The 491,318-nt window shown below is 45.7% G+C and overlaps 28 protein-coding genes across 72 annotated transcripts; 13 read left to right on the top strand and 15 right to left on the bottom strand.

Annotated features, from left to right (window-relative positions):
* Nucleotides 1–32,150: 32,150 nt before the first annotated feature.
* Nucleotides 32,151–40,515, bottom strand: LOC117969342 (thioredoxin-related transmembrane protein 1-like). The gene is made up of 8 exons (XM_034917264.2): nt 39,864–40,515; nt 37,895–38,010; nt 37,589–37,634; nt 36,582–36,710; nt 35,932–35,977; nt 35,292–35,393; nt 34,899–34,965; nt 32,151–34,706 (listed from the first exon to the last, which is right to left on the bottom strand). Exons 1-8 carry the CDS (start codon nt 40,043–40,045, stop codon nt 34,444–34,446), a joined length of 951 nt encoding a protein of 316 aa, XP_034773155.2. The 5' UTR covers nt 40,046–40,515; the 3' UTR covers nt 32,151–34,443.
* A 16,239-nt stretch (nt 40,516–56,754) lies between these two features.
* LOC117421966 (E3 ubiquitin-protein ligase TRIM9) lies at nt 56,755–85,103 on the top strand. 7 transcript variants are annotated; one of them, XM_034927441.2, is made up of 12 exons: nt 56,755–57,742; nt 68,481–68,576; nt 69,546–69,599; nt 71,285–71,407; nt 75,158–75,268; nt 75,532–75,685; nt 75,806–75,951; nt 77,000–77,138; nt 79,805–79,843; nt 80,692–80,995; nt 81,164–81,326; nt 81,918–85,103. In XM_034927441.2, exons 1-12 carry the CDS (start codon nt 56,906–56,908, stop codon nt 81,993–81,995), a joined length of 2,244 nt encoding a protein of 747 aa, XP_034783332.2. In that variant the 5' UTR covers nt 56,755–56,905; the 3' UTR covers nt 81,996–85,103. The 7 variants fall into 7 exon arrangements, with proteins under 7 accessions (XP_034783332.2, XP_034783331.2, XP_034783334.2 ...); XM_034927440.2 differs by having other exon boundaries at nt 75,794–75,951; XM_034927443.2 differs by lacking the exon at nt 69,546–69,599.
* Nucleotides 85,104–85,545: 442 nt separating this feature from the next.
* LOC117973944 (glycogen phosphorylase, liver form-like) lies at nt 85,546–97,267 on the top strand. The gene is made up of 20 exons (XM_034927689.2): nt 85,546–85,876; nt 87,429–87,530; nt 88,076–88,154; nt 88,375–88,478; nt 89,445–89,576; nt 90,003–90,114; nt 90,313–90,395; nt 90,501–90,629; nt 91,018–91,110; nt 91,414–91,560; nt 92,515–92,678; nt 92,775–92,889; nt 93,134–93,235; nt 93,651–93,798; nt 94,268–94,326; nt 94,612–94,753; nt 94,908–95,115; nt 95,923–96,057; nt 96,325–96,391; nt 96,819–97,267. The coding sequence occupies exons 1-20, from the start codon at nt 85,634–85,636 to the stop codon at nt 97,023–97,025; spliced, it is 2,571 nt and encodes an 856-aa protein (XP_034783580.2). The 5' UTR covers nt 85,546–85,633; the 3' UTR covers nt 97,026–97,267.
* On the bottom strand, nt 97,156–106,457 carry LOC117416273 (lysophosphatidylserine lipase ABHD12-like). 2 transcript variants are annotated; one of them, XM_058986579.1, is made up of 14 exons: nt 106,359–106,457; nt 103,916–104,163; nt 102,681–102,808; nt 102,274–102,379; nt 101,602–101,721; nt 101,210–101,240; nt 100,860–100,905; nt 99,999–100,128; nt 99,796–99,833; nt 99,390–99,469; nt 99,068–99,150; nt 98,186–98,264; nt 97,882–98,006; nt 97,156–97,793 (listed from the first exon to the last, which is right to left on the bottom strand). In XM_058986579.1, exons 2-14 carry the CDS (start codon nt 104,032–104,034, stop codon nt 97,763–97,765), a joined length of 1,116 nt encoding a protein of 371 aa, XP_058842562.1. In that variant the 5' UTR covers nt 104,035–104,163; nt 106,359–106,457; the 3' UTR covers nt 97,156–97,762. The 2 variants fall into 2 exon arrangements, with proteins under 2 accessions (XP_058842562.1, XP_058842561.1); XM_058986578.1 differs by lacking the exon at nt 106,359–106,457 and adding an exon at nt 105,571–105,749.
* A 118-nt stretch (nt 106,458–106,575) lies between these two features.
* LOC117969344 (ninein-like) lies at nt 106,576–138,816 on the top strand. 7 transcript variants are annotated; one of them, XM_058986526.1, is made up of 30 exons: nt 106,576–106,815; nt 111,764–111,968; nt 113,765–113,858; nt 114,279–114,445; nt 118,468–118,513; nt 118,937–119,112; nt 119,368–119,520; nt 119,637–119,804; nt 120,397–120,533; nt 120,924–121,064; nt 121,229–121,403; nt 121,621–121,731; nt 121,919–122,008; nt 122,108–122,249; nt 122,763–122,884; nt 123,386–123,951; nt 124,636–126,384; nt 127,267–127,392; nt 127,507–127,576; nt 128,017–128,238; nt 128,754–128,870; nt 129,117–129,230; nt 129,435–129,548; nt 129,716–129,862; nt 130,106–130,285; nt 130,744–130,893; nt 131,374–131,466; nt 131,887–132,027; nt 137,598–137,705; nt 138,051–138,816. In XM_058986526.1, the coding sequence occupies exons 2-30, from the start codon at nt 111,783–111,785 to the stop codon at nt 138,264–138,266; spliced, it is 6,021 nt and encodes a 2,006-aa protein (XP_058842509.1). In that variant the 5' UTR covers nt 106,576–106,815; nt 111,764–111,782; the 3' UTR covers nt 138,267–138,816. The 7 variants fall into 7 exon arrangements, with proteins under 7 accessions (XP_058842509.1, XP_058842508.1, XP_058842506.1 ...); XM_058986525.1 differs by having other exon boundaries at nt 106,576–106,827; XM_058986523.1 differs by lacking the exon at nt 106,576–106,815 and adding an exon at nt 107,466–108,155.
* Nucleotides 138,817–141,859: 3,043 nt separating this feature from the next.
* On the top strand, nt 141,860–155,014 carry LOC117421978 (protein salvador homolog 1-like). Of its 3 annotated transcripts, none has more exons than XM_034036549.3 (6): nt 141,860–141,993; nt 143,393–143,488; nt 145,939–146,415; nt 152,652–152,922; nt 153,200–153,355; nt 154,052–155,014. In XM_034036549.3, exons 1-6 carry the CDS (start codon nt 141,897–141,899, stop codon nt 154,263–154,265), a joined length of 1,311 nt encoding a protein of 436 aa, XP_033892440.3. In that variant the 5' UTR covers nt 141,860–141,896; the 3' UTR covers nt 154,266–155,014. The 3 variants fall into 3 exon arrangements, with proteins under 3 accessions (XP_033892440.3, XP_033892439.3, XP_058842555.1); XM_034036548.3 differs by lacking the exon at nt 141,860–141,993 and adding an exon at nt 143,030–143,116; XM_058986572.1 differs by lacking the exons at nt 141,860–141,993; nt 143,393–143,488 and adding an exon at nt 143,036–143,348.
* Nucleotides 155,015–158,976: 3,962 nt separating this feature from the next.
* LOC117415007 (atlastin-1) lies at nt 158,977–168,817 on the bottom strand. Of its 4 annotated transcripts, none has more exons than XM_034917261.2 (14): nt 168,555–168,817; nt 164,257–164,510; nt 163,927–164,061; nt 163,527–163,631; nt 162,893–162,943; nt 162,702–162,758; nt 162,176–162,268; nt 161,462–161,600; nt 161,223–161,350; nt 161,032–161,088; nt 160,487–160,558; nt 159,927–160,358; nt 159,706–159,720; nt 158,977–159,370 (listed from the first exon to the last, which is right to left on the bottom strand). In XM_034917261.2, exons 1-14 carry the CDS (start codon nt 168,586–168,588, stop codon nt 159,260–159,262), a joined length of 1,683 nt encoding a protein of 560 aa, XP_034773152.2. In that variant the 5' UTR covers nt 168,589–168,817; the 3' UTR covers nt 158,977–159,259. The 4 variants fall into 4 exon arrangements, with proteins under 4 accessions (XP_034773152.2, XP_034773151.2, XP_034773153.2 ...); XM_034917260.2 differs by having other exon boundaries at nt 164,257–164,513; nt 168,555–168,816; XM_034917262.2 differs by lacking the exon at nt 159,706–159,720 and having other exon boundaries at nt 164,257–164,513.
* Nucleotides 168,818–169,532: 715 nt separating this feature from the next.
* On the top strand, nt 169,533–220,700 carry LOC117421961 (mitogen-activated protein kinase kinase kinase kinase 5-like). Of its 3 annotated transcripts, none has more exons than XM_058986551.1 (34): nt 169,533–169,834; nt 170,737–171,021; nt 181,759–181,816; nt 189,363–189,453; nt 191,061–191,125; nt 191,728–191,783; nt 192,073–192,120; nt 192,978–193,020; nt 193,120–193,192; nt 194,665–194,796; nt 195,199–195,261; nt 195,400–195,481; nt 195,942–196,058; nt 197,123–197,201; nt 199,497–199,555; nt 199,868–199,935; nt 201,208–201,246; nt 203,938–203,982; nt 204,097–204,139; nt 204,576–204,792; nt 205,209–205,297; nt 205,390–205,431; nt 205,718–205,802; nt 206,296–206,375; nt 206,829–206,889; nt 209,126–209,240; nt 209,642–209,700; nt 210,126–210,229; nt 210,941–211,118; nt 212,686–212,754; nt 214,501–214,593; nt 214,921–214,991; nt 216,941–216,996; nt 219,599–220,700. In XM_058986551.1, exons 2-34 carry the CDS (start codon nt 170,914–170,916, stop codon nt 219,684–219,686), a joined length of 2,676 nt encoding a protein of 891 aa, XP_058842534.1. In that variant the 5' UTR covers nt 169,533–169,834; nt 170,737–170,913; the 3' UTR covers nt 219,687–220,700. The 3 variants fall into 3 exon arrangements, with proteins under 3 accessions (XP_058842534.1, XP_058842533.1, XP_058842536.1); XM_058986550.1 differs by having other exon boundaries at nt 170,734–171,021; XM_058986553.1 differs by lacking the exon at nt 201,208–201,246 and having other exon boundaries at nt 169,534–169,834; nt 170,734–171,021.
* A 2,078-nt stretch (nt 220,701–222,778) lies between these two features.
* Nucleotides 222,779–241,151, top strand: LOC117421988 (cyclin-dependent kinase-like 1). Of its 2 annotated transcripts, none has more exons than XM_034036560.3 (10): nt 222,779–223,320; nt 227,754–228,095; nt 231,777–231,898; nt 234,509–234,581; nt 234,986–235,076; nt 236,808–237,008; nt 237,899–237,981; nt 238,335–238,391; nt 239,174–239,341; nt 239,913–241,151. In XM_034036560.3, the coding sequence occupies exons 2-10, from the start codon at nt 227,928–227,930 to the stop codon at nt 240,009–240,011; spliced, it is 1,062 nt and encodes a 353-aa protein (XP_033892451.3). In that variant the 5' UTR covers nt 222,779–223,320; nt 227,754–227,927; the 3' UTR covers nt 240,012–241,151. The 2 variants fall into 2 exon arrangements, with proteins under 2 accessions (XP_033892451.3, XP_033892453.3); XM_034036562.3 differs by lacking the exon at nt 222,779–223,320 and adding an exon at nt 226,067–226,865.
* On the bottom strand, nt 241,116–245,211 carry LOC117416502 (ATP synthase subunit s, mitochondrial-like). 4 transcript variants are annotated; one of them, XM_034027624.3, is made up of 5 exons: nt 245,054–245,211; nt 244,180–244,292; nt 243,562–243,770; nt 242,870–243,041; nt 241,116–242,227 (listed from the first exon to the last, which is right to left on the bottom strand). In XM_034027624.3, the coding sequence occupies exons 2-5, from the start codon at nt 244,284–244,286 to the stop codon at nt 242,113–242,115; spliced, it is 603 nt and encodes a 200-aa protein (XP_033883515.2). In that variant the 5' UTR covers nt 244,287–244,292; nt 245,054–245,211; the 3' UTR covers nt 241,116–242,112. The 4 variants fall into 4 exon arrangements, with proteins under 4 accessions (XP_033883515.2, XP_033883523.2, XP_033883529.2 ...); XM_034027632.3 differs by having other exon boundaries at nt 244,180–244,295; nt 245,054–245,202; XM_034027638.3 differs by having other exon boundaries at nt 244,180–244,295; nt 245,031–245,151.
* Nucleotides 245,212–245,237: 26 nt separating this feature from the next.
* Nucleotides 245,238–255,489, top strand: LOC117415534 (L-2-hydroxyglutarate dehydrogenase, mitochondrial-like). Its single transcript, XM_058986571.1, has 10 exons — nt 245,238–245,509; nt 248,440–248,555; nt 249,079–249,230; nt 250,310–250,441; nt 251,826–251,988; nt 252,232–252,266; nt 252,420–252,587; nt 252,773–252,930; nt 253,252–253,383; nt 253,784–255,489. Exons 1-10 carry the CDS (start codon nt 245,403–245,405, stop codon nt 253,977–253,979), a joined length of 1,359 nt encoding a protein of 452 aa, XP_058842554.1. The 5' UTR covers nt 245,238–245,402; the 3' UTR covers nt 253,980–255,489.
* A 1,845-nt stretch (nt 255,490–257,334) lies between these two features.
* Nucleotides 257,335–291,794, top strand: LOC117973927 (son of sevenless homolog 2-like). Its single transcript, XM_058986535.1, has 24 exons — nt 257,335–257,883; nt 258,393–258,553; nt 272,262–272,387; nt 272,737–272,868; nt 273,140–273,304; nt 273,972–274,175; nt 274,878–275,021; nt 275,189–275,299; nt 278,691–278,789; nt 279,776–279,903; nt 280,869–281,530; nt 281,976–282,057; nt 282,370–282,492; nt 283,078–283,190; nt 283,392–283,614; nt 284,039–284,158; nt 284,525–284,687; nt 285,588–285,705; nt 285,946–286,118; nt 286,420–286,536; nt 286,997–287,264; nt 287,609–287,650; nt 288,204–288,310; nt 288,504–291,794. Exons 2-24 carry the CDS (start codon nt 258,470–258,472, stop codon nt 289,011–289,013), a joined length of 4,014 nt encoding a protein of 1,337 aa, XP_058842518.1. The 5' UTR covers nt 257,335–257,883; nt 258,393–258,469; the 3' UTR covers nt 289,014–291,794.
* On the top strand, nt 291,125–297,147 carry LOC117416477 (cyclin-dependent kinase inhibitor 3-like). Of its 2 annotated transcripts, none has more exons than XM_058986589.1 (8): nt 291,125–291,199; nt 293,900–293,986; nt 294,256–294,311; nt 294,559–294,603; nt 294,775–294,997; nt 295,338–295,369; nt 296,011–296,114; nt 296,626–297,147. In XM_058986589.1, the coding sequence occupies exons 2-8, from the start codon at nt 293,919–293,921 to the stop codon at nt 296,713–296,715; spliced, it is 618 nt and encodes a 205-aa protein (XP_058842572.1). In that variant the 5' UTR covers nt 291,125–291,199; nt 293,900–293,918; the 3' UTR covers nt 296,716–297,147. The 2 variants fall into 2 exon arrangements, with proteins under 2 accessions (XP_058842572.1, XP_034783464.1); XM_034927573.2 differs by lacking the exon at nt 291,125–291,199 and adding an exon at nt 292,776–293,121.
* Nucleotides 297,148–297,403: 256 nt separating this feature from the next.
* On the bottom strand, nt 297,404–304,891 carry LOC117416535 (protein cornichon homolog 1). Of its 2 annotated transcripts, XM_034927578.2 has the most exons (6): nt 304,672–304,891; nt 303,247–303,315; nt 302,928–302,975; nt 300,217–300,329; nt 299,763–299,906; nt 297,404–299,240 (listed from the first exon to the last, which is right to left on the bottom strand). In XM_034927578.2, the coding sequence occupies exons 1-6, from the start codon at nt 304,750–304,752 to the stop codon at nt 299,213–299,215; spliced, it is 483 nt and encodes a 160-aa protein (XP_034783469.1). In that variant the 5' UTR covers nt 304,753–304,891; the 3' UTR covers nt 297,404–299,212. The 2 variants fall into 2 exon arrangements, with proteins under 2 accessions (XP_034783469.1, XP_033883566.1); XM_034027675.3 differs by lacking the exon at nt 302,928–302,975 and having other exon boundaries at nt 304,672–304,883.
* Nucleotides 304,892–305,049: 158 nt separating this feature from the next.
* LOC117416545 (glia maturation factor beta) lies at nt 305,050–312,211 on the bottom strand. The gene is made up of 7 exons (XM_058986592.1): nt 312,102–312,211; nt 311,501–311,597; nt 310,241–310,290; nt 309,430–309,479; nt 308,533–308,615; nt 308,129–308,202; nt 305,050–307,592 (listed from the first exon to the last, which is right to left on the bottom strand). The coding sequence occupies exons 1-7, from the start codon at nt 312,102–312,104 to the stop codon at nt 307,521–307,523; spliced, it is 429 nt and encodes a 142-aa protein (XP_058842575.1). The 5' UTR covers nt 312,105–312,211; the 3' UTR covers nt 305,050–307,520.
* A 2,833-nt stretch (nt 312,212–315,044) lies between these two features.
* Nucleotides 315,045–330,277, top strand: lgals3a (lectin, galactoside binding soluble 3a). The gene is made up of 11 exons (XM_058988189.1): nt 315,045–315,167; nt 316,705–316,723; nt 317,118–317,924; nt 318,437–318,525; nt 318,766–318,922; nt 319,714–319,867; nt 326,959–327,014; nt 327,499–327,654; nt 328,165–328,253; nt 328,673–328,841; nt 329,861–330,277. The coding sequence occupies exons 2-11, from the start codon at nt 316,709–316,711 to the stop codon at nt 330,017–330,019; spliced, it is 1,851 nt and encodes a 616-aa protein (XP_058844172.1). The 5' UTR covers nt 315,045–315,167; nt 316,705–316,708; the 3' UTR covers nt 330,020–330,277.
* A 2,037-nt stretch (nt 330,278–332,314) lies between these two features.
* On the top strand, nt 332,315–360,505 carry LOC131696671 (F-box only protein 34-like). 3 transcript variants are annotated; one of them, XM_058986558.1, is made up of 3 exons: nt 332,315–332,609; nt 348,455–348,664; nt 356,508–360,505. In XM_058986558.1, exons 2-3 carry the CDS (start codon nt 348,588–348,590, stop codon nt 358,843–358,845), a joined length of 2,415 nt encoding a protein of 804 aa, XP_058842541.1. In that variant the 5' UTR covers nt 332,315–332,609; nt 348,455–348,587; the 3' UTR covers nt 358,846–360,505. The 3 variants fall into 3 exon arrangements, with proteins under 3 accessions (XP_058842541.1, XP_058842543.1, XP_058842544.1); XM_058986560.1 differs by lacking the exon at nt 332,315–332,609 and adding an exon at nt 345,560–346,569; XM_058986561.1 differs by lacking the exons at nt 332,315–332,609; nt 348,455–348,664 and adding an exon at nt 355,171–355,296.
* Nucleotides 360,506–361,637: 1,132 nt separating this feature from the next.
* Nucleotides 361,638–369,681, bottom strand: LOC117421974 (beclin 1-associated autophagy-related key regulator). The gene is made up of 10 exons (XM_034036539.3): nt 369,068–369,681; nt 367,813–367,875; nt 367,223–367,265; nt 366,956–367,037; nt 366,571–366,808; nt 366,114–366,343; nt 365,635–365,752; nt 364,720–364,810; nt 364,511–364,596; nt 361,638–363,880 (listed from the first exon to the last, which is right to left on the bottom strand). Exons 1-10 carry the CDS (start codon nt 369,337–369,339, stop codon nt 363,574–363,576), a joined length of 1,530 nt encoding a protein of 509 aa, XP_033892430.3. The 5' UTR covers nt 369,340–369,681; the 3' UTR covers nt 361,638–363,573.
* Nucleotides 369,682–370,923: 1,242 nt separating this feature from the next.
* LOC117416446 (TATA box-binding protein-like 2) lies at nt 370,924–376,709 on the bottom strand. Its single transcript, XM_034905276.2, has 7 exons — nt 375,766–376,709; nt 374,370–374,722; nt 374,067–374,154; nt 373,774–373,865; nt 372,099–372,266; nt 371,601–371,695; nt 370,924–371,171 (listed from the first exon to the last, which is right to left on the bottom strand). The coding sequence occupies exons 1-7, from the start codon at nt 375,814–375,816 to the stop codon at nt 371,095–371,097; spliced, it is 924 nt and encodes a 307-aa protein (XP_034761167.1). The 5' UTR covers nt 375,817–376,709; the 3' UTR covers nt 370,924–371,094.
* Nucleotides 376,710–376,851: 142 nt separating this feature from the next.
* LOC117416434 (bifunctional peptidase and (3S)-lysyl hydroxylase JMJD7) lies at nt 376,852–383,599 on the bottom strand. 4 transcript variants are annotated; one of them, XM_058986584.1, is made up of 8 exons: nt 383,462–383,599; nt 382,805–382,958; nt 381,883–382,151; nt 381,118–381,174; nt 380,671–380,766; nt 378,340–378,416; nt 377,548–377,707; nt 376,852–377,159 (listed from the first exon to the last, which is right to left on the bottom strand). In XM_058986584.1, exons 1-8 carry the CDS (start codon nt 383,469–383,471, stop codon nt 377,071–377,073), a joined length of 912 nt encoding a protein of 303 aa, XP_058842567.1. In that variant the 5' UTR covers nt 383,472–383,599; the 3' UTR covers nt 376,852–377,070. The 4 variants fall into 4 exon arrangements, with proteins under 4 accessions (XP_058842567.1, XP_058842566.1, XP_058842569.1 ...); XM_058986583.1 differs by having other exon boundaries at nt 383,408–383,598; XM_058986586.1 differs by lacking the exon at nt 383,462–383,599 and having other exon boundaries at nt 381,883–382,146; nt 382,805–382,920.
* A 615-nt stretch (nt 383,600–384,214) lies between these two features.
* On the bottom strand, nt 384,215–416,460 carry LOC117963896 (mitogen-activated protein kinase-binding protein 1-like). Of its 4 annotated transcripts, XM_058986530.1 has the most exons (30): nt 415,860–416,458; nt 414,194–415,689; nt 408,837–408,928; nt 405,890–405,946; nt 405,607–405,664; nt 404,569–404,739; nt 403,854–403,991; nt 403,294–403,476; nt 402,893–402,910; nt 401,829–401,989; nt 400,221–400,410; nt 399,716–399,853; nt 399,426–399,613; nt 399,076–399,167; nt 398,389–398,514; nt 398,144–398,214; nt 397,396–397,517; nt 396,518–396,593; nt 396,025–396,136; nt 395,580–395,643; nt 395,152–395,274; nt 394,553–394,853; nt 393,734–393,885; nt 393,324–393,469; nt 392,147–392,323; nt 391,379–391,457; nt 390,624–390,928; nt 388,860–390,191; nt 388,133–388,218; nt 384,215–387,741 (listed from the first exon to the last, which is right to left on the bottom strand). In XM_058986530.1, exons 2-30 carry the CDS (start codon nt 414,305–414,307, stop codon nt 387,493–387,495), a joined length of 5,121 nt encoding a protein of 1,706 aa, XP_058842513.1. In that variant the 5' UTR covers nt 414,308–415,689; nt 415,860–416,458; the 3' UTR covers nt 384,215–387,492. The 4 variants fall into 4 exon arrangements, with proteins under 4 accessions (XP_058842513.1, XP_058842515.1, XP_058842516.1 ...); XM_058986532.1 differs by having other exon boundaries at nt 389,022–390,191; nt 414,194–416,456; XM_058986533.1 differs by lacking the exon at nt 392,147–392,323 and having other exon boundaries at nt 414,194–416,460.
* Nucleotides 416,461–417,214: 754 nt separating this feature from the next.
* On the bottom strand, nt 417,215–421,765 carry LOC117421899 (C-C chemokine receptor type 3-like). The gene is made up of 2 exons (XM_058986576.1): nt 421,124–421,765; nt 417,215–420,392 (listed from the first exon to the last, which is right to left on the bottom strand). Exon 2 carries the CDS (start codon nt 420,127–420,129, stop codon nt 418,897–418,899), a length of 1,233 nt encoding a protein of 410 aa, XP_058842559.1. The 5' UTR covers nt 420,130–420,392; nt 421,124–421,765; the 3' UTR covers nt 417,215–418,896.
* Nucleotides 421,766–422,243: 478 nt separating this feature from the next.
* On the bottom strand, nt 422,244–451,698 carry LOC117963934 (MAX gene-associated protein-like). Of its 7 annotated transcripts, none has more exons than XM_058986516.1 (25): nt 450,396–451,698; nt 441,853–443,097; nt 440,724–441,438; nt 440,401–440,488; nt 439,749–439,856; nt 439,196–439,330; nt 438,838–438,951; nt 437,836–438,551; nt 436,733–437,075; nt 435,980–436,179; nt 435,347–435,469; nt 434,832–434,871; nt 433,884–434,371; nt 433,133–433,496; nt 432,406–432,738; nt 429,955–430,269; nt 428,274–429,439; nt 427,801–427,931; nt 427,240–427,285; nt 426,763–426,942; nt 426,499–426,610; nt 426,030–426,251; nt 425,068–425,199; nt 424,515–424,673; nt 422,244–424,248 (listed from the first exon to the last, which is right to left on the bottom strand). In XM_058986516.1, the coding sequence occupies exons 2-25, from the start codon at nt 443,025–443,027 to the stop codon at nt 423,173–423,175; spliced, it is 8,481 nt and encodes a 2,826-aa protein (XP_058842499.1). In that variant the 5' UTR covers nt 443,028–443,097; nt 450,396–451,698; the 3' UTR covers nt 422,244–423,172. The 7 variants fall into 7 exon arrangements, with proteins under 7 accessions (XP_058842499.1, XP_058842501.1, XP_058842498.1 ...); XM_058986518.1 differs by lacking the exon at nt 450,396–451,698 and adding an exon at nt 448,214–448,372; XM_058986515.1 differs by lacking the exon at nt 450,396–451,698 and adding an exon at nt 446,711–447,954.
* Nucleotides 451,699–452,022: 324 nt separating this feature from the next.
* Nucleotides 452,023–467,633, bottom strand: LOC117421852 (tyrosine-protein kinase receptor TYRO3-like). 2 transcript variants are annotated; one of them, XM_058986555.1, is made up of 20 exons: nt 467,160–467,633; nt 465,736–465,919; nt 464,417–464,600; nt 464,025–464,125; nt 462,789–462,959; nt 461,599–461,685; nt 461,079–461,194; nt 459,989–460,169; nt 457,418–457,563; nt 456,724–456,865; nt 456,497–456,626; nt 456,262–456,362; nt 455,861–455,956; nt 455,411–455,491; nt 455,179–455,271; nt 454,860–454,981; nt 454,549–454,658; nt 454,022–454,181; nt 453,525–453,661; nt 452,023–453,312 (listed from the first exon to the last, which is right to left on the bottom strand). In XM_058986555.1, exons 2-20 carry the CDS (start codon nt 465,761–465,763, stop codon nt 452,877–452,879), a joined length of 2,622 nt encoding a protein of 873 aa, XP_058842538.1. In that variant the 5' UTR covers nt 465,764–465,919; nt 467,160–467,633; the 3' UTR covers nt 452,023–452,876. The 2 variants fall into 2 exon arrangements, with proteins under 2 accessions (XP_058842538.1, XP_058842537.1); XM_058986554.1 differs by lacking the exon at nt 465,736–465,919 and having other exon boundaries at nt 452,052–453,312; nt 467,160–467,632.
* Nucleotides 467,634–468,813: 1,180 nt separating this feature from the next.
* LOC117422485 (leucine-rich repeat-containing protein 57-like) lies at nt 468,814–473,758 on the bottom strand. 3 transcript variants are annotated; one of them, XM_034037599.3, is made up of 6 exons: nt 473,678–473,758; nt 471,855–472,053; nt 471,612–471,747; nt 470,873–471,141; nt 470,551–470,736; nt 468,814–470,395 (listed from the first exon to the last, which is right to left on the bottom strand). In XM_034037599.3, exons 2-6 carry the CDS (start codon nt 471,936–471,938, stop codon nt 470,354–470,356), a joined length of 717 nt encoding a protein of 238 aa, XP_033893490.1. In that variant the 5' UTR covers nt 471,939–472,053; nt 473,678–473,758; the 3' UTR covers nt 468,814–470,353. The 3 variants fall into 3 exon arrangements, with proteins under 3 accessions (XP_033893490.1, XP_033893488.1, XP_058844025.1); XM_034037597.3 differs by lacking the exon at nt 473,678–473,758 and adding an exon at nt 473,335–473,563; XM_058988042.1 differs by lacking the exon at nt 473,678–473,758 and adding an exon at nt 472,965–473,201.
* LOC117422486 (GSK3B-interacting protein-like) lies at nt 473,646–477,552 on the top strand. Of its 2 annotated transcripts, none has more exons than XM_034905765.2 (3): nt 473,646–473,804; nt 474,567–474,809; nt 475,729–477,552. In XM_034905765.2, the coding sequence occupies exons 1-3, from the start codon at nt 473,646–473,648 to the stop codon at nt 475,885–475,887; spliced, it is 561 nt and encodes a 186-aa protein (XP_034761656.2). In that variant the 3' UTR covers nt 475,888–477,552. The 2 variants fall into 2 exon arrangements, with proteins under 2 accessions (XP_034761656.2, XP_058844027.1); XM_058988044.1 differs by lacking the exon at nt 473,646–473,804 and adding an exon at nt 473,900–473,922.
* Nucleotides 477,553–477,805: 253 nt separating this feature from the next.
* LOC117417240 (NPC intracellular cholesterol transporter 2-like) lies at nt 477,806–480,825 on the bottom strand. The gene is made up of 5 exons (XM_034029227.3): nt 480,697–480,825; nt 480,358–480,455; nt 479,116–479,223; nt 478,763–478,935; nt 477,806–478,461 (listed from the first exon to the last, which is right to left on the bottom strand). The coding sequence occupies exons 2-5, from the start codon at nt 480,437–480,439 to the stop codon at nt 478,375–478,377; spliced, it is 450 nt and encodes a 149-aa protein (XP_033885118.1). The 5' UTR covers nt 480,440–480,455; nt 480,697–480,825; the 3' UTR covers nt 477,806–478,374.
* Nucleotides 480,826–480,952: 127 nt separating this feature from the next.
* On the top strand, nt 480,953–484,623 carry LOC131697635 (iron-sulfur cluster assembly 2 homolog, mitochondrial-like). Its single transcript, XM_058988045.1, has 4 exons — nt 480,953–481,120; nt 481,769–481,946; nt 482,825–482,940; nt 483,394–484,623. Exons 1-4 carry the CDS (start codon nt 481,068–481,070, stop codon nt 483,566–483,568), a joined length of 522 nt encoding a protein of 173 aa, XP_058844028.1. The 5' UTR covers nt 480,953–481,067; the 3' UTR covers nt 483,569–484,623.
* The last annotated feature ends 6,695 nt before the right edge of the window (nt 484,624–491,318 follow it).

Here is a 491,318-nt window from a genome sequence, read left to right as displayed (position 1 = left end):
CAAACACTTCTGAAACAAGCGAAGCAGATCGAACCGTCACGGTCCAGGCAAGCAAGGCTACTGGTTTTCACGGAGTCACTGTACGCGTCCCAGTGAAAGTGGACCGGGGTGTGGTTTGTTACATTGTTGCCAAAATAAAGGCAGCCTTTGAAAGTCTGTGCAGAGTAGCCACGTGAGGGAAGGACAGCACGTGGCACTTTCTTAAAGTCTTTGGGATTATTAGCTGTGATGATATATTCTTGGACAGATTCTGAAAAGAATGAGATAAATAGATTGATAGACAGATTCTGGGACGGGAATAAGACTCCCATTGCATTCCATGCTTGGTTTCACTATGAGTTTAATAAGAGCTTTGTTACCTATACACTGAGGCTAATCAAGCTTGCAGTAAAACCTGGAGTGGGTTGAACTGCTATGCAACCTGAGTCTTATTTCCACCCCTGAGATTTGATGTGACTGCAAGGTGTTTCAATTGATCTGCATGAATACTTTGCCATTCCTCAGATTTCCTCTTCTAATTCCTCCAGGGAAGTTATGGGGCTGGGAATCTGATCAGGAAGTGCAGAATTCCTGGAACACAGAGAGTGCCAATCACCCCTGACAACCAAGCGCCTACTACCTGCCCTCTGCCAAAATCTATCCGCTGTCTGGCCAATCATGACTGAAACTCACTTGTAAGAGGGGAGATGCAGCTTGCATGTATTACACAATGCACACCAGGGGTGAACACAGCACTAAAATGTGTGCTAGTGGAGTGGATGGCTCCCCACGTGATTGAAAATCAATGCAGCTCGCTCCATCACACAGTGCCTTCTTATGATATTCAGTGTGCAGAGCGAGGCAGAGAAACATTGAAAAGATATATGCGTGTGCACACTGGAGTAATTATTATTATTATTATTATTATTATTATTATTATTATTATTATTATTATTATTATTTATTTCTTAGCAGACGCCCTTATCCAGGGCGACTTACAATCGTAAGCAAATACATTAAGTGTTACAATACAAGTAATACAATAAGAGCAAGAAATACAATAACTTTTGTTCAAGCAAAGTACATGTGTGACAAACCACAATTCAATAATCTCAAACTCTGAGGAAAAACCTTCACATGCACACTGCCCCAAGTCAGAGAGACTCACTGGGGTGGAAAACCGTGCTTCTAATTACTGATACACCCTCCAATGCTGCTCAAAATAATAATAATGAAAAAAAAAAGAAGGCCAGTCAGACAGTGTGCGGTTCACATTTCTGTCAGCAGCAGTTTGTAGTTGTGGGCTCTGTTCACACAGATTTAACCCCTGAGTTATTTAAAGAATGTTTTTCTGAATACAACAACGACGACGAAGACAATGACAACAGCCACAGCAATTCACATTTCTGTATGCCTTTCATCACAAGGACCTATTTCCTGCATTGTAAAACTCAAAAGCTGTGTAAAAGTTAGGACTTTCTATTTTTACAACTTCGGAGCCCTCCTTCAGGGCCCTGTCAGCTGGTCTGCCACTTTACCTCTTAACCACAGTGCAGAACGCTTTGTGTCATTCTTATATTGTCACTTTCCTCTGTAATATGAGGAGACACATTGTATTGGCCCAGACTACAGTTACTGCGCTCGGAAACCAAGGTGAAACGGGAGACAATGCCCTAGCCTTGCGATAGTATCTCTCTGTAACAGCGCTATTGTCACTTTCAACAGGAAACACTGGTGGGGGGAAACCCAGGCACTGGGAGGTATGGAGAGGAGACTTTTCTCCCTATTAGAAGGACAAATTATAGGGTACATAAGGACCTTTTTATTTTATTGTGTTACATGTTCCCATGTGTTGCTACAACTGTTTACGTAAGATGTGTGTATTGTTTTATTTATTTTTTTTTTAACATTTTGACCACTTTTTTAAACTTTTAAATTGCATTCCCTGCCTCAAGATGGCTTCCCATGTACCCGCATGGACCTCTCAGAACTACATTTCCCATCATCCTCCTGCTCACATATGAGATGGATTTACCAGCGAGCAGGAGGATGATGGGACACATGGGAACATGTAACAGAATAAAATAAAAAGGTCCTTATGTACCCTTTAACAACTCATTTCCCTTGATTCTGATCACATGTGAGGCTGTAGTCTGAAAGAAGTCTAACTATTGTATCAGTTTAAAAAGAATATTAATTAAGGAGGATGCTAGCAGTCAGTAATCGAGGGGGTCTACAAAAGCTTCGGTGACACGACATTAAGTATCTGTAATTACTGTGTATTTTACAGAGTAGTTACTTAGTAAATACATGTGTACTTACACAGCATTACAATGTTGTTATGCAGAGAGGAAAGGTAGCAAACCCCTTGAAACACGACCCGTACAATGTGGTGCTATGAAAGTTTAATCCAGCTGCTTTGTGGTGGGTTTAGTTTCTTTGTTCAACGCAATGGAAATGTTAACATCTGAGCTCCTAACCTTCTCGAAACCTGCTTTGAAACCTGAGAAAACAGCGAAGGCGCCCGCCGGACACACAGGTAATAAAACAGAGAGCGAGGGATGCCTGCTGCCTGCGAGGAGCCCGAGTGGTCTGGAGAGGAGGCTGTGTGTGGTTTTCCTCCGAGGTGCTGTGCCTGGGTCCTGTCTCATTAGATAAACAAGGGAAAGCTGGCTGTCACTGGGGGTCATCTGTACACTGTACCCCAGGTCAGACAAGAGCCGCGACACAGTAGATCTTGGATTAACATCTACAAAATCAACACAGCAGCTCTGCACAAAACGACTCCCCACCCCCCTCCCCTCCTCCCTGCCGCACATGCACAGGGCAGCGAAGGTCAAGTGCATACATACAAATTAGCCACGGCACGATTCGACCTCTCACCTTACCACCTCTGACCTCTCATGCCTTTAGGGAAAAGGTTACAAATCTTTCAATCTGGTTCAGATTTTCTTCCTCCAGGTTTCAGACCCTGCTGTACAAACCAGCACTGCACGGTGCTTCCAGCTCCTTGATCGAGGACAAAAGCTGGAGACAAATTGCCTGGCGTTCAGCGGAAAACTGAATTCTTACACACAGAGACAGTTCATTGTTAATTGACTCATTGCCCGAGACCTCCCAAGCAGTGCTGAGGTAGTACTAAGAAAGAAACTCTGCAGTAAAGTTTTAACAAGAATTAAGTTTCAATGTCTTTAGATAATCAGGTTTGTCTATATTTAACAGTATTTTCACTGTCAGGGCTGTAGAGACACTTTTAGTAGAATTCAACACAAACCGCGTTGCCTTCTAACACAAATCGTGTTACCCTTACACACATACTGTGTATTCCCCCCTCACACACTTTACCGCCTTCATTTTATCACACTTCCCCCAGCATACTACTACTATACCGAGTATGAGCATGTACAATTACTGCAGACCACGTGTGTGTATGTGCTTGTGCGTGCGTGTGTACGTGTGTGTGAGTGTGTCAGTGTGTGTGTGTGTGCTTGTGCGTGCCTGTGTGTGTACGTGTGTGTGAGTGTGTCAGTTTGTGTGTGTGTGTGCTTGTGCGTGCGTGTGTACGTGTGTGTGAGTGTGTCAGTGTGTGTGTGTGTGCTTGTGCGTGCCTGTGTGTGTACGTGTGTGTGAGTGTGTCAGTTTGTGTGTGTGTGTGCTTGTGCGTGCGTGTGTACGTGTGTGTGAGTGTGTCAGTTTGTGTGTGTGTGTGTGCTTGTGCGTGCGTGTGTGCAATGGCTCCATTTGCTAGTTCTAAGTCTCTCTAAGAAAAACAAGGGGAGCCATTTAGTTCCTTTCATTCCATTCCATTAAGGAATTTTGCACCATTTGTTTCTTTTTCAAAAGGAGAGAAAAAAAAGCTACTGGATCAGCAGAATCAGAATTAACAACTGCCAGCACGCATTGAAGATGACGGTGTTCTTTTCCATTTTCAGGCTAAAACTGCTGTGCGGCTGAAATATAACTAAGCATGAGCAGCCCTTATAAAGTGACATCGACCTGTTATTAACTTCAGAATCCCCAGGTAATAGGATGAAAGCTCTTATTGCAAGAGCACCCCGGTCCCATGCTAACTAACATGCAGGTACTGTGTGGGTTAGGTCCTGCCATACAGTAATCCATGAAGCAGCATTCTAGTACAGTACCTTTGAGAGTTTCAGTAATGCTAATCTCCCATTGCTTTTTTTATTGGCACTGAGTATTTGGAGTTTGAAAGCTCTCCTTGCTGGAGTTGCCCTGGGATTACCCCGGATGGCTATTTATAGCAGCAATACTTGCAGTCCTAGAGCTGCAGCCAGCGGGCCAGCAGGGTGAGCTGGCTCAGGGCCCCTGTACTCAGAGACAATGGACAGTGAGGATCCCAGTGAAGGGCCTGACGCTGAAACACGACACTCAGAACTCCAGCTACTGGCACGGAAAACCAGCGCTTGAGAAACGAGCAAAGGGCTTTTTCTTTCAGAGGGTATTATTGAAGCAAAAGTAAGCGATGATAATGGGTTTCTGAAGAGCGAACGCAGGTAAGGGAGGGCGTGCGGGGCCGAGCCTCAGCTAAATCAATCCATGCCTTGTGGTCAACAGTAACTGGGCTTGGTATTGTTTAAAATTAGAAATGAAGAAGGAAAAGGAAATGGACGCAGTGAAATAAATGCGTTTTTTAGCCTCCAGAAAAACTAAAACAATGGAGTCAGTGTTTTGTATTTTTTCCTGAAAGAAAAGAAAAGAAAGAATGTCTTTAGTTCTGCCGTCTCGGAGTCTCGGAGTCTTACGCACTCTGGAGACAAATGGCACTTACTTACTGGCCCTTAGACAGGAGCTCCCTGCCGGGCTTGGACAGATGCTCTGCTAACATTATGTATCATATTCAGGTGCTTTTTGGATGGGGGTAATTTTCCACTACACTGATCTCACAGTCCTATTCACTGTGGCAGGTGCCTTAGCCGGAAGCAAAAGCAACACAGACCGGAGACCCTCAGTGCAGTGTCACAATCTGCAGTCAAAAAGATTCAAATGATTTGAAAAAAATGAACAGTTGCTCTAGAATCACTTGTTTACAGCATCACCCTGCCATTGCTTTGAAGATGTTATTTTGTATTGTTTTGACTGTTTTTAAACGCTGTACATCTGATGCTCATGAAGTTGACAATCCTCACAAGCTATTTTAATACCTCGCTGTTTAACGTGTTTTACCAACGCGCTCCTTAAAGAGGCTGTTTCTGTGACAAGGCGAAGGCTGGACGCGACCCTCATCTCATCTCACTGACAGGGGACAGAATCCGTAACGGCGGGGGAACGGAACATGCAGCTGATAAGAATCTTTATAACCAGCCAGCCCGAGGCCATTCGGGGCGCAGCTTTGAAGAGCTAACGACGGAGTAAGAGTGATGTGGGGCTCGCAGGCCTCAGGGGGGCTTGTGACCTCACAGCTGAACCCCCCCTGGATTTGAGGAATGCAAACAGACTGCAAAATCTGAACACACGGATTTCAGAATGCAAACAGACTGCAAAATCTGAACACACTGATTTCAGAATGCAAACAGACTGCAAAATCTGAACACACTGATTTCAGAATGCAAACAGACTGCAAAATCTGAACACACTGATTTCAGAATGCAAACAGACTGCAAAATCTGAACACACTGATTTCAGAATGCAAACAGACTGCAAAATCTGAACACACGGATTTCAGAATAAATCCAGGCAAGTCAAACACTGCAACATATAAACCAGCATAATCCAGAGCTTTTGCTTTCACTTTGCTTGCCTGGAGAATTGGTTATTATTTAAATAATATACCGGCAATTCAAATGAGATGTGTATTAACCAACACATTGCTAACTGAATTAATAAGCCTATTATTAATCTATAATGAATTACATGTCCGTTTACCCCATGTTATAGTCTTAAAACTAATTAAAAAAAATATTGGGTTCAAACTATAATAAAACACTGATTTGTTACAGAATTATGTGCATTAACTAATGCACACCACATAGATTAATTCATATTAAACCCTTAATTAAGATGAATTAGTCATGAACGCCAACACAAACTTGTTTTTAAAGTGTGACCAAAACTGTTATAGCAGAAAGGGAAGAAATATCTGAATTAGTTCTGCATGAATCAGAAATGAGTAATCCAAGATGAACAGCTGATAGTGTGCATTAGCTGGGACGGTTTTCAAGCAGCCAGCATGTCCTCTGCTCCTCGGAATCAAGCACAGTGTTCCATGGAACCATGCCTCCCCCTTTGAACTGTGCAGGCGTTTGCACTCTTTTGAATCTGGTATAGCTCCTCCCATAAAAGGGTGCCTCCCCTGTACAACGTCTTACTGTAAGTACATTTCATTCAGGATCATTCAGGATAGAACAGTTAGGATCATTCATTTTCATGGGCTGTGCATTTATCCATTTATAAATAGTACGGTCCCTTGAAATGAAAGAAAAATAATTCTAAAACCAGCTTGATGTGAATGTAAAGTACCACACTGTTTCATTTGTTCAGCTGTCAGAATGTGCCTGTGGGAGGCCTGGTTCCACGGGGAGGCCTGGTTCCTCGGGGAGGCCTGGTTCCACGGGGAGACCTGGTTCCTCAGGGAGGCCTGGTTCCTCAGGGAGACCTGGTTCCTCGGGGAGGCCTGGTTCCATGGGGAGGCCTGGTCCCTCTGGGAGGCCTGGTTCCACGGGGAGGCCTGGTTCCTCAGGGAGGCCTGGTTCCTCGGGGAGGCCTGTTTCCTCAGGGAGGCCTGGTTCCACGGGGAGGCCTGTTTCCTCAGGGAGGCCTGGTTCCACGGGGAGGCCTGGTTCCTTGGGGAGGCCTGGTTCCACGGGGAGGCCTGGTTCCATGGGGAGGCCTGGTTCCTCGGGGAGGCCTGGTTCCACGGGGAGGCCTGGTTCCTTGGGGAGGCCTGGTCCCTCTGGGAGGCCTGGTTCCTTGGGGAGGCCTGGTTCCACGGGGAGGCCTGGTTCCATGGGGAGGCCTGGTTCCTCGGGGAGGCCTGGTTCCATAGGGAGGCCTGGTTCCTCGGGCAGGCCTGGTTCCATGGGGAGGCCTGGTTCCTCGGGGAGGCCTGGTTCCACGGGGAGGCCTGGTTCCACGGGGAAGCATGGTTATATGACACACCGGTGGGCTCCTGACGTACAGGAGTGAAAATCTTGTTTTTGTGTGTGTGTGTTTTTAACGTCTGGGAAGAAGAGGCTCAGAGGAAAGAAGAGCTGCCACTGTGATGGGCTGAGGTCTGGCGGTGGAGAAGATAACAGCTCCGAGGTCAGCCCAGCTGCTGGAAGGATTGTTTATGTACTACAGTATCAGTTTGTTTTCATGCCACTCTGGAGCACAGCAGGGGAGGGAGGTGCGTGCTGAAGTCACAGCTCTCTGACAGACAAACCCTCACAAACCCCCACAGACTGGCAGTCATTATAGAGCTCCAGGGGCGTGATGGAAGCACTTTGTTTGTATTGGTGAAGGGTGTGGTGTGTATGTGGGGGGGGAGGGAGGTTCTTAGCATTTGTTTCATTACTCAGCCCCCCCTTTCCCAAAGTTTATCTTTCACAAATGTTCATTTCCTGTCCTTAACATTCTCTTTTGCTCTGCCAGGATTTCACTGTGCTTTCTCGGTGCTTTACCACATGTTGTTTTAGTATGCTTCTGCCATGGTATACCGCAGGAAACGTTTTCAATAAGGGTTAGTAAAGGCTCCCCCAGTTTACATGTCAGCTTGCAACCGAAGAAAATGGGCACCAGAAAAAGGCAGACTTGGGGCCCATCCATGGAGCTCATGTGTAGAAGCTCACATTACTGCATTGCCACTGCTTGTGCTTCCCCTGCGGTGTGGAAGAAGAAGGAAGAGTTACCAACCCACACATTTCATGAGCAATTCAATGTACGTGACCTTTTATGATGGGACCTTGGAGATGGGTGAAGGTGGCAAAAACCAGCTGCCTTCCCTGTTCAGTATGCGGGGTGCTGTATATGAGCCTTTCAGCCAGCCCCAGTGGAGGAGCGTGTGTGCAGGGATAGTGTGGAGGGAGGGTGCAGCATGCCAGGACCCAGGCCTGGGCATGTCTATGCAAGCGGAGCCGGGGTGCCCAGCAGCGCCAGAGGGCAGAAGGTGAGGCATCAACCAAGCATGCAGCCAAGCCTGTACATTACAGACAATCACTCACACAACAGAGTGGGGCAAGCCCATGCAAGGACCGAAAATGATTAAGTCAAAAACCAACTGCCTTCTTCCCTGCCATTTCCCTGAAAGGATCCAGTCCATCACCTTCCTTTTCTGAGTCATCCTCAATCAGGTGACACACGTTCAGCATTTAATACAATATAATGTAACAGCAGACACTGTCGCTCGTGCAGGCGGATTTTCAGGATTTTCCTGCTCAGGTGTAGCGGTTCATTTCCTGAATAGTCTCGTGACAGTTGAAGCCTCGTCTCTTCGCAGTGCTGTGATTCGTGTTGACACACGCACGAGTGGCAGCAGTTTCTCTTCTTTCTCTCTTTCTCTTGCGCTCGCTGTAATCCTGATCTGTCTCGCTCCGCCCTGATCCCCTCAGAGCTGGGCTATCAAAGCTGCCAGGTGACACTTTCACAGCTCCTTGTTTTTGTACGTTTGTTAGCGAGACGCCCCTCTCTATAACTCTATAAAAGATCAATGCACAAAGTTATTCTTTAGTATTTATTTTTTCTGGGGGCCAATCTGGGTTTAGTTTCCTAAGAAAATGTAAAGGATATGGGCTGAAAAACAGTCTCCTGGCCCCCAGTCCTTCTTTACACTAACCGCTCAGCCACCCCTATTGGCATTAGAGACAGGATCAGGGAGACATGTAGCAGTCAGTCACAACACTGTGACAGGACTGTTACTCCCCCACCTCCCAGGTCAGACCTCAGCTTCTCTAGGCTACTCCTCAAGAGCCACACATATTGTCCCAGTATCACTCAAACCTGGTCACCAATCAGGCAGAACAAAATCACAGAAAACAACTGAAAAAATAATTTGATTGATCTCCTGGCAGAATCAGAGCCAAGTCGCTAGTCCTCATGGCTGCTCCTCAAGTGATTAGGAGTGAGTGAGACAGTCAGTCAACAAAGTATTTGGTCTGCAAAAATAATCTAGTAGAAAATCTAGTAGAAATTCTCCAACTGGACTGGATAACTTTAATATAAAACAAAGACTGCACATTCACCAGACCAGACGAACTGCGCTGCAATCCTAAATTACTGATTGGTAACTGCAAACATACTGCGTAAGTTCAACTGCTACTCAGAACTGCATAGCGTGAAATACTAGTACAATGAACAATGCCTAATAGTATTAGCAGGCTTTATCTTACTTAAACTTCTTGGATATTACTGAGTGGCCACTCATGCATGTAACCACTATCCATCAGCAGTACTGAACTAGATGGACAAGGGGAAGAGCCCTATAGAATCAGAGAATACTCAAAGAAACCTAATGCAAGACAAATGTGTTCGAGAAGCGTCTTATTGAGTGTCTGTGGACTTGACTTCCGCAGCAGCACAGAGCAGTGGCATGAAGCAGTGCAGAGCTAATCCTCTCTGGCATTGCAGGGCCTGAAGCTGGACTGTGCAGCTGCTGACACATGGAATACATTACAGCCTTACAGCCGTGTTCTTCATAGTGAGTGACGCTGCTGGGAAAACTTAAAAACAAAAAAACAACACCCTTAGAAAAACAAGCAGGCCGGCAGTGTTTTGTTTCACTGCATGTTCTTCTTGTTCTTGTTCTTGTTCTTGTTGTTGTTTGCAATTATACAATTTTCTATAAAGTACTGTGCTTCAAAGGCTCTAGTAATCTTCAGACAGGCTAAGCCTCAATTCGCCAGTCTTCTGCATATAAATAGCACAAATAAAAGCACAATGAATTCTGAAGAGCAATGGAAAGCCAAGACCCTAGCCGGTGTGTCCCTCCTGGGCACCCATACAGAACTGCGCTTGCTCTGTAATGAGGGGGAGAAGCTCCGGACTGCACTCTGTCTGTGTAGCAGGAAGCTCTTCAGGCCCATGACTCCAGGGTGATTGCCTTTCTGTGTCACACAGAAGCATGCCATTCCTCAGCCTCTTTACAAACATTAGACCTTTTCATGTAGCAAGATCACTGTTTGGACTAAACAAGGGCAGATATGAGGGAAAATACAAACTGGAACACAATGCAGAGTTAGCCTTGAAGGCACAAGTCCAGTGAAGAGGGGATGCATCAGGGACAGAACACAGCAGGCAACACTTAATGGCTTTTTGATTCCCTTCGGTATACCATGTTAAAAGCACAGTAGTAAGTGCAGTAACAAACAGTGCATGCTGAAGCACAGGGCATGTAAGACTCCAACCCTAACCCTAATGTCGAATCCTAGCCCTGAGAAACACTCTCCTACTTCATTATTCACTCGGCTGGGCTCTTGCGCACCCTTCCCTCGCCGGCGTGCATTGTGATGATTCACAATCGCCCTTTCGTGTGCTGCGGTCTGGCTCGCGCTCACGTCAAGCAGCTCCGACCCCAGGCAGACCCTCATGTGAGCCCTGCATGTGCAGCAGCTCTATTGAAACCCTCTCCTTGTACCATCCTGCCACTCTCACTGATAATAGCACCCGACACTGGCAGCCAGCAGCCTTTGGCTTTGCTTTAACCTTGTTATATAACTTAGGGGAGGAAAGGAAAAAAAAGCATCCCATTGCCAGGGAAGGATGAGTCTGTTTAAAAACAAGCCAGCCAGCCAGCCAGCTACAGTAGAATAATACTGTCCAATTGCTTTAGTGAAGCTTTCAGCCTGCACTGTCTGGGATGCAGATGCAGATAGTGGGTTTAGGTTATACTGTACTTGGCTACAATGAAATGCATAAGTAGAATTTAAAATGTGTGCTTATATTTTTACAGCCAGTCAGTACGTCATTTTTGCACAGCCTCCGGCGCACGTCACTTATCTCATCAGCTGGCAGAAACTGTTGTACTTATGTTCGTTTGTTGTTTAATTTCTGAAGCCCGCACCGCCTCTGTTTCTCTGCCTACGTGTAGCACAGGTTGTCCTGATAAACCCGACTGTAGAAACACATTCATCTCTTATTCATTGTGAGCGATAATTCTTTTGTTGCCACTTGCTGCAGTTAGCAGGTCTCCACATTAAAGATTCAGAGCCCTGTCGTGTAATCCTCAATTAGTGTCTCAAAGCAAGACAGGAACCCAAATATATCCCCGAATTGCACAGGCTTACTGTAATCTATCTGAGCTTTAGCGGGATCATCTTCACGCACATTGTGCTGATAAACACACAGAACGAAAACTACTGTAACAACCTGGGCTAACCACAGCAGTGCTGATCGTTCAGGCAAAACAGCCTCAATATCAGACATTTGAAGTGAACATTGCTTTTTATTAATATAGTGCTAATGACAGGGGTTTTGCACAACAGACGCTGCCAGTTGTGTCCATTCGTCGGATCTACGGTTGTACTGCACTCACAGTGCCACCAGACTGGAAAGGAGAAGCTAACCTTCAAATAAACTTCCACTGAAAGAGCACTGTGCAGCAGAACCCCTCACTTATGAACCGAAACACCCCCCTTAAAACAGGGATGTGGCTTTCTACTGGTTATTATTCTCCAGATTCAATGTGTAGCTCTTTCATGAATACTGCACACACATACTAAATCAATAGAAATAATACATCTTTCAGAGTTGCACACACTGCAGACTTATGAACAACCTTAATTCACAGTGTGTTTGGAACTTTTTTTCTAAATAAGCATGCTTGAGAGAGCTATCCCCAAAGCCTGAATAAAAGCATTGCAATGTAGACTGAGGTGAAGGTGCTGTAAGTACCTGGGCTCCGGTTTAGTTTGCCTTACTGTAGACCAGGTTTGTGCGTGTAGTATTCAATTAGAACTTCAATTCATTTATTTCTTATTTAACCAGGACAAGAACCCTGCATCTCATCTATAAGTGGGTCCTGGGGGTTGACAGCAGCACAGCAAAGTCAAATCTGCACACTTTTCAGCTAGAGACTCCAGTTTTACTGCAGAATCTCTCATTGAGTGTTTTTGCAGTTCACGACACATCTGCTTCTCCCGAGGACTTGAGCCAGCTCTCCTGTTGTTTCTGCCCCCTCTGCTCAGGAAGGGGGAGGGTGCAGCCAAACCGCTCAGTTGCAAAGGTCAACAGACCCCTCCCTGATGACTCAACCACACGGCCTTGCAGACACCTGCTGTTTACTTTAGCCAGAGCACGGCCAACACTGATGCAGATGTAAAGCATGCAGCTGAACCTGCACTTCACAAACCCACACTGCAATCCAAACTGAACCTGCGCTTCACAATCCCACACTGCAATCCAAACTGAACCTGCGCTTCACAATCCCACACTGCAATCCAAACTGAACCTGCGCTTCACAAACCCACACTGCAATCCAAACTGAACCTGCACTTCACAAACCCACACTGCAATCCAAACTGAACCCGCGCTTCACAAACCCACACTGCAATCCAAACTGAACCTGCGCTTCACAATCCTCAAGCTTCACTATCACATCAGGCCTCCAGACATGACCCGGTAGTGTTGGCAACAGCCATATTCCCCCCCTTGCTAGTCTATCACATGTGTTTCCAATGAGCCCCTCGGAGCTGGCAGGAGAACAAAGACATTTCCAGGGATCCAGGGAGTGAGTCAGTATTTCCTACACCGGCTCACAATTCCTTCAGCTTTTTACAATTCTGTCACCTTGCTTACACCAGCCTTTCACTCTCCCGGACCTGTTCTGATAAACCACAGAAGGAACCGCATTGCGTGGCATCGACGTACTCTCCAGATCTGCTTGATTATACCCCCCTCACCCCCCGGCTGCTCTTGCAGAAAAGAACAGCAAAATACAATCAGGATACAATTATAGCAACGGGACCCCCGCTGTTAGCAGCCCCAGCTGTGGCAAGGCAGAGAAACAAGACGTCTTTCAATGAAGGGGTGACTTACTGGATAATGCAACACTAGTGTGTCAAAATAACAACATGTTACCGCTGTAGCTGCTGTTATACAACCAGTGGCCTTTATGGTGCTGAAATAGCTTCCATATCCCCCTAGTCACCCAATACCCTCCCCAGTGAACCCATGTGATGAGTTGGCATGGTGCCTCGTGCACTATCCAGCCCTGATTACTCTGCCTCAGCTTGGTTTCTCTGTTCCCGGGTGGCGCAGTGTGGAAATGTCCACTTCCAGGACATGGCTGTGTCCTCAGCTCTGTAACACCCTCACAGCTCAAGCTCTGCAGTGTGCTTGTAAAGCACTCCGAGATGCTCCAGTGCATTACACACGAGAAATTAATGAATATCTATCTTTCTATAGCTATATATATATATTATTACACCAATCCATTTCTGTGTCTTTTGCTGTGGTTCTGTTAATATTTGCAATGGTAATGGTCGATCACGATTACTAGGATTTGCAAAAGCACCATCAGAAACTACTCTGAGGTCTATTTTAAATAACTACACAGCAGCATGTCCAAATACAGCCGCCCTGTAAACCTGACATTATACAGAACCTGCAGTACCTGCTGCCCCTCATGTTGATTTATTCACACGCTTGCTAATATCACTCAGTTCAAGTACAGTGGAAATCGGGCTGCAAAGGGACAAGCTCATAGCTTCAGGGTGCCAGTGTTAAGACCCGGTTGCTGTTCATATTAGACCCCAGTGTTGTGAGTCACGGTAAGCGGGAGCTTCATTCAGCAAGCGCAATCCGATTAGCTCTGAAGTCAGGGCGTTTTTAAATGGGATTTGGTGCTGAGCTCCTTAATTCTGTGAAAACAGGCTGATTTGAGCTGGCACCTCCCCTGCGTGGATCCAGCACAGCTCAGCACAGGGGCTGACAGAGCCTTTCCCATCTGCCTTTGAGTCCTTTCACTCATTATAACAAACACTGGTCCAGATCTCCAGAAATATCAATCCTCCTCGAGACCGGACTTGGCGTGCCTTTGAAGGGCTGTTTTCAAAGGCGGTTCAGGAAGGTACAGATTGAAAAGGATCACAGGGCAAATTCTGATTAATTCTGATGTTATTCAACATCACAACACTCCTCCTTTAGAGCAGACTAGGCTGCCAAATCAAACTGGAAACTGAAAAATATGAAAAAAAAAAAAATTAAAATGAATGCACTATAATATTCTAGAACAGTTTGTGTGAACTGTCTGGAGTTTGAAACGTTGCCCTGCCTTATCTTTGACAAAACATATACTGTATGCATTATAAAATACACAGACAGGAAACTGAACATGGCACAAGTATACACATAGTGACTGAAGGGGGTTTACTTTTAAAGAATGCAATTAATTCTCAATTTCAAATAAAACTGGGCTATTTCTATCATGCAGACACAGACGCTCTCAGAATTGACTGACCTTTTTTTTTCAATATGCATGCCACATACAGTACAGTGAGCCGTATTCACATAGTATTCACCTGGGTGTTAAGTTTGCACCATTTTGTTATGTAAGATATACTGTGGGAGCGCTTTGATTAACTTCTGAAGGTTTGTAGGCTTTTCAAGATTAATGGTTTGTTCTCGTTTGATAATAAACTGGGGCAAATGATTTGAAAATAAATCCCATTGGAAACTCTTTAGTGCATTTTGTAGCTTGTTCATAATGCATGGATAAATGTGCTAGAAATGATGTTCTGAGCAATATTAACCCATTATTAATAAATAGTAAGAACAGGCAGTATCAATGACGTTGTATCAATGAAACGAAGGCACTGATAAGAGATGATGCTTTATAGCATGACACAGGTGTCTGCACTGGTAACGTGTGTGGATTGGCAGCGTGGCTCTGACCAGCATTGCACAAGCAGCCTGCATGAGACGGTTCACCTGCTGCAAGTTTCTGTGCTTTGTTTGGAAGACTCAACCGAAACCCCGAGTGCAGACCAGAGAGACGTCAATGATTAACCCCCACCCCCCACCCCCCGGCCAGCATGCCTCAGTCAGGGGCTGTTTGTCTTTCTTCATTGTGGAATGCTTGAGCACATATCTCATCTCACATCAGCCACGCTGAGTTTATATTGTCTTCTCATTACCCTGGATTATATCCCTTTGACATCTCATCTCACATCAGCCACGCTGAGTTTATATTGTCTTCTCATTACCCTGGATTATATCCCTTTGACATCTCATCTCACATCAGCCATGCTGAGTTTATATTGTCTTCCCATTACCCTGGATTATATCCCTTTGACATCTCATCTCACATCAGCCATGCTGAGTTTATATTGTCTTCTCATTACCCTGGATTATATCCCTTTGACATCTCATCTCACATCAGCCATGCTGAGTTTATATTGTCTTCTCATTACCCTGGATTATATCCCTTTGACATCTCATCTCACATCAGCAATTCTGAGTTTATATTGTCTTCTCATTACCCTGGATTATATCCCTTTGACATCTCCTCTCACATCAGCCATGATGAGTTTATATTGTCTTCCCATTACCCTGGATTATATCCCTTTGACATCTCCTCTCACATCAGCCATGCTGAGTTTATATTGTCTTCCCATTACCCTGGATTATATCCCTTTGGCATCTCATCTCACATCAGCCATGCTGAGTTTATATTGTCTTCCCATTACCCTGGATTATATCCCTTTTGTACCTCAGTGCAGATGATCAGCTCCATCACAGTGGACCTGAAAACACATTATGTAAAATCCTTGTGGACGATGTAATGCGAGGTCCACAATCACAAACAGGCACAAACAGGTAGATGCCAGTTAACAGGCTTTAACTGGCATCTACTTGGTATTTACATTTTCTCTTTAACTGTATTGTTATGTTAACTGCAAAAGCTGAGTTAAATGTAACTGTTAATTCTGCAAATATAACCCTTCCGATGATGATAAAGCTCAGTTTTCTGTGTTGAGCTTCATAGCCAGCGTGACATTTCCCTGGTCTGATTCCAGGCACGTCTAACCTGACTTGTCCTCAGAATAGGACCCAACAGTTTGTAGCCAAAAGGATTTATATTTTTTTCTGTGCAGAAATATTGATTTCAAATGTATCAAATTACATAAATACAGCTTGTGTTCAGATTTTTGCAAAGAAAAAAACTATTTTGTAGTTAATGGTCTTTTCCCAGCTCAGACCGAGACTGGCTGCCTCCTCCCATCTCAAATGATTTGTTTGAAGTTATTATTACAGTTTTGTAATGGTGCAGTCAGTCAAGGTGCTGGCTTCAGGTTTCGTTCCTCTAAGTAATGTTTGCTGTTTAATTGATAACACGTGTGTCGGGCCGGAGATTAGCCCTGTCTGTACTGCGTGTCAGCATTGAGGTTCACAGGCTGTTTGTTAATGTTTTAAAATGTAATACAAAGAGTGTGCAGTTCAGTACAGCGTAGAAAACGATGTTAAAACATTTGTATCCAGTGTTAGTATCAATGTGATGTTTAATCCTCTGAATTTAGTTAATGCATCCCAGATTTTTACTGCACTTTTTAAAAATATCCAAAAACACAACATCATGGTGATGAAAACAAATGGGAAAGCAGATGTAAAATCAGACTGTGCGTGTCTGTGTGTTTGTGGCCTCTCTCTCATCGAACCAGCAGCCAAGCCACCCACTGATGGACGACCGCCAAGGACCCCTCGCAGCGCCCTCCGAGCGGTGACTCATCACGGTGCCAGTGTATATTTTTTGTCTGTGATCGAGAATTAGCTGAACTGTTACTGTGTGTATCTGTGTGAGTGTGTGTGAGCTGAGGGCAAGATAGGCTGATGCATCCACAGAGGCAGTAATTGGAGTTGACAAGATTATTTATAACAACTCGCCAAACTAATTGAATTCAGGAACTGAAGAGGCAAAGTGTTTGTGTGTGTGTGTGTGTGTGTGTGTGTGTGCGTGTGTGTGTCTGTGTCTGTGTGCGAGTGTGTGTGTGTGTGTCTGTGTGTGTGTCTGTGTGCGAGTGTGTGTGTGTGTGTGTCTGTGTGCGTGTGTGTGTGCGAGTGTGTGTGTGTGTGTGTGTCTGTGTGCGTGTGTGTGTGCGTGTGTGTGTGTGCAAGTGTGTGTCTGTATGTGAGTGTGTGTGTGTGTATTTCCTTTTCCCGGAGTGAAGCAGCAGATTTTACAGAGGTATATGAATAGGATTAGGGGTTACTGTAAATGTCTACTAAAGTAAGACATAGAAGCAATTCAAAAGCCATTGCATTGGTCATAGAGTCAGTCCCACTTCTTCACAGAACAGCAAGCTCATCAGATTGAGTGTAGCACTGAGACTGAGATCTCGTTCATCATCAAACGTGTTGGGCGCTGGCAGAAATGCAGGAGGGCACACAGACGGCACACAGACATAACTCGAGGCACACCCTCTCTTTGGTGACCCGCTTCTTGCTCTGGAGTCCATTTCCTGCCACCATCCCAAGGCCAATCACAGAGCTTGTTTGCAGAATCTGATAAACATCTCCCGGAAGCTGCCCAGACTTGCATTCCATTCAGTTAAGTCAACATTTCAGCTCATGCCTTCATAGCTAAGTTTACTTTCCAACCCCTCTTCACCGCCATATTCCTATAGAATACAAGGAAAGCATAATTGAAGCATCCATCAAAACTGCTACTGTTATAAAGGTGGAACCTAACTGAGTAGGGGTGTTCATGAAGCCGAATCCTAAACTCTACCTAAACATATCAAATGGGGGTATTCGGTATAATTCAATATTGTTAACTTTCATGATTTGAAAAACTCCAAAAGGTCACCTTCAAGTCTCCTCTTAAATAAGAACAGGGGACACACGCTACTGCCCAGCTATTATTAGATCAATGATTATATAAAGGTGTCTTCTCTTTTAACCTACAGTACATGTTTCTGTCTGTACAACATAGCACTGCTGTTTAAAAAAGAGATCCATTAATAATAGAAATATCACTAGAAGTGCTGATCATCCCGCTGAAGCTGGAGGGGGGGCGAGCACAGAAATCCAAGGATACCAAAGCACTGACGTAAAGCAGATTTTAAAACCGAGTCCAACAGATCCTCTTATTCAGCTTTAATTCCTCTTTTTTGAGAAGTGAGTTTAATTACCTCCAATAACCTGCTGCAAGATTAATTACATTCTTCCAAAACTATAAAACTATAAAACTACTCTCTGAACAGATAGGAGAAGCATGAGCAGGCACTGACACCAACACCTCTCACTGGCAAATGAAGTGAAAAACGGGAAAAACACATTTCATTAGAAAACATTCAGACTTTCTAGATTTACAGCCGCTTCATTATTTTCCCTTTTACTTATTATTATTATTATTATTATTATTATTATTATTATTATTATTATTATTATTATTATAATGGAGAAGGAGAAAGAGAAAGAGAAAGTACGCTGCAAAAATTGGATTCATTACACAAGGCCCCAATTTGACTGTGTTTTATAGCACTGTTTAAAGTGTTTAATAGGATTTAAAGTTGGGTTCTTGTGTAATTTGCAGCACAGGAGAAACCCCCTGGCCTAGCCAAGAGCAGAGCTGAAGAGAAGACAAAGGAGGCTGCTTTGAAGGGGCCGGCACTGCGAGGGTTAACTCAGGTGCTGTTCAAACACACATGTGGCACTGCGGGTCTCTGCTGAATGTGTTCCTTTCATCCGAGCGGCTCGGAAATTAGGAACAGCTCCCAGAATAACCTAAACAGGAGCAGATGTCCCACGAGAGCGCTGGGACGGGGGGGACGGGGGGGACGGGCTCTAGTTAAGGATCTCAGCACAATGGGGAACGTGGGAGGGAGGGGGCTCCGATTCTCTGAAATCACGCAGTAAGCACTGTGCACCCTTGGGAGAGCACACTTATAAAAATAAACACTTTTTAAATCTGGTTGCTTAATGTTATTATTATTAACTGCTATTTCTTAGCAGTTCAGAACATGGTAATGCACTGGGGAGGGCAGGCAGGGCTGTGCACGGGAGTGTTGCTCGCATCCATTTAATTTCTTTTCCTGTCTAGATTGCTCATGTGTATCCGATGCTCCACTTTGGGCTTCAGAAAGTTAACTGTGCACTGTGCGGAAGTGCTTGCAGTCATGTTTTATACTTGTATTTAAGTGAGAGCTAAAACTGCATGTTACAACGTGACGAGAAACTGAAGTTTCAATGCTGTTAAAGTCATCTTAAATTGTAGTCTACCTGATAAAAGGGTGATCAGAGAGTTGCCATGAACTGAACTACTGCAGGTCCCAAAAGTAACCTTGGCAACGGGATGGGCTGTAAAGTTCTCACCAGCTCCCCCGGCCAGGAACAGATCAAACAGGCGTTAACTGTCCCGGGGATAGAAAAAAAAAAAACATCTTACAAAAAACCTTGTTCTGGGACAAACGCTTTCGTCATGAGATCAGACTTCTCCTGGCAAGGGGATGACTGGAAAACATTCCATATCCCAGCTAATGGGAAGAGTAACCATGGAAACGTAGAACAAAAACAGAATCCCCAATCTAAAAACGCCCGACTGCAGACCACTCGGAGCTTTAATACAGAAAACAAAGTGTCAGTTGTTGCAGCTGAGTGTGCGCTGAGATCACACGAGACACAGCAAAAAACATGTGCTTCTCATTTAGAGGAGGGAGTCTTTGTCAGCGGGGGTGGAATGTTTTTGTTTTTGTCAGACAGTGGAAATCGAGATTGTGATGGAAAGCTGTGAGCAGAGCAATGCCCGATCAATTCTGATTCCAGCTAGACTGCTGGACTGAAGCGCAGAACCTGAAGTGATTACAGTAACAGAGCAGAAGCAACCTTCCCCCATAACATTGCCTTTGACATATCCGCTAATTCCAAAGTGACATATAAAATACAAGCAGGGAGCCGCCAAAACACCTGCAACGGGGGAGAAGAAGGGGGAGGGTCAGTCATAATGTTGTCATTGCTAATAATAGGTAAGAAGATGGATTTCAAATGTTAGAGAGTCCCCCTTTAAAACGCAGTGTTGAAGCAAGGAGATGTCTTGGGTAATAGCAGGTTTGGAGGGCACGATAAACCACTAATTAAAGTCTCAGTGTTAGAGTGATGTCATGCTCAGCCAAAGCCATGAGAGTTTAATTACTGGTTTTAACAAAAACAACAAGCTGGGTGTTTTAAGAGTCTTGTTACATTCAGAATAGGATTAAATATGAGAGCGAATCCCAGGCAGGGCCCATACCTTCGGTTCGGTTACTCTTGTAAACAAGCTGTTTAATCCAGGAGGTCTGAAAAAAAATAAATAAATCAGGTTATAATAAAGAAACATTGAGTCGAGCGCTCTTCTGCGCTGTCTCCTCTTTCGAACCCAGGTGCACATGCTGCAGCGTCACTATGACGTGTGGGTGGGTTGCGGGAGGGCTTTAGTTCAATGCATTTACACGTGTGCTTCTGGCTGCTTTACACTTGCAGTCCTCTGGGGACAAACGCACAGCCCCGGCTGCCACAGCAGTGACTCAGTGATTGACTCGGCACATTATTTATAAACAGCCAGGAAAGCGCATATTAAATGGGAGGGGGGGCATGACATTCCACACAACCTGCTTCTACCTCCGCCATGCAGGATTCCTCTTCTGTGGACCGACGTTGTGCAATGCCAAATAGCTCACAGAGGCACTCTTTTGAAATGTACTGTGCTGGTGCTGTAGAAAGCGGATCCCGATTCAGGTTTTGGTTTTAAAATAAATGAAACTCTTTTTTTTAGGTGCAATGTGATCTAAAAAAGCAGCTGAACTGGAACCGCTTCCATATATGTGATCAGTTGTGCAGTATAAAGGCCCCAGGGCAGTTAGTTGTGTTAGTTAGCTGGGTGTAAAATGAGTAAAAAAACAGGCGGCAACTGGAAATGACAGCCTTTATATAAATGCATGATTTATAAGAACCCTTAACGTTATTTTAAAACACAAACTTGTCGTTAAAATGTCATTGTAACGAACTGTTTCCTTGCTAATGGGAGTGAAAAACTGAACTCTTCCAGCAAGTACGTTTCAAGCAACTGAAGAGAAAAACAACCCTAGGATAACTAATGAAATACTTCCAGCGTCTTTTTCATGAAAATCAGATTTTAAAAAAAAAATCCTATTCTGAAATATCAGTGTGCAGTTTTGAGTGGCGTTATTTTACCCAGTCCTGTGTACAGGTCTGCATAGATAGTTTGTGATTGGACCAGGACTTGTGGACTAAATCGGAAGGTTCTCAAAAAACCTTTTCATGGTAATGCTGAAACTTTTGCTTTATTTCAACACAGCACACCCCACAGCGGAGTCTGGAAGCCGACCACAAGAGAAAATTGGGGACAAAGTGAGAATAAACAGGAAATGAAGATGGGAGGGGGTGTAGACAGTGAGCCCGCTCGCAGCACACACTGGCAGTGTCCGTGGCTGGGAGGAGGGAGGGGTACAGTCATTTCATGGAATACCCCTTTCAGCTTCACAGAAAGCACCCTTTCACAGGTCACGTGTGTGTTGAATAAACTCTGTGATCGCTCCAGATCTTATTGGAATTACACAGGAGCAGAACCCTGAGTAAGCATGTGATTCGCTCACCAGGCCCCTGATTCCTCCCCCATAGCACCATACTGAACAGGCTGTAGGAAGACAGCAGAAAAATGAAACAACCGTTCATTCACACTGATTGCACAGAAACAAAACGCTCTCATAAAACACGTGGTCTCGATTAGGGCGGTAATGTGACAATGCATAGTACTTCTGTGATTATACATGGATTAAAAATATCATTGTCATTGTAGCCACCCAGCTCTACGATTCTAATGTATCTATCATGCCTCAGAAGTGTGATGTCTGTAAGTGTGGGTGCACCACACACACGTTTCTGGCTTTTAAATAGACTCAAATCCTCAACCCTGACAGTGAATATGCAGAGTGGAAGTACTGCTACATGGTATGAAAAGTCCCTTTCAGAAGGCTAAGGTTTCCCATCATCTCCCTGTCTTTGTGTCCCATTATCAGCTTCTCAATTTAAATGCATTCCATGAAGCTGTTCTGAAAGCCAGCGAGTACGAGGTGGGCTTTATCTTCACACCGCGCTGAACCACTCCCCACAACTCTGGCTGACTGGCTATACTGGAACTGAACTAACTGACCCTGCCCTGCTCCACCAGCGAGCTGGCATTGCCTCGTCTTACCTGGGCCACCATGAACTAGCAATGCATTCCTGAGCAAGTTCAGGTTCTCCACGCAGCCCAGGGAGGTGAGCGTGTGGCTATGGGGGCAGGGTCTGGTGTAGGGATACAAGTTCAAGCCTACTCTGAGAGTCTGATACACTGTGAATGATGGGTGAACACCAGCAGGATGGTCACTTTGCACCCTGTCCTGTAAGCTGGCAGTAAGGAATGCTCTCTGATGCACAGTGAATGATGGGTGAACACCAGCAGGATGGTCACTTTGCACCCTGTCCTGTAAGCTGGCAGTAAGGAATGCTCTCTGATGCACTGTGAATGATGGGTGAACACCAGCAGGATGGTCACTTTGCACCCTGTCCTGTGAGCTGGCAGTAAGGAATGCTCTCTGATGCACTGTGAATGATGGGTGAACACCAGCAGGATGGTCACTTTGCACCCTGTCCTGTAAGCTGGCAGTAAGGAATGCTCTCTGATGCACTGTGAATGATGGGTGAACACCAGCAGGATGGTCACTTTGCACCCTGTCCTGTGAGCTGGCAGTAAGGAATGCTCTCTGATGCACTGTGAATGATGGGTGAACACCAGCAGGATGGTCACTTTGCACCCTGTCCTGTAAGCTGGCAGTAAGGAATGCTCTCTGATGCACTGTGAATGATGGGTGAACACCAGCAGGATGGTCACTTTGCACCCTGTCCTGTAAGCTGGCAGTAAGGAATGCTCTCTGATGCACTGTGAATGATGGGTGAACACCAGCAGGATGGTCACTTTGCACCCTGTCCTGTAAGCTGGCAGTAAGGAATGCTCTCTGATGCACTGTGAATGATGGGTGAACACCAGCAGGATGGTCACTTTGCACCCTGTCCTGTGAGCTGGCCGTAAGGAATGCTCTCTGATGCACTGTGAATGATGGGTGAACACCAGCAGGATGGTCACTTTGCACCCTGTCCTGTAAGCTGGCAGTAAGGAATGCTCTCTGATGCACTGTGAATGATGGGTGAACACCAGCAGGATGGTCACTTCGTACAGGAAGCAGCGTGACTCATGAATAGGAAGCGTGAGGCAGGCCCACTGGATTCCCTGGACTCGGATCTGAAACGAAACCTACAGAGTTGATATTCCATTTGCAATCCATTGGATACAGTTAGAAATGGGCAGATTTGTCTGTGGATTTGAGATCACTGCATCTCTAATTACTGTGTATTTACAGAGTAGTTACTTAGTACATACATGTGTACTTACACATCATTACAAAGTTATTCTGCATAGTTACAATGTACTTAGTGTGTAAATCTTTTTGCACTGTATATGTAAGTACACAATTGTATCAGAAAAGAGTTAGGAAGGTAGGTGTTAGGGTTAGGGGCAGATAGTGTAATAATAATAATAATAATAATAATAATAATAATAATAATAATAATAGTAATAATGTGTTTGCTAAGTAGCTACTATGTAAATACTCAGTAATTAGAGACACTTCATGGAAAGTGTTACCAGACTTCGTCACAAAACTCAAACCTTCTGGATCATCTGACCCTCTGCTGATCTTCCAGCGGCTTGGCTCCTCCTCAGAGCTGTGTTGGATTAATCCAGATTGCAGAGGTCATTCCCCGAACATGAATCTTCCATGCTGTCTGTGGAATTTCCCGGAGGAATTCTGGAATGCCTGCACCTGTGATTCATTGAGCGAGCAGTACAATATCCCTGCAGAATTCCAGCATTTTTTACAAATGTGCTCACAGGGATTTAAATGTTCCGTGATCCAGCACTTTGCTATTCAGTGGCATGAAAATGATACTCAGTTATAAAATGAGACAGAACTTTAGCCAAGGAGTCTATTATATTCATAACGATTACATGAGAGACACGCCCTTCTTTGCTCTTTTTGCATTGCAGTCACAGTAAGAGCTCAACCCTAACGGCTACAAGCAGGTCGGAGCAGGCAGCCAGTCAGAAGAGCACATGGCTGTGGTTTCCCTGATCCATCCCTTTCTTACTGTGTTCGTTGGTATTCACAGCAGCGTGTGGAAGAGCCCTGGACTGGTTTAACCCTTTCATGTACGATTGAGATGATTCAAAACATAAAGAAAAAATAAACAGTCCTGAAGAAAACATTCCTTAAAACAGGTTTGGGGGTTGGGTCCCGTACTTTTGGTTCCTGTTTGAAACTAAAGATAAATAAATAAATGGGACAGTGGAATTGAAAGCCTCTGGTTTAGGATCAGGCCCTTTTGAAAATGCAGGCTCAGAGCAGCCCTGCTTTGCAATGTAGCTCGCCAGAGCAGACCTGAAAGGATATTATGAAACCAAGATAATTATCATTCACTGTTGGTTGATGAGACACTATTTTTGAATTTTTTTTTTTATTCAAACTAAATTAGTTTACCGCACCCTAGCCCTAGGTAACGGCATCTGTAATCTTTAAATTACACAGTACTTCACTTTTCAATGGTGCTCCACTTTTTCATTTTCCCATGGTTATACTATGTATTTATCATAGATTATCCTGGTTTGTCATGCTTTTAATACGCTTTGCCATAGGAACATGTTTCAGAGGATGCATGTTTCAGCCTCCATTTCCCGAGTCGCCGGGGGGGTGGCAGCGGTGAACCGGGATTAATAATAAGACAATTAGCGATTCCAAATTGAGGAGAAAACTGGGGTAAAAAAATCATTGGCAATGACTAAATTAAAAAATTATATATATATGCTTTGCCATACCTCCCTGTGCTTTACAATGCTTAACCATGCTTTCACTATCCATATTACACTTCGCTGTGCTTTTACTATGGTTAACTTGTGTAAGGCCCATACTGTACATTGTAAGTGACCCTCTGGTGGTATTTGTATCCCACATACAGGGCAGTGCTGTACTCCAGGGTCAGTTTAATATTGACTCACAGCTGTAAATCATTTCAATTGGAGATGCTAATGGGTTCTGGAAATGACTACGAGAGTGGCAAACGCCAGAGCAGGGTCCATTTCAATGTGGTTTGTTTGCATGGCTAGAATCTTCCTGCAGCCTTCCAGCCACTACCCCAGAGGGGCTGGTAGATTATTAACGGGATGTTAATGGATGGAAAGTGGAACAAAGACCAATTCATTTACAGGAAAGCCCTTCTGTGCTCAGTCAGAGATGGACGTTTCTTGTTCTGTACTGTCAGTGTGAAGGCCAACGTGGAAACAGATGACAGTAACCATGCAATACAAGCAGCACAGGGTCTCCCTCACCCACCGTTATATAATCACTCAAATGAAGGGACAGACCCACACAAAGACATGCTGCTTCAACTTCAGCTTGCACAGTATAAATGTTTGAGAAATATCCAGGAAAGAGAGACTTGAACCCTTTTCATTTGTTCAGAATTTTGGTACGTCTGTTATGTTCTGGCTCATATTGAACCTGCGACAACTTGTTTGCAGCTGGTCAAGGTTAGGCTGCTTCAAGAAGAGTCAGTTAATGTTGACAGGATTTCCTGTAAAATGTGATTGCTGTCTTCATTGTGAATGGGTCGAGTCACTGCAGATCTGCGCTGTGTGAATCTGTGTTTCATTGTGAATGGGTCGGGTCACTGCAGATCTGCGCTGTGTGAATCTGTGTTTCATTGTGAATGGGTCGGGTCACTGCAGATCTGCACTGTGTGAATCTGTGTTTCATTGTGAATGGGTCGGGTCACTGCAGATCTGCGCTGTGTGAATCTGTGTTTCATTGTGAATGGGTCGGGTCACTGCAGATCTGCGCTGTGTGAATCTGTGTTTCATTGTGAATGGGTCGGGTCACTGCAGATCTGCGCTGTGTGAATCTGTGTTTCATTGTGAATGGGTCGGGTCGCTGCAGATCTGCGCTGTGTGAATCTGTGTTTCATTGTGAATGGGTCAGGTCACTGCAGATCTGCGCTGTGTGAATCTGTGTTTCATTGTGAATGGGTCGGGTCGCTGCAGATCTGCGCTGTGTGAATCTGTGTTTCATTGTGAATGGGTCGGGTCGCTGCAGATCTGCGCTGTGTGAATCTGTGTTTCATTGTGAATGGGTCGGGTCGCTGCAGATCTGCGCTGTGTGAATCTGTGTTCCCGTTCACAGATTTTGATAGTCAACACCTCATCAGCACTGGCTGGTATTGTTTAACAGGTTCTGTTTTCAACCCCGCAGCACCGCACTCAGCGTGATGTAACCCAACCAGCTGTGAATGGTGTCTACCGTACACGCCCTCCAGGTTTCTTTAACTGCAGTCACACAAGCCAAGCACTGATTAGAAATCAGAAATCAATTCGAAATGCTGGCCTGTCCAAATACATTGCATTGCCACGAATATTCTGTACACAAGCTGGGTCAAATCTGGGTCAGGGCAGGTGAAAGGTCACATTCTCCAGCCCACACAGCAGCCTTCGTTTGGATGAAGAGAAACAGCAATGCAGCATCTTACTGCATAATAATAGAGCAATGTTACTGCTGACAGCCCTGTGATTACAGAGGCAGCGCTCTCCACTCACAGACATTCACGTCACCTGGAACTTTGAAGAGTTCTAGAGTGTTTATACAGGGGGGGGGGGGGTGGGGGGCTGCAGGGTTCACTTAACCCCTTCCCCCCTGGGGGCCTGTTTCCAATGTCGCCAGCAGACCGGGTACTAACCCCTTCAGAAGCAGTGGAGCCAATGCAAACTAATGCTGTTTTAACAACCATGCACTGAACAGTCTGCTCGAGTGGTACAGTTAAGACAATATCTTGCTGTACGTTGCAAAACCCCCAAAGCCCAGCTGCAACCAGGTTCCAGAACGGCATGTGTACATATCTACCATCTGAGGGATAGTGCAAGGGTAATGCATACTCTCTTATTTAGTGGAATGTACAGAGTGACAGCGGTGCTTCTCATGGGAGTCATAGGCTCCGAATGCCCTATGGTAAACGCCTCATTAATTCGTTTCACATTGCCTTCTATGGAGTGCTGTTAAAGTAAAGGTCCTGGCAACAGCAATGGATTCCCCTCCTGCAGCTGTGTGTCTGTTCCCTGTCAGCAGCGAACCGACTCCGGCCTGTGACAGGACTAATCTGGCTCTTAACTCACTCTACGAGCCCCCACGAGACCCTGCTGGCTGCTGCCAAATCCAGACACTCGGCCCCGAAGCAGAGATGAAAGAGGAGAAGCGAGCTGCAGGCCTCGCAGACACGCGCACCCTTTCATTACCTCTGCAGAGTTCATCACCTGCAGTCTGTGCAATGAGCTCCGTTCGAGAGTTAGCAGCCCCCTCCCCACCCCCGAGGACAGCTGCACTGCCCTGATTTACCGCAGAGCAGAGCAGACCCTGTGCGGCTGGGCTGCAGCACGGCACACCCCGGGGACTAACAGGACCCTTTAAGGAAGGGTCCATCCCTCCCCTCATCCCCTTACCCCCTAAGCTAAGGAAACTTTAGCTTAAAGAAAGTTCTGCAGAGTTTCCATGCCTTATTCTCCCCTCGACCCTCTGAGGCCCCCTTTTTTAGGGTTAAAAGTCAAGCTATGCCTTCGTCAGTGGAGCATGCACGCTATCATTACACAGGGCCTCTTTTTGGGGGCAGCTTCCTGTGCGTGACGAAAGCCCCAACCTGGAATGTAATCCCTGTCTGTCCCTCTGTGTGTTCAGGCCAGCCACAGTATACTTACTGAGTGTATAGAGTCAGTCATGAATGACGGGCAGAATCGTCCTAAATATAACAAAGTAAACAGAGCAGGGCTTTGCCAGCAGAGCCGGTCCCCAGAACCAGCCCTCTCAGATCTGTGCAGCCGGGACAAAGCACAGGTATGCGCTGGCGCGGGTCCCAGTGACTCACACAGGTGTTCAGCAGGTACGCTCACAGCCACATCCTCCCTCCCCCAGCGTCTCTGTGTAAGCATTCGTGCACTCAGGAGGAGGGGAAGAAAAAAAAACATTAAAAAAGACATTATTACCTACCTCTGTCACAACCCTACGAGTCCCAGTCAGGAAAGGCTGTGAAATGTAGCGTTAACCCGACACAAAACGCCACCAAGGTCTGGATTCACCGAAATCATACACCACTTTTAAGATTCTTCCACTTTTCTGTCTAATGGCTCCATTCAGTCAAATTCTGCAAATCCGAGGATGAGAGCCAACTGTCAGGCAAAAGAGCTACTGAAATGAGAGCTGTGCTGTTGTTCTAGGGGCAGCGCGCTCTGTACAGTGTAGCTGACCTGTCTGGATCGCTTCACATCCCTTCCACTGCATGTTTTCATGTTACACTCCACAACTGGCAACAACACAGGCGTGCAGATAGCACAGTAAAAAAGTTTCAATCTGTATTAGAGAGAAGCCCGGGACTGAATGGCAGGCAGGGGTGTTCGGGTTAGGATTAAGGTGAGCTCTCTCTCTATCTAATGGGGCATCTCTCACCTTTAAAATCAGCACTAAACTTTAAAAAAAAAAAAACACCATCTCCATACTTAAACGCTCAGATGAATACAAGCAAACTTGAGATTTAACAAAATCATGACTTCATTTTTTTTATTTATTTTTTTTAAAACCCACTAATCTCCCTACCCTGCCCTCCAGATGTGCACGGCAGACTTTTATTAAGACCGGACCGCACCGGGATCACAGCACAACATTCCTGTTACAACAACAGAACTCATGTCGCCGTGGAAACGGCTAGCGAGAGCCAGGCCAGAGAAGTGAGCTGTGGAAACAATGCGGAGTTCAGCCGCGGCAGACCGCAGTGTTCCTGGCAAGGCTCGGCAGCACAGAGTCTGTGGACAGGGAGGGAGGAGGAGGAGGTACAGGGTACGGCTCTGCACTGCTTAAAGCAACACTCAGAAAATGAAGTAACTGTCACACAAAAACAGCAGGAGAACAGTCAAAGCAAAACAACGAATATGAAACACAGCTTGCTATGCGACAGCTTGATGTTAAATTCACAGCATATTCATTTCTAACAGCGAATACCTCAGAGCAAAGGAATGGCTGGTCAAGCCAAACTGAAGCCTATCTTCCCCTCCTTAAAAATACACAGCATGATGGAAGCAGAGTTTCATGCTGCACATTGTGGACCATGGTTTCTATCTGCTTGTTTATTATTATTATTATTAACAGCTCTTCAGATGGATGCTGGTCTAATTAGTGCAAAGGTTGACTGGGCCATTTCTCTCAGGGGGTGAGTCTCCATGCCTCAGCTGGAGGGAGCACCCTTTCTCTTATGGGATGAGGGAGGGAGCAGTTCAATCTCCATGCCTCAGCTGGAGGGAGCACCCTTTCTCTTAGGGGCTGAGGGAGGGAGCTGTTCAGTCTCCATGCCTCAAGCCTGCCCTGGACTGGGGTCTCCTTGTCTATCCAATCCCTGGCCTCTCTTTCTCAGACTGACTCCTTGAAAGGTGACCAGCACTGATAACTGTGCTATGGCTTTGTGATGCATATTACACTACTGTCCACTGAAGGCCAAGTTGATTTCACTTATGAAGACTTTAGATGTGACTCTAACCATGCAGAGAGGTATAAGGCAAGTGCACTTATCCCCCATGTCGGGATTTTAAAAAGAATGCAATTTCCTTCATGGAATACCGTGTCCCGAATCACAGGGGAGATTTCTGCTTCATTATCGCAGGAATGTGGGGGCGAGTCAGGGCTCACCAGACACTGCAGATACCCACATGAAACACAGCATTACAGCACATTACTGAACCTCACAGACTAGAGGGGGGCTGCATGTATTAGTAAGGAGGGTTCACTTCAAGAAACGCCCTCAAATGTCATTAGAGACAGAAGCATGGGGCGGGGAGGGGGTCTGCCATGCTGTGTGTGGAAAAAGCAACACATTGCACAACTGCAGAATAACAGCACCCTTGAGTCTGCCAACGCCTGCTTCCTCAAAACATGAAAAAGAAAGAATAAGGCTTCCATTACAAAGGTGAGGAATAGAAAGGGGTCTCCTATTACAAAGCAGTCTGAGCAACGCAGCGTCTCAACGAGCTTCAAGTGTGTACTTCTTGCACCTTTCCCTAGCCTTGCTTACAATCATTGGAAATGTTTTTCAATAGTAAAAGAATAAGCGTGGAAAGGGCTCGGAGCACCGAGGCTTGTGTCGACACGATTCAGTGAAATATTTGAGGAATTCTCTGGGACCAGCATGTTTAAAACACTGATGCCCTTCCAGCCCACAAACCATAGATACATTTTTAAAATACTTTCTTCTTTAATGTGAAAACTCTACAAGCATGTGTTGTTGAACACAGATGAGCCCGGCTCTTTTGCATTGTGGTTAAGGTGCTCGCTTGCGGTGCGCGGGGTCACCAGTTCGCGCCCCGCCTGTCATTTCCACACTCCCATCACAGCTCAGCCTTGTTTACAGAACAGCCCCCAAGCGTAACTAAACCGCTGCACTTCCAGCATGCTACACCGCGTACTGTGTAACTACTCTCAGCCGATAAGCTGTTATTCTTTCGGATTAATTGGTCCAGAGCAGACATGAATCCAAGGGCAGTCTCTCAGCCTTGACAGAGTGCGAGCTAGAAGACAGTGTGAAGGTCAGGCTGTGCCGCAGGGCAGCACTGTACACAGACACCTGGACCGCACAAGCACAGACAAAGACAGCTTCTTGAAAACTGTGCAGGAATTACAAGAGGGTCGTATGCAGGGTGGCAGCATGCCGGTTTCCCTCATGGAGGGAGCCGACGTGTCTAAACTGTGTCAGCAGAGAGGTGTCTGGTTAGTTGCACGGAGGGCAGGGGTTCAGCAGAGCCTCCCACTGATAACAATCCCTCTGCTTCCAGATCCACGACTGCGGGATGTGCCTGGAGGTCACGCTTCAGAGCGACACAAACTAACAGCTGGATGACTGAGCATGTGATCCGTCTTCTCCCTAAACACACACACTGATAGGGCAGCGTAAGGGACAACACCATGCAAGGCGAAGCTGAAAAACACACAATATGAAGATATTGTCTTGATTTGACATCTCTACAGCTTCCCCATATCTGCACGGTAGCAAACAGCCACAGACAGAAACCACAACGGGGGAGTCCCTGAGGTCCAAGTCCTGGGGGGACTGTGTTAATCCCCCAGTGCAATCTATCAGAGCAGCTGGAATCAGTGAGGGAGTGCTGGATCTGGAGATACTGCAAGAGGTCCCATACCTGCATCTCCTATCGGAGACTCAGAGATTCTTGATCTCTGATTGATCACTCCCTGAGCAAGACTCGGACACATTCCTACGAACACCCAAAGCAGACAACAAAGGCAATTGAGAATTTAAGATGCCCAAACACAGCAGGCATCTCATCGATTCACTCGGTTTGAAGTGTAGCGGCAGACTAGCGCCATCCTCTGTGCCCAGCGAGGCTCGTACTCCAACCACACCACCGTCACCCTTGTCCCAAAATGCAAATTGAATTGTGTTAAATTTTATTGAATTAGTCTTTATCAGCATGCAAACACAAAACATTGAAAAATATCAATCAGTAAGAAGGGCTGTTGGTGTCGTGCAGGACTGTCCGGGACAGTGAGGCATCACAAGGAGGGCAGGACCTCAGAGATGCTCTGGCTTGGATATGGGATGATTTGCAGTCCCCTGCCTGCCCTGATATGACGCTCTCATTTAAGAAGTTGAAATTGCTTAATTACTTCCCACGCAGCTTCCTGCGTTGAGAGGGCCGACAGTGGAATGGCAGAGTGGATTCTCTTTACCAGCTCAAGCAGCACATCTGAACTGCAGCAGACGAACAGCGCCATCTGCTGACTAAACACACTCCCTCAAATAGTTTATTCATAAATTAATAACATCCTATAAAAGAACAACGATTTCTTACCTGGCGCTAGAAATCTTTCCTAAAACTAAAAAAAAAGCTGTAGATTTGAAGCAAGCTGTTATTAAACGATTTTACTTTTTGAGAACCTTATTCTTGAACATAAATTATAGTGGAAGTGCCAACATGTTATATTGAAGTTTCTACTAATCAGGGGAAGGAGCAAAAAATATCTGTACATGGTAAAAGAAATCATGCACAACAAGAATAATATTATTATTAAATATTATTAAGAATAATAAATGACAAAAAAAAGAGACTTCTGATTCTTGGCATTTTTTAATTTTTTATTATTGACTTATTTCGGCTCTGAATCCAAGGTGCAACGTTAGCAGTTTGTAATGCCCTGTGTGGTGTATATTTCAGGTGTCAGTAAACATGTAGAGTATTTGAAATCCACATTGTTCTAGAGGAGACAGCCTTTCCTCAGCTAGCCCCCTCCCTGGGAATCGGCTCACCGTTCTGCTGTTCTCTGCAGCAGTCTGGAACCCAACTTTGCAAAACATTATAAAACAGAAGACAAAAAAGGAAAGCCTCTGAACAGCATTGCAGCTACACTGAACTAGTACAGGATCTCAAAAGCAGCACCATAGGACGCCTTTCCCATGTGAACAAATTTAATATCACTCCAAAGAGACACCAACAGCACTAAAACAAACGGACATTCTCAGAGCAGCAGGACGGTCCTGCAACACTGAAGAGCAACTTGTGACATGAGGGCACGAGAGAACAGCCATGGCTCAAGAGAGCTTCCAGGATCATTTCGAAACTCCCAGGTGTGTCTGGTGCACCGTTATCCTGCCCCCTGCAACACTCCGCTCCGACTGGATGCAGGAATACTTTGAGGAGAACACAAGCGCTTTCAAGTCGGGATTTCAATCCATTAATGATTCATGAGCATTGAACGATTAAATAATCGATCGATTAACCTTATCGACCCGAGTGCGGTATTAGAAAAGGGTGCGTGAACAAAAGGTACTTCTGAAGACCTTGGCTCTGCCAGATCCATGCAAGTGAACACATGTAGGTTAAACATCAGCAGTAAACAGCACTGACAATACTGTGTATTACTTGATGCGATGACTGAAATTGAAACTGATATATCGTCAATCTGACATTTTATTCCCAAATTGCTCTTTAAAGACCCAGACTTTGTATTAACCAAGCTTTCTCCAACAAGTCTTACTTACAAGAGCTGAGTAACAGCACACCGCTGGGTATTCTCCTGAAGCACGCGCCTGGGTGTTCTGTGTTGCTGTTGGATTATTACTGTGCTGTCCTCATGGCCACACGCAACCCAATTTAACAGGAATATTGAAAAACAAGTGTGCCTGAAAGCACTTCTGCAGACAAGTTTATACCATGTTTGTAATAAGTGGAATGGAAACGTATGCATCACATGGCCAGCAGTGTGGAGTAGTGGTTAGGGCTCTGGACTCCTAACCAGAGGGTCGTGGGTTCAATCCCCGGTGAGGGACACTGCTGTTGTACCCTTGAGCAAGGTACTTTACCTAGATTACTCCAGTAAAAACCTGTTTAAATAATTTATGTAATAAATTATGTAAAAATAATGTGATATCTGTATAATGTGAAATAATGTATAATGTGATATCTTGTAACAATTGTAAGTCGCCCTGGATAAGGGTGTCTGCTAAGAAATAAATAATAATAATAAAATGCATCTTAAAATGTAAAACCTGAAGTCCACATCATCTCAGGTTATCAAAAGCTTTCATAAGCAAACGGATGAAGTGCCTGACCCAGAACTGCAGTTTCATGTGTCAAGGTGCTGTATCAAACCCCTCTGGGTAGCACTGCTCATTTTCTATAGCAATGTATTTATTAGATGTAACAATGTAACCATGCTTGAGACGCACAGCACTGTGCCTAGTATACAGTACAGCTGGAGTATAAAGGAGCATGTTGAAAAGATGGAAGGAACAGAAGTTAATAAATGGCTTGGAAATTAAAAGATCAAACAAACCTGCAATTCCTCAGACAAAGGAAAGCAGATCAGTCCTAAATTCACAAAACGATTTAAGAGAAAGGCTTTGCTGCTATCAAGTTCAAATGCTTCCAGTGCCTCCTACGAAATGTTTAAGAGGGTGCGAGACTTTACAGAACCTGACCAGCATGCTTTCTCTTACTCTCTTACAAAGAGCTTTAAACAAACACGGACAGGCAAGAACACGAACCCTGTCTCTCGACAGGTCAGCTTTTAAGCATTACAAAAAATAAAAAACTGAATGAAACTTGAATATTGCAGCTCGGATCAGTTCCCTTTTAGGCTGAATCCTTTTAAAGTATCATTTTCACTGAGCGCTGAGAGCCATCTTATGGCTGAATATTGAAGCAACGTTACTTAGAGAAAGCTGATGTCTTGCTTTGATTATTATTTTTAAAAGGGACAGTCCAATGTTAATTTCCTGCACACCTCCAGTAGGTTAGACAGACAGACAGACATACTGACAGACAACTGAAGAGCACAGGCATCAAGCCACACTGCAGACTCGGATCAGCTCTCCCAGTCACTGTGTACGAGGTGCATGCAGTTCCTCTCCCGTCCTCTAGGGGTCGCTCTGGTCGGCGGTGGCAGGGTTTCTCTTGCGCAGCGTATCCGGGGAGCCCTCCTCCTCTTCCTGTGCATGGAGCCGCTCTCTGACCCTGCTGTGCCTCTCCTCGGGCTCGCTGCCTCCTCTCTTCCTCCACACCTCTTCCCCCTCCCCTTCCTCCTCGTAATCGTACTCGTCTTCCTCGTCAGCCTCCCCGTCCGCCTCCTGCTCTGCCTCCAGCCTCTTCATGATCCGAGCCTGGTCCACAGCCTGCTTCCCTGGAACAAGCAGAGGAAACAAGCAGAGTGTTAGTGCAGAGAGCAGACAACGTACCACACACACACATATCAACTCCATGCAGATATACTGCGCAGGTACAGTACAGACAGCAGACAAGCCTGGGCCACAACAAACCGCAGGAATACAAGCACAGCTACAGATCCAGTTACAGAAGAGGAAGGGGCTCTTACTCTGGTAGTAGTTCTGAGGAGTGAATCTGCGGAAGGGGAACACACAGTCCGCCACAAACACCAGGATCTGGAAGAGAGGACCGAGAGAACACACCCATTACTGAACAAAGAGACACCGAGAATAACGGAGGAGGATCTAATCTATTACATTAACAGAGTAGTTTCTCAACATCTTGCAATAGATCTTAAGTCTTGGATGACACTTCTTATCTGTTAGTGTGCACATACATTGAGACTCACACCCCCTGGTTTAAACACCTCTAAACCACTATCGCGTCTGCCAGTCAACCCCTCCAAGCACACTGTGGCTTCTCCCTGGATTATCCCATTGAAATCCCTCAGTAAACCATTGCATCCTCCCCCCGCCCCCCTTCTCGCTGGAGTGCAACTCACCAGCCCCAGAACGAGGCCAGAGAACAGGGTGGCCAGAGCGAAGATCGCGTAGGAGCCCCACGCCGGCAAGCCCAGATGCTCCGTGAAGTAATTGTGACAATGCTGAGGAGAGAAGAAAACACCAAGACATGAAACAGGAGCACGATCCACTGGAGGGCTGGGAAGAAGACTCCTGCTGCACAGCAGTTTCACCCATTCTAGGTTTTATTACAAGCTTGATTAGTCACAGTGTAGAGGTAACCAGCTCAGGTGTGTCTTATTAAACTCATAGTAAAACCAGGACTGGATCAGACTGCGCTGCAATGGGAGTCTTATTTCCATCCTTGCCCTGCACTATTTGAATCTTCTAATCTTTATAGTGTTTTAGGACTTAAATAAACACAAACAGATTGTGCGTTGCATGCTGCATGTTTACAGGTGTGTGTTCATGTTCAGTTATGGTTTTGAATTTCAAGTCCCGAAGCATTCTCTCTCAGCTTCTTTAACATTTTCATGTAACCTAACATGCGGACCAGAGGGGTGATATTCAGCTTGTGTGTCCAGCTTGATCGACGCAGGAGTTTCAATGTGTAAATTAAGAAAGCAACAGAGATTTCATTGCTAATGGAAAGCTTGAACATGAGTGAAAGTGAAAGGTTACCCTTATAAACATGGAGAGCTTGAACAGGCCCGACATGGTGTTCATTCTGCAAGAGACAAACGCATCACTCATTATAAAATCATCGAGGCTCTCAGGCATCTTCACTACCTGACACTAACAGCAATATCCAGGTTACACATCAAAAGGAAAACCAATGAAGACCAGAGCAGGAAAAAAGACCCCTATTGCACAGCATTTTACCCATTCTAGGTTTTACTACAAGCTTGATTAGCCCGTGTATAACTAACAAGCTCAGGTGTGTCTTATTAGACTCACAGCAAAACCAGGAATGGATCAGACTGCTCTGCAACAGGAGTCTTATTTCCATCCCTGAAGGCAATTTACTATTTTTACTTTACTTTTGTTGGCAACAAAAAAGAAAGTTATAGCTGCACCATCAGAGACATAAAGGAGCCGTGACCCAAGCCTAACTCAACAAATTACACAACAAATGTGCCTTCATTCAATCCAAAAATGAACAGGAAGGGAGGGTTTCAGAAGAAATCGAGAAGCATGCTTGAGGTGAACAGCACACTACTGGTAGGTTTTGAAACCGGAAACGGACATTCATTCATTCATTCATTTTCTCTCTCTCACACACGCGCGCGCACACACACACAGACACGCACATACTGCTACCGCACACTCACAGGAAGGACGAGGGCCCAAACCAGGATGACACAGGCTCGATCTCGCGCCATTTCTTCTCTTCGATGAAGCTCAGGAAGTCGTTCTTAGTCCTGCCTCCCTCGTACTTCCTGAACACACCGTCTTTACAGCTGAGAGAAAAAAAATAATAATTTACAAAATAAAAGCGCCTCGGCCATGCCCTACATCCACAGTGCCAAACCACCATGCGAAGGAGACAGCTGCTTCATTGCACTGAAGAGGATACAGCTGTCATTAGAGGAGACTGAGAACACAAGCACAGGATACACTGGCACCTGCACCAGTATTCACAATCGGTTACTAGTTTGATCAAGTAGCCTCTCCAGTGGTCTCTTTGTGGGACCCGTTTGAGGAAGAGGCTGAATCCTGCTGTTGGATCTCAAGGTTACAGGGTTTTCCTAGAAAAGAGAATAGGGCCAAGGTATTAAATAACGCAGGGATGGAAATAAGACTCCCGCTGCGTAACAGTTTCACTCATTCCAGGTTTTACTACGGACTGGACGAGCTACGTTGTATAGGCAACGCGCTCGGGTGCGTCTTATTAAACTCACAGTAAAACCTGCTATGCAGCGGGAGTCTTATTTCCATCACTGTAACACCCCACAGCTCAGAGTGTGGAGAGAGGGGGTAGTGAAAGTGCATGACAGGATCTGCGGCCGCTTTCATTTCTCTATACAGCCAGATACCCTTCACCACCACCACCACACTTCTCTGATTCACAGAAATAGAAGCCGGTTATTCTGCAGCCCAGCTGAGACTGGCACGGCTACAGTGGTTCTGTTATTTTAAAAGTACTGTTCTGAATCCCCTCAGTGCCAGCAGCATGCGCCTCAAAATCCAACGCGAGCGTTACAGTCACATAAAAGAGCAGAAGAACTCTTGTAAAAGTTTCCCCATAGTGGAAGTATTGCGATGTGTAAATAACATGCTAAAGCACAGCTAAGCATTGTACAGAATAGGTGGCATTTTACAATCTTGGGATACTCACTGGTAGATGGTTGGAAGAGCTGTGATGATAAAGCGACCGCTCAGCCCTGCAAAAACAGGAAAGACAAAGTTAAACGCAGATTCTACCGAGAGGTCTGCACCTAACTCACAGATTGGTTTTTTAGATGCTTTTCTGTTAAGAGCTTTGGGAAGTCCTGAAAAACTTTTCATGTTCTTTATTACAAATCTGGTATTCGTGTTGAAAGTCGTTCTTGAAATGAAACAGACAGCAATGTGTGCAGTCAGTATAGTGCGAAACCTCGGGCATCCGGTGGATTTGCCATCATCCACGCGCCACTGCCCCTACCTGGCTCCTCGGTGACGTCCACTTTGGCGATACTGACCCCAATGTCGTCCCCCCATTCTGCAAAGTCGTTCCACTCTGGCTGAAGCTGCTGGCAGGCTGGGCACCATGGGGCATAGCTGAAACGAGACGAGCCAAACCAGTCTCACAAAAACAGTAAACCCGGCTCCAAGGAGAGGCAGGGATGGAAATAAGACTCCCCTTGCATAGCAGTCTGATCCAGTCCTGGTTTTACTATGCGTTTAATAAGACACACCTGAGCTTGTTACCTATACACTGGGGCTGATGACGCTCGTAGTTAAACCTGGAATGGGCGACACTGCTGTGCAATAGAAGTCTTGTTTCCATCCCTGAGATGGCTGAACATATAAGCTGTAAGAGGCCCGGTTCCTGCTGGGAGGACCAGAATTATGTGTGCAAGCTTGTAGCTCACTGCTGTAATTTGCCCAGGTAGTCAAACTAGTCTGTCAGGTATCCTGCACATTGAACTGCAGGCAGAATCCTAATGAGGGCCTCGTCAACAGGAATCAGGCACGGCATACGCTTGCAAATCCTCGTCAAACGTGTTCAAGGTAAACAATATACAAAATAAACTATAGCATCAGGGCCGTGGGTATACCTGTCATCAGTGCATCTGCACTTATTATCATCGAGGAAGGTATAACTAAGCTGTTTAAGGAATGCAGGGTCTGTCTTAAAGGATTAGATGACGTTGTGTGTGTATGCACAGCATGAGACTCACCTTGACTGTTGTTATAGAAACCAGTAACAGTTCAGAGCAGTTCCATGAACAGCAAACCGAGCTGAATCCTTAAAATCAGCCTGGGCTCTAGAACCCAGGGGACTGCTCTCTGGAAAACAGCCTGGGCTCTAGAACCCAGGGGATTGCTCTCTGGAAAACAGCCTGGGCTCTAGAACCCAGGGGACTGCTCTCTGGAAAACAGCCTGGGCTCTAGAACCCAGGGGATTGCTCTCTGGAAAACAGCCTGGGCTCTAGAACCCATGGGGATTGCTCTCTGGAAAACAGCCTGGGCTCTAGAATCCAGGGGACTGCTCTCTGGAAAACAGCCTGGGCTCTTGAACCCAGGGGATTGCTCTCTGGAAAACAGCCTGGGCTCTAGAACCCAGGGGATTGCTCTCTGGAAAACAGCCTGGGCTCTAGAACCCAGGGGATTGCTCTCTGGAAAACAGCCTGGGCTCTAGAATCCAGGGGATTGCTCTCTGGAAAACTCCCCAAATTTAGGTTACCGGATCCACCCCTTCCCAACCTCTGAACCCAGGAATCTGCTGCATTACATCTTAAGAAACATCCTGGGCCAGATCTGGGGCAACTCTGCTGACCCTGGATTCCTGCACTCCCCTCTAACACAGTGCTGATCTGTGCCTGCCTGTATGTGTACTCTTACTGTGGGCTGCTATCATGATCATATTAAAACCGGTCTGCTGAAAATGTGTGGGTTTTTAATTACACGTGAATAATGTGAAACTTAAAAAAAAAAAAAAATAATAATAATAATAATAATAATAATAATAATAATTACCAGAATCTTATAACTGTATAATGGTTTCTGGACATCCCTTCATCCTCTCACTGCCTTTATAATATGTTCGGCGTACACACTGTATAGTCAGTATTATCTCCGCAGGTCATGTCTACAGTCTGCATGGCGTATAGTCTGACCAGGTAAGCGTGCTCATTCTGTCCCATCATGTATGTAGACAGTAGCGTAGCACACAGCAACAAAATACCATCTAGCATTAACAATAATGACCAACAAATATAATGTATTCAATATACCTGCATATAGTGTTCGTGAATTAAGTATTGCACGGAAACATTATATTAAATACATTAATAAACATCACTGAACTCCACAACAATAACTGTATTCGTTTCTTCACATAAATTCGTATTAACGAGACCAGTGGCACAGACCATAGAGACACAGAGAGAGAGAGAGCGGCTGCTTACAATTCTACCATCCACTCGCCCTCCAGTATATCTTGCCAGGTCCTGTCAGTGATCGTTCGTTGATGGTGCTTCTTCCCCAGCGCCGGCTGCGGTGCTACCGCGCCCAGGAGTAGCAATGACAAGACTGCCAGATTACAAAGCGATACCGCTCCAGGAACTCTGCATGTCTGCAAGGGCGCCATGTTAGCTCTGCTGGTCTGGTCTCGTCGGTCCGTCCTTCCTGCTCCGGCTTCCGCTTTACCCCGGCTCTGAAACCTCCCCTTTGCAGCTGTTTTTTTTTTCTTTGCTATTGCTAATTTTGCGCACTAGTGCCTACCCACGACACCAATAAATAATACACAGTGGCGTACCCCTCTCCTCGTCAGTTACCACATAACTAACACGACGTGGTGTGACACGGAGACTCACTCCGCTGACCGGCGCATGGTGCTGCCCTTTCGTATTTCAGGACAGCTTGTTCCGCAGCGACTTTCTGTTACAGGAGCCTGCTGGTCCTTTACTGCCCGGCTGTGCTGCGGTTAATACCGGTGTCAATTTGAAATAACCCCGTTTAGCGCTACGCGGTTCAGTGAGGCAGGTCCGATACGGACTAGAGGTCAGGACTCAGGAGGTGAACTGGCTGCTCCTCTGTCATGTGACTGGTCACTCGAGGGTGACTAGACGTCCCGGTTTGACCGGAACCGACCCCTTTTCCAATCAGCTGCCCCAGCATTTTTTTCCCCACAACATTAAAAAACGTCCCGGTTTCCATCATATTAAAATATGGCTCCAGAGTCCTATATGGGTTACTAAACAATACTAAATTAACCCTTTCATGCATGCAATATTGAAAATAGCTTTTTTTATTGAACTTTTATTTTTATTTTATTTTTGGTTTTCTTTGCTTTTAAAATGGCATCCTCATACGAGGTCATCGTGCATTTGCGTCTTCCGCATGTCTCCATTGAAAGACTGGAAGAGTTTTTGTATTTATCCTCATACGAGGTCATCGTGCATGAAAAAGTTCAGCTTTAAGCGACATGGTAGAAATGAAGGGCAAAACCAGCAATGCATGGTTATACCAGCATGTAGTTAAACGAGGCCGCGGACTGGAGAACGAAGCTGCGGCGATTGTGCAGCAATCTGAGGTTGTTATAAAATAGCGATAGAAGTGTCCCAGTTCAGGAAATCTGGTCACCCTAGACTGGACTGACCAGCAACAACGTGTCCTGCCCGTCCCGGTATGTGGGACCTGACCTGTACAATGAACATAAATCTAATTCAACATTTAAAAGGCAGGTGTAGCTACAGAAATCGTGATTACAACATGAATAGATGACCATACTCAATTTAACAAGCCGTGCATTATTATAACAGCGCGGTGATCCAGAGGGCAGCCCTTAATGTCTGGCTGCAAAAGGGAACACGATGGCGCAGCCTCTCACCTGTGGAACCAGACCTCTCCCCCAAATCCAGAAGCACCTGGACCAAGCAGGTCTACCCCTCGTTCATTCAATCTCTTTAAATCGACATTTGACACCAGTGGAGCTACGTAGGGTACATGTTACTGACCAGGAGCGTGAACCCTCAATTCTTCACATACCTACTCCCTCCTAACACAGCTCATTCATTGCGTTGAGAATGCCGCTTTAACTCTACAATCATCAACAAATGACCAGGCACGTTGTGCATTAGAGGCACAAGCATGACCTGCTAATCTGCGCGCGAGAAGCCCTCTCGTACAAGACAAGTAACAGAGACTGCCCCTGGCACAGCGCGCACATCTTACAGTGACTCTGTCTGCACAGAGACAGCACAGCAATTAACTTCAGTCAACTTGCCAACCTGGGATTCCAAAGACATCGAATAATGAGCATTAATTACCGGAACCCCGTTCATGACATGTTCATATAATTAATATTAATTAACTCGAGCACGCTGTCTCACAGCTAGACTACTACCCCGGCTCAATACTGTTCAGCCTTCGCTGTGTGCCTCTTCACAGCCTTGCGTGTGCATTTAAACATTTGGACCAATAGGGGGCAGTGACGGTTTGTTAACTGTTCGGGAAAGCGAAGGCTTTTCCTGTTGAAGATCCACAGAGAAACAATACTTGAGTTTCTTGATCGGCGCTCTGACTCTGAGCCCCAGAACAGAACCAAAACGTCACAGCCAGCTAAACAGCAAGCAGTCATTTCGGATCACTTCAAACACAGTTTAGTTCTATTTCTGATGTTGTAATTGTTTGCAGAAGAGGCACTGTATGACTTTTTCAGAACTCAAATCATTGCACATTCCACAGAGCTGTGATTGCTTATCGCTCAGCTTGATCTTTTCCCTTCTGTTTCTCTGCAGTAGCCTGGCTCTGTCTCTGCTTTAGTGAGTGTTGCTGGCCTGACTCTGACACAGTATCTCCACTCAGCAGCAGTCTCATTCTGCCCCAGTGTTTCCCAGCCCCAGGGGAAGTGCCATGGCCCACTCAGGGAGCGCATACAATAATTATACTTTCATTGAACTGGGTGTCACCGCTGCACCCTTCCTCGAGCCAGGGTGAAACGTGAGCGCCACCCGAATCAGAGGCTTTGCCGGGCACAGAACGCCAGTTTAAACCGTTACTTCCGCTATGCAGTGATTGGGAGAGTTGAGAGAAAAGGGAATGATATTTGCTGAAGCACGTCACCGCCTGCTCTCCACTGTATCCAGTGCTGTAGGCTGAAGCTTTTCTGCGCTTTTTCAGGCTCCTCCATCCCACGCGCTTGGAAAGACTCCCTGCTTTCTTTTATTCTGCATTGTCCCAGAATCCTGAATACAATAGATTTCTAAAGAACTACACACCCCCGCCTCCCCCCGCTAATTCAGAATAGATTACCCCTTGATTCTCTATGAGTAATACGCTTGTCTATCTTCCTGCTCCAATTATGGAAACAAAACGATTTCCAGCCCCCCCGCCCCCACCCCCCCTCCCCGAGGAGCTGTGAACGTATTGATTTTTCTTTCTTGACGTTGTTTCTTTTTATTTTGAGGTTCACTGTGTGGGGGGAGGCCCCAGGGCTACCCGTGCTAATTTCTGAGAAAAGACCCGTCTTAATATAGCTCCCAGGAAAAAGGCAGCTGAGCGTGGAGTAATAGCGAAGGGAGGGGGTGAAAACTGTTCTTTTCACTGAGGGAGTGGTACTGGGCACTGCCTGAGCATTGATCTGCTAGCATGGTCTTCCTTTTGCTGAAATCCCAAACTCTGCATCGTCTAATGCCTTTGCTTAACTGTGAGATCTAAAGAAAAGGGTACATCAGCCATCCCTCGATCGTACTCGGTTTGAAAGACTCTTCTAGGCATCGGCTGTTTTCTGTGCTGCCATCAAGGTTCTGGACAGACATTCATCGATTCATTGGTTCACGAATCAGCATTCAGTTGAGTCCCGTTAAGGCAAGCATGCTAACTGTTTTTATCTTTACTAATAACTTCAAAATGCTCAAAGATGTAAAGCTTACAAGAAACTAGGTCAAGTTAACACACTTTCCATCTCAGGCTATTCCCCAGAGTCTCTTTACAGGTTCAGACTAACAAGCCTTGCTGCTCTGGGTTAATTCAATTAGTTTGGGGTTCCTCTGATGAATGTGGATGGCCCTTAACATAATTACAGCCCTGCACTGTGCCTGGCCCGGCTCTCCTGGGTCAAGCGCTGTCATTTGTCACGGATTTAATGAATTTCATGGCAGCACGCTATTTATGGAGCCCACAATTCAACACTGGACAGGTTCTAATGGCCTTGTATTCTCTGTGGTTTTAAGGGCGGTGTTCTGTAGTGCATTCAGGACGCTGTGTAACCCAGGTGTGTGCTTCCACTAAACTCCCTTTAACAGCTCACCTGAATTCCTCTTTAACCCTTGCAGGTCCCTTTTGTCCTAAGCAACTGCACTCCAATAGATTGCTATGTGGATTCAATGGTTTAACATTGTGCTTAACATGCTAGGCTGCTCCTGAGGAGTCCCTAATAGTCCCTTACTCAATCTCCCTGCAGTCCACAGCGTCTCCTGGAGAGAGTCTGGGGAGGGCATTGATTTCTGGCAGAGGAAATGACATCATTCCTAAACATGGAGCATAAGGATGTTACGTCCACAGCTCTTTCATGTCAACATCCAGGACAAAGCTTGCAAAATGAATCCTCACCAGGTTTTCAATGTTAAGTCGTGCTGGTGTGTGTTATAATGTTGCTACATGACATGAAAGAATACCGCTTCAATGCAGAACTCTCATACCTCCATCAGTCAGACAGGCTGCAGTGTGTCGGTGGAAACGGTGCGATTGCCAAGCCACCACTAATCAGGGATGAGAGGAGTCATTGTTTCCTCTAACAGGATTATCTTCACTCCTCTGCAGAAAGCCACTTCTCATAATGAGAATAAACCCCATTGCACATTTCAAATACCAGGATTTGTGTTTCGGATCGAATCTGCAGATCCTCTCTGATCACTTTCTTCTTGTGACAATGAGCTCTCTATCAGAGCCTGACAGCTCTGGGACAGAGATGCCTCGTCATCCAGCAGAGTCCAGCAGAGTCCAGCTCCAGCCTGGTTTCCATGTCTTTTAATACTGGAGGAGAGGGCGAATGGGATTCCCCTCTATTCCGAAACAGAATCGACAGTAAAGCTGCTCAAAACTGCGTTCAACCAGCATGCTGTTTTATAAATGATCCACCCCTTTTGTTAAAGACATCTTTCTGATGGTTCAACAAGCATGAAGTGCAGCAGATTTACATGCAAGCCAACCCTCCTTCAAACATTGTTCACAATAACGAATCACTCAAGTACTCATTAAAGCAGAGGCTGGTACGAATCACCAAAACCAGGCAGTAGATGCTACACCACTTTCAGGGCCGTATTACCTAAAATAATCAATGACACCAGCACTAAATCTGTCCCCTAACCAGAACGACTCCCGCCCATCGCTGTTCTTAAATCTAATCAGAGCCTGACGCCTCTGTCCATTAGCTGTCCCGAAATCTAAACACATCTTTGACCCTCATGAAGACAGTCCTGTCTAACTCACCTCCCAGAATCGCCCCAGTATTGCCAGAAAGATCGAATGTGACTTCACGGGATAATGCATCTCTTCTAATTCAAAAAATACATTATAAATACGCCCAGCCAGGGCATTAGTGATTAAAAAATAGACTGTATTTGATGCAGGGGGGTCCAATCCCATCCCAGAGGGCCATTCTACTCCAGGTTTAACAGGTACAATGAGATAATGAACTACTTCAGGGTCTGGATGGAGGTTTCATTGGTTCAATTGAACAATTTAGAACAGGGCTGGAACAAAGACCAGGAGTGGAAGATACCAATACACTTTCATGCATCATGAAAAATGTGCGGATCCATTGAGCAGCGTCCTGAACTGTGCTGTCCTCCACTGCTGGGTGAGGGTGAGGGTGAGGGTGAGGAGGGGTTAGGGTGAGAGTGAGGGTGAGGGTGAGGGTTTGGGTGAGGGCTAGGGTGAGGAGGGGGCTGTCTTTGTAGTTTTTTTTTTTTTTTTTTTTACTATAGCACTATAATAAGTTCCTGCTGTCTGCTACCCTGCTGCTGCTTCACAGCCACATGAAGCTGACAGACACCGCCTGCTCATTACAGGCTCCTGCACACAGACAAGAGGCGTCTGCTTAAAAAAAAAGACCCCCTCCCTTTAAAACATGACAGACAGCAGATGCTGCTAAAAGATAATGAGCCCATAAAAAGAGGGTTGTAAACGCAGCGCGCCGGGCCTCCTGCACTGAGCGCTGTGTTCAGCTCGGGCTCACGCAGCCATTTCATAGATGCCTCCTTTCCTCTCCCCCGGCGCCATGGCAACGCTTCTCATTACAATCACAGCCACATATCCCTTCCCACCATAAAGCACTACCTGAGGGCAATTTTACATGGTGATAAATCAGACAGGCATCCCGCAGCACAGCCGAGACAGAGACCGGCTCTTTGTTCATCCAGGGATCGCTCATTTCTCCCAAACACGCCAATGTCTGCCCGGTTGAAGGACGGAGGAACTAAATAACACAGTTATGGAGTTTTCTCCATTAAATAAGCTTACAGATAGAAAGACCCTAAAGAGCCTCCCCATGTTAGATTTAGCATATACATAGAACATATTTCTATCATCTTAACAGTGGCTGTCTGTAGACACGTCGAGTTCAGATACACTGAACAGACCCCATGGTCTTTATCAGTGGTGTAACGGTAAAAACAAAGTGCTAAACTAACCTTCTTGGGGTTCCAGGGATGCAGTGGCACGGTCAGCACTAAGGGTGTGCAGAGATGCCCATAGATTGCGTGCAAGTCAGCTGTGGTGGTCGTGCAGAATTGTGGCTTAAAGGTCACTCAGAAGAGGTTCTGCACATCATTAAAAGCACCGAGTCGCTTTATTATAATAAATAGGAATATGCCTCAGCTTTAACCCTGGATATAGCCAGGATTTGCTTATCACAGGACAGGAGGAGGAGGTAAACACTGTATTCCTCAAATGAGAAGCGGGTAAAGTCAGAAATCAAACCACAGACATACTGCAAATTGCTTTGCTGTCGTCGTCGATTTCTTTTACATTATTAGTTGCTCATTCTTTTCCTGTTTTCCGTTGATCTTAGCTGCTGTACTCGGTGGCTCTGTACTGTGAAAGCAACAGCCATCCACAGACCTTCACACCCAAATCTTCAGTGTGACGGTCTGGTTTCATGACTCGTGCTTTGGCAATCTGTCTAATTCTGACCATCACATCATATAACAGACATTTGGGTTTGCCATTTGGTCATTTGGTCATTTAAAGTGTTAACTGAGAGTAGAAGTCCAGCTTCTGTGGGGGGTAGCATGGCCTATAATTCATGTTACCCAAATATAAAAGTTTCCCATTGCACAGTCATTTTGCAGTTTTCACATGCTTTCCTATGGTTATACTGTACAATGAATTTACAATAGATTAACATGGCACCATGCAATGCTTTTAAAATACTTTATCATACCTCTTGGGGCTTGAAGTGCTTGTCTATGCTTTCACTGTGGTTTACTACACTTTACCATGCTTTTCCTATGGCAGACTTTTAGAAGGACTCCTTGCCCAGGGTACTGCCTCGGCCGGGTTGTTTGAAGTTGCTATCCAGTTTGATCTGTCTTTTGCACATTGTTTCGAGGGTCCTTGTTCATGAAAGGGATTGTATTTAAAACCTCTGGGATCAGCCCACTTCTACCACAAGGGATAACATGAAGAGCAGGCTATGCATCTGTCATACTGCCCTTCAAGGGTTATGTTGTTATGCTGGAGTTGTTGTTGCAATCAAAGCGGATGGATCTTTTTATTTTTAACTCAAGTTTGCTCTTTCAATTGAATCCACAATTCGATGACGCCGTGATTTCGTTTTCATTTCTGATCGTGATCAGTCCTGAAGTTTTTGCAGTGCAATTTGAAAATATTCAAAATATTCCGTCTAAACTCAAAAACAGTGTAAGGGACATCTGACGTTGCTGTAGAAATGAGTTACTATGGGCCCAACTCACAAAACTGCACGGCTGTGAACCAAAAACAGTGCCTGGACACCACGGCTGTGAACCAAAAACAGTGCCTGGACACCACGGCAGTGAACCAAAAACAGTGCCTGGACAGCATGGCTGTGAACCAGAAACAGAGCCTGGACACCACGGCAGTGAACCAGAAACAGTGCCTGGACACCACGGCAGGGAACCAAAAACAGTGCCTGGACACCACGGCAGTGAACCAAAAACAGTGCCTGGACACCACGGCTGTGAACCAAAAACAGTGCCTGGACACCACGGCTGTGAACCGTGACAGATTCACGGCATCTGCAGGGTTGATGCGCCCAGGCTGGAGCAGGCCGGAGCTACTGCAGGCTGCTGATCTGTTCTGGAGTGAATGTTGTCCGCTAGGTTCACAGACCCCCATTAGCACTACTCAATGTTAATGTAGGTAAGGCAATACAAGATTAGAGCTAATCAGGGTCTGTGAAACTAGCCGTGAATGGCCATGCTGAGCCAGTAACCTTGCTTTACTCTGTTAACATGGTTCAGCCTTGTGCATGGAGTCTACAGTGAAAGAGGCAGGGAGAGACACAGGCAGTCCTCTCCCATACTGCAGCACACAAACAGCACTGCATTTGAAAGGACTGCGCAGGGGAAGCAAAAGAAAACTAGATCAGTTGGGCAGTAGGTCATTAGAACTCATTGCAGAAGCGAGACACCGCCCGGGGTGTGTGAGCGGACCTGCTGAGACAGCAGAACAGAGAGGGAGCTAAGAGAAGCACAGGGAAGCAGTAACCAGGCAGCAGAGGGAGGTTCATTAAAGGATTCAGCAATGCGTTATATTTAATGGGATGCTCTAAAGAGACCCGATCTGAAACTTAACCCTAAAAATGCATTCTAAAAATCTTGTTACACACAAACAATTTATAAAGCATTAACATCTCCTGCAGCTGGCATTACCTGCAGATACAGTAACACTTCACACAGAGTGTCTCTAATTACTGTGCATTTACATGGCAGTTACTTAGGGAATCCGTATAGTTACAAGGTACTTAATGTGGAAATCTTTTTGCACAATATATGTAAGTACACAATTGTATTAGAAAAGGGTTAGATTCAGTTTAAAGCTAGGGCTAGGGAGGTGAGGGTTAGGGTTTCTAACTACAAATTACCATCAGGCATTGGCGTCATTTTGGCCAATAGAGAGAACTGAAATACAGTATTTAAAATAGAATTCAATTTAAATAAATTCAAAAAAACATTTTTATGCCAAAGGTTACATCCTCAAAAGCATGTTATGCGTGTGAATGGAGATGCTTGAGCCCCTCCTCCACTCAGCCCTGTTTCAGAGGGCTGTGTAACAGTGAATTATACTCTCCAGCCCTGCAGCTCCTGGCTCCCAAGCCCCTCGTTCAGCCACAATCTGAGTTTTTAATGCAGTCTGCGTGGGAGAGTTTATTCTCTATATTTAACATTCTTAACGTTCCTCATTACTGCTGGGGGCGCCACTCCTGCAGGAGTGCAGGTCACGACTGAAGATAGAGAACTGCTGAAGATAGAGAGTGGGGCTTTATTATTACCTGCTCTTATTATAACCCTTCTGTTATTATCACCTGCTCTTATTATAACCCTTCTGTTATTATTACCTGCTCTTATTATAACCCTTCTGTTATTATTACCTGCTCTTATTATAACCCTTCTGTTATTATTACCTGCTCTTATTATAACCCTTCTGTTATTATTACCTGCTCTTATTATAACCCTTCTGTTATTATTACCTGCTCTTATTATAACCCTTCTGTTATTATTACCTGCTCTTATTACAACCCTTCTGTTATTATTACCTGCTCTTATTACAACCCTTCTGTTATTATTACCTGCTCTTATTATAACCCTTATGTTATTATTACCTGCTCTTATTATAACCCTTCTGTTATTATTACCTGCTCTTATTATAACCCTTCTGTTATTATTACCTGCTCTTATTATAACCCTTCTGTTATTATTACCTGCTCTTATTATAACCCTTCTGTTATTATTACCTGCTCTTATTATAACCCTTCTGTTATTATTACCTGCTCTTATTATAACCCCCCTCATCCATCACATCTACACCCCTCCCAACACATCACATCTACACCCCTCCCAACACATCACATCTTCAGCACTGTGACACTGTAACCCTGAGACCCATTCATCACGCCAGCCAGGCGTGCAGCGGGTTTCATCAAGCTATAGATCACACTGGACCGCGCTGTGCAGTATGCTCCGTGCTCACAGCGTATTTCCTTCTTAGCCACTGCAGTTTATAAACCTGCCTTGCTTTCGTCAGCCTTCCCGGTAATTCATTGTGCCTGTCAACCATCTCCATTCATCTCCCACATGAAACAGCAAAACAATGACTGCAGTCAGTGTACGCTAACAGGGACAAATAACACAATGCAATACAGTACGATACAATACACCCCACGCCTCGGTTCACTACCCTGATTACTGCCCTGCACGGATCGTATGCACAACTAACCACTCCTGGGTATCAGTCAAGACAAAAACAGTTGAGTCTCTTCATTAAATGTGCCCTGCTTTTTTGCAGTACTGAGGTAATTGCTTTCTCAGGAGCCCTTCAAAAAAACGACAGAGCATCTCTTTAAACGAAGGAGACCACAGAGATGTATTGATTTTGGAGTCCTTCAGCGGACCGGTAATGAGATACGAAACCTTTCCCCTCCAGGTCACCGCTTCGATTCCAGTCCAGGTTGTCTGGGCGGGGATCACATTTCATTCCCCATGCACTTGCCTTGCATGGGAATCCTGAGTGATCTTCAGTGGAATCAGGGACAGTGGCATCACAATGGCTATGCACCCGTTCTGTACCAGGAGACAATGGTAGCTCAAGGGCAGCTGTCATTGGTAGATTGATACGACCGTGGGGATCATTGTCATATTATGACATCCCATTCGGATCCCAATGAAACCAATACCCAACGCTGGTAATCCACTGCAGCGCTGTCTGGAAAAAGAGCCTTTCTTTCAGTGTCAGCAGTAGCAGGATACCACCGTAAAGGAGATGTCTTGTTTCATTATGGCTGTGAGGAGAGGGTTCGTTCGTTGTGTGGTTGTGTGTGTGTGTATGTATGTGTGTCTGTGTGTGTGTGTGTGTCTGTGTGTGTGTGTGTCAGTGTGTGTGTGTGTGTGTGTCAGTGTGTGTGTGTGTGTGTGTGTGTGTCAGTGTGTGTGTGTGTGTGTGTCTGTGTGTGTGTGTGTGTCTGTGTGTGTGTGTGTGTGTGTGTCTCTGTGTGTGTGTGTGTGTGTGTGTGTGTGTGTGTGTGTGTGTGTGTGTGTGTGTGTGTGTGTGTGTCAGTGTGTGAGTCGGTGTGTGGGGGGGGGGGTCGTGCATATAACATTGAATGTTTGTTAATCTGACTTTCAATTGCAAATAAGCTGAACTATACATTCGGTTGGACTGATCACATGAAATGTGTCACACACACTGTGTAACCCTGGATGTCCTTCCTTATTGGATTTGGGAGATGGGAGGCAGCCTTGATATTTGGGGAGGTTCGGTGTGCAGAGCTGTGTAAGGTATGGGCTTCGTGTGATGACCTTGTATGACATTGTCTTATTAACAAGCAAGGAGGAGCGTTCATTGGAAAGCTGGGAGAGTACAGGCGCTCTGCAGCAGGAATCTGGAATGAGTCCTGCATGCACCAGTGAAGTGCTGTGCTGTCAACAAGCCAGTCAGTGCACACATGGAACCGATATCCCCCACACACATTTCAACAGCATTAACTGCAATAAACAGTTATGCTCTATTGCAGTATTTTTTGAAGAAAAATTACTGCGTCCAAAACTGTGCAGTATTAGGACTTGAATGGCACTTGTCGTTGCACTGTAATAGGATATGTAGTAACCTGGTAATTACACTGTAAAAACTCAGCCACATTGGCAGCTTCTTAAAATGTCATTTTGTAATAAACACGTAGTTGCTTTATAACAATTTACCTAACCCTAATCCTAATGTGCAATCGATGGGTTATAACACTATAGTTAAGATAGTGTTTTTATTTTGGGGGTTCTTTGTAGGGAAACACTGCAGTCATGTGGTGAGCTGCAGTTCACCTGCACAGCAGCTGCAGCCTTGAGATCACCAGCATGTGTCCCATTAGGGGTTAAAGGAATGGAGTATCTTCTTTACAGCCCCTCTCTCTTGAGTCTCTTGACAGTAATGACATCATTCAAGTCTTAGGCTTATAGATTTCCATTACTCTCAGAGTTGCCAGTGTTAGCTTGGACTCGTATGGTCTGTGTTTCTTAGACATGCAGAGTGCTGAGCAGCTGCCCCCAGCATGCCTCGTGCTGCAGGAATATGAAAGCAGATGGTGCCAATTTAAAAACTGTAATTCGGACTGGCGGGTCGCCATGGCTACCACCTGCCCCCGTGGAGATCAGAGTTGACGGTGGAACCCGTGGCTGCCGGGCCCCTCTGTCTAGAAGACACCACGCTTGTGGCCAATCTGCTTCCATCCGCCACTGCTCATTAGCGTCCCCTGCTGGGCGAGGTGGGATAGAGCAGCTGTGCGTGCACGCACACAAACAAGCACACACACACACACACACAGCTGCTACCGTCTGCCTTGTCACTGCATCCACCACCGTTCAAAATAAAAAAGCATAATGCCTGCTTCTAGTTTATAAGATGTTCCAAAAATGTAAGCCCTTATAGTAGACTGCATTCTCTTATAGTATAGAGCCATTGAGTAGACTGCATTCTCTCATGGTATAGAACCATTGAGTAGACTGCATTCTCTCGTAGTATAGAACCATTGAGTAGACTCGAGGCTGTCCTCAGAAGAATTGAGATTTCAAGAGAAACAGCACAGTTGAACCCATTCTGCAGAAACAGCTCAGACGACACATGTGCTTAGTTACAGTTTAATCAATTTGCTTTAAGCAAACGAAATAGTAACTGAACATACAATGCCATGGTATAGTGTTCTATCAAACCGAAAGTGTCCTGTTTTATGCGGGTCATGCATTGATCTTTGTAATGTTTCAAAAAGGTTTCATCATTTAGTATCTGGATGCATTGCAAACCGCTGCAATTGAATAATCTATGTTAAAATCAATTGAAGATGTTGAAATAAATACAAAAGGAAGACCTTCATTGAAAACGTGTTGACAGATGCGTTTACACAGAAGGTGTAAGCGTTTCCACTAAATGTAGACTGTACAGCCTTGGAAATAGCTTGTATAGGGAGTTTACATAGAAACCACAGGACTACAGAGAGCCTGTCTCCCCAGAGAGAAGATGCCCTGCTGCAGATGAGCTGTCAAAGCACTGCCTCTGTTATCTGTGAGCTGAATCCCTGTGCACCGGACACATCTCAGCTTAAAGATACTGCAGCGTGCATCTTTCACGTCTGTCATTGTCCTCACAGTGCAGCTCAGTCCTTGGGATAGACGGCTGGGAACAGCAGGAGAAGAGGCTGGCAGGTACACCTCCTCAGTACAGATACCCTGCCCAGACTGTCCCTCTCCGTGTCCTCAGTACAGATACCCTGCCCAGCCTGTCCCTCTCCGTGTCCTCAGTACAGATACCCTGCCCAGCCTGTCCCTCTCCGTGTCCTCAGTACAGATACCCTGCCCAGCCTGTCCCTCTCCGTGTCCTCAGTACAGATACCCTGCCCAGCCTGTCCCTCTCCGTGTCCTCAGTACAGATACCCTGCCCAGCCTGTCCCTCTCCGTGTCCTCAGTACAGGGAAGGTTCTCCATCTGCTCCTTGTTTTTTTTTGTAACCGAACACTTTTGCTATTCAAAAACAAGGTTACTTATTTCAACTGTTCCCATGGAAACTCAGAGCTGTGAGAAGCCTGCATCCTATTATTAGGACAGACCAGTACAAGTTGTTGTTGGACTGAAACAGAAGGCCCAACTCCCTGTTTCACTGAAAGCATGCCTTCAGCCTGCGTCACTGCCGTTCTGTCTGTACTGATATCTTCATTATTCACTGACGTTCTGCCTGTACTGATATCTTCATTATTCACTGACGTTCTGTCTGTACTGATATCTTCATTATTCACTGACGTTCCGTCTGTATTGAAATCTTCATTATTCACTGACGTTCTGCCTGTACTGATATCTTCATTCTTGATATATTTTGCATTATTTCGTTTAGTTCGTTATTTATTTATGTGTGCACTGTTTTCCAGCACCTCTTCCCCTGTGTGTCTCCTGACCCCTCTCAGTACAGTGGGAGGGGGAGGATTGACCCCAGGATCTACAAGCAGCACAGACACACATCCTGAGAGAAGTGTGGGCTTCCTCTCCTAGCATTGACACCCTTGAACACTTACTGTGTTGTGTGTTTCTTTCAAACAGACCTAGAAATATCATATTAACAAAGCAAACGAAAATGCTTACTACAGAAGATGATACATTGTTAAGAATTCAGGAATGATCTGCAGAGATGCACGAGGCGCCATTTGTGAGCGAGTTCAAGAGTTTTGTTTGGAACTCTTTTGCTGTGGCAGATGAGCTGGTTGCCATGGCAGCCTCCTCTAGCAGTAATAAGAACCTGTGTTGATGTGAGCGTACAGAAGCACAGAGAGGTGTGGGTAACCATGCAGAGCAGAACAGGCCCATTGCTGGCTAACTCTTCTGAGCTGTGGCTTGATCATTGTCTCCCAGTGCAATGCAGACACTCCCAGCTGCTCCAGCGTGGAGGCGAGTGAAGCTGTCAAAGAGAAGTGAAGCCTGTCGGGACTCCTGTCTGGCTCCGAGGAGTTCAATGGAAGAGCGATGGTGCTGCACCAATCAGATGGTTCAGTGCTTGACGGTGCATTGGTCAGACTTCATCTTGACCCTTGCACAGTGACACAGCGTTGTTGTTGTTTTTTGCAGTGATCCAGCCCTGAGAATGGCTGCTGACGGTAGACAATGACTTGCGTTGAATGTGTGGGAATGTGAGATCTCTGAGTCGTCATCAATGGGACTCTGTGATGACATGCATGGCTAATGTGAGAATGGCTGGGTGAGCAATCTCCTGGAAGTAGATTAATTAAGCAGAAACAAGACTCCCGTTTCCATTCACATACACACATGCTGCATAAAACGTGATTCTCCTCAACGCCACTATCTGCCTACTCTCTGTAGACCAGTCTCCACAGGACCAGGCTGTGCCTGTATTTGTCACTCAGAATACCATGACTGGACAAGGTGACACATACAGTACATCAGCCGCTTAAGGACCAATGCAAAGTATACTCAAACTGCATTTTGGTATCTCTATTAAGCTGCTATTAAGTTGCTATAGAAACTCTTCTTGTTCAGGTGAGAGATGTCTTTAATGATTTTAAAAGAATGCTGTTCCTTAAAGAGATAAGGTAGTAATGCAGTAATTCTAAAATAAACTTAATTCAATGACAAACGTTTCTGTAACGTGTCTTCATCAATGACGTCAATGCTCACCTGGTATAAGCAAGACCACGTGGTGTATGGGGTAAGTCATGCAGTCAGGGGAGCGCAGGTTCCCTGTGCCGAGTGGCCGATCTGTCCTGGGGATCCCACGGTCCCATTGGCCCCGATGTGTCCACAGTTTGAGGAGGTAAAATCGCCGGGGGCTGTGTTCAAACCCATAGCACATAGCTCATGAACTGGCACTTACCACAATGATCACTGACTTACTGAAAAAAAAAAATACACAGTTAATGAGACGTAAAAAAACAAAAAAAAACTCAAACTTTTAATAACACCTGCATTCAATCATTTTTTCTTCATTTTGTAATTATAAACTTTCACTAAGAACGTTGTCTTTTGTTTAAAAAAAAATGAATTTTTTGGCATGTTTGTCATGGTGTAGGATTTTTTTTAATGCTGACTCGTTTTTATTTAGGGGCATTCACAAAACCAGCATGCCGTGTTCAAAGCGACGTTATGAAAGGCTGGTAAGAGAGTGAGTAATCGCGCGTGTGGGCTCCATGAGTGGCACAGCGGTGGGAGGGAGCGGGCGCTTCAGAACACCTCTGCTACTCCGACACCATGACAAACACGCCACAGCCGAGACGGCACCGTCACACGGACTGGGATTCACGACTTCACTACTGTTTCATTCACGCATAACCTAGCAGGAAGTATTACATCATTAAAATGACGCTGTTAATTACGCTTGGGCGTGCAATTAACTTCAAAACTAATCAAAGGCATATGTATACTGTAATATAACCCACAGGATGAACCGCTTGGCCCCATTCAATCCTCACCTCTCCTCTGCACAGCTCATGATTATCCAGGTAGCTCCATTAGCCACGCCTGCTTACTCAGGTGTCTGTGCGGAGGCAGTGATTGACAGCGCATGCCAAGCTGAGCCAGCGCTTCGAAATGAATAATCGAGGAGGGGAGGGAACAAACGTGTGGCACCAAACTTCTCTGTCACAGGAAAGCAAACGTCCTACACATCAGAAATACCAGAAGAAGCTAATAGGACTGACGTTTCGATTAGAAGTCTTTATCGGTGATCAGAGAATACCTCTTGTCGAAATTTCCCGCATAAGCGCGGGCCAGTTTTGCATTGTGTCTAATTACTGTGTATTTACATAGCAGTTATTTTGGTAAATACATGTGTATTTACTGCTAATTACAATGTTATTATGAATGAAACTGACTTGAAACAGGGAGATGCAACTGTAAAATATCACAGACTACACACCAGACACCGGCACCCCCCTCCAGAACAAACGAATCAGTGATGCGAAGGACAGGCTAGCCTGTTTACAGATCGCACGGGATCCGGTTTGTTTCTCCAATGCAATCCAAATACACGAGAAAGCAATAAACCAAGCAGCTGCCAAAACTGCACTTGCTAAAAAGCTAATGTGGCTAAATGTATTTATACACCAAATGAGATCATTGTTAATGAATGAAGTATGACCATTGATTCCAATTAATATTCATTCTCGTTTGTTTATATATTTGTATGTTTTGATGCGTTTATCAAAAAGGTTTTTTTTTTTTCTTGTGTACAATAAATAATAAAGACACAGGATATGGAGTGATGAATTCTGTATTGCACGTCTCTAACAAACAGGTGTCAACTGGGCGCATTTCACCACATTCGCCTGCTTAGCGCAGCTGTTCCCAAGCGTCCCAAATACCCTCCAGTCTCCAAAGAGATGCTGGACCACACACCCCCGTCCTAGATTCATGCCCCTTGCGGCTACAGTCACTGTTATCTGCAACTCAACCTAAACGGGGGTCTCTAACCGAGACAGAAAGACAAAGCGTCCAATGACAGCTCGCTTCACCCCCTCCTTATCCAATCGTTCCCAAGCAGGGGCGAGGCAATTCAGGAGCTGCGGGTTAGATTGTCGCCCCTATAACAGCGCGCTCCGGTTTGCAGCTTGAGACAGCCGAGCCGGGTGCTGTGCGCTGCAGCTTGCTATAGACCAGCAGACGCTAAACCACTGCCGGGGTTTACTGAGGTGCAACGTTTGATAAACTTGCTCACCTACAAAGTAGGCTGTTTTTATTTACCTCCAAAAATAACCCAACCACCTATGGAAGAAATGGAAGAAGAATTAAAATGCCCAGTTTGCGGATCGCTGTACCGGGAGCCCATCATATTACCATGTTCTCACAACATCTGCTTGGCGTGCGCCAGGAATATTCTAGTCCTGACCCCTGACGCCGAATCTCCGCAGAGTAGCCGGGCTTCTGGCTCGGGGGTCTCCGATTATGACTACTTGGATCTGGATAAAATGAGCTTGTACAGCGAGGCGGACAGCGGCTACGGCTCGTACGGGGGCTTCGCTAGTGTCCCGACCACCCCTTGCCAGAAGTCCCCGAACGGGGTGCGGGTTTTCCCCCCAACCGTCCCTCCTCCCCCTCCCCAGCATCACCTGCTTCTGCACCCTGGCTCCTTGCCCCCCATCCCTCGTAACTCCTGCATTACCTGCCCGCAGTGCCACCGTAGCCTGATTCTGGACGACCGGGGGCTCCGCGGTTTCCCCAAGAACAGGGTGCTGGAAGGAGTGGTCGATCGGTACCAGCAGAGCAAAGCGGCAGCCTTGAGGTGTCAGCTGTGCGAAAAGAGCCCCAAGGAGGCCACGGTAATGTGCGAGCAGTGCGACGTCTTCTACTGCGACCCGTGCCGCCTGCGGTGCCACCCTCCGCGGGGCCCGCTCGCCAAGCACCACCTGGTACCTCCAGCTCAGGGCCGGGTGACCCGCAGGCTGAGCCCCCGGAAAATCTCCACTTGTACCGAGCACGAACTGGAGAACCACAGCATGTACTGTGTCCAGTGCAAGATCCCAGTGTGTTACCAGTGCCTGGAGGAAGGAAAGCACTCCAGTCACGAAGTGAAGGCGCTGGGAGCGATGTGGAAGCTGCACAAGGTAAGACTGTTAAACACAGCACAAGATTATTATTATTATTATTATTATTATTATTATTATTATTATTATTATTATTATTATTATTATTATTATTATTATTATGTTTGCTGGACTTTTGCTCTGTGCAACTGTTCTTGAAATTCTACTTACAGCGTCCCATAACATTTACAATACGATACTTTCCCATAAAAAAACACTATATTACCGGTAGCGTAAAAGCACTATAATTTCATATAGTATAAACTGTTCATAATGTATCGTTTACAGTAAACCACAGAGCTTTAAAGAGTGCTGCAGTACTCTGCAGATGAGGTAACGTGTACATATTTGCAATGGGAATCACAAAAGCAGATACCATCATCTTGTTCAGATCGAGGGAAGGGGGTGAACGGACTCAAACAGATACGTATAACCATGTCATAGATAGTAACAGTATTGCAGTAACTCTCCCAACCAGACTTTAATGTAATACATTCTGGAGTCTTGCTTGTAACATTTGCAAAGTAGAACACATAGTTATCCGCACCCAGACGAAGGGGTCGTTGTGCGTAATAATTAAACTCAACCCAGTGACGGCAAAGTGAATACCGGCTTTAGCTGTATGTTATAAATATTAAGTACAGTGTATCTTGAGTAGACTCGGACGATTTGAGTGCTAATTAAACCAGAGCTGCATAGCAGAAATAATTGCACTTTTCCTCAGCAGAATATATAATCGATTCTAAAAAAAACAACAATCGATGCAATGTAAAAATGGTTTAGCAGTGAGGCTGGACAGAGAGAGAGAGAGAGAGAGAGAGAGAGAGAGAGAGAGAGAGAGAGAGAGAGAGAGAGAGAGAGCGGCTTTGCTGTCTTCATTCCTCCAGTCGTTCGTTCATCCATTCTCCAGTTAGTCAGAGCAGAAGGCGATTAGCGTCTGTCTTGCATTAATAATGAGTTTCCAATATTCAGAGCCAAGCTGCCCAACACTTGGGTTCAAAGAGCCATACTGATGAGCAGGGTCTTCTCCAGAAACCATTAAAAAAACTAGCAGCATGGTAAGTGAAGTCCTGTGCTGATGAGAGCCTTGGACACAGCAGGGAGACATCTAGATCTGTCATGCCCATATTACATGACAGTGCTACTGTATTACAGGCCAAGAGCAAACTACAGTACCTGCTTGATTCACGTTGCAATGTGGATGTGGAGTAAGGGATACCTCTGAGTACTGCAGGTAAAGGAGAATAGAATTAACACTGAAATATTTCCAGTTTGTGCTGAAACATCGCAGCCCAATGTGAGTGAGTTGCATTTCTACAGAGTAAAGAAACATGCTGGGATCATGAAGAGGCTGCACTGCTCAGCAAGGCCCATCGTAGATCAACTAGACCCCGCCCCCTTACCCGTCCTTCTGTCCATTCTGAAAGGACTGGATTCTAATGCTCCACACATTCCTGCTTGGAAACCCTGATCTCCTGACCTGGAAGACAGCATGAGAGCAGGAGAGCCCTTTACAGTGTGGCTCATTAAAAAACAAGCCAAGTGCTGGTGGAGTAAATCACCTTCTTAAATCTTCTGCCGTCCAAAACTATGGATTACCCAGCGCCTCACCCTGTCAGATTGATGCTCCCTACAGTGCTGTGTTAGAATTGATATAAGCATTCCCGGGGTATTCTCCTCAAAGCAATACCAGCCTTTACCGTAAACCACAGAATACAACAGAATACAATAGAGTGCTACCTGTGGTACGATCTGTCCTGACTGGGGAACTGCAAAAATGCAAAACACAGTTGGCGACTCTTTAAAAAAAAAAAGAAACAAACAAACAAAAAAGGATGTTTTTAACAAAGCCTTTGGAGATGTGTATGGAAATTCATCTCACTCAGGGGACGAGACGGTTATTCCACATGGTCAAGATTCCTGTAAAAAAGGTTATTTTGAATTTACTGGCAGTTGAGTTTAGTTTGGTGTTGACTGTTTTGTGCAGCGCTGTCATCATAGATAATCGTGTATGAATGTGCATAGCTGCTGGAGATCGCTTCAGCTCAAATGATCTAAAAATCTAACAAAATCTCATTGCAAACATAATCTCAAGCATACACGATGAACTGGAGGGTAGTAAATGACAGGCGTTGGTGAGCTTGGCTGGGCTTTTCTTGAGCATTACAATTCTGCTCAGCTCTGCTTTAGTATCATGGTCTGCCTTTGCCACGGTCTAGACCAGCAGAGTAAAGAGTTGTGCAATCTCAGGGTCAGATGCTGAGGAGGCTGCAGTCTGCGTGCAAGTGTGTTTGAGGATCAGAGATACCGAGCTGCTGGGAGGCTGGTGACCTTTCCCTGGTGTAAACAGCGTTGCTATGGCGAGGGAGTCCGGGGGCCGGGGGTCTCTTTGTCTCCCTGAAAGGCAGCAGCAGCGGCACTCCCTGCTTCAGTGATCAACGCAGCTCCCTGGAATCGGAATTAGAAAAGAGAGGAAATAATGTGTGGGGCCGCTCAGCATGAGATCAGCAATGACAAAGCACTGACAGGTTGCAAGCCGATGGTAGCAATCAGATTTCGCCATACCAAAGGCAATGGGACGCTGTGGTTATCCATTAGAGCGCCATGGTTCAGTCTTTATTCACGATCAATTGTGTTTTGGAATTTGATCCAAACCAGTGAATTGTCCAGAGTCCTGGTTCAGTGAATGCGGTATTGGGGAAGAGACAGTGAGTTCTGACACAGTGGTTTAGGAATAGGCAGCACCATCCCATTGGGGCGGAGAATATTCCTGCTGCTTCCACTTCAATTCGGATGTGCTAGAAATAAATCCAGACCGCACTGTGCAGCACCATAAGCAGTCCCCTAGTCATTTGGCAGTGGCATGCAGTGCAGGTAAGTTCCGCTTCACTGAAACATTTGCAGCGGTGGCTAATACAAGTACTGAAGACATTAAGAGGTCAAATAACAGACTGGTCCACATTCTGAATGACACCCCACATTCCTGAATAGTTTATTATTCTGTCCCTGTTCCTGTTAAACCTGCAGTGGAATGGCCCTCCAGGACCGGGATGGGACACCCCTGATCTCAAACCTAAACAGGGTATTTTACAGAGGGGTCAGGTGGACTGTATATACAGGATCATTGAGCATGCAGGATACAGACAGATCCTCAGATCCATCAGAGTCGTCTAACACTGCAGACAGACAGCTTGTTGAGTTGAGTCCTTTTACTATAAGAAGCAGCGATTCAGCTGTATGATTGTGATTTGCCTCTTGGAAGTGTCTCTGCTGTTAAAGTCAACTTAACCCCTGTACAGCTACGCCCACTGCCTGCTCCATTCAGCACTCCTCAGATCCACTGTGTCAGCAGGGCACAGCATAGGATTCATGGAAGCTTCACTGCTGAAGAGAGCTATAGCTGTAGCTCACCGGGGAAAGGCATCAGTCTCTCTGGGCTGGGTTCTGCACCTGGGTCCACAGGTTCTGAGGCACCGGGCAAAGCTGAGTCATAATGCACATGGTCAGGGTTACAGCCGTCAATGGAGTCCCCCTTATAGCAGTTTATTGTAGCTTACTGCAGCAAAGCATCACAGAATTTAGGTAAACCACATTGCAGAGCTTTGTAAAAGCTATCGTTACTGATGGCAAAGCACAGCAAATGCACAGTGGCGTTCATTTCAGAGTGAAGCTGGGAGTATGTGCAACACCAGTAATCTCCTGCTTCAGTGTTCAGCACCGGACGGGCTGTTGAGTCACCGCCCCTGTGCTCCTGCCTCCTCCCTCACCAGTGTCTCAGAAAGCTGGGCACAGGGCTGCTTCAAGGCACTGCGCATTGTTATTCTGCAAGCAGGGAGCTTTCAAGGCATCTGACATTCTTCAGGGCCTGTTTGCTTGGAGACGGACACACTGAATGCAAACCCCCCCCCCCCCCCCCCCCCAGATGCACACTGACTCCCACCATATCCGAGTGCTTTGTTCCCCAGCCCTCAGCTGTAGGCTAATCAGAGGGATCTGCCCGCCAGTCTGCCCTGCCCCTGTTGCTGTTGGTATATTTAAGTTATCTATATGGGGAATTGCAAACAGATTTAGCTTTTGCAAATCTGTTTGCAAATTCAATGGGGGCACTAGCTACAGGCCAGCTAGTGCCCCCTTGAATTTAAATGGCTCTCACTATTTCAACAGCAAATCAGATAAATAAATGAAGAATGCCAGGCTGCAGGATAACCAGCTATATTCCTTCCGCCTGTTTTTACAATATTTCCATGCCAGAACGGTGTAGCTTTGCATAAATCAGGTCAGCTAGCCTGAGTGATTCAGAGACAAACCTTTTCTTTTAATTAGTTACCTCATATACAATGAAGCTGGACTGAACAGACAGGCTGCTAGTGGCATGTGAAAGCTGCCCCAGGCTTCGGTTTATGGCAAGCTGCTGTACAGGAATACTGAGTCACGTCAGCCAGCACTCACTGCATACAGAAGTGACACGCATGCATTTCGGTGATCAGCAGAAGGCTTTTCTAGCTTCCTGGGGCAATATGCCTTGCAGTAGCTCAAGCGTCCTGCTCTTGCATTCTCATTGTCTCAAATAAGAATAGAAAGACGCGTGTCCACGTGTGATCAAAATAAACCACTCAGGCTGGACGCCCCCGGAACTGTGGCCTCGGTCACCATGGGAACCATTCTGCATCAAGACGAGGAATTCGAGGGGTGTGGTTTAGAAGGGGGGTCTGACATCACCTTCCTGTCTAGATTGCACGCTCAAAAACAAAAAGACAAATAAACTGTTGCATTATTTTGTTATTGTACAGGTTCAACACACAGGTTCAATCAAACGTAGAACATTTCCAGTAGATCAATTGCAAAACGTCTTGAAAACCACATCTGTTAGACATCAGTATGTCATTTTGTGGCATAGTAAAGCGTTTTAGTATGTACAGATGTCAGTGAAATAAATCAACGCAGAAGCAACAAATACTCATGATTGACGCACTGCAGGAAGAGAATACGTGGTTCGTAAAATATGCTCTTCTCTAAAATTAGGTACAGGCTAAGAATTCAAGTACGAATAAATGTGGTTGTTGAAATCCAGTAGGAGTTTGGGGGGGTGGCGGGGATGAGCGTTACAGAAGCGAAGGTGCTTTGATGCGGGCGCCCTTTCCCCATAGCCAGGGGCAGCTATTAGGGGCTGTGTCAGATCATCTGAAGCGAAGAGAGAACGGGCAGAGCACAGCCTTCCCATCTGCGGCTCAGCAGTATTGAATTTCTATGAATCCTGGGAATTAAAAAGCCATTTAGCCTGGAGCAAGTAGAGCATTCCTTATTGGAAGAAAGGAAAGAAAGAAAGACAGAAGGGATAAACCTGAATTCCTCGACTATTCCTGTTTTGGGATCCTAATTGCTGTTCATGATAAGGTGACTCCAATGGTAACTTCATTTAGAACGGGGCAGGAGGATTCGAATTACTTTGGGATTGCCAAGGGACTGTGATGAGAAGAAACCCAAACGATTTCTACTGAAACATCAACATTTAGACCACTGCCTGTCATTGTGAACTTGGAGGTCTGCCTCTGTTCCAGTTCAGTGAATAACAGCAGCCGGGCTCCGCGTTACACTCAATCAGGACTCTTAGTCAGTGTCTCTGACGGTCCTAATAGAGGGATCCCACTGCGCAGTACTGCATCATATTGTATTGGAATGTCTTCTTCTCAGTGGCTTGGTCTCTACACATTTTTATGAATAGGTGGGGTCTATTTTAATGATCTAAACGCTAGCAATACATCTGCCTGGGTGATTTTTTAACATCACTGAAGACAATGCGAAGTAGAGGTTCACATTAGAATGGGTTTGTGAGTTTTGGGGTGCTGGGATTAGTATCTGGGTGCTGTTTAGATCCTTTACACCAGAGCCCAGTGTTTGAGAGTTTGAGAGTGCAGTGTCCAGATTGCAGGGTCTGTGCTCCCCCTTGGGTTGTGTGCTGTGAGCTGCCCTCGTACCCTCCTGGCACTCTGACACCCCTGCTGTCTCGTGAATATCAAACTAACAGAATTCATCAAAACAGGCTTTTTAAAAAGTCACTAGTTAAAATGCATTCGGTAGCGTCTCCAGACTGATCCTAACTGGGGCTGACGAAGTCCTAGTTTAAATTTTTCATTTGTCTGCTGCTAATGGAAACAAACAGGGCCGGTTTGAAACCGCTTTCTACCCAGTCCCAGTGGCAGATGGAAACAGGGCAGGGTAAGGTGGCTCAGAGTGGACTGTGTCTTCACCCTCCACAGCAGGGCTCTGCTTGAGGAGAGAGGGTTCTCAGCTCCAGCACCACAGACAGCTCCATGCACACAGTGCTTACACAAGCCCCTCTTACCTTGCTGTTCAGATCAGGGATGATCAGGGTCCCACGTGTGATCCTGCACTTGAGTTTACCAGAAGCATTGACACAAAGCCACATTACTGCATCATTGTATTATTGTTCTTTGTATTTTAAATGTCTGTTGGTTAGCGCAGTGTGGATAACTCACATTGTAACACACAAAGCCATGTTCTCTCTGTGGAAATAAACCCCTTTGAAAGCACTAGCATTTTCTATTGCTGTTGGCTGATGTGCTTTCTGTGTTCGAAATTGCTTTCAGCAATTAAACATGAGCTGCTGTTTTCCGAAAAATGTAGGAATGCTAAAAAAACGAGAAGTCTTTATCCATGTAATTTCTGGAACGTCGTTGTATGCTGTCCTGCACATGTAGAAATCCAGGATATTTGTCTTGAAATAGCAAGGGTCACGCTGCTAATGGGTTAGGATTAAACGATGCTGTGCGGAATCACCTGATTGCATCAGGTCTCAATACACAGGTCTTCACTCTGCACTGAGGATCGTGGAACGCACTTTAAATCAGGTTCAGTTTTGTCGTATGAGTCTTTCTTGCTGCAGGCGTGCTGTGGTTGTTAATATTACATGGCTGTTACGGTTGAGCTGGTTTCTTAGGGAGGGGAGGAGATGGGGAAAGGGGGAGGGCAGCTGCCACCCTCGGTTCCCTGGCAACAGATTTTGACGTGAGGGGGGGAGGAGAGTTACAGAACACACGGTGCAATGGGTTCTGGATTACGCAACACTCCCACTGCGTTATTACTCACGCGATTGTGCCGACAGGGAGGGAGCACGGGCACAGGAACAGGAACAGGGCTGCCCAGATCTCTCTGAACAGGACCAGTCCACTCCTTCCTAACTGTGCACCCGTCACATCTACACCAAGTTCATTTTTTACTCTGATACTCAAACGTTAATTACCAGGCAATCTAAAGGTTACCAGAGATGCCCTGACTGATTTTAGTCTTGTGCCCAGGAAATCACCGCTGATTGAAATATTAATATTTCTGGTTAATTTGGAATGCAATCCTGGAACAGATCATGAGCTCCAGATTGAACCCCGCGGTTCTTTTTCTCCTGCTGTTCCAAACAGACCACCTGCTCCTACACTTAACTGACTTCACATGGTCCTAATTAATTGGGTTCACATGGAGGTAATGAGGATTATCCTACCCTCTGTGTTATTTTATTCTTTATTTGCATGTGAAGAAAATGGCAATTGTTTTCAGAGAGAAATCATGGTGTGATTTGCCTGTTACTATAATCAAAGCCTGATTGCTGAGCTGTTTGTTTAGGCAACCAAATTCAATGAAGGCAATTAATGAATAGCTGCGAGAACGCAACATCAAATCAGCCAGAGCGGCTGTATAATCAAGAGACCTCTGCAAAGTGTTTACAGCCTAATTAAACCAGGCGCAATCCCTGCAAGCAAACAAAACACAACAACCCTCTGCCCCTTGCCAGCGTTTACACACACACACACAGACACACACACACACACACTCACACACACTCACACAGTCACCCTCACACACACATGCACACAGACACACACACAGACACACACACACACACACACGCACACACACAGACACACACACACACACACACTCACACACACTCACACAGTCACCCTCACACACACATGCACACAGACACACACACACACACACACAGACACACAGACACACACACAGACACACACACACACACACGCACGCACACAGACACACACACACACAGACACACACACACACACACACACAGACACACACACACACAGGGAGATATTTCTGCAGAAGAGGTCGACCAGCACGCTCATGCAAACACACCTACATGCAAGACTGTATTCCCAAACCATCAGCGTGCTGTTAAATGCACTGCAGCCCTGTACAAGTACAGAAGAGTTCATGGTGTTTGCTTGATCAGAGCAGCCCACTGACTCTCATTCTTCGCTGTCTCGGTTGACAGTGCTGTGGCTGGAACTGCTGAGCCCTGAGTTTGTTGTTTTTAGAACATTGTTCCCAGGCAGCCCCAGCGGAAATATTTAGTGTCTACTAATATCTGTCCCAACAGGGCAGCGAGTGTCAGGTTTCAGGCCGTCCCGGGGTCAGTTGTTTTAGTTGCCCTGGAGTGGGCGACTGTGGCATATATTTGTCTTCAGTTTTGTCCTGGTGTTGTTTCAATCCGAGGAGTGTTTTCACTGTGATGGCCCGTCGTAGCCAGTGCTGGCAAGCAGGCAGGCACTCACTCACTCACTCACTCACTCACCCACTCCCTCACTCAGTCACTCCCTCACTCAGTTACTCCCTCACTCCCTCACTCCCTCACTCCCGCCCTCACTCCCTCACTCACGCACTCACTCACTCCCTCCCTCACTCCCTCACTCACGCACTCACTCACTCCCTCACTCACTCACTCACTCACCCACTCCCTCCCTCACTCAGTCACTCACGCACTCACTCACTCACTCCCTCACTCAGGCACTCACTCCCTCCCTCACTCACTCACTCACTCACTCACTCACAGTCAGTTCCATGTGGGCATGCTGACCTCCTCACTGCCTGCTGTAGAAACCCCAGAGAGCATTGGAGAACTTCCAGCCTTGCTTGCTTGCTTTATTTCTAAAAGTTTAATTCAGGAAACTTCAGGCATCTATAATCTCAGGTCTTGTGCACAGCAGGTCAGACACTCAACCCAAGCTCTCGTTCTCAGCTGAACCCTCCCTTGACCTCGACTCAGTCCCCTGCACCCTGCAGTGTGTTTGAGGTGCAGCCAGCCAGATCTGTAGGTCATTTCACAGACAATTCACTGAGTAAATCGAAGATTTTCATCATTTAAAGCCAGAAGAACATTTCCTTGTGAGCTTATTTTAAAAATGAAACTCCATCGCAGACACAGAAGATGGAAAGATTCCTGGGACATGATAAGAGCGTGGATATTATTAATAAGGGGAAGGCAGCAGTGATTAAGTTGAGCGGTATAAGCAGGAGACGCTTATCTGATTAGCTTTCATTAGCCTCATTAAATTACCCCCAAAGCCTTTAGGTAAAGAGCTTAAATTCTTACATGTTAGTGAGTGTACAGCCCTAGGGAGGGGGGTGGGGAGTAATTCATTTAACACACTTTAATAAGAAGGTGAAGATAATACTGGTGTTGATGTAGCTGGTGGAATTCTGCGCATTTATACTGCAGAATGTGAGGGAAGGAAAGCAAGGTCTGGTACAAAATAGATTAACACTAAATAAATCTCAGAAATAAACACTATTTACAAGTGAGGGTTTTGCACCCCGCCACAGTCAGAGAGAGAGCAGCATCCTGGGAGAGACTCCTTCAGGGCTGGGAATAGAAAGAACATGCTGAGAAATCCCAGAGCCGCTGCTGTGGTGTAGAAAACTCACAAGGTACTGCACTGTTTTTAGTGGTATTTGCAATTCACTCCAGTGGGTTGTTATGCATGAAATGTCCAGCAGTTGGCGGTGGTGTGTATGTTTATGCTTAGTTCTTGGTGTAACCAAGAAGGAGGGTGGTTTTTACCACCTGGGTTCAATACAAATCCCTTTGCTAGTTAAACGGTCACACCTGCGGTTCTCGGTTCTGGTGGTGGATACAGCTGCACGTAGCGTCAGGGTTTTGGGCGTACTGGGTAACGCCTTTCGGATGCCCAATCCTCTGCAGCCATTGTCTTCCCATATCGCAGCCAACCTTAGTCTAGAAGTTTACTATTCCTCAGAGAGGTGTGACGCCTTGGCCGCTGAGCCCCTGCTCTAAATTTCAGACCGTCTATGAACATCACACTCACAAACTGAAGGAAGATATACTGAAGGAAAATACACAGGTCGAGAGGACAGAGGCTGGCTGCTGGACAAGCGGGAGACAGTAACAGAGCGTGGGTGGAGGGGTGAAGGGGAGGTTAAGGAGGTGGGAGAGTGAGAGGGAGTGTGAAGGTTGTGATTAACGCTATAATAATGCACTGCAGTGGTGGCGGGCTGGGGATAAAGAGGCAGTAACCCAGGCAACAGCCTGCGTTCATTGTGCTGCACGTCACAGCTGGGAATGACGAGGCTGCAATACAATACAATAGAGGCAGCAATTACCTTCCCAGCTTCTCTTGCGTGGTGAATTGCATGCAGAGCTCCCCCAAAGGGATTTCAAAACATGAAAACGAAATGTACAGAGAAACAAAAATCAAACATGGAATGGGGGAGGCTTGCTTACAGGAATCTATCCATCTGTTGAAGAGGTGTCATGTAATAAGGGCCGTTGAGCTGAATCGACGCTAAGAGGGTTAAATGCTATCAGAGCTTCATGTGCCATGCGTCATGCTGTATGTACTGAGTTGGAAATCATCTGGGAGTTCATGGGGAACATCTTTGTATTTCACGATTCTGAACTCACTGCCCTTTCTGTGTCCCGCAGGGTCAGCTGTCCCTGGCTCTGAACATCCTCTCGGACCGGGCCAAGGAAGCCAAGGAGTTCCTGGTGCAGCTGAGGAACATGGTCCAACAGATTCAGGTACCGTTGTGCACAGGCCAGCCCGGGCCAACACCCCTCCATCACCACTGCCCTGGGCCGGCGTGCAATCTGCTGAAGGCGCTGGTCTCCTTGGCTTTCTGCAGAATGTTACATTACGGTTAATTCATGATAGACAGCTTAAAGAGAGAAAGCTGCAAGCACTTTTAAGTACAGGGCATGAATAGCCATGTAATAACATTGTAATAATAGCTTAATTACTATCGGATCCTGCTGTTACAAGTTAACTACTGTCTCATTATAGGGGAGCACCCTTGCAAACAGCCTCTTGTTACCTGATGTCATTACATGGGAACATGTGGTAGTTGTTTGATTGAATTCTACTAGATGTGCACAGATCTCCAACGCCCTGCATGGTGCTATAGAGATGTGCACAGATCTCCAGCGCCCTGCATGGTGCTATAGAGATGTGCACAGATCTCCAGCGTCCTGCATGGTGCTATAGAGATGTGCACAGATCTCCAGCGTCCTGCATGGTGCTATAGAGATGTGCACAGATCTCCAGCGCCCTGCATGGTGCTATAGAGATGTGCACAGATCTCCAGCGTCCTGCAGGGTGCTATAGAGATGTGCACAGATCTCCAGCGCCCTGCATGGTGCTATAGGGATGTGCACAGATCTCCAGCGTCTTGCAGGGTGCTATAGAGATGTGCACAGATCTCCAGCACCCTGCAGGGTGCTATAGAGATGTGCACAGATCTCCAGCGTCCTGCATGGTGCTATAGAGATGTGCACAGATCTCCAGCGCCCTGCATGGTGCTATAGAGATGTGCACAGATCTCCAGCCCCAGCGTCCTGCAGGGTGCTATAGAGATGTGCACAGATCTCCAGCGCCCTGCATAGTACTATAGAGATGTGCACAGATCTCCAGCGCCCTGCATGGTGCTATAGAGATGTGCACAGATCTCCTCACATGATTCTGTACACGCCGTCTTCTTCTCCCTCGTGCAGCCCACAGAAGCCCCGGGGAGGCCGGTAGTGACGTCAGGTTGGGGGACTCTGCAGGTGAGGGACCAGCAGGGAGGAGGTCTGAGCTGGGCAGCGTTCCACGGACAGGACTGGCCCTGGGCACTGCAACACCTTCCACTGCTCAGCCATTCTTAACACGGTCTACCGTCCAAATAAAGAACATTGATGTTATTTTATTTTTTTATGTGTTGAAAAATCAGTAGCAAATAAAAAAAAGGCATTTAGTTTTTTGAATAAATTATGTAGAAACTTGCTTCAGTGAGTCTTCAACATAAATACCACTACTATTATTATTATTATTATTATTATTATTATTATTATTATTATTATTATTATTATTATTATATTGATAGCAGTGAAACAGCCCAGCCCCTCACCCTAACTGCTGCTGTCTGTCTGTCCTATCGGTCTGTCGGTCTGTCGGTCTTGTCTTGAAGGCAATACGGTCTTGGTCCCAGTTGATGAGTTTCCAGTTCCTGAAGCCGTAATAAAATCTGATTCTCCTGGATCATTCTCTCCTTCCTTGTTTCTTTGTAACTGTTCATTCAATCCATATTTAGGTGACACCACAGTTGACTACTTTGTCGAAACCCAAGCATGTTAAGAATGGCTGGTGTGTGCGTGGTGGTGCAATTCTCACACCCGCTGCACTCTTCATCACAAGTTTCTACTGTGACCCCTTCTGGGCACTCGTCAGACCAAGTGCCTCCGCCCGCAATGTATCGCCCTGGGATGTTAGGCATCTAAAACATACGTGTTCAGTAACCGTGTTCGAAGTTGCTAAACATTTGAAACAGCTCAATGAATGGGTACGTGGTGATGATGAAATGATGCTTTCTCTTGTCATAGTCCCCCGACACAAATTGTTTAAAATGCCTTGGGCAAATGATGTTGATATTCTAGGGTACTGAAATTCCTGTGCTTCATGGGGTGTGCGTGGGGGGTCTGGGGGTCTGGGGGTCTGGGGGTGGGGTGGGGGAGAGCGCAGTCTTATTCTAGTCGTGTCTGGTGTGTTACTTGTTCCACAGTAAAACTAAAAAGAGACTTAGCTGTGAAATCAGATAAATGATTTTGAAGTGCTGGTTAGATTCTCAGCGCTTTTTATATTCAGATCGCCATCAGCACATTGTTTTTCAGACAGGAGAAACGCACCCAGTGAAGGGGCTTGTAAGTCGTGTGAAATGGTTTCATATTCGTTTAGAATCCTTTCAGAAACAATCACGCTGATGCTGATTTGAGGACAGAAAGCTCCTGGTCTTGTTGGCCATGTCAACATCTGTCTGCTCTTTTATTGGGTTTCTTTTGCAGTTTTACTGAAGGGCTGTTCTGGGCCTGTGATCCAGTCACAGCTGGTTCTAGCCTGTCTGGTTCCGAGTCAATCTGGTTCTAGCCTGTCTAGTTCCAGGTCAGTCAGGTTCTAGTCTGTCTGGTTCCGGGTCAGTCAGGTTCTAGTCTGTCTAGTTCCAGGTCAGTCAGGTTCTAGCCTGTCTGGTTCCGGGTCAGTCTGGTTCTAGTCTGTCTGGTTCTGGATCAGTCAAGGTTCTAGTTGGTCTAGTTCCAGGTCAGTCAGGTTCTAACCTGTCTGGTTCCGGGTCAGTCAGGTTCTAGTCTGTCTAGTTCCAGGTCAGTCTGGTTCTAGTCTGTCTGGTTCCAGGTCAGTCTGGTTCTAGTCTGTCTGGTTCCGGGTCAGTCTGGTTCTAGTTGGTCTCTTCTCCTTACAGGAGAACAGCGTGGAGTTCGAGGCCTGTCTGGTGGCTCAGTGTGACGCTCTCATCGACGCGCTCAACCGGAGGAAAGCACAGCTACTGTCCCGGGTCAACAAGGAGCACGAGCACAAACTCAAGGTAAGCTGCTGCTGTTGAACAGGGAGCAAAACAAAGAGCTGCTATTGGCATTCAACACAACGGCAAGACACACCTTGCAATGATAATCATACCGCTGTCACTGAAGCTGCTGGCTTGGTTCATGTCACAGCTGAATGAAGAAGGAGATACTGTTTCAAACGAATGCAGTCACCAAAGGCAGGTTGAAAATACAAGAATAATGATCGAAAGACAAATAAATGCGTAATTGAACTATAATCAATGATATGGTGCGATTACAATTACAGTTACGCAGGTGTGCCTTGGTACGAATTGCACAATTGTGATTGTAACTCACCCAGGTCTGCCTTACACAGCTGAAGATAGCAGTGCATACATCTCAGTGCTGGAGCAACAGAGCTCCTGAACATGCAAGCATCCTACAAAGAGAAGGGAAGAGCAAATGGAACTGTGCGTGGCACTTTCCCAGGCGGATAGAAGCCAGAGAGAAGCCTGTCAGCCCCGTCTCCTGGCTGTGGACACAGCTGTTAAAAACATGTCTTTGATGCTAAGAAACGCCTCTATAGCTTAGTAGCAAAAAGAACAGCCTGGTCCTCCGGCACTCTGAGCGTTTTTTTTTTTTCTTATTTTCTGATTCCAAATTAGGGAAATTATACCAACTGAATGTCAAACAAGAGCAGAAAAAAATACATCAACAGCATTTTTGCTTCCAATTCCACGCCTGGCTGGTAACTAGTATTTAAGTTTTAAACAAGTTGGTGAAAAAAAAATTATGAAACGATTTGTAGCTCCCCAGGGGAAATCGCTGTTTGGCTGGAGAAGCAGCGAGAAGACAGGCTAATGGAATCATGCATGCAGCAGCATTCAAAACCATTGCCCTGTTAGTAATATTATTGATGTAAGCTGTGCGAGTGCCAAGAAGAGATCAGAATAGCAATACCAAATACTAAGGGGAAGAGAGATCAAGCAAAGGGATGGGAGCACTTTATTTATATGAAGATGTTTCAGCAACACAGCTCTGAATGGGTTTAACCCTAGGATGGTGCCTCTACAGCTGGATTTTTTAGAGCATTTTACAGTACCGTGGAATTCACATAGATTGTAAAAAACGTATGAACTCGGGATGCAGGGGTGTGCTGATACTCCTGCTCGTGCTCGGAATTGCCTTTAAGAAGTATTTATCGGCAGGTATTCCATAAATCCATTCATTAATATGTTGATTTAGAAACAAAAAAAGCTGTCCTTCCCTCACCTTTACAACTAAGTACCAACCAATGGCATTAACTTCCACACTGTGTGTTTTAAAAGCTGATTGGAAGGGAATTCTCTCATTTTAACTGCCGTACCGCGGCTGTAAACTGACAATGAAAACATTATATTACTGAAATCTGTTTTGAGAAAATACTTCTGTTTACCTCCAAATGATGTTGCTGCTAAAATACTCCAGCGACTGCATCAGATATTCCTGCAGGACTCTCCTTCTCTTCCTCTCTGGTTCCGTGTCCTAGTTTCAATGATTCTTTTTTTCAGCACATTTTGCTTGAATTAAGTGGATTTTGAAAGCAATCGTACAACAGTAATGGAGTTCCTGGTTAAAAATGCAAACAGCTGTAAGGCAGCAGGGGAACTAGGAGAAGATGTGTCTGGGTTACTGTCAGAGAAGGGACAGAAGATTCGTGCTTCTTCACCACGTGACTTTAAAGACAGGTCTTGCTGTGCTGGACTCTGACAGGAGCAGCAGTGAGACAGGAAAGAGTTAACATGCTAACAATGTGTTATCAGTGTATTTCACGCACAGTGTAGGGTTTTCAGTTACCAGCTGAACATTATCACAATACTAGGGGCGTGCTGATACCTGTTACTCACACCCGTAATTACCTTTACACCTGAGTACCAATCAATTGCAGGTAGCGTCCGCATTGAAGGTTTGATAAGCCGATTGGAAGTGATTTTTTCTCTGCTTCTGAACTGACAATTAATTTGTTGCATTTGCTAGTTTTGCAGCCTGTTTTCATTGTCAGTTTGCAGCCTCAGTATCAGTATCAGCACACACCTACATGATGCTCTGGGTTACCTTCAGTCACGCTTTCATTGCGACTCTCTCTCTAGTTAGTAGTTCTCTCTCTCTTTTCTTTCTCAGTCTTCTCTTTGATTGTTGGCTGGTTTAAAGATGAATTAAAAGCACCTGAATAATTGTGAGGGGGTTCATGTTTAATGAAGCAGGCAGGGCCTCCAGTGGAGTGGACACACAGGCAGGCAGGAGCCAGTGCTTTGTAGCCGGCCCCAGTGATAATTGACACCAGCTCTTGATGAATTCCGCTCGTTCTTGTTAACGATTCCCCAGGGCCGTCCTCTTGCAATGAACAGAGGCTTCCTCTGTGCTCAGCCTGGCGCTGCACTGAGACCCTGTAAGACACTCCTCACTGAACACTGCAGGCTTTCCAATCAGTGTGCTTACTGCCCTGGTTTACACAGCAGGGTGCAGGCAGCACCGGGCTTAGTTCTCTTTCCACTCTGATGCCGGTGTGGTGTTTGTCATGCGTTTGATGGCACGTGTTAGCATCTTATCAATTATTTAAATGGGAGAAACTCATTTAGATTTAATGATCCTGTGCTTTGAAATACTTTCCTTGTCACCTTTCATCAACATTTCCTTCTCTCTCTCTCGCTCTCTCTCTCGCTCTCTCTCTCGCTCTCTCTCTCTCTCTCTCACTCGTTGTCCCCCTCTCTCTCACTCTCTCTCTCTCTGTCTCTCCCCCTCTCTCCCTGTCTCCACAGTGCAGTGTGAGTCATCAAACTGAAGCAGACAGCCTTTGCTGCAGTAACATGTTATTGGTGCTGAATCTGAGCAGTGAGTTTTGATCAAGGAGTTTTCACAGACTCTGCTTGGAATAAATTGGCGTTGACGTTTGGGGGACTTGCTTTTGACACAGCAGGGGATGCAAACCCTGTTTTATTAATGCAATGCTAGAATCTGCATGGCGCCTCTCCTTATGAGCTCCAGATACCATTTGTTAGTTATTTAGTTAGTTAGCTAGTTAGTTAGCAAGTTAGTTATCTGATTTTGAGGCTCACTGGGATAGTTGTCAGGGTGTCCCAGGCACAGTCTGGCTCTGTGCCCTGCAGCTCAGAGAGGAGGGTGCAGTGTAGCACCGCTCCCACAAACACAGCCCCTTCCCTGCAGCATCGCTCCCACAAACACAGCCCCCTCTCTGCAGCACCCCTCCCACAAACACAGAACCTAGACTGGGGGAATACCCAGGGCAGGGATTTTAGGGAAGACTTTGCAGCTCACTCATAGTGGAAGGATTCAGGGACACGGCAGCGTCTCTGTGTGTTAGCGACTCGCAGCTCATTATTACAGCTGGAGGGATGCAGATCAACCACCTGCAGCACACTCTGGGTTATAATCTTTCATCCCACAGTCCTCAGCTGTCTTCTACAAGCTGAGGGAAGTTTCTACAATGAAACATTCACCCTGGAAGTTGTTTTACCTTTGATGAAACTAACAGGAAAAATAAGAATGTGGAAATAGTCTTTTTCGCAAATATCCCCGATGGCGGTCCCATAAAGATGAAACTGTTTCGGTGGTAAATAGTTTATTTTTGGTTGGCAAAAATTCCCACCTGCAATAATGGCTGCGTCTCTCTCTCTCTCTCTCTCTCTCTCTCTCTCTCTCTCTCTCTTCTCTCGCTCTCTCTCCTCTCTCTCTCTCTCTTCTCTCTCTCTCTCTCTCTCTTCTCTCTCTCTCTCTCCCCCCCCCCCTCACAGGTGGTCCGTGATCAGATCTCGCACTGCACGGTCAAGCTGCGCCAGACCACCGGCCTGATGGAGTACTGCCTGGAGGTCATCAAGGAGAACGACCCCAGCGGCTTCCTGCAGGTCAGTGAGGGGCACTGCAAAACGTCTCTGCTTCACAGAGATTAAACCGTGCATTGCTGTAGTGCTTACTGCAAGGCAAGGTGGCGTGAAGACACATCCAGCGCTTTGCGATTTCTGTGACCATACAGCACCTCAAAACGTTTTGAAACTTCAATCAATGTTTTATTTGTTGTTCAGTTTGCAAAAATAATAAGCAATAAAAGAAAACTCAGAACTGCTTAAAAGAGGGTCTCCAGCGTCACTCCTCTGTTTCCTGCCCTCAGATCTCGGACACTCTGATCCGGAGGGTCCACATGACAGAGAATCAGTGGGGGAAGGCCACCCTGACCCCCAGAATGACCACCGACTTCGACCTGACTCTGGACAGCGGGCCCCTGCTGCAGACCATCCACCAGCTGGACTTCGTGCAGATGAAAGGTAATAATTACAGCTCCCTCCAGCGTGTGAGAGATTCACAAGTGGCACTAATGCTCTAGGAGTGTGCGAGTATCTGGGAGAGTGTGAGCGTCACTAATGGTCACTCAGTTCCCTCCCCAGTGCCGGCCACCCCTATCCTGCAGCTGGAAGAGTGCTGCACGCACAACAACAGCGCCACGTTGTCATGGAAACAGCCCCCCCTCTCCACCGTGCAGGTGGACGGCTACATCCTGGAACTTGACGACGGTAACGGGGGGCAGTTCAGGGTGAGTGGCTGCGACTCGCGGCTCCTGGTTTATTCAGATGTCTTTCATTGTTAACTATGGCTGAACCTCACTGATGAACATAACCATCCTGACACGTTTGAAATCTGATTGAAAGATGATCTGATTCAGGTTGAAATGTGTTGCACTGCACAGGCCCTCTCCAGCATGCGTGACTCAGTGTTGGTTTGTTTTTCCTGCCCTGGTTCCTCCTCCGTTCCAGCCCCCCCCACCGGAGCAGCATCTCTGTAGATTAATGAGAGCTCAGAGAAGCACAGCGAGGGACGATCATCACCCAGGCTGCAGAACAGCTCATTTATTTACAATCAAAGACAGATGCAAGAAAGGACTAATTAAGTTCTAATTGATGCGCTGCTCTGCCAAATTGCTGTGCTGCATGAAGCAATTTGCTTTTGGCTTGCTTGGAAAGGAAAAGCTTACTGCTGTCTGGGGAATGATTGTACAAGGCCGTGGTCATTCAGTTCAGGGAGTTGAGGGGAGGGAGTATTTATGCAAACTAGAGGCCATTTTGTGCCTTTTTTTTCTGTTGAATTACAGTAAGTGTGTCTTTCTCGCAATTCTTTTTCAAAAGTAATGCCTTGTCATTATATAATAGCCTATAGGCTATAATAGAATTTATGTTTTTTCACAATTTGACAATTAACAAAAATTATTGAAAGTAAATTGTACTGTACTTTTGCTGTGTAAGCCCAGCCCTAGATATATCACATTTGCTCTCGTCATGAATGATGCCACGGCACTTCACAATAAAAACACAAAAAAGGAATAAAACAACGTGGTGATGGGAACCCGTCAAAACATTTTACAATAAAAATCAAATAAGAGAGAACAAGAAAAAACGAAACTGAAAATAACAAACAGCAAGGCTTCAGCACCACGAGTCAGACTTGACAAGACTGCTTTTAGTTTTCAGTTAAACAGGGTGTGAGCTGTGCAAGTCAGCTAGCGGAGGAATGGGGCAGCCGTGTGCTGTACTGGGAAGTGTTGGTGCTGCAGCCCTGTACTGAGAGCCCCTGTGCTGTGCCTGCAGGAGGTGTACGTGGGGAAGGAGACCATGTGCACGGTGGACGGGCTGCACTTCAACAGCACCTACAGCTCACGGGTCAAGGCCTTCAACAAGTCCGGAGTGGGGCAGTACAGCAAGACCCTGGTGATGCAGACCGCAGAGAGTAAGAACCCGCCCGGCTCGGCGCTGTTACTATTATTATTATTATTATTGTTATTATTATTATTATTATTATTATTACTATTATTACTATTATTATTAATTAGGGGCTTCATCTTGAGCTTTCACTCACTAGAGACTGCACCTCTTCTGATGTGTGTTTCTCAGTGTTCGTGGCTCTCTCTAATCCAGTTGAGAGTGCATTTCTCTTTGCTCTGTCTGTCATACAAAGAGCGCAAGAGAAAGTTCGCTCTCACCTTGATTAGAGGGAGCCACCGATCACTGAGAAACACAATGTAAGCCATTCAATCTAAATAAAAACCCAGCTGAAACCCTGACAGTAACGTTAGTAATCTGTATCGAGCATGCTGTGGTTTAAACGTTTCAAACACTTTGACATTGAGTGCGATTCCTGGATCTCCCGGCTACATATCTATTGCTGTTTGCTGCAGCATCTCTTTCAATTAAGACGGTGAAAAGCTGCCATCTGTACTGGAGATACTGGCAGATCAAACACAGTGAAGGGCTCCCTTGGTATTTCACGATTCGATAATTCAGAAATTCAGTTAATCCCACGATAAGGCTCTGCTGACACTAAATTGAAAATGTACTAAACTGTATGCTGTACGGTCTGTTGAGTCAGACTGGGACATAAGGAGGGAGTAAATTGGTGTGCTATACAAAGATAGCAATGTAATACAAATCGTGCTTTCACCATGCTTTACCATGCATTAACCATGCCTGGCTGTATGTGTGCTTGTACCGTGGTAATGCCTCTGCCATGTCTTTATAATGAAGGGACGTGTGCATATAATGTGTGCAAAGGGACTGACATGCCAGTATTGAGTAATTAAGCTTACGGTTAATTAAACCTGGGAAGAGCTGGAGGGGAAGGGTTTCCTGTGGCTGGTTGCAGGGCTGGGATGAGGCATCGCTGTGATTAGTTCTGTGTTCTCTGGAGAGCTCCCTGCGCTGCAATCACAGTGCGAGTGTGAGGAGGCTCGCCCCCAGCCCAGGAACACAAAGGAAACTATACCAAGAATGAATTTGTATTGCAGTGCAGTGAAGAACACAGAGCAATCGCTAGGTAGCGACACAGTCGTTTACAGTCTCAGATCGCAGTGTGGTGATGAACACAGAGCAATCGCTAGGTAGTGACACAGTCGTTTACAGTCTCAGATTGCAGTGCAGTGATGAACACAGAGCAATCGCTAGGTAGTGACACAGTCGTTTACAGTCTCAGATCGCAGTGTGGTGATGAACACAGAGCAATCGCTAGGTAGTGACACAGTCGTTTACAGTCTCAGATTGCAGCGTGGTGATGAACACAGAGCAATCGCTAGGTAGTGACACAGTCGTTTACAGTCTCAGATTGCAGCGTGGTGATGAACACAGAGCAATCGCTAGGTAGTGACACAGTCGTTTACAGTCTCAGATTGCAGTGCAGTGATGAACACAGAGCAATCGCTAGGTAGTGACACAGTCGTTTACAGTCTCAGATTGCAGTGCAGTGATGAACACAGAGCAATCGCTAGGTAGTGACACAGTCGTTTACAGTCTCAGATCGCAGCGTGGTGATGAACACAGAGCAATCGCTAGGTAGTGACACAGTCGTTTACAGTCTCAGATTGCAGCGTGGTGATGAACACAGAGCAATCGCTAGGTAGTGACACAGTCGTTTACAGTCTCAGATTGCAGTGCAGTGATGAACACAGAGCAATCGCTAGGTAGTGACACAGTCATTTACTGTCTCAGATTGCAGCGTGGTGATGAACACAGAGCAATCGCTAGGTAGTGACACAGTCATTTACTGTCTCAGATTGCAGTGTGGTGATGAACACAGAGCAATCGCTAGGTAGTGACACAGTCGTTTACAGTCTCAGATTGCAGTGTGGTGATGAACACAGAGCAATCGCTAGGTAGTGACACAGTCGTTTACAGTCTCAGATCGCAGTGTGGTGATGAACACAGAGCAATCGCTAGGTAGTGACACAGTCGTTTACAGTCTCAGATTGCAGTGTGGTGATGAACACAGAGCAATCGCTAGGTAGTGACACAGTCGTTTACAGTCTCAGATTGCAGTGTGGTGATGAACACAGAGCAATCGCTAGGTAGTGACACAGTCGTTTACAGTCTCAGATCGCAGTGTGGTGATGAACACAGAGCAATCGCTAGGTAGTGACACACTCGTTTACAGTCTCAGATTGCAGTGCAGTGATGAACACAGAGCAATCGCTAGGTAGTGACACAGTCATTTACTGTCTCAGATTGCAGCGTGGTGATGAACACAGAGCAATCGCTAGGTAGTGACACAGTCGTTTACAGTCTCAGATTGCAGTGTGGTGATGAATGGAGAGCAATCGCTAGGTAGTGACACACTCGTTTACAGTCTCAGGCTGCCTGTAAGAGGCGCCCCATTATTTTGTCAACATTCCTGGGAGTTGGGATTTGCTCACGGATCAGGAACATCCGGGCTCGGGTTTGAAATAATGTTTTTGAGTCAGTCTCTGTAGGAAGTATATGTACTGTATACTGTGTTTTGGTGTTTCAGCAGTCAGGGGTCTCTGGTTAGGATCCTCATTGATTCTCTTGCAGGTTTTGCCCTTTCTCCTGTCTTACCACTGTAAGCTTCACTTTGCTTTTCTCTCTTCCCCTCTTCATGCGTTGCAGCTGGATACACTCCATGTGATTTAAACACTCTGGGAGCAGGTATGGGTCCATTACATTCCATTACATCAGTCCAGCTGCAAAGAGCTCAGTGCTCCTTGTGCATTGCAAGCACACAGGCACAGTGTGTGTGTGTGCGTGTGCGTGCGTGCGTGCGTGCGTGCGTGCGTGCGTGCGTGCGTGCGTGCGTGTGTGCGTGCGCGCGCATGTGTGTGTGTGTGTGTGTGTGTTATCTTTGTTATGATGAATCATCTTTTAACGTGGCTTAAAGGGCTTAAAGCTTACAAAACAAAAAATGTTGCTCCACTGATCTCAAATTTTAGTGGTTCTGCAGTCAAATTCAGCTAACCCTGCTATTCCTGTCAAACAGCACAGTGCTGCTGTGTTTTGTACAGACCACTTTCCCCTTGTGTTAGTTCACCCTGGATTATACATGTCTTCATTGCTATGCACCTTCTGTCATCCGTGTGTTTCAATTCTCCTCTTCCAACAATCATGTAGAAAAACAAAAAAATTAGGGTAAAAAATAAACCCAAAACAAACCACTTTGAGTCATTCTGGCCTTCGCTAGGTTTGCATTTTTCAAATGTGAACCCTCTCAATTGAATAATGATACAGTATATTATATACTACCCAAAGCCAGAGGACAAGGGTAACAGGGATCTTTTTTAATTGAATCCATTCCAAAGGCTCACAACAAAACCTGAAGTGGCTAAAACTGCTCTGCACTGGGATTCTTCTATCCATCACGTCAACTCATTTGACTGATTAAAGAAAACAACTGACATTTTTAATTAGTTTGCATTAGTTGAAAGTCTTATACATTGTTTCTTTAATTAGAACCAGCTCTTTGAAAGTGAATTGAAAATGTTTTTCTGTTTGTGTTGCAGTCGCCTGGTTCACCTTCGACCCCAGCTCCGCCCACCCTGACATCATCTTCTCAAACGATAACCTGACGGTGACGTGCAACAGCTACGACGACCGCGTGGTGCTGGGGAACACGGGCTTCTCACGCGGAGTGCACTACTGGGAGCTGAGCGTGGATCGCTACGACAACCACCCCGACCCCGCCTTCGGAGTGGCGCGCGCGGACGTGCTGAAGGACGTGATGCTGGGCAAGGACGACAAGGCCTGGGCCATGTACGTGGACAACAACCGCTCCTGGTTCATGCACAACAACTCCCACACCAACAGGTGAGACCTGAATGTGTACTCGTCGGTGCCGAGCTTCATCGATGAGCGGAGAGGCTCAAACTGCAATGCAATGGGACTCCTATGGCAGGGGGGTGGAGGGGGTGTGTGTGTGTGTGTGTCACTGACTTGCTTGTGATCCCTGTGACCCCGCGCTGTTTCTCTCGGCAGGACGGACGGGGGGATCAGTAAGGGCACCACGGTGGGGGTGCTGCTGGACCTGGCTCACGGGACCCTGACGTTTTCGGTGAACGACGAGCAGCAGGGTCCCATCGCCTTCGACAGCATGGAGGGCCTCTTCCTCCCTGCCATCAGTCTCAACAGAAACGTGCAGGTACTGGGGCTGAGGGGGCGGGGCTCAGAGGCGGCAGGGCTGCGAGGGGGCGGGGCTGTGGGGGGGGGGGGCTGAGTGGGGGCGGGGCTGTGAGGGGGCAGGGCTGTGAAGGGGCAGGGCTCAGAGGCGGCGGGGCTGTGAGGGGACGGGGCTGTGAGGGGGCGGGGCTGCAAGGGGGCAGGGCTCAGAGGCGGCAGAGCTGCGAGGGGACGGGGCTGTGAGGGGGCAGGGCTGTGAAGGGGCAGGGCTCAGAGGCGGCAGGGCTTTGAGGGGACGGGGCTGTGAGGGGGCGGGGCTGCAAGGGGGTGGGGCTCAGAGGCGGCAGAGCTGTGAGGGGACGGGGCTGTGAGGGGGCAGGGCTGTGAAGGGGCAGGGCTCAGAGGCGGCGGGGCTGTGAGGGGACGGGGCTGTGAGGGGGTGGGGCTGTGAGGGGACGTGGCATTCTTTAGCACCTGATTAGTAAACAATAAGTCAAACAACTGCTGTTTCTCTGTTCTTAAAAAGGAACAGATAAACGCTGATTTGCTCTGCTTTAATGGCATAGCCAGGCTGAGACTTTAATTTTGTCCTTAATGTTGTTACTCTTCTCAGGTCACTCTTCACACTGGGCTGCCCATCCCCGAGTTCTACACTGCAAGGAGCCCTGAGCCCCCCAGTTCAGTGTGTTAATGACACTGCCGGCCATGTGGGGGCGCTCTCCTGACCTGCCCCTGCTCTTCTACACCTCTCAGCTCCACCTCACACCTCTGTCCAAGCCAGAGCCCACAGACCCGCGGGAGCCAGAAGCAGAACCACAGAGCAGCTTTCAGCCTCCACAGGCACCAGATGAGCTCCAGTCACTCTGCTGTGACCCACCGCCTCCTCTCCCAGTCCCCTCTCCCAGTCTCCTCTCCCAGTCTCCTCCCCCAGCATCCTTCCCCATCCTCCTCCCCCCAGCCTCCTCTCCCAGTCTCCTCCCCCAGCCTCCTCTCCCAGTCTCCTCTCCCATTCTCCTCTCCCAGTCTCCTCTCCCATTGTCCTCTCCCAGCCTCCTCTCCCAGCCTCCTCTCCCAGCCTCCTCTCCCATTCTCCTCTCCCAGTCTCCTCCCCCAGCATCCTTCCCCATCCTCCTCCCCCCAGCCTCCTCTCCCAGCCTCCTCCCCCAGTCTCCTCTCCCAGTCTCCTCTCCCAGTCTCCTCTCCCAGTCTCCTCTCCCAGCCTCCTCTCCCATTGTCCTCTCCCAGCCTCCTCTCGCAGTCTCTAGCTGGCTGGGTTCTGACATCACCATGCCTGTAATCAGCCTGCGCAAACAGCCAAGGAAACTACATCATTGTAAATAAGAATTGGAATTTGAAAATAAGTACTTTGAGGCTTTTTGGTGACGCAACAAAATGTTATTTTTTACCTTCATCCAAAGCCCCTAGATATTTCCGTTGTAAAACTTCAAACTCTGTATCACATTTACTACTGCTCCCGATTTTCCTGCTTTTTTTAGTTTTCGTTCCGTATCTACTTAATTTTATTTTATATATTTATTTTCTTTACCCGCCCATCGGTCTCTGCAGATTTCCCTTGTAATACCCGCTAGTCTGCCCATAGCCAGGAGGAATGCACTGGACAATGGACACTGGACACTGGACACTATACACTGGACCCCGGCCCAGTGAAGTAGCCACATGGGACAGAGGAGTGGCCTTGTGAGAAACTGACCCGAAGAGTGCAATCATCCCTGGCAAGCGGCAGACTTTTGGGAGGTTTTCAGATTATACATTCTTTGAGGTAATTCTGCTGCCGTCAGCTCTGTGTGCTATAATGGTGTGATCAGACCACCCCTTTGATCCCCTCCCAGATCAGACATCTCAGTTCAGTTTCCAAGTCAGTGCTGATAATGCCTCGTGTCTCACACAGCAGCCTGCAGTGGTGTCAGTGGTAGGCAATACCTCCCTGGTAGTTCCTGTCTCTTGAGGTATTACTGTGCTGGTTCTCGGTGCAGATCTGCAGTGTGAGAGGTTCCAGTGTGCCTGTCCATGCCCAGGCAGGCTGGCTGCACACACTGCTGAGGGTACCTATGTGCCTCCCTGTGCTCATAAAGCTGAGGGAACACGTGTTCTTGAAACCTGGTTGTTTCATGCAGTTGCCTGAAACCTATCCTCCTGAAACCAAGTTCCAAGCGGCTTTGTGTTCCCTTGGCTTAACCCCACGGACCTGCAGTTTCAGTGCAATACAATGGAGAGCAGTGCAGTGTTTTCAACATGCCAACCACTTGTGTTGCAAGTCTTGCAACACTACTGCAAAGTTGCTGCATCCAAAATACTGCTTGCATTACTATAACTGTATGACTGCTCAGTTGTTATCCATTCCCTTGAATTGCAGTTCGAGCTGTTCCAGGTGTTACTATGAGCTCTGTGGAATGGATTACAGTTGGATCTGCCTATGGCTTGTGTAAGCTTTTAAACCCATTGTACCGTTGCTGCTCGATTCACATGGTGCTATCGTGGCCAGTGTAAAACCAGTCTGTAAAACTGTGTAGGGAGAGATATGAGAGGGTCATCTCTCCATTTCAAATGGGAATTTATTATTTACAGTTGCCAAATTCTCCACCTCAGGAATTGTATCCATTCACAGAGGTACAAGGGTGCTTATGTCACAATGCAAGATCAAACCTGCTGGTTATCCAACCAATCACCGCTGTCCGGGCTCCTTGCTGGAGGGGTGAACGCCGCCTCATTGGTCAAGCTGAAAGAACCCTTAAAGGGGCCGAGCTACCGCCAGAGAAAATGCTGCAGTCGGTGGTGTCTTAAAGGGGCGTGCGCAAAATTACTGTTCTTAATTTGTTAATGCCAGATCAGTGACATTTAACCTTTTGAATTCTAACCTACTCTGAACTGATTCATTTTATTGACAATAATTCTTCTATTGACAGTACGTCTACACAAGGCCTGAGGTGTGTGTGTGTGCGTGCGTGCGTGCGTGCGTGCATGCATGCGTGTGTGTGTGTATATATATATATATATATATATATATATATATATATAGGGCAAGCCCACACCCAGACAAGCATGGCTAAATAAGTAATAGTCTGTGTGTTTGACCAGTACTGACGCTTGCTAAAGTGAATCCTGATGACGGTGAGGGGGCTGTACCGATACGCTGGCCACAGGTCCCCCATTCCTGCGACAAGTCTTATGAAAATGCTGTTGCTGGGCAACATGAATGAGTTAAGATGTAAACTCCGAGACGCAGGGCCGTGCCCCAGCCTCTCAGACCATGCTGTATTTTTTTTAGTGACTGTAATTGTGTGTTCTTTCTGGGTGTTTGGACCTGGCTTTGATGTGTGTGGTGCCTTGTGACTCCAGGCCACTTTGCTGTTCCACAGACCTGTTTGTTTTATTGCTTATCATTGTGGCTATTATTATTATTATTATTATTATTATTATTATTATTATTATTATTATTAACGACCTGATGCCTTGCTGTTCCAATAAATATGAAATGATTCTTCTTGTACATATTTGCTGTCTGGGGGTGTGTGTGGGTGTGTGTGTGTGGGGAGGGTACACAACAGAACTACAACGTATTATAAACCATTAACAATTAATTTAGTATTACAAACAATAAATAGTAATTGGTCACAATTGAATGTAACTTTAGTTGAATGAGATATGTATAAAACATCTATAAATAAAGTAATGGTTTGTTACAATAACATTTTAATTGGACTGAGTGGTTGTTCAAACGGTTTCTTCATAAAATACCGTTGGCAGTGAGTAAATGTTAAACCCTGTTTTGTGTAAACTCTGTCGTGCACCTCATTGCAAGAATAAAAAAAACTAGCATCATTTATTTTATTTTTTTTATTTGTGGGACACATATGTCCCTTGTACCTTCGGGTTGAATGATTAAATTTACCCTGCAGGTCAAGATGAACCAGATACAATTATCAATTACTTCAAACATAGCCGACTGCAGCGCATATTCTGTACACCCCCTTGTTTCACCGCAGGCTATGCGGTCAGTGCCTGCTGTAGTGTACTGCGCTGTGCCACTTGCAGTATAGTTATCAAACCAGTAGTATTAAGATTAACGTTTTGGGAAGAATCCTCCAACCGAATTCAGTTTGAAAACAAAGTTTTAAATAAATCTGCGGTCGTTCTTTTGTGTCGCTCGAGATGCTTGCCCCGTTGCCCCGCCTACAATGAGCGGCGCCCGCCTGTAATATAAATAGCGCAGGAGGCTGACACGAGCGCTTGTGTCTTTCCTTCAACTGTGAAGTGAGTGAGACGAAAATAAACACAATACACAAACTTAAAAAAGTCTAACACTACACCATGGCAACGCCTATGTCAGACCAAGAGAAGAGGAAGCAAATTAGTATTAGAGGGATAGTTGGGGTGGAGAATGTCGCCGAGATAAAGAAAGGGTTTAACAGGCACCTGCATTTCACCTTGGCGAAGGATAGAAATGTGTCGACGCAGAGAGACTACTTTTTCGCGCTGGCTCACACCGTTCGGGATCACCTGGTCGGGAGATGGCTCAGGACTCAGCAGTACTACTACGAAACCGACCCAAAGGTGAGCGAAAGAAATCAAAATAAATATATAAATAACATGCAGGTAGACAGACGCACCTTGTTTTTGTTTGTTTTTCCTTCTCTGTGGAGAATTTTGGATTTTTTTTTTTTTTTTTTTTTTATTACGAGTCCTCGACCACCACACTGATTTGATTTCACTAAACTGGGACGGTAAGGTATACCGTATATCGCCTTCGGTCTCGAGTTTGTATTTACATTTTTAGAGCAGTTTGTGTTAACTTTTATGGAGTTACAAAACTTAAAGAACCCATATGTCCATCATAAAACGGACACCTACCTAGATCGGTACAATTATCCACGGAGTGACCGAGGGGATAATCTATATATTTCTCTTCACTGAGTGTGTAAGTTACACACAAGTATTGAGTGGCTGAACTTAAACGAGTGTACTGTCATATGATAAAAGACTAAGTGCATTTTAGTTTGTAATGTGTTGCCGTATGAACTTGAAACCGTTCAGGTTAAGGTTGAACTCGTCGAAGACACATTTTATTTGCTACTTCCCTCTTCGGCGCACTGAAATTTTAAAGTATGTGTTTTGTCACGTAGCCCCTCTGCACAATCAGTCAGAAAGCGGTTTACGCTGCAGAAGACAGATTGAGATCTCTGTTTAAATAAATCAAGAAACTCCTTGTTCATGCCCTCATGCTGCGAAAATAAATGTGCACAGCTACTGCCAAACGTTAATTGGCAGTTTACTTTAATATGCCATTTCATTAATTAACACTCCCCCTGCGAGTGTTTGTCTTTAAATGGTGTTTAATAAGCGCTACATTTTCACTGTTGGCAACTTGCAAGTCAGGCAATTTCAAGTCTCTTGCAAGCAGCTTAGAAACGTCAGTTATTTGTCCAGTTATGGGAACGCAGAAAAAAATACGTGCAGTTTGAGCAGTATTCTGATTTGGTTTCTTGAAAGCGTGAATCTTCAAGATGGCGTTCATGGTTCCACAAGCACTGATTTTTGATCCCTTTTTAACAATAAATAAATAAATAATCAGAAAAACAAATCAATAAATTACCTAGTAGTGGATTAATTAGCAAAGTGTGTTTGTTTACAGTGCATTTCTGCTCTGGCTGAGAAAGTCCCTGCTAGAGTTGCATGACTCAGCCAAGTAGTGTATTTTTTGGCAGCTGCAAAAGGAGGTTTGTGTGGAAACTCTTAAGGCTAAAAACTAATATATTTGATTGGCATCTACCTATACCTAGCAGTCTTTGAAAAAGGCATTGAGAAACAGATTGGCCAAGTATAACTGAGACCAATGTGGAAAAATCCTAGTTTTTGCTGCATGTCTCAATTTGTTTTTCTGCTGCAGCCCTCTGTTTTGACTTTTTTTACTTTTATCACTGCATGAATAGTGTTATGTTGCTTGATTTGAGGTTATGATTCTACATTTGATATTAAAAGGAAGTGACAAGTTAAATGTGTTAACACTGACCCCCCCCCCCCCCCATATATTTCCTCTCATGACATGATGGAGCTAAGCGCTTGCCAGTTGCTGTATGAAAATAATTGTTGCCTTGTCTCTCCCCAGCGCGTGTATTATCTTTCCCTTGAGTTCTACATGGGCCGCACCCTGGAGAACACTATGATCAACCTGGGTCTGCAGAATGCCTGCGATGAGGCCATCTATCAGGTGAGGGGGTGCCATGCTTCATTCACAGGGGGAGGGGGCTGTGAACATTGCTGGTTTACCTGGCGAGCATGTTACACAATTCTTTAGGAGAACCTTTGTAGGAATTGTCTGCATTGTGAAAATGTGGCTGAACATCTGTTCAGAGTGTAATGTAGTGCTGGCCTTTACTTATGTAAAGGCTTGATGTGAAGTCTGTCCAATACCCAATACAGTGTTTCTCCCAGGAATAACCATGCATTGTGTGTCAAATAATCCATGAACTGCAGATTTTTTTTTTATTATTTTTTATATATTTAAAAAAAAAAAAAACTGATCTGAATAGCCAAAAAAAGCTTAAATTGTCTTCTACAGTTGTTGGGCTATGAACGTCACAAACCACAAAGTTCGTGCCCATCCTAATTTGCTCCAAGCATGTTGCCAACTAAAAGTGGGTCTACCAATCTGGGAATTCCAGTCCTTTTAATCCATAAAAACTGGCCTCTCTATTAAATATGTTGGCTTTCCTGTAGTTTGCCTATCATGTTTGTATTTGTCTCGGTGACTAGCTGGGTTTGGATATGGAAGATCTGGAGGAGATGGAGGAAGATGCTGGTCTGGGAAATGGTGGCCTGGGCAGACTCGCAGGTAATCTTTCTCTTGGATGTAGATGCTTTTACAAGAGGTGCGACATTGCTGTCTTCATTGCCTGAAAACCCTTCATGCAGATTGTATTCAGTAACACTGGCAAAGATGCTTGATTTTAAAATCCGCCACAGTGAGCACAATTTAAAAAAATAAAGTACAAGTTGACTTTGAGAGAACGAACATGAAGTTGATGTATTTTAACCTTGCTCTCTTTCATCAGCGTGCTTCCTGGACTCCATGGCTACCCTGGGCCTTGCAGCCTACGGATATGGAATCCGATATGAATATGGAATCTTTAACCAGAGGATCAACGATGGATGGCAGGTATGCTTGTGCCATCTGTAGTGTTACATGGTAACAGCATCTCTGCTATTTCACTGAAGGATTGTTTAGTGTGTGGTTTTAACTTGCATTATTGCATATTGGTCTAGTCAAGCATGATCATGATCCAGGTACTGAGATGCTTCTGATTCCTGCACATCTTCTGAATGCCTTCATACAACTACGACTGATTTAAAATTTCAGGATGCAATGCCACAAAGTGTTAACTAATGCATTTTAGCCTGTACATGTCTTTCTAGCTCAAAGTAACAGTTACTTGACATTTGGCAGGGGTTAAAGTTGGTTGACTGCAGGATGTGGGTCAGTAGGTTGTCGGATTAGGCAATCATTAACAGGAAGCATGGCGTTGCGAACTGCTGATCAGTTTGTAATGATTAGAGGAAAGTGAAATTTGTGCAAACAGCCATCTGCTCAAATAAGAACCAGCTCTGTTTGAAGCTCTACTGCATGTTTTCAATGCAAACTCCAACTTTTGATAAGCACTGATTTACCTGGGTAAACAAGTACAAACCTATAGATTAGGTCTCCACTACGAAGATTCACCACTGCAAGTTTCAACAGTGTGCTCTCCTTTTTAATCAACAAAAATATAACTTTGTATCTTTTGTATTCCATTAACTACGACCCAAGTGCTAAATGATACATGCTCAAAAAGCAAACTTCAAAATTCTGCGATGTGTTTTATACAGGTAACTGTTCCATCTAAATGTCGACATTAACTATAGTGCAATTATAAATACTGTAACATGCCGTGATCCTAATTTTATTTTAGTGCAGTCAAATTTGAAATAAAAGGACAGATATTCATGTTGGGTTAGTTTACTGGTCTGTCTTAAGGAGTTATTGTTGCTATACTAAAGTGTAGCTGTGAGTGAAGGCGTCTTTCCTAGACCTGTGTACAGGTCTGCAGTGTTGAAAGTATAAGACTGCTGGATGTTGTGTGCACAGGTGGAGGAGGCTGATGACTGGCTGAGGCATGGCAATCCCTGGGAGAAGGCTCGTCCAGAGTTTATGCTGCCCGTTCACTTCTATGGCCATGTGGAAAAAACCAGGGAGGGACCCAAGTGGGTGGACACACAGGTACGCTCCAGCCAGGGGGCTCTTCAGTACAACCTGACCCTTTATCCTGGGACCCCCAACCCCCAGTGGGTTTTATATCCAGAGTAACTCTTGCAGCTTGTTTAAGACCAACTGGCCTGAATGTTGGACTGCATTACCTTAAGGTAAGATTAGATACTTCAATGTGTATTGTCTTATTGTGGTACTTTACATGCTTTGTATCGGCAAAAGCACTACACAGCTACTTGTCCACCAATGGTTCTTTTAATGAAGAGAACATATATAACTGGTATTAATACATTCTCAAGTGTGATGCTGGATAACAGTCAAAATTACAGTCCATCACCCCATCTGCTTCATGGACGTGGTGCCCATGCAGATTCTCACCTGCAGCCTTCTCTTGGTTTTTACTGGAGACAAAAATGGTGACTTGCTTTGCATTGGCAGGTGGTCCTTGCGATGCCCTATGACACTCCCATCCCAGGGTACATGAACAACACTGTCAACACCATGAGGCTCTGGTCTGCCCGGGCTCCCAACGACTTCAATCTGCAAGACTGTAAGTGCAGTAGCCTCCAGTCTCAGGCTCGTCGCACAGTGTGTGATGGCACATGCAAAAATTGTGTTTCTTTACAATTATGAATGCCAGTCGCAACTACGTGTTGAGCCATTTTAACTGGATGCACTTCTCTGCAATTTGCATGTGTGCAACTCTTGGCCATGTTTTATGAATGTGACTGTCAATTCTCTTGTCCAGTTAACGTGGGAGACTACATTCAAGCTGTGTTGGACAGGAGTGTGGCTGAGAATATCTCCCGAGTGCTCTACCCTAACGACAATGTAAGTGTGCACAACCTACCTTTTAAAACAAGCTGCCCATTCCGGTGTAATTAAGAGACTTCTGAACCCGCTCTCTTGTTGGGGACGCTGCCTGCATGTTTTCAGTTCTTCGAGGGGAAGGAGCTGCGTCTGAAGCAGGAGTATTTCGTGGTTGCTGCTACACTACAGGACATCATCAGGAGATTCAAGGCCTCCAAGAAGGGCCGCATTACCTTTGAGACCTTTCCTGACAAGGTATTGGTCCTTTTTGTACTGCTGAGCAAGGCTTACTCGCAACTCTAATGTTGAACAGTAATGAGAATGCCAGACTTCACGTTGCAATGTTTGGCATTACAAGATTTTTCATTAGTTTGGTTTAGGGATCTGTTTCATGGTTATATCAAGCTAGATTTGTTAGTTATGCCTTAATTAGAGAAATTGTTGGTATGTTTTACATAATAAAAGAACATGCATCTATCCAGAAAGTAGTTGAAATGCCTATTCATCAAGTCTGTGTGGAGAATTATATAAACTACAAATCCATGCGATCGGACATGTGGAAAACGCAGTCTATGGCTTTTTCCATGCCAACTGAAACACTTCAGTGACCTGTACCTACTTTATAAGAATGTGTTTTTTATAGGTGGCTATTCAGCTGAATGACACCCACCCTGCCATGGCTATTCCTGAGCTGATGAGGATCTTGGTGGACATCGAGAAACTACCCTATGATAAGGTCAGGGGTGCATGGAGATAAGAAATGTCCAAGAATTTCAAACTCTTTAACTTTATACGTAGTAAGTTTGGTAGTGTCTAAATGAATTGGTGAAATATAATTCTCCCTGATTTCACATTTTGATAACTTTGTTGATTTCAAGTTAGGCAGGTAATGTTGAATTGTACGTGTGCTATACTTCACTGCATAGGGAGCCTTCACTAATCTACTGCCCTCCAGTAGTCCCTGAGTTATTTAGATACAAGTTGAATGAAGGAGGGAACACTGTACAGGACAGTCTGTAATGTGTTCATCTGTGCCCAGGCCTGGGAGATCACCCAGAAGACTTTTGCTTACACCAACCACACTGTGCTGCCTGAGGCTCTGGAACGCTGGCCTGTTCAACTGATGGAGAAGCTGCTGCCTAGACACCTGCACATAATCTACGAGATCAACCAGAAGCACTTGGATGCAAGTATCTCCCTTTTAAAGCGTGGTTTGTGTATGCTGTAGGGTTAGGGTTACTAATAAACCCTCCTCCTCTTTTATTGTGCCCCATATTTTGATTATCTCTGGTTATGCAGATATTTCAGGTGCAAAGCGGTAAACTTCTGTAGGCTTGCACAGTCTGATTGTAGCAAGACTATTGCAGTGAGTTTGAACTGCAATAAATGTAGAGAAGTACGTACCAGGAAGCTGTGGCAACTTCCTCCAACGTTTAATTTAAAATCTGTATATTCCAAATTAAAAGAACCAAAAGATCACAATTTAAGAGGTTTGTGCTAATAAGATTTTTAACTAAATAGCCTTGTGTAGATATACCTGCTCCTGCCAGTAAAATGTTAATGTTGGAAAATATGTATTTTCTAACTCGTAATTAGCTTTTGTTTCCTACACACTTCTGCACGAAGTAGAGCATGGCATAATACAACTATTGTGGACAGGCTTCTACTTTTCTATCATTGACCCACTGCCTTTCTAAGACTTGGCAGCACCTTTTTAGCTCTGACTTGTCCTTGTAAAATCAAATGTCATTGTTAAACTAAAGCATTGATTGTGCAGACCAAACATTTCTATGGCTGACTGTTTATTCCAAGTGTCCTGGTGTGTATGAATACTCTGGATGTGTGCAGGCACTGCAGATTACTGTTGCCTAATATCCTTGCCTGGGACACCACACTAACATTATTTATTTTTATTTGTCCACTAGGAGGCACTATGCCCAAAGTTGAAATGACCAAGACTTAATGTACGTTGAAGTGTGAAAAGGCACTTGTGGTGTAGTTATTTTATTTTCATTGTCTATTGCATAGGGACCAGTTATTTCACAAACATTTGAAATTAAGACCATTCAATTCTACAGGATGACCAGTAAACATTTTGGAGCACCTTTTAAAGAAACGTCTGTTTTGTATTTTCTTGCAGAAAATCTCTGCTCTGTTCCCAAAAGACATGGACCGATTGCGCAGGATGTCTATCATCGAGGAGGAGGGTGTGAAGAGGATCAACATGGCACACCTGTGTATTGTTGGCTCGCACGCAGTCAACGGAGTGGCACAGATCCACTCCCAGATAGTCAAGGACCAAGTGTAAGGATATACTAAAGCCCCTGTTTATCCACGTCGCGGGCTTGCTGAATCTTAATGGCTCCTGACAATATTTTATTCCTTTTTGCCCTAATGCAGGTTCCGTGACTTCAGTGAGCTGGAGCCTGAAAAGTTCCAGAACAAGACCAACGGCATCACCCCCAGACGCTGGCTGCTGATGTGCAATGCAGGGCTGGCTGAACTCATCGCTGAGGTAATCCGTATTGCTTAACTGAACAGAGCAAGTATGCAACTGCATTTGCAAGATAGAAATGAACTGTTCACTGCCACATCATGTCAACCTCTATAGATATCTCCATGAAGCATTTTTTTTTTTCACATCCATTTTACTTGTTTGCATTTGATCTGTCATTTCCCATTGCTTAAGTCCCAGGGATTCTTTGTTTTTGTTCTCATTTCTTGCTGTGAGTGAGAGGCTCTTCACTTTTGTTTTCTAGAAAATTGGAGACGGGTATGTAAAGGATCTGAGCCAGCTGAGGAAGATTGCTGCATTTGTCAATGATGAGTCTTTCATTCGAGATGTTTCAAAAGTAAAACAGGTGAGGCACTGGCACATTTGCTTAAAGTTTAAACATACACCAAATGTACCAGTTAAAGTGTCAGCTACAACTGCGAGTGCTGCACGCTGTACTAATCCAGTACAACTGCCATTCAGTTCACTGTTCCCTTCCTGCTAATTAAACTTGTAGCAATGCCTTCCTTGTATAATGCTATAACATTCTATACTAAAATGAATCGCTGACCTAAAGGAATAATATATACGGCTCGCTGTGACTTTAAAAAGAAGTTGGATTTTGGGTTAAATACTACTTAAAGCTCTGTATCTTTTAAAATGGGAGTCGGTTGTACCCGTTTTTAGTTCTTTCCCACGCGTAACCATACAATACTCCAACTTCTAGTGATGAAGCTTTAGCTCTGTTCTAACAGTTACCCCACTGCTCTTCCCTCCAACAGGAGAACAAGATGAAATTTGCACAGTACCTGGAGAAGGAGTACAAGGTGAAGATCAACCCCTCCTCCATGTTCGATGTCCACGTGAAGCGAATCCATGAGTACAAGAGGCAGCTGCTCAACTGTCTGCACGTAATCACGATGTACAACCGTGAGTACAGTGCTGCATGCATCTGAAATCCACTGTCCAAGTTCAGCTCATCGCTGGTCTAGTGCATGTACTCCAGAAGCATTTATCATACTGTAGCTAGCTAGTTTTACAGACCCTGAATAGGACTAATGTTTGGATACCTGCCTGTGGTACCATTTACCCCTTTGACACTACCTGAATAGTGCATGATCAACATTCATTGGAACAATGCGCTTGTCATTCACTTCATTGTTTTAAGCAGTGTGGATATGGGCAATGTAATTTATACAAGAGTGAATTGGGTTTTTAACTAGTTGTTGTTGGTAATCGTAAATTGGTGATAAAAGCACTAGGCAACATTATTTCTTAAGTTTTCCATTACCTTAGACTCATCATTACTAAGTGTCTAAGGTCATGGACTAGCTTAGTTGGTCATATGTTTGCACATCAATGATATGGACCTCTTTGCCCAACTTGTGTCTCCCATTAGGCATAAAGAAGGACCCTGCAAAGCATTTTGTCCCAAGAACTGTCATTATTGGTGGCAAAGTAAGCTGATCTGGTGACCTTGCCTTTTATAAGTATACATTCATCAAATGAGAAAGCCGGGATGAAAAGACCTTATTTGAATAGCAGCTGAGCAGTTCTAGACTTGCATTTTTCTAACTGAACCCACCTGTCTTCTCATGGCTAATATTATATAGGTGAGCAGTACCTCATCCACGAGTTGAAACCGCTTGATTTCCATTTTCAATCTTTGATAAAAGTGGTGGCCATGCAATCTAAATGTCTTGTATGATTTATTAAACTGAAGCCCTTCTCCTCCTCCCATAGGCAGCCCCCGGTTACCACATGGCCAAGATGATCATCAAGCTCATCACGTCTGTGGGAGATGTGGTGAATAACGACCCTGTGGTGGGCAACAGGCTCAAGGTCATTTTTCTGGAAAACTACCGTGTGTCCCTGGCTGAGAAAGGTACAGCCTCACTGACTGCTCCCCAAGACCACACATAGGCTTATATAGAGCTATAAACTTGGGTTGAAGAATAACATCATTTTTCTTAAAGTATTTTTAAGAAGTGTGTGTGTGTCTTTCAGTGGACTGTGGCTAACATGTTCCTGTCCTGTAGTGATCCCGGCGACTGACCTGTCCGAGCAGATCTCCACAGCCGGCACCGAGGCCTCGGGCACGGGCAACATGAAATTCATGCTGAACGGGGCGCTGACCATCGGCACCATGGATGGAGCAAATGTGGAGATGGCAGAGGAGGCGGGAGAGGGGAACCTCTTCATCTTCGGCATGAGGGTGGCGGACGTGGAGGCTCTTGACAAGAAGGGGTGAGGACTGGAGGGGGGTTTACCAAGTTTCATCTATCTTTGGAATGGAAGTTGTGTTGGACTAAGACACTTAGTCAGTTCTTTTAATTTATATTGCAGACTCTAGAGTAATCTCTGTAATTGGACACTGTCTCGGAGGCGGTCTATTTTGCTGTTATGTGCATTGGAAAACTCTGCTCTTCTAGAAGGGTCAGATGTCTTGCACTTCAACCCCATATATGATGATGCTGTGGAATGTTAATTCTCTATTAATTGATAGATGGAGGGTCAGGTTTTGCTCATTGCTGCTGTTTTGTATAGCCTGGATCTCACCTGGAACACTTTGGGGATCACATCAGGAATGGATTCCAGTGCTTAAGATCCCAATAGTTTTACAGTTAACACTGTTCAGCAATTTATGCGAGCTGAGATCATACTGGCTCATTCCATATGTTCCAAGAACCATTCATGATAACAAAACATTTATTTCAATTAACAAGACAGAAGGTCTTAACTGATGCATCCACCTCCAAACGGGTTTTACCTAACATTGACTTTCTTGGCATGGATCACCTGTCCCGGTAACGGTCTTTTCCACTGAACTTCAAAGATCATATCCACTCCTGGCAGCAGATTGTTTGCTCAGAGTGCTCCAGGAGGAAAGAGGAGGGTAAATTGTGAACCTGATTCCAGTGGCCTTGCACTCGGAGGCCAATTAGGATAATGGCAAACGGCTGGAATTTCTTTTAACACAATAGCTTTGTCTTCTTTCTTTCTTTCTCTCTTCTTCTTCTTCTCCTCCCTCCCTCCCTCCCTCCCTCCCCCCAGGTACAATGCCATGGACTACTATGACAAGTTGCCAGAACTGAAACAGGTGATGGATCAGATCAAAAGTGGCTACTTCTCCCCGAAACAGCCTGATCTCTTCAAGGACATCACTGACATGCTTTTCAAACATGATAGGTGTGTACCAGGGAGATGCAGTGCACACGCACCTGTTAACTGCAGTTTACGTTGCTGCCATAAGACCACTTTCCTAAATTAAACTAGCTGAACCCTTTTTGTTTTTATATATACAGCTATAGTTGCAAAGGTTTGTTTATTTGGAATACAAACTAGTCTGTTTTAAATTCCAGCTAAAATGAGCAGGTTTATCCAGGGTCAAAGATTACATTATACACCAACAAAGGACTATCAATCTAGTTAACTGTCCATATGATGTTTACACAGGTTTAAAGTTTTTGCTGACTTTGAAGACTATGTTAAAAGCCAGGAAAAAGCGAGCAATCTTTACCAGGTAAGGATGCTTCCATCTGTAAATTGAATAAGGCATGTTGCTAACCTCCTCCTCCCCTCCACTGCCAAAAGATGCAAACTTCGAGCTACACTATCTACTCTACAGAATGTTCCACTTTCATCTAGCAGGGGATATGTTTAAACTGCGCTCACATTTGGTGTGAAATGGCTGTCTGAATTGCCTGTTTGTTCCCTCTTGGGACAGCAGCTCTGCCAGATGCTCTTGCAAAGGAGGTCCCTGGGGACCAACCCGAGTAATCTGAAGCATGCTAGAGCTGTGTGTGTGTGTGTGTGTGTGTGTGTGTGTGGTGGGGGTTTTTTTTCCCCCACAGATAAGCCTTTTGTGATCACCTATCAACTAGTACAGGAATCCTTAAACCTAAGCCCTTCACTTTTTTTTTTTTGTTTTGTTTTGTTTTTTGTGGCAGGACCCGAAGCAGTGGACCAAGATGGTGATCATAAACATTTCAGCGTCGGGTAAGTTCTCCAGCGACCGGACCATCAAGGAGTATGCCAAGGATATCTGGGGGGTGGAGCCTTCGGATATAAAGATCAAGCCCCCGAACGAGCCCCGTGAGCCTGTGGAAACTCGAGAGGCTGCTATGAAACCCAAGTCCAAGGGAAACCTTTTGTAAACTTAAGAGCACTTGCATTCACAAGCTTCATTTTCTATCTAAACTGTTTAATTTCAGAGATATATATCCCTTGCCCCCCTACCCCATAAATTAAATGCAGTTCTGTGTTAAATAAGTCTTAAAGTTGCAGTAGAGGGTACAAAAAAAAAAGTTTAATTTTTGAAAATGCGGCTTTCAGACTTGTCATCTGATACAAGCAAGATTTCTGTACTGTTCAAACAATAAAAGCACATTTTCCAGAACCTGTTCTTTGCATGCAGGTTTCTATTGTGAGCACACACCCCTTTTATTTTTTGTCAAATGTCGAGGAAAGATTTTCTTGAATTCCAATGATTACAATTGGGTACATCACTCTTCCAAATGTAGTTGTTTTAATGGAATGCTATGAGAGCTGTGGTTATTTGGGTAACCAACCCACTGTAGCTTGTATTCTGCAGTGATGAACAGGAGTTTTGGTAGCATAGTTTACAGCACAAACTTTAGTGAACTTCATATGCTGTCCTGTTGGAATTTCTTTAACGTAAAATGGATGTGTACAATATTTAATCAAGGGGGAAATTGCCTGTTGGGCATGTTTGTGTTGCATGAGTCTCCTTTTATTACTGCCACCTTTTTTATTTAGCTTTTCATTATTTTACAAATCAGGTTTCAAACAACTTTACAACAGTCTACATTCAGTGCAATATTAATGGAATTGTTATTTATTTTTATTTTTTTTTCTAAAAAGCTATGTGTGATCAGAATTCTGCCACAGGCTGTAGAAACTCCCTGAAACAAAAATTCAAAAAAAGTTTAGACTTTAATTATATAAATAATTACAAATAAAAGCTGACTTATAAACAAACACAGATCTCACCACAGCAGAGCTGGCAGCTTGGGGTCCTTGTAAATGTTGTTGTGTCGATATCCAAGAGAGCCATCGAATGAAACCAGCTTGACGTTCTCCTGGGAGTGCTGGGACTTCAGTGCAATCTCGTACAGCTTCAGTGTAAGCAGAAGAGAGGAGAAGCAAAACTCACTTCAGCAATAATACCTGCAGGCTGACTGGTCAAACCGGCTTGTAATTCCATTACATTTGAAGGACATTATTGCTATTGCATGTCACTGCAAACTGCAAATAGTTGTTTTAAGTGTTTCTTGGTATATTTTGGGTGGCGTACCTTTCTGCTCATTTCAAAGGGCACCACGTGGTCATCCTCTGCATGCAGAATCATCAGGGGACTGGACATGGACTTCAAGCTGAACAGCGAAACACAAAGTCACCCTCTGTACCCAACATCAGGCACAGACCAGCGTGCTTCAGAAATACTGAACAGTAGTGAAATGATAATGACATGTCAACTACTCCTTTACAGCAGTGCAAAGTTTGGTACAGCTGAAGAAAGAATGGGTTTTGTTTGGGACTTCTCATGGGACACAGCAGATAAAAGGTGTGCTCAGAGAGATCCTCCAATGTCTAATCCTAAATATCTTTATGATTTCACAGGCACTTGAGGAAAACTGAAGATAGCCCGGGGCTCAACAATTCACTGCATGTTCAACCGTTCAAATATCCTTTTGATCTGTGCAATGGGCAGGGAACTCAGGAATCTCAGCTTGTTGTTTCTGCCAATGCTGGTCATGCACAGCAGTGAACTGAAATTTCTTTCCAGTATGTTTGCGTTATATTTTTAGACCCATATTGTTTTTTCTGCTATTGTGTGTTATAAAGCCAGTAGACCACCTTAAGATGCTACTGGGAAAACGCAACTGATAGAAGGCAATCAGTCAAGTGGTGTGCGTGTCCCAGTGAATACACTGCATTCTGCTGTTCTTAGTATTCCAAATGAAGGGACGCAAACATTAATGCAACAACAAGCATCCTAGTCCCCATCGTATGGGGTCTCCAGGTTTCATTGCTCTGCGGCAAACTCGTTTTTATCCACAGCAGCACTGCAAAGTGGCCATGTGACTTTATATCAACTGCTTATCTTTTTTGCTGCATCACACAGATAGGATTTACACTGTGAATCAAACACACAGAATACCATTCATGCACTTACTTCTCATCGTTAGGGAAGAATATGTTGCTGAGGGCCATGGTGTCCAGAAAGAAGTATTCAAACGCTGGAAAAATCCTATAGATCTTGAAACAAAACCGGGTAATTCAATACAAAGTGTTCCAAGATAGAAGACAGTGAACCAGGGTGGACCAGCTGAGACCAGGTTTACAGTTGCAAAGGGGAACAGGGAGGGAGACTGGAGAGGAATGTTAGGGGATTAGATTCTTACAAAAAAAAAATCCAACTTTAAAATATGAATCATAAAAAAAAAAAAAAAATACTTATTCCCATGTTTGAATCGCTTGTGAAGGGCGTTGCTCACCTGTGCGAAGGGGTGGTGTGCCCCCTCCTCTCGGATGTTGGTGTAGGGGGCTTCAAGGATCACCGCGTCCGGGGGGCTTCCTGAACACACACAGCAAGCGGTTACACAGGGAAGCCATAATTTACATGTCAATATCCAACAAAAAAAATAACATTCCGAAATCTATGCACCTATTAAAATAAAACTTGTATCTAAATGTACAATCTTGTTTTTTTGTAGTAGTAGTACTACCAATATTATTATTATTATTATTATTATTATTAATTAAAATGTGCTATAGTCTGTTTAGTATAGGTTAAGAATAAAGTAATTTCAGTGTCTGTGGAGCTATAACACAGACATACATTTTCATATGGAGTGACCTTTTCTGAAATCCTTCAGAAACTGCTGCTGCTGCTGCTTTTACCTTGGTCTTGTAACCTGCAAGCTGCGTTGGTGGCCACTCTGAAAGAACACACAGAAGTATAAGAACAACAAAGGATCACTGTGTCGCAGCAAACTCACATTGCTTTAACACTTGCAAGCATGACCACACCGTTGCAGGCAGCGGTTTATAGCTGTCCTGCTGTTCTGTTCAATGCAAACTGATGTTTATTACACAGGTCTCACCCTGTGCCCAGAGAGTGACCCCAGAAGCAGACCGGGCTGCCCGAACTGCGCTCCTTCACCCAGCGGTACAGGTACACGCCGTCGGCGGTCATGCCCTCCTCACTGGGGTCCCCCGTCGAGTCTGCAAACCCTGCAGGACAGGAGAGCAGAGCAGCCAGCAGCATTCAAATGAGCTGCAGTGTTACAGCAGGGAGGGAAATAAGACTACCACTGTATAGCAGTTCGATCCACTCCTGGTTTTACAATAAATTTAATAAGACCTACCTGAGTTAGCTTGATACCTATACGCTGTGGCTAATCAAGCTCATAGCAACGCCTGGAATTGGTGAAACTGCTGTGCAATTGGTGTCTTATTTCCATCCCTGGTTGTTTAATTATGGTTATCTGACTATATTAAGTATTATTAAAAATTCATCATCAGGTGCTGTTTAAGATGCAAGCTGATTTTCACCCAAAGCCAGAGCGGTCAGTAAGCCCCTGACCTCTCATGGATATCAGCTTGTATTGCTCATATTTCCTGTTTATACAGGTCTGGATGTCAATGGCTTTTCTGAATTGGGGGGTGGGGGTCCCAACTTGAAAATGTTTGAGAAGCACTGGACTGAACGGCTCTTCAGAGATGAACAGAGGTGGTTTATGCAGCCCAGCAGGACCGTGGCACGTCCCTTGATCCGTATGGCGCTGTGAGCTTGATGTATTGTTCTGACCTGGCACACGTATTTACAGCAGGGAGATTGCTGCTGCAGTGGGTGTTTCATATGCCCACTGCAGCAGCAGGATGCCAGCGAGTGGCCTGTCTGGTCTCATTCTCTGAAGTGGGATGATACTGTACATACACAGATGAGGCAGTGCAGAGCCTACCTCTGTAATCCAGGGCTAACACGTGGAATCCAGCAGCACTCAACACCTGCAAGACACAGGCAGACAGTTAGCGTCACTGTGGAGGGACAAACCATGAAGGCAAGGCATCGCCTTTATAAAAGCTTCCCTGAGTAAAAGCACAGCGAAGTGTAATAAAGCACAGTGAAAGCATAGGTAAGCACTGTAAAGAATAGCGAGGTATGGTAAAGCACATTAATAAGCATGGTAAACTAAGGTAAATGCATCGTATAACTATGAAGAAAAGCCTGGGAAAATGCTAAAATACAGGGGTAAACCTTCAGAAGGGTAATGAAATAAAACCACACAATTACAAAAGAAGTCTTGCCCACCTTTATGAGTTCCACTCTGTGACCGATAGCCCTGTGAAAGAGAATTGCTTTATTATCATTTTACTATTATTATTATTATTATTATTATTACAATGTTACTATGTGCTGATGTTGTGGCTTTTTCAGTCATTTACATATTTATATAAACAACTTAAAAATAACCACTTTATATCAGAAGAATAATGAAAACTCTAATACTGTACATTACCCTTACACAAACCTCAGCAAATATACAACACCATGTGATTTATACATTTGCAGCTGTTATAAAAAATAATTCACATTTTTAAGATCTTTATTTTTTTACTACTTCTGCTGCATACATACAAGTGTCAAAATGCGTTTCCCTAAAGGTTTCCGTTATCTGTGCATCCATGATAACATATTGTCACCTGGTCCCGCCGTTTCCATGGAGATAGATGATGATGGGCGCTTGGTCTCGGAGGGCCGACTCGTACCAGCTAAGCCCCTCCCCCTGGGCTTCCTGCCACCTGCTGTCGGGCACCGTGTGCCTGCGGGGAGATCACGCACACACTTACACACACACACACACAGGGTCTGTTCAACCGCTCTGAATAAGGTCAGATCTGCACTCAGTGGCCACGTTTAGTACTGTAGCCTGAAATGCATTTGACAAAAAGTTTGGTTACTTGTCTAAAGGTTGAGACACCAGCACATGGATGGAAATAAGACTCCCATTGCATAGCTGTTAGAGCCATTCCTGGTTTTACTGTGTGTTTAACAAGACACACCTGAGCTTGTTACCTATACACTGTGGCTAATCAAGCCCATAGTAAAATCTGGAATGGTTAAAACTGCTATGCAATAGGAATCTTATTTCCATCCCTCCCTACACAGCACTAGCAGTTAATAGTGCCTGTATTTAATTTACACCGTCTCACCAGCAGTGGTCTATCTTGTCCTATCAACACAGCACAGCCTGTTACACACGAATCTAATCCCATGCACTGTATGCGTGCCTAACTGTTTCTTTTCAGAGTCCTCATTCAAAGCACGGAGATGAGTTTGAGGCTTGATCACAGCGTTAGGGCGTCAGTGCTCACCAGACCCCGATGCGGACCCCCTCTTCGGGGGAGAGGTAGAAGTTTGCCGTGTGGTTCAGCTGCAGATCCTCAGGGCGCTGGAGGTCCACGAAGAACGGGGCTTTCACTGCAGCCCGACGCAGTCGTCCGCAGCCCAGTTCAGGAACACCACAAGGAAAAACAGCAGGAACAGGAAACATCTCATGAGTACCTGTGCAGCTGAGCTCCTCTCCACCGTCCTGCTCTCCTCACCCCTGCATCCCACTGCTTCGTGGGTTTCTAACTAAGGATATCAAAGCTATTACAAACTGAGGAAGTAGCTTCCCATGTATTTGATTTATTTGTACTGTTTCTTACAGCAAGAAAGAAAAGAAAATCTAATTGGAAGCTGGTTGCTTCCCAGCCCCAGTGATGCGTCCCGTACTCACGTGCACTGAGGTAGACCACGTTGGCCAACAGCGCTGGGAAGAGGCGGATAAGGAAAGGCACGCTGATGTAGACAACAAAGAGCGTCAGGAACAGGCGTTTAATCCGCCTCAGCCAGCCTCTACCTGATCTGGAAAAATCAAGAGACACACAAATAACATTGTGAAGAGATGGGAGCAAACATGCAGCTGAACAGACGACCACTAAACTACAATTACTACCTAAAATACTATTATTATTACTATTATTATTAATGATCATGATTATGATTATTATGATTATGATTATTATTATTATTATTAGAAGAGAAGAATTACAGTACAATTCCCTTTTCATTTGCATATTTCTCATTTGATTTAAATGCAGGTTTGTTTGTTTTTTGTCATAGTGAATGCGGTTTGTGAAGTGCACAGTCACTTTGTACACAGATAAGTGCATTGCAGTGAGAACGCCCTTCACCACAGATACACGCTGACCAGTAAAGAAAGTGCTACAGTGAACCTCCAGTGCGAAGTGAACTTTAGCACAGTGTCTATGATGCAAGAGGTTTCGCCAGTAGGTTTTCAATGACACACACACACACCGGTATCCATGACAATAATATAGTGACCTATACTGGAATAATCTCCGAGCAGCAGTTCATAGGAAAATAATAATAATACGTTCTCTGAAAGAAATTATATATATATATATATATATATATATATATATATATATATATATATATATATATATATATTCCACGTTTTTTTTTAACATATTGTAAATATCAATATGTGTACAATATGTATCAGCAAAGCAATATTCTTTTTTTCCATACGTCGATGCGAATCAGAAAACGTATATTCTGATTTACAATGCAGAATTGGTAACTGTTACTTTTTTATGAGTATAGTCAGCTCAACGAGTATCACCTGTACTGTGTGATACATACAGCTCACAGAATTATCCCGCTGTACGGTACTTCATTTCCTAAGCACTTCTGTTTTCATATTTCAAACATTAATAATTCACAGCGAGTGACAGCGACCTGAAGCGGAAGTAAACTGCCAATCTGTACCTCGGAATGATGTCATAATTAAATATTTAGTACATTTCAGACCTAACGACAACAAACACGCACTAGACGTTATTATTATATCAGATATAATAATAATAATTATGATATCTTCACAAACGCACCGCTTTACACTCTACGGTGTCAATAACTCGTGCAGCGCTATTCCTGCCAACTTACTTCGACTGGCCGGCCTCACATGTTTTAATTTCGGCTGGTTCTCCTCTCTTTGTGAAGCTCTTCTGGTTTGTCTTTTCCTCCGGCTGCTGTGACTCCTGCTTGGCGTTTCTCTTCCTCATGTTTTGACGTTTTGGGATAATGCCCCCCTCACAGTTGCACGGTACAGGACACCACTCGAGAGAGCCTCTGTAGATAGTGACGTCACACCCAAAAATGTGGTGAGAGTTCAAACCGACGCTGCACTCTCTCTGTCTCAGAAAAAGGGAACGAGAGAGACGGCTTGAAATAAGGGAGCGGTTCTGTGATGCATGTGAGAAATGCGCATGATATCAAACCAGCAGGACGTGTGTAAGTTTGCATTTTTAATATTAAATTACAAATGTACAGCGACAAACGCGTTGCTATACTTTAATAAATGTGATGCAATACTTTCAGTTGAACACTCGGGGGCGCATTCGAGCTAGCTTGAACAGCTGGTTGTAAATCCAGCAGCTATCTTCAATACCAGGAGACTGACAAACATAATGCTGCAGTAATGCAATACTTTATCATTACCGATAAAAGACAATCGTATTTAATGCATCATATAGAATCTAATTCAGTCTGTAACACATTCCTTCATTTTGTTTCTGAACAGGGTTGCTCTTCCTAATAAGATGTATTGAAGTGGCTTTGAAAGCCCATGTGTGTCACTCCTTTAATGGCACATCACACAGTGTAATCCCCGGTGTACTGGGCTCTGAATGTGCCTAATCCTTTCCACTGCAATGAGACTGTCTGTGTGTCAGCGCTAATACATCCCGGCGTGGCTTCAGGACCAGTCAGCTCTGTGCGTGTGTGTGAGAGCTCATTATAACTCACAGTGCCAGCGTGGACTCCCAGTGACAAGAGTGTGCTCAGGATCCCTACAAATAAAAACCGCTGCACACCGGTATGCAATCATCATGGATTCAAATTCAATCAGAAGGGTCTCCAGGAGACTAGGAGGGGTTACTGTGGAGAGGGTGCCAGCCAGACACACACAGACAAACAGAAAGACAGACAGACACAGACACACACAGAGAGACAGACAGCCAGCCAGACACACACACACAGAGACAGACAGACAGAGAGACAGACAGCCAGACAGACACAGACACACACAGAGAGACAGACAGCCAGCCAGACACACACACACAGAGACAGACAGACAGAGAGACAGACAGCCAGACAGACACACACAGAGACAGACAGCCAGCCAGACACAGACACACACAAACAGAAAGACAGACAGACACAGACACACACAGAGAGACAGACAGCCAGCCAGACACACACACACAGAGACAGACAGACAGACAGACACACAGACAGAGAGACAGACAGCCAGACACACACACACACACACAGAGACAGCCAGCCAGCCAGACACAGACACACACAGAGAGACAGACAGACAGACACATAGACACACAGACAGAGAGACACACAAACAGACAGCCAGACAGACAGACAGCCAGCCAGGCAGACACAGCCAGATAGACAGACAGGATCAGTGCACAATGGTCCACATTTTGAATGAGGATTGTAACAATGAAATAATGCATTATATGAAAATGAATTGTATTGTTTTAAATTCCAATGAAATATCAACATTGTATCTCACATATATGAACATATATCAACACGTGGTGATTTCAAGGCATCATAAACTGTGTCCTGATGGATGGATGTATCCTGGGTAGACTTGCCAGCTGGCTCTTCTGGAGGAAATATCATATAGAACGTGCATGTGTTTAATCAAATGAAACACCAGTAGAGGTGTGTTATCAGCTTACTGTTGTGTAGTCTCGAACAACTTGCTGATCACAAATATGACATTTAAAACAGTGCATTTCATCAGGAGGCCTCTGTACTTCAGAGAGAGAGAGAGAGAGAAAGAGAGAGAGAGAGAGAGAGGGAGAGGGAGAGGGAGAGAGAGAGAGAGAGAGAGAGAGACTCTCTATTTTAATAATAAGCTACAGTTTTGGATCCCGATTCTCCCAGGATATAGAGCACTTTGCTGTTTTTTTTAATTCTCTGTATACCGGGTGCTAAATCCTAAGCAATCTGATCCCAAACCTTTTTTTCAAACTCTTTTTTAAATGAGAAACTTCGCATTGGCCTCGTCCCTGAGCCCGCAATAGAGGGACCATCACAAACACAATGGACACGGTTCAAACTAAAGTAAAGCCAGGCCTCTAAATGGAGTCCTTTCTTAGTCAAGCCAGACCTCTAAATGGAGTCCTTTCTTAGTAAAGCCAGACCTCTAAATGGAGTCCTTTCTTAGTAAGGCCAGACCTCTAAATGGAGTCCTTTCTTAGTAAAGCCAAGCCTCTGAATGGAGTCCTTTCTTAGTAAAGCCAGACCTCTAAATGCAGTCCTTTCTTTCCGGACAGTTTTTCTTTTTTTTAACTGCACACACCTCTCTCCCTGACTTCACTGTCAAAACCAGGGTCTCCCTGGCTGCACAGATACACGAACGCCGCACGCAAAAACACGACGCAACTAACTCTTCAAATCCAGTTTTGTGTTTTAAAATAAGGCACGTTTTATAAACGGATGTCTTCTCTTTAAGAGCCGGCAGTTACGTCTGAAGGCGTCAGGATTGGGGCTGTAGCCCCTCCTTTCAGAGCTTTTGAAAATCCTGCAGTCATGCTGGCTGGACCAGTAACAACAGACCCGTCTGAGAGAGAGGGGCAGCCGGGGGAGCAGGGCAGGGCATCCGTGACGGGTTTGGGCTTCCAGAAGCGCTTTATCAGTTTCAAAACAGCGCGGCTTCTTTCTGGGAGGAAAGCGAACACGGGGCGGGTCACTTTTTCTTCGGAATAATTTTTTTTTTTTTGACATCGGAGGAAGTGTGGATCTTTCAAGTTGCTTGTGTAAGCGCGGTGGTAAGTCTGTCCAACACACTGTGTTTTTATAACACTGTTTACATTTAAAAACAAATGTAAGGATGTGCTTACTTCTGTTTATCAGTTTCAGAGACTGTGAAGTTAGCTGACTTTACGGCAAGACCACCCGATTGCTCTTGCTGTTGTTATTATTACCGGTGTGGTGTTATCTGCGCGGTCTTTGTATTGGCGTCTGTATTCCCAGAGGATTTCAGAGTGATGCATTTAGGTTTGACGGATCTTGCAGTGCAGTTGATTGGGCACTGTTTTCATCCTCGGCTTGTCTAAGTGCTAGGATGCACGCTGCTATTTTTTCACAAACTCGACGCGTAAAATGTTTTCTAGAAGCAGGCATTTTGACTAGCTACTTTGTAGACAGCTGTGTGCTCCCATGCGATTGTTGTGCCCGTGATCCTGGCACACTAGTGTGATAACTGAGGCATGGATGCAACAGCACGGGTATAACTCGCTTATCAGAGACTATATTTCATTTCAAACAGAAGTCTTGCGCCTGTGTAAAACACACATGCATATATTATTGTTGTTGTTGTTCAGAAAAGCAGCGTGCTTGTGTGTTTGTTTCACTGAACTCTTCAATTGTTTCGTCACAGATACTCTCGAGCCTTTTCAAATGGAAATCCTGCCTGCTGCTCTCGGTGGGGGGAGGGTTAAGTGAAAGAACAGCGAGTGTCCGGGGATACAATGCATCTTCAATAGAATCGGAATTCCAATGAAAACCCGCTGAAACCGACACGCGCTTTAATAGCTGCGTCTGCTCCTTATTTATCATTTTATATCATGTACACGAGATTGTTTAATCTGGTAGCCGAAGGTTTATGTACATTTTAACAGAATTCTCTCAATTTCCAGTTACAATATTATTGCCTTCCTTGACTTTGTCTTCTACATTCCAATCTGTTCACCTGATTAATGATCTGGACTCAAGTTATATCTGTATCAATCTGAATTAAACCCGCCCTATACAGTAACCCCACTCTACACGGTGGATGTACACAGGGACTGTTTGCTTTGGGGCATGTCTCGGTACAGTCCCAGTACACAGCGCTGAACTTGTAAGCAGCGCGTTTGCATTGCTTGTGAGGAGGTTGGCTGCTGTGGGAGCGTCGTTGCTAAGCAGGCTAGTGCGTGGAAGAGCCTGTTGATTCAACAAGGAGGAAGCGCGACATTGCGCTTGGACGGCTTTGCACGCCGAGTTCAATTTGAAACGCGTATTATAATGATGGTTATTATTACCCGCCTGGAAGCAGAATTTACTGGGCTCCGTGGAATGAGTGGACCGTCGTGTCTGTGAATGTGAACGCGCGCATGTAAGTGAAACTCCTGCTGTATTCTCTGCGTTGAAAGGAGCATCTCTTTGTGTTTTCCTTTTCAATTCTGCACGGTCCTCTGTGCTGCTGTGCTGTAGTTCTTACCCGTGGATCATCTTACGATGTCATTGTGAACTCGCTACAGCCCAACCAGAGACGGATTGCTCCCCGGCTGCTCACAGATCTGATTTCACCGGTGTTGACAGAATCAGCTGGGACTTGCTTTAGAATCGCGCATGAAATTGTTGTTGCTGCTGGTCGCTTTATGTAGCATAAAGGACCCAAGTCATTAATATGCGCCCTCCAAATGCGAGGTGACTAAAACATGTTTAACAGTCTAGTAATATGCATGCATGCTATTCTGTACTGACGGTTTTTCTATGACTATGAAGAGGTTTGTTTGCGTGCATATGCATCACACGCATAGCCAAGAGGCAACAGTGAAGCTGATTTCATGCTAGTTTATTGAGGCCAGGAGTGTTAAAGCAGTTCCTTTATTATCTTAGACATGTGACGTTGCAGATGAAATCCCGGGGGGGGGGGGGGGGGGTTCCCCCATATACTCACATACTCACATACTCACATACTCACATACACAGAGACTCACACAGGGAGACTGGAAGTGTTGCTCATTATAAATGTATGTGTAAACAAATGACTGTCGAAATAGTATTGCCTGCTGATTAAGCTCCAGGTAAACTCCAGGAAATCCTTAGTGGTGAAATGGTGATACTGATGGGAATCCTAATGGGAATACTAATTGGGAATGAGCAATCGCATTAACTGCCAGTTATAGAATCACAATCTCAGAAGAACTGCTTTTTAACAATACACAGGTTTATAATGCAAACAGGTTATAAATAAATAAATACATTGGATTGGGCAGTATACTGTGACCATGTATGTAAATAGCAGAGCAGCCCCTTGGAAAGCAGAGCTGACCTTGAAGCCCGTGTGTACAGGAGCTTTTGCAACAGGACAGCGCAGTATCTCCCCATCAGATCGATGTCTCCATGGTCTGCAATGATTAGCTTCTTCCAGTTTGTGCTTCCAGGTATTGCAGTGATTTGTTTTACTTCAGCAGTGACAGCGTTAGCAGACTGAATGTAACTGCGTGTCGCCTTGTGTCAGCGTGCTTAGCCTGATTTAGCAATTTCACTGAGCACATCGAACAAAGCCTTCACTGTGTTTAACCCTCTTATCCCTGGGTCTGTGAAACGGTGTGCAGCCTGATTGGAACTCACATTAGCACTTCATTTACACGTTGAGGATTTTGTTTCAACGAGCTGTGGATTGCGTTTCAGAACTGCCTGTGTTGGTGACATGCTGAATATTCATTCTTAATGACGGTGTGCTGATAACAGCTGTGTGGGGCTGGACTGCGTGTATATTCTTGAATTGGCCTGGCTTTGAGTGCCAGACAGGTAGGCGTATGTATTGTGTCCTGTAATGTGCTGATGAGGTGCGCATGCATCACCACGTCTGCTCACAGCGAGGGAGATCCACTTACTGTAGAAGCCAGTGGAAGATAAAGGAGGGATGATTCTGGGCTGAGCTGACCTTGAAGCAGTGTGACATGTTGTTGCCTTGTCCTAGATCGTGAAGAGCTGCAATCTCTTTCTGAACCCCGTGTTCCTGGTTCCATATTCCTCTACACTGCTGGATTTAAAGATTCCTCTAGGTACAGCGGTTGCTATTTCAGTGCAGGCTGTGTTATTGCCTGGAAGTATGTACACTGTCCTGGCTTTGCAAGTGAAAAGCATTGTGCTGCCTGACTGGCCTCCTCCATTTCCTAGCTGAGCCGTGCTCTGCACTATACCTGTCTGTTACCTGCTGCAGCATCTGGGGAGGAAATGAAGCCCTCTTTGCACATCAATGCTGGAGTGGCACCCGGTATGTCAAAGGGTGCTTACTCATGGTAGTTGTGCAGGGATGTAAGTATGATCGTCTGTCATGTCATGACTAGGGTTGGTGATGCAGCTTCCTTATTTTCTATTAATAGATCACTAAAGCATTATGACCTTCTTATCCTTTCTGTTTGCACGTTGTCTAGAGGCTTTGCAGCACTGCAATATATACACTGCAATATATACCCCTCCTTAGTTAGCACTGCTGGAGCTGTTTGATCACTATGTATATTCCAGAGAGTGTGTCCCCCCCCTGTATTGAAGTATGGATGGAATAAGGAAAGTGGTCTGATTTTGTTGCCTGTTTTAATTTGTCATGTCAAAGACAGACCGTTCCTCTTGCTATTTCTGACTGGTTCCGTCACAGAACTGCTTCTTTCTCAACACATGGAAACCCCATTTTACAAGCCAGTCAGACTGCGTGTATTAATTGCTGAGCAGGAGGTCCTGTCCGGTCGCGCCTCAGCTTGCCAGTCCTTGGTTCAGCACAGAGCTCTTCTGAGGGAAGGGAGGCTAGCCCCACTTTGCCAGTGTTATCTACAGCAGCTGTGTAATCACTGGCAGGCGCTGGATCACACTTGGGGTACAGGAAAGGATTGTGGATTATGTCAGAAACTGACTTTTAACAACTCGTTCCCAGAGACGTGGAAGGATTGGGCGTTGCTGCTATTACAGCAAAAAGGCGTTCCTCTCCCCTCTGGGCAAACCACTGCAGAACAGGAGTACTTTCATTTGGGGATCGGTTTTCACATCTAATAATATAGAATATTTACACATCAGGCTCCAAATAGATTCAGATCAGTTCATGTTTTATTGAAGCTTGCAAAATAAAATCCGCTGGGATCATTGATTCACAGAGTGATCGATTTCGTTGTTGAACCTCTTTTGATTCTCACCCACTTGCACTTGTTTCTGTTGTGTGGCAGGCTGGTTAGCAGGTGAATGCAGTAACAGGTTTGACGGTATCAGAGGAGACCTGTTTTGCTTTGGCGTGCTAGTTTACGGTTCATTTATTTGTAGTAACAGTAATTTGTTTTTGCGTGTGAAGGCTGTTTTCCCTGAAACCCCTGCAGTGTTTTTGCTGTGGTGAAAACACAATCAGACAGCCGGTCAGTCAGTTTTACCTGCCGGGTGCCTGCTTTCTGAGCGATCGCCTCTATTCTGCCCTGTAACTGAGTTAGTACGTGGAAATTAACTTTCCAAACACACAGGTGCAGAGAGGGGGAGAAATGACAGCTGCACACCCCTTATTGGTCAATTCAAAAGCCACCTCACTTTAGTAATTCAGCTTTTAAGATATAAACACATATTGTAACTTGTATGAAACTTATAAGTGTACACTGGTGAAGGGATTCGATGAAACGCAGACTTTCTCCTAAGTTTGAACTTATTTCCATGTCTAGTGTAATTCTCTGGGGGCAGGCTGGGGTGGTGGGCTGCAGGGTGGATAAGGCTGGCGGTTGGCTCAGTAACCTCTCTCTCTCTCTCCCTCCCACTCCCTCCCTCCCTCTCTCGCTCTCTCGCTCCCTCGCTCTCTCCCTCCCTCGCTCTCTCTCGCTCTCTCTCTCTCTCGCTCTCCCCCTCCCTCCCTCTCTCTCTCTTGCTCTCTCCCTCTCTTTCTCTCTCCCCCTCTCTCTCTCTCTCCCCCTCCCCCTCCCCCTCTCCCTCTCCCTCTCTCTTCTCCCCCCCTCTCTCTCTCAGGGTGGTGCTGTGCTATGGGATGGACGGAGCCCAGCTGGATGAGTACGAGGTTCGATTGAAGGAAGTCTTCGACGGTTTCGACGGCAGCGGCTCGGGATCCCTGTGCCAGGAGGAGCTCTCGGACCTGTGCCAGGCTCTGCATCTGGAGGAGGCAGCACCGGCACTGCTGAGGGAACTGGTGCAGGAGGGCAACCCGTCGGACAGGGTGAGGGGGCAGAGACTGTAAACACAGGGGGCAGACACACAGGGAGGGTGAGGGGGCAGAGACTGTAAACACAGGGGGTAGACACACAGGGAGGGCAAGGGGGGCAGAGACTGTACACACAGGGGGCAGACACACAGGGAGGGTGAGGGGGCAGAGACTGTAAACACAGGGGGTAGACACACAGGGAGAGTGAGGAGGACCAGATACGAAACCACAAGTCAGACACAGGCAGGGCAGGGGTGTGTCCCCTCAGACACACACAGACACACACTCTGGTTCCTATGGAGGTCTCTCTGGAGACTGGCCCAAACAAACAGCTCCAGTTCCTGTAGAGGAGGAGGGTCTATAAATCACTGCAGCAGAGAGTAGCAGTGCGACACACTCCAGGCAGCTTGCTTGTGTGCCTTGCACTTTGTCCTGCGTGCAGCGTGTGTGTTGACTGAAGAAAGCCATTGTCTGGCAGCGTGTTCCAAGCCCACAGGCTGCATGCAGCCCATTGTAAGAGGGGGTTGTTACCAGTGCAATCCCTGCAGTCCTTGCTCAATGTTTAGCTAAAGCTTATGAAGGAGGAATGCTTTCAGTGACCTCAAGCTGTAAGAATGTGTGAACAGATTAGCAAGGGTGGAGTTCAGGTAAGAAACTGCGAGGCGTTGCAGTGGAGAGGCGACCCTGAACAAGGGAGCAAGCCTCTGTAACAGGACCCGCCCTGATACTCAGCACAGACTAGGGGAGGAAGCAGGGCACGTGCGGTGTGGTCTTTCACAAGCTGCGGGCCGCTGCTACACAATATCGAATGGCACTGGTCACTGAAACCGACAAGACTGTCGGGCGTCAGACAAAAGCGTTTGCATTGCCAGGCAGATGAGAGCTGTGTAGAATCAGAGAGAAAGCACAGTAAAGAGAAGGAGGAACCTTCCTTCCACACTGCAGCCCAGCAGTTTCTCTTATCCACTGAACAACCCAAATCCACTCCAGTCCCTTCCAGCCCTGAACTGCAGGCAGTAGCTGCTCAAAGCCATGCTGCCCTGTACTGTGGTGCCTCTCTGTGCTTGCAGTAAAGACTCTGTCTGTCATTTAATAATCGCATGGAGAGGAGGTCTGGGGAAACATCTGTGTTCTGGCCTTGGAAAAGAGGTGATTCTGCAGAGTTCATGACAATAGCAAAGTTTTAATATGTGCCAAAGAAGGGGTGGGGGGGCTCACATTTCAACCCAAGGAGTCACGATGTCACGCTTCAACAAAGTAAATATGCATATGTATGATGTCAGACGCTGGCAGCTGTTGCTTTTATAGCACGGCTCTCTGCTTTTCATTAAATTAAAAAAAAAAAGCTGCTTTCAGCAGAGCAGATCAGCCTAGGACACGCCCACTCGACAAGACGGACTTGACTCCTGGGCGGGTGCATTGTGGGATTAAAGGTTAAAGGTCATCTCGAAGTTCTGCTGTTGCCACGGCTCCCTCGCAGGCGCTGTGGTTCAGTGCAGCAGGCTTGCTTTGTGTCTCTCGGAGTCGAAACTCCACAGAGCTGCTGCTGATGTCATTGAAGGAGAGTGTGAAGGGTTGTCTGTGACTGACCAACAGTCTGGCAAACAAGGAAACCCCTTTAGATAGGCTTAACCCTTTCTGTTCTCTACATGAGCTGTAAGAGTTACTCACTGTAACGCTTTAAAGCAACTATATAAAACTCAATAGTCTTACTCAAGGTCAAAATCACTGTTTATTTCTTTACAATTAGCAATATTTCAATAAAAACAAGTTTCTTAATTGTAACCCTATCCCTCCCCCTTCCGTTCCAGGTTCCTTTCGAGCAGTTTAAGGACGCGCTGATCCTCGTGTTGTCAACGACGCTAGGAGGGCATCCGTCGAGTGAAGAGAACAGCCAGGAGCCAGGTGAGAGAGAGAGAGAGAGAGAGACACAGAGCCAGAGCGAGCAGGCACAGACACACCTGCGAATGAAACCGTCCCAGGGTACACAGCAAACCAATCACAAACACCTGCAATACACACACACGTTTATTAGATCCTCGCTAAATGTTATGTCAATGGCCTTCCTGACATGTCTGCAATATCCCGGTACATGCGAGCTCAATGCAAATTACATACAAAAAGGAATGTAAGCAAAAGAAAAAAACATGAAAATGATCATTATGTTCTATTGGTCTAGAAACGCTTTGAAAATATTGTATCAAAGAGACAAACGTTTGGGGGGGTGCCTTCTTCAGCGCCCTGATGCGGCAGCTGTCGACTCGTTTGTCTGTTTGACTCCTGTTGTCCTGCGCTGATTGCTGACGGACGCGCTCTCTGCTGCAGACTCGTCAGAGGCTAACCCCAAGTTCGTGAAGGACGGGAAACGATACGGCCGTCGCTCGCTCCCCGAGTTCGGAGAGTCTATAGAAGGGTTTGCTGAGGTCAGCGAGACCGAGCCCGTCGCCCCAGAAGAGAATCCCCAAAACACCCCCACCTGGGACGGGTGCGAGGTAACACCTTTTTACTTTCTTGTCTTGTTTTAAATCTGTGGCTCTTGCCATTGCAGCTGTGACACATTGCTTAGGTCGACAACCAAAAATACAACGGCCAGGCAAACAGTCGGAGCATGTTGTTAAAACGAGGGAATCCTTTTCAAATGTACGTGGTTTATGTGATGTGTCATGTGATCCGCTGGCCCTGTGCAGTTATACAGCATGGGAAAGCAGAAGGCTCTCTGTGACATCACAAGGGCTGGGATAGTGGGTGCCCATGTGAGCTGCTCACTGCTGCATTGAGCAGCCCTCGAAGACGCTGAAAAAGTCCAAACGTGTGTCCTTGAATTTGAGTTTCTTTTATTTCACCCAGGCCATGGTAAACTGATCTGCACAGCTGCTCTTCTCTGTTAACGTTTTCTACCCCGTGTGCATTTCAGTGCATTTCAGGCCAGCACGGACTTAGTAACTCCGGTTCAGCTTATCTGTCACAGTAATGCTGAGAGAGGTTGATATTATTAGCTAATCAGCTTAGAAACTATGCCTGTTGGGTCTCAGAGCTGAGCACCACTCTCACAGACACACACAGACACACTCACACAGACACACAGACACACTCACACGCTCACTCACACACTCACACGCTCACTCACACACTCTCACACACACACTCACTCACACACTCTCACTCACTCACACACACACACTCACACAGACAGACAGACACACAGACACAGACACACTCACTCACACACAGTCCCATGCAGAGCAACAGCAGCACAGCACAGTCATTTTGACTTTGCCTGTTTATATGCCAAGAGAATTTATAGGCAGTACAAATACAATGAGCTACTTATGAAACGGATTCAGTGCTATAAACAGACACAGAGTGAAGCGGATGTGCAGCAAACAGTGTTTCCTTAGCAACAGGGTCCTGTGTAACGGCCCTGGACTGTCACTGCAGTGTGATTGTAACCCTACAAGTACAATGTCACTGCAGTTTAACTGCAGTTTATCCTGCACGCACTTGTCAGCGTTGGGGCTGTTGCAAGGTTATGATCGTATGGTCTGGTGTGTCACTTTGAGTTAAACTGGTCTGGTTGTCATGGAATGGGCTGGTCAGACTGTAGGCTGAATCTGAAAGAATGTCCCAGGGATGGAAACATCACGATGAGTTTGAATGGGGGAGGCTGTTGCGATGCGTTTTTGCATCCCTGCAAACTTCTTTGAGATGGGTTAGCCTGACCACTTGGGAGAGCTACACAACGACAGTCATGAAAAGTTCTGATTGGGTTCATCAACTGAAGCAAAGCATTTTATCTTGGTGAATCAATCACACAGTTCTGACATGCAGCGTGTAATTTGAGTCTGCTGATTCTGAGTTACTCTGTGACTGCTTGAAGATTCCTTCGGGACGATGATCTTGCCCTGGAGGTGCTGAAGGGATCTGTGAATGAAAGCGTGCTCTCTGGGCTTGACCTTGGAGTCAGTGAGTCGTTGGTGATTTTAGTTGCCATGGTGGCTTCCTGCCATCACGAAACCAGCTGGTGTTTACCTCCCCACAGCAAACACTGCATCATGCTGATAAGCATTTACACAATACATACATTGTAATAGAAAATCAGAAAGTGTGAAACAGAAGTAAATGAGGAGACAGGGATCTTAAACTCCTGTGAAGAGATGTTGTCTGCTGGAGCAGGATCGGATTCCAGTAGCTGTACAGTTAGGAGTGAGGATGAAGATTGCTGTGCCTGTGTGGGGAGGCAGAGTGTTTAGGAACAGGTTGGACTGCAGTAATTCCATACGTACAGCGTGTTTGTTTCAGGTGGATGATAATTTAAACGTGTAAAGTCATATTGCATAGAAGATATAACTGCTGTCGGTACTTGTGTATATATTTAACAGAAAGCAGAAATACGTTCTTTTCATCGTAAGTAAATGACCATTGCCCCATTCTTAAAGTCCTCTGCCTTTGATCACAGCCTTGCCTGGGAGCCAGGCGTGTTTTTTGTTAAACTCGTCCTGCTCCCCACTCTTGCGTCGCAGTGTGTAAGCATGCGGTTCAGATTCCTCCTGTCTGGTGTGTGGGACCCCAGTGTTGACTCGCGTCCTGTCTGACTGCTGCAGAATCAAACCGTTTAAGAAACGTATCTGTCAGCCAGGCGGCTGGCTGGCCTCCTTCCAGAGCTCCGAATCCTAAGGCTTCCTCAGGAGAGACGATGCCTTTTATTAACACTGTGGTCTGACCAGCCTTTGTTTGGGGATTACGCTGCACTGAAGAGGGAGCAGGATTGACCTTTCCTTTGTCTACTCATTCAGTAGTTCAGAACACAGGCCTGCAACTGGCCTGTCCAGGGTTCCGTTAAGACGAGTGCAAAATGTTTTTAAACAGCTTTTACAGTACAAACAAAAAAATGAAAAGTTCACCGCCTCACGGGGTCCACAGAATTCCAAACCAGGAGCGTTGTTTATTTTGTGTTTTATAGAAGCATCATGTAACACCGGTGAGAGAGACACTGTCTGCTTAAAGGCCATCAACAGGTTTCCTGTGCAGAGGCTGCATTCCACTGGCCGCTCCGTTTCAGCACAGAGCAGCTTCCATGCAAGCAGGGTATTGCAGTGACCAGCTCCTTGTGCTCCGAGGCCTCCGTGATGGCTGGGGGGTGGGGGAGGGATTGGGGGGGGGGGGGTTAATGCGCGGCCCAGGTGATGTCCAAGACAAAGATTCAGTGACAGGCAATGGAACGCGTCTTGAAATAATTCTAATTAGCGTTCTGTGGAACAGTGGGATTGGGAGGGGGGGGGGGGGCGGCGTGCAGCAGATGTGGGGAGTGGGCCGGGGGGGCTCCGCAGCGCGAGGGTGTGAGAGGGGGGCTGACAGCTCAACAAAGAGCACAGTCTGGGGGTCGCAGGGCCCTGCGTGCCATCTGCTCAGCTGTGCGGATGAAACGACACGGGGGGAGGGGGATCGCCTCCAGACGGCTGCCTGTATTGAAGCTCTTCCTCGGCTCCCCTCGATTTAGAGTTCCGTCAGTATAATACTGCGCGCCTGTCCTGTATTGTAATGTGTTTGGGGGTTGGGATGGCACACAATGGCATTATGATGCACTGAGCAGGGGCTTCTATTGTTCGCCCCCCCCCCCCCTGAATGCTGCTGCTGCTGGATCTTTGACCTGTGCGTGGGCCCTGTGCCGCAACAATGACCCCGTTGTTCTGATATTCTAATACCCCCCCCCCACCTCCTCGGTCAGCTGATTTGTAAAGACTAAAGCTGAGATGGAAGCTGCTGGGGGTGTGGCCAGCTTGTGACAATCAGAATGGGGGCGGGCATTTTGATTTTCTTAGTTAACCCTTCTGTGAATCCACCAAGCTGGGCACTGAATCAGCTGGTTCAGACAGCAGTGTTTTTAATCTGTAAGACAATACTTTGTGGACAACAAAATGCTATTTAAAAAAAACAAAACAAAAAACAATAGGGTTTAATACCTTGAACTCTGCATCTTTTATTAAAAAGGAACTACAGAAGGGGAATCAATCCCACTACTAACAGAACACGGGGTTAGCACTATTGAAAAAGATCCTCTTTGCTAGCACTGAGGTCCTGGCACACACTCTGTTCAGCTCTGTCTCTCCTGGAATACCCAGGGTGTGTTCCAGAACTCCTGGTAAACAAGATTCTACTGGAGTGCGTGAGAATTCCGGTGGATTCTGGGTTGATCCTCGTATCCATGGAAACAGGGCAGATTAACAGTCGGTTTACATTTCTAATCTGGAATCAGAAATGTAGCAAGCTAGCAAGCTCAGGTGTGTCTGATTAAACTCCTAGTAAAACCAGGACGGGATCAGACTGCTATGGAAGGGGAGTCTTATTTCCATCCCTGCTCAGTGTACTATAGGATGATTTTTGAAAGGGCTTTATTGGAAGGATCTCTCTTGTGCAGCTGCGGACTGTTTGTCAATTTCATTTTCATTTGCTTATTGAACTACACAAAACTTGCATTGATACCATCTATAAATCCATCTGCTGTTTCTCTCCACAGCCCTGGAAGACATCCACGCAATACAGTGAGGAGTATGAGGCTGAAGGTAAGAACGCTCTCCAAGCGCATTGATTTCAAAGCACTGCTCCTCTCTTCCAAGGGATTCGTGGTTCAGACTGTCTGCGCTGGCATTACTTATTCCCTGTGATGGTCTCTGGGTAACTGCAAGAACTCAATTAAAAACCTGCAGGTGCTTTCAGTGCTCGAGCGCCTGTCCAGATTGCAACCGGATGGCTGAGTCTGTCAGTCATTTTAGATCGAAGCCTTAAAACCTCTCGCTTTAAAATAAAGAACAATATTTAAAAACAAACAAACAAAAAACCCTACAGTTGTGTGGTGCATCATGGCCAGTGGGGTGGGAGGTACAGCATCCCCTAGCTGTGTCGTAGTGGAACTTGTGTGTTTCCATACAGTGACTCTCCTCTCTCTCTCTCTCGCTCGCTCTTGCTCTCGCTCTGTCTCTCTCTAGGTCAGCTGCGGCTCTGGAACCCCGATGACCCTGGCACGCCCCGCGGGGGGCAGCCCCCCTCCCCGGACTGGCTGGAGGAGCGGCTGGGGGCTGTCTGTGAAGAGCTGGGGGTGTCTCGTCACGGCTGTGCAAGCTGCAGGCAGCTGATCTCGATGTGCGAGCAGCTGGGACTGGAGGTGAGGAGCGCTCCCTCTGAGAGTCTTACACCGGTCACAGATTGCATGATAATACACAGACAAACATGTTGCATTATTGTGTATATCGTAACTGTTTGTATATATTTATTTACAGATAATTACTTTAAACTTTGCTTATTAATTAATGAACGTAGTCGTCGTCTTCTTAATGCTGTGTATTAGCTCATTACTGCCATCTAGTGGTCAAACACAGTGTCTCATTCTCTAAATGCCGTGCATTCCTCTCGGTTTGAGTTGCAGGGGCTGGACGATGTTTTTACAAATCTGAACCCTGACAGGATGATGAGTGTCCAGGACTTCATTTCTGGGGTTCTGAGGAACGGGACGCCCCCCACCCCCTCCGCCTCCACCCCCTACCGGCAGCTCAAGAGACACCTCTCCACACAGGTACACCCCTCGCCCCCTTCCGTGCCTGATCACCCCCAGGCCGCAGCTCTAACCGCAACCCTAAACCCTTCAAACCCCAGCCTAGCCCTCTGACCCCCCTCGTTGTGTTTTCTCAGCCGTTTGACGAGAGCGGCAGGCGCACGGCCACCCCCTCGGTGATGACCAGCACCATCGCTCTGCGGCTCTTCTCGGGGCTGGACGACGGCTCGGGCTACACCACCGCTGAGCGGCTGCTGGACGCCTGGCAGGAGGAGGGCATCGACAACTGCCATGAGATACTGCAGGTACAGGGCTGGGAGCAGGGGAACTGGGCTCCCACTGAGGAGCAGCTTGATACTGCAGGTACAGGGCTGGGAGCAGGGGAACTGGGCTCCCACTGAGGAGCAGCTTGATACTGCAGGTACAGGGCTGGGAGCAGGGGAACTGGGCTCCCACTGAGGAGCAGCTTGATACTGCAGGTACAGGGCTGGGAGCAGGGGAACTGGGCTCCCACTGAGGAGCAGCTTGATACTGCAGGTACAGGGCTGGGAGCAGGGGAACTGGGCTCCCACTGAGGAGCAGCTTGATCCGCTCCAGGTTTCACTTGGAGCTCCGTTAGCCAGCGTGTAGAATCAATCGCACTGCTCTGTGCATGCTTGGGCATGCCCCTCTCTCTGTGTTTCAGGCTTGTTTAATTGCGTGGCTGTGTGGTTGAGAAGTGATGTCTTGTGTTTTGTGTTGCTGTCCCTGGATTATTCTGTGAATGCGTGGCTGTGTAGTTTGTGTTTGAGCCCCGCTGTCTCTCTCTGTGTTGCTGTGCCTGGATTATTCTGTGAATGCGTGGCTGTGTAGTTGTGTTTTTGTGCTTGAGCCCCGCTGTCTCTCTCTGTGCTGCAGGCCCTGGATTTCAGTCTGGACGGGAAGGTGAATCTGAGTGAGCTGACGATCGCGCTGGAGAATGAGCTCCAAATCACCAAGAATGGGATTCACCAGGCGGTGCTGGCCAGCTTCAAGAGTGAGATCCGCCACCTGCTGTGAGTGCCAGGGCTGACAAGCATGCTACACTCCCTTCCATGCACCCTGCAGTCTCTTACACACACTCTGCACACTGCACTCCCTATTACAGGCATACTGCACTCTGTTACACACACATACACAAATACCAGACAAGCCAACAGTTTGCAGAAACCAGATTGCACCAGTAAAAGCAAAAGCGAAACCAGTGGAAATACAGGGCATGGCCGTGCGTGTGACAGAAGAGCTTTATTTGTGAATGAATACATTGCATTGAGTTTGAAGTGTTGATGTTTTACATATGGTGCTATAGGGGGTGCAGCACACTCTGTACATCCGGTATAAACAGTATCTCGCACTTGTCTCTAATCAATTTGTCCGTCCGTCTTGTCTGTCCATCCATCTGCCAGGGAGCGAGTGGACCGCGAGATGAGGGAAAAGGGGAAGCTGCGCTCCGACCTGGACAAGGCTGACCGGCTCAAGACACAGATGGCCACCGAGATGGACGAACACCACCTCGCCATCGAGCGTCTCAACGACAGCAACCTCAGGTAGCCCGGAGCACCAACTCTATGCTTTCCTCTTGTTCTGTCCCCTACTCAATCATACCGCCCCCTTCTCTATCACGGTCTCCTGTTCGATCTGCCCTTTCCTGTCCCTCTCCTCCTGTGCGCTGTCCTGCCCTGCTGATGTAATGAAACGGTCTCTGCTGCAGGAAGCTGGAGCAGGAGTACCGGGACAGGCTGGCCGCAGTGAAAGCCGAGCTGACGAGAGACCGGGACCAGATCCAGCAGCAAGCCAGCAAGCAGAGGTCTGAGCTGGAGAGGGAGGTGGAGAAGGTGAAGGAGGAGGAGCTGTACCTGCGAGACCGCCTCTCACTTGCACACAAGGTAACACAGTCCTGCCACCACATATACACACAATGAGACCAACCTTTCACACTCCCACACATTACTTCAGTCTTAGAAGGTTTTGCTTGGATTGTGCTCTACCTTAGTGTTCACCTGTGCTCGTGGAAGACCTGGATTGAGAGGTCTCCACGGCTGTGATGGCCATTGCTTATTGCCTCCAAACTGATCTCTAAACTAAACTCTCTCTTTCTCTCAGGAGAACATGCGTCTGGAGGCAGAGCTGCTGGAGATCACAGAGAAGCTGGTGGAAAGCGAGAACCTGGCCAGCAAGCTGCAGAGCAACCTGGATAACATCCTCCAAGAGAAGGTATAGCACAGTGTGACACACGAAGGGAGTCTGTTTAGCTACCATTCTGCTGTACCTGTCTGTCCGTGAATAAGCATATAATCAGCCAGCAGTTCTTTGCGGTCTGTGTCTCTGCACATTGCTGTGTTTGCCCCGGTGTGTTCTCATTCTCACGCGTGGGGGTGTGTGTGTGTTTACTGCTCCTCAGTTTGGTGATCTGGACCCGGGCAGCGCAGAGTTTTTCTTGCAGGAGGAGCGATTCAAACGCATGCGGAGCGAGTGTGAGCAGCAGTGCAGGGTAAGCATTGCATTCCGTCAGCGTCCTGTGACATGAGCATCGATTCAGAGTGAATTGAAATGCAGCGGATCCTCCTGACCCCTCCCTCTCTCACTCCAGGAGCTGCAGGACCGTATTGACGAGCTGCAGGCTGAGCTGGAGGAGTACTCCGCGCTGGGCAGGACATCCCGCCCCTCCCTCGGACTGTCCCTGACCGAGGAGTTTGACAGCAAGAGCGGCGTTGGTGTGGAGTCAGACCCTGGTAAGCACTGGCTCCCCCCGCTCTGTACTGGAGTCACGCTGTCCCTGCCGGCAGCATCCGAGACTCCATTCAGCACCAGATCACTCAGCCTTTCTGTGCAGAAATCAAATCCAGTTCATTTGTGTTTTATATAGCCATTGTATCAATACATACATACATGCATGCGGGCTGGAAATAAGAATGCATAGCAGTTTGATCCATTCCTGGTTTTACGATAACTTTAATAAGACACACCTGAGCTTGTTACCTTTACAAGCTGATAGTAAAACCTGGAATGGGTAAAACTGCTATGCAGTAGTTATTTCCATCACCATACATCATGCGTGAGTTTTAAAATCTTTATCATGTTGATTTACTTATTTATTCTATTTCCCCTAAATTGAATCCAGTTTTTCATGGATGTGAAGTTCTAGAACATGCCTATGTATGTCGATCCACTAGAGAGAAGTGTATCTGTCTTCCACGGAGAGTGTTCTCTGTGTTTTGCTCACAGTCGCTGTCTGCTTTCCCCAGGTCTGGGTTTGGAGGAGGGTCATCCCTTCAACATGAGTCTGGAGGCAGAGATGCTGGTGGAGCAGCTGAAGGATCAGCACCAGCAGGACATGGCGAGCGTGAGAGCCGAGCTGCAGAGCAAGGTGAGCGATCAGGGGTGGCAGCGAGCTCCGGGGGGTACAGAGGCTGCTGGAGCCTAATTGGACATTTGTCAATCGGGGTGACAAATGGGGGTCAAATAAATGAAGCAAAAAAATATACCCTTAGTGGTACCTTTTCAAACCATCATCTTTTTAAGAACTCTTTTCAGAAGCACGCTGGGTTGTAAATGTACATCAGGGATGGAAATAAGACTCCTAGGAGTTTAATAAGACACACCTGAGCTTATTACATATACATTGTGGCTAATCAGGCTGGTAGTAAAACCCGGAATGGGCAAAGCTGCTATGCAATAGGAGTCTTATTTCCAACCCTGTATATCCGTGAGTAACCCTGTCAAACAAAGATCAAAGCAGATCTAGCAATGGAGGATTAAAAAGAAGACACAAATGTATATAGCAGTCTGCCGTTTTTGATCGGAGTTGCCTAGCTGCTGTAGTATTAAAGTGTGATGAAAATGTTTCATGTGGTTTGCTGTGTTGCAGGTCAGTGAGCACGAGCAGCAGGTGGAGGAGCTGAAAGCCGGCCACGCTCAGGAGCAGAGGGCGCTGGAGCAGCGGTGCCGGGAGGAGGTGGGCCGGGTCCAGAACCAAGTGCACGAGCTGCAGAGCCAGCTGGAAACCCTGGAGAAGGAGTGCGAGAGAGCGGAGCGGCTTCACATCGAGGAGAGGGCGGAGCTGGAGCGGGTGCGAGGGGAGGAGAAGAGCCAGGCCCAGGCCAAGGCCTCCGAGCTGCAGGTCAGAGTGGAAGCCCTGGAGAGCGAGTGTGAGCGAGGAGAGGAGGAGAGGCGGGAGCTGGAGAGGCGGCACGCGGAGGAGCAAGCCAGGCTGGAGGAGACCCTGCAGGAACGAGTGCAGGAGGAGCGCGAGAGGAAGCGGGTGGAGCTGGAGGAACGAGAGGAGGAGCTTGCGGAGTTGTTTGAGCAGGAGCGATGCTCTCTGGAGAAGAGGCACCTGGAGGCCCTGGAGGATCTGACTCTGAAACACAGCGAGGAGAGAGAGAGGCTGACTGGCCGGCTGCAGAGCCTTGAGCAGGAGATCCTGGAGGAGAGGTGAGAGGACACAGAGTAATGGGCTCCCTTTCGGTGGTATAGTCCTGGTCTGCAGTAGCTCAGGATGAGATGTCACATAAGATGTATAGGTGGGTGATGACAAGAGGTCAGTATCCCCTCTGAGCTGTGCTGTTGTGAGGAAACTACATTATTTATGTATTTCTCTTTAAAGGAGCACACACAACAAGGATTTAAGCAAAATTTAACAAGTTTCCTTTATTGATCCCAATAATCAAAAGTCACACTGTTTCACAGCTTAATCAATATCATTGTACACAATAATGAGGCCACTAGTTAGTAACAGAAATGAAGCAATCGGACACGGCGCTGGTGTGTGTTCATGGAGGATTTTGATGCTTTTCGAATGCACCTCCATGTACCTGCTGTTTATACAGTCTCTACACCCGTTTGCGTGCAATGCTTAGTTGCTGGCTTATCTCTGTGTGTCAGCAACATTTTGACCAGACAAATCCTGCTTGCACCAGGCCAGGTTAGGCCAGGTCAATCTATCTTACAATAATACAGTGTCAACAGAGAAATGGGTTTAGGATTTGATATAGTAAGGGAGTCTTTTAGTACAGGAAACAAACATCTATTATGTTGCAGCGTCAAATGGATATAAACAGATGATCCTGCCATGAGGGCACTTGGTGCTAACTGTTTATTAATGATTGCCATGTGTAGGAAGAAACTGGAAGGCAACTTCAACCAGAAGATTAGAGAGGCGGAGGCCAGGTTCTCAGGAGACCAGGAGGCAATTTCAGAGAGATTCCGGCAGGACATATCCCAGCTGGAGGAACGATATCAACAGGAGCTCAAGGATCTTTCGGAGCGACATTCCGAGGAGAAGGCTCAGTGGGAATTCGAGAAGGAGGAGCTCCTCCATGAAGGCGAGGGAGAGCGGGAACGTCTGCGGGAGACCCTGGAGCGAGAGAAGGAAGTGGCATCCCAGGAGCTCATCCTAGAAAGAGACCTCCTGGAGAAGAGCCACAAAGAAGAGTTCAATAACTTAATCACTAAAAACCATCAGCTGCAGAAGGACCTGGAGGATATCGGAGCTGTGGCTCGGGGCAAAGAGATGGAGCTCTGTGAGCTGCAGAATGAGCTTCAGGAACGGCTGGAGGCCAAGGCTGAGCTTCTGGCCCAAGCTGAGGACAAAGCCCAAAAGCTGGACCTCCTGCTTCAGCAGGCAGTGGAAGACTTTGAGCAGGAAAGGTCCGAGCTGCAGTCTCAGCTCTGCAGCTTGGAGAAGAAGACCATGGAGGCGTGGTCCCTGGTAGAGGAAGGAACGCAGGAGAAGCAGGAGCTGGCAGCAGAGATCCGCAAGCTGGAGACCAGAATACAGGAGCTGGAGCTGGAAGCCTTGACCTTGTCAGAGGGCTGCGAAGAGGCCAAGAAGCAAAATGTGGAAATGTTTGCCAAGGTCTCGCATCTGACTGAAAGGATAAAGGAGCTGGAAGCTGAAGCAGAGGCGCTTGCTGGCCTGCAAATGGAATCCGAGCAAATCGAAAGGGAGGAAATCAGCTCGACCTTCAGGATTCCTGAAGTGGAAGAACATGTTCCCGGAGAAATCAAGGTCATCGAAGGAGATGGTGAGATGCCTGAGGTTGCTCCTCTTCAGAAGAAGATCAAGCAGTTGGAAAAGGAGAGTAAAATCATTCCTCAGCTGCAGGGAGAACGCGATCATGCCATGAAGGTGCGTGACGACTGCTGCACTGAGATACTGGAGCTGAGTGAGAAACTTCAGGACCAAGGCAACCTCCGAGTTGAGTTGCAAACCAGGTTAGAGGCTGCTGAAGCAGAGAACCTGAAGCTCCAGGAGAGAATAACTGAACTTGAAGAAGCAGTCAATACCAGAAAGACATCTGTTGGGGAGCAAGCTGAGAGAGACAGTGAGGAGCTCCACTTGGACATCTCCAGGGTGATCGAACGCACCAAAGAGATGGAAGACAAAACCCTGCAAGTGATGGAGCTCCAGAGCATGTACGAGGAGTGCTCTCTTGATAAGAGCAGGCTGAGGGAGGAAAAGCTGAAGCTGGAGGAGAGAGTCCAAGTTCTGGAGGAGGAGAGGGAGCAAAGATTAGGGGACCTGGAAGAGGAGTGTGCCAGGTCTAAAACAGAAATGAGCAGACTGGCAGAGGAGAACTCTTTTCTCCGCATTCAGATCGGAGAGCTGAAGAAGCAAGAGGAACTGCTCAGAAACCAGCTCCAGGAGACTGAGAGCAGCAGGAAGAAGGAGGCAGCCGAGGTGAAGGCCAGGAAGGAGGAGAAGCTGCAGGATCTCAACATCCAGCTGGAGGCCAAGATCCAGGCCGTGTCCGAGCTGGAGGACAGCTGCGCGGAGTCTGAGCGCAAGAACGCAGAGCTGAAGAACGCTGTCTCAGACCTGCAGAAGAAATGCCACAAATTCCAGGAAAAAAGCCAAGCCCACAGGTAACGTAGCTTCTCATCAGGAGGAACATGGGAAGTCCTGGTCCCTCGTGCACGTCCCAGCTCAACTAACCACACGTTGCTTCTGTAGCCTGTTTCGTGCAGCTGGTCCATTTTGTCGTGTAGGGTAGTGCTTCTGCTAATGGTCAAGCTCCTATTGTCCTAACTCTTGCTGTCTAGTAGTGGTGTAGACAAAGCTTCTTAACGCTTGCATGTGCATGGTGTAGTAATGCTCTTAGAACAGCATGTATCTTTAAAGGTGTATATACCTCTGGCAGATGGATTGGGAGCATCTGGTATAGATGCTTTTGTCATGTTTTTTTGTGTATTGTGTTTATACTGTAGTCTACCTGCTTTGTAGTTCAAATGTTTTTTACACTGCAGCATTAACAAGTGCTTTCCATATTTATCATTTTTTGAGATTAACTTTTAAAAAGTTCCATGTCTTTTGATGACTGTGTGCACATTTTAATTAAGTGAGTTCCCCACAACCTAAGGATGAATTGCAGCAATGCATTGGAAATGTTACATTCCACAGACTGTTTGGCACTACTACAGCGAAGGACTGGCTGGTTCTAGACTTCTCCCAAAGTTACATCATGCTGTAGGGATGGAAGTAAGACTCCTATTGCACAGCCTTTTCCCTCATTCCAGGTTTAAAAAAGAGCCTCATTAGCCACGGTTTATAGGGAACAAGCTCAGATGTGTCTTAACTCATGGAGTGTATCACAGCGCTATGCAATGGGAGTCTTGTTTCCATCCCTGTGCTGCATAGATGACGAGTCGGTAGAGGCTGGAAAGTTATCGGTTTTGATTGGCTCATATGATCACATGTAAGTGCACTGTGCTGTAACTTAGCTCTGTCCTCTCTGTGTCGCTGTGTAGAAGCGAGGCTAGGAGGCTGGTCGAGGAGAATCTCTCTCTGAAACGGGAGATCTCTACACTGAAGGAGGACGGAGGCTTCTCACAGCTGAAACTGAAGGACCTCGGAGACACTCAGGAGGAAGTGCTGTAAGGAGATTTTGAAACAGTAACACCGTTGCGCTGGGAGAGAGCAGACATTGTATCCTCTCCATTCATAACTCTAAACACTCACTCATAAATTCTCTCTTGTTCGCTTCCCAGGCGCAAGGTGGAGCAGTTTAAGAAGGAGAAGATGGCGGCTCTGAAGGCTGCAGAGAATTTAAAGAAACAGGTATGTTTCCTGAATGTAAACACAGCTGCAGGGGATGCAAGCTTCCTTCCCCATCATCTGATTAAGATTGTTATCCCTTCATTTAGTATTAGCTGAAGTGAATACAGTAGTCCCTCGCTAATACAGACCCTGTTGTGCCATAACTTTGGACATGCCGGACACAACAAATGCCCCCCAGCTATAACGCTGGGTCACTAAATTGTATGATCCAAAGAGACTGGGACATGGAGAAGACCAGATACATGTAAATCCCTAGAATTAAGAACACCTCGTTATTTCAGAAAACCTGTCTGTCTCCAGACATGTCTGGTTTAATGAGGGGCTACTGTAATTTAAAAGGGAAGACGGTTAGCTCCTCAGTTTGTTTGAGCTTAAATGAATAATTTAAACACCAAATGAAAGGAAAGGGAAAGCCTTCTCAATGCCTGTGTGTTGCCCAGGTGCTGGAGCTGCGGTCCCGTGGTCAGCAGCTGGAGAGCGAGAACGCAGAGCTGGCTCAGAAGAGCGGTCGGAACGCCGAGGACCTCGTGGAGCTGAACCGGAGAATGTGTGAGGTGCTGCGGCACCACGAGATCCGCGAGAACGGCCGCCGCCACCACCGGGGGGAGCTAGAGAGGGAGAGAGCTGCGCTGAGCACTGAGCTCAGCCAGGAGAGGAGCAAGGTGAGCAGGACTGGCACAGGGCACTGACACGGGTATGGGGCACGAGGTTGATGGCTGTGTAGATGGCTGTGTTGATGGTTGATGGCTGTGTTGATGGTTGATGGCTGTGTTGATGGTTGATTGCTGTGTGGATAGCTTTGTGGTTTGCTGTGTGGATTAATGCATTGATTTCAAAACAAGAAAAGCTCTCCTCCTCTCACCTTTACCATTGAGTACCACTTCCGCACTGAGTGTTTTATAAGCTGATTGGAAGCGAGTTTACCTGTCATCCGGGTCAGGTTTACTGCCGTACCGAGGCCACACCAACACATTAATGAATGGATTTATTTAATACCTACCAATTTGTATATACTTCTTAAAGGCAATTAGGAGTGTGTATCAGCACACTCCTACTGGGTAAGCTATCAGGGGACTCCTACACACTCTCCTCCAACACAAAGATTATGGAGATGTATTTTATACACTGTTTTACAATGATAGCAATGATAATATTAATTGCTGTATTCTCCGGTCAGATGGCGGCGTGCATGTCCACTCTGGAGTCTGAGCTCTCAAGGGTTGAGGAGAAGAGCCGTGTGCTTGAGCAGGAGAAGGCACTGCTGAGCCAGGAGCTGTCTGCTATGAAAGAGAAGGTGAGTTTAGAGGGCTGGTACTGAGGGCGATGGTGTCTGGCTGTCTGATCCGCATCTAAACTGATCAGGATAGCGGCTGTTGTGCACCATGCCCAGATTAGTCCCAATGCAAAGTGAGGGACTGGCTACAATCCCAGGGCTGAGCGTTGTCTGTTGTATTAAGAGGAGTGGGTGTCTCTTTTAAAGAAGGTTGTGTCTGTCCTGTATGGCTCGTTCCTGACCTGGTTTGTCTGTGTGTTGGTGTAGCTGTCGGGCTCCGGTGACCTGAAGAAGGAACTGCTCGGCGTGGTTTGCAAGAACGAGAAGCTCCAGAAAGAGAAGGAGACGCTGAGCGAGGAGCTGAACCGCTGCGTGGACAAGGTACCGACGCGCTTCCACCACAGAACACTGCTCCTTGTGTTACAGTGAAACATACTGTACACTGACTGTGACTGACCCCCCAATGGCAGTGATCCTCCATTACCTGTGTAACCTTAGGCAAGGTGCTTCACAGTAAGTGCTAATCGGGGTCTGGGGATTGGCACTAAAAACCTTCTCTCTGCCTCTCCTCCGCTCTCCTCCCAGGTTGCGAAGATCGGAGTGCTTGAGAACCAGCTTGCTCAGCTCAGACAGGATCGGCAGGCAGTGGAGCAGCACGCTCAGACACTGAGGAGCCAGCTCAGTGCCTCCCTGGACAAGGTAGAGACCGGGAGAATGCTTGGTTTCTTCTTGGAAAATGAGAACATTGACATTAAGAAGCTCTTTAGAACTTTGTTTCACCTGTTTTTTTATTTACTTTACAAACCGATGCTGCATTGAATTCAATGTAATCTGTATGTGTTTTTTCTGCAATCCCTTGCTCCCAGGTCCACAGTCTGGAAGAAGCAGTACAGAGTGTCAACCTCCAGATGGCTCGACTGAAATCAGACCTGCGGGTCACCCAGCAGGAAAAGGAGGCCCTCAAGCAGGAAGTGATGTCGCTGCACAAGCAGCTGCAGAACGTCAACGACAAGGTGTGGCTCAGTGAATCACTCCTAAACGCTTTGTTTTCAGACTTCCCCTTTTCAATATCAAATATTGTCTTTTGAAACATGAGTGCACAGTGGGCCACAATCACTGCCGATCACCTGTTTGTTTTTTCATCAAACTCACTGAATGCTTTAGAGAATCATCTGTCCCAGTGTTGTGTAAATGCATGCGAAGATGATTTGCGAGAGTCCCAGACCCTGACTGTCTGTCTCTGTCTGTCGGATCAGAACCAGGTTCTGGACCTGGCGGTGCACTCGACGGGCTACCAGAACCAGCAAAAGAAGCTTTACTGGGACGAACTGGCCAGACTGGTGGAGCAGGAGCAGCAGCTGCTGAGGCAGGAGAACGAACGGCTGCAGAAAGAGGTGCAGAACACCAAGGGGGACCTGAACCACTGTCGAGAGAAGGTAAAGAGGGGAGAGGGGAGAGGGGAGAGGGGAGAGGGGAGAGGGGAGAGACTGCTCCAGGAATCCAGGAGTAAGGGAGTGGAGGCAGGAGGGGGACCAACACTAATACCTGAATCACTCAAAAGAGAGAGTAAAGAGGGGGCTCGATCACTGCAGGAGAGGGGGATGAGGGGGATGAAGACTGCTGCAGAAAATGAGAGAGCTATGAGAGGCTAGACCATGAATGGAACACGTGTTTGTGCTAGAATGGTCCTTGCTGTGCACCCCTGTGATAGGCCAGTCTAAAGAGACGAAGGATCTTCCACTGTGGACGACTGCCCATGCAACACATTTATAAGAGTGGGATAGTTTGCCCATAGGGGAACATATAGGCCAGTTTGTCTGTGGGGAAGGCTAGCCCTAGTCGGGGTGTGCACCGTGCTGAAGCCTGAGCACCATGTCTGCTCCGCTCTCCTCAGATCCGGCAGCTGGAGGCGATGATCCTGACTCTGAAGCAGCAGAAGCAGCAGGGCCAGTCCAGCCTGGTGAAGGCGGTGGAGCAGGAGAAGAGCAGCCTGAAGAGGGAGCTGGAGCAGCTGCACAGGGAGCTCCTGGCAGCCAACTGCAGGGTGAGAGCACAGGCACTGCCTTCACACCAGCAACCCTCTAGTGGAACTGAGTGGCACTGACACATTCTAATAGTTGTTTAACTCGTCCTCATGGCTTTATGAAAACAAGATTCAGTCCAACACCAGGAGAGAAAAGGGATCTAGTGCTGCCCCGCCTACATGAATACAATAAATACGGAAATGTAATGTTTTAAAGCACAGTTAAAGCATAGGTAAGCATTGTAAGGCCCACAGAGGCATGGTAAAGCATATTAAAAAGCATGGCAATCTATGGTCAATGTATAGTATAACCATAGGAAAAGCATGCAAAATTACTGTGGTAAACCTTTTAAAGGTTTTGCAAGCTGGTTGGTGGTAGCATGGAAACCCTTGTAAAAGTTTGAGTTTCTAGCAGGTGGTGGTTGTTGGTTTGGAGGGGTCTGAAGCAGGCCTGTGCCCTGACTCTGTCTGTCTGTCTGTCTGTCTGTCTCTCCCCTGCAGGTGAGCGAGCTGAGCGACTGCGAGCGAGATCTGGAGAGCCTGAAGGTGGAGAACGAGGCGCTGCGGAGCCGACAGGCCAGACTGGAGAGCCAGGTACTGGAGATGAGGGGCGCTCGACGCACGCACGCACACACGCACACAGTCTGACAAAAACTCACAGCTGCCCAAACAACAAAGGCAGACTGTATTGTGGCCAAAAGTTGAGGCGTTCTGCATTCTCAGTTCCAGTATGTCTTCCCTGACCACCTTCTCAGTGTTTAGTGCATTATTTATTTTGTATTTTATGAATGAAGTGATTGGATGAGCTCATTTCGTCTCATTCCCATCTCCGTTAAGTTAAATACTGATACGATTGCTCTAATACTGGGTGCCAGTCAGGGTCTGTGCTGATGGGCATCTGCTAAACCAACAGCGAGACACCTGAGTGCAGTGCAGGTCTACCAGTCTACTCCTTCATTACACCCCTCCACCTCTCTGACTACCTGCGTGCTTCTCTCTCCCACTCTCTCTCAGACTCTGTGTGAGCAGCTCGGAGGGCTGGTGCCGAGGGAGCAGCTGGTCCAGGCCCAGCACAGGCTGCTGCAGGGGGAGCGTCGCGGGCAGCACCGTCCCGAGGACCTGGGGGGCCGGGTGCCAGACATCAACATGCAGCAGGTACAGTACAAGTGCTGACGAAGCAATACCACCCCCGACCACCAGGGGCTCACACCACCACTGTGTGCAGCAGAGCACCACTGAGAGATTGATAGACATTCACCCAGAAGAAAGACCTGATATCTAACTCTGTGATTTACACATCACCAGTGAGGTTCTTCAGGAGACCGTGAGGGATCAGCACTCTTTGCTTGCCCTTGCAGAAGGAGGAATGTCTCTATTCTTCTTTACATTGTCACGCTGTCTGGAGTTCACAGTAAAGCAGTGCAATGAATGGATCTAGCGCGCTACTAGATCCACAGTATACTGTACGGTATACTGTACGTTACAATTCAATTGTGCAGTATACTGTACGTTGCACAGTTGGCAGCCTTTGAAATCAGCGATTTCTTAAATGAATGCCACTCGCAATAAAGGGGTTTTTACAGTGCCTGTTTTCACACTCGTATAGTACAGATCATCATTGTGTCATCCTAGTCAGAAATCACTGATATTATATCTGTGTATATTGCAACCCCTAAGCAAGAGTGTCTCTCCTTTCACGCACAGAGTCATGCATACACACGGTTATGTTAGTCATCTGCTCTGGAAGCACACTGGTAAATACATAGCCATGCCTTCTAGAAAATACAGTCAAACCCTTTTTAGTATCCTTTCAAAGGGACTGAGCAAATATTGCTGGCAGTGAGCAAGCAGAGTCAGGTTTTTGTCCTCATTCACTTCCATTGATGATAATAAGCAGATGGAGACGTTACCAGGAGCCAGAATCAAGCGGGCTTGTCTGCAATCAGATTGTAAAGACGGGAGAAAATAAATCTCGGGTTCATGCCTTGCAGATCTGAATCTCGAACCTTTCTTTTCTTAAAACTTTTTTTGAACTAATATATGGATCTAATAACTGAGGTAGCCCAGGCTTCGTGCTAAAAAGGCTCAGTGTGACGCCACCCAACCAGGCTTTGGTATTGCAGCGGACTTGGGTGCAATTTGCTGATTTGTGTGGCTGTTTGGTTTTCAGAAGATGGACACTGCTTGCTTTGAGATACTAATTAAGTGGTGAATTGCACAGTTAACAAGTTCCACAATGTTTCAAGGAACAACTCCAGTTTGCACAAAACAAATGCATTGTCCTGAAAGGTTCTGCAATAGTTTTGATGCACTTGCTGTATTGAGGTATTCTGTGGGTTCCTCAAAAAAAAACATCAAATAAATAGATTTAACTGTATGCAACAACACATGGTCCTGTATCGTTACAAGTATAGCAACTACCTTGGAGTTTCTTCAAAATGCCTAATGAAAGAAAGGGTCTGATGGTGCCTTCAGTCTTTGTGTTGCTGACACCTGTTGGAGATTTTGTGTCACTGCATCTTTCAGTTCACTCTCCACTGCTGCCAGACCGCACTTTTCACCTGGTCCAACAGATTAAAACAACAGACCACTGCAAAACCGGCAAACACCGCAATGTGAAAGTTGTGGCAGTTTTGTACTGTTGTGTTTCATGGGGTGCCATCTGTACAGTAATGTGTGTTTTTGATTGTATGTATTTTTGTTGGCATATAATATGTCTCCTGACGTTTTTGTGTTGGTTGGAATTATCCTGGGTGTCTGTGTGTCTCGTTGTTTAAATACTGAGCTGTCTGTGATTAAGTTCTTCAGCTGGGAGTGGGTTCTGTTTGATCCAGATTCCTCAGCCTGGTGTTTTGTATGTGCTGGGTTTCTATGTGCTTGTGCTGCTGTGTTTCTGTGTGTTGTTTCTGTTTGCTGTGTGCTGTGTGCTGTGTTGCTGTGTTTCCATGTGCTGTGTGCTGTGTTGCTGTGTTTCCATATGCTGTGTGCTGTGTTTCTGTGTGCTGTGTTGCTGTGTTTCCATATGCTGTGTGCTGTGTTTCTGTGTGCTGTGTTTCTGTGTGCTGTGTTGCTGTGTTTCTGTGTGCCATTGTGTGCTGTGGACGAGGGTGTTCAGGGATGAAAATAAGACTCCCCACTGCAGGGCAGCACAGGCCATTCCAGGCTTTACTGCTTTAATGCTTCCTGAGATTGTTCAGAGAACTTTTAGTAGGTCACTCCTCACAGCTTAGCAGTAAGAGCATTTGAAATATCCAAGGAATTCAGTCCTGCTCTCATGGTAAGGATGCCCGCCCCCGCAAAGCCGATTTATTAGGATTCAGACCGAAAAAGTGAAAAGATTAGAAGGAAAAGTTGTTGTGCTAATGAGAGTTAAGAAGATTTTCTTTTTTTTCCTTTATTCTCCTAGTAAAGCCAGGGGCGGCTCATACTGCTAAGCATGGGTGTCTTATTCCCACTCTGTGGTTTGTTGTGCTGTGCTGTGCTGTGCTGTGTGGCTGCTAGCGGATTGCTTCAGGGTCAAGTGTACCTACCTTCTCTCTCCAGGGCGCGTTACCGGAGCAGCGTTCCGCGCATACAGACACCTACAGGAGGATCGGCAGGTTGTGAAGGCAGTTAAACACCGGTCCCCTCTCCCCTCCTGCCCCTCTTTTTTATGAACTGTTCAAACTGGAATAAGCTAACAATACTCAAGACACTCTTCCCAGACTGCACTTCGGGAACCAAAAACTAAAACCATCACAGCGTGCAATGCAGCAGGGAACTCCCAGTCTCCATCTCCAGCCAGTGAGGCTTAGCAGTTAGCGATGAGGACTGGGAACCAGGGGATCAGCGTTCCAGTCGCAACACAAAATATAAGTGCACATAAAAACACATTTTATAAGGCCAAAAAAAATGTAGGGATGCAAAAAAAAAAAAAAAAAGGTTTATGACCAGCACAGTACTGCAACCTCATGTACTGCTGTTAAACTAATTATGAATGCTTTTCTGTTTTAATGTGTATTTAATTAAATTCATTTGAATGTTACACTTGCCAATTAACAAACAATGATCACTTTTGTTGTTTATATATATATATTGTAGCCTACTGGCTTCATTGTTGTTTCCTAGCAATTTGCATCCAAATGCTCTCTTTGATAAAATTCTTACTGACCTGGATACTGTCATTTTAAATGATTTAAAGGGAATACATTCAGTTATCTTGACCCCTGTACTGTAACAAAGGGCCAGCAGATGGCACTGTTTAGTGCAAGCCTCTTCAGTCGCTGGGGCTTTGAGATGGAGACTGCTGCACTGCACACTGTAATAATAATTGGGGACAACAAGGTATCCTTGAATGGAAACGGAAGCAATAATCTTCAATGCACTCCTGTTTGTGTTTTATATAAATGTTATTAATGTCAGGGTGGAAGTGCACCCTGTTTGAAATGTATGTTATTTTTGTTTTAATCGTTGTCGTCCATCAGCAGCACTGTGTATATTGGTAGAGGCTTGTCCAAAGATCTGCTCACCTCACACTGTAGAGTTGTGAACCGACGGTACTGTACAGTTTATTGACAGTCGTATCAAGGGTAATTCAATACAGCCTTGTTTTTTTTTTTTTAAGCTTGCTTATGAAGAAGCTCCTCTTGCAATTTGTATCTACAGCGCTCCCTCGATATTCCACTATTCCATTATTCACTCATTTGATTATTTCACATTGAAACCACAGTGCTTGTTCCAAACCGAGGTAGTCGGCTGTGGCAGTAAAGCAGGTTAATCTGATATAGCGTAGAAACTGCCCGTCTCAAATCCGTGTATCCTCCTCGCAGAAGGATTTCACAAGCACTGAAATTCACTGTGGTTTTATAATACATTATAATTCACTGAATCATTGATGACAGCAATGATTAGAGGGGAGGGCTTGTTTGTTGATATTGGCAGTATTGAGACATAACTAGGTTCAGATGTGGTATCACATGGGTGAAAAAACAAGCACTTTCTGTATTAAAAAAAAAATGTATGTAAATGATCTATTCAATTAAAAAAAAAAAAAATTACACTTTTTAATGGGATTTTGTATGATTATTTTTTTGTAAAAAAAAAAAAAATAAATAAATAAATAAAAAACACCAGTTACAGACCGAAGGTGCTTGGTCGTTAATATAAGGGGTATAGATTAATGAAGAGCAGATTGCTTGTTTTCTTTCTTAGCCAATCACGTGTGCTCGGGTGGTTATTTTATTGATTTCATTTTGCACTATTTAGAGGATTCACCAAGACGCACAAACACTGTCCCTTCATGGGAATGTAAAGAAGGACCCTTGTTTGAAAGGCTCCCCAGTGCGCTCCTCTCTGGAACCAGTGTGACAGTTCAGGGGTTTGTTTCAGCCGTTTCCTGAATACAGTGTAAACTGTAAAACAATACAGCACAATGTCAATTTCTACAGTAAGGCTAGATCTACCTTAGGATCTGGTTGAAATGAAAACCTGGTATGTTAGAGTTCCCAAGGAGTGGATTGGGGTCCCTGAGTGAGTGAGTGAGCGAGTGAGCAGATCCTGACCAGCCTTTCCTACCAGCAGTATTACAGCAGTATTGTGTGTGTGTTAGTTTGTTTTATGTTATTGTTTTGTTAATGATCACTATTTTTGTAGCTTTTTTTGTTTATTTTCATTAATGTTATTTATTGTGTATTTATTTATTTTGTAGATTTGTAAAATCAATTTTTAAATGATTGTATTGTTTTTGTTGTAATTTGTTATATATTGCTGATTTTTATTTTAAAAACATGGATGGATTATTTATTTTGATTTATTTTTTGTTTACCATCAGATAGTGTGTGTGATATTTTTATGGAAAAGAAGGACTTTCTATTGTAAGAAATAAACAATAAACAGTCCATTTTAAACAAATGGAGCTTTACACCTGTCTCTCTTTTTGTTATGTATTGGTTGTCAAATGAAATAAGCTGAAGATCTGATCAGGTCTGAGGGGCCTGCCTTGTACAGAGAGCTAGTTGCAGTGTCAAAAGACCCCAAATTAAAATGTACAGGGATATCCAAGTCCTCCGTTATATACTGCCAGCAAAGGACAGGGACCAAACAGCGGATGTAGCGATGGGTGGCAATATAATGAAGGTCATTAAAACAAATCCCATAAAATACAAAAACTGCACGTTAGCAATTAAAACGTTTAATTTTTCAGGACCACCGCGAGATTAGTGCGAGTTCTGTACGGAATCAATAATGAGCCCAGCATGTCAAGCAGTTCTTTTCTGCATAATAATGTCTTGTTTCTTGCTGGTGATTAAACTGCGACTCGTTTATGTACATTTGCTTGGCTTGATGCTCCTGTCAGCTGGTGGATCGCAAGGGCTGTGGCATAAAGAGGGCAGTTAAAATGGTTTCTATTGGTGCAAGTAGGTTCTGGAGGAGTCGCTGGAATGCAAGGGTGGCATAGTGGAGGAGGAGGGGGGGGTGGTATATGTAATAAATAAATGTCTTTAATGAATGCTGCTTTCTGGCAGTCGAATAGTGCACAAACTTTTTTTTTTTTTCTCCCAATCTGTGTTATTACTTCTCACCAGGTTTCACTGCAACATAACCCTAGTTAATGTAACTTTTTTTTAAATGTTGTGTAATTCTGCATCGAGTTGTGCAGTCACAGTGAGTGTATATGCAGTGCCATCTCCCTGAATTCCCTCTGTGCTGACCGGTGTGTCTGTGTTCGTTCTCTCTGTGCGTTTCAGGAGGGGGATGTGCTGCTCAGGATGGAGGAGCGGATGAGGAATGTCGAGCAGAATCTCCGTAACGTCAAGCTGCTGCTTCAGGAGAAAGTCTCCCAGCTTAAGGATCAGGTAAACTACATCGAAAACCTTCCTCCTATTTCGCTATCCCACCCCTGCACCCCAATACCCACTACCTCTCACCTGCAGGGCACGTTGTGTGTATGAGGAGGTAAGAGTCTTCAGTGAGGATACAATCCCAGACAGAGTGAAGGCTTTTGTACTAGTGAGCGAGATTGTGATCTCCCATGTACACTTGTATGATATCGTTATCTAGTTACAGCTATTAAATGGCAAGTGCTTTAGGCTTCGCACATCCCAAATGTACTGTTTTATTTTAAGATATTAAAGTGAATGGAAGAGAAATCCCACTTGTCCAGTAATATCTTGCTGTGTCTCTCTCTCTCTCTCTCTCAGCTCCACAGGAACACCAAGGCGGACGAGATGATCAAGGACCTGTATGTTGAGAACTCTCAGCTCCTCAAGGCTCTGGAGATGACGGAGAATAGGCAGAAAGTCACAGAGAAGAAGAACTACCTGCTGGAGGAGAAGATTTCCAGCCTGAATAAGATTGTGAGGGACCTGAGTCCCTCACCCCTCACTGCCGTACCCTACCACCTCACTCGGTCCTAGCACGACCTTACCACCAATGTTCTACCCAAAACCTGCATCTATACCACAACCCCGAATCTACACCCCTCCTACTCTAAACTAGTCACAGCACACCCCTACCTAGGAGTGCCTACAGACCTTAATAGTTTTTTTTTGTTATATATTACTGAATAGTAGTTCCTTTTACCGAAAAAAAAAACAAAACACAAAACGGGTTCACTCTAGGATAAACTCTTAGTGGATCTGGCTCGGTAGACAAAAAAATAAAATACTTTTGCTTTTGTCCCAATGTGTATAATGGCTTCCAAGGACCAAAATGATGTTACACTTTTATAGTATATTCTCTGACTGTGGTGCTGCTCATTTCTGTCATTGGGTGGAGCTTTCTAGAGTGGTCCACATCAACCACTTTTAACACGTGGCTTGTTAGTCTGGTATAAGAATAGATTTTCAGATCTGAAGATGCACTTTATGATGTTTGAAGAAATCAGTGTTTTTAACCTTGCCTGAAGACGTTAGGCTGCCTCTTTTTGTGCGAGTCCTGAATTTAAAGTATTTAAAAAGAACAGACTGACCTGCCTTTATTTGTCATACTTTTGTTCCTCCTCCTAGTGTACAGTATATACAATCCATGGTGTATCTGCTTTGATAGCCACTGTAGTATATACAGTACATGTCTTTATAGCATAAGAGATGGTGCATCAGTGTGGAGTTTGTATCCAAAGGAAATAAATCAATGCATTACAATCGAGGGTTCTACTCAAAATAGAAAAGGAATTGCTATCGTTTGGCAAACGCTTGTATATTACCTACGGTGTACAATAGCAAATGCTCAAGTGAAAAATGAAGTAAACAATACATCTGCACAAACTGTATGTAAAACACAAAATATATATATATTTTTTTCCACTGCAACAGATGCTTCTGACCTGAATGACTACATGATGAATGGTTGAAATTTAAGAAGAGGTGTGTGTTGAACTTAAGCAATGTTACAGGTGCTTGTGTGCCCCGCCCCGGAGACAAAGCTGCTTTTATTGGTTCCCATTGAAGGGTTTTTACTGGATTTGTATATTTGACTATAAATATATATGTATGTGTATATATATATATATATAGAGAGAGAGAGATTTTTTCATGAAGGTTATTTTCTATACTACACTCCTACAGATATGATTGAAGTTGCATTGTTGTATATCTTGTTTGTGAGCTTGGAGCTGTGTGGAACTGTAAATGAGACAAAAACTGGTTCAACACTTTCCGATTTGCATAAAAGAGGAAATAAATAAAAGTATTTTGTATACAGACATCATGGGTATTGACTTTGTTTTTTCTCCTGGATGACACGAGTGTTTTGGTTGAATTGACGGGAGTCTGTCTGTGTTAGAACAGAGGATTTCACACGAAAGCCAATAATGGTTTAAAATCTGCATTTTATAACGGCAGCAGTAGCTTCTCCCCCAGGAAGCAGCTTAGGGAGAGGACCAGAGTGTTCTTTGCAGGGAAAACAGACATCCAAACCCACATCTCTCATCCCCACGGTCCTGCTACAACGGCCTGTGCGAGGAGGAATGTTGGATTTGCCTTGTTATCTTGCTGTCAGCTGATGGCTGAGAGGAAGAGGTGTAGCAATACACAGGGAAGGGTCTCCTTTCCCAGCTCAAAACAATGCTGCTGCTGCGTGTCCCCAGAGTCCTCCGTGCGTGTGAAAATACAAATGAGAAAGTTTTGAGACTCCAAGAATACTCAGAAATGTGCCTGTTTTGTAAACCCGTTTTTTTTTTTCTTCCTTTCACCAATATATGGTGCATATTTCACATTCACATCAAGCCCTTCACAGATCTGCCGACTGCCTGATGGTACAGGGCAGCAAGTGACAACACAGGAAAAAAAATTTAAAAAAAACTATTACAAATGAGGTCCAGGAAACAAACTTTCATTCACTACCTGCAGCATTTGACGTTCAGAAAGATACATTACACTGATAGCAGATCAGGTGACTGCAGATCTAACCCAGAATTGAACTGCTGCATGCAAGTCTGGACCACACTGTACTGTATAATGCTAGAACTAGAAGGTGTTCATCTCTGAAGCAATTTGCAGATTTCATAAGGAGAGATGCAAGGAGATGGGGGGGGGGGTGATCTCGTTACCACAAATTACTAACTCATCAATGAAAGCCAGGACATACGTAATGGTAACGTGGCAACTGTATTTACATGGAGATTACTTTTTTTTTTATTTAGAATGGTGTTCACCACAGCTGAATATGTCTATCTAGGATAGGGCCAGTCAGATGGAAACATCTTGTTTTGTGGGATTGGTAGATAACCCTGTAAAAACAATAAATTGAACACAAAATGTGTTTGAATACAGACAACAGTGCAGGAATATAAAGTATGGGTTTGCTTTTTTTTGTATTCCCCCAGCGCTTCTAAACCAGCAGCCTACTCAAAGCTGTGTTATATGTATGGCAAATTATAATATTCAAAATCAGACTAGTCTTGAATGCAAGACCACATAAAAAGTACGTCTCTAAGAAGAAATTAATTGTAATGCAGAAGAACCACAAAGACCAAACAAGTTTTAATTTACCGGGGAAAGAAACATAATCTAACCAGATGCTCAATTTCCATGTGCCTGCTTACTAAACATATGTGAAATACAATATGCACTGGTATTGCCAGCATGCCTCAAAAATCAGAACCATGCGTAACATGTTTGCTGGGCAACATTTTAAAATAATTCAAGGGTTTTGTGCTTTCTCTTCGCTCGGTCACTGTTTATTAGCAACATCTGCATTCAGATCTTTGCAATATGTTGGCAGGCTTTCTTCATTTGAAAATATGGATGCCATTTGCATTTAGAAATGGATCTAGAATATCATTTAAAAATGAATGCCGTTGTTTTGTTTTGTTTTTTTCTTTCTAAAACTCTGAGAATTGTTGCATTGTTTTACATTACTATTCGATCATAGAGAAAATGAGCTGAGAAGGCTACACTGGACACCTTAAAAAGAGGGGGCAGAAGTTGTTTGTATATGTTTTTGGGACATCATAGGTATAAATACTAGACAGACTGGACCCAAGCTAAACACAAGGTTCCACATGCCAATAAAACTGTACCGAAGGAGTGGCCCATCAGCCGCAATGTCAACAGGGATTTGTCAGGCACAGTAACTTTTCAAAACAGATGCATTTCCATACATTTGAATATGAGGTTAGTTATGCAACTTAGCAAACACTGTACACTGAAGAGCTGGGGTGGGACATTGAGAGTAGGTGAAGTCTTTCTCATTGATCACATAGTGAAAAGCTGACGTTCTTTGGGCAAGTTGCTAGGTTGAGTAACTGGTTTTGCTGGTTCAAGAAAAAAGCTGTAATTGTTATGCATGCCTTGTAAAGTCAATGACATTGTGGTGTGCGCTCTGAAGGGTTAGATTCGCAGTGAGCCTGTGCTGGCTTTGAATAAAGAGGCGGTCAACATGTTGGAATGCGGTTCACTAAGGATGTACACCTGTGATATGATGTGGCTTTGTTTTTTCTGAAACGAAGCGACGGTGGTGGTGGTGGTATTATTATTATTATTATTATTATTATTATTATTATTATTATTATTATTATTATTATCGTCTCCCCTACACCTTCAAGTATGCTTTCCAGAAACAAGAGTAAAATTGAACACGCTTCAGTTCCACCCGTGCTGCACGGAAAATCTGGGAAGAAGGAAACTCCACCCCTTTTGCGACGTGAGTTTCATGACTTACATCATTATTATTATTATTATTATTATTATTATTATTATTATTATTATTGTATTGTGCACGACGTGTGCTTGTTAAACCATGTCCTACTACTAGGAAGTTGTGGGTGCGGTACACAATATTCTGTACCGGTGTAGTACTGTTTATAGAACTACGAAAAACTGTTTTCTTTTAATTAATGTGTATAATATGTTCAATCTACGACAGTACAAAATAAATACTAGTATATTTCCAGCCGTATGGCCCTCTGACATGGAGGGAAAGCAGGCTGAAATAAGTGATGTGGTTTTAATGTATACTCCGTATCAACTGGATTAGTGCGCTGTCTGTATGCTGTGCCTGCGCTGTGGGCACTGGCGCAGCGGCGCAGCAGTTGCTGGAATTTGATTTCCTTTCCTGTGAGATCCGATTGAATTGGTGGTATTGCGAGACTGTGTTTGGGACTCCAAGCGGTGTTTGTGTTTTTATAAATCATCACGGTTCTTGAAATGACTGCTGTTCTAGTCAGGATGATTTCTAAAATCGTCAGATGTTACAGTGCCAGTAGCTGCACAAAAACACATTGTTAAAATATCCCCTCATTGCGCTTTCTCTAAACAGTCAACAACACACAAGTAATATCTTTCTTCAGCTCTGATGTTAAACTACTGGAAGCAGTCTTACTGGGGCTTCTTACTGGCATTAGAATGTGTACTGGTAATAGGAACCCGCAAACAGACCGCAGCCAGTAGATTTTGCCTTGTTTTAAAACAGTCGTCTTAACGCTACAGAAACACTTCACCTACGCAGCGACGCTGACAGGTATTCATATTTTTAGTCGTTTTTCTTTTTCTACAGTCAACGGGAATTGCAGACTTACCTTTGCAGGTTGTTGTGATCAGGCTCGTTTCCAATGGCTGAGTTTAGCTTGGGTTTCCTTGGCAACCAAAATTTGGCCCCCAGAGGGGTTAACGTAGCGTCACGACGTCCAGCTGTGCGTGAGCATTCCCAGACTTCTCCGCGCGCCATAGATCCCGAGAGAAAAGAGAGAGAGAGAGAGAGAGAGAGAGAGATGAAAGTTTGTGTGGAGAGCTGAGTATCGAAAAACAAGTCTGGAGCGGAGCTAGCGGTAATCATTACACTACAACAAAACAACTCGTCAAGTCTAACAGTAACTAAAACAGCTCTGCGTGCAGCGGCGGTGCAATCTGTTTAGCACCGTTGACTACCTTGTTTTTTTTTTTGGCAGTGCGATTAGCTGCTACTCCGACTCGGTCTGTGTTGCTAATAGCACAGCATTAAATAAAATGCACACCCCTGCTCCGCTCCGTGAGGTGTGGATTTTCTGAAGCGAATTGAGGGTGAGTTTTTTTTTATTGCATTGATGTCTCCCCCGCACCTTCAGGTATGCTATCCCGAAAGAAGAGTAAAAACGAAGCTTCGAAACCAGCCGAGGTGCACGGAAAGTATGTGAAGAAGGAAACCTCACCACTCTTGAGAAGTAAGTGTTGGAGTGTCGTGCTAATATTGCTGTTACTGAAGTATGCACAAAGCAGGACTTGTGTTATTGTGTACTAGTAGTACTGATATATTATTATTATTATTATTATTATTATTATTATTATTATTATTATTATTAATCACGTTAAAAGAGAACTGTAGAATGTGACCAATCAACTGGTCATTTGGGCGTTTTTTTTTTGTTTTTTTTTTTAGCTAATTCTAAGTGCTGTGCATTTAGAAGGAGCAGATAATATTACAAATCCAAACAGATTACAAATGATCATTCTTAAGCATCGCTTTCCTTCCTCGTTAGTGTGAAGACAGGGCACTGCTCCCCTAACCTGTCATACAAACCATTCAGTCAGGCGGTTCAGCGCACAGTCCCGGTAGAGACAATACGCAGCGGTCACTCGGTGTCGTCGGGTACTGAAACTAGGCCATCCTCGACTTTATTCAAAATACATAAACATCCAAACCGAGAAGAGTGAAGGCGGCGAGCAGCAGCGTGCTCCTTTCGGGTGGCGTGTGCTGCTCTCTCCATCCTGTCTGCATCCTTTCATTAACACGCGGGGAGTGGGGGAGCTTGAACTGCATGCACGCCAGCTTATACTGACCCCCACTCTGAGAACTGAAGAGCCACCCAGCTTCTGCTGTGAACGGCGTGATGCGTCCGCGGTGTTTCAGCAGGGATGTGAGGGAGGGTCCAGGCTGCTGCTTGTTGTAATTGGCCCGTGTTGTGGTTGTGAATTGGTGGCGCCGCTGCTTCTCATCTGTGCTCAGACGTGTCCAGTAGTTCTGATCCAAGCAGACGATGCTGTCATAGCGCCAGTGTTAGGGACTGCTCTGCTTTCACTCAGTCAGGCTCGGGGTCATTCTGCTGTGCACGGAGGGTGACTTTCCTGGTTGTTATTATTATTATTATTATTATTATTAATATTAATAATGAAACCTGTGATTTGTTTTAAGTAGCAGAGAGTGTGTGTATATATATATATATATATATATATGGATTTGGGAATAAAAATAATTCTGGTATGCATGCAATGTTTTTCAAGCATCTAATTTACTTTTTTTTTTAAGTTAGACTCAAACCCTTTAACAGGCTGTATAATAAAAACTCTACGCTGTGTAAATAACACCTAGATCAGTCCATTACAATACCAGGCTCTGAAAATGCACTTTCATTAGTCTGTGCATCAGCTGGATACAAGTGGCTGTTTAATTACTGTGCAGAATTCACAGCCTAGGGTAACGTTCTGCTGAAGCACAAGCTGACTGGAAAATCATTTATCCATTAACCAAGAGGAGTTTGGTTTTAGCTCTGCCTATTTCAGCTGTTCAGTGCACCTATGTATTAGCCATTCCATCTGAACTTCCCTCAGATGAAGTATATTTAAGTTATGAGGTGGCGGGGCTGGTGCAATCCTGTTATTAAATGTTCATCTAACTGTAGCTGCATGAACAACTTCTGATAGTAACCCTACAAATTCCATGCCGTGATGAATGCCATCAGAACTGGGTGTAGGACTAATGCAAGTCTCCGACCCTGGTGTATATTATTGGCAGGGATGTCAATAAGACTCCCATTGCATAGCAGTTTTTGATCCATTCCTGGTTTTATTGTGAGTTTAATAACACACCTAAGCTTGTTACCTCTGCACTGTGGCTAATCAAGCTCTTAGTAAAACAGAGTGGGTGCAACTGCTTTGCAGTAGGAGTCTTATTTCCTTCCTTCCGTCAAAAGTTGAAGTTTATTTATTTAAATGTGCCTTCATTCTGGTAAATGGAAGTCCTATTTGTTGCTTGGATTTGAAGTGGATGTGCAGTTCTTGCAATTCACAGTAAAGGCCAGGTGAATTTAACACCTGATTTGATCAGGTGCTTCACTGGAGGTTCCGTCCGCACTCTGATCTGATCAGCAGAGTGGGATACTGTGTGCTCTGTTTTCAAATGTAATACATGTGAATAAGACAACATTGTTTGTCTTCTCCCCTGGGGGAGCACGATACTGCTCTCCTGTATAACAAAACAATACAGTATTGTTAGCACTGTACCATTTAAATATTTAATTTGCACATAGAAAAGTGAATCATTTATCATTTTATATTCTCCCCCCCCCCCTCTCCTCCCCCCATTTGGTTGTCTGGTGCCACAAATACGTTTTATTTGTTACTTCTATTTTGTGCAGTACAGGCATGAATGCTTAGTCCCCCCCCCCCCCCCCCCCCCCCCCCACACCTTTTAAACAAACGTAGAAATGATTTAGTTCTATTGGTGTATCCCCACAGTGATGAATTTCAAAGCCCTGCTACTGCCCTGTCTTACAATTCAATTTCCAGCACTTTCTCTTGTGCAAATGTCATCTTGCACCATATCATTTCAGCGTGATGTTGTATAACGTGAATAACGATATTGACAGTAATCCGGTTTTGCTCTTTGCTCTTGCAGATTTGATGCCCTCGTTCATTCGGCATGGGCCGACCATTCCAAGACGGGCCGACGTCTGTCTGCCGGACTCTGCACCCGCGGGTTACTCCGCGGCAGCGGTGCCGGCAGTGGTGCCCGGTAGCGAGGCCGTCGTTTCCCGGAACCAGAGTTTCCTGCGGCCGCCAGTGCAGCGGCAGCCCCGTGAGATTGCGCGGCGGGAGAGCAACCGCCTCTCTGCGCCCGCCTACATTTCACGCAGCCTGGCTGACATTCCCCGGGAGTATGGCAGCTCACAGCCCTTCCTGCCCGAGGTGAACCCCATGGCAGAGAACGGAGACGCTAGCAGCAGCGGCGGCCGCTATTACTACCCCCCGGACCCGTACTACGAGGGCCAGCGGCGGCGGAACGTACCCGACCGCGTGCACGAGGACTATCACTACTACGAGCACAGTAACGATCACTTCCAAAGGGGGCCGGCGCAAGGAAGGCATCCTAATGGTAAGCTTCACCACACTGCGTTTTGGTTATTATGCATGTAGTGTATAGATAGATAGATAGATAGATAGATAGATCTATATATACAGTATTGAGTTAAGGTGAGAAAAAGCAGTAGCTATTATGGGTAATTGGGATATGCAAATTTCAATATTACAAGAGCCAATCAAATTGCGTTATTTAGTATAATCTTTTTACTTGAATAAGTTTAACTTCGATTCTGTGCTTGAGTGTTCTTCAGAGTTATGGGTGAGATCTGTAATGTTTACGAGCAACAGAGCACCTTTACCCAAGCGTTTGCACGGGAGGGGGGAGGTGGAAATGAAGATTTGGTCACTTTCCAGAGATTGAATTCTCCCCCCAGTCGTCCAGGAACACATTTCAGTCTTGCTAAAGAGCAAACAGATGTGAAAATTGAGAAAACAATAAAACCAAAGACATTTCTTTCTGCGGAGTTTGTTTCAGCCTGCAGATTATCTGGCAGCAGTTTAATCCACGATCTGGAAAAGTTTAAGAGTTACATGAGATCAGTTTCTTGTGGCAACAAACTCTCAGCGTCACTTAACACAAAACAGGAGTGGAAACAGGGTCAGTATTTTTAATCTCATCCGTGCTTCTGCAGAGTGATTGGCAGCCCCCTTAGACATGGTGAAGGGTTAAGGCAGTTAACATGAAGTCTCAATCTAAAAGTAGGTGCTGTGTACAGCATTCCAGCAGCAAGCAGCCCAAGCTACCAGGATCTAGCAGTTAATCTAAAGTGTTGAATCTGAAATATTTGCACATCCTGAAATGACTTGGGAGTCGAGTTATAATATTAATAGAGCAAATGAGGCAAGAAATGTTATTTTAAGGCATTGGTTAGCATTTGGTTTTAAGAAACCTGACTTGCATTGACGGATGGTCGGTTTGGTTCCTGTGTGTTTTTTAATCTGCCTTGTATACCGCCAATTACAAGTGCACCAGAGGATGCAGAAAGAAGCTAAATTGAAGAGGGGGGAGGCTAAGGATAGCTCAAGATGTCAGCAGGTACAGTTAGTGTAACCTCAGGAAGGGTGAGCCTCTCTGGGGGTGCTGTGTGTCGAATAAGCACTAAGGAGGACCCAGTCACACAGATTATGTAGTTTATAAAGCCCAAACAGAGGCTTACTGTGTAAGGCCACATCTTATATAAACTGCTTCCTCTAATAATAGAAATGCACATTGCAGTACTGGAATGCCTTGCATTATTTGTGGCACAATGTGTGGAAAGACTCACTTTTATTGCAGGATGTCCGAGGTGAATTCAAGGAAAATATACAGTGCAGTACACTGGCTGGAATGGAAATGGCAACTTTTTTAAAATTCTGTTTTCAGACCTCAATCGTGTTATTCTGAAATTGTCCGTCATTCAGTTTTCAGTTTAACTGGTGCAGTTTACTGCATCTGAAGTTCTTGACAATGAAAACTGGCTACAGATTTACAACAATGGAGTACTGTCATCAGCCCAGCTGCATGTCGGTCTGTAGACTTTTTAATTAAAAAAAAAAAAAAAGTTTTTAAATGCATGCTTGCAAAATTCTTGTAATATTTTGCTGACATGTGAGGAGATTGCTACAGATACAGGAATGATCAGTAGAGCCTTGTTGTACAATGCCTCAGTGACCTCTGCATATTTACAGTACTGTCATGTTTACAGTACAGTGCACAGCTGTGACTCATGGAGGGACTTGCCCATGACTTTGTGTATACAGTTCTGTAGGCTGATCTGGTGAGTACTTCAGTAAAGCCATTGCTTTTGCCTCCAGTTTCGTTCAGCAGCCCACAAAGCCCTTTCTTGCTCTGCTCTGTTGGTGGCTCAGGTCCAATGTGCGATTTCCAAAAGGTAGAAAGCAATATCAGAATGTGTAATCATCTCTGTTACAGGAATGACACGCTTTCCTCTTGTACTGGACTTCTCTTAACTGTGCACACCAGTGTTGTGAAGCAAAGCTCCATAACTTTAAACACTCGGATTGTAAGAAACACCGCAGTGCTCAAAAACTGAAACCTCATAATTAACACAAAACGAAAAGTTACTAAAGTTTGTAAGCACTTCCTTTCCTCTCTCTCTCTGTCTCTCTCTCTCTCTGTTCACTGGGGATATGTGGGAATGGGAGGGCTGCTGACCTGTCACGTTTTGGCATTTCATTCTCACAAGCTACATCCTCCAGCTGAGCCGCTGTGTTCCAGAAAGCGTCCAGCTTGTGCTGTAACTGGCCTTGCGTTGACCCTGGATGTCCTTCTATAAGATGTCTAAGAAACCCTGCAGCAAGCAGTCACAAAGCTGCTGTTATAAGTGTTTATGAGTCATTCATTTCAGTGGACAAAGTTTGTGTCGACTGTCTTTCAAAAAGAGCAGCAGTGTAACGTCCTCAGCGCTGTGAGTATGGCCTCCTGTCCTGTCCATGGTTTGTGTACTATATTGGGTAGACAGTGTTAGGAACTGTTGGTTTTAGAGATTGTGCATATCTGTAGTAACCTCGCTCTCTGAGACGGTGCATGTCTCCATTACCATGCAGTCCTGTAGTAACCTCGCTCTCTGAGACGGTGCATATCTGTAGTAACCTCGCTCTCTGAGACGGTGCATATCTGTATTACCATGCAGTCCTGTAGTAACCTTGCTCTCTTATGACCTTTACACCTGCTTTGGCTGTAGTAGTGAAGCTGCTAGCATGGCATGTTCTGTAGTTGCTCAGAACCGGAATTTGTACGCTTGTGGAATTGCAAGGGAGCGCAGCAGTGAGCTAGGGAATTCCACAATAGGTAAGCAGTTAGTTTATTTAGGAAAATGAGGCTCACACATTAGCCAGAACAATAAGCAACACGGCCTGCATCTGTAGACTTGATAGTAAACTTTACCCACTTGGCATGCTGCATGACTTTTTTTTTTATATAGATACAAAGGCATGGTTCTGAAGGATGAGAGAGGGAACAGCTGGAAAAATAAATCTCAAATAACCCTGGCAAGTGTGTCTGTGGGTGACTTGAATTAGCGCCAATATGCATTGAGGCCCTGTAATCTGTTAAAATAAACAGCGTACGAGCAAGATAAAGGTGCGAGTGTGTAGCGTGTGGTCAGCGTGAACAGGAAAGATGTGCTGTACTGTACTGACTGTGCGTCTCACTGCTCCGTGTATGTACAGTACAGCACAGCTACAGTGTGTGGTGCTTCCACTGTCGCAAGCAAAGAGAGTTACCTTTCACTTCAGAAGGGTCCTCTCCATAATGACAGGCTAGTTTGTCTTTGACTTGGTATTAAATGTATGTTCCCTGTGTTCATGGGAATCCACATTTAATACAGTTAGTATAGGGCCCTTTTCACAAAGGCTTAATCCAGGAATCTCGAAGCCCTGGAGTTTGTCATTGTCGGCCAGTCCCATGAAATAATAAACATGCTTCTCGTTCCGAAGTTCACTGCGCTGGTACTTGGAAAAGCCCGGCATGTTTGTCGTAGTTAAAACATTGCTTCCCCTTCTGAGTAAAGTGCATAAACCGAGCTCTGGGATTGTATCTAAACACCCAGCCTCCCTCCAGACAGTTCCTAGTAAGTTAAACACATTTGTTGATGACAGTGGTGTGTCTGTCTGTGTTGATAATATTTTTGAAATAGAATTCAGTCTTTGCAAAATATGTGGAGATATCTAATGTGACCTCTTCAATTTATAGCTGCATCCTATCAGTAGAAATCATGACCCTGTTATGTGTTTTCTAAAGGCCTACTATTGGAACAAAGGCACAAATAAATATTTTTTTTTTATTTTATTTTATTTTATTATTATTATTATTTTTTTATTATTATTTTAATTTATTTATTTTCCCCCAATTTGGAATGTCCCAGTCATGTTTTTTTCTCCTCACCACAGCGAGTCCCAGCACAGCACGGACGTTCTGAGGGCGTTTGAGCCTCCTCCGATCTGACAGTTGTGTGTGTTGTGTTTTTTTTTGTTTTTTTTGGTAATCTTACATTAGCTCAATTGATTTGTTTATTTTTCGTAGTCTGTTCTGCAGTAAATTGGCAGCAACAATGTGTCCCTGCCTATAGTTCCAGAGCAAGGCAAATGTGTTTTGATGCGGAGGAGGGCGTGTTGCAGTGGAGCTCCCTCCCACATTCCAGCCACTCAGCAGCTGGAGCTGTGAGCGTCCATTCACATGCACAATGTGTTGGTGCTGTCATTCCAGTAAGCCTTTCTTCTGGGTCCTTTCATTCTGCTTCACAATACATATTTTCAGGGTTTTCCAGCACGGGGCTCCATGCCAGCACGCTGAAGGTTTAATACAGGGCAGCACTGGGATCCAGTCCTTGGTGCTGACTTAAACCCCACCACCTGTGCGCCTCAATTTTAAATCTGTGTTCAGATCAACATGAGAAATAAGACTGCTGCAGCAGGAGAAAAGAAATGAAGAGGGGCTGTCCTGTCTTGAACAGACCGTTTTTGTATGCATGATTTTTGTGTAAACTTTCTACAGTGTGAAATCTAGTACTGGATAGAGTGGCTTTCATTTTATTTTTTGGGGGACTGATTTGATCTTTTGGCAGGGAATAGTGTTCCTCTCCTGGGAAACAAAAAGATTTTATGCTTCCCACCATTTACTCTGAATTCTGGCCATGAATGCTTGCGTACATTTTCAACAGCAGTTTATCTTGAATGAATGTTTCTCTTTACTTTTTTTTTTTTAAACCAGATGCTGTTTTCTAAAAGGTTTGATGTTCACTTGTTTGAATCAGCTGTCTTTCTGGCCTATGGAAGAACCTCAGTTAGTTTGCATGACGTCTGTGCTGCTACATCTGTATGCTGAGACTATTGCCTCAACCTTCCCATATTGGATTGTTTCTTATGTTAAGAGCTGCCATGAGCATCTAGAAGATTTTATTCCATATATAGACCCCTCTGGTCTATATATGAAATATATGTCCAACCACAGAAGTTATAAATGAGGTCAACTTTTTACAACATGCTGTACGCAACACGAAAAGCTTATGTATGGATCATTCCAATTCAGGTGGTCCAAATAAAGTTGTTTTCTCCATTTTTATGTTGATATATATGTTATGTGATGGAGAAAATCGTTCCAGGGCAGTGTGCGTGTGTGTGTCTGTGTGCGTGTGCGTGTGTGTGTGTCTGTGTGTGAGTCTCAGAGTGTAAAAGGAGAGCTGTGTAAGGTCTCTGACCTTAATTGCGGGAGTGGATCTAGACCGTTATCACAATGTTAGTATGGAAGATTTCAAGATCTGCAGCTAAACTGTGCAGCACGCGTTTTGATAATCCAGAGGTAAACCACCTATCCAAAGAGCCGCAGCTATGCAAATGCATTCTGTATCCTGTAACGGACGGCACGCTCCCGACAGCCACCTGTGTTTCACGTGAAAACGTGTCTGCGAGTACGGCTTCCAGCCTTGGGGTTCACATCGTCACCCCTGGGCGCTGCACCTTGTCTGTAGGGGGCGTGTTTGAGAGTCTTCCCTGCATGACATGGGGAATGCAGCACATCCTCATGAGTTAGAAATTTGGCATAGAGATTTCTGACTCATTTGTTTCAGGTGGGCGTTAAGCAGTGCACTTTCAGTGCTCTGCACGGTGACGCCATCCAGGCACTTGGCTGCTCTTTTTAAAAATGTTCTTCTGAGAAGCTGTGTAGCGAGCTCCCTGCAGCTTGAGAGATCCTTTTCAGTTTCCAGCTCTATTCCAAAGTCTCGTTTCTGTGCTCGTGTGACTTCAGGATCGCAGTGACTGCTGAACAGTGCGTTGCAGAGCGCACGCCAAGAAACTAGGTTGGTTTGCTATAATCTGCCGCTACTTGTCACAAACCCTGCCTCAAACATTTACCATTACAATCAATTAAATATCCATTTTCTCCCAGTACAGTACAGTACAGTATGTTAATGCACACTGGCCTGTCCAGAGGACATACATAAAGGAATCATCGGTTTTCTCACCTGAGGAAAATAATGTGGTCTTGAAAGCTGGTGTGTGTGTGTGTGTGTGTGTGTATATCTATATCTCTCTCTATATATATATATATATATATATATATATATATATATATATATATATATATATATATAATATATATATATATATATATAATTTCTGTAGATATTGGCTGATCCTACTGAAACAGTACTTAATCCCGAAATAGAGGAGAGAAAAAAAAAAAAGCTGTGTATAGCAGAAAACTTATTTGGTTCTCCTGTTATTATTTTTATTTTTTTATTAACTCAGCCATTGGAAGAATCCAGGCAAAGTCTCTGGGGAACCTGACCAGTCCAGGCGGAGATGACCTGCCTCTGCCCCCTGGCTGGACGATGGACTGGACGATCCGCGGCAGGAAGTACTACATCGACCACAACACCAACACCACCCACTGGAGCCACCCGCTGGAGAGGGAGGGCCTGCCGCCGGGCTGGGAGAAGGTGGAGTCTGCAGAGTTCGGGGTCTACTACGTGGACCACATCAACAAGAGGGCACAGTACAGGCACCCCTGTGCACCAAGGTACGGTCTGCACAGGGCGCCGCACAGTCACAGCAGCATCGTTTAACAGACATGCTCCGTCCTCAATTGGTCCACTTGTTTCAGGACAATTGTGTTTGGATGCATTGAAGTTGAAATGCTTGTCACAGGATTCACCAGTTATTCTAAATTTTAAAACTAAGGTTACATACACCTGCCAAACCTATGCACGGGAACTGAAATGCATGGGTATTAAGTTTCCCTGTTGGTGATCCAGTGCATATATGATTTTTTTTATTTTTATTTTTTTTTCCTGCAGTGTCCCTCGCTATGACCAGCCTCCCCCTCTCCCCCCTCCTGTCACTTACCAGCCACGGCAGGCAGACCGCAATCAGCCTGTACTGGTGCCGGCAAACCCCTACCACACCGCGGAGATCCCAGACTGGCTGCAGGTCTATGCCAGAGCGCCGCTCAAGTGAGTACAGCATCACAGTTACAATCGCTGCGTGTGTAATGTTAAAAATACACAGCGGACCTTTACACCGTCACAACCACCTCCCAAAAGCACGAACTGCCTGGAGTAAGAAAACACTCCTGCAGGGTAGACACACATGGGTTCATATCTTATACAGTAAGTATAACTCTTCAAAGTTAGTGCTTGTAAAGCACCCACAGGAAAAAAACATGTTTTGATGTACTTCAACAAACGCGTTTTAAACAGGATCGTGTGCCCATGAAATTGCTTGATAATTGCCCATTTAATTTTGCATTAAGCTCCATGTAATTGCAACCCATAGTGTGCCTGTGTGAGGCTAATGCTTACTGACGCTGTTCTCTTTACTGAAACAGCTGATGTCTCGGTTTATGTGCTGAGCTCCGGTTCTCATGTCCACATGTAGAGAGCCCCTTTAACCCCTGTGTCGCTGTGCTGAACTTCAGTGGGAACAAAGCCAGCTCTTCATCAGTGTCTAGATTGCCAAATGTCACTTGTATGTTTTTTACCCAGAATCAGGATTATGTAGATATTTCAAATACAACTCTATGTGAACAGCTGCATCCTGTTGCATGTGCTGTTTAACCGCTCTGCAACAGGAGTCTTGTTTCCATCCCTTGACGTGTCCCGTGTCCTCCCTGATAACCCTGCTTTTGCGGTGCTGTTTCCGGGTTGCAGGTACGATCACATCCTGAAGTGGGAGCTGTTCCAGCTGGTGGATCTGGACACGTACCAGGGCATGCTGAAGCTGCTGTTCATGAAGGAGCTGGAGCGCATCGTCAAGTCCTACGAGGCCTACAGGCAGGCCCTGCTCAGCGAGCTGGAGACGCGCAAGCAGAGGCAGCAGTGGTACGCCCAGCAGCACAGCAAGAACTTCACAGGAAACATGTGAGAGGAGGAGGAGGAGGAGGAGGACATGGGCTTAATCTCCCACTTCCACAGGTTCTTGGACTCAGGTGTTTCCACCTACACTTACCAGTGCGCTTTTAAATAACTTGCCGTCCGTTTGTTTGGTTTCAGATCTGTAACGAGGTTTGGGGTGAGGAGGGGTCCAGATAGATTGAGTTAGTGCCCCCCCCCCCACCCCACTGCACATTCGAGGTAATGTCGCTCTGAGAACTGAAGTGACCAAACACGGAGGAAGAAAGAGGGCATCTTATAATCATTTATTTATTGGCTGCAGGGTTGTAGACAAATAATAATAATACGAATAATACGCTGCAGCTTTGTCTTCGGGAGGCTGAGTTTTTTTTAAATCTCTGTTAAGTGATGGGCTGTGCGACTGTATTAATAATGAATAAGCTAGAGCAGGACGAGAACGCATTTGTGTCTGCCCTAAAGGAGTGATTCTTACTCTGGACACCTGGACTGTCTGTTTCTATCTATTTTATGCCGCAGTGTTTTGTTTGCTTGCCTGTAGATCACCTGTTTTAATTAAGCAGCCTCCATTGCTTGTTTTCAGTTGAACACTAATGTTTGCCGATTCTTGTTTGTGACGTGGGTCCTTGCGCTGCAGTGGGAATAACTTCATGATGTTGCTTAGCAGCGAGCCATTCCCAGGAGCTTAGTGAACCACTTTCTCAAAGCTCAGGTAGCCCCAAGGCTACATTTGTAAGTAAAAAAAAAAAAAAAAAAAAAAAATGAATCCTGTTTGTTTCCATCGATAGCAGATTTTTTATTTTCTTTTTAGACCATCTTTGACCGGTGTTTAACTTCCAGTTGCAGATTGTATTGGATTTCAGCGTGGAACTTGATGTGCTCTTATTTACAACCGGCTTTCGTTCATGGTGCAGAAGAGTTGATCACTTACGGGAGTTATTTTACAACCAAAGGATTAAGACATGGGAGACGAAACCTCAGCCCTTCCAGTCCAGGTCTTTGTTTCAACCACAGGGATGGAAAAAAAAAAAAAAGACTCCCATTGCATAGCGGTTTCATCGATTCCTGGTATTACTATGAGTTTAATAAGACACACCTGTGCTTCCTGTACAATGTGGCTAATGTACAAGCAGGCTGTGTGGTCCAGTGGTTAAAGAAACAGGCTTGTAACCAGGAGGTCCCCAGTTCAAATCCCACCTCAACCACTGACTCATTGTGTGACCCTGAGCAAGTCACTTAACTACCCTGTGCTCCGTCTTTCGTCTGTGATGCATAGTTCACACACCCTAGCCTTTGTAAGTTGCCTTGGATAAAGGCGTCTGCTAAATAAACAAATAATCAAACTTGTATTAAAACCTGGAATGGGTGACACTGCTGTGCAACAGGAGTCTTCTTGCCATCCCTGAACCATGTTCTCAATTAACTGCAATCTAATGAACTATCTGTCCGTTGCATTGCCTCAAACAGTGCGTCCGTGTCGGTCCCGGGGTCAGTGCTGAAGCAGTCGTCTTGTTCATTTTGCTGGAGATCAGCTGACCCTGTCTGCACTGGTCCTTGGGAAGCTGTTCCACACCGGTGTGGTTACAGTGGACATGCGCTGCAGCCTCCCAAAGCTACTCGGACAGTCTCCAACGTTTCGTCATCCTGCATCGAGTGTCAGCTTTGAATCGGTACATTGAGCTTTCAGATGTCTAAATTAGACTAGCAGCGCCCTGTTCAAACAGTGATGTCCTGCACTACGAGTACTCTCCAGAAAGCTCCAGGGATAACAAGAACCTTCATGAATGAAGTCAGCAGACCAGCTGCCCATACATACTCCCTAAATCCCAGACTCACACTGGGGGCTCCTTATATTTTGTTACCTATAATGACAGATTTATTTTGTACAGATAATATTTTCCTGTAATTATTTACATACTGTTTTTTTTATCCTAGATCACGGGGGTGGGGAGGGGTGAGGGGTTGGAATTGGGCTGTGCTCCCAGGATCTTTTTATTTATTAATTCCCTATAGTGCAATATACATGTGTGTAAACATTAACCCTGCAATATCATCTACCCGTGCCCTTTACTTTATATTAAACAAACAAAAAAAAAGTTTCCCTTGAAAGGTTTGTGTGAAGTATGATTTTCTTTGTTTGGAACGGGACAGGAGGTGGGTATCTAGAATTACAGTGGATTACACAGATAGGAAATGCCAGAGGTAGATTCCCAATAATTTGACTCTTTCAGTGTCTTGAAGACCTTTTTAAGTTTTTTAGTATTTCTACATTCAGCACTATTTACTGTTTTAATAGTTACAGATTATTATTATTATTATTATTTATTTCTTAAGAGACACCCTTATCCAGGGCGACTTACAATTGTTACAAGATATCACATTATTTTTACATACAATCACCCATTTATACAGTTGGGTTTTTACTGGAGCAATCTAGGTAAAGTACCTTGCTCAAGGGTACAGCAGCAGTATCCCCTACCAGGGATTGAACCCACGACCCTCCGGTCAAGAGTCCAGAGCCCTAACCAATACTCCACACTGCTGCTCTACATATTTTGCTGCAGCAGCTGATTCAAGTATATATGCATATAGGAAAATAAATACGAGAGACAGAACACCCACTTGAATCACGGCAACGTGTTTTTGTTTCTCCATTTATTATAAAACAAGATCAACAATAGTCAGTGCTTCATGAGAATGAAGAGATTACACAGCATGGAAGACGAGTCGACGCATACTGAAAAGCATGTTGCTGTCCTTTTCTTTTAAATAGCGACAGATTAATGTTTGATAGTGTTCCGATACAAGAAGCGTCTTTGGTAAGACCCTGTTGGGGCCACCTGACCCGACCTGCCTCGTCTCTCGTGGGCTCTGATCTCTCCGGTTCTGATAAACAGGTGTTTGCTACGTGGTGTCGAGCCAGCCAGTGTAATTGCCTTGTTAATGTTGCTTGGCAGCAGACAGTCACAGAGTTTTTCAGCAGTGCGGAGAAGCGGCGGCAGCAGCAGCAGCGATGGTTCTCCTGGAATGCAGTGCAGGACATTCTACAAACGGAATTATTCAACCAAATCAAGACACTTCTAGCTTTCTACAAATCACAAGCGACTGTTTTACAAGTAGAAGCGATTAAGGCGGACCTGTGCTCGGTTTATGTGTGCTTGTTTACGGACTGACAGCCAGCCAGAGAGAGGTGCCAGTCCGTCTGGGTTTCAGAAGTTGGTATGATTCGAAGCGTAGTGTAAATTAAGGGGAGTATCACTGTAGGAGTTTGTGTAAAGGTCATGTAACACTAAGCAACTTTTTAATCCAATTTATAGCAACAAAAAAAATGTTCATCATGTGAAAAGAGCAAGCAACACAAACTAAGCATTTGGAAAAAGTTACGAAAATTAAAAAGGGTCAAAATGTCACTTGTGAAAAGTGTTGCCTTGTGTTCCATGGCCTTTGATCACCAGTGGTGTGAAAGGGCTGCTCAGATCATTGTGTTCCACTAAACCTTTTCCAAGACAGAAACAGTTCTAGTTCTTATTTAACCTTCCACTGATACTATCAGAGTCTGAGCTGTAATCCAACAGCATCAGCCTGCCAGTCAGTACAAAGGATGCTGCATTGCAATGATCTAGACGTGTTGCTGCTGCTTCTGTGAGCCCAGATCAATTAAGCAATAAAAATCCGGGCCCCCCGCGCTGCCGTGGAATACAGGTTTGCTCTGAATAGCAATAGCAGCTCGCGGGGAGACATCTTATTCCAGGCAATCTTAGGCTCCCCTACAAAATATATATCTTTTTTTAAATTGGTGGAATTACCATGGGATCAAATCTGAAGAAACATTTTTTTTTTAAGGTTCTTGAGCTTGAAGTGTGTTTCCTAAACATGCTCGGTTTCCATCTCGTCTAAACAAAATGGAAAAGGGTCTATAATTTTGCCTACAAGTGATGTCCTGAAATGAAATATTTACTACGGAAGTTGTTCCACTATTAATGGAACTACCACAGGGTGTACTGTTGCCACGTGTGGCTCGGCTCCTGTTTTGCCCCACTATGTTGTGCAATTTTGCGATTTCCGTTTTTTAATGTGCTCTCCATTTTCCATATCTGGTACAAAGCACATGGCTACCAAGCCTGTACGCTTATTATGTTACTGCGAGCGGCTCACAAGCCCTTTCGCTTCTGAATGCGTGATTTAAATACGCTGCATGTATTCCTCAGTGAAACACTGCACTTCTGTGGGTGTGTCTTGCCATATTTCTTACACAAACTCCCTTCCCTCTGCGATCTGCAGTGGTTCTGTGTCGGCACACTCGTTACCTCCTGTGCTCCGCTGCGTCGAGCTGTGCTGATCCAACGGGACACATTCAAACGTGCTCTTCTTTCATCCAGGTATGCCAGATGGGTTGGAGACGTGGGGGTTGAGAGCAAACACAAGTACAAACCATGCAAGAAGAACCACTGCAGCTCACAGGCTCGGAGCAAGAATATCGAATGAAAATGGGAGCTGAGAGACACGAGCATTTAAAAGTTTTCATTTCAAAAACATTTGGCAGATGTTTCTTCAGGTTTGGGGAATTTTGCAGCCCAGCCAGCGCACTGTACTAGGTGACAGTTAATTTAATTTGGATATTAATTAGTGTAACTGGGGAGGTACAGAACTGGATAATTACTCCCCTTTAAAATGGTCATGTGGTATCTAAACTGCTAATTAACAGGAAATGTTAACAATGCAACTGCAGTTTCTTTGAACATTTAATGAGTCAATAAATCAATCAAGAACAGCATGGTGCCTGATAAAGTGGTTTTGATACCTGGCCTCTGCACCTGTGGATTAAGACTAGCGATATACAGTGTATGAATCGCACATTGTTCCCCATTAGCTATATACAGTAAGTGTATGTATCTCGCACAGATCCAATCAAGTAAATTATAGTACAGTGACCAAAAATAACAACTCTATGCTTTTGTGCCTCTCATGCACCCGGGGAGTCCCGCAGGGTTGCGGTGATTTGGACAGTCAGTTCTGCTTTCTGTCGGGGTGTGCGTGCGGCTCGGGCTCAGGCGTGGGGAAGGCGTGGTGGTACAGGTGCCGGTGCCCGGCTGCAGCGTTGTACAGCTTGTATAGAGCCTGCGGAGGAACACACATTGCATCAGCGTGAAGTGATGCATCATAAGAATCATAATGCATGCATACATGTTGAGAAGGTACCCTTCCCTCAGTGAGCTAGCTCCTTTCGTTCCCCTGAAAACCTGAAATGGATTAAATTGCTGTGCAAGGTGGCTAACTGCAACATATTTGAGTTTAAAAATGCATCAGGTTCAATGCCAAAGATCTCCCAGAAGTCAGCTAATGGAGAGGACACTGACGATCTTTACAAAATGAGTGAAATCGCTCTGCTTGCTGCTGATTTGAATGTAAAAGCAGAAGTGTGCCACAACATACACCCCCCTTCCCTTCCTTACCTCGTTAGTGCTTCCCTAAAGAAAGCAGGGAAGAAACGGAGAAGGAAACATCATTGTAAAAAGACTACACTGAGATACGGCAACACAGAATACTTCACACACTGTTAGACATGCTCCCTAACCCAGTTCCACAGTACCCCCTCATCTAGTCTCACAGAGCCCTTAGAAACACTGACACGGAGACCGGTGCCCCTCTACGCAACCCCCCCACCTCCCCTCACCTGGTCCCACAGCGCCCCTGCCACCTGGTCGATGACGGCCCCCAGCTCCCTGTACTCCCCCGAGTAGCGGATGTAAGCCCAGGTGCAGAGCGTGATGAGTGTCAGCCCCAGGATCATGTTGCAGAGGCTGGCGATGACGTCCACGCCCACGAAGCCAGTGACGCCGGCCACCACGTACATGATGAAGATGACCACGAAGAGTGTGGCGGGCGTGCGGGCCGCGTGGAAGATGTTCTTGGAGTCGTTGTGCTTGATGTACTGCAGGAACACCTCGTCAATCTCGCCCTCCAGCTGCTGCAGGTAGCGGCGGCTGAACTCCTCCCCGCCCATCTTTTTCACCCCGCGGAAGAGCCGCAGGGCCTCCTCGCGCAGCTCCCCGTGCCGCGCCTGCAGGGCGGCGGGCGCCAGGAAGGGACGGTCCCCCCCGCACACCTGCAGGGGGCGCAGTAACACAGCGAGTCAGGCAAGGAACATGCAGAACAAAACAGGTCAGCAGTCACCTACCACACTGGCTCCCCCTAGAGGGGGAGTGTTTGAGGTCTGCGTGGCAGCGCGCTCACCTCCTCCATCTTCTTGTTGTACAGGTCCTTTGCTGCCGCTACTGCTGCCAGATTGTTTGCCTCCGCTGTAGCCTGGGACACGCACAGAGGAGACACAGTGAGACCCGGGACCCAGCGGACACTCTAGATTCCACGCTGCTGCCTCTCAGGAGGGACGTCTACAAGGCCTAGCAGGGTTAGAAACACCTGGCCCTCGCTCGTTTCAAAATGTATATCTATATATATTAATAAGTGTGAACACAGGAATGGGAATAAAGCTCCCACTGCATAGCAGTGTGATCCATTCCTGGTTTTTACTATGAGTTTTAATAAGACACACACATGAGCTTGTTACCTATACACTGTGGCTAATCAAGCTCGTAGTAAAACCTGGAATGGGTTACACCGCTGTGCAATAGGAGTCTTACTCTCCTCTCTGAAATAGGGCCCAGTATCACTTTTTACTATAACTGTGCAGATCTGTCAAGAATGACACTTTCCTGCTAAAGTAACTGAAGCATGCTTGTCACGGCTTGGTTCAGCACTGCTGTATAGACCGTACGTACCTGCAGCATTGACTTGGGGTGAGGGAGCTCCTCTCCTTGGTAGATCTTTATGTAGGCCTGAAACAAGCAGAGGAGAAGAAACGGTGACACCGTGACTGCAGAACACAGCTGGGGGGGGGGGGGGCGAGACAGTCTTCAAATAGCTCTCAAAGGCATTCAGACTCTTCTCAAACGAATCCTTGGTCTGGTACCTTGAAATACTCGACGAGGCCGCGGCAGGTGATGTTGTTTCCGTTGATCTCTTTGACGTCGAGGTTCTGAGGACTGAGCAGCCAGGGCACCAGCACCTTCAGGTTTCTGATGAACTCCCCGTCGATCTCTGAGAGAGAGAGAGAGAGGATACACAATGCATCTAGGTGCGTAAAACAATCAATGAGGGACAGACGTCCCTTTGAGCCGGTTGGACCAGCAGCTCCTGGGACAGACGTACCTTTGAGCCGGCCGTCGAAGTTCGGGTTGGTGGCCACCTTGAGCCCCGGGTGCGGCAGGAGGAAGCAGGAGATGTTGGTGAAGCAGGAGTGGATGTGTTTGCGCACGTTCTGCAGCTCCTCGTGCTGGTTCTCAGAGATCTGCAACACAGAGAAGCGGCTCGTGAGCCACAGCGCAGGGGGCAGGCTGGGGGAGACGCTGCCCTGCAAGCATTCACTGCACCGTGAAGGAACAGGAGAGGATCCTTCCCATCAGAGGACCTCTGGAGTGGCGAGGGGGTGGTTTCACCTGAGGCACTGCTGTGATTGGATACGTTTTCTCAGATTTTGGAATCTTTTTAAACTCCTCGGCTTGCCGTTTTAAAGCCCCTAGATGGACCAGAGATAAAGTCAGTGTTGTCTCGGAGTTGGTTATATTAAGTTTGAGGGAACATAAATCGCTGGTATCACAGCAGAACCTCGGTTCAAACCACACCCTCGTCCCTCCCATGGGGGCGTGTCCTACATGTCACATGACACACAAAGGTCCTTCCCTCTGAAGAGAACTAGACTGAACCGCGGCGGTCCACTAGATCTGTCTCGTCTGTGACAGAACTCCACAGTGAGGCGTATGCAGTTAATGAAAACACGGAGACGTGTGGTCTTGTTTGCTGGCATATCATGGACAAGTAAACTGCGACTGTGTTTGCCCATGTAAATATACATGAGCGACTGACCTTGAGCCTCTTCTCCAGGAATCTCATGCCTCCATCCTGCCCGTAGGGGAACTCGTAGGGGAAGCTCCAGTCCCGCACCAGGAAGATCATGGACTGCACAAAGAGAAACACAGGGGCTCAGAGAACTGACTCGAGACTAGAGCTGCACGGACCAGTCATTCGATTAGTTGGATCAAGCTCTGCACAGATGAGGGGCATCAGTCAGCAACTGATTTCTGTGGAGAGCTCAATCAAAACAATTCTCAATCAGTTCGCCCAGCACTAATGTGCAAATATGAGAACTCAAAGCCAGCATCTCTCAATCTGAAACACGCCAGCTTCAACTGAGTGGCCAGAAGGAGACTGTCATATCTGTGTCCAGCAGGTGGCACCAGATAAATAAATAATAATAATAATAATTTACTTCTATTTATTTATTTAAAAAGGAGCAGTACACTGTTTTCATAAAAAGTGTCATTTGAGAAGCACACACTGACACACTGACACACGCAGACCGCTGAGGAACGTCAGTTTTCAGACTCCTTACCTGGAAAGGCTTCAGAAACGTCTCTTCCATGGCCAGCCGGCCGTACTCTGTGAAGAGCTGGGAGAAACAGTGAGCAATGAAACAGGGTTGAGGTGCACCAATTCATTACAGATACATATTGGTAAATGAATACACATATACATGCTGAAGCAACTTATAAGAATGAGTTTGTATTGTATTGTATTTAATACCTGCAAGTGCTGCAGATCGTCCTCTTGCACGTTTTGGGATATGTTGTAAACCTGGATAATGAAAGACAGCAATCACTCTTACTGTTTACAGAGCCTGGTCCTAACCTTGGTGCACAGCGCTCTGCTCTGTTGTGATGATCTCTCACCTTGGTGCACAGCGCTCTGCTCTGTTGTGATGATCTCTCACCTTGGTGCACCTTGTGTGTGTGTGTGTATATGTGTGCTGGAGGGTGCTGGAGGAGTTCTTCTCTGTGCGTGTGTGTGTGTGGGGAGGGGGCTGGACGGGTTCTTTGTGTGTGTGTGTGTGTGGAGGGTGCTGGAGGAGTTCTTCTCTGTGCGTGTGTGTGTGTGGGGAGGGGGCTGGACGGGTTCTTTGTGTGTGTGTGGAGGGTGCTGGATGGGTTCTTCTGTGTGTGTGTGGGCGGAGGGTGCTGGAGGGGTTCTTCTCTGTGCGTGTGTGTGTGTGGGGAGGGGGCTGGACGGGTTCTTTGTGTGTGTGTGTGTGTGGAGGGTGCTGGATGGGTTCTTCTGTGTGTGTGTGGGTGGAGGGTGCTGGAGGGGTTCTTCTCTGTGCACGTGTGTGTGTGTGTGTGTGTGTGTGGGGGGGTGCTGGAGGCTGCGCTGGGCTCTGTACCTGCATGGAACTGATCATGGTGCTGAGAGCGAACACAGTGGCAGAGTCTCGCAGAGTCGACTGGCTGTCGAAGGTGCCCTGTGTGTCCATCAGCAACACCGCCACCTGGAGGAGAGACAGTGGAAGGACACAACTTCACGATGAGCCTCGAGGTTCCACAGATTATTATTATTATGAATTAGTCATTTAGCAGATGCTTTTATCCAAAGACATTTAATTAAAGATGCTGTCCTCAGCATGACTGCATTGTTATCCTCGTAGTAACCCTGTACTGTGGTGATGCTTTTATTACACAGAGCTTTTCCTTCATTAATTATGTCAGATGGGGTCCACTGCCCTGTACCTGCTTGGAACAGTCCCTGCCCCCCAGTACCAGGGTCCGCAGCGCCCCCACTCTCACCTTCCTGCCGTCGGGCTTGTCCACCAGGAAGACCTCGTTCCAGATCTGGATGCCGGTGGTCTCTCGCTCGGACCCCCCTCTCCACGAGAAGCCAGTGAGGGGCTCATCAGGCACGCCCAGCCACTCCTCAGAGCCCTGGACACAGAGCAGAGTCAGGGCCCCCCTGCCAGCACAGCATCCACACACACACACACACAGTCACGCAACATGCGCTCCTGCGGAAGTGGCACACATACTGTACAGCCTGAATGCAGAGCACACAGCAAACACAAGTCAGGCGAAAGCAGTCTCGGGTTCAAGCAGTCTCTGGTCAGACCATGCGGCGCTTACCAGGTTGTACATGTAACGCAGCATGAAGTCCATGAGGAAGGACTTGCCCTTGCGGAACGCTCCGGCCACAGAGATGGCCACCACCTCCCTGTCCCGCACGGCCTCGGACAGCAGGATGCGGCTCAGCGCCGCCTCGTCCAGCTCGAAGGAGTGGTCATCCTTGACCACGAGCACCTGCACCGGCTCCGCCCTCGCCACAGGCTCCTCCTCCTCCGAGCTCCAGTCATAGGCCCCACCCTTCTCCGTGAAGCTGCCTGCTGGAGAGGGACACACAGACACAGACACACACACACACACACAGACACACAGACAGAGACACACACAGACACCCGGTTACTGAGGATACCACATCAATTCAAAGACAAACTGCTTCCGATTGAAGACATTGAGAAAGACTGCTAGTCGGAACGTCTGTCATTCAATTGATTACAGTTCGAACATGAGCACTACTGAGGGTTTCTTAGTTACTGATGAACCCTGTTGAAAAGCCACAGGACAGGGGCCGAAAAATCTAAGAAAATATTCTTTAAGTCTAAATTAGCTGGGAAAAAAAAAAAAAAAGTTACATTTGCATAATATTAGTTAAAACAAAAATCCTGGAGTAAAATGAACCGGTAGTGTCTGATTTATTTACAATTTCATTTATTGATGGTTTTTCTTTGCGTGACATCTGTTTGATAGTCATTTATCAATTATTTTACATGAACGAATAGAAACATGGTCATTTCAAGCAGTCTCTGTTCAGGATTTTGAATATTTGTTCCAGCATTACAATAAACGGATCAAGAATTACTATTATTAGTATCAGTGGTAGTACCACAAAAACAACACTAATAATACTAACACTAATAACACTAATAATACTATGTTTTTAATGTATTTTAGCATGTGTTAGCCCTTGTGATGCCAGCCCTGCAGTTTGGCCTCAGTGTTTGGTTTCCTATCTCAATTGAACAGACTGTGGAAACAGCCTGGGTGACTTGACTTGGCTGGAGACGCTGTGCTTTATGAGTCACTCAGCACTGGATTTGTATATCTAGTGTCTCGCTGGTTTGGTTTATAAACAGGACTCTTTCGCAATTTCATGAGTCAACGCTTCCCAAACAAGGCCAGTTCATGGTTGAGACTGAGAGAGCCACTGACAAGGCAGCACATGAATTCTAAACACACAGGGAGGATGCTGTGAAGTGGAACAGCAGAGAGGAGGACCAGCAAATCAAACATTAAAACACATTTCCAGGAAGAGACTCTCCAGGGAGGACTTTTATCGCCGTGGTTGGGAAAGTAATTTTTCATTTTTATCCAAACGTTCCAGTTTCGTAAGATAGCACGTGAGTGTGCTTCGGGGCTCCGTGTCGAATTATCAGTTAGCCTGAAATCAATAGGCTGCTCAATGGCATGCTACAGCCTGTAATGGTGTCCATTTAGAGTCTACATGCATTCCAGGATGTTTAACCCTAAAGCTGAGGGAACACGAAGCCACCTCCTTCCAGGAGACCTGGTTTGAGGCAACTTCGCTGTATCAAACCCCAAGACTCCCCTGGTGTGCCACGCAGTGGCCCTAAACCTAGTCTCCTGAAACCAAGTTCCAAGCCACAAAGTGTCTTTGTGTTACTGCTTAACAGTGCCTGGTGAATAACCTGGGGCAGTTTCATTCTCCAAGGATACACTACATCAGAAACATTTCCAATCATGGGGAGGGGAGGGGAGAGGAGGGGAGGGGAGAGGTAGAGGGGGGGAGGTAGGGGGGGGAGGAAAGGAGGAGAGGAGAGGAGAGGAAAGGGGGAGGAGAGGAGGAGGAGGGCGGTGGACTAACTCGCCCAGTGGCTGGTTCAGATTCCACTTCACTGCAGCCCACAACACAACCTCTACTGCCTGAGTGCCCTGCAGCAACTGAGCAAACCAGTCAGGTGATCCACGTCTTCAGAAGTCATTATCACTGCGACTTGATGGGGCAAGTTAATGAAGAATGCCAGGGTCAGTGCCCACATACAGTTTTTAAACTGACTGACCGAAAAGGACAATGAGACAATCCTCTAGGATGTGAAACTTAGGTGGTCACGTGACGTGTCACCTGGACAGAAAGCCAGGTCTGTTGTGCTCCTGCCCTGTAACAGCTGATATAATTCTGTGTGTTTTTAAAGTTATGGATGAATTTCAAACTAAGTCATAATAACAAGACTCATGAGTTGAAGGTTTGGGAATCCAGCCTGATAAGGTTAAACACTTTTTTGGGGCTCTACATCTTTAACAAAGACATTCTGTAACCTTTAGGGAAGGAGCCTGGAGACTCCATACAGAGATCTCTTAAAGCCAGTGGTTTTCAAGCAGTGGTACGTAGGATGGCTACGGGATGAGAAAACACTACAAAAATTCAAGAAATGTCTTGCATGTGGAGTACAGAGCCAAAGCACCGAGCCAAACTGCTAGAGAAAGTCAACTTGTGATTCTGAAAGAGTCCCAAGAACAGATGAGAAGGATTCTGTCAGGAGCATTCTGCAAGTCAGGGCTGGCTCAAGCGGGCCCTTCCAGTCCTGGTCTTTGAACCAATTAAACCTCCATCGGGACCCTGATGTAGTTAATGACAGCATTTCACCTGTTAAACCTGGCGTGGGACGGCCCTCCAGGACCCTGACTGGACACCCCTGCTGTAAAATAACTACATTTCCTCCTGCTTAGATCATTGTTTCCACATGCTTATTTAACATTCCAGCAAAAACTGCTTCTGAAAAGACTCCTCAGGGTTGATTCTGTGCACCGAAAGCCGTAGGTGACGCAGTGAAGCCTTGCTTGCCCACAATAAGCCTGTCCTTGCTTGCCCACAATAAGCCCGTCCTTGGCGTGGAACGGTCCGCTTGGCCAGGGGCCACCCTCCCTGTCTCTTTTACCAGGCCAGCAACTGAGCTGTTGAAATGACAGAAATGAACCCAGCTGCATTTATCAGTGTCATGAGCTGAAACCAACTAAAGGAGACAGCGAGACTCCAGAGCCAGCCTGGTGAGCTGGGGAGCAGCAACGAACAGCAATTTCAACACAAAGGGGTGCATTACACCACTCAGCTGGGATTTAAAACCTCAACATCACAGGTTTACAGAAATTACACAGTGGAAACAACCAGCAACTGACTTGTGCTGCTACAGTCCAATTGAACTGGTTTTTAAACGTTCTTCTGAAGCAGCACAAGCAGCTCTCCAACCAGCATGACCAGCTGACAACCAGAACGAGAAGACCTGAGCAGATCCAGGAAGAATGACAGGGGCAGCGCGGCCTGCACGCACACACACATGTACTCACATGCACGCACGCACACACAGACACACGTACTCACATGCACGCACTCACACACAGACACACGTACTCACATGCATGCACACTGACACGCACTCACAGACAGACACTCACACACGGTTTTATACAATACTTTCAATAAACCACAGTTCCTATTCCAGGAAGCTGTCTTAACTATCTCACAGAATATTAAAGCTGTTCGACTGTTCTAGAATTGTGATTGTTTGTATATATTTATATATGGCAACACATCAATACAGCAACAGATTTTAAATGAAAGGCAAACTGCCAAGCACTGAAACGCCTATCCATTATTAAATCAGTATTATATATATATATATATATATATATATATATATATATATATATATATTAAAGGAGCTCAGAATGTGGGTGGATGACGTGTATTTTAATTGCAGATTGCAATCCCACAGTATGACAACAAACTGGTGCAGAGAGAGAGACACAGAGAGGCTCCCTTTAATCCCCTCAGCTGCTGGCTGTATACACTGAAGTGTTACATTTTATAATCACGAAGGCAATGTGTGCATCCTCCAAACCATCTGCCTGTCTATGGAAAGACATTTTAATCTAGAATGTGATCCTGATCATACAGAAACCAGACACTGGCCTAATCAAGCAGGGCTGCCATCACAGCAGCAGGCTAAAGGGCACGTTGGGGAAGACACTGCATTTTAAACCATAGAGATTATAGATAGATAGATAGATAGATCATACATCTGCGCAGGGAGGTGCTGGCGCTGGAATCGACGTGCACAAAGAACACTGTATTCTTGCAGAAACACCGAGCATACCCTCCATTATTAATGTTCAATGAAGACACCAGCTGCACTATTGAGAGACGGAACCACGCAGGCACCAGTATATCACTATATCACTATACCTCCAGTGTTGTTTGTATCACAGATTTCGCTCTCCGTTTCTAAATGTCCCATGCATTACCCCACCACACACTAATATATGTAAACACATAATAAAACGCGACCTACCCCAGCTGTTTCTTTCTTTGCGGTTTCTGGCCATGGTATAGAGTGTCCTGTCCCTCCCTGTGTTGTTTGTGATGAGTATCAGAGCCGCCTGCGTGCATGGAGATGAGGGAGGCTCCCTGCTCGCTGCCTCGCTGCATGAAGATGCTCTCGGATATTGGGAGGATGCTTGCCGGAGCCTCACTCTCAGCACGGAGATGCAATACCGCAATGGGACCGCCAGAGGGAGCACTGAAGAGCGAAACTCTTCGGAAAACCTCGGCAGCAGCCGTTTTGTTTTGTTTACCACGCTCACCGCAGACGGTTACAGTCCTTTTGTTCTTCTTAAAGCTGTATAAAGACTTATTTAACACAAATATTATTTCAATTTCAACAATACGTTGTTTTAAAATTATTTTAAAAACACCAAACTGTAAATCTGAGTTTAAACAGCACGTTAACGCGCTGTTTAAGTGTTGACGTCGTACAAGAATAGCAATTGAACCGGGAGATTTTTTTATTTTTTATCACGTTTTCTTTCTACTGTAATTTTTTTTTTATCAGTTTTGTCACCAAGACTTCTGTTGTGGTTTGCCATGGCGACCCCTTGAAGGATGACAGTAACGCCTTGCTCTACGGGTATTGACCAGTCGGGGGCGCTATTAGCCCACTTCGTCCCTGGTGTCTGCTGTAAGGATTATAATAAAGAATGAGGTGACGTTTGTGGAACTGGAACGGTGGGTGGTATTTAAATCGGAGCATTCTGACATCTAAACAAACAAACAAACAAACAAATGAGCGACCAACCGTCTTTTAAAAGACCGACCGTGATTTGAAACGATATGTATTTTGACATAAAGCCACACTGACTATTTATGTATATTAGGATGTGTGAAAGGAAAAACAATACTCCTTCTTGTAGTTATTTTTTTTGTATTATTATGAATTATTTCGAGTGAAACTGAAGTTATACAGAATATAAGTTTCTTCTTTTCTTTCCAGGGCTGTGTTTTTCTTCCCGTCCCGAGTTGAGGCGTGAACGTGTGGAGTCGCCTTGTCAACAGGAGGACGTGACATTGCAATTGAACGCGGAGGCGGAGGCGGAGTGTACGCGAAGCTGCAGACCCAGCTCTCCAGCGAGCACAAGAGACGCAACGCCGAGCCTGACTCAGCCGAGGTCATTTCTCTCTGTGAAGTTTGGGTTGCTGGAGAAAGTTTTTTTTTTTTTTTTAAAGCACATAAGTTAAACTCGACGTTTAAAGGTCTGTAAAGAGTTTAAATGCTACCGGGAGAGAGCGTGTAAGGTAAGTTAACGTTTGTTGATTCGGTCTTTTGAATGTTACAGACCGTGCAGCTTTGTTTTTTGCACGGCTGGCTAGCTGAGCTGCTGCGTGTGGGTAGCGAGGGGAGATTACACTGCACACGACCGGCGTACCCGTGAATGAAACGCCGCGCTTATATATTATAGAATAGGAGGACACCAGGAGGATTTTTCCCTGGGAAGGCAGCAGGTTCAGCTGCACGAACACACATTGTTAATATAAGCTGCATCCATTTCACTTTCTCTAAACTGAAAGCCAATGAAGAGAGAACTTAAACCGCGCGAACAGAGACATGCTCCAAATCGGTGAAGGTGTTTCAATGTTGGCATCCTACAGGAAGCCAATCTCCCTGCATATGTCATGGGTTGTTTACACAATGGAAAAGGGAAACGTTTTCCAGAAAGTCCTCTCGCTCCCCAGCACCGCATACACACTCGCACAAAACCGTTACTGCAAACTGAAAGTGACAGGGCTAACATCATAAGAAAGCCTTGCAAAGCCTTAGCATTGCTTTACACTGATAAAAACTGCACACGACACTGAGTTATTAACTGGACATGCAACCTAATACCAGGACTGTGAGCGTTATTTTTATTATTGTTATTATTATTATTATTATTATTATTATTATTATTATTATTATTATTATTATGATTGTTATTATTATTATTCTCTAAGCAGGTAGTTTGCAGATGGTTGTACCCATTTGAAAGCATTCTGTGTTGGAGCTGGTCGGTATTAGTTTTGCAGTGTGTGTGTGATGGTCGTTTCCAGTGCGTGTTTCTCGTCAGTGATGTGTGTGTGTGTGTGTGTGTGCAGAGCGTACTCTGCAGCACCAGTGGCTGTGAAATACTCGCTCACTTTTTGTCTTCTCTGTACAGCAGGAAATGGACCAGAAGCCATATTCGGAAATAGAAGCTTTGCAGCTTTAGAAGGAAAGAAGAGAAAAGAAAGGACACCCTGACACTGAGTGGCTGTGTTTTACAGAAGAACCAGGGTTTGATTGAACGGATTTCATTATACACGACTTTTTAATGTGAAGGGCAACCAAACCGGCAACAATGGATGATCTTTCGCGTCCCAGCGCGGAGATTCAGAGAAGAAACCCACAGCAAGATTTCGAGCTGATTCAACGAGTTGGGAGCGGCACCTACGGGGACGTGTACAAGGTGTGTGTGCGTGTGCGTGTGTTTATTTAAACGGGTTTGCGTGCTTCCAATCCGTGCTGCAGATATAGATAGATATATCGAGTCATCGAGATGGACTGGAGTGACTTCATGTGCATCACCGTCAGCACAGTTTCCGGGAAAAGCTTTTTTTTAAATTTCCTTGAAAGAACTACGTCGTGGTATTATTATGCGACTTCTTGAGCGTGCTGTCATTTTAATTGCACGTTTTGCGGATGGGATCACTGTTTTTAATTACAGCACGCTTGTGGTTTGGGAATGTGTGTGCAGTGCACTGCTATCCGTGTTTCCATTTGCATGTAAACTATATGTCAGATCTAGCTTACATTGCTTCAAACACGCTCTAGCAACAGCAATTCCAGAAAAAAACAAAAACAAAGCTCTATTTGCAGGGATGGAAGTAAGACTGCTATTGCAGTGTACGCAGTGATTGTACTGAGTAACGTTTTAAAGTATAATTGCAGTATGATTACTGGCACCAGTACAGTCCAGCATACTGCAGTACACATGTGTAAGGCGATCTCTTAATCATGATATATTATGAGAATGCTGGTGGCCTTTCATAAAATGTGTACTATATTGTTATTAGGACGGTCAAGGGAATGTAAGTGTAATCCAAGTATTGTTAGTGGCGGGTGGATCATTAGGAGAGGAGTAGCAGTGTGCCCCACTCCCTAACATTGAACATGCATGCTTAGATATTCTCAAACTGGCACAATGCAGCTCAGAAAAGGCGCAGAGTCCAGCAGAAAGTAACTGCAGACTACTGTATGCCTTCCTTAGCCTGTGACCCACAAAGAAAAAAGCCTGGAGTCTGAGATCTGCACACAGTGTCAAGAAACGAGCAGGCATGCTGCATTCATCTTTATTCTGAGCACAGTACAGAAGTCTCATTTGATGACAGACATGGGGATGTGCAGGGATGGAAATAAGACTCCTGTTGCAGAGCAGTGTGATCCAGTCCTGGTTTTACTATGATTTTAATAAGACACACCTGAGCTTGTTACCTACACACTGTGGCTAATCAAGCTGGTAGTATAACCTGGAATGGGTGAAACAAGCTCCACCCCAACACAAGCTCCCTGTAAGAAGGAAATCATACTAAGGACTGTGTTCCAGTGAAGGATGTGCAGCATGCTGGTTTAAAGAACTATAGGCAGTGCTGTGGTTAGAGTGGATTCACTCAGCGTTGACATGACTAATACTTGTACTGTCTGAACTTCCCTGTTCAGAGTGTATCGCTGTCCCGGAGCGCACAGAGCTCTTGTGTTCCCCATGTTCTCTCATACTCTCCATCTGAACTGCGTTGAATTATCAGCAGGGTCTCGGGGTGGCTGTGGGATTTCAGTGCTGCAGGAGACTCTATCGATGGCCACTGTGTTCCCCATGTTCTCTCATACTCTCCATGTGAACTGCGTTGAATTATCAGCAGGGTCTCGGGGTGGCTGTGGGATTTCAGTGCTACAGGAGACTCTATCGATGGCCACTGTATTTATTATTGGATTTGTTAATCCAGTCACATGTCTGTTGAAAACCGTAAATATGACTAACAGTAAACATTAAACCACAGAAGCAGAATCGTAATAAAGCAGCCGCATACAGTTGTGATTGGACGGCATGCACGCAACTATAACGTCTCGGTGAAGGGGTGGGTTTAGTTAAAGGGTCGGCATGACACCCTCCTGTCCCGGTCCTGCTGGTTTTGGCTTTCTAGTTTTTATGATGTCATCCAAAGCCTTTGTTTCAGACACTGCTTTGTGCTTGAAGGCGAGTCCTCCTTTTATAGTGCTGTGGACTAATACAGTAATAGCTTTCCTAATACCTACCCATACCTGTTCAAGCTGGGCATGTTATTACTTATATCCTAAAGCAGTTCCAAAGCATGAATCCAGTTCACTTCAATAAAAAAACAAAACAACACCTTTATCCTTTAATCATATAGACTAGCAGAGCGGATTTCTACTCAACTTTATCGTTCTGTCTTAAAATATATATATATTTTTTAAACAGGTAAACATGAGCTCTCTTGCCAGTTAGCAGCATGCTCAGTGCTACTGTAGTGGTGCTTTGTGAAACTGGATCCTGGATCCTGGATGTCTTTTGCCTCTCCAGTACAGGGGTGAAGGGGCATGCTGGTGTTGGAGGTTCAGAAGGGATCTTGCAGAGATGTTGCTTTCAGTGGTCTGGTATTACCGGTTCAATGGGTGACACTTTAATTTATCCGCTCTGAACTGATTCCAGTGAAAGTACTGTGTGACTTTGAATTCTTTTTTATCACTAAAGCCCATCCACGAGATCTTATTCTGCAGTACAATCTTGTGATGAGGGTTTAGTTAACAAAGCAGCGAACGCTTGTCAGTGTGCTTTAGATGTCATTGAACATTCCTTACAGAGTGACCCGACACAGCAAACCCTGTGAACTGTGAACGCACTGTACTGTACACACTTGGCTTTCCAAGATGACCTATTTCTGTAATTTACTGTAACTTCAAGATTCCTGATAGGACTGGTTCACAAGAGATCAAGCAGATGATTTAACTCTTAGCGTCGGCAGTCAGGGTCAGGCTTGGAAACGTGCTCTTGTGCATGAGGCGGCGTTCAGTGAAATAATATAGGCCTAAAAGTTTGAATCTGTCTCAGAAAGACTGAACGAAGAAATGTCTGTGTCCTTTGGTCGTTCTGGGGTTTAAACCCCTTTAGTCAGCAACACACGTGGCAGTGGTATTTAGACATGGGAAATGTGCAGTTACTGTGAATTAACCCTATGGGGGCTGTTCCTAGACAGGACTGTTTGGTATTGTTTGAACAGACAGACGCCAATTAAATTCTTGAAATTACTAAAACCTGGAACGAGAAACAAAGAATGTTAATTCCAGTATCCTTTTGAAAAGCGTGCCTTTGGTATTTGTTTACTAGTTTTATAGCATGAATCATTTTTTTTTTTTTTTTTTTTTTTCCTAGAGCATCTGGTCTGAAAGCCACAAACATGAAACCCTCAGCTCGCTCGTGCTTGTGAACATTGTGATTTTACAAAGACACGTTTGTTCCACATTGGTGTTAGTCTCGTGCAGTTATTTGCATTCATCCATTGAGCAGTGGTGTTGAGGGTCACAGTCTGTCGCTATGTCAGCTGTTGTTAAAACATGCCCAGCAGTGTGAGGTCTCCCTTGGGGCGGGTCTTCCCATGCTGGCTGTCTTGAACGCAGACACTCCAAACCTGCTGTTCATGGGTCTTGTGTTTGGACAGAGTTTGAAGCTGCTTCTTCTGAGGGCAGGGAGGTGAAGACAGACCTGGGTCGGTCACAATTGGAATTGTGCAGTTCGTAATTAATTACAGTTAGTGTCATTGTAGTTGGAGTTAAACCTGGGTACACCTGCATAATTGTGTCATTATAATTCTACCACACAAGCAATCTTTTACAGTTCAGTTACGCATTTGTTTATCATTCGATCATTATTCTTGGTTTTCAACCACTTTTGGTGACCGCATTTGGTTAAAAAAAAAGAAATGCTGTAGTATGTTTCTGTATTTGTACCTGTGATTATTGCTTGGTTATTTAGAGTAAACATGTTCATGTGAATAGCTGTTTGATGCTTTTTAGTATAATTGTAATTACTGCAGCATAGTTGTAATTAACCCCAGGTCTAGGTGAAGATCGCTTCAGATTTATCACCCGATGGCCTCAAATCAGTCATATTAATAAGTGAGTCATACCATTTAAAAAGTCTGTCTGGAGGGCATGAGCAAGTACTTTAACTGGATCCCGGGACAAGGGAGTGAAACAGTTTGTCAGTCAAAGGACAGAGAATAGACAATGACGGTTCATCTCTGTACGTTCTTGACCTGGAATAATGAGTTTAATATCTGTTGAAAGAGAGTGTAGGGTGCAACATTTTGAGATGCTCACTTAAAGGATTTCTGTTCACAAGATGGCATTAGCCTTTGATCGACTGATAGACCCAAAGAAATTCAACTGTCATATAAGCACAAACACACACATAGGAAATACTGCAGGACATTTAGAAATGAATACACTTTCGAAGGTCATTTTTCAGTTTGTTGTTGTAATAGAAGCATGATATTGACAGTAAGCAGTAAGCTGACTGAAATTTAACCAATACAGGTAAACACAACTTCAATAAACACAAAGGCTTTGATTGTCAAAGCGCTTTACTCAACCCCAGTATTTTGTAGACAGGAAAAACACCCCAATACAGTTACCAAACCAGAAATAAGTTCTCAGACATGTGGTGGAAACATGTTTCTTACTAATTGTTGTGCTGGGATGAACACAAATTCATTTTTTGAATTGAAATGCATATTCTTTCATTTTGAATTGGCTGGGAAACAAAAGTATAATTTGTACCATGTTTTAGTAAGAACTTAAACTGGTACCCCATCGACTGACCTTTTGAAATGAAGGAGAGAAATACGCTTCTGTACAATAGAGTGTGTGTTCGTTCACATGTTATTTTAGCATTGGATTCCTTTATGGTATCTAATGAATGAGAACTTGGTCAGTTTTTCCACTGAATGCATTTCAAAGAGTGTTTGTTCAGATATTTGAATAGGCTTATATCCCAGCCCTACCCATTTTCGAATTGCGAGTGAAGCGTTTCTGGAAGCTTGGAGAATGTGGCCCATGGTAACATACGGTAAGCTGGGTTGGAAGTGCCCAGGCTAGCAATGCTGTTTCTAACACAGCTGTGCTCCACAGTGCAGTAGCCCTCCAGACAGTGCTCTCCTCAGCCCTGTTTTGTTGAGGAAAGCTGCATCTCCTAGCATGGAGGCTGCTGACAGAATGAAATGTGTGCTATTCTCCCGCAGCAGCAAGTTCAGGGCCGTGCTCTGCTGAAACCAGACCCTCTCTGTCTGTACATGCTCTTGGTCTTGGTATGTGCACTCTCTCATTTTAGATGACATCTGAAATATTTTAAACATGAGGCCTGCCGCATGTAGAAGTTACATGCATGTCCTGTTTGGACTGCAGTCTGTATCTGTGGGTACTGAGGTGGTTCAGCTTGCAGGCCCTATTTCAGTGTATTTTTTGTTTAATTAAATAGGACCTGCTTTTTTTATTAAAGCAGGCCTTTCATGTATGCCAAGGTTAATTAAAACCACCTGAAGAAAGTGCTGCTGTCTGAAGTTTTCTGTGGTAATCCAGGTAAAAGCACAGCACAAGCGAAGACGTATGGTAAGGTGCAGAGCAGTGTGTGGCAAAGCAACAGCCTACACAACTACAGAGGTACAGTACAGTAATCTGTAAAGCCGTGGAGTGGGTCAGGCACTTGGCTGTTTCCCCATTTATGTAACTTAATTATTATTATTTTTTTTTTATTCAATTTCAAATTGTACTCCCCTGGACATCTGATAGATTCTTTGGCTTCCTTTTTGTTTTTGATCATTTCTATTAAAGTCCTTAATGAAGGTGCGCTGTGTAGTGTTTCACATGCTGTGCACGGGGCTGACACACAGTATGCAGGTTGTGAAGGTGCGCTGTGTAGTGTTTCGCATGCTGTGCACGGGGCTGACACACAGTATGCAGGTTGTGAAGGTGCGCTGTGTAGTGTTTCGCATGCTGTGCACGGGGCTGACACACAGTATGCAGGTTGTGAAGGTGCGCTGTGTAGTGTTTCGCATGCTGTGCACGGGGCTGACACACAGTATGTAGGTTGTGAAGGTGCGCTGTGTAGTGTTTCGCATGCTGTGCACGGGGCTGACACACAGTATGCAGGTTGTGAAGGTGCGCTGTGTAGTGTTTCGCATGCTGTGCACGGGGCTGACACACAGTATGCAGGTTGTGAAGGTGCGCTGTGTAGTGTTTCGCATGCTGTGCACGGGGCTGACACACAGTATGCAGGTTGTGAAGGTGCGCTGTGTAGTGTTTCGCATGCTGTGCACGGGGCTGACACACAGTATGCAGGTTGTGAAGGTGCGCTGTGTAGTGTTTCGCATGCTGTGCACGGGGCTGACACACAGTATGCAGGTTGTGAAGGTGCGCTGTGTAGCGTTTCGCATGCTGTGCACGGGGCTGACACACAGTATGTAGGTTGTGAAGGTGCGCTGTGTAGTATTTCGCATGCTGTGCACGGGGCTGACACACAGTATGCAGGTTGTGAAGGTGCGCTGTGTAGTGTTTCGCATGCTGTGCACGGGGCTGACACACAGTATGCAGGTTGTGAAGGTGCGCTGTGTAGTGTTTCGCATGCTGTGCACGGGGCTGACACACAGTATGCAGGTTGTGAAGGGGCGCTGTGTAGTGTTTCGCATGCTGTGCACGGGGCTGACACACAGTATGCAGGTTGTGAAGGTGCGCTGTGTAGTGTTTCGCATGCTGTGCACGGGGCTGACACACAGTATGCAGGTTGTGAAGGTGCGCTGTGTAGTGTTTCGCATGCTGTGCACGGGGCTGACACACAGTATGCAGGTTGTGAAGGGGCGCTGTGTAGTGTTTCGCATGCTGTGCACGGGGCTGACACACAGTATGCAGGTTGTGAAGGTGCGCTGTGTAGTGTTTCGCATGCTGTGCACGGGGCTGACACACAGTATGCAGGTTGTGAAGGTGCGCTGTGTAGTGTTTCGCATGCTGTGCACGGGGCTGACACACAGTATGCAGGTTGTGAAGGTGCGCTGTGTAGTGTTTCGCATGCTGTGCACGGGGCTGACACACAGTATGTAGGTTGTGAAGGTGCGCTGTGTAGTGTTTTGCATGCTATGCACGGGGCTGACACACAGTATGCAGGTTGTGAAGGGGCGCTGTGTAGTGTTTCGCATGCTGTGCACGGGGCTGACACACAGTATGCAGGTTGTGAAGGTGCGCTGTGTAGTGTTTCGCATGCTGTGCACGGGGCTGACACACAGTATGCAGGTTGTTGAAACTGAATCAGGTTGCAATGCTGCTGGGGAAAGATCCAGGAAGGAAAGTGAATCTTGAACTACAAGGTTCCTTTTTATTTTAACAGATCGTAATTAAAAATGAGCTCTTGGGGAGCAGTTACATTGCGTTCGGTCTAGAGCATTGATTTCTGTTGATTTTCTTGATTTTTCAAAATCAATTAAATAGGAAAACAAAACGGGTGCACCTCAAATGTCAGAATTCTGTTGGTACTGTACAGTAGTATAGGTTGTACAGGACTAATATGTTGATGTTTAAGTCCGCATTTCATTGGAGACCCTTTTCCCCACAGTGATGGAAATGAGACGTCCAGCACAGTTTGAGCCAATCCAGAATTTACTATGAATCTGAAGTTTACATTACAGTGCAACAGTGCTTCTTACCTTGACATGGTGGCTAATTAAGATCGTACTCAAAGTAAAACCTGCAGTGGATCAAACTGCTCTGCAAAGGGATTCTGCACCATAGAGTGGGGAGCTATCTTTGAAAGAGCAACTCTGGTTCCACAGAAGCATATGGGAGCTGTCCCAGCAGCTCAGGAGGTGGATTATATCAGGGTTATCTGCAGGCAGCGGGGCCTTGACCTGGGGCTTGTCTTCTAACTGAGACACCAGAGCTGTGTGGTAGCATTGTGTCTTATTGTCCCTGGCAGCGCATACAGCCTATCTAGAGAATCTCTTATGTTGTCATGAATCTTGTGAAGGACATTGTTTAGCACGTCATATTGAATATCAGAATCTAGCTTTATATACAGCAGAGACAACCTGCCTGTCTGTTTATCTGTCGTATGTGACTGATACAGTTACAGTACTTTTTTACATAGATGACTGCTTATTGTGATTATTTGAGCATAACTGTTTGCACTTGGGCATGATGTGCTTTTATTAAATTTGTCAGCATAGCCCAAACCCTCTTCCTGCTTTTGGTGCATGACTGTACTTGTGGTTCTTTTGGAAAGGGAGCAGGTGAGTGGATTCCTGGGCTCCTGACACATGCTGGCTGGTAAATAAAGCACACGTTTTCGTAGATCTTATCATGCTGCTTGCTAGATCTTATCATGCTGCTTGCAGTGAGACTCCGTCTGCCAGTTTCAAGGTGTTCCAGGTAGTTCTGTGAAGAGCTGCAGATTGATTTCTGCAGTACAGTAGTTTGCAAAGGAACGGTCTCCTGTGTTAAGATAGTGCCACCAATCATTCTTTGAGGAATGATTGGTGGTACAGTGCTGCACACCTTATAGGGGACGGGACTGTCCTCACTGGAACAGAGCTCTGCACTAATGTTTATGAAGCTTATACAGTAGCACTGAACGCACAGAAGAGTCTGGACTCCGTGAACACCAGCTTCCTAAAACCATATTCAGCATCATAAAAATATTGCTGCATCCTGAATCAACATTTAGGCTAGTAATATAAAGGCCTGTTTTATTGCCTCAATATAAAATCTGTTATCAAGTTATCAGTAAACTCTTTATTGCAGTTATAAAACAAAAACATCATGCCATTTTCCACTGTAGTTCAAGGCACTGTAAAGCTGCTAAGAGAACAAGGATAGCCTCGTAAAAACACAGACAGCTACCATAACTGAACACTGCATACAGATCTATGTGTTGTAGCTAGCTAGCATGCAGTGCTAGCAGAAATATGATCATGGATGTGTTTCATAGTCCCAACCATTGTTGACTCGTCTTGGTAGCTCCACCCAGAGCCTTTCACGTGACTTAAATCGGCAGTACAGGCAGTACTGTACATTCATTTACATTGACGATTAACAAAAACAAATAAAAATAGTGTATATATAGTAGTTTTGCCTATTGGAGCAGTTAGCTGAACTGTAAACAATACAGTAGTAGCGTGTAGTATTATAATGTCTATAGGCTAATCCATTAGGTTGCCAGGTTGCCTCATCTCATCTAGACTTTAACTGGCTCCAGTACTTGCCAGACACTTTCAGACAGGACAGGATTTTGAAGTTGCCCGTAAATTGAAAGTAATATGTCCTAATCTGCACTGACAAGGATTTATTTGTACCGATTCTCCTGATCAAATAAGAACAGCGATCAGCTGTTCACAAGTCAGATCAGTAACAGGAATAGTGAACAGCTGATCATTATAATAATTTGATCGAGAGATTATGTATTATCATCTAATACAAGATAAAAATAAACTTTAAAATATTGATTAAAAACCAATCTAAAATAAATACTGAAGAGGGTGTTGCTGTTTTTATTTTTATTCTTTAAGCATTGCTGACAGTTGGCCGAACTCTCTCTATATACGGCTCTGGCTCCACCGGTTCAGTAGACGATGCAGTCGGCACTCTGAGTAGAGCCTTAAGGTTTATGGTTTGCATGCCCGTCTGTGAATGCCAAGGAGCAGTCTGCCACGTGGCATAAGATCTGAAAGAGCTTGGTCCCACTTCGTGCTACACATTGATGTGTTTAATTGGTACCCATTTACTGTTGTATGAAGTCAACACTAGATTCACGTGCTAGCATCCTGGGCTGATGTGAGGCAATTTCCACAGTGTTCCCTCTTCTACACTTTCATGCAGTCTGCAGGAGACTGCATGCTCATGAAGTGAAGGCTCTCATTAAACCTGCTGTTCTTCAAGTATCATGTTGTTTCTCTGTAAAGTAAGTGTGGCATGTTCCCCCATGGATTTTTTATTTTTTTTTATATATATATAACTGCAAAAGTGAGCACCTTGATTGCTGTTTGTAGTGCTTCTGGTAAAAATCAACCTCTTTTCTTCAGCGTTGCACAGATCATTGTTCCCTGTCTCTCATGAGATTACGTACTGCATCACACCTGAACACAGTTGTATTCTTTGAGTGTCTCATTCTACCGCGGGTGGAACCCTTTCTAAACCCTTCCCTTTCTCTGGCTTGGCCTTGCCTCTCGTGCCATGTGCAGACAGTGCAATCAAAGGCTGCATGTTGCAGATGACAAATACCAGGCTGGGGAAAAAAAACAAAAAAACCTGTTTGACCTGCTTGACTGCTTTAGTTTTATATCGGGTTCACTCATCTCCCTGTAATTGGTATGTGTTTGTTCTTCTTGTTTTTTTTGTTTTCTAAGTTTGTCAAGGTGATCTTGGCCACACCCATGGTCTCTGTGACTCATAGTGTAGGTGTGAAGCCACCTGCAGGGCTGTGAGCAGCATCACTGTTGAAGTGCCACGTCTTATTAATGCCAGCAATATTAGCAGTATTGTCATGCTAGGCATGTTTCAAAGACAACACGATCGATGACAAGTTGCTCCCTGGTACCTAATCACTTCACACTGTGCTGTAGTGAAAACTCACTAAGCTGCAGTTAGGTGTACCCTACAGTCCTGGGCACCAGGAGCAGGGGCGGTTCAATTCCTGATTTTCAATTCCAATTTTTTATAAAATCAGTTCATTTTAGAGACAATCACGGTTGTGATTGTTCAACTGCTTTCATTTGAAGCCAATTGAATTGACAAACAGTGACTTCAATACAAGTCATTTGTTGCCACTCTGAGAAGCTCGTTTTGATACTGCTGATTTGTAGTTTTGATTTTAAAAATTGAATTTCTGAAATATTTTCATATCTTGAATGAATGTAAAACAAATAAAAGGTGAAATATTCTCTGCAAAAGAAAGCTAATGGTAGATGTGAAAGTGCTGGTCTCATGGTCGCAGTGTCTGTAGATGGGTTGGTACAGTATGTTATTAAGTAGGTGTGCCATGATCTCATAACCTTGATACCCCTCCCCCTCCTACTGTTTGATTGCGAACTGGATCCTGGAATGTTATCTGTAATGATCATTCTTGTCTCTCTCCTCTCGTTTATCATTACAGGCCAGAAACATCCAGACTGGAGAGCTGGCAGCAGTCAAGATGATCAAACTGGAGCCAGGTGAGCTGCTTCTAAACCCTATACAGATCTGTGCTTTCAGGTCAGGGGCTCTGGGTTATTTTACGTTTGTTCATTTATTAGTATCAGCTTTTATTATGTAATAGGTTTTCCAGAACATTAAATCGACTTGCGTTTTGGAACGCACGCTCAACTGAGAAAGACGAGCAGCAGGTCTGGAGTACAAGGGAGCATGCTTGTGTGAAGGAAGTGATTACTGCTGTTACAGACACTGACCCCTGCCCGTGACATGAGATACCAGCTCTACACCACACCAGCAGACAAGCATGGCTGTCTTGCACAGTGGTTAATGCATAGTTATTAGATGCAGAGGAGTTCATTTCTATTAGTCTAAATTCTGGAAAGTTTCTAAGAAGAAATTGCGAAATGCATGTGGTTGCTCGTTGTCTGTGACGGAGCAGTGATAGTTGTCTACTGTGTGAGCAAACCTAATGTGGTTTTATAAAGTGGAAGTTATACAGTAGTCTGCACGTACAGGAACACCTCCTAAGAGAACACTTAAACTGATTTTAACCATTATGAATTCTCCTGCTGAAGGAACAGGAACTTCACTTAAAAGAACACCTTCTTGGCACCGATAGTGATACGTTCACAACGGATACAGTACTGTTTTATAACCCGATAACTCATCATCAAACTTAAATTAAAATGGTTCATTCAGTCTTTTCAAAAGCGACGTGTCATCACTAGATACGTCATTTTATGACAACAGTGAAGTGCTTTAGAAAGATAAGAAGTTCATTCATTTCCACCATTTAATATAAATTGCATATTATTACACTATGTAACACAATTTTTGTTCCTGGGTAGTAAGTGTTATTTCCTAATTGCTTAGGAAATAACACTTACTACCCAGGAACCAAAAAAAAAAAAAAATTTGTTACACAGTGTTATTCATGACGGATCGTTTGTAGAAGGACGTTTACAGATTTGTTGAGACAAGGTGACGTCATCTCCCGTTTTAAAAGAAAAGTTAAATACAAGAAATATAGTAACATTTTTAAACCAGTTTTTCTTAATGTCTCTGCTTGTGATATACATTAGCAAAAGAGTAAATTCAATTCAATTAGCTGTGCATTGAATACATCACATAAGTTAACACAGTAAGATCTGTGGCTCAGTAAAAGGGAGGTGTTTTTTGGCAGTATTAGTTGATCCCAGTACTGGCCCGCACCTCTTCAACTAGCTGACTCTCAAGGAGAGGGGGGAGAATGTTCTGCTTCTCATCTGTTCTGCCAGTTTTCTTCGTGTCTATGGAGCCAGGCCCATATTTACAAAATAATTTTTTCTGCAAAGCAAATAAATCCTGATGAATGGGTCTAAAAGGAGAGAGGCCAAGGAACGCTGAACGGTTTCTTGAATTTAAGGATTCCGAAGGTCTCCACCAGCGAGGTTCTGGGTGCAAGATAGTGGCTGCAGCATGCAAGGGCTGCTGCTGCCCTTATCTAGGAAACTGAGTGAGGGCGAGCGAGCCTTTCTAAAAGCAGCACCCGAGAGCGAGGAAATGAAAACTTACTGTGAGAACGGAAGTGGCCAGGTTCTGTGGTTTCAGCACTGTGTGATATACGTTGTTTTTAATCTTTCATTTGGTGCTTTGACTGCCCCTGTAAAGATTGAATCTGTCTGCGGAAATAGCACGTTGTTTTTTTATTTTTATTTCATCTCACAAGTGCAGTGCATCATTTGTGGATAAACAAAACTGAGGTGTGTCCAATAAGCATTATATATAAGTAATGTAAGCATTGCACATAGCTACTGTACAAGTACTGTAAGCATTTCAATAACATACCGTGATGAGTTGCACCTGAACAGGTGTGCTTTGTTTTCATACTTTCCAGATAACTAATTTCTCTTCAGTTATTTGTAATTGAATTCCATCCATACAGTAGCTATGAATACTCAACAAATACTAACATATAATGATGCAAATAGATGCATGAGCTGTTTTGTATGAAAATGTAGTTACTCCTTTGGTTTCTGAGTAGACTGCCTAAGCTGAGAGAACCTGAAATACAAGCCATGAGGGCCAAGTTTTTTTTTTTGCATTACCTACACCAGCGTTATAAATTGTGATGGCAACATAAAAAGACCACATTCAATTATTGTAAATTAGGGATAGGTTTTGTATATCCTGGCAATCTCAATAATACCCAGTGACTTGAGAAGAAGAGGCTAAAATGATCCGTCTGCTAATCTGGTATAGCCCAGACAGAAACAGACAGGATGTGTCTGCACCAAGGAGCTGGTCATTAAGCTGGTGGTTAGTTTGACTGCATCTCTGTTCTGGGGCTCTTTGTCTAGCTTACTGCCCCTTTATGGCACTGGTTGAGACTGATTCCAGCATAACTAATCTTTACTCATGTGCATTATTCATCTATAAAGGGAGGTCTTGTAAAAAGAGCCCTCTTTTATAGGTGTTTTGACACTGTGATGCTAAAATGAGCTGATCTTTTGCCAACGTCATGCAAGTATCAAGGACATTTACGGGTGGATGCAGAGCTACAGTGCAAGGTTGATCCTTGTATTGTTTTTCATTGTGGCTGCATGGGCCCTGGCGAGACATTTGAACGCAGATCCCTCCCCCAGCTAGTGTCTGATTGTGCAGAAAATGACATGACATGACAGTGAATGCACAGTGAGTCACCAGCAGAGAAGCACAGTTACACAATCGCAGTGGGACAGGCAGTGAGGGAGTCGGTTTAACGTCATGAGTGGAGCTTCCTCGTGCCAGGTTTCAGAGCTGGGGCTGACCGGCTGATGTGCTGTCTGATTACTGCAAACTAGATTTCACTCTAGCATCCTGGACATTGTGGCATCATGTGATATTGCTGGATCATGTTGGAACTATGGTTAATGTGTACCCAGTAGCTGGTGTCGTTTGTTTTTTGTTTGTTAAACATCAACCTAGGAAATCATCTAGTAACTAAATCAATTGAATTTTAAATCTCCTTTCTATCGACTGGTGAAGCTGCAGTATGTACAGTAATACAACAACACCTTCCGGTTTCCAGTAAAGAGAATCCATAAACATTGAAGCCTGTTGACTTTAAAAGTTTACAGTATCTTTGCGTTGTAAAGTTTACTGTCGCTATGGGAACCAGATTGCCTATTTATAGAATGGCAAATGGTAATTATGGCGGTGACCAGGTAACACTTTTCACTTTTTGTAGTTTGGAGGAAGGAGCGGCTGCTTCTCTATAGAAGGAAATAAGACTCCCATTGTATAGCGGTTTGATCCATTCCTGGTTTTACTATGAGTACAATAAGACACATCTGAGCTTGTTACCTACACACAGTGACTCATCAAGCTCATATTAAAATCTGGAATGGGTGCTATGCAATAGTCCTTCTACTACCTGGCAAAATGAGTCACGAGGAGAGGTTGAGGGAATTGAACTTGGAGTATTTACTGTAGTGTTGAAAGTAAAAGGATTAGGGGAGATAAACGTTTTTAAAATCCTAAAAGGGATCAACAAAGTCAACTCCAGTCAGTCACTATTTTCAGCCTTAACACAGAAACCAGGACCAGAGGTCACTGCTTGGAAGGTGAGTGGAGACGGATTCAGGACAGACCTGCTGCTCCCTGCTTTCCTGCTTCTGCTGTAAAAGCACACTGCCTCACACTCTTTGAAGCAGCTCTGTTGAGATTTGCAGTGGGTGATGGTTGTTAGCTTTCTGGGGCATTGTGTCATCCTGAGTGCACTGCAGTGCATGGAAGGGAGCACTGCCTGGAATTTCCATGCTGTGGATGAAGAAAACGACATGGTTCAGTCTGTTTACAATGATAGAATCTTCCCCTTCTCACACACACACACACACACACACACACACACACACACACACACACACACACACACACACACACACACACACACACTGTAAAACCTGGAATGAATCGAACTGCTATGCAATTTCTGTGACGCCCCCTTCCTTGTGAATACTGTATCAAGAATAAAGACCTACTGTGTTAGAATGACAGGAAGTAAAATGCATGAAAAAGCATTTCATAAACAAGCAAGCATTTCATTTTAATAATACCCAACATGCAAATAGCTTCCATGGTGGTGCTTGTCCACCTGTATAGACATGATCTTACCTGAGGCTAGGAAATGTGATCCCTGTATCGAAGTGGTCTCGGGGGAGTTACTGCAGTAATGGAATGACTGTGAGAATCAGCACTGGGGCTCTTCACCTGCCTGCAAGCCTGCCCTGCAGCACTCAGCTTGTGTGCACTTGCAGTATCGGCTATAGGGAAAGACTGCTTGAAAAGTAGTGGCCATTGCTTTGCATGGAAGCAGAATGTATTTGCATTTGTTGGGATTTCACTTCATACCCCTCATAAGAATTATAAGGTAATGCTGCATGCTTGGTGTTTACAGGGCTTAATTATACAAATACAGGGGAAGCATGTTCTGTCTTCTCTTCCACTGTCTAATGTATAATAATAGAAAACATTTCAATGGATTTGTTTTAATGGGGCCCTTGTTTTCTCTGATAACTTGGAAAGAACTTTACAACACAAGCTGACGTGATCATTTGAACACTTCACTGAATCATGAGTTCATTATAATGTTTTCTGTTAATAGTTAAGCATTTAAAAATGACGGAGCAAAGACAAGTTTCAGGTCTCTTATTTTTTTCTTTCTTTTCTTTTTTGTATAAAGTCAAAGTGGGTGGGAAGTTCTCTTTTTTTAATGCTTGACATTCTGGTAATTTCTGTCTAAGCTCAGCAATGTTGTTGACTTGCCTCCCACATACTGTCCAAGCTATCTGAAGAGCAGTAACAGTTCTCAGTGTAAGCCAGGGCTGCTGTGTCACTATTACAGTATATTTGATGCTGACTGGGACTGATCGCCACTGAATCAGTCACCAGGTCATACAGGCTGTGTTCTTTTTGGTACATGACAGAAATATTCATATCCTTTTTATCATTACAAATGGAAACGTTGTAGAAACTTGTCTCATCTGAGATCCAGTCAACTGACCAGCGTGTCAACTACACCCCCCCGCGAACTCTAGCCCTGTAAAAAGTGAATACGCTGCACAGCTCTGCATTCCACACAGTGCTGCCAACCCCACCCCCCCCCCCCCCCAACACACACACACCCCCGCGTCAGATATACTGTAGCTACCTGGTCTTTGAGAAAGTAGTCAAGCCTAAATGTACAACTCTTTTGTATTTATTTTTCAATTCCTGTACCACTTTTTTTTTTTTTTTTAGACCAGCTATTCAGTCATTTTTGCATTAGATCCTAAAACTTGTAGGCTTACTGTATCGCTGACTTCTTTTCATTATAGTGATAGAAATCAACTGTATTTAGAGCCATTGGGATTTTTATAGTCCACAATATTCTTTAGTTTGTGTATTTCCTATGAAAACCACAACAGCTACCAAACAGCTACCTGCAACGTTACCAGTGGTACTGTAGCTGCTGAAGGCATGGTATGGTTATTGGTTAATGTGGGCCAGCTGGGACACTGCTAATATAACTGTAGAGTATGCTATTGGAAAACCTTCATAGGTTTGCAATACCATTCAGAGAGTGAAGCATATAGCGCTGTGGGCTCTTTAAGAACGCACTGAAATTCCAGCGCTGGGAGTAAGCAGCAGGGAGAAAAAAATCTCTGTGTTTGGATCTTATACTTAAACTAATAGGTTCCAGTGCAGAAGCTTGCTGCTCAATTGGTAGCAGATGCTGAACATTTTTGGCATGCGAAGTGCAGTGTGCAGGTTTATGCTGTTTTGTACCCTGCTCTGTGGTAGATATAAATGTTACTGTTGCTCCAGAATTGAACCTTCCACCCCCAACCCCCTTTCTGCATCTATAACAGCCTCTCTCCTGTGTAGATCCGTTATCCACAGCTGCACAGCACCAGCCTGGCTTCAGGAGAAGGCTTCCTTGTCAGGCAGCTCCAGTCTTACTGTGGCTTCTTTGTACTGCGCTGTATGAACTGCCTGGCACAGTAAGAGGAAAGGGGAGCTGTAGCATGTAGCAGCAGCTCCAGTGAGGCTCCCTGTACTACAGGATACAGTGCTGCCCTCACACGTTTTTGGGCCCAGGACAAGTTTTTAAGTTAGCCCCCTCACCCCGGGTCGAGATTATTTTCATGTCATTGCTGTTATTGCTTGTAAGTAAAAGATTGCGCACAGCAACTGCACGTTCTTGGAATGTGAGGGGTTTAATAACTTTCCGTGTGGTAGGAACGCCAGCATTAACTTTTCCTCTCGGCTGTAAAAAGAAATTCCGGTTGTCCCCTCACTGTGGGCAACACTGACAGTATGCTATTCTGCTGTACAATCAGTTCCTCATTATTTGGATGCTGCTAATCCAGATTTGTTGAATTAGGTGATTAAATACAGGTCTGTAAAATGCAACTTCGGCCCTCTGCGTTTGGCTTCAGCTGGATCAGTCAGGTTTCTGTTGCTGAGCTGTCAATGGGATCCTTTGTGACATTTTGTTTGTCCAAACTTGTTTTGTCGCATTATAATCAGCGGGTTGCTGAAACAGCCCAGGGGGGTGTGGTCGAAAGGCCTCCGTTCCTTTGATGCAGTAGTGTATTGTATATTCTCCACATGCACATTCCTCAGTCTGTTTTTCATGGTGTGTTTGGAGCCGCTCATGGAGAAGGCATGGGGACAGTGGGTTTGGAGGAGCAGGATCTCTGCTGAGAGCTTGTTTATCACGATCAGTGCAGGATGTTGTGGTGACATCATCAACCTGACTTTTGATGAAAAACAGTGGTACAGTAAAAATACTGAACTAAAGAGAAATCCGACCACAAAGAGAGATTTATTTACATATTTGGGAAGTTTCTAGAGAAACGGGCCAAATGTAAATGTAACGAATATTAATATGGTAATACATACTGAAGAGGCTACAATATCATTTACTGCAAATGAGATATTGGCATCGGTTCTGTTTACTGTAGATGCATTCCTGTTTTATTAAACATGCTCACTCCAATCCCCAAGCTCGGTTACTGTTAGTGGGTGTGTATCTGCATTGCAAAGCTGCAATATTTACTCGCGAGGAAACCAGACTCCTGCTGTTTTGTAATCCTGCATTGATTCTTACTTAAAGCACATTCAGCTTTGTTTTTTGTTTTTTGTTTTTTGTTTTTTTGTTCTTTGCGCCAGTTACTAAGTTGCCTAAATTGTTAGCCATTTCTAAATTCAACATTTCATATTTTACATGCAACTTGATTGAGAACAGGGATGTGTGTGTTGGCTTCTGACTCTGTATCAAGGGGCAACACTTTTTGCCTGCTGTTTCTGAAGTAAAGCCAGCTTGAAATACAGAGCGACTACTAATAGATGTCCGGGATTGAAATAATACTCCTGTTGCATTGCGGGTGGATCCATTCCACCAGACACACCTACAAATGAAGCTCCTGCCAAACCCTGGAATAGACCAGACCTTTAGCATTGGGAACCTTATTTCCATCCCTGTGTGAAGTGTAAAATAAACATAATTACAGGTGCTGTATGAGACTGTATATCTAAAGCTATCTCCATTCTCATTTCCAGGAGATGACTTCTCCATCATCCAGCAGGAGATCTTCATGGTGAAGGAATGCAAACACAGCAACATTGTCGCCTACTTTGGCAGCTACCTCTGGTAAGGTTCTAGCCAGAAACTCAAAGTCACCTTGTGCGAAGCTTACTAGACTAGAGCGAGCCTTGAGACTTGAGTGCTGCCCTCTAGTGAGTGCAGAGGGAGATGCATTTGGCACCATTGTGAACAGAAAGGTATCCATTATGTATTGGTAATACCTTGTGTACAGCGACAGGCACTAAAGGGTCACACCTGATGCCAGGTGTTTGCTTTGTTTGCGCTGCATTCCCCTTGCGTCACTGGCTGTGCAGAAATACAGGCTACATCAGGTGGGATGATTGCAGCAGAGTGAAAGAAAAGACATCTGATTGTTACTGATATTGGATGGGTTAATTTGATTTATAGCTCACATACAGGACTGCCAGCACTGGATCACAGCACTTCATGGAGAGAGTAAACTGGGATTTGCACACCTCATCCACTGGGGCTCACTCTGCCTTTCATTTGTACAGACTGGTCAGGTGGCTGTGTGTATGAACTATTTTATCGTAAAGGTATTTTAATGATTTGACAATACAAAATGAAGCAGACCAATATAAAAATATAGCTCTCATTTGACTAGCTATTCTGTACTTCAAGTGGAAGTGTTGTTATTTTTAGGAAGATTTTTGAATTGATGGTGGCACCTTTAGCCCTGTTGTAGTTTTGATTTTAATATTGATTCTTCAATTAAACTGGCTCATAGCCTGTTGACAATGAAAGTACAGATCCGCCAGGTAAAATAACCCCTGAATTCATTGATTTAATATACAAAATATACACATTGTATTGCTACTATTTTATTTTAAATATATACTTGTGGTATCAACAGAATACTGAATGATCGTTGGTGAGGTACGGTTTTTATTCCCTTAGGAGTATGTCCTGAGATAAACCACTCCCCTGTCAGGGCTCCTGATTTACTGGGACGACATCCTGCGATGGATAAAAACCATACACCACGTGACTGAACATGCAGTATCCTCTATAGAATGTGTGTGTGTGTGTAAGAATTGAATTGAACAGGTTCATTACAAGGGTTATATGTTGGTCTGTACGACTCATATTGGCACATCCTGGAGTGGTCAGATCTGGACTGTTTTGTAGCAACCTTAAAAAATAATTGACCAATGCCTGATGGTCCAGTATTGTACTGTTCTGTATCAAGGTTCTGTTGAATACAGCAGATACTTGTAACGCCTGGGCTTGAGGTCATTCACTGATATGTTATTGTAGATGATAATTACCTGAGGCTTTATACTGTAGAACTCAAACAGCAAACACTGAACAGATCCCAAACAGCGCTGCATTCATTTTGACTGGATTTTTTAGGACTTGCCTGGCAAGAAGTGGAAACCCCATGTGTGAATGTCGCCATCATTTCTGGAAACAGTCTTTGCAACCCCCTGTTTACTTTGACGGTTTAGCCCACAGTAAAAGTTTCTGTCATGTCCTGACTCTGAAGCAGTGAGTCATGAGCACCGTTCAGTTCTAGCGAGTGAAACACCTGGGGCATTGTAACTTCAGTCAGGTATCTGTTATTATGGCAGATCGCTAGCGGCTCGGTGGGTGTGTACAGCATGTGACAGTAACAGCTGGTTTCATGTTTCCTCTGTGCTTTCTCCAAACAGCCGGGAGAAGCTGTGGATCTGCATGGAGTACTGTGGAGGAGGATCACTGCAGGATATCTACCAGGGTAATGTAGCCACCCCGCTCCCCTCTCTGCATATTCAAGTAGAGGTAGAGACTTGTAGAAATCCCTCATCAGATACAGTGGTACTCCGTACATCCCGAGCGGGTTCCACACTGCTCCAGCTTTCTTTCCTTGCACGTTGATTAAACTGATCAGGTGGCGTGGTGCGGCTGCTTCCCTCTTTTCATCCGAACCTGAAGTGAGATTTGCTGCTTTCATCCTGCTTTCACTTTCCTGAAAGAAAAACTCCCAGTATTGATCAGGCAAATCTCCTAAAGCTAGAAGCTGTTTGTGAGGTGTGCAGGTGCATCAGGGATGTGTGATTCAAACCGTGTGTCAGTGTGTGTGTGTGCGTGTCAGTGTGTGTGTGTGTGTGTGTGTGTGCGTGTCAGTGTGTGTGTGTGTGTGTGTTTGTCAGTGTGTGTGTGTGTGTGTGTGTGCGTGTCAGTGTGTGTGTGTCAGTGTGTGTGTGTGCGTGTCAGTGTGTGTGTGTGTGTGTGTGTGTGTGAAGTGCTTTGAGGTCCTGTGTGGATGAAAGGCACATTATAAATGTGAGTTCAATGCCATTTATTTCTGTCTTATTTTTGTTTTGTTTGCTTTTCTAGTGACTGGACCTCTTTCTGAACTGCAGATTGCCTATGTCAGCAGAGAAACTCTGCAGGTAATATTCTCTCCAGAATATTTATCAGGTGCCTGGTTTAGATGGGTCACAAGAACTGTGGTTTAGTCAGATGGTCAGACCAATTTCACACCAATTTTAATTAAACTGAAACAGGTTTAATTTAAACAGCGTCAATTTTAAGTTTTTCAAAACTTTTTATTTTCTAATAAAAAATCTACTTAAATGTTTGAATATTTAGCAAAACTTTTTTTATTAACTTGCATATCATTCTGCTTTAAAATAAATAAATACTATTGTCTGGTAAGATTTTTTTTTTTAATGTTTTCAGGGCCTTCAGTATCTACATAGCAAGGGCAAAATGCATCGAGACATTAAGGTAATTCCCAATGCAGCGGATCATGTGATATGCATACAGGTGTTTGTCCGGGACGAAGGAAGTGTGCTGAGCACACGTACAGTGTTGCAGAAATCAAATTAAAAAGAAATGTGCTCATCATTTTAGTTTTAAACTATGTGTAATATTTTTCATGGTTAAATAAAGTGTAATTTCTACCCATCAGGAATGGAAATGACTCCCATTGCTTAGCAGTTTAATCCGTTCCTGGTTTTACTATAACACACCTGAGCTTGATACCTAACCTATACACTGTGGCTAATTAAGCATGTATTTAAAACTGGAATGGTTGAAACTTCTACACAAGAAGAGTCTTATTTCCATCCCTGACCCATTCAAGTTTATTTTATCTATAATAAAGTTTCAGTTTTGTGTTCAAGTTGTGTGTGTGTGTGCGTGCGTGCGTGCGAGTCTCTCATCCATACTTATGAGTTATTAAGGAGCGCAAGTAGAATTAATGTCTCTGAATCGAAAATGTTAAGGCATAGTGAAAAAACCACAGGAAATTACAAATGACACACCTGGGCTTGTTACCTCTGCACTCTGGCTAATCAAGCTATTAATAAAACCTGGAATGGGTGAAACTGCTATGCAATAGGAGTCTTATTTCCATCCTTGTTGCTACTGGATTCTTGCTACCATTTTTACTGTATTGTAGTCTAGCTGCAACTTATGCTGCAAAGCCAATCCACTTTTAATCTTTGTGCCCTGGTATAGCTATTGACCCATGTGTTTTTGTTTCTTTGTGCCCTGGTATAGCTGTTGACCCATGTGTTTTTGTTTCTTTGTGCCCTGGTATAGCTGTTGACCCATGTGTTTTTCTTTCTGTCCTCATACAGGGTGCTAATATACTGCTCTCTGACAATGGGGATGTGAAGTTAGGTGAGGTCCTGAGCTGAAACTGTTCAGCATTTCATTCTCAATGGTCTGTGTTGATGTGAAGTGTCCGTTCTACCGCTAACGAGGTTCTTTCTGTTCCAGCTGATTTCGGAGTTGCAGCCAAAATAACAGCGACCATCGCAAAGAGGAAGTCCTTTATCGGGACTCCGTACTGGTAACAATCTCTCTGTTTTTTGTAGCTGACATTGTTAATTTATAATCCCTGATGTTAATAAAGCAACTACAATGTAGTGTAACCACTCCCTCAGATCCCATATTTTCACATATCCGATGGACTCCTGGAACCAATACAGTCCGATATGGCAGGTACTTCTGTATTTGTGGAAGTCCTGTAATATGTATACTCTCTTACAATAGGTACTGAAGCCTTATCACTGTATAAACTTTACAAGTGTCCTCATATTGAGGTCAAAACCCTCAATAGAATTGCACTGTTCTGTTGCACTGCCGTTGCTGTCTTACTCTCTTAGTATGAACAGAGACTCTCTCTTGGCTGACTCATGTGGTTGCACGGCGCTCCAGCTTTTCTTGTTTTGTGTGGTTAATGTAATCCCTGTATGGTGGGTCTGAGTGGATTAAAGGGGTGTTGGATGCATCGCTGGTTGAGATGGCAGGGGGGGAATAACAGTGAGTCCTTGGCTGTTCAGACCTGCAGGTATAAAGAGAGCCTGATGTCACCTCTGCATGGCGCTAGATCAGTTTCCTACACTGACATGCGTGAAGTCAGTGTTTAAATAACAGGTTATTTATAGACCTCAGCTTGTGTGTGTTGCAGTTCAGTTCTCCAGATAGCAGAACTGCATCCAGACTCGGCCGATAAGAAGGAGAGCTGCTGTCCTCTGTATTCTTTCTCCAGTGTGTATATATGTGTAATGGCCCCCAGTGCAGCCCAACAGTGTTGCATCACATTTCCAGTAAGGTGGGTGGGGGAAGCGGGTGGCTGATTCATTATAAGGAAGAATCTTCTCACAACCATCAGTAATGATGCACCATGCACACAATGAGAGTGTGCTTTTCTGTCTTTTTGTAAACTCCATGGGAGATGAAAAGCCACACTGTATAAACTCATTTCTGTAGTGTGATCGGAGCATGTGGCAGACAGAATGAATGTATTCATGAGCTAGTAAAAGCTGCAGAGCTCTCCCGAAGATCAGGCTGGACTGTGAACTCCATTAACAAAGCTTCTTTATTTAAAGACTGTTTTCTTTACGACTGTTTGCAAATGTTTTCTGATGTGTGACTGTTTAGAAATGTCTTAGAATGGTTTCATCTTATCCAGTTCTGACTCAGTAAAATATGGGATAACATTTTAATAATGCAGTGTGATCTTTGGAGCAGGTAACCTGGCCTCCATTGCCCTGGCCATGCCCCAGCTGTGAGACTAGAGAGAAGCAGATTGATTGGAAACCAGATAACCCCGTTTCAAGTGACATCCTTGAAATACATAATGGGGTGTTGTGTTCATCCATAACTGCCAAACAGGCTTGAGTAAACTAAAGCATCTTCTTAGCAGAGAAGCCTTACAGTATGAGCTGTGTCTTTTATAAGGACTGGCACACCCTTTGTAACATTTTTATGTGTCTTCTAGACTGATTGATTATATACTGAATGTTTTGCTTCCCAAAGGATGGCTCCTGAGGTGGCTGCAGTGGAGAAGAATGGCGGTTACAACCAGCTGTGTGATATCTGGGCCGTGGGCATCACCTCCATCGAGCTGGCAGAGCTGCAGCCGCCCATGTTCGACCTGCACCCCATGAGGTACACTGCTTCAGCAAGGCTGGGCAGCCTGTCTGCATCACACCTACATAACATGCAGTCAACACTCAGCATAGATCATGGCAGGAGACCTTGAGTGCTTCACTTAAACAATGTGCTGTTCTGAACTTTCACCTTTTGATACCTCTTTGTACCATGTCTGGTATGAAACCGCGTTGTGGCAATATCCATGAAGAATTTGCGTGCCAGTAAATGTGTCATATATGTATCTGTGCTTTTTCAAGTTGGCCATCACAGTGATGGATTCATGAAACTAAAGGACTGTGACTCTGTAATAGAGATCATATAGTCCATGCAGAAATGTGTACTGTAGCATAATTAAAATCACTGTCATAGTAAATATCTCATTAACATCTCATTAATATCGTGCTTCTTCCTTTTCAGAGCCTTATTTCTAATGTCAAAAAACAGCTTTCAGCCACCCAAGCTAAAGGACAAAACTAAATGGTAAGCACAACTTTCTTTACTCCAAAATTAGCTGTTGATTTCTCAAAGTAAAATAATCAGTTTCTACTGAACTTGTATCGTGTATGTTATATGTGTATAAATGTCTTCATTATATATTATTTGCATTTTCTGTTGCAGGTCAAACACATTCCATAATTTTGTGAAAGTTTCACTGACAAAAAATCCAAAGAAAAGGCCCACTGCTGAGAAGCTGCTCTCGGTAAAGATCTCCCAGTCCTGGTTTGACATTTATTAATAGCTATTGAAACTAACAATACACACAGACTCCAGCGTGGTGCGGACAGTGACTTCGATTTCCCAAAGTTACAGTGCATTTTGGTCATCTAACCGGAACCATAAACTCAAGACATTTCGCAGATTACATGAATTTGCTTAGTAGCGCTTGAGTTAAAGGAAGTCAAGTGCAGCAGCCAGGTTCATACTGTATCCAGTGAAGAGCCATGTTCTAGAAGAGAGGCATTCCAACCTTGTTCTTAACTGTTTAAACCTTCATCCAGGTTCTAGCAGTTTCTAATGTCATTGTACATGTTAAACCTGGTGCAGAATAGCCCTCCAGCATTGCCCACCTGTGTGTGTTGGAATAGATGCCTACATGGGGACGGGGTCCTGTAATGAGAATGGGCTGACGTGTCTCCCTTCTGATCCTGCCCCCTCTCTAGCACATGTTTGTCGGACAGACTGGGCTCAGTCGCAGGCTGGCTGTGGAGCTGCTGGACAAAATGAACAACCCAGACCACCCTCCCCATTACAGCGAGGTGGATGATGACGACCTGGAGGTAAGGCAAGCGTTTGTGTTTGCGAACGAAACAGTAATCCACGATCACAATGTATTACCCATTCTCGATTTTATTTATGGAACTGAAAACGTATTTGCAGTAATGCACCTCATTTTGATTTTGGCCAATTGGCACGCGTCGCGTTGCAGCTGTGATGCGGTTCTGCTAATGTTTATTCCTTCGTAGGACATTGCTGGGTTGACTGTATAAACACCATTAATATCTCTTGACCTCCCGGCCTCCTTGTTTATTGTTGGAGGCCTGCCTGACTCGGTTACTTGCCGTGCCTGGTGTCGGATCTCCTTGGCAGGGATTAGAAAGTGATGGCACCGGCGACTGAATGGCAGTCTTTGTGCAGCTTGCTCCCACGCTGTCTGTGGCTGCAGTGCTCATGAAAACGAGAAGACCCAATTAAACCTGTACTAGATAGACAGGGATGTATTTAACTAGGGAGCAAATTGGTCACAACAAATGTAAACTTCAAACATCCATGTAGTTTTATTAAACTGGCAGTCTTCTGTTTAGCAGTCTCATTAATCAGTTTGCAATGCCTGTGAATGTCCACATATAGCTGTCAGAAAAGAAGTTGTGTTGCAAGGTTCCCAAGTGGTTCATCAGATGATATTTCAGCATGTCCTTTCTTCTAAAGGAGATGAGCCAGAGGGGTTTAATGGACCCCTTAAGGGTGTCAGTGGTGCACTGGGTCATTGGTCTGTATTCAACTGAGGTTCCCAACAAGAACAACATTAACACGCCATTCTTTAGTTCATTGCTATGAGGACCCACCTCTGCAATTTGATTTTCTATTTCATTATCCAGCTTCCCGTGGTTCCAATTACAGTAGTTGGGTAATCTAGATATCTCTTGTAGCTGATTTTTATTTTACAAGTCAAACCAGCAGTGTCCATCACTGAACTCTACAGCAAGAGTTAACCATCAAGTAGATTATTGAAAGGATTTAAAACATTTTCAGCAGTGTGTTTTTGGCTAGCCTTTTTGCCTGTTTTGTTCAGAGTGGAATACATGTGTCTCAGATTGAGCAGTTTGTTCTGATCTCTCTCTAGCCTCTCTCAGCTGTTCGGCACACCATTCGTTCCACTAACAAGAGCTCCAGAGCAGAAAGGACACGCTCTGAAATTAACTGTAAGTGTCCTGGGGGTTAGCGGGATGTCTTGTGCTTCTTGCATGCGTGCCCTTCTTAGTGGTCACACTATATATATCAACACTGTATGAGTATGTATTCATCGCTATGTCTACACTGCACTGCCACTTATTAAATCCAACACAACTGTCCTGCTTTACTGCATGCTGTCGCTCAGCTGAATGTTTAGCTGTGAGAAGGACAGTGGATATGCTGTATAGCAGACAGTCACTGATTTCAGGGTTATTGCTTCTCTGTAAACACTAGACATTTAACAAATGAAACAGGTTTCACAGTTAAGTTATTGAAATGAACACGTACTGGGATTTGAACAGTCAGGCCCCTGCTAAAGCTACTCTGAACTCTCATTTGCACTTATCACAGCAAGAACGCATCCTTAGATTTACTTTTTAGGTTTACTGTTAGGAGGAGTTCTTCATGCAGCTATTGGGAGACTTTGTGCTCAAACCCCCTGGCTCCTGATCATTTCAATAATAAACTTCATTGAGGGGAGTTCTGAAACTGGGTGCAGGTCTAGCGTGAGTTTCTAACCATGTGTCTGTGTAGAGATCTCCCTAGTCCTGGGTAACAGTCTCTGGTCCAGAAAGGAGTGAGGCATACTGCTGAAAATAGCCACGGTCCTTGGAGGAGGGGTTACTGATCAGGGGACCAGCCGTTCCAGACAGATTACATTTCTGAACACATGATGTCACACAGGATTGTTTTTATAGGAAAACACCCAGAAGTCGCAGCTCACATGATTCAATTTCCCTGCCAGTGTTTCTAGTGATCAGATATTTCCTGCATGACATATTCTGAAGGGTCTAGTATACAAACACGTACAGTGAAGAGAATAACAGTGACGCTCTGAAAACCAGGCACTATACTCCGATACCTGCACATTCATCTGACTCGTACAGTGAAGAGAATAACAGTGACGCTCTGAAAACCAGGCACTATACTCCGATACCTGCACATTCATCTGACTCGTACAGTGAAGAGAATAACAGTGACGATCTGAAAACCAGGCACTATACTCCGATACCTGCACATTCATCTGACTCGTACAGTGAAGAGAATAACAGTGACGCTCTGAAAACCAGGCACTATACTCCGATACCTGCACATTCATCTGACTCGTACAGTGAAGAGAATAACAGTGACGCTCTGAAAACCAGGCACTATACTCCGATACCTGCACATTCATCTGACTCGTACAGTGAAGAGAATAACAGTGACGCTCTGAAAACCAGGCACTATACTCCGATACCTGCACATTCATCTGACTCGTACAGTGAAGAGAATAACAGTGACGCTCTGAAAACCAGGCACTATACTCCGATACCTGCACATTCATCTGACTCGTACAGTGAAGAGAATAACAGTGACGCTCTGAAAACCAGACACTATACTCAGATACCTGCACATTCATCTGTCCATACCACGGAGGTGATTGACTGATTTATACTGTATTTAAATATGCTTCAGTGGGGAAGGTTTTGAGCTCTCTGTATGAATAGTTAACAGTGTGTGTCTAACCCATTATATCAGCTGGCACTGACAAGCCTGGCATGAGAATTTCTCCTTATTTGGCATGTTTTTGAGAACTTGTGATTTGCAGTTAGTCTCCTACCATTGCTGTATCTTGCACTGTTACACACTTAGAGGCTTTAGACTAGAGCATGACCAAAAACATTTACAATCAACTAATATTGGGTCTGCAAGATACTCTTTGATACCTGTCAGTGTTTATCTGGTAAGAGCTGCTGGTTTTCACGTCTCAGTTCAATGGTGTGTCTCATTTTCATGACGCTGTGGCTTGCTGTATTCAGGAGCTCCACGTCTGAAGCAGTCCAGCCTATGTGTTTTTAGGAAAAGTTTTGAAATACTATACTGTACCCCAGGGGTGACCAAAGTTGGCCCCTCCACTCCTGGTCTTTGTTCCAGCCCTGTTCTAAATTGTTTAATTGGACCAATGAAACCTCCATCCAGACCCAGAAGTTGTTCATTATATAATTTGACCTGTTATCCCTGTGACTGGCCACCCCTGCTGTACGTGGAACTCCATTACATCACAGTACACAAATCTGATTGTTCCAACACACTATATTATAATCAAGACCCTTGTTTACAAAACTCCAGTCCGTCCCCAATATTACCGGGAAATGTAGTTCACACTGGAACAGGAGAAGCTCTGCAGTGGCTCCTGTGGTCTGTGCTGACCTCTAGTGCCTGGAGGGTGTTATGCCAGCAATGCACACAGTTCCGAATATCATTTTGTGTCTGTTCTTTAACAGTTGACAAGGTGCAGTTTGAGCCTCCGCTACGGAAAGAAACTGAAGCTCATGCCGAGATGGTAATGTAGACTTATATATAAGTGCTCTAGAGATATAGAAACATTCTCTGTCAATAAATAATACATTCAAAGTTAAAAAAAAATATCAAAAAATCCCTCGACTCCTGTACTGTATAATCCTTCCTCTTTTCATGTGCTGGATTGTATTCAGAATCACCTGGCCTGGATTTATTTGAAACACTGGAAGTCAAACAACACCTGCATGTTCCCTGTTAATGTTCTCCATTTATTGTTAATATTGTAGTTTTGGTTCGACCTTCCCTTTTAAAAACGCAGTTTAAAAACTAAATCCTATCCAACTTATAATTGCAGGACGTGACCAAAGACAACGACTTCTCTTCCCCGTGGAGCCCTTTCTCAGACGGAGGAGTCGGCAGCAAGTAAGAGAATCTCAATAATAAGTGACTGTCTGGTTTAGGTGCTCTGAGCCTGGAGTGAGCAGCACGGCTGATCCTTCTGCAAGGGAACTCGAGGCTCCGAAGGGCAGCCTGTGAGCACCCGCCCCCTGCCGTTTCAATCAGGTACCTCCAGAGACACATTCTGCTTCTAACTGGTGTGTGCGTGGGGTTCAGCACTTTACAAGAACACTGCTAAATACTAAAGCCCCCTTAGAAAATGTCTGGGGTGAAGCAGACATTTGGCGTGTCTTGGTGCTTAATTGGGGTAGCATAGCAGCGGCTGATTACTTTAACCCTTGAGTTTTATTCAGGTATTGTTTTCTTGTAGATTACTGTGCGTTCCAGTACACAATGAGGATTTTACCATTAGTTGGAAAAGGCTCACAATGACCTTGTAAGGATGAGCTGATGTGTGTTACCTCTCTGGGTTACAAATGTGTCCATCATCCATAAATACTGTGAAGCTCCTAGCAAAAGCCTGTGCCCCACTAAAAGCCCAGGTTAGGCAGAGATACCTGGCAGTGGCATTGTACTGAGAATATTAGCGATTCCTCACTATACACTAGCATTGACAGTGAATCTGAACTGCTTCCTCAAATGCAACACAGTCCCTTTGTCTGATGCAAGCTTAGTGGTGTGTTGTACCAGACACTAACAAGTTATATACAGGACAAGCCCTGTTGTCAAATACAAATCTATGCTACATTGAATGAGCCATTGATATCAATGGCAAGCCCAAGATTTTTTGTTAGATTTTAATACTTAGAAGTTTGATCATCAAAAGACTTAGGCTTGCCAGCAGTTAGATATGGATGACATTTTCATGGACCGGTTTGTTAGTTTTAAAAAGAATGCTTTGGAAGGGACCGGCTTGCCCTTTTAGTTTGTCTTGGCTTCTCTTCCCTGGGTATCTGCGATGGAGCTGCTAATCAGGGATGGAAATAAGACTCCCATTGCACAGCGGTTTGATCCATTCCTGGTTTACCTATGTGTATCCTGAGCTTGATACCAATACACTGTGGCTAATCAAGCACATATCAAAACCTGGAATAGGTGAAACAGCTGTGCAATAGGAGTCTTATTTCCATCACTTCTGATGCTAGGAACTTTGCAGCATATTCACTTCTGCCCTACCCAGTGCATTGGTGATAATTGGTTAGTACCTGCCACTGGTCTGTTAATGAGCTCTGAACATAGTGTCCCTGTGCTTTGACAGTGTTTCCTTCTTCTCCCTCTTCTCTCCCCCTGCCCAAGGAGCCTTCTCAAATGCGTAGAGGAGGAGTTGTTTCAACGGTAACTCTCAGCCTAACTGTGCTGTGGTGGTGCTGGTGGTGGGGGTAGCGGGAGCTCCAGTGCTTGTGTTGTGATGTGCTCTGTACAGCCTGGCTGCACATTCCACCCCATGTGTTGTGGCTGTAGTTTGGACAGTGGTCTTTCCTAGCTCTCTCAATCTGGCACTTAAGTGCTTTGTGATCCCTTGCCTGCACTCAATTGCACAATCATTCAAACAGGCCTTGCCTTGTGTTCCAATGTTACGAACGTCACACACAAACAGCGCATGGGAGACTGTGTAGCGCATTGCAGTCTGTAATAAATCTGTGATATTGGTGCGCAGCTGTTTCAAATTCTTGGGGAATAACCATACAGAACGTCATCAACGCTAACAGTAATCATTGCGTCTTTCTCTAGTAACCCTGGAGCATTTCTTTTTTCCTTTTCTGGTGGCAGCCTCCTCTTCAGTCATATCTTGCAATCATCATCTAACAAAACTTGAAATGTGTTTAAGTGAAGTATGCATGTCCTTTCTGTTTTTTAATGCACCCAGTTTAGTAAAAATGATTGTGAATAGTATCCTTTACTAGCACATGGACACCCACTCAGCCTCCACTCCAGAGTGGTGGGCTTTCATCTCCTGCACACTAATCTACTGACACAGTGTTTCCAGGCACTGGTGAAATACAGGATTTAAGATGTAGAAACATACTGCACCTCACACTGAAGTGCTGTGTGTTTTGTTAGGGGACCTGCAGAATTTTAGCTGTATTGTAGTACATGATTTCAAACTGTAGGGGGTGCTGTTGCTATACAATACCACATTCCACTGTGGTGCACTACCTTGGGCACTGTTTAATGAATCGATCCTCCTTTTGTTAAACAATTTAAAATTAAATGTGTAATATCGAGCAGTGGACTATACGCTATGTTGTGGAGTTGCTACTGTATTTAGATAATTGGGGAAAGCATTTAGTTCATGGAACAGAATGAAGCAGCCTCCTCTGATCTGATCTGAACATGTCAGAGTGCAAGTGCAGTGTGTTTGTTTAGAACAGGATCCAGGTCACATGGAGAGACTGGCACCGATCCAGGAAGGGTAGCAAAGGAAATGGGCAGCCCTTAAAACTCCATCCAGTCAAGCTTGTTGTACTTCAAACAGCAGGCTGGGTTTATAGCCTTGTGCAGCAGCAAACTCAATTGATGATCAAGAGCATCAGGCTTTGTGAGATGTACTCTGGAGACAAAACCGTACACACAGTCCCCCGATCCGTCAGCGACTGGCACAGTCTCCCCCAGCCAGGGAGACTTCATTGAAACAAAGAGGCAGCACAAGTACTGCCCAGAAACGAGGGGCATTGAGATTCAAATGGATATTAATCCAAGCCAAGGTATTCCATCAGAGCCATCAGTGTACAAGATTAGCTTGACTAGGTTAACTAGAGCACACTTTGAAAAGTGTTTTGAACTGGGGGAGAAAGACTTGTTTTTCTTTATTTGGGAGGCTATTTTCCTTTTTATTAGCAGAGGAGATTGAGATTGTGTAAGACAGTGTATAGCAAGGTACAATACTGAGCAACTGGGATTTTGTTTTATTAACCCCCCCCCCCCATTCTGTAAGTCTCTTAGCTATGATTTGCTTCCTGGTCTCATTCCATGTGTTCAGTTTGCATGAACAGTTGAGCTTGTTTTCACTGCAAACACTCCTGCAGCTTGTCTGAGTCGATTCAACAATGCTTTTGTAAGTGAAGGCTCTTGAGTGTGTATGTGTTGCCTCATGCACAAGCTCCTGCATGCACACGCTGTGCATCCAGCAACACACACTTCAGAGGAGTGAGAACCAAGAGTTTTTCATTTCCTTACACCTATTCACGCTAGCAACATTATGATCGGGAGCCCCTGTTTTATTTCAGCAGCTTTTAGATCCAGTCAGAACAGGAAGTGATTTGGTGCCTGGATACAACAGTTGTTTTTTTTGTTTCTTTTCCCCCCCAATCCATGGGGTTTGTAAAAACACAAACAAAAAAACCAAAAAAAACCCATGTGTTTATTTTAATGAATAGTGGACGAGTGTAAAGGTTGCTAAACCCTTGGTTATCTTCCCTTTAAACAAGCCTTGCTGTGTAGATGAAGTCCCTGATAAATTGTGGATTTGTAAATCACAATGCCTGCCTGTGTATCCCTGTTGAAATGGGTCGTAGTTTCCAATGTCTTTGTATAAGTGTATTATGAGAAGAATTCTTCGTTGCAGATAAAGCTACCTGTTCACTGCTCTTCTGTTTGGGGGGAGAAAATCTTGTGTAACACACGTCCTGAAGCAAAGGAACTGTCAATAAGATTGGTTTCCCCTTATAAAAGTATTGAAAGTATATAGAATTTCTACAAGAGCAGTGAAAATGTAAACCGTGGCTGTCCTCCACAACAGGGATAGAAAGCTATTAATTGTGCACACAACTATATAAAAGAAAGTCTCTGTACTCCAGTTGCAGGCAGTGAAAACACTATATATGTTAAGTGTGTGTGTAAATGTGTACTGTTGGTTCATGGTGGGTGTACCTGGTCAAGGGGAACAAGGTCATGCCAGTGTTTTGCCCAGGAACAGACAGGCTTGGGGTCCCAGTATTTGTTGTGGGAGCAGCCACCTGACCTGCAGCCTGCAGTGTGTCCCTAGAGCCCTGTGCCAGCTGCTGATCCCTGTTTCTCATCCACTAGGGGCCACGTTGCACATCTGGAAGACGGGTTTGAAGACATGGAACTGTAAGTCCCCCTAAAAAGGGAAGCACACAGTTTGAAGACTTATTTAACAGGAGTGATATTAAGCTGGTTTGACTGTAATGTAATGTATTGTGTTTTATTTTATTTTTGTTGTAGCTCAACCTTGAAACAAGGAATTCCTCCTCCACTACCTCCAAAGGTGAGTAACAGTGTCACACTTTCACACTGAAAGGCATACACACTCCCTCACTCACTAGTATTTTAAAGCTGTTCCCCTACCTCTCCTTAGCTTTGGTACCATTTCACCCCTTCCAGGTCTCTGTGGAGTTGTATAATGTGCTTTAGAAGGTTTGTACTGTATGTCCACTCTTTATAGTACAGTAAAGTGTACAATGATTAACACTTTAGTTATATGGTAATACAATATTACAGATGATAACAGATTTTAATGGAAGTTTAAACGTCACAATAACACATCATTTCTCAAGACCAGGAAGCAAGAAAGAAAATGGTTAACCAAGCTACACGCAAAATCAGATTTAGATGAGTAGAGTACAGGGATGGGTAAGGGATGGGTGAAAGGATTTCAGTATGGTGGGGAGGGTCTGTGAATGAACCGTCTCTCTCTCCTGCAGCCTCGGATGAGCAGCAGCCCGGACGAGGGCGGTCTGGATGAGGAGAAGTCCCTGACAGTGCGACGCTTCCCTCTGTCCGACAACGGGCACTCCTCGGGCCTGCGCAGGCGGAGCTCCCCCACGCCGGGCAGCCTGCCGGAACTCGTCTCCGCCGGGATCCTGTCTGCCAGCGTAAGCAGCCCCGGCCTGCTGTCCCGCGCTGCTGCCGCCGAGCAGGGTGAGAGAGCCAGAGAGACCGGGGAGGGGCTGCCTGGGGCTCAGGGTTACTTTTATTACATTTTAATTGAACCTTTAACCAGGAAAGCCCCGTTGAGATTAAAATCTCTTTATCAAGGGAGACATAAAATATAAGAAAACACACACATTCAAATGAGCAGAACCAATACAAACAAGTTCATCAAATTACAAGAAACAATTGAGGAGCACTGGACAAAATAAGCTATTTGGAACTGAATCATTTGTTACAACACATTACGTTGCTTTGGTAACATATTGTTTTTTAAGTAACAGAAAACTAAATAATAACCAAAATACCATTATACCTTTTTATTCTTTTTTTACGAACGGGAGTTACAAAAAAGCTCTGCAGAGTATGTGATAGCTAGAGTATATTTAGTTTGTTTGGTGTTCCAGCTGACGTGGAGAGCACCCCCAGCCTGAATGGTGATGACTGCATGCAGCCCCCTGTCCTTCCACAGAGGAAGGAGAAGAAGGAGTTCCCGGTGAGTTACAGTGCCTTTACATTTACAAGTGCAGTCATCCATTCAAGGTGCTGGAGCATCATTTCAAATGATCAATCCTTTTCTTTTTGCAGAAACCAGCCATCAACGGCCTTCCACCTACACCAAAAGTTCTTGTAAGTGTTCATCTTTGAACAGCCTTTGTGCTGCCTGTGCTGCTTAATCCTGTCAAGTACACGGGACATATGTGTCTCACAAATAACACCATGCTAACTTTCTTGCTTCTGCAATGAGGTGTACGAAAAACAGAGTTTCCTCCAAATTGTCAGTTTCCTCCTCGTGGTACGTGGTGGTACTTGGTTTATAAAGCAAGAAGTTTGCATTCAAGTGTGTAAGGCTGCTATGAAGTTAGTGAAGTTGCTCTGCTTACCTGACTGCAGTGATTCTGAATCTCTGTTCCAGATGGGCGCATGTTTTTCGAAGGTGTTTGATGGCTGCCCATTGAAGATTAACTGTGCAACGTCATGGATACACCCGGATACTAAAGGTATTGTCCTGTACATTAGAAATGATGTTCTAATCAAGTCCGCTTTGAGTAACTCTGTGTTTGTAGCTGTAATCAAGTGCCTAATGTTTTCCTCTCACTTTCCATTCAGAGATTGTAGTTTTCCAGAGAGCAAGCATCATTATACAACTTTTAAGAACTCAAAAGAAAGATAATGGACTCTTGTCTTTAAATCTGAGGTTTAAAATCCTGTTTGGGGTCCTCCTTCAAAGTGTGCACTGATCAGGTCCGTCTGTCTGTCACACTTGGCCTTGAATTTTCACAAATCTTCTCCAGACCTTTATCATGGACTATCTGATAGCGAACTGCTCATTTTATTTGTATTTTCTTAGTGAAAGATGAATGTAGTTTGTGATTAGTGAGAACGCTGTCTGTGTGTGCACTGGTGTTATGTACGTGTGCCCCGTGTCATTGAACACAGAGGTTTAGTTCAGCATTTCCATTCATTCCTGCCTGACTGTTTGCCCTGTTTCAGACCAGTATCTAATCTTCGGTACGGAAGATGGGATTTACACCCTGAACTTGAACGAGCTGCACGAAGCCACCATGGAGCAGGTGAGGAGAGGATTAGGTGGGGGCCGGAGGCTTTGCTGATTAATAGCTGTATCTTAGAGGACCCAGAGGAACAAGGGGAACAGCCCAACCACTGACAACACTGAGTGGAGCATTGACCCACCGTGGTGCCACCGCAGGTTCGCCGCCCAAACCATTTGAGATGCAGACTCCATATGTGCCGGTGCCTTTGAACTTGTCAGATATGAAGACCTGCAATTCAAGTGACATTCACCTCTTGTTGCTGATAGGATTTGTAGCCACTACAGAGCCCAGATACGCGTGCAATAGAGCAGATGCAATCAAATGTGTAACTTCAGTAGAAAGTTGCTGTGTGATAATTATCTAGGTATGCACTGTATTTGCTCTGCATATCTGCCACCTTTAATCTTCAGTGTCTTTTGAGTTTCAATGCGGCTTTTAAATGGATTGTTTGTTGTTTTGTATTTCTCCCAGCTGTTCCCTAGAAGATGTACCTGGCTGTATATCATCAACAATAATTTAATGTCTTTATCAGGTATGTAGAACGCCACAATGAACGTCTGGAGAGTTATGATGTATTTACAAAGCTAAATGAGCCTTTTAAAGCAGCAGTGTGAGCAGCTGTCAGATCACTGATAGGAGCGAATGGCAGAAATGAGATCTTGAAGAACAGCAGGGCTTGGTTAAATGTTTCTGCTGCTCATTGTTCAGAGAGTGTATGAGGTAACAAAGCTCAACTGGGCTGGAAGTAAAGAAGTGAGGAAAGTCCACTGAACCAAACGAGCTGCAGCCTGCCTTCGAGCCGCTGTGATAAGAGCTCGAGGGGGAGTGGGGATGAGGCTGATCACATAGAACAGGGCTCTTCCAGTCCTGGTCTTTGCTCCAACCCTGTTCTAAATTGTATAATTGAACCAATTAAACCTCCACCCAGATAGTGAAGTAGTTGATTACAGCATTTTACCTGTTAAACCTGGAGTGGAATGGCCCTCCAGGACTGGGATTGGACTCCCCTGACAAAGAACCATTTCTGTTCCACAAGCATCGGAATATCCTTTCTGCGGGCTGGATAGGCGCTAGCAGCATGTGTCATACATTGTATCCAATTGAGGTTTAAATGTTTTTTTCCTCTTGGGGGGCCTTTAGGGAGCCCCCCCCCTCCAATGGTGCCTGGACACCCAGAGCAGTGACTTCATTTACAGTCTGAAGTGTCTCTCTCCAGGGACATGGGTACCGAACACACTGTTATTTGTCTGTATTCTGAGAACACCAAACCCCGATGTGCGTGGGTTCAGCTGAACATCACTACTGTATTTATCATAGATAGCATTACAAGTTTCTTAACACTGGCTTGTACCAGTGTTATCATATCCCTGGAGACGTGGTCAGTCTGCCAGCCCTTGCATTGTTCTGCTGTATTACTGAAGCTTGCCAGTGTCATTGTACTGCTAAAGATTTCCTTTCCTGGAAACTAACCATTGAGATCATCCCTGTGCCACCTTTTCAACACAACCTGACGTTTGGTGTGTGTATTAATCTTCTTTTTTTTTTTTGTTAATCTCTCTCTCTCCCTCTTCACTCACCCACCCAATTTGGCTTCCTGTCCTGGCTCCCTTGTGTTCACCTTTACTAGAAGGTAATTGTGCTTTGTAAATGTGTGTGTGTGTTTCCATGTTCTATACACTGTGTTGCTGTCGTCTTGCTCCCTTTTCCCTCACCTGTGATTCTGGGTGCTGCCAGGTAACAGCAGCCCACACCACTGATTGGACAGTCCGCTGCGCTCATCACAGCAACCTGCAGGTCTGATTCCTTCTGCTCTCCTGTGTCCCCTCAGCATTTCTCAGAAGGTGCTCTGAATCTTATAGGCAGACTGGTTAAAAGTATTAAGTGCCCACAGCTGCCAAATGGACCCCTCAGGGACCAATTACTAGTGTAATGGTTATCTCCTAGGTGGCTCTAAAGCAGCTAAATATATTATTTTTGCTTTGCTGCAGGCTTGCCTTCACAAATATACCCTGAAAGATGGCTTTTGATTGATTTTTAAAAAACCAGGTGCTGATAACAGGTCAAAAAAGAATATTCATTCTTTAAAAAAAAAAAAAAAAAAAAAAAAAAAAAAAGGCGAAAGGTAAAAATGATTATTGTGAAAAGTCCCAAAACATTTTCATAGTCTCCAAGATCCAACAATACTGTTTCAGTTGTGAAATGGGATTCTGGTAGAGTGATGCGAGTGTAAGATATGGTTTGTACTTAAAGTACAGTCCTTTACATAGACTGGCCAAATCCTCATCCCTGTAATGATATGCTCTCTAATGATAAACCTGTTGGTCAACTAACCCCATTGTCATACATCCCTTGTGACTCTATTACTGTCTGCAGAGTTGAGATCAGTTCCTGCTTTTCAGTTCCAATTCCTTTTGAAAATCAATTCCCAATTCACATTCCCTTTTAATCAATTCCAATGCATCATTGATCACAATTGGAATTGGCAGTATGCTGTTAAAATGAACTTCTCACAGTGGCAACAAATTACTTAAATTAAAGTCACTGTTAGTCAATTAAATTGGCTTCAAATGAAAGCAGCTGAACAAAAACAACAATTAGTATGTCTCTAAAATATCAATTCCAATTCCTTCAATGGAATTGGAATTGGAACTGGGAATTGATTTGAAATGGAATTGGAATTGAAAAGCAGGACTAGACCCCGCCCCTGACTGCCTGCTTCACTGGTGTTTGACAGACCGGTATTAATCCCCCTCATGTCACTTTTCCAGGGAAATCCTTCCAGTTGTATTCCCACAACCTCATCGGCCTGTTTGACCAGCTCAAGAAGCCCGGTCTGGCAGCACAGTTTCAGACACACCGATTCCCTGATAAGATACTCCCCAGGTGAGCAGCACTGTGACCTGCACCTCACCTTCATCACTACAGACTTGTTCCTACACTGGCATGATCCTGGCAATGTCACGCCCCAGCCATCCGGCGTCATGCTGCTGTGCTTTGTACTGTGCTTTGTAGTAATGGTCTATACAAAACCTGTTTTGATGGATTCAGTGCTTTTGATAGCAGTCATAACCTTTATTCATGAGCTGAGATGAGGGGAGCATAGTGTCCCTGGTATCCTCAACAAAGAGAGAGCATGCAGAGGGTCTGTGTGTTTGATCTGGAGCCCAGGTCCCCAGGAGTGGAGCTGACGAGCACTCATACACATACTGCTGTCTATGAGAAGACAAGCTTCTATTCACAGAGCCCAAATGGGAATTCAAGTGTAACAATGTGCTTCCTTGCAGGAGGTTTGCCTTAACAACAAAGATCCCTGACACCAAGGGCTGCCACAAGTGCTGCATCGGTAAGTAGAGGAGCAGTCTGCTGTGCTCGGAGCGCATCTTTAAAACCAGGCTGCTTACTGGACACCCACATCCTCACTAAGGCTGCCGTTTGGAATTTCAATACAGTAGTTCGGCCCTGTTAAGGAAAAGCATGCCTGTAACTAAACGTTATTGTCAAATAAAATTCAGATTCCATGCAAACCCAGAACAGTCTCTTGTTTTTAGCAGTGTACGTTAGGGAAGGCTGAAACAGTCAAACCTGATACACATCTGCATGTGTTTATCAGTTTATACAGAAGTCCATGTTAACAGCTGTGTTCTGTTGAGTTTACATGACGAGGAAGGTCATGAGCGATGTTAATGCCCAGTAGATGAAATGTGTGTTGAGTCGTGCCAGGCAGTGCTGAATGGTGTTGTGATAACGTGCGCCATGCTGTCGTCCTAGTGAGGAACCCGTACACAGGGCACAAGTACCTGTGTGGAGCGCTGCAGTCTGGCATCGTCCTGCTCCAGTGGTATGAGCCCATGCAGAAATTCATGCTGATCAAGGTCAGTCTCCCTTTAACTCTCACACAGTGTGCTGAAGTGAAGCATTTCTTGCTCAACTTTAGGATTTGCTTCTCGCATGTATGTGTGCTTGCTTTATGTACAGTATGGAGGCATACATTCTGAGAAGGGCAATATAAAATAAATGACTGGATATGTGTGCCACAGTTGCCTATAGGAATACAGGTCCATTGTATTGCCTTAGCCCAAAGCTGCCTAAAAAGAAGAGCCTGAGAATCGCAAACATAAATTGAATAAAATGGAACCGCTTCCGACTGTAACCTTGAATAGGTGTAGTTTTCTTAAACTAAAAAGCTGACTAAATAAAGAAATTAAAGATTTTTTTTAACTGTACCTTCTAGCAAAGACAATCGGTTGTTCTTGTATTCTTTCTGAACTCCTTAACATCCTTAAATTAATATTGTGAAGCTCTGTGGGTTTTTAATGGACAGCCCTCCCTTTGCCTGAACACTGCTTCAAGTATGTTTCAGCTGTATGGCTGAATGCTTATTGTATACAATAATACTGATACATTTTTATGACAAATATATTTCAACACCGTCTTCAGGTGAATACACAAAGAGATAGATTTCTTGTCAGTGTTTGTCCAAAATAAGTCCCTGTTTCTTTTTTCTAGTACTTGTATGTATTTATTGAGTGGCTTAATGCCCATATTTAAAGTTGCTGGTGTTCCTGTCCGCCCCCTCTCTGCAGCACTTTGACTTCCCCCTACCCAACCCGCTCAAGGTGTTTGAGATGCTGGTGGTGCCGGAGCAGGAGTACCCCATGGTGTGTGTGGCCATCAACAAGGGCTCCGAGCCGGGCCAGGAGGTGCGCTTCGAGACCATCAACCTCAACTCCTCCTCCTCCTGGTTCACAGAGATCGGCTCGGGTACGGACAGCACTGTTCATTATCACATGTTCCCCCAGTCTCGGGGACAGGACAGACCCACGGTGACAGCACTGTTCATTATCACATCCCAGGGACAGGACAGACCCACAGTGACTGCACTGTTCATTATCACATCCCAGGGACAGGACAGACCCACGGTGACAGCACTGTTCATTATCACATCCCAGGGACAGGACAGACCCACGGTGACAGTACTGTTCATTATCACATCCCAGGGACAGGACAGACCCACGGTGACAGCACTGTTCATTATCACATCCCAGGGACAGGACAGACCCACAGTGACTGCACTGTTCATTATCACATCCCAGGGACAGGACAGACCCACGGTGACAGCACTGTTCATTATCACATCCCAGGGACAGGACAGACCCACAGTGACTGCACTGTTCATTATCACATCCCAGGGACAGGACAGACCCACGGTGACAGCACTGTTCATTATCACATCCCAGGGACAGGACAGACCCACAGTGACAGCACTGTTCATTATCACATGTCCCCCCAGTCTCAGGGACAGGACAGACCCACAGTGACTGCACTGTTCATTATCACATCCCAGGGACAGGACAGACCCACAGTGACTGCACTGTTCATTATCACATCCCAGGGACAGGACAGACCCACGGTGACAGCACTGTTCATTATCACATCCCAGGGACAGGACAGACCCACAGTGACTGCACTGTTCATTATCACATCCCAGGGACAGGACAGACCCACGGTGACAGCACTGTTCATTATCACATCCCAGGGACAGGACAGACCCACAGTGACTGCACTGTTCATTATCACATCCCAGGGACAGGACAGACCCACGGTGACAGCACTGTTCATTATCACATCCCAGGGACAGGACAGACCCACAGTGACTGCACTGTTCATTATCACATCCCAGGGACAGGACAGACCCACGGTGACAGCACTGTTCATTATCACATCCCAGGGACAGGACAGACCCACAGTGACAGCACTGTTCATTATCACATGTCCCCCCAGTCTCAGGGACAGGACAGACCCACAGTGACTGCACTGTTCATTATCACATCCCAGGGACAGGACAGACCCACAGTGACTGCACTGTTCATTATCACATCCCAGGGACAGGACAGACCCACGGTGACAGCACTGTTCATTATCACATCCCAGGGACAGGACAGACCCACAGTGACTGCACTGTTCATTATCACATCCCAGGGACAGGACAGACCCACGGTGACAGCACTGTTCATTATCACATCCCAGGGACAGGACAGACCCACAGTGACAGCACTGTTCATTATCACATGTCCCCCCAGTCTCAGGGACAGGACAGACCCACAGTGACTGCACTGTTCATTATCACATGTCCCCCCAGTCTCAGGGACAGGACAGACCCACAGTGACTGCACTGTTCATTATCACATCCCAGGGACAGGACAGACCCACGGTGACAGCACTGTTCATTATCACATCCCAGGGACAGGACAGACCCACAGTGACAGCATTGTTCATTATCACATGTCCCCCCCAGTCTCGGGCCTCATTACATGTTTGTGTCCTTCAGGAGGAAACCAGGTTGATGCCATCCATGTGACCCAGCTGGAGAGGGACACAGTGCTGGTCTGCCTGGACAGTGAGTATGGGACTGTGTGGAAACTGAACTGCCTTCTAATCTCGGTTTGAACAATAAAGTCCTGGTGGAGACAATATATATATATATATATATATATATATATATATATATATATATATATATATATATATATAATGTGTATATCTGTTTATTGAAGCTAGCATGGGATCTAAGCTCTTTCTGAGCCCTGGTACAAACAGACCTGGTTATTTTATCTACCACTGTGATTACATATATTACCAGAAAGTAGCTGCACAAAAAGGTTGATTTTAGATTTACTTTGCTGAAAAGACACCAATGAATTGTTCAATAAAACTAAAACTGTTATTGTCGAACTTTTTTTTTCATGCTCTTATTTATTTATTTTTTAAAATTTTGAATTCAACTTTATTGTGTCAGTGATTTTAATCTCAACAAAGTTTCTTACATTACTGAATATCTTATGAATGAAAGTTACGTTTCTAAGTCTTGTGAATACAAGCAGAAGCCCATCAGAAGCAGTATTTGTTCTGTATGCCTGTCAGATATGCAGGTTATCAACAGTGTCTGATTGCTGAAATTAAAAGTCAGAGAGATAAGGGGAAAGCACTGAACCAACAAGGGAGCGTTCGCCTCGGTGTGCCAAGCTGAGTGACTTTAGTAATATCATAGCGCTGGCTGATAAAACTGCAAACACTAAAACAAGCAAGCAGCTGGAACAGAAGAAGCTCTGCTGCTAATAATCATTCATCACATTGTTAATCATAGGGTCACTATAGTGCTGGAGTGATAAACCACCCTGAGCTATATATAAGGTACATCCTTTAAATTGCTGTGTGTGTTGTCAAAGCAGAGATAACAGTATCACCGAGCAGTGTGTTAGTCTTTAGCAATTACACCTGACACAGAGGGGACTGCTATACTACAAACATGAGCTGCTCTAGTCTTGTAATAATGTGGAAGCGATTTGATTCTTCCCTTTACTATAAAAGCTTTAACTCAGGAGTTATTTAAATAATGTTTTCCCAAAGTCTTGTTTTGTGAATAAATTGCAGTATGAGATGAAACTTGTGATTGGGGGCTGTGGGACTACTTCATGTCAGTGCCATCGGGATATGGAAATTGAATCTGGATATTAATGTTTTGTGCATTAATTAATATTTGAGTTACACGGCTCAGATCATTATATTTGATTCCTGCTATCGCAGTGGCAAGCGCTCTTTCTTACAGATTCCTGGGGAGTTGAACTGGGTTACAGTGGAGCTGCTTGTAGTAACTGAATATGCACAGGCTGTCATTGGGTATTTATCTTTTTATAGAAATGTAATAAACAAGCAAATACTGGGATGCACAGAGTGAGGTGGGGGTTTTCTCGAGTGTATACAATGAAGCAGCTTTCCAGGACAAGATCTCTAGAAACGTTTGCTATAAAGTTCGAAGATGTGTTTGTTTAAACTAGATTTAGAGGCTCCTTCATTAAAGCAAGCAGTGTTCCTGGTCTTGTGCTTATCATTCTTCCAGGGAAACTGAAATTAGAGCACTGGCATGCTTTGAGATGGATGGCAAGTGAAAGAAGCACATTGTCAGGAACCGGTTTGGTTTGTGTAAACTGATAAAGGTGTTGAATCCCTTGATGGGGATTGCTACAAAAAGTCTGGCTGAGTGTGAGTGGCTCAATGGAAACACACACACCTTCAAGTTTAAACCTCATTGCTTCTTTATATCCACTTTTTTATTTATTTCATACCTCCTTTTTCTTTTTTTCAGAGAATTTAAAAATTGTCAATCTCCAGGGAAAACTGAAGTCCAGTAAAAAGCTTGCGTCCGAACTGAGCTTTGATTTCTGCATCGGATCTGTTGGTAAGTGGCGTTTCCCTGCAGGAGTAGCGGTTAAAGCTTTCCATGCTTTATCAATTCTGGAAGTTCACGAACCTCTGTATTGATACAGTATTTGGGCTCATGCCTGCTGGTCTTAGTTTATCGCCCGTTAGATATTTTAGGCAGACTGTTGGCTGGAATTTACTCTCTGGGACAGATGATTTCATTTTGATTTTAATGAAATAACTTGAGCGCTTTATTCGTTTTTCTGTAGGAATCTGACCTGCAAGTCTGGGGTTGAATACTCCCTCACATTCTTAATTAGAAGCAAAGCAGTGGTATTGAAGGGGGTGTTTCTTGTTGTTTCAGTGTGCCTTCAGGACAGCGTACTGGCCTTCTGGAAACACGGAATGCAGGGGAAGAGCTTCAAGTCAAATGAGGTAAGCACAGGGAGGGCAGACTGACTGGAAAATTACTGAACTAAGAACTAAACAAACTCCCTGGCTCGTGTCCACCCGCTGGCCTGGCTCTTAATGGTATCATCACTTTAAGAAAAGCCAAGTGTCATGAAATGCTCAGCTGGAAAACGCTGTGTGTGCAAATGTCAGCTGTCATGCAAAATTCATGTTAGAAAAAAGACAGCTGTGCAGGCAGGGGCTGCGTGTTAATTATTCATTGCTTTTTGATATGATTCTTTTGAAGGATGCCACCAAAGCTGCATGATCCAAATGCGTCTGCTCCATCAAATGTGTGGTGGCTGGCTTTGTGCCGACCTGACTCCTGGTCTGTTTAAATAGGGCATGCATGATGAGAGGAAGTCCAAAGTTCTCTTCACCTTCTTTGTGATTGTTGAGCAAACAGTGGTTGTTGTGCACAAGATTAATACGAGCAATGAATGTGTGTGGGGTAGCTTGTGATCTAGAAGAAGAATGCAAGTAGTTATGATGACGGATGCCACAAAGCTGGGAGTGCCTTGGTTACTGTAAACTGCACTTGACAAAGCTAGTGTTTGATTTACTGCAGATGGATGCTGTTTGGTTTTAGAATTGATTGCACAGAAACATTTCTCAGATGCAGTGTTAGTCGCTGTGTTGTTGGTTGAAATCTCTACCAATTCCCGCTGAAGTGCAGTGCTACAGTGTGGATCCTCTGCACTGCCCTTGCTTTGACTGTCAGTTACACGGTTTATCATTTAGAGCTGAAACAATAACATTTTGCAAAGCAAATGTACAGTAGCTTTAGCCCTCCATGTGTGATGTACTGTTGAGTCATGTTAAATATGTATTCAAAGTCTTTTCCATGCACACATGTAGTCTTAAACTATACATAAATGTAATTTGCTTTTTATTTTTTAAACAAATCTCTATTGGAGAGCTTCTCATGATGAGATTGTGTGGAAACGCATTCAGCAAAGAGATACCAATATAATCAGGATCCTCATTATATTGGAACCTTTTTTGGAACCTTTTTCTGGACTCAGGGTGCTGTGGATAGATGGGGACCTAAACCGCAGTGTGTGACGCCAACACAGCTCCCTGCAGAACAGCGCATGAACCCAAACTCCAGTCGTGTGCTGCTAACTGTTGAGCCACTCAGCTCGGCAGCTGGCTTCTCTCCTGTGTTTATGTGGCATTGTTGCTGTTGGTGCCATCTGTTGCTTGCTGGGCCAGGTGATCGTTAGGGCATCCTTCCTTCCACAAGCGCTTGTAAAAATGAAATTCACCTTATGCCATTCTCAGTCAATATTGGGCCAGCACCCCCTGCCTGTTTGCTATATTTCTGGTTGAGAGGAATGATTTAAACCGGTTAGGGAGTTGTTACGGTGTACTCGAAACGACTCACTTCGTTGTGTTAAATTGTGGTCTGGGAGTGAATCAAGTGCACTATACTGCTCTAGAACCCTTTGGAGATCGATAACACTGCAGCTCAAAAAACAAGCGACCGTATGAGCTTTCTAATGTCCTGCTTTCTCTCTTTAAAGATGTACATGTTTTATGAGTGTAACGTCTTAACAACGATATCTAGCAATACTTGGATAGGCTGCAGTGTAAGTATGTGTGCTTTCAGGAGAGTGCTGGGAGTGACCTGTTTGAAAGAATCTGTAAACGTTAAGGTGGTCTTCACTCTGAAAAAGGTTAGAAACCACTGGACTTGTGATAGAGGAGACATTGCGTGTGATAACCCTTGTGTGAATACAAGTCTACTTTAGAGCTGCAAATTTCTGTGTGTGTTTGTGTCTCTGGACTTCACATTAATGACTTGACTTCAATCCGTTTCCATTGCAGATCATTCCTTCCTTCACAGTTAATTTTGTGGAAAAGTAATTTAATTGCCGGGTCTAATGAAGCGCCCTGCTAAGCTGTTTTCTCTCCTCTTTGTTTCTGAACAGGTTACCCAGGAGATTTCAGATCAAAGCCGTGTCTTCCGTCTGCTAGGATCTGACAGGTATGGAATGAAAAGGCTTGTCTTTCTTTATTAGCACACTGGAATATTAATGATCCGCTGCCTGGTGAATCGGATCAGACCTTCTGGTCACTTTGCAAGCTTTGCTTCACTGTAATCTTCCTGTTATCACTGCAGTACACCAGCGACACAACCCATGAGTCTATTTCAAAGGATTAGATCCGAATAATTCCCTTCCATACAATGCGACTCAGTCAGTCTATCCCTCAAGGAGACTTACTGAAGTGATCCAGCAATATGGGTTTAGGTTTCTGTGCAAAATCCTGTTGTTCACCATTTGTATTTTATGTAATGCTTTATTTAATGGTAAAAGGCTAGAGAAGCTTACATGTACATATTTTGTGCAGCAGATTACATTTTAAACGGAAGCAACTTCTAATCAGCGAACAGAGACCAAGCATGTTAATGTAGGATGTGCATGCAATATTATATCAGAGCTATACAAATCCATAACATATTGCAATACACCATGGTCTAACCCCCTCTCCCCACTGTTTAAACTTTATAAACAGTACTTTTCATTTAATTACAGGGGTTCACAATTAAGACAAAATTAAGTTGTCTTCCCATTGTGTGCAGAGTGAAAGATCTCAAAGCCTGCTTCTGTCTCTGCTTGAGAAGCTTGCCTCCAGGCCACAGATTCTTGTGAAGGAACTGAAACCCTCCAATCTAATACCTCCATGGTTCCCTCAGGCTTGTGTGCAGGGGAGCAGGCTACCTGAGGACACATTGACTATCCATCTGGGGAATGTAGGTAGCTGGATCCAGTGTGCAATAAGCTGCTCCATCTGTTGAAGAGGTTTCTAATGGGTAAATCCCAGGTGGTGCCAGACAGATTCCACAAACTGTGTCCCTGCGGTCCCTTGGGAGCCAGGCCACACCTCTCTGCACCCCGAGACCCTGCATTAGAACTGAGACAAGGGCTTCTCTGTGTCTTTCTAAACAGCATGCATTGTGTGCTGTGCTGTGTAGTGCTTCCCTACAGGCGTCTGGCAGGCTATTATATTATATAATTGTCTTGGGTTTGGAAAGAAGTTTCACTGTAGATTCCAAAATTCAGACAGGCTCATCGGTCTATTAACCTTTATTACCACGAGTGCAGGAGTAACTTTAAAACGTCCTGTTTGCATAGTAATGCTTACTGTATTGTGGCTATTAACTTAAAGGGCAATTGTTTTTAGAGAAGAACTCCATTTCTTTATAATGCACAATGAGCCCACAGCACAAATGGTATTTTGACTCTTCTTACAGAAATCATTTGTTCGTAGTGCTGTGTGGGTAATGGCAGTAAACAACTAAAAGGCTGTAAAACTTCTCAGCAGCTCGGGCTGCAGTTAGTGCTGCTGCATTAATTGCAGTGTCAAGCTGCCAGGCTGTATAGGGCTTTAAATGATTCCCTCCGGAGACAGCTTAACTCGATTTAGCTTAACCACTGATACATTTTACCCCTCTGCTTTGCAATATCCTAGCAATGCTGTTTGGATGCCTTCTTGTGTTCCTCCAGGCAGCAAACCTCACATTCCAGTTGGCCCGTGTGGGCAGGATCCCCTTCTGTCACTTTTGTTCTCTGGTGTTTTTGGCAGAGCCAGCCTGGCTTGGGTATCTGGGTCTTTGCATGCTTCTGAAATTACATCCCACTGATAATGACCGGGAACAACAGCCTCGCTGCCCCACATCTCACCTGGCGACCGGCCCTCCCTCGAATGCCTTTGGATGTGATAGCATTGAGCTCACTGAGCCGGGAGGGCTGCAGTTTATATGCTCTCACTGACCTGGAGCCAGTTCATTCTCTGCCATGTTATAAAGCTAAGGATCCATTTGATGTAGCTCACTATTCCTATGAAGCAGCCCACTTGCCGTTCTGTGTGTAACAAACACTGTTACAAATTAATATTAATGATATTTGTTAATTGTGTGTATATATAATGATGAAGGAAAAAATAAATATATATGGCAACTGGCTCTTTGAGCTTTATATATATATATATATATATATATATATATATATATATATATATATATATATATATATAATATAAGGATTTAAAAATGTTTTTGTTAAATAATAAGGAAAATGAGAGTAAGTAGCTATGAAGTGTTTTCCATAGTAGAGATCAGCAGTTAGTCAGTACTGTGTGTGTGTGTGTGTGTGTGTATATATGGGTACTATTTGTAGCACTGTCATTATAAATAGAATGAGTTATTGTTTTTTCATGAATTAGGGGGAATAAACCTGCTGTGTACACATGATGTAAACAAAAGCATAGACTTGTTGGAACTGATCACTCCTCACACTCCCGTTCATGTTTTTAATGATTACTGCATATCAGACGTTCATGTTTTTAATGATTACTGCATATCAAATCACACGTTAGACTCTGGAAGTCTTTATTTCAATACCCTTGAAATGGTTAACAGCTCTGCTCCTTTTCTAATTGCATGTGGGATTTGATTTTCTTTTTTCAGAAAGCTGAAACGTGGTGGGAATGCCTGACCTCAGTAAACCAGGCTCTTTGTGTTGCATCTCATTACACCAGTGTTTGGTTACATTTTTCTTTTGTTATTTTCTTCCTCCCCATCCCAGGGTTGTTGTATTGGAGAGCCGCCCCACTGATCACCCCACGGCACAGAGCAATCTCTACATCCTGGCCGGACACGAGAACAGCTACTGAGTGCAGAGCCCTGCCCTGCCAGGAGGCGGAGAGACATCAATCTGCTTCCAGCTCGGGAGGGAGTGACGCAGGACAGCGCGCTGCTCGCCGTCCCTACTGCTTTTATCATGTCTGTTTGCAGCAGTTGGGAGCAGATCGCTGTCTGGGGAAGAGATGGGGCTCTGGGAACAGATCACTGTCAGAATCTGTGCAATAAAGCCAGATGTGTCGCTGTCTCTGTAGAGAACCTGCTACACAGCATCAGCCTGATATTCCCCTTTGGATCAGAGCGAGGACTGCAGGGAGACCGAGGGGACAGACGTGACGAAGCTCTCTGTAGCTGGAGACAGCTACTTGTAAAGAAGCAAACCTCTTGCCACTGTGTGGTCAGTCAGATCTGATGGCTTCATGCAAAGCCATTAAGATGTAGCAATCTGAGACAGTTAATTACAAAAAAGCACAGCAGCAATGGCAATAAAAAATAATAAATCTATAATATTACACACACAACACACAGTGTATATATTTATGTGCATATACTTGTTCAGTAAAGTGCCATTAAGAATTATACATGCTAGTTCCTCTTTGCTCTAGCTTGTAAACTGCTGTTACTTCAGATATTGGGTAATGGGATAGACGCCTTGTTTCATGTGATATAATACAATATCATTTTAGTGTTATTTTAATGGGGGGGGGGGGGGGGCACGTCATTCTTTAGCATACCAGTATGAAGACTAGTGCATTCAAATAGATCAGACTCCAGAGCGGTTTGTAAAGTGGAATATTTAACCCTTATTTATGAATGTGCCAGTAGGAGGGTATACCTTTCGTGACTCTAGTTCTCTTAACCATGGACAGACCCTGCAGTTTAGCAGGGGGCAGGGTAGAAGTTGGATATGTTATGTAAAATGTTTAACAGATTTTTTTTTTGGAAAAGCTGTTACTTGTATTCCATATTTGCACCATGTAAGTAAGCACTTTTGTACATCTGCCTCAGTTTTATCATTTCTTTCTTTTTCTTTTTTTTTTTTTTTTTTGAAGGCTTGGATTTCCATAACATTATTGGTATCCCACTGCTATTTTAATAGGGGTAGTATTTTTTGTATAAGATCTATTATTCTGTTAATAATAAAACTATAATACCATAGATTTTAAGGTTTTTTTGGTTATTTCTGTATATAGGGCAGCAGTGTGGAGTAGTGGTTAGGGCACTGGACTCTTGACCGGAGGGTTGTGGGTTCAATCCCCAGTGGAGGACACTGCTGTTGTACCCTTGAGCAAGGTACTTTACCTAGATTGCTCCAGTAAAAACCCAACTGTATAAATGGGCAATTGTATGTAAAAATAATGTGATATCTTGTAACAATTGTAAGTCGCCCTGGATAAGGGCGTCTGCTAAGAAATGAATAATAATAATAATAATAATAATAATAATAATATCAAAAGACTGGCTCTGACTTCGAACACTCATCAAAAGATATGAATAGAACTAAAGGGACATTTAGCTATGGAGCTATCGATTGCTTTATCCAGTCTCTAGCCTATCTTCCAATACTACTTAAGCCATTGCAGGCAGTGTAATCATAAATGATCTGCAGCAGCCTCATTTCTCAGGACGGTGCAGCAGCCTCATTTCTCAGGACCGGGTGCAGCAGCCTCATTTCTCAGGACAGGGTGCAGCAGCCTCATTTCTCAGGACAGGGTGCAGCAGCCTCATTTCTCAGGACCGGGTACAGCAGCCTCATTTCTCAGGACCGGGTGCAGCAGCCTCATTTCTCAGGACCGGGTGCAGCAGCCTCATTTCTCAGGACAGGGTGCAGCAGCCTCATTTCTCAGGACAGGATGCAGCAGCCTCATTTCTCAGGACAGGGTGCAGCAGCCTCATTTCTCAGGACAGGGTGCAGCAGCCTCTTTTCTCAGGACCCCTCGTTCCATCGTGGCTTCATACAGTTCTCTGCCAGTTGCTGGATCCCACAGCGAGGCTGGCATGGTTATGGATGGCCGGGTCTGTGTGCTGCTGCTGCTGCTCCATTGTACAGAGCCACTGTAGCGACTACGCCTCCCCGCTCCGCCAGGACAAGGACAGGAAGACAAGCTGCTGCCCTGGCACTGCTCCGCGCTAGCCATGGAGGTGTGCAGCGGGGCAGGGGAACGAGGAGGATACAGACAGGGAAACTGAGCGTGAAGACTAAATATTTAAACAAGGGGGCCTGAGCAGATCCATTTCATGCCTCCAGTGCAAATGGGGGGGGGGATGGACCTCCAGGACCGGGTTTGGGCACTCCTAACTTAATCTATGATTAGAAAAACGTAAACTATATTAAATGGTAGTGCGATTTCAAATGTCCCCTTGTTCCTGGGCTAGAATGAGCTCTCACTAACATCTGATTACAAGCAGAAGAGGTTTATTGCAGGAGATTGGTCTGTTCTCCAGGGGGCTTCATGCAAGTGCAAATTACCTGCAACTGGTGGAATTAATCAGCCGTTGAGGGAGAAAGCTTAATTAGTTTCACAGAGACTCAGATCAGCAGATCTGCAATTCCAGCTTTCCATGAACAGTCATTTCCTATGGAAAATGTAATTTCATATTCAGAATGAGTGTTAGTATTTAAAAAAAAAAAATCCTCTTTAAGTGGGATGCATAATGAATACATGTAACTGTGCCGAGCATGTCAGTTAATGATGCACTTGCTGCTTATTTTTCGGACAGAACCGTGCAGTGAAACCGTGTTTTCATTGAACGCCAAATGAAAGATGAAAACCTCGAGGCACAGCTGAGCTGACACTTGTGAGCACCGCACACATGTTTACTGGATTGCGATTCTGCATGTTACGATAACAGATACTGGGGGAATCGGTTTCTGGCATGGTGTGCACGTCTCTCAGAACCGTGACCCAGAGTACTATTCCGGGCAGTCTTTCCAAGGGCTTGCATTCGCTGCTGCCGTTAGTATTGCGCACTTCTCATACCTCACCATACTGTAACTTTGAAAAGATCAACCCCCCCCCACCCCCCGCCCCAATTCATTTGAATTAGTAATGTGCGGAGTTCAGCTGCCAAGCGCCGTGCGGTTTGGAGGAATCGTAATGCTCACGAATCTGTGCACGGATGCACCCCAGCTCGAACCTCTACACTGTGCATATAACTCCTCCTATATACTCCTCCACACCGTGCTATTCTGCTGCTTCAGGGACGCTGAGGGGACATTGTGTAACACAGTTAAATACTGGAGGAGCACTGTGCATTCTAACACCTGTCGGCCAATTCAACACCATGTATAAAATAATCAGTTATAAAAGAAGCGACTTCTTTTGCATGTAAACTAGTGATAAGGGTGTGTGTCGCGCTGTCGTGCTGCCCCGTATGGGATTCAAACAGCGCTCCCGAGGCGCTCTTTCTCTCCCTGCCTCGCTCGCGCTGCAGTGTCGTGCTGTTTTTTTGCAGAGCTGTACCGTGTGGAGGGGTGGAGCTCGCGCCGCAGTTCCTATGGGGACCGGCTGAACCAGTATGCTACACGTCCATGAGCAAAACAAAAAAAACAACCTCTCACAGACACATATACACACAAACCACCTCGTCTCCATCCACACAGGACGAGGGGCACACGCACTGCAGCTACTGCACAGCGAGAACTGCAACGCAAAGGAGAAAAAGGTGCCGCCTGTTCTCATTATTATTATTGTTGCTGTTTTTCTGTCTTTGTTTTTACATTTCAGTATGTGTAGGACTACCGGCTACCAGCTGAAATGCTCTCATCATTATTGCATGCGAGGCAGCAGGGGCTCGAGATTATATATACAGGGCACGGGCTGTTTGTGAATTGTTATCGCTGCAGTGTAGTAAGTTAGTGCGTTGCTTGCATTAGCACAAAGTCCGAACCCGCCTGACTGTAGCTGAATTGGTTTACGCTTTGCTTTTCATACACTGTGTTTGTTACTTTGTTTTAATTTTAATTTTGTTATATATATATATATATATATATATATATATATATATATATATATATTATATATATATATATATATATATATATATATTTTATATATATATATATATATATATATATATATATATAATGGCAGTTTTTTTGTATTGCCTAAGGATAAGCAGCTGTTTGTTTGGTTTGTTTTGTTTTGTTTTGTTTTGTTTTGTTTGTAATTACTTCTGTTTTGAGCATGTTTGTCTGTATTGAGCAAGACTGGAAAATAGCAAACGTAATACCGATCCACAAAAAGGGAGACAAAACCGAACCAGGTAACTACTGACCAATAAGCCTGACTTCTATTATATGTAAACTTATGGAAACTATAATAAGATCCAAAATGGAAAATTACCTATATGGTAACAATATCCTGGGAGACAGTCAGCATGGTTTTAGGAAAGGGAGATCGTGTCTAACTAACCTACTTGCCTTTTTTGAGGATGCAACATTGAAAATGGATAACTGCAAAGCATACGACATGGTCTATTTAGATTTCCAGAAAGCTTTTGACAAAGTCCCGCATAAAAGATTAATTCTCAAACTGAACGCAGTAGGGATTCAAGGAAATGCATGCACATGGATTAGGGAGTGGTTAACATGTAGAAAACAGAAAGTACTGATTAGAGGAGAAACCTCAGAATGGAGTGAGGTAACCAGTGGTGTACCACAGGGATCAGTATTAGGTCCTCTGCTATTCCTAATCTACATTAATGATTTAGATTCTGGTATAGTAAGCAAACTCGTTAAATTTGCAGACGATACAAAAATAGGAGGAGTGGCAAACACTGTTGCAGCAGCAAAGGTCATTCAAAATGATCTAGACAGCATTCAGAACTGGGCAGACACATGGCAAATGACATTTAATAGAGAAAAGTGTAAGGTACTGCACGCGGGCAATAAAAATGTGCATTATAAATATCATATGGGAGATAGTGAAATTGAAGAAGGGAACTATGAAAAAGACCTAGGAGTTTATGTTGACTCAGAAATGTCTTCATCTAGACAATGTGGGGAAGCTATAAAAAAGGCCAGCTCAGATATATTGTGAGAAGTATTGAATTTAAATCAAGGGAAGTAATGTTAAAACTTTATAATGCATTAGTAAGACCTCACCTAGAATATTGTGTTCAGTTCTGGTCACCTTGTTACAAAAGGATATTGCTGCTCTAGAAAGAGTGCAAAGAAGAGCAACCAGAATTATCCCGGGTTTAAAAGGCATGTTGTATGCAGACAGGCTAAAATAATTGAATCTATTCAGTCTTGAACAAAGAAGACAACACGGCGATCTGATTCAAACATTCAACATCCTAAAAGGTATAGACAATGTCAACCCAGGGGACTTCTTTGATCTGAAAAAAGAAACAAGGACCAGGGGTCACAAATGGAGACTAGATAAAGGGGCATTCAGAACAGAAAATAGGAGGCACTTTTTTACACAGAGAATTGTGAGGGTCTGGAACCAACTCCCCAGTAATGCTGTTGAAGCTGACACCCTGGGATCCTTCAAGAAGCTGCTTGATGAGATTCTGGGATCAATAAGCTACTAACAACCAAACGAGCAAGATGGGCTGAATGGCCTCCTCTCGTTTGTAAATTTTCTTATGTTCTTATGTTAAATCTTCTCCGTATATTTTTTCTGTTGTTTTTTTATACAGACTTTAGTCTCGTTTTAACCCAAATCGCACCGCTTGACGAGTGAACTACAGGTCGAGGTTCTGTGTGTTACTGTTGCGTGAGACATTGTGTATTCGCGGAGGCAAAGCCATGCTGTACAACTACACCTGCAGCCCTGCTGTAGCCGCCTTCTATACGATACTAGCGCAGGCTGCTTTGTAAATGAAACGGCGCCGAGTCACACTCACAGACAGCGTTCTCTCGCATCAATGCAAATGCAGAAAATAACAGAAATCAAACGGAACTCGTCGTAAATTTACATATTAGTGTCATTTGTTTTTAAACTATACACAAGAGTTACCAAAATAAACTTTACAGTCTAAAGTATTGAAATGCTTTAGGTGTTTATACTCAGCTGCATAATAATGTTGAATTCTGAAACACTTGATTTACAACGTAGAATTATTATTATTATTATTATTATTATTATTATTATTATTATAGATGAACAAACTAAAGTATTTAAATCACAATAACACTTCGCAATGCTTGGTAGATTAGTTATTGAGTTGGCAGGCAGTAATATTCCTTCAGTTTGTTTTAATTATTATTATTATTATTATTATTATTATTATTATTATTATTATTATTATTATTATTATTATTATTAATATTATTATTATTAATATTATTATTATTTAAACATAAAGTGTGTGACTGTGCACAGCAGTCTATATATTCTGGAGGTAGCACATATCTGCCGCAGCATGGCTAAACTTACAACATTCTTTATAACGGCCCATGTGTGTTTCTTTTATCAGCGCCCTCCTGGTCTCCCCCGTTAGAATGACGTGCAGCCTCCCCGCTTCTGCGCGTTATCCTGCAGGAGATTCCAGTATCCCAGCTTGTAAACGGGCTCAAAACCTCCTGCTAAAGAGGAGCTCGACAGAGGCAATGCGTCCCATTTAAACGCGTGTGGAGCCGGGGGAAAGAGGCTGTCCTCCTGGGTATATGATGTGCGATTTTAACAGCAAATGGGTGAAGTTAATCAGGTGTCTGGGGAGAAAGCACGCTGCGTCCCAGCGAGACAGGGGAACAGAAGATATGACGTCTTCCTTCATAATAATGGACGTATTTCGTTCGGCTTTCCAGTTTACATAATGGCAGGTGTTTCTGCCAGCATGCTCTTTCCTGGCACTAAGGCAGCCGAGGACGCTGCTGCCAATAGCTGCAGAAAACAAATTCTTAAAATCCCCTCATCGCACTTTCTCTAAACTCAGAGTCAATACAGTAGAAGCAGCGCTCTTTCCTCAGCCCTGGTGTTAAACTCCTGGCCGCAGTCTTATTGGACTGACAGTACAGTCTGGAGGAGAACCCCGAACGAGACTGCTGACGGTAGATTTAATACTGGGTCTAGAATCACTGCGTCACACATCGAGAGCAACCTCCAGCCTCTGCAAAAATGAACTTGGGGATTGTGGTGGTGCTGTTTACGATTAAGGTCATTATTAATACATTTGTGTTAAGGTTATACAAAAAAAAAAAAACACAAAAAACCAGTACAGTACGTTCTGTGCGTTTATAGTGACACCGGATACAACAGGTGAGCTCCCATTGCAGTTCTTGCTCTATTTTAAGACTCCTTGTTGGCAGCGCGTCTTGAATCCCTCGGGCAGCTATTTCAGTCGCTCATAAAATATTAATCCTGTTAGGTAAAAAAAAAAAAAAAAAAAGAGCGCTTTTCTAGTTCTACTCATTTGGGACTCCCTCCATTATTATTTTATTTCAGGAACAGTGACCCAGTTTTATTTATTTATTTATTTATTTATTTATTTATTTATGTATGTATGTATGTATGTATGTATTTAATCCGGTAAGACCGAGCAACACTATAATGGTGCACAGCTGCATGGAACAGGGTATTTCCGTGACGTCAGAGCAGAATGTTGGCACGGCACGCAGAGCTAATGGGAAGGCAGCAGTCACTATTCAGCACTTGATTCCAAACCTGTGTGCATGTAGCAGGGACCTGTAGGACACATGTATGCATCATTCAGGAGGCGCTTGCTTTTTCTGTAGAGCTTTTGGTCCTGTGCCACAATACGATAATCACCCCTAGACAAGAGGGGTTTGTAATTGTGAGTACATAATGTATTCATTTCATTGTTCTGGAGTGTAGCACTTTGTAGTATATTCATATAATGTAACAATAAAATAATTATTAAAAAAAACCAAAAACATCACATTCCCATTGGAAGCTGTTAGCAGCAGCTATAGTCCTGCTTGTATTCCTGTGAGAGTGCAGATCTCACACTCCGTGTCCATGACAAAGCATTGTGCACGTTTACCCCACAGCATGCTCGATACAGACGAAGAGCGTTAATCTCAGGGTTTTGTCTGGTTTTTGTTTAGATTTAATGACATGATGTGGTTAGAAGTGTTCGGTAATCAAGTAGAGAGCGAACTTTCTATTGCAGTCTTTGTATTTCAGAGCTCTCGACTTGATTAGAGGGAGCCACTTCTAATCCTATCACGACAGAGGAGAATCCACATCACTGCGCCCTGCAGGAGTCGGCCAGATTCCCGAACGGTGATTTAACCCTGAAGACCGAAGGAGAGCGCAGCCCTGTCGCTGTCCCACAGCAGCTCCTCCTCGTGCCCGCGGATGGAGAAGTACGAGAAGATGGGGAAGATCGGGGAGGGCTCGTACGGGGTCGTGTTCAAGTGCAGGAACAGAGACACGGGACAGATCGTGGCCATCAAGAAGTTCGTAGAGTCCGAAGACGACCCTGTCATTAAGAAGATCGCCCTGAGGGAAATCCGGATGCTGAAGGTACCTGCCTGTTTGTTTTAAGAGAGATTGCAGGTGCTGCCGGTGTAGAGAGGCTATTGGAGGGGAATGGGAAAGAGACCCCCTCTGCATAGCAGTTTGATTCCATTGCCATGAGCTTTAATAGCCTAGACTCTACACACACACTGCAGGGATGGAAATAAGACTCCCATTGCACAGCAGTTTGATCCAATGCTGGTTTTAGTATGAGTTTAATAGGACACACCTGAGCTTGTTACCTCTACACTGTGGCTAATCAAGCTTGTAGTAAAATCTGGAATGGGTGAAACTGCTGTGCAATAGGAGTCTTATTTCCCATCCCGATACTGGCTTATCAAATTCAGCTAGGGCAGAGTCTTGGGTAATCTGACTCTAAAAGCACCTATCAGACGAGGGGAAAAGCCCCGAATTTAAAGCGGACGGTGCTTGATATTTCCAATGTATAATAAAATGGTGTCCAGTGTCCAGACTCGGATGTGAACCTCTTCAGTATGTCTGTATATGTTTGAGTCGTCATGTCTAACCACCTGCATACACTATCTATCTGGTGGGTCTACATTCACCTCTCTGTGTGCTGTGTGTCAGTGTGCGCCATGGCTCTCTGTGTATGTAACGTATCTTTGTCCAATATTTACCTTTGTGAGTGTCAATAAGGCTGAAGCTCAGTCATTCTAAGAGCAGGGTGTTATTGTACAGATCACCTGCTGTGTTCCCAGCCCATTCCCTGAGCTCTCTTTGTGCATGCTGTGGATTTGCCTGCCAGAGACCTCGTCCACAGTAAGAGGTACGCTGTGCTTCTTTCACACAAGCGCAGTGGTTTAAAGCTGCTCTGATTTTTAAAGCGTGCCAGCAGGTGATGCTAATCGTTGCACTGTTTTTTGGGGAATGGGTTTCAATATTTTATTGTTTAAAATCCATTTTTTATTTATTTTTTTTCCGACTGAATTGCGTTTGCCTTTTCTCTGGACAAGTGAAAAAAATGACATTTAGAAAAAAAACACATTTATGCCAAGACTTGATTTTGTAAAGTTTGCAGGACATGCCACATCCATGCTATTATTATTATTATTATTATTATTATTATTATTATTATTATTATTATTATTATTTAATAAATTATATTTCACCTTTAAGGCAACAATTAATTAATCAACTCTGAAATCAGGGTCTCCGGTATGGATGTGCTTGAAAATATCCTTTTGTTAACTGGATATGAATTCACAAACTTATTTGTTCAATAAGTCTGCGATATTCTAGTTGAATTATCGACACTCAGAAAATAAAATTGAAAGATTCCTAAATCCCAGTAAAGCCTGTCATTTTACAAGCTCAGTACAAAGATAATAATCTTCCACTCAGCTTTACAAACACCCAGTGCAGAGGATAATTGCCTTTGATTGGTACTCGGATGTAAACATGAGGGAAGGACAGCGTTTCTTGTTTTGAAATCAACATGTTAATGAATGGTTTTATTAAATGCCTGCTGATTTTTTTAAATACTTCATAAAGACATTTGCGAGTACAAGTAGCGTGTCTTTGCACACCCCTATTGCCTCGCGTGACGGATCATTTCACAGCTATTACCTCTCATAGAGGTGTGTGTCACTGCTGCAGTCTCAGATTACAGCAGCGAAACCTACTCCTGCTCTCTCCTGCAGCCTGGCCAGGGAGACGGGCAGGAGGGTGCCACTCTGTGTGGCTCCAGCCTTTTGTCCCAGGCGGGTAACGCTATCCAAGTGCTGGGATGCGCTGGACCTTTCAAGCTGAGTAAAGGACAGTCGACTGCTTGTTTGAATTTGAACCCAGATGACCAGGGTCCCCCGTTTTATAATGTGCTATGAGCAAATTAGACACATATAGAAGGATAGAACACACAGGGCTAGAGTCAATGTAAAATGTAAATCCTCATAATTTAATGGAACGACAGTGCTAAAGAATCATGTTGTTGTTTTTAATTAAGCATAGATTGTCCTTGCTGTTTCTCCTTCCTCTAGCCATGTATTCTCAATAAGATGTTTGGAAATTAAATTGAGAACCTGCAGTTTCTGTCATTGATTTTAAATGGCGCCTGAATCTTCGATGGACCGATGTCTAGATCCAGTGGATTATCCCCTTTTATTTTCACATGTCTCTAATAAAGAGACTGCAAAATCAGCAACGCACCCTGTCTCTCAGCTAATAGATTATTTTATTAGTAAATGCTCTTGTTGCAAGGTTTGCCACGTCTGTGCCTCGGTTTGCGCAGTCTGTAGTAATGAATTACCCTTGAGCATCCCAGCACAGTGCAGCAGCCCAGGTGTGAAGGAGCTTCTTTCAGGAGGCTTCACAGAGAGCTGTGTTCAGTGTTTCCAGGCAACGCAGCAGGGACGGGACTGCTGAGTGCTTTTGACAGAATAAACACGGTTATTTCCAGAGTGACATGGAAAACTACCTGCCACCTTCACATAAACCACTCGACTCTGCATCCAGTCAAAACCAGAAAACCAAAAGAATCTCTCGCTTCAGTGCAGTCTCGCACTTAGACACGCCACAGACAACTGGAGGAGTTTGATTTGAGGGAATCCCTGAACCCCAGCAGGAAGATCCCAGTCAAGCCAGAGTATTGTGACTGAACCAAAGTGTGACGGCGTTCGGAATCACCGTCCTGGTTTTGGGTAACGTGGCAGCAAGGTTTTGAGAGCCCTGGATCTGCAGCAGACTCCCTGAGGTTAGCTCGTAATGCCAGCGCAAGATACCCCAGGGGCAAGGCACCCCAGGGGCAAGGCTAACAGGGAGTCTCTTCATAGTGTGATGGAAAGTGTGTCTAAAGCCCTGAGCTGGGCGGCGGCAGGCTGACTATGGAGAGCCATGTTTGTTTGTGTGTTTGTTTGCGTGTTTGTTTGTTTGTTCTTGTTTTCCCGAGCCTGTTTATTTGAACGTGTGACAGCTTGTCTCTCTGAGCAGTGGTGTAATCCAGCGTAAACTGGTGGAGTGAAAATCGGTTTCCGATGATGTAAGCTGTGATACTGGAGCTGTCTGAAAGCACAGGGCCCCATAATTTGTTCTGCATGTGTTTGTGTGAAGCAGGAAACTGGCAAGCACCTGGCATTCTTCCTGGGTAATATCACCCCAGGTGTTGAACAAGGCAAAGTAAGATCTGGCTCCTCCTAGGAGGAAGGGGTCAGTCTAGTTTTATGATGTTATTCAGGTAAATCCTTACCTTTGTTCACTGGCTTGGTAGCATTCGCTCTTTTTATCCTTATTTCTCCTCTGTCTGAGCTCGGAGTGGGTCTCTTCATACTGCGGCTGGATTCTTAATTACCTATTAGTGACCTTACCAAGGCTCCAGCCACATTCCCACAGGCTTTACTGGGATGAGGATTCAACCCCATCCCCACCAGCTACACTGTACGAGACCGGATTTCAAACAATAAACAGTAATGTCGGACGGCTTTCATCCGTCCGCACACAAATACAATATACATCATAATAATAATAATAATACAACACAAATGATAACACATAAATAATAAAAGGGCCGGGCTCCTTGCCGCACTGCCGTATTGAGATCAATTGACTGGACCCCACTGGTGTGTCCCTACAAGAGAACAAGTCATGCCTGGCCAGTGATCATTGTAAAACTGCAGAGTAGTAGATTAGTATTTTCCTTTCTTGATTTTTCTCTTCCTCTGTTCTGTTCTCCAGCAACTGAAGCACCCGAACCTGGTGAATCTGATCGAGGTGTTCCGACGCAAGCGGAAGCTGCACCTGGTGTTCGAGTACTGCGACCACACCGTGCTGAACGAGCTGGACCGCTACCCCAGAGGGTAAGAGACCTGACGCGCAGCCCGGCACAGCCCGGCAGAGCCCGGCAGAGCCGAGCACAGCACAGCCCAGCCCGGCACACTGCTCCTTCCTGCTCCCACAACTATAAAACACAGTGATACAATACAGATTGCAGAGCTCCTAAATCATTGTACAGTTCTTGTTATGACGAAGTGTTCCTCGATGTGTTTCTGGCCCTGGCAGTGATAATGCTAATGCTGATAAGATCGAAGGCGAGGGGTTGTAAAGTCACGGTTCGCACTCTTTTGTACTGTGCCTCCAGACTGCAAACCTTCCGCGTGACGGAGGGCATTGTTCAGCTGTTTCCAGGGAGCTCCTCCTGTTTGTCGCGGCATGTTTTATGATACAGTCCCGAGCGGCAGGACGGTCAGTGTTGCGGGGCACTGCAGCCTGTGCGGGGCGGGGTGGGGGGACATCTCCCACTGACAGGGCTGTGAATGTAGTGATTGCTGGGCTTGAATTAGCTAACGACCTGTACAGGGCTGATTGATGGGGGGCCCCTAAGTCAATAAAGCACTATTGTGGGGAGAAGTGGCATTTATGACGGGCACATAAGGCCAGCCTGTCCTCCACTGATAAAAATCCAAGGAGAAGGAAAGGGAGCTAGGAGACAGGGAGCTGAGGGGTTTTTCAAAGTTCAAGGTGCTGGGAGAGGACTGACGATTGGGGGTGGGGTGCTGGTCCATTTGAAAACATCCAGGGGGTAGAGGGAGCAGCACTGTGCTCCACTCAGAACACTGCTGCTGGGACCCTCAGGGCTTGTATTAGGAATTCAGTGGAAAGGGGGTGAGGGAGCAGCACTGTGTCAAGCTGCTCGTCTTGCCCTTTTCCCAGCGCTGGAATTCCGGGAGAGTCTTGTAAAAGTTAATGACCTTGACGGCTTTCTTTCTCCTCCTCTTTTTATTTTACAGTTCCTGTAAAGCCCAGAGGAGTGATTTTTAATTAGAAACGTTTGTTACATCTGAGCTGGTAAAAAAATAAATAAGGCAGGACTCTTAGGGGACTGTTTAGCGTTCCTCGAATGTAGTTGAATTTTCCACCCATTCAGTGTCCTATGAGACAGATTTCCTTGAGCTAATTATTAACAGCAGGACGAGGTTTGAGTTCTGGCCAGTCAGTCTGATGGAGGAAGCTACCTAATGAGTGCCCGGTGTGAAGGAAGCATGAGACGAGTTTTAAACCGTGAATTACAGGAAACACATGTATGAGGCCGGATGCAAGAAAGAGGACTGTGGATGAATTATATTATCAGCAGTGTGTTGGGAGTATGCAAATTCATTTAGAAATGGCAGCTCTACTTGATCCATACTGGAAACTAGACTGCTTGTTTTTTTAAAGCAGCATGTGACACTCAAGATGTCTTCAGCACTCGTGTGTGTCTCATTTTGTAACAGTAACGTGGAAAACAAGTTATTGATCTAAGGAAACAGTCTGGGTTACGTTACACTTAAGTCTAATGTTTTAAAAAAAAAAAAAAAAAAAATTCTGCCAGGTTAGGTGGATATAAACAATAAAACGTGCGTTCTATAAAGAAATAATAAACATATTTATAAAATAGAGAGAAATCTAATGAACACGTAAGCGACATGTTTCATCACACTCGTGCTGAATGGCAACACACGCACCCAAACAAAAACAAATATCATCTGTAAATTGCTGTGCTTAGGGTTGTTGTAATGTAACATCCTTTTACTGTGCAAATGTAGGTTTCATTTTTGTAGTTTTAGAAGCAGTAGTTGTTTAAGATCCATGCTGATAGGTTTGGTGCAGGAGCTGTGAGCTGTGAGCAGAACTGTTCTCTTTTAAAAAGTATATAATAAAAAGAGGTTGAGTTGCATTCTGACGACTTCAGAAAACGCTTGCTATCAATCCGATCAGCCTGTGAAATATTGTGAGAGTCAGCCCAGCGAAGAGAAAAGGAATTCTAATCTCGCTGAAATAAACACCCCCAGCTTTCAGATGGAATCAATAATTCATACAGGTGACTAACAGAGCTGTCGTGTTTAAACAAGGCTGTGCAGAGCCTTTCACACACCGCAGACTGACAGCATGCTGTGTTTAAACAAGGCTGTGCAGAGCCTTTCACACACCGCAGACTGACAGCATGCTGTGTTTAAACAAGGCTGTGCAGAGCCTTTCACACACCGCAGACTGACAGCATGCTGTGTTTAAACAAGGCTGTGCAGAGCCTTTCACACACCTCCCAATCATCGTGGGGTTGTAGTGTTTTGTTTTATTTTATTGATACTTTGTTTTTGCAAAAGCTAAGAATCAACATTCTTCAAATGGACAATGATCTGGAGAGATTGAGTAAGAATTGTAGATTAAAGCTTCCACTCCAAATTTAACAAGTGCAAAATGGGCAGGGAGGCCTGGTAAAATGCAAATGTAGTGTTTAAATAACACTGTAAACCTTTATAAGGGTACATTTGGCAGAAAACAAAGGGGTGGAAAGCCAGGCGATACTGTACTGTATTGTTTCATGGGAAAAATAAATGTTCCTCTCTTTCCTTTTTGTTTAATAAAGGAAGAGAGGGGCGGGTCTTCAAAGAGGCGGTGTTGTTCATTTCTGTCTCTTTCTCGTCTCTCAGGGTACCCGAGCACCTGGTGAAGAGTATAACTTGGCAGACGCTCCAGGCCGTAAACTTCTGTCACAAACAGAACGTAAGTCTGCAGCTCAAAGCACAGCATTGAGTTTCTTTGTAAAGGACACTTTTTTTATTTGGATTCTCCTTTCATAGGGCTGGCTGGCAGTAAAGTCAAGGCAGACACGACAGGGCTTGTTAACAGTTTTTTCGTAACACAGAACATGACGAGCATGGCAGCCAAGCACCCCAGGAGATTCATCACAAAATCCAGATGGGACTTTCCCTTTCACTGCAATTACCTGCTTCTGAAAGTCACTGTGGGCAGAGTGTTACAGAGGGGCTGGGTTAGTGGTTACACTCTCTGGTGTACCAGCTGTACTTGGAGAAAGACATGTTTGAGACTGGACTGTTCCATCAAGCTTGGCTATGCATTCCCCATGATCTGGAGACTAATGGATGAATTGTGTTTGTTTGTTACAGTGCATTCACAGGGATGTGAAGCCGGAGAACATCCTCATCACCAGACACCAGGTCATTAAACTGTGTGACTTCGGATTTGCCAGGATACTGAGTAGGTTCAAGAGACTCTCAAATCAGCAGAAAGAGTGCCAGGGACCAGGATGCATTGAAACCCTGTGGTTTAGCCCATCTGGAATCAGCCAGGGGAAAGAGCTGCTCGTGAAATGACTAGAACAGCGCAGGCTTTGAGGGCAGTCTAGCAGGAAGCGCTAATCCGTGCTGCAATCACACAGGGGGAAAGGGCACTTCAGACACACCCATGCTTTCATTTTAAAAGAAGTCTTACTTTGCAAAAATGACGGGTTTAAAGTAGTACAGAATGATGCACGATGAGGGGGGTATCCAGGGCTATGGAGCCAGTGTTACAAGCTTTTATTTTGCTTTAGTGCAAAACTGCTTCGCCTCTAAGTGGAACAGATCGAGCAGATTGAAACGGGGAATCAAGCATGGCGTCAATACAAACACACACGCAACGTGCTATTAATTGTGTATTGAAAGTGCCCTTTCTACACCTAAACAAAAACAATGCAACAGATATTCTCATACGATTCAGCACATGTTCACTCCTCTCCCCGTCATTACGCAGTCATGGTGCTTTTTTATTTAAATGTTTTACAAAAGCTGAACACTGAAACGTGAAAATAAGCATCGGATCCTTTAAATGAACAGCTCTGAATGGAGTATTTCTGGTTATAAAACTTGATTGTCCTTCAAATAGGAGGCTGGGAATAGATGTTGTAAATATGCTGTCGCTTCACCCTTATAAAAGATTCCAAACATATTGATTTAGAATGGATCAAATTACAGAAATACAGCTAGTCTTCCATTTTTTTTTTCAAAGAAAATTATATTTAGTACTTAATGGGTTAACAAGCCTAAAACTTTATCCAGAAATGTGCATAATAAACCAGTGCTTCGTTCATCTACAGGCAACGCACTCCTAAACTAATTCTGATCAGCTCTGATTTCTGGGTTTGTTTTGGGTAATTGCAGTTCGTTGCTCGCTTCCATGATTTGCTGCCATTTACTCTCTTGTGTTTTTTTTTCTGAATGAACTGGCGGTTCAGTTTAGTTTTTTCAGCAGCTCTTTGTATAAGAACTCGCTCTACAGATACTGATTGTGCTGGGCTTTCAGAGGCACTCGGCATTCAGCTGCATTTGAGCTTCCACAAAAGCCTTTTCCGCAGTTCAGTTTCAGAGACAAAGAAAGAGAAATAGATGAAGGAGGGTGTGGGGCTGCTAGTTATGTGTAATCTGACCCGCTGTGCTGAATCCCATTACCTGGCTGTGCATTTGGAGCTGGTCTTTGTGGCCACTAACCAGTCCACAGCAACAGAGACGCCCCGCTATATCTAACTGGCCTTCGTGTTGGGATGTGAATACGAGGTGCATTCCCTGTTTAATTAGGGTTATTCTGAGTCAAAAACATACTGATGCCTTTGTCAATATCATCCTGCCCCAGTAATGGAAATGCTGTACCTGGGCATTCCAACGACGATGTGGGTCTGAGGCTGTATCTTTAAGTAGTGCTGTGACTGAACCTCTGTCTGTCGCTGGGATGACGACACAGCTATGTGGCGATGCAGGGCAAAGAAAACTAAAATCCACGTTGGTCTGTAGTTTTTAAAAAATTGTTCTGTCTTGTTTTATAGGCCTTTTTTAATTTATTGTGAAGATTTTTAAGCTGGCTCGTGCCCCCATACATATTTAAATCTATTGTCCCTTTATGTACCTGGTCCCCAGCTGTACTAACTGTGTGGCCCCCCACTGTCCCTGTCCACAGCCGGCCCCTGTGATTACTACACAGACTACGTTGCGACACGCTGGTACCGGGCCCCAGAGCTGCTGGTCGGGGACACACAGTATGGGCCCCCTGTGGATGTCTGGGCCATCGGCTGCGTCTTCGCAGAGCTGCTCTCTGGCATCCCCTTGTGGCCGGGCAAATCGGACGTGGACCAGCTCTACCTCATCAGGAAAACACTGGGTGAGGAGGGGGAAGAGGTGTAGAGGCGAACTGAGCAAACAGGCTCTCACATCTGAATACACATGTAGCTGTGCCAGACCAAGGTTAACCTTTCCCTTTAGCTGTGGAAATAAGACTCCTATTGCATAGCAGTTTCACCCATTCCAGGTTTTTTACCACAAGCTTGATCAGCCACAGTTATAGGCAACAAGCTCAGGTGTGTCTATAATTTATTTCAGGACGTTTCAGACAAAAGCCCTTCTTCAGCTGTCTGGAAAGAGAAGTAAACACAGCGCAGTAAACTTGGTATTCTTTCAAGAATTCTGTGATGTCATAATTATGCTGGAATAGAATGTTCCTTCCAAGAGATTTCAAGGTTCCTATTCTGAAGATAAACTCTGGTTCCCTTTGTTTATGGGTATGGCCAGGGTGTAACTGAAGGGCAGACTAGCTCGGTGACAGCTGGTAGTACAATGCTGTCACTGTTGCTCAAACTGTTGCCATGCAGCTTTATGTATTTATTTATTTAGGATGTAAAGCTCAACGGGATCAACTTTACTTTTTGAGTTTCGGTTGTGACGACCTGTTTACGAGAGTGTCCATGGGTTACAGTAATCAGCCCAGCACACTGTGTGGACAGGAGCTCCACGGGAAAAATACAACGCAATAACAGAGGATCATAAATGGGCTCTGTGTGAAATCATCTCAGTGATGGCAGTGCTGTTATGAATAACACTGACCCCTGCAGGCCAGGGGAGGCTATGCCTCTGTATAGAAATGCTCTATTATCTGCCCATGCAAACGTATACACATGCTTTGCACAGCGGTTAGGCTGCAAATTTCAATTCAGTTGATTTGTTTGTCACAAAATAATTCTGGTTCATTTCTCACTGTCTGTTCTGTGTTGGCAGGTGATCTCATTCCCAGGCATCAGCAGGCGTTCAGTACTAACCAGTTCTTCAGTGGAGTCAGCATCCCTGTGCCAGACAACAGGGTAAGAACCGAGCGGGGGGGGCTGCTCCATGTGCACTCAGTGTTCCGGAACAGAATGGTCTGACCAGCGATAATTCTGCATTCTGTTATGAGTTTAGTGCTGATCAAAACCTTATGGGGCCAGTTATATGGCAGCTTACAATAAAAAAAGAAAGGAAAAAAACGCTGATAAAGTAGCAAGCTTCATGCTAACTGCAGACCCCCTACAGCTGTGTAAAGGCAGGTACGTTCCCTTTGAACCCATACCGCTGTGCCCACACTGTCTCCGGTATTTGCAGTGCATGCACTTGTGGAGTGCTGATGGGTTCTGTTTTCTGTTTTGTAACTTGTGTTTTTTTTTTTTGCTTCCTGCAGGAACCTTTAGAATTGAGATTCCCGGGTGTTTCTTCCCAGGTGCTGGGGTTAATGAAGGTAGGCAAGAAGACTAACAAATAAAACATGGAAAGGTTTACTTTGGAGAAACGCAGGTTCTTATTTATTCACCGCAGCCCCTGCTCTGATTGCACACACACAGGAAGAATACAAATAGCAGCTCTGCACAAGCGCTTCCAAACTGTAATGTAAAAAAAAACACCAATCATCCACCCACACAGGAAAGCCCAACTCCAGCACACAAACATCCTGATAGGGAAGAGCTCCTTTCAGCTCGGCTTCTTTCCTCACAAGTATAGGGACATTTTTAAGTGGCGTTCTGCACTGTAGTATTTTTTTGTTTTTATATCATTTTAAAAGACTGCACAAATATCAGCATGGTTGTCTATTTAGTTTTGGTTCACAAGCTTCGACTCCCGTTTCTCTTGGTAGCAGGAACTGAGGAGTCCAGCTGATCTCCTGATCAGAGAGTGGGTTGCAGTGTTGAGGCAACATTTGAAATGGGTAGAATAAAGGGTGGGGAAAAAATCTATTAGTTTAAAACAGGGTTAATATAAGCTCTGTTTAATACTTTGCATTTCCACAGCCTGTGGGCTGTCTGAATCCATTCTCTCTCCACCCCGCTCCCTCTCCAGGGCTGTCAGTGTTTTTAGACACTGTCTGAATCCGTTCTCTCTCCACCCCTCTCCCTCTCCAGGGCTGTCAGTGTTTTTAGACACTGTCTGAATCCGTTCTCTCTCCACCCCTCTCCCTCTCCAGGGCTGTCTGTGTTTTTAGACACTGTCTGAATCCGTTCTCTCTCCACCCCTCTCCCTCTCCAGGGCTGTCTGCGGATGGACCCTGCGGAGAGGCTGGCGTGTGGGCAGCTCTTGGAGCACCCGTACTTCGACAGCCTGCGTGAGGACAGTGAGGCAGCGGCGGCGGGGAGGGAGCAGGAGCGTGCCACCAAGAGGAGGGCCAGGCTGCCACGCAAACACCTCCCGCCCGGGGTGAGCGATACGAGCCAGCGCTGGGACCAGCAGGGGGCTCTCACCTTCCAATACTCTATTCAATTCAAACTGTCTGGAAAACAAAAACATTCGTACCGTAGAACTGGAAAATCTCTCTCGAGTCAAATGAATGCAGAACCCCGATCACATTACCTATGCTGATCACATGCCAACACTGAATTAGGAGAAATCTTAAAAGGGAATTTCTATAGGCCTATTATTAAGAATGAATAATCTATACCTATGTTACTTTATACAGTCAGTATAAACCATGACATGACTGGTGATGTGTTACTGAAATTGCATTGTAATAAGCTGTTACCAACACTTTCAATAACACCTTTAGAGATGTTTTATTAATATATATACCACACAGGGTGCGTTACTCACTTTGTGAAGCTTACTGTAGGTATGAAGCATACTTTTGCAGAATATTAGGTTTTCACTTTGACAGCTCTATTTTAATTTGAACATAGATTATTATGAAATGTGTATTCTTTATTAAAACCAAACGAAGGGTTAAAATGATTTACATTTATTTAATTCTCTCTCTCTCTCTCCTCGTTTTCAGTATTTGCCTCAGCTCACCGGCAGCAACATATTCCCATCGTCGGACAATAAGAAACACAGCAACCTGCGGAAATTCAATTACCACTTTCCCAACATCTAACCTCCGCGTGTCGGAGCCTGAAGAACAGGACACCTTCAGGGACTCGGGAGGGGTGGAAAACAAGCGAGGCAGGTGTAGACAAGCACCTACTGCAAAAACTAAAAAAACAACAACACAAAACAAAAGCTGTTGAGTTTTTCCAGTGCAGCGAGACCAGTGAAGACTGGAGGTTCTAAGTGGAGCTGCAGTCTGATGGGGTTCTCCTGGGCACTGGTGTTGATTTATTTTCTCCTTGATGTAATGATTTCTTTCTTCTTTCTTTGTGTGTCTGTGATGACAAGGTACTCTACACACAGTTCCGCTGATACATTTCTTACCCGACACGCTGGGCAAAGCAGAACCATACTGCCTTCAACTGATCTACTTGCAGTGCAGTGCGTCAGCTGAAGTTTGCCAATCGATACTTCTAATGTATTTTTATGCACCGCATGGGCATACCTCTGCTCAGTGTTCAAAAGGGTCCTAATAGGAACCATGACAAGGGCTTCATGATCATGTGAAACAAGACTGCAGAAGTTGATCAAATCAACCCCCTTGTATGCCGTGTCAGCTCAACCCCTTGGATAGTCACATGGGCTTGCCTTGTCTTTCTGTGCAAACACAAACCCGCTTCCTCACATTTCAGTTGCCTTGTTGGCTATTTTATAGGGAAACAAAAAGCCTTGCCATGTGACAGCTGGGGATGCACACACAAAATGCATTATACCACTATGAGGACTTTTACTGCGCAAAAAAATACAGACTTTTGGATTAAGAAACTCAAAGTTTCTGAATCCTCCCCAGCACTCGGTCCTGTCTGAATGCAGCCCTCTGTCAGGGAGCAGAGTGAGAAGAAGCTGCTGCCTCTGTTTATCTGTGTGTCGCATGGCCAGGGCTGCAAACTGGGATTGTTACATTTGTTCTTGGTTTTTAGGACCACAACATGCCAAATTAAAAAAAAAATAATAATAATAAATCACATTAATGTTATTATTTATTATTATTTTTAGCAAATCCACTCAAATCGTAGACTTTGGATTTGCCCAAAGTTACTTGTGTAATTTTTGTATGGAGTAATTTTAAAAACGAGGTATCAAATACAAATATTGAATATAAAAAATAAAACCGCTTGTAAAGTGCTTTATTAAATTTGTGTTGAAACAGCTTGTTTGATTTGATTTATTTAATGAGGTACCCCATTCACACAAACACAGTTCGGTTGTCAGCATGGCTGTTTCTAGGCATTCAAGGATCACTTTTACATTCATATTTCTTGCACAAAGCAAAAATAAATAAATAAAATAAAATAGCAGACATCTGTCAAAGCAAAACACGCATTAGCGTAAAGATGCATTATTCTAATCTCTGCAGCAAACGAGATCCTGCAAAACACATTCACAGCTGTTTCCTCAACACTTGGAGACCCTGCATGTCTATCACTTACAGGAAACACAAAATCACAACTCAACATTGAAATGAATGTCGTCTCATTGAGCTAGTCTCATCCACCCAGCCCCAATGAAACACAACGAGCTAGCCTCATCCACCCAGCCCCAATGAAACACAACGAGCTAGCTTCCTCCACCCAGCCCCAATGAAACACAACGAGCTAGTCTCATCCACCCAGCCCCAATGAAACACAACGAGCTAGTCTCCTCCACCCAGCCCCAATGAAACGCAACGAGCTAGTCTCATCCACCCAGCCCCAATGAAACGCAACGAGCTAGTCTCATCCACCCAGCCCCAATGAAACACAACGAGCTAGCTTCCTCCACCCAGCCCCTTACTGAATCTCCAAGAAAAGAAAAAAAAAGTGCCAGAAGCATAGTATTAAAAGTTGCAGTGTTCAAGTTCTATGAAAATAAAACTAAATTCCCTGGGCTCTGCTCACTGTATTCTTTAGCAGTCACTCACATCTACAGCACCACAAAGTACACCTTTATTCACATTCCTCAAAAAGGTAGATAAGTAAGATGCAGGGCACCAGCTTGCCACATGCTATTGTGTGGCACCAGTGGCCTGCTTGCTATCAATCACTTTTGTAGCTCTTGACTGTGTTCTGTCCCAGTGCCAGGCTGTCCAGTCAAGCCCTGCCCAGTCCATCCCATGCTGCTGTCCTGTGCTAGTCCAGGTCCAGCTCAATGTTCAGGTTTGGCAGTGCGGTGCGCAGCATTTGAACCGTCTTGTCTTTCTCCCGTACTCCCGGCAGGTCGCTGAGAAGCAGCCTCTCCAGGTTCCTGCAAGGACAGAGGCAGGAGAAGCAGCATTCAGCGCACTGTTCATCATCACCACCGCGCCACAATCAATCGCTTTCAATTTATTTAACTAGGACAGAACCCTGGAGATGTACAGCTCGTTGCAAAGGGGGTCTTTGAAAAAACAGGACAAAACCAATTCAAACAACCCTAAAAACAGTAATACAAAATAAAACACAGAAAAAAAGTAAAACAAATCCAATTTACATCGATCCTGATCACACTCAGTATTTACAGGATTTGCAACCCTGGTCAGATTTAAAATATATATTTAAGAGTGATTTAAAAAGGTATGTGAAGAGGCTGTTTTATGTTTGAAGACAATGAATGCCCAAGATGAGATGCCTGAAATCGGTTCTGTACTGGTCAGAATTGGTCGGACTCACTGTATTACAGGAGTTATCCAACCAGAACAAAAATCCTGCTAAATGAATTACCTGCTAGAAATGGTTTTACAGTACCTTTACCAGTACAGAACAGACTTGGCATTTGAAGCATGGGTGTGCTTTGCCCAGCACGGCTGATGCGATGTGCAGTCTGGAATTTATTTTCTTAACGCCTGGCTGGGCTCTTGACAGCGCCCCCCTGTGGTCAGCGCAGTTTGGGGGTGCAGGGGTGGCTCACCTGAGGTGGTGCAGGGCGAGCAGCCCACGGTCAGTCACATTGCCGCAGGACACCAGCTCCATCCTCAGCAGGCTCTCCTGCAGCTTCTCCACCTTGCTCAGTCTCTCCAGGCACGCGTCCTCGATGTAGATGCACTTGCACAACTTCATCTCTTCAACGTGCTCCAGGCCGTCTGGAAACAAAGTCAAATTACATTTGCAAGTAAGCAAACTGCAGGAGGCGTTCGCCCCAAGAAAACAAAAAAAAAAACAAAAAAAAACACAACAGTCCTGTAAAGTCAGTGCCAACTACTTTACATCCAGATTAGTGAAGAGTCAGCAATGGAAGGCTGTTCTGACAAGAACACACACTGTGAACCGTCGGCAGTCACATTCATAATGAACACCTCTGCAATGCAATCAAGTCGTTTCGAACGGTTTAACCAGCATCGTTTTGCACTCCTCTCGCCTCTAAACTGCACAAGGTGACATCTCTTAGAAAATAAGAGACACCAGGAGTGGAAAGAAGACTCCTGCTGCATAACAGTTTCACCCGTTCCAGGTTGTAATATGAGCTTGATTAGCCACAGCGTTATAGGTAACAAAACTCAGGTGTGTCTGATTAACCTAGGAATGGATCAAAATGCTGTGCAATGGGAGTCTGACTGCCATCCCTGCACACAACACATCACTTTGGCGTCCGTATTTACCCACCCAGGTGGTCGAAGCCCCTGTACATGATGCAGGACTCGGTGGCGTCGATGGCCTGGATCTTGTACCTGCCGATCGGGCCGGTGGGGAGGCCGTTGTAATCGTGCTGCCACCTGTCGAAGCCCTGGAATCGGACCTTCGCCCCGCAGCGCAGAAGCCACTCCGAGGCAGCCTGGTCGGGACCCACCGCTTTGATACGCTCGTAATCCACCCTGGAGCGAGGGAGCGGGAGAAACAGGGAGGGAGGGGGCACAGCGGAGTGAGGTACAAGCAACAGTCTCATCTTAGACCCACCGCTTTCATACGCTCCTAATCCACCCTGTTGAAGTGCTAGTTATATAGGTTGTTTTGTTTGCACGTTCTTTTTTCTTAAAACTCTGGCGACACCTGCTGGTGGTTGTTGAAAACAGCACCACAGAACAACACCTTCTGCAGTTTCATTGACACCAAAAAGAATGTAATCGGGATATAACCGCACCCTACTTGTGACAAAGAACCCCCAAAAACCATTGTAAAATATTCAATATCACCATCCATTAGATTAGATGGACTGTCACACATACAACAGGTAGATAAGAAACAATGGCACTCCTAGAAAGAGCCCGGCTTGACCTTGCTTACTTGTTGAACACTGCGTTCAGCCAGCCCCAGAAAGGCCTGCAGCCGCTGGGTGGAGACGCCTTCTGTACCGACAGCAAAGTCTGGGCTGTCTTTACCAACAGCTTCATCGTGTCCTACTGAAAGAAAGACTGCGTTACACAGAGTGACAGAGTTTACAGCAATGAGCCGTGATCCTGCGTTACCTGCAGCGCGTCACCTGCTGAACAAGGTGAATGCGTGGCCGCCCTGGCCAGTTTCACAAAGCAGGTCTAGATAGCGGGCTGCTAAATCAAATTAACAGACGTTGTGCGATTCAAACTGAATGAAAGAGGCGTGCTTGGTAATATAAAACTGTAGTCTGAGGGCCGGGGGTTATAACCTCACCCTAACAGACATAAACGTCCTGCTCCAAGGCGATTTGTCCTGGTAATTAGATTGACGTCATTTCAGCTGTAAGTGTCGTATTTTTATTTATTTTTTCAGCCTGCACACAGTAACGATGTGCAAGTCGCTATAGATGACAAGGTCACAATGGCAATGCAACTTTATAATATAACGGGATAATCTGAAATACACCGTGGAGCCAGAGCTGTAGCACTACAGGGAGGTCGAAGATAAAAACAGCACAATTATAACCGTACACGTCATGCTAAATCTACACGATGTATGCCATTGAAGACTACAATAAGCAAAAAAATAATAATAAATAAAAAAAGCTATTGTCTTTTCATACAAACAAACGGCAGCCACGACAATGAAAGAGACCGTGTCATTAACAGAACAAATGTACAATGATTACCAAATCTGCAATTAACTCCCGTGGCCTAACGCTACAGGACGAAAGCCTAATGTTACAAAACCTCAGTGCTTACGTAGCGAAGAGAAAAACACCGACCTAGCTTTAACTGCTTGGCGTCCTTCCTTAAACATGTATAATTTGCTAGTTATAACAAGCCTAACCCCCGTCTCCTCGGGACAAAGTCGAAATGTTGCTTTATTTACAACTTCTCAGAGCACGCCCCCCAGCCGACCTTTCACCCAGACACGGCTCAGCCTCCTCGCCTCCCATTGGCCGAGATTCCTTCTTTCGCCGGTTTGTTCGAGTTCAATGGGCGGAGGCGGCTGGGTTATTTTGGAGGAAAAAAAAAAACTTGTAGGACGAACTGAAGTCCAGGACAGCAAATAAATCGAGACTCCGGTGCAGAGGTACGCCGGGGAGCCACCACACAAACACACAAGTAACGATGATTCGGTGTGGGAGTCGGAAAGCCATTTCTGCCACATCGCTGCTGACAAGAAGCGAAAGCAAGAGTGCACAGAGCCTTTTAAACACCATCCGACGCAATCGCAGGTGAGTTTATTTTTTAAAAGACTTGGAAACATCAAGCAGTTCCGCTTACTCGTGTGTCTTTGAGTGGGGTATCTTGCTGTGCATGCGGGGTAGTAGCTCACTCAGGTATGGTATCAAATTAGTGGCAAAACTTGGAATGGGTGCAACTGCTCTGCAATAAGAGTCTTATTTCCATGCCAAAAAAAATCCGGTAGCTTTTTATAGTAATCCTGTAGTTTTTTTTTTTTTTTTTACAAGAAAAATGTATAGGATTTAAGGGTAGTACTAATACGGACATATCAATACAGATTCACTGACTCTTACAGCACCAAGTAACTTTACAGAGAGCCTGTAATAGACAGGACAACAATAGCGCCCGCTGCAAATCAAATTGCTGTACAGACCCGTGAGCGCAGGTCTCTTTCTTTCCTTTACCTGTATACAGCTCTGCAGTGTTTATGGATTTATTTAACCAGGAGATTTACTCATTGGGGGCTCGTTTACAAGGGGGTCCAGGAAAACAATGAAAAAAGAACAATCGCAAAGTACAAACAGCACAGTAAACACGTGTGCAGTTCAACTCCAATCAGCAGCACACAGATTTGCTTTCATCAGTTCTGTACAGCAGCAGCAGCTGCTGCCCGTGGCATCTGAACCTGTTACCTGCTGTGTCACTTGCATTAAGTGCCAGTGTTCGGGGAATGTCTGGACAGCGTCTTGGGAAGCAAACTGTGATGTGAAACAAAGTTGAATGAGTAAGAGCAGTGCTATCTAACACTGCTTACTCTGATCCCCGCGCTCATTTTACAAGTGCTGTTAACAGAAATACAATAAACAAAAGACACAGTTATGAAATCCTGTGCAGAACTGAACTTGCAGAACTCAAGTGCCCCGAGGGAGTCTTTAATTACAGGTAGTTAGAAAATACCAGATTTTAAATTGAAGCAGCACGGGCTTATATACTGAACACATCTTGCAAACAGGAATTAGAAACGCGCTTGAGAGTGCAGACCCTCTCTCTGTATTGGTGTCCTTTCAGACCCGATTTGGAGGCCATCGGGTCGCAATCCTTCATCTTCAGTGCAGAAGTCAACTGATCAGCCTGGTTGGTTTGCAGTCCACAGAGTTAATGGTTAAGGTTTGGCGGGAGCTGTGTGTCAGACGAATATCGCTGGCTGTGTATCTGTGGCTTCACAAACTGACAGCAGGGCCATCCCGTGTCGGTTGTGATTTTAAAGCTGTCGATTTTGTTTTTTAACCCACAGTATGAACTGGTACAGCCATCTCGAAAATCAAACACAAGTAACTAGATTGCAATTCCAACTGACCAGATTCAACTAGATTGCAATTATAACTGACCAGATTCAACTAGATTGCAATTATAACTGACCGGATTCAACTAGATTGCAATTCCAACTGACCAGATTCAACTAGATTGCAATTATAACTGACCAGATTCAACTAGATTGCAATTATAACTGACCAGATTCAACTAGATTGCAATTACAACTGACCAGATTCAACTAGATTGCAATTATAACTGACCAGATTCAACTAGATTGCAATTATAACTGACCAGATTCAACTAGATTGCAATTCCAACTGACCAGATTCGCTGGCTGGCTGGCTGGCTCTCTGTGAAGCTCAAACTTTAATCAAAAGGTTTTGTCGTTGCAGTGGCTTTCATGCAAGCCAAGTGTCTGTGAATGCCTGTGGATTCAGGTGATCAGATTTCTTGGTAAAACCACCAGAAAACTATTATTTATGAAGTTAGTGGTTAACATTTAAGGCTGCTTAGTTCCTGTCTGTGGTTTCATGTCAAGGCAGGTGAATAATGGAAGTAGGAAGGTCGTATTAACTCAACGACAGCTTTCTTTGTACTGTAATTGCTGGGTTGTCAATAGAAGATTATCATTGCGTTGTATTACAGGCAAAGTCCAAAATCCACACATTCTGTTCAGGTTAAGAACATTCCAGACACAGCATCAAATTCACCGGGCATGAATGTTTCTGCAGCTATGGATCAAAGTGCTTTCTTTAAAAACAACTGAAGTACAACTGAACCACTGAACACTGAGCAACCACTGGGTTTGCAGCCTTGCCAAGCCAATACAGGACCATGCCATGTCAGGGGTGGAAATAAGACTCCTATTGCGTAGCACTTTCACCCGTTCCAGGTTTTATTTGGAGTAGTGTAGTGCATCTGCCTTTGTAGAACTGGTTTAGTTAGTTACTACTTCATAAGCTAAAAAAAATCCCTGAGCGAGCTGGACAAGGTTTTTATCAGGAATTTTTCCCTAGGGCAGGTACATCCTCTTAAGGTGTGATCGTCACCTTGACAACTAGTGCATTCTGTTGGAGAGGGGCGGAGCACCCCAAGGGTCTCCACCAATAGAAACTCGGCATGCAAATCTGCTTCATTACCCATACCGCACCTGTCCTCTCTGTAGCTGAGCTCTAACTGCAGTAAACCTGTTACACTGAGACGAATCTCCTTCAGATAAATACAAAATAAAATAAAAAGGTCGACCCCTTTTTTTAAATCTCAGAGTGACACGGTTATCTCCGGTGCTTTAGCTAACCTTCTTTATGAAATCTGTGGGAATCTAGAACCTGAAAGATCAGGTCACAGGCCCTTCTGAAAGCAAATCACTCCAGTGTGCGCTCGCAAATGATTGCATGCAGCTCTCAGACAAAAAAAAAAAGTGTTCTTGTATTCAATTTCAACGAGCTTTATATACTGTGTGTGTTTCCAGTGCAGTGAGCGTGTTTGCAGGAATGGAAGTTTCCCCCATTCCAGGTTTTAAAATGAGCCTCAAATAGTCACAGTGGGCACCAGGTGGCTGTGTTTCAGTAGCGATAATGAAATGTTTGTGTTTTCATAAAGCACAAGGATGATGGTAATGCTTGTTATTGATGTTGTTAACCTGGTCTGTGTGCTCCTCTTGCAGCTCCTACGATGTGGCGGTGGTGGGGGGGGGCATCGTGGGCCTGGCCACGGCCCGGGAGCTCATCCTGAGACACCCCTCGCTGAGCTTCATCGTCCTGGAGAAGGAGAAGGAGCTGGGTAAGGAGCCACACTGCAGCTTTCAATCCAGCCCTGGATACTGGAGGGGCTGCTTTAATGATCTTAATACAGCATTGCCCATCTCCTACAAATCATTAGGTGCAGTTACAAACTACAGAGGAAAGAGGTTTGAGATGGCCCTTGTGTGGTTTAGGTCAGCGTCGTTAAGATCAGCCAAGATTTAGATCATTCAAACAGGCCTCTTAGAGTGTGTGTGTGTGCGTGCGTGCGTGCGTGCGTGTGGATTTATTTCAAATACATTTTAAATTAAGGATGTTGCATCGAGAGGAACCATGCGGATTGCAAGCACATCCGCTCAGCAGCAGAATCGGTGATACAAAAAAATGAATTTGCATCAATTTTAACATCTTTAGTTATTTGTTTTCATTTTTTAAGTCAGTCGTATCTTCTCAGAGGCCAGTTAAACTATGTGCATGGCCGCTCCCATTCTCAATATATGTGTATGGATTTTGCACCTTGTTTTGTGAGTTCTTGAACGCTTTGATCTTGTTTTTTTCACCAGCGGTGCATCAGAGCGGTCACAACAGCGGGGTGATCCACAGCGGGATCTACTACACGCCAGGGTCTCTGAAAGCGAGGCTGTGTGTGCGCGGCGCCACGCTGGCTTACCAGTACTGCGAGACGAAGGGCATCCCGTACCAGCGCTGTGGGAAGGTTAGAGTGGAGACTCGCCCACTCACACAAGAGACAACTGCACAACGCCTCAAATCTTTTCAGCTACAGCTTTTTTTGTGCACAGTACCTTCCAGGCCTCTATAATCACTTTTCACACAGCGGGTCCCTCTCCACATCTTAACAGCATTCCTGCGCTGTGGCAGCCTCTTCAAGTAACACATTTAAAAAACAAATACTTTCAAAAAATAACACAGCAATGAAAAGCTACTTTTGGTTTCTTAAATGCAGTGTAGAAGATATCTGGTGAACAACCCTTCTGCTGCAGAATCACTAACAAATGTTTTTGCTAACCCTGCATTACGGTAGCTTCTTTAGTGCTGTTTATGTACTGTGTGTGATTGGTTGTGAAATATTGTTCTGTTAAAACATTCCATGTCCTGCACAAGGACGCGCGTCCAAAAGGCTGTGATTTCAATCAGTAAACGAAGACCTGCGCTGTTATTGTTGTGACGAGTTCACTCAGTTAAACAGCGTCCTGTTCAACTTTTACCTACATGTGCAGCGAAAGCCGCTCTTCAGAACTCGTTTCCTAATAGGCTGCCCCACCTCGACAAGGCAAGATTCCTCATCCAATAGAAACAGGTTTATACAGAGCAAGGGAAGCGCACATGGCTGTAGCATTTCCAGCAATGCTGAGGCAAGCTCACAGAGCGATACTTCACATTCCCAGGAATGGGGTTCCAGGGGGTTCAGGAAGGCACGTTGGGAGCTTGCAGCTTGCAGTTTGAAAGTCAAAACATTGTGTGTAAAAGGTTAATATCAGTTGTATTATAGCACTAACCCTGTTTGATCACATTTTCCATGACGCTACTTAGGCTTAGACTAAATATGCACTTGCTCATAAAATGACTAACAAATAATATCAATACATTTTCTAGTGTTGACCTCAGCCAATTGTAGGTCAAGACGTTACAGTATATAAACATGCGTTGGTGTGTTCACAGTGCATAGCTCACTCAATGTCCTTCCAGACACCCCTCTCTCTCTCTCTCTCTCTCTCTCTCTCTATCTCTCTCTCTTACTCATCCCTCTCTCTCCCTCTCGCTCTCCCTCTCCAGCTCATCGTCGCTGTGGAGCAGGAGGAGATTCCTCGGCTCAAGGCGCTATATGAGCGCGGCCTGCAGAACAACGTCCGCGACCTCAGGATGATCGACGCCAAGGAGATCCGCGAGAGAGAGCCCTACTGCCGGGTACGCAGCGTGCTGTGTGTGTGTGGGGGTGGGGGTGGGGGTGGGGGTGGGGGTGGGGGGGGGGGGGCGCTTCTCATTTACATGCATGCTCTGTTGTGTTTTGTTTTGTGAATTTGTGTGATGTTGAAATTGCCTCGATGGAACTCTGTGTTGATGGGGCTCTGTGTTGTGTTGTGTTGATGATGGGGCTCTGTGTTGTGTAGATGATGGGGCTCTGTGTTGTGTTGATGATGGGGCTCTGTGTTGTGTTGATGATGGGGCTCTGTGTTGTGATGATGGGGCTCTGTGTTGTGTTGATGATGGGGCTCTGTGTTGTGTTGATGATGGGGCTCTGTGTTGTGATGATGGGGCTCTGTGTTGTGTTGATGATGGGGCTCTGTGTTGTGTTGATGATGGGGCTCTGTGTTGTGTTGATGGGGCTCTGTGTTGTGTTGATGATGGGGCTCTGTGTTGTGTTGATGGGGCTCTGTGTTGTGTAGATGATGGGGCTCTGTGTTGTGTTGATGATGGGGCTCTGTGTTGTGTTGATGGGGCTATGTGTTGTGTAGATGATGGGGCTCTGTGTTGTGTTGATGATGGGGCTCTGTGTTGTGATGATGGGGCTCTGTGTTGTGATGATGGGGCTCTGTGTTGTGTTGATGGGACTCTGTGTTGTGTTGATGATGGGGCGCTGTGTTGTGTTGATGATGGGGCTCTGTGTTGTGTTGATGATGGGGCTCTGTGTTGTGTTGATGGGGCTCTGTGTTGTGTTGATGATGGGGCTCTGTGTTGTGTTGATGATGGGGCTCTGTGTTGTGTAGATGATGGGGCTCTGTGTTGTGTTGATGATGGGGCTCTGTGTTGTGTTGATGGGGCTCTGTGTTGTGTAGATGATGGGGCTCTGTGTTGTGTTGATGATGGGGCTCTGTGTTGTGATGATGGGGCTCTGTGTTGTGTTGATGGGACTCTGTGTTGTGTTGATGATGGGGCTCTGTGTTGTGTTGATGATGGGGCTCTGTGTTGTGTTGATGATGGGGCTCTGTGTTGTGTTGATGATGGGGCTCTGTGTTGTGTTGATGATGGGGCTCTGTGTTGTGTTGATGATGGGACTCTGTGTTGTGTTGATGGGACTCTGTTGTGTTGATGGGGCTCTGTGTTGTGTTGATGGGGCTCTGTGTTGTGTTGATGATGGGGCTCTGTGTTGTGTTGATGATGGGGCTCTGTGTTGTGTTGATGATGGGGCTCTGTGTTGTGTTGATGATGGGACTCTGTGTTGTGTTGATGATGGGGCTCTGTGTTGTGTTGATGATGGGGCTCTGTGTTGTGTTGTGTTGATGATGGGGCTCTGTGTTGTGTAGATGGGGCTCTGTGTTGTGTTGATGGGGTATTGTATTGTTCTGCGCAGGGTCTGATGGCGCTCGACTCCCCCTACACCGGCATCGTGGACTGGCGGCTGGTGGCCCACACCTATGGCAAGGAGTTCCAGGAGGTGGGCGGGGCCGTCGTCATGGAATTCGAGGTTGCGGATATCAGGATGGCGTCAGAGAGCCCCGAGGGCACAGCAGACGGTACGAGCCTCTGAGCCCCCCCCCCCCCCCCCGAGGGCACAGCAGACGGCACGAGCCTCTGAGCCCCCCGCCCCCCCTCCTCTGTGGCTCCTGTACACAGCGCAGGGCAGCTTGCACTGCTGTTGCCCTTATTGTGTCTGCTGTGCAGGTTAACTGAGCACCTCAGTGTGTTGTCAGTCAGACTCCATTCTCAAGCAGAAGCGTGTCTTTATTTTACCTTATTGTTTTTTTTTCTGATTTCAGGAATGAAGTATCCTATATCAATCAAAAGCTCAAAGGTAAGCTCTGCTTTCTATTTTCTGTTTTTGTTGAGACTGGAAGCTGTTTGTGTGTGTGTGTGTATGCATATGTGTAAATGATCAGGGTTATGTGTTTGTATAGATATCTAATTGGGGTTGTTCTGTGTTGATGGGGCTGTGGTTGGGTTGCAGGGGGAGGAGGTGCGCTGCCGCTATGTGCTCACCTGCGGAGGGCTCTACTCAGACCGGCTCTCCCAGATCTCTGGCTGCAGCTCCGAGCCTCGTATCGTCCCCTTCAGAGGAGACTACCTGGTGCTGAAGCCTGAGAAGCACTACCTCGTCAAAGGCAATATCTACCCTGTGAGTCCCTGCCCTGTCTCCTATCCACTGCTTAAACCATCCTCTACCTTCTCTCCTATCCACTCCACTACCCACTAACCCAACCCACTCCGCGCCGGTGGGGTGAAAGGACTTTAACACTCGCACAGCTACCCTGATCTTGCAGCACTAAAGCTCTGACGGAGGCCTGCTGAATTCCTCTGCAGGTCCCGGACCCTCGGTTCCCCTTCCTCGGGGTTCACTTCACCCCCCGGATGGACGGCAGCGTCTGGCTGGGACCCAACGCCGTGTTGGCCTTCAAACGGGAGGGCTACAGACTGTACGACTTCAACATGCGGGACTTCGGAGACGCGCTCAGCTTCAGGTAGGACCGCGGGAAGGAGTGCCGAGGGCACCCTGAAAACCTGGCTTTTCTTCACCTCTCTGGGTAGCAGACTGGCCCTGTGAGCACCACTGCACTGCCCTTCACCCAGGTGTCATCACCTGTCTGCTCCCAAGGATCTCACTCCAAATAATCCATCTGTGCAGCTGTAATACCCTAAATAATGCACTATAAACACGTGCTGAAACCACAAAGAACCTCCAAGTGGTATTAATAGGGATCTGTTAGAGTGAGCCGGTCAGCGTGTGAGCCGGTCAGCGTGTGAGCCGGTCAGCGTGTGAGCCGGTCTGTATCTCCCGGCAGGGGTCTGCGGAAGCTGGTCTTCAGGAACCTCGTCTATGGAGTGGGTGAGATGTACAGAGGGATCTTCATCAGCGCTCAGGTGAAGCTGCTGCAGAGATACATCCCGGAGCTGTCCATCAACGATGTGCTCAGGTGAGGGGGCGGGAAGGCGGGGCGCAGAAACGCATGCAAAAAAAAAAACACATCACTACTGTCTGATAACATACTTGGAATAACAATGACAGAATCTGTTATATTCTAATTAGGGATTTTAATCTTGACATTATCTATTGATCGATTAATCACACCTGTTTGCTAGTGATATGAAATTGTATTGAAAGATAATTCCAAGTATTAAAAAGTATTAACATTGTGCTATTTACTGCAAATGTTTCATACTGCCAGCTAATGTTTAATATACATATATTTCCTTGCATGTAATTTGACAGTTTGAAAAGATTTGCTTCCCTGTAATTGGAAGTCAGCCAAGGTGCCTGTCCAATGAGGTGACGGTGGCTGTCGTGTTCTTGTTGTTGATTGGTTGGCTGTGCAGGGGCCCGGCGGGGGTGCGTGCGCAGGCTCTGGATCGCGATGGGAACCTGGTGGATGATTTCGTGTTCGACGGGGGGGTGGGTGCCATCGGGAGCCGGGTCCTTCACGTGAGGAACGCACCCTCGCCCGCCGCCACCTCCTCCCTCGCCATCGGAGAGATGATCGCCGACGAGGTGGAGAGCAGGTTCCAGCTGTAGAGACCCAGCCCGGGCTCTACAGTGGGTCTGTCGCAATCCCCCTCAGAACCCCCCTCCTTCACCACTGCCATCAGCTGCACTGGAGGGGGGGCCCTACAGGGGCAGGGGGTTGTGTACAGACGGGACTACAGCTTCGGAGGACTCTGAGTCTTTAATAATGCAATGGGATGAGAGACAAATGATGGGGGGGGGGAAACACGCACACATATTTTTAAAAACATTTTATTTTGCGTGGTAGTACTTTGTAGAAAAGTGGGAAACATTCTCTCCTATTTTAAAGCAAGAAAACCTTTTCTTCTGGTAATAATATTTGCTCCTGCGAGGAGCTGTCCAGGCAGCTACAGCGGAGGCACATTGTCTTAAACAGCGGGCAGGGATTGCTCAAACGCCCCCTGGGTCCTGATCATTTAAATACTATCTGTAGCTCTCGAACCCAGGCCTGGGTGCATGACTTTTTTTGTTTTAATGTTTCACAAGTAGAACATTTGATTTTAAAAATGTACTGTTACAATAGGCACAGTTGTTTTGTGTGTGTTTTAATAATAATAATAATAATAATAATAATAATAATAATTTGTGAAGCCACATTGCCTTATAAACTACAGTATGCATTATGTTAACATGCCTGGCATTTACTTGCCAAAGATCTGGCAAACACCACATTGTAGCGCAGTGTGCAATGAATTATGAGTCCAGGCTGTGTGAAGGTGCTGTGAGCCTTGCCTTTGTGAGGTACATGCTCTGGAAAGCAGTGCAGATCTGCCTCCTTTTCATGTACATGCATTTGTGCAGTGAATGTGTCGCTGCACCAGTGCTAGGATTTTTCATGTGTTTAATCTCCTTTTTTTGTTGTTTATTATAATATGGGAGAAGATGTAGCTTTAGAAATGGAATACTAGGGAAGCTCAGGTTTGGTATAATAGTTTTTTTTTTAAGTATATATAGATTAGATATTAGAGATATGGATAAGACACGGTATCCACTTTAAAAGCCGTTTTAGAAACAACCTCGGGCCTCAGTGTTTGGATGATAGAGGTTTGCAGTAGAGCCTGCCGTCTAGTGGCTGCATGTAGTAAGTGCGTAGCTTCTGCAGGTGAAATGCTGGGACACACTAAATAGCATTGTTTTCAATACTTTTTAGTTTGTATTTCGGGTGCTTTTTAATGAGCCTGTTAAAACAAGGTCTGACATTAACGACGTTATTTGTACGGTGGGGCTTGGTGTCTAATATTGTGTTTTCAGACACACTGTCTAAGCCTCTAACCTTATTAACCGCTCTAAACAAAGTTCACGGTTTTGTGAGTGGTCACGTGGTGTGTGTTTGTAATGTTAATTTTGCAATACTTTCCGAGCTGCTAAACAGATTGTGATAGTAACCAAACACGCAGACATGTAAAGAGAGTTTTAGATTTAAAAAAATTGTATTTTTATTACATATTTTGTCTTTTTTCTAATAGTTTGGTAATAATGAGATTGTATACATTTAAATAAACGTTTTTTCCCCCCTCGGTACGTGTCTACTTCCAGGTTTGTGTTGTTTTGATTTTAAAGAAGTACAGATGAACTGTGTACTAGTTGACTGAACGTTTAATAGTAATTGCATTGTACATACAATGTATTTAGAGAGACACTTAATATAAATCTGTCCAATTCAAATACGTCTGCAGGGAACACAAACATAATATCTTATTTATTTATTTTAAAGCTGTGTTAATATTGCTGTAAACACGCACAACATATGGAGCAAATACAACTCAGAAAATTATATATATATGTTCTATTTTAATATTGCACTGTATGTTTAACATGAGTAACCTATTACCGGGGGAAAACTAAAAAATGTTGTTTCCATTGGTTTTATTGTTAAATTACATGAAACGTTGTACAGATTAAAATCTGAAGCAGGGCTGTGTGTGCTTGTGTAACGAACTCAATTGGAAACTTAAAGACGTGTCCGCAAGGGGGCAGTGTTTTACTGCCTTTTATTAAGTACATCAATAATACACACTACTTCGTTAGCCAACCTTACTTTTTAATACTATTGTGAAGTTGAAATAACGAAGAGAAATATCAATGTGGGGAAAAAAAATTGGTTTATACATTAAAACAAGACATGAAATCAAACGGTTGTTATTTTGTTTTTCTTGAAATTGTACGCTTGGTGAATTAAAATGGACTCATGTAAATATAGCCTCCCTGGCTGGCTCAGTCTAGACGTGTGTTACAGTTACAGTTGCTTATTCAGCCGATGAGTTAACGTTTAAATACCTCCCCATTTACATCGACAATGACTAATATATATATATATATATATATATATATATATATATATATATATATATATATAGATCGATATATCCGAAAGTGCGCACTGGTGCCGCTCTCTCCGCCGTGCTCCCACACGCACTGGGCAGAATGCTTCACACGATCACAAAACATGTGGGACAAGACGAGCTATTATTAGTGGGAGGACATGCGATGCTTCCCTGCTGTTGTATTTATTTATTTTAAAGGTCCTTTTTTGAAATGAGTCATGTTACTGAATGAAATAATACTTCGTGCTTGTGGGTTTTTTTCACAGATGAATCATTCAACTCCAGCATATTATTTTGTTCGAGTGGTTTATTTTGTATTCTGGATACCAGAGAGGCTGGTCAGCGGTCACTCTCTCAGTCTCTAGTAACTGGTACGTAGTTTTAACCCAACATTTCCACAACAGGAGTTCTCAGTACGGTTCTGTATTGCATACTGCAGGTTTAAAGCCTCGGTCAGTATATCTTGACAGTGATTGTATGAACTCGTGGTTGGTGAAGCGTGTTGATTTGAACTTGAACTCAAATGACCCGGAATTGACCTTGATCGCGTTTCATGCAGCAGGCTGCGGACGCCTCCTATCCCCAATGTTTAACGATGCGTTCATGAAACCGGACCTCGGGGGCATTGCCTTTCTGAAGGCGGCTGATTTTGTTTGCTTACTAAATTATAGCACGGGAAGCAAACGTGAGCAATTGGATTTGTTTTTATCTCTGACCAGACCTCATCCGTCTCGCCTCCTACAAAGATCGCCTCGGTCAGCATGCATTGCAAGGTGTTTGCTTTACAATTTTTGTCACATGACATTCTTTTTTTTTTTCTCCTTTGAAATAATCTGGAGTTTATTAAAGAATGGAGCAAACGAAACGTTTTGAAAACTTGTCCCATAACCTTAAAACCGATTCCCACCCAAGCCAGCCTAATCCTCTGGGGGTATGCGCAGGTAAAGACTGAGACCGGGAGGGGAGGGGGTATGCATGACCCCCTGGACTGACACGCGATAGTAATCCCATTCCCTCCTCCCTCCTCCCTTCCTCCCTCCTCCCTTCCTCCCTCGAGCACGCTGCTGCTGTGACGCACACACGCACGCAAGGCTCACGAAGCAAGCAAGTGAGCAACTGGGATTTCTTCACAGATGGATACGGGGCGCCAGACAGGAAGTGGTGCTTGTTGTGTTACAGTAGAATAATAACAACAATAATAACAACAACAGCAACACCGTAACTGAATGATTCTGTTTGAGATCGGCGTCTAGTTTGCAGACTCACAGTATATCTGTTTTATCTGCACAGCTTGCCACAGAGATCCATTAAGAAGCAGCAGCTATGGAATCCACACTTGCTTTTTGCAATTGCAATTGAAATCGATTGATTGCAGGATATTCCGCGGCACCACCAATTCAATCACACAATATAATCGAAATACTGTTTTTATTGTGTGCGGCTGCTTGAGACCCCAGTGCCCGGACTATGCTTGCTGGTCGCGGTACGACGGGTCCCAGTCGTGTCTGTTGTCTTTGCAAAGTAAAGGAAGAGCCTCCAGCGGCCGGCAGCGCGTTGTCTCGCTGATCGAGGAGTGTTTTTTTCGGGAGGTAAGGGCTGGCATCCAGCGGTGCAGCCTGCGCCCTCTTGTACTCTGAATGTGAATTATATGTGGTTTCATGAATCTACGGTATGCAGCCGCAGCGTTGACTGTGCGGCGAGGAAGAAGGAAACCAAGCCATCGTCATTAACATTAACAAGAACTGCGGATATCGCAGCCAATTAAACCGCAAAAACAAACAAACAACCCAAAAACAAACAACCTCACAACTTTGTTTTTTTGTCTCTTGATATTATTTTAAAGAAGGGAGTCGCTGTCCTTGCGCGCAGCCTGATTTTTCTATACGGATTATATATATATTTTTATTGAACCTTGAGGGGTATACGCTTACTATTACAAAGTAACTGTTTTTTTTTATTTATAAATTATTAAAAACAACAACATTATTTTGTTCGGTTGAATTGTGTTTTTTTAGTTTTTTTTTTTTTTTTTTCTGGCTTCGTCTGGCGGTACGTCTTTTTATTTTATTTGTTTTTATCTCGGGATTGCTTGACCCAGCCGCGGAGGAGACGAGCGCCGGGGCCGATGCGGACAGTCCGGCGACGGGAACGCGACGAGCCGCTAGACCAGCAGCCATGCAGCCGCAGCAAATCTACGACTTCTCCGGGGAAGAAAACAGCCACAAATGGAGAGGCCTTTTCGTGCCAGCTCTCCGAAAGGTAAGGATTGATTACTGCAATTAAACCACAACGCAACGGCAATGCCGACTCGCATGTCAGTTAAGGGTCGTCCTTCAATCATTTCTGCAAATAAAATAAATAAATAAATAACAGTAATAAAAAGGCTAACTAGCTACCTTGCAACAGTATACGAAAAAGTAAAAACACGAATAGAAAAATAACAAGAGCAGGCTTGTCTGTTGTCAATGTTATTACGGACGGCAGCGCCTTTGTCTTATTGAAGAGTAGTGTTGCTGTTTTTGGTGAATGTATGTGCATCAGTTTTATTTGTGGCTGGGGCTGCGCTGGGTATGGATTTATATATATATATATATATATACAGTGTGTATATGGGTTGTGCAGACACTGTCAGGACTAATGGGTTATGATGATGATGATGATGTCAGTGTATATTCAGTTCGGCTACGTCACTGTCTACTGTCTCAACAGTCTGTTCAGCTCCCAACGGCTTTGAAGAAAGTTACAGTTTACCAGGAATTTATTAAGGTAGAGGTAAGACTTTAACATGTTTCACAGCGTCAGCGAGGATCGGTTATCCCTGCTTAAAATGTATACTGCACTGAAATCCTCCCGTGGAAATCCACGATTGCAGAAAACTGGACTGCAACTCCCATTCGAAAATCAGCATCCGCAGCAATCTGTTAAGTTTATATTTTGTTTATTCATGTCGAGATCAAGTACACTATGTGCTTACTGATCTCGACATGAATAGAATGTCAACTCTTAGTATGTTGCTGTGGATCTTGAGTTCTGTGTGTAATATATATGAGATATGTGCTATTTCTGCCACCACAGAATGTGCACAGTTGTATATACAATAATTGAAGACATCACCAGCAACACCCATTTGACTTCATGCATACAGTGAAATGTGAAATTCTTCTATTGAAATGTATAGTACACCGTGCAAGTTCACTTTTAATATCTATTTTAATGATGCGAAAACCAGGTCTAGTACATTAGCAACGTGCACACATCTATTCAAATAATGCCGTGACTGAACTGTACCATTCCTAGCCCTGAGAAGTGCAGCTTGACTTGCAAATCTGAACATTCCTGCAAACGGTTTCAAAGGCAGCCAACTGTTGCTGCGACTTCGATAGCAAGTCGACCAGAGCTGGGTTTGTGTGCCTGTGACGTCAGAGGCCTGTCATGAACTGTACAGTGGAAGCTGCCACCTGCCTTCGGAGGGGTGTAACAATGGAGCCTTACCTGCACAGCTGCAACAGATCAGCTTCTTAATAGATCCTGAGCAGTCAAACACTGGTAAAGGAAGCCGTACCCTTCCCTATAGCTGCAGTGAACAACCCCTGATAACAACACTACAGGTTGGGACGGGACGTATTCATGATGTGAGGAGATCTGGGGATCTGCTACCTGTTCATTTCAGTGTGTTCGCAGCTCTGGATTTCATCACCAGCCTCCGTGTTTACCCCTGAAAATGAGCTGCTGATGCAATCCAGGGGAATTCCCTGATGCTGTGAAATCCAGCGGGCTGCAGCTCTCCCCAGGGATGGAAATACGACTCCCGTTGCATAGCAGTGTGATCCATTCCTGGTTTTGCTATGAGTTTAGTAAGACGCCCCTGAGCTTGTTACCTGCACAGTGCGGCTGATCAAGCCCATAGCAGAAGCTGGAGTGCAATTGGAGTCTTGTTGCCATCCTTGAACCCTGTAAGCAACAACTACAAAAAGCAAACAGAGTTTGCTGCTTCAGCAGTTGTCTGATGTTTCACAATCTAAATAGTTACAAGCAGTAGGATTAGAATAACAACCGAAAAAAAAAAAAAACCAAGTTAAATAAATATAATAAATACCAGCTGGTATTTAAGTGTGAATTGCTGCTTCAGTCCAAAATGCGTTTAAATAAATAAATAAATGTTCCTTTTGATGAGTGCATTGTAAATATTCAGTGGAGCTTGATTTCCTGTGTTTACAGACCTAAAGAAGAAAATAAGTCTCATAAAAAGTCATTGCAGGAGCTTCAGTTCATTGCAGGAGCTTCAGTTCATTGCAGGAGCTTCAGTTCATTGCAGGAGCTTCAGTTCATTGCAGGAGCTTCAGTTCATTGCAGGAGCTTCAGTTCATTGCAGGAGCTTCAGTTCATTGCAGGAGCTTCAGTTCATTGCAGGAGCTTCAGTTCATTGCAGGAGCTTCAGTTCATTGCAGGAGCTTCAGTTCATTGCAGGAGCTTCAGTTCATTGCAGGAGCTTCAGTTCATTGCAGGAGCTTCAGTTCATTGCAGGAGCTTCAGTTCATTGCAGGAGCTTCAGTTCATTGCAGGAGCTTCAGTTCATTGCAGGAGCTTCAGTTCATTGCAGGAGCTTCAGTTCATTGCAGGAGCTTCAGTTCATTGCAGGAGCTTCAGTTCATTGCAGGAGCTTCAGTTCATTGCAGGAGCTTCAGTTCATTGCAGGAGCTTCAGTTCATTGCAGGAGCTTCAGTTCATTGCAGGAGCTTCAGTTCATTGCAGGAGCTTCAGTTCATTGCAGGAGCTTCAGTTCATTGCAGGAGCTTCAGTTCATTGCAGGAGCTTCAGTTCATTGCAGGAGCTTCAGTTCATTGCAGGAGCTTCAGTTCATTGCAGGAGCTTCAGTTCATTGCAGGAGCTTCAGTTCATTGCAGGAGCTTCAGTTCATTGCAGGAGCTTCAGTTCATTGCAGGAGCTTCAGTTCATTGCAGGAGCTTCAGTTCATTGCAGGAGCTTCAGTTCATTGCAGGAGCTTCAGTTCATTGCAGGAGCTTCAGTTCATTGCAGGAGCTTCAGTTCATTGCAGGAGCTTCAGTTCATTGCAGGAGCTTCAGTTCATTGCAGGAGCTTCAGTTCATTGCAGGAGCTTCAGTTCATTGCAGGAGCTTCAGTTCATTGCAGGAGCTTCAGTTCATTGCAGGAGCTTCAGTTCATTGCAGGAGCTTCAGTTCATTGCAGGAGCTTCAGTTCATTGCAGGAGCTTCAGTTCATTGCAGGAGCTTCAGTTCATTGCAGGAGCTTCAGTTCATTGCAGGAGCTTCAGTTCATTGCAGGAGCTTCAGTTCATTGCAGGAGCTTCAGTTCATTGCAGGAGCTTCAGTTCATTGCAGGAGCTTCAGTTCATTGCAGGAGCTTCAGTTCATTGCAGGAGCTTCAGTTCATTGCAGGAGCTTCAGTTCATTGCAGGAGCTTCAGTTCATTGCAGGAGCTTCAGTTCATTGCAGGAGCTTCAGTTCATTGCAGGAGCTTCAGTTCATTGCAGGAGCTTCAGTTCATTGCAGGAGCTTCAGTTCATTGCAGGAGCTTCAGTTCATTGCAGGAGCTTCAGTTCATTGCAGGAGCTTCAGTTCATTGCAGGAGCTTCAGTTCATTGCAGGAGCTTCAGTTCATTGCAGGAGCTTCAGTTCATTGCAGGAGCTTCAGTTCATTGCAGGAGCTTCAGTTCATTGCAGGAGCTTCAGTTCATTGCAGGAGCTTCAGTTCATTGCAGGAGCTTCAGTTCATTGCAGGAGCTTCAGTTCATTGCAGTGACATACCCTGATGCAGCGTTTCAGGAATCTCTTCTAAACATGTGTGTGCTCTATACTGTATACGCTGAACTGTGCTCCTCCCTTTTTTGCAATTGGTGTGGGTACAGAACAGATGTGCCGATTCTTTTTCATGTGGTGGAAATAAAGAAGATGAATGTAAAATCAGAGATTGGGAGCACAGTGAAATAAAGGGGCTGTACTTTCCACTAACCGCCCACACTGTTGTAGATCTGCCTGCTATGTATGGGTCTGAAACCTTCGGGATCACTGGGAATCCGGCAGGAAGGTTTACTGGGTCATTTCTAACAGTATCCCCACTGAAAAGAAAGCAAAAGTCAGTCAACTTTATTTTGTAGTGAGGCAGATTTAGCAGGGGCTGGCAGGGTGCTCTGATTTCCTAGCACCTACTGTAGCAGGTCACTTCAGTATACTGCAAAGCAAGGGCAGCTCTGAAACCCAGGGTGCAGGTCTGAAGGTTTAAACAAACATTCAGTGAGCATAAGTGACCACTATCAGTCTGTCATCCTGAGCAATGACTTCATTAAACACCTTATAACCTTCCGCTGCTGAAAGTGATAGCGCAAGCGAGTCATTTGAATACAGATTAAAGTGGTAGTACCTGTCTTGATCTAGAGAGAGAGAGAGAGAGAGTGTACAGGCTCAGTGAGCACAGCCTGGCCATCGAGAAGGGCCGACACCGGCAGACATGGCTGCCCAAAGAGGACAGGCTGTGTGATCACTGTCAGCTCAATCAGGTCGAGACAGAGATACACTTTTTACTGCAGTGCACAAAATATAAGAATATAAGGGAAGCCTTCTTCCCAAAAATACAAAATCTCTGCATAGACTTCTCAGACTTGCCAGACCCAGAAAAACTCCCCATCCTCCTCGGTGAGCAGACAAGCTGTATAGAAGTGGCAGCCCAGGACACAAGCGCCTGCCACAGCCTGAGGGACAGGGAGTGACACTGAGGCTCCTCACACAGGGAGGAAAAGAGAAAATAAATAAATAAATAAATACATGTTATAGAATACATAGATAAATGTATATCATTATTGTTATTATTATTGTTGTGATGTGTTTGAAGTACTGTGTTGTTTTTGTTTAATTTTTAAAAGTTTTAAATGTTCATTGTAAAGATGGAATTTACCCATCATTGCTTTGGCAATGAGAGAGAGAGAGAGAGAGAGAGCCCTCAAGCTTGATTTCCTCCCGTCTCCAGAAACCCCACACTGTACTGGTGCTGCTTTCTTACCTGTTCGTCGTGCCGTGTGGAAGAGAGGTCCCGCTCTGTGGGCTTGTTCTCTCTCTTACCTTTTATTCCACTCTCCTCGATTCCAGACGTTATTGTTTTGCTGCCAAACCCTCTTTGTTTTTGGGACCCGAGCCCAGGGAAGTTGTAGGCATTCTTCTTTAAAGACTGCTTATGGTACGTGCAGGAGAGCGGCACTGCAGCTCTTGCTGTGTGTGTGTTTTTCTTTTTCTTTTTTTAGAAACTTGATTGCAGCTTTGCAATAAAAAACTCTGTTGATTTGTATTCATTGGGCAGCAAGGGCAGCCTGTTTCTCCGATCAGCTGGAAATGAGGTCAGGTCTGCAGTTAGTTCAGTGGGTGCTTGACTGGTCCTGCCCTGCCCAGTGCATAAACAGAACCGAACTCCAGCATTGCACAGGGTCAGGCTTCTTTAACCTTTAAACCTAGGAATGTATTTTATTAACCACGGCATCCCAAAATGAAACCGTGACCTTGAAGTTCTGACGACCTCTGCTTGGTCCTGACTTCTGCCAGAGTCTCTACGAAGTATTTCTAAAACGTGTATTGTTATTGGATTTTGCAGCGGGAAACTGATCTCTGTAACGGCACAAAATACACTCCGAGTCTGAGCCGTTCTGATTGCTGTGAGCTAAGAAATGGGATCTTAATTAATAAATAAACACAAAGGACTTGGTCTGTTTACCTGGGATTGTTTGCTTGTCTTCTCCGGACCAGGGCCGAAGTTTTATACAGAGATAGAAATAAGATCTAAACAGCTCAGCTGTCAGCTTTTTTGTTCCAACCCTGTCCTAATTAAACAGGATGCAACAGCGGTTTAATTACAGCACTGTGTTATAGCTAGGTTTCCATAAAAATAAAAAAGACTTGATTCAGTTTCGCTGAATCTGTTCCAAGCCTACAAAAGAGGAACAGCAGTGACAAATGAGTGCAGTGCAGCAAGTGATTATGAGGTGTTAAAAAAAACAAGGAGACTCTATCCTTTATTCACATCCAGCTTATTCATCCCGACCCGCAGTCTCTTGAGAGGTAAATGTGAGAGCGTGGGGTTGGATCGTGATTGTTTGTTTTTTTCTGTGTTCATCCTGGAGAGATGTTAGAGGTTGTGCTGCAAGTTACCATGACTCCTTCGATGGGAATCATGTCGTACTACAATGCAAACTTTTACAGGTAACCGGCCATAACAGAGGCACCTTTGTGCAAAAGAAATAAAAAACGATCAAACTTAAAAATAAATAAATAAATAAATAAATAAATAAATAGATAGATAGATAGAATTCTGACTCCTTTTCTGAAGCTCAGCCGCAGAGCTGTACTAGCATTCAATTGTGAATTTATTCCTCTAGTAGCAGAAACTTATTTTTAGAAACTATAGCGATTTAGAAGCAGCCAGGTTAGTTTAGTGCCCTGTTGCTTCTTGCTGGGTTCCCTTCACTCCCTTTAAGAGCTGAGGCTCTGCTGTAGAGCACTGGCTACACTCCTGGATGCCGTGTAATTCCTGTCATTCAGATGTAGTTATTACTCTTGCCCTCTTCATTACAGCTGCTCAGAACTTTGCTCAGCTCTGAATACTATCTACAAGTGACGGACAGGAATATGGACTGTGGAAGCTGCTCCACCGGCTCAGCTGGGGGGGCAGTGGGGTCTATTCAGTTTTCCTGAATGTCGTCTGATCTTTTTATAATTAAAGAAAGGAGGAAGCGCTTTGAAAACACGGCCGTTCATATCTTAAGAGCACCAAAGCTAAGCACGGTCTCCTGAGATCTTTTAATACCCGTGTTGTTTAATGAAGTCCTCCAAAGGCAGCAGCGTCGATATCATTTGACTTTTTTCCCCCAGATATTGAGCCACGTTTTTACTTGCTACTGTAGCTCTAGGAAGTTGCAGAAACAGGAAGTTTTCAGGCTACTCTGAGTAGTATGCTCCAGGAACGGCTACAGTGTGCCTCTATACTCGGCAGCAATTCATTTGTAAAGCAGTTGGCAGAACGCGCTGTCATCAACCAGGAAGCACTGAAGGGGCGTGTGGTTCCGCATGAATCACAATGGAGAGTTCAGATGTCAATCACTCTGTTAGCTCGGTGTTAAACTGCGACAGTGTTATTTAGCTGAATAAGCATTGCCAAAATGAGATAGTTGTTGACATTAGTTGTTCACACACTTGCAAAGCCAGGGTGCCAACTTTAATGCAGTTAAGGACAATGGGCCACGTTTTCTAAAGCATGTATGTATTTATTTTTTTGGAAGAGGTAAAAAGCCTGTTCTATTACATGTTTGCAAAACTAGCACCAAACAGTTTGTTTCTTGTCGTGTAACGTTGACATTTTTTCTTACTCTTCAAAAAATGTATTAGTTATTTAAAGAATGGAGGAAATGCTTTGGAAATATGGCCAAGTATGTATAAAATGTGACTTTTTTTTTTTTTTTGCACTGGGGGAAATCCAGTCTAATGAATCACGCTGTGTAAAGCTGAAGTCGCTTGTCTGCATTCAAAGCCTTTTTGTAATTAGCTCTCTGCTACATTGTTTCCCACATTATAAGAAAATCTGCTTTTGGTTTTGTTTAGTTTTTTTACGAATTTGATTGCTGAGGAATAAACCCTGCCTTTTACTAGATGGCTTCATACAGTATTTTACAACAAACCCTGTTCTGTGGCCGGACGTTTTGCAGTACCGATTTTAATCTTGGCAACCAACTTTAAAAAAGTGCTTTGAACAACTTGGCACAAACCTTCAGTTTAACGTGCCTGTGAAGTCCCTTTGTTCAGTTTATAAACATATACACAGCATATGAAGATGCTTGGTACCTATTGGGTGGTGGTTTTCAAATATGCTGCCATTGTACAAATTACAAAAAGTAAAACCCAGTACAATGTAATCCTGTGTGATGAGGATGATGATGATAGTCATAGTGGTTACAGTTCACAATTGAAAGAGGAAGTCATGCAGAGCTCTTAATATAATCTGCACATGGTCTGATAGGAGCCAGGTGTGTCTGTGTGTGTGTGTGTGTGTGTGTGTGGAATGCATTCGGGACTCTTCAGGCTCTCTCAAGCCCTTTCACTGCACGCACCGGCCGGGGTACAAACAGGATGTGATTCACAGCTGTAATGCAAACCATGCCAGGCAGAATCAGCAGCAGTCCTTTGAGCACGTTGATTCCTAGGATGCTTCTTCAGCACATGGCAGCCCATGTGTACAGACCGCAGCTCAAATCCTGGTTGCCATTAACAAAGGCAGGTCAGCTTTCGTCTGCAATATTTGTATGATCGTGTGTGCATGAAGGTTTTTTTTTTTTTTTTTGTAATATTTTATGAAATGAAATAGAAAAAACACTGCCCACATTAATAAAACAGTACATTACCTGTATCCTAAATTTATGCTACATTCATTTATTGAGCATTTTGATGCACCACGATCCTGAAATTCTCAGCCATTTTAAAACCACGTTCTTCCAAAGGCACCAGGTGTCCTTTTGCATCTAGATCTAATTTGAGGGAGCATTATTTACTACGTCGTGTTATTGCAAGCTTTAAAAGGATCTCACTTGAGCCGCAGACACTCGGAAGTCTGCGGTTCCAGTGTGTGTGTGTGAACGAGAGTGCTTAGCAAATCGAGTGACAATGATTGCTTCTAGATCAGGGCTGGCCAAACTTGGTCCTTCCAGCCCTTGTCTTTCTTCCAACCCTGTTCTAAATTGTTTAATTGAACCAAATAAACCTCCATCCAGACCCTGAAGTAGTTAATTGTATAATTCTACCTGCTGTACCTGGAATGGAATGGCCCCCACGGGACTGTGATTGGACACCCCTGCTCTAGATCGCTTCACAGAGACACAGAGCAGAGGGAGGTACTCCACACCCAAAAACTGCTCTCTTCCAGGAGCTGGGACGATCAGCAGGCTCAAATCCCCAAACTTTTATAACACAGTAGTAATAAGGCTGCTCGTCCTGCTCCAAATTAAGCTTTATAGAAATGATTCATGATCCTTTTTTTAATAGGATGTTACGATGCGTTCAGTGTACAAAAAATTTTTTAAAAATAAAAAGCTTGCTTTGGTAAATTGACCCCCTGAGTTATAAACTTGTCTGTTCTTGCCTCCCTAAGGGTTAATGGGTGCTCGTGAGGTTCATTATACTGACAGGTATATAGTTATACACGCGTCTAGTGGGGGCGAACCATCCTGTTTGTCTCGGACTGCCTTTGATCTACAGCACTCCGCATCTTTTTTCTTTTTTAAAAAGTGTATGTCTATTCTCAGTGATCTTACGTCATTTGTTTTGCACTCCGCTAATATAACGACGGGTGTCAGAGCTTCACAAAAACGGAAGTGTGTTGCGCGCACACACAGCAGTATGAACAGATACTTCTTGAAGCACAAGAACAAGGGTCAACCACATTGAGTGTTTCTCAAACTAGGGGTCGGGACCCCCTGGTGGGTCATGGGACGGTTTCGGGGGGGGTAGGGTGTCTCGTCACGAGCAGACCCACTCGGTGATTACAGAGCAATGCATCAAGTGGATGTTGCATTTCAACATGATCAGATATACTACTCTGTATCGCTTTCATTTATTATCCATGTCCATGTACGAACAAAAAAAAGACTTTATATATTTAGCAATAGTATGCAGCTTTACGGTGTGATAGTGAGTGCCTGAATCAATAAATAAATACATTTTAAAACGTTTTTTAAAAATAATTGGCAGGGAAGTTTAGTCTTGTCAATTCCTACTGATCTACTGGCAGCAGTTATTTAATTTTTTCCGCAGGAAAAGCCAAGCCGTAGTGAGATGATGTATAACTAGATCAACCTTTTCTTGGTTTATCCCTTGGAATGCGTTTTTATTAAATATGTTCTTTATGAACCGATGGAATGTCTTCTATTTTCAGCTCTGTGGCACATGACGAATTCTGTGCCATAGCAACACAGAGTCACTATGATGTACTGCTGTTAATAATAACTGTAGATTCTAACAGTGTGCTATTGCAGCTGAGTTGACTAAGTGTTGAAGTAGGCGGTGTATTGGGTTTCGTCTTTTTACATGTTTTGTAGCTCTCAGCCAAACTGATGCTGCACTGTAGCGTGTTGTAAAACGTTCAATCGCAGTGTAGTGCGGGGGATAACTTTTATTGGTAAAATATTTAACAGCGCTGCACGAAGCGATCCTTCAGATTGTGCTCTCCACAGAAATCTGGGGCTGACAGTCAGGTGAGGGTCATTGGTCGGGCTAAGTGACCATTTCAGGTGAAACGAGGGAAGAAGTAGCTGCTTGGATTTGTGTTCACTGATTTGATTTTGTTAGACTCTGGAGAGCAGCAATCCACACAAACCCAAGCAGATGATTGTTCATTTGGAATGGTACACTATCAGTGGTTAGTGTATCACTGTATTTGCACTACAGGGATTTGGGTGCAGCTGCTGATGCTTGTGCAGTGCTGTACCACATTTTTTCGCATAAGATTAAGCAGCAGTAAATGTCACGTTGTTATTATCTTTAATCTTCTTGTATTCAGTTTTCAGTTTTTTTTTTTTTATCTTGACACTGAATAGCAGTGTGATCGATCCCCAGCTGCCGCAGAATTTTCCTCGATTGTCAGACTTGAGTTTCTTGCTGTGCCTGACATCTGCTCTTGAATGTGGTTTTCCGCCCACAGATTGAAGAGAAGCTTTCATTTCTTCTGCGTCTCGCGAAGCAACAACTTGGTCGAGTTTGTTGTGAACACAGCCTTCTCTTACAGCCGCCATTGCTCAGTCTGTCCGTTTAGCCCATGCCTTTCAATGACGTGCTCCCGCACAGTGCAGCACGGCCCCGTTGGGTACGAGATACTAAGCTGTGTGAGGTGTAGCTGAGCGTCTGTGGAAATGTCCTCCAGCTAAACCTCGCCCAGACCGTCCAGCTCAGCTATACCAAGGGAAAGACAGTGGAGACGAGGCATTCAGCTTAAACTGTCCAAAAAAAGCCCTTAGGGGTTGATTTGATCAACTTATTCCCTGCCAGAATAAACCACAGCGAGAGAATTGCCCTGTATTGTGCCAGCCACCTATCCCTGGTTATCCCAGGAATTCCCTTTTTAAAAGTGGTTAACGCAGTCAAGTTGGATTGCGACAGGGTGTGTGGGTTGATCAACCTGGACAGGAGTTGAATTGGTTCAGTTTAATAATCGAGGAACAAAGACCTGGGCCCCAGGTAGGCAGACAACGGATTTGTTGTCTGCCTACCACTGTACCTTGTTAAAAGTAAGCAAGCTGTCAACACCCTTCTAAAGTATGTTTTCAGAGATTCCTCTCTATTGTTGAGAGCGTGGGAGCAGATTTCATATCTGTGTGATCTTCCTAATTCCCCCCCTTCCTGGGTTATTAGTCCTAATGGCACGATGACGCACTGTTATGAAATGTCAAGCGATGCATCCTAGCGAGGGGAAAGGGCTCCTCCCCCTCCCAAGTGAACGAATTACCTGAAACCTGAGCCCCCATCTCTCTCTCTCTCCGCTGCACTGAGCCTCTGAAATGAGGAAAGCCTGACTTCACTGTGCTCCATTAATCAATCTAGTAAAGAAGCACAGCTAGGACAGAGCGCTGGGGATTCTGCATCAAGAAAGAAAGAAAGGAAGAAGTTCAAAGTTCAAGACAAAATGGGACTTCATCTTTATGGGGGCAGAGGAGCATTTAAATTGCCTTTTGCATTTAAAGCTGGCACAATCATACAGTACGTAAATTATAAGCCATGTCCCCATTGGAACCTGTTAGCAACACAACTACACTTAGAATTACACTGAGTGTCGATCTCGTACTCAGAATGTCAACGACAAAGCATTCTGAATGTTTAAACCACAACGGGTTCTGTGTAAACAGATTTCGTACTTCGGTATCAGCGTTTCATCCTGTGTGTTTTTAAAAAATTTATTTAGATTATACTGCAAGTCATTCAATCTTTCTAAGTGTTCGGTGTCTGCCTGTAATCAAGTTGAGAGTGACCTTTCTCTTGCACTCTTTGTACTGTATGACAGACCCTGACACAGCAAAGAGTGCGTGAGAAATACACTCCCAGCTTGATTAGAGATCCACATCCAATACAATATCCCTCACTAAGCTGCATTTCCACTGGATGTGTTCTCATGCAACGCAGAGTCGGGCAGCATGTAACGAACGGTACTTATTTAGCAACATGAGCTGGGAATTGAAAACTGATGGATCAGTGTCAATTTGATTTCAGTGTGTCGGCCCCAGCAAATGCATTACAGCACCTTATTCTAGCATTGTGGGTTGTTAATGTGATCTGTTTTTTTTGAGCTGTGCTGTGTGCTCACTCAACCTTCCCCGAGAACGCTTTACTAAACGCACTCGGCGAGACCTGAATGAACCTGCAGCAGCGGGAGGGGGGAGCAGCAAAGAGCTCGAAGAGAACGAGAACAGGGTTTGTTTGGGGCGCTGGAAACGCATCTCTGGTAAATGAGTGCTCTCGGCATGGCACTAAAAACGAAGGAATATAAATAAATGACACGCATTATACGCCGTTCCACTGTGGGGAATTGCTGCAATATGGGATTACTAACCAGACTGGCCTCTAATTGCTGGTAATTCCCAGTGCTTTGGGTCTTATTCCTCAGCATACAGTAACTGTAGGACCCCAATGGAGACGGCAGCCTCTCCACGGCATTGACCCCAGCTGTCCAGCAGTGTTGTGTCCCACTACTCTCTCCCGGTCAGCTCGCTAATGGCTATCAGGTGCCTGACAGACAGAAGTATAGGAGCCCATTCCAACCCAGATGAAAACTAATATAGCTAATTAAGAACAGATCGATGTGCTTTAATTTGATAAGCTTCCAGAGGCCGCTAATGTTCTGCACTATGATAGCCGATCATCTTATTCTAACAGCAGGGAGTGGATGGAACGTTATTAATAGTGTATTGTGGGGGTCGATCATATGAAAAGCACACTGCTCTATATTCCAGTATGCTCCTGCTATAGTAATAAATTGCATGCTGCGTTCGACGGCTTTAATTCCAGAGCTGCTTCGGACAAATATATTGCCAAGCTCCCCGTGTTCTCTTTCAGCAGCTGGGCTGTGATTTATATTCACGTCTAAGTGTACAGCCATGAGCATGCAAGGTAACAGGACGGTCACACTTTAAAAAGGTCCTCCGGATCTGAATTGTATTTCCAAGAGAAGAGCAGATTTCTCTTAAATTCCCACAAGACTTTAAACTATGTACACTATGTACACTAGCGACAAAGGAGAAGCAGCCTTTTGAGTTGGGTGATTAACTGGACATGGGGAAACCAGCTAAAACCAATAGCACAAAGGGAGTTCGCACACTGTAGCATGATATTTGAAGACATGGAATACTGTCCTTAACATCCATGTGTATTGAAAAAATAAATGGCTGGCAAGAGCAAGTGGCACTTGGTTCAGTGCCTGCACCGTTTCCATTGTAATTGCTATACTGAGCCACTCTGTATTGGGGTTGGAGTAGACACAGGGTCGGGTTCCCTTTAGCTAGGGCATGTCCGTGCTTGAAAACACTGAGGCCTGTCTGGGCATGGATTCGCTTTGGACAGCCCACTGTACAGCTGCTGTACTATACCCCTGTTTATTCTAGCAGTGTGTGTACATACAGTAAGGAGGAGGTGGGGTATTTATTTATGGCTCAGTGTATCTATTCTAGACTGGGAAGGGTTAATCGCTGCAGCAGGGTCACTCCAGAGTTGTGTGTGTGTGTGCGTGCGCGTGGGGCAGTCTGGCTCAATAGCGTCTTTGTTTTCTTGGCTTTTGTTTTGTGTTGATCTTGCTGATCAGCCTCACAGTAGAAACTGATAGCATTTGAGTGGGGTGAAAATCAGCTTTTTATTTATGCATATGTGCAGGCATGCTCATGGTGATCGACATTGTTTCATGAATTCTCCCCACCCCACAGGTCCAGCTGCAGGTTCATCCCAATCTCTCAGCCAAAGAGGACGCCCTTCAGTACATCGAGGAGCTGATTCTGCAGCTCCTGAGCATGCTCTGTGTAGCACAGCCGCGCACAGTCCAGGACGTCGAGGTACAGCACCGTGCAGTGCGTGGAGCCAATGCCAGGGCGGCGCTCTTAAGAACCCTGAATGCACTGAACTCAGCCAGTGCTCTCAACCCCAGGACCTTAAACTAGGGAAGCGCCGAATATTAAAAAAGGGGACAGCCGCTATATATATAAAAAAACATTTTAAAGTGGCCACTAACTATTCCTTAGTGTCCCGTCATCAGCCGAAACAGTAGTTGAGTATTCATTTCATAACTAATGTCACTTACTCAATTTACTGCAGTCATGTGTGCATTTATCTGTCTGTCTGTCTGAAAACAGAATAAATGAGGAATTGGTTTGTAACGTTACCCTTGTGGTGTGTTCCTATCAGGAGCGTGTTCAGAAGACGTTCCCTCATCCCATTGACAAGTGGGCCATCGCCGACGCGCAGTCCGCCATCGAGAAGCGCAAGAGGAGGAACCCCCTGCTGCTGCCTGCAGACAAGATGCACCCGCTGCTGAAGGTAACCGGCTGCATCTGCCCTTCCTGAAGGGGAAAGCTGGGCAGCAAGCTTAATAGACTGCTTTCAAGACTTTATTTGGTGTTACTGTTTCCTTCGCGAACGACCATCTGGAGTAAAGAGCTTCGAGAATCTAGCCCCCGTGTTGCAGTCAGTCATTGGTTGTAATGCTCCTTCAATAACGCTGGGTTTTCTGAACGCTTTGAATAGGTTACAAGTTTGAACGGTTGGGAAACTCGACAGCAATCTCACCAACCCTTCTTTTTTCCCCCAGGAGGTCCTCGGCTATAAAATCGACTACCACGTGTCCCTGTACATTGTGGCTGTGCTGGAGTACATCTCCGCCGACATCCTGAAGCTCGCTGGGAACTACGTGGGCAACATCCGGCACTACGAGATCAGCCAGCAAGACATCAAGGTGTCCATGTGTGCCGACAAGGTGAGGAGGAGGAGGAGCAGGACTAGATGGGTGGCAGTGGCTCCAGCACACGGCTGCACTACCATGCTTACAGTACAGTTCAGTGCCCATGTTTATCGAGGTATTTACGCCAAGTTTTTTGTAAAAAGGAAAATAAAGCCGTTCTTGTTAAAATGACTAAAAGCAGGAACCCAGACGCACCTTTGCATCGGGCACTCTTTGAATTGTCCAAATAGGATTTTTACATGGCACCCGAAAAGATTCTGTCTATACAGTGTAAGAAATTCTCTTGCCCTATATTATATTAAGTGATTTTTGAGTAGGGACTATACAGAGCGTAGCACCAGCAAGGCCTGGGGGGTTTGTCTTGAGTTTACTGTGAATGAGCTGACAGTGATGCCAATACACTTCTACACCAGGAGCGGAATCAGAAAGGCCTTGGAGATCTGGAAGGGAGCTTCCCTATGATTTTTATTTGCCAGCCCTCTTTCTGCACAACGTGTGATTGATTGATTGCTAGTTAATGAGCAGTTTACCAAAGAGATTACTTTAAAATGTATTGCTACAGTGAACTAACAGGTCGCCAAGAGGGAGCATTTGAGACTCCGTCTTTATTAACAAACTATATTGTTTTTAATGATCCATTAATAACCGTGTCATTACATGTCTCTGTGTGTGTCTGTCTCAGGTGCTGATGGATATGTTTGACCAGGACGAGGACATGGGGCTGGTGTCTCAGTGCATGGACGAGCCCTCCTGCCCGGGGGAGCTCTCCTACGATGACCTGGTGCGCACGGAGATCGCCGAGGAGCGCCAGTACCTGCGCGAGCTCAACCTCATCATCAAGGTGTTCCGCCACGCCTTCTCCAACACCAGGCTCTTCACACCTCTTGTGAGTCCCCCAGGATCACTGCCCTCTTCGGGGGCCAGGCTGCCTGTGTGTGCATGCTCTGAGGTGTGATATGGTGTTAGGACTAGAGAGAACTGCAAGAAACATTAATAAGTAGAAACGTGGTGAAAAGGGACTTTATGCATTTTAAATGAGAGGGCAGGGGTGCCGTGCCAGGTGACTGTTAGCTAAGAAAATCTTCAAAGGGCAGAATGAGGTTTTAACAGCCCGTAATGAAATACGGCCTCCATTAGGGCAGAGTGATGGATGTTCCAGATCACTGCTGTGCAGAAAACCGCTGGAAACCTGAGGAAGAAAAACACAGCAGCACTCGGTAGTGACTGGGCTCCAGCAAGGGGCTGCCAAGAGGGTGTGATCTGCAGAGACGAGGACCCGCTTACAAACGGTTACCGAAAAAAATAATAATAGTAACGTTTTTACCAGATTTCAAATTGGAAATAACGTCTAAGGCAGGGGTGGCACTTTTACTCCCGGTATTTGTTCCAACCCTGTTCTAAATTATTTAATTGAACCAATGAAACCTTCATCCAGACTCTGAAGTAGTTCATTAAATAATTTTACCTGGTAAACCTGGAGTGGAGCGACCCACCAGGACCGTGATTGGACACCCCTGGTGTAGGGTAAAGTCCTGAGGATATGCATTTTCCATTGATTTAAAAAAAAAAATGTTCCTTTGCTCCATAGGATATCGAGGTGATCTTCAGCAACATCCTGGACATCCACGAGCTGACGGTGAAGCTGCTGGGGCTGATCGAGGACGCGGTGGAGATGACGGCTGAGGGCAGCCCGCACCCCCTCGTCGGAAGCTGCTTCGAGGACCTGGCGGAGGTCAGGAAGCAACCTCTTTTCTTTTTAATTGATATATCGGTTAACGTGAACAGACAAACGAGTTCTAGAGCGTTTGGTAAAAGTTCTTAACAGTCCAATGGTTCCTGTGCGGTCTCAGTTGCAGGGTTTTAATCTGTTTGCGCTGCGTGTCGTTTCTCTCTCTGCAGGAGCAAGCGTTTGATCCGTACGAAACCCTGTCCCAGGACATCCTCTCCCGGCAGTTCCACGAGCATTTCAGCAGCCTGATGGCCAGGCCTGCAGTGGCTCTTCACTTCCAGGTAACAGCGGCTCCCTCTCGCATGCCAGACCCTGATTTTAGAACCGTGCTGTACAGGGCTGCTTCACAGACCCTGATTTTAGAACCGTGCTGTACAGGGCTGCTTCACAGACCCTGATTTTAGAACTTATAGCTGTTAAGGCAAAAAGCAGCAGTAATACCTACCCTACAGTATGTACGCTTGCATAGCTGCCCTACAGTATGTACGCTTGCATTACAGTATGCACGCTTGCATAGCTGCCCTACAGTATGTACGCTTGCATAGCTGCCCTACAGTATGTACGCTTGCATTACAGTATGCACGCTTGCATAGCTGCCCTACAGTATGTACGCTTGCATAGCTGCCCTACAGTATGCACGCTTGCATAGCTGCCCTACAGTATGCACGCTTGCATAGCTGCCCTACAGTATGCACGCTTGCATAGCTGCCCTACAGTATGCACGCTTGCATAGCTGCCCTACAGTATGCACGCTTGCATAGCTGCCCTTCCTTCTATTGGCTGTGCATCTTTATACAAGCTATTGTAAAGCATGTGGTGTCGATTCACGGGAATGAGCCCTTACCAGGTTGTAAAATTAATTGTGAACGGAATGAAAAAAAAAAAACTGTGTTTGAATCGGCAACGCAAACCAAGCAACTTCTTTAACACGTAAGTTAAAAAGAAAGCTGCTAAACCCGACCTTGCTCCGTGTATAGCAGGGATGGAAATCAGACTCCCTGTTTCATAGCAGTTTCACCTGGTCCATTCCAGGAGACTACAACCGTTTCTTCCTTCTTTGTGAATTTGGCATAGCCAATAATCACTGCATTAAGTGAGGGCAGCAGTACCCGTTTGCAAATACGAAACTGCTGTTTGGGTCTGTGCTTTGAATGAGAACCTGTTTGAATTTCATGAGCAAAATACCTGGGGAGGAATGCTCCTGGCTCTCTATGTGAACTGGCTGTAAAGCTTACAGGTGCTACAGTGTAGTATAGTATAGTATAGTGTAGTGTAGTGTAGTGCAGTGTAGTGCAGTGGTCTCCTGCTAGATTCCTTTAAGCACCATCCAGATACCATTTATTTTTATACCCAAGTCTCTATCTCCTATCTGTATCCATTTACTTATTAATATGCGTCTCTCTGTATTAATTATTCACATGTGCAGAAACATCTTTAGTGGTAAATCAATGCTGGCTGGACAAACCTACGAAATGTATACAAATCAATGTAGTGTGCTATCAGTTTGTACAGCGTGCATCAGAGCGGTGTTTACAATAGAGACCGCCTTGCTTTTTTTTCTTTCCATTTTTATTCTTTGCCTCCCCTCTGCCTGCCTTCCTCCTTTCTCTATTTCTTTGCTTCCTTTCTCTTTTTCTAGGTCTCCATTTTTTCTTTCTCCCTCTTTTTCTTCGTCTTTCATTTTGTCTATCTACTCTCTCCTCTCTCTGCCTCTCTTTCCTGTTCCCTCTGCCTGCTTTCCTCTGCCTCCCCCTTCTCTTCTCCCCCTCCCCTCTCTCTCTCTCTCTCTCTCTGCATGCTGACAGATGAATGTCCCCTCTGAGACCTGCTCTCAGCCGCTGCACTTTGCGCTGTCTGGCATTGTGGGTAAATTACATCGCTTTTTAAAAATAGAAGCAGCCAGTAACACAAGCCCTCTGGTGTGTCAGATGAGAGAGAGATGAGGAGATGGATCTTTCAAAAGCAGAACGCCTGGAAATAAACACGCGCGTCTCCATTCCCAAACCATCGCATTAGGCATCAAAAGAAACACCTGTTAATGTCACAAAACCTGAACTAAGTCGTGGTGAAACTTGGTAACAGTTTAGACAAATGTTTCCCTGAGTGTCTTGGTATGTTGTATCAAGTGAATCTTGAGATGCCGTCACTGAGTAATTCAGAGCTTTAAAAGATATTCAGTAGTGCTAAAAAAGAAACTGAGTGGTTGATTTGATCGCCTATACCCTGCTGGAATAAGCCACAGCTGGATTTTTAGAACATTTTACAGCACCCAGGGAATCAGCCTGGGTTACATAACCCCCTTATTCTTCTTTTGGAATGGTTTGATGCAGGCATTCCCGGTTCTGTAAAATCCTCTAATAAAACATAACCCAGAAGGGTTTATTTACTGATGAAACCCTGGATGAACAAGTCTGACCATTTTTCTTTCCAGCAGCTTTAGCAGAGCTGCATAGGGACCTCCGCTGCTGTGCGTTCTCTCTCCTCTTTAACCAGGGCTTAACAAGAACAACCCAGGAACCGTCCACGTGTCGGGTTACAGAATAACCACGGACTGTTTTACAAGGCAGTGTCAATGAATTATGAATGGAGGCTAAGTACTGAAACCTCTCTCTGGAGAGCCAGTCCTGAAGGCTGGGGGGCTGGGGGGTCCTTCACATTCCTCCTTGAATCCTGAGAGCTTCGACCGGCTTGTTTAGATTGTTTGGTCAGGTTTAGGGTTAGAGGTCAGAGTCAATCGATGACTCCTCTGGGACTGATGAGGCTAGGAGGCGCCGCGTGTGTTTGTTAAAACCGACCACGTTGCTTTGGGACTCTCTGTGTAAAGAAACGTGTGCTGCATGTTAGCTTCTGGACTGCAGACCCTGCGTCGTTACCCAGCTTGACCTGAATTTCTTTATTCTCTACCATTTTGCCTCGCAGACATTAATGCTAGCAGACGTATTGAAGTTCAGAGACTATTCCAATCCATGGTACATGGTAGCCCACATCACAGGGGACTGAATTGGTTAGGATTGCCAAGGTGCAGCGCTGGAGCTCGGTTTAAATCCCCCCCAAAGAAAAAAAAGAGCAAGATTGTAATGAAGAAAAGACGCGCAATAGTAAATGCGCCTAATATTTAATAATAATAAATTATTACGAAAATAAAAACAGGAAGCCAGAACAGATGCTTTAGCCCTGCCTGGAATCAGCATGTTGTGCATTAGCCCTTTTGCACATTCCCACTTCTCTCCCATCAGTGCAGTAAACTGGGTTCTCTGTGCGTCTCTGTGTTCTTCTCACATTCCCACTTCTCTCCCATCAGTGCAGTAAACTGGTTTCTCTGTGCGTCTCTGTGTTCTGTTCTGAGTGCATTCTGTGCAGAATCCCTGGAAGTCACAGCCACAGCAGCGTGGTATTGATTAGCTGCCTCGGTCTGTCTGGAGGAGAGGGCTGTAAGAGATACCTGCCCTGCGGTGTCATTGAGCTGGCTACAGTAACACAGTCTGGACTGGTTTTCTCTGCTCCCCCCATGGGATAAGGGTTGCAAAGTTGTGATTTTTCATTTTCAGTAGCTTGATGTACTGTAGCACAGGGCCTTGTGTGTAATATAAATAGTGCAGTACTGCTGTTTTCTTATTGATGTTATTAACTTGGTTCTGCTCTGGCCTCTGAACCTCTGTTCTTGTCTTCCAGTCGATCGCGGAGGGGTTCAAGGAGGCGGTCCAGTACGTCCTCCCTCAGCTCATGATGGTCCCAGTCTACCACTGTTTGCACTACTTCGAGCTGCTGCAGGTAACACAGGGGTGAGGGGGAGCTGCCTTTTTAGAGCATTTTACAGCACTGCGGAATCCACCTTGATAGCATCAGTCACAATTTTTTTTTTCATAGGTAATCCCAGACTAGCAAAGCACATGTGGTTGATGCAATCCAGGGTGATTCCTCCGTGCTGTAAAATACTCGCTCAGTGTTTACATTGTGGCTTACCCCTATCAAGTCAAGCAGACAAACTGTTTCAGCCTAGTGCCTTACTTCAGAGTATGCTGGCGAAGAAACTTGTGTGCCGGCCGCACTTTTCTTTAATAACCTAACGTTGCTGGAGGCGTGAGGGAGTGCCGTGTTTCTCAGCAGGCAAGTCGGCGCATAGCAGCACCAGTCACCCTGACAGCTGAAAACCTTGTTATTCAATAGCTTTTATTTCACTGAAAACCTGCAGAATTACTCGCCTTGCTTCCAGTAAAGGTCTCTCTCTGGGGAGGCAGCCGTGCGCGGAGGATATCACTTGCCTTCCTGGTATATTTTGCATTCAAGTGCCCTCTTGTGGTCAGAGGGGTCTAGAACATCATTCAAACTAAGATATAGTTGTTTTTTTTGTGTTGTCTTTTTTAAGTACGGTTTACAGATTTGATATTGCGTTATTAAAAGTTGTAAAAAGAAAGACACTTTCAAGCAGGAGAGACGGAGCCAGATTGGTCAGGGTCTTTGCAACCAAAGTGCAGTTTGGTTTAAGAAAGTAAAGCTGTTGCTGTTACTCGTCACACAGCACTGTATTGCTTTTTATTTTATTTTTTTATTTTTTGCTTTGTAACTTAAGTGTTTATGTTACTAAAGAAAAAGGTGTAAACTTTTTTTTTTTTTAGTGTAAAGAATCTAATTTTTTATTATTAATTTTGCCAGCCCAGCGCCCGGGCCCATGTTAGTCAGTTTGAATGGATTGTCTCAAAGTGGCGTGCGTGTCTCTGAGTTCACGCAGTCTGTAACTTGCTGTATTGTCTCTGCAGCAATTGCAAGAGCGAAGCAAGGACCAAGAAGACAGGGAGTGTTTGAAACAGGCCATCACCGCCCTCCTTAATCTGCAGTGCAGCATGGAGAGGATCTACAGCAAGAACCTGCCGCGACGCAAGCCAGGGTGAGAGGCACGAGCAGCATGCAGGGGGACACCAGGGTGAGAGAGGGACAAGCAGCATGCAGGGGGACACCAGGGTGAGAGAGGGACAAGCAGCATGCAGGGAGACACCAGGGTGAGAGAGGGACAAGCAGCATGCAGGGGGACACCAGGGTGAGAGAGGGACAAGCAGCATGCAGGGGGACACCAGGGTGAGAGAGGGACAAGCAGCATGCAGGGGGACACCAGGGTGAGAGAGGGACAAGCAGCATGCAGGGGGACACCAGGGTGAGAGAGGGACAAGCAGCATGCAGGGAGACACCAGGGTGAGAGAGGACAAGCAGCATGCAGGGAGACACCAGGGTGAGAGAGGGACAAGCAGCATGCAGGAGGACACCAGGGTGAGAGAGGACAAGCAGCATGGAGGGTGGTGTATGTGCCTCGTTTTATATAAAATCAATTCGCAATCTTCTATGTTCTGCGTGTAAACCAGTTCTGAGCTGGAATCAGATTGGGGGTTTTAATCCGATTTTTGAAGTGCACGCAGGTTCAGAAGCATTCAATTACAGAGAAGTTCTTCGCTTTATTGGCAGTATCGAGGCCATCTTTTCTTGTGCTGAGAATATCTTAACATTTTTTTTTTGTTTTTTATGCATCCGCTTTTCATCTGTAGTGGAATAACTGCATTTTCCGAAAAGCAAAGAACTTAGAAGAAAGTGGGGACCAGTGATAATGTTGCTAGGGCTAATAAGATGTAAGCCAATAGTTTTAGGAATCCTTGGTCAGCACTCCTTGTCTTTTGAAATAACTGCATATTCCAAAATTAAAGTGTAAAATACATGCAAAGAATGTAAATATCTTAGAAGAGAAGAAAACGTGATAATGTTGCTGGGGCTCACAAAATGTAAGAAAAACGTACCTGTTTTAAAACCTTGGGTAGCGCTCCTTCAAAAATAAAGCGTTGCCGCATTTTGCCCTCACCCAACCAGGGAGCCCATGTACCGCCTGTACGGCCGGCAGGTGCGGAGCAAGCAGCTGGCCATCAAGAGGATGAACGAGATCCAGAAGAGCATCGACGGCTGGGAGGGCAAGGACATCGGGCAGTGCTGCAGCGAGTATATCCTGGAGGGCCCCCTGTGCCACACGGGGGCCAAGCACGAGCGCCACCTCTTCCTGTTCGACGGGCTGATGATCAGCTGCAAGGCCAACCACGGCCAGTCCTCCCGGCTGCCCGGCTCCGGCAGCGGCGCTGAGTACCGGCTCAAGGAGAAGTTCGTCCTGCGCAAGGCGCGCATTTCCGACCGCGAGGACACGGCCGAGCTGCGGCACAGCTTCGAGATCGCGGGCCGGGAGGAGGGCGGCGTGGTGTTCTGGGCCAAGGGCGCGGAGGAGAAGGGGGCGTGGATGGCAGCCCTGGTGTCTCTGCAGTACCGCGGCACGCTGGAGCGTATGCTGGACGCAGTGCTGCTGAGCGAGGAGGAGGCCCAGCCCCTGCGCCTGCCCTCCCCGGAGCTGTACCGCTTCGCAGTGCAGGACTCGGAGGAGAACATCGTGTTCGAGGAGCGCGTGCAGAGCAAGACCGGCACGCCCGTCGTGAAGGCGGGCACCGTGGTCAAGCTGATAGAGAGGCTGACCTTCCACATGTATGCAGGTAAGAGGGGCTCAGGGCCACGGGTCAGATCCAGGGAAGCCAGGATTATATGAAACGTCATGTCTGTCACCAGGGATGGAAATAAAGACTCACTTTGCATAGCAGTTTGGTCCATTTCTTGTTTAACTGAGTTTAATAAGACACACCTGATCCTGTTGCCTCTGCACTGCGGCTAGTCAAGCACATATTAAAACCTGGAATAAATCCAAGAAACGCCCATTTCAGGTTGAGATTGTTCTTATGAACAATGCTAATCTGAGGGGGGTGATACTTTTACATAATAACATATAGTAATAACATAAACTTTCACTTCTGTGTCAACTGCCAATTTAAAAGAAAAAGACCATGTCCATGATCCCTGTGAAATGCTGACTTTTGTATTTTATTTTTAGAAGTAGACGGTAAAGCGTTTTTGCCTCTAACCGAGGGACCCTTTCTCTTTCAGACCCCAATTTCGTGCGCACTTTCTTGACGACGTATCGTTCGTTCTGCAAACCACATGAGCTGCTGAGCTTGTTGATGGACAGGTAAGCAGCGGCAAGCGTGCGCACAGAGATGCCAGCAGAGATCTCAGTGTGGTGCATAGCAGCTAGAAATAACATGGTGCTGGGTTTGAGAGTGCTCTGCAATCCTCTGATGCAGATCCTCCGGCGTCAGATCACATGTATGTATGTATGTATGTATGTATGTATGTATGTATGTATGTATGTTTTGTATCTTGCAAGTTCTTGCGTTTTCTCAAACACATGATTCATAATGATCTGCTGCCCTGCCTTTGTGATCTATCCTGGACCTCTTTAAAACATTGTTAAAATAATAAATTCTCTCTCTCGTGTCAGGATTGAGATCCCGGATTCCGAGCCCTCCGAGGCGGACAAGCAGGCTCTGTTGAACGGGGAGCAGCCGATGGCGGCTGAGCTTCAGAGGTTCCGCAAGGAGTACGTCCAGCCAGTGCAGCTCCGGTACGCAGCCGCTTCACAACACAGCACTGAGGAACAGTGCAGCTTCACAACACAGCACTGAGGAACAGTGCAGCTTCACAACACAGCACTGAGGAACAGTGCAGCTTCACAACACAGCACTGAGGAACAGTGCAGCTTCACAACACAGCACTGAGGAACAGTGCAGCTTCACAACACAGCACTGAGGAACAGTGCAGCTTCACAACACAGCACTGAGGAACAGTGCAGCTTCACAACACAGCACTGAGGAACAGTGCAGCTTCACGACACAGCACTGAGGAACAGTGCAGCTTCACAACACAGCACTGAGGAACAGTGCAGCTTCACGACACAGCACTGAGGAACAGTGCAGCTTCACGACACAGATACAGCATTGAGACTCAGTGCAGCTCGGGTACACAGCAGCTTCGATTCCAGTAGGGTAGCTATTAAAATAAATAAATAAATTCTGTGCAATATTAGATACCATACTAGGAAACAAAATAAACTTTTCCAGGTGTTCTTACCACCAAGTTTGATTTCGCGCCATGTGACTTTGCAGCCACGCAGACTTTATTATTGTTTTATTTGATGTTTTCCTCGCAGGGTTCTGAATGTATTTCGGCAGTGGGTGGAGCATCACTTTTACGACTTTGAGAGAGACCATGACCTGCTGCACAGACTGGAAAAATACATCTCCAGCCTGATTCAACTCCGCGGTGAGTAGCTTAGTGGACAGAAATTAAAGCTCCCCTTTTAGTGTGACGTGTCTCTGAAACCCATGTAACACGAGGCAACTTTCAGGAAACTTTTCTAGCCAATAGTTGCAAAAATAGTATAGCAACATCTGCAAAGAAGTGTTACGATCCGTTTTAAGATCGTCAGCCTTAATCGGTGTTCTTTTGCTGCTGTTTGTAAAGGGAAGTCCATGCGGAAGTGGGTGGAGTCCATTAACAAGATCATCAAGAGGAAGATCCAGACGCAGCTGAACGGAGTGAGCCACAACATCACCTTCGAGAGCCCGCCCCCACCGGTGGAGTGGCACATCAGCCGCAGCGGCCAGACCGACACCTTCGACCTCATGACCCTTCACCCCATCGAGATCGCACGCCAGCTCACCCTGCTCGAGTCTGACCTCTACAGGTGAGTGCCGCGCAGCGCGGGCTCGGACCGGCGGTACACAATCACGATCGTGGTGCCGGGAGAGCTGTTCGTGCTGTTAAGATAATCGCTGCATTATAGATGGGGGTTGACATGTCTGTGACCAAACAAATGTATACAGACTAGGGCAGGGCTGGCCAAAGCTGACACTTCCACTCCTGGTCTTTGTTCCAGCCCCTGTTCCAAATTGTTTAATTGAACCAATTGAACCTCTATCTAGACCCTGATGTAGTTCATGATATAATTTTACCTGTTTAACCAGGAGTGGCCCTCCACGACCGTCATTAGACACTCCAGGATTAGGCTATTTTCTTTATTTTTTTTATTTGTTTATTCCAGTTTATACCTTCTGACCCTGTTTGTTTGTTTGTGAATCTGTACCTGCTGTCCTCCTCTGTTCCTGCAGAGCCGTTCAGCCCTCGGAGCTGGTGGGGAGCGTGTGGACCAAAGAAGACAAAGAGCTCAACTCTCCCAACCTGCTCAAGATGATCCGACACACCACCAACCTCACGCTGTGGTTTGAGAAGTGAGTGAGTGAGCAGAGAGCGGGGGCACAGGCGGGGGGCCAGAGCAGGCCTGCATGGAGGTTCAGGTGTACTATAGCTAGAGATGGGAATAAGACTCCCGTGGCATGGCAGTTTAATCCATTCCTGGTTTTACTACGAGTTTAATTCCACTCCCTGAGCTTGTTACCTATACACTTTTGTCTAATCAAGCTTGCATCAAAACCTAGGAAAAGCTGGCAGTTTTGCAGAGAGCAGCAGTCCGCACAAATTAGTCTTTAATGGTTTAGAGCTCAGTGTGATTTAATTGTGCAGCTGTAGTGACACACTCCCTCCTGTGCTGTTGTCACTGTACAGTGACGCTCTCTCCCTGTGCTGCTTGTGCTCAGGTGCACCGTGGAGGCTGAGAACTGTGATGAGAGGGTAGCTGTGTTCACACGGATCATCGAGATCCTGCAGGTATTCCAGGAGCTGAACAACTTCAACGGCGTGCTGGAGATCGTCAGTGCCATCAACTCTGTGCCTGTGTACAGACTGGACCACACCTTCGAGGTGAGAGAGAGAGAGAGGGTACGCACAGGCAGAATCGCAGTGTGATACAGACAAACACACACAGTAACACAGTAACACAGACACACTGTCGAGGTGAGAGAGAGCACGCACAGGCAGAATCGCAGCGTGATACAGACAAACACACACAGTAACACAGACACACTGTCGAGGTGAGAGAGAGAGCACACGCACAGGCAGAATCGCAGCAAGACACAGACAAACACACACACACAGTAACACAGACACACTGTCGAGGTGAGAGAGAGAGAGAGCACACAGGCAGGATCACAGCGAGACACAGACAAACACACACAGTAACACAGACACTTTCAAGGTGATGCAGGGCTGGGGCTCACACAGAGAGAGAGATAGCACACAGGGACACAGGCATGTAATGAAAGGCATGCAGCTTGGCTGAAATCCCTCTCCTGATCACACACCCACATTATTTGTGTGATGTTAGTTTAAAATAACTGTTGTATGGTTGTGATACTGGAGAGGGGGTTTTCTGATGTGCTGCTCTGTTAACTGTGCATCTGCGTCGGTGAGCTTTCCTATACCACAGTGAAAAAGACAATGTGGTCACTACATCGTTAAATAAAGGCTGTTGATTGATTTAATTGGTTGATGTCCCGCAGTCTTTTTCAGGGTGATGTCCTTTGTTTCTGCATTTATTGGTTTAATGAGAAGAGGATTTAAATTAGCCAATTCCTTCTGGAATATGCGTTGTGATGCCTCTCTGAATGTCTCTCTCTCTCTGTCTCTCTCTGGGTGTCTTGTCTTGTCTGTCTTTCATCTGGGAGACTGTAGAGACAGGATTTACTGCACTTGCGTCGTTCTTTGTTATTTTGTAGCACGATTTACATATAAAAAAGTTCTAATAATTCCCCTGATTAACAGGCGGTGCCGGAGAGGAAGAGGAAGATCTTGGAGGAAGCGGTGGAACTCAGTCAGGACCATTTCAAGAAGTACCTGGCCAAGCTCAAGTCAATCAACCCTCCTTGTGTGCCTTTCTTTGGTGAGAAGGTTCAGGACTTCTTAAACTGGGTTAAAAATAAATAAATAAAATCCAGGCTGGATTAAAGAGAGCGCTGTACACTTGTTGTTGCAACAGCCTGCCTGACTCTGTCTGTCTGACTCTGGCTGCCTGTCTATCTGCCTGCTTGTCTATCTGCCTGCCTGCCTGACTCTGTCTGTCTGACTCGGCCTGTCTGCCTGCCTGTCTGTCTGACTCGGCCTGTCTGTCTGTGTTCTCCAGGGATTTATCTCACCAACATCCTGAAGACTGAAGAAGGGAACCCTGACTTTCTCAAGCGCCACGGGAAGGAGCTCATCAACTTCAGCAAGCGCCGGAAAGTGGCCGAGATCACAGGGGAGATCCAGCAATACCAGAACCAGCCATACTGCCTGCGCGTGGAGCACGATATCAGGGTAGGTGCACCAGAACTGGAGACACCATAATACCAGATCCAGCCATACTGCCTGCGCTTGGAGTCCAAAATCAGGGTATCAAACACAATAATACCAGAACAGTAGATCTAATAATACCAGAACTTCTCAAAACAAGTGATCAGATAACACCAGAACCAGTCATGCTGCCTGCAGTGAGAGTCCGAAATACCAGAATCTACTGTATCGAAATCAAAGACCCGTCAATACCAGAACCTATCCACAGGTAAATAAAAATGTGTATCCAGGAGACCCTGATTTCCCTTTATTTTGTCGTTTTCAGAAGTTCTTTGAGAACCTGAACCCCATGGGCTCCATGAGTGAGAAGGAGTTTTCAGACTACCTGTTCAACAAGTCCCTGGAGATAGAGCCCCGCAACTGCAAGCAGCCGCCTCGATTTGTGAGTTTCCAAGCCTTGTGCACGGACAGAAGCAGAGAGACGCAGACAGAGGCTGGACGATGATGGGAGTTTCAGTGATCAACTAACAGCTAATTGCGATTATCATAAATCGTGCTTAAACTGACGTTTAATTAGGAGGTTCCTTGATTAAGAAGGTTATGAAGAGGAGAACCTGAAAATCTGTTTAATTTGGTGTAGAAATCTCTTCACAGTATATTGCAGCCGCTTCGTTCGTAGTGCAGAGTGCAGCTCTATCTGTGCATCTGTTCTGTTCTTGATGATACAGGGATGGAAATAAAACCTTTTATATAGCAGTTTGATCCACTCCTGGTTTTACTAAGACACCTGAGCTTGTTACCTATTCACTGTGGCTAATCAAGCTTGTAGTAAAACCTGGAATGGGTGAAACTGCTGTGCAATATGTCTTAATCCCATCCCTGGTGTGTGTTTTTGCCCCCAGCCCAGAAGGACCCTGTATTCCCTGAAGTCCCCGGGTATCCGGCCCGTGCGCCACACCTCCACCTCAGGGACCCTGAAGGGGCACCCCGTCCCGCTGGAGAGAGAGCCCCCCCACAAAATCACCTTCCGCAGCATCGCTGAGACAGAGCCTGAGATACCGGCCACGGTGCCCGCCTCCCCCAACACCCCCCCCACCCCCCCGCAGTCCGCCTCCTCCTCCTCCGAGCTGGGCTCCGTGTTCCTGGACATCGACCTCAGCAGCTCCTGCGGTGAGCAGCGCACCGGCGCGCTATCCCCTCTGACCCCCCCCGTGACTCGCTCTCCGTCTATCAGTTTGGATGAGTTTGAGCAGAGAGCAGAGGGGTCTGCATTGTGGATGCAGCAATGTCTTTTTCTACCCTCTCTATCTCTCCTTTTCTCCCTTGCTCTTAATCTCTCTCTCTCTCTCTCTCTCTCTCTCTCTCTCTCTCTCTCTCTCTCTCTCTCTCTCTCTCTCTCTTCCCCCCCCCCCCTCCCATTAAACAGGCCATTGTGTCTTTATATTATAATCCCTGTAAAGTATAATTCACTTCACATCACAATACAGTATAATGTATGTCTTTCTTTCTTTCAGGTAACAGCAGCATGTTTGCTCAAGTTCTCTTGCCACATTCAAGTAAGTATTTATTTGAATTTAATGATATGTCATTTAACTTCATTTAAGATAGGGGTCCCCCTGTTGAATTAGAGCTGTTTGATTTCTCTAAGTAACTTTCACACGCTGTTTGTTGTAAGAGGATGTTGCGTTGCCATCACTCTGCTTTTGGATTTTCAGGTATACTTCTCTATATAATCTGCTACTGCAAAAGAAATCATCATTGTTTTCGTGTGACAAATAAAAATCTAATTTTTGTAAACCTGGAGATTGTGAACACAGTTCTGAGGCACACAACACAATCCAATACAACGTGACTCGCGCTTTCATTCTTGGAAGTGGCTGGCGAGTTTATCTTCACACATAGTTTCAAGGCCTTCTGGCAACACGTCCTGATAACACCAAATCCCAAAACAACACCGCAGCATGACAATCCGTAAAAACACACACGTTGGTAATAAAATCAGACACACGTTTTGACCTTTTTTTTCTTTAGTGGTTTATTATGTGACACGGCACCGCAGCTTACAGATTTGTGACCCCTGACCCCTCTCTGTCTGGTCTGTTTCCTCAGAGTGGCACTCCAGTTCCTGTGGGAGTCTCAACCGGCTCAGCGAGGAGCTTCTGAGACCGCCGCCACCCCTCCCTCCGCGCAGGAGAGACACCCTCACAGAGTCCAAGGTACAAGCAGGGCATTGATATTAACAAGGGCTTAGCGAGGGCTGCACCCACTCTGCACAGTTGAGACCGAATACAGCGATCAGTATGGTTTAACATGATGTGTTTTGAATCAGTATGCTTTAACATGGTGTGTTTTGACATGCAAGTCACCGAGCTCACTCTTTGCTATTGTGTTTTTTAAATTTTTTTCAAGATGGGTCCCTGGTGGTCGGACAGCCCTCCAGCCATCCCCCCCAGACTGCCTCCTACTCTGTCCAGGACCCAGCCCCGAGTGTCTGTCTACAATGGGCCCAGCGAGGGCCCCCTGCCCAGCCCACCTCCCCCTCCTCCCAGGGACCCCCTGCTGGACACCACTCATCCCGTGCCCACGCGGCCGCCCGAGATCTTCATCAACTACCCCCTGAACCTCCAGCCGTCCCCTGTGGGGCGCTTCCACTGGGAGTTCAGCCACAGCACCCCCGGCTCCCCCAACACCTCGCCTGGCACGCCCTCCCCCCGCGTCCCCCGTCGCTGCTGCCCGCTCAGCGCCAGCCAGACCAACCTGTGCCAGCTCCCACCCCCTCCTCTGGCGCCCCCAGTGCCCCCCAGACAGAACTCCAGCCCCCAGCTCCCCAAGCTCCCGCCAAAGACCTACAAGAGGGAGCTCGCTCACTCACCCCTGCACAGACTGCTGCCGTTGGAGAGCGCAGAGACCAGCCAGTGAGGCTGCCCCCAGGCACACAGCCCCCTGCAGGGGGGAGAAGACACTGCAGTGTGAATTGCATTGGGGTGCACTGTGTTCGGCTGCTTTGGGGTGGTGGGTTGCATTCTGTTCGTCCTCGCAGTTTGAAATCACACTGGAAAGAAGTGACAATGCCTTGTGGAGTGTTATTTTAAATATTTTTTCCTCAAAAAAAAAAAAAAAGACTATTGTATCGATACAGATTCTTCTCTTTTTTTGTCTTTTTTTTATTATTTTTTTTTAAAGCTTTTCAAAAAAAGTTTAAAAATGCTACTGATTGTAAAAAGTTCTCTTTTCTTATTTTTTTTAAGGAAGACTGTGCTCCACTTCCTTGCTGTGCCTTTCTCCTTTCCTCCCTCTTTCTCTCCCCCTCCCTCTTGTTCTCACCCCCTTCTCTCTCCTCTCCTCTCCTCTCCCTCTCTCACACACCCTGGCACACCGCCTCTCAGGGGATCAGGAGCTTTGCCTTGACTCCAAGCCTGCAGTGCCAACAACACAGCAGTGCCAGTACAAGCTCCTGTAGGACTGTAAACCACCTATTACTCTGCAATGAATAGTAATGTGTGAGTAAGATGCTGTTGCCATGGATTCGTGTCCCCCCAGAGACGATTGAAACTGTATGCCTCCCTGTGGCATTCAGCACCTTAGGGGGTGCAATACCAGATAGTGTGCATTGGACGATGGCCGAGGAAAGCGCCCTATAAAAACCATGGTTAATTATCAGTATACCTGCTGACTGGAATATGCAACAGAATATTTTTCAGCTCAACCCCACAATCAAGGCTCGAGCTGAGGGATTGAAGGAGGAGATCTTAGCTGGGGTGAGCCTTGCACTCCACAGCAACCAGCCTTGAAATTCACCAGAACAAGCAGCAGTACATTCAGTCAGTCAGTCACACGCACACTGCTGCTGGACACGTTTGTAACAGCGTGTTTTAAAGAGTGACTTGGTCTGGGTCTGACGTATCGAGAGATACCCGAATGAAGAATCCTCCTCCTTTAGATTCACGGCAGTCATCACATTCTTTTATTTTCACATTACAAAACTACCTGAAAAAATCTCCTTTAATATATTTTTGAACAATGCAAAAGAAATTATTGAAAAACATTTTGTGTTCTCATAGCAACATTTTTTTATTGATAGATAGATAGCTTGCCATGCAATCAACCTTTCGCTATGTTAGTATGTTGCACTGAGCCATTGCAGGAAGATTGCGTCTTTGCAGGACCAGAAATCCTCTTATTTAAGCTCCAGTAGTGGCCTTCAGTCTTCAGAGGTGAAATCAGACGAGGAGGAGGAGGAGAGACTCTGGGAAGAGATGCTCCTGCTGTCCGGACTCTGGGAAGAGATGCTCCTGCTGTCCGGACTCTGGGAAGAGATGCTCCTGCTGTCCGGACTCTGGGAAGAGATGCTCCTGCTGTCTGGACTCTGGGAAGAGATGCTCCTGCTGTCCAGACTCTGGGAAGAGATGCTCCTGCTGTCTGGACTCTGGGAAGTGCAGGAGATTTCTGAGCAGCCCGGATCTGTGGAACTTGCCTGCTGATGTTGTGGAAGCTCTGTAACGGGATGTCTTAAACCCCTCCCAGTGTGTGCTGCTGCAGACAAAACACTACAGACTGAGTGTGTTTTATTTTTGTTACAGATACATTAACAATGTAGGCTTAACCTTCTGAAATTCTGAAACGAAGACTATCCAAAAAATGCACTAGTACTACTAATGTCATTGTTATAATTATTGTTATTATTACTGCAGTTCAGAAGCTGGGTTATCCTAACGTAAGCCATTTTTGGGGAATAGAATTTGATAAGCAACACATGCTTCTCATTGTGCCTGTTTATTTATATCTCAATCAAGGTGTACACAATGAATCTAAAATGGGTTGCCTAACCTAATTAACGTTTAGAACAAAACTTTACACCACAAATGGTGATTTGGTGTGGGTGTGTATATAATATATACACACACACATACAAATATATATATATATACTGTATGTGTGTGTGTGCGCAATGCTCCCTTCAGAGTCCCCAGCGAAGACCGGCCTACTTCACACAGCCAGGACGTGACCCTCCCTGCGCTGTGTGGCCCGTCCTGCGCTGTGTGGCCCTCCCTGCGCTGTGTGACTCGCTCTGTGCACCGTGCACCACGCAGCTGCTCTTCTAACAGGTGAGCCACTCGGAGACCCCCCCCCCCCCCCCCCATCAGTTTTAATTAAAAACAACAACAAAAAATAGGTAGGGTTTGAAATCGAGGACACGTCCTCAGTCTTCTACGTTTTCTTAAAGTAAGCCTTGTCTTATCTCTCTCCCTGTCTCCCTGTCTCGCTCTACCTGGCTCTCTCTTTCTGCCTCCTCTCCCTGTCTGTCTCTCTCTTCCTGGCTGTACCTGTCTGTCTCTCTCTCCCTGGCTGTACCTGTCTGTCTCTCTCTCCCTGGCTGTACCTGTCTCTCTCTTTCTGCCTCCTCTCCCTCGTTGATTTTGTACAGTGGTGGAAATCACTTTTTTTATTTAATGGTCTGTGGCCTTTTAACTGTGCTTTGTAATCATGTTCTCATTGAGATTAATGAAATAAACCACCCCAGTCTTAACTTTGACATGTTTGCACTCCGTGCCTCGGTTATAAGAGCTTGAATTCCCTGTGCAATGACTGTTACGCAGAAGATTTGAGGGGGGGTATTGTATTCATGGTTTTGTTTTTATGATTGTTATAAATGTGTCACTGGTTTTATTTGAATAAAGGTGAATCTGTTTGGAATTGAAATTCAAGATGGGAGAAGTTTTTAATTAGCCACACAGGGTGTCTTTTTTTTTTTTTTTTTTTACAGTGGCTACCAGGAATCCACGTGGATTCCACTAATCCCATGGTTTTAGGGGTGACCACCGATAAGGTGGTTGATGCAGTCCAGGGGTGTTTCACCATTCTGTGTGGCTCATCCAGCTGTTGCTTATCCCAGCAAGGCACAGCTTTATAAAATCAACCCCTAGGGGTTCCTGGGAGTCAGGAGCCAGGGACGAGCTGATGCCTCGGTGCCGTCCCGGCAGACTGTGAGGACCATCGGGCTGCTGCTGCCTGGGTGTTCACTGCAAGACAGAACCAGGGAGACGACGCTTTGACTTCCGCTGGTACACAGAACCTGGCACTTCCGTGCACGGCAGTCCTCGGGCCAGTGGAAGCACCCAAGGAGACGCGATACAATAATGATCACCAAAACTAAAAGGAAAAATAAACCCGCTCTGAAGTCATCACAAATTCCACGGTGGAGACAAATCAATACAATTAAATAAAAATGAAAATGCACGAAGCTGTAATTCAGTGCTTTATCATATTTAATATAAAAACATCAAACAATAATAAAGATCTGGGTTTCAAGCCAGGAGGCTGCTGGGAGCAGTCAGCCCCTCCTGGTGCTCGGGCTGGGTGACAGCACGTTTGAGAAGGGAAGCTGGGCGCACAGTTTATTACAGGTGCGAGGAGGTCATGAAGCTGACCCCATTTTGGCTCCGACACAGAGTCGCCGTCAGGTTTTAAACCCATAGAACCGGCTGAGCCACCATGGAGCAGCCCGGGCTGCAGTTTCATTGGACTCCCTGCTGTAGTACCCATGCCTGGCTTGGCGGGCTGTTTCTAACAGTTATACCGCGCTGCAGGGGGCAGTGTTGTCTTCGCATTCCTCCAGAGAGCCCAACCCTGTTTAAAAACATATTTCAAACTGTAAGACGGGTTTGCATCGGTAGAGTGGTGCTTCCTGCTGTAGAATTGGAGTCAGAAATACTGTGTTGGAGCCTTGGAGCATTAAGAATGATCGGAGTACTACTCCATAACATAAAAAAAAACAAACAAAAACATAATGGCTATTTTGTTTAAGCTCTCGCCGATGTCGTACAAACATAAACGCAGACAGCAAACTTATAGCGCTGGATAATAAATCACGTTGCACGCTCCCAGTCGGACTGCATTTGACTGCTATGGGGAGGGGGCGTGTCTGTCTGCGAGTAGTAGGCAGAGCTGATTGGCTGGCACGTTCGAATGTGAGTTTTTTAAATCTCTCCGGTGACGCATCAACTCGGCAGCAGCGGCAGTGTATTTGGTAAGTTCAGTAAATGTAAAATATTCTCTACAGAAACGCAAGCTGTTTGTACATAAATTACAGTGTGGTTATGCTGTCCAGTTATACGAGGCTTTTTTTATATTATTGGATTGTTTCAAACACGGCTTGTTAGTACATTTGTTGCAACACGTCGTTGATTTTTATTAATAATTTACATATTGTTTATTCTGATATTGATTTGTGATTCCAGCTTTATTATGGGGTGTAGTTTTATTACATTGCAGCGAAAAGGTTTATGGATCACCAAAATTAAAAGCATGTTCCTTTTTTGTGTGACATCTTTAGATAAAGATATCCGCAACAATATCTACTGTAAATCCAAGAAAATAAATGCGCAAATGTTATTGACTTCACGGCAGCTCCTGCAGACGTGCATACTGTCTCTATCAAAACACTGAACATTACTATAGAATGCGCAACACAGAACTATGCGAGCCGACTGAAATCGAGCGCAGCGCATAACACACTGCCCGACGCGACTGAAAAATCGCGTCGCTATTAGAAGAAAGAAGAAGATGATTATGTGTGGATTCAGAGAAGGGCTGGGCAGGGCCATGGTCACATGACAGCCTTCATGACGTAAGACTTTATCTCGCTACCAATGCATTCAGCTACTTGTAGAGGTAAACGAGGGGACTCGGGTAGGATCGGGCGAAGTGTCTCACGAGTAACCCCCAGCACTCTGTAGCGCACAGCTGTGTACAGCAATACAAAAAAAAACAACTGTGCTCGACTCGTTTTCATTCTCTCTCTCCAGCCCAGTCCTTCCCGTCAGGATGAGAACGAGCGAATTCGACTCCTCAGACGAGGAGGAAGAGGAGCAGAGTCAGCTACAGATCTCCTGGTAAAACCTCACACCCCTCTCCCGTCTAACCCCGCTCCGTCCCGGTTACCCTCACACCCCTCTCCCGTCTAACCCCGCTCCGTTCCGGTTACCCTCACACCCCTCTCCCGTCTAACCCCGCTCCGTTCCGGTTACCCTCACACCCCTCTCCCGTCTAACCCCGCTCCGTTCCGGTTACCCTCACATACCACACTGCTTTCCTGTTATTCCCAGCACACCCTGCTGTCGTTGCAGCTGCCTGGTTTTCAGTGTTCCCTTGTGTTTTGCAGGTTATCCCTGTCGGTCGTGGGCAGCTCCCAGGTCCTGGGCATATGTGCCCTGCCAGGTAGGACGAGTGAGCACTGATTACAGCTCCTGTCTTGTTTAGGGATTGTTTTAGAGAAGGGAGAAATCTAAAGTGAACTGATCAAGTGTCGGTCTGACAGCATTAGGGGTGTGTGTGTGTGTCAGCTCAGAGTGCGGGCAGCAGGCAGGCATGTTTAATAATGTGGGTGTGAATCTGTCAGTTTCATTTAAATCCCTGGGATGGGATGCCAACTGACCCGGTCTCCTGTTTTTTTTTTTTTTAACAGGGTGTAAATTTAAAGACGTGAGACGGAATCTACAGAAAGATATAGGTAAGATTGTTTCAGATTGTATGACAGGCGGATTATCTCTGCCATTCGCTTTCATTGAGAATCCATCGTTTTGCAGTCCTGCGATCAGAGCGCTCCACAGATCTGATCCACCCCCCGTCCCGTGCCTTTACTGGGGCGCCCTGCTGACGTGCCAGTTTGTTTGATTCGTAGGAGAGCTGAAGGCACAGGGGGTGCAGGAGGTGTTTGTGTTCTGCACGCGCGGGGAGCTCAGTAAGTACCGCGTCCCACAGCTCCTGGACTCCTATAGGCATCTGGGGCTGGGCGTGCACCACCTCCCCTTCCCCGACGGGAGCGCTCCGGAGCTGGGACAGTGCTGCCAGATCCTGGGGGAGCTGCAGGAGAGCCTGGAGAGCAACCGCAGGACCGTCATCCAGTGAGTACCGACACAGGATCAACACTGATACTGACACTGACATAGACTCGACCCTGACCCTGACCCACAGACTCGACCTTGACCCTGACCCTCACCTGTTTGAGGATTCTGAGGTATTGTCAAGATTTTATTTATACCCCCAGCCCCCCCCGGTTTGGCGCATGCCTTCACCATTCTCATCTCTGTGAGTTTCTCAGATCTTAAGCTGTAGATTCACTGCCTCTGTGTCTGAAGTCCCTGTGCTAATAGTGTACCGAGGATTCACAATCTGTAGAGTAAGTGCAGAAGATCATTTTCAATCATCTTGAGCTTCTTTCTAACGCTTCCCTCTTTCTTTCAGCTGTTATGGAGGTCTTGGCCGCTCTGGCTTAAGTAAGTGTTTATTTCTGAAGCCGGAGATACACGTGTCAATGCAACAATGACTGTACATAGCAGAGCCAAATTGAAGGGTGCGATTTTGTAAAGTGTGCACAGTAACAACCCTTCAGTGTGTATTATAGTAAATACAAAACAAATCAATAAATAATATTAATAGTGAATTCACAGTCCAGATGATTTCACATTGAAACAGGGCTAGCAGTGGTGATGGGAGTGGCTTGCTCGTTGGGTTCTGTCTGTAGCCAGTGGTGTAGTCTGAAATCTGAAGGAACCGCAACGCCACTAAAATACAGATTCTCTTAACAAGAATTAAACAAATTCACATTTTATTTGCATGCTGAACATCTAGTAACACATGTAGTAGGCAATGCATTCATCTAATTTCTACAAGTGTTTCTACAAAGTGTCTTTCTCAGTTTATACAAAATGCTTTACTTTACGTGTGTGTGCGTGCGTGCGGGGGTGTGTGTGTGCGGGGGGTGTGTGCGTGCGTGCAGGGCTGTGTGCGTGCGGGGGTGTGTGTGTGCGTGCGTGCGTGCGTCAGTGGCACGACGGTGGTCTCTGAGCTGCCTGTAGAATCCAGTACCGGGACTCTTTGTTGGGTACTGAAGCGGAGTGTTTTGTGTTTGGTTCAGTTGCTGCCTGCCTCCTGCTGAGGCTGTCCCACTCCCTCACCCCGGAGAAGGCCATCGAGCTCCTCCGAGAGCAGAGGGGACCCGGAGCCATTCAGACAGTCAAGGTGAGTCTCCATACAGCGAGTGTGTGTGAGAGTGAATCCAGCGAGTCTCTGTGTGTGTGAATGGGAGTGTCAGTGAGTTAGTGTGTGTGTGTGTGTGTGTGTGTGTGTCTATATGAGTTAGTTAGTGTGTGTGTGTGTCTATATGAGATAGTTAGTGTGTGTGTGTGTCTACATGAGTTAATTGGTGTGAGTGTGCGAGTTAGTGTGTGGCAGGCGTTCTCAAAGTCAAGGTTGGGTATTAAGGCCCCTTCTATATATAACAGCCACAGTGCACTGTATTAACGTCTGTTAAAAAGTCTCAAATAAATTAGTCAGGACGTTCATTTAGAGCTCCTACAATACAGTGCATACACCTCTCTTATTTTCACAAACGCTGCACACTTTGCAGAGTGACACTGCAGACGTGTCTATTGACTTGTCTGAAGTGTTGTGCCCGCAAAGAGACATTTTTAGATCTATTTTATTGTGAAGAAATTGCAATAGAAATTAAATAATGACCTTTTTTTTTTAGCAATACAACTTCTTGCACGAGTTCCGGGAGAAGTTCACAGAACACCAGGCAGCAGAAGAGGATTCAACAACAAGATCTGTTTCAAGATAAAGATTTAAAACATCAAAAAAAGAACTTTGGTGGGCCCGAGCCACACATTGGTCTCTGTGTGAGTGAGAGCGAGTCCAGGGAATACGATTCCCTCGAATGTGGGAGCTAATTTGTCTTTGCCCTGGACTAACAGTGTCTCTTGATTTCTGGATTTCTTTGTTATTCTTGTCACTTGGTGACAGTGTTGGTGTGGCTGCATGATGGGGTGCGCTTGGATGAATGCTTCTAATAATTCGGAGCACCTTCTTTGTTTTACACTTTTATTACTTTTCCAGGGAATGGTGCGGCTCTATCTCTCAGATCTATTGATAATATAGAATTACAGTCTTTTCAGATTACTGTTTTTGTTGGAAGAATATTAATGCTACTGGCTGTATATATAGATATATATATATATATATATTTTTAAATATAATTCTCTGGTTGAAATAACTTATTGCCGTTGGTGTTTTTTTTTTTTTTTAATGTAATATTGGTTTCTCAGAGTATCTGCACAGGGGCAGGGTCACACTATCTTGCAGGGTCACACACTATCTGCACAGGGGCAGGGTCACACTATCTTGCAGGGGCACACTATCTTGTGAGCTACTGAGAATGGTTGAATTATGAAAAGCAGTTAAGACACAGCCAGGTTAAACATGGTGGTGTTTTTTTTACAGCTATGCAGAGACCACACTAAATGCAAAGGTAAACCAGGAAACTGTATTTATTTATCCAGCGTAGTGTGCTTGGTAATGATCCCAAAGGAAACCAGTATGCAAAGTACATAACCAAATAAAAAGCACATGGAAGCAATTCTAGTAATGTTATAGTATATCAAACCACATATCACCCAAAAGCATGACAGACCTGGAGGGTGGGGATGTATAAATATCACTCTGAACACACACAAGCCTGTTCTTTTAAACCCTGCTGCGCACATCCATGCTCTTTCTGCTATCCAGCTTTGACATTAGAAACACATCTGTTTTAACCGGATGAGTTTTGTGACACAGCAGGTTATGCTCCCAGCTGGTAGAAGTGGCAGCCCAGTGCCTGTGCAGTCTGATCTGTATTCTGCACCTAGTTTAGTTTCAGCATATTGCTCGTTCAACGTCAGTTAAACCAGGAAATCAGAACTGTGGGCCGGTTCATTTAAAACTTACAATATTATTACTACATATTTAAAAGAGAACGTCGCCACAAATAAGTAAAACAAATATTATTTGTGACAATTGCTGAGTGCAGATAAAATATTTTTACTTTTCAATCCCAAAGTCCACACTCCCACTTCTTATCAACCTGCTGGACTAACAGCTTTACCACATAATACTATAATAAAATATACATAAGCCAGTTTAATTCTAAAGAACATTTGCGACTGGTTTCACAGACCCCGATTAGCACGAATCTCGGATTACCTTGCCTGAAATAACATTGGGTTGTCCAGTATTAGTGCTAATCAGGGTCTATGGTCTTTTCATCCTTCAGACTAGCTGGAGTGTATTTATTTATTTAAATTTAATAGTCACTAATTGTTTTTCTTATTTTCTCCCCAATTTGGAATGGCCAATTATTTTTAGGCTCACCGCTACCACCCCTGCTCTGACTCGGAAGGGCGAAGACGAGCACACGCTGTCCTCCGAAGCATGTGCCATCAGCCGACCGCTTTTTTTCACACTGCGGACTCACCATGCAGCCACCCAAGAGCTACAGCGTCGAAGGACAACGCAGCTCTGGGCAGCTTACAGGCAAGCCCGCAGCGCAGCATGGCTCTTTAAAATGTTACCCAAATAGTCAATCCACTTTCAGACCTTACCACGCCTAATCTATTGATGCAAATCAAATTAAAGTGTTTTTTTTTTGTAAGTAGTCTGAGCCACACACACTACTGATAGTCACTTTAGTGGAGTTCAAAAGATGCACAAAATAAATTGTTGTGTAAAAAGATTGCTGCTTACAATTTATTACAGAAATGTGGTCTTGATCTACTGCTAACATGCCAAGCAACAATAGCAGACACGCACAAAAAAATCATAAACTTCTGTAAACATCAAGTACAATTAGGATCAGTGATTTTTCATAAAAGTTAAATACGAGAAGGGAAAAAAAGGCAATATAGAATACTGACTTTCATTTTCCATCAAAACAATAAAGAAAAACTAAATAATGATCCTGAACATCTTCAATAGTCTCTGAAATGATGGGCAGCAGAAAGAAAGGACGAAGCTCAGGCAAAAAGGAAGGACGAAGCTCAGGCAAAAAGTTTTCTCTTTCAGAAGCAGCAGAACTAATTTCCTCAGTGATGAAGAGGGATACCCCTGGGGTTGTTGGTTCCATTATTATTATTGTTTTAACTCCGTAGGCAAAATCTTCCACAAATAAAAAGCATGGCTCTTCCCTGCAGATCGCCAGTCGATTGGTGTAGTTTTGCATGCAGTTTTGTTTTTTGTATTTCTTTATTTATTTCCTCTTTCCCACTCCTCACCCCTCACCCATGACTACAGCCAACCTGGTTTTAGGAGCTCACCAGAACGTAGATCATTCTGCAATTTAAAAGAAGAGATGACAAGCGTTAACGAAACAGAACTGATGAAAGGGGATGGACCATGACTGGAAAACAAGATTGCAGACTCTGCTGCAGACAACTGTGGACGTCAGTTATTTTATTTATTTATTTCTTTCTGGGGCTGCTGGAAGAAAAGTGCATGCCTTCAACTTTGTGGTTGAGAAGATTTTGAAGTTCAAAGCTGGTCAGAGTTGCAGGAGTTAAAAGGAAGACTGCTACAGTGATCCGTCTGCCCCTTAAATAGTTTATCCCCACCCCCCGCTGTCTTTATGCCTTTTCATTGGGAGAAGAGCATTTAAAATATGCTATTGTCACATTCAAACTGAATTACATCACTCCTGACCTGGATGAAGTTATCTGGAATCTAAAAAGGTGCAGCTTCCTCGGATCTCACTAGGTGGCAACATCACCTACCAATGCTCCCTCTAGTGGAGTGAAGGCGAGTTTCTCGCTGTCGTTACCTTGAGGTTCACAATAATAAAAACGAAGACACACTTACCCGTAGAGATAGTAGAAAAAGGAGAGCAGGTAAAAAGCAAGCTTGCACCAGCCCTCTTTTTGACAGAATGCTAGAATGTCAGCGTTCATGATTGTGGTGGGATCGTAGAGGCCAGGGCCGCTCATCACCGGCCTGCTCATGTACCTAGGGGAGGGGAGGGAGCACAGGCAGGGGTGAGCCTCCTACACACACTTACACACCAACAGCACCCCGGATTCAAACCACATCCGGGATCTCAAATCAAACCTGGAGTGCAAATAAAATGGAAAGAAGACTGAAGGGGACCTCGTCCTATCAAAAAGGTCCCGGTTTCATTAGCAGCAGAGATACAAAGTGAAACGCACAGCAGAGCGCTCAGTAGACTGCGGGACAGGGCTGGCCACCCCTGTCCTAAAGGGTCAACACTGGGAAAGCGTGGAAGCTGTGAAGTACAAACGGCAGATACAAGGCGTACCTCCACACATGGTAGGCGAGCAGCGGCATGTTGAGACCCAGCGATAGCCACTCCGTCGCGCACAGGAACATGATGCAGAAGAACACATGGATCAGGTACTCTGGGAGCACCAGCTGAAACGAGCAGAGAACACATGAGCAACACTCCCGTCGTTACACATCAACGCTGGAGGGGAGCTACTGCTCCCACAACACACTGCGGAATCAGACAGGAGAGGATTATACAAGCAAGCACACAACACCGGTGGGAGGGATTACTACATCTGAACAAACAAAAATCACTGTCAGATCCAGAGATTTGCAGATGCCTCTTGCTATCCGTGTGTGGGTAGGCCAAGCAGATCAGTCTTACCGAAGTTAAAAAAAGAACATGTTTGTTTGAGGTGTTTCACTGAGATGCTCATCGCACTGCTGAACACAGTCATACAACACAAGACCCAGGGAAGGGAAATACAATGAAGTGGAGGAGTTTGTAAAATTGGAATAACACTCATTGTGCCTAAGAAAATGAAAGCCTGTATTTGATATTCCACTAATCTGCATCGGCCCAGGATTGAATAAATAAATGAATTCCAGCACAAGAGCATACACTGAAAAGAAAGCAGACAGAAGAAGTTGAGGATTGCTGGTATAGTTTGCTACTTTTCCAGCATTCCTGACCTATTTAATTGGATCTAACTATCCTCCAAAAAAAAAAAACCCTGCAGAATAAAAGATAGAAGAGATCAGTTTCCAAAGACACTGTGTGCATGTACAGCAGAATGATCAGGGCACAGTGGCCTCTATTGAATTCTACAGCACTGCGCCTAACCATCTGTGCACTGCTGGAGAAGGACACCTGCCATCCTCTTGAGAATAAAAGTTAACTAAAGGAAGTAATAAAAAATTAAAAAGGATTTGGGAAATGTGTGTTCCCAAATCTGTAGGGATATCTTTGAATGCAAAATACATAGTGGATGCATGCGAGGTAAATACAGTAAAAACAATTCTCAGCAGAACAGATGGATTTCCACCTTTTGTCTCGGAGAAGAAGCCATCATTGAGATTAAGGGCATTTATGTACTATACAAAATGTGCCAAGGACTACACCGCTCAGCTCAACTGCCATCAGTTTGAAATGCATACAAAAATAAATGCAAAAATCACCCACCCCTGACCCCTGCATGGGTTCACGGGTACACTTCTAAACTATGCTACTCAATTTGCTATGGGTCATGTTTTTGTTTTATTAAATTGGAGGAGACTTAAATGAAACTTCTAACCCTGTCTTAATGTTTCACAAACTGCTAACTTTTATTAATAATCATAATTAAAAAAAGACTGGAATCGAGCAACAACCTTTTGAGCCGGTGTGCTCCAGCAGCCCTGCACAGGGTCCTGTCTCTTTAAGGACTCTGATCAGCAGCCTTCCTTTAAAACAAGCCCCTGGGTGATCTGGATTCAAACTGAGCTGCAAACTCCACGTTCACAGCCACGTGTGCCTCCAATACGAGGCAGCGCAGCCTGCACAGAAGTCATCAGGGAAATGAGGCTGACTTGGTTTCATCAAAAAGTTCTTTTTTAGGTGCTGAATGAAAGCTGTACCGCCCTAGTTTGATGTGACAGAGCTGTGCACAGCAGGTAAGATTTATTGAATTGGTTTATTATCTTGGTGGTTTAGCAACAACATTCTAACCCTAATATACCACAGCCAGGACTCAGTTAAGAACACTAACACTGAATGAACCACAATGTTGATAAGGAGGTACAACACACAGAAGACCCTGGTATTGATGTGATGCAGCTATCAGGTGGCTTGTACCAGATGTACATTATGTGAAGTATGAGGACAGGCTCAGGGGGGCTGCATTTGTCCCAGTTTCTTGGTTTACTAGACTCCTTATTCAAGAGATATGTTACTAACTTACTTTTGTCTTCCATCTCTACAATGCACTGGAATAGCTAGCTATAAAATCGCTAAAACTACTTGAATGTTGGATGAACTAATCTTGGGCTACACTGTGATGGTGCATGTGTGATTAAAATGTAATCCTGCATTGACAATCCTGGACTGCTCCTGGTCCTCTCTGGACCAGCCCATTCACCTGCTCTCACCTAACCTTCGCTGCTGAACAGCAACATGCTACTGCTTACAGATTTGCTTATGCGTGTTTTGTGCAATGGACTGTAAGCAAACAAAGGGGATTTGCATCAAATCATGCAGGTTTAGAGCATTTGCAAGTCTTTTCAGTCAACATCCTGCTCTTATCAGGCCTCAGCGTGAAGGACACAAGTTGTATTTTGGCACAAGCTGTAGTTGAAGGCATTATTTTAAATATCAGGGACTGCGAGGGGATTAAAATCCTATTTTTACACTGAGATTTCACTCCCACCTTATCCTTATAAAAATAAATAAAAGTTTCCTGGAAAGAAACACAAGTTTGGAAAATTCAACCAGAATCTAAAAGATCTCCAGTTTAAAAGGATGGATAAGCAGTTCTGCGATACTATGTGAATATTTACGAATCATTCTGTGCCTGCATGGGCACTGACTTTCAAGCAGGACTGAGACGTCCTGCTAAAACTGAGACAACCAGTAAAGTTTGAGTCAAGATTGGAAAATCGTTAACTGAAAAAACATTTGCAAAACACTCCGACGTGCAGATGGCAACCCGAGGGGGAAAATAAACAAATGAAACTGAAAGGGCGTTTGAACCAAAAGTCTGTACAAACCTTCAAGGCAATTTTGACTCTCTTAATCTTTTTGACCTTTTCAACTGTCTTTGTGCCAAAAAACAAAAACAAAAATGCAAAAATCAGATTGAAAGAACGTTAGTGTCTGACAGGCGACAAGATCACAAGCAGATTAAACAGTCAGAATAACGAGCTTGACAGTGCAGCAGCAGCACGTCTATCAGTACAGAAGGACTAGGACAGCCGTTCAGCAAAAGATACAGACTACAGAAAAGAGCACAGCAGATAGACTTCAGCATGCTGAGAGAAAGGAAAGATCACGAGGAATTCACTCCCGGTGCTGGAAGTCAGTACTCACAGGATTCAACGTGTTGCACTGGTCTATAGGGTTCTTGTAGTCCGTCTTCAGTTCATCAAACGCTATAATCTGAAACGAAACAGAACAATTAAAATTAAGACTTAAGAAACCTCATGCATGTATTCTAGACAAAAACGAAGACGAAGCTCAGGCAACGTGCAAAACTAAATCTAGTACATCTCCTGCTTTCCAGACATCGCTCGAACGTTTTGGCTTTTTCTCAAGTGAAAACTAAGAGATACTGATCGGTAGGTACTTATTGCAAACAACGGCCTCCCACAAATCTAACCACAGGTGCTTTTACAAAGGGATAAAGAGGTAGAAGCTGGAGTCATGTCTTGTAAGGGAGATGCAGAATAATTAGCAGCCCCACAAACAAAACCCGTGCGTGCAGACAGAGGGTCTTCATGAGTGTGGGGTAAACACACAGCACCTGAAACTGCAAATATTTACAGCCAATCAAAGAGTTTATCAGATTACAGCCAAATGCAATCCTAGGACAGGAGTCTAGGGGTGCATGAGAACTGACTGGAGAAAACAGATGCACAACTAAACCGTGACTGAGTTCACACCATGTAGGGGCCAGACATGATCAACGCAATGCTCTGAATTAGGACCCTAAACATGCACGCAGACTACAGCTACAACCGGTTCAGCATTTGAAAACACGACATTTGCTGTATTTCGTATAGAGAATTTTCCCCATTTGTTTCTAAATCTCTTAATTAGACTAACGTTACCCAGATAAAAAGTCCAGTGTGTTGAAAATATGTATGGCCATTTTTCATAGGACTATGAGACCTCTCAGTGCACCCTGGGAGTAACAACATCAAAGTAACTTTATGTAAATGAATGTCTTCAAAAAAAATAAACACTTCCATTCTAAACTGTCATGAATCTCAATGACCCAGCAAGTAAAGTTAAAGACACGGTTCACTTAGCTGCTAAGCACAGTAACATAGCCCAGCTAGATAACACGTAGACACGTCCTTACTGAGAGAGCGTAAAACTAGCATTGTATTATTTTACTACAAGAACCAGTCAATTAGATTGCAAGTTAAATAAATACACGCTTTGAATAAACTGTGCGATCAAGAAATACTAGTACTAGCATTATCAATAATAATAATAATAATAATAATAATGTAAATTCATGACTGCTTATATTAAGTCCAACGTATAAGTCAATAAACTATAAAAATAACACACATTTCAAAGTTAAAGTAGTTATTTGCAATTCAGATAAATAAACCGTGTCTAGTATTCTGTTTATGTGTCATTCATTCCGGGTGGAGACTCTTTAGCTGGCCGGGACACGGCATCTCCTCTACGGCAGCCTTTCGTTACGGCCGAAGCAACGAAATCCGTAACAAAAACGTGCCCCGGCCGTTATCCTTCCGAAACAAGGTGCGTCTAAATACTTACGTGCCAGATGGCGAAGAATATGAGTGCCGCCGTGAGCAGCAATGCCAGCATATAACAAAAGGCCGCAAACGTGAACGCCATCTTTCACTGCGCAACCATCAGCGCTGAGAAATCCGAGAGAGAGGAGAGAGCGGCGCCAAACAACGCGAGACCGCGGCGAGACATGCGCACTGTGAGGTGTACATGAAGAGAGCGAGGACGAGCAACTGACTGGGAGTGCAGCCAAAGCGTCTCACACGCACTATTCGAAACACTGTATAGATATATATATATAACACTGTATTTTATATCCACATTTGTGTGTGCATATATATATATATAACGTTTCTTTTTTTCAATACATGCATGCATACATACATAAACTGAAAACCATTCACATTTTTGTTGTTTTTTAATTTGTATTTTATTGATTTACGTTTTTGCATTCAGTCACATTATATTGTTGGTACAGTACGTTGCAAATTACAAAAGATTTCACATCGTCAGGTCCCAAAGTTTGATAGCAAACATCTACACAGACGAAAGATTCGCTGGACAAAGAGACTTTTAAAAGCACAAAGCAAGTGTGGAATTAGCAATAATAAAGGACATGTGTAGAAGACTGAAATGTGTAAGCGTGTGTATTAATGACAGTATCACCAGACACCAGTAAACCTGTCTGTAACTCAACACTTCAATTTAATAGTGCTTCGGTCAAACTAAACCCAGCTGGATCACTTTAAGGGTCTGTTTACCCAGTTAAAAAATACAAACATGCAGCAATAACATAGAGTAACATGATATCAAAATGAACATAATACCAAGCCTATCATACTGCAAACACATTTTTTAAAGTCCAGTGTGCTGGACACAATGTGAAACACAGGGTCAAAGTATGGAAACTATGCCATGAAGATGAAAAGTCTTATTTATCATGTTTACAACCATTCCCCTAGGTTTGAGGATTTTTGCAAACAATACTCTTAAGGGTTTTAAACTTACTGCATGCCTTATTGCTAAGCTATGAAGTACATGTGCATTCAAGAACAAAGGGAGGGGCTTGGTTCAACTGTACTGTCCTGAATGTGGAGGGCATGCATTCAAGTGTCAGAGCAGGCTCCTAAACCCCACTGCAATAACAATACTAATAAGAACTCACTGACCTCAAAATGGCACTATTCTTATGAGCAAGTAATTCAAGGGAAAGAATGTCTTCTTCCAGAACTCCTGCTCTACAGACTATTAGTTTGGAAGAGCAGAAGAGAGCTTCTGTGTAGTGTGATCTTGACAACTGCCCTGGTGCTGGGGCTAAACATTCTCATATCACCCCCAAGCACAGACCTGTTACTCTCCTCTCCTCTCCTCTCCTCTCCTCTCAATCCTGGGCATTCCTTTGGGGACTGGACTACGTGGAACTAGAGGAAGAATTCATTTGTTCAAAGGTTGGTTTATTTTGTATTGTACATGTTTTTTTTTATTACTTGAGCATTGTTGAATTCTTTAATGTCCTGTTCCCCTGTATTATTGTTCTAGTTGAAGGGTTTGACCTAAAGGAAAAGCCCATACAAACAGCTGTGAGAAAAGACCCTGTTTGCTACAGATCTTTTCTCACCAGAATTCCCTGGGGCAGATTTGAGGGAGTACACCTACCTTTAATAGATTCTTTAAAGCAGACGTTTACCATTTAAACAATCACGCGCGTTTTCAACAAAACAGCAGACTTGATTTAGCATCTATAGCCATCTTTGTATTTTACTTTTGTATTTCTATCAAACTTTACACCAATTTTCATGCTGTACTCAATTACAGTGGTTTACATTGTATTAATTACCTTTTTTTTCCCTCAAAAAACTGAAGAAAAATCTATACAAGACCCCATAAACAGGGCGTTTTGGATTAAACGTTTAAAATACTTTGCGTTTAGGTTTTTTATTTCCCTTTACCGTTGACCCCATTAAAGCCTCAGGCAGACTGATTTTCCTCGCACTGATTTGTGATCACGGTTGGAGAATTGCATTAAACTGAGCAAAAGCAACATTTGAATGTAGTCCTGTGATTAAGGACCTGCTTTAACGCTTTGTCCCGGGCACCCCACAAACAAAAGGATCATGGGAAATGTAGTTTTTTAGGAATGTCAACAAACAAAAATCTGGCTATATTGCCAACTGCTGGTTTATTTGTTAGAAAACCTTGAAGAACCCAAACTAAAATGTCACACCCAAACAAAAGTAGCTTCTTACTGTCCTGCCTTTTTAAAATTGTGAAAAATTGATATTATTCCAGAATTCTGGAGACAATAGAAATATTGTAATCTCTTATACCATTGGATGATAATATTTTTAAAGGGCTGCAGTAGTTCACCATTTCTCTCGCCATATTCTATTACCATAGTGACAGTAAAAGCATGTTCCTGTGCGTGTTTCCGTGTCCATGTGCAGATGTCATGACATCACCACAACAGCACCACGTTCACAACGTGTTTGTCTGGACCCCAATTTAACGGTTGTTAAATAAAACTGAAATTAAAAAAATAAAAAAATAAAAAAAGATATTTAGAAAAAATATGAAACCAAAATGAAATAAAATGCCAGAATGCATGTTTGCACTGTAAACATTAACACAGCTACAAATCTGACGCCTGGTTTCACAGCCCCCGATTAGCCCATGTTACCCGAGGTCAGGCAGTTTAAGGGTAGCACTAAATCGGGCTGGTCCTACCAGAGCTCCTCTCTCTGTTCTCAGTCATGTGGGGTGGGGGGAATTCTGAATTCTGAAGTTTCCACAGACAAAATGTTTGAAAAGATACCGTAAGTACAACAGGTACTTCAACCCCACCCCGCCCCGCCCCGCCCCGCCCCGGGCTGCAGCCTCTACCCGAAGAAGCCCAGTTTCTCACGCAGCCACTCCTCGGTCAGGTCCTCCGTGTTCCGGATTTCAAACACCTGGAACAAAATAAAAACATAAAAATAAAAATAGAACAATTCAAACTGTCGAGGATCCCGGTTCATGATTTTCAACCCTGGGCTTCAGCCACCAGCAGCATGGACTGCGCTGCCTGCCAGCTCTGCAGTGCTGAAGCTGCTTCCAAACACAATCCCCGGGCAGGAGCTGAACGTCCCACAGCGTGTTCTTCACACTTCACTTACTGTCCTGTATATACATTGCATGCAGATAATAATAATTCAAACCAGGGCATAATTCAGCCATTCAGAGATCTGAGAATCTGGGCTTCAAAGGTTCCCCCAACATACATAATACTGAGGAGAGACCTGCAGTGCAGGTGTTGTGAGGAGCGAGAAAGCTTAGGAGCAACTGTGTGGAGGGGAGAAAAAAAAAAAACAGAAACATGTATGCTTTCTTTCATACACAATTTCTATTATTCCAAAATGAAATAATAACCTTGGGCTAAACCCCACCCTGGTGGATTTGCACACTAGAAACAACCCCCGACAGGGAGCGCCATGGCGGGAGCCCTTACCTTCGTCAGCTCCACAGTCTTCACCAGCTTGTTCTTGCTCCCTGCGTACATCATTTGCTGTTCAGGTTTGCACCCTGCAATAAAAAACAAACAGTGTAAGTGGAAGCGATTTACACACACACACGTACAACAGAGGGTACCGCAAAGGGAATGGGCTTTGTAAGCCATTAAAATCACAGAGTGACTGGTGGGGATCTCAGCTAGCTGGGATAATACAAACACTCTAACAAAAGGTCAGCAAAAAAAACACAAAGCAGTGCGCTGGAACAGGTTCCTGTATGTGCCTGCTAATCCCTGCTACTACAGAGAGACAGCAGAGTGCTGGAGGGACTTTCCAGCTGAACAATAACAACAGCTTGAAAAGGCTGTATGTGATGAATAGAGAAGCTCCAAAGAGTATTTACCGACTGGGCTGGAGAAGATGAAGCAGAGAGGGTAGGAAACACGGCCATCGTCATGCTGGTACTTGTAGCTGTAAACAATGAACGTGTTCATGGTTAAGGAGACGGACCTGTTAGAACTCAACACCAGCAGACACATGACCCATTACAGCACTTTACAGCACAGGGGGAAAATCACCCCGGACTGCATCAGGTACCTGTGCATCCTGAGATTACCCCTGAAGTGGATGATTCAATCCAGGCTCTGCACTGTACAACGCCCGGGAAAAATATCCAGCTGTGGCTCATCCCGGCGTGGCACAGGTCCATTGAATCCATGTAGGAATCTCTCTGGAGATTGCATTCGACAGGGTAGTAATGTGCTATAGATTTACACCAGCACGTGCCAAATATACACAGAACACAGGATAGCTGGGTTATATACACTGTGTACACAGGATAGCTGAGTTATATACACCGCGTACACAGGATAGCTGGGTTATATACACTGCGTACACAGGATAGCTGGGTTATATACACCGTGTACACAGGATAGCTGGGTTATATACACCGCGTACACAGGATAGCTGGGTTATATACACTGTGTACACAGGATAGCTGGGTTATATACACCGCGTACACAGGATAGCTGGGTTACATACACTGCGTACACAGGATAGCTGGGTTATATACACCGCGTACACAGGATAGCTGGGTTATATACACCGCGTACACAGGATAGCTGGGTTATATACACTGTGTACACAGGATAGCTGGGTTATATACACTGCGTACACAGGATAGCTGGGTTATATACACCGCGTACACAGGATAGCTGGGTTATATACACTGTGTACACAGGATAGCTGGGTTATATACACTGCGTACACAGCACAAAGGCATTTCTTATTCAAAGGATATCTGGGTTGTCTTTCTGGAAGCTCATCCTTTAGGTCATCTGGAGAAATGTCCTAAAATAAGAAAAAGCAGCAAAAAGGTGCACGACAAGTTAGCCAAATACAACTACAGCACAAGAAAGGGTGGGTGGGAATAATGATGCTGCATGAGCTAGTAAGAGGAAAGAAAATGGCAAATGAAATCACTCCGTTCATTTGCTCTACTCACAAAGCTAGAATAACTTCACAGTCTGCTTTATACTAGTAAAATAAAATGTGCTACTTGTGAAACTGTTCTAGGATGTGAATGCAGCTTTTTTTCTACATTTATTTAAAAACAACAGATTTTGGAAAAAATCATTTCTATCAATCAAGACAAAAGCGATAGCTTTGTGGCTAGAGGAGCCTCATGCCTTTAAACTCTCAATACTGCACTGCACTGCACTCTCTGTGCACGGACTCAAGAGTCACACACCCCACACTGCACTGCACTCTCTGTGCACGGACTCAAGCGTCACGCACCCCATACTGCACTGCACTGCACTCTCTGCACGGACTCAAGCGTCACACACCCCACACTGCACTGCACTGCACACACTGCACGGACTCAAGCGTCACGCACCCCACACTGCACTGCACTGCACTGCACTCTCTGCACGGACTCAAGCGTCACGCACCCCACACTGCACTCTCTGCACGGACTCAAGCGTCACGCACCCCACACTGAACTGCACTGCACTGCACTCTCTGCACAGACTCAAGCGTCACGCTCCCCACACTGCACTGCACTCTCTGTGCACGGACTCAAGCGTCACACACCCCACACCCCCACTAACCTCATATTCCTCGTCCAAGATGACCAGCTGTTTGTCTTTGTCAATCTTCACTGGGGAAATAAATCAAAAAACAAAAAGAACACAAAAGTGAGAGGAATCCCTGCAAACACAGGCTACCCTCCAGCACCCAGCGCTGCCCACCCTGCAGAGCACAGCATTGAGACAGAGCCCTCAGCTACCCTCCAGCACCCAGCGCTGCCCACCCTGCGGAGAACAGCATTGAAACAGAGCCCTCAGCTACCCTCCAGCACCCAGCGCTGCCCACCCTGCAGAGCACAGCATTGAGACAGAGCCCTCAGCTACCCTCCAGCACCCAGCGCTGCCCACCCTGCAGAGAACAGCATTGAGACAGAGCCCTCAGCTACCCTCCAGCACCCAGCGCTGCCCACCCTGCAGAGCACAGCATTGAAACAGAGCCCTCAGCTACCCTCCAGCACCCAGCGCTGCCCACCCTGCAGAGAACAGCATTGAGACAGAGCCCTCAGCTACCCTCCAGCACCCAGCGCTGCACACCCTGCAGAGCACAGCATTGAGACAGTGCCCTCAGCTACCCTCCAGCACCCAGCGCTGCCCACCCTGCAGAGAACAGCATTGAAACAGAGCCCTCAGCTACCCTCCAGCACCCAGCGCTGCTCACCCTGCAGAGCACAGCATTGAGACAGAGCCCTCAGCTACCCTCCAGCAGAGCACAGCATTGAGACAGAGACCTCAGCTACAATCCAGCACCCAGCGCTGCCCACCCTACAGAGCACAGCATTGAGAGAGTGCCCTCAGCTACCCTCCAGCACCCAGCGCTGCCCACCCTGCAGAGCACAGCATTGAGACAGAGCCCCCAGCGCTGCCCACCCTGCAGAGCACAGCATTGAGACAGAGCCCTGGGTTACTGCTGCTGACCTGTCACCAAACACAGCACGGACCCCCTTGAGATCATCAGATAATGAAGCCTGAAGAACTAAGGAATGGCCACACCAAGTTCCATCACAAGTGGATGAAAACAACAGGTGTGCACAACCTGGTCTCTCTTCGTCTGCTGGGTTGAGCAATCGCAGATACGGAGGTACTGCTCTCCACAATTCTTTTAAGAGCCAGTATTTTATTATTATTATTATAAATACATGTTGGTTTCTTCTGCTCGGTCTGCATTCCAGTGAATCAGTCATGGCGTTTTATTAACACGTCTCCTCGCTGTTAAACTCCTGAATATTTTAACAGAGCTCTCATTGCAGGAGAACAACAACACAAAATAAAACAAAAGCATACTTATAATGGCAGCGTTGCTGGTTTCTTTCCGGAAACGGAACTGCCTTAACTTCTCCACTAAGTCTCCGTCGACGTCGCACACGACCAACGATTCACTCTTCAGAAAAAAGAGAGAGGAGAGAATGATTTAGTAACAGGGATTGAAGTAAGGCGCCCCATGCACAGCAGTTTCCCCCATAGCTGGTTTTACGACGAGTTTAATAAGACACGCCTGAGCCTGTTATACCTACACACAGCAGATAGCGCAACTTGACATGCCGGAACACATCGCAAAGGGTGGAACTGAAAAAAAAAGATCTGTGTGTGTGTGTGTGTGTGTGTGTGTGTGTGTGTGTGTGTGTGTGCAGCACGAAACACTCAGCATAACAATGTGGCAACAAAAAAGACATATAAATATATATAACGCTGTGCTGTGGGCAACAGACCAACTCCGTCCAGAGAGAGGGACCACGTCAGAAACCATAAGCGCCGCACCTTTATACCTGACGTGCTACATACAGAAATACAACATTTACTATATCTATATCTATATATATATGTATATATCTATATCTATATATATCTGTTCCAGTTGCAGCCCGCCGCGTCGGCACTCACTCACCATTTTCCCAGCAGTCTCAAGCTTTCCCTGTGTCTCCCTCCCTGCCTGCCTGCCTGCCTGCTGGATTTTTTTTTTTTTTCCTAGAGTCTTGTGACTTCCCTGCTGTCCAATAACATTTCGCGTTTCCTTGGAAACAGGGAGCGGGAGAGCAGCCAATCACTGAGCGGCGCCGCTAACGACTCTGTGACGCGCTCCCCGCTCCCTTCCCTTTTTAGAACTCAGCCTTCCTTTATGAACTCAGAAATCTGGAAGGGAGCAGCAGAGCCCCTGTCTCCAGCGTCCAAACTGCAACAGAAACGCACCGCACCACGAAGGGCGCTGCAAGCAATTACAGACCCTTCAATCCGTATCGTTAGTACCAGTTACACCGTGCGTGCGTTAAGTTAGTTACAACTACAGGCTGCTTAAGAAGGGCTCTACCACTGCCTTCACTCTTGGCAAGGACAATTAATGAAAAAATAATACTTGAAAATGTTTTGTGCCCTGTTTGAAGTCCAATATATTCGTATTTGTTTCATGAACAGGTATTTTAAACCTTGTATTTAATTAAGAAACAACTGATGTCACGGTTTAATAGCCCCACCCCCTTCCACCCCAAGAGATTTATTTTTTTCAGAACGCAGTGTAAGGACAGAGTAACTGAATTCTAACTTAGACCAGAACTTGCCAAATCTGGACAATAAACATGTGTTTTTTGAATCTGCCTTGTTCTATCTGTATTACAATAAAAACTATCTTTGCCTTTTGGAATTCAGTGATACAGTGATGTATAATAAAACACCGTACCTTTGTGAAAAGGTGTGGGACGGTGATAACACCGTGTAACAATTTTTTTTTTTTTTTTTTGGTTCCTGGGTAGTAAGTGTTATTTCCTAATTGCTTATGCCTCAAAAGTATAGAAAATGGCTATTATTCCCCACAAACTTTGCTTTTGTGACCAGGACAGTGATATTTTGAAATTTACCTATTTCCAATGAGAAAACGGGCGAATTTGTGTCTTTTCGTTCACATAAAGTCAGAAAAAAACAACATATGAATCCAAATTAACATGTATTTATACTAAAGTAATACAAAAATGACTACAAAAGATTTAGAAGTGAGTAGTTTTTCGAGATTTACGATTATACTGTAAATCACTTTCACGAATCAGCCCCCAAATGTAGTCTCCCATCATGTTCTCGTTATACTGTCCTTGGTAGCGGATTGGAACAGCTTTGTCGCAGTGGTTCGGGGCTTCCTGGGCAATCACAAGGCAGAAAACTATGTGGAGCTGGTTGAGACTCTGGTGAAGAACTACGGCACAATGGGCTGTAGGATGTCCCTCAAAGTCCATATCCTTGATGCTCATCTTGATAAATTCAAGGAGGACATGGGAGCGTACTCGGAGGAGCAAGGCGAGCGCTTCCACCAGGATATACTGGACTTTGAACGCCGCTACCAAGGACAGTATAACGAGAACATGATGGGAGACTACATTTGGGGGCTGATTCGTGAAAGTGATTTACAGTATAATCGTAAATCTCGAAAAACTACTCACTTCTAAATCTTTTGTAGTCATTTTTGTATTACTTTAGTATAAATACATGTTAATTTGGATTCATATGTTGTTTTTTTCTGACTTTATGTGAACGAAAAGACACAAATTCGCCCGTTTTCTCATTGGAAATAGGTACATTTCAAAATATCACTGTCCTGGTCACAAAAGCAAAGTTTGTCGGGAATAATAGCCATTTTCTATACTTTTGAGGCATAAGCAATTAGGAAATAACACTTACTACCCAGGAACAAAAATTGTGTTACATAGTGTAATAAGCAATATTGCAATGATGTTTGCTACCCATTAGGTGGCGCCAAAAAGACCGGTACAGATTATTATTTATTTCTTAGCAGACGCCCTTCAAGGTATAACGGCAGAAAGGTAGGTGATTAAAAATAATGCGGAGACGGGGAACACGTGTTTTCAAAATGGCAGTTTTGTTATATAGCTATCTAATTATTCCAATACAAATATATGTAATTACTTCATCTCGGACTTAACTCTATTGGTTAATCTCATTGAACCAAACACAAATAAACCATGCTTTACATACATGCATGCATGCATGCATACACGGAAACCTAAGGGTATGGTATTGGGTGCTTGCATAACTCGATTTGTTTGTGTAAAAAACAGCTTCGAGAAGGAAAAAGAAAAGTTAGACCGGTCTGGTTTGGAACGAAGACTGATTCTAATCAGAGTGACTCGTGACTCCACAAATCTGCAGTTCATACCGGTTTTCCAGAAGTGTAACATTACAGCGAGCTAAACTCAGGGTTGGAAATAAGACTCCCGTTGCATAGCAGTTTGATCCATTCCTGGTGTTATGCTGGGTTTAATAATAAGACACATCGCAACCATGTACCGGTATATCAGTTGTTATCCGTGCGAGAATTTCTTTATTGCTGTTACAATTTAATTTTAAAAGTGGCACTGAATATTACATGAATAAACACATTTCCCTTATAAGGTACGTTTTTTTGCAGCCTTTTTTTCCTCTTTTCTGAGCTGTTCAATTCCAGCAAAGCTGTAGTGAGGTCGTCGTGCCCTGGCATGCAGCGGTTTGTCGGTAAACAGACTGCGGGAAACATTTACAAATGATTACATATACAATTACAATAAGTCACAACACACGTCAGCCACGAAAAAAGTGACGTTGACAAAAAAATATTGTCTTTAAAAAAAAAAAAAAAATCCACTAGAATCATAATGTAGAACTGCCCTGTTTTTTTTGTTGTGTTTTTTACACTTACATTTTGGAGACAGAAAGAAAATATTTTTGTACGAGAAAATAACGATATTTTATAAACCAACGAATTGTTCGTGAATGTCTTGCGGCGCAAACATTACTGTCTCCTGCTTGTCTCCGTAGTTACGTAAATCTGCGTTGCCGAGGGCGCCGTGATGCTCCGTGCCATTCTGAGCCCAACCCACTGAACTGCCTGCAGCGCCACTTCACTCGTGTCACTTTCTCTTCATCTGAGTACAAATCGCTGCGGGGCTCTGGAGTAAAATCACAACTTTACTTGGTAAGTTAATTACATTTCAAGCGTTACAAGAGGGCATTTAACGTACTATTCCGAGCGGAGACTGTAAAAGTCACGTAAACTAAACTGTGTCGAACAACAATTATTACTACAGCGTCACGCCCGTTTCGTTGTATCAGTTTGTAAACATGACCAGTAAGAACTCTAGTCATGCGTATTATTAGCGTTTTAAATGTCATTACGTGAAATGGATGTGTTTTAACAACTTTTAAAACGTATTTATTAAAAACAGAATGGTTGCAGCATTCAAGATATTTCTAGTCCAAACACAATAAACTTGCTTTCGATTTAATTTGTGAAGCCTGCGTTACAGTCTCCGATTCGGGAAAGACTCATTTTAGGGTTAATCGAGTGAGTGGAATTTTAATTGAAGTGTAATTGGAATAAATCAAATGACACGATGGCCCTGTCTTTCTTCTGTGTCGTCGTAGTGTATCTACTGCAATCCGCAGGGTTTAGGACCCAGAGGAGCCCTGTGACAGGCATGCATTCCAAGGGCGAGGCAAAACTTCAATTAAGATAATGATGCATATTTCAAACTTGTTGCACAACAACATTCTCGAATAATCACACAATGATTTGATTGGCCAATCCCGTAGCACACCAGTTTCTTATTGGCTGTTTCGTATTCACTGTCTCGCTCTGTCATTGCGATCCTGTTTTCTCTATGATCAGCTCAGAGTTGGGAATCATTCATTGTTTTAAAGTGAGACAGAATAGAGACACTGTTCTTTTAAAAGTAATTCTGAAATGATACTGTGAATGGAATTGAAGTCTGATTCACCGTTACTATTATTACTGGCTGTTGTATCCATGGCAATATTCCCATTACATAACCATTGCATTTATCTGCGTGACAAAACATTCACATGACCACAGTAGTGCCTGCTTCCTCATTCATCACATCCTGTAAGAGTCCTCCCCTTCTCTTTATTAAGATTGCAGGGGTGCAAATCAGACTCCTATTGCCCAGCAGTGTCACCCATTCCAGGTTTTATTATGTGCTTGATGAGCCCCAGTGTAAAGGTAACAAGCTTGGAGGTGCGTCTTAATCCACTCCTAGTCAAATCAGAAACTGTCATGCAATGAGAGTCTTATTTCCATCCCTGGATTGATGTGATGTTTAAATTTTAATCCGGTGCATATTTGAAATACTAGGTTTATAAAGGCAGCCCCTGTTTTTTTAAAAAAAGTTTTTTGGATGCAGACTCTGTCTGTCCTGTATTGCGTTCTATAGATCAGATCCATACTGCATATGGGTGCAGTCTCGAACTACACATTCTTGAATGATAGCGATCTCCAGAGAACCACCCATCCTATTACAAAGAAACTTGGTATGAGCTCCAAAGGTCATTTGGGATATATTCAGAAAATCTTGCACAATTGTGATAAAACTTTGACTTGACATTTGTAACAGCAGGTTACAAAACACGCGAATGCAGGACACACACTTGTTTTTAGGGGTTCTGATTTTGTTTATCTTAATGTACTAACATGTCTTAATCTTTTTATTTTTCAGGACCATGGACGATTTTTCGGTAATGTACACGTTTTTCTCCAGCTTGCTGGGTACAGAGATAGGGGACTGTTCTTGTGTAGACAGCCCCCATCTCTGCCGACCCTGCCTGCTTCTTGCTATTGCTATAGACCAGGTGAAACTAGCTGAAAGTTCACTGTGTCATGTGATCTCATCACATGGAATCAGGAATTAAAGAAAAGGAGCTGGCAGCTAGGGTCATACAGACCCAGGTAATGTCAGGGCAGATTGTGATATAGCAAAATATTATTACAATGAAACATACCAGTGATTGTAAACATCTTTAAAAAATGAAGAGAGGAAGTGAACAGGGACCCATTGTGTAGTCCTGATGTGGAGCCTTGTGACACAGTGATCTGTGCTGAGAGAGTAACTGCTGCCCTTCTCTCCCCCAGCTTGCGGACGCCTTAGTGGAGGACACCCCGGGCAAAGCCTCCAAAGTCAGCAACACCCACCCTGCTGCCCCAGCCAACCCAGCAGCCCCGGCCAACCCAGCATGGCCCAGCTCTGCCCCCTGGAGCAATCCCCCCGGAGCTCCACAGTTCCCACCCTCCTCTGGGCCTTCTGCCCCTAGCCAGCCCTCCGCCCCAGGGCAGTACCCAGCAGGGGGGGGCCCTGGACAGTATCCGCCAGGTGGGGTCCCTGGACAATATCCTGGTGGCCCTCCTGGTCCAGGACAGTTTCCTGCAGCAGGGGGCCCTGGACAGTTTCCTGGTGCCCCATCAGCTCCAGGACAGTTTCCAGCAGGTCCTGGGGCCCCTGGACAGTTTCCAGCAGGCCCTGGGGCCCCTGGACAGTTTCCTGGTGCCCCGTCAGGTCCAGGACAGTTCCCTGGGGCCCCTGGACAGTTTCCTGGTGCCCCATCAGGTCCAGGACAGTTCCCTGCGGGCCCTGGGGCCCCTGGACAGTTTCCCTACCCCAGCCCTGGTGGACAGGCCCCTGGAGGCTTCCCTCCTTCCTCTGGCCCCTTCGCTGGGGGCCCATTCCAAACACCCAGCGGCCCATTTGGACCCCCACCCGGTACCTGGGGTCCCCCTGCCTCCCAGCCATTCCCCCCTGGCCCCCACCCCGCCCAGCCTGGCTCGTTTGGACCGGGCCCTGCGGGCCCCTGGGGGTCATTCCCCGCCCCTTCCGGGCCATCCTCGAATTTCGGGGGCCCTGCTGCACCGACCGTCCCTCCCTCTGGACCGGCAGGAGCTCTGGTGAGTATCTGATAGGATACAGGACTATACCGTGAACCTGGGGCCGCAACACCACCTCCAGGGCTAGCCATTGCGTTAGTCTGGAACGCCATCCTGTGATCAGTACAGACCAAACCGCTTCAGTGTGTGCACCAGAGCCTACTGAACATGGGAGCACACTAACCACCCCACTGCATGACAGCATGGGTGGCCAGTGACAATACAGCATGTATTTTAAAATAGACCTTGAATTGTCTGTGTCCTGAAGTCCTCTAGATGTGAAAGGCTTCAGGTAGTCAGTGAGAATTCTGGAATATCTATAGACTGTACAATATCCAGCACTGGTGTTTCCTGGCCAACTGCATAGTTAGCGTTAAATAAGCTCCAGCACACCCTTCACACCAGTGGCATCCTTCCACCGACCGGTATAATTAAGGGCACCCAGCAGAAAGGACTAGTTGATTAGGTATTGTGTGTTGATCTTTAAGTGAAATATCAATGAGGCACTAAAACGCTGTCCCTTGTCCTTGCAGCCAGTGCCTTATGAGCTCCCCCTACAGGCTGGGTTAATGCCTCGACTGCTGATCACCATCGCTGGAGAGACCACTAAGAACCCAGTCAGGTAAAGTGAACTGCATGCCAGTCCTTCTGTCCTGTCTCTAACCCAGCGCAGTGTCATGCTGTTGTGTTTAACACCGAAGTGCTGAGCCGTGCAAGCTCTAAAAAGCCATAGAAATCAGTGGAATTGTTTTTATTTAAAGGTCAGTGAAAACTGTATTTACTATGTGTACCAATTTTTTATTTTTTTCATTATTTCATGCCTGAAAGAGTTTAAACTGAAGGGCATGTTTTTCTCCTCCAGATTCCACTTTGATTTTTTGCGAGGCACAGACTCCGTGTTCCACTTCAACCCCCGGTTCGATGAGAAAGCAGTGGTGCGGAACGCCTGTCTGCACGGGCGCTGGGGGGCCGAGGAGAGGCAGGGGGGCTTCCCCTTCCTCCCCGGGAAGCAGTTCGAGGTACGAGGGGGGGGCGGGGGGCTTTCACTTTTAATAAAACCACTCCCTGCATTTTCAGATCCTGTCCTTACTAATGGAACTGAAGACACTCTACAAACTCCACAGCAGGGGGGCAGCCCTGGTGCTGGAGAGCCGCAGGGTCTTCTGGTTTTCGTTCCTCCCTGAGTTTGCAATTTATTAATTGAAACCGTTATTTTCTTAATTGGACAACACTACTGTAACATGTTTTCCAGGTCTTTAGCTGTTGATGATTTAAAGGTGGCAGGACTGTGGCTCTCCAGGACCCTGGTTGACCACCCCTGCTCTGCAGGGTACACAGTGTCTATACAGCCAGGACAAATAGGCACTCCTGTGACCCCCTGTGTAACACAGGTGAAAGCTCAAATGTTTCAGAGCTGTGCTTGTGTCTGTATATTATGGAAATGAGCAGGAGCCACCTGCTTGAGCTGCACTGAACTCATCACAGCTTGAATAAGTCTCACGCGAAGGTTCACTATTAGGAGGAGTTGTCATTCAGCTATAGGGGAGGAACACTTTATTTAACGGGAGCCTGATTTCTCCTGCCTGCTCATTATTTCACTGATAGACTTCACTGAGACTGCTCTAACCCTGCTCAGACTCCTGGCTCCTGATCATTTCATAGACTTCACTGAGGCTGCTCAAACCCTGCTCGGACTCCTGGCTCCTGATCATTTCATAGACTTCACTGAGGCTGGTCCTGGAATCCAGGACTGGGTGCAGCAGGGCTGCAATGAGTTTGTAACTCTCCACTGTGTTCCTGCTCTCCTCAGATCAAGGTCCTGTGTGAGGAGGCGATGTTCAAGGTGGCGGTGAATGGACTTCACCTGCTGGAGTTCCGGCACCGCTTCAAAGCCCTGAACGAGGTCACGCTGCTGCGAGTCCAAGGAGACATCCAGCTGTCCATGGTGGCGCCCAGCATGGTCTAGGACCCCTCCCAACCACGAGCCCCCATTACCCAGCTTCCCTCTGAGCAACCCTCCCTGGAATCGGGGCTCCAGATAGAAAACCAGCCCAGTACTTCGGGCTAGAGCCCCTTAAAAATGAGCCTGCTGATTTGTGCACCCGTTTTCGGGCTGGAAACGCATGCTAAGCTATTGGTTGCTTCTTCGTTAGCGCACTTCTGAGGTTCTGACCTGTTTGCCTGTTACATACAATAAGGTTGTGTCCAGTTCTCATTACAGAAAATAATTTTGGTGTGTGGCTAATTTTCTGAAATGTAAACAGCTGGTTTCTGCTCTGCTATAGACTGTGATGTGGGCAGAACGCCTCGTCATACAGAAGCCACTCAAAGCAACCAATCAGCATTGTTCTGCGGTTCGAGTCTGAAAATCAGTGCAGTTTCATACCTCCCTTGTGCTGGGGGAACAAAAACAAATCACATCCAGACTGCCCCTTTAACTATGAGATGCTCAGTTACATCATCTGACCGCTGGTGGTATTATGTGCATTTAGATATATAATTCAATTACAGTTTCAAGTGTCCAGCCACCAGTGGCGCTGTGTGCAATGCAGTGATCAGAATCAGAAGTGAATCAGAGAGATTGAATACTGGGAGGTATTGTTCATATGTACTGCTGCCTGCATGGATACTGGTTATATTCTGCATGTGTTAAATTTTTTATTTTTTTTTTGCCATGTCTCTTAAGGACATTGTCTGTCCCTCTTTGCTGGAATGGAGTGAGTGTTTTCTGCTTGCAGTTGTTACTGATTTGAGAAAGTGTCCTGCAGGTGCATGCTGGAGTGATGCCCTGATAAGCCACTCAAGCTCCTTTACAGGTGGCCAGCACCCCGGCCAGCTCTAATCCTGGACTATCCCACGTCACTTTAGGAAAGGTAGTCTGAGATCTGTGAAACCAGCCATTAGTAATCCAAGGCAAGTGCTACTCTGGGTCTTTTAGCCCTAAATTCTGCAGACCAGCCTGGAAAGAAGCTTTGCGCTAGTCTTCCTGGGGCGCATTAAATCCCTTTTCTGCCACTGACTGCTGTGTGATTCCTGCCTAGGATATTCCATCTGAAGAAGCAGGACCCCCCCCACCCTGAACACACAGACACAGTCAGATAAAAGCACTGGTGTGTTGACAAGGTATTTTCCCTTTAGTTATTGACAGTAACATGTGCTGTAAGTCAGATTCCCAAACCTGCGTTCTCTTCCCTTGTATCCAGGACACTTGTGCAGGGCTCCCTGCTGTTGCCCTGTCTGATTTGCACGGGACACAGTGAATCACAGGTGTGCAGTTTACTGTCTTCGAATTAGGAAATGATGGAGCACAGCCTTGTGAACTGAAGCATGATGCCTGTGTGTATTTTTAAATCAATGTCATATCGTGCCATAACATTTTGAATAAAAGAGCTGTTTTTTTTTCAGTTTGTAATAAAAACTTTTTTTTTTTTTAAATGCTGTAACATGCAGACACGTTGTACCGTCTCAGTAGAAACCCCTGCACTGATATGCGTAGCCTCGCCAGTATGCATAGCTGAGTGGAGTCCATTTAAACATCTCAGTGTTTTGTGAATGGCTGCTGTGCTTCTCATTAGAAGTCAGACGCAGTATTTTATTTCATACAGGAGGCTAAAACTCTAGTGCATGAATTGGAAATGGTTCGATGTTGTTTAGTGCATACAGGCACTGAGGCGGTTCTAGAAGCTTGGAGGAGGTTCTAGAAGCTTGGCCTGCCAGATTCTTGAGTTTCTAAACTAGCTGCATTTACCCGCATGCACGCATTTTTTTTCAGTGCCAAAACAGACGTATAAGAGAGAGCCTGTTTAGCAGCTAAGCCCAGTTTACAAACCCCACCCTCGTCTCAAGGGAAACGGACATAACTCTCAGACTACAGTATCTCATTATGCAAGGTCGTTTTTACCAGCAGCAGCTGCACCCATTCGTTGCTCTCTGCTTTGTGTTATACACCAAATGATTGATTACCTAGGATTGAGACATAATTAAAAAAAAAAAAAAAAAACTATGTGAACATAATTTAGATCTTGTATTTAACATCCTGTAATCAAAGAGACTACAGAATGATATCTCTGATTCTTGGAGGTCTGGACTCTGCAGCGGTTCATCACAGATAATAGTTACAATTTCTAGAGATGTGTGCGAAACTAAAGAGACGTTCATGTAATTGTTATGTAGAATATGAAAGTATTTATTACCTCATAGTTCTATAGAACTATAAAGACGTGCCTATAGAACAGTGCTGGGACTCAAACCCGATTCATAAGGAATCCAGGCATATCTAGCCTATAGATTTTTATAGAATAGACCGGGTGTGTCCAATCACGGTCCTGAGGGAATTCCACTCCAGGTTTAACAGGTAAAATGAGGCAATTAACTAATTCAGGGTCTGGACGGAGGTTTCATTGTTTCAACTAAACAATTTAGAACAGGGGTGGAACAAAGACCTGGAGTGGAATTACACTGCAGGACTGTGATTGGCCACCCTTGCAATATACCTTTCTACGTAACATGAGGTCACTGCTTTAGAGTCATGTATTGTGTTCTTCGGGCACATTTAAGACTGTAAGTGTGAGATGCAGACAGAGAGACAACTCCATACGTGTGTCCGCCTCCCTATATATCCCCATTGCTGGGGTTTCATATACATTGATACAAACGACTGTTGTTGGCTTCTTTAAGACCGTCTAGAGAAGTTGAATTAATTCACAATGCAATTGAATCCATCAAGACGAAACTTGTAATAAACAACTCTGAATCTTAATTTGAAGTCCAGACTTGTCGCTTCTTCCTGGAAAGTTTATGACGTTACTTGCAGCGGTTAGAGGTTATAATTTTTTTTTTTTTTTCAACTCACAAAGATTTATTTTTTGTTTTGTTGTATTGTGCTTTTGTTATACTGGTAACATTTTACATAAAGCACCTGTACGCATCTAGCTGCATTTTGTCAAAGCATTGACTCCAGTCTGTGATTAACTTCTATGTTTTGAAATTAAAAGACACTTGTGCATTTTTCAAAGTCAGATCCAGACTTCCTGACAGTAATATCCTGTCAGGTCTCCAGCGTGCCTACCAGCTGTTTGTTTCTCTGTGTTGTATCATTACCATGGAAAGTTCTACTTTATGAAAAATAGGAGTTGAAGTAAACACGTGTGGTGCCTTGTAACCATAACAGGGTTAAAAACGTTGCAGCACAACAAAGCTTAGGGCAGTACATCTGACTCAACAGGTTTCCATCACAATAAGACACATCGTGACAAAGGCATGCAGTTTCGACAGGCCCAGGCAATGAACACGGAGCCGATCTCAAATAAGAGAAGAGGCGCTCCCGGTCACTGGCAATGGAATGACAAACTCAGGCGTGCCCGGTTTAGCTGTGCTCATGAAACGTGGAGCTGCAGTCCAAGAGAACCCACGCTGTGCTTGTCAGAATGCTTGACACAGCATCCATGTGCATGTTATTACATCCATGTTCATGCAGGAGAAGTCGATGACACCATGTTCACGAAGTAAAACTATCTGAATATGAATAGAAAATGGCAATAATGGATGTATTACTGTATAAGGGTTCACGGATGGAAATAAGACTCCCATTGCACAGCAGTCTGATCCATTCCTGCTTTTACTAGGAGTTTAGTAAGACACGCCTGAGCTTGTGGCCTCTACACCGTGGATAATCACGATCGTGGTAAAACCAGGAATGGGTGAGACTGCTCTGCAATAGGAGTCTTACTGCCATCTCTGGGGCTCTGTCTTTTTTTTTTATGGGGAAATCAAACTTCTCGAAAACATATCAAAAATAATATGAAAGTGCCAGGTTAAATACTTGGGACTTTGCTTTATGATAGTCTAATATGTATAAACCGGGCGTGACGCTTCCTGGTTCCGAAAAAGCAAAGAGGGAACCACGTCATGACGTCATTAAATAGGTCATATTTTTACAATAGATGGATCTACCCAGTCTGCGTTATGAATGGGCGTGTGTCTACCACCCCCCAAAAAACTAAACTAAACTAAAAACTAACACTACTCCTGCAGTCGAGGGAGGGACAGCCCCGTGTCGAGGGTGTGGTCCGAGTCCTATAATACTCTCCTCTGCAAAGACACCGCGCTCCGGTTTTACCTGTCTGTAGAGACTACTCGTACCTGCTCCGGTAATCTCAGCAAGGTAAGACCATACATTTGGTATTATTATTATGTATTAGCGTTGATGTACATCGATCTCCCAGATTTTCTTCTCTGTCCTGGATGCCGGCGTTACCATTTCCTTGCAAAGTTGGCATCAAAAACGAACCTCCCAAATCTGCCAGCGTCATGAAGTGTAGCCGATTCGTCTCTAGCTGGCTGAGCACCTCGTACTGCACTAGGAGTATAAACGGGCTCAGGGACTTGTGTTCTGCTCTGTCGGTGTTTCTACCGTACGAGCGGTTCTAACGTAAAGTTTTCCGAGCAGATTTGCGTCGTACTGTTTCTGTGAAGTTGCCCAAATATGAAAGCAATACGAGACAAGCGAAAATTAAACTGCAGACATGATTTTAACTCAGATGCCGCTGATATAGTCGTACATAGTTCTATTGAGTCGGAGTTAACATATATAACACGGGTATTCCATTATCAAGTTTCGCGAAGGGATTAGGAAATCGAATCAGTGTGACGCGTCGTTTGTCTTGTACAGTGCGCCCAGTCATTTAATGGTGTCATGAATTACCCTCACAAAACACAAAAACAAAACACGCCTGCAGATCTGTCTAGTTTTTTTTTAAAAAAAATCTGTAGACATATTTTTAACGTCTAGCTATGGACGAAAGTTTTGAATCACTTGGAATGGGGGGGGGGACGGGACTATATGAATCTTTGTTTCAAACCTGTTCCAAGGTGTTTAATTGAAACAATGACACCTCCAAAGACCCTGAAGTAGTTAATTGCCTCATTTTACCCGTTAAACCTGGAGTGGAATTCCCTCAGGACCGTGATTGGACACACCCGGTCTATTCTATAGAAATCTATAGGCTAGATATGCCTGGATTCCTTATGAATCGGGTTTGAGTACCAGCACTGTTCTATAGGCACGTCTTTATAGTTCTATAGAACTGTGAGGTAATAAATACCTTTCATATTCTACATAATTATATGAACGCATCTGTAGTTTTACACACATCTCTAGAAATGCCTTCTTAAGTATTGTCTATCATCATCAATTTTCGATTTATAAAGCGCCTCTCACAGCCAAGATAATCTCAAAGTGCTTAACACACAGCTCTCCAAATTAAATAAACACATTAAATACATTCATCAGCAATATACAAAAATGAAATGCATATCAAAAATGACTTAAATAAGAATTGGAATACAATTAGATAGTAGAGATGATTTTAGTTATGCCAATTCAAACCAATAGGTTTTAAGACATTTAGAAGTACCCAGTAACACGTCAGTGTCACTCACAAAGCCTAACAGTAAATGGCGTAAACTTTGCAAGCTGACATATTATTATTATTATTATTATTATTATTATTATTAATAGAAAACTACAGCTCTCTATGGGCATGTATAGGGTAACACAAAGCTGCTGTTCTGTAGAGTCGTTTTTGCTGTTAGGGGAGGAGGTTTTACTGACTCGTGTCATGGGTTGGGTTGATGCATTTGCATGCATTAGTATTCCTATATTTAACAACACGCGCGCAGCCTTCCTTTTCTATGACGGTTTACACACCTGAACATAACTTCATGAAGCTTTCAAACGTTCGCTGTTGGGAACATCTGAGAAAAAAAACCCAAACATTTTAAATCCTATCATCCCTTATCAAATACCCTCATTAATCTTATCATATCATATCAGCACTCTGTAAACCGTTTTTAATCCGTATCAAAGTTCTGGCAAGCCCAAGGTTATCTGCGGGTGTAGCCTATATTTTGGTATAGGCGTTTAATATCGCCTTTGCCATTCGTGTGATACACTGGTGTGACTCATAACCCAGATAAGCGGGTGTAGCTCTCTGTGAGATTGTGTAAACTACCAGACGTCAATTAAATTCAGTTGTCTAGCCCCCAATTTACATTGGGTGTAAACAATGTCTCCAAATTCATATTCATTTAAAGAGGGTTTGGTTTTGTTTTTTACATTTCCCTTGCTGTGTTGTGGTTTTCTCTAATCTGCCTTTACTTGGATTTCATCTGCTTTGAGCTGGTCTGGAGAATGACCCGAGTCAACCTTAAACCTTCAACCTTCCATTCAAATCCTGTGACGATGTGACCTTTCAGCTCTGCCAGCCCCCGACTCTAAGGACATCATATCATCATCCACTCGGAATGACTTTAAACACTACGAAATATGTTCAAGGAAATTAAGAAAAAAAAAAAAAAATGACGCTGAATACTGTTTAAGCAAAGAGAATAATTCGAAACACTCTTTAACCCTTTCATTATCGTAGCACCGTATGTTCATGCATGCCGTCAGAAATCACGTTGGAACCTCATGGGACTCCTAGGTCCCAGTCTGAGGTTGTGTAGAAATAAAGATATGTTAAAAATAATAATGATTTGTCCTGTTCTCATGTATACTCAACAAAGGAGTTTATTCTTCAGCTCGACAAAAATAATTCAGGACTGAAGGGGTTCAAACGGTGCTTACAGTCCTGTGCTTCGAGCCCATTGGCCTGCAGTCAGGAATCGATATTCAAGGACAGGGTCGTTCTTTTAAAAGGCAGCGTGCAGACTGAGTACATGCCCAAGCGGGGTGTTGTGTGGTTAGTGAGTCAGACCGTCCCTGCTCAATGCATCTCCCTCTGAGAATCCTGTAACCAGACTCCAGCTTCAACTGCCCCTCCCTCAGACATTACACAAAGCAGGGTCTATTTAAACAGCAAGGGAGTGTTACTCTGAACCTCCACTCGGAGTCAGGTGCTATGTGTGGTTCATACACTAGCCTTTCATCTCCAGAGGGATGTTTAAACCTCTCCTATAAGCTCGCCCAGTAATTCCTTCACAGCATGACACAGAGACGGATCCCAAATGAGCTCCAGTAAACTGGAGCGTTCTGGAACGTGTCCTTCTTCATCAGCGTTCTTTTTCTTCTGTTTCAGGAACACTCCAATAAAAATGAGCGACGGACTGAACGTAAGTCACCTGTTTACCTTTCCCACACCTGGAGCAGTTCTGGAATGTCAGTGTCCTGTTTCAGTCCTGTGGCCTCAATAGAGCTCTCAGAATGGGGTTGAATAGGTACAGCAGAGTGGAACCAGTGACCCGCCTGCAACACTCTGCTCCAGATCTGCCAATGTGTATGTGCTGTTCTGTCTAGGAGGGGAGTGTTGCAGGAGGGCAGGGTAGTGGGACCACTCCCCCTGGAGTTCATGTGGTTGTAGAGTAACATGTGTTGGTAACCCTGTGAGAGAGACTGTGCTGGTCATGTTTAAACCAGTTTGCTGGCAGAAGCAGAGCTGCGAAGGTAACTTTAGGTTTAGAATGACGAAGTGATCAAGCAAGTGAAAGAATGCATGGGAAAGGAGAAAACCATGATAAACAATTCAATTGCTAATGATGTCTCTGTGTCCCATGATTCCACGCTGATGCCCTGCTTGACCCCGTGACCTCCGTGCAGCTGTCGGACGCCCTGTTCGGTGACTCCGCTTCCAGCGCCCCAACAGTGAGCAACCCGGCTGGTCCCTGGAATCCAAATATGGGTTACGGCAACGTTCTCCCAGGATTCCCTGCAGCGGGGGGGCAGCAACCGCAGCCTGCCATGATGAACCAGCTCGTGAGTCCCATCATTGATATCATCTCCCCCCTCCAATTCGAAAGCCTGATCCACACCCTGTCCTGTCCTGACCTGCCTGGAGCTTCGGAGGCCTGTTTCTTTTGCACAGCACACGTTCCACCACCTTCCAGGCAGCAGGCTTTCCCCTTGAGTCAACCAGAACTAACCCTGATGCATCCCAGTTAGGGGCTGTGTTATGTGGCATTGGTTTTTGTATGGAAACTGTTTGATTTGTAATATACAAAGTCATAAAATGAAGGAAAGTCTTGTGTGATAACTGCAGGATGGTGGGATTTTGAATCCCAGTTAAAGTGAATGGCAGAGGGATTGCACTTGGCATGTAATGCCCTTTGACCACTGCAGCAGCAGCAGCTCCTGACCGTCTCTGTGTCTCTGCGTCTCTGCGTCTCTGTGTCTGTGTCTCTGTGTTTCTGCGTCTCTGCGTCTCTGTGTCTCTGTGTCTGTGTCTGTGTCTCTGTGTTTCTGTGTCTCTGTGTCTCTCCCCCACAGCCTGTACCCTTCAATATGCCGCTCCAGGTGGGGGTGCACGACAAGCTGCTGTTCACTATTGTGGGGACCGTCAAGCCCAAACCCAACAGGTCAGATATCTACTCACTAATTTACACACCAGCCCGACCTGGGCTCCCTTCTAATTATAATCACAATGATGTTCTCTTCCATTACAATTACAGTTGCAATTATGCTGCGATTTATAATTACATTTACACTGGAACAGCCAAATGAACACAATCCGGAGAGCGTAAGCTGTAGCTAATGCTGGTCCTTTCTACCAGAGCATTCAGAGAGGGAACTACTAAGCCTTTAAAACCCTTAAACACAAAACCATGGCAATGAAACCGCCTCCGGTTGATAAGCTGAGAGCCAGCCTGTGATCCTGATCTGTCACAGCAAAGTAAGAAATGCATTTGCAGGGATACGAATGCATCCCTTTGACTAACTGGCTGTCTTCAGCGCTGCACTTCACAGTCTTCTCGTCTGCTTCCCCCGTCTCCCGCAGATTTACGATTGACTTCAAGAGGGGCAACGACATTGCCTTCCACTGTAACCCCCGCTTCAACGATGAAGGGAAGAAGGTGGTTGTGTTGAACAGCTTGGTGAACGGGTGCTGGGGCCGCGAGGAGAGGCAGCTCACCCAGTTCCCCTTCGTCGAGGGGCAGCCATTTGAGGTACAGGACCACCCTCGCTGTGCAGCTAAACCAAACCCACAGAGGGCACCTGCCCCTGCCTCGCCTAGCCCCCCACAGGGACAGAGAGGGGTAGCGGAGAGGACAGGGGTGTCCAATCACAGTCCGGGAGAGCCCTGCTGCTCCAGGTTCAACACTGGAAAGGAGATCAGGAACGACTTCAGGGTCTGGATGCAGGTCTCATTGGTTCAGTTAAGCAATTTAGAGCAGAGCTGGAATGAAGAGCAGGAGTGGCAGGGCTACCGGGCCAGCCATGGTGTAGGCTGATCTTCAGAGCGTCTGTAAGGGGCCAGTAGCCGCTCTGACCTCTCGTGGAGGGAATGCCAGCTTGTATTATGCAGGGACCCTTTGCAATATTCTACATGTAGCACAAGGACGCTGTTGGACACAGTGTTCCCTTGGCCTGGAATAGCAAACATCGGTCACGTCCCTGTCTGTTCCCCTCCTATATAGTAAAACAAGAAGAATTAAACAGGCTGAATCCCAGCAAGGCTCTACTCTGTGTTATTACTGTAGGAAAGTCAGTTGAAGGGTTAGAAAGTTAAGTGCTCATATTATTGTTCTCTGTTGGCAGTTTAGCTGTTGGCAGAATAAGCTTGAGATCTCAGTGTCTAGTAACCAACTCCCTATAAAGGAATTTCTGATAGCTAGAGGCTGCATGTGAAAGAATTGCACCGTATGTGCAGTGTCTCGAGGAAGGGTGGAGGGCTGTAAGAACAAGCTGGAAATGAAGCTGGAAAACGAGTTGAGGTCACGGAGTTACACAAACAAGAAGCTCCTGCAGCTCCCCAGGACTAGGGTGGAGAGCCCTGTTCTACAATCTCCAGTTCTAGTTTCGTAACGATTGTAAGTCGCCGTGGATAACAGCGTCCTGCTGAGAAAGAAATAATAATAATAACAGTAGTAATAATAATAATGTCCCTTTTGAATCGTGTCCTCACCCACACTGCTGGGGGGCGCGGCTCCGTTGTGTTTGTAACGTGATCTCGTTTTGTTTCCAGATCGCAATCCTGGTCACTGGGGGTCAGTTCAAAATGGCGGTCAATCGGGCTCACCTGCTGGAGTTCAACCACAGGGTGAAGCAGCTGAACGAGATTACCATGCTGAGCATCTCCGGGGACGTGTTGCTGAGCTCGGTCATGCCCAGCATCCTGCCCTAGCTATATATAATATACAATGTGTGTGTTATCTGGTATCATTCTGGGTTCAATAAAACCCCAAGGAGTCTGAATGTTGTTGTCATGTAGGTCTGGTTAATAGATCATTATTGATTCGATGCATTATTTAGGGTACTGTTTGTGTTTACTTCGAAGGCTGTATCGGTTAGCTCTGTAATTGTAATGAGTTTGTATGGGCATGTTTTTATATCTGTGTAAAAAGCAGCCTGTTAAATAAACCTCATGAGTTGGGTGGTTGGATATTTGTCCTTTTTTGTATGTTTCCTTTTCCTTTTGAAACCAGGTATTTCTACGCTGTCTCTATCCAAAAGAAAACACAGGAAGAAACAAACTTGCGCACAAGGATTTTGCAGTCGCTGCAGTTGCTTGTTTTTGCCACAAGAGGGCAGTGGAACCCCACAACCGATAGAACAGTTTAACCGATCATGTCAGACCGCGTTCACACTGGGTGGGTCTGGTGCGTTTCGTTTGAAATAATGTATCGAGGTGCTTGCTGTTCACACTTACCTGCGAGCAAAGGGCCCGAGTCCGTTTGGGGGCGAGGCGAGCTAAAGTTCCATTTATTTCAGGACCGATTTCGTTTGTGCTTTGAACATATGGTAACACGTAATCAGAATGATTAAACAAATAATCCATACAATTGTTTATTTTATTTGTGAATGAAGCAAACACACGACCTAACCCCGGACTCCGCTGTCATGTGCTGAGCACGCTGATACACTTATGTGTTTGTTTGGTCGCAATCCCAGGTTTCCCGAGATGTCTGGGAAGTAACGCGAGTTCCTCGACATTTCAGTTGTTTTTTTTGCTCTACTTGTTTTCTCAAAATATGAACTAAGCCGCGAAATGTTTACTTCCGAGTCAGGTTACCTTCCTTGTATAGTTAGTTTCAAAAGGACCGAGTCCAGTTGTTCACATTGACTTTTAGCAAGCGAGCCAGACTCTGTGCGTTTGCCAAACGGACCGGGACCATCTGTTTAGGTGGGCTCGGTACGGTTCGTTAACCAAGCGGTTGATCACACCTCACACCAAACTTACCGAACCGTGCGGAATGCGGACCAACCAACTGAACGGACCCCGTGTCACGCTTTGATTAGAGTGTTGCGAATACATATTTTATTCATATGCAGTTAACCACTTTCTGAAGTCCAGTTCCAGGTTAAGAGACAGTCAACCGCTACGCCGTGCATGTGTGTATCTATCATTAGACTGCCGTTGGAGCGCATGTCTGTTGAGTGTGTTTTGGCCTAAGACTCCCATTGCATAGCAGTGTGATCCATTCCTGGTTTTACTATGAGTCTATTAAGACACGCCTGAGCGTGTTACCTGCACACTGTGGCTAATCAAGCTCGTATTAAAACCCGGAATGGATTAAACTGCTATGCAATGGGAGTCTTATTTCCATCCTTGCAGAAACCTTGGTCGCTTCTCAGCGTTTCTTTTCTTCTCGCAGCCCGTGGTATTATTTGCAGCAGGACGGTTTTACATTCTGGTTGGACTCTATAGGAGTGATTCAAACAGGACGCTCCGATGAAAGGCCCGCAAGGGTTTTACATCGATGGTATACCTGAAGCGTGGCTTTGCTTTGCATTGGGATCCTGTCACCTCGTGCATTTCAAGGCTCTTTCCTGCTTCTATTTTAATGCGAGGAGCAGAGAGCCGCGGGCGCAGCACAGGCATGCATTTTTAATGATGGAAAATGCAGCTGATTAGGAGGGAAACCAGAGAGCTGGGCGGTTTCAATTATTTAAATATTATCACAGTATCGAATTCGCACCGCAGCCTCTCAAATGGGGCCACACCGCCAAAACACCGTGTTTTTTAAGACAGGCATTGTGCATTGATAAAAATAAAAACGAAGTCTTAGAAATAGGAATTGTTTTGAAAAAAAAACAAAAAACAATCTAATATAAACTTATTTATTCATAACATTATTCCATTGATATTAATAGTATTTTATATGGCACTTTATTAATTGAATGGATGCGTTGTGGTTATATCACATTTGAATCCTCTCCTCGCATCCTATCACCAAACAGAGGAGTAAGCTTAACAATAAAATATTATTTCATGCTAACGTTCACCAGGATTCGGCGCTTCTCTCTTTCAGGGCAGTTGAAAAGCCCGAACTGACCCACACCGTCCTAGTGTACATAGAGTCGCATGGTCACCCAGTGCATGCAGCACCTACGGGATTGGCTTTGCGCGCACTCGCCAACCCACAGCACCCCCCCCCCTTGCGTGCGCGCTCCCTCCAAATACGTCAGGACGGCACGCACTATATCAGTTACAGCTCTGCGTCTCCCCTTGGTATTGAGACTAGGGGAGGGAGAGCGCGACTGAATATAAAACGCAAAATGAGTACAATTCATAACAATAATAACAACAACAACAATAATATACACCACCAGCAGCACCTATTTTATCCATAATATATTATATTACTCAGCTGAACGGCGCAACAGGAATAAACGAAGCTGACTGAAGATACAGCGCTGGATATTATTTTCTGCGGAGAGATTTGTTGCTGGCACGAAGCGCTACCCCAGTTTCTTTCACAGTTTCCGCGCAGGTCTGTCTCTCTCTCTCTATATATTTTTTGTATGTGTTTTTTTGTAATGCTGTTGTTGCGTTTCCTCTTGGTTTTGCTGAATGATGTGTTTATTTTCCTGCGCGTTTTCAAACATGCGTGTGTGTTGAGTATATCCTAGTCAGTGCTGGGGTGTTGTCTGTCTGTCTGTCTGTCTGTCTGTCTGTCTGTCTTCTCGTGTGGTTAGTTTTTATTTTTTTTTACAGATCCATATTAATAGTACTCCGGTCGCCGCGGTGCTAGTTGTGGTCTCCTAGCGAGATAAGATACTGAACAGGACGGGACGGTTTCCAGCACCCAGTTTGTGATTCCCTTGATTTAGGCTAATGTGATGTTCCGATAAATGTTGTGAAGTTTCTTTTTCTTTTTAATCGATTTTTTTTATGGTTTCTCAATTGCGTCGTGTTCTTATTCTTGTGTCTTTTATTTATTTAGTCGTTGCTAGTAGTACTACTGCACTGTGCTATGTAACGCCAGTCCGGGCCTCAGCCCCGGTCTTTCCTGGGTGTGGGTACGGTAGAGCTGCAGCAGCTTCAGGTCTTCCTGTGGTCCGAAGCAGATGACAAACTCGTACTAGCGAAACATTTATTCATCCAGGTTTGGTGTTCATGTTATCATGTTATCGTTTTGTGTGTTTACGCGCACGACTTATAACAAGTTTACATTTCACTAATAAATGCAAAAGTTGAGATGCTGGCAAAAAAACTCCTCTATAATAATGAGAGGTGGTCGTGGTGGTTGTCTTGGAGTATTTCAAATGAGGTACCCCTGTGTGTGTGTGTGTGTATATATATATATATATATATATATATATATATATATATATATATATATATATATATATATATATTGCACTTGAGTAATTATCAACTTGTGGGGTTAGTGTCAGATTTGAGCCATAGCAATTTGAAATGTGGTCGTGGGGTAAACTGGAGTTTGTGGCAGATCAGCATTTGAAATCGCCAGTATAGTGAGGTTGGATTGTATGTCATTGTGTATTTATTTTTTATTTTATTTATTGTTTGTTCATTCTTTTATTTATTTAAAGAACTCAAACTCGAGCAGGAGAAATCTAAACACGAGTTGTTCCATTTCCTGGAAGAATTGTGATAAGTTAAGGCAGTGTCTACCAAGGATTGTTTTATTTTTATTGAGTTACAATTCACAATATTAACAGTATGCACTGTGATTGTTAAAGGAGAACAAAACACGAACCAACAAAGCAGTCCAATAAAACACACAAACAAAAAACTGTTTTTGCCTGTCTAAAAACAAACAGGAGGCTGTGTGGTCCAGTGGTTAAAGAAAAGGAGCTTGTAACCAGGAGGTCCCCGGTTCAAATCCCACCTCAGCCACTGACTCATTGTGTGACCCTGAGCAAGTCACTTAACCTCCTTGTGCTGATGCATAGTTCACACACCCGAGTCTCTGTAAGCCGCCTTGGATAAAGGCGTCTGCTAAATAAACAAATAATAAAATACAAACTTTATATTTAAGCTGCCGTTGATCTGGCTGTGGGTTGCTTATCCATTTTTAAAGAGCTCCTTTTTTTTTTTTTAAAGGAGTGTTCACCATCAGATTGCCTGCCTGTGTGTTGGTTTGTTTGCGAATGTGACGTCATGTATCTTTTGTGAGGTTGCCCCAATCCCTCCCGCCCAGGATTGACAATGACCTGGCAATGAGTGACTGCTTGATAGGAAATTAAAAACACAAACTGACAAGAGCACGTATATACTTCAACAACTACTGAGCTTTCAAATGCAAGTGCCATCCAACCAAACACACATCCATCCCAGTATCCTACCAAGCATCTATCTAGAACAGTCTTTGGGAAGCTGAGGATTCAAGCTACTTCAAATGCAAGGTGATGTGTTGAGACTAGTCTGCTGTATTACTTCAAACCAGTTTTGAGGGGTGGGGGGGGGGGGTTGTAGCTGATGTCATGACCCCGTTATCATGTAACCCCCCCTGCAGGTTGCATCGCTTATCTGTTTTCTGTTTTCACTCTTCAGTCAACCTGCTCGCTGCTAGTCAGACGAATTTATGCCCCATGGTGACTCTGTCAAAAAAATGCCTGCTAAGACAGCTGTTGTGAAACAGCAAACAGCTGCTCTTCCCAGCAGTTCAGTAAGGGATGAGGTTTCTTTTTTGACGGGGTTATGCTGTTTTATAAAGGGAGTATTACAAGCCCATTTCCCATGATTGATATGTTCAGGGGGCTTCAGTTATTTCAAGTGGTTTGCTCTTCAAGGGGTAAGTTAAGAGCCAACACAGATGGACTTGCAAGTTGTGTCTCCCTGTAGTGATGAGGTCAGCTGCAGTGTAGAATTTTGGGTCAGTTTAACTAATCAGAGTTTGACACTTTAAGAATTTATTAAACAGTCTGGTTGACCTTCATGCTAATACCGTAGTCATTGTTATGTGAATCCAAATAAGAAATTGTCCATGCCTGCTCTATTTTGTTCAATCTAGCTAGTAGCTGATTCAGAAATGGTGGACACCTGCAATATATCGTAGCCTTAGGTGATTATATGTCTCTTTCAGATAGACCATGGAGAGGGGGGTGGGGGGCGGTGCAGGAATATGTTTGACTTGATGCCAACATTTCAAGTTACCCAACCCAACCCAGCCTGAATCGTGACCTGTGTAGAGCAAGCCAAGCACAACCAAGGCTTTACTGAGTCCTGTCTGTTGGCCAGAGCAGCACTGAAATCTATCTGTCTGTGCTGTCTGGGGCTCCAGATGCCCTCTTTTTGTACCGAGACAGGTTTAGACAGACTTCTCGTTGTCTGTTGGACAGGTCGTCACAAAGATATTTGCTCGTTCCTCCTACGGAGTGGAGGGTGTGGGCGTCACTTCTAGCTGGTACGTACTGGCTGTTCATGAAATAACCCTTTTAGTAGAGCAGTCAAATCGTTGAAATAAGGGTTTTGGCTTGTTTCCAAACTGTTGGGTGTATTTGTGTGTGTTCTGCTCTTGGCTGGAGAAAAAACGTTGAGGTAAAATACCTGTAAAGCTTTGTAGAACCGTGCTGTTTGAACAGTAACTTTTGAAATAGGCATTCCAGAGCCAAATACTGCAAGAGCTTAAACTCGAGTTTGCCTCTCATATGAGGGCTGCCTTTGTCTTTTGTTTTTTTGTGTTTTATGTTCCGTGTTTAAGGTAGGACGATAACTAAACACAGCCTGTAAGACTGGTTTAGGTGGGAGAATATAAATACGTTTTGTGTGAAACACAGACTTTCAGTTGATTGTGAGAAATCACGAACGAGTGACCGATTTCATCTCCCATCACAATGGTTGCTGCATCAGTGAATTATGTAAAATGAAATTCCCATTGCATAGCAGTTTGATCCATTCCTGGTTTTATTATGAGTTTAATAACACACACACCTGAGCTTGTTACCTATACAGTGTAGCTAATCAAGCGCCTGGTAATACCTGGAATGGCTGCAATTTATACTGTATCGGTGGATGTACAGCAATTTGACTATTCAGGAGTTTTTTCCTTTTTCTATTATGATTCAGTAGATGTTCAGTATCAAGCCAGGGCGTGCACAGGGGCTTTGTTTCCACATCTGCTGCAGCTGTTGTTCTTCTTGCTTGCACCTGCTCACAAACAGGGCAGTGATCTCTGCAGCACTGAAGGGCAGCTCGCTCACCTGGAAACTCTGAGCACCTCGAAGTCTTCTCAGGGTTCAAGGGGGTGGGGGACTGCTTTCACCTGACCCTGGGAGCAGCTTTTCCGGCAGCGTCCTGTGCTGGGAGTGCAGCTTCACTGGGCTCGGTGTATGACCTGAAACTGAGGAGAGCGAGGTGATCGGTGGAACCAGGAACATGCGCAGTTTCATCTGCATTCCATCGGGACAAAGGGGAGTGGGGTGGGCAGGATGCTGTGCTAATGAAGTGAAAGAGGAGCTGGGGGTTTCATTACATAGACCTTGGTGCATTCAGATAAATGTGACGCAATCCGACAAGTGAACATTGTCCCTCGTTCCTGCTGATCGTTAATGGTGTTTTAAGAAGCCAGGATGTCACTTGTGTGTCAATTTCAAATGGTTACACCTCCAGCTTCAAAGCAGACCCCCCCCCCCCCCCCCCCAAAAAAAAAAAAAAAAGAAACTCTGTTACTGGAGGTAGGAGATTTGTGTGCAGCAGCATTTGAATTTGTAGCCCAATCCCTTTTTGATTAATCGCAGTATCGTCCAGTTATTTGCACATGATTCATGTCTTGCTTGCAAACACTTTTTGTTCCTCTAGGCTCTGACAACAACATTGTGGTATTTTAGATTTGCATGTAATCGCAGGTCAGGCTGTTTATCCCATTTTACTTTTGAACTAAATCACATGACCCACATTTCTTTTTTTTACTGACAATCATATTTTCCATGCACAGTGAATATGCATGTAATTTGCAGTCTGCTCAATGCACTTTGTGATGGGGCGGGGGAGCTGAGTGACAGTCAGTCCAGGCTTTGCGCTGTTTACACACTAATTAGCTGCTTGGGAGAGACAGTTGATTGAAAGAAAAAAAAAAAAACTGCCCATTCCAAAGCAGGAGACTGCAAGTCTGTGCAAACTAGAGCAATCCCCTTGAAATGTTTCTTCCCATTGCTCTGAGTGAAAGAAGAATTAATAAAGGGAACCTGGATTGACAGGCAGAGTTGTGGGGGAGTCTGCAACGTGTCCGGTTCCACTCTGTACAGCCCCCCCCCCCCCCCCCCCCCCCAGCTGTTAAAAACTAATCGCATTTGCTTATTAACCCATGACCGAGCTTGTCTTCTGTCTGCACTTTCAGCATCATGGATTAATCACTGAACTGTGCTTGGCACATCATGAGTACATTTTCTAGCGCTCTCCCATATTTACAAACAATTTGCATTTGGTGTGAAGTCTGTTTATTTATTTTTAAGTAATGTAGTGAAAAGTGACAGCTGCATTGTGAGCACAAAAATGTGTTGAAGGCTGCCTGCCTGCCTGCCGGCCGGTCTGCCTGAGAGGTAAACTCGTTCAGCAGGGTACTGTAGTGAAGCTGCTTGTTTTTCCAGAGATGGTGACCTCATAATGCTACACCCAGTTCATACTGACTGTACTGTGCTTTAGAGACTTGGTTCTGGAAAACCTTCCACAGTTCTTTCATACTGAAGACTCTAGCCAGTGCAAAGGCGGTGGTCTTTCCTAACCTGTTTCCAAGGTGGGGACCCCCTTCGTGTTCATGGATTTTCCTGTTGACCCCGAGCCGGGAGGTGCTGGAAACCTACATGGATGGTGCTCTTATTTTTAGAAATCCAGCCCTTTTAAACTGGCTATTGTAGCATCAGGATGTGTGGTCATTTGGCTCATAATGCCATTCCACTACTGCTTGCATTCCCGTTTTAAGGTGGAACACAAGTAGCATGGCCTCTAGTTTACTGTGGCTCCCGACTACAGCATTAGAAATGCAGAGCGCACGCAAATTTAGTTTGACACTATTAGTCAAACAAACAGTCTAGAAATTGCAAGAGGGCAGAGGGGGGCAAAATGATATTTCAATGTTGGTATAGATTTTAATTATATAATGTGTGTGTATATATAATATATACTTTTTTTTTTTTGGCAGACAATATGTTATGGTACTGCTTGAGATGGCTTCCTGTATATAAACTAGTCCATTCAGTTTGTTGTGTTTTGGTAGATTAGTTGAATTGGGAAGGTGTGCAACAAATGGTCATAATTAATACTGCACAGTGCATTTGAAACAGGGCTGCAGGGCTAGTTTTGGAAAAAGCATGTAACAGGAAAACACTTTGCCGGGGGTTTGCCGTTTTAAACACCAGTGCCAGTCGAATGCAAAGCAATAAAACCCTTTGAAACGAGTTCCCTGCTTGTAAATAATGATCCAGTTATGGGTTCTTTACGTTGAAAGGAAGCTGTTCTTTAGGTGATTCCTAGTTACATCTGAAGTATTTCAGCTGGGTGCCCAGCTATTTTAGCATTTTTTTAATTTCAGTCCAATGGAAAGTACTTAAAAGGATTTGCTTTTTTAGTATTTCCTCTGAAAATGAAAAATTTGGTTTCCAGCTACTTTTCAGAGGACATGGCACACATATACAGCCATGCACTGTATTCTGTACAGGACAGTGACCCCCCATTGTGTCTGCCAATGTAGTCCATATCCGGGGCAAGAGCTGAGTTGCCAGTAAAGTCCGGTACAGTGGCCCTGTGGCATTGTCCGGTATTACAGGGTGGCTTGCTCCTCTATCGTTCACGTTGATAGAAGCAGGACAGTCTGTGCTTTTCATGGTGTCCTCCTCTTGCAGTGGCTGTGCTTTCTGTAAATGACTTTTCGCCACGTTCACCTATCCCCCGAGGATATGAGCTGGGAGAGGTGGGAGGGAAAGACTTCCTTAGCTGTGTTGGAACTTTCCCAGAGGCATTACAGATGGCAAAGCTTATTTTATTTGCACAACAGAATCACATTTTCCAGTAGATATTCTTACAGGAGGCTCCGAGGTTTTTGTCTGAGGAACATTAGCCACCCAGTTGGCTTGGCTTTCACTCGTTGATTGATTTCTGTAATAAAAAATAAGTTATGCTTCATTATTCTGCGCAGCTTGCTAAATACGAGTCTTGTGTAGTAGTAGAAAAAGGCGTGGTTTAGCAGCTGGCTGCACAGATAACACTGGAACAAGGTTATTTAGTCTGGGTAGTTTGGAAGACTCCACTCCAGCTTGACTCTTCGGGTTTGATGTCAGCCAGGCAGCCCACTGACCTGGGGGGAGAAGCTAGAACTTGTTTTGTGCTGATCTTAACGGTGTGCGAGTGTGTGTGTGTGTGTGTGTGTCTCTCTGTGTGTGTGTGTGTGTGTGTGTGTGTGTGTGTGTGTGTGTGTGTGTGTGTGTGTGTGTGTGTCTCTCTGTGTGTGTGTGTGTGTGTGTGTGTGTGTGTGTGTGTGTTTTCTCTTCCCTGCTCTCCTCTATTGAAGACAGGCTCTGAAAGTTCAGACTGACATTCATCTGATTTTATAGTCATTTAGTGTAACAATAAAAAGGAAATGGTTTTTAAATAGCCTTCAGTTGTTTGTCTGAAAGTGTAGATCATGGGTTTCCGATTGCATTTTAAAGAGGGGATTATTTGATTTCCGAGCCAGAAAAAAACAGCCAAAGGTGATATTTATTTATTTATTTATTTATTTATTTATTTAAATTTTTTAAATGGGCTTATTATCCACACAATTGGAGCTGCAGAGTCAAGCACCATACCATTTATATTTAAATTAAATAAATACCAGTTTGTACAGTCTTTTGGAGTTGAGGAACATTTATTATATTCTAGCTTCAGTACATGCAAGTTACATTATAGCAAGCCTCCACTCTGATCCAACCCTGTGATTGTATGTACATGCATGTACAGCACCTCTCCTTACTGTCTTTAGAAGTGCCATGGCTTCCTGCAGCTTTCCCTTAGGCTTGATGGGATTTGAAGAGTTGTGTAACAGTGGAGGGTAAATGCATCTGCCCTGGGGGGGATACTTTGTCTCCTGGGATTGTGAATGGCACCCTGTGATAGATGGAGAGAGATAATAGACAAACATGTAAACCAAAATAAAAATAAATTATTTGCTTGCTTTTATAGATTTCAAAAAGGCTTTTGATTCAATCTGGCACAAAGGATTATTTTTTATAAACTCCTCCAAAGTGGTGTAGGAGGTAAAACCTATGACACAATTAAATCAATGTATACGGAAAATGAATGTGGTGTAAAGATTGGCAATAAACTAACACAATTCTTTTCACAGGGGCGTGGAGTGAGACAGGGGTGCAGTTTGAGTCCAACACTGTTCAACATCTACATCAATGAATTGGCCACAGTGTTGGAGCAATCTGCAGCCCCTGGCCTCACTCTGCTTGATACTGCAATTAAATTCCTGCTCTACGCAGATGATCTGGTCCTGCTGTCGCCCACATAGCAGGGGCTGCAGCAGAGCCTGTCAGTGCTAGAGCAGTACTGTCAGACCTGGGCCCTGGCAGTAAACATGAACAAAACTAAAATCATGATATTTCAGAAAAAACCCAGATATCAGGAAAGTAGATACATCTTCACACTACACCACACAACAATAGAGCACTGCATGCACTACACCTACCTGGGCCTAAACATCAGTGCATCAGGTAGCTTTAACCCGGCAGTGAATGCACTAAGAGAGAAGGCCCGCAGGGCTTTCTATTCCATAAAGAAAAAGCTTTATATAAAACTCCCCATTAGGATTTGGCTCAAAATGTTTGAAAGTGTTATCAAACCCATTGCCCTCTATGGCAGTGAAGTGTGGGGTCCGCTCACAGAGCAGGATTACACTAAATGGGATAAACACCCAATAGAAGCCCTGCACGCAGAGTTCTGCAAAAACATCCTGCAAATAGAGAAAAACACCAAACAACGCGTGCAGGGCAGAACTAGGTCAATATCCATTATTGATCTCAATACAAAAAAGAGCAATTAAATTTTGGCTTCATCTAAAACAAAGCAACCCAAACTCCTACCACAGTAAAGCCCTGCAGTACCAAGAACTGAGCCAAAAGAAGAGTCCCCTCAGCCAGCTGGTCCTGAAGCTCACTGCACTAACACACACTAACACCAACCAGCCTCAGGACAGCACTGCTCCAACACAGACAATTCCAGTTAACCAAATTATAACACAACACAAACAAAACTACCTCACCTATTGGGACACACACAAAAACACAAAGCAAATTAGAGTGCTATCGGGCCCTAAAAAGACACTACACCCTGGCTGAATACCTGAGCAGGGTGAAAGACAACAAGCAGAGGCAGATCCTAACCAAATACAGGCTCAGTGAGCACAGCTTGGCCATAGAAACAGGCCGACACAGGCAGACCTGGCTGCCCAAAGAGGACCGGCTGTGTCATCACTGTCAACTCCAGCAAGTAGAGACAGAGATGCACTTTCTACTGCAGTGTACAAAATACACAGAAATAAGGGAAACTTTCTTCCCACAAATAAAAAAAATCTCTGAAAAACATTCCCAGACCTGCCAGACTCTCAAAAACTCCCAATCCTCCTTGGAGAGGAGTCCAGCTGTGTCCAACTGGTAGCCCAGTACACAGCCGCCTGTCACAGCCTGAGGGACAAACAGTGAGCACTCTACATTATTTCAAATCTTGTTATATTTCATTGTTGTTATTGTTAAATTATTAATAACGTGGTTATTATTTATATTTGTTTACCATTATTATTATCATTATTATTCTCATCAGTGTTATTGTCTATTTAATGTTCAGATGATGTACTGTGTGTACATTGCTTTGGCAATACTGTAAATAATGGTCATGCCAATAAAGCACCTTTGAATTTGGTAGGCAGGGAGGGTTATTGCTGTTACTCATTTTGCAATCTTGCTTGCATTCATTCAAATCCAACGACAGAATGACCAGGCGAGCAGAATCTCACTGTTCCTCATTGCACTGCGTTGCTAAGCAGATGCAGAGCTCGATCTGTGGAAAATTCTCAGAAATCAGCATTTCTGTTTAGGTGAACATGCTGTCTTGTGTTCATCGTATTAACAGAATGCTGCATGAGTGTTCCAGGAGGGCTGTGGTTATTTCAATCATTTGGCCTGGATTTTCAGTGCAGTGCGTGCGTCCCGTTCCTTGCCTTGCCTTGCCTTGCTTTGCATTCTTCAGTGCACTTGGGGAACGAGCTCATCCCCAGTGCGACTTTCAGCTCCTTACTTCCAGAAAGTCAAACAGAATCTGGATTTGTTTTCTTGCAGTAATTGGGGATTAGGCTGTAAACATGTACTTTGTTCTTGGGTGGGGTGTGTACGTGGGCGTGGAGTTTCTGTATTTATTCTGTCTGTATTGTATAGTGTGTGTAAATAATGTATATGACGTAGACCTGCTCAAGTCCTAGACTTACGTGTGTGTGTGTATTTATATATGTATATATTATTGGTTTAATGTGATAATATTTGTTTGCTTCGTGTTAAACTTTCATTATTGCTCCTCGTTATCATTTTTCCCCTAGAATAACATTCATGTTTTGCTTCCCTGTGCTGTATCCTGCTTCTGTTTCAGTGCCCTTATGTTTATACACAGTTGCTGCTTCCACTTAACCCTTTCACTTCCACTAAATGGAACTCAAGCCCTCAATGTTTTCAAGCTGTCTTTCTGCATTTCACAACCCCACAGCATTACATTATTTATATTCTAAGAGAGAGCAACTCAGCAATACAATGTACCCGTTGTACAGACTATTACCTGAAACTTGTAGTGGCTGAAGAAAATGTGACTACAGACTTTACAGAGTTCTGTCAGAAGGATGATTTCTAAATCATGGGGTTCGTACTAGTATAAGGATTACTTGCTGGCATCCTAAATGTATACAAAGATTCAATGGAGATTTGGTTTTTGAAAACTCCCTCCTAATTGTTGTGACTAATACTATAGTCATTGTATTGGATCAAAGTTTCCCTTGCTTTGTGTTTGACTTGAGAGGTTTGACCCTTTCCGTTCGTTTAGCTGTGTTTTGTATTTCTTTCCTATGGAATAGCCCGAGTTAAACAAGGGGTGAGGTCATTGCCCTGCTGCTGCTGCTCCTAGCTGTCTGTCAAGGCAGAGCTGCTTTATTGTATTAAGCAGATGTGTCAAACGCAAGGGCAGAAGGTGCGGCTAGAAGCAACAACTGCTTTTTACCTGGTCGCAGTTCATGCAAATGATGATTATCACACAGGTGCTAAATTCTTAAACCATGTGTGGAAGATACCATTTGGTAGTAAAATGACATTTTCTCACAGATATCCTTCTTTTTGTTTTGCACAAGTCTCCTAATTTAAACAGTTGGGTCTTTTACAGGCATGGGGGCTCCTCCACACACAAGATAAAAGCCATATGTATTTTTTTTTTTTAAGTGGAGTACAGCATTTATAATGAGGTAAATAGATTAGGTAAAACCTGAACAGTGTAGTTGGACTGGATATGGGGTTTCAAGCACACTAGGGAACAACCCTTCAAAGGGTTGTTTGTAAGTGCAAACAGGGACCTGTTTGCACTTACAAGCCTTATCGTGTTGGCCTTATGCGTCGCTGATAATAACCTGCAGCCAATGATCCCTTCAAAGATCTCTCTCTCTCTCTCTCTCTCTCTCTCTCTCTCTCTCTCTCTCTCTCTCTCTCTCTCTCTCTCTCTCTCTCTCTCTCTCTCTCTCTCTCTCTCTCTCTCTCTCTCTCTCTCTCGCTCCTCTCTCTCTCTCTCTCTCTCTCTCTCTCTCTCTCTCTCTCTCTCTCTCTCTCCTCTCTCTCTCTCTCTCTCTCTCTCTCTCTCCTCTCTCTGAACTGATTTCCATGTTGATGCACCAATGTGTGTTTTAGCAGACCTACACTACAGAAATTCCATCACTGCTGACACCTGGAGTAAAATGTGAGGTACTATACTGGGCTGGTTTTATGCAGTGAGATTTTTGTCCTAGGTTTTTGTTCTTTTCCCAATCTGCTTCAGTGCTTTGAAGTTGGTGGTAACCAATTTAATCTTTTTGATGCCTGTCTTTGGGAGAGTCAGGCCTTTTTTTTTTTTTCAAGTCTAAACAGGACTGAGCTGTTCATGTTTCAACAACTGTGTTTTGGGAAGCCCCTGCAATGCCTTGAGTGCTGTGGGTTGTTGTGTGTTTTTTTGGCTGCAGTGTACACAGAACAGCATGGCTGAGGTAGTTTTGAAATGAGCATAGTTGAAGTCCAGACATCTGCAGGGTTTAGGAAATTTAGTGATGCTAAAACAGTAAAAATGTGGTTACACAATACCGTCAAATGCTGTTATACATTGAGCCTTCACACTTGTTCTCAAGGATTTGCAGTAACCCCTCCAGGTGAAATGCTCATTTTCAGTTGGGCCCTTCCTGTGATTGGTTGATGTGTCTCTGCTGAGGTTTGTTTCTTTAACTAGAGGGAGCTCCACAAGGATGCATACCAGCATGACGTCCCAGGAAGGTGTTGCTGGTTATTAACCTGCACAGTGCACATCAACCAGCCTTTGAGTTTTATTTTCTACCTGCTCCTCCCTGCAGTTTGTGTGGGGTGAGGTTTCCCGTGGAGCTCCAGCGGGTGCGGGGCTGGTCCTTTCATTGTCTCTCTGGCCCTTCAGGGGATCCTCTGGTAATTCTAGCAAGCTGTTGAGAGCTAGACCCTATGTGGTCAATTGCCAGCATTCAAAGAGTTTTTAATAAAAATTCCCCCAACATGAATGAGATGTGTTGCCTGCTGTTGTAGTTACTGGTGTGTTTTTAGCCAGTTTTCCAGCCAGGGGTTCTGTAATTAGCTGAAGGTACAACAGGTCCTGTTTTACAGGCTCTTGCAATCCCAGGGGAATTTAAAAGGCTGTCTGTCGGTTTCAGCTGGTGTGCTTTAAAAGGCCTGGTTATCCATGACAGAGTGTTTGTTTGCTTTTCCAGTAAAGTAACGCGAGAAAAAAAGACAGCAAAATGATTAGCATGTCATTATTTTGGTAACTTCATGATTTACAGAAACCGATTCTGTGTATTTAGGGCATGGCTGTCTTTCATATCCAAGGGCTAAAAATAGATAAGAATTAGTTAGAACTTGAACACACAAAGACTTCAACCAAACGCACACATACAGCGAACACAAGCGGGTTCAAGTGGCCGTTTTTGTTTAAGTAAAAGAATGAACAGGTTTTTATTTTTTGTTTATTAAAGTTAATATTTACCACCCCTGTATCCTTTAAGCATGGGTTACATTCATTTTTACAGCACCCACAACATAAAGGTCAATTGCAAAACAAAATGTGCTTGTAGATGTTTTCAGACTGTTTCCAGTAGGTCATGTTTATCCGGCATGCAAATATATTGTGTTCTCCCCGGTTTCTTTCTGCTCCACCAGTGCTGTGCAGTACGCTTGTGTAAGCTGATAACCGTTTAGAGCACCTTGTGTGTTTATGCTTTTAAAATGAAATATTACCGTGCAATACAGGAAGCATGGTTAATGCTGATAATACTCATTCATTTTAAAACCACTGCTCTATGGATAAGCATTGTTATCGCTTCAGTGGGAACCTGGCCCACTTTTACGAAGGTTGGTTTGTTTTGTAAATCAAATTGCAGGAAACAAAGAAAGATGCATTATTTAATCCAGTTTAATTTTAAATATGGGCCATTTAAGTTAACTGATGGCTACATCAATATGATCCTACCAAAGATCTGACCTCCTTCAAACCAGTATGCGTGCATGGAGGTGGGGAGATTAATTGGTCATTCAATGATAATGAGTCTGTGTAATCATTGATTTAAAGAGTAGGTTAAAAACCTTGCACTCCCAAACAGCCCTTTGATAATCTCCTGTCTTGCTGTGTGCAGTGATCTTCTACCCTACTGTCATACAAAATGCACCTTTTTAACTTTGAAAGGCTTCTTGTCTTGAAGGACCTGGTCACTGTGTCTGAGTGCTGCTGCTTGCTGAGCCCCTAGCTGCTGTTGCTGAGTTGCACAAATACATTTGTTTTTGCTATTCAGTGTGGGTGGAGTCGCCGAACTATAATCAACATCCTGGGGAAACTAGACCGGGACAACAGAGCAAGCTAAAGGTATTGATTAGCTGAGCCATATATAGGCATGTGGAGATGCTCGCTGCCTACTGGCTGGCGACTTTCTGTTTTTTTTTCTCTTGCCATGCATGTGTCTGTCAGCAAACAAGCGGAGCCTGCCTGAGTGTCTGCAGAGCTGGGGCAGCACCCAGGGTGTTTGTACAGCATCGCAGACTGCTCCTGCAGTTTCATTACAAGCGCTGGGACCTACAGACAAGCGTGCTGTGCTGTGAAGCCACGGAATGCACGAAGGGGAGCGGGGAATACCATTTGGAATGCATTAAGGAAGGCGGGGGAGTGATGGACAAGCTAAGGATGAGCTTGACAGAGTTGGACAACCTGCTTTTAGCTTAATGGTAAATATGTAGAAAGTATCTGGGCTATTTATTTTTTTATTTTTTATAAATTTCCTTTTCAGTGTGTTGTACTGCAGAGACAGTGTTGTTCTCCGATACCGGCAGTTTTAGGCTTGTTTTATTTTTTTTAAACCAGAGTTATGGAGTTCTTTATTCATCCTGTTGTAGTCTCTGCCCTGCCGTGGCATCCTTTCCTCCCGAGCTTGACGCTGTCTGAGCATGTTTGCATCCGCTAGAGAGAATGCGTTTCTTTTTTTTTTTTTTTTTTTTATGAGGGGAGTAGATGAAAAGTAACCTTTCCGTACTTTGTCGACCACGCTTTCAAAAGCCGCTTTTGTTTGGGCTTATCTTGTCTTCATGGCTGACATGCTGCTTTGAAAACAAACTAGTGCCTTGTTCTCTCCCGAGAGCAGAGATGAACAGGGAGGGAGAGGGAATGAATGCTCTTCGGCACACAGTATCAGTGTTTGCTTCAGGCTGCCGGACACTTGCTTGCGTTCTGGGTATCTCCAGAGAGCTGTAATGCAATATTTTTACTGCCGTTGGAAAGTTGGCGTTGTGTTTCCAGAAACGTTAATATTTTAAAAAGCTGCAGTAAGTGTTATTTTCGTGTGGGTCTGTGACTCTCTTTATTACCTGTTGCTGCGCTGTTCAGTAAAGAGTTGAAATTTGAAGTTGAGAATAGGCTGTAATAAGTTTAGCAGCTTGTAGTGGTTGTTGTTATAGTGTGTGTGTGTAAAAATAAATAAATAAATAAATAAATTTAAAAAAATAGTAAAAATATAAATAAATAAAATTAATTGTGTGTATGTATTTTATATATATATCTTTTTTTCACTCTGCTTACACAAGCTCTGGAATAGCTGATTTGGCAAGAAAAGATCATTATAGGACCATTATTATAAGTAATTACTTTTATTTTAGGGTTCTGTGGTTTTTGGAATGCAGAAACCTGTACAGTTTTGTAGTTTTTAAATCACCCATGGAATATATGGAGTAATCCAGGTTTTATAGCGGTGTTAATGGGAATAAAAAAAAAATAAAACTGTTGGACTGTAGGAAAAAGTCTTGGGTTTTTAGTATGTTCTTTTCCACTGTAATTGAGGAGAAACTTTTTTTTTTTAAACACTAAACAGTTTCTGCACACATACATGGGAAATGTAGACGTTTGTCTTATTTGTACACGTTAGTAAGTAATGCACTTTAATGTTATTTACTGTATAACGTTGGTGTTGCACACATGTACTGTAGTCTCAGATGAATTGATATTGCAGTCTCTATTTTTAACTCCTATTGGAATGCTTCTTGTGAAGGGTTTTACCAACATTCCGAATCATTTGTTAAAACGTAAAAATGTGTTTAATTTCTCAAACTTTTACACTTCGGATTTAAAACAGAATTAAGCGCCCCTGATGGAGAGTCCTTTGTGTCAGGATTATTGAGGTGCTCTGACAGCTTATTTTGCACGACGTCGGCAAGACTTGATAGAGGATGCAAATTACAGAACTAACAAGAAAACTCGGGGCATTTGAGTACTGCACTGTACTTCATGATAATGGGAATAAGATCAACGCATATTTGTGTATTCACAGGAGATCAATTGGGATGCCTCTTCGACAGTCTACCTGGGACATTATACCTGGGTTACAGGACTGGCAGTTTTCATAAAACTGAATCATGCCAATAAGTGCATGCATGTCTAGTTTTGTGCTGTGCGTTAAGGGTTCTCATTAAAAGGATCCTTAATGTGCTGATCGTGTCCACGTGTCTTTGTCTCGCTGGACACGGTGATCTCGATCACTGCTTTGATTTTAGCACCAATCTTCATCAGACCTTTATTGGTTATTAATTAAATTTTTTATTTTTTTTTTCCCCTCCCATTAAGTCGGAGTTTCTTCTTTTGAACAAGCAGAAGACGGCTTCCGCTGGGGCTGATCGGAGGAGGAACGGGCAGCAGGATTGTGAGGATCTTCACTCTGGAGGCAGGGAGCGGAGTGCCTTGTGGAAATGTGAATATAATGAGTTCCTGCAGAGCTGCCCTCTACAGGGAACCCCGGAAACCTGCGGCATCCTGCACCTTCCACCCTGCGCGCCGGTGAGTGTTAACTGTAGAGAGAGCGCAGCGCCTGTCCTGTAGATTCAAACTGCGCTCGCTGGCCCCTGTCACTACCTAATCTGAGTGGATGCACTAGGAATGTATACCATGGGTGCTCACACAGTAGGGTCTACAGTAAGGATGACCAGACTTGTTTCCCCCCACCCCTGAGCTTATCCAACCAGATCTGAATAAAATTCAACAACTTATTAATGACACATTGCCTTTTTAAGGAAAGGCTTCAATTAAACAATATTAAACATTAACCAGATACCAACAGTTGTCCACTGGCTTGTGTCTAAGCATGCATGTACATGTGTCAGTATAGCACAGCATTGCACTGATTGTGAACCGGCAGCCCGGTGTGTGGGAGCACAGCCAAGAAGTCAAAGGTCAGGATTTGGCCCCCAGCCCGGGCTGCGACTCGCCTGACCTGAAGGGATTAGCCATTTTGTGATATCGGTGTTAAGGGTGCTTGCTGTTTGTAGTGCCTGAAGTATTACTGCAAGTTAGGGTTGGATTACTTCCAGAGGAAATATTAGCTGTTTTAAATTTATTATTATTATTTATGTAGTTTTTTTTAGACACTAGCTCCATTGTATCCCATTGGACTGCAGTATTGTCCCTGTGGTTTCCACTCACAGCGTGCAAGATAGGAATCCTACTGTGTTTTTCAAACTAGCAAAACTGAAGATTTGGATTTTTACCAGCAGATGCAGAAAGGACCCATTCATTTCCAATGTAAGCATTCAGCTCGACTACGCTGCGCTCCTCGATTCACAGGGTGATTCGATCGACCAGGTCGTTAATCTGGTATTTTATTTGAATTCACCCTTTTGAAGCTCGCTGAACGTTAATCTGGACGTGCCCAGAACTGCACAGGTGTGACATTTCTGAACACTTGAACGCAACATTTCTCTCTTCCTCTTGTTTTAACCCTTTCAGGACCAAGCACTTTTCAGTGGGATGCTCCCCCAGGACCAGGCGTTTTTTGGCTGTAGTTGACTCTTCTATATAAATTCACTAAAAATCAATTTCTTTACAGTAGCATCTTGGAAATTGTGTCCTTTTTTTAGAACACTGTGGGGAACATTATAAAGTTCTTCAGAAAACATACAAAACAAAAGTTTTTTATTCTGTTTTCTGATTAGAGACGCATGTATAAAAATGCGTTATTCTGTGACCCGAGGGACTTTATAATACTTCCTGAAAGTTTTGTTTAAAAAAAAAAAAAAAAAAAAAAATATTGATGTTTGGGCAAATGATGAGACAGTTTCAATAACGTAATACATGTTTATTCTCAGGGTTTTCATAAGCAATAATTGACAGGTTTTTTTTTCTCAAAATAAATATTGAAATAAAAGTTATTCATTCCATTACAGTAATAAGGAAAAAAAACGTTCCTGATACGTTTAGTTTATGAAATAGTATCTGCTTATATCCACTTGTTTCTTGATATTTATAAATGTTGTGTAAACTATTATATAAAACACATGAGACAGAATAAATGTTCTAATATAATGAAGTCACATTTACAGTGTTTACACTTTTTTTTATTTTTTTTTTATTAGCTCTAAACCAGTTCCTGTGATGTTTTGTTTCTGCTTTTGTCTGTCGGGCTGCTGTAAAATGTCTCCGCCCTTTAGACTCTAAGTGCCCCCCTCAGTGACATCGCACGAAAAAAACAGTTATCAGGAAGTGAACGTCAGTCCCTCCCCTATCCATTGATATGTTTCAAGCCTGTACTGCAAAGTATAGTGGCCCTGCAAGTCATCAAAAATGTTTTAAATTTTTTATTGTGTTTACACAGTTGCGGTCCTAGAAGCCCACTTCAGTATGATCGGGTTAACACGATCCCGGTCCTTAAAGGGTTAAATCGTGTATCAGAAATTAACCAATCACTGTTAAGCATTTGTCAGCATTCCAGTACATCTTGTCTTGTGTATAGATAGCGGGCGTAGAACACACAATGCAGACAGGTTGTATCTAATGGAAGGTAAGGAGTACAAGCTGTTTGTGTGATTTTATAATACGTTAATACTGGGTGGTGTGCAGGGTGACTCATAAACAGAAAGCATTTTGCACTGTTTGAGCAGCTCAGTTTTCATCTTGTGCAAACATGTGTTGACATAACTTCTAATAATAATTAGACACCCTCCATACAACAAATTTACTTTTAGTAAAATTGGAAAATACGTGCTGGTCCCTATATGAGAAGTGCTTTACTCTTATTAATTTATCCTACCCTTTTATTTCGGTCAGCTGCCCAGGGTTGGAGTCCGTGCCTGTTTTTCAATGCAAATTCCTGTTTAAAGTCAATTCCCAGCTCCAGTTCCTGCGACGGAATTGGAAATGATATTTTTAGAGACATTTTAATAATGGCTGTGATTGTGCAACTGCTTTCATTTGAAGCCAGTTTAATTGACTAACGGTGACTTCAATTGAAGTAAATGTGTTGCCAGTGTGAGAAGCTCTTTAACAGAATACTGCTGATTGCAATTTTGATCAGTGATGTGTTGGAATTGATTAAAAGGGAATGGGAATGGATTTTAAAGGAATTTAGAAACAGGAAGTGACCCAACCCTGCCTACAGGGCAGGTCAGCCTTTTTCTTGGCCTTTCAACTGCAGCAGTCTCTGAGGTCATGTATTTTATATGCGTTTTCAACTGATCCTGTTAAAAGGCAACGCCAAAAAGCCCAAACTTGTTGTTTTAACAGATACTGTAGAATGAGTTGCGGTGATAAACTGATTGCTCCTGGTTCTAGAAGCAGAACTGTCAGCTGCTCGTTCGTGACCGAGATGAGGAGGGGCTGCCACAACCCCAAAATAAACTCTTCATTAGAGTAATGCAAGTAACGTAAATGCAGTTGAGAACAAGAGCGTCCCTGCTTTAAGGCAGCAGAATTAAAAGAAGCATGTCCGTTTCACTGCAGGAGAACGCCATGCCGTACAGTACATTGCAGAGGACATCGCTACCTCTCGACATTCTTGCCCTTTCACATCACTGTCAAGTCGTATTATAAATGGAACGCTGTCTTGCGTCCAGACATTAATGCTCATTTGTAAGTGAGGTGGGGGGTTTGGGGGGTAAAGGCTTGTAATCCGTTTGGAAAGGCAATGAAATTATAGTTTAGCATACCAGTGGCAAACCGTCTAGACAGCAATATCTCAGTAAACCAATCTAATCGCTGTGGACTGCAGTGTGCATCACTACTCGAGACCTGCCACAACTCTTTCACTTTGATGCCTTGGTAATTCAGTTAAATTTAAAATGGCATTTCTCATTTGTCCTCCCTCCACAAATACCCTGATTTTGGAGTGGGTGTAGAACTGCTCCATTGTGAGGGTCCATATGACGGTCGGATTGCATGCTCTGCATGCCGTTGGATTGTTTAATATAGAAATCGCACTGCAAATGAGCGCACTGAGCTGCAGTAACTTGTTTGCATCTTTGACAGCGAGCCTGGGGCTCCCAAGAGAGGTCTGTACCCTTTAGTAGCACCTTGTGAAGGCTTTGATGAAAATGCATGCTCCTCGGTGTGCAGAATGATTTACAGCGTTCCTCCCAAATGCTTTCAGCGCTGCTACAGATTTTTGCTGCTGCATGTTAACTGAGCTCTCCAATGAGTTTGGTAGAGGCATGTCCAGACCCGGCGATTTGCAGGCAGGAATAAAAACTTCAGACAGACGCACATGCTCGTGAGCGGTGTCCTGGACAAGATATCCCAGGAACACTTCGCTGGTTTGTCTCCCTCCCTTTTTTTTCCTTTCCGTCTTGTCAACAGTCAGTGTCTCCAGGCAGAATACTCGTTCAACTCTGAACTGAACTGGTTGGACTTATTTAGGTAAATATGTGAACTGTGTGAAGTTGTGTATAATTATAATGGTGAAATGAGTATAATGGTGAAATACAAATGAGTGTATTTAAAGCAGCAAGGTGTTTTTATCAAATAAAACCTTATTAATAGATGTAATTTCTGAATAAATTAGCTTTAGTTTATTTTGAATCTGGTAATGGCTGTTTTTTTGGGAGTTAGGGTTTCTTCTGTAGAAAGTCATTTTGGTGCACAGCTGAAAGATTACTTCATTGCTTCCTGTATTGTATAGATTACTCTTCTGGAACTGCTTTTTAGAAACCTCTGTAGGATAGTTATTACTTTGGTTGAACATGAACTGTAGTCCAGGTTTTTTTCCCACAGACCCTGATTAGCACTAGTGTTACGGTAGTACAAGATTCGTTTGAATCAGGGTCGGTGGTAGAATATGTAGTAAAAGAAACATACAATTCTTTGACAACCCTTTTGACTGGAAGTCTTTCGTAGTGTCTTTAATGCATGCGTCTCGATTACTTGTAAATGAATCTCAAAGGAACCTAGACTGATTTGATTTGGTAGTCTTGTATCCTGTCGATGTCTGCATGCCCTCTAGTGTGGTCTCATTTCTTGAGTTTGAATCCACGGATCTTGGAATTTGTGTGACAGTGATACTGTACTCCTTTTGGATTGATATTGTAGTCGCTGCAGATTGAAACTCAAGCTGCATGTAAGAGTTAGTGTGAGTTTGTTTCTTCATGTATCGAGTGTGATGCTGTAGGGGTAATTCATCCAGAACTGTAAAAACAATCCGTGCTAGAATATGTAGTAATACATTTATAACTTGTAAAATTATTTCACAAACGATTCACCTAGAAGTCTTTTCTCAATGTCATTTTTAATTTTTTTTAATGTTTCCTTTTGAAGTAAGTGCTGCCTGCGTGGGTTAGAGGTTCAGTTTACCGTCCCGTGTTGATGTAATATGAAGTATTTTCAGGCAGTGTGCCACGGGACGTGCTCAGCTATTTCATTATTTATTAAAGTTATTTCTAAAGACAGGGTGCAGTGAAACTTAAGTTGCTTTGTTCACAGGCTAGCAATTTAGCTGCAGCTCGGGGAACAAAAGTAAAACACATTGTACCATCATAATGACTCTGCCTCCTACAGTTTGTTGCATGTATCAAAATAACATGCTGGGACAAAGCATGCTGTTCAATGTCATTTTCATTAGCTGATTAAATCTCCATTATTCCATTACAGACACATGTGCAGTCTTCAGGCAGCGTGTCCTTGACTGTGTCAAGATGGCCAGCTTTGACAACAGGAATTTTTAGCTGCGAGGAATTGTAAGGGCAGTACTTTGACAGAGGAAGTCCAGTGGAGATGAATTCTCGATACAGAGAAGGTGTTGGTAGTGTTTAAATGCGCAATGCATAATCGACGCAGACACAACTTTTAAGGGTTAGGGTTTGAGAAGTGCTGTTGTGTGTATTTCTGCACCCAGGCTATCGAGAATACTTTTTTTTTTCTTTCTTTGGCCTGTACTGTGCGAGACACCAAATAGATCTGTGAGCCTGTGCTCCTTTCTTTATTTGGACACAGAAAGAGCCCTGGGCAGCTGATCCTGCTCTGCAGAGTAAACGCAACATATTCCTAACAGACCCACTTGTTCCCTGCCTCCCTACTTTTTACAGAGCCTGTACCTCACACTTTAGCAGGACGGGTTGTGGTTCGTATTGATCTGCCAACACCTGTAGGGTGTCTTACCAAGGGATTCAATTTTGTGTAAACTAAGGCTTCATTTTACTGGAAGCTTTACTGGTTAAGTACAATTTAACTAGCTTAATAACTTGCTATCAAATCTCTTTGGTTTAATAGTTAATACAGTGATTTTTTTTTTTATCATTTAGTGAAGTGCGAGGGTGGGTGGGGGGCACAACGACCCACTTCTGTTCAGAATCGTGATCATTGTTGAAGACTTGCCGTCTTTCAGGGGAAACTTGTTATTTAATTGATACCACAAATGAAACTTGTTATTTAACTGATACCACAAATTCATAAAATGTTGAACTCATTCCTTAAATTCTATTCTTTCTGTATTAAAGATTTAATGTTTGTTTAGCATTTATAAATGTGTTCCAATTCCTCGCTGCTTCAGTGAGGTGAGGTAGCCTGCATGCTGGTTCCCATAGAGGCCAAAGACAGCCTGGTGTAAACAAACAGGAGATCTCATAGAAGTGGCAGCTGTTTAGAGTCATGCGTCAACTGAAGGGCAATCAAGAGCAGTCTGTGTGTGTGGCTGCTTGTAAGGGCAGTCAGAAGTCATACCAGAGGGGTCTCCGGGGGGGTTAAAGGGGAAAGGCAGATCAGAAACAACCTTGGTTGTAGAAGACGGATCATTATTGGCAATACATGTTATTTCCGGATGGATAGTCAAACTTGTGTGTGGCGGGGGGGGGGGGGGGGTTGCATGTGCCCCACCACCACTTGAAGAATGCCAACCCAAATTTGGTCACAGTGACTGTCCTCTGTCCCACAGCAGCCACTGACAAGGCAATGCCTTATATGCACCTCTTGCTGTTGGGGCTATAGCATTCCTTATGGGTGCTACTGCATGTTCCCAAGTTGGAGGTGGACTAGTCGTCTGATATCAGCAGGGCTGTGTTGTAGCGTCTGTGTTTTATAAATGGCCCTGCTTCTGTGGCTCGGTTCCATGCTGTCCGCAAGGTGAGAGGCCGGCTATTTATCTAACAGCTGCGGTGAAAGTTGCTGTTTGTTTTTCAACCATGGCCATGTGCGCCGCTCCAGTGTTTTTCAAGGTGGGTGTTTTAGGGTACAGGTTTGTTTTTCATGGTACTGTAATGTGCGTTCAGGTGTCTCCCCACTTCAGATGTGTTCCAGCCTTGTAGGCTGGCTTCTAGTTGCTTTAGTGCTCAAGCTGTTGAGATGTTTACATGTGCAGATCGAGGCTGGAGGTGTGAAGTGTAAGAGTAATGCTATTGACACAGGTACTGTTAGAATTGCTGTGTGCCTCGAGGCATTGAAACTGCAGCAGCTTTAAAAGAATTACAATAAAAAAGGCAGGTAGAAACTGGTGCAGTTTGTTAGGGCTGGCATTAGAAAAGAGGGGCACCTAGTGAAGTAATAAAGGGTTGTGCTGTGCGTCAGAATCGGGTTTCAGCAGCCAGCAGGCGCCCCTTTTTTTTTTTTTTTTTTTTTTAATATAAAGTAATTTGTTGGTTATTCAATTTCAACCTTTTGTGCTCAACTTTGGCAATTTTGACTTCCCATACCCTACTACAGGACTTGCAACAATGACTACAGTTGCAAAAACGCTTACCTGCAACTGTTGAAAATGCCTAGTAACAGCTGGAAGATTAAACACACTCTGTTCCTCTGGGCGTTGTGACCTGGGCCAAAAACAGATTCTGTCTAATTGCAGTGAGAGACAGGAAGCGCAGAACTGTTCCACCATTCATGATGGGTTTCTAGAAATTGTTTTCTTAAAAGTGACACGGCGAGAACAAAAGACAAAAAATATTTGGCAAAGTGAAATATTTTTCCTGGCAATGGAGCCCCCCTCTGCATGCCAAGTACTGGGCGATACAAGATACTCTGTAGCAGGACAATGTAATTCTTCCTTATATAGTTTGCATTGCTGAACAGAAGCAGTTAATGCCGTGCTAGAGTAGGTGCTTGGGGAAGGTTGTTTAGTGGGGCGGGTGGTGTGGTGATGTAGCAGTCCATTATTTATTTTTTTCTTTTGTTATGGCTTTTTAATTTTTTTTTTTGTACTAGGGAGATCTAGATGCATTAGTCCCCATTAGTGTGCAGGGGGGGTGGCCATTAACTGGTGCGCAGTGTGCTTGTTCAGATGTAGGGGCTGTAGTGGAGGCGTGCAGATCAGTGCTTGGTACGGTTACTCATTGTAATACATTATAAAAGGTTATAAAAGTTCATTTAAAATGTGTGGTGTTAATTAATAATAGATGGAAATTATTCACTAATGTATTTTTTTTTTTTTCCTTAGGTCCTCCACTATGCACCTTAAGCCATATCCCAAGTTTCAGAAGAAGGACTTGCCATTGGAGATGAGCCAGGACAGCCTCCGTGGCCTTCACCCAAGCCAGCAGGGGGCGCTGCGGACTGAGCGACGCTCTAATGCCTGCGTCACCCGGCAGCCCTGCTCACCGGGGGGCTTGCATGGCAACGGCACGGGCAAGCGACGCCCCTTCGGGGTGCTGTCCACCAACACCATGTGCAATAGCAGCAGCAGCAGCAGCGCGGGCCCCAAACCCAGCGGGGAGTCCCTGTGCGCCCGGGCCAGGAAGAGCAGGGCGGCCTCTCTGAACTCCATCACAGGGTCCCTGCTGCTGCTGTCCACCGCCTCCGAGAATGACGATTCCTTCAACATCCACCGGGGAGACGAGGCCGAGGGGCCTCTGGACATCTGGGCGGTCATCAAGCCTGGGAACACCAAGGAGAAAATCGCCATCTTCGCTGCCCAGCGCTGCAGTGCCAGCAGCGACAGTAGCAGTGTTGTCAACAGCAGCAGTGCCGGAAATGGCAACAGCAATCTTAACAGCAGCAGCATTAGCGTCAGCTTTAGCAACGGCAATGGCAGTAACAGCAGCAGCCCCAGCAACCGGACGGTATTGATGAAAATCAGGGGCAGCTGGGAGGTCGAGGGCTCCGTAGCCAAGCGCAGGAAACGATCTGCGGACCCCGACGCTCTCAAGACCCCAGAGCAGCAGCAGCCGCCACAGCCGCAGCCCAACGGGACGAGGGATTACGGGGCAAGGGAGGTGGGTAGACAGTCGGACAGCGTGGTGATTGAGGGGGAGGGAGGAGAGGACGGGGAGGGGGGGAAAGCCCTGTCTGTGGTGGAGATGGTGGCGTATTTAGAGCAGAGGGCCAGCGATCTGCTCACAGACTGCACCAAACACTGCCCTGTGCGCGGCTCGGGTTGCGTCGGGCAATCGAAGGGGGGGACCGCAGTGGAGCAGCAGTCTGTTTCGGAGAGCTCAGAGGAGAGCCAGGGGGACTGCGTCAGGGTGCTGGAGATGGTGGCCAAGCTGGAGTCGGAATGCCTCAAGAGGCAGTGTGAGAGGGAGGCCAGCGGGGGGCTGTCCCGCAACAACAGCTTGCGCAGGAACGTGGGGAGGGTGCTACTAGCAACAGGGCAGGCTCCCCCACTCTCCATGCAGCAGCAGCAGGAGCCAGAGTCTGACCCCCAGCAACCTCCTTACCCTCAGCAGGGTCAGAGCTGTTTGTTGGAGGAGTCTCCTGACAAATCCATCAGGAAGAGCCCCAAGAAAAATGGGGTTTGCTGTGAAACGCCGGGTTCAGAAACTGCCAGTTCGGTCTTCAGGACAAGGGAGGGGAGCTCTTGCTGCGATGGCAGCGTGGATTTGACAGGGCCTCCGCGCTTGGATTATAGGTCTAAGGGCTGTTCCGAAGAGGGGGTGGAGCGGCAGGGGGAGAGGAGGAGGGGGGAGGAAGGTTGCGCTGGGGAGTCCTCCTATGTAATGAAGGAGGAGGACTCGGGTGTGAGAGCCGGGCTGAAGCAGGAGAGGCGAGAGGAGGAAGAGCCCCACGTCGGCCATCGTGAGGAGCAGATTCCCGGGATGCTGTTTTTCAGACAGACTCCGTCCTCGACTGTACAGGACCAGCTCTCGCAGCCACCAGCAGCAGCAGCAGTGAAGAAAGAAGAGGAGGAGGAGGAGGAGAAAGCAGAAAAAGAAGAAAGTAGAGAATTGGAGCATTCCATGGACTCTGCCCCACAAAGAGACTCCACCCCAGCAGAACTGCCCCCACCCCTGTCTGGGGAGGTGGTAGAGACAGACAGCGAAGGCGCGTCCCAGCAGCGAGAGACGTTCCCTCTGCGCAGGCTGGTCTCCCACGAGTTCTTGGAGATGCGCTTCAAGATCCAGCAGCTGCTGGAGCCCCAGCAGTACATGGCCTTCCTTCCACACCACATCATGGTGCAGATCTTCCGCTTCTTGCCCACGGAGACGCTGGCCGCGCTCAAGTGCACCTGCCGCTACTTCCAGTTCATCATCGAGAGCTACAACGTGCGGCCCGCCGATTCCCGCTGGGTGTGCGACCCCCGCTACAGGGACGACCCCTGCAAGCAGTGCAAGAAGCGCTACGGCCGTGGGGATGTGTCTCTCTGCCGCTGGCACCCCAAGCCGTACTGCCAGGCGCTGCCGTATGGCCCCGGCTACTGGATGTGCTGCCACGGCTCCCAGAAGGACGCGGCGGGCTGCAGCGTGGGGCTGCACGACAACCGCTGGGTCCCCGCCTTCCACAGCTTGAACATGCCAATCTACAAGAGAGTGCGGGGGGCTGAGGAGAACACTTCATAGGGGCACTGAGGGTGGGAAAAGCAGGAGGAGGGATGTTGTGGTGGTTTTTTTTGTGTGTGTGTGTGTATGTGTGCGCGAGCGTGCGTGATTGAGGCCAGGTTGTTTTCTGATCAATCTCTGGGAGATCTGAGCGTGTTTTATGTAATATTACAACAGCATTATTGCATAATTAACACGTTGATTGCTGCTTGCTGCTACCCCATGGTTTTTGTTCGTAATAAAAAAAAAATAAAAAATGCCTCTGGCATGCTTTAATAATGAATTCAGTGGGTAGTGGCAGGACAGGGCTGGGGTGAAGCTGGGACTCCGATGTAGCTAGCGTCGGCATAACACACAGACACTGTGTCGAAGATGCCAGATGAGTGGCCTGTATCTCCTTGTTTCAGACCATGAGTGACGCACCTCTCCGTTTCACACACTGTTCAATTTGGAGATACGGAAATTGCGGTTTCAGCATTCTGATCTACGATCTACGAGCAAAGTTATGTGTACTGTAAAAAATATATTTTACTGGCTTGGCAGTCTGACACAAAGGGTGAGAGATTTATATGATATATTCATAGCGTATAGAGAATACATTGTCTGTTAATTACCTTTATTTTTAATTTGATATTGACAGTTTAGAGGTGTTTTCTTTCTGTAATTCGGAGTGGATGGAGCCTGTCTCCTCCCTTGCGCTGTTTACAATGTATATAATAGTGAGTCCTATCAATTCATACAGGGTGAGGGGCTATGCATGTACAGTACTTGAGAGCTCCTGCAACCCACTGTGGGTCAAGCACAGGATTCTACCCCTGCCTTGTAAATATTTAAAGAAATAATCCAAGTTGTACAGATATATGTATATATAAAGTATAGAACTGGCACAGCCACTTAACCACTACAATGCAGCTATGCGAGCATTGCAGATATTAGTGTGTTTGGTTTTGCGTCTCTGTTTTTTCTTTTTTTATGTTATTCTCCTATCTATTATAATCTTTTGATTCTGAAAAGACACCTAAATAATATGGAGTTCTAAACTGTGTTCTTTTTATTTGTGTATGTATGTATGTATGTATGTATGTATGTATGTATGTATGTGCGTGTGTGTATACATATAATATGATTACGTTACACATGGATACAGCTATGGTCAAACGTTTTGCACCCCTATAGAATTAACACATTTTGCTTCATTAAGTCGAATGAAACCTGCTGCACAATGTTAACATATTGAATTGCACACCGCTTTGTAGTTTTTCATATACTTTACTTTTAATGGTCTCAATCCTAAAATTCTAGGTGACGCTAAACTTTTGGCCATAGCTGTATATAGGTGTGTAAGCTATGGCCAAAAGTTTAGCATCACCTAGAATGTAAAACTACAAAGCGGTGTGTAATTAAATATGTTAACGTAACATTATGCAGCAGTTCATTCAATTTTAAAGAAGCAAAATGTATTAATTCTATAGGGGCGTGGTGTGTTCTTTTTATTTTTATTATGGACAATTTTATTTGGGCCTTGATCAAAGGAAAAGAAAAACACACAGAGAAATCAAGCTAGCAGATGAATTTTAAAAGCATTATTGTATAATGACACATTACGAGAAAATACTTGTTTTGCCTGTGAGGGCGTGTTTTACTTCAATAAAGTGTGCATTCTTATGCCTTGTCAGCTATTGTCTGTGGATCTGGAGCCTTTGCTTTGCCTGTGGCCTGTGGGAGGTTTTATTGTTGAGCTGGGAGTTTCACGATGTGGGAACTGTATTGCTTGGGAGGAGAGACTTACCTGGACCAGAACTTGAAGTAAAAAAAAGGTTTTGTTTCATTGATATGCTTTTATAATGCACTATACACTCCTTTTCTCAGTAAAGTTAAATTACACTTTACACAATGAATAAGTGTTTTCTACTAGATTATAGTGGAAGCGTTATCAGTGTGTGTATGAGTACGTCGTCGTGGGTTTTTTTTTTTTTTTTAAAGCTGTATCTTAACCCCACCCCCAAATCTTGATGAAACATGAGGAAGCACAATCTCCTTTTGCATGATGCCTGGCATCCTAGTCATTGGCTAAACAAAGACTTGGAGCTTTTCAGAATCTAATGCTTTACATTCTATTTAATTTTTTTTCAAGAAATGGTTCTGCATCCTATGATGTATGCCGTGGTGATTTTATTTTCTCCATGCGTTAGGGAGGGCTGCATCTTGAGATCCATGATTTCTACTGCACAGACCGGTCTTCCTCAGATGAATAGGTTTGTTTTAGTGCAGTAACTGGGTATGTCTTTATTTCTGCTGCACTGCAGACAGGCACAGGGTACAGAAAGCTGTCTTATAGCAGTTTTATTCAGCTGACGAGACACATTCTTGTATGCTGGAGTCAGTCCCTACACTACAGGAAGCATGTGTTAGCAAAAGATACATTTAAACAAACATACAAAAGAAGACAACTTGAGAGAAGTTTAAAATCAGGCTTTTATGGCAAAGTATAAATTATATAAGAGCTACTAATATTGTGGCAATGTGTAACAATGAAATGGCAATAATTGCAGTTCAGCTACTGCACTTAATTTTTGAACCACTTTATTCATGAACTTCTCTTCCAGCTTGTCAGTGTTGAGCTGTGGCAGGGATGGAGGGTAGAATCTGCTTAGGTTTTATATTGAACACTTTTTCATAATGTAGCACATGGATTCACACAGGGTGCATCTTGAGCTTAACTTTTTATTTTCAAAACCAGTTTTAAGCCCTACTTTAAAATGGATGACACTAGATTTATTTATTTATTTATTTTTTTGGTTGGGGGGGGGGGGTGTTACACAAATCACTTGATGTAAATGTTTAAACCTATTGAGTTACTCTGCATTTAAGTCTGTATTGAAAGAAGTGGTTTTGTCTCTCTGAAAGCACAGCAGCCTGGTGCTTTCAATGGTCTCTGCAGTGTAGCTGTCCTTCACATGAACGATAGCCACATTGAGCAGTTCATGCAGTAACATTTTACAGGCATCAGTTATAGGAGCCTTTGTCACCATGCCCAGTGCTTCAGCAGTCCATCAGTTGTTATCTCCACCTGCTATGTACCTTTACACAGTAATTACCCCGTCTGTCGCACCATGTGAATCAGCAGACTGGTGCTGGGGGTGTGACATGTTTGGGATTGTAAACATACACATATGCACACTGACAATTAGGAGAGGTCAGAGAGGCTGTCACAACCGTGTACCGTTCTCACACAGAATGTGCTACTCCGTCCTCCGTGACTGGTATTTACAGTACAGTATAGCACTGTGTGGTTCATATTTAACTGTCTGTAACTGTATCTAAAAAATAAATGAATGCACATCTTCCTGAATGTTCACATCTTATGTCATTTAACACTAGGAAATAAATACAATTTAATTAGATGTTGGAGAACAAGCCATTTTAACAATGATGCACAGTGAGCTGTTAGCAGTAACTAAGAGGGATTTTTAAATAACATGGATAGACTAGTTTTAAAAGCTTTGTTTCACTTTTTAATAATTACCAGTGAGCTCAAAATACACCACCCTGCCCCCTGCCGCAGTCTGAACACAATGTCAGTAGTAGTCAATCTTTCCATTATAAATCTGTACTGGAAACATCAAATTTTATGCAGACACTACTAAAAATATATTTGTACAATAGCTTTAGTAACAAGAAAAGTCATTATAAAGTGTGCCAAAAGAGTTGTTTTTGTTTGTTATTTATTTGCAAATGTTAAAGTTTCCCACACATTGCACATTCAGCCCCATCTCAGCATACTAATAGCTGTGGTCAACATGCAGCCCCTTCTGTGCAGATGCAACAGCGCCGCGCTCAGCTCAGTGTCAGTGTAGGTTTAACAGTGTTCTAATAGCAGGCATGCTTGGGTTCGTTCCCTCCTTTGTGAGGCAATACCCTCCCCACTCAGCTCAGTTATTTTATGTAGGCCCAGTGTCCCCATGCAATCGATTCCAGACCATTTGCAACAACCAGAACAACAGTAACAATAATAAAATGTTCTCAATCCTCAACACCACTGTGCTGGGCAGGTTAAAGTTGATTTGCATTAGGAAGAGGGATTTTCTTTTAAAGGGACTGGCGAGCACTCAGGAACAGAACAAGATGAAGTGCTGCTGCAGGGAAGCTGGAAGTGAACAGGTCCAGAGTGTAGAAACACCCGTGTAGAAGCACTGCAGCTCAGCTCTGTTGTGAGAGTCTCAGTAGCAATCTTCTGTCTTGGTATAGTGTGTTGCACCTCAACTCCACAGACCTCAGACGGTCCAGGTTTTGTGTCAACTCTTCAGTTCTGCATTGTTTTCCCTGTAGTACACATAATAAAATGAGACAGCACCCTTGAAAACTTTAAATAGTCTGTAGCTACAGTACAGTTATTGCTTAATGTTGCCATAAAAGATTACAAAAAACAAAAGGTCCTGGACTGTAAGAGGAGGAGTGCATGTAACCAGGCACAGGAGTGACCAGGTCTTGAGCACTCTGGTGCTGAACCCCATGTTGTTGCACTGACCGCTGCAGTGTGGCTGTGATGTCAACGCTCCCCCACGTTGCTGATCCTAGTGCAGCAGTGTCGTTGTGATGTCAGCGCTGGCCTGTGCCTCTGATGTCAGCGCTGGCCCGTGCCTCTGTGATGTTGTGTCTCTAATGTCAGTGCTGGTCAGTGCCTCTGTGATGATGTGTCTCTGTGATGTCAGTGCTGGCCCGTGCCTCTGATGTTGTCTCTCTCTGAAGTCAGCGCTGGCCGGTGTACGCCTTGAACCAGGAGGTGACAGAGGCGGCTGCGGAGGAGATCATGCCCCCGGCGGAGCTGCTGCCGATGGGCTGGGAGACCTGCATAGCCATGCTCTGGGACAGCTCCATGGGTTGTGAGGGGATGTCACAGAAGCGCGGGCTGGGCACTGTCTCCCAGTCTGTCCCCAGGTCTGTCTCCTCATCTGTCACCATCTCCTCCCCGCTTTCCTCAGCCGGCCCTGCAGCCTCCGGCTCCACCAGCTCCATCGAGTCCTCCAGGTCCGCGCTGATATCAAAGGGGCCGGTCCTGCAGGAGAAGAGACAGCAGGGTGACCCTCATAGGACAGGCAGCAGACTGACTCATTATTTTTTGGACGTCATTTGAAACAGAAGTTTTTTTTGTTTTTTTTTTTAAATCTACAACCTGAGATTAACCCAGTAGCATCATATCAGAGGCCTTTCATTTAAAAAAAAATAAAAACCTGTACACATTAAATAAACTTGCATTCACACATGTGTTTTACAGGGAACACAAGCACACACTTGTACATTATAATGCTTTTATGTTTGGCTTGATTGGATATTGCTGAAAGCACCACCTTGAATTGTAATTCAAAGCAGCACTCTGGTATAATAACCAAACCTGTTAATCTGGGTGACCCCCCCCCCCATTACTATATATAGCTCAGTGGGTCAACAGCTATTTAATATTAGGCTGCAGCTGTGGTTTTCATGTGCCTCTTTCCTTTAATGCAAGCTCTGTAATGCGACACCTGGTGGTTGAAAGCAGTATACGCAAATCTGCCAGCTAAACTCACACAGGCACTTGAAGCGTGCTTACTTGCTAGAGGAGAACCGATCCTAATAATAGTTGTGAAGATGAATGTGTTTATCTTGTGTATTTAAATTGCACACACGCGGGCCCCGCCCCTCTCACCTGCCCAGGTTCTTGTTGTCAGGGCTCACCAGGAACATGATGTTCCGCAGCGTGTGCAGAGGGTGAAGCAGCTCTGGGTCCACATGCTGTCACAGGAAACACACTCGTTACCACTGCTACTTTAAGATGGTGATTATTATAAAGGGTATAAAATAATGCTTTAACAGTAGAAGCCAATGCTCTGCTGGCTGAGAGCGTGCTCACAGTACCTGGGAGAAGCAGAGATGCAGTATGTTGGTGTTGAGCTTGTTGACTGCCCGGGTAAACCTGTATCTGCTCAGATTCTCCCCACAGAACTCACTGCAGAAACAAGCAGCAACAACACACAGGTTAGTAACAGGAACCCCCAGGATAAGAACCACAGCACGCTTCCTGATAGAACACAGTGGCCATTAGCCACATCCATGCAGGTCTGGCTCTGAACAGCTCACTGATTTCAGAACATGCATCAGGCCGGCTCTTAAAGGATTCAGTGACTCAGCATTAACAATGTGGCTTGGAAACCCATTGTATACACCCACCTCTATGTGTGAAAATGAAAAGTGCCTGAATTTGTCTCCACTATGCAACTTTCAAATGTTTCCTTTGGTCCTGGCCTTTGTGCAAAGTTTGAAATGTAAATTATATATTATTAAATGAGATCAACAACGTCTACCCCAGACAGTCACTTTCTAATATGGAATTGAACTATATATATTAGACAATCTATTTAAAGAGCAGATATGCTTCTGCTAAGTGTGTTGGAAACTGCTTATATTTTTACCTCCTTACAGGTACGTGCCCACAAGTAAAATTATATATATATCTGATAAAATCAACTCCCCAAATCCTTGTATTTTCAAGAGTTAACATGCAGTGTAATTGGATTTGTCACCTTTGTCATCCTCAAATATCAATACAGACTCCGAGACTATTGTAAGATACTGATCACCATGAAAATGTGAGATAAGGACGTACAGATGGACAGCCATCTCCTTATACCCTCAGATCCTCACGCTTGGAGTAACTTCCTAAACAAGTTTGCTTGTGTTAAACGTGAAGCCAGACGGACGGGCGGACAGGCACCTGCACCCCTAGACAGTGACAGCACTCTGGCTGTGCTTCCTCGGTGCGGAGGGACTTGCCTGTTGCACAGCTTCTTGGGGAGGTTGACGTCCAGTATGTGTGACAGGATGTTGACGAGCTGAGTCGCGTAGCACAGGGCAGCGCTGATGGTGTGAGCGGGGTTGATGAAATCCATTTCTGAAAGGAAATCAGACTAGACGTCAATTCTGCCTGAATTATATAGTAAAAGTCCTCTGTTTTTAAACAGACACAGTCTAACAGACATAGGGCCATATTTTCAAATCTTTCGTGAACTCCTATTTTTTAGAAAGGGGGAAAAATCACGTCAAATGTTACAAAAACAAGAAATAAATACCTTGAGAGCTCTTCAGAGAACCTGCATTATATTACTTAGTTGTTTGGTTTTAGTTTAGCAAATTTAACAGGCATTTTGCCTCTTCCAAAAAATTAGGCGTTAATTAAGGACTAGAGTAAACGCTTTCAAAATACGGTCCACAGAGTCTAACACACACACTCTCGCAGGGATGTGTACTGTTACCTGGCCCCTGGCTGCTCCTCTTCTCCTCTACCCAGGTATAGTATGCAGAGTAGTCCCCGTTGCTGGGCAGGGAGGTCTCAGGCCCGGTGATGCTGATGCTGGTCTCTCCGTTCTGGTCATCCCAGATCCAGCGGCCGGACAGGTACGTGGTGCGCCGCGCCTCGGCGAGCTCGCTGACTGTGCTGGAGGTCAGCGCCAGGTCACTCTCCGCAGCCAGGTCCGCAGGGTCCCTGCACGGGGGGAGGGGGAGGGCTGTTAAATTTACAACCGTGGTTTCACAGATCATAAAAAATTAAAAATTAAAAAAAATAACTAGACAGGATCAAGCCCAGCACAGTCACTTTCTAATTCAGACCAGGACCAGAAGACACATTTGGAAGTTCAGCGGAGACAGATTCAGACTCCGATATGTACAGTGAACTTCCCGTCTCCCTGCCCTCTCACTCTCTTCTCTCACCTGGTGCCCTGCTTGTCCTCCTGGGTGTTGAAGATGTGTGCGGTGAGCTCCAGGGTGTGTTCGCACCGCACTGTTGCCAGTTCCTCCAGGCGGGCCTGCACCTCACGCCCGCGCTTCTCCACCAGCTCCCCCAGCCGCCGGTTGTGCCGCTCGATCTTCTCCTTCTTCTCCTGGTGCCGCTGAGCGCGCCGAGCCAACCGCTGGGCATCGTCCTGCGAGCGGGCGAGCAGCTCCCTGTCTGGAGAGAGAGAGACAGCGAGAGAGAGGGGGACAGAGAGGGAGGGGGGGACAACACAAGTATTGTGTGAGAGCGGTCGAGGACCCAGGATCCAAAGGGTTACTCCATCCACACACTCTCACTCACACAGCTCCCCAGGCCACTTACTGCCTTTCACTTCTTCATTTCCACAGCAAATGGCCTCTCTCAGCTGCTCGCTCCTCATTCTACAGGACATGATCTTCCACTTCTGCAAACAAGGGAGAGAAAGAAAAGGAAATATATTTAAAAGAGAGTAAGCTATGCTTCTGCGAAGTGTGTATGCAATTTTTTTTTTTTTTATCCTTACGTGCACGTTCCCACATAAAACAGTTCAAATATTGCGACTGTTTTTCTTTTGTTAACATAAGGAAATGCTTGGAGAACATAACTTACCAACTGGTCAACTTTAAACTTCCCATCCATCGCTTTTATAACTCTATGTGGAGAAGACAGACAGGAAGGAGTGAGAAGCAGCACAGGCCAGCCACAACATAAATTATAGGGACACAAGCACAGTAAAACACACACACACAAACACAGGGAAACGCAGACTCCAAGACTCGGGCACAGCAATACTTGGCTCATTTATAAATACATCTTCCCCAAACTAGGCTGTGAAACACAAGGTCAAGGTCCTGAAAGCAGCAGTTTCTCTGGTGTCTTAGCTATGCGCGCCTATCGCGTCTGCTTTTTCCTCTTAGCAGAGTTTGTTATAAACAGCCCTTCAAGCACTCTGTCCCTTTACCCTGCTTGTGACCCCCATCCACTACAAATCAAAGGGCGCCCCCTTCTACTTCTGCCACTGAGAATATACAACACTTGTTTAAAATGTTGAAAGAACATTGGAACATGAAAACCCCACGTTGGTCCCAGCACTGATATAAACGAGTTCCAGACAGCGATCTGACCTCCTGCTCTCTGTCCACAGCATCACCTTGTATTAGTCTGATAATTCAGCAGTTTCAAATGAAGTGAATCTATACCTTTGCTGCAGATCTTCCTTTTTGCTCTTCAGCAGCTTCAGCCTCTCGGTTTTATCCACATACCTTAAAGGAAAGAGCAGAGAGAAGCTTCATGATACAACAGGGATGGAAATAAGACTCCCGCTGCAGAGCACTTTCACCCATTCCAGGTTTTACCACAAGCTTGATTAACCACAGTGTATAAGAACATAAGAAATTCAAGAAGGTAAGGCCCGTCTATGCTCGCTCGCATTGCTGCCAGCGTGGTCCATTAGCACTCAGGAGAGGAAAAACAAACAAACAAAAAAAACCCGAACCATTTACTATTTTTATGTAATAAACTATCTTCCTTGTAGCAAACACAAAAACGTAGCTCTGAACCAGCATGAGGAGATGGATTTGTGAACACAATATGCTACAGAGAGGGGCAGAGTATTGTACATGAAAAATCAAAATGGACCTTTCCGGGTCAAACCACGTTTTGATTAATTGTGAAGTGTGTAAACCTGCTGCAGTGATTGCACATGCGTCCCGTGTGTTGTGCTACTCAAACGCACACCCGTTAGATGTGCTTAGTCACTGCAGGGTAACCCTGTACTGCATGGCTCGACATGGTGCTCAGCAGCACGCTGGAGGGGCTGCGGGGGTCTGTGTGGAATCGCATTGCTCTGTTTTAGTGCTGCCCGCTTGTCTGACCTGTTCGCATTGTGTATTGGCTGCTGACAAGCTTGTGTCCGCGGTGTTGGTCGGAACCTGGAGTCAATCACATTAAAAACTGAGCTGGTGTGTTGAATCCCCAAATGCTTTCGATACTAGACTACTCTGTGAACCTGCAGGAGATGATAAAGGTGAATAGCGGGTCTGTGAGCCGGGCTTCACTCCTGCCAGTGTCTCAAAAGATCATTGCACACCTCCAGCCAGCACAAAGCTCTGCCGTGTCCATGTCTGTGACACTGGAAGAACAACACTGAACACCATTATAACAACTGTGTAACTGAAGAGAACAAACACACACACACATACATATGAAACTAGCAGCGGTGTGCTGTTATAACATTGTGTTACCCAGAGTAACACAACAAATAAAAACAGCCAGGGCTACGCGCTGGACTTGCAGTAAATCATGATGAATCAAACGTGCGTAGCTCTACATATGTATGCATATTATTATTATTATTATTATTATTATTATTATTATTATTATTATTGATACCATAACAATACAAACACACAGTCAACGTATTTATTGTAATTAAACTCCAAACAGGCGACTCACCTCTCGGGGTCCTTCCCGTCAAAGTATACGAAGTCCCCGGCCTGAAAGCAGCGGGCGCAGGTGAGTCTTCGACGGGCTGTGTTGCAGAGGGGACACCGCTCCACGGCTACGTACAGCCCCTCCGCATCGTCCACCGACTCCGCTACCACCAGAGACCTCGGGGAGGAGGCTGCGGCTGCAGAGAGGAGCGGGGCCCGGGCTCGGGTCAGCGCCCCCGATGCTCCCGTACCGGGGCCGGCCGCTCGCACACCGCTGCCCGCGGGGGAAGCCATAACACCGCGGAGCTTATCCGAGCAGCGCCGCTCCAGTGCTACTGGCGGGCTTGTTCATGCATGTCCTGTATTATTAACGAGGGAAGGAAATCCCCCTTCACTACACTATCGTAACCGGGGCTTTTGTTTTGGTTTTTCTTGACTAGTTTAGAATTTAACAACAGATTTTTTTTTTCAGACCCTCCGTAAAAAGAAAACAAACAAAACGCTTCCGTTCCTTCTGTGACGGCTCGTCGCGTCACGTGACAGGGAAGAAGCCTTTGTTTTTGTTAGCGGGTCACGTGAGGAGGGTTTGTTTGTAACGCAGAGCGAAGCCCCGTCCAGCAGAGACATGCGTGCGCAGCTTCCAATTGCGTCATAATGAAGCTGCGCTCCACGAGGCTAGCTCCTCCAGCACCCTGATCACATGACCGTTTAAAGCTTCAAGAAAAACTCAATTGCAGGGGTCATTTCAATTTATATTGTAAACACGCACACAAAATATGACGCAAGTCCAAGGAGAAAGAGGAGGGGGCGTTTCCTGTGCCAGCACCAAAAGTTGTGTTCGTTTCGCACCGCCCAACACTAACAAAACCATTTCAATTGCATTGACAGAAATTACATTGACTTACTCGCCAGGGGGCGGCAGCAGCGGTAGAGAACTACAGTTCAAACGACTCTGAAGCCCTTCTGCAGACAAGTTCTGGTTTAATTTGTTGTTATTAGTTAACCATAAAACTGAAAATGTAACATGTAAAATACTGATGTGGACACCAGTACAGCAACATTTTGTATTTTTTTAAAAAGGTGCGTGGACAAGCCATGGGGTCAATGCAAATTAGGTATTGTGTTTCTCAGTTTGATTCAATGTGCGCCAATCAGGAGTCGGGGAATGTCTGTAGCTTGTTTTATCCAATCAGATTGTTGAAGGCGCACGACGTACCAGTTCCACTGATTATACTTGAAGCAGCAATTCTACTAAATGGCCACAAGATGGCAGCATTGGATAAGAAATAAAAGCTAAAGCCTTGCATTTTCATCACGCTTGAAATGGAAGCTCATCATGGAGAGATACCCCGAAGGACAGCCGAATGACCAAGGACAGTGCAGGACCATGAAAAGGCTTCAGAGGGCTGAAAGTACTAGTTTAAAGTTTAAAAGTTATATAGTAAGTTTCTGTATTTATACCTGCAATTATTTTGAATAAATAGTTTAAGCATGTTAGTGTGTGTCGTTGTTTATATACTCCTAGGGCTTGTTACTGCTATTGTTATATTAAACACATATTTAAGGAAATAGAAAACGTGTTCATTGCTTCATATAGTTCTTAATATTTGCTGAGAAAGGGTGTATCGTGTGGTTCGTCTTACCAAACATATTTAATGGTCTTGTCCAGTCAGCAAACATTTAGCGTTATTGTCCAATGGCGCCCCTAGTGGTTAGGACCTTGGGCTGCTAGATCACCTGCTCGGGGTTGGTGCTGGTTAATTAGACAACATAAATGGTCACAAAAATGATAGCAACATGTGAACAAGCTCTTACATGTCTGTATCAATCCAACAGAACAATAAAAAATCATTTTGGAAAAAATGAAGAGTTGTCATGTACCAAAAATCGAAATACATTTTAATAATAGATGATATAATACATAAACAATGCTCACAGTCAGTTCACTGCACCTCTGTTTAGTGTTTCAGAGTATCATATACACTACTTATAGATTTCTCCAGACATATCCAAACATACAGAACACACACTGCGGTCCTGCCCACCCACTCACACCTTCTTGAATCCCTTCAGAATGGGGTAGATGTTCTCAAAGGCTTCGTATATCTCAGAGCGCTCTTTAGCCCCTGCGGAGAAAAACAAGAGAGTCTTTGAAGTGGTTCAGAAGATGGTGACGTGAACAAAGCACCTACTCAATGCTACAGAGAACAAAAATACAACACACTGTAGAACAGGGAAAACCATTCTAAAAATACAACACATTCTAGAACAGTGAAAACCATTTCTAAAGATACAACACATTCTAGAACAGCGAAAACCATTTCTAAAGATACAACACATTGTAGAACAGCGAAAACCATTTCTAAAGATACAACACATTCTAGAACAGGGAAAACCATTCTAAAAATACAACACATTCTAGAACAGTGAAAACCCTTTTAAAAGTAATTGGGTTTGTACACCTTCACACAAAGTGGTTGAATTGCAAAGGGAAATACACATGCCACAGCCTCCACTCGGCTCAGGCAGCGGTTGTATTGCCCCGCTGTGCTCACCGGTCAGCACCACCTTCCCCGACACGAAGATGAGCAGCACGATGCGCGGCTTCACCATGCGGTAGATCAGCCCGGGGAACAGCTCCGGCTCGTAGCTGAAAAACAGGAAGCCATTTCCCAACCCAGTCTGAACAGCCGTGTTCAAACTGCCTGGCAAATCCCTGCCTGGGCGCTTGAGGTGCCTGACCAGCAGGGGGCACTGAAGTGCAATGATGCGGTCATTCAAGATTAGCAACTCATCATGAACAGGATTCGAACCATCTACTATGCCACATCTTATATTACATACAACTCATACAACTGACATGATATATTTTAAGGAAAAAGTTCAGGCTAATGTCTTCCTCATCGTCATTAACTTGTTAGTAATGGGATTTACACAGAGCACACAGACACCTGATTCATGAATGTGCAACAGACAAGTAGATAAACGCCTGTACTAATGTGTTTGCACGCAGCACCCCCAGGTGTCTGCCTGATGTAACTGCGCCCCGGTACCTGCTGAACTGCTGGTGCGTGAGGACCAGGCCCTCGAGGCGGATCGGGAACTTGACATCGCAGCTCCCCACCATGTTCTGAATCTTGAAGTCTAGGAATTTGGCCGGGAAGCCGAGCTTCTGGACCACGCGGGCGTACTTCCGAGCGGCTAGCCGGGACTGCTCCTCACTGCAGGGAGAAACAACACAGCCACTGCCAAAACACTGCAAACCAACACAGCCACCTCCAAAACACTGCAAACCAACACAGCCACTCCCAAAACACTGCAAACCAACACACGACTCCCAAAACACTGCAAACCAACACACGACTCCCAAAACACTGCAAACCAACACAGCCACTGCCAAAACACTGCAAACCAACACACGACTCCCAAAACACTGCAAACCAACACAGCCACTCCCAAAACACAGCAAACCAACACAGCCACCCCCAAAACACTGCAAACCAACACAGCCACTCCCAAAACACTACAAACCAACACAGCCACCCCCAAAACACTGTAAACCAACACAGCCACTCCCAAAACACTACAAACCAACACAGCCACCCCCAAAACACAGCAAACCAACACAGCCACTCCCAAAACACTACAAACCAACACAGCCACTCCCAAAACAATGCAAACCAACACAGCCACCCCCAAAACACTGCAAACCAACACAGCCACTCCCAAAACACTGCAAACCAACACAGCCACTCCCAAAACACTACAAACCAACACAGCCACCCCCAAAACACTGCAAACCAACACAGCCACTCCCAAAACACTGCAAACCAACACAGCCACTCCCAAAACACTGCAAACCAACACAGCCACCCCCAAAACACTGCAAACCAACACAGCCACTCCCAAAACACTACAAACCAACACAGCCACTCCCAAAACAATGCAAACCAACACAGCCACCCCCAAAACACTGCAAACCAACACAGCCACTCCCAAAACACTGCAAACCAACACAGCCACTCCCAAAACACTACAAACCAACACAGCCACCCCCAAAACACTGCAAACCAACACAGCCACCCCCAAAACACTGCAAACCAACACAGCCACTCCCAAAACACTGCAAACCAACACAGCCACCCCCAAAACACTGCAAACCAACACAGCCACCCCCAAAACACTGCAAACCAACACAGCCACTCCCAAAACACTGCAAACCAACACAGCCACCCCCAAAACACTGCAAACCAACACAGCCACTCCCAAAACACTGCAAACCAACACAGCCACTCCCAAAACACTGCAAACCAACACAGCCACCCCCAAAACACTGTAAACCAAACACACGACTCCCAAAACACTGTAAACCAAACACACAACTCCCAAAACACTGCAAACCAACACCAGCCACTGCTAAAACACTGTAAACCAACACAGCCACTCCCAAAACACTGTAAACCAACACACGACTCCCAAAACACTGCAAACCAACACCAGCCACTGCTAAAACACTGTAAACCAACACAGCCACTCCCAAAACACTGTAAACCAACACACGACTCCCAAAACACTGCAAACCAACACAGCCACCCCCAAAACACTGCAAACCAACACAGCCACCCCCAAAACACTGTAAACCAACAGCTGCAGCTGCATTGTAGAACGCTGCAGTGTGTGCTGCGGGTGGCTGATAGACTCTGCTGGTCTCGCAGGTAGATCTCTCACCTCTTTGCTCCAGTGCACACCATCTTCCCAGAGCTGAAGATCAGCGCGGTGGTCCTGGGCTCTCGAATCCTCATGATCACCGCGGCAAAGCGCTACCAAGACAAACCGGACAACGAACAAAGCACGCATGGGTTAGAGAGCCCACACATCCCAAAGGCACACAGGAGGGTAAAGGGTTGATAGAAACCGAAAATCCCAAGTGGCTCTATCTAAAAGGATGTTAAAGAGTTGAGAATAGCAGCGGAACACCAGCCTGCCCCCCTGTCACTGTCCCCACAGATCAGCTGGGTTACCTTGGGGTTGTACTCTGCATTGCGAGCCTGCAGAGCGATGGACTTGAGGTCCAGCCTGCAGACCAGGTTCACAGTGGACACGATGTTCCTGGACACACAGACAAGCACACAGACAGACAGACAGACAGACAGAGACAGCGCATCATTAACACAGAGCGTCTCTCCCTACACTGTGTACCGACACCAGATCCATCAAAACTGTTAGCATTTAAAAAAAAAAAAAAAAGCACACCCAGTAAACAAGATGACAGACGTCATCACTCAACGTTAATGAAGTTCTTGAAAGAAACTTGAGAAACTCACTGCAGCTGCGGGACGATTCCGGAACTCTCCGAGGCAGGGGTCATGGGGGTCATGGGGGTCATGGGGGTCATGGGCAGGGGGCAGAACGGGGAGGCCTGGCTGTGCTCAGCACCGCTCACGTCCTCCACGGAGACCCCCTCCCCCGTGAAGCCGCTGTCCTGCAGCTCTGCGCCGCCCCCTGTCTGCGGGGGCGCGTCCTGCACGCTCAGCTCGTCCGGGAGGAAGCTGAGGTCCAGCTCGTCCGACAGCTCCTTGCCCAACTCGCCCCCCTCGGAGGAGAGGAAGGAGGAGTGGTGCAGGGGCAGCTCCCCCTCGAACCCCATCAGCGGGGTGTAGAGACACTGTGAGCCCTCCTGAAACAAGCAGCACACACACACACACAATTGGAGTTCTACCATGTCATTGATTACAGTTCAGTTAGGCATTTGTCATTCAATCATTATTCTTGTATTCTCAACCACTTCTGGTGAACCCCATTTGTTTAAAAATGAAAGCCTCTCTCATATTAATAATAATTGAGCTTAGGTCTGGCACAGCTCACTGTCAGTCTCTCTAACAAGGATTCTCATTTTAAATACATTGGAGGGTTAGCTTATAGAAACTACAGGAAACAAACGTTTCGGCGAGTGCCTTCTTCGTTAGTGCACCACGTGGTGCTGACTCTTCAGCTGATCTAGCCTACACTAGACGTGTCTATGCCAGTCAAACAGAACCGAAGAGCGGCTCCTGAACTCACAGCCAGAGAACCTTAAAACAGATTTATTCAGAAGAATCACACAGTGACTGTACACGTCATAAAAAGCACAGGGGCATTTGAGCGTGGCATTGGAAGACAGTTACGATTTAGTAAATGAACTGTGTGTTAACCTTGTGCGTCTGAGAATGACAGTTGTAACAGGGGTGGCAGTAAGACTCCTGTTGCACAGCAGGTTCACCCATTCCAGGTTTTACTACGAGCTTGATTAGCCACAGTGTATACAGTAGGTAAGTAGCTCAGGTGTGTTATTTAACTCATAGTAAAACCAGGAATGGGTCAAACCACTGTGCAATGAGTCTTATTTCCATCCCCGGTGTAGGACTCCCAGAGACGTTATTAGCGACGACCCTTTCCCTTTCAGACAGTGAGACACATCGGGGGGTCTGGCACTATATGATGCATGCATCTGTTCAATACTTATGAGTCTATTTTGTTTATCAGTGTCTATTGCTCAAATCAAAAGCAGATTTAAATGAATAAAACCCTGGTTGAACTGCAGTTTTTTTTTTACTTTAATCACAACAGTAATAGATAAGATATAAAAACGACTTTCAGAAAAAAAAAATTGGTCCAAGTTATGACGCGCTATTGTTAAATACTAAATACGACTGCTTCAAACGAATGGGTGGAAACACTTACATCTTCAATCGAATCATCAAAGTAACTTTCCAAAGTATTTCCTCCATCCATGCAGATCTGCTTTTCGGTGCGGTGCTGTTGAGATGCGAGTCGATTAACGGAATGTATGCCCGGCAGATCTCGCTGGCTGGACGCTGCGCTACCAAACGACACTTCAAACTATTTACTTATTTTAAATCTTTATTATTGGTTATTCTAGATACGGTTTTTGTTTTTCACTTCATCCGAAAACTTGTCCCCCCTCGATTTTGTACTTCCTGTTGAGAAAGCAAGCCATCCACCTCATTAACAGTGATTAATAAGATAATCACGGAAACAATCAGAAACAAGGCGCTATATTAACTACAGCCCGGGCGCGACAGGTACAGCAACTGCACGGCTGCGTTCGTGCAGGTGAAACCAATGACGACACAATCACGTCACATTAGAATGACCTGCACTGCGAATGGTTCTTCCTTAACTATACATTATATATAAACACAGTATATGGTGCGATGTAAGAGACAAGCCATATTTTAAATAGCTAATAAGAATAATTTAACAGTATAATGGCAGGTCAGTTCAATCCGACACAGTGGCAGCACACAGGGCTGTATCACATCAATATCAGGGTCTTCTATGTGTTATAGTGTATGTGTTCACTGCAGTGAAAACTTCCCCTGTTGATACAAACAAATATTGCACCCCCGTATAATACATTGCATATTGAATTAGCCTGCTGTTGCACACAGAAACACCACGTGTATATAAACGGTATGCAATATGTTCACTATGAAGGAAACCTTTCACCGAATGTATTAGCTTGCTTGTTTACTGTATTTAATAAACAAGTCTGTGATCTCAGGAGCCGATCTTCGGTTCTAGTTTCATATGTAGCACAGGTTGAAGAGTGATTTTTTGATTGATGTAAGAGCTGGCGCCATCTAGTGATCATCTACCCTCATTGCAGATCAGAGCACCAAATATCATGGTACATTTTCATGGGTGAATTTATTGAAATGCACAACTCTCTGTTCTATTAAAAATCCTTGCGAAAAAGACATCTTGATCCAGACAATTTCTTAAACCATAAAAAAAAGAATGTAATACAGCAGCAGGCACAAGATGCCCTCTTTTATTAAAAATAAATACGATGCCCAGAGGTCCTCCCTGCTGCTAGTGAGATGCCCTTCCTCTCTGGGGCGACTGTGGTTGACCCCTGCGTGACCCCTGCATGTTGCCCACATTCTTCTGTTCTGCTGGCTAATGCTTTCCAAGACTCCTCTGGACCATGTGACTGCCACACCTCCAGTATCCCACAATCCCCTAGTTCTTGCCCAAGACAGCAGAGAGAGACTCGAGGAGCTGGAAGTAGTTATACTTTACATCGAACTCCATGTCATACCAGTAATTCACTGTGGAGGAGAGAGAGAGAGAGACGGGGAGACAGGGGGTCACAGCAGGAACACAGCGTCACACGTTTCCTCATTTCCACCTTCATGATTTTCGACCGTTCAGAACACCTTGTTTGGAGGGTGTGGCACTTTACATTGTTATCACAGTCTAATTCATTACTTTACTACCCTCCTTTCTGTTATGCATTATTTTCAATCACCCATTCAATAAGTGGCACAGTATGAAACACATTTGTATTGAAAATCTTGATCCCTGCAAAAATTGAGTGATTATATATATATATATATATTATACACACACACACGATACACACCCACCCACATGATATACACACACACACACACACACACACACACACACACACACACAAGGCTTGTGCTCTCGTACCTGCGATGCAGCCCTGAGACTGGCGGACGTGGTGGAACCACAGGGAGGGCAGGTACAGCATCTCCCCCGCCCTCACAGTGCAGTGCAGCGGCCGGGCCAGCCCGTAGTCTGGGTAGCGCTCCAGATCCGGGTTCAAGGGGTCCACTGGGATCCAGGGCACCTAGACATCGGCACACACAGGATCAGACAGACAGACAGCTCCTAGACAGGCACACACAGGATCAGACAGACAGACAGCTCCTAGACAGGCACACACAGGATCAGACAGACAGACAGACAGACAGACAGCTCCTAGACAGGCACACACAGGATCAGACAGACAGACAGACAGCTCCTAGACAGGCACACACAGGATCAGACAGACAGACAGACAGCTCCTAGACAGGCACACACAGGATCAGACAGACAGCTCCTAGACAGGCACACACAGGATCAGTCAGACAGACAGACAGACAGACAGACAGCTCCTAGACAGGCACACACAGGATCAGACAGACAGACAGACAGCTCCTAGACAGGCACACACAGGATCAGACAGACAGACAGACAGACAGACAGCTCCTAGACAGGCACACACAGGATCAGACAGACAGACAGACAGCTCCTAGACAGGCACACAGAAAGCACCCGGACACAAAGCAAGTCAGACAGACAGATGTTTCTATGTTTCATATTGTGACTGGTCTCCACTATGCTGGACTAACCTCTGATTGGGGGAACTGGCTATTGAAATCATACATACATACTGTACAGAGTGTGAGTAAGGGTCTAACATGAGTGCCCTCTCATTACCTTCTCCGCAGCCTCCTCATCCACCACATCGAAGGAGCCGTCCTCTCTCTGCTTGAAGGTGGCTGGCGGGTACAGCTCTGTGCGAGGGAACAGACACACACAGACACACAGACACATACCCAATTTTCGTCAATCGTCAAAGAATGGTGATGTTATTTATTTGAATGTTCCTCTTTGCATACTGTTGTAATACATTGGTTTGGTTTCCAATAGCTTTGTGTTTGACAAGTTGCATACGTGTCTGCTCAATAAAGCCTGTGTCGTAAAAGGAACTGGAAATGGAATTAATTAAAAGGGAATGCGAATGGAATTGAAACTGAAAAACAGGACTTGACCCCAAGCCTGGTTCCCCGTGCCGTGATCCCAGTGTCGGTGTGAGGGAGGGAGGGGTGTTACCGTACGGGATGAAGGGTCAGTGTGAGGGAGGGAGGGGTGTTACCGTACGGGATGAAGGGTCGGTGTGAGGGAGGGAGGGGTGTTACCGTACGGGATGAAGGGTCAGTGTGAGGGAGGGAGGGGTGTTACCGTACGGGATGAAGGGTCAGTGTGAGGGAGGGAGGGGTGTTACCGTACGGGATGAAGGGTCAGTGTGAGGGAGGGAGGGGTGTTACCGTACGGGATGAAGGGTCGGTGTGAGGGAGGGAGGGGTGTTACCGTACGGGATGAAGGGTCAGTGTGAGGGAGGGAGGGGTGTTCCCGTACGGGATGAAGGGTCAGTGTGAGGGAGGGAGGGGTGTTACCGTACGGGATGAAGGGTCAGTGTGAGGGAGGGAGGGGTGTTACCGTACGGGATGAAGGGTCAGTGTGAGGGAGGGAGGGGTGTTACCGTACGGGATGAAGGGTCAGTGTGAGGGAGGGAGGGGTGTTACCGTACGGGATGAAGGGTCGGTGTGAGGGAGGGAGGGGTGTTACCGTACGGGATGAAGGGTCAGTGTGAGGGAGGGAGGGGTGTTACCGTACGGGATGAAGGGTCGGTGTGAGGGAGGGAGGGGTGTTACCGTACGGGATGAAGGGTCAGTGTGAGGGAGGGAGGGGTGTTACCGTACGGGATGAAGGGTCAGTGTGAGGGAGGGAGGGGTGTTACCGTACGGGATGAAGGGTCAGTGTGAGGGAGGGAGGGGTGTTACCGTACGGGATGAAGGGTCAGCGTGAGGGAGGGAGGGGTGTTACCGTACGGGATGAAGGGTCAGTGTGAGGGAGGGAGGGGTGTTACCGTACGGGATGAAGGGTCAGTGTGAGGGAGGGAGGGGTGTTACCGTACGGGATGAAGGGTCAGCGTGAGGGAGGGAGGGGTGTTACCGTACGGGATGAAGGGTCAGTGTGAGGGAGGGAGGGGTGTTACCGTACGGGATGAAGGGTCAGTGTGAGGGAGGGAGGGGTGTTACCGTACAGGATGAAGGGTCAGTGTGAGGGAGGGAGGGGTGTTACCGTACGGGATGAAGGGTCAGTGTGAGGGAGGGAGGGGTGTTACCGTACGGGATCAAGGGTCAGTGTGAGGGAGGGAGGGGTGTTACCGTACAGGATGAAGGGTCAGTGTGAGGGAGGGAGGGGTGTTACCGTACGGGATGAAGGGTCAGTGTGAGGGAGGGAGGGGTGTTACCGTACGGGATGAAGGGTCAGTGTGAGGGAGTGAGGGGTGTTACCGTACGGGATGAAGGGTCAGTGTGAGGGAGGGAGGGGTGTTACCGTACGGGATGAAGGGTCAGCGTGAGGGAGGGAGGGGTGTTACCGTACGGGATGAAGGGTCAGTGTGAGGGAGGGAGGGGTGTTACCGTACGGGATGAAGGGTCAGTGTGAGGGAGGGAGGGGTGTTACCGTACAGGATGAAGGGTCAGTGTGAGGGAGGGAGGGGTGTTACCGTACGGGATGAAGGGTCAGTGTGAGGGAGGGAGGGGTGTTACCGTACGGGATCAAGGGTCAGTGTGAGGGAGGGAGGGGTGTTACCGTACAGGATGAAGGGTCAGTGTGAGGGAGGGAGGGGTGTTACCGTACGGGATGAAGGGTCAGTGTGAGGGAGGGAGGGGTGTTACCGTACAGGATGAAGGGTCAGTGTGAGGGAGGGAGGGGTGTTACCGTACGGGATGAAGGGTCAGTGTGAGGGAGGGAGGGGTGTTACCGTACGGGATCAAGGGTCAGTGTGAGGGAGGGAGGGGTGTTACCGTACAGGATGAAGGGTCAGTGTGAGGGAGGGAGGGGTGTTACCGTACGGGATGAAGGGTCAGTGTGAGGGAGGGAGGGGTGTTACCGTACGGGATGAAGGGTCAGCGTGAGGGAGGGAGGGGTGTTACCGTACGGGATGAAGGGTCAGCGTGAGGGAGGGAGGGGTGTTACCGTACGGGATGAAGGGTCGGTCGGAGGGAGGCAGGAGGATGAAGTGCTTCTCCCCTGAGATCACACAGTACAGGTTCTCATAGTGGTCCTTGTGTACTGAGGGAATGAAGGAGAAAGAGAAAGAGCATCTTAAATCACTCCTTGCGCATGCATTGCCATTAAACACACCAGCATTAAGTCTGATGTGAAAGTGAAAAAGGCAAAGTTTTGGGCTAGTGCCTTCATGAGTGTAACTGAAACTAGAAGAAACTTTAGGGGCCGCAGGTCAGTCCTTGTGATTTCTGTTTCTCTGTGCAAGCAAAGTACACTATTCAACCACAGCATTCACACACAGACTCAAGAGGCTGGCACTGCTATTCTCTTCCTCCAGCACTGAGAACACTGCTGGCACTGCAGTCTGAGTTAGACTCTTTATCAATGCCTGGATTCATTCGTAAAGCAACTCACAGGATGTGACAGCAGCTTCTTCTCCCAGCCAGAAGTTCACAGCGTCGGGGTGTTTCCCTGAAAACAGATGAGCAAAAAAACAGCTCAATAAACACTCCTCTGTGTTGTCGGTGATTGTGTGTGTGTCTGTGTGTGTGTGTCAGTGTAGGTGTGTGGGTGGGGGTGTGTGTCAGTGTGTCAGGGTGGGAGTGTGAGTGTGAGTGTGAGAGTGTGTGTGTCAGTGTGTGTGTGTGTGTGTGTGCGTCAGTGCGTGCGTGCGTGTATGTCAGTGTGTGTGTGTGTCAGTGTGTCAGTGCGTGCGTGCGCGTGTGTGTGTGTGTGTTGCTCTCTGTTAACTCACAGAAACTAAATAAAAGCGGTGACTCCGTGCATTTATCCTCTGTTCTGACTAATGCTTTGTTTCATGAGACTGCTGTATATCTTGCACCCTTGTGGAGTAACAGACTGATTTTCTTTTTAAAGTTCAAAGTGTTACTCCCCTTAGTCCTGACCCTACCCTCTTAGCTAGTGGACCTCCGCTATGTCTACAGTGATCTCTAGTTGTCACAGTGCTGGATCTGTCTGCACACACTGCATACAGATGGAAATCAGACTCCTGTAGCACAGCACTCTCCTCGTTCCAGGTTTTAAAATGAGCCTGAATAGCCGCAGTGTGTGCAGGTCACAAGCTCAGGTGCGTTGTTAAACTCATAGTAAAACCAGGAATGGATCACAGTGCTTTGCAATGAGAGTCTTGTTTGTATCCCTGCAGTGCAGCGTGGTTACCCAGGGCCTTGCTCATCCAGGGTATCTCAGTGTCCACGTCTCCGATGAGCTCCGGCAGCTCCTCGGTCAGACTGGAGCACTGCTTCTGCATGTAGAACACGCCCCTCCTCCCATCGACTCCACCCCCGCCCCGGCTCTCAATCAGGTCCAGCAGCGAGGCGAAGGGCATGCGCCGCTCCTCAGGCATGACGAAGCGATCCCCGAACACAGCATCTGCGTAACCATGAGGAGTGACCGCCACACTGACCAGCTTCGAGCCCACGGCTGCCCTGTGGAAACACAGAGCAGTGTTATTCCCTGACCAGTAACAGCACACTCACTGACCAGTAATAGCACACTGACCAGTAACAGCACTCTCACACACACTGACCAGTAACAGCACACTCACACTCAGACCAGTAACAGCACACTCACACACACTAACCAGTAACAGCACACTCACACACACTAACCAGTAACACCACACTCACACACACTGACCAGCAACAGCACACTCACACCCACTGACCAGTAACAGCACACTCACACACAATGACCAGTAACACCACACTCACACACACTGAGCAGCAACAGCACACTCACACCCACTGACCAGTAACAGCACAGTCACACACAATGACCAGTAACACCACACTCACACACACTGAGCAGCAACAGCACACTCACACCCACTGACCAGTAACAGCACACTCACACACAATGACCAGTAACAGCACACTCACACACACTGACCATTAACAGCACACTCACTGACCAGTAACAGCACACTCACACACACTGACCAGTAACAGCACACACACTGACCAGTAACAGCACACTCACACCCACTGACCAGTAACAGCACAATCACAACCACTGACCAGTAACAGCACACTCACACACACTGACCAGTAACACTGCGACCCCGTGCTTGGTCCTTCACCTGAGGTAGGCGGGGCTCCACTTGGACAGCGCTGGCCAGTGGCGGATGGCGTTGCGGATGATGCAGGGTTTGTTCGGACACAGCCAGTCCCGATGGAAGTGCAGGGGAGACGGCGGCTGCTCCAGATAGGGTACGGAGCGACCCAGGAAGAGCTCTGCCAAGCAACGAGAAGGAGGCACACGCTGGCACATCAACACAGCCCGAGAGACAGCGCTGCATGTGCGGAATCGTTTATAGCGTTTACGGGTCAATAAAATCTCGTACCTTATCAGGACATGTTTAAACACACATTTCCAAAATAACACATACAGTAATTACAGGACCATGTAATATAGTTACAATACATAAGGAAGACCGAAATAATCCTTCCAGGATAACAACGTTATAGGAGGGGGGTTCATTTTCAGCCCTTACGTAGGCTTACGTGGTCAGTTTCGGTGAGATCGGTGATTAATGTGGTACTACAAACCACTATTACAATACAAGCCCACGCAAATCAACCCTCCTTGTCCTGCAATAGTGTGGACTGTCTGAATGTAACGTCTATGGAAGTTAAGTACGCTCTTGTTTTTGTTTTTAGTTGTGTTTTTATTTGTAGCTCACCTCGGGCTTCTATTGAAAACTCTCTCAAACATTTCCTCACCGCTTCCAGCTCACCTTCAGCCATGGCAGCTCACCTCCGAAATAACCTCTAGAAATAGTCTTGAAAATACACGCACAGATACAGCACTTTATTTTACTAAGAGTCTCACGCCTGTCAAATGTGTTGACATTTTACAGACATAGAATACTACTGCCTCCTAGTTGCACACAAGATTGGCCTGGCAGCGTTTCTATCTGCTATAGCTCCCTCTGGTGGTCGGCAGTAATAAATACAGCCGCTGCACTTTCAGGTGAAACATTAAAACAAAACAAAAAAAAAAAAATGAACTATGTATTACATATCCAAGTTATAAAAACTAAATGTATTGTTCTCTGTATCGTTTTAATTTTAAGTCATATCTTATTCCTTATTTGGGGACCCTGGACTCTAAGGGGCTATAATGGATCCTTAAACCGAAGTGTTCCCAGAGCGCTACAGTGGGGTTCACAGAGCACTGTGGAGTGGGTCTGGGGTACAGCGCGGTACAGTGGGGTTCACAGAGCACTGTGGAGAGGGTCTGGGGTACAGCGCGGTACAGTGGGGTTCATAGAGCACTGTGGAGTGGGTCTGGGGTACAGCGCGGTACAGTGGGGTTCACAGAGCACTATGGAGTGGGTCTGGGGTACAGCGCGGTACAGTGGGGTTCATAGAGCACTGTGGAGTGGGTCTGGGGTACAGCGCGGTACAGTGAGGTTCCCACACCCCTGACCCCCGAAAACAACAACCCCAACCCTCGCTCGCACACAGCACACACAGACTGGGAGAGCTTCATAAATACTGGCTTTATTTCAAAGTGTTTTTCAAGAGGGATTCTGAAGGATACACATACAGTACAAACATTATGAGGGTACAAACACTTCAAAACTGAACTCGTGCCCAAGCCAGTGCAAAGCACACACACACACACACATATAAATATAAATATACAGGGTTTAAAACAGACAGCAGTTAAAAACAGGAATAAACAAATAGGTCCCGGTCCTTCTCAATTAAAAACGAAGGTTTTAGACGTACCCACCGTAATTATAAAAGGACACACAAATCTGATAAAATCACATACAAACCCTGTACAAACACATCATGAACTGTTAAGAGAATACAACCATGCAAAAAAGGAGTCCCGTCTCTCTTAAGGGGGCAGACCCCTCCCCCATGCATTAAAACAGCTGCCTGCTCCCGATCATCATCAGAAAGGGCATTGCTTCCCCATGCCAGTGCAAGTATCTATTTATCTACGGTGTAGAGCTAGCTGGGACCTCCCCTTTAAGAGGTGCACTGTTGCCGTACAGTATATTATTTTAACACAGGAGAGCAGAGACCCTGCTTGGTGGGGTGGGTTTACATGCTGTGTGCTCGACAGTAAAGTTGGCTCATCTTTGCACTGGCACATAGATTCACAAGTATACAGTATCTACCCCACTGTCTCGGAATCACTACTGCCCTATGTTAAGAGAATTTGTTCTACAGCAGCAGAATATTAGGATCTCAAAGGAGGATCAGAAACATTCTGAATGTCATGCACATTCTACCAATCACATTCCAACCACTGAGGAAGTGGGATGGCTAGTTTCTGCATAACAGCAGCCTGGAAACCCTGACCATTTCCTTGTTGATCTTGTATCGACTGTGACTTTACCCTGCCACCACACTCCCGTCCTACGGTGCACAGAAAATAAGAAAGCCTGTGGGTGTCAGGTAGGGTCCTATTACCTGTAACACACAGGAAGGCAGTGATTTTAATCAGCAGCGAAACAGCGAGGGTCTCGTGCGTCCCTGGAGTGGGGGAGGTTAGTCCTGTCTGCTGGACCGTAATATTCTCTATGGCTTTACCACTTCCAGAACAAAGTGCTTTACATCTTCATAGAAAAGTGAACAGGTAACACGGAGGCAGGAAACAGCAGGAGCCTGCCACTAAACCACAGAAGCGGGGAGCAATGGGGAGCCAACACTAATTTCATATTCAGACACCAGGTGGCACTATGCACAATGTTCAACTGCTAACACCTGAACATGACGTTGCTTTGTGTCCTACAGACCAGACGCTGAATTACATTGTACATATCGTGGTCCCTTGATATTTCACTGTTTGATAATTAAGACCAGCGCTTCGACGCGCTGAAAATATGTGAACCGTGAATCTCGTATTAAAAATGTGCACTCCGCTGCTCTGGGCATTAACTCATACAGCGTGTTTACAAAAACAAACACAAAAATACAGTATTATAAATTCCTGCTATTAAGAGCATTACAAAAAATACCCCAAACATTCACTGTACTGGTTATTGTACAACACATAGAATCTGTAAAACAGACCAGCAGAAGAGAGGAGAAGAGGAGAAGTAGAGGAGAGGAGGGGAGAGAAGAGAGGAGAGGAGGGGAGAGGAGAGGAGAGAGGAGACAAGCAGGTATTTAAGACATAGGAAGGGACTTGAGATTCAAATCCAGGTTTTATTGCAGACTGGTCTCTCTGTGGAAAGTCCAAACATGTTGTCCACGACACACACAACGACACAGCAGCACAGTCTCTGCATGTCGAAGTGTCCCTGTGTGCGTTTGTGCCAGTGCAGAGTGTGTGTGTGTGTGTGTGTGTGTGTGTGTGTGTATGTGGGTGTGAAGCAGTGTGTGTGTGTCAGTGTGTGGGTGTGAAGCAGTGTGTGTGTGTCAGTGTGTGTGTGTGTGTGTGTGTGTGGGTGTGAAGCAGTGGGGTGATCGCTGGATCGTTCACATTTAAAAGACGGTGTTCCTGAATCGGAAAGTTTATCAGAGCAGCGCAGGACGATGCAGGACAGGCTCTGAACACACAGCCTGGTCTGAACATCAGTAAGATGCTGGACTGGATTCAGGTTTTTTGTCATTAGGTCTGGCGCAAAAAGATGAAAACAGTGAATCAGCGTCTCCCTGGACTCCAGACAGCAATCCCAGTCAGTCTCGCTTTGGCCACTGATTCATTTTCTTCTATAGCTACTGGGACATTACAAGTAGTGTTGGATTACCATGTGCCCCCGAATCACAGCACAACAGAAACACCCTTGAGCTGTTTGATGAAGGGCCCCAGCTTACAAGCAGTGAGTCTGGAAGATAGTTCTCAAAACTGATGCTGTGTTCTGGAATATTTTATAAAAAAAAAAAAAAATTCAAAACCGATCCATTGTAATAAGTGGTGTGTAATATCTTCCCTCGATGTGGAGGGTTACTGCAGTTACATGTCAAGATCTGGAATGCGCATCGCGTTACCTCGTCATTCTTTTGTGTTCTTCTGCTGGTGGAGAAAGTAGTTCCTTAACAAGAGGTGGTCTTCTTGTGGTGGGGAGGGATACTGCTGCCTCAGTGTGGTGATGAGGTCTCAGGCAGATTGTGAGGGATTACAGAGTGTTAGTGTGAGTTTTCTGAGTGGAAGGACAGTTCACTGGGGTCTCCATGCAGCAGACAGTGTGCTGGCAGTCTGTCTGTCTGACAAGACATGACTAGATCAGATTCAAATACAGTTCAGGTCCATCTATCCATTGCGAATGATTACAAAAAAAACAATAATAATAATAATAATAATAATAATAATAATAATAATAATAATAATACATTTAAAAATGAATTAGTAATGATCCTAATAAAATAAGTGTGGAATTGACTTCAGATCAGACCTCCCTTAAAAGAGACACTGAAAGCTCAGTTACGATCAGCAATTGTGCTCCCCTGAACTGTGCAGCTGGGGGTTCCCCTCCTGTCTGATGGCTGCCCACCCAGATTCACTGCTGGCTTGTGGGGATCCCAGGTGATCTTGTCCCATTAATCCTGAGCTGGGCAGCGGCGCTTGTTGAACTGCTGCACACACTGAGCGTCTGTTTGAGGGGTCATGCTCCCCAAGTCCTGGCAGGTTCTGGTGTGTCTGTCTGTCTGTCTGTCTGCGTGTGCGTGTCCATCAGTCTGTGTGTGTCTGTATACGCGTCTGTCTGTCGGAGTGCGAGTGTTTGTCTGTCTGTGTCTGTATCTCTGTCTCTGTCTCTGTGCGTGTCAGTCTGTGCTCCTGTCCCTGTGTGTCTGTGCTCAGTCACAGTCTGTGCTCCAGTCTCTTCTCGACGGCTCTCAGCAGCAGCTCAGAGTACTGTTCAAGCAGAGCCAGCGTCAGCTCCTCTCCCCCTCCTCCAGAGAGCCTCAGAGCCTGGCCCCCCCTACCCGGCTCAGCCCCCTCCACAGACTCCAGCTCCGAGCGCACAGCGGAGAACGTCTCCCACAGGATCCCAGCCATCTCCCTCTTCTGCGAGCCAGACTGCCCTCCAGCACTGCCACTGCCCCGGACCTGCGAGAGGGAGCCAGAGAGTAAGCAATGACTTGAAACCCATTTCTCTTTTTATCCTTTTTTTTTTTTACTTACAGTTTTACTTTAGTAATGCGTTTTTCTTTCTCATTTTAGAAAGACAGACATGGAGACAGAGAAACAGATATGGAGACAGATAGAAAGACAGTCAGGGAGAGAGACAGACAGAGAGACAGGCAGGGAGACAGACAGACAGACAGGCAGGGAGACAGACAGACAGACAGAGAGACAGACAAGATGACAGGCAGACAGACAGATACACTGACATGCTGACAGACAGACAGGCAGACAGACAGACAGAGATACAGACATGAAGACAGGCAGAGATACAGACAGACAGACAGACAGACGGACAGCCAGACCAGTGCCTCACCGCTCGGTACAGCTCCAGGGCTCGGTGCAGACTGTTCTGCAGCTCCAGGGCAGCCAGGTGACAGCTCTGCACACTCACTGCAGGCTCTGAGAGGGAGAGAGGCATTCTCATACTCACAGCTAGCAACTTTTAAACAGGTAAAAAAATAAGCTCTCTTGCTAGCTAGCAGCCTGCTCAGTGCTACTGTAGTGATGCTTTGTGAAAATGGCCCCTGGTGTTTTCCTCAAATTGGCTTTCAAAGCCTAAAAGTGCAAATTATTGTTTAGCGCTACATGAAATGTAAAGTGCATCATAATTAAAGTCACTGGGTCTTGCAATATTAGACTTCACTGTGTGGCATTAACACACACACACACTCAGGGTAGTATTGCCATCTACCTGTGTCCCTTTCATTAGCTCTAATTAAGTGTAGATTGAAGAATCTAAAGTATAACCCAAACTGCAAATGGAAATAGACACACACAGGGAAACCAGAAAACAAGAAAACATGACAGTCAATGAGACAGAATGAGAGTGAGCGAGAGAGTGAGTGAGAGAATGAGAGCGAGAGAGAGAACGAGAGAATGAGTGAGCGAGAGAGTGAACAAGAGTCCGCGAGAAAATGAGTGCGCGAGAGGAGGAGTGAGAGTGAGCGAGAAAATGAGTGAGCGAGAGAGAGCGAGAGAGTGAGAGAATGAGTGAGCGAGAGAGAGAGAGAGAGAGCGCGGGAGGGAGAGTGCAGTCTCACCCTGCAGGCAGCGATGGTTCATGGATGAACAGAGTGAGCAGTTAGTGGCGGAGGAGACAGGCCAGAAGCTGGATGTAAAGAAGAGCAGGGGCAGGGCCAGTCGATGAGGTGGCAGGGGACAGAAAGACAGCAGAAGGGAGGAGTGGCGGCGCCGACTCAAACCTGAGTCCGGGGGGGCAAGGGAGGTGCAGAGGAAGGGACTGGGGACCAGGTCCTGGGAGCCAGCCTGCCCAATCCCAGCGCTGACACAAAAGGAGTCCTCATCCCTGGAACCACAGCGCTGTTCCTCCGACTCAGCAGGAGCAGTGATAGCAGGGCTGGACTCCGCCTCGGCTGGGGTCTTCTTCTCTGCTTGCTCCCCGGATGCACCCTCCAGACGGGCTGAACAAGAGGTCCCCAGGGCTGGCTGCTCCTTCTCTGCCCTGCTGGGACTTAGGATCTCCTCCCCCGGGAAGGTCTCGTGCTTGGAGCCGGGGGAGAAGGAGGCCAGCGAGGGTCTGTCGGGCAGCGGGGTGGGGATATCGAGGGCCAGGTGTGGGCAGCCAGCCCTGGGAGAGGACAGCCTGGAGTGGAGCAGCCCTTGTGGGGAGCGCAGAGTGGCACTGCCCCCCGAGGCACCGCCCCCGATCAGAGTGGGGACTACAGCCGCTCGAGGGGCCTGGACAGAGATTGAGGAGGAGGAGGGAGAGAGAGACAAAGAGGTAGAAGACAGTACAGCCACTGGGGCAAATGTCTGCTTCCCCTGGTCTTGGACAGAGCTTGATTTGGAGGAGGTAGAGGAAGGAGGGGGAGGAAGTGGGACGGAGAGGGCAGGGGGAAGGGAGGTAGCAGAGGAGGAATGGGAGACAAAGAGATAGGGAACAGAGGGAGAGGACATAGAGGAGGCAGGAGAGGGGGAGTGAGAAGGGACAGGGGGACAGGAGACAGTGAGAGTGGGGGCAGAGGGAGAGGAGGTAGAAGAGGCAGAGGAGGGAAGGGAGAGAGAGGGGGCAGGAGAGGAGGCGGTAGAGGAGGGAGGGGAGGGAGAGGTAGAGGAGGCCAGGGCAGGGGCAGGGGCAGGACCGCTGGGGTCCCCCGCCTCGCTCAGGTTCAGACTGTCCCCCATGGAGACAGAGCGGGACATCTTTGCCATGGAGCTGGTGGTGGGGTTCATGTAGGAACGTGGCTTCCAGGCCCGGGGCTGGCAGGGGCTGTCCTTGCCCAGCGGGGAGGTGGGGACGGCGGGCAGGGAGCGGCGTGGGGCCTGGGGACGCGCCTCTCTGTCTCTGTCGCCCGGCTGGGGGGCTGTCTGGAGCTCCTTGGAGGGACTGGCCAAAGCCAGCGGCTGATCAGCTGCCCAAAAAAACCCCAAAAAAGCAGAGAAACGGACAGGGGGTTAATGTAACACAGGCACCACATTTTAATTCTTTCTTCATTGAATTTTCTTTCACCCTTTATATTTCTTTCTTTCAACAAATTGTTAATATTTGCACATATTTATTGTATATTGCACAGCTCTCTATCACTGTATTGTATGGTACAGCACTCGGATCTATATTGTATATTGCACAGCACTCTATCCCTGTATTGTATATTGCACAGCATGCTATCCCTGTATTGTATATTGCACAGCACGCTATCCCTGTATTGTATATTGCACAGCACGCTATCCCTGTATTGTATATTGCACAGCATGCTATCCCTGTATTGTATATTGCACAGCACTCTATCCCTGTATTGTATATTGCACAGCACTCTATCATGTATTTTAGATCTCATTCTTACCGTCGATCGCCAGGTCATGCACTGAATGACACTTCCTCATGGTGGCGGCTGCACTCTGCCCCCTGGCCGAGGCCCCCTGCCCTCTCGCTGTGTTGCCGATCCCCCTGCGACCCTCAGCGGTGGGGTTACGTTTCTTCTGAGCGAAGGGGAGGCGAGGGGGGGGGTCCTGGGCAGGCTGGCCCTCGCGGACCCCAAGCAGACCCCCCTCCATGAGCGGCTTGACCTCTGACACCGGGGGCCGCACCCCCCCTCCATTCTGGGAGTTCACTTCCGGGGCGCTCCGGCTGGGGAAAGGAAACCGACTCCTGTTGGGGGCGGGAGAGAAACAAGTCCAGTCTGAAAGGATCCCAGGGATTCAGCATCAGCTACATGGCTGGGTAGCCCATTCCTTACCCTCACCACTCTGTGTGAAGCAGTGGTGTAGTCTGAAATCTGGTCGCACTGTTTTTTTAGCCTTCTTAAAGAAGTAGTTTGTAATAGAAGAAGTTTCTTAATGCTCTTTTCATTGCATCAAGAGGACTGCTGACTGACTCAAACAGCTGTGCGGGGATGTGAGTCATGTGACTTCGCTTGCCTATCATGCGAGTTCCAGCTCTACTGCACCACTGCTCCTGGTCACTTCATTTCCCACTGTGCCCCCTGGTTCTGGTTTCTGTGCCGCGCCTAAAGTATTGGCTAGGGTTAACTTTGCCACCTCCTTGTAACATTTGAAAAGACTTGATCAGGCACTCCGCTAATCCCTCTGGAGCTCCTACCTGCTGGCGGAGGTTTGGCACAGGAACCGGGATGAGATGCTGAGATTCTCCGCGCTGCTCGCTGCTCTGCACGCGCCCCCTAGAGGAGAAAACACAAAACATACCACAACAACAGCCCTGTTACCAGCAGGGGGCTCCACACACACCGGCACGCAGCAACTGGATTCAATCAAAGAATACAGTGGTGCCATATTAAAACAACTGAAGCATTTCAATAACACATGTCTGATTGCATGAAGCCGTAGACCATGGAAATAGCAGCCGCTGTAGCTTTAAATGAATTGAAATGTCCTAATCAACTAAAATGTGTTGACGTGGGGGCAGTCTTGTATCATAAGAGACACGGAGGACTGTTCAGTTTCCAGTAGTGAGGAGTCACTGGTTGACTGGACAGATTGTAATCATGCGTTATACTGTTACCATATTAATAGTATCTGGACAGACTGTCGGCACACTGACCACAACAAGACCACGATTCAGGAGAGAAGCACAGGGGTGCAGGTTGGGGGGGTTCAAACAAAGATTCCAGTCACATGCAGGGCTCCCGGGTGGCCAGTCGGGGGGGTGGGGGGTGGGATGCGAGACTGGCAATGCCCCGTAATGATAATGCACTTTGCCAGGCAGAGTTCCAGAGGTGACTAAGCTTGTTCACTGAAGCTAGTTATACTGCACTGCTGGTTTTACAGAACCACCCTCTCCTGCCTGTCATGTCATGGCCTCCTCTCTCCTTCCCCCCCCCCCCCTCTCTCTCTCTCCTCCCCCTCATACCTGCACTGTTCAGGTCGGCGAGTGTCTCAAAGTGCTGTTTGAGGAATGCTTCCTGATCGGGCGTGGTTGGTACCGCCCCCTCTGATACACTCCCTGCAAACTCCTCCTCCTCTTCATCTAGCCCCTCCCCCTCGGAGGAGTGCCCGTCCACACTGAGCGGCTCTGTCACCTCCGAGTCTGAAACACACGCACACGCGAGCACACCGTCACTGCCTGGAGCCTGTTTTTTAGCCTTTACTGTCACCCTATGTGGAGTTGTAAGTTTAATTATTTATATGTGAAAAAAATCACTTTCACTTGTTGTGATGTCATGTGCAGCTATGACATCATGGAACTCCTGGTGATGTCATATATTCTGGCAATACTGTAGCTCATCTATATCTTCACCTCAAGATATAGATGTATATATACAGCAGATATATATCTGAAGAGCACACATTTACACACTGTGTGTGTAGTTCACATGTAATGTACTTATATACACATACATGTATATAACCAGCTACAACAGTGCATTGACAGAGACAGAAACAGAGACAGAAAAGGGGAGAAAAAAAGCAGCAGTAGAAAACCCCTTATAAAAACCCTTTTCTTTAACAGTGTGCCTGCAACATTAAGCAATACAACATGAGCTTCGGGGCTTATCTGGAGTGTCCCCAACGTTTCAAATATGTGTGTATGCTGTGGTGGCAGCAGTGTGATTGCGGGGTAGGGTGTAGGGTGTTGGGTGTAGAGTGTAGGGTGCAGGTTGTAGGGTGCAGAGTGTAGGATAATGGGTGTACGAGGTAGGGTGCAGGGTGTAGGGTGCAAGGTGCAGGATGCAGGGTGTAGGGTATATGATGCAGGGTGCAGGGCATAGAGTATAGGGCGTAGGGAGCAGGGTGTAGAGTACTGGATGTAGGGTGTAGGGAGCAGGGTGTAGAATATAGGGTGCAGGATGCTGGATGCAGGGTGTAGAATATAGGGTGCAGGGTGCTGGATGCAGGATGTAGAATATAGGGTGCAGGGTGCTGGATGCAGGGTGTAGGGTATGGAGTATAGGGTGTAGGGAGCAGGGTATAGAGTATAGGGTGTAGGGAGCAGGGTGTAGAGTATAGGGTGCAGGGTGTAGAGTATAGGGTGTAGGGTATAGAGTATAGGGTGCAGGGTGTAGGGTATAGGGTGTATCTGGACTCACCCTCTCTGGGCCGTTCAGGGCTGGACAGACGGCTGCTGCAGTAGTCCATTGAGCAGGCACTGTCTGGGCTGTGCTTGTCATGGCAACTGTTACCTGGGTAACCCCGTCCCAGCTTCCCCTGGGGCAGCTCCTTCACCTGGTACTCACTGAGAGTGAGGGGAGGAGGAGGGGGGGAGAGAGAGAGAGAGAGAGAGAGAGAGAGAGAGAGAGAGAGAGAGAGAGAGAGAGAGAGAGGGGGGGGGGGGGAGAGGGAGAAAAAAAATTAAAAAGTGCGGGGGTATGAGGCACTTCTACAACCCATGGTTTTCTCTGGTTGTGTAAAGACAGGGTTATTCCATTTCAATATCATGCAGTTCTAACACTAGAGCAGAGGAGCAGTGTGTGTGTGTAGCCCTGGACTGTGGCTTTACCTCCCGGCCAGGCTGACACTGTCCTGGGCTCTGTCGGGGTACAGCACGGGCTCCTCACTCTCGGGGTGCACTCCCTCCTCTCTGAAGGGGGTCAGCTGGATGGAGTGGGGGCGCGGGTACGGGCGAGGGAACCCCAAACAGGACTCCTCAACCTGCAGGGCGGGGGAGAGTCAATGGAAATGTCTCAGTGTCTGTGTGTTGAGGGGGGTTACAGTGCATTGCAGTGGGATTTTAGTGGAGAACAGACTTTGTTTTATGAAAGTATTGTCTCACACTGTGTCTAACAACTATATATTGCGTCAAGTGATTTCAATATCATCTCCCCCCCTCACCTCTGCTCCGACTGTCTGCAGACTGGCTGTGCTGCACCCCAACCCCTCCCCTCTCCCCTCTCCCCTCTCCCCTCTCCCCTCTCCCCTCTCCTCCGACTGTCTGCGGACTGGCTGTGCTGAACCCCAACCCCTCCCCTCTCCCCTCTCCCCTCTCCCCTCTCCCCTCTCCCCTCTCCCTCTGCTCCGACTATCTGCAGACTGGCTGTGCTGAACTCCAACCCCTCCCCTCTCCCCTCTCCCTCTGCTCCGACTGTCTGCAGACTGGCTGTGCTGAACCTGAACCCCAACCCCTCTCCTCTCCCCTCTCCCCTCTCCTCACCTCTGCTCCGATGATGAGCAGGCTGGCTGTGCTCCCCGCCCCTCCCCTCTCTCCTCTCTCCTCTGCCCTCTCCCCTCTCCTCACCTCTGCTCCGATGGTGAGCAGGCTGGCTGTGCTCCCCGCCCCTCCCCTCTCTCCTCTCTCCTCTGCCCTCTCCCCTCTCCTCACCTCTGCTCCGATGGTGAGCAGGCTGGCTGTGCTCCCCGCCCCTCCCTGCTCCGGCTCCAGGCTCAGCGTTTCGAGCTGCCGCAGGTCCAGCATGGATTTCACGGTGAGCTCCGCGCTGTTTCTACGGTGACACCAGCGGCGCCGGGGCCGAGGGGGGGCGGAGGACAGGGGGGGCTCCTGCGCAGCTCGGCCCTCGTCCAGAACCCCCCGCTCCTCCTCCTCCTCTATCCCATCATCCTCCGCTTCCTTGTCGCTGTCGGAGGACATGGTGACGGGTGGGGGGGTGCTAAACGTGTCGCGCCTGGAAGGGGAAACGGGGGGGGGGGGCGATAAGGAGTGAAGCTCGACACGCAGGGAGAGTGTGAGTGTGAGTGTGAGTGTGTGTGTGACAGTGTGGGATTATTTGTGTTTTTGTCTGTGTTAGTGTGTAACTCCCAAACTGATAAGTGTGAGTGTGCAAAAGGAGAGCGAGTGTGTGTGAGTGTGCGAGGCGTGTGCGCGTGTCTCACCTCAGAGTGGAGTGTGAGTGTGCGAGGCGTGTGCGCGTGTCTCACCTCAGAGTGGAGTGTGAGTGTGCAAGGCGTGTGCGCGTGTCTCACCTCAGAGTGGAGTGTTTTCGCGGGGGAGTTTTCTGGGCCGGCTTGCCTTTCTGTTTCAGCTCCGACAGCCTCTGCCTCATCCTGATGGTCAGCTCTGGGTTCAAACGCCAGATGAAGATACAGCTGATAGAGAGAGAGAGAGAGAGAGAGAGAGAGTGAGAAGTGTCCCAGCATTCCTGTATCAAGAGTGCATCTCATGTTAACGCTGGGATGAGCCTGAACCCCCATCAATGCAGGGCTCTGCCAGAATGACGGCAGTAGCAGGAGGGGATCAGTCCCACTCTGTGTTGTTATCTGCTGCTGTGATTATTGACTGGCCTCTGCATCGACATCACTGTCGTTAAGCAGTGGAAGCCCCAGTGCAGTCAGGTCCACACTGCAGGACCTGACTGTCAGGTCAGCAGGGTTCCATCCTCGTGTGAACGTACCTGTCTCCCGAGGCTGAGATCAGGTGCTTGCAGTCGTTGGTGAATTTCATCCCCGTCACAATCTCTGCAGGACAAGCAAAGAGAGCTCATCAATCAGTCTGCGTTCAATAGAGTTAACATGGAGCCCGTCTGTGTTCTCCTCCCATCTCCCTTCTCCTCCCCCTCTCTCCCTTACCTCTGCTCTGATTGGCTGCAGGCTGGCCATGCTGCAGTCCCTCCCCCTCAACCTCCCCTCTGCTCTGATGGGCTGTGGGTTGGTCATGTCATACCCTCCACAGCAGTCATTACCAGTAGATTATTGACCTCATCTCTCCAGGGCCCTTGTCTTGGTCAGGAGCTCCTATCTGTGTCCGCAGCGCTTGATCCAGCAGGTAATGTGTGGGACAGGAATGCTTTAATGAACAGTGTTGGTGTGAATGCAGTGCAGTGAGGCTCTGACTCCTACCTGAGTGTCCAAACATGGTGGCCACGCACTCGCCAGAGTAGAAATCGAAGATGCTCAGGTTCTTATCTGAACAGCTGGTGGCGACATAGAGCCCTGAGGGGTCTGTCTGCACCTGTGAGGGAGGGGGAGCATTTACTGTAACAATAAGAATATTTATACTAGAAGTTCATAAGTAGTGTGTAGGGTGTCTCCTATTGGACCACTTACCATGGAAGATTTGCACAGCAATTTCATATTTCCCATGATTCTACTGTGCATTTCCCATAGTTTACCAGGGTTTGCTTTGTTGTTTTATAATATGCTTTACCATGCCTCTCTGGCTTTACAGAGCTTACCAATGCTTTACCATGCTTTTGCCTATGCTTTACCATGCTTTACCATGCTTTTGCCTATGCTTTACCATGCTTTTGCCTATGCTTTACCATGCTTTACCATGCCATTTGTATGTATAACTCTAACTGTATCAATAGCAGTCATGCTGTGTGCTGCTTGCCTTGATCAGAGTCCCGTCCTCTCCCTGGGAGCCCTTATACAGCTTCTTCTGCTTCCCATTGCTGATGTTGAATATCCTGAAACACAAAGAGCACCCTGTTAGAGACATCACTCAGCTAAACCCAGAGAAGCAAGGCCTCTGCTTCTTCAGCACCTGCGTGCACGAGACAGAGCCCCGTGGTGAACCTGCTCGCCGGGCAGCGATCAGGCCATCAGGCCATCCGCTGCTGTGACAGTGAGCAGCCACGAGTCTGCTGGGTGCAAATGGGAGTCTTGATTCCAAGCTGGATGTGCTCTGTAGGAATATCCCTGAACACTCTTCAGCTCTGTAACAGTGTGCCTTGGAAAAGGCACCCTTGAACTCTTGTGGTGAATAGGAGGATTATACTGTAGGCAAGGTATCCACACAGACACACAGGCACATGCACACACCACACAGCAAAACGATTAGAAAGACCAGACTGAGAGCAATGCTACCGTGTGCACATACATGCAGCCCTCCCCAATGCTGTCATTACACGTAATCACACACACACACACACACAATCATTACACGTAATCACACACACATGTGTGCAAGCATTACATGTGATCTCACACACACACACACACACACACGGAAAGTTCCAAAGCTGAGTAATCTGCTCTTTAATCCTGCCGCCGTGCCCTGAACCTGCGCACTAATCCACTGAGCGCACCACCGCTGCCCGCTGTTGTGCCTCACCGTGGAGGATTACTGGGAACACAATGACACACACAAAGAGCACAGACACAGACACTCTCTCTCATCTCTCTCACATATACACAGACACACACTCAATCACAGACACTCTCTCATATATACACAGACACACTCTCTCTCCCTGCCTCTCCCCTCACCGGATGCTGCGGTCCTGGCAGCCCACGGCAGCGTACTTGCGGCTGGGGTCCACGTCCATGTCGTACAGGGTGGTCTTGCGCACGATGTGGTGAGTGCGGGTGAACCGCGTGCCCTCCGCCGTCTGAGAGAGAGGGGGGAGAGAGAGAGCGTGTCAGGACAAAGATAGAGGGACATGAAGCAGAGGAGACAGAGGGCCAGGGGTGACAGCTACCCTTCTAAAGGTTTACCTTCTAAAGGCATGGGAAGGCATTGTGAGGCCAATACAGAGGTATGGTAAAGCCTATTAAAAAAACATGGCAAACCACAGTAAAGTAAGGTAACTGCATGGTATAGCCATGGGAAAAGAATGGGAGAAAACAGCAAAAATGACCGGGCAAAAATACTGTGGTAAACTTTTATAAGGGTACAAATGTGATGGTGGAACAAAGCCTTATATACACAGATAGATAGTGCCGTGTGTGTGCAGTGTGTGTGTGTCTCTGTACCTGCTGGGCAGTGTGTCAGTGTGTGTGTGTCTCTGTACCTGCTGGGCAGTGTGTCAGTGTGTGTGTGTCTCTGTACCTGCTGGGCAGTGTGTCAGTGTGTGTGTGTCTCTGTACCTGCTGGGCAGTGTGTCAGTGTGTGTGTCTCTGTACCTGCTGGGCAGTGTGTCAGTGTGTGTGTGTCTCTGTACCTGCTGGGCAGTGTGTCAGTGTGTGTGTCTCTGTACCTGCTGGGCAGTGTGTCAGTGTGTGTGTGTCTCTGTACCTGCTGGGCAGTGCGGAAGTAGATACTCTTGTCAGCTCCACAGCTGATCATCCGCACCTTGTCCTCGTTTGCTGAGGAGAGAAAGGAAAACTGCAGTGAGACATACCTGTCCCAGCCCCAGCCCTCCCCAGTCTCTTTCCTCCCCTCTCTCTGATTCTATTTCTGTCCTCACGCTCTCCCCTCTGTCTCCTCTCTACTCTCTTACTGTGCTCTCTCTACCCCTGTCTCCTCTCCTCCTCTCTTACCAGCGAACCTGACCGCAGTGATGGAGGAGGAGTGCTCATCGAGGGTCTGCAGCAGCCGGTAATCCTGCCCAGCGTCCAGAACGTGGATCAACCGGTCCCGACTCGCCGTGGCCAGCAGGGACAAACCTGCAGAGAGACAGGGGAGAGGAGAGTTAGATAGAGGAGAGAGTTAGAGAGAGGGGGACTGGCCTGCAGAGAGAGACAGGGGGAGGAGAGTCAGAGAGAGGAGAGAGTTAGAGAGAGGGGGACTGGCCTGCAGAGAGAGACAGGGGAGAGGAGAGTCAGAGAGAGGGGGACTGGCCTGCAGAGAGAGACAGGGGAGAGGAGAGTCAGAGAGAGGGGGACTGGCCTGCAGAGAGAGACAGGGGAGAGGAGAGTCAGAGAGAGGAGAGAGTTAGAGAGAGGGGGGACTGGCCTGCAGAGAGAGACAGGGGAGAGGAGAGTCAGAGAGAGGAGAGAGTTAGAGAGAGGGGGACTGGCCTGCAGAGAGAGACAGGGGAGAGGAGAGTCAGAGTGAGGAGAGAGTTAGAGAGAGGGGGACTGGCCTGCAGAGAGACTGGGGAGAGGAGAGTCAGAGGGAGATAGGGAGATATGGAGGGAGGTAGAGAGATAGGGAGGTATAGAGGCAGAGAGGAAGGCAGGGATGGAGGGAGTGATAAGAGGGAGGAAGAGATGGAGCTCACTGACCGGTCTCTGGTTTGGAGTACTCCAGGCAAAGTATCTCAGAGTCGTGGGCCTCAACCTTCAGTATCTCCCCCATGGAGTGCAGCTCGTGGACCCTGCAGCACAAACACAGTCCCAGGCTGTCAGTCTGGCCTCCAGAGCACAGCACAGACACAGCAGCGCTGAACAGACAGCTGGCACAGCCCTCCACAAGCACCAGCGCTGACCAATTGAAATGCTCACAGATGCACAAACCACAGGGAGCAATCTCAGCGTGTGTGTCGGTGTGTGTGTGTCAGTGTGTGTGTGTGTATGTGTCTCAGTGCGTGTGCGTGTGTATGTGTCTCAGTGCGTGTGTGTGTCAGTGCAGGTACCTGAGGGTGCCGTTGCGGTCCCCCGATGCCAGGTGCTGCCCGTCTGGACTCACACACAGGGTTCTAATGCCGGTCTTTGTGTCGTTGGATTGGGAGTCCGAGGGCTTCTCCGCGCTCCCTGCTGCACTGCTCTCAGAGTCCACCAGGGCGGCAGTGTTACTGTCCATGTACAAAATCTTTTGAAGATCCTGCAGGGGGCGCCAGAGACACAGCAGAGTCAGAACCAGAACACTGCCTAGCACAGACAGACACACTGCGAAACACACACAGTCTCTCAGTCTCACACTCACATTGCTCAGCACGTTGCGTGTCAGCGCGGCGCCCGGCAAGTCCGTGTTCCAGAGCCGCAGCGTGTTGTCGGAGGAGCAGGTGAGGAAGGAGCCGGGAGACAGGCAGGAGAGAGAGCTGTCACACACCTCGGGGTACACCTGAGAGACAGAGAGAGAGGGGGGGGGGGGTCAGAGAGACACACAGAGAGAGAGAGAGAGAGAGGTCAGAGACACAGAGGGAGAGGAGAGAGAGGAGGGGGGTCAGAGAGAGAGAGAGAGAGAGAGGGTCAGAGAGACAGAGAGACAGAGAGAGAGAGGGGGGTCAGAGACACAGAAAGAGAGAGAGAGAGAGCTGGAGAGGGGGTCAGAGAGAGAGAGAGAGAGAGAGAGGGGGAGAGAGGGGAGAGGAGACACACTTAACATTCAGGATCCTCTTAAATTTACAGGAAAAAATGAAAGAAAGAAAGAAAGAAAGAAAATCAATTCATAGACAGGAAGCACAATGATCATAGCGAGAGCGCCTCACCTCCACGCTCCACACACAGCCAGCGTGGTAGAGTGCTGAGTACACCTTGCCCACTTTGCGTGGCTCCCTCACATCCCACACGTACAGGCTGTGGTCACTGTACATGCAGGACAGCCAGCGGCTCGCAGGGTCATAGGTCACAGCCACTGCGTCGGGGTACCGTGCCTCCAGGTCAGGGGAGAACAGGTGGCTGCAGGACAGAGAACCAAACACAGTCTAGAACAGCCTGTAGAGCGACATTTCTATCAAATGTCACTCTATACAGTGAAACACAGGGGCTGTTCACAGAACAGCCAAGAAACTGATTTAGACTGCTGTGAAACAAGCCAGGAACTGTGTTACATTCACAAATACAGAAACAACTCTGTATGACAGCTGAAATCTCAATCTGGTACGGGCATGGAATGTCACTTATCTTATCCTTCTTCTTCTTTAGATTCACTTTGTGTTATTTTCTGTTTCCAGTCCTCTCAAGCTCAGAAGTCTGGAGCACCCTTGTGTCTTCATTAGAGCTCTCAAGATCATCCTGTGTCTTCATTAGAGCTCTCAGGATCATCCTGTGTCTTCATTAGATCTCTCAGGATCATCCTGTGTCTTCATTAGATCTCTCAGGATCATCCTGTGTCTTCATTAGAGCTCTCAGGATCATCCTGTGTCTTCATTGGAGCTCTCAGGATCATCCTGTGTCTTCATTAGAGCTCTCAGGATCATCCTGTGTCTTCATTAGAGCTCTCAGGATCATCCTGTGTCTTCATTAGAGCTCTCAGGATCATCCTGTGTCTTCATTAGGGCTCTCAGGATCACGTCTAAACTATATGAGGTACACCAGAGTGTAACCACTGACCTGTCCCCATGCAACACTCCCCCTGCCCCGACGAGATACAGAAATGGATTTGAAACCCACGGCTAACACTGCTTTAAAGGGGGGCAGTGCTAATGCTGCTGTGTGAGCACAGCTTTAATAAACACCCATCTCTCAGTGAAGAGTTCAATTGCACGCTTTGTGTAAAACCCTTCCCATTGCAGACGAGCCCTGAGGGCAACACTCATATTTATTTATGAGTTGAAAGCATTCGGAGATGAGACGGAATGCAATACTTCTGAAATGTCTGTGGGGATTGAGAGGGCACTGCCCCTCTGTGATCCCTCCTGCATTCAGATATGGGCCCACGCACAGAACGACTTGCATGAATTGTAAAAGAAAGCAGAAAGAAAAAGCAGGAAATGAAAAGAAAAGCTAGGATTGTGTGTTTGCAAGTATTCCTGCATTTGCATCCTGTTCGCATTCCTCTGAGCCCACGGGCGGTCACATGACCCAGCCGGCCCCTGAACAGGCTCTTTGTGCAGAAGCAGTTCCTCTGCAGAGCTGTGTGTCACAGTGAGGGAAATGAAGCTGCTGCCTGCGGTGCACAATTCAAAGTGTTTCAGACTCTGTAATAAAACCAGCTCAGTCAAAAGTGCTGAGTGCATCAGCACACAACAGCAGCCCAGGTGAACCCCTCTGCTCTCTCCCCCTCCCCTCTCACCCAGTAGCGATTTCAGTGCCCAGGCTGTGGGGTCTCCCCTCTCACTGGCCCCTCCCCTCTGCCCTGGCCCCTCCCCTCTCACCTGGCCTCAGTGACAGTAGCGATGTCGGTGCCCAGGCTGTGGGGTCTGGGCAGGGTGCAGATGAAGTGAAGGTTGATGGGATTGAAGGCGCGCACTGTCCCGTCTGCGCAGCCACAGAAAACCAACTCCTCACTGACCGACAGGGAGGAGGCCAGAGTCGTCTGCAGAGAGAGAGAGAGAGTGAGAGAGTGAGAGGAGGGAGGAGGTGAGAGAGGAGAGGGGAGAGCAGAGGATGAGAGAAGAGAGGCGAGAGAGGAGAGTAAGAGGGGGCATAGGGAGCGAGGGAAAGGTAGAGAAAGGAGGAGGAGGAAGAGAGAGGGCTGAGGACAGAAAGAGAGGGAAGGGAGAGGGTGAGAGAGAGAGAGAGAGAGAGAGAGGAGAGAGAGAGAGGAGGGAGGAGGGGAGAGAGAGAGAGAGACAGAGAGAGAGAGAGAGAGAGAGGAGAGAGAGAGAGAGAGAGAGCATTGGAGTACAGAGAGAATGAGCTCCGATCCAGTGGAATGAGAATGAGAGAGAGGGGCGAGGGAGCGAGGGGATAACTGAGCACCCCTGCAAGGCAAACTGATGTGCACTTTGCCTTCCAGTTGAGCCAGTCATGGAAGTGAGAATGTGTGTGCGTTTGAATGGGAGGCCTGACCTTTTCCAGGGGAATGGAACACCACTTACAGAATGTGGTCAGGTTCAATCTCAAGAGTGACTGCAAATTGAACCTGATCACATGTGAGCAAGCGTGCCTCTCTCTCTCTCTCTCTCTCTCTCTCTCTCTCTCTCTCTCTCTCTCTCTCTCTCTCTCTCTCTCTCTCTCTCTCTCTCTCTCAATGGTGCGTCTGTCTCCCTGCCTGCCTCCCTGCCTCTCTGACCGTAACCCCAAGCCTAATCCAATTAACATTTTTCAAGGACATTCAATTAGCAGAATGAAATAATCAAAATCTAATCTCAGTGTAGATTTAATATAAATAAATAAGTAAATACATTATATAGTGCCTTTCATCACGAACTGAGGGTGACTGTGGGGGTGAGTGAATGATGAGAGGTGGGGTGTGACGAGGTGAGGCTGGACTTACTGTTATACCGTCTGTATTCTGTTTGGTGCGAAACGAGAGCGAGTGAGGGATAGCGAGGGAGAGAGGGAGGAGGAGAGAGGGAGGGTAAGGGGAGAAAAAGAAGTTAAACCACTTCAGGTGTCCATCATCTGCAACCAACAACACACACACACATGCACGCATGCACACACACACACACACACGCACACGCGCACGCACGCACGCACGCACACATGCATGCACGCACACACACACGCACACATGCATGCACGCACACACACACACACACGCACACATGCACACACACACACACACACACACACACGCACGCACGCACGCACGCACGCACACACACAGAGTAAATGCAGTGTTTCTTATCATTCACTCGTATTGGGAAGCGTGGCTCTCCTCAGTGTACTCACCCTCAGCTCTACCCACTTGTCCAGCAGTCTCTTGTCGTTGAATTCGCAGAGCCTCCCGGCCGAGGTGATGCAGAACGTGCTGCCCGCCTTGCGCCCGCGCCCGCACGCCACCGCCATGAAGAAGTTATTACGCAGCTCTCCGAGCAGCCCGGAGCGGCCCAGCAGAGGCAGCGTGGCATTCACCTGGGGAGGGGAGGGCAGAGACAGGGGAGAGGATGCAGATTTTATCTATGTGCTTGCTTTACTACACCCTGCTCTGCTTTACTGCACCCGGCTCTGCATCACAACACTCCGCTCTGCTTTACTGCACCCGGCTCTGCATCACAACACTCCGCTCTGCTTTACTGCACCCGGCTCTGCATCACAACACTCCGCTCTGCTTTACTGCACCCGGCTCTGCATCACAACACTCCGCTCTGCTTTACTGCACCCGGCTCTGCATCACAACACTCCGCTCTGCTTTACCGCACCCGGCTCTGCATCACAACACTCCGCTCTGCTTTACTGCACCCGGCTCTGCATCACAACACTCCGCTCTGCTTTACTGCACCTGGCAGTACCTTGGAGGACTTGGTGTGGTCCAGGTACCAGAACTTGACGTGCCGGTTGCCGGCGGTGACGAAGTAGGAGGAGTCTTCAGAGAAGGACACGCCCGTCACCTTGCTGGAGACCTTGTTAGACGCCACGACCACGTTCTTCTGAAGAACCCAAAAACAAACGAGAGAAAAAAACAGCGTCAGGGAACACGGGGATTACAGTGCGAGCTGAAACTATGAAGAGTCAAGCAGGTGAACGTTTAGGCAAGGCCCCTCCTCAGTGTCTTCCAGTAATGAAGAGACTGAGGAAGGCTCTCGCCCAAACATTTGTCCACTTGACTTCACGCAAAGCTTGTATTTATTCCATGTCATTATCACCCATTAATGCAGGGCTCCTGGGAGTTGTTTATTTCAAGTTGTGTAACATTAACCAGGTGCTTTCCTCTATCCAGAAAACATTGTGTGAATGACTTTGTGTGTTACCCATTAGTTTCTTAACAGTTCTACCTTAGAATATATATTACACACAGACAGACACAGAGGAAAAGGTAGACACAAAGACATACACAAACATACACACACACGGACATAGGGACAGATACACAGAGAGACACAGACAGACAGATACACAGAGAGAGACACACACAGACAGACAAACACACACACACACATACAGGCAGGCACACAGACAGACAGACACATGAAAACACTGACAGACAGACGGGCAGTCGGACAGTACCTTCCACGCCCACACGTTGACGCTCATGTCGTGCTGGTAGCCCACGCTGACGATGTACTTGCCGTTGGGGGAGAAGGCCACGCAGGCCACGCCATACTTGTGCTCCTGCAGTTCTGAGACCTGAGAGCGCTCCGACACCTCCCACACCCGCACCGCAGGCATGTGACCGCTCTGAGAGAGACAGAGACACAGTGAACACTCCCACACCCGCACCGCAGGCATGTGACCGCTCTGAGAGAGACAGAGACACAGTGAACACTCCCACACCCGCACCGCAGGCATGTGACCGCTCTGAGAGAGACAGAGACACAGTGAACACTCCCACACCCGCACCACAGGCATGTGACCGCTCTGAGAGAGACAGAGACACAGTGAACACTCCCACACCCGCACCGCAGGCATGTGACCGCTCTGAGAGAGACAGAGACACAGTGAACACTCCCACACCCGTTTGAAAAGCTCTGAGCTCCAGCAGCAGCAGAATGATCTGGATAAGCAGTGGAGCTTTACTGGCAGGGTCACTGCAGGACTGCCCTGAACACACCCGCACCCAGCGCTGCACAGAAACCAGCTCGGACTGCACGGACACAGCATTGAGGAAAGGCCCTCACACCCAGCACTGCACAGAAACCAGCTCAGACTGCACGGACACAACAATGAGGAAAGGCACTAGCTCCAGCACTGAATCTGAACGCTGTGAAACACTGGGGCATTTTACGGGTGAGACGTTGTTGTAAGTGACTCTGCAGCTGATGCATAGTTCACACACCCTAGTCTCTGTAAGTCACCTTGGATAAAGACGTCTGCTAAATAAACAAATAATAATAATAACCAAAACTATAAAACTGATGAAGGCACTAGCCGAAACCCTTGTCTGCTTAACTCAATCTCTTCTAGATTCAATAATATTGATGAAGGCACAAGTTGATATATTGGCTTGCTTGACTCGGTTATTTCTAGTTTCCCCTCAATAACACTGATGGAGGTAGCGGTGACACTGAGATGATAAAGGAGTCGTTCTTGTGTAGAGAATCTCACCTCTCCAGTGACCAGGTACTTGCCATCGGGAGAGAAAGCCAGCGCTGTGATTGTTTTCCTATAAAAATACAGAACAAAGGAAATGAATAAATAAAACCCCCCCTCGCTATTCAATACAAGCACGTCATTCTATTACAAGGGTCCTATTGTGAAACAAAATGCACAATGCAAACAGCAATGAAACCAACTGAACTATACAATAGGTACACTCCACTGCACTGAGCTCAGAAGCACTTATTGTGCAGCTAAGGAAAACGCAGCGTGTTTGAAGAGCTGTCCTGACCTGTTCAGAATGTGATGCTGCTTGTTCTTCTTGGGATTCAGCAGCACAATCACACACCTGGAGAGAGAGAGAGAGGGAGGAGGGAGGGAGAGAGAGAGGGAGGAGGGAGGGAGAGAGAGGGAGAGAGAGAGGAGGATGAAGGAGAGAGGGAGGAGGGAGGGAGAGAGAGAGGGAGGAGGGAGGGAGAGACAGAGAGAGGAGGAGGGAGGGAGAGAGAGAGGGAGGAGGGAGGGAGAGAGAGGGAGGAGGGAGGGAGAGACAGAGAGAGGAGGAGGAAGGAGAGAGGGAGGAGGTAGGGGAAAGAGGAAAGAGAGAGGAAGAGGAGGGAGGGAGAAAAAGAGAGGGAGAGAAAGAGAGGAGGGAGGGAGAGAGAGAGAGAGGAGGAAGGGAGAGAGGAGAGAAAGAGAGGTTATTAATTAATACAGCCTTACTCCTAGCCATGGGACTCACCACTCCCCACTCTCTCGCTGTGTAAAACAGATAGTGCCTCCTGCCCTTTGCCATGCTTACTAACTATTCCAGCAAAAACTGATTCTGAAAATACTGGTTGTGGGGAAGTGAGCTGGGGAAGCATTTCAGTGTTGCACAGAATATTAAAGATCCAGAAAGTGCAGTTGATCCAGTGTGTGCACGCTGCAGCTTGGGCCTGTAATTACAGAGGGGGTGACAATGAACAGCTGTGTCTGTTTGCTCTTCCTCCTCCTCCTACAACAGAGCTCTTTGTATCCAGCAACAACATAGAGAACAGCTGGGGAGCAGAGCAGCACTGTAAACTAGAGCCTGCAGGCAGCAAATAATACCAGAGAGAGAGAGAGAGAGAGAGAGAGAGAGAGAGAGAGAGAGAGAGAGTGGGGAGGGGGGGTCAGGATCGCATAGAGAACAGCTGGGGAGCAGAGCAGCACTGTAAACTAGAGCCTGCAGGCAGCAAATAATACCAGAGAGAGAGAGAGAGAGAGAGAGAGAGAGAGAGAGAGAGAGAGAGAGAGAGAGAGAGAGAGAGAGGAGAGAGGGGGGTCAGGATCGCATAGAGAACAGCTGGGGAGCAGAGCAGCACTGTAAACTAGAGCCTGCAGGCAGCAAATAATACCAGAGAGAGAGAGAGAGAGAGAGAGAGAGAGAGAGAGAGAGAGAGAGAGAGAGAGAGAGAGAGAGTGGGGAGGGGGGTCAGGATCGCATAGAGAACAGCTGGGGAGCAGAGCAGCACTGTAAACTAGAGCCTGCAGGCAGCAAATAATACCAGAGAGAGAGAGAGAGAGTGTGTGAGTGTCGATGTGTGTTTTCACAGTGTTTTAACTGCCTCCATACTGAATACGCACAGGGCAGGGTGCTGCACTACAGAATATCCATACTGAACACACACACTGAACCCTGCTCTCACCACTGGGGTGAATCCCATAAGTAATCTGCTTGTCTAAACATTTGTCAATAAAAATTTCAGCCCAGCACTCTAAACACGGAGCTACTCTCTCCCTCCCTCCGTCTCTCTCTCTCCCCCTCCCGCTGTCTCCCTGTCCCCCTCCCTGTCTCATTAGTGCTGCTCTGCTGCTGGAGTTAATGAAGTGTTAATTGGTCTTGTGGTTTCTCTCCCCTCTGTGCCCCTTTTGTGCTAACAACCTCCTTCCCATCACTGCACTGTCAGCAACAGCGAACAGCACTCTGAAATCTGTGTGAGGGTGACAGTGAGTGTGTGAGTGAGAGTAAGATAGTGAGTGAGTGTGTGAGAGAGTGAGCGTGTGCGCGTGCGTGTGCGTGCGACCCAGTCAATGCACACAGCACAGTGTCTGCAATCTCAGGCTACCAGACTGAGAGATAGCTGACAGTCATGGGGATCTCCGAACCAGACAACCCGGACAGAAAACATGACACTCCAGGATCCAGGAGTCAGGGATTTCTGTGAATAACCAGTTCTAATGAAAACATCTATTATTTATTTAGAGGATAGGCTTAAACACGCCACTAAAGCAAACAGAATCTGAGTCGTTATTTGTTTGTGCATAGCGTGCCAGCAGTGCAGATATTAATATACCGTGCTAGCCTGTTTCTCTAGCTCTCACTTCTGACGGGCTGGTCACTCTGAGAGGCACTGCGCACTTTCAGCAGCGTGACGGCCATGCAATCTGTGCTCCTGCCGGGCTCATGCCAAATTAAAAGAGATTTGGCCTCCCTCCCTCCCTGCCTCCCTCCTCCTGTTCTTGTATAATCCGGAAGCAGGTTTTGCAGCGCCGGGGATCAGCGCTATGCTCAGATACGAGCTTGCTAAGACTGCCACGGGCGGTTTTAAATTAGAACTGTGTTCTAATGACACATCCCTGTCTGTGCTTCATTATCACAGCAGAGGAAATCTGTGAACCAGCAGAGACCTCTCTCTTATTGGAAATGAGACCCAGATATCACACACACACACACACACACAGTCTGACACACAAACACACACACAAGCAGACTCAGACACACACAGATAAACACATCGACACACACACAAAAGCTTTCTGTTTTTTTCACTGTAAATTTCCTAAAGGCAGACTCTTCCTTTCTCCAGAACTGCTGCTCCACTGCCCCCCGCCCCCCGGCTGGTCTGACTCATGAGATTTGCATGCAGAGATACCTACCCATCACGGCTCACTCCACTGTTTACTGTGTTTATGAGGACTTTGCATTGACTCTCAAATAGTGTAGATTTACGATACTAAACTGAGCTTCATCCCCAGAGCTGCTTTACCCTGCCCCTGAGCCTCACTGCAGATAAATTAAAAATGAACTGCGGGTTTCATGACTCATGAAAGCCATGCACTCCCTCCTGTGTGAACTGCATTCAGGGGCTGTTTATCCTCTCAGAAAACATTTTAAAGACAGCTCACTTGGCCTACACAGACTAGACCACACTGCCTCCCTCCCTCCCAGTCCCTCAGCTCTAACCGCAGTGCTCCCCTCCCAGTCCCCGGCTCACCCTGCAGGATACGCCACCAGTCCAGTTCGAGGGTCACAAGCCAGTCCGCTGCTCCCTGAGGCAGTGATGCCGAGCACCTTCTCCAGGGTCACCTGTAGGGGGCGACACAGAGGCACAGGACTGGTTATGATCTTGGTGCAGCGTAATCAGTACCCATTACTGTACTTGCACATGGCACTGAAACCATCCCTTTAGAACTAGCCTCATGAGACACTGCTTCCTGAAGTATTGATATCCAAGCATTAGAATTTGATCCAGTAACTGGATTCTGATATTTTGGGCTTGGTTCTCACAGTTATTTATTCTTTCACACTCATTTGCATTAGACTTGTTTTCAGAGTGTTGACAGATTTGAGGAATTTGAAAAGCAGAAGCACTTCTAGTTCCAGTTCTTCTCAGAGTGGTGAGGCTTCATCATCAGACACAGAGTCACAGAGACACCCACACACACACACACACACACACACACAGGTGAGGCTTCATCATCAGACACAGAGTCACAGAGACCCCCCCCCCCACACACACACACACACACACACACACACAGGTGAGGCTTCATCATCAGACACAGACAGAGTCACAGAGACACCCACCCACCCACACACACACACACATGCACAGACACACACACACACAGTGTTAATAACAGAAATGCCACCTTGCTTGCAGATGGTATGCAATGCCAGTGCTGCGCTACACGCTGGCTCTGTGCTGGTGCTGACTGCAGCATGGCTCATTCAGAGTTTATTAATCTATAGAAAGTGCACTTTCACCTTCACTGCCACCCTGCTGTTGTTTTCACACAGCCTCCCTGCCCTTGTTGATGCAGAATGCCTTGTTTGCACACAAACACACAGCACTCAGACACACAGTGTGTACACACAGCCAGGCTCACAACAGCATCTCAAGACTGTCCTCCACAACTCCAAGCAGCACTTAGCAAGAATCAATAGCAAGCTGGGTATTTACATAGGGCTGCCCCTCCCTCCCCTGCACAGAGCAGCCCAGACTGTGAACGGGACCCTTATAAGCCCTTACCGTAGTAAAAGCATATCAGGGCGTAATAAAGCACAGTGAAAGCATGGTGAGGCATTGCTAAGCATTGGAAAGCACAGAGAGGCATGGTAAAGCATATTAAAAAACATTCCAAACCAGGGTAAAGTATGGGAAATGCATACTGTAGTATGCTGCAATTACAATGTGGGAATGAACTCCCAGCACACAGGAGACGCTCTCTGATGTACAGTTGTCTAGCTGTGTATAGTGGTACAGTTAGCTGTGTATAGTGGTACAGTTGTCTAGCTGTGTATAGTGGTACAGTTGTGTTGCTGTGTATAGTGGTACAGTTAGCTGTGTATAGTGGTACAGTTGTCTAGCTGTGTATAGTGGTACAGTTGTGTTGCTGTGTATAGTGGTACAGTTAGCTGTGTATAGTGGTACAGTTGTCTAGCTGTGTATAGTGGTACAGTTAGCTGTGTATAGTGGTACAGTTAGCTGTGTATAGTGGTACAGTTGTCTAGCTGTGTATAGTGGTACAGTTAGCTGTGTATAGTGGTACAGTTGTGTTGCTGTGTATAGTGGTACAGTTAGCTGTGTATAGTGGTACAGTTAGCTGTGTATAGTGGTACAGTTGTCTAGCTGTGTATAGTGGTACAGTTGTGTTGCTGTGTATAGTGGTACAGTTAGCTGTGTATAGTGGTACAGTTGTCTAGCTGTGTATAGTGGTACAGTTGTCTTGCTGTGTATAGTGGTACAGTTGTGTTGCTGTGTATAGTGGTACAGTTGTGTTGCTGTGTATAGTGGTACAGTTGTCTTGCTGTGTATAGTGGTACAGTTGTGTTGCTGTGTATAGTGGTACAGTTGTGTTGCTGTGTATAGTGGTACAGTTGTCTAGCTGTGTATAGTGGTACAGTTAGCTGTGTATAGTGGTACAGTTGTGTTGCTGTGTATAGTGGTACAGTTAGCTGTGTATAGTGGTACAGTTGTGTTGCTGTGTATAGTGGTACAGTTGTCTAGCTGTGTATAGTGGTACAGTTAGCTGTGTATAGTGGTACAGTTGTGTTGCTGTGTATAGTGGTACAGTTGTGTTGCTGTGTATAGTGGTACAGTTAGCTGTGTATAGTGGTACAGTTGTCTAGCTGTGTATAGTGGTACAGTTAGCTGTGTATAGTGGTACAGTTAGCTGTGTATAGTGGTACAGTTAGCTGTGTATAGTGGTACAGTTGTCTAGCTGTGTATAGTGGTACAGTTAGCTGTGTATAGTGGTACAGTTGTGTTGCTGTGTATAGTGGTACAGTTGTCTAGCTGTGTATAGTGGTACAGTTAGCTGTGTATAGTGGTACAGTTAGCTGTGTATAGTGGTACAGTTGTCTAGCTGTGTATAGTGGTACAGTTAGCTGTGTATAGTGGCACAGTTGTGTTGCTGTGTATAGTGGTACAGTTGTGTTGCTGTGTATAGTGGTACAGTTGTCTAGCTGTGTATAGTGGTACAGTTAGCTGTGTATAGTGGTACAGTTAGCTGTGTATAGTGGTACAGTTAGCTGTGTATAGTGGTACAGTTGTCTAGCTGTGTATAGTGGTACAGTTAGCTGTGTATAGTGGTACAGTTGTGTTGCTGTGTATAGTGGTACAGTTGTCTAGCTGTGTATAGTGGTACAGTTAGCTGTGTATAGTGGTACAGTTAGCTGTGTATAGTGGTACAGTTAGCTGTGTATAGTGGTACAGTTGTCTAGCTGTGTATAGTGGTACAGTTAGCTGTGTATAGTGGTACAGTTGTGTTGCTGTGTATAGTGGTACAGTTGTGTTGCTGTGTATAGTGGTACAGTTAGCTGTGTATAGTGGTACAGTTGTCTAGCTGTGTATAGTGGTACAGTTAGCTGTGTATAGTGGTACAGTTAGCTGTGTATAGTGGTACAGTTGTCTAGCTGTGTATAGTGGTACAGTTAGCTGTGTATAGTGGTACAGTTGTGTTGCTGTGTATAGTGGTACAGTTGTCTAGCTGTGTATAGTGGTACAGTTAGCTGTGTATAGTGGTACAGTTAGCTGTGTATAGTGGTACAGTTGTCTAGCTGTGTATAGTGGTACAGTTAGCTGTGTATAGTGGCACAGTTGTGTTGCTGTGTATAGTGGTACAGTTGTGTTGCTGTGTATAGTGGTACAGTTGTCTAGCTGTGTATAGTGGTACAGTTAGCTGTGTATAGTGGAACAGTTGTGTTGCTGTGTATAGTGGTACAGTTAGCTGTGTATAGTGGTACAGTTAGCTGTGTATAGTGGTACAGTTGTCTAGCTGTGTATAGTGGTACAGTTAGCTGTGTATAGTGGTACAGTTAGCTGTGTATAGTGGTACAGTTGTGTTGCTGTGTATAGTGGTACAGTTAGCTGTGTATAGTGGTACAGTTGTCTAGCTGTGTATAGTGGTACAGTTAGCTGTGTATAGTGGTACAGTTGTCTAGCTGTGTATAGTGGTACAGTTGTGTTGCTGTGTATAGTGGTACAGTTGTCTAGCTGTGTATAGTGGTACAGTTAGCTGTGTATAGTGGTACAGTTGTCTAGCTGTGTATAGTGGTACAGTTAGCTGTGTATAGTGGTACAGTTGTGTTGCTGTGTATAGTGGTACAGTTGTGTTGCTGTGTATAGTGGTACAGTTAGCTGTGTATAGTGGTACAGTTAGCTGTGTATAGTGGTACAGTTAGCTGTGTATAGTGGTACAGTTGTCTTGCTGTGTATAGTGGTACAGTTAGCTGTGTATAGTGGTACAGTTAGCTGTGTATAGTGGTACAGTTGTCTAGCTGTGTATAGTGGTACAGTTAGCTGTGTATAGTGGTACAGTTGTCTTGCTGTGTATAGTGGTACAGTTGTCTAGCTGTGTATAGTGGTACAGTTAGCTGTGTATAGTGGTACAGTTGTGTTGCTGTGTATAGTGGTACAGTTAGCTGTGTATAGTGGTACAGTTAGCTGTGTATAGTGGTACAGTTGTCTAGCTGTGTATAGTGGTACAGTTAGCTGTGTATAGTGGTACAGTTAGCTGTGTATAGTGGTACAGTTGTCTTGCTGTCTATATCGGTACAGTTCTTAAGCAGTATATGGGTATATGGGTCTGCTAAAGGAAGGCATTCCCCTGATCCAGGCTGAAAGGCTTGTCTGTCCAGCTAAGATCATTAAACCCTGATTAACCATCTGCAATACGGGATCAGCCATCATTAATCAATCCCCAGGCAGGATCTCTTGCAAAACGCCCCGATTGTGGACTGCTACAGGACGGTACATAATGAAGCTCATCATCCGAGCATCGGGACTTACTGTACACGGTATGATCTGTCAGTAACTATCATCACACGCATATAGAATACACACAGCACTGCACTAAATGAACCCCAGAGAGTAACACTGTATAGCACACAGGAGAGAGAGAGAGAGAGAGAGAGAGAGAGAGAGAGAGAGAGAGAGAGAGAGAGAGAGAGAGAGAGAGAGAGAGAGAGAGACACTTTTTGACTTTTCAATTTCCTTTATTTTCAATTAATTAATACATTAATACTTTTTTCATGACAAAAACCAACCACAAATATTATTCACCCCACCATACAGAAAAGAAACACACATCCTCTTTCCCTTCCGTTATGTTAAAAGTTAATTTGTAAGTTTACTCGGTCTAATTCACACAGCACCTCATTTACACACCACAAATCCTCAAATTTTCCAAGACCTTTCATCACTTTATAAAACTCATAATCTACTTTCAGTCTGCATTTCACCAGTATCTTAAACATGCTCAGCACATGGAAAATTCACAATTTGAACAATTCGTTTTGTTTTCTTCCTATAACCCTTTCCAAAAATAAAAACTGTGATGTTAAAATTTAAATTGAAGGCAGTAAAAAACTGAGTTAAAAGACTAAAAATGGGTGCTAATCGGGAGCATGCGCTATAGAAATTTAAACACGGTCTCTCTCTCTGAACACAGAACGGACAGGAATCAGACACGCCGGGGTTAATAATGCTGATAATGCTGAGAGAGAGAGAGAGAGAGAGAGAGAGAGAGAGAGAGAGAGAGAGAGAGAGAGAGAGAGAGAGAGAGAGAGAGAGAGAGAGAGAGAATAAACCAATATGGGATCGATTGATATAAGGACGTGAATGCAGGTCAGGCAGATAGATAGATAGATAGATAGATAGATAGATAGATAGATAGATAGATAGATAGATAGATAGATAGATAGCGGTCGAAATGCATCTGACGGCGTGGGTATTTACACGTGAAACACACCTGAAACACAGTCAACCGTCGGTCAGTCTACAGCACCCTCATCTCTTCAACAAGACAAAATCAACCAATCACTGTTAAATCGATAATCGATACGTACTTTATTGCCGAGGCTCTCCTTGTTGCTCCCGGCTTTGTTCCTCCTGAGTTTGATGGAAGGAGACCGGAGCAGGTTTTTAATCCGGCTCTTTATAGTTGAGCCCTCCACCGTCATTTTGAAAAAAATAACCTGCAGGCGAATCCGGCGACTAAACAAAAAAAGTCAATTCAAATAAAATGATTTAAAAAATAATAATAAGAATAATAATAATATGTGATCTCTGTATTCCCCATGTATGTGTCAGTGACGGGGGCGTTCGGAATGTTGGAAATGTTTTGAATGTTCAAAATAATGACGCTCTCATTGATCTCCTCAGTCTGCAGCGTTTCTGCAGCCACGCATGCATGCATACAGCTATGCCTGCCACATGAATCTGTTCGCTCGGTGTCTTTGAGGGTGAAGAAGAGAGTGAGAGAGAGAATAATAATTATAATAAAAACCCACAGCCAGGCACCGTACCTTCTGCGTTTGCAAACAAATAACAATGAAACAACAATGTAATGATTCCGGTGAGAATAAAACAAAAAATGTCTGCAGAAAATGCGCGCCGGTGTCGTTTTCTTCTCCCCCTACATCATGTCTTGACTGTCTGTCATTGCATAGGCTTTGTGCAAAAAATATTTAACGGCGATTCAGAATTGGGAAAAATCTCGCCATGGCAAGGCACTGTTTTTGTAAAATCCTTCGTGCGTTCGGCTGCGCTTGCACCTTCGTCAGCACTTCTGCATTGATTGACCTGAACCGGTAGCAGCCGCGCTGTGCTCTCTCCGACCTCTGGGTGTTATCAATTCGTTTGTGTGTCCCCCTGATTGTCAGTGTGAAATCAATACCTCAGCCACGAAGGATTCCCAGCCACGCTGTCAAACACTGGGCTTGTGATCTGTCCGTCTCTCTCTCACTCTCTCCGTCTGTCGCTCTGTCAATGTGTTGCTCCCGTCAGTGTCAAAACAGAAGCGGTCGCGTTTTTTTTTTTTACATAAGGAGGGCCATTGATTTATACCTGATCAGGTGCCACAAAAATAATAAAACAATGTATTTTTGTCCGTGCAGTGGTGTCACTCGGATAAAACGCGCTCACCATGCAGAATACACCGCATCCTGCCTGTCTCAGTCGCTGCTGCTCCGCGTCTGTGAGGCACGCTGCAGGATCTCCAATCCTGTCTGATCCGATCGCGCACTCTACTTGGTTGTTCCTTCTTTGTCGTTTGCCGATAATACAAACACGCTCACGTCACATATATGCTTCCTTTAATGCAGCTCTATTCAAATCTGTCCCCTTTGCCTACATGTCTGTGTTGCTTTCATGTTAGGAGCCCTTGCTCGCGAGCTTCCTCCTCCAGCTGTCCGCAGCTTGTTTGTTTGCTCAGCTGATGAAGACTGGACGCCGATGTTATTATCACTAGCGCGCCTTGCAATATTGCTGTCGTACACTGAGCGCGCGATACAGTGCTGTCGTGAGAATGGGATTACCCCCAGGGCTACCATATTACTTCTTCCTGAATAAAAATTAAAAAAATGATAATAATAATAATAATAATAATAATAATAATAATAATAATAATAATAATAATTATAATAATTATTATTATCTACTGAGATATGTAAAGCTTTGAACGGTAATAATAATAATAATAATAATAATAATAATAATAATAATAATAAATACCAGCTAGGCCACCGTCATCATACGCGTATCCATGGCAACATTATTACTGTACAGCAAGTTTACTGTCCGCTCCCGTAACCGTATCGTATGTATGAACCAACCGTGAACGCATGCTTTTCATGGCACAGCATGTTTATAAACGAAAAAAAAGGTATTACAATCTGTCTAAGAACTGAAAGCACATATTATATTGTTGTTTTGTTGCACTTCGTGTCAGCCCCGTGTCAGCAGTAGCGCAGTGTCGTGTGCTTAGCCTTTGACCAAAGTGCTAGGAGTTTAAACAGCAGTTTAAATGGCCTTAGTTTTTTTTTTTCTTCTATGTAAAAATGCGTTACTGTATCTCCACGATCGATGCAGCCGCCGCTTACTCCTCCTCGTTCCGCTTTCTCCTCCCCGGCCCCGCTGTCACTGCGTGTCCGGCTGCCGGTGCCTGTGTGCGGGTCGAGCCCGGATTGTCACCGGCCGTGTCGTCCCCGTCCACCGCCCATATAAACACTGCAAACCGGCTCCCCCTTTGCCAGCCCGTCTATGGCGGCTCTAGCGGCTCAAACATCAGGCACGTGCACACGTTTATGTGCCAAGTTCTGCAAGGTATAATTATATTGTCAGAACTGAACGACTCTGCAAAAAAAAATAATAAAAAATAAAAAAAACATTTCTGACATTTACTGCAGTATTCTACAGACAATACCCCGCCTACAGTGTAAAACACTGCGGTTTACTGCGTCTGTGTTGTAAATACCACAAATAAGTTATTCAGAAGTATGTACTACAGTTAATGCAGTGGATTTCAGTATGTCGAAATGTGCTGCACTAGACTGGAATATTGCAGTAAAAAAAAATGAAATAATGTGTTGTTTTTACTAAACCATATCGGTTTCACTGCAATAAACTATACTGCAGCAAAACTGCAGCATAGCAGAGCGTCCGTGCAGCATTTATAGCACAGAATACTAAACAACATTGTATAGCAGTCTACAGATAACGTCACTTTATCAGTTGTGTGTATCTCTCAGACTTTAACAAAATAGATGAATACTGTGTGCAATGCTATGAGCACAACACGGTTGCGGTCTGTTAATTAAGTTCAAAGCATGCTTGTAAAACATGTTCGAATCTGAAGAATCAGGGGAAATCGTACCTTTTCATTAAACTAGTTCGTGCGTGTACAGCGCCGTTAATAAAACGTTATGACTGGGAGGCAATCCCAATGCTGGCGTTGCAGACAAGGGTTTGATGTAAATGTACAGCTAACAAATTAAGACTGTTTCCCACCGCCATTCTGTGGAACAGGGCGACCCTGTGTGGACAAGAGCGGAACTGCACTCGACACAGCACACACACACACACACACACACACACACAGAGCGCGCATTGCAAGATAGGCTTTTTATTAACTGATGTAATACATTGCATCCGTACAATTTTTCATTAGAATGAGCAAACACACAGCATCGTGTTTCCAAAGGTTTAAGTTCATATATTAACACATACATCATTATTTTATTACCGTGAAGTGTTTTTAAACTTCAATTCTCATCTTGTGCTGACGAATCATAGCTTTCCTGTCTATCTTCTAGCAAGAGGTGTTGGACATGCATGCTGCGCACTGACATGCTGGTGAGCTACCCTGCTGTGTGAAATCAACTGTTTGAGCAGCACTGATTAGATACACACGTAGATACATAAACACATAAACAAATAAACATTTGAACGAAATGAACTGGCACCCCAGTCTATTGCATTGAATGGAAAGGCTGGGCGTGAACCACAAACCATTCAACTAGCGAGCAGGCTCTGCAATCGAGAGGCAAGTGCGGGTCCTGTGTTAGTACAGTAACATGAATTCACCGGCCACTAGGACGTATCCTTTTTACAGGTATTTGTTTGTAAATGAGCTTGGAACTAATTCTAATTCTTTTTCAGAAGTGGAATTTCTCGACAGCGCTTTGGGGTGAGGAATGGCGTTGTTCTAAATAACCGGGTAAGCCCCTGAAAACCGAAACCTTGCTAATATTGATTAAACACCTCCCCGGTGAGCCAGGCCGCCACAGAAAATCAAAGGAAAACATGCCCATTGTGACGGACCTCATCGTGCACGAATCAGACATGACAATTAACATGTTCTCATTCTGCTGCCTTTGAAGAATACCCTGGGCTGCCAGACTCGGCCCCCCTCCCTTACTGAGCGCAGCTCTCCTCGTCCCGCTGCCTCTTCACACGCTATTATTTCCAATTCATCCGCCACATTTCACCTGCCAGCCGGAGACACGTCAGCTTGGCTTAATGCGTTAATTAGTTTCCTGCCTTTTAATTATCCCTGTGTAATCAAAGCATAGAGCCTATTAAGAAATGTCAGCGTTGTATTCTCCAGGGCTCAGTCCGATATCCCTGCACCGCTCTGCCTCTCTATCTCTCTCCCCGGAGTGAGGCACAGTCCCTGGAAAGACAGGCTGGGCAGCTCTGCTCCTTTACATAACAACTTAACTAACAAACCCGAGGAGGCCATTCAGCCCATCAGTGCTCGTCCGGTTCCTATAGTAACCGGATGATCTCAGAACCTTGTTTCAGCATTGACAACATGTCTAGATAACTCATTCCATACCCTTAACACCCTCTGTCCTAAATCTGTCTCCACTTCCAGCTGTGTCCTGTGGTCCTGGGTTCTGTGCTGCACTTAAAGGATTGGTTACGGGGTTAACCTAATCAAAATTCCTTTTAAGATTTGACTTCAATCAAATCCACCCTAATTCTGCTTATAACACACTGCTCCCCTGCATACTTCGCATGATTACAGGATTGGTGAAAAACAACACCTACAGCTGCCACGTCACGCTTCCATGCTATAGTATTGGGGGCCCCCCTCCCATCAAATATCCCATCAAACACTGCCCTGAATGTGAGAGGGACGGTGCAGTGGTTGGGTGGCAGGCAGAGGCTGCGCATGCTTTGTAAGTTTAATGTGAAAATAAACAGCAATATTGAAAAAAAAGCACTAGATACAAGCAAGCAGCAAAAACATGGTACAGCTTTAAAACTATTTTGAGTCTGTGTCCCGGTCCTGAGCTTTAGAAATCTGGTCACCCCGATATAGCACAGACGCGGGTGGAGCTGATCCAGGCCAGCGGTGACAGTGTTTGGAGGAGTGGATCACACTGATGAGCTCCACAGGAGGGGGCGGTGGTCCTCCGCTCTGCCCCCTGCCGCTCCTCCAGCTCCGCAGCCTGGCCACAGCCCTGCCTCCCTGGGCCCAGAGCTTCTGCCACAGCCCCTGCTGCAGCTGGAAGATGAGCGGTTCGAGGCACGAGTTGAGCACGGAGAGCACCTGGGAGACCTCCAGCAGCAGCATGGCGACCCTGTTCAGCGAGCATTCGTTCTCACAGGTCTCCAGCGTCAGGAAGAGGACGCAGGCCACCACCTGGAGCAGCTGCCCCGGCACCCAGCACACCAGGAAGTTGGTGATGATCAAGGTGATGAGCCGCACCGTCTTGTCCCGGGCCCTGGCTGGCCCGCCCTGGCCGGCTGCCCTCCAGCGCCTGCGGGACCGCAGCATCCTCTCCACGATGGTCACGTAGCAGGGCAGGACGATGGCCAGCGGGATGGCCACTTGCACGGAGTAGTAGGAGAGCAGGTTGTAGGGGGCCTGGGAGGGAGAGACCTGGGCCAGCAGGAGCACCCCGCAGTACTGCCCCCCGTCCGGACGCTCCCAGTAGAGGAAGTTGGGGAAGCTCAGGTAGACGAGGACGCCAGTGAGGCTCCAGAGCATCAGGGACACCAGCGCTGCGTTCCTCGGGGTGCGGACCTGCCGACTGCGCAGCGGGAACACGATGGCCAGGAAGCGATCGGAGCTGATGGCGCAGATGAACATGGTGCTGGAGGTGAGGCCTGTGTAATACAGGACGTTCATGACCAGGCACAGCGGGCGGCCCATGGTCCAGTGGTAACCCTCCAGCAGGTAGACCCCCCAGAGGGGCATGCACAGCAGGAAGGCCAGGTCAGAGAGGGCCAGGCTCAGCACCCCGATGGTGGAGATGCTCCAGGGCTGGGCGCTGCGCCGCACACACACCCACACGTTCAGGAGATTGGTCAGCACCCCCAGAGGGAAGAAGAGGAAGTACAGGGCGGGGAAGAGCAAGGTGGCAAAGCTGTCGATGGAGGGGCAGTTGTTGCCCATCATCTGGGGCAGGGTGAGGTCCTGCAGGGAGCTGCAGTTGTGCCACAGATCAGCGCCCGGGGAGGAGGAGGAGGAGGAGGAATTGGAGAGATGCATCGTCTGAGGCAGGGGTGTCTAATCACGGGCGTAGACTGCAATTCCACTCCAGGTTCAACAGGTACAATGAGATCATTAACTACCTCGGGGTCTGGATGGAGGGTAATTGGTTCACTTAAACAATTTAGAACAGGGCTGAAACAAAGGCCAGGAGTGGAAGGGCCAGTTTTGGACACGCGTGGTCTAAGGAGAGGACTGCAGCCTGGCGTCAGAGACGGAGATCTGAGAGGAGACAGGGAGGGTGAAGGTGTGGAGCAGAGGACCTGGGAGGGAGGGAGGTTGGATAGAACAGCATTATATTAAACTGGAATTACCAGTAAACATTCACATTATATTGCGCTCTCTCTCTCTCTCTCTCACACACACACACACCTAGTCAATTAACAGATACTAGTTTGCATAATCGATTTGTATGGATAATGGAACAGGTATTAACAACAATTACTGTGCCTTTAATAATGTATAAAGTTCACACACAAGTACAGTACTTCCTACACAAGTACATAGTGATGATCTATAGCTAGTAACCTATTCTATCACATTAAACACACAGAATTACAAAGCTTTACAAATCATTAAATTAACGCAATTCAGTAAAACTTTACCACCTACTGTTAAGGTGATGAAATACTGTAATTAAATGTACCATATACCAAACTTTAAAAATCAAAAGAATACAATTCAGTACAACTGACACATTACAGAACTGTAGGAATCATTAAACTTCAAAAATTCAGTAAAATGTTTATTCTTTGATACTTGCTGTTAAGGCATTGTAATAACGTGCAACTGAAATGAATAGAATAAAAGTTATTGTCATTTTTTTTATAACGTATTCTCATTTTGCTGATCATTAAAAGTACATTTTCCTCTGCAGGAATTATCACTTTTTGACGTCAATATGCCTTTTTGTTCGAATGGCTCAGGATGCAAATACAGTCTTCATCCATTATATATATATATATGGACACACACACACACACAAACACAGTACCTTGAGTATGCAGTCGGGTGCAGAGCGGTTCTCTGTGTTCTTGGGTCCCCAGAAGCACTGACTCCAGCACCCGAGTCCCCTTATATCCCAAACACCCTGCACCGTGTCCTTGTGACGCACAGTCAAGCCGCAAGAGACAGAGCTCCATCCTGAGCATCATTTCAAGGCAATCAACTGAAATATCAGCGGGACTCATTGACAGGTCACTGGCCAGCTGTCAGCACTCCAGAGAGGGTGCATCTCCCCATGCGGGCAGGTGGAAATGTCAGCAGTGAAGATGGACACCACTTCTATAATTACAACAGCTCAATTCCACATGAGCACACTGTTAATAAACAAGACGAGGAAGACACTGTGAAAAACCTCCAATTGTTTAAGCCGTTTCTTTTAGGATTTCTGAACTTAGAACCGTGAAGTGCTTTCTAGTTACGGATGACAATCAAGTAATACAAATCTCAGTGGTGACTTATTTTGGGGAGTTTGCTCTTTCCCAGTTTTGGTGCCAATGGCTAATTCTTGCACACTTGTAATTATTTCAACCTAAAATGCGATTCAAAACAAAGATGAATTCCTGAACAACTTGACAGAACATTACAACCCCCCCAACATCACACCCACATCCCATCCCTACACCCACATCACACCCACATCCCATCCCTCCACCCACATCACACCCACATCCCATCCCTCCACCCACATCCCATCCCTCCACCCACATCACACCCACATCCCATCCCTCCACCCACATTACACCCACATCCCATCCCTCCACCCAGATCACACCCCACCACACACACACGTCAAGAACGGCTTTGTCATTTATTTTATTTGAAGGCCACAAAGTCTCCTGTTATCATCTACAGAAAGGAGACCACAGCGTGGAAGCAATAGATATCTTTAAAAAAATAGTGTCTTCATCTCTGCTCAGAAAAACAGACATGAAGGGCAAAACTGCCACGTCTTTCAAAAGAGTAGCCTCATTTATTACAAAAAACAAACAAAGAATGGAGGTATTTACATTTCTTCCTTCAAGAGGAAGACAGTATGTTTGTACACTTGCAGGGAATTACCAGATGTACTGATTAAACAAACAAAAAATAATCTATCTGAAACGTCTCACTGAATCGGAGGGTTTTTCTGTATTTCTAAATTCAGCACCACTGGTGCTTCACGTTGATGCAAAGATAGATATACACTGACAAGTCTCTCATTCGAAATACACACATGAAAAAGAGCGATACAAAATGACAGCCTGCATATTTAAACTTTGATCAGCCATCATCACCAGCATTGTTTAATTTTTTATTATGAATCATTTTCTCATCAGTAGAAGTCCCACAACAACGCAGAGCTGACTGCTCAATGTTTTTGGGGATGAAAGAGAAACTGCTGTAAATATTACAACACTAGGAGCAGGAGAACGGGGACCCAGGGTAAGAAAACTCCGCTCAAATTCATTTCTGTTCATTAGTTACCCCAGGGCACGGATTTGTAAAGTGCTGAAAGAGTTAAAAGACACAAAACCTTTTCTTAAAGCAAACAATGTGTCGTTCTTCACCAAACTTCTCAAATGAACATGCTGTGGTGGGACTCTGTGTCCTGACCTCTTCGCTGGAGTGTTGCTGGGAATGACCCAGGTGCATGCTCAGGGGGGCTGCCCCGCCCCCAAACAGACCCCTCTGTGGAAGTCTGCTGCGGTTTCAAAACACATGCAGCGGCACAATGTTGGTGCAAAATGTGACCCCACTTTCATTACAAACATGCCCACAGCCATAACCACTTCAAAAAGAAACAAACCCGATACATCAGGGAGAAAGCTGGGGGGGGGGACAGCATTTTAAAACAACCCCACTCCCCCCAACGCAACCTGCCCCTTCTCTTACAAAAAAAAAAGAAAACCAAAGCCTTTGCAATTTCAATAGGCACGTCCGGCAGTTATTGTGGACAAAAAAAAAAAAAAAAAAAAAGACTATAAATAAGTACATATTAACAAGTCATCTATACAAGTACACTCCCTGATTATTCTAATTCTTGTTGTTCTCCACTCTGTCAGCAGTCTGCTTGACTGAGTAAGGGGGGGCTCCTGCTGCTCTGCCCTTCACTGGGAGAGACGGGGGCCAGCAGAGGCATGGCTTTAGTGTAGAGTGTGGAGGAGGAGGAGGAGGAGGAGGAGGTGGAGTGGGGAGGAGACGGGGGGTCCTGATTGAGCCCTGGTTTCAGTGCGAGGGGAGCTAGCTTGGGCATGGGTCTCCAGTCTTTGCTGTCCGCGGGAGTGTGCTGGGTGGGGGTAGGGGGGGAGGTGCTGCTGCCCAGTCTCATGTGCTGCAGCAGGGATGGAGGGGTCAGTGCGCCTCCCTGCTGGCCGGTCCCATTAACCACCCCTGTGCTGCTGCTGGCTCCAGAGCCGGAGTCGAATTCTGAGCCCAACACTATTTTGACAAAGTCGCCCTCTCCCGGCGCCCCCTGCTGTCTGTCCGAATCAATGCTCTTGGCGCAGGGAGGGTCCAGCAGCTCTTCAGCCAGCTGCAGGAAGAGGGGGCTGACAGCGTGGGCAACCCCCCCTGCAGAGCCGTTCTCCTCCCTCTCCTCCTCCCTCTCCCTCTCATCCTTCTCCCTCTCCCAGCGCTGTGTGCACTGCATCTGCGTGTCGCTGCCATGCTGCTGGTTCAGAAAGACGATTTCATTCAAGAGGGAGGTCAACCGGACATCCTCAGGGTCTTCATCCTCATCTTCCTCCTCCTCCTGACTCAAACCTGGATCCCCAGCAGGGTCCCCTCCATCCTTCTGATCTCTTTCCCTGGCCTCTCCCTCTCCCTCTGCTGTAGGACCAGGGGAAGCAGGCTCCTCTCCTGCTGCTCCCTCCTCTCTTTCCCTCTCCTCTTCTAGGCAGCTCCTGCTCTGGTCCAGGGGGCCACTGCCCTGCTCTGCTTGGCCCTCAGGAGCTGGGGTAGCAGACGAACTGGGGGTCTCTCTTTCTTTCCCCCCTGCTGGCTCTTTCTGGGTCCCTGGCTGGCCCTCAAAGCTGGAGTCCAGGGGTCGGGTTGGGGCTCCTTGCTTCTCTGTGTCCGAGACGGCTAGCGAGGTCACATTCACAATCCTGGGCATGATGAACTCTTCAGGCTCTGCTGACAGAGACAGGGCGAATTACAACAAAGGAGAGCCCTGGACTGTGTGTGTGTATCTATATCTAGATCTATACAAACACACACACGTTTATCAGCAGTGAGTTTTAAATGCAGTGAGACTTCTGTATTAAAAAGGTCAGTCAAGGGACTAACAAAATGTTGCCTTAATACTGGGGCGGACTTAATACACTGATAATGTACATTCATTATAGTAGCACTGGGAATGTTTCAATAGCAAGGAGCCCACGGCATGGTGCTGTGCCTACCTGCTGTGCCCGTCTTGAGAAGCGAGGAGCTGGTCTGTGAGCTGGTGTGTGAGCCGCTCTGTGCGCCAGTCTGTGTGCTGGGCACTGGGAGGGGGATGCAGTTCTTCACCTGGATTGGGAGTGTGAGACCCGGCAGCTGGATCATCACAGACGCCACTCCTGAAACAAACCAAAACACACGCGTGTGAATGAATCCACTAGGGGGGGTGGGATTTCATTATCTTTCTTTCACTTGAATTAAATGTATTCCATTTATTGAAAGGTGACTCCCTTATAGGACAGGGCACAGCTGCATCTTTAGATCTGAATGATACACTAAGCAGCCCACATATTATTCTACATACAACAGCATTGTCATATGGATCACTGCATTAAAGCGTTACCGCTTAGGGATGCCAATAGGATTCCCACTTCTTGGTTTTACAAGGAGTTTAATAAGATGCACCTGCGCTTGTTACCTATACAGTGTGGCTAATCAAGCTTGTAGTGAAACCTGGAATGGATGGAGTCTTATTTCCATCCCTGCAGCTTCACTGCCACCTGGTGGGTGTACCTGGGAGAGAGGTGATCTCTGCTGCCAGAGTGGGGGGGGCGGTCTGCAGGGGGGGCTTCAGAGAGACGAGACGACCCTCAGGAGTGACCACGAGACTGCCTGTGGACAGCACTGAGGAGGAGCCCAATACACCTGCACAGGGAGAGAGGAGCACAGTCACGCCTCACACACTATACAGCACATCAACCTTAATGGACACATTCAGAACCAACACTTGAGTATTCGTGCTCAATTAAGCGTGCTGAGTTTATAGATTTTCCCCATTAATAAAGTAAACTGGAGCGAGCATTAACACTCAAAGTGTTGGTTGTGAACAGGGCTTTAAGAATCTGAAGAAGACGACAGAAATGTTCAGCTAATACATTTGCCTTTAGCTAGAAAGGTTTTTAGCGAGTATCGATAGTTAACAGGGCTTGCTGTGACGAGGCTCTGTACACACAGCTAGTCAGAGGAGTCCGACACTTCCACATCTGAAACTTCTGGTCAGCTCCTACCACGGACTGAATCAATTGAAAAAGGAGACGGGAGGATTAGTCCCGATATGAAAATGTGTGTGCCAATTCATTCACACAGACTACCGTATCATTAAAAAAAAACTTTATAAATATGTAATGATAAAAAAGGTCAATCTTTATTTCCAAGGTTCCTCTGAATAGCTTGTAGCAGGTTTCAACACAGCTGCGTAAGCGTTCTGCAGATACATGGAGCGAGGCGAACGCAGTGCTGAAAGAACATTCAATGCTGCATTAATGGTCAGATGAAATCTGCATTCAGGCTGCTTAAAAACAGGCAGAAAGCGAGTAAGGATTTTACAGTAATGTACAATATGCTTCTAATACTCTAATCAGCAGTGGCAGCTGGAGGAGTTTAAGAGCATGTCACAAACAAACCAAGTCTGCGCAGGAAATGAAGTCCACAGCCACAGGCACAGGCTGCTTAGCTAACCAGGGCAGTCAGCTCACCGGCAGTTCTCTTCCGGGACAGGATGAGGGGTCTGCCTGCATGGGAGCTGTCCATTCTCAGGGGGGGCTCGGGGGGCTCAAGGCGGGCCAGGGGTATGGGGGGCTCCCTCGGGGCGGCCCCTGCAGCCGCGCTCTTCCCCAGCTTCCTCCTCTGCATCTCCACCGCCTTCTGCTTGGCTGAGATGTACTCCAGCTTCTTCATGATGAGCTCCTCTGTCTTCCCTGCAGCCAGAGAGGAGAGATGCAGGCGTCAGAAACACATCAATACATACAGCACCTCTCACCATGGCTGCTGACACAGACCTAATCATGTCAGGAACACAGACTGGCTGAGCGTATCCCCACTGCAGTTAGGCTGCCCAAACTTCCCTTCTCCAGAACCATTTGCCTGCAAAACCCTCTCCCTGACTCCCCAGTATCTCCTCTTCTCAGACTGTGAGGTTTGTACCCCTCCCCTCTGCCCACTTACCGGACGTCAGCGCGATCTTCTTCACCAGCACGGCTCTCCTGCGGGACAGCAGGTTCTTCTGCCCCTGCAGCCGGTCAGCCTGGTCCTCCAGAGCCTGGAGCTCATTGTGTGCCTGAGCAAAGGAGGGAGACACCAGCCATGAGAAACAAGCACAAAACAGTGCAACACAGAAAGGGCATGGCGTGGGCAGGCGACAGGTGAGTGTGCATTACCACTGCTCAGCTGCGTGAGGATGCAGATTTAGAATACTGCGAGTGTGCTCACCTGCTTCAGGATGTAGTATTTGGATGCCTTGGGCAGGCGGTGCAGCCCCAGCACTTTCTTCATCTTGTCGAAGAGCTCTCTCATCTCGCTGCGTCGCCGGCGCTCGTTGGCGGTGTGGTTGAGTCGGGAGCAGGTCTCCACCTCAACCAGCTCCTCCTCCTCCTCTACCCGCCGCTGCTGCTGCAGACAGACATCAGCTATTGAGAGCTGCACAGGATTCAGTGCACAATGCTTCACTGATTGACTCCACACAGATAATACGCTTCCCCACTACCTCACTTCAACAACAACAAAAAAAAAAAAGAGACTTTCTGAAAATAATGTGCTTGTTGCTGGACTGCGTGGCAGGATACTGAACATGCTGGGATAGTCAAATGCACTCGGCTGCAGACAATCCCCTCTCTCCTCACTAGAGGCAGTTGCGATATCCACCTGCAGCTGAAAGTTCAAGAAAAACAAAACCAAAAAGCAACTTACTTTCACGCTGCGTTTGGTGAAGATCTTAGACTGGAAGAGGCTGCACCTGGAACACAAAAGCATGTTCTGAACCAGAAGGAAATGTTTGTGAAACAAATCCTAGAAGCAATCCTCACTACACTCCTGAACCAACAAACAAGCAACACGAAAAGAAAGGCGGTCTCAAGTACAAGTAAAAGAAAAGCACGAAAAGATGAAAAACATGAAACGGTTCTTTTTCTCTTTTCAAAAAGCAACATTTTTTTTTTTTCCCCCAGGGACTTCAATGCAACAAAAAAGCAGAACAAATGATTTAAGAGCCAGCTCTTTGAATACTGCCCCCTGGCTTTCTCCAGTTGTATGGTGACGGGGTTCATGCTGCGTGTGTCTAAAGCCCAGGGAACACAAAGCCACTTTCTCAGGAACTGCGGCTTGAAACCTGGTTCCAGGAGACAAGGAGATCTGGTTTGAGGCAACTTTGCTGTATTAAACCCCAAGTCTCCTCTGGCGTGCCATGCAGTGTCCTGAAACCTAGTTCTGCCCTGCAGGTCTTGAAGGACGGGAATAGCGGTGCTGTCTTACTCTTTGGGGAGTCTCGTCTGCACGGCGCTGGCTTTGAGCCGGGCGATGCTGATCTTCTCAGACAGCTCCTCCACCGTCTCGATATCGATGGCTTCATCATCCTCCTCCTCCTCGCTCGAGTCAGAGGCTTCCTGCAGGGAGGACACAGAGGCCGGGGTCACAAGGGAGGACATTTAAACCTTTTGTGCGCCGTCCAAAATATCAAAACGACACAATTATGTTAAAGTACCACGGTGCACATGGGACACTCCTTTTTTTCAAGAGATAAGTTTTCAAAAGAACACCCTGTCTGTCTGTCTGTCTGTCTGTCTATTCTCACTTTTATTTGACATGCGTGAAACTCATCTGATTGTTACTCTTATCTGCTCTTCACACCTGGTGCGCTCTGCAGTTCTGCACAGAGTTCTGGATGAACCTCAGCAGCTCATACAAACTCTCTCAATGGAATTCCAGGTCCTATTTCAGCTACTCACGCTGTCCACAACCAGCTCCTCGTCTCCCTCGCTGTCCTCCTCGCTGTCCTGTTCCTCAAACTCGTCCTCAGAGTCGTCTGTCTTATCATCCTCTTCCTCCTCTACCTCTCCATCCTCCAGCCCCAGGTTCAGAGCCTCTCTGCTGGGATCAGCTTGGGACTCGTTGGGCCTGCCCGGTCCGGATCCACCAACACCACCACCGCTCCCTGGATCCAGACCGCCTCTAGAACCAGAGTCCAGTCCCACCTCTACAGGAGGCTTCGCGGCTGCCATGGGTGGCACCAAAGACTTAGAGCTGCTGCCCAGAATGAGGACAGGAGAGGATTTGAGGTCCATCAGAGTCCTGAGCGGCCTGGGCATGGGCGTGGGGGTGGGGGGAGAGGCAGCAGCGGGAGGGAGAGGCCGGGGGCTCGGGTCCTCCAGCTCAGCAGAACCCCCGCTCCACTCAGCGAGGCAGGACCGGTCCGACTCACTGCTCTGCCCCTTTGACCCACTCCGCTGCTCCAGGCCGTTGGTGTAGGAGTGATCGCTGGACACAGCAGCGGCCTGGAAGGAGGTCTCCGACTCAGAGTCTGGGCCCTGCTCTTGCGCAGCCTCGGGAGGGGAGGGGGAGGATGTCAGCTTGGGCCCCTGGTCATCCTCCTCTTTATCATGTGCATCCTCCTGGTTTCCTCCTGAAGCGTCCTCCTCCTCCTCCTTCTCCGTCACCCCACTTTCTCCCTGCCCCTCTCCTTCCCCCTCTTCAGAGGGAAGCCGGTTATCAGGATTGTTGTTTCCTGGTTTCTCTGTCTCCGTGGCAGCCGGCGGGACTGAGCTGGGAGTTTTAGGGGTAGCAGGGGTGAGGAGGGGGGCAGGAACAGGGGCAGGGGCAGGTTTGGGGACCTGCAGCAAGGCAAAGCCACCTGTCTGTACTGGCAGCAGGCTGGCAGAGCTCAGCGTCATGCCCCCTGCTCCCACCGGGGGGGAGATCCTAAAGGTGAGGGTCCCAGGCTGGCTCACGAAGCTGGGGGCAGGGACAGGCTTCTGCATGGGGGAGGTGGTGATCATGGTGGGGCCCGATGCTGGGGAGGCGACGGAGGAGCTGCGGACTGGGGACACGACCGTGGCAGCGCTGGGATCTGTTGCTGCTGCTGGCTGTGGAGGGGCAGGTAACCGAATCACCGACCCTGAAAAACAAACTGATTTGAGACACGGCAGGACCCGTAAAACGTAAGCCCCTCTGACTAGCACACTGTCAATAGAGTGGGGGGGGGGGGGGGGGGGGGGGAGGAAACAGGCACATTCACAAAATAAGACCAGAATAAAGTCAGCTGCCTGAGTGAATGCCTTCATTGTTTTAAACTAATTTAAGGGGTTTAAAGAAGGCGCTGACTTTTTTGCATAAAAACGTTAATCTTATTACAGTTACATCTGCCAAAGCAGAACTGCACAACGGCCAAGATTTACAAGGCCTTATTCACAAAACTTTAAGGACTGTTTTAAGATTTTTTTTTTTTTTTAAAAGACCATTTCTATTAATAAAATCAAGGTTAGCTGGCAGTTCATGAAACCTTTTTCAAAAATACAATCTAATCTAATATAAATCTAGAAAAAAATCCTTAACATTCTTTAAAGTTTTAGCCCCCAGAATGATTTTGTGTCTGAGATGCAGCCATGCCCGGGTCTGCCAGTCTGTCCTCACCTTGGTTGCGCAGCACCACATGCTGCACGTTGGGCTGCAGGCTGGCACGGAGCTGGTTCAGGGGCACCAGCTGGATAATCTGTCCGTTGGGGTGGCGGAAAAGGTTGGCCCCCGAGGGGGTGCGGATGGGCTGCAGGACCATCCTCTGTCCAGGAGGGAACTGTGGCCCGAGAGGGGTCTGCGGGGGCCGCACAGGCGGGGCAGAGGGCATGGGGATCAGGAGTAACCGGGTTCCAGGCCGCCGGTCCGGCAGGGCTATCCCGGGGGACACAGGGACCACCGTGGCAGGGGGGGAGGCCATCCGAGGACCCTCGTCTACAGGAGACACCAGAAACGAGAAGGGAGTCAAGACAAGGCATTGCGGCTTCTTGTACTATGATCTGCTCAGATCAGGTCAGAAAGTCAGGCCTGGTCAGTGCTTGTGATCGGAGCAGATCTCACAGGGCTAAACTGCAGCAGAGTCAGGCCTGGTCAGTGCTTGTGATCAGAGCAGATCTCACAGGGCTAAACTGCAGCAGAGTCAGGCCTGGTCAGTGCTTGTGATCGGAGCAGATCTCACAGGGCTAAACTGCAGCAGAGTCAGACCTGGTCAGTGCTTGTGATTGGAGCAGATCTCACAGGGCTAAACTGCAGCAGAGTCAGGCCTGGTCAGTGCTTGTGATCGGAGCAGATCTCACAGTGCTAAACTGCAGCAGAGTCAGGCCTGGTCAGTGCTTCTCCTTGGATTGTGATCTGATCAGATATGGGAAAGGTAAGCGAAGCAGCAGGGTCAGGCCTGGTCAGCAATTCTCTGATTGTAATCTATTCAGAGCTACGTTTCACATGCTGCTTTTATGGACACAGCACTTCAATTAAAGTACCTATAAACGTGTGGCCGGCACTACGTCCTGACTAGTAAAGCCTGATCTTCGAGACTACAAGCAAAGCAGGGAAGCAGCAGGCCTGGCTTTCTCCGACCTGCTCTCCTCTCCAGGTACAGTCGAGGTGGAGAATCTCAACACGTTGGTTTTGCTTGCCGCTCCCCGCGAGGGATTGTTCATAGATTAAGAGACTAGCAGCTTTAAAACAAACACACACCAACTAAAAGCAGCAACAAGTAATCTTATAGAAAAATACATTAATAAGCGCCTTGGAAAATAAGAAGCAAGAACATAAACACTCAGAAACAGAAGCAGAGCCTTGGCTACAACAGCAGCTACGACGACCACCATGAAATGCAGGGGTTTGTAAAAAGATCCCCAGAGATCAGTGAGGCACATTAAACAATGGACCACCATGGAACGAGCGCACAAATTACAACGAAAAACACAAACAACTGACAGCGTGAGGACGTGGCAATGAGACCACTGATCAACTGACAACGTGACAATGAGACCACTGATCAACTGACAACGTGATGACGTGGCAATGAGACCACTGATCAACTGACAACGTGACAATGAGACCACTGATCAACTGACAACGTGGCAATGAGACCACTGATCAACTGACAACGTGATGACGTGGCAATGAGACCACTGATCAACTGACAACGTGACAATGAGACCACTGATCAACTGACAACGTGATGACGTGGCAATGAGACCACTGATCAACTGACAACGTGACAATGAGACCACTGATCAACTGACAACGTGGCAATGAGACCACTGATCAACTGACAACGTGGCAATGAGACCACTGATCAACTGACAACGTGGCAATGAGACCACTGATCAACTGACAACGTGACAATGAGACCACTGATCAACTGACAACGTGATGACGTGGCAATGAGACCACTGATCAACTGACAACGTGGCAATGAGACCACTGATCAACTGACAACGTGGCAATGAGACCACTGATCAACTGACAACGTGGCAATGAGACCACTGATCAACTGACAACGTGGCAATGAGACCACTGATCAACTGACAACGTGACAATGAGACCACTGATCAACTGACAATGTGATGACGTGGCAATGACTGATCAACCACGAGGACAATGGGACCGATTAGCACACCTGCTAAAAACTTACATAGCTAGAAATAAATACAACAGGTATTTAACCCTGTAATGCCCATTTCTGTGTCATGTGATACAACACTGTGCCGCCCCTCTCATTGTTTAAATCCAGCCTCACAGCACAGATTTTTTCACATGCAGAACGTGAGTTGCTGGAGAGTTGTTGTTTTGTACAAGAAACAGAAACTAGTTACAAAAATGCTGGAGTAGGTAAAGACAGAAAGTGTGTTTAAAATCACACTGTGTAACTTAAAAAAAAAAAACAGGATTTATTAACCCTTCGGAGTAAATCTTCCCCACTGTGGCAGCCCAGTCCCATTTGAAGGGGTGGAATGAGAAGGCAGGGATGAGGATGACTGATCACAACACAAACAGCAGCTTTTTTAAAAACACAACAACACACAGCGTGGCGTGCCGGCGGGATGCAGGACTAAGCCTTACCGGATCTGAGGCTGGGCGAGAGAGTGAGGAAGGTGAGAGGGAACCCCGGTGCAGCCGACCCCCGCGGGGCTGCAGCCGAGACGCTTACGATGGTGGTAGAGCTGCAAGTACCTGAGCTGCTGGGAGCGCTGCTGCTGGACACGGCCGGCGGGACCTCGGGGCCCTGGCTGCTCTCAGCCTGAGTGCCCCCCTGAGCCGGCAGCGCCGGTCTGATCACCACCGAGGGGACTGTCTGCAGGTGTGGGGGGCTCCGCCCCGGCGGGCTCTGCTGCAGGGAACCCATCTTGTTCACCACAAACTGGGTGAAGACGTTCCCCACGGAGGGCTTGGTGACTGTGGAGGGTAGAGAGGTCAGTTACTACTGGGATTGTGCAATTCGGAATTCGTCCTGTCACTGTAATTGAGCAATGGCACACCTGTGGAATTGGAATTGGAATTTCAGCAAACAATTCTGCTGTAATTATAATTGACCCCAGGTCAGGTACATTACAGCTTCATTGAATGCACGAGGTCTCACATTTGCCTATATAAAAGGACGCACGTACAGGCAGCTCTCTCGTTATAAGGCGACCCTTTACACTGTGGAACACACTGCAGCCGAGAGACAACAAAACACAACGACTCCAGCTGCAGCAACGAATTAAAAACACCGAACCACAACAAGCAGCTCCGGGGAACGGAGAAGCAAGCCCTTCCAGCCCGTCTGAGCAGAGTTCATCTTTCTTACCCACAGTGGCCATTCCCAACTTGCTGACGGTGAGAGCGCTGCCCGTGCTGATGCTGGGGGCTGCAGTGCTGAGGCTAGGAGCTGCAGTGCTGAGGCTGGGGGCCGCGGATGCCTCAGCCCTGGGGGGCGTGGCAGGGGAGGGGGCCAGGCCGCTCCTAGCCGCTCTCTTGTCCGCCTCCCTGCTTGACGGCTGCGGCTCCTTCCCGGCTCTGGCTTTCCTGCTGAGAGTGGAGGTCACATGGGACAGTTCGAGCGAAGTGGGGCGCAGCCGGCCCGTGATGTAGGCTGCCAGCCGGTTGGCTGGGTGCAGCGCCCCCATCTGGCCAAGCAAGAGCTTGGCTTGCGGATACGATTTGCCATTGACCTGAAATCGAAGAGCAAAGCATATTGTTGTGCATATGTGGCCTATTAAAGTCATTAATCAAAAACCTACAAAGTACCACCACTACACTTTCCCATGACAAAGGTATGCTAAACATTGGGAAGTTGGCTCTGAGCAAAAAATTATACACCTACCAGGGATGGAAATAAGACTCCTATTGCATAGCATACCATTCCAGGCTTTACAGTGAGCTTGATTTGCCACAGTGTATAGATAACAAGCTCAGGTGCGTCTTATTAAACTTAGTGAAACCAGGAATGGCTCACACTGCTGTGCAATGGGAGTCATAGTTCCACCCCTGTATATACCTAGGAAGTGCACGACTGAACCCTCTGCAGAGCTGCATGCTTCCGATCCCTGCTTGCCTACCTTGACGAGCTCCTGCGTGGAGGAGCCGCTGTGCTTCTTGCTGGCGGTGAGGAGTCCCGCGGGAGAGACCCCTGTGTAGAACGGCAGCCCCTTCACTCCGGCCTCCTTCCTGCTCACCATCTCCAGACCCTCGCTGCCCGACATCATGAACACCTCCTTCTCCCTGGGGGCCCTGCCCCCCTCCTCCTCCTCCTCCTCCTCCTCCTCCTCCTCTCGGGGGCCGGGCTGGGAGATGCGCACCCTGGATGTGATGACCAGCTTGCCCCCCTTCCTCCTCTGGCTCTGGGACTCCAGCTCCACGAGGAAGCCCTCGGTGCTGAAGGGCTGGTCCAGGTCTCCCTGGTTGACGCGGCGGGACAGTTCGTTGAGGATCTTGCTGCGGCCACGCTCCCAGTCGCACTCCGCTACGATCTCGATCAGCTTGGTGGGCTCCTCCGAGGACCCTCCACCTCCCTGCTGTTGCCGGCACGCCTTCTTCACACTCTTGCCTGTCGTCGAGGCGAAATAATAAAAAACATATAAAAGCGTGGCCTGTTCAAGTCATCAATGCAATTAGACAATCACTAAACATATTCATGTATGAAAGGGTTAACATCTCGGCGAATCAGGCGTCGGCACCATGACTTCACATTTTTTATAACCTCTACAACATGTGCGAAGGAATGCCCATACCAAGTGTCGTGACAACTGACTAGCGATCCTCGAGATACAGCCTGCACGTGCTTCATAAAGTGATCCCTTGCTATTAGAAAGCCAGGTTAGTGCGTCGTGATGCCTCTCTCATGAAATGGAACAGGGGCTTCAACAGCAGATCGCACACAGACTCCTCTGGTCTTGAATTATCAGAGCCTCTGCTCAGTAATCCACCAGCTGCCACCTTCACCGTTGCACCAGGATTACCCCTCTCTGCGAGCGGAGGAACAGGCACAGAGATATAGACGTGCTTACCTTGTAGTGCGGACAAAAACATGTGGTTTGGATCATCCTCCTAAAGAAAGGAAGAAAATACATACGTAAATACAATTTATATAAAAAATACAATGATCAATGAAGAATTCTCACCTAATGCACCCTCGTTTTCCTTTTTATCGGAAATGATCAGTAACTGCAGCTTTGTTATATATATATATATATATATATATATATATATATATATAATGTATATTGCATTCATTTAAACCTGCACTGATACCTCCTTTCAAACACACACATATATAATCTATATCCATTCCTCTTGTATTATAATATGTATGAGGGGTTCTTGGGTAGGGGTGATGGGTATTCTTGAATTCTCACGGCTTACAAACAAACAACAGCCATTACACTCAAAGCCATTCCTACAGTCTTTAAAATTATTTTGTAAAATTTCTTAAATGGGAGTAAAAGGTCTGTTAATATTATTGATTTGTTTTATAAAACCAGAACCGAAGCTAGAACTGGGCTGGGCTGGGGGTCTCGCTCACCCTCTCCATCATTAATCCGCAGGGTGTGTTCTCCTTGTGAGTGCGGTCGAACACTCGCACCCTCGCACAGGTCATCATGCTCTCGAAGTACAGGTACACCGGGCCCTTGTCCTCATCCCGGATCTAGAGAGAGATAGAGAGAGAGAATCCTTGTCACACCTACAGTGATTTCCTGTTGTGTTGTTCTTGAAACACAGTCAGGCAACCTGGATTTAACAAACCCCATGCAGATATTATTATTATTATTATTATTATTATTTATTTCTTAGCAGACGCCCTTATCCAGGGCGACTTACAATCGCAAGCAAATACAAATACATTCAAGTGTTACAATACAAGTAATACAATATACCTTCAGGATCTCTTCCAGTAACAGTATTAAGCTCATGTAACATCTGGCAACTTTTCAAGTAACATGTTGTATATAATTATATATACATACACACATTTATACATGCATGTAACATCAGACTTGGAAAGAGCCTGACTGCTCAGACTGCTGCCGGTACATTTGAGAAACTCTTTGCAACTCTGCCTTCCTGTCTGGCTGGATCTGCACAGACCAGGACAGACGCAAGCAGCTCGCTCTGTGGTTCTGAGATGTGACCGACACAGGCAGCATGCGTCTCTTACCGCTGAGCTGGGCTTGCAGATGTATCCCTTTCCACTGCCCTTGCTGGAGTGGGGGGAGCGAGGCGGGGAGTAGGGGGGCACGCAAGCGGAGGGGGTGGGGATGAAGATAGGCTCAGGGTCGATCTCGCCAGCCACGGGGGTCCACAGCTTCAACACGCGTGGGGCTGCCGGCTGTGACTCTGCCTCAGGCTCAGAGATAGCTGCAGGAGGAGAGGAGAGAAGCGTGGATTACAAGCACAAAATTACAGACACACCGCTACACCTCCACTTAGCTACAAACCAACAGGGGTTTCCTAACTCATTTCTGATGTGAATTAGAAGATTCCTTTTTGAAATCAATACCCAATTCCATTCAGAAGCTAATTTTAACAGAACACTGCTAATTTTAATTTAGATCCATGATGTGTTGTAAATGATATGTGCAAAAGCAGCGTATTCCTCGAAGAGATCCTTCACACTTTACCAATCAAGGGCTGGGGAGTCCACATCACCCACCGATACAGGCACGCCAAGCAAAACTCATTTCAACATAAAAGACACTGAAAAGACTTTGTCTTGGTCATTGAGCTCAGGAAGCTTCTTTTAGCATTTCCAGGGATGGCAGGAAGCCTCCTATTGCATTGCAATTTCACCCATTCAAGGTTTACCAGCTTGATCAGCCCCAGTGTATAGGCAATAACCTCGGGGTGTCATATTAAACTCTTAATAAAAGCCGGAATGGCTGAATGTGGAAGTGTGAAAGCAGGTACTGACTGTACTCAATCCTCCTCTTCCTCCTCCTCCTCTTCTTCTTGTGCTTGCTGCGGACCGGCTCCTCTCCCCCCTCCCCCTCTCCCAGCGCGCTGTAGAAGATGAGGTCCGCCCGCTCCTCTGCCTTGCGCTGCTTCTTGCGTTTGGGCGCGGCGGCCTTCACCAGCACCACCTTGCGCTTCAGGCAGGTGCAGCCGAACATGCAGTCGGGCTTGCGGCAGTGAGTGGGGAGGCGGCGCTCCTGGAACAGGCTGGAGCACACGCAGCCCAGCCTGCAGAAATCATTGAGGCAGGGGGGCGCCCGGCGCGTGATCATCCTACCCAGAGGCTTTCCCTTCAGGGTGCCCTGCGGGGAGGAAGAGAAGCAGAGCCGTTTCAAAACAGGGGATGCAATGCAATCCACATTTCTACAGCACCTTTCATCAGTGTGAATAAATAAATAAATAAATAAATAAACAAACAGACCACTAAATTTAAAAAACACCCTAATACCACATTTCATAAAACACAGAAAATAAAAAACTGAGACAAAAAAAATTGGTTTTAATTGTTAAATTAGAAGATAAAAAGCTAGTTTGTAAAAATAGAACATTAGAGTCCAGTGGTCCAGTGGTTAAAGACAAGGGCTTGTAACCAAGAGGTCCCCGGTTCAAATCCCACCTCAGCCACTGACTCACTGTGTGACCCTGTGCAAGTCACTTAACCTCCTTGTGCTCCGTCTTTTGGGTGAGACGTAATTGTAAGTGACTCTGCAGCTGATGCATAGTTCACACACCCTAGTCTCTGTAAGTCGCCTTGGATAAAGGCGTCTGCTAAATAAACAAATAATTGGAATTCAGAAAGGCACACACACAAAAAATTAAAACTGTAAAAAAGATCTAGGGCTGGTTGCATAAAAACACCTTAAGTTGAATTCTTAAGGATATATTTTCCCTTAACTAGGGCATTGACTCAAGGGAAAACTACAAGGAAATTTAACGGAAGGTGTTTTATGCAACTGGCCACTGATGCAGTTAATGCATACATTTACACTAATCCAGAATATAAAACAGCTGCACTAAAACGAAACTTGCTAATGATCAGAGATGCGTCAGTGCTGGTGTTACCTGTGCGGTGAGCAGGGAGCTCAGCGCCACCTCTGCCCTCTCCTCAGTGATGAAGGTGCGCGGTCTGCCCTCCCACAGCGCCCCGTCCTCCAGGTCCATGAGCTTCAGCATGTTCTTGGACAGGCCCTGCGCACGGCTGTTTGAGGAGCTGGGCCCGCGCCCCAAACCATCCTGCTTCAGCGGCACACTGTCCGGCAGCGCCCCCAGCTGGTAGACCTCATCCAGGGAGGGGGGCAGGGGAGGAGGAGGTGGAGGAGGAGGAGGAGGAGGAGGGGCCATCAGTAGGGAGGACAAGGGGAGTGGTTTGGACTTGGCTGCAGGCTTGGGTGAGGGCTTGTGTCTGGCGGCAGGGTGAACAGGACGAGGAACGGGTGGCGCTGGTTTGCCGGGCTTGGCTTTGCCGGCTGTGCTGGGGGTCTTGTGTTTGGGGGCCGGTTTGTGTTTCTTGGGGGTGGCGGGGGTGGGTTTGCTGGCCGGGCTGGGGCGGGGTGCTGTGTAGGGGGGAGCCTGCTTCTTCAGCACGCTGTCCAGGGTGCGCACGTAGCTGGTGCTCTTGGTGGGGAGCTGATAGGTGACGGGTGCGCAGGCTGCGCTGGGGGAGAAGCTGGCAGCTCGCTGGTCGATCAGCTTGCCCTCGGCCTCCAGGTACTCATCCAGCGCGTCGCTGCAGAACGCAGAGCGATTCTTCAGGGCACTCTCCGAGGGCACAGCGCCACCTGCAGGGGAGACAGACACAGCTTCGGGTGAGGTAATGGTTAATGCTGTATTTATTTCACGGTTATCACAGATTTCCGTTAATTATGCCTTGCCGTGTAATATGTACTTCCCAGTGAAAATCCCCATGTCTGAAAGAATAGTGTAAATATACAGACTATCATCACTTAAAAAAATCCAGCAAACGCTTGCCTGGCTGTCACGCTGCAGGAGCGCTGTGGGGTTCTGAGGTTCTGGGGGTGATTACTGTACAGGTTGAGGGTTACAGTATAACAGTCACTCCCTTACCCTCGGGTCTGGAAGGGGCAGCCTCTGATTGCACACTGAACTTCTCTCTCCAGCCTTTGATTTTGGTGAAGTCATTCGTTTTCCCTGTTCGGGAGACAAAGGGAACGGCCCCGTCTGGAAACAAACACACAAACACAAAGGAGGTGGATTTTTTTTTTTTTTTTTTTGGTGCTACTACATCTGCACATTTTAGGTGAATTGGCTGGTTATTGCCAATCCTGGACTTCCATACCTGTTAGCATTAAGCAGTTCAAGATTAGTGCTAACAAGGCTATGTGAAACTAGACCTTTTTTTCCCTTAGTGATATATATTTTGTTGAATTCAGTAAGGGGGCTGTATCAATGCTGCGTGACTCACCTGGTGAGGTGTTTTGGGGCACCAACCCCCCCTCTCCTCCAAGGCACGTCAATGGGGGGGGCAGGGGCAGACTCACCCCCAGGTACTTCAGATCAATGTCCATCCGGCGGTCCACCGAGTTCAGCTTCATCCCAACTGAAGCAAAGAGAGACACGTTACTGATGAAATCCACGGGCTGCAGACCACCAGCAGAGGTGCAGAGGACCTGTGGCTGGAGTGTACTGATTCTCTTTTAATTAAAGAAAGAAACTCCGGGATCGAAATAGGACGGATAACATAGCAGTTTGACCCATTCCAGGTTTTACTACCAGCTTGATTAGCCACAGTGTGTATGTAACAAGCTCAGGTGTGTCCAATTAAACTCGTTGCAAAACCCGGAATGGATCAAACTGCTGTGCAATGGGAATCTTACTTCATTCCCTGCTAAGATCAATCCAACATGGTCACACTTTATTAACTGCGTTTGAAAAGGTACCCATTAATTCACATATTTGGCAAAAACGTAGCTGGGATTGACTCAGCAGAGGGAGTAACGAAGCCCCCCTCCCCTCACCTTCTTGCAGGACGGGGTGGATCACTTGTCTGTGTCGGAGTCTCCTCAGATCATCCAGCAGCTTCCTCTCCAGCCGGGAGATCCGCTCTGGGACACTCTCAGGAGCCTCTGTGGAGACAGCGAGGCCAAAAACAAAACATACAAATGAATACAATGCACAAGAAAGAAAGAAAGAAAGAAAAACCTGGATTCACAAATGCAGTCTTCCTTTTTTTTTTTCGAGTAGACAAACTTTCCGTCTCCCAGGTACGTTCTGATCATTTTCAGGTTCTGGATGACTGATAATAGAACAGCTGTTTTCGTGCTGTGATTATCCTGAGTCGAGTTTGTTTTTCTTGCATTCTGAAACGCTCTTAAACTTCCTTCAGTGTGTTGCATGTAAAGAGTGCTCGGGGAAATTATTATAATTAATTATTTGTTTATTTAGCAGACACCTTTATCCAAGGCGACTTACAGAGACTAGAGTGTGTGAACTATGCATCAGCTGCAGAGTCACTTACAATTACGTCTCACCCGAAAGACGGAGCACAAGGAGGTTAAGTGACTTGCTAAGGGTCACACAATGAGTCAGTGGCTGAGGTGGGATTTGAACCGGGGACCTCCTGGTTACAAGCCCCTTCCTTTAACCACCGGACCACACAAATCTGCTTACCTTTCCTCTGTGGAGGCCGCGGGGTCTCTGGGGGAGGCTGGGGGTCTCCCCTTTGAGCCTGGTCCCCGAGGTGAAGATCCAGCGCATCCTAGGAGTGAAGAGAAGGAATCCACGTTACACTACCACATTACCTGCCAACTAAAAAACAATGTTTCTGTTACAATTTGTTTCAATGTTTTCTTTACTTTCTCTATGTGAATATTCTTCTGTCATGTGCAGAGTCGCAGTGCCCTCTGATTGAGCTTCTGACTGGTGGAGGAAAGTCCTGAGTCTTCTAATGGTTTATTTAATGATGCATATATATTTAACAACATGGGGCTCACCTTGCGAGTGAAGGAGACGAACAGGACCCCCTCCACATCCTCCAGGTCGGGCTGCATGCTGGTGTCGGGGGGTGCCAGGGCCGAGGCAGCACTGGCCAGCGCGGCAGCCTTGCGAGACGCCTTCCCCGTCTTGCCGAACCGCACCTTGCGCTGGCGCCGCTTCTTCGAGGAGGGCAGGGGGCTTGGCGTCGCCGCTGCCTTGCTGCTCATGGGGAGCCCCGACGGGACTGCAAACGCAGGGGCTGGGTCGGGAGGGGGTCTTGGGGCGATGGGTCTCTGCTTGCTCCGGGCTTTCTGTAGGGAGAGGGACAGCTTGTGTAGCATGTTTTGAGGGGAGGGTCGGTGAAGCCGTCTGGCTGCTGGCGTTGTCGGGGCCGCTTTTTCGGGGGAGTCGCTCGGGATGTTTGGAGGGCAGTCGCTGCCTGCTGGTAGTGGCGTGTCGTTTTCCTGCAGTGCAGTCTTGTTAGTGCAGGGCTTCAGTTTTAGCAGCTTGGCTTTGGCCACGCTGAGCGGACTGTCCGGGTGTGGTTTGATGGGGTCAGTGTCCTCCTCCTCCTCCTCCTCTTCCTCCTTCACGATGACGCGCCCCACATGCTCTCCCGCAGCGCTCATCTCGTAGTCATTGGGAAGCTCTGTCTTCACCGCCAGCAGCCCCTCTTCCTCCTTCGGCTGCACAGCGGGGGCCACGCTGGGGGTCATCTTCCAGTTCAGAGCGCTGCATGGAAAGTAAAATCAATATTAAAAACACAGCAGAAACAAACCATGGTGAAGGAGTCTGTACATCTAGAAATCGCTCCTTCTGATAAGACACACACACACACACACACACTCTGTTTATACAAGTATGACCTGTTTTCATTTTTTCCTAAACATTATGAATGTCAAATACAGAGATGTCAGCTTTAGCGTTTACATGGTGGTACGTGTACAGTATAAGATCATTATAGATTCTACATAGGCTACGCATTAATGTTACATGTAGCCTAGAACACACAAAAAAACCTATTCTCAGCACTCTCCAATGGAGGGCTGACAGTGGCTTTTCTGAATGGTTATGTGCTTAGTCCTGAAGTTTAAACATTCGAGACAGAGACAGCCAGCCACACACTCACGCAGCCAGACAGCTCACCTGGGAGCCTCGTTCTTCTCAGTCTTGATAACAACGGCAGGGGCAGCCGTGCCGAGTTTGGCTGGGGTGATCTGTCTGTGCAGGATGTTGATATCGAAGCCCTCGTTGCTGAAAAGCTCCTGGTCCATCACCTCGTCGAAGGACTCCGCGTGGCCGAACAGAGCCTTGAGGGAGGTCTGCACCCCCTTCCCTCCCGCCCTGCCCTCTCCTCCCAGAGCCCCTTCCAGCTTGGCCCTGGCAGGCCGGTAGCACTGGCCGTCCTCGCGGAAGCCCTTGGCGAAGGGGTTGTAGTCGATCTTGAGCTGGGTGATGCGCAGGTTCTGGTAGGCGGTGACGGCGAAGAACTCGTTCTGGTGGAAGGAGAAGGTCATGACCTCGGGCCCGTTGAGCTGGATCACCTCGGTGGCCTTGTCGGCGGGCACCACGTGCAGCCGTGGCAGGTAGCGGTGCATGGAGTGCAGGATCACGTGGCCCTCCTGGTCCAGCGTGTTGTTGGTCAGCTTCAGCTTGTAGAAGGAGACCGGCTGCTGCATCCAGTAGTGGCCGGAGGAAGGGGACTCGGGGTGGATGAACACCCTGCCCAGCACGTGGGGCTCCGCCTTGCCGCTCGCCTCCCAGTGGCGCCCGTTCCACTTGTAGCGGTTGCTGTCCACGGGCGTGATGTCCATGACCAGGATGTAGCGCAGGAAGGGCTCCAGCCCGGAGATGCGGAAGCGGCAGTAGGGGAACATGCGGCGGCCCTGCTTGGTCAGGATCATCTCCGTGCGGCAGCGGTAGAACTCGTTCCACATGCTGTTGTTGTCCAGGGTCACCCGCACCCCGCTCTTGTGGACGCACTCGGCCGGCAGGTTCCCCTCCGAGCTCTTGGGCTTGATGGAGGTGATGGGGACGGGGGATGCCTTGCGGGGCTTGAGGACAGGGAGGGGCTTGGGCGCGGGGGCGGGGCCGGGGGCGATGGCGATGAGGGGCGGGGGGAGCTTGGGGACGGCCGCGGCGGCCGCCAAGCTCAGGTCCTGGTTGGACACCAGGATGCCCTGCTGCTCTTTGTTCTTGTCCCCGGGCTGCCCGGGCTTCAGGATGACGAAGAAGGCGGGTGGGGTGGCCGGGGAGGGGCTGGGGGTGGCTGGGGCGCCCCCGTCCTGCCGGAGGACCACCATGGGGGACTTGCTGTCCATGATGAGGTCACAGCGCCGGGGCGGGCTGCTGTCCGGCTCTCAGGGCCTTCCTCCTCAAGCTGTCAGCATGCTGGGGGGTGGAGACACACAGGAAACTGCCGTTAGAGGGGGGGGGGGGGGGGGCAACAAAAACAAACGCAGCTCTGGCTCACAAGACGAACACGCATTAAATCATTCAAATGATATACATGGCCAGTTACTTAAAACACCAATTAAATGTAAAAACGTTTTAACTCAAGAAATCAAGGGGGTGGGGTGAACAATTAAGGGGACATTTACTCAAGATGTTTTATTTTTCAGTGACATTTTCGATTTTACTTTACATAGGGCAGCGGTGTGGGGTAGTGATCAGGGCTCTGGACTCTTGACCGGAGGGTCGTGGGTTCAATCCCAAGGGGGGGGGGGGACACTGCTGTTGTACCCTTGAGCAAGGTACTTCACCTAGATTGCTCCAGTAAAAACCCAACTGTATAAATGAGTAATTGTATGTAAAAAATAATGTGGTATCTTATAATAATTGTAAGTCGCCCTGGATAAGGGCGTCTGCTAAGAAATGTAATAATAATAATAATAATAATAATAATACTTTAGTACACAGCTGCGTTCAGTGAGTGTGGGTCTTTACCATTTCACCTACACCAAAATGTCCACATCAAACATAAAAAATAAAAAAAAATGTGAAATTAAAAAACACAACACAATGCAAGTTGTAATGTCTATGCAAAAAAAATGAATAAATACATAAACAAAAACACGTAGAAAGAAACGGATCAATGCATACGATCGTCTGTTTGGTCAGCGATTGTATCCGTCCGGTTTCTCTACCAGCCCTTCCTGCAACTTACTCAACTCGCTCGTCACTCGATTGCGCAGACTTGGCTCCGCGGCGCGTTTTTTTAATCTTCATGTGTTATCACCCGGTGCATGAAAATCCAACTAAAACAATGAACGTGATCCACAAGAAGCCTGGGTCTGCATCGGCGCTGGAGAGGAATTAAAATCCCAGTAGAAATAAAGCGAGCAATAATGTCCATTGATTCCCCGCTGGCCAGTGGCTACATGGCACCCCCGCCTCGCAGAGAGACCATGTGAATGCGCTTTTACCCGCGCAAGACCCTAAGAGTCTATCCACGGCTCCATCGATCGACCAAATAAGCGAGCTTCTGCACCGCAGTTACAATGTTACACTTGAGTACAGTATACGCAACGTGCCCACGCTCTGTGTGGAAACAACGAAGCTAAGCGATACCGTGCTGCTTTATCGTCAGTGCTACAACAGCATGGAAGCGGCGCTGCTGCTAACGCCCCACGGATGCATTTCCTTAGATACCTACACAATAAACAAAGGCAGAGCATTTAAATACCGTAGTGTGTGAATACAAGCCAAAACAACACATCCACAAAACTGATTTCCGTTTCACACCGTGCCCTGTACATACATGCAGGTAGCATCAAGTATTCAAAACAAGAAACCTGGAGCCCGTTTCACACAGCACTCCGGGCTCGCAAGCTATCAAAACAAGAAACCTGGAGCCCGTTTCACACAGCACTCCGGGCTCGCAAGATAAATTTTTATTATTTTTTAAATTTTTAACCGGTTTCAAAAAACAATATTTTAAGACAGAAAGATAACGTTTCGCACAAATCTGCTCTGAACGCCTATTTGATTAAAGGGTAAATGTGTTGTTTTCTTTAGAAGGATCTATGATAGTGAATTGGATTTAGCAGACTTCAGCCTGGGCGTACTTTCTGAATCTATAGCCCTGGATTCTGAACAAGTCACACAGTGAAACGCCGCAGTACCAGTCCTTGTGTAGTTAACTCTCAGAATGCAGTGTATTCTCTACCGCCGCATACTGAGGAGACACAGGCGTTCTGTTTGACTTGATTCGTTTGATAGACTTCTTTTATTTATTTAATTGCTTTGCAGAGATTCATTTTAAATGTGCTTTTCTTACGAAATCGTGCAGCTTTGCTTTTCCACCGTTCGCAGCTCCATAATACAGCTGACACGACCACAACATCACCCTGCCTTCGAAACAAGAACTCGCTCAACTTCACAGACACCACGAATAATGATTTACAAACTGACAATGCATCCATTTAATTGTGAGTATATACAAACACACGCACGCTCAATACAAGGAAACGACAGCGAGCCGTACTGAAACAGTAAACTAATAACTTCACATCGGCAGCTTTGGGTAAAAATAAAAGTCTGACAAAGAAACACACACAGTTGTACAAATATAACAGAACATATTTGCATGCCCCCGGGTTCCCAGCAACGCCCTGTCTCCTTCAGTTGATAATTACAAGACCCATTCAGGTCTGAGTCAGAAACGAAACACCACCAATATTGATAAGTGCTGCTGTTCTAAACGAAACGAGCGAAAACGCAAGCTTCCCTCCTCTATCAATACACTCACACGAACTCCCAGGCACCCCGACACAAACCATACAACTCGCTGAGCTTGGAAAGAGAAAGGGAGCACTGCAGCAAGAAACACATTCAAATGCTTTGGGGGGAAAAGTCTTCATTCCCAATGCATAATCTATGAACCTAACCCCACGCGAGAACACTGCGCACAGGCTGCAGTCAGGTCCTGTGAAGCCGGAGCAGATTGAACCGAAGTCTGCAACCTCCTTGTTCACAGTGGCGTAGCCTCAATAGAGCACACTCAGCATCTTCAATTTTAAACAAACAAAACAAGCGCACACAAACTCCTGTCCCCTGACCCTCGAAGCGAGCAGAAATCCTCAAACACGAGGTGCTACATGTCTTTTTAGTTATTTGTTTTAAACGTGTTAATTTGTTTGAACGTTTCTGTAACTATACGAATTCCTGTAGAGTTAACTACAGGTATGGTTTTAGGACTAACAGTAATGATTGGACAGTATATTAGACAATACGACGCTGTCAAACGTTCAAAGTTCGGCTCTGTTTCAGAAACCACTCTCCCGGTCCAGAGTAAAGAATCTAAACATCCGGGTGCATGGGGCAACGTTCTGTTTCGCACTATCATCTGCCCGTCATCCTTTGAGTCGGTATTTTCCGGATGCATGGTAAATAATTCTCCCTCCGCGTTTTAGTCTAATGCAAATAAATCAAATGGGCAGCAACCTGCACCAGAGTTTAGTCTAGTTTTTCATTTTTAATCCATCCATCTATCTGTATAATGCATTCCAATTACTTTGCAACCAATGGAGACTCTCCCTTCGTTTCCTCCCGCAGCTATGTTTAATAAATACCGTGGATGCATGAAACGGTCCTGTTTTTGAAACTTCACAGGTATAGGGTCGAGAAGAGTTCAATGTCTTGCTGTAATTTCACACCTTTTACAACGCCATATAAAACAATGCCTCCTGGCTTCAGCATAGCGTGTTTTTGTTTGGTGCTAAATATCTCGCACTGGCTCCTCCCCTTTGCATCACAAATCCCGAAACTCGCTCTTAACCGTGGAACCCGCGCGCGCGCGAGGGCCCTCTCCTCTCCACCCAGCCCTAGCTCGTGCCAGCCCCACGCCGCTCGCCGCCATGGCGCATGAAGTCATTCCTCCACAGATCCACCGTGCTGGAGCGCGACAACCAACCACCTTTTTTTGCGCCCAACGCGGCGTGACTGCAACCCCACAGAGTTTCACACTTGCAGAAATGCAAACCAGGCCCTGCTGTGTTCTTACCTTTGGCAATTCAGTCTGAAATAACTTCACAATAGTGCGTCGTTTAGGTTCACTTGTCGTGTCTTGGCTGTCCTTTCGTTTTTATTTCGCCTTTCTAAAAAAAAAAAAAATCCTATCTACACCGTGTGTCTCACCCAGCTGGAGAAAACATGCGTGCGCAACACCACTGACGTCCCCACCGCACGCGCAGGACGGCGCAGATAACTTGTTCTGCGCATAAGCCGTGACGCCCTGGGAAGGGTGCGCCACTCCGAAGCGTGAGAGACGTCACGTGGAGCAAGGTTGTGCCGGCCAGCGAGAAACTTGCGGTCTTGCGAGAGGCCGACAGGTACTTCATTTTTTTAAATCCCCCCAAATGCAAGCTTTAAGCGTGCTCGCACGGTAACAGCAACAAAGCGCCACAGCCAGCCTGCCTTGCGATAGGACGGGCGTGCATGTGCTCAGAGTGACTCGGCCGCTGCAGTTCAGTGTGTGTGTGTAAAAATTGAAAAAGGTTTTCACGTGGTCGCCTCAGTGTGAACCAGCACAGCAGCCACTGGGTGTGCGAGAGCGAAAACTGGCAGCGTGTTGCTGAACAAATCCAACCCAGAGTAATCCTACAAAACAGGATGCACCCTCGGTACCAGAATAAATACAACCGCGTGCAAAATATATAGCACACCAGGGGTACCTGCAGCACGCAGCCTTGGGATTTTAATAACTCATGGGACTAGAAAGAGCGCCCTTCCGTGTGTGCAGACAGAAACTACTTCTGATCTGTGACACGGGCTCGACTCCCTCCGCCTGACGAGCGCTGGACACAAACACTGGCCATGGACACAGACACGCTCCTTACATTTTCAACAACGTTAAGTATTTGAACAGAACCATTCTGTACTGCAACGTAATGCGTCTGTTCTACCCCTGTGCAATACACCGCGAGGGGAAAACGATGAATCAGACCTTGCATTGATTTTGCTCTAGTTACAATTGAACAGCAACACTGCAATGCCCATTACAAAGACGTTATCAGCGATAATAATTGCATTGAAATGGATTTTGAAATGTTTAAAATCAAATGCTACTAGTTGTTCTCCACACGATACAATAGCAGGTATCGGATTGTTTTTATCTCAACGCTTAATCCGAGGACACGGAATAAACACGTGTGCAAATTCGGCACTGCGTTTTGTTTTGTACAGTTTAAATCGAAACGAGAAAAGGGTTATTATTTTAAAAGTGCACTATTCAATTCCTTTTACACCAGCATGTTAACCTTAACACTGCACTTGAGCAAACTGCTATAGAGAAGTGATAATGCCCGTTTGGATCTGGATTCGTGTTTTAATAATTCCCTGCCTGTAGATTACTGTATGCCTTGCACCAGCGCTTGTTCCTCTGAGACACAAACACATTTCCCTGGTAACACTTTTAAGTAAATAAAACAAAGCAGCTACTAATTAAACACTCAGGCCTGCACAGATACACACACTCTCAGACACACACAGACACAGACACACTCACTCCAGATCATGACTCCCTGATCAGGTGCAGTGCATGCTTCCTCACACTGGATCTCTTTATGCACACTGCTGTACATGCTCTGCAGAGCGCTTGTTTCTCTCGTGTTCTCGTGGCGCTCCTGCACTGCGCTGTATCCATTACCTGCACTAGGTCTGCACGTGAGTGGTTGCTTTGCTTTGAAAAGTACCTCCTTGATGTTTCAGCACACCCCTTACAAACTGAAGGTTATAATAACACAGTCCAGGGATGGAAACAGAACTCCTGTTGCACAGCAGTTTCACCCACTCCAGGTTTTACTACCAGCTTGATCACCCACAGTGTATAGGTAACACGCTCTGGTGTGTCTTGTTAAAATCATAGTAAAAACAGGAATGGATCAAACTGCAATGCAAGGGGAGCCTTATTTCCGTGCCTTCACAGCCACTTTGAACCGACTCTCAGCCTGTAGCTTTCCCAGAAAACAAAGCCGCAAATCCACAGAGTTTGATCATAAGCCACTAAACAAAAGCACGCAGCCTCTTAACTGCAGGTCACAAGGACCTAGATTCTAAGGACCTGCAGTCATTTGTGATTAATGAATGAATGTGCAAATGAGTTTGATCAGAAAGTTATGCAGGGAGGGATGGAAGCATGACTCCCATTGCATAGCGGTTTGATCCAATCCTGGTTTTACAAGGAGTTTAATAAGACGACACACTTGAGCATGTTTCAGATACACCGTGGCTACTCAAGCTCATAGTAATATTGCAGAGCAGTATCCCTGCATCGATAAAAATAATTCCTGTACAGGTATTTAAATACTGTCAGCAAGAACACACACACACACAGCTAATATATAGATAGATAGATAAATAGATAGATAGACAGATAGATAGATAGATAGACAGATAAACATAAAAGCTATTTAGCAGCTGAGCATTTCCTTCAGTGACGTCCTGTTAAGACACGAGAAACTATACAAATATATCATTCAATATTTGTAACCATATATATATATAAGAACGAAATTTCAACACAACAGCAAGCTCGTTTTTTGAGGAAACACACACACACACATATATTTATACATATATATTTTTTTCTTTAAGGAAATTAAAAGTGCCACTACAGTATTCGGTCCAATAATATACACCTTTGTATAATCCAGCACATGTTCCAGTAGATGGGGTTTCTATGGGGTCTCCTGAAGAGATCAAAATGAATTCGAGATGACCGTGTCGCTTTCTGCTTGTTTACTCAGTGTCAGTAAAACTCAATCGCTCACTCGCTCTCGTCTTTGTTACACACACGCTATCCGACATTGCAATTTCCAAGGGAAACTCGGAGTCCCATTGGCTGCTGCGCGGTCACGTGAACCTCTATTTGCAGCCAGGGTGAGGCTGTAAAAAAAATGGTCAGCGACGCAGAAACGGAATCAACTCGGGAAAGTATCACAAAAAGTAACCAGCGAACACACACATTAAGAAACTGAGACTTTAAAAACACCAACGACGGTGTTGGGCGTTTTTATATTATCAGATAACCGCCAGCTCCAGCCTTTTTAACACCCAGGATAGCTCTGGGTTTGGGGTTATGAAACAGCAGGCTGAGGCACACGCGAGACAGCGAGACATGTATCATTCATGAAGGAGGGACGCTACACAAAACTACTGAGACGAGGCGTTTAAAAATATATTAATACAGCGGTATACACAAGCACGCTCTACTAACCGTGCTGTGGACCGAATACACAGATATAATCACGAAGCCTGTACTGTATAAATCATGCAGGGCTGCTCGGGGTCACGTGTTTGCCAGCACAGCGCAGCAGCAGGTACGGGAGCTAGTGTGAACTGAATTGTGTGAGACACATTAAATACACAACTAGAAATAATACAGGGGGGGCAACAATCGCAGCTTCGAGGGGTTTGAATGCACAGAAGTAAAAACAAATGTCTTGCCATTTTTTGGAGTGTATTTCTTATAATTGTTTTTGTGTGACGATTATAAACAGCCCATACCGCTGGCTAGCTCTGTCTGTGTCGTCAGGTGACCTTACCGACAACCCCCCCCTACCCTCCAAAATTCAGCAAACGTGTTTTTAAGTTAACCAATAACTGAAGTCCACGGCAAATGCTGTCACATCTACAATAAACCCAAATGGCTGCATACGAAGATTTTAGAGGAATAAATGCGTGTTTACCTCGTGGAACAAGTTGAGGAAACGATGCGATCTCTTAATCCAAATCCCTCCGAAGCCTAAGGACGGGTGTGAGAAACTCGAAGGCAGTAAATACTCCGACACTGCGCATGCGCCGCGTGTGAGCGCTTGTGCTAGAGGGGGCGTGTGTGTGTGTGGAGAGGTCTATCTTGGCCGAAGCTGTGCGTTTGAGAGATACAGTGAAACATTTTTGTCTCAAAATGTGCAACACAGTTTTCACTTGACTTGCACTTAAAACTACAGTGCTGTTTAACTTTTAGTTTTGCGCCTGATCACACATCAAAGTCGATTCATATGAAGTCCTTTCTTAAATTTTCACCCCACCTTACTGTCTCACAATAGCTGAAAAATAGAAACTTTTGAACATTCGCAGATTCATTCACGAGGGTAGCAGGGAAGCAAAAGACTTATTTTTGTATGGTTCCCATCTTCACTTCAGACCAGCAGTTTTGAGGAATCTTTGAGAAAGGAAATGCATCTGAAAGAATAGGTAGTGAGCCTGGAAAACATGATCTGAGCTGAATCAGTATTAGACATGCAGCTTTCACATTTAATAATAATAATAATAATAATAATAATAATAATAATAATCCAGCTACATTATGTATTCCAATATCCTACATTATTTATTGGCTCATGTTTAATAAATCAACTAAACAATATATTTGATCTGCTCCATACATATTACAATATGATCATTTGCTTATTTTGCTCCTTGGTCTTGGAATGACTTACAGTCTAAACTTAAGTTGCAGTCCCAGATAACTTGTAGCACAGTTGAAGAGTAAGCTGCATGGTTATCGAATGGAGAGCTGTGCTTGTTTGAAGTAGTTTGCACCTGTATTGGCTGTCACTAAGTGGTTGTTTATAGTATTGAGTCTGACTTGTGAATGAATTTTCTTTCTGTATTTGCACGTCTGTATTGTAATATGTTATATTGTATTGCTGCTGCCTTTCTTGGCTCGGTCTCACTTGCAAAATAGATTTTAATCCCAATGTGATGTCCTAGTAAAATAAATGTTTTAAAAACAACAACAACATATAAATGGTAAAAACCAAAGCGACAGTAGCATGGAAGCAGTGCAGACCCTTATCCTGAGACACGGCTCTCAATTCAGCTTCAGTTCACTAAACTACCAGCTGCTGTTTGTATAGACTCCATGATCAGTCCCTAACAATCAGGGCACAACACAGAACACATAATATACTATAGGAAACTGGTCCAATTTACAGTGTAACATTAAAACAAACACAACCCAAATAACTTGAATTTGCCCAGTAACATCATTGCTGGTTCCCCACATGGTAGATAACAGTCATCTTAATTTAATACAAAAAACTACCCCCCTCAAAACATCTATGTTAATAATTAATTATTATTTTATTATTATTATTTATTTCTTAGCAGACGCCCTTATCCAGGGCGACTTACAATTGTTACAAGATCTCACATTATACATTATTTCACATATCACATTATTTTTACATACAATTATCCATAATATACAGAACAAACAGTATGTCTATTAATAAAAACATTCACATACTAAGAAGAAACTTTGCAATGATAAAAAAACTCCATAAACGTTTGAGTAAGTTCCTTATTCGCTTCAATGTTCGTGTAATTCTCACTGTATTATTTTAACAGATTCACCAAGTTTCCTTTCTCTTCAGTGCTTTGAAAGTGATTGCATGCAATACATGTTCAGTAAATGACATCTCTGTGCTGCAAGTTTAAACCCAAACACTGTGTTGACGCGCAGTCGTGAACAATGTGTCTATAGATACAAATATATATCGAGGATGCTGAATGATCGCCCGTGATGTGCAGGTTTTATTCACTGCAGGAGGATGCCTCAGTAAGGACAATGTGTAAGGACATCCTCCTAAGATCGGTAACTGTCTTGACTAAACTTGTTCTCCAAACAACAATAGAAATCTAAAATGATTTCAGACAGTTTAAGGTTGTTCTGAATCATGTCTGGGTGGCAGTATTGTTTGAATAGGGAAGCTCCGTCCTGAACTTCAGAAGCACAGCAATGGATTGGAATGGAAGCAAAGCCACATTCCAAACCAGTCCCTGTGAGCATGCTGAATAACAGACATGCCCCCCGTGCTGATATCCCTGTGCTTGTGGTATAAATGTATCCTCTGCAGTTCAGGACTGGCATGGCAGTGGCTTGGGGCACAGCCACGCGTGCTGTGGCTCATCAAGCTGAGGTAGAGTGCTGAAATTGGGTGCTAGGAGAACACAATACCGCAATACAAATTCAGATAGGCTGTTGTTGAAATAGAGAGCCTTCACAGACAGCACCTCTAAGAGCAATACTTATACTGCATCAGTGTATTTCCCCATGGATGGGCTAGTACCAGTGGTACTGCCAAAACGTCTTGTTTCCCTGCAAGGCGCGGTCCAGCGACCGGAGAAGAGAGATGTCTGGAAGGGAAGGCAGTCTCCTTGGGTCACATGTTGATGACGGTGTCTTCATCCTCCTCTTCCTCCCCTCCCTTTTCTGCAGCTTCCTGTAACAGTGGGCAGGCCCTGCTGGCTCCTGATTGGCCATCGTCCTCAAGTGAGCCGCGGGGGTCCATGATGTAGCGGTAGTCCCCCCCAGTGGCAGCAGCTGCCCCCAATGAGTCCCTGAGACAGCTCACCCCCTGCCCCTCGGCTCCCCCTCCCTCCCCCTTCTCATACTGCCATGGGACACCGCCACCTTCAGCCCTGCCCCCAGCCCCTTGTCCCCCACATGACTCCTCCCCTCGCCCCTCCCCCAGGTTCACATACAGCAGCTCCTTGGAATCTAGCCCTGCCCACACCTCCTCCAGCTGGCCAGTCAGGCTCTGGAAGCTGGGCCGGCCCTTGGGGTTGGCGTTCCAGCAGCTGTGCATGATCTCAAAGCTGTGGGAGAGAGACGAGGAGGGGAGAAGAGATGGAGAAGAGGGGGGAAAGGGAGGGAAGAGTTAAGGGAGAGAAAATAGGAAGAGGGGCAAGAGAGAGAGAGGAAGAAAGGACGAGAGGGAGAGAAGAGATGGTTAGTACAACTACATCTGTTTCACCACGTCCCCAATTCCAACCCCCTCTAACCCTCTCCCCTCCCACCCCTCACTTACACCTCGTCCAGGCAGCCGGGGGGCTGTTTGAGCCTGCTTCCCTTCAGCAGGTACTCGTAGATCTCACAGTTCTCCACGCCGGGGTAGGGGGTCTGTCCCAGCGTCACAATCTCCCACATCGTCACACCAAACGACCACTGGGGTCCGACACGGGGCGGGGGAAATATGGGAGGGGAAAAAGAGTAGTGTTTTTACAATTGAACTGAAGTGTAGGACTGCACCGTGTAGTTCTGTGTTGCTCTGAAGGAGTGGAGCTGAGCATAACATGAGCTGCTGTGTGTCGTCCCCCCCCCCAATTATGTAATGGTCTGCACCACGTCACTCTGTGTTGGGTTTGTGCAGTGGGTAACCCCCCTGTTGTATAATGGTCTGCACCACGTCACTCTGTGTTGGGTTTGTGCAGTGGGTAACCCCCCTGTTGTATAATGGTCTGCACCACGTCACTCTGTGTTGGGTTTGTGCAGTGGGTAACCCCCCTGTTGTATAATGGTCCGTACCACGTCGCTCTGTGTCGTATACACGTTGTCAGCCAGGCTCTCCAGACCGATCCACTTGACGGGGAGTTTGGAGGCAGAGCCCTGCCGGTAGTAGTCTCCGCTGTAGATTCTCTTGGACAGGCCGAAGTCCGCCACGCAGACGCTCATATCCTCCCCCAGCCTGCAAGAGACACACTCAGGGTCACGTCCTACACCCCCTGCTCATCAGAAGGGTTAAAAACAGAACGCAACAGCGCCTCTGTGTGCGATGGCTCAATTCTTATATATTCTTACATCAGCGTGCTACAGCCCTGAGTGCAGCTGCTCTCACCTCTCCTGGAGTGGGGATGTGCTATGCTATTCATATTGTATTGTAAATCTGATTTACAGTGAGGTTGGAAGATAGCTTTTTTAAGAAGGTCTGTGAGAACAAGACAAGCTGACAAATCAAGACAATGGCAGGCTGCCAGGTTTCAAGTGGTACAGTATAGAGCTGCAGACACAAACAGGCGTCCTTGCTACCCCCCAGCTGCGGGGTGTTTGCTCACATGCAGTTGCGCGCGGCGAGGTCGCGGTGAATGAAGTTCTTGTGGCTCAGGTAGTCCATCCCTCGAGCGATATCCAGCATGAACTGAACCAGCGTGGGCAGAGAGAGGGTCTGTGCAGGGAGAGAGAGAGACGGGGGGAATGAGAGGAGCTGGCCATGCGGGATGGGACAGGGCTTGACGTTCCATTTCGTATGAAGCATGCAATCGTTCTGGGTTCATTCCTGTAGCAGTTGCTTAACTGTCATGCTTCATTCCCTTTTTGATTCACTCTGCGCTAAGGTGAATACTGCAGGGGCGTCACAGAGACTTACGAAGGGGGCGGCGCCCAGGCGTGACATCAGCAGGTAGTGGTGCAGGTCTCCATGCTTCATGAAGGGCAGGATCACCATGGGAACGGGCAGGCGCTGGGGGGTACGGCTCTGCAGACTCACTCCTGGGTAAGGGGGTGTGGTTAGTGTTTGTCCAGCCAGCAGCTTTAATAAACATGCAATGTGCAGAGCCCTCACAGCGCTTTGCACTCGTTTTCTTGTGAAGGCCCGGCTCTGTAGCAGTGGGCTGAAAACATGCAAGCGGCTCAGTGATGGCGCTGAAAATAAACTGGGTTCTGAACAAGCCGGGATGCTGCCTTACCGATGAGCTTGATGACGTTGGGGTGATCGAAGTCCTTCATGTGGGCTGCTTCCCTCAGACACTGCTCAATATCACCGGAGGAGTTCACATCCGCTGTGCACAACATCACAACATTACAACACTGCACAACATTACAACACAGCACAACCCCTTAGGAGACACACACACACACTAGGGGCCACTCCACTGCTCCCTGCTTGCTGCAGCTCATACAGTAATCACTGATACTCACACTGGAGCACCTTGACAGCGACTCTCTTCACAGAGCCGTCCTCTCTCTTCAGATCGGCCTCGCGGACCGAGCCAAACTCGCCTGGGACAAAGAAACTGGGTCAGACTGGGGATATACTAGGCTCATACTGGGACAAAGAGACTGGGGATATACTGGGCTCATACTGAGAACGAGACTAGGTCATACTGGGAGTAGAGATACTGGGGTTATACTGGGAATACAATGTGAGACAGAAGGAACTGGAATGGATATACTGGGAATCTCATGTACTGTAGGAATTTATTGAGACAGAAGGGACCGAGTACAATGTTCAAAATCACTCAGTAACAATAAACTGTTCTTCAGGGCAGTATGTCAGGAATTACAAAAAGGAATTGGGATGCTAATGCTCCCAGTCCCTCTGTGGACATTGCCCCTGTGCTCCCAGTCAGTGTTGGGAGCCGCCCTCACCTTTGCCCAGCAGGCGCCCCAGCGAGAGCCATCTCTCCTGGATCAGCACGTCCTGCAGCTTCTCCTTCAGCTCATCGCTGATACCCAGGCAGTCCACTGGGGGGAGACAGAGAGGCAGCAGGACCAGGTTACAATAATACTAATAACCATAGAAAAGGCAGGAAAAACATTGAAAAGCCTACAGTCTAAATTGATTTTTTTTTTAACCTTTTCTTTCCTATTATAAAACCACACAACGTATGGCACAGCATGAGGGGTGGGGGGTGTAAAACAACTATTATCAAATGTGTTTTTCAAAGTCTTTAGACATTGAAAAAGACTTTTAGCGCAAATGTTGCCCATCGAGATGGGCCAGTACGGGACAGTGCAGACAATGCAGTGAAGTGGAGGGCAGTGCTCACATGTGGAGTCGCTGGGCTCAGGCCCCTGCCTGTTAAAGGAGCGCGCCGCCCTGTAGGACACTGCAGGCTCTGCACCCGGGAGCACCGGCTCAAACACTGCGCTGCAAACACAGCAATATTACAACAACAACATTACAACACAGCAACACAATATACAGCATTAAAACAGTCCAGCCCACCCACGCTGCACACTCCACACTGTGAGCCCTGACTCTGCGTGGGGAGGGTCTCTCACCCGAACTGCGTCTCTTTCTTCCTGCGCAGGAGCAGCAGCAGGGCCAGCCCCCCCAGCACCACCGCAGCCAGCAACACTGCGAGGAACAGCAGCACCCACAGGCGACTGCGCGTCACTGCAACAGAAACACCTGGGGAGGGGAGGGAGGGGGAGAGCGGGTGAGTGTTTAACATTAAGGGTAATCATAGATGTAATAGACTCTTGCCCCCCCCCCCCCCCGCACTCACCCTCCTGGGGTCCCACCAGCAGCGTCTGGCTCCAGGGCCCGCAGCCCGCTGAGTTGCACGCGCTCACACGGAACGAGGCATTGTAGAACTGCCCTCCCGCGAGAGAGAGGTTCACACGGGTCTGTGTGAGGAGCAGGACGTCCTGCAGGGGGCGACAGAGAGAGGCACAGACAGAGAGACCTGAGCCTCACAACAGTACTGGAGACAGAGAGACCTGAGCCACACAACAGTACTGGAGACAGAGAGTCCTGAGCCACACAACAGTACTGGAGACAGAGAGTCCTGAGTCACACAACAGTACTGGAGACAGAGAGACCTGAGCCACACAACAGTACTGGAGACAGAGAGACCTGAGCCACACAACAGTACTGGAGACAGAGAGACCTGAGCCACACAACAGTACTGGAGACAGAGAGACCTGAGCCACACAACAGTACTGGAGACAGAGAGACCTGAGCCACACAACAGTACTGGAGACAGAGAGACCTGAGCCACACAACAGTACTGGAACAGAGCTGTATTTACAGGTTCAAAAAACAGACACCTGTCCTGTCCCACTTTGTTGTTAACTTACTGTACTGTGATTGTTTATATATAAAATATAAAAGCACAGACGCATACACAGAAAGACTGATACACAGTGACACACAGTGACACACAGTGACACAGAGAGCTGGTGTATCCCAGTATGTACCTGCTTCTCCTCTCCAGGCTGACCCCACTCCACCCTGTACTCCTGCAGCACCCCGTTCAGCTCCCTCTGAGAGGGAGCCCCCCAGCTCAGCAGCAGAGAGCCCCCCATCACCTCCAGACTGAAATTGAGGGGCGCGGCCCCCGGTACTGAGGAACAGAAACACACACACAGGGGGGTCAGGGGGAGCAATAACTGGGGCACACAGAAACACAGAGAGCCCTCAACCACAGACGACCCCTGAGCACAGAAAACCCTCGGCCAGCTACCATGGGAGAGGTGCAAAATGACTGTGCAAATGCAGCAATGTAAACTTAATGAGGGACATGACTCTGTACTGTAGATCTATTGCTGAAGACCACTAAAGAGATTCAGAAGAGCAATGTTACAATCTTATTGGGTCCCACTGATCAAGCATATGTGTATGAAATCAACAGCTTATTGGATTAAACCCTGAATGCAATTGAAAGGTCTATAGAGGAGGTTCAGTCCTTGAGAAGATTCAAGGCAGTTCTCTCCTGTAGATCATGCAGAGTGTGTCGGAAAGACAGACGACAGAGAGACAGAAAGACAGGCTTCCGAGACCCCAACAATGCAAATACAAACTAGAATAATATAAAGTGCAAATGTAAACTATTCTATATGTAACTTTCTTCCTTGAGTTGCAGCAGCTCGGTATGGATGTGGTCACTAGATGGTGCTTGAGCCCTGCTGAACCAGAGAACCACAAACACACAGAGACAGACACACAAGGACTTTGTATTGGCTACAATACAGTGTAGATTTACTATTCCAAGCTCCAGATTGACACAGACTCCCTCCCTCCCTCTCTCTCTCTCACACACACACATACAAAGCCCCATTGTACAGTGAAACTGGAGGAATTCACAGGCGTGCATCCAGAGCCAAGAGTTTACAAACCAGCTAATGAGGGCAGGGTCAGCATGCTCGTTTCACAGTAATAGCTCTGAGGGATGCACTAGTCAGTGTTTGTCTGTGTGACTGCTAGTTTCACAGTAATAGCTCTGAGGGATGCACTAGTCAGTGTTTGTCTGTGTGACTCTGCTAGTTTCACAGTAATAGCTCTGAGGGATGCACTAGTCAGTGTTTGTCTGTGTGACTCTGCTAGTTTCACAGTAATAGCTCTGAGGGATGCACTAGCCAGTGTTTGTCTGTGTGACTCTGCTAGTTTCACAGTAATAGCTCTGAGGGATGCACTAGCCAGTGTTTGTCTGTGTGACTCTGCTAGTTTCACAGTAATAGCTCTGAGGGATGCACTAGTCAGTGTTTGTCTGTGTGACTCTGCTAGTTTCACAGTAATAGCTCTGAGGGATGCACTAGTCAGTGTTTGTCTGTGTGACTGCTAGTTTCACAGTAATAGCTCTGAGGGATGCACTAGTCAGTGTTTGTCTGTGTGACTCTGCTAGTTTCACAGTAATAGCTCTGAGGGATGCACTAGCCAGTGTTTGTCTGTGTGACTCTGCTAGTTTCACAGTAATAGCTCTGAGGGATGCACTAGCCAGTGTTTGTCTGTGTGACTCTGCTAGTTTCACAGTAATAGCTCTGAGGGATGCACTAGTCAGTGTTTGTCTGTGTGACTCTGCTAGTTTCACAGTAATAGCTCTGAGGGATGCACTAGTCAGTGTTTGTCTGTGTGACTCTGCTAGTTTCACAGTAATAGCTCTGAGGGATGCACTAGTCAGTGTTTGTCTGTGTGACTCTGCTAGTTTCACAGTAATAGCTCTGAGGGATGCACTAGTCAGTGTTTGTCTGTGTGACTCTGCTAGTTTCACAGTAATAGCTCTGAGGGATGCACTAGTCAGTGTTTGTCTGTGTGACTCTGCTAGTTTCACAGTAATAGCTCTGAGGGATGCACTAGTCAGTGTTTGTCTGTGTGACTCTGCTAGTTTCACAGTAATAGCTCTGAGGGATGCACTAGTCAGTGTTTGTCTGTGTGACTCTGCTAGTTTCACAGTAATAGCTCTGAGGGATGCACTAGTCAGTGTTTGTCTGTGTGACTCTGCTAGTTTCACAGTAATAGCTCTGAGGGATGCACTAGTCAGTGTTTGTCTGTGTGACTCTGCTAGTTTCACAGTAATAGCTCTGAGGGATGCACTAGTCAGTGTTTGTCTGTGTGACTCTGCTAGTTTCACAGTAATAGCTCTGAGGGATGCACTAGTCAGTGTTTGTCTGTGTGACTCTGCTAGTTTCACAGTAATAGCTCTGAGGGATGCACTAGTCAGTGTTTGTCTGTGTGACTCTGCTAGTTTCACAGTAATAGCTCTGAGGGATGCACTAGTCAGTGTTTGTCTGTGTGACTCTGCTAGTTTCACAGTAATAGCTCTGAGGGATGCACTAGCCAGTGTTTGTCTGTGTGACTCTGCTAGTTTCACAGTAATAGCTCTGAGGGATGCACTAGTCAGTGTTTGTCTGTGTGACTCTGCTAGTTTCACAGTAATAGCTCTGAGGGATGCACTAGTCAGTGTTTGTCTGTGTGACTCTGCTAGTTTCACAGTAATAGCTCTGACGGATGCACAAGTCAGAGTGTTTATCTCCTCGTCTCTTTTGATTTACCCGACTCCAGTGTTTCGAAGTCGACCCAGTCAGTGAAAGGGGAGGAGCCGACCTCGTTGCTGCAGACGATTCGCGTGCTGTAGTTTGAGAAGCACCTCAGCCCTCCAATCGTCTGCTCGTGGGGCGGGACCGACACCTGCCGCTCAAACAGCTCCTCCCTCTTCCCAGAATTCTCTGCAAACTGTTGGGATTCCGAACAGAAAACACGTCACTGTGTTCTCAGAGAGACAGCACAGGAACAAAACAGCAGGGTCTATTCAGATAGAAGCCGAAGTTATGTCAAAACCCCAAGAATACAACTTCTTATAACCAGCATCATAACCAGCACCTCTTACTTATCAGTATAGTCATTGTGTTCCTCACAGCTTGATGTGTGCCAGTAGAATGCAGCACTACCTCGGCTAGTGTTAATATACCCCAGGTGACTGCATGCCAGCCCTGGACATTCATCTACCCACACACTGTCACTCGTACTGCCCACAGCAGAATGGCAGCCAGGCATTAAGAAGTCTCAGATCAGAAACTTTCCTTTATTGCAGCAGGATTTCTAAAATGTGTTTTAATACATTTTGCAGCGTTATAGTTACTGTCAGACAGGTTCTCTGATGCAGTCAGCTGACACACACCTAAACACACACACAGGACTGCACACCCAGTACAGTACTAAAGGACTGACCTCTTGTACTCACACACACAGACACACCCAGTACAGTGCAGTACAACACAGAGCTAAAGGATTTACCTGTGTTTGTGATTATTGCAAGAAGGCGTCGAGGGAGCACTGAGACAGTGATAGACACTGCCACAGGGCCAGAGACACGGAATAGACTAGCCAGACTCACAAACATAATGGATTATTTCATGTTTGTTCCTTTATGTTCATACACACTGTGTTTAGTACGTGGATGCTGCAGGAGAGACAGACAGACAGACAGACAGACAGACAGACAGTGTGTTTGTTGTACCTGAAAGACAGATAGGCAGACAGACAGACAGACAGACAGGCAGACAGGCAGGCAGGCAGGCAGGGTTAAGTGTGTTTGGCATAACTGCGAGACAGACAGAGACAGACAGGCAGGACGCGGTGTACCTGGATGGTGCAGTCTCTCAGCGGGGAGTGTCCGTCAAGGCCGGGTCTCCAGGACAGGGTGACGTTGTCCTCTTGAACCCGGGTCACCTGCAGCTCCTGGGGGGGGCCTGGCAGCGCTGCGGGGCGAGTCAGAGAGGAGCAGCAGTGAAGCTCAAACAACAACATCATCACTGTCAATCCTGGAATCCTTGCGCTGGGTATTACACCTGCTCCACACAGAACAGCAGAGCCACTGTGTTCAGGACTGTCTCTGCACTTCCACTGTCTGTTATAGGGTGTGTTCAAAATACCCCTCATACAGGCTGTATATCCAGTATGCATACAACATAGAGGGAGAAAGCAGGTGTAAAAATCATCGCGTATTTTTTTGGCCTTAGTAAAATAAAGAAGCCATGCCTTATCTCTACAGCATAGTGGATAACAGGGCTCAATGCTAGACGACAGCACAGCTTGTCGGGAGGGCGGGGCAGGGCGGGGCAGACGTGTTTCCAGTGAGTCTGTGTGCCCCAGGCAGACTCACCCTTGATGTGGACAGTGGCGGTGCGAGACGTCGACACCCCCTTCTGATTCTTGGCTTCGCAGTAGAACTCAGTGCTCTGCGTCAAGCCTGAAACACAATGCACAACACACAAAATCAACACAACACAACACAGAGCCCCATCAACAACACAACACAGAGCCCCATCAAAACACAGCGCCCCATCATCAACACAACACAGAGCCCCATCATCAACACAACACAGAGCCCCATCATCAACACAGCACAGAGCCCCATCATCAACACAGCACAGAGCCCCATCAGTTTGCTATGCTTTACTATGGGACATTTTTATAAGGGTACCCCTAGAAAGATAGATTTCCTGGTGCTGTAATTCTGTGGATTATTGTGGCGAGGCAGATCTGTAGATACAAGCCTGTGTTTCAGGGTTAGCTGCAGCCAACCAAAAATGCAATAGAACTGGTAGAGCTGGTTTAAGTCTTTCAGACTGACAGTAACGTGGTCCCCTTGCCTGTCACAGCACGCTGGCAGGAGCAGCTAATGCAGTCCCAGCTCAGACAGCACCCTGCTTACGAGACTCCAACAACAGAAAAAAACAACCACACCAGAAATAAACAAGCACTGAACTCAGGGGCCCTGCACTGCACAGCAAGCCGTTTTAAACACTGAACTCAGGGGCCCTGCACTGCACAGCAAGCCGTTTTAAACACTGAACTCAGGGGCCCTGCACTGCACAGCAAGCCGTTTTAAACACTGAACTCAGGGGCCCTGCACTGCACAGCAAGCCGTTTTAAACACTGAACTCAGGGGCCGTGCACTGCACAGCAAGCCGTTTTAAACACTGAACTCAGGGGCCCTGCACTGCACAGCAAACCGTTTTAAACACTGAACTCAGGGGCCCTGCACTGCACAGCAAACCGTTTTAAACACTGAACTCAGGGGCCCTGCACAGCAAACCGTTTCAAACACTGAACTCAGGGGCCCTGCACTGCACAGCAAGCCGTTTTAAACACTGAACTCAGGGGCCCTGCACTGCACAGCAAGCCGTTTCAGTCGTCACATCTTGGCGACTGTTTAAATTATTTCAAGCAACCCTATGGCTTCAATAGAGCTCTCCGAATCCTGTCTAATCTAGCACAGCTGGTACACCAGCAGCTCACAGTTATTTCCATCACTTCATAGTATTTCTAAGAGAGACTGGGAGGCTGTACCTGGGACAGTCAGGGTGTAGGGGGAGGGGTGCGGACCCCCCAGCTGCACCCCCTTCTGCCACCAAACCAGCTGCACTGGATCAGGGGGCCCCACAGCCCTACAGCTGAGGTTAAAGGTCACACCGGGCAACACTGCGACATCCTGGGGTTCTGTCACAAAGTGGGGTACACCTGAGGGGGGGGGGGTTGACAAAAGGAGAGACAGCGAGGTAAAAGGTAAAAGTCTCTTTTCCAAAACCGTGAGGCTTGTGTATCGAGTGTGAGTGTGAGTGAGGGCTTGGGTATCGAGTGAGTGTGAGTGAGGGCTTGGGTATCGAGTGAGTGTGAGTGAGGGCTTGTGTATCGAGTGTGAGTGTGAGTGAGGGCTTGGGTATCGAGTGAGTGTGAGTGAGGGCTTGGGTATCGAGTGTGAGTGTGAGTGAGGGCTTGGGTATCGAGTGTGAGTGTGAGTGAGGGCTTGTGTATCGAGTGTGAGTGTGAGTGAGGCTTGGGTATTGAGTGAGTGTGGGCTTGTGTATCGAGTGTGAGTGTGAGTGAGAGCTTGCGTATCGAGTGAGTGCGAGTGAGGCTTGAGTATCGAGTGAGTGTGAGTGAGGGCTTGGGTATCGAGTGTGAGTGTGAGTGAGGCTTGGGTATCGAGTGAGTGTGATTGAGGGCTTGGGTATCGAGTGTGAGTGTGAGTGAGGGCTTGGGTATCGAGTGAGTGTAATTGAGGGCTTGGGTATCGAGTGTGAGTGAGGGCTTGGGTATCGAGTGTGAGTGAGGGCTTGTGTATCGAGTGTGAGTGAGTGAGGTCTTGGGTATCGAGTGAGTGTGATTGAGGGCTTGGGTATCGAGTGTGAGTGTGAGTGAGGGCTTGTGTATCGAGTGTGAGTGTGAGTGAGGGCTTGTGTATCGAGTGTGAGTGTGAGTGAGGCTTGGGTATCGAGTGAGTGTGAGTGAGGGCTTGTGTATCGAGTGTGAGTGTGAGTGAGGGCTTGCGTATCGAGTGAGTGTGAGTGAGGGCTTGGGTATCGAGTGAGTGTGAGTGAGGGCTTGGGTATCGAGTGTGAGTGAGGGCTTGGGTATCGAGTGTGAGTGTGAGTGAGGGCTTGGGTATCGAGTGTGAGTGTGAGTGAGGGCTTGGGTATCGAGTGAGTGTGAGTGAGGGCTTGTGTATCGAGTGTGAGTGTGAGTGAAGCTTGTGTATCGAGTGTGAGTGTGAGTGAAGCTTGTGTATCGAGTGTGAGTGTTTACCTTCCACAGTGATCCAGGCTGGCTCGGAGGACACAGTGACTCCAGCAGCCTCGGACACACAGACGTACATCCCAGCGTCCGCCTGCTGGACAGACTTCATGCTGAGGACAGAGAGACAAACATGAGGGAGGAGACAGAGCCCTGACACAGACTGGTTGTACAGAACAGAGAGGCTACACTACACTGACCTCAAAAACGTTTCACTCTCTCCCCTCTCTCCTCCTAGGCACTCTCTCCCCTTCTACCTTCATCCCCCCTGTGTACTCTCTACCTCCCCACCCCACCCACCAACCCTCCACCCCCACCCCACCACCACCCCCACTCCCCCCACCCAACCCCACACCACCACACCACCACCACCCCCACTCCCACCCCACTCCCCATCTCCTCACTGGTATAATGATTTCCAGTGGTTCTGATCCACTGATAGGTCAGTCTGGTCGATGCTGGACAGTTTCTTCCCATTCTTCTGCCAGCTGATTTCCAGCTCGCTGCCGCCCTCCACGGAGCACTCTAACCTGGCCGGGTTGCCGTGGGTTACCGTCAGGTTCACGGGACCCTGCGTGAAGCGCAGACCTGATCCAGACAGACAGACAGACAGACAGGACACGTCAGCAACAAGGAAACCAACAGCAGTGTTATCTATACTAACATCTTCTCCTTTAGATTCTTTGTATCATCAAACTCAGAAGTGTAAAGCACTGCTCTCAGAATCATGGCACACACACACACACACGCAGGTTCAGAAGTGTAAAGCACTGCTCTCAGAATCATGGCACACACACACACACGCAGGTTCAGAAGTGTAAAGCACTGCTCTCAGAATCATGGCACACACACACACACGCAGGTTCAGAAGTGTAAAGCACTGCTCTCAGAATCATGGCACACACACACACACGCAGGTTCAGAAGTGTAAAGCACTGCTCTCAGAATCATGGCACACACACACACACACGCAGGTTCAGAAGTGTAAAGCACTGCTCTCAGAATCATGGCACACACACACACACGCAGGTTCAGAAGTGTAAAGCACTGCTCTCAGAATCATGGCACACACACACACACGCAGGTTCAGAAGTGTAAAGCACTGCTCTCAGAATCATGGCACACACACACACACGCAGGTTCAGAAGTGTAAAGCACTGCTCTCAGAATCATGGCACACACACACACACACAGGTTCAGAAGTGTAAAGCACTGCTCTCAGAATCATGAGCTCAAATCATCTCAATGTAAACTCCTCAAATCATCTCAATGTAAACTCCTGAAACCATCTCAATGTAAACTCCTCAAACCATCTCAATGTAAACTCCTCAAATCATCTCAGTGTAAACTCCTCAAATCATCTCAATGTAAACTCCTCAAACCATCTCAATGTAAACTCCTCAAACCATCTCAATGTAAACTCCTCAAATCATCTCAATGTAAACTCCTCAAACCATCTCAATGTAAACTCCTCAAACCATCTCAATGCAAACTCCTCAAATCATCTCAATATAAACTCCTCAAATCATCTCAATGTAAACTCCTCAAATCATCTCAATGTAAACTCCTCAAACCATCTCAATGTAAACTCCTCAAATCATCTCAATATAAACTCCTCAAATCATCTCAATGTAAACTCCTCAAATCATCTCAATGTAAACTCCTCAAATCATCTCAATGTAAACTCCTCACTTTTGTTTTCTGATTAAAAAACTAAAATCACCTGCAGTTTGTATCTGTTCGGGGTTCATGCCAACGCAGCAGTTGTAAGCGGGGAGTTCGTGACGGGGACTAAAAGTCTTTGTCAGCGTCTTGGGTGTTGAGGAGTGAGTTTTGCTGTCTCTGGCTGATGGGGTCTCCGTGCCAGTTGTAAAATGGGACCCACACAGGCATATCACTGCTAATTACTGCTCAAAGGGAACAAGAAAATGAGAATGAGGAAACAGGGAGCCCCGTGATGGGTTTGAACTGGGGGAACTGGGAAGTACAAGGGCAGAGTAATGGGTTTAAACTGGGGGAACTGGGAAGTACAAGGGCAGAGTAATGGGTTTGAACTGGGGGAACTGGGAAGTACAAGGGCAGAGTAATGGGTTTGAACTGGGGAACTGGGAAGTACAAGGGCAGAGTAATGGGTTTGAACTGGGGGAACTGGGAAGTACAAGGGCAGAGTAATGGGTTTGAACTGGGGGAACTGGGAAGTACAAGGGCAGAGTAATGGGTTTGAACTGGAGGAACTGGGAAGTACAAGGGCAGAGTAACGGGTTTGAACTGGGGGAACTGGGAAGTACAAGGGCAGAGTAACGGGTTTGAGAGAACCGACTCCTTTGATTTTGTGACAATCAAAGAAAGTTAATCACACTGCCATAGAATATCAAATATATGCAGACCTCAGAAACGTTTCTCATGACGAACTGCAAACGAAGGCTTCTCAGCAGTAACGTGCAGAGGACTTTAAAAAGGCAGGCGCTCGTTGAGAAAAAAGGAACTTTTCAAGCATCGCACTGCTGACAGTATTTTTATGACTAAGAAAAAGGGCACGTCAGTGCTTATCAGTCCACGTGAGAAAACCTCCCCCACATTAGAAAATTAAAGAGGTTTATTTCGATAGCGTGTCACGCAGCTACCGTGTAAACAGGTGACGTTACATTGAGTTTTACAATAGTTCACAAAAATTCATATTTCATTACCAATCACATTTTGTATAGGGAGTGGATAGAACCAGTAGCAGCAGTCTTTTTGGGGTCTCCCACCAGTACAAATTCTACTGGCAGTAAGAAACCCCAAAACACCAGGGCTGAGGAAAGAGCGCTGCTTCTACTGTCGTGACGGTTTAGAGAAAGCGCGATGGGGGGATTTTAAGAATGTGTTTTGTGCAGCTACTGGCGGCAGCAGACCCGGCTGCATTGTTAGTGCCAGGTCAAATCCTACTGGTATTAGCATCTGACTTTTATATTAAAATGCAACACGAGTAGCCTTATACTGTACATGTAAAACATTGCACAGCTCTTTCAAGTTATACAACACGCACACACACTGAGACACGCACAGGCACTGAGACACGCACACTCACATCACATCGCATTCAAATGCCAAGCCCGTAGGGACAACTTCCGACAAGTTCTAAAAGTTGTTTAGTTCAAAACTTACCATGGCTGATATGAGTGCAGACAAGTGTCACCCACAAGATGAGCCAAAGCGGACCGTTCTCCTTCATGTTCTCATTTTAACTGAGCCGTTTACTCCCCCTGCATTGCTGTATATCATAAACAAAAAGAAACAAACAAACCACTCGAGTCTCACAAACACTCGCGCATTCTCCGTGTGCCTCTCACTGCAGGTAGGGACTCGACTCGACTGAAGACTGTCGAGTAACTCCTCTCTCCCTGTCAATCCTGCAGCGGGGTGTCGATACCGCCGACTAGAAACGCTGACCCAAGCAGCTTCAAGTCATTTCAGAGTTTTGAAATGTTCACTTCCCGTTTCCTTTAAGAAAAGTTTTAATTTACCACACGAGTCCCAAGAATACACGGCTGAGAACTCCCGAGGAGATTCCGGAGTCAAATCAGAGTGGAGAAACCTGAGGAGCGAGCGCCGTCTGGCGGTCACCGGCGGGAACTGTCAGTTACATTATTTTGTGTTTTACACCAAACGGGATTGCATTATTTCCAGTTTAATGCTTTAATGAACCGCCCTGTCCTTCTATATATCTGTCTGTCAGTCCGTTAATATAACTTGTCTATGTATATATCTGTTTCACTGTCTGTATGTGCAGAAGATAAAAAAATAAACTACTGTACATAACAAACCTTTTAATTTGCCTAATATTCACAGGTCACAATTTCTCATTGATTTTACACATTTTAATCTGTTCATTTAAAAAAAGAAAGTACGCATGTGCCGCACAATGACAACACATCCAACGGAAGGGTGGTGCGAGGGGGGGTGCAGTGGATTCAGTGGTAGATCCTCTCTCTCTCTCTCTCTACGTGATGCACAGTAAACTTTTATACACACGCCTGTTTATATTCCCTTTAATAAGTGACAGCGGTACATCATTCGGAGTGGTCCTGGGTTCATGTTGATTGCACAGGGCAGCAGCTAGTTTGTATCCGTGTCTTGCCTAGTTCCAGTCAGTCCTTCTCTGTGTGTTCAGCTAGTTTGTATCCATGTCTTATCTAGTTCCAGTCAGCCCTTCTCTGTGTGTTCAGCTAGTTTGTATCAGTCTTGCCTTGTTCCAGCCAATCAGCCCTTCTCTGTGTGTTCAGCTAGTTTGTATCAGTCTTGCCTTGTTCCAGCCAATCAGCCCTTCTCTGTGTGTTCTTTTCTATTTGCTTTCTCAATGTTACCAAGCCTGGCTTTACCTTGACCCCAATTAGTCACGCTACACCTCCAGTATCTACAACCACAGAGTAAAGTCTGTGATAGCTGGGTAGGGCACTAGTCATATCTAGGAAGCAATATCCAACTAAGTGAGGTAGATGAGGAAGGAGATGAAAAATAATTAGTGTCACTCAGCCCGCCCTTGCTGTGAACTTGTGTTTTACCCACGCAAAGCCCCCATGTGTCTGTTTACCCGACTGGAAAACCAGACCCAGGGAAGAACAATGCCCTTGGTGACAGAAATAACAAAGACACACAGGTCTGAAATCAGATCTATTCCTGGATTGAATTCACCTTGACTCTCTCTGGAGGAAGGTCCTGTGAGAGACTTTCATTTGAAGGGAAAGGTGCGTGTGGTGTGGAGGCACAGAACTACAGCAAATCATACTCATCAGAGACAAAAAATAAATAAACCAGAAGACCTTTTTCATCGTTTTAATATACAGAACTAACGCTTTACCAGCGACTTGTGTTACAGTTCTAGCATTTCAAGGACAGCTCAAAATAGAACACACACTTAAAACCATATCCCTTGCATTTTATAATTTGCCAAAAATAAAAATATAATTATTTCTTTAAAAGTTTTTACCCAGTGAACTGGAATTTGAACTCACATCCTCCTGGCAGCTATGGCAGAACCACGTTTCTAAGCCATTTAAAGCTGCAGTGTCAAATAATCCTGCTGTCTGATAATACATCATTGCCTAGAGTAGCCTTTCGCACGCTCAACATTACCAGGAAACCACCAATTAGTTTACATCTCTCAAAGGTAGTCCACGCTCGTGCGTGTAAGCAGAGTAAACCCGCTCCTATTTTACCTGCAGCAGGAGGAGGTTATACAAGCTCGTTCAGGATAGGGAGTGTGATTAGGGGCAGTATCTCTGGGTGGTTTTCTATTGAATAGGACAGCGGTGTAAGAGTTAGTTTTGAGGATCAAGCTATATATACTCATTATAATAATACAACATCATAACAACTTTTATTAAAAATACCAAACCAAAAAAAAGAAGGCGGCTGTGTTAATTTATTAGATCAGAGGTTGATTTGCTCAAACTGCACCAGATTTATTTGAGAGCTTTTTACAGCAGTGGGTGAAAGCGCTCTGGTTTGCATCAGCACCTGTGTGTCTATCCCAGACTTGCCATGAAGAATCAGCATTAGATGCTCCAGGTGGATTACCTGGTGCTGCAAACAACATCCAGCTGTGACTTCCCCTAGCCGGACGTCAAGTGGAGCTCTCCGCTTACCTGGCATGGAGCCTGGGCAGCGCTCGGTCCTGAACCACGGCATCTTTCTATTTTTAAAAGAACAAAACGAACCTGCAGAGTCCTGCAAATAAACAGAGCTGCTTGCACAGATGATGCGTGCATACAGGTTTCTATGGAAGAGTCCTGTTCAAGCAGACCAAGGTGTGTTACTCAAACCTTACATCAATTAAAACAGGTTTTTTGTAAGACACTTTCACTCCAGTGTGAGGCTGCATGAGTTAGAAATTGCATGTGGCTTGCATATCATCATCATTAATGGTGGTGACACCTCTCTAGGATTTGGTTCACTTGAGCTGGAAGAACCTGTGGTTATATTAGAAATCAGCATAATGCAGAGCACTGTAGTATTAGTTTGTATGCAGGGGGAGAGGAGGGACACTGTGAAGGTATTGGGGGGGGGGGGGGGGAACAGACAGTGACAGAGATTAATAGGTCAACGTCCTGTGTGCTGAATAAATACATGTTATCAATGAAATCCCAATGCAGCGCTGTGTTAAAAGCTCAACAGTCTTCTTTGCTATAGTGTGCGCTGGCTCTGTGGCCATTCAGAAGCTCCTTCAGTCCTCCTCACACCCACTCTGGTCCACTCCCTCCAGGTCACATGATCACGAGCAGCACTGCACAATCTGACAAACCTCATCTCCATCACAGTCCCAGCCAAGAAGGCACAATTCTCCAACCAGACTCCAGGCTTCAGGCGAACTTCTTCTTGGTGGCAGTGAAGCGCTCCATGTACTGGGGGAGAGCAAACACATGACTGGTGAGCAGACAAACAGACAAGGCAGACAGACACAGAGACTTCAACACAGACAGGAGAATATGTCTGCTGCCCCTGCAGGTGACAGACACACACTGACACACAGACAGGAGAATATGTCAGCTGCACTGACCTTGTCGTAGCCCTCCAGGTCTCTCATCATTTTAATCTCGAAGAGGTTCCCCTCCAGGGCGAGCAGGGACACCTGGGACTGGGAGAGTAGGGACAGGGGCACGGAGGACAGCTCCAGACAGTTCTCCTCCAAGCGCAGGACCTTGAGCCGCGGCGAGCGGGACACCTCAGGGGACACCGTGGAGATCTGAGGGGGACAGAGGACAGACACAGGTTCATGAGAGACAGGGGCTCAGAACCCGTGCGATCCTGGTACAGAATAACGTGGCTCTGTCACTTTGGCTCTGGTGTCAGTAAAAGCTACATGATGGCTCCCCGGTTACCTGGTTCTGGTTCAGGTTGATCTCTATGGCCTGCAGCTCCCCCACAGAGGCCGGCACAGTCTGGATGTGGTTCCGGGACAGGTCCAGCAGGTCCAGGTGCCTCAGCGTGCCCAGCCCAGCCGGCACCTCCCTGAAGCGGTTTGCGGAGAGCCCCAGGGTGCGCAGTGCTGCCAGGCCCCCCACAGAGGCAGGCAGGCTCCGCAGCTGATTACCATTGAGGTGCAGCGTCTCCAGCTTCCGGAGCTTCCCTATCTCCTCAGGCAGGCTCGCTGCGGGGGGAGGAGGAGGGGTCGAGGAAAGAAGGAAGGAGGTGGGGAAGAGGGAATGGAAAGAGGCAGCAATAGTGAGGGGGAATCAGAGAGAGAGAGACAGAGAGCGAGAGAGAGAGAACGAGAGTGAGACAGAGACAGAGAGTAGTAAAACAAACTGTCAGGTTTCCCAGACACACATCTATTGCATGTTCATCATCCTACATGTACACAATGTTATTTTATACATATATTTATATATAATTTGTTGTAAGTTTCATCTGAAGCCAATTTAATTGCCCAACAGTGAATTTAATTTAAGTAATGTGTTGCCACTGTGAGTAGCTCATTTTAACAGAGCCCTGCGGACTGCAATTGTGATCAATGACGTGTTGGAATGGATTAAAAGGGAATGAGAATTGGAATTGAAAAACAGGAATTGACACCAACTCTGCCCACTAGGTGTCGCTGTGGCAGCGCGCGGCCCTTACTGAGTTTGTTGCAGTTGAGGGTGAGGCTCTTGAGGACGAGGAAGACTCCGATGAAGGGCGGCAGCACCTCAATCTTGTTGTCAGACAGGTTGACTGTGCGGAGGTTACCGGAGAGCCTCTGCAGGTCCTCAGGGAACTGAGAGAGAGAGAGAGAGAGAGAAAGAGAGAGAGAGAGTGTCAGGCAGGCAAGCTCAGAGAAGAGGAGAGGAGAGAGTAATATGAGAGGGACACCCTGACACACACCTCAAGCAGCCCTTTCCCAGTCAACTGGAACACCCCTGTCTTCTGGGAAGTCTCCAAGTGTGCCTTGAGTGCGCTGTTTCCCATCCCGACACGCCAACGCCACGTCACCAACACGCGTGTCCTCCTGCTACCCCCCCTCTGGATCACAAACGATTACCAGTGAACAATCCCAGAACCCTACTGGGAAGTGCTGGGATAGCTGAATGAAAACACACACACACACTTAGAAGCTATTACTCCCAGTAAAGTTAATTTAGAAAAACACACTTAGCATACATTTAAATGTTAATACTTGTTTTGGGCAAAACTATTTTAAACCTTAAATTGAATCTAATTACTGCCTCATCAATAGAAGCAACTGATTTCTCACAGCACACAGGAGACAGGAGAGCCTACCAACATGGTCAGGGTTCAGCTCTCTGAAAGCTTCCTTCCCCTCTTCATCTACCCATCAAGAGCCAAATGAATTTCTCTTTGAAAAAAATCACAACACAGGATGTGTATTTACAGAATTTGATATGTTATGTTTAGACTTAACTTTTTCAGTTCACAAAATTAGAGTTATCATAACAATATATTTAAAGAGAAAATTAAAATAACCGCTAGATGCCAGTTAAAAACGCTGCAAAAAACGACAAAGCAGCCTGTCCTCAATGAGGACACAACGGCACTTCATTGGTTCATTTGTAAACTCTTGCATGTCGAAACACACATTAGAAAGAAGGACTGACTCCAGCACCACGGGCAAGCTCGTCTGTATACTGTGAAATAAACAGCTCAGGCACACATCTCAGAAGTTAAGAATGCTGAAAAAAACATTGTCCTTAATAATATGAGTTCACAACATCCGAAGTAGAGTCGAGCAGGACCAGACTCCGACTTCAGGACCCAACTACGCCCTTATCGGTTTGTTTTCACATAAGGACAAGATAAACATCAAACATCACTCAAATAACATCAAAACAAACACGACATCGGTTCTAATATATTCTGGTAACACACACGGAGCACTTCAGTTAAATACGATTATAAAAACAACGTCAATCCGCGTTCGTTTTCTCTATACTCTAGTGTTATTTATTACCAGACCAACCACACGTTCACACTCACCTAACGCGACTTCTCACGAACGATCAGAAATATTTGATAGTTTCACACAAACAAGTTATTATTATTATTATTACTACTATTATTATTATTAGTTTATTTGGCAGACGCCTTTATCCAACAGCAATATTTCAAAGCAGTATAGTTTACAGTAAGTGCAATGCAACGAGGTAAGAATAATGCAACAAGTCAGGGTTACATTTCAACTGCAGGCCTACAGCACAACACAACACAACACAACACAACACAACACAACACATGATGTTTTTATAGTCTTACAGCAGGTGGAATTAAACATCCAACAGTTAACGCAACAAATTAACTGTTTTGGAGATGGACTATTTTTACAGACAAAAAAAAAACATGTACTTACTGAGTTAACCGAAGAAATATACAAAGATTACGTTTGCATCATTATATATAACATTTATTTATTTATTTTTCTCTGATTAATATAATTGCGGCAAACCAGTGGATGATGAAATAATCCGTTGGAGGGATTAAATCCTGCTGTCAATTTAATCTCCTGTAAAACGCACACCAGGCAGCCTGCAGCTGTTGTTACTAATGGCAACTAAACAGGAAATCGTTTAACTTTAGGGGTCAGTTACAACGGACCGCGTGCTTCGACCGTTTCCTCGGTACTGAATTGGGATATGGTTCAATCCCCGTGAAACCATTAAAATGAGTCTAAATGAAACCGTATACCAACATACCGAACACGAAAACCAATTCACTGTATCCGAATGCATTCGCACATGCGCACCACGTCACCGGCGCGCTGCGCTGACGTCATTACCCGGCATGAGCCGGAAGAGTGAATCCGATCTATCTCAGGAGGAGGTGAGTGACGGATACAAGAAAATAAAGTATTTATTTACAAAAATGTCGTATTCAGGTATTAGTGACATGACAGTTACTTACTGGACGTTAAAGAAGACAGCCGTAGACAGGCAAATGCGTGTGTTTATTTCTGTATAAGTTATACACGGTGTATATTTTGTTTTAAAAAAGTACATGATTATTTCTGTGTTTATATTAAGTATTTTTTTCTCTCTCTGTCGGTGTTATCTATTATTATCGGCCCCGATCTTGTAGGAAATGTATTATTTTCTAACAGAACAAGTAAAATAAACGTACAGTGTTTGTTTTTACTTACATTGTTAACCAGAACGAAAACAATAAAATGCTTACACAACACCATAACACTAGACCGCTTTATAGATCTTTTTAAAAGTGTGTGTGGTAGTGGTTTTTGGTAAGCTGATTATTATTATTATTATTATTATTATTTATTTCTTAGCAGACGCCCTTATCCAGGGCGACTTACAATTGTTACAAGATATCACATTATTTTTACATACAATTACCCATTTATACAGTTGGGTTTTTACTGGAGCAATTTAGGTAAAGTACCTTGCTCAAGGGTACAGCAGCAGTGTCCCCTACCAGGGATTGAACCCACAACCCTCCAGTCAAGAGTCCAGAGCCCTAACCACTACGCCACACTGCTGCCCTATTTATTTGACTGTAATAACCAGATTTATTTACCGTACGTCTGACTCAAAAACGATCATCATTGAATTTTTGACAAAATGTATTCAGAGCATGGAAGTGGACTGCAACCACTGTGTGTTTGAAGACAGCTCGGAGCTGAGGGACTTGGACGCTGCAGACGTGAAGGACATGAGGCTGGAAGCACAGGCTGTGGTGAACGATGTCCTTTTTGCTGTCAGAGAAATGTACGTCGCCCACAGCCTGCAGAATGCGGTGGACGTGGCGCACATCAACGTTGAGACGAGGGAAGGTAACCGCTACTGTTTGGAGCTCACAGAGGCGGGACTCAGGGTAAGAGCTCAGACAAGTTCATGTGTTATTGTAATTCCCTTTCCAGTTTCTTTTTAAAATCAGTTCACATTTCCAATTCCAATTATTTTGAAGGAATAGGAATTTATATTTTAGAGGCATAAAAATTGTTGTTTTAGTTCAACTGCTTTCATTTGAAGCCAATTTAATTGACTAACAGTGACTTTAATTGAAGTAATTTGTTGCCACTGTGAGAAGTTCATTTTAACAGAATACTGCTAATTCCAATTGTGATCAGTGATGCGTTTGGAATTGATTAGAGGGGGATGGGAATTGGAAATGGGAATTGACTCCAACCCTGATTGTGATCTTACCTTTCCAGTAGGAACGTGCTGGAGTGTGTTAAAATAAATTGGTTGTTTAATACTGATTTTACAAAGCCCTTTGCCCCTCACTCCCAAAGAAAGAAACCCATATAGAAATGAAGCTATACATGATGTTTCTCAAGTACAGGGCTATATTGTGATATTGCTGTACAGCAGATTCTCTCATGCAACAAGATACAAGAAACTTGAAATCACTGTGTATTTTGAATTTAAAAAATACTTAACCCCCCCATGCATGAAATATTGAAAACACCTGAAAAAATAGTTTTGGACACAATAAATATATATGTTCATTGAAGATGTTTCACATTTTGTACCGTTGCTTTATATGTGGGGGTGGGTAATGGCATGCTCATATGAGGCTGTCATGCATTTGCGTCTTCCATATATAGACTAGAAGAGTTTTATTTTTATCCATATGAGGTCGCCATGCATGAAAGGGTTTTGTACTGCGAGGGGCTGTGGCTATTTAGTTACAGAGCGAAATACCACGGGAGGTGGTTGTTGTTTTTCTGATGGCTGTTTCCTGTGCAGCGAGACATTGAGTAACATGCCTGTAACGTGTGTGTGTGCAGGTGGTGGGGTATGCCTTCGACCAGGTGGATGAGAGCATGATGACCCAGTACCACGAGACGGTTTACTCCCTTCTGGATTCTCTCAGCCCAGCCTACAGAGAAGCGTTTGGAAATGCTCTGCTGCAGAGATTGGAGAAGCTGAAGCAAAACGGACGATAGGAACTTTGTCACTGCCAGAGTCTGCAATTCGATTAAGAAAGGGTTGTTGCTAGCTTTACTGGAGGGGGCTTTAAAACATTCATAGTTAACTGCTTAACTGCTACATTTCTGATAACCTCCATTCTTAAAGCCTGCAAAGAATAACTTGTTTTTGTCTTCATCATTTGGTGTGAGGCTCTGTATATTATTCACGGCACTGACACCCAGGGTAACCAAAATGTAAAGTCAGTTTTCTTACCTTGCCCGACCGTTACCTGCTTAAATCAACAAAGATGTATGGAGGCAAAACAAGTGGGTTCTATTGAATGGTTTTTAGTTTCAGTAGTTTGCAGACCAGCATTTTATTTAGATTTTAATTCCGAAATGATAATCCTAGACACCTGCCTTTTCAGTAGTAGCTACAGGAAACGGTGAAGTATGATTGTAACATGCAGAATGCACTAGATTCCTCAAATAACCTTTTCATGATAAAATGGCCGTACATGCATTTGCTAAGCTGAATGCTAAGCAGCTGTCTCCCTTTAACTTTTGTTAGACCGTGAAATTTGATACTGAGACGCAGCGTGCTGTTGATCAGGACAGTGCTGTTGTGCATCAGTCAGAGAAGAGAGAGAACACCATGTGGCTCCAGATCCATTAGCAGCGACCAATTTAATGTTACACTTGCCTTAAATATTGACTGCGGTATTACCTTTGGGTATACGTATTTGGTCACTAAATGGAGGTCCATTTTAAATTGTTTCTGTAAAATGCACTGCGAGAGTTGGAACATCTCAACTTTAATGGAAAAGGACTGTTGTTAATAAACGTTAAGAGTATATCATCGAAGTGCATGCTGCAAGAACAATGCCTTTAAAGGCGACCCCCTGCCATCTTCCACTTGTCTTTGCATCAGAATGTTTTAGCATCATTTTTTTTATTTTTCCTAATACTGAAAAAGCATTTGAGTGATCGTTTGTGGATTTGTTTGGCCAGGACATTTAGCTGGCCAATAATCACTCAGGTGGGTAGTCAAAAAAAAACCCCAAAGGAATACCCTGCTACTCATTAATGAGTTCTTTGGTGGATATTTCAATGTATTTACAGGGGATTTCTACAGGCTTGTCACAGACATTCAGAGCAAACGTTCTTAGCTGGAATATATGTGCACATCTGGAAAAATTTTGCTTCTCTGCAGATCTGAGAAATGCGCTTTGTTTGCACAACATATAAATAGTCGCCAAACTACTTAAGAAGTAAAAGTTTATTATTATACATTGAAACAAAATAAATACTTGTTACATTTTGAACATTCTCTCAATATTTGAAGGAGTTTGTAGGCTCCTTATTGTGGTAAGAGTTCTATAGCTATGAAAACTCCCACTCCCTTTCTGGGTTCTGTATAGGGAAATGAAGCCACTCCTGAATCCGTGTCTTTGTAATGCTGTGTTATATAATGTGTTGCATTAGCTCCCTGTGTGGATTACAGACTGCAAGCCTCGTACGTTTTCTGTCCAGGTTTCACGTTGCTGCAGCTGCAGTGGTTTGTTTCTGTATGCTTGTCACCGTTAACTGTCTGTTTCGTTTAATTCCCATTTCAAAAATAAGTGTTTGGTAAAATGCTAACATTGTATTCTATTTTAAACCAAAAAGTTGTGCTAAAGAAAATAAACAAGTTAAAGTAAACTGCTGAGCTGTCAATACGTACCTTTGTCAAACATTTTTGCACTAGACACGCTTCTTCACTTTGATGATCGAGTCTTCATTTATACACTAAGACAGAACTGTGTTTCACACAAAAGCAGTCAGCTTACCTTTTTAGCAGTCTGCACACCAGGGCACACACAGAATTGATGCTCTATCCACGGAAATGTGTTATTGCTGTACAAGTGTAAACGAAACCTGAAGTATAATGGGGATTTACATACAACAAACACGCTTTGAGAAGTAAAATCTTTATTATTAAATGGGTATTTCAAAACGGTTTATATAAAAACACTGGATTTAAAAGACAAAAAGAACAACTTTAGCAGTTCTGACAGACATGTCCTTCAGTTCCATAAGCTTGTGCAAAACTGATTCATGTTTAATAGAAAAATCTCTGAGAGCAGCAAACTAGTTTGATTTCGTTTGGACCTAGAAAAAATACATTTGTGTCTCGCTTCTATGGGATATTTCACTGTTCTGGCTACATGGTAGTCAGTAGAAGAGCATTTTACAGGACAATTATCTAATGGTATAATTGACAGCTGTTCAGAATGTCAGATTTATGAAACAGTACGGTGTAATTTCCCAGACAAAAATATATATTTTGGGGAAAAAACTATTAGCGCAACATTTTTAATCAAAAGTATGTTAATGATTTAACAATCGGTTAATGATTCACTGTTTGCTGAGGCTGCAGCAGACCTTTATTTGTTCTCTAAATAAGTTTGTTACATTGTGACATTGTGACATCATCTTTCAGCAAATGTATTAGAACCAGAGAGACCCGTCCCCCCTTCACCCTTAACTTGTGATCTGGACTGGAAACTTGAAGCAGAAGTAGTCTTTGTTATTGTCATCTCTCAGTTCCCACTCCACCACCAGCTTAAGCTGTAAAGACAACGAAGGACACAATATCAACACTATTCCTACATGCACTGCATTCAAATCCTAGCTTGTGAACCAAGCATTTACTGACTTGGACATGTAACACATTCCCAAACAAATACAAAACAGGGTTCAAACAGAAAGCACATGTGAGTAATGATGCAAGCCACAAAAACGAATCCGCTTTTTGAAAATGCCTTATCCACCGCTTATGATATTTGGTAACAGTAACATGTTCCCTAAAAGTTTGTGCACCGAAGCAAACTCATTAGTTGAAGTAGAAGCTGCATTGTTCCACACTTACAGAAGGGTACTCTGTCTTCACAGGCAGCTGGTTGACATAGCTGTAGGTTTTCTGCTGCTGGATTGGGCACTGGATTCCAGATTTGCAGCCATCTTCATTTGGAATTGGGAAGGGAATAGGAACGCCAGCAATAACTCCATGCACAATGGCTTTGCTTGTCTGACTTGCTGCATCTGAAAATTACATAAATACATAAAGTCTACTGCATCTATTTACCTGGGAAAGACATATTCATTGGCTGAACTACATAGTGACGAAGTAGTGATTTGGTTTCTTGACAAGCTGTTTCCAGTACAAGCAATTGCTTTAGTGACTTCATTGAGAAAGATGCCTGCTCAGGTCTTTAAACTTACCACTGCTGAAGGTCACGTTGACTGTGTAAGACTCTCCTTTGCGCAGTTCACAAGGCTGCTTCGGGCAAGGAGTCACATCAACAGAACTGATTTTACCAACAACGGAACCTGGAATAGAGGTATTGAGGTTTGAAACGTGAACCGAGTTATACAGTGCACTTTACAGCATGGGCATGTGAAATCTGAAAGCCTACGCTAGAATCTCACTTGATCTGAATGGAAGCCTTGTTGTTAACAAAAGACAAGCAACCAGTTTGGTCTAAAACGTGTGTTCAGCGCAGGCCAGTGGAACGAGATTCGTTGTTATCTCACTGGAACAAAGGTAGCAGTGTTACAGTGTAACAAAACAAACAGACAAAAAAGAAGGTTTAGCAGAAGAGTCTTCATTTGAAAACTCAAGTCTAAAACAAATCAATTTAATAACTAAAAAACAACACAACTGGCGCAAAGTAGTGCATTTGCCATGGTCACAAAGTTGCTGTTTTGTAACGTGTTCACTTACAAACTCAATTGAGAGGGGTCTGAGCATGCTTTTGGTTTCCCTTGGTTATTTGCTGCATTCTGCAGGTATTCCGAATTCTTAGTTTTTGTTCACTTGTTAAATGGACGTGCACGATGTGTTTGTATTGAACAGCTTGTGGTTCGGATCTTTACAGGAAGTGCAGTTCCGAGTCACGCACAGACATGTTGTACAGCTCATACATCTTGTGACTTATACAGGATGTAAAAACCAACCGCAGCGTTCCCTTCTGTACTGCAGTTTTCGGTGTATTTTAGCTAACTATTACAATTGTAAGTACATTAAGCGTCAAGTCCATTTTGTTCTGCAAAATCTGCGGTTTGCTCACTCGCTAAGTGACACTAAACATCAGTTATCTACACAGTACGAGATTCATCTTTGAAGTGAGGTGCAAACACTTCTTGAATGGTTCTGGGATGCGGAGTTGGTTTACATACATCTCAACGAACATCACTAACCCGGCGGATTCTTCAATGATGATACATGCACAGCTACAGTGCAACTATTACGATCTGCCTAACTTGTACGATTCTCTAGAGCGCGGATTAGAATAATATCTCAACATAACAATGTGGGCGCAAAACTCACATACATCTGAACCAGGAAAAAAGAGGAAAGGCTACCGAAAATCAGCTAACTGCATATCAAGAGTAACAAACACCACAGTCCCAAATAAACAGGGCGTAAACATTGATATACCCTTACAAAAAAAAAAAACTTACCACAGTCCAAATACTTAATCGGTTCTGCCACGGAGACCGCGACTAAAGAAGCGAGGACGAGAGCCAGAGAGTGGTAAGCCATTTGTACTCGCTGTAGCCTGCGATAGAAGATATCAGTGTTGTCGTAAACAGAGAAGTGAAATCAAACACAGACTAACCCTCATGTGACTGACCGAGTCCCTCGCTCGCTCACCAAACTCCACCTCTGTTTTTTGCCCAGATTAAAATAAATAATAAGAATCCGCCTTACATTTTATCATTAGCAACCTGATAGATAAAATAATGAAAAAACTACCAGACTGATTAATTGACTAAACCTTAAAAAATAGCAAAACCTACCTTTTACTTTGCAATTGCGACACTTTGAAACCAGCTCTCAACAACTTTTCACAACTTCCTGATCAAACCGGGATCATGCGGTTTGACGTCATTCGCGAGCGCACATTGAGTAAAAACACCAGACATGTCATATACAGTATAAACTTGTACATGTATGTACAACATACATGATAGGACGGGTTCAGTTGACAGACGATTCTGTTAACCAATCGGATTCCGCCCTCCTTCCTGCCTCAATTGACTATTGGCTGGACCCTCCTCCCTCTGTTACGGACCTGGTCGAGCCGAGCCCGCTGATTCGCTGTAATGGCACCCTCGCTAGTAATCGATCTGGAGTGACCCGGCGGGGGAAGGGTGTTCTGATATGAACGATGTCAGTAATGTCGGGTATCGGGATGAAGGCTGCAGTCTCCTGCTTTGCCAGGTAAAATCAGGAATCATTTTCTGTGGTTTGTTGCTTTTTTTAAACGACTGTTTGCCAATCGTTTGCGCGTTGTGTGGCATTTCCATTTTAACTGTTGTGCAGCTCAGCAACCTTGTGGATCCGTGCTCGAGCAAGCACGTTATGCGTTTTTGTGTGTGTAATTGTATACACCTGTTTGCGTACCGTACTGCAGTCTGCATTTCCCAGCTCGCTGGGTGTCTCGCTTGTATAAGCGTACCATCAGCGCAGACATTTTCACTGGTTATTATTGTGATCGAGCAAATACCCGTGCAAAGAAGTTTAACCAAGATAAAGCGTTGAGCAGCACAGCCAATCGGGTGTGACAATACTGCGACAAGGACAATGTCAGGTGACCTTGATTTGCACTGCATATATTAATTAGATTCGATCCTATTCATCAGGGATGGCAATAAGACTCCCATTGCGTAGCAGTTTGATCCATTCCTGGTTTTACTAGGAGTGTAATAAGACTCACCTGAGCTTGTTACCTACACACTGTGGCTAATCAAGCTGACAGTATAAACTGGAATATGTGACACTGCTACTCTTATTGGCACCCCTGTTCATTACAATTAGGACATGCCCTTCTGTATATTTGTAAGTAATGCGGTTTTTCTTCCTGTTTAGGCTCTCTCCTCTGCGATTCTGCTCTCAGCAGCAGCAGTGGCTGTTAAGCAGGACTCTGTGTTCCTATAAGCACGGCTTATTGACAACACGTCCCGGGATAGTCCGGAGGAGCAGCACCTCCACCCTGCAACAAGAGTGGAGCCAAGACAAAATACTCCTCAGCAAGGCATGCGTGAAGGTAAACGGCAGGAGCTGCTGTTTAAAAACACATGCGGAGCACTGGGATCCAGTCCTGGTTTCACTATGACTTCAATAAGACACACCTGAGCTTGTTACCTGTACACTGCGGCTGTTCAGTTGTTGTAGTAAAACCTGGAAGTGCGTGACGCTGCTGTGCAATAGGAGGCTTATTTCCATCCCTGTTTAATACTGATCTGTTTGCTGCATTGACTTTGCAAGGGCTTGTCTGCCATGTCATGTAATTTGAATAGGTTGAGAGTCTGTGCGTCGTGTGTGGCGCTGCAGTAAAGACCAACACATCTGATTGGAGAGTGTTCCAGGGGTGGAAGTGCGTGACGCTGCTGTGCAATAGGAGGCTTATTTCCATCCCTGTTTAATACTGTTCTGTTTGCTGCATTGACTTTGCAAGGGCTTGTCTGCCATGTCATGTAATTTGAATAGGTTGAGAGTCTGTGCGTCGTGTGTGGCGCTGCAGTAAAGACCAACACATCTGATTGGAGAGTGTTCCAGGGATGGAAGTGCGTGACACTGCTGTGCAATAGGAGGCTTGTTTCCATCCCTGCTGAAAACAGGCTCTTTGTAAATGCACCTTTTTGCTGGTCCTGGAGTAGTTCAGCTGATCGTACAGCATGTCTATTGGAAACTGTACAGCATAGCTGGTGTACTGTTTAGACATGGTCAAGATAGCAGACATCAACACAGAGTGCCAGAATGTAGGAAACGGGCACAAAGGAATTGGAAGTGTACAATTTCTAAATCGTGTAAATGATGATTCTTCTTTGGAAATTGGAATTATAAATAGAAAGACCTCCCTTTTTTTCTCTCCTTCTTCGTTTAGCATTGAAATGTGACCCCCACAATGTGCTTGTTTTGCAGAGACTGCATGAAATCTGTGACGCAGGAGAATTCCTCCGAGTGCAGGTGGAAGGAGGAGGCTGCTCGGGGTTTCAGTATAAGTATTCCGTGGACACCATCAAAAACGAAGATGACAGGTAATCACACAATCATGCGGCACTGCTGCCTTTCTGCACATCCTTTGCACCACTTCTTTTGCTGAAAGACGACAAAACAATTTAATGACCAACACATCTCATTACGTCTCATTAAAAGTACTGATAATTGTAAGTGACATCCCCATTGGAACCTGTTAGCAGCAGGTGTGCTTGTGTATCTTCACTGAGAGTGTACGTCTCACACTGAGGGTGTCGATGACAAACGTTCAGACCGCATCGGGTTCTATAGAAACAGGCTGGGCACGCTAACATCAGCTTTTCATTTCAATCTTATGACTTGGAATGCGTTTCTCCGTGTTCGGTGGCTATCTCTAATCAAGTTGAGAGTGTACTCCCTCTTGCATGAGAAATACACTCTCGACGAATCAGAGGAAGCCCCTGAGCGCATCCACACACACGAGACACGTTTTCACCTGGCTGTGTGTCCCGCAGGGTGTTTGAGCAGGACGGGGTGGCAGTCATCGTTGACCGGGACAGTCTGGAGTTCATTAAAGGGGGGACTCTGGATTTCAGCCAGGAGTTGATCCGCTCTGCCTTCCAGATCGTCGGGAACCCGCAGGCTGAGCAGGGCTGTTCCTGCGGGTCCTCCTTCTCTGTCAAACTCTAAGTGTCAGCCCCTGCATGCTGGAGCCCTTCAAGCGAGCCTGCTCCTTCTAGACACTGTTGCCATCCAGATAGACTCGGGCTCATAACTTGCTGGCTGTAGTTAAGTGAAGGCAAGGCTGCATCAGAGGCTGTTATCTGTACTGCTTCCAAGGGCTGGCGTCGTCAGTCTTTGCCACTTTAATTTCCGGAGGTTACCTGGCTGTGCCAAACGCTGACACATGGAAAATAAATAGGACTGTCGGCCACAGGTTCAAGGAAACTCTTTCAATTCTTTGGGATTGAACTTCATTAAATATTTGAATTCACATCAGAGTATACTGAAGTCCATTTTATGCCTATATTGTTTGCAAAAATCTATTCATAAATGCAAACTTGCAGTGGCAACAAAATAGCCAAGGGAAACCAGCTGGGTTTCAGCAGTAAAAATTGGACATGAGTGGCCCCCTGATAGAATGCAAATAATGATAAATTGTGAAGCAGCCCATTGTGAATGGTGAATAGAGCTGCCATTTGATTATCTCAGGTTTTGCATGGCTGGTTTTGGTTTCACAGCCCCTGATTGGCTCTAGTCTTGGATTACCTTACCTAAGATAACGTTAGCTAGTCGAAGGTTTTTTGCTGGTCAGGGATTGTGAACCCAGCTTGTTTTAATATCAGCCCGATAGCTGAGGTCGGGAGTGTGTGTCAGTGAAAGGTGTTTTATGTCACTCTACATACTGTGCTCTTTAACACGACTGTCTCTTGCAGTGCCAGCTTTAATATAACGAACTATAGACACATTAAAGCTATTTGCTCAATTAAATGCACTTTAAACATTTTGATACTTAATAATGTTTAAGTTGTTTTCTGTCTGCGGCTGCATTTTAAGTCTTGCATTAGAATTCCAAACTACGAAAATCAAAATCTCCTTTCAATAAGATGCACAGGTCAGCTTTAAATTCCTAAAGTGAACTGCTACTGTCTGTTCATTTTGACTAAATGTGTAATAAATTATACATTTGTTCTATAAAATGTAAAAAAGTATTTTTTGAAAAATAAAGGAGTGTATTGAATGGTTTTGATTGTTTGAGTATTATTATTAAAAAATATCAATTGTCAATAGGATGTTGTGATGAGTGTGCCAGGCTTTTACAGTGTGCAGGGGGGATAATGGCCAATTCCTCAATTATTACTGCCTCTTGATCATTCAGAAAAGTTGAAAAACTGCAACAAAGTCTTAATGATGGCCCATACTGTGGTTCATTTATGCAGTGTTGCACAATTGCTGTGCACTGCAAGCCATACAGTCAGGAGAGTGCTGCTGCGCACTGCAAGCCGTACAGTCAGGAGAGTGCTGCTGTGCACTGCAAGCTGTACAGTCAGGAGAGCGCTGCTGCGCACTGCAAGCCGTACAGTCAGGAGAGCGCTGCTGCGCACTGCAAGCCGTACAGTCAGGAGAGTGCTGCTGCGCACTACAAGCCGTACAGTCAGGAGAGTGCGGCTGTGCACTGCAAGCCGTACAGTCAGGAGAGTGCTGCTGTGCACTGCAAGCCGTACAGTCAGGAGAGCGCTGCTGCGCACTGCAAGCCGTACAGTCAGGAGAGTGCTGCTGTGCACTGCAAGCCGTACAGTCAGGAGAGTGCTGCTGTGCACTGCAAGCCATACAGTCAGGAGAGTGCTGCTGTGCACTGCAAGCCGTACAGTCAGGAGAGCGCTGCTGTGCACTACAAGCCGTACAGTCAGGAGAGCGCTGCTGTGCACTGCAAGCCGTACAGTCAGGAGAGCGCTGCTTCGCTAGCGTTACAGCAGGGGTTCCATTTTTTTTTGTCCTGTAAGCTAATCCCAATTCAGTTCATGAACTTTGAATGCAAAACCTTTTATTAAAGATATTGAAGACTCACTCCCATTAAAGGTGATTTTGTTTACCTTTAAATTTCAATATCTATCAAAACACAATTTCTGGCATTTTATTAGTATTATTATTTTTTTAGCAGATATTTTTATCCAAGGCGACTTACAGAGGCTAGGGTGCGTGAACTACGCATCAGCTGCAGAGTCACTTACAACTACGTCTCACCTGAAAGACAGAGCACAAGGAGGTTAAGTGACTTGCTCAGGGTCACACAATGAGTCAGTGGCTGAGGTAGGATTTGAACCGGGGACCGCCTGGTTACAAGCCCTTTTCTTTAACCACTGGACCACACAGCCTCCTATTTCTGCTCATCTCTAGATATTCAGGCCTGTAAACCAACCCAGGATCCCTTGGGACTTTCTGTAAATTGAAAACTGGGACTTGTTTAGAATTCCTGTTTCCTTGAGTTTCCTGCTGTCATGACAACAGAATTCAGAGTCTTCCACTGCAAGAATGCTTGCCCCATTGGAGAGGTTGATCAATATTAACGTACAGAGCTCTTGGATGAAAAAAAGCAATAAAACTGGTCTGATTTTTTTTCCCTTCATATTCTTCAAGCTCTGTCATACCACAATGCTTTGTAATTATTTGCTGCATGACATTTTCCATGTCATTTCACTTCTTATAGAATGTAATAATAGACCCGTCACTATGCTGGGATGTGCTAATTAAATGTCAATGTATTCGACTTTCAGTCTCTGTTTTACCTTCGTCGGGGGTTAATTGCCAGGACTGTAAGCATCAAGGACAGATGCTGGGTTTTTGTTTCTGCCAGTAATTGTGTTCTGATTGCAGGGACTACCTGCCTCATCACCTCACACTGCTGGCCACGCAATTAAGGCTTGATTTTACAATATAGTGAAGCTTTCACTGTGCATCTGGCCTTGACACTTGCCGTCTTGGCAATTATTTCCTGATGAACTTAAAAGTGCAGTTGAAGACGTTGACATTTAATGAGCACATCCCTGCATAATGGCGAGCTGTGAGTCGCGACACTGAATGCAGGTATTAGCAAGCTTTATCAGCCAGGACGTTGTGCAGAGAGTCTGGCAATATCGATTCAATGCCAAAGCAGTCATGCAATAGGCAAATACAGTAGCTGTGGTATGCTTCCCTTAGTCAGTGCTTGGATCAAAACGTAACACTGCGACTTAGGGAAGCGCTCATTAAAATCCTCTTCATTATAGTAGCAATCAACGTGAAATGAAGCACTGCAAGCCGTGGTGGGTGTGAGTATGAGGGAGGCTGGTGCTTATCCTTGTGATAATGAATCCTATTACAGGTCATACCATCAGAGGTCGTAACAGCTCAGTGGATGCCCGGGTTCCTTGTAGGCTAATTTCATTATTAGCAGTCTAACCTTCACTCCTGTTAACAGTGACCTCTTTAATTGAATTGAATTACTGCTTGCTGTTTGCTCCTTCTGCCGAATGCTAACCTAATGGAGGGGCGTATCAGCACATTTAAAAATGCACTGTTTTCAAATGAATTTACCGGTATTCATGGCTCCTAAGTTAAACACCTGGATGGACATGGCAAGGTGCGGGAGGGAGCATTTAGAATAACGTGGGGGGAGTCGATGCTGGAAATGAAACTTCGGTCTATAAATGAGTCAGTTCATAAACAAAGTGCCAGAAGGCAAGCTGTGGCATGCAGTGCAGGGCTGCTGTGACAGTGAGACATGATGCTCATGGGCTCTGTTCCTGAGATTCAAACCGGGGAGCCTGACAGCTGACAGGCAGCTGCAATTTCCAATCCTTTTCTTTACAGGCCAGTGGAAAGCTGAGCTGCTGGGATTCTGCGTTCACAAAACAAGGATCTTGTTGTCAGATTGCCACAGTCTAAGGAGCGTCCGTATACTATTTCACACTTCATTTCAACCATAAATGGCAGATTATTTTAGCTTCCCTAAAATTATGTCAATATAGAAATTTCGCAGATGCTAAGCTTACAAGTAAAATATCTTGCCTATGCAGCTTTTTCTTACCCGGGGTGTGTGTGTGTGTAATTAAATCAAGGTAAAGGAAGTCTCCCATATTGCATTGTTGCTGCACCCGTGCCATCCACACAGAGGCAGTATACACCTAGTCACTGGGAGTCAGTGTCAAGGCCACTACTGTAAAGGGTCTGTGAATTCATTCCACATCCTGTCTCATTCCAGCTTCAGCCCCAGCACAGATGACAGCTAATTTAGTTTAGGGTCGTATCTGATATCTGCACACCAACAGAGTTGTGCACAGAATCCCTTATAAGAGTTTACCGCAGTATTTTTTGCATGGTATTTTTTGCAGTTTTCCCATGTTTTTTCCCATGGTTTTCTTTGCATTTACCATAGTTTATACCCTGGCTTGCCATGTTTATTAATATGCTTTACAATGCTTCCCTGTGCTTTCACTGTGCTGTGTCTTTACTATGGGAAACTTTTATAAGGAATAAACCAAGTCTCAGCAGATTGGATAACAAAGGCTAAATCCATGCACTATACATAGTAAATACATCCGTACTTACACATAATTACAATGTTTTTTATAATAAGTTACAATATGCATTACAATGTTTTGCATTTGTGTAAGCACACAGTTGCACCAGAAAAGGGATAGGGTTAGGAATTGGGTTAGGAATTGGGTTAGGGTTATATCATGTAAAAGAATACATAATAACTGCATTATACCAATGTAATTAAAGTGTGTAATACAGGAGGAACACATTTGAGTTTCTATTAAAAGGAGGCACTGCATCCTCACCTGGTGCTCTGCCCCTGCTCTTTCACAAGCTGTTATATCACTTGAGTGTATTGCTCTGCTCCAGATTCAGCTTCTATGCTTGGAACATCCATTGGGGTTTGTGTCGTACTTGTGGCATGCTTTTCTATGTGGCTGGGTCAGGGGCTCGTTGTTATGAGGCTGTGCAGTGCAGTCTGGCGCAGGAGTCCTGCACTCATGTTCATTTTTCAGAACTGCTTTTTAATTTCACAGCGCTTCACTAATGCTCTTAATGCTTTGTGGGCTGGTGAATATTTAGACTGTGAAGCGCCATGTCATTCACATAATGATCTTCATAGCGCTTCACTTGTTCAGGTTATCATAGCAAGTCAATGGCACCCCGCTGATCTTTCTCCGCGCAGCGCTCTTATCACAGAGTGCAACAGACCAGCGGCATAAAGAGGCAGCTTTTATTATTCATTATTTTTTATTGTTATTTTTTCTCTTCAGTTTGACCTTTCATTTCTGCCGGCTCTTGTGGAAGGGAAAAGCAGAGCCACTTTTTAAATCAGACTCTGAAAATGAAAACCCAGCCTGAGCGTGATCTTTTTTTTACAGCCCTTTATTCCTGACCTTATTCAATTTATGTGACTTGATTTCTTTTTTTCCTCTCTCCAGTAATTCCAGGTGCATTTTGAATGGCTTTAGCAGAGTAGAAGTGGTAGATTACTGAGCTGTAAGTTCCTTCACTTGCAGAAGACAGCTCTGTCGTATGACGCCTGGTAACTGAAGGAACAGAATTCATCTACAATAGATGAATGTGATGCTGCATCAGACACTTAGTGCGTATAGTATATATAGAATATATCAGTGTGACACTCTCTCTCTCTCCAGGTATAGTATACCGCGGGCTTGTTTATATTTGAATGGAAGTTTGTTAAAATCCCATCCCTGTAAAATCCCAGTGTAGAATGTGGCGAGGTTCTAATTGATTGATTGTCAATTAGACCTGGCCACACTGTAACAAAAAGGAGCAGGAAGGGTTAGAGAAAAGGCGGAGAGCCACACTAATTATTATTATTTTTTGTACCTTTTACGGGGCTGTCTGAATGTTTTATTCATTTTTTTATGTTCCTTAAACACTTTCATTAATGCTCCCTGGCTGAGGAAACAAATAAGAATAGCTGTTACCATGGAGATTTCCACTTAAGCTAAAGCTATGTAAAAATCGCTGGTTTCACTCTGGAGCTGGGCTATGTAGTTTGAAACAGAGTTAGTTCAAGCTTTCTGGCTTCTCACCGCGTTCCACTTTGAACACCATCATAAAAAAAAAATGTACACAGCCACCCTGTGCATATAGAAAAGAACACAGTAGACTTTGCTTATTTAGGGTTCACTTCCACCTGTGGCTGCCTGCTGGGTTTCATGTCTCTGAGGCACAGTTTATTAGATAATAATACTATGCTGGTAAACACAACCTTCTCAAGAAGCTGCACTTAGATCCACGTCGCTCTCAGATCTGAAACGACATCAAGAGTAACTTGCAGTTGCTGTTGCAGGGGGGAAGGGTCTCAGTGCAACACCAGGCCTTTCAGCAAACAGCAGGCAGAGCGTCATTTAAGAGTAAAATGTGCAGGAAAGAGTTTGGGTTTTAGAAGCTGCAAAACTAAAGAAACATCATAGTCCGGTAGGCACACATTTGAAGAGTCTTTTATGTAACGATCACAGGAAAGTGCACTTTGAGTCAGATTATAGGGGAAGAAAATGTTACCTAGTGTCTCTTTATAATGCTTACGATGACAAGAATGCAGCGCCACACGACATTCATATACACTGCTTGACAGATGATGACAACAGCATTCTGTTTAACATTACAACAAGACAACAATGGAAGAATGAAGGAAAGCTGGGAGAACATGCAGCCCAGTAGAATGAAGCACTTCACATGGCAGTGCTAATGGGACTGACTAATTAGACAAATGACTAATGCACTCCCAGCTTACATTAAGAACTGTTGCATTTGACATTTTCAGTGTTTCAATTTAAGTGAACTAAGCAGTGCAAATCTAATTTGAGTCCGGAATATTAAACACTGCACGCTCCTCTCGTGCCTTTCCGTAATTGACAGGAAGGCATTGGACCGTTGGTCTATTTCAGCTGAAGATGATTAAAGCCTGACATTTGGATAAGCCCGAGGGCTTGTGGATATGCTGCACACTGTATCTTTGTAATGCAAGCGTGAATCCACCACAGCCCTCAACATTGAAAAAGACTCAATACAGAGGACCATGAAGCCCCATTCTAATACCCAAGGGTTGTGGAATAAACATCACAACGGGAGACCCCTTTCATATGATACCTGCACAGACCTGTCAAACAAAGACTGCATGTCTTACACACCGATGCATGAGGATATACACAGATTGGGAAAGGGCGTCCGCACCAGTAGCTGCTTCTGAGGTGATCTGTGTGTTATTACCATACAGACTGGATTCTCATTTCCATTTTGATAGACTTGCGAAGGTGAAATGGCGAGGAGTAATATGATGGTTTACGATAAGCCCACCTGGGGAAGTCACTGTGAAATATCACCAGGTGAAAATTGATAAAAAGCTGGTACTTTTCACTGCCTTACAGGGGTTTCTGAAGAAGCCCTGGGATGGTGTTTAAACTGGGAATAGATTCATGCAGTCAGGTCACGCAGGACAGAGAAAATCATTTCAATCGTTTTTTTTTTGTATACTTATCAAATACTTACAGGAGATTCTGTTTGAAAGATTTGTATCAATCTTTAGTTTCACACTTTGCATTCGTGGGTCGACAATAGAATTAGATTCTATGCAAATCAACCAATCAATCCAGATAAAAGCCTAATTAAACTGATCTTAGCAGAGGAACACAGCAGGGTGCACATGTATTAGAACACCTCGCTGCTTCTGTTAGTATGATTTGCTGTGCATGTGAAACCACTGGAGCTGAAAATCTTGAAAGAATTGTCAAAATAAGCAAATGAGTGATTTAAAGGCTATTAAATTCAGTGCAGATTCAACAAGTAATTTACAACAATCTCTTGGGACTGCCACATCTGTTCCCCAGCACTGGGACTGAGAGTTTTAAAGATTCAAACAGGCAGCTCAGATGAATTGCCACCTGTGTAT

This window comes from Acipenser ruthenus, chromosome 15, assembly GCF_902713425.1.
Source record: "Acipenser ruthenus chromosome 15, fAciRut3.2 maternal haplotype, whole genome shotgun sequence".
Classification (NCBI taxonomy): Eukaryota; Metazoa; Chordata; class Actinopteri; order Acipenseriformes; family Acipenseridae; genus Acipenser; species Acipenser ruthenus.
The sequence above is the reverse complement of the archived record's forward strand: the minus strand, read 5'-3'. Positions and strand labels throughout refer to the sequence as shown.

Excerpts from the sequence above, each read along its gene's own strand:
- LOC117969342 (XM_034917264.2), bottom strand. The coding sequence starts at position 40,045 with ATGGCGCCCTTGCAGACATGCAGAGTTCCTGGAGCGGTATCGCTTTGT. Across the intron at positions 35,394-35,931 it reads AGCTCTCCATGTTTATAAGG|CATTGTCACAATTACTTCAC; the intron begins GTAACCTTTCAC and ends TTCTCTCCTCAG. Across the intron at positions 34,966-35,291 it reads CTGGCCTCGTTCTGGGGCTG|ATCCTGGTGTTTGTGGCGGA; the intron begins GTGAGTTGCACT and ends CCTCTCTTCCAG.
- LOC117421966 (XM_034927440.2), top strand. The coding sequence starts at position 56,906 with ATGGAAGAAATGGAAGAAGAATTAAAATGCCCAGTTTGCGGATCGCTG. Across the intron at positions 68,577-69,545 it reads ACATGGTCCAACAGATTCAG|CCCACAGAAGCCCCGGGGAG; the intron begins GTACCGTTGTGC and ends TCCCTCGTGCAG. Across the intron at positions 80,996-81,163 it reads AACAACTCCCACACCAACAG|GACGGACGGGGGGATCAGTA; the intron begins GTGAGACCTGAA and ends TTCTCTCGGCAG.
- LOC117973944 (XM_034927689.2), top strand. The coding sequence starts at position 85,634 with ATGGCAACGCCTATGTCAGACCAAGAGAAGAGGAAGCAAATTAGTATT. Across the intron at positions 89,577-90,002 it reads CCAAGTGGGTGGACACACAG|GTGGTCCTTGCGATGCCCTA; the intron begins GTACGCTCCAGC and ends TTGCATTGGCAG. Across the intron at positions 91,111-91,413 it reads AGAAACTACCCTATGATAAG|GCCTGGGAGATCACCCAGAA; the intron begins GTCAGGGGTGCA and ends ATCTGTGCCCAG.
- LOC117416273 (XM_058986579.1), bottom strand. The coding sequence starts at position 104,034 with ATGAGGAAGAGAAACGCCAAGCAGGAGTCACAGCAGCCGGAGGAAAAG. Across the intron at positions 100,129-100,859 it reads GTTAGCCCTGGATTACAGAG|GGTTTGCAGACTCGACGGGG; the intron begins GTAGGCTCTGCA and ends CCTGTCCTGCAG. Across the intron at positions 99,834-99,998 it reads GGTCACTCTCTGGGCACAGG|AGTGGCCACCAACGCAGCTT; the intron begins GTGAGACCTGTG and ends GTGTTCTTTCAG.
- LOC117969344 (XM_058986523.1), top strand. Across the intron at positions 122,009-122,107 it reads AGTGTGAGCAGCAGTGCAGG|GAGCTGCAGGACCGTATTGA; the intron begins GTAAGCATTGCA and ends CTCTCACTCCAG. Across the intron at positions 129,549-129,715 it reads TCAGTGCCTCCCTGGACAAG|GTCCACAGTCTGGAAGAAGC; the intron begins GTAGAGACCGGG and ends CCTTGCTCCCAG.
- LOC117421978 (XM_034036549.3), top strand. The coding sequence starts at position 141,897 with ATGCTTTCCAGAAACAAGAGTAAAATTGAACACGCTTCAGTTCCACCC. Across the intron at positions 146,416-152,651 it reads GCAAGGAAGGCATCCTAATG|CCATTGGAAGAATCCAGGCA; the intron begins GTAAGCTTCACC and ends TTATTAACTCAG. Across the intron at positions 152,923-153,199 it reads AGGCACCCCTGTGCACCAAG|TGTCCCTCGCTATGACCAGC; the intron begins GTACGGTCTGCA and ends TTTTTCCTGCAG.
- LOC117415007 (XM_034917260.2), bottom strand. The coding sequence starts at position 168,588 with ATGGCCAGAAACCGCAAAGAAAGAAACAGCTGGG. Across the intron at positions 164,514-168,554 it reads CAAAGAAAGAAACAGCTGGG|CAGGCAGCTTCACGGAGAAG; the intron begins GTAGGTCGCGTT and ends GTCCCTCTCCAG. Across the intron at positions 161,089-161,222 it reads GCCTCGTCGAGTATTTCAAG|GCCTACATAAAGATCTACCA; the intron begins GTACCAGACCAA and ends TGCTTGTTTCAG.
- LOC117421961 (XM_058986551.1), top strand. The coding sequence starts at position 170,914 with ATGGATGATCTTTCGCGTCCCAGCGCGGAGATTCAGAGAAGAAACCCA. Across the intron at positions 199,936-201,207 it reads GACGGAGGAGTCGGCAGCAA|GAGCCTTCTCAAATGCGTAG; the intron begins GTAAGAGAATCT and ends CCCCTGCCCAAG. Across the intron at positions 212,755-214,500 it reads AGTGCTGGTCTGCCTGGACA|AGAATTTAAAAATTGTCAAT; the intron begins GTGAGTATGGGA and ends TCTTTTTTTCAG.
- LOC117421988 (XM_034036560.3), top strand. The coding sequence starts at position 227,928 with ATGGAGAAGTACGAGAAGATGGGGAAGATCGGGGAGGGCTCGTACGGG. Across the intron at positions 237,982-238,334 it reads TCCCTGTGCCAGACAACAGG|GAACCTTTAGAATTGAGATT; the intron begins GTAAGAACCGAG and ends TGCTTCCTGCAG. Across the intron at positions 238,392-239,173 it reads AGGTGCTGGGGTTAATGAAG|GGCTGTCTGCGGATGGACCC; the intron begins GTAGGCAAGAAG and ends CTCCCTCTCCAG.
- LOC117416502 (XM_034027624.3), bottom strand. The coding sequence starts at position 244,286 with ATGAAGCTGTTGGTAAAGACAGCCCAGACTTTGCTGTCGGTACAGAAG. Across the intron at positions 243,771-244,179 it reads CTGAACGCAGTGTTCAACAA|GGTGGATTACGAGCGTATCA; the intron begins GTAAGCAAGGTC and ends CCCTCGCTCCAG. Across the intron at positions 243,042-243,561 it reads CAGGGGCTTCGACCACCTGG|ACGGCCTGGAGCACGTTGAA; the intron begins GTGGGTAAATAC and ends CTTTGTTTCCAG.
- LOC117415534 (XM_058986571.1), top strand. The coding sequence starts at position 245,403 with ATGATTCGGTGTGGGAGTCGGAAAGCCATTTCTGCCACATCGCTGCTG. Across the intron at positions 248,556-249,078 it reads GGAGAAGGAGAAGGAGCTGG|CGGTGCATCAGAGCGGTCAC; the intron begins GTAAGGAGCCAC and ends TTTTTTCACCAG. Across the intron at positions 249,231-250,309 it reads CGTACCAGCGCTGTGGGAAG|CTCATCGTCGCTGTGGAGCA; the intron begins GTTAGAGTGGAG and ends CTCCCTCTCCAG.
- LOC117973927 (XM_058986535.1), top strand. The coding sequence starts at position 258,470 with ATGCAGCCGCAGCAAATCTACGACTTCTCCGGGGAAGAAAACAGCCAC. Across the intron at positions 272,869-273,139 it reads AGATGCACCCGCTGCTGAAG|GAGGTCCTCGGCTATAAAAT; the intron begins GTAACCGGCTGC and ends TTTTTCCCCCAG. Across the intron at positions 274,176-274,877 it reads CCAGGCTCTTCACACCTCTT|GATATCGAGGTGATCTTCAG; the intron begins GTGAGTCCCCCA and ends TTTGCTCCATAG.
- LOC117416477 (XM_034927573.2), top strand. The coding sequence starts at position 293,000 with ATGGGGAGGGGGCGTGTCTGTCTGCGAGTAGTAGGCAGAGCTGATTGG. Across the intron at positions 293,987-294,255 it reads AGTCAGCTACAGATCTCCTG|GTTATCCCTGTCGGTCGTGG; the intron begins GTAAAACCTCAC and ends TGTGTTTTGCAG. Across the intron at positions 294,312-294,558 it reads GGGCATATGTGCCCTGCCAG|GGTGTAAATTTAAAGACGTG; the intron begins GTAGGACGAGTG and ends TTTTTTTAACAG.
- LOC117416535 (XM_034927578.2), bottom strand. The coding sequence starts at position 304,752 with ATGGCGTTCACGTTTGCGGCCTTTTGTTATATGCTGGCATTGCTGCTC. Across the intron at positions 302,976-303,246 it reads AGTGCAACACGTTGAATCCT|ACAGTTGAAAAGGTCAAAAA; the intron begins GTGAGTACTGAC and ends TTTGGCACAAAG. Across the intron at positions 300,330-302,927 it reads GAGTCAAAATTGCCTTGAAG|CTGGTGCTCCCAGAGTACCT; the intron begins GTTTGTACAGAC and ends TGCTCGTTTCAG.
- LOC117416545 (XM_058986592.1), bottom strand. Across the intron at positions 308,203-308,532 it reads CATCTTCTCCAGCCCAGTCG|GGTGCAAACCTGAACAGCAA; the intron begins GTAAATACTCTT and ends TTTTTATTGCAG. Across the intron at positions 307,593-308,128 it reads AGACTGTGGAGCTGACGAAG|GTGTTTGAAATCCGGAACAC; the intron begins GTAAGGGCTCCC and ends ATTTTGTTCCAG.
- lgals3a (XM_058988189.1), top strand. Across the intron at positions 319,868-326,958 it reads GGTGGCGCCCAGCATGGTCT|CGTTCTTTTTCTTCTGTTTC; the intron begins AGGACCCCTCCC and ends CTTCTTCATCAG. Across the intron at positions 327,655-328,164 it reads CTGCCATGATGAACCAGCTC|CCTGTACCCTTCAATATGCC; the intron begins GTGAGTCCCATC and ends TCTCCCCCACAG.
- LOC131696671 (XM_058986558.1), top strand. The coding sequence starts at position 348,588 with ATGAGTTCCTGCAGAGCTGCCCTCTACAGGGAACCCCGGAAACCTGCG. Across the intron at positions 348,665-356,507 it reads ACCTTCCACCCTGCGCGCCG|GTCCTCCACTATGCACCTTA; the intron begins GTGAGTGTTAAC and ends TTTTTTCCTTAG.
- LOC117421974 (XM_034036539.3), bottom strand. The coding sequence starts at position 369,339 with ATGGCTTCCCCCGCGGGCAGCGGTGTGCGAGCGGCCGGCCCCGGTACG. Across the intron at positions 365,753-366,113 it reads GAGGAGCAGCCAGGGGCCAG|AAATGGATTTCATCAACCCC; the intron begins GTAACAGTACAC and ends ATTTCCTTTCAG. Across the intron at positions 364,811-365,634 it reads CCCAAGAAGCTGTGCAACAG|TGAGTTCTGTGGGGAGAATC; the intron begins GCAAGTCCCTCC and ends TTGTTTCTGCAG.
- LOC117416446 (XM_034905276.2), bottom strand. The coding sequence starts at position 375,816 with ATGGATGGAGGAAATACTTTGGAAAGTTACTTTGATGATTCGATTGAA. Across the intron at positions 374,155-374,369 it reads GGAATCGTCCCGCAGCTGCA|GAACATCGTGTCCACTGTGA; the intron begins GTGAGTTTCTCA and ends CTGTGTGTCCAG. Across the intron at positions 372,267-373,773 it reads GTGTGCACTGGAGCAAAGAG|TGAGGAGCAGTCCCGGCTAG; the intron begins GTGAGAGATCTA and ends TTCTCCCTGCAG.
- LOC117416434 (XM_058986583.1), bottom strand. The coding sequence starts at position 383,471 with ATGGCTGAAGGTGAGCTGGAAGCGGTGAGGAAATGTTTGAGAGAGTTT. Across the intron at positions 380,767-381,117 it reads AGAAGCTGCTGTCACATCCT|TACACAAGGACCACTATGAG; the intron begins GTGAGTTGCTTT and ends TCATTCCCTCAG. Across the intron at positions 378,417-380,670 it reads CCGACCCTTCATCCCGTACG|AGCTGTACCCGCCAGCCACC; the intron begins GTAACACCCCTC and ends TCCCTCGCACAG.
- LOC117963896 (XM_058986530.1), bottom strand. The coding sequence starts at position 414,307 with ATGACGGTGGAGGGCTCAACTATAAAGAGCCGGATTAAAAACCTGCTC. Across the intron at positions 397,518-398,143 it reads ACTTCCGCACTGCCCAGCAG|ACGGCGGAGGGCACGCGGTT; the intron begins GTACAGAGACAC and ends CCTCTCTCTCAG. Across the intron at positions 390,929-391,378 it reads TGCCAAACCTCCGCCAGCAG|GAGTCGGTTTCCTTTCCCCA; the intron begins GTAGGAGCTCCA and ends CGCCCCCAACAG.
- LOC117421899 (XM_058986576.1), bottom strand. The coding sequence starts at position 420,129 with ATGCATCTCTCCAATTCCTCCTCCTCCTCCTCCTCCCCGGGCGCTGAT.
- LOC117963934 (XM_058986516.1), bottom strand. The coding sequence starts at position 443,027 with ATGGACAGCAAGTCCCCCATGGTGGTCCTCCGGCAGGACGGGGGCGCC. Across the intron at positions 439,331-439,748 it reads CCACCCCGTCCTGCAAGAAG|TTGGGATGAAGCTGAACTCG; the intron begins GTGAGGGGAGGG and ends TCTTTGCTTCAG. Across the intron at positions 437,076-437,835 it reads GCTCCCTGCTCACCGCACAG|GGCACCCTGAAGGGAAAGCC; the intron begins GTAACACCAGCA and ends TCCTCCCCGCAG.
- LOC117421852 (XM_058986554.1), bottom strand. The coding sequence starts at position 467,226 with ATGAAGGAGAACGGTCCGCTTTGGCTCATCTTGTGGGTGACACTTGTC. Across the intron at positions 464,126-464,416 it reads CACTGGAAATCATTATACCA|CATGAAGTCTGTCCAGCAGG; the intron begins GTGAGGAGATGG and ends CTCTGTCCTCAG. Across the intron at positions 461,686-462,788 it reads CTACACCCTGACTGTCCCAG|GCTTGACGCAGAGCACTGAG; the intron begins GTACAGCCTCCC and ends ATTGTGTTTCAG.
- LOC117422485 (XM_034037599.3), bottom strand. The coding sequence starts at position 471,938 with ATGGGAAACAGCGCACTCAAGGCACACTTGGAGACTTCCCAGAAGACA. Across the intron at positions 471,748-471,854 it reads CTGGGAAAGGGCTGCTTGAG|TTCCCTGAGGACCTGCAGAG; the intron begins GTGTGTGTCAGG and ends TCTCTCTCTCAG. Across the intron at positions 470,396-470,550 it reads ACCTGGAGGGCTACGACAAG|TACATGGAGCGCTTCACTGC; the intron begins GTCAGTGCAGCT and ends GCTCTCCCCCAG.
- LOC117422486 (XM_034905765.2), top strand. The coding sequence starts at position 473,646 with ATGAGTCTAAATGAAACCGTATACCAACATACCGAACACGAAAACCAA. Across the intron at positions 473,805-474,566 it reads CCGATCTATCTCAGGAGGAG|AGCATGGAAGTGGACTGCAA; the intron begins GTGAGTGACGGA and ends AAATGTATTCAG. Across the intron at positions 474,810-475,728 it reads TCACAGAGGCGGGACTCAGG|GTGGTGGGGTATGCCTTCGA; the intron begins GTAAGAGCTCAG and ends GTGTGTGTGCAG.
- LOC117417240 (XM_034029227.3), bottom strand. The coding sequence starts at position 480,439 with ATGGCTTACCACTCTCTGGCTCTCGTCCTCGCTTCTTTAGTCGCGGTC. Across the intron at positions 478,936-479,115 it reads CAACGTGACCTTCAGCAGTG|ATGCAGCAAGTCAGACAAGC; the intron begins GTAAGTTTAAAG and ends TGTAATTTTCAG. Across the intron at positions 478,462-478,762 it reads TGAAGACAGAGTACCCTTCT|CTTAAGCTGGTGGTGGAGTG; the intron begins GTAAGTGTGGAA and ends TTGTCTTTACAG.
- LOC131697635 (XM_058988045.1), top strand. The coding sequence starts at position 481,068 with ATGTCAGTAATGTCGGGTATCGGGATGAAGGCTGCAGTCTCCTGCTTT. Across the intron at positions 481,947-482,824 it reads TCAGCAAGGCATGCGTGAAG|AGACTGCATGAAATCTGTGA; the intron begins GTAAACGGCAGG and ends CTTGTTTTGCAG. Across the intron at positions 482,941-483,393 it reads ATCAAAAACGAAGATGACAG|GGTGTTTGAGCAGGACGGGG; the intron begins GTAATCACACAA and ends TGTGTCCCGCAG.